General features: G+C 41.8%; 1 protein-coding gene, 4 long non-coding RNA genes and 1 other non-coding gene across 16 annotated transcripts; 5 read left to right on the top strand and 1 right to left on the bottom strand.

Annotated features, from left to right (window-relative positions):
- Nucleotides 1-53,434: 53,434 nt before the first annotated feature.
- On the top strand, nucleotides 53,435-57,218 carry LOC121816316 (uncharacterized). Its single transcript, XR_006055850.2, has 2 exons — nucleotides 53,435-53,665; nucleotides 54,304-57,218. It is a non-coding gene; the product is annotated as an uncharacterized LOC121816316 (long non-coding RNA).
- Nucleotides 57,219-160,990: 103,772 nt separating this feature from the next.
- LOC132657623 (uncharacterized) lies at nucleotides 160,991-170,859 on the top strand. Its single transcript, XR_009596049.1, has 3 exons — nucleotides 160,991-161,116; nucleotides 161,350-161,430; nucleotides 170,700-170,859. It is a non-coding gene; the product is annotated as an uncharacterized LOC132657623 (long non-coding RNA).
- Nucleotides 170,860-220,052: 49,193 nt separating this feature from the next.
- Nucleotides 220,053-427,951, top strand: ZEB1 (zinc finger E-box binding homeobox 1). 9 transcript variants are annotated; one of them, XM_042230615.2, is made up of 9 exons: nucleotides 220,053-227,045; nucleotides 372,107-372,307; nucleotides 393,397-393,459; nucleotides 400,825-400,986; nucleotides 409,016-409,218; nucleotides 413,010-413,115; nucleotides 421,286-423,096; nucleotides 425,119-425,299; nucleotides 425,425-427,951. In XM_042230615.2, exons 2-9 carry the CDS (start codon nucleotides 372,217-372,219, stop codon nucleotides 426,021-426,023), a joined length of 3,216 nt encoding a protein of 1,071 aa, XP_042086549.1. In that variant the 5' UTR covers nucleotides 220,053-227,045; nucleotides 372,107-372,216; the 3' UTR covers nucleotides 426,024-427,951. The 9 variants fall into 9 exon arrangements, with proteins under 9 accessions (XP_042086549.1, XP_027832472.1, XP_014955113.2 ...); XM_027976671.3 differs by lacking the exon at nucleotides 220,053-227,045 and adding an exon at nucleotides 227,136-227,212 and having other exon boundaries at nucleotides 393,400-393,459; XM_015099627.4 differs by lacking the exon at nucleotides 220,053-227,045 and adding an exon at nucleotides 227,136-227,212.
- Nucleotides 377,275-377,399, top strand: LOC114117678 (small nucleolar RNA U109). The gene has a single exon (XR_003591341.2). It is a non-coding gene; the product is annotated as a small nucleolar RNA U109 (small nucleolar RNA).
- LOC121816315 (uncharacterized) lies at nucleotides 407,101-485,269 on the bottom strand. 3 transcript variants are annotated; one of them, XR_009596047.1, is made up of 6 exons: nucleotides 484,819-485,269; nucleotides 482,127-482,221; nucleotides 466,691-473,157; nucleotides 465,146-465,466; nucleotides 464,902-464,982; nucleotides 407,101-412,901 (listed from the first exon to the last, which is right to left on the bottom strand). It is a non-coding gene; the product is annotated as an uncharacterized LOC121816315 (long non-coding RNA). The 3 variants fall into 3 exon arrangements; XR_006055849.2 differs by having other exon boundaries at nucleotides 465,146-473,157; XR_009596048.1 differs by having other exon boundaries at nucleotides 407,101-412,681; nucleotides 465,146-473,157.
- Nucleotides 485,270-556,081: 70,812 nt separating this feature from the next.
- Nucleotides 556,082-564,045, top strand: LOC132657551 (uncharacterized). Its single transcript, XR_009595907.1, has 2 exons — nucleotides 556,082-556,196; nucleotides 558,636-564,045. It is a non-coding gene; the product is annotated as an uncharacterized LOC132657551 (long non-coding RNA).
- The last annotated feature ends 12,671 nt before the right edge of the window (nucleotides 564,046-576,716 follow it).

Genomic DNA, 576,716 nt, shown 5'->3' with positions numbered 1-576,716 from the left:
TTAGTGCAGCCACTATGGAGAACAGTATGGAGGTTCCTAAAAAAAAAAAACAACTAAAAATAGAGCTACCATATAATCCAGCAATTCCACTTCTGGGCATATATCTAGACAAAACTATAATTCAAAAAGGTACATGCACCTCTGTGTTCAAAGCAGCACTAGTCACAAGAGCCAAGACACGGAAGCAATCTAAATGTCCATTGACAGATGAATGGATAAATAAAAGGTGCTGTGCTGCGCTTGTATACATATATATATATATGTATATACACACACACAATGGAACAGTACACATTCATAAAAAGAATGAAGTAATGCCATATGCAGCAACACGGATGGACCTACAGATGTTCATACTGATTGTAGTCAGATAAATACAAATATCATATGATATCACTTATATGTGGAACCTAAAATATGATACAAATGAACTTATCTATGAAACAGAAACAGACTTACAGACGTAGAGAACAAACTCGTGGTCGCCAAGTGGGGAAGAGTCAGTGAGGGATAGATTGGGAGTTTGGCATTAGCAGAGACAAACTCTTATATATAGGAGGGATAAACAATAAGGTCCTATTGCATAGCATATGAAGCTATAATATGCATATAATATATTTAATATCCTGTGATAATAAACCATAATGGAAAATATGAAAAAGAATGTATATATACATACATATGTGTGTGTATATATATATAACTGAATCACTTTGCTGTATAGCAGAAATTCACACATTATAAATAAATTGTACTTCAATAAAATTTTAAAAATTATAGATGAGTGAGGTCTGGTTCTCACCACATCCATACTTGCAGAGTCAATTCTCACATGCATGTAGCTTTCCAGCTACATGATCCATAGTTATGTTTTCACTGATAACCAAATTCTAAAGTCTAAAGTCAGCCAGTTCCTTAAAAAGTCACTCCAAACTGCCTACATACAAAGGTGATGTGGGTCCATCCCAGAGGCACAGTGGACCTAGACTTAAGGTACTTCAGCCTGAGAACTGGTAGCATGGAGAGGCGGGAGTCCAGATCAGAGCAGCCAGGAAGCACTTTGACAAAGGGGCAGCTGTGGAAGGCAGCCAGAGGTCAGGCTGGCGGCAACATACCAGACCTCAGGTGAGAGCAGCAGGGAACAGGTCTAGGGTGGTACTGAGCTGTAGCATGTGCTATCAACTTTACCAAGATGATGGAGTCCTTGAAACAATCCCAGGGGTAAGTGATGTCACTCTCCCCACTTTGTGGATGAGGAAACTGAGGTTCATGAAAATAAAGGATCTTGCACAAGCTCACTTCCCTTCTGGCAATCAGCAGACCTGGAACTAAATCTAAGTCTGTTTGACACAAAAGCCCAGGCTTTTGACCACTCTGCTGAGGTTCTAACAAAAATGGATTATACCTGCTGATGGATTGATTACATCCAGTGAATGTAAGTTTTAGGCACTGGTCTCAAGATTTATATTTCAATACAAATGTAATTTGTATTTTTGATTTATGAAACATAAATGTAAACTATATTTAATATATTTTATATTTTGGTTTTGAAGGTTTTGTTTATTTTTTAGCTGCACCAGGTCTTGGCTGTGGCATGCAGGATCTTTAGTTACAGCATTTGGGATCTAGTTCCCTGACTAGGGATCAAACTTGAGGCCCCTGCAACTGGAAGCATGGAGTCTTAGCCACTGAACAACCAAGGAAGTCCCTTATTTATGTTTTTTATTTTCAACTGTGGAACAAAAGCTTGAGTTGCAAATTATTTTTTCTATTGTTTTCATTTAAATATAGTTGATTTACAATGTTGTGTTAACTTCTGCTGCATAGCAAAGTGACTCAGTTATGCATATATATATTCTTTTTATATTCTTTTCCATTATGGTTTATCACAGGATATTGAACACAGTTCCCTGTGCTATACAATAGGACTTTGTTGTTTATCCATCCTATACATAATAATCTGCGTCTACTAATTCCAAGCTCTCAATCCTTCCCTCCCCCAAGCACCTTCTCCTTGGCAAGCACGAGTCTGTTCTCTACGTGTGAGTCAGTTTCTGTTTTGGGTCCCAAATTAAAAGGACAGGAAGCAGAAGGAGGAAGATGGCTGGGTGACTGAGTGTGGGTGAGGTGTCTAAGACCAGGTGTGCTGCAGGGGGTTGGTTATACTTTTAGGATGACCAGAGTAACTGATCTGAAAAGGTCAGGAGGCTAGGACCCACTTCTTCCAGAGCCAGTGAGGAGGACCTGTTCAGGCTGCCTGGGTCCCCTGCCAGGCCTGTTTCCAGAGCCAGCACATACTTGACCAACGTTCTTATCAACTAACCCTGTGGCCTGGAGCACTCCCTGTACCCCATCACTGCAAACTTCAGACAGATGCATGCTCCACACTCTTCCTCCTGCTCTCCACCTTCTATCCTCCCTTGGAACCTTCCCACCCTCCACCCCTTCATCATCTGGCCCACGTGATGCTGTTGAGAATAAAAATGGCAAACACATTATATCTGCCATCCACACACACTACACATCTTAACTCATTCGATTCTATTTCCTGAGCATTCTAGAGTTTTTTCCTAAATAATCCTCTCTCTGCTGTCATCCCAAAGTACATTCTTAAGTTCCTTACATATTTTCTTACTTCTGATAATGTTTTCGACAACACGGCGTGTCACTAGAAGGTGTCCTTTCTGTCGACAGACATGCAGTGTTGGGCTCCGTCCTGGATTCAGGGTTACCCCTGCTTTAACCATTCCCCCATCCTACCCTCCCACCCACCTCCAAGAGCCCTGTTCTGAGGCATCTGATGTTCTTGTTCTTTCCAAGCTCTTCAGGAGCTTGCCTGTGAATTTACCTCTTTTTCCTTCTACGATCTTTCTTTCCTCTCAATCACATATTTGCAGAATTGTGACTGTCCTTCAAAATTGGCTCTAAACATCACTTCTCCTGTTTTTTTTATCTTTAAGGTGTAAGGTTATCAGTCCTGAAACCTGAAGCTGGCCACAAATGGCCTCATCTCCCTCCTCTCTGGCTCAGGCGATGGATTCGCATGTAAATTGGGAAGGACCACAAATGGCAACAGCTGCACCCAACAGGCTATCACTCCCTTCACACTGAAGAGGGTCTGTGGCTGCTCTCCTCTGCTTCCTTCCATCCCCTTCAAGAAAAAAGAAACACTCAGCAGACTTCCATCGACCTCACCCGGCCAGAGGACAAAGCAAAGAAAATCTCTTTACAACATATGTCACTGTGAAATCATTCTCGTGGTTTTGATAAATATGAGGTGTGCTGAAATTAAAGATCATAAATTTGGGCACTGAGAAAAGATGGCTTGGATTTAATAGAACAAACTGCTGCATGAAATCTGTCTTCTTAAAGTTAATTAAAGGAAGTAGAAATGGTCATCTGTTAGCAGAATCTAGCCCTCCAAGGAATAGTTTGTGAATATAAATGAAGAAATGTATGTACACAATTTGTACACACAGGTAGGATTATATGTGTGGATATACAGTGTGTCTGCACTGACAAACAACATCTAGCCCAGAAGACATTGTTTCAAAGAAGATAAATGGCCAACAGGCACGTGAAAAGATGCTCAACATCACTAATTATTAGAGAAATGCAAATCAAAATTACAATGAGGTATCACCTCATGCCAGTCAGAATGGCCATCATCAAAAACTACAGATGGTAAATGCTGGAGAGAATGTGGAGGAAAGGGAACCCTACTGCACTGTTGGTGGGAATGTAAATTGGTATTGCCACTGTGGAGAACAGTATGAGAGATTCCTCAAAAAAATTAGAGTTGCCATATGATCCCACTCCTGGGTGTATATCCAGACAAAACTATAATTCAAAAAGATGCGTGCACGCCTATGTTCACCGCAGCACTATTTACAATAACAGCCAAGACATGGAAACAACCTAAATGTCCATAGACAGACGAATGGATTAAGAAGACGTGGTACATATATACAACAGAATATTAGTCATAAAAATAATGAAACAATGCTGTTTGCAGCAAAATGGATGGACCTACAAATTATACTAAGTGAAATCACACAGAAAGGCCAATACCAGATGATATCACTGATATGTGGAGTCTAACATACAATACAAATGAACTTATCTATGAAACAGAAACAGACTCAACAGACATGGAGAACAGACTTGTGGCTGCCAAGGGGGAGGGGTGGGGGAAGGATGGAGTGGGAGTTTGGGATTAGTAGAGAATGGATAAACAAGGTCCTACTGAGTAGCACAGGGAACCATATTCATAAAGGAAAAGTACATGAAAAAGAATGTATATATATGTATAGCAATCACTTTGCTGTACTGCAGAAATTAACACAATAATGTAAGTCAACTGTACTTCAATTAAAAAAAAACAACAACAGGAAACAAAACACAGGTTGTGTGGAAACACTCCAAACAAAGCTGCAGGCATGGCTTGGTTGTTAAGCTTGGCCCCCACCATGGAACCAACATTACTCTGTGCTGCTGGAGCCTGGACTCTGCAAACTCAGTTTCTGCTTTTGCAGGCTGCCTCCCAATTAGGATCCACCAGCAGGGGACCCTGGAGGGAGATGGGCGGTGGAGGTTGGAGGAAGGTGCAAGCCCCTTCTGGGGTGCTTCCTATCTTGTCAGTTACCCACCAGGGCCCCTCCCTCTGGACCTGGACCCTGGCAGCTGAGTCCATCAGCAGGTAGTCCCTGTCTCCAGCCCTCTCCCCACACCTAGCAGGAGACTCAGCAGCCCTGCCCTCAGGGCCATCAGTCCTGACCCAGGTGGTGTCCCCTCCCTGAGGTCTGGTCTGAGTTCTGCAGCCCCTCCCAAAGCTTTTTGGTCTGGAGACACTGCCCTCTTCCCTTTGTTCCTCCAGCCCTGGCATAGAAGCTGCTTTCTGCACTTACTATTCCTCTTTCATTTCAGGGTCTGCCTTATGAGTTGTGAATTCTCCAATACCTGCTTAACCAATTTCCTATATTAAATTCTCTCTGCTAAATAATTAGTGTTGTTTCTAGTTTCCTGACTAGTTTAAAAAATTAGGGAATCAAATTATATGCATATGGAATACAATCATATGAAGCTATGTAAAAACAGATGGGTAACAGAAAAAAGTTATTAGGAGGAAATTTACCCAAATCCTAATAAGTGGTGGTATTAGACAGAGAGTTAGGCTTATGACAATTTATTTTTCTCCCCTCATTTCTACTTTGGAGATTTTTTTGATCATGTGATTGCATTACTTTCACAGTAAAAATATATATCCTTTTCAAAATTTGGGTATTAGTTGCTTCACAATGTTGTATTAGTTTCTGCTTTACAGCAAAGTGAATCAATTAAAAATATACATCTTTATACATTTTTTAAAAAGAGAATTCAATGTCCAGTACGAGACTATGTAACCTCAATAAACCAGTTGAATTATAATCTGGGTAATGAAAAGTGATCGAAAATATGATCACAATTCCACTGGGGATATTTTCGGAAAAAGAGAAGTGATGTCACAGCTCTCCAAGGCAGTGGGTAATGGTACAGTTCAGAAATAACACAATGAGAAGATTGATATGAGTCTCCAGCAAATTCTACAACAGCCAATTACGCAGAGGACTTGAGAACCCTGGGAAAAAGCTTGGGTTTACAGACACCAAATTCTGCCAGATTCACCTCATTTCCTTTTTTGTTGGGTTATTATATGGGTTGATCATGTATTCACTTATTTATTCATTCGTTCATTCATCCAACAGACATTAATTACATAAATGTTCCAGGAACTATGTTCCAGGAACTGTCTTGGCAATGAAGACAGGAATATAAGCTTCTCGTAGGAGAGAAAGGTACATGACATTCAGATGCTGTCAACATATGTCCTAGAAAATAAATCATTTTAATTTAAGCTTTTTATTTTACCCAATAATATGCAAAACAGACATCCATATTTTATACCTGAGCCTCACACATCAGTGTCCCCCCCAGCTCTCACTTCAGGTGGAGGATGAATTACGGGGACTGGGCAGGATGAGAGGGAGGGTTTGGGGTAAGGCATGGGTGGGGTGAAGGAAGGTTCAGGGGTGGGGAGGGTAGGTACCATCTGGCAGCCAAAACACATAAAACCAGGCAGCATATGTTTGTCGCACTTGCTCATCACAGCAGGGGCCATCAATCATTCTCAATAAGATGTCTGCTCACTGTCTTGATGTCACATGAAACTTGAACAGTCCACGTATCAGATTCTCTTGATTCTCCCTTAAAGCTACAGTAGTCAGATGCATTTACTTTCTTTCTTATTTTCAAATGGAATCTGTTTATTTTGCTTTAAAAGCAATGGGCTGAATTGTGATATCCACAATCCACTGCTAATAGTTTCAAATCATTAATGGCTGGCTTGTGTTTCCTACGAAGACCAATTTCCTATAACCCAGGCAAGCTTGGTCATGCTGGTTTAATCAGTCTGCTTCTCTGCCTTTTGAGAGGATGCTTACAGGCATACTGGACTGCCAAGACCAGGGAGGAACAAGGGCTCTGAAGGATGCTCCCAGTTCAAATCCCACCTCATCCCCTTCATAGTTCCATGAAGCCTGAACCAACCACTGAAATGCTGCCTTCTCTACAAGTGGATGATATTAACCACCTCAGGGTCAGAGCCATTGCACTACCCTACAACCAAAGCCACCGTGCTTGTCAATACTTTCCCATAATAAACAGATTGAGCTGACTGGCAATGAAATCCATTCCATTTTTGATGTGGACACCATGCTTTTTTGGGTATTCTTTCTGATTTGATTGTCCTTATTAAATATATACAGGACATCAGAAGGAATAATTTGTCCATAGTATGATCTTTAATTCTCAAGTCTAAACTTAAATAATTCTTTGTTCTTTTGGTACTCCCTATTGTGTTTATTGATCTTTGTTTAAATTCTAAAACTCCATTATGGTGAGGGTTGCGAAGATAAAGACTAAAACATTTTTGAGGTTAACTCAGATTTAGATGTTCAGGTATCTTTATTCTTTTTTCCCTCTGGATAAAGAGACTGCACCCATAAAAATTACAAGCCAGTGGGAATGAGTAAAGTGGAAAGTGAAAGATTCCCACAATTACCAGTGGGGAGTTTTGAAGATGGAATAAGGCCGAGAGTTTTGTTGACCATGATCCTTGGTAGTTAACAGTGATTTTACTTTTTGACCTAGCTACATTAATATGGAGGAGTAAAATGCCCTGCTTCAGGACAGGAAAGACCCCAAAGGAAATCTTTGTAACAAAATGTTCAAAGACTCTAGTGGGACAATAGCCAAGACGTGGAAGGAACCTAAATATCCACCTACAGATGAATAGATAAAGAAGACGTGGTACTTATATACAAGGGAATGCTAGTCATAAAAAAAGAATGAAACAGTACAACAACATGGATTAACTAGACATTAGCATACTGAGTGAAGTAAGTCAGAGAAAAAGAATTACCATATAATATCACTTATATGTGGAATCTAAAACACAACACAAAGGAACTTTTCTATAAAACAAAAACAGACTCACAGACATCGAGAACAGACTTGTGGTTGTCAAGGGAGGCTGAGAAGGAAGGACTGGAAGTTTGAGTTCAGTTCAGTTCAGTTCAGTCGCTCAGTCGTGTCCGACTCTTTGTGACCCATGAATTGCAGCACGCCAGGCCTCCCTGAGGAGGCCTCCATCACCAACTCCCGGAGTTCACTCAGACTCACATCCATCAAGTCAGTGATGCCATCCAGCCATCTCATCCTCGGTCGTCCCCTTCTCCTCCTGCCCCCAATCCCTCCCAGCATCAGAGTCTTTTCCAGTGAGTCAACTCTTCCCATCAGGTGGCCACAGTACTGGAGTTTCAGCTTTAGTATCATTCCTTCCACAGAAATCCCAGGGCTGATCTCCTTCAGAATGGACTGGTTGGATCTCCTTGCAGTCCAAGGGATTCTCAAGAGTCTTCTCCAATGCCACAGTTCAAAAGCATCAATTCTTTGGCGCTCAGCTTTCTTCACAGTCTAACTCTCACATCCATACATGACCACTGGAAAAACCATAGCCTTGACTAGACGGACCTTAGTCGGCAAAGTAATGTCTCTGCTTTTGAATATGCTATCTAGGTTGGCCATAACTTTTCTTCCAAGGAGTAAGCAGATGCAAACTGTTACATATAGTATGGATAAACAACAAGGTCCTACTGTAGAGCACAGGAAACTATATTCAATGTCCTGTGATAAATCATAATGGAAAGAATATGAAAAAGAATGCATATATAACTGAGTCACTGAGTTATACAGCAGAAATTAACACAACATTGTAAATCCACTACAGAAAAAAAGACTATCATGTAAGTTAAAGAAGAAAACAGCGAGCATCAGGGCAGAGTTGAAGAGGAATGTTTGGGGAGGTGTGAGGCTTAAGACTGAGGTTACTTAATTACTTAAATAGATCAATGAATTGCCCACATAAAGTACCACTTTTCCTAGTACTGAGAATTTTTTTCCCATGGATCTTCATAAAGGTGCCACTGAGTGAAGCAGTGATGTGTCCCAGCAGCCTTTAAAAGTACAAAAAGCAGTGAGTTTTGTGAAGATGTTTCTTGTATCAACTGTCAAGGAGATGAAGTCAAAATACCATCGTCCAATTCAGTTAAAAGAAATGCTATGGGAATAAAAATTATGTGGTCTCTGTGTATAATTTATCCGGGGAAAATTTTAGAGCTGTAGTTCTTAACCTCTTCTGAGTTGTGGGCAACTTTGGAAAATGTTCCATTCATTTATTTTTTAAAACAAATATGTGTAGAGTCTCCATCCTGTTCCAAGCAATGACAGCTGTGGGAACATGCTGCTTGGATGGTCTGGCGTAGGGGAACAAAGCTGCTTCTCTTCTAGACTCACCATCATGTTCACACCAAGGCTATAGCCCCTTGAGCTGTTCCCAATCCCAATCAGTGATGGAGCCCAGGCGAGAGGACCAGATAGAAATAGTTCCTGCCCTGTGGGAGATGACTATACTGTGGAAGCCATGCTAAGCATTTGGAACTTTATCTCCCCAAAGGTTTTTCATGTTTCATTTTCCTTTCTAATGGCAAAAGCCTTAAAATAAGAGACTTTAAGCAGAAGAGTGTCACCATCAGGTTGACGGAGTTTGTCTGGGTCAAAATGTTTGACATTTGATAAAGTTGGACAGGTGGCTGCCTTGGAGCCCCATCTGTCTGAAAGCAGGGACTCTTCTCTGAGTGTTACATTTAGCCTAAGCTTTTGAATCAATTGCACTGGAGGGGGTAAATGTTGCTGAGACAGAATCAGTCAAAAAACAGGTGGGAAGTGAGGAGTTCCTTCTTCTTTTTTTAAAAAAATCCATCGAGTTTGGGTGCAGCTGATCTGTGTTTGAAAAGCTAGAGTAAGCAGGCTTCCAGTTGGCCAGCAGGACTGAGAGGCCACAACGTCCTTCATTTTCATTCCTTCATGAACTCAGTCTCACAACAACTCCTTGTTTTCAATTGCTGGACACTCTGTTCCCTTGCCTGGATAGTGTGTCTTTCATCCAGTCTAACTGAAGCTGATCTTTTAAAGTCCCAATGGTAATGCACTTTACTCCAAGAAACCACCTCCTAAGCTGGGTCAGGTGCTGCTGCTCTGTGCTCCCAGGGCACAATACATATCACTGTTTATATTTTATTTTTCTTTTCCATTATGGTTTATCACAGGACATTGAATATAGTTCCCTGTGCTATACAGTAGGACTTCGTTGTTTGAAAATGAAAGTGAAACTTCATCTTATATAGACTAGTTTGCATCTGCTAATTCCAAACTCCCAACCCCCTTCCCCATTGGCAACCACAGTTCTATTATCTATGTCTGTGAGTCTGTTTCATAGGTAAGTTCATTAGTGTCATATTTTAGATTCCACATATAAGTGATATTCATATGGTATTTGTCTCTTTCTGACTTACTTAGTATAACAATCTCTAGGTCCATCTGGGTTGCTGCAAATGGCATTGTTTCATTTTTTATGGCTGAGTAGCATTCCACAGTATGTATACACCACATCTTCATTATCCATTCATCTGTTGATGGACATTTAGGTTGTTTTCATGCCTTTGTTATTGTGAATAGTCCTGCTATGAACACAGGAGTGCATGGATCTTTCTGAATTAATAGTTCTGTCTGGATATGTGACCAGGAGTGGGATCACTTGGCTCACTGTAGAAAGCTTGCTTGAAGGGTCACCATCTATGTTAGGACAGGTCACGCCTTCCAGTAGGGCATAAGTTATACCATAGTCTATGCAAATAATGTCCCCTGAAGTTGGTCAGTGCACACCCTGTGCAGCTGTACGTCTCTACCCTGACTGCTTACTTTGTGTATATCTTCTCCCATTAGACAGACTACTCCAGAAAGTCCCGGATCATGTCCCCTAGCACTAGTGACGGTAACTATTCAGCTAACAAATCTATCCATGTTAATGCATCTAATGTTGAAATGGAATCTCCCCCCTTGGATTATTACACCTAAAGTTTTCCTAGGCAATGTGTTTGTGATTGGATTAAATTAGTAAGATCCTCAGTGGCATATCTGCATTTCTGTTTTATCCACATCAACATTAACATGACCAGATTTCCCACCCCCTCTATTTCCTGACAACTTTTATCAAACTACGCCCTGGAAAGACAAACCTCACAATTGCAAGGACATGAGCTAAGACCAGTTTCAAGGGCTGAGCAATCTGCTGACAGAGGATGAAAGGAGGGAGTCAAGGACCAGTCAGAGAGAAGTTCCACCCACAACACAGGTATCCATCTCAGAGCCCCCTGCCCTCCCCATTTGCAGGGAGTCTGACACCCAGCTCCAAGCAGGACCCAGTGCCAGCCCCAGCATCAGTTCCCAGACACCCTCCCCCACCAAAACAAATTATGGAAACAGAAAAGATAATGTAAGAATTCAGAAAAATCATGTCTTGTTTCCTCCTGTAACTCAAGCAAGTCACTTTAATAATTTAAATTAAAAATCCCTCAAAATCCCCTGATTGAAGAATCTCTTTGGAGAAAAGTCAAAAGAGACCTCAGGTGGGGCTCATGCTGGTTTGGAGAAAGTGGTCACATTTAAAGGGTAGCTGAAAATAAGGGCTACAATTTGGGGACTGAGTGTCCCAGAAAGTGGATTTGTTATAATAGCTAAGAGAGAGGAGGAGGAAGAATAGTGGTATAGAAAGAAATGACAAACTCCGGGAGGGTCTTGTTCATGATTATTCACTTCCCTAACTGCATATACTACAGTAAGTCCTCTACATACAAACCTTCAAGTTGTGAACTTTCAAAGATGTGAACGTGTGTTCCATCAACATCAGGCATGAGTGAAATTGTAGCTTTCTGTCCATCTCCTGTTGCTGACCATCTGCCACATCCTCTCTCTCCTCCAATCAGTAACTCTTCTTGCCTGTTCACTTGATGCCAGCCCCTGTATGCCAGCTATTGTTCTGTACTATTCAATGCACTGTACTGTACGATTAAAAATGCTTTATTGTTTTTGTTTTATATGTATTATTTGTGTGAAAAGTATTATAAAACCTATTACAGCACAGTAATAGAGGCATCACCAACTCAATGGACATGAGTTTGAATAAACTCCGGGAGACAGTGAAGGACAGGGAAGCCTGGTGTGCTGCAGTTCATGCATTCGCAATGAGTCGGACACGACCTAGTGACTGAACAACAACTATATAGCTGACTGTGTTAGTTGGGTTCCCAGGCTAGCTTTGTTGGACTTATGAACAAGTTGGACTTAATGAATATGCTCATGGAACAGAATTCATTTGTATGTAGGGGACTTACTATATTCAGAACCAACCCCTTCAAGGACCAATCAACAGATAATAACAAAGTACCTGTCCATTCAAAAAGTAAGAGGGATAATTTGCAACTAAGAAAAACACGCACATAGAAATGACCTGAAACGATAAATCTCCGGTAGGAAACATGCTTAAAAATGTGTTCTAAATATATCAGTATTTACCATAAAATTGAGGAATGCTTTCTTCCATCTGAAATTAAATTTTTCAGTTTAAGACAACTCACTCTGCTGAAAACCTTTTATTCGCTAAGAAAGTTATTCCCTTGCAACATTAATCATCTTAAGCTCAGGTTTCTCCAGAGGGTTAAGCCCCACTTTGCTAGAGGAACGAAACAACTTGACTAGATGAGCATCCTCACTAACACTGTAGGACGGAATTTAGAAATAAGATCTACGTAACTACCCCTGGGCACCATAATCACCCACAGGCACCATTTTCACCAGTGGAAAAGATGCCATCTGCTTTGGGTGCAATGAAAACTACATTAATGAAAATGACCAGGTTGAACTGTTATGGAATACTGATGGAATTCAAGGAAAAAGCCGTACTTGTGAGCAGCTTAGATAATTGGAAGATCCTGACTGACATTCCCTATCGTAACAATGACAGAGTTAATTCCAGAATTTCACATAACACTGTAGCGTGTTGAGAAAAGTGAATAATCCTTACTCTTTTTGACACCCCGATATGCATTAAACATTTTCAATAATGCTCTTAAATATGAAACTATCTGAAACTATGGATTGAGTCTCAGCTCTGGCAAAATCTGTGCCATCAGGAGAATTCTTTATGCATCTCAGTAGTCTTTGCTCTTAGTGAAATAGGCATTCACTAGCATTTCAGTGTTTTCCCCTTTTACCCCACAGCAGAGACAGCAAACATGGCACCAAGACCTCCTCCTTTTTCCCTAGCAGGCATCACTAGTCAATCTCGACACACTTGCTTACTAAGCCCAGATCAGCTTTCCAGAGAGGACACTTTATTGAGTGGCCAGTCAGTCAGTGCTTGGGTGAAACCTATTTGCCATTCCTATCCCCTAAAATAGCTCTACAGACCTGGTTTAAAAGGTCAGCTACATTCCATATATTCAGGTTTCTATAAAATTCGTTTTTGTGACTGTCCAAAGTGCTTCTCAATAGGCTACTTGGAAACCAGATGTGATTTCACATAATTAAAACACCACCAATCTTTTAACCTGACACAGGCAGAAGACAAAACATGATAAAATGAAGGGTCAGCCAACTCATTTATAAAAACCTTAGTGATACTTTTTATAAATATATTTTTGTATAATGGAGTAAACCCATAAGCATGGTTAAGTTTTATTGATCTGTGAAATATTGGTATCTGGAGGAGATCAATTCATCATACTTTTTAAAATTCAAGCAAAGCTGACTTACAATATTGTATTATTTTCAGATGTAGAGCATAGCAATTCAGTATTTTTACAGATTATATGCCATTAAAAGTTTCTACAAGATACTGTGCTGTACAATACATCCCTGTCACTGATCTATTACACTTTAACATTGAACTTTTTGCCACAGTGGTAGCTATTATGACATCACAAAAAATAATCATCTTTAAAAATAGTCTCATTTAGTAAACTTTTCTATATTATGATAAAATGCAAAGTAACTTGATTCGTTAGTAAATTTTATCAGCAAAAGCTTAGCTTCTAGTGTCACGATTTGTCGTATCTACCTGTATTTTCAGGTCCATTCTCAACAAAATTGTTCCTAGGAAAGGGTAACTTCTGGCTTTAAACATCATCAGCCTCAAATACTGTGATCATTATTTGTTTTCATCAGAATAGTTGAATCTTAAGCCCAAGGCTACTAAAAGCTTACACAGGTATCAGGGAAATTACCCAAACAGGACTGGAAGACTTCTTAGCTTTTTTCCCATCCTTAACCTGGGGACCATCTGCTTCTGAGGATGTGGGAAAAGCTTGTAGGCAAGGTGGCCACCAAGAGGCCTCCTAGGGAGAAAGAGGGGGAGGAAGCTGCCTACTGTCCCTCCCGTGTCACTATCTCTTCTTCTCTCCTATCTCTTCACTTCATCACTGAACCCTAGGAAGCAATGGAACAGACGTGGGAGGCCTGATGTGTTCATTTAAAGAAATCAGTGAAAGTCGCTCAGTTGTGCCCAACTCTTTGTGATCCCATAGACTGTAGCCTGCCAGGATCTATGCCCATGGAATTCTCCAGACCAGAATACTGGAGTGGGTAGCCATTCTCTTCTCCAGGGGATAGTCCCAACCCTGGGATCAAACCCAGATCTCCGGAATTTCAGGAGGATTCTTGAGCCACCACTTAAGGAAAGGATCTGTGTAAAATGGAAAGTCAAAACTCTCTCACATATGCTGGATGGAAGCCAACTCTTTAAGGTAAAAGCAAAACACAAAGCACCTCTCCATTTGCAGTGATTATGGGAGCTGAGTGTTTGCTGAATTCTCTTTTCTGCTACATGAGCATAAAACCACCCGAGCAGAGGAACTTACTCCTGCCCCAGACATACTGCAAAAACAGCTGTCAGATCTAAGGGACTATATCTGAGGCAGGAATGTGAAATGGGGTTCCGCCCACCCATTAGCAGTGCTGGGGGATCCGGCTGGAGGTGGCCTGTTTTCTTATCTGTAAGATGGGGTGATGCTCTTGCACTGCCTGCCTCACAGCATCCAGGGAGGGGAGGAGGGGAGAGAAGTGATGTCATGCATGTGAAAATGCTCTGTCACTTAGGGTAAGAGTCCCCAAAGAGCCATGGCAGTGCTAGGTGTTATTTTATGGTCATCCTCGTACTCTGGCCTGGCAAATCCCATGGAGGGGGGAGCCTGGTGGGCTGCAGTCCATGGGGTTGCCAACAGTCGGACATGACTGAGCGACTTCAATTTCACTTACATTGCATTGGAGAAGGAAATGGCAACCCACTCCAGTGTTCTTGCCTGGAGAATCCCGGGACAGGGGAGCCTGGTGGGCTGCCGTCTCTAGGGCCACACAGAGTCGGACACGACTGAAGTGACTTAGCAGCAGCAGCATCCTCTTATGTCTATGATGTCCTGATAAACTTCAGGACATACAACTCTTTCTTCAGGTTCAAACAAGATGAAAGAGAGATTTAGATAAAGTGCAACACTGTCAAGCTCACCTGGTTTACTTCCAACCTCCGTGTTGCCAGTGGTTCTCTCAACCCTGATTCAGCACTCAGAATCTCAGAATCAATTGTAGGTTTCAGTTTATTAAAAACACGTCTTTTTAAAAAATCCACATATAAAGCGATATCATATGGAATCTAAATTAGAAAGATACAAATGAATTTATTTACAAAACAGAAATAGACGCACAGTCATATAGAAAACAAACTTATGGTTACCAAAGAGGAACAGGCAGAGGGGTAAATTAGGAGATTGCGATTAACATACACACACCACTATATACGAAACAGATAACCAACAAGGACCTACTGTATAGCACAGCAAACTCTACTCAATATTTTGTAATAACCTATGTAGCTCAGGAAGCAACAGTTAGAACTGGACATGGAACAACAGACTGGTTCCAAATAGGAAAAGGAGTACGTCAAGGCTGTATATTGTCACCCTGCTTATTTAACTTCTATGCAGAGTACATCATGAGAAATGCTGGACTGGAAGAAACACAAGCTGGAATCAAGATTGCTGGGAGAAATATCAATAACCTCAGATTTGCAGATGACACTACCCTTATGGCAGAAAGTGAAGAGGAACTAAAAAGCCTCTTGATGAAAGTGAAAGTGGAGAGTGAAAAAGTTGGCTTAAAACTCAACATTCAGAAAACGAAGATCATGGCATCTGGTCCCATGACTTCATGGCAAATAGATGGGGAAACAGTGGAAACAGTGTCAGACTTTATTTTGGGGGGCTCCAAAATCACTGCAGATGGTGACTGCGGCCATGAAATTAAAAGATGTTTACTCCTTGGAAGAAAAGTTATGACCAACCTAGATAGTATATTCAAAAGCAGAGATATTACTTTGCCAATTAAGGTCCGTCTAGTCAAGACTATAGTTTTTCCTGTGGTCATGTATGGATGTGAGAGTTGGACTGTGAAGAAGGCTGAGCACCGAAGAACTGATGCTTTTGAACTGTGGTGTTGGAGAAGAATCTTGAGAGTCCCTTGGACTGCAAGGAGATCCAACCAGTCCATTCTGAAGGAGATCAGCCCTGGGATTTCTTTGGAAGGAATGATGCTAAAGCTGAAACTCCAGTACTTTTGCCACCTCCTGCGAAGAGTTGACTCATTTGAAAAGACTCTGATGCTGGGAGGGATTGGGGGCAGGAGAAGGGGAAGACAGAGGATGAGATGGCTGGATGGCATCACGGACTCGATGGAGGTGAGTCTGAGTGAACTCTGGGAGTTGGTGATGGACAGGGAGGCCTGGGGTGCTGTGATTCATGGGGTCACAAAGAGTCAGACACAACTGAGTGACTGAACTGAACTGACTGATAAAGGAAAAGAATCTGAAAAATATATATTCTTTTTTCAATTTATTTTTTATTGAAGTGTAGCTGATTTACAATGTTGTATGACTTTTTGCTGTACAGAAAAATGACTTAGTTATACATATACATACACTCTAGAAAAAGAATATATGTTCTTTACTATACATATATGTGTGTGTGTCTGTTAGTCACTTAGTCGTGTCTGACTCTCTGTGACCCCACAGACTACAGCCTGCCAGGCTCTTCTGTCCATGGAATTCTCCAGGCAAGAATACTGGAGTGGACTGCAATCTCCTTTTCTTACACACACACACACACACACACACACAGACACACACAAAACCAAATCACTGAAACTAACACTTGAAGCTAACACTATTTAATGAACTATACTTCATTAAAAAAACTTGAAAAAATAAAATTTTCATTATATATTGAAATAACAACAAAAACCCACACATTTAAAAAACTATTTATTTGTTTGGCTGATGTGGCCCACAAGCTTCTCTCTAGGTGTGGAGTTCCAGCTAGAGCTGCCCCATGGCATGTGGGCGCTTAGTCCTCCATCAGGGATCAAACTCATATCCCTTGCCCTGGAAGTAGATTCTTAACCACTGGACCACTTTCAGGGAAGTTCCCCAGAAAAACCCACACATTTTTGAAACATAGAGAAATCATGCACAAGCTTTAGCCCAGGACTGGATGGGAACCAGTGGCTTATATATATTTTTTATTATATTTTAATTAGAATATAATTGCTTTACAAGTTTACAATATTGTGTTACTTTCTGCTGTACAACAACTGTGAATCAGCTGTATGTATACATGTATCCCGTCTCTCATGAGCCTCCCTCCCACCCCACCCCCATCTCATCTCTCTAGGTCATCACAGAACATGGAGCTGAGCGGCCAGCTTCTATTTTTAAAAGTTCCACCAGTCATCCTGATGCTCAGCCAGGGCTGGGAACCACCCACAAGGTGATGCAAGCCAGCTGGACTAACCCTACACTCCACTCAGACCCCAGAGCTCTTTCTTCCAAGACACAGGTCTGTGCAATGGGCAGCGATGCTGTAAAATTCCACTGGCACTGCCCTCCTCCTGGCCCCACTTTCCTTTTCTTACCTTCCTGGGAGAAGCTACCTTCCCAGTGTCAATTCTGCTCCCACCCCTCCTCCTCTGTCTCTAATTAACTGTGATGATGACTTGGAAGAGGAGCCACCTGAAGTGAAATGTCGGCGCCCATCTCTTAGCATCTAACATCTAACACAATCACCATGAGTAGTATAATGGCTAATGAAGCTCGAAAAGAAATTTATTGTACAAAAAGATATAAGCATGCATTTAAGTAAGTGCCTGGGATGACATTTTGCTGAATTCCAATTTTAAACTCAGCATTCAATTTATGTGGGTTTTTTTTTTTTTTTTTTTGGTTCCAGGTAACGACTTCATTGGGGCTTCCCTGGTGGCTCAACAATAAAGAGTCCTCCTGCCAATGCAGGAGATGTGGGTTTGATCCCTGGATAAGGAAGATCCTCTGGAGGAGGAAATGCCAACCCACTCTAGTATTCTTGCCTGGAAAATTCCATGGACAGAGGAGCCTGGTGGGCTACAGTCCATGGGGTTGCAAAGTCAGACTCGACTGAGCCACTAAACAGTAACAACGACGACTTCATTAGCAAGACAAGACTTTATTGATGAATTCTTTCCTCTTGGGTGAAAAAAATTTGTTATTTTAAATGGTTTCTCTGCAACTCACCCAGTCACTGGCATGCATAATTTTAGCAGAGTTCATTCTAATCAGCTCCATCCTAGAAAAAGATTTTTAAAAGGTTTTTCAAATTCCCCCTTTTTTCCTTGAGCATTTTTAGTTAAATTAATCTTTCTGTACCTTTGCTGTTAAAATCTTCTCTGGTGGGTACAGGTAAGACCATTAAACTGACTGCTGACATTTAGAATGTTCTTGTTCTTCTCATTTCCCCAAAGTTTTTCAGCACATTCACACAGTAATATTTCCCAGCTGGTAATGGACCCCGCTTCTGGAAGAGGAAAAAGCAAGAAACCCAGCCTGGCTCCTCAGCTGCATGTTATTACCTGATTCCCAATTCACAGGAAATGAACAATCATTTAGTCTTGACAGGTACATCCAGAAACTGTCTTCCTTTTCAACCTGAACAAAAAATCAGGGCCTGCAGAAGTTAAGCATTAGTCTTCCTAATTTTTTTCCCCCCAGTGTTATGAGGATATCTTCTGAAAGCTTTTGAAAACACTCTGGGAAAATGCTGCCAACAGGCTTAGAAACCCAGGAGGAAAAAATAATCATCCAAAGAAATACTTTGTGTCCAGGAGGCTATGTAAGTGAGTGGTCCCTTGTGAGTTGGGGAAGTTTAAAATATGTGATCGTAATTGGGGCGTTAACCTGAACGGCCTCGTTAGTAGATTCTTAGACTGAAGAGGAAAGCGAAGTTGTCAGCAGCAGACCGCACATCCCCCCACCCCCAACCCCTGCCCCAAGATCAGTCCCGGGATGAACAAAAGGCAATTACATGAATGCCAGAGAGGTTTTCTCTCCTTTATCCTGATGGATTTCTCCCTAGACCGAAAACATTAACATTTTCTGTAGTTTTCCAAAGTAGGAATAAATCAACGTAAAATAACACTCTCCCTCACCTTGCAGTTTTTCACAGAGCCCCACCAGGAACCTGCCTTCCTCCCCACACCACCTCAATGGTTAGATGGATGCTGGCCCTCTTTGTACAGGTGACAAAAAGGGGGATATGGGAGGCTTCGCAGGCTACCCTTCTCCTCAGTGGGAGCTCCTGGCCGGCAGCTGGCCCTCCTGGCTCCTCAGCCAGTCCTGTTTAGTCTATTTAGCTGAGGATTTGAAAATATTGACTCCAGCTTAACTCGCTTTGCCCTCTATTATGGGCCATTTGTGTATGTCAGTCTTTATCTCTGGACCTGAGTCAACCTTCACCCCTTTCTCCCACCTCCTCCTGTTTCAGAAAGAAAAAAAAATATATATCAAAGCCTAAATATGGAACACATGTGCCTTTCGGCTGGGCTGTAGAGCGGGGTTGGGAAAATGGGAATTGTCACTGGCCCTCTGTTCCCATGTGCCGACCTGCCCTCACACCTGGGTCCCCCTGACACTGCTGCTGGCCCCAACTTGAGCCTGCTAACCATTCAGCATCCACCTTCCAGGGTCTGCCTTTCCTCCAACTTTCATCTTTTGGGGTTTCTCTGTGTGTCTGCAGCTTGACTTTACCAGTCTGTGAAAAATCCAATTTGCCTTAATTTAGGGTAGATTTCAGAGAAAGCGATGGCACCCCACTCCAGTACTCTTGCCTGGAAAATCCCATGGACGGAGGAGCCTGGTAGGCTGCAGCCCATGGGATCGCAAACAGTCGGACACGACTGAGCAACTTCACTTTCACTTTTCACTTTCATGCACTGGAGAAGGAAATGGCAACCCACTCCAGTGTTCTTGCCTGGAGAATCCCAGGGATGGGGGAGCCTGGTGGGCTGCCATCTATGGGGTCACACAGAGTCGGACACGACTGAAGTGACTTAGCAGCAGCAGGGTAGATTTGGAGGCTGGTCGGCATCTTTGACATTAAGATCTGGAATCTTCTGCCACCTCTCCGACTGAATGGCCGTGGGCAGCCATGACTCACCGTGAGGTCATGCATTCCCAGGCAAGGTTTATAGTAACCGCGAGGCTGAGGTGTTTGCAGGTGCCTTCCAAATTGCGCGTCCTCATTCTAACTCACTCCATGCTGCCCTGGCATCTTTTGAAGTAGAACTTCATGGGGTGAACAGGAAGACTACAACATTTTTATTATTGTTGGCTTCCTTTGCTGAATTAGCGTTTATATTTTCCCAGTAGAAATCCCCAAATTGAAAATAGAGAGGTGTCAGCTAGCACCACTTTAGTGAAGGTTGTGTCAACATTTCCTATAAACCTTGTTTTTCTAGGGTTTATAACTAGACCATAAAAATGTGCTCAGCGATGAAACTTGGCTTAGAAAGGAAACCTGGGAGCAAATTTTGCAGAATTTGAAGAGGGGGAAAATAAGTTCAGCTATTTTTTTTAACATGTGCCAGTTCTAAACTGGAACTGATGGGAAGGTGCATTTTCTCTTTGTGTGATTCAGATGGAACTGCAGGTTAAAAGAAAAAAAAAAAAAACCTCAAGAGATTATTTCATTAATATGGGCTAATCACACTTGTTAATTTTTAGAGACGATGTTAATGACTGAGGTGTTGAACTCTAACCCTTTGAGCCCACATCTGCGGGTACCAGTTTTGGCAAAGCCGTTAGCTGCACATAATAACGTGATTTGGCAACTCACCCTCACACCTTTTAGTGCAGGAAACCACCAACGCTTCGAAGGAAAGGATCCTTCCTGACAAGAGGTTAATGGGCCGTTTCAAAATGCATACTCACTCAGAGCAGCATCATTTTACTCATCTTTACTTAATCTGCAGGTCCCATTTATCGGATGACCCCAAAAACCAGCTCCCATAATGTTCGTAGAAAGATAAGCATCTGATCCCCCCGAACGTCTGCCTTTTCCTGACGCCGGGGCTCGTCCTCTGCGTGGCCGGCAGCTCCCGGCTCCCTTTGGCTGTGTGACCTCCCTTTTGCAGGTCATTGGTATGTTAGGGGCAGCCTGTCATCGTGCTGCCCAGTGCCCGTGATGCCCTGGCCTGCATCTTTCTGTCTGTTTTCGGCCATGGACTCTGGGAAGATGGCAGCCACCAGGGGCAGGTGTATTACGGAGGAAAGGAAGAAAGTGCTGGACTCAACAACAGAGAACCAAGTTCTAGCATTCACTCTGGCCTTCCCCAAGCGAGAGGCTTATGGAGAAAGTCCACTGAAATCATATAAAGCACTTGTAAAACTGTCAAGTGAAAGTGAAGTCGCTCAGTCATGTCCCACTCTTAGCGACCCCATGGACTGAGGAGCCTGGTAGGCCAGAATACTGGAGTGGGTTGCCATTTCCTTCCCCAAGAGATCTTCCTGACTCAGGGATTGAACCCAGGTCTCAGGCATTGTAGACAGATGCTTTACCGTCTGAAGCGTTCTCCAAAAGGAAGGCGGAAGTGCCTGCCTCAGCCTCAGTATCCAAGATGTCCGCTGGAGTTGTGAGGAGTGTAAGGACCCGCCCTCCCCCAGTTGGCGCATGCGTGGACTGGGCTTCCTAGCACTGCACGCCAGCCCCGGTTACCCCAGTTCAGTTCAGTTCAGTCGCTCAGTCATGTCCGACTCTTTGCGACCCCATGAATCGCAGCACGCCAGGCCTCCCTGTTCATCACCATCTCCCGGAGTTCACTCAGACTCACGTCCATCGAGTCAGTGATGCCATCCAGCCATCTCATTCTCGGTCGTCCCCTTCTCCTCCTGCCCACTCCTCCAGCATCACAGTCTTTTCCAGTGAGTCAACTCTTCGCATGAGGTGGCCAAAGTACTGGAGTTTCAGCTTTAGCATCATTCCTTCCAAAGAAATCCCAGGGCTAATCTCCTTCAGAATGGACTGGTTGGATCTTCTTGCAGTCCAAGGGACTCTCCAGAGTCTTCTCCAACACCACAGTTCAAAAGCATCATTTCTTCTGCACTCAGCCTTCTTCATAGTCCAACTCTCACATCCATACATGACCACAGGAAAAACCATAGCCTTGACTAGACGGACCTTAGTCGGCAAAGTAATGTCTCTGCTTTTGAATATACTATCTAGGTTGCTCATAACTTTTCTTCCAGGGAGTAAGCGTCTTTTAATTTCATGGCTGCAAACACCATCTGCAGTGATTTTGGAGCCCCAAAATATAAAGTCGGACGCTGTTTTCACTGTTTCCCCATCTATTTGCCATAAAGTGATGGGACCAGATGCCATGATCTTAGTTTTCTGAATATTGAGCTTTAAGCCAACTTTTTCACTCTCCTGTTTTCATCAAGAGGCTTTTTAGTTCCTCTTCACTTTCTGCCATAAGGGTAGTGTCATCTGCAAATCTGAGGTTATTGATGTTTCTCCCAGCAATCTTGATTTCAGCTTGTGCTTCTTCCAGCCCAGCATTTCTCATGATGTACTCTGAATATAAGTTAAATAAGCAGGGTGACAATATATAGCCTTGACGTACTCCTTTTCCTATTTGGAACCAGTCTGTTGTTCCATGTCCGGTTCTAACTGTTGCTTCCTCACCTGCATATAGGTTTCTCAAGAGGCAGGTCAGGTGGTCTGGTATTCCCATCTCTCTCAGAATTTTCCACAGTTTATTGTGATCCACCAGTCAAAGGCTTTGGCATAGTCAATAAAGCAGAAATAGATGTTTTTCTGAAACTCTCTTGCTTTTTCCATGATCCAGCGGATATTGGCAATTTGATCTCTGGTTCCTCTGCCTTTTCTAAAACCAGCTTGAACATCTGGAAGTTCATGGTTCACATACTGCTGAAGCCTGGCTTGGAGAATTTTGAGCATTACTTTACTAGTGTGTGAGATGAGTGCAATTATGTGGTAGTTTGAGCATTCTTTGGCATTGCCTTTCCTTGGGATTGGAATGAAAACTGACCTTTTCCAGTCCTGTGGCACTGCTGAGTTTCCCAAATTTGCTGGCATATTGAGTGCAGCACTTTCACAGCATCATCTTTCAGGATTTGAAATAGCTCAACTGGAATTCCATCACATCCACTAGCTTTGTTCATAGTGATGCATTCTAAGGCCCACTTGACTTCACATTCCAGGATGTCTGGCTCTAGGTGAGTGATCACACCATCGTGATTATCTTGGTTGTGAAGATATTTTTTGTACAGTTCTTCTGTGTATTCTTGCCACCTCTTTCTAATATCTTCTGCTTCTGTTAGGTCCATACCATTTCTGTCCTTTATCGAGCCCATCTTTGCATGAAATGTTCCCTTGGTATCTCTAATTTTCTTGAAGCGATCTCTAATTTTTCCCATTCTGTTGTTTTCCTCTATTTCTTTGCATTGATCCCTGAGGAAGGCTTTCTTATCTCTTCTTGCTTTTCTTTGGAACTCTGCATTCAGATGCTTATATCTTTCCTTTTCTCCTTGGCTTTTCGCTTCTCTTCTTTTCACAGCTATTTGTAAGGCCTCCTCAGACAGCCATTTTGCTTTTTTTCATTTCTTTTCCATGGGGATGGTCTTGATCCCTGTCTCCTGTGCAATGTCACGAACCTTTGTCCGTAGTTCATCAGGCACTCTATCAATCAGATCTAGTCCCTTAAATCTATTTCTCACTTCCACTGTATAATCATAAGGTATTTGATTTAGGTCATACCTGAATGGTCTAGTGTTTTTCCCTACTTTCTTCAATTTAAGTCTGAATTTGGCAATAAGGAGTTCACGATCTGAGCCACAGTCAGCTCCTGGTCTTGTTTTTGTTGACTGTATAAAGCTTCTCCATCTTTGGCTGCAAAGAATATAATCATTCTGATTTCGGTGTTGAGCATCTGGTGATGTCCATGTGCAAACTCCTCTCGTGTCGTAGGAAGAGGGTGTTTGCTATGATCAGTGCATTTTCTTGGCAAAACTCTGTTAGTCTTTGCCCTGCTTCATTCCGTATTCCAAGGCCAAATTTGCCTGTTACTCCAAGTGTTTCTTGACTTCCTACTTTTGCATTCCAGTCCCCTATAATGAAAAGGACATCTTATTTGGGTGTTAGTTCTAGAAGATCTTGTACGTCTTCATAGAACCGTTCAACTTCAGCTTCCTCAGTGTTACTGGTTGGGGCACAGACTTGGATTACTGTGATATTGAATGGTTTGCCTTGGAAAGGAACAGAGATCATTCTGTTGTTTTTGAGATTGCATCCGAGTACTGCATTTCGGACTCTTTTGTTGACCATGATGGCTACTCCATTTCTTCTAAGGGATTCCTGCCCGCAGTAGTAGATATAATGGTCATCTGAGTTAAATTCACCCATTCCAATCCATTTTAGTTCGCTGATCCCTAGAATGTCGACGTTCACTCTTGCCATCTCCTGTTTGACCGCTTCCAATTTGTCTTGATTCATAGACCTGACACTGCAGGTTCCTATGCAATATTACTCTTACAGCATTGGACCTTGCTTCTATCACCAGTTCCATCCACAGCTGGGTATTGTTTTTGCTTTGGCTCCATCCCTTCATTCTTTCTGGAGTTATTTCTCCACTGATCTCCAGTAGCATATTGGGCACCTACTGACCTGGGGAGTTCCTCTTTCAGTATCCTATCATTTTGCCTTTTCATACTGTTCATGGGGTTCTCAAGGCGAGAATACTGATGTGGTTTGCCATTCCCTTCTCCAGTGGACCACATTCTCTCAGACCTCTCCACCATGCCTGCCCGTCTTGGGTGGCCCCACAGGGCATGGCTTAGTTTCATTGAGTTAGACAAGGCTGTGGTCCTAGTGTGATTAGATTGACTAGTTTTCTGTGATTATGGTTTCAGTGTGTCTGCCCTCTTGCAACATCTACCGTCTTACTTGTGTTTCTTTTACCTTGGATGTGGGGTATCTCTTCATGGCTGCTCCAGCAAAGCATAGCTGCTGCTCCTTATCATGGAGGAGGGGTATCTCCTCACCACCACCCGTCCTGACCTTGAACGTGGAATAGCTCCTCTAGGTGCTCCAGCGCCCGGGCAGCCATTGCTCCTTGGACGTGGGGTCGCTCTTCCTGGCCACCACCCCTGACCTCAGATGTGGGGTAGCTCCTCTCGGCCGTGCTCTGTGCGTCGTCACAGCCGCCCGTGCTCTGCGCTGCAGGCATACCATTTTTGGTACTTCCACCTTTTCTCTGGGACAGTCCCCCCCTGTCCTCTACTGCACCCTCGGGTTCCTTTCCTCAAGGAGGAGCTGGCTACACACCTTGGGTATAAGTGATTTACATTTGGGGCAGGGAACGCCCCCCCCCCCCCCCCCGGCCAAGGGAGATCTGTGAAATGCCATGTGGGTGGTCAGTCCTCAGAAGGGCACTGGGCCTGATGTAAAGCTCGGCCATCAGCATCTTGAAATTCCTTATACATTCTTAATAAGGAGCCGGCTCCATATTTTCATTTTGGACTGAACCCTACAAATTATGTAACAGGTTCCCATCCAGCTCTCTTCCTAGCTGGCCCTGACAAGCTGGAACAATCCTGCTGAGTGCTCCAGACAACCATGACCAGGGCTACAAGGTCTGGGGTCACCACTCCCCAGCAGCAGAGGGGTTTTAGAGCCAAGCTGGCTGAGCCCACCCTGGGCTAGTGTTTGCCTCGTGTCCTGGAGCCTCCCCGCACCCCCCCCACACACACACCTGCGGCCTCAGGTCCTCTTGAAACAACAGCCAGACCCTCTGTGTAGCATTTCCAACCCCTTTTCCAGAAGCCTGGAGGCAGATGCGGCCACTTGTAGTGTTCAGCAGAGTCCTGTTCCAACATGAGGGCGGCAATGCACGTGGCAGCCGCATGGTGAGTTGAGGACCATCCCTCAGCTAGATGCCCTTTATTTACCCAACAAGGCTAGCTAAATGGTAACTGTGTGCCAGGCCCAGTTCTAGGCCCTGAGATGCATCCATAGGCCAGCAGAGTTGTTCCTGCCCCACAGGGAGTTCATGTTGCAGGGGCAGAAATTGGACAACAATGGACATCATAAATGGCTGAACCCGTGGGTTGGAAAATGATTGAGGCTGTGGAGAAACAGACCACAGGTAAGGGATGAGGAGGGAGGGCTGCATAAGAAAGGGGAAATCAGATGCAAGGTTTGAAGGAGTTGGGGATGTCAGACCTGTGAATTTGGGGGGGGGAGGAGCTTTTCCAACAAAGTTGCAGCTAGAGCAAAAGCCCTAAAAAGGGATGAGCAGGGCTGAGGGGGAGACCATAGGGCTGGAGCAGGTGAGAGGAGGGGTAGGAGATGAGACCAGAGAAGGGCAGAGGCTTTGGAGGAGAGGGGTTGTCACCCTAGCCTGGAGCAGTGGGATGCAGGACTTGATTCAAAAAGCTGCTTGCCTCTGTGAGGACAGAAGAGCAAGCATCAGGAGGGGAAAGACCAGCCAGAAACCTTCTGATAATACAGAAGGAAAATGTGCACTCCTCTGAGAATTCCCTTTTTAGTTTGAACAAGATAGTGTGCATTTCTTTAGTGTCAGTCTGCTAAAGTCTAATCCTATTCTGATGTGTGCTCTGAAGCACCGAGTCATGCTTGTTTGTGTCCTGGATATGGATAGAAAGACAAGAGTTGTCAGTGATCGTGGGTGTGGTCTGAACCAGCACGGAGGGGAGGCTGAAGAGTGCTCCCGGAGGAGAGCCTACACTTTATCTGGGTGACACAGCAAAAGCCCCGCCCAGATAAATGGTGGGGCCACCACCTGCAAACTGACTTTGGTTGAGAGATGCTATCACGTCCCCCTCCTCAGACCCTCAGAACCCTTCCGCCCAGTCTCAGGCCCCAGCTGCTGCTTCATTTTTCCCCACTTCTTTCTTAGAGACTCCTGGTATGATGGCTTCAGCAGTGTTTGCAGTTAAATCCATCCAACCAAGGCCTGGGAGGGCAGTCCTCTTAGCTAAAGATTCTTTTTTTTTGAAAAAAAATAAAATAAAATAAAAGGCTAGCTTTTCACCTAGGCATCTTATAAATACACAGTTGGGGGAGGGTTCAGACTTCATGCCTCCTAAAGACCTCCCCCCCCAGGCCTGGAATGCGTCCCCCAGCCCCCTCGCTCCCCTTTCTTAGCAGCTGCATCTGTACTGTTTGACTCACCCATAAGCTGGTTTCAAACGAGTCCCTGTGGACAATAACTCAAGTCCGTAAAACACCTTCACAGGCAGTAAAACACAGTTCTCTCTAAGGTCAGAGAGCTCCCTCAGCAAGAAAGTCAAGTGGGCGGTGCCTGTAAGCAGAAACAACTGGGCTCTGGGCTCTCTGCCCCGCCCATCGGCACACCTGGCCTGCAGGTACAGGTAAGTGGGAGGGAGGTGATGTAGAAAGGCCTGCCTCTCTCCCTTTTGTTCACCTCCAGCATCTTTTTTTTTCTTTCCAGTACATTGCTGGATCTGTTAATGAAAATGAAACCTTTCACACCAATCCCAGATTGTGTCCAGAATCAAATAAGAAAATTGCAAAAGTGCTTTGTAAACACGAAAGCACTCTCCAAAATGAAGGCAGGATCATTATCTGGGAAAGCAGTCTCCAGCATTCTCCTTTCGTGTTTGGAAATACCATGTTGAACACCTTCCAAACAATTAAATCCCATCAAGCTGTTCAAATGGTCGTGTTCAAATAATCTGCCCAGACTCTCCCTGCATCTCTCCCCGGGGGACCGCTGGGAGGCAGGGCTGGCTACATCTTCTGCTGTGCCAGGATGCTGGGTAATGGACCTGAAGTCAGGGCACCCGCTCTGTGGGTGACCTGGGAAGTCACCTAACCCCTCAGAGGTTCCACTTCCTTATCTGTAGAATGTCCCACCTACTTCACAGGGTTTTGGTAGAATCACAAGCAACAGTGCTCAGGAAAATTCTCTCTAAATTGGACAGTGCAATGCCAGTTGCCACGTCAAAGGCGGAGTCATCAACAAATGGAACCATAATGTTATGCTTATCAGCATTTTTCTAATAATCCTGAGATCCAAGTGCAGGTTAAATATAGGTTTCAGGGACCTCCCTGCCTTCTGTTCCTTTTGATTTGTTTGTTTATTTGGAAAAATAAGAAAGCCAGGTGGCTGAATCCTGTTGCCCATCGAGGCCTTTGAGTTTTTGGTCACTACAGTGATTTGCAATAATGAACAGGAGTTAACAAAGTCCATCAATGAGCAGCAGGTGAGAGAAAGAGTAAAACTCCATTGTTAAAACCTAAATAAACAGTGTTACAAAATGACTACTCTGTGAGATAGAATGGGAGTTCTACTGTGCAATAATGTCTGGACCACTAATTCATGTGTTGAGAAACATTGTGGAGAGTAGTTGATTGTTACATAATCACCAGTTATGAGATGCTTTCAGGACTAGCATTGTGTCACTGGAAGAAGGATTTGCTCAGGTAGGTATTGGCCACCTTGCTGGCTGAGGGGATCACACAGTAAACTCTTGCTCTATAAGGTGATAAAATCTTTTGAATGCGTCAGAAGGCCTTCATGCTCTCAGAATACCCAGGAGAGAAAAAGAGACATACTGTAGGAGCCACTGGCCATGAAGCCCATCGCTCTGGGTCAGCGCTGATTCTTAATTAATTGCAGGGGGCCCCTGATTCCTCACCTGTGAAAACGCACTCTGCCATGGACCAGGGTGAGTTTGGGTTAGGACACCATACATGAAAGACTCACCCCACGCACAGCCAGCATATATAGAGAGCTTTCCCTGTGCCAAGCCCTGCACTAATCACCTTTACCTGGGTTATTTTGTTTGATTTTCCAATAATTCTATGAGCAAGCTGCTAATTTAGAACCTGCACTGAGAGCCATAATGGAAAAGAATGTATGTATGTGTGTAACTTCAGTTACTCTGCTATACAGCAGAAATTAACACAACATTGTGAATCAACTATACTATACTTCAAGAAAAGAAATAATATTTTGTTTAAAATGAATCTGTATTTAGGACAGTATAAATGGTCTCTGGGGCTTCCCAGGTGGTCGGTGGTAAATAATCCACCTGCCAATGCAGGAGAAGCAGGAGATGGGGGTTCAATCCCAGGCAGGGAAAATCCCCTGGAGAAGGGAATGGCAACCACTCCAGTATTCTTGCCTGGGAAATCCAATGGACAGAGGAGCCTGGAAGGCTACTGTCCAAAGGGTTGCAAAAGAGTCGGACATGATTTAATGACTAAAACAACAACAGCAAATGGTCCCTACTTACCTGCTACAGCCCTGCTGCTGCTGCTGCTGCTGCTGCTGCTAAGTCACTTCAGTTGTGTCTGACTCTGTGTGACCCCATAGACGGAAGCCCATCAGGCTCCCCCGTCCCTGGGATTCTCCAGGCAAGAACACTGGAGTGGGTTGCTATTTCCTTCTCCAACGCATGGAAGTGAAAAGTGAAAGTGAAGTCGCTCAGTCGTGTCCAACTCTTAGCGACCCCATGGACTGCAGCCTACCAGGCTCCTCCGTCCATGGGATTTTCCAGGCAAGAGTACTGGAGTGGGGTGCCATTGCCTTCTCCGATATGTCCTCTAGGCCCATCCGCATCTCTACAGATCTATTTGCAGAGCAAGAGTAGAGATGGAGATGTAGAGAATGGATGTGTAGACACAGAGCAGGGAAGGGGAGTGTGGGATAAACTGGGTGAGTAGCATTGACATGTATACACTACCATATGTGAAACAGAGAGCTGGTGGGAACCTGCTACATAGTACAGGAGCTCAGCTCAGTGCTCTGTGATGATCTGGAGGGCTGGGAGGAGGGGAGGAAGGTCAACGAGGGAGGGGATATATGTTTACTTATAGCTGATTCACGCTATTGTGCAGCAGAAACTAACACAACATTGTAAAGCAATTATACTCCAATAAAAAATATTCTATGTTCTTTTGGTTGAGAATGCCCAGATATTCTTGGAAATGTCTGTATCTTCTTCTGCACGTGCAGTTTAAGGCAGGGATCCCTCTCATAGATGAGTATTATGTATTTGCTCTGGCAACGCAGGGAGGTTTCATTTCATAGCTTGTTACAAGGTCAGTGCTTTACAAGTATTATATATTGACCCTTAAAACAACTCAGTGAGACAAACCATCATCTTCATTTTCCAGATGAAGAGTCCAGGGCACAGAAAGGTTAAGTGATGACTCAATGTCACACAGCTGATTCAGGGCAGAACCAGGTCTCTGACCCAGGCAGCTGGTTCTGCTTCCCTCAAAGGCACTTGCCAGAGAGGGCAGTGGGATGCCCTGCATCCCTCTCATCCTCTGAACAGCCCAGGCCTCTGGCTCCGCTACTACCAAAAGGTCTCAAAAATCTTGTCATGTTCACACATGAAAACTGCAGGCCAGGCCCTAAAGGCTTGATGGGGGCTTTGCTTGATGGGTAAGAGTGAAGAGGAAGCTGAAATGGGTCATCTTCTTGCCTGTGACTTTTTTTTTTTTTTTGTATTGTGCTAAGAATATTTAATACGAGACCTACCCTCTTTGGGGCTTCCATGGTGACTCAGACGGTAAAGAATCTGCCTGCAGTGCAGGAGACCTGGGTTTGATCCCTGGGTCAGGAAGATTCCCCTGGAGAAGGGCATGACAACCCACTCCAGTATTCTTCCCTGGAGAATTCCATGGACTAGAGGAACCTGGTGGACTACAGTCCATGGGGTCGCAAAGGGTTAGACACAATTGAAGCAACTAAGCTCGAACACTACCCTCTTACCAAGGATAAGGAAATGGCAACCCACTCTACTATTCTTGCCTGGGAAATCCCATGGACAAAGAAGCCTGGCAGGTTATAGTCCATGGGGTCACAAAGAGCTGGACACGACTTGGCAACTATGCCACCACCACCACCCCTATCCTCTTAACCAGTTTGGAAGTGTGCAAAATATTCTCATTGACTACAGAAACAGTTTGCCTGTGACAGGAGCAAAAAATGAATTGAAAATATTTCTCATCTTCCTTGGCTGGAAGCAGCCTACTTAGGGAAGGTTTCTTGGGGATTTTATTTTGGGTTATCATAAGGATGATCTGGATAACACACTTGGCCTTGAGATATCATTTCATAGGAATGTCTGTTCAGATATCCAAAGTCAAGGTTTTAGTTTCTGGATCCTCAGTTCCCCTGTACTAAATTGACATCCTCTGTGCCACCCTACTGACAGTCTCTGAGGGTATCTTCCAGGGGCCGAATAAAATCTCAGCTGTGATGATGTGCTACATATTTATGGAGAGTGGTCCCCAAACTTTTTGGCACCGGTGACTGGTTTCACGGAAGACAATGTTTCCACAGACAGGGACCGGGGATATAGTTTGGGGATGATACAGGCGCATGACATTTGTTGTTCATTTTATTTCCATTATTATTATTACGCCAGCTCCACTTCAGATCATCAGGCATTTGATCCTGGGGGTTGGGGATACCCTGCTTATGGAAATCAGAGTGATTTGATTAAGAGTCATTTTCTTTGTCTAGGCAGTTAGATGGCACATGTAGTTTCAGATAACAAAGGTCCTCATGGGTTCAAACTGCTGATTCACTTTGGAACCAGTATGTGTTGAAGAAGGAAAGGAGCAGAGGGCATCTTAACATCATCTGGTGGCCGGGTCCTTCTCCAGTCAGTGGGTGTCCTGGGGACAGAGATGCTGCTGCCCCATTACGGCACTAATGGTGTTATTTTCTTGGGCCATTAGCGTGTGTGACCCAAATCACTGCCACATGCTCATCGCTCCAGCTCTCTGGGGGTCTCCCACGTGACGGGCCTGTGAACATTCACCTCCAGCTTCCTAATGTTGTTCCAGGACCCCTGGGATAAGTGTGTTTCCCTTAATGCTGTTCTCGATGGCAGGTTCTCAGAAAAAGAATGGCTCCCTGCAAATAGAAGCAAAGGGAGATGTCAATTTCCAGAAAGACCCTGCTTGGCTGTGAAAAGGTCATTCTCAGCGTGTGACCAGACCTGGGCTGGGGGCTGGGACAAAACACCGGTGGTCCCAGGCCTGGGAGAGGCGGGCAGGACAGTGCGGTTATCTGAGGGCCGAAGCAGGAGGGGTTGGAGCTCTGGGTGGAGGGGCCAGGCCAGCGGTAGGTCAGGGGCTGACTGTTGGCCCAGGGATCCCACAGAGGGAGGCTCTCAGGGAGCTTGAGTTTATCCTTTTGTGGGGTGGCCCGTTCAAGGGAGACAGCTGCCGGTCCCCAGGGCTCTAATGAGATCCACTCAGGCCTGGTGAATATTCCCCGCTGCACCCGCCCCAGAGTCAGGCCATTGCTCTGAGCAGTATGGCTTTTAGAAAACTACCCACAAACCTTGAAAGGCCCCAGGGAGGCTCTCAGCTGGAGAAGGATCACAAGTCCGGTAAGGAACCGGCAGAAAGTTGGACAGTTCCCTCGTCCTTTCCAGGGAGGAGCTAATCTCCCAACAGGAAGACCTCGAGGGGACAGGTGATGGCAGGTACATCAGGCCTGTCAGGAAGATGCCCCCACCCGCCTTTCCTCAAGCTTTGCTTACCAAGAGCTCCCCAGACACTCAGGCTCAGGCTGCCTTCCCTCCTGAAGCAATTTTGAGGAGGTTCTGCAGGACCCCCAGCCCTGGCGGCGGGCAGTGGGGGTGGAGGGTGGGCTGAACAGGGGGAGGGAGTTACTAGCTGGTTTTATGGTTGTTCTGCTGTCATAGCCTGGCTGCCCTGGGCTTCCATAGACTCGCTCAAAACAGCCTTCGACGCCTCTAACTTTCTGTGCGGTATTCAGAGCTCTTGCCTCAGACCTGCCTTCTGCCTCAGCTGAATAAAAACAGTTGTGTCACAGGCTTCCACTTTATGATTCTCATTTCTGTCATCTGTAACTGGTTTTCTTTTCAGACCTTTGTTGCTGTTGCTCATTTATTCTCTAATGGTTTCAAACCCTTATTTTATATCTTTAAAATGTTTATTTTATAATCTCTTCCAGGGATTTCCCTGTTGGTCCAGTGGTTAAGACTCCATGCGGCCAATGCAGGGGGTATAGGTTTGATCCTGGTCAGGGTATTAAGATCCCACATGTTGTGCAGTGCAGCCAATAGATTAAAAAAAAAAAAAAGATGAAATAAACACCTGTGAGGTTTAAAAAAATATTATAATCTCTTCCAGATTGTCCAATCACCTTTGAGTTTTGTTTTTTCCATGGTGGTTCAGTTTGCGTGTATCTTCTCGTACAGCCTCATCGTCAGTGAACAGTATCGTCCTCTGGGAGGCTATGGCTCATGGGCCGTGAGGTTTATGCCCTGGTTCTATGCAGGTAGCCACCGGGTAGTCAGCATTCTCCAGTTTGTACCATTTTCTCCTGTGCCAGAGATTTGCAATCTGTGCGTGTCATGTAAATTCATATTCCATCCTTGAACGTGAAGTCAGTGCAGGGGACACAGGTTCGATCCCTGGTTGGGGAAGACCCTACATGCCAGGGCAACTAAGCCTGTTTGCTGAAGCCTGCATGCCTGGGCCTGTGCTCTACAACAAGAGAAGTCATCATAATGAGAAGCCTGCACACTGCAGTGAAGAGTAGCCCTGGCTCATGGCACCTAGAGAAAGCTGGCATAGCTGTGAAGACCCAGGGTAGCCAAAATCAAAATAAATCAATTCAATCTTTTTTTTTTTTAAGTCTATCCTTTAGCCTCTTGGGCCATTGTGGCTTCAGCTTAGACAGACCATTCTCATTTGAATTCACTATGCTCCTGGCATGTGAGAGTTTCCACTTCTGTTGTTGTTGTTTAAATTCAACTTGCATTAAACAGCATTTTTTTTTTAAATTCCATTCCATCCAGGATTTCATTGTGTTTGCACCAGGAGGAGTGGCTGAGTCCATTCACTCCACCATGCTGCCAGAAGTGGAGCCCACACACCAGCTGCTGAGGGCTCAATTTTGCCTTCCAAGTGTCAGTCACAGGTGGTGGTCTTATTCTGAGACTTATTCTGATAGCAGACAGTGCTACTGTCTGCTAACTTTGAGCATCACTGCTCCTGGGAACTGTGATGCTTAATTCATCCCTCTGATTATATTGTATATCCACCTGTGTCAACTGACTGCTTTTCTCTCCCTGTCTAGAACTCTTTTGGTGGCCAGATAACTCCCCTCCAGAGAGCCAGCCACTGAGGCTACATGTGAAGAAAGGAACTTGGTTGGTTGGAACCTCTTTTTCTTTAGGCAGGATGGTTGGACAAGGATCTTTCACCATCTAGAATCCTGTAACTTGGACTGGAAGTCACAAATCCCTGTGGGCAGTGGTCCCCAAGCTTTTTGGCACCAAGGAGCAGTTTCATGGAAGACAGTATTTCCATAGACCAGAGGAGGCAGGGTGGTTCTGGGATGATTCAAATGCTTTACATTTATTGTGCACTTTGATTATTATTACATCAGCTCCACCTCAGATCATCAGGCATTAGATCCTGGAGGCTGGGGACCCCTGCCTTTGGGGATCTGAAGAAAACAGTGCACCCTGTCCCGAGAAGAAATGTACTTGCACAGACACTTGTGCATGAATTTAAGAGATTCATCAACCCCCTGAATTCCACACTAAGAGCTTCTGCTTTGGAGGCTGATTGCTCATTGGTGAATGGGAACCTCAAGTTCTCTAGCCTTATTCAAATCAACTCTAGTGAAAAAAACCTTGTTAAAATGAGACCCTATGACATAATAACAATCTTTCAGTTTTTCACTCCTTTAATGCCACCTTGAAACATAACAATGGCATTGAGAGTCGTGTCAATAATTAGCGACACTCTTCTATAAAATCTCTCCTTCAAAGTACTTTTTATTAATTAATTGATGTTACCAGAGCATAATTTCCTCAAATACCACTTTCTGATTCAAACCGATGTCATCTACAGGGCAGGAGCAGCTTCATGAAATAAGACAGACTGACACAGCATGGTGGAAATAAAGCTGGATTCTAGATTCAATTTCTAGATTTGGGATCTGGCTTCACTTTGAACTATCTAGTGACTCTGAGAAATTCCCAGTCTTCCCAGGTTTCTTTTTCCTTATTTGTAAAGTGAGGAAGCTGGACTAGATTGGAGGTTAACAAACTAATATCCACCAGCCAAATTCTGCTTGTTGCCTGTTTTTGTAAATAAAGTTTTGTTGGAACACAGCCATTCTCCTCTGTTTCTGTATTATCTACGGCTGCTTTCAGGCCACATGGCTCTTGCTGAGTAGCTGTGGCACAGACCATATGGCCTGCGACGCTGGCAATAGTTATCCTCCGGCCCTTTTCAGAAGAGTTTGCCAATCCTTGACATAGACGGTCCTTCCTCCCTTTCCAACTCTTGTTTTTCCTTTCCTACACATGGGCTGTTAGTTCCTCAATCAGGGTTCAAACTTGCGGCCCCTGCATTGGAAGGTGGCGTCTTAACCACCAGGGAAGCCCCCTACCTCATTTCCACCACTGGATGATCTGTGATTCTTAGAGGCAGAGAATGCAACCCAGGCACATTCAAGAGCGAAAGTGGGGCAGAGCAGAGGATAGATGAGTCAAGACCAGCCACATGACTCTGTGGACGCAACTTCCTCAGTCACTTATGGCGCTTATGGAAGTCTAATAAATACTCAAGTGGAACTACTTAAAACAATCAGACTTCATGCGTGTCCAGTTGGTTTCATCATCCAGACACTGGTGATTCAGGAAGACCTTCTTCGAGCCTATCTGTGGTGATCAGTGAGAATTTTTAAAATTTACCTCATAACACACATTAACAAACACAAAGTTTAGGAAGAATGGACAGGATAACATATACAATCCCTTTTGCCCACCTCAGATATTTTTAAAAAGTTTTTATTGGAGTACAGTTGTTCTACAATGTTGTGTTAGTTTGTGCTATACAGCAAGGTGAGTCAGCCATATGTATACATAGATCCACTCATTTTTGGATTTCCTTCCCATTTAGGTCATCAGAGAGGACTGAGTAGAGTTCCCTGTGCTATACAGTAGGTTCTCATTAGTTATGTATTTTATACATAGTATCAATACGTATTGTATCAGGATCAATATGAACTGTGGTGTTGGAGAAGATCCAATCAGTCCATCCTAAAGGAAACCAGTCCTGAATATTCATTGGAAACACTGATGTTGAAGCTGAAACTCCAATACTTTGGCCACCTGATGCAAAGAACTGACTCATTTAAAAAGACCCTGATGCTGGGAAAGATTGAAGGCAGGAGGAGAAGGGGACGACAGAGGATGAGATGGTTGGATGGCATAAGACTCAATGGACATGAGTTTGAGTAAACTCCGAGAGTTGGTGATGGACAGGGAGGCCTGGCGTGCAGCAATCAATGGGTTGCAAAGAGTCGGACATGACTGAGCAACTGAACTGAACTGATCAATATGTATATACTATGAAGGAAGCTGAGTGCCGAAGAATTGATGCTTTTGAACTGTGGTGTTGGAGACGACTCTTGAGAGTCCCTTGGACTGCAAGGAGATCCAACCAGTCCATTCTGAAGGAGATCAGCCCTGGGATTTCTTTGGAGGGAATGATGCTGAAGCTGAAACTTCAGTACTTTGGCCACCTCATGAGAAGAGTTGACTCATTGGAAAAGACTCTGATGCTGGGAGGGATTGGGGGCAGGAGAAGAAGGGGACGACAGAGGATGAGATGGCTGGATGGCATCACTGACTCGATGGACGCGAGTCTGAGTGAAGTCCACGAGTTGGTGATGGACAGGGAGGCCTGGCGTGCTGTGATTCATGGGGTCGCAAAGAGTCGTACATGACTGAGATACTGAACTGAAGTGATGATACTATGGATAGTATCATGCTGCTGCTGCTAAGTTGCTTCAGTCGCGCCCGACTCTGTGTGACCCCAAAGATGGCAGCCCATCAGGCTCCCCTGTCCCTGGGATTCTCCAGGCAAGAATACTGGAGTGGGTTGCCATTTCCTTCTCCAGGGCATGAAAGTGAAAAGTGAAAGCGAAGTCTCTCAGTCAAGTCCTGACTCTTCGCGACCTCATGGATTGCAGCCCACCAGGCTCCTCTGTCCATAGGATTTTTCAGGCAAGAGTACTGGAGTGGGTTGCCATTGCCTTCTCTGGGATAGTATCATGCTATGTGTGTATATGTGTATGTATGTCAATCCTGATTCAAATTTCATTTTGAAATGACCGAGAGCATAAAACCACCAACTGAGAAAGGAAACCCTTCTGACACGGATGACAAAGGCGGTAGGTTTTCCTCTGTCCATGAATTTTCTAGGTGGAACATTGACATTGACGAGACTGATATATTTTGATGATCTGTTTTGTACAAACCACGCTTTCCAAACATCAGGAAGCTGGGAAGTCGCTGTGCCACAGTGCACTGCCGCAGTGGCAGACAGCCCAGAGGCTAGGGTTTGCCACCAAGTCAGACTTGCAATAATCTCATTAGTTTGGAATGTATCTATTTTTTAAATTGACTCTCCTGTTCCTCTGCCCTTGGTTCATCCAAGAAGGTATCTGAACTAAGTAGGTAGGCTGCAGTCCACGGGGTCTCGAAGAGTCAGACACGACTGAGCGACTTCACTTTCACTTTTCACTTGCATGTACTGGAGAAGGAAATGGAAACCCACTCCAGTGTTCTTGCCTGGAGAATCCCAGGGATGGGGGAGCCTGGTGGGCTGCCGTCTATGGGGTTGCACAGAGTCGGACACGACTGAAGCGACTTAGCAGCAGCAGCAGCAGCAAGAAGCATTTGTCTGAAATTAACATATTTGAAAGCACTAAGCTGAAAAATAAGACAGGAACCAGCTCCACAGATGCTTAAAATTTCAGGTCCAAAGGAGTGGAAAAATCTCCTATCATTGATGTAAATTTACCTTATGCTTTCAATCTAGCCAAACCATTAGATTGCTATTTCCCTTTCTCTTCCAACAGCAGCTGTGTATACAGCCACTTTTGTATGTTGGGCTTCTCAGCTGGCTCAGTGGTAAGGAATCTGCCTGCCAATACAAGAGATGCAATAGAAATGCATTTGATCCCTGGATTGGGAAGCTTCCCTGGAGTAGGAAATGGCAACCTGTTCCAGTATTCTTGCCTGTAAAATTCCATGGACAGAGGAGCCTAGCAGGCTCACACACACTTTTGTATGTTGGTGCAGTGGAAACAGCATATTATGTGGGCCTTTTGTTAACTAACCCTAAGAAGTGATTTCCAAACAGCTTTGAGCTCAACATTGCTAGTATGTGTGTTAAGTCACTCAGTCATGTCTGACTCTTTGTGACTCCATGGAGTGTAGCCCACGAGGTTCCTCTGTCCTTGGGATTCTCTCGGCATTGCTAATTACTAGAGAAATGCAGATGGCAGGAAGGAAGAAATTAACTCTTCACCCAGCCTGAGGCTTGCCATTTAGGAGATATTTGAAACATTAGTGGCCTTTTTATTTTGTTTCCTCACCTCCCCCCATCTGTGATCTGTAAAAAAAACCTGGCTTCCAGACCCTGATAAATTGGTTATTTTGAGACATTAGTAGACATTTTCTTGGTCAGCCAACTCTCCGAATAAAGTCATTTTCCTTGCCTAAAATTTAAAAAAAGCTATAATGAGATATCACCTCATATCAGTCAGAATGACCATCATTAAAAAGTCCACAAATAAATGCTGGAGAGGGTGTAGAGGAAAGGGAACCCTCCTACACTGTTGGTGGGAATATAAATTGCTGCAGCCACTATGGAAAACAGTATGGAGGTTCCTCAGAAAACTAAACCTAGAGTTACCATGTGATCCAGCAATCCCATTCCTGGGCATATATTCAAAAAAGATCCATGCACCCCTGGGCATATATTCAAAAAGATCCATGCACCCCTATGTTCATACCAGCACCATGCACAATAGCTGAAACAACCTAATGTCCACAGACAGATGAATGGATAAAGAAAATGTGGTACACATATACAGTGGAGTACTACCCAATCATAAAAAAGAATGAAATAATGCCATTTCAGCAACATGGGTGCAACTAGAGATGCTCTTACTAAGTGAAGTAAGTCAGAAAGAGAAAGACAAATTTCATATTGCTTGTATGTGGACTCTGAACTATGACACAAATCAATGTAATTATGAAACAGAATTACAGACATAGAGAACAGACTAGTGTGGGCAAGGCGTAGGGGGTTAGGGGATGAATGGAGTGGGGGTTAGCAGATGTAAACTTTTACATACACAGGATGGATAAACAATAAAGTCTTCTGTATAGCACAGGGAACTATATTCAATATCCTATGATAAACCATGGGGCTTCCCAGGCGGCACTAGTGGTAAAGAACCTGCCTGCCAATGCAAGAGACATAAGAGACATGGATTTGATCCTTGAGCCAGGAAGATCCCCTGGAGAAGAGCCTGGCAACCCACTCCAGTATTCTGGCTTGGAGAATCCCATGGACAGAGGAGCCTGGCAGGCTGTGGCCCATAGGGTTGCAAAGAGTCAGACACAACTGAAGCGACTAGGCACACAGAACTTTTGCATGATAAACCATAACGGAGAAGAATATAAAAAAAGAATGGAAATATATATATATATATTTATATATATATGTTTATATATATTTACACAAGTTCTGGCTGAATCTATCACTCTTGCCATTTGGAAGCAAAACCAACTAGGGAGTGTCTAGAAGGAGAGCTTTTGCTGTGCACAGCTTTTGCGGGTAGGGCGAGTTGCTGGGGTGTGGATCACAGATGGGGAGAGAGATGGTCACATGATTTCAAGACAGCTTAGGCTACTCAGAACTTTTTAACTTTTAGAGGCAGCATAGACAGGGACCAAAGAAAAGCAGGGAGTCTGTGTGGACTATATCACAATCCATGGTTTTGGGCCTCTTAAATTTCTCTTTTTCTATAAAGGAATGAGTGCATTGCCTTCTTTGGCCCTGGAATACTGGTCTTGCTCACAGCCTTGCTATGAAGTTCTTCCTCCCAGGGTCTATCTCTGTTCAAATCTAGGTTCTATATTTTGCTTTATTGTTTATGTTTTTTAATTCAACTTCCTGGTCTAAACTCTGTGAAGTTCAACTTCAGCCAATTACAGTTGTAATGCTTTCTAAATTAAGTGCTGGCAGTTCCCAAAGTACAAACACCAAATTTATGAATATCCCTTACACCGAAAGAGCTGCCCCTTCTTGCTTGTGGGCAGTGTTATCAGAACCACCAGAGAGAATTCCTGTTCCCTGTGAAGTTTTGGCAGCAGGAGAAGAGTTCCTCCCAGCTAGATATTTGAGTTCAACTAACTTCCCATACAAACTATCGCACATGGTGGTCCAGCTCCCAGACCAGCCTAGAAAAACGGCCCACTTAATCCATAATGTAGCTGAAAAAGAGTGAACGAAACAGCTGATAAAAGATGTTCTTGCTCCTGTGTACTTGTTCATTTCCATGAGGGTGACACTTACACAGCCACATGTATGGGAAAATGTTTGCCCCACGTTCCAAAAACTGATTTACAAACAAACTCTTGGAAGAAAAGAATCTGATCTAAATTTGGAATTTCCTAGATTAGCTCTAGTTTTCAGCACATATTTTTCCTTTTGTTTGCATAAGGCATCTGGGGACGGGTTTATAGAGACTGCCTCTGCAGGCAAACCCAAGCCATAAGAGGGGCACCTGTCTGGAGTCAGTTACCCAGGTGTTCAGGGGCCAAGGAAAAAGGGAGTCTCTGTAATTCAGAAAAGAGTTTTGGTTTCAACTTGGACTGGATTTTCTGGATTATTTGAAAATACTGTCACCACTCAGCCTGTGCAGAACTCACATCAAATAGATTCTGTTATGTAAATTCTGCCTTTATACCTTCTCAATCATCTGTTGCTACTGCTGCTACTGCTAAGTCACTTCAGTCATGTCTGACTCTGTGTGACCCCATAGACGGCAGCCCACCAGGCTCCCCCGTCCCTGGGATTCTCTAGGCAAGAACACTGGAGTGGGTTGCCATTTCCTTCTCCAATGCATGAAAGTGAAAAGTCAAAGTGAAGTCGCTCAGTTGTGTCTGACTCTTCGCGACCCCATGGACTGCAGCCTACCAGGCTCCTCCATCCATGGGATTTTCCAGGCAAGAGTACTGGAGTGGGGTGCCATTGCCTTCTCCACTCAATCATCTGGTTTGTTGTAAATGTGAGTTTTCCTTAAAAAAAAAAAAAAACTAAACTAAATAGTACAAAATCCTCACTACCTAATTGGTCCATCAGAAAGTAGTTCTCCATGGTCAGATGGAATTAATGTACATTGGTTGGATATACCCAGAATGCTTTGCTCCTGTTGTCAGTGACCAGATGAGAACGTGAACTCAGGACCTTTCTTCTGGTGGATGCACCTGAAGGACGGAGGTGTTTCTTGAGTCTAATGAACTGCAACTGAAAAGATTTCCCAGTGAACATTGCTCTCAGGACACGGCTAGGCTTCTGGGCCAGGTACTCTGAGGGTTCTTGCTTTCTATGCCAACTCACTAGACAGTCACTGTGTGCCTGCCACTGCCACTGTAGATCTTTTGTTCACCAGGGCTTGTAAGTCGTATTTTATTTTAGCAATAATGACTGGTAGAGAGGGTATTCCCTGATACTTAATGACCAACTGGAGGAACTGTGGGCCTGAGGCAATGCATATAATATGCTATTAAACTCTCAAATTTAAAAATGTAAAGAAAAAAATAATTACCTTCTTGGGCATGTTACCATGGATACTAAGTACTGTTTATAGCTTTAGTCTTTTCCTACAGGTGGAAGTCTAGTTGGGAGACCAATAAGGAAGAAGAACTTCAGACTTAATTTCCACGCACTTTATAATGTTTGATGTTACCTAGTTAGTGTAAATTTCTTCAAGAAGGCACATATCACCCCCAAAATAGGATGTATAGTGTGTGATATGGATTGCCATAATAAGTATTCATATTTTATTGAACAGTTTGGAAATCAGTATTTAAAATCAGCTAACCTTGTAGAGAATCACATTCTGTTTCCCCAGAATGGCAGTAACTTTCTTATGAATCCTTTCCCCCCCAAGAATGGACCATTTTTCAGTCTTCAAATTGCATGCACATATTTTATGCATTAGTCCCAGAAACACTTTTTTGGTTGGATCTATTATTATAGTGCATAACTCAGAGAGTAACATTCAAGCTTGAAGGAGAAAATACGCAGAGAAGAAGCTGATACTCTACAAATTACACGGCAGCTATTTGTTCTATATCTTTTCAAATCCTGGAATACTTTCTAAGTCTCAAGGAAAGATGGGATGGAATTAAATCAACTTCACAACACTGCAGAAGGCTGGCCCAGATTAATGCCTCTGACACCTCATTATCTATCCTAGGGATAAAGGTACTCAGGAAAATTTAGAGATTTAGTTTTATCTACAACTCCAAACTTTCTCCCACAAATATTTTTTCCACGGCTATTAGCAAGATTTATCTGCTTATATTCTTCTTTATCCTATCATAGGAGAAGGAAATGGCGGCCCACTCCAGTATTCTTGCCTGGAGAATCGCAGGGACAGAGGAGCCTGGTGGGCTGCTGTCTATGGGGTCACACAGGGTCAGACCCGATTGAATCGACTTAGCAGCAGCATTCTATCATAATCAAGTATTTATCAAATACTTAATATAGGAATATCATTCATTCTTCCATTCATTCATTTATCTCATTTATTTATCGTGAGTCAAATCACACAAGCCTGCAAACGAAAAAACCAAGTTCCCCCTTGGAGAAGTCTGTCTGCTAAGGAGTCAGGCATGTAATATAAGTTACAGTTGACATTAATGCAACACAGGTTTGAACTGTGCAGGTTCACTTATCTGCGGGTTTTTTTCAACACATACTAGAGTACTGGAGATTTGGGACAGTTTTTCAGAGGACTGACATTACTTTAGATGTGAACTGTAAAGCACTGTACACAATTACAAAGTTGCTATTATTAGTTTCGTTAACTATAGGCATATAAAGATGGGTACATTCTTCTCTTCTTTATCTTCCTTTTTGGCTGTGCTACGTGCCATACTGGATCTTAGTTTCCCAACCAGGGATCAAACCCATGCCCCCCGCATTAGAAGTGTGGAGTCTTAACCATTGGACTTCCAAGGAAGTCCCTGATAGATATATTCTCATCAGATGACAACTCAGTCGGAAATCAAATATAAAAGTCTGAGAGTGGTTATAAAGCCTATTTTAATACACTTCCCCTTCAGAAATCCCTCCAAATATTTGTATCTATTGTCATTGTTTGGAGCAGGAAATGGCAGCTCACTCCAGTATTGTTATTGGGAAATCCCATGGACAGAGGGATTACCATGTGTTAGTATGTCCAAACATGTAAGTTCATTCACGTGTCTGGCATACATTGTCACGTGTGTGCATCCTCTACGAGTGGCTGTGCTTTTGTGTACTTTACTGTACAGAGTACAGTAGTGCAGGGTCTTTATTTCAGGCCCAGGATGTCTGGAAAGAAGCCTGAAAGCAGCAGTGATGTAGCTGGTACTGCTAAGAAGTGCCAAGTGACAATGATGGAAACAAAAGTGAACATAATTGAGAGAGTGCTGAGGGCGAAACGCTGGTAGATGTAGCTCGTTCTTATAACATGAATCCTTCAACCATTGGCAGGATTCTAAAGAATAAGGACAAGACTAGGGAACACGCGATGTCTGCTGTGCCAATGATGTTGACAATATCACAGAATCAGGGAAAAGTGGATGGAGGAGATGGAGAAACGTCTCAGTGTGTAGATGCAGGATCAGCATCAGTGTTGAGTCCTGTTCAGCTTAGTGCTGATTCAAGAGAGAGCTGAAAGCTTTTATGAAAGCTTGAAGAAGAAACATGGCAAACACTGTTAGGCTTATGAACAAACTGGACTTATGATCACACTCTCAGAATGGAAATCATTCATATGTAGGGGACTTACTGTACTGTAAAAGTTTACTATTATTTTCAACAGCAGCCTTTTCAATGGAATAGTCAAAGGGAAAGGGCAAATGTGCTTGAAAGAAAGAGGAAAAGTACCAATGCAAGGATGTTGGCATCCAAACACACACAGATGAGGCGAACAGGAGGGCTGGGTTCAATATTCCAAGAGATCATCTCCCCGGGCACAGGCTAAATCAATTGTGAGGGAGACGGGCTAACCTAATTGAGGAAGCACAGGGCCCAGCAGCAGTGAGCTCTGACTCAGGCTCTGACAGGACCTGGGCTAAATCACTCCCCTGGACTGCTCTGTTCTCCTGGTCTCTTCTGTCTGGTCTACCCACCTTTGCAGCCCTCACGATGGCAGAAGAATGGCACACGTGTCAGAGCCTTCAAAGCTAGGGAGGATGATGGGGTTCGCTCTTACAGTCCTCCTAACCAGAGATGTTTAGAACTGATAGAACCGTGCAAACCAGGAAGAGCAGAGCTGGGAATGCAGGAAGGTGGGGGCCACTAGGCCCATGGGCAATGTCAGTAGCCACAGAAGACTCAGCCCTCGTGCTCCTTCCAGTAAAAGATCTGAGAAGCTTGACATCAAGTGGAAAAGCTGGTTCACTTACCACAGAGGGAGCATCTGAAAAGAGGGAAAGTTCTCAGTTCTTTACTCAAGTCCAAAGAAGAGACATGCCCAACGTCCAAGGCATCCTCCTCCGAACTGGCCCGGGGATGAGGCCATTCAGGCTCATGACACCTGTCAGCAGTCCTCTTGCGTGCCTTGATGAGACTCAGGTTTGATTCCTGGAGAAAGGAATGGCAACCCACTCCAGTATTCTTACCTGGGGAATCCCATGGACAGAGGAGCTTGGCAGGCTACAGTCCATGGGGTCGCCAAGAGTTGTACACAACTGAGCACACACATAATCACTGCTGAGTTTACAAACTTTTGGAGAAGTTTTCTGAACCACTTAGATCAATAACTTGGTCATGAAAGAACCTAGAGGGGCTTCCCTGATGTTCAGCAGTAAAAAGAATCCACCTGCCAATGCAGGAGGCATGGGTTGGATCCCTGGGCCGGAAAGATCCCACATGCCACAGAGTAACTAAGCCTGCATGCCACAGCTACTGGGCCAGCACGCTAGAGCCCGTGTGCCACAATTACAGAAGCCCAATCACCCTAGAGTCTGTGCTCCAGAACAAGAGAAGCCACTGCAATGAGAAGCCAGAGCACGGCAACTAGACAGTAGCCCCTGCTCGCTGCAACTACAGAAAAGCCCATGCAGCAAGGAGCATCCAGCACAGACATAAATAAATTAATTTTAAAAAATTCTTAATGAATTTGGAGGAGCCACTTTGTTCTTTTCCCAAAGGATCCAAGATGGGATGAGATGTTTCTTTCTGACGAGATGAGAGCTGAACTTGAAGGGATGAAGAAAAGAAACATGCCCTGATGATTTGTCCAGGCATTCAGACCTAAGTGGACACATGTGCAAACAGACAGCACGTGGGGACACCAATTCTATCTTTTCTGATCAGCCCTGAGTCCTCTCAAACCTCGACAGAGTTCATGGAGCTGCTATTGGGTGAATATGGAGTCAGAAATCAAGAAAATATTTATAGAGTTTGATAAAAACTGAATGTTTTTAAGTTTCTGCAACTGCCCACTGTATACAAGTCTTGGCACGTATCTGAGTTATTGTACATCTGCCTTATTGGCATGGTTCAGTTTCAAGAACTGATCAAGCGGACACACAAGCCATGTGTGCAAAGCAGGCACAAAAACCGTGGGATGTCAGATGTGCACATACGAATCCACAAATGTCCTGAAGTTTCTGACCATGTATCAGAACTCTAGGGAACATTTGCATCAACTTAGCTCTGCAAAAATGCATTCTCTTTTTTATGAAATGGCTAAAATCCAAACTGAGAATTGAAAGCAGGGTTGGAAATCTGGCATTTGAATTCAGATGTGCCCAGACTGAAAGTATTTAGGAATTCTCAAAGAGTTCCCTTTGCTCCTTATATGTATATTTTAATCAAAATCAATTGATGGCTAAAAAAAAAAAAAAGTCAATTGACAACTGACAAGAGGCTTATAATACTTTGGTATTAATAAGATGAAGTACTTTTTATAGCCCAAGTTTTTCACTCATTGACCTCACCAGTCTACAAATACAAATGATCTCATCTGGTCATGACCCAACTTTTACGGGCTGTTGTAGGTCGTGTTCCCAGGGAAGTAGTTGATTAAGGACTACTCTTGGGATCAATACTTTAGATGGCAGAGGGGGAAGCAAGATTAGAGAGAGAAGTGGAGATGTGATCCAGTCAGCAGCCAACCCACGTGGAGCTCTGACATGGGGCAGCCTTTTAGAGCTGTCCCAACTTAGGGCAAGAGGCCCACTGAAGGCAGGTTGTCCCTAGAAGGAGGTGTGATATTCAGATCCCCAGGCAGATTTCTTTAGCTGAGGCAAACCCCAGAGGCTAACAGCTGAGGGCCATCATCCAACTGCCCTCTCAGCAGCTGGGGAAGAAAGGAATGCATTTATCCATAAGTGCTTATGCTCTAATGTTCAAACATTTGCTCCCCCCACCCCGCCCACTGCAAACTTAGTCCCCTGAATTTCTGGCTTAATGCATGGGCCCCCATGTGGCTCAGAGAAGCTCCAGGACAGACTCTAGAAGCTTTAGCAGAGAAGTGAGGTGTGGGTAAGAGGCAAGGGCCTGTTAGGTTGCCCCCACAGGAAGCTGCTCACAGCCTGCATCAGTAGCTGTAATAAAGGACAAGAGATGCCCAAAGGCACTGAGATGGTACCCAAGAGGTACTCCACGACTAAAACTCAATGCTGCTTTAAAAGCATCTTCTTAGTAGAAAGACAAATACCATACGATACCACTTATATGCGAATCTAAAGTACAGTACAAACAAACCTATCTACAAAACAGAAACAACAGAAACAGAATCACAGACATAGAGAACAGACTTGTAGTTGCCAGAGGGAAGTGGGCGTGGGGGAGGAAAAGATTGGGAGTTGGGATTAGCAGATGCCAAGTATTGTATCAATATGGAGAGAATGGATAAAGCCCTGTATAGCACAGGGAAGTATATTCAATCTTCTGTGATAAACGATAACAGGAAAGAATATGAAAAGCATATATATATATATATGCTGCTAAGTCACTTCAGTCGTGTCCGACTCTGTGCGACCCCATAGACGGCAGCCCACCAGGCTCCCCCGTCCCTGGGATTCTCCAGGCAAGAACACTGGAGTGGGTTGCCATTTCCTTCTCCAGTGCATGAAAGTGAAAAGTGAAACTGAAGTCATTCAGTCGTGTCCGACTCTTAGCGACCCCATGGACTGCAGCCCACCAGGCTCCTCTGTCCAAGGGGTTTTCCAGGCAAGAGTACTGGAGTGGGGTGCCATTGCCTTCTCCGATATATATATATATACCTTTATACATATATAAGGGAGGAGAAGGGGATGACAGAGGATGAGATGGTTGGATGGCATCACCAACTGGATGGACATGAGTTTAAGCAAGCTCCAGGAGTTGGTGATGGACAGGGAGGCCTGGCGTGCTGCAGTCCATTGGGTTGCAAAAAGTTGGACACCACTGACCGACTGAACTGAACTGAACTGATACATATACACATATAAGGTCCTTCTGTCTTTCACAAGGAATTAGATTCAATCTCCTGTGATAAACCATAATGGAAAAGAATATGAAAAAGTGTACATATATATATATGTCACTGCTGTACAGCAAAAGTTAAATCAACTATACTTCAATGAATTTTTTTTAAAAAAGAGCATCTTCTTAAAATCTTTTAATCTTTATCAGTGTGATGATGACGTGATGATATGTGAGCCACACAAGGTTCTAGGCACTGAGATTCTATCTATGCACAGAGACAACATTTGAAAAAGTTTGTCGTTTGTTTCCTGTTTCAAAGTATGACACTTTCATGAATGCATCGGAGATTATATCTGAAAACAGACTTACTCCAAACATCTAGTCTAGCAAGCTCCACCCAAGTCAACGTCCTTTGCAGAAAATAAATAATTGAAGGAGTGAAACTGTTCATATTACACATATGGGTAAGAAACCATTACTACACTCATTTTCGGAGTACCTCTGAATTTCCAGAAGCAGCCTTCTTCGAGGCTGCCTGGTGTACGTGCAATTTCTAAATAATGTGAATTTTTTTCACTGTCTTCTTACCTACAGCCCCTGAAAATGTTTCTTCTCTGGGAATCCAGTACTGATTTTTTTTTTTCATGGTCAAATTAAGCTGCAACAATGCAAGATCTCATTTACTTTTTGTTATAAGTAGGTTGCTATTGTTTAAGATAGTGTGGTCTTCTGGATCACACTCTGATGCAGAAGAACTTAGCACGTGGCTACTCAATTAGAAAATGGACTCTGGGCAAAATGTCTGAATCTCGACAGACAGCTTCTCTGCTTCTCTCTTTGAGAATAAAGGGAGATGGAATCACAACTAAATTTATTAAGTGGGAGAGCTCTGTAAATGCTGGTAAAGAACTGGAATCCTGCTGTAGAGCACAGGGAACTATACTCAATAGTTTGTAATAACTTCTAAAGGAAAAGAATCCAAAAAACAACATATATGTGTGCATGTATATCTAACTGAATCACTTTGCTGTAGACCTGAAACTTCCCTTGTGGCTCAACTGGTAAAGAATCTGCCTTCAATGTGGGAGAACTGCGTTCGATCCCTGGGTTGGGAAGATCCCTTGGAGAAGGGAAAGACTATCCACTCCAGTATTCTAGCCTAGAGAATTCCTTGGACTGTATAGCCCATGGGGTCACAAAGAGTCGGACATGACTGAGCAATTTTCACTTTCACTTGAAACTAACATAACATTGTAAATCAACTGTGCTAATTCACTTCAGTCGTGTCTGACTCTGTGCGACCCCATAGACGGCAGCCCACCAGGCTCCCCCGTCCCTGGGATTCTCCAGGCAAGAACACTGGAGTGGGTTGCCGTTTCCTTCTCCAATGCATGAAAGTGAAAAGTGAAAGTGAAGTCACTCAGTCGTGTCCGACTCTTAGTGACTCCATGGACTGCAGCCTACCAGTCTCCTCCGTCCATGTGATTTTCCAGGCAAGAGCACTGGAGTGGGGTGCCACTTCAGTACAAAACTTTTAAATCTCAAAAAAAAAGAAAAGTAAAAGGATTGGAATCCTTCTGGAGGGAAGAGCAATAAATGATGAAGGTCCAGAAGGTGTCCCTTGAGTTCCAAAGAGAAAGTGAAGTCACTCAGTCGTGTCTGACTCTTTGCGACCCCATGGACTGCAGCCTACCAGGCTCCTCCGTCCATGGGATTCCCCAGGCAAGAATACTGGAGTGGGTTGCCATTTCCTTCTCCAGGGGATGTTCCCGACTCAGGGATCGAACCCAGGTCTCCCACATTGCAGGCAGACACTTAAACCTCTGAGCCACCAGGGAGGCAGCAGCAAAGAAAATCTCCTCTCTCAGGACTTAACCCCCTGTGACTCACTCTACTGACACATGACTTATGGAGTTATGTTAACCTATTAGAGGTTGGATATTCAACACTGGCCACCTCATGCGAAGAGTTGACTCATTGGAAAAGACTCTGCTGCTGGGAGGGATTGGGGGCAGGAGGAGAAGGGGACGACAGAGGATGAGATGGCTGGATGGCGTCACTGACTCGATGGACGTGAGTCTGAATGAACTCCGGGAGTTGGTGATGGACAGGGAGGCCTGGTGTGCTGCGATTCATGGGGTCGCAAAGAGTCGGACACGACTGAGCGACTGAATTGACTAATTCAACATTTAATTAATCAACTATTAGCATTTAAATCAAACTTATGCCTATCATGAGAATTCTTAATATAGTTGACCCTTGGACAACCAGGGGTTTAGGGGCCCCACCCTTCCATGTTGAAGGTCAATAGTTGACCTTCCATGAAAATCCACATATAATTTAGTCTACCCTGCCTATCTTCGGTTCCTCTGTACCATGGCTCAGCATCCGAGGGTCAACCAATGCACTGACCATGCAATACTGAACTTATTGAAAAAAAATCCGCATATAAGTGGATCCTCGCAGTTCAAACTCATGTTCAAAGGCAAACTGTACACACAAGAATTTTAAAAAGTATAACAGTACATACTATTATCTTTCATTACAAAGTGTCTGAGGCACAGAGAGGCTAAGGAAGGCCTCCAAAGTCACACAGCTAAGAAGAGGCAGACTTTTTAATGGTAGAGTCTAAGCCAGGCAGCACCAGTCACTAGAGCTTGACTCTTTAATCTATATCCTTGATTCTCTCCTTATCATCAAAAAAACAAGGAGGGGATTTGTCACAGGATGTGACAAAGAGGCCAAGATAAGGGAGCTGACATTGATGAGGGCAAGTTAATCCTGTTCATCTCTCCCCACGGCCCGTCCTCCCAGGACACAGGAGATGGGGGAAACAGAGCAGCAAAGTTACCATTTCACTCCATCCACACTCCCAGCTCTGAAGTGTTACTAGATATTTCTGGTTTGAACACTACGTATGAGACCAACTGAGGCTCTTAAAATCCTTGCAGTCAGAAACCTGTTGGCCACGGCTCAACAACTCTCTTCAGACTTATTTCATGATGGCCTCACCATGATGTTGCAGAAACAGTTTTGAAATTAGCAAGCTGAAGAAGACCACAAAATAATAAATTCTATATCCCAGTCACTCTCTTCTTGGTGGTTCCCCTGGGGGTACCCAGAGTGGAGCGGCTGCAGCCTGTCCCCACATCCAAAACAGAAACTCTGGGACTTTCCTAGTGGTCTAGTGGTTAAGAGTCCACCTGCTAATCCAGGAGACATGGGTTCGATCCCTGGTTCAGGATAATCCCACATGCCTCCAGGCGACTAAGCCTGTGCATCACAACTAATGAGTCCCCGCTCTGGAGCCCGCCAGATGCAACTGCTGAGCCCTTGCACACTAGTGTCTGTGCTCTGCAACAAGAGAAGCCACCACAATGAGAAGAAATGCACACTGAAACTGAAACTAGAGAGTAGCCCCCGCTTGCAGCAACTAGAGAAAGTTGGAGACCAACAACGAAGACCCAGCACAGCCAAAAATAAATAAATCAAAATAATAAAGTTAAAAAAAAAAAACAGAAACTCCAGGAACAAGTTTCTCATTAACTTAAGGAAAGTCTGATTACTCACTAGCCCACCAAATATTTAGGGAACACTGGGCTGGGTATGGAGACTCTGCCTATGAATAAAAGGCCAAAGTCTGATTACTCACTAGCCCACCAAATATTTAGGGAACACTGGGCTGGGTATGGAGACTCTGCCTATGAATAAAAGGCCAGTTTCTGCCTCAAGAAGCTTATAGTTGAATAAGGATGATGAACTTTGCCCAGCTGGACCTGCCATGAATATTAAAAAAAAAAAAAGTACCAGGTGCGGCAGATCACTTAACAAGAAAACCTTATCTTAGAGAGGTGCCACTGAAGTGACATTTCACCCAAGGCCTAAAAACTGACCAGGAGGTAAACACACCTGGGAGGAATCCCTACAGAGGGACCTGTGTCAGCCACAGAGCTTCTCCCAGTAAACTACCTGCCCTCCCACATCTGCTTAGACCCCTTCTCTCTCTAGCTAGCTTTAGGGATCCCCTATTCCTGTCAATAGCACTCATCACCCAGAATCCTGGTTGGCTGTTCCCCTGTGCACAGTCCCCCAGCAGAATGGCTGCACCTTGAAGCCTGGGAGTCATGTTTCTTTACTTCCCAGATCTAGTCAACTGCCTGGTCCCTGGTTCACAGGGACACTCCATCAAATGTTTGTGGAAGTAAAGCAGGGAAGACAGCTAGCGGGAGGGAGCAACAATGAACTAACACCTCCCTGCGTCCACACATTTTTCTCCACAATGTCCTGCGCCTGAAGCGTGCTAAGTCGCTTAAGTTGTGTTGTACTCTTTGCAACACTATGGACAGTAGCCACCAGGTTTCTCTGTCCATGGGATTCTCCAGGCAAGAATACTGGAGTGGGTTCCCATGCCTTCCTCCAGGAGATCTTCCTGACGTAAGGAATGAACCCGTGTCTCTTCTGTCTTCTGCACTGGCAGGCGGGTTCTCTACCATTAGCGCCACTTGAGAAGGCCCACAATGCCCTGCTGCTGCTGCTGCTGCTGCTGCTAAGCCGCTTCAGTCCTGTCCGACTCTGCGACGCCATAGACAGCAGCCCACCAAGCTCCTGTCCCTGGGATTCTCCAGCCAAGACAACTGGATTGGGTTGCCATTTCCTTCTCCAATGCACGAAAGTGAAAAGTGAAACTGAAGTCGCTCAGTCGTGTCCGACTCTTCGCGACCCCATGGACTGAGCCTACCAGGCTCCTCCGTCCATGGGATTTTCCAGGCAAGAGTACAGGAGTGGGCTGCCATTGCCTTCTCCCTCATTTTTGTCAAATAACAAAGGACAGCAGTTACACTCAGAGGTCATAAGGACCACACCCGCACCACTCTGCACGTTAATTTAGCGTCGAAATATTTGCAGGAGGCGGAGGAGACGAAGATGAATAAGATGCAGCGTTTCTGTGTTCAGGGGGTTTATGATCAAGCGGTGGAAACACAACAGAAATGCAATTCTTTCATCCTCCCATCTTTTCGCCCAAACATAAAGCAGAAAAAGCAGGATGAGTTTGGGTGTCAACCATCCAGGCTAGAGTCTGGCCTTACCCGCAGACCGCTGGCTCTACAACTGTGGGTCCGGAGCCCCGCACGAGGAATGCCTGCCTCTGCTACAAACTTTCCCGCGCATTCACTGGTTCTTCCCAGCCAAGGATGAGGCGGACGGTTAAACCCATCTGTCCTGAGGCGGGTAGGCGGCGGAGCTGCCCCATCTCTCCTAGCAGGGTGGGATCCCGGTCCAACCCCTCCGCAAACCCAGGACGCACCTGCGCGTCGCAGTCTCTGCGACCCACCCCCTGCCACCCCTTGGCCTGGCCGCCCCTCCCCCGCACGACGTCACCCTGATCACGTGGGTGAGCCCCTCCCCCGCCACGCGGGACTCAGCTGCCCGGCTCCGATGGGGGGAGCAGGGGGCGGGCGGCGTGTCTGCTCGGCCCCTCCCGTTCCCGTTGCACTCCTGGGAGCCCGGGTCTGCAGGGAGTAGGGGGTGGGGGGAGTTGGTGAAATCGGAACCCGGGCTCTGAATGAAGGGGAGCAGATGTCCCTGTGTTGCTGGGAGGCCCGGGTGGCCTGCTGTTCAGACGGCGATCGTCGGGGCGCTGACCTTCCGGGGCCGCAGTCCGTCTCGGTGCAGATGGCCTGCCCACCCTGCCCGCTCCTCGGCTCGGGGCCCGCGGCAGCCGGCGGGTCGGGGGCCGGAGGGAGCCGTCTGCGTTGTTGTGGGGGGGTGGGGGGAAGAGGTCGGGGAGGGGGCCCGCGGGGCCCCGGGCGGGAGGGCAGGGCCAGCCCCGCGCACAAAGGAGCCCTGGCGGCGGCCCCTTGGAGGACAATACAGCCCTGGGGCGCCGGGGGCTGCGCCGCGCTCCAGCTGCCTCTTCACAACGAGGCCTGCAAACGTGCCCACTTGATTCTAAATCCTCTTAGGCGCTCGCGGTGTGAACCGGGAAGGGGGTGGCCCTCCAAGCCTTTGCAATCCCAGGCCTGGAGCCTGGCGCTCGGCGAGCGGTTTGCACCACGCATGCAAATCGAGTTGGCGTCTTAGAGACGTGGGCAGACTCTGTTGGGTTACCAGCAAACGCCCCGATACGGCCCTATAGTGCCACGCGGGATCCCGAAAAATTTGCAGGGTGTTTCCCCTGGAAAGACTTCCTGTTAAGTGTTCAGAAAAGCCAGCTGAGCTGCGCGTCATTAGTCACCCAGGTATTTACACTGTTTTTCCTATTTCCTTTCTGTCTTGGCCTCTGTGGTCAGTGGTATAAAATTCCTAGGAACTCCCACCTAAACACCAGCTTCCTGTTTATGCTCTCAGTGGCTTTAATGTCTAGCTGTTGAAAGCAGTTGACCAAGCCTCTATGAAACGACTAGCGGAGGTTTGCAGGTGAACAGAGAGAGGAGAAAAAAAAACAAAACCAAATGGGTAGGTCAAAGGTTCGGGTTCATTTTTAATCACTTATGTCAGAATCACAGGGGGAAAAGGTAAAAGTGAAGTGTAATTTGATGCCCAAGATCATGGTTCAGTTTTATTTGGTCCCTGTGTCTACAGGAACTTGTAAAATATGATGGAACCTGTAAAATATGATACCTAAACTAGGAACGTTTTCCTTTCTAGCAGGTTAAAGCCTCCCCCCACCCCAATATGGCATGACACTTGTGTTATGAAAGGTTAAAATTCTCACAAAAGCTCAGTCTGTGAGCGCCTGTATGTGCCTTGCAGCTCCTAGGGCTGCTTCCTTAAGTGCCTGCAGCAAAATGTTGCATTTCTGTAGCTACCTGAACTGCAGCTTCCCCAACCTGAAAAGAACCTGAAAGGGCACTTACTCAGCTCTTTTCTGATGCAGAATTCCCTGTAGGACTCCCGGGATGTGAAGAACTACTCCCTGATAGGATCCCTCTGGAATTCCTTACATCAGAAGACAGCATCTTTCCTTGACAATCTGATTTTTTTGGTTTGTTTTCTATCCATAAAACTGGATCCGCCTCTACTTATGGAACCATGGAGAATTGATCAAATTTCTATTTTACATGATATTACCCTTCAGATGTTTGGAGACAGTCCCCACACCCTCACCCCCAGTCTTCTTCCAGCTAAACACCTGCAGATCCTTCACGAGTCTGTCCCATGGGTCTGATTCCTGCACCATCCGAGTTATGCAGAGATGCTTCAGTTCACCTGAGTTCCTCTGAAACTGAAGATGGTGTTTCAATCATGCAGAAATTCAACCTAGGAGGCAGCACTGGAGAAATATGGCTTAAAACCAACAGGGAAAAACAGTCCAACCATGGCCAAGTTATTCAGACAAAAATAAATTCTGGTTTTCCATTTTAGTCTTTTTCTACGCTGAGGCTAGTCATGCCCAGCTCAGTTATGAAGCCCAGGAAAGAAGGAAAAAGCTGTATGGCAGACTAGCACTGAGCCTTTCATATTCTTGCATTTTATCCTCAAAAAACCCTCTAAGTGGGTACTATTGTTATTCCTCTTTTACTGGCTCCAAGGTCAAAGAATCCACGCAAGGTCACACTGCTAGCAGGGGGCAGAGTGAGGTCTCTAGCCTGTGAACTGCACTTCCATCGCTCGAAGCTGCTGCCTGGGGTCCATCCTGAAAACCGAGGTCCTGGATTGGATGTGTTTTTCTGCGTGTTCTATGACATGCAGCTTCAATTCAAGGCCAGTTCGCATACATCCTATTTATACAGCTACAAAAACTTTTGAAATGCAAGTTAAGAACTTTTTGGGAGAAGAGTTCTTTTTGGAAGCAAATGAAACAGAAATTCCAAGTGAGAGCCAAAAGTCATCCCAAACATGGTTTTATTCCAATGGCATTACTTAACGGTAAAGTGTTATATTACCCTTGAATTTCCTGCCTGGGCTCAGGGTAGGCCAGGCCCTGGATGCTTTTTTGCGTTTATCATAGCAAAGCTGTCGCCCCTTACTCACGCTGGCTCTCCAACGTGTCCGTTATTCAAGAAAAAAGGAAAGAATGTTTCCCATACGCGCTGTAATTTTTTTTTTTTCCTCGTGTTGCTCAGTCTGCCAGAACAAAAGTAAAACCACAGAAAGGAGATTTAGATCAGCCTCTTCATCTGCCGGCTGTTATGTTACAGTTTTAGGAGGGGCTGGACATCAAACACTTGAAACTGTCATCCATGCATTCCTTCTTGGAATAAAGCAGCATTGGCGTGGACCCCTGTTACATTATTTTCTACCCCCAAATGTTGGAAACTCTTGCCCTCCAGGAAAATACAGAAGAAAACCCTGAATTAAGATCTGAGAAAGTCTCTTGTGATCTGTAATAAACTGGCACATAATGACATCTGGCCAGATGGATTCTCCACCTTCATAGAGATGTTGCTTGGATGTTTAGTTTTTCTGATTTGTTGATTCTTATAAATAGTGCTTGAGAGAACTTTTTTCTTACTGCCCACCCCCCCCCCAATCACTACCACATATGATTAAATGTTTATTTTCTTTTTTTTAAGTATTTATTTATTTACCTGGCTGCATCAGGTCTTAGTTGCGGCATTCTGGATCTTTCATTGTGGCACACAGACTCTCTTGTTGGACCATATAGGCTTCACAGGGCTCAATAATTGCCTCGAGCGGGCTTAATTCCTGGACAAGGAATCAAACCAGCGTCCCCTGTATTACAAGGCAGATCCTTAACCACTGCAACACCAGGGAAGTCCCTGTTTATTTTCTTCAAACTTAATGGCAACTTAATGCTCTGTTCTTCATGCACTTGTTCGTGGTCTGCCTTCTCTTGAGCATGACTTGTGCATAAGTCAGGTAACCTGGTCTATTTCATTTATTACCTAGCATACCTTGAGTAGGTCCTCAAGAAACGCTTTTTGAATGACTACATCTTTTGTGCCTATATATGTAGCTCTTAATGCAATTTTCTTATTAAGATTAATTCTTTGAGTGGTCAAATTGCTAGAGACAGAAAGAACACAATTGTTTAATAGGTGAAGGGTGTCAATAGGTGAAGGGTGTCAATAGAGGAAGAGAAAAAAGTTCTACAGGTGGATGGTGGTGATGGTGGCCCAACAATGTGAATGTACTTAATGCTTCTGAACAGTACATTTAACGTGGTTACAAATGGTAAATTTTATATGTCTTTTACCACAGTAAAAATAAATGAATACTTTGACTTGCAATTCTTGGGCTAAGAGTAAGTATGTATATTTTAAATTTGGGTGTATATTACTAAACTTTCTTCCAGAAGTTATGCCATTTTGTATGCCAGCTACCAGTGCATGCAAAAACATCTCTAGCATGCTAGCAACATTCAGTCTCTTTATTCTTTGTATTTGGTAGGTAAACACACACACACAAATAACACTATAGTTACTTGTGTAACTATGCTTATTATTAAGGATTGAGTATATTTTCATGTTTGATATTTCTTCTTTGTTTAAAAGCTTATATGGTCTCTGTGTCTGCCCTGCAAATAGATTCATGGACACAAAGAGGGAAGGAGAGGGTGGGATGAATTGAGACTAGCATTGGCATATATACACTACCATGTGTGAAATAGATAGCTAGTGGGAAGCTGCTGTATAGCGCAGGGAGCTCAGCTTGGTGCTCTGTGATGGCCTAGAGGCATGGGACTGGGGTGGGTGGGAGGGGATATATGTATAAGTATAGCTGATTCACTTTGTTCTACAGCAGAAACTAACACAACATTGTAAAGCAGTTATACTCCAATTTAAAGTAAATAAGTAAATAAAATATACCCTTTTGTACCTTAAAAAAGCTTGTGTGTTTCCTTTCCCATTTTTATTGGGCTGTTTGTTTCCTTTTATTGATTTGTAGGAGCTCTGTGTATAGTAAATATATTAGCTCTCAGTCTGTTATACAGTTTGCAAATATTTTTCCCAGTTCATTATTTCTCTCTGTTACTTGTAATTTTCTGCTACATGAGATTTAAAATTAGGTGCTGTATCAATAAAATCTTGGGATGGAAAAGTCCCTTCCTCATTCCAAGATTATAAAAATAGTCATAGCTTTTATCCAGTACATTCATGGCTTTGTACTTTTATACTTAAATTTTTGATGCATCTGTATGTTGATGGTAAAGACTAAGGTAAAGATTCAGTTGAGTTTTCCCTTATCTAATCATTTATTCTATCATCATTTATATAATCCATCTTTTCACTGAGTAATTTGAAATGACATCTTTTTGTTGCAATAAGTAACCATATTCCAAGGTCCGTTTCATTGCTCTATGTATCTTGGCACCTAGATATACTGTTTTATTTAAAACAAGTTACCAATATATTTAGATGGTTCCTATTGCCATAAATCCTGTACTAGTGATGAGCATTTACGAATTAACCGATTGTTGGAAAGATTTTATTTTTAAAAAATATTTGTGTATTTATTTGGTGGTGTTGGGTCTTGGTTGTGGCATGTAGAGTCTTTATTCCAGTCACGCAGGACCTTCTGTTACAGTGCACAGATTCCCTAGTTGTGGCGTGTGGGCTTCAGTAGTTGCGGGACTCAGGCTCTCTAGCTGTCGCTCGTGGGCTCTGGAGTGCCTGGGCTCAATAGTTGCAGTGGATTCTTAACCACTGGACCACCAGGGAATTCCCAGAAAGAGTTTACATTATTGGAAAGGTATAGCCAGAGAGAAAATTTCCTCTCCTGGGAGTCAGCAGAAGATGCCTAGAAGGACCAGTGATGGAAAGAGAGGGCTTGGCTGGAATGATTAGTGCCGTTCAGGTTCCCCAGACAGATTAATTCAGCTTTCCATGGTAGACAGAAAGCTGGTGGGCTTTGCCCTCTTGGTATTGAGTTCTGTCTCTGCTACTTCCTAGGTTTACTGTCTTGCATACCTCACTAAAGCAATCTACTTATCTCAAGGCAAAGAACAGCTATCAACATGATTGCTGTAAAGGTTAAACACTACATTTCATTGCACTCTGCAAATAAGGTCTAAATATTTATCATAATCACTATTATTATTATTACAACTGCTATAGGGGCAGATGGTTTCCCTCCCGTGTCTTCATGCTTCTGCCTGTTCACCTGCATCCTGGCTGGGCTGCTTCCTTGTGGGACATCCTTCTTCTCCAAGGCAGAGATGCTTGAATGATGGTGACACTCATAGGCTGCCATCATCCTAGGGCGTGGCCTCAGGCAGCAGCCCCTCTGATCACTTCATCCATGACTCAGCTGCCTTCACGTGCCCACACTCTTCCTACAGACATTCTTAATTTGCTAATTCTATCGTTTACATATTTTTGTGGGGGAGGAGGTCTTTGTGTAGTGTGGCCTTTGATCTAGACCAGGGGTCCCCAACCTCTGAGATCTAATGCTTGATGATCTGAGATGGAGCTGATGTAATAATGATAGAAATAAAGTGCACATAATAATATAAATGTGGGCTTTCCAGTAGCTCAGTGGTAAAAAGTTCACCTGCTAATGCAAGGAGACGAAGGTTTGATCCCTGGGTCGGCAAGATGCTCAGGAAGAGGAAATGGCAACCCACTCCAGTGTTCTTGTCTGAAAAACTCCATGGACAGAGGAGTCTGGTGGGCTACAGTCCATAGATTCGCAAAGTATTGGACACGATTAAGCTACTGGGCATGCGCACGCACAATAAATGTAATGAGCTTGAGTCATCTCGAAACCACCACCACCCCTTCCCTTGATCCGTGGAAAAACTGTCTTCCATGAAACTGGTCCCTGGTGCCAAGAAGGTTGGGGACCGCTGGTTGAGACCACTGGTTCTGACCTAGCTCAGCTAGTGAGTGAGCGCTCTTTTGGGGGCATCAGGAGGTAACAGTGTGCTTTGGTTGTCTCTCTGCCATTGTTCCTTGGTGATACCACATGCACGATCAAACCTCATGGGAGGGGGACTCACTGATAGAGACTTGGGACATTGCTGGTTCTCTCGAGATAATACCATCCCAGCCATCAAATCCTCCCTCCTCTGACCTCCAACCTCTGATGATTACCTGTCCCTGACCTGGGTCAGTTACTCCTACCAGGAGGAGACTCTGCACATGGACTGAGAGTTCATTAGATACCAGTTACTTCTCTTAATATGGGCTCTGCCCCTGCAGCAAGCATCAAAGTGGAATCCTGTGAAGTGGGTACCACTGTGCCTGGGTCTCCATCACCATGTGCTTGGTCTAGGCTGATTCCTGCCCTCCACCTCCAGCCCCTCTGGGACCCTGGCCTGGCACCTGGCTCTCTATTGACCATCTACTCCCTGGATCCACACCTCCCTTCACCCCAGCCCCTGCCTTTCCTCTGTCTTGTTTTCTCTGGGTGGTGTTTCACCTAGGATCTTGCCAGCATGGTTAAAAGAAAACTTAGTAAGTGTTCAAGACACCCTGGACCCAAGCAGAACACAAGAGCCGCTGGCCAGCAGGGGGTTCAATGAAGGTCAGGTACGAAGTGAACTGTGGACCCTGGAGCCTGCTGTCATTAGAGGAAGGCTGGAGGGCATTGCCAGCATCTCCTGTATTCCTGCAGTGCCTGTGCCACTTGCTGGGCATCAGAGGCAGGCAAGACAGACGTGATCCTCAGCCTCCGGGACCTCAATCCAATGGGGGGGACAGACAAACATCACAAACCAAGTGAATGAAACAGCCGGGTGTGGAGAGTGCTGTCCAGGCGTGGCCGGGTGCTGAGATGGAGGCGAGGCAGCCCGCCTGCAGGCCCTCTTAGACCTGATGCTGGGGAAGCCCTCTCTGAATGCCTTAATTGCACTTTCAACATGAACTTCCATTACATCCCATACAGATTTAGAAACACTTCTACCAGCTTCTCTTACATTTTTGCCAATTTGCTAGTCACAAAATTTTAAGAAACTAAATCACAATCACCAGGTGGTGAGCAGAGAAACCTGTAAAAGTGAGCATCCCTGGCCCCAGGCACACCCCCCTCTTTGTTGCCCTTTGACACCTTTTACTTGATTGCACTGTAGCCTGGATTAATTTTTCCTGGCCTGAGGCCCACGCTAATTTGCATGGCTATTCTATATACGGGTCAGGTCCAGGAAGACAGCAGGCCAGCCTGAATTCACAAACAGAATCACATCCATCAAGTAGCCACGAGCTCAATATACTTACTGAGAAGAATGGAGGGTAATGAGAAATCATACTGCGGCCTGAAAGCGTGACTCACCAGGGCTGCTCTGTGGTCAAGCTGATGGGTAAAGCACTCCATCATCCTTATGTTCCCCTTGTCAAACACTTGTGGGCTTCCATTTTGGGCTTTAGACATGTAATTATGGTTCCCATTGTTTCCAAAGCCAGAATGAAGCCTCAGATGATATAATTAATTGTGAGTTAGGTGGAGAACCGTCTTTTGTTGCATGCTCTTTTCTGCGATGTTCATACAAACCCTCGTTTTGCCCAGTAATACCATACACTGCCGAACCGCACTAGTCTATAAAGTACACGTTAATGCTGTCACATTTAGCTGTTGTTCTGAGTGGGTAACTGGAAGACTTAACGTACAACTGGGGCTAAAATCTATTGTGAGAAACTCCAGTCTTTCCCTGTGTGTGTTGACATCATCAATAATTCTTATGGTCACTGACAGTGTTTGTTCATTTTTTTCTCACATTTGTTCATTCATTCAGTCAGCAAATATCATTTCAGGTCTTGATGTGAGAGGAACTGTACTAAGTATGAAGACGTGTGGTCTCTAACCAAAGCTAGAGCTATCGTGCATGCTCAGTCACTTAGTCTGGTCTGACTCTTTGCAACCCCATGGCCTGTAGCCCGCCAGGCTTCTCTGTCCATAGAATTCTCCAGGCAAGAATATTGGAGTGGGATCAGGCCTCCTCCTCCAGGGGATCTTCCTCACCCAGGGACCAAACTGGAGTCTTCCTGCAGTTCCTGTATTGTCAGGCAGATTTATTGTCAGGCAGATTCTTTACCACTGAGCTACCTGGGAAATCCAGAGCTGCCATATGATCCAGAAATCCCATTCCAGGGCATATATATCCAGACAAAACTATAATTCAAAGATACACGTACCCCTAGTTTCACAGCTGCACTGTTCACAATAGGTTAGACGTGGCAGTAAGCTTCATTGGCAGATGAATGGATAAATAAGATGTGGTACAAATATACAAAGGAATGTTACTCAGCCATAAAAAGAATGAAATAACACCATTTGCAGAACATATATGGGCCTAGAGATTATCATACCGAGTGAAGAAAGTCAGACAGAGAAAGACAAATATCATGACGTCACTTATACGTGGGCTCTAAAATATGACACAATGAACTTACCTATGAAATAGAAACAGACGCACACAGAGAACAGACTTGTGGTCGCTGAGGGGGAGCAGGAGCAGGGGAGGGATGGACTGGGAGTTTGGAATTAGCAGGTACAATCTATTATACACAGAACAGATAAACAACAAAGTCCTACTGTGTAGGACAGGGAGCTATATTCAACATCCTATGATAAACCATCATGGAAAAGAATATGAAAAATTATATATATATATAACTGAATCACTTTGCTGTACAGCAGAAATTAACACAACATTGTAAATCAACTCTACTTCAATAAAACCTCATAAAGCCAGGGTCTCTGACCTCAAACTGCTGGGCTGAGAATGTGCCCACCTTGGGGCTGGTGCTGTATCTAAGTCACCTGGGCAGCCTTCTAAAGTCACGCATGACGGCCCACCTCATCCCAGTCTCATCCAAGATTCTAGCTTTCTGGGTTCGGTGGGAGGCCCTGACATGGATTGTGAAACAAACAAACAAATAAAACTCCTATGATAGTTCTGACTACATCCTTGGGTGGTGAACCATGGGTCTAGTGATCTTAACAGAAGTCTGTAGAACCCAGTGCCTCCTTGTGGGGCAGTGGAGCCATGAGTCCCTCTTGACCCTTGCGGCAGGAGCTGCCCTGGGTCAGCGGTGACACAGGCTCCTAAGGGCCTGTCCCCAGCCATTGGGTCAGGCCTGCGCTGGACACCTGTTCTCATGCCGACTCTGGCTGGGGCATCTCTGCTGCAGTTTGTCCCAGGCTCCGGGACCCTCGTACTGAAATTACCTGGTCCTTGGACCTCTTCCCTTGGTCAGAAATCCTGCCTCCTAGTGCTGGCTCTGCAGTTACGCCTGGTGACTCTCTATCCCCCCCTCCAACCCCGCCCCTGCCCCATCCAAGGGTTAGTATGACAAGCTCCGGTGTAAATGCTGCAGGGTCACTGCTGGAATGTCATTTTGGGGTTGAACAGCGATGATCTGTCTCATGTCAGCTTGTGAATTCTAGCTTGTTTTTCATGTATAAGTGTCACATCTGATTATTTTGGATATGACATTCTGCCTGAATATTGGGTGATAATGATGGTGGCGCTAGTGGTAAAGAACCCGCCTGTTAATGCAGGAGACCTAAGAGATGTGGGTTCGATCCCGGGGTGGGAAGATCCCCTGGAGGAGGGCATGGCAACCCACTCCAGTGTTTCTTGCCTGGAGAATTCCATGGACAGAGGAGCCTGGCAGGCTACTCTCCATAGGGTTGAATGGGTTGGACACAAATGAAGTGACTTAGCATGCATGGCGACAAGTCAGAGACGGTATATTCAATATTTCACAATTATTATTTATTTATTTGGCTGTTTCAGGTCTTAGTTGCATTATATGGGATCTTTTCTGTGGTGTGCAGGCTCAGTTGCTCCAAGGCCTGTGGTATCTTAGTTCCTGGACCAGGGATCGAACCGGCATCCCCTGCATTGGCAGGCAGATGCTTAACCACTGGACTACTAGGGAAGTCCCTACAATGATGTTTTAAGTTCATCCACATAACAATTGGCCCAACCAACCTGGGTCTAGGTGCCATAAGTTTCCTAAATGGATGAAAGTGAACTCTCTCAGTCGTGTCAGACTCTTTGTGACCCCATGGACCGTAGCCCGCCAGGCTCCTCCATCCATGGGATTTTCCAGGCAAGAATACTGGAGTGGGTTGCCATTTCCTTCTCCAGGGGATCTTCCTGACACAGGGATCGAACCCCGGGTGTCCAGCACTGCAGGCGGACTCTTTACCGTCTGAGCCACCAGGGGTTCCTGGTTTTCTTAAATGGATGAATGGAGTCAATTTGCTGGTTCTTGACCTTCAGCCACCACGTCCTTTTGTAGCACGTCACCTGTCAGTTCTTTTGCTCGGCTTTCACTGAACATGTTATGTGGGGTCATATGTTGGCCTCAAACCACGCCTCCTTCCTCACGGCCACAGCCCCTCCCTTCAGGCACGGACCACTGGGCACACAGGCAGATACAGTGAGCAGACGTGGTCACCCTCAAGGCACCCTGTCGGGTCAGGGTGACAGCCACACATCAACCATTCCTAGGCGATGGAGGCTTTGGTGGGGTCTGCCCTGGGTCTTGAAGACGCAGAGCAGACAAGCGAGCTCAGCTCTGCAGAAGCAGTGGGTGCCAAGGCTGGAAACCAGGGCCTGTGGTGGGGAGGGTGGCTTGCCTGACACAGGGGACAAGGATGGAGGACAGGCTGGGGAGGTAGGTCCTCGCCCAAGCCTGACCTGATCTGTGAGTGGCTGTCCTGCGTGGGACATTCCTGCCCCTCTGCCTCTGCAATGTGACCAGAGTCAAGCATCCGAGAGGCAACTCAGACCTTTGTTCTTGGGAGACAGGGAGGGAGCTGGTGAAGGGTGTGTGTTCCTCTTCCTTTTGACGTTGAAACAAACCACATTTAACTGCTGCATGGATCCCTGTTCAGGTGTCCAACAGCCCCGGCAGCACACAAGGACCCCTCCCTGGCGTGGCCCAGCCCGAACGGAGACATGTCCTGAGCCCTCAGAAAGGTCTACAGCACGAGGCTAAAAATAGGTAAGCAAGGCAGCCCAGACCCAGGGATCAATGTGCTTCGCAGGCCCCAGGAAAGGCAGCTGTATCAAGTTCTGGCTTCCTCCCGCCAAGCCTCAGGGGCGTGAGAGACTTCCCAGCTTGGCTTGGAGCTGGGAAAAAGGGGGAGGAAGTGGAGAAGCAGGATGTGGTGGAGGGCCCTGGGCTGTCTGGAGGGCCAGAGCTCTGAGCAAAAATCCTCCTACGGACTCTTTGAACAGTTTAAAAAAACAAAAGCGTGCACACACACATACACACACACACACAGTCCCTAAAAACAGCTCTTTGCTTTAATCTCCTTTGGTGGAAACTGGGATTTGGGGCGGTTCTCATGGGGGTGGCCAGCTCTTGGTTTTCAGGGTCTTCTGAGTATGTACGGCCATCAGCAAGACTGTGATAAGCACCAGATGAACCCTGATAAAGCCATGCTCGTCCCAGGTTTATGGACATGAGTGATGGCAGAGCAGCACTTCCCAGAGCAGCGACTTCTCGGTGGTGATTTGCAAAGAACCTGATCAGGCTCAGTGTGTGATGAAGCAGAAGGCCCTTTTCTGATCCCTCTCTTCCAGCTTCTCCTCTCTCTCCCCTTGCAGCAGTGGAGCAGGTCTGTGATGGCTGGCATGGTTTCATTTGGGGGCGGGGGCATGGGTCCAAGGGACTGGAATTATGATAGGTTTCAGTCCTGATTCCTTGTGTTCGAGGACAGAAAAGACACTTCCTCTTTGCTTCTGAACTCCTTCCGGGAGAGAAAAGCAAAAAGCCATTCGAGGAAGATAGAGCAGCCTGGTAACTCCTCCGCCCTCCCCAGGGACCCTCTTCTGGGGGCTTCTTTTAGCAGGTGGGTGAACTCTCTTCCAAGTGTATTAAACACAAGAAGCTTTGAGCATGTTTCTGGTGAGTCATACGGATGGGGATGGCTCATTTTTTAGATTCTGACAAGGATTGTTACCAAAATACCTAAGGCAGCTATCGTCAACATTTTGGGGCACATACATTTTTAAAACATTGAAAGGCTCTCCCCTTTTACTTCTTATTTTTAATGTTTTTTATTTGTAATACCTTAAGTAATGCACTTTCTTATTTCTTAAAGTTTTTTTTTAATGTGGACCATTTAAAAAATCTTTATTGAATTTTTTATAATATTGCTTCTGTTTTAGGGTTTTTTTTTTTTTTTTTTTTTTTTTTGCCACGAGGCATTTGGGATCTTAGCTCCCTAACTAGGGATCAAATCCTCATCCCCTGCAAGGAAGGTGAAGTTTTAAACACTGGACTGCCAGTGAATGCCCAATGCACTTAATTCCCCCCACCCCCTCACCCAGCTTTATGAGATATAGGACTTCCCAGGGGGAGGTAGTGTTGAAGAATCCATCTGCCTATGCAGGAGACATAAAAGATGCAGGTTCGATTCCCAGGTTGGGAACATCCCCTGGAGATGGGCATGGCAACCCACTCCAGTATTCTTGCCTAGAGATGTTAATTAAACACTGATTCATTTGGAAGGATCACCCGGGCATGAGCTACCCCTGCTGCATAAGAACGATGACTTGTGCTGATGTCTATTTCGGCGGGGCTGGGGGGGTGGTGGACACAAAGTGGCAGCAAATAGTTTGCCTTTTGGTCATCTGGGAAGGTCTGTGCTCTCCTCATGCTTCTGCACCTGCAGAGTTAAAGCTTCTCAAGTAGGAAAAAACCCTCCAGGCCCAGGGTGTTGTTAACTCACTGTGTGGACCAGACTTTTACTCCATCCTTCTCCCTTTTATTTCAAAGAGATTTTTTTTTTTTTTTTTTTGCACTTACTCCAGTTAGTTCTAAAGACTTCAAGTATTAGGGAATAAATTTGCTTATAATGATGGACGGGCATTTTGACAACCCAGGGCTTTGCTTCCAGAGCACTTTTACAGGTGCTAAATACCACCCGACGGGGAAGGAGCCCAGGACACGCAAAGGAGAAGTGTGTGTGTGTGTGTGAGAGAGACTGTTGCAGAGAGACCGGTGACCTGTTTAAAACTGCCCAACAAATTGGTGACAGGCAAAGTGGATTGCCCTCAGCCACATGCTCACAGGGAGGGAAAAAATGAAGAAGCGAGTCATCCTCTGCCCATCTGTCTTTAATTAGAGACAAAGGAAGTCAGGACTTTTTTATCCACTGGAGAAAAACAGTACAAATTTACTAGCCAAACACTGAAAATCCCTGTCATCAAAAGTCCATGGGATTGGGCTTCTGGAAGGCCAGCCCGGCAGTAAATGACAGTGACGTGGCTGTCCAGGGAGTAGCTGCAGAGTGAGCATCCCAGGATGGAGTGTCAGGAGTGGCTGATACTGGATGGGGAGCAGGGTTCTGCCTGCCCTGGAGCCCTCGGGACAGTCGTGGTCCCTTTGCTCTGTTCTTCTGAGGGGAAAATGGCCCAGATATTTTTCCTGATCCAGAAAACCAAAAACCTGAGTCCAAACATTCTCAATCCAGTGAAAATATTCTGAAACCTCAGAAAAGTGCATGCCCCAGAGACCCTCATCCTGACTTGTAATTTGCTCAGTGATCACCCGTTTTTAGAAAGGTTCGGGTGGTCCGATTTCCTCTGGGAACTCTGGAGGTTTCTTGGTTTCAGTTTCCGGAGTTTTCTGCCGGCCTCAGAGTTCCAGGGAAACTGAACTGGCTGAGGAAGCGAGCACCAGCCGATGGGCTGCAGAAGGTGGTATTGTGCTGAAAAAAGGAAAACTTAATTCACATTCCTTCCACTTTCTTGACTTCAGGGAGTTGGCCCGAACACAGCCTGTGCAGAGAGAGAGGCTTTGAAAGTTTCATCCCTAATACACCTGCCTAAGAAAGATGCTTCACCAACAATTTCAAAACATTGCATAATAAGCTATACATTCTTTAGACATGTCATTAGATCTCCTGCCACCTCTTTGGGATGTCGGAACCGCTAAGCATCAGGCAGCATCCTCCCTGAGGGCCCGAGTTGGCTGGGACCAGGGTGGTGTGCATCTCTGATTTCCACACGCTTTAATGCAGTTCTCCAATTTGAAGCACGCAAACTAGGTTTTCTCCCTTCGGAAAGATGAACCCATACAATTTGGTTGAGGAGCGATGCACATTTCACTGAAAGAGAGGATGGGGCCATCCAAAAGGGATAGAAATTGTTCAAATGAACAATTTGCATTTCCTCTCCTCCCCGGGGGGGAAAATGAATGCAAAAACATCTGCTGTGAAAGCTAAAGTCGAAGCTTCAACTCCTCCCTATTTGATATAGCAGAGTTTTAAGAGAGGCAAGCTGTATTTTTGTTGTTATTGTTTTGTTTAATGAACACACAGAGTGTGTCCGATACACAAGTGGTCCAGGGCACCAGTAGGGAGACTGAGAATATCAAGTCAGGACGATCAGCTTGTAGCACAAGTTGGTGGAGGGTCCACGTGACAATGGAAATGGTCGAGGAGTATCGCCGAGCATCTCTGGGCAGCCAGGCTGGTCCCCCAGCCAGAGGAGCCATTACCCTGCCCTCGGTAATAATAAGAAAAAGCAAAGCCTGTCTCCCTAAATGAGTAGACATCTTTTCCCACTTCTCCAGCCCCATCAAATATTTCCCCTTCCAAAGGTAGGACAAGCATATGCCTCTTTTGTTGTTGTTGTTGTACCAATTCCTTTTTATTCTATAACCAGCAGCAATCATTTATTCAGCTAAGAAGTTTGTGGGCAAGCAACTGGGTGGACTGAGCTGGGAGGTTCTACCGTGAGTCTTGCTGGGCTCACAAAAAATTCTGAGTGCTCTGCCGCATCTCATAGTCTCTGATCCAACACCAGGCTGCTGGGACATGCCTGTGGTGGTTCCAGGAACCAAAGAGAGGACAGCCCCAACGCTCAAGCTTCTGCTTGTGTCACAAAGGAAATACCATGGTAAAATCAGGTGCAAAGAGTAAAGAAACAGACTCTTACCTCTCAACTGGAGGAGCTGCAACCACATTGCAAAGGGGAGTAGAAGGACTTTCGGGGCTTTGAAATTCATCAGTCAACAAGTGACAGAGTCAGACTCATCCAGCTTTCAAAACCCATGTTCCTAATACTGATCCTGCAATGCCTCTCAAAAATGGATCCATTCATAGTTTTCAAGATGACTGTCCCGCTTTTTGAGGGAACTTGCCTTCTCTTAGTTTATAAGCCCCTCCTATCTTCAACCCTTGACAAGCATTAGTTCTCTCTGCTGTGTGACCCTGGGTATCCCTGTTCTGTGCATCCATCCACAAGAACATTTATCACAGTATAATGAAGCATTTATCATAATGCAGTATTTATTCTTTAGACTGGGGGTCCCCAACTCCCAGGTCACGGACTGGTACTGACCCATGGCCTGTTAGGAACCAGGCTACGCAGCAGGAAGCAAGTGGTGGGCAAGCGACAGAAGCCTCATCTGTGTTTACAGCTGCTTCCCAACCCTCACATTACCTCCTGAGCTCCGACTCCAATCAGATTGGTGGTGGCATTAGGTTATCATAGGAGTGCAAGCCCTGCTGTCACTGTCTTCCATCACCCCCCGCTGGGACCATCTAGTTCCAGGAAAACAAGCTCAGGGCTCCTCCTGACTCTGCATTATGGTGGGTTGTATAATTATTTCACTATATATCACAATATAATAATCATAGAGATACAGTGCATGATAAATGTAATGTGCTTGAAGCATCCTGAAACCTCCACTCCTCTTCTGGTCCATGGACAAATTGACTTCCACGAAACTGGTCCCTGGTGCCAAAAAGTAGGGGACCTCTGCTCTAGACAGTGTAGGGATTCCGTCTAGCTACAGCCCTGATGCCTGGTCTAATCTTTGGTAAGCATGTGTTTCTTGAAGCTAATCAAGTAGAGGACAGTTTGAAATGGAGGTGGGGAGTCCCTTCTCCAAGGTCAGTATATTCAGACCTTCTCTGTCTGTTTTGGAGGAACCCAGGGAGCCCCCATGGATTTCAGATGGGAATTTCTCCCTCCCAGCTTCAGAGCCATCCACTGTGGGAAAAATCCAGCAATAGCAGGTCTAGAGCCCATATCCAATCGCTGTTGTTCAGTCGCCAAGTTGTGTCCAACTTTTTGTGACCCCATAGACCGTAGCATGCCAGGCTTCCCTGTTTTTCACTATCTCCTGGAGATTGCTCATATTCATGTCCATTGAGTCAGTGATGCCATCCAACCATCCCATCCTCTGTCTTCCCTACCTCCTCCTGCCTTCAATCTTCCCCAGCATCAGGGTCTTTTCCAATGAATCGGCTCTTTGCAGCAGGTGGCTAGGTATTGGAGCTTCAGCTTCAGCATCTGTCCTTCCAATGAATATTCAGGGTTAATTTCCTTTAGGATTGACTGATTTGATCTCTTGGCAGTCCAAGGGGCTCTCAAGAATCTTCTCTAGGACAAGTATTTTATCAAATGCCAAACACAAGTTGGTTTTCTTCTTTCCATTCAGAGTTGCGTTTGCTGATTTCAGTAGGCCCCTGAGCTTGGCATCAAGACCAATTAGAAGACAATGATGATAAAGTTTGGGAGCGTGTAGGACTAAATAGATAAAAGCCGTCACTCTATAGATCTGAATGGAGCTTTCTATCAGGAGCCACTTTCCAGCTCCAAAGCCACTGGGACTTTATCTATAAGATGCTCTGACCTTTTAGCTGATATAGCTGCTTCAGTCTGATTTGCAAAAGTATCTGAAGTTTTTCAGCCATGACCTTGGTTTATCTCTTCTTTTTCTCTCTCTTTCTGTCTCTTCAGTCAGAGTATGCTCTGAGTGTAGTTCAGTTCCATTGGCTGAAGATGTTAGAAGCGAGGGCTGGGTTCAGGTCTGTCTCAGTCCAGCCTGCTTGCCCCTCATGATGAAGGAATTCTGTGCAAAGGCCTTATCATTGCTGATCTTGGCACATTCTGATGGCCTGACTGTGTGGGCCGAAGATGAGCCCCCACTGTGGCCAGCTGGATGGATGTCACCAGGGAAACCCTCTCATCTCAGAGGGTCACTTCCTTTCTCAGGCTACAGCCGAGAGAGTGGTGTCGACTAGGGCTGGGAAAGTAGGTTGAAGCAGAACTGGAAGGGAACCAGGCAGAGTGGATTTGGAGGTGTCTGTGATCCACAGTGCGACAGATACCTCATCTCTGCTGAGAGTGACTTCAGAATTATCTCCGTTTGTCTTCAGCTACTGAACGTCACGTGCTGTGGTTCAAGCCATGTAATTCACCCAAATCTGCACAGAAGAACTGGCTTTTCACATCCAAATGTCTTTTCTAAGAATAAGTATATTTCTATCTTGTGGTCTCATGTCTCTAAATATTGCCAAGTGTGTATGCCCAGGGTGTGGATACAGTGGGGCCAAGCTGGGCTGCCATCTTCATGCAGACATGTTCCTTATATGTCCTCCTCTGCCAGTTTGCTGCCTGAAACCCTCAAATGGGAAACAAAAATTTTAATTCTACCATCTGATCCAAGGACTCTGCCAAGAGGAGAAGATGGAAAATATCCCACGAAGATTATAATGATGCGCAGATTCTTGCCTGAGGTTAAGCTTTGTAGGCAACTGGTGGTGGGGACGGGCAAGGCGGGGTCAAGAGCAGGAGGGTCCTTGGGTCCCGGAAAAAAGAAGAGGAAATCCCATGGACAGAGGAACCTGGTGGGCTACTGTCCATGGGGTTGCAAGAGTTGGACACGACTTAGTGACTAAACCACTACCACTGCCATCTAGAAGGGCACCAAAGGGCCAGGGAGGGAAATGAGGGCAGCCTCACCTAGGCTACGCCTTGCCTGGCCTATCAGTGGATGAGTCTATCATCAGCAAAGCAGGCCTGCAGGCAAGGACGCTCCATGGATGGGAAGGTGCCTGTCTCCACACCAATGTCAATAGCACACAAAACTGAGTTTGTATCCAGTTCACCCTGAACTTTGCTAGCCATCCCACCCCCAGCAGAGCCCAAAGGAGCTGACTCGATCAGGAGATCCTGTCCCACGTACCTGTTATAGACACAAGGACATGGCCATTGGTTTCCAAACCTTTGCTCCTGATGGATACCTTCAAGGGCAGGTATCCACAGGCCCATGGCCAACCTGGATCTCTAGGTAGCATCTGCTCTTGATCCACCCACCTGACCCATTCCACCAAGTTCTCCCCCGCCCCAGCCGAAATAACCTTTAACTTAGTCCAGGAAGAGGATCTTACCAGAAAGAGGGTTTCTCTGCCCTGTGATTTCTCACTCTCTGTGCCTAACTTAACCAGGTGAGCACCTCCAAAAGTCTGCTCTCCTTGATGGCCCTAGTGTGAAGGAAGCATAAAGGACCCACGTGTAACCCCTTCCCATAATCACTTCTGAACCCTTTTGCCAACAAATATAGGCAAAGCCCATGGTGTGTAAGTACAATGGAAACTCAAGTATTGAGCCCCATAATGACTGGGGCTGGACTTGATCTAGACCTGCGGCCAGGTTGAAAAGACAGATCCCAGCTGAGAGTTTCCCAAAGTCCTGGAGCCACCAGCTGTATTCAAAATATTGTGCCTGTTCTATTTACAATAGCCTATTCTAGTAAGTGTTTTATTTATAATTTATTTACATGGAAGCAACCTAAATGGCCATCAGTAGATGAATGGGTAAAGACAATGTGGTATATATACAAAGGAATTGTATAAATGTATAAATGGAACAAAAAGAATAAAATAATGCCATTTGCAGCAACATGGACAGACCCAGAGATGATCATACGAAGGGACATCAATCAGAAAGACAAATACCATGCGACGTCACTTATATGCGGGATCTAGAATATGACACAAATGAACTCCTCTACAAAACAGAAACAGACGCAGACATAGGGAACAGACTTGCGGTTGCCAAGGGGTGGGGGTGGAGGAGGGATAGAGTGGGAGGTGGGGTTAGCAGACGTAAACTAATATATATATATATAGGATGGATAAACAACAAGGTCCTTCTGTATAGCACAGGAAATTATATTCAATATCCTGTGATAAGCCATAATGGAAAAGAATATAAAAAGAATGCATATATATGTACAAAATCATTTTGCTGAACAGTATTTAGCTTCACTATCAACATTTGTTTCAGCATAATTAAAGCCATTTCATTCTTTAAAAAAATGGACAGTCTTATATTCATATTTATGGTCTTAGTTCCAGAGTGCCTTTTAATTCTTTACCATTTCATCTTTTTTTAAAAAATCATGTAACATATGGAAAGAAAATGGAAAGATTACTCACTTGACTGGAATCAGGTTTGAAATCACTCTGAATATATTTCCTAACGCTTCCTCATTGATTGCCTTGGAAATAAATAACCCCAAGTGGTAGCATCATATTTATATTTCTAAGTCAGGAAGATTTCTCTTATTACTCTGCTTCTAAAATAAATTCCCAAGAAAGTGCGTTAAGTATCAAAATAGCATTTTCAATATCTGCCAACCTAATGTTCACGTCTCAGCAAGAAAGCATGTAACCAGTGAGTAAACTGCCTCTTTGTCAAACAGCAATGTGGCAAATTCTAAGGTGGCTCCTTTTCAACTAAATTGTCTCAGCACGCAGAGCAGCGGGGAGAGGGTTTGCTATAGGACACCGGCAAAAACCCAATCTTTAGATGATTTTTCCAGGAGGGTATTATATTAAGCTCCAGGGAGAAATGATGAGATATTCGCGGTGAAACGACACATTTTCTTTCAGAATCACCCACTCCATTTAAATGCATTCGCTCCTCCAGAATGCGTCCCCAACGGGCCACGGGGTCGCACATGGAGTCCCTGGGATGCAAATGAATTCTGTAACCTGACTGACTGCTCCCGATTTCCAGGAGGCCTGACCTTCTCTGGATGCACCCCGACTCCACATACATGCTTTTTAAGAGACACGATTTTGTCTTGTCTAAAGCAAAATGTAATTAGAAAGCAATCTGGCCCACCCACGCAGCTGCCAGGGTAACTTGGCATGGCCTCCACCTGCCTCTGATGGGGTTGCCCTGGCTGTCCTTGGCTGTCCTCCGAGACGTCTCAGGGCTCAGGGATCCTGGGCAGAACTTGCCCGGAGCCCAGGCTTGGCCAGACTCACAGAGAGTAGGGTGTTGTCTGCTGGGAGCCCTGGGGGTTAGACTGGATGGAGCCCACAGCAACCGTGTCCCACGTGGCCTTGGGTGGCACAAAGGAGCCTCAGCCACCTGACACGAGCTTCCCACCACTCCACCCAGAGCGCAGAGACCATCCCAGGGCATGTGCAGGCAGGCATGCTCAGTAGCTCTGATTCTTTGTGACCCCATGGACTGCAGGCCCCCAAGCTCCTCTGTCTATGGGATTTTCCAGGCAACAATACTGGAGTGGGTTGCCATTTCCTCCTCCAGGGGATCTTCCTTACCCAGGGATTGAACCTGTGTCTCTTGCATTGCAGGCGGATTCTTTACCACTGAGCCATCATGGCAGCCAACCAGGAGCATATCCAAACCCCAATCCCTTCATCCCCTCACTCACAAACTTTCGCTGCAGCCTCTAAATCTCAGTCCCCTAGGCCTCCTTTTAACCCAACTCTCTCTCTATTTCTCTCTCCCCCAATAAGACCCCATGCCCCATCAAGCCAGCCTTCTTTTTCTGCTCTCAATGTCCAGTCTCTGCTCCCAAATACTCTAACAGCCTCAACAGTTATTTCCATGCTCAATTCCACATCCTCCAATTCAAGTATTATTCTATAGCCAGATTTCTTTTCCAAACACATACCTTTGGTCATGTTACAATGTCATTCTCCTGCTCACAGAATTCCAGTGGCTTCTCATGGTCTCGAGTTTCCTTAGTTGGGTGCTCTGGCCTGCTGCCTATTTGTGTAAATAAAGTTTTATTGGCACATAGTCACTTCCATTCATTTACATACCGTTTATAGCTGTGTTGATGCTATGATGGCAGAGCTGAGTCACTATGACCGACCCTACATGGCTTGGAAAACCTAAAATATCATTTGTCTCTTTATAGAAAATATTGGCTGACCCCTGCTCTAAAATGTGGTCCCAAATTTCCTGTCCAGTTTCATGTCTTTAGAGCCCGGGCTCTCCTGCCTTTCCCACTTTGATTCCCACTAGTCCACTTTCTGCTGGGGGAAACGTTCCCCTTCAGGCCCATTCCAAATACTACTCACAAATGCTTTCCTGACTCCTGTTTCCATGTCATCCCTCCCTCCTTTGGACCCCTCCTGCCTTGTGATGGCATTTTGCATGTTCTGACTTTTATTGTAAATATTAATGTGTGTTTAGTGTTGCTTCCCCTCCCACTCCAGGCAAGGTTTGAAGCTCCTAGAGGGCAGGAACCAGGTCTCAACCACATTAAGCTCTCAGCCTAGCTTCCTGTAGTGTCATTCAATAGTTATTTGGAGACTTACTTGACTGAAAAACTGGGACTCTTTTCTTTCAGTGGCTTCCAGAGTAAATCACCAACCTCCTCCAAATGCCCATGGGCATCCCAACACCACCCAATACAAGGGGAAGTTGGAGTGAAAGAAGTCAGTGGTCTTAATTGACTTGAGTTCAAATATCTTACTGTTGGCAAAATTTTTAAAAATGACCACATTGTAAGGGCCCTTCCCAGCACTGTGGAAGGAGCCACTGCAAGCGAGGGGTTCACAGCTTTATCAGCTTGCTGGCAATTTGCCTCTGTATCTAGGTGTCACTCAGGTATGAAGTCTTTAATGTGACTGTGCACAGACAGCTGACCTGAGAGATACATGCTCCGTGCTAATGAGGGCTCCAGGGCCAGCTGGCACTCTCATCACTCAGGCATCCCCATGGATAATGAGAGCCTTATTCTACATTTTTTCTTTAATCTGGGTTTTTTAATTTTGCAGCTTCACCATGGGAAACAGTTTGGTAGTTTCTCAAAAAGCAAAGTGTAGAATTACTATATGACCTAGCAATTCCACTCTTCAGTATATACCCCAAAATAATTGAAAAGTAGAAACTGGAAGAGATTCTTATACAACCATGTTCATAGAAGCATTACTCACAAATGTAGCCAAAAGGCAGAAGCAACCTAATGACCTTCAGCAAATGAATGAATAAACAATACGTATGCCTATGATGGAATATTATGCAGCCATAAAAAAGAATGCTTTGATGCATGATACAACATGGATAGACCTTGAAAACATTGTTATGTAAAGTAAGACACAAGAGGACACATATTTTGTAATTTCACTTACATGAAATATCTAGAACCAGAAAATTCTTAGAGACAGCAAATAGATTAGAGTTTATGAAGGGTTGAAAGAAGAAGGAAGAGGAAATTATTATTTAAATGTTTTGAGAAGTTCTGTTTGGGATGATGAAAAAGTTTGGGAAATATATTGTGATAATGGCTTACAACGCTGTGAATGTAATTAAGGCCATAGAATTGTACTCTTAAAAATTATTAAAATGGTAAATTTGTGCTATGTATATTTTGTCACAATAAAAATACCCCCTCAAAAGTGAGGTAATATCTGATCATCAGAAATGAATTTGTTCAGATCAGGTTATTCATGTGTAAAAAATATCTGGCAGAATCTTTTGCATGAAAGTATTTATCTAAAATGATTGCAATCTCTGGAATAAGAACTCTGTAGAGCTCATATACAAAAAGTTCTTGCTAAGCCAAATAAAATTGATATTAAGCTGATGTCCATTCTCCAATCCTCCCTCCACTTGTCAACAATCAACTGTGGATGAATTCAATGGCAGTGAAGACACAGGTTTTGAGAAACAGTGAGGCTTGTGTTTGTTTGCCAATGTTGTCTTCAAAAAAAGACAAACTTACTTGGTGGCGATTTGCCTAGGCTAATTTCTTTCAGACCCTGAACTCCCTGAAATCTGTTTAATATAACTCCTTGGCTATCTGTATAGACCCTGACGGCCAGCTGAAGGCAAGGGGTAACTGGGCAGCCTCGCAGAGGTTCATCCAGAGCATAAAAGCCTTGATAAGGGAGGATCATTAGGTGAGCGGGAGACCACATGCCACCTAGACATTGCAAGCATCCCTTTAAATGTATTTGCCACCTCTGCCTCCCCTCCCTTCCCGGGTTCCGTCACCCTCTCAGTTGCTTTCTCTAGAACCTGCATTATGTCAGATAAATAATGCTTGGTGCAGCAACAAATCTGAGCTGCTTTAGCACAATCAGAGTTTTGTTTTTCATTCTGTCACAATCTGAGACACTTAGGAAGGCAGACTTCTATGAAGTTGATCAGGAATCTGAGCTCCATCCACTGGGGTTCCCCCATTCTCTCTGGCTTTGCGATCATCTATTGGATCCTCTGCATGTGACCAGGAGACAGGGCAGCAGGATGGTGGAGATGGCTGAGGTGGGTTTTCTGGGCTTAGCATGGAAGTGATGCATGTCTCTTCTGCCTCCAACCCATTGGCCAGGACTGAGTCACATGACCCCCACCTAGCTGCAAAGGAGTCTGGGGAATAGGTTTGTCTGAGTCCTTAACAGGGTTTCCCCCAGGGGGATTTATATATATATATATAACCAGCCAATCATTGCTCTTCCCATCCTTTGTCCTGCTTTATCCTCACTCCACCAAGAGACCAGAATAGCCTTGCCTTCCAAGGAGAGGAAATAGAGGCACAGAAACCTTGAACTCAAGGCTCCAGCCTGGATAAAGACTGCAACCAGGAGTGTTCTTCCACTTTCCACGGTGGGGCAAGGCCACTTGTTTGGTGACTTGCTCTGAGCTCCAGGGTGGACTGGGACAGCCTCTGCTCAGAGGGAGACTCGCTTGGAACATCTGGGCTCCAGATGCGCTGGCTTCTTTCATGCCTCCGAGTGCAGGGGAAGGTATTGGTCTTAAGCCCTAAAATCCTGCAGAGTCTGCTTTTTGTCTCTGAGAGGTCTTCCCTCCTCTCTGCACTCTTTGAGGGCTGAATTCAGCAGAGCCAGCCTTCTTTAACAGCTGACAGGGAATTCTCAGTGGAGAACAGTTGATTTTGGACCAATTCCTGCTGTCAGTCCTGCAAAGCCCAAGCTTCCTGACCTATAGGGCATGCTGACAACCCCATCTGTGTCTGCAGTTAGTTATCAGGGGGGGCTTCATTGTAAAAAGTTTGTCGAAAGTTAAGCTGGCTGGTGCACAGAAAAAGATGCATTCATCGGCTGATTCTTCCACTCTTTGCCCTCTTTCTTGTGGCTTTGTTGACAGACCTACACAATGTGTGTTGCCAGGATATGAAGACACAATCCACAAAAAATACGTTTTGCCTCCTCTCTGTGTAGGTTTCCATCCATGAATCTATCTTGGCATTTTATTTCTCATGAAAGTGATTCGAAGGTTGAGGTTTACCTCTACTGCATGATCTCTTAATTCATAATATGAATAACATGTGGAGAGGTGAGTTGATTCATAAATGGTCACTCATAATGGGATTTGGGGAAATGAAAGTGCATTGTGTGTGGCTTTAACTTTTCAAAGTTGAGATCAATACGATCACACCTGCAAACTTTTCTCCCAATGTAGTTTTTGGTCCTACAGCCCTGAACTGGATAGATGGTGTGCTGACTGCCAGAGGGGTTTTTATGTTTGCACATAGCTCACTACAAAAGATACCTTACAAAAACTGTGAGGAAAGTAAATATTTGTTACATTAATACAATATATAAGAGCAGAGAGGCTCAATAATACACTTGCTTTAAGATAAGGGAATATACATGGTGGTTCAGTGGTTAAGACTCTGTGCTTCCACTGCAGAGGCACTACTCCAGTCTCTGTTCAGGGAAATAAGATCTCTGCATGCCAAGGGGCCAAAAATATCTTTTTCTCTTGAGCTGAATAAAAATGAATACACAACATTTTAACTAAAGATTAGGGAATATAGCTATCACCTGTTCAGGTGAGAGGTCCGAGATCTGTGTTTTGTTTTGTTTCTCACTATTTGTGAGAATTTACTCAGTCAGGTTTTCTTCTTTTGTACCACAGTAGAGAAGAAAGGGATGTACTTTTGAGGGATGGTTTCAGATGCAAGGAAAAGCATTTCTGACCAAAAGTGAGGTTTACTTTCTCACACAGCAAGACATCCTGAATGTAGAGTCATGGGAAGGTTGGCCAATTCAAGGACATAAACAATATATTTTGCTCTGTAGGTCTCAACTGTGCCTCCTCATAGCCACAAGATGGATGCTGCAGCTCCAGACATCACATTCTCACAGAACTAAGGCCAAAGGCTAAAAGGTCTTTCCTCTTTTCAGGAAATATATTGCTTAGAATTCCCCAGCAGACTTTTACTTGTATCTCATTGGCCTAAAGGGAGTTCACTCTTATCCTTAATATGATCATTGGCAAAGTGGAATGGGATTATCATAATTGGTTTAGACCAGTGGTGCTCAAACTTCGGCATGAATTGGCATCTCCTGGGGGCCTTATTAAAATATAAATTGCTGTGTTCCTGCGCCAAAGTTTCTGATTTACTATATTCAGAATGGAGCCTAATAAATTTGCATCTCTAATTAGTTGCCAGGTCATCCCACTGCCGCTGGTCCAGGGAATCATACTTTGGTTGGTTTAGACAGATCTTGATTCATTTTCTAGGTCTAGGGACAACTGGAGGAAAACATCAGGACCAAATTAGCCGAAGAGAACTTGTTAGGCCGGCACCCCGTCCTGTCCACTGCATGTTTTCTTGTATTTTCCCCTTCGTTTTCTGGTATACTTCTAGACTCTTTTGGCCTTTTCTGGACCATTGCAGATTAGATAGCTTTATGGAAATTGTTTTTATTAATCTGATTCCTACAGCAAGTCTTTTTTCCTTTGAAACTAACATAAATTCTAAGTCCATCAGTGTGTACAGCTTAAATTATGTGGAGCTTAAATTATTTGTTTCAATATCTATTACCTTGTGACCTTCTCTGTAAAATGTCATCAGTCTTTGCATTTGTTCAGTCATCCAGTTTATTAGAACCATCTTAAGATCTTTCTTGGCTCTTACCAAGCTAAACACTTTTGAGTCATCAGCAGATTCTTTCACACTATCGTTCACTTCTTCCTCTAGGTCATTGACAAGTATATTGAGCTAAATTACTGTAACTACCTACCAGCTTGAACTTCAGGCACTAGCAGCATCTGAAACAATGTACCAGGTGTGGCAGCAGCCTTCAATCGGTGTATCAGTTTCATATACAAAAAAAGTCTGGATAGGCTTTCCTGGTGGTCCAGTGGTTAAGGATCCACTTCACACTGCAAGGGACACAGTTTGATCCCTGGTCCGGGAAGATGCCACATGCCTCAGGGCAACTGAGTCCATGTGCCACAACTACTGAGCCCACATGCAGCAACTACTGAAGCCCTCACGCCTAGAGCCCGTGCTCCACCGCAGGAGAAGCCACCGCAATGAGAAGCCTGTGCACCCCGACTAGAGTAGCCTCCACTCTCCAAAGCTAGAGAATGCCTGACTGTGGCAAAAAAGACCCAGTGCATAAATAAATTAAATCAATATTTTTTAGAAAGAAAACACAAATCATCTCAATCTGATGATTTGTGTGTTTAAAAAAGAAGTCTGGACTTCCCTGGTGGTCCAGAGGTTAAGAAACCGCCTGACAATGCAGCGGATATGGGTTCAATCCCTGGTCTGGGAGGATCCCACATGGCAAGAGGCAACTAAGCCCGTGAGCCACAACTACTGAGCTTGCATGCCTACAGCCCGTACTCTGCAACAAGAGAGGCTACCACAACGAGAAGCCTGCCCACCGCGACAGAGTAGCCCTTGCTTGCTGTATCTAGAAAAATTCCACCCATAGCAATGAAAGACCCAGTGTATCCAACAGAAAAAAAATGTGCATGTTTGATTCCATTATTGCCCATGCAGAGTTTGTACAGTTATATAGAAACAGATATAAACATAATTATATAGAAAGAAACTTCTGCCCCAAATTCCATGTAAATGACATTTTTGAGATCACTTTGGAGATTTGGGCACTAAATGTGGAGATGTGTTTCTAGAGACACCCTCTCAATCCCATGCCTACAAATCTAGCTAGCTGATACCAAATTCCATTAGAAAGTCACTCCTTGGAGTAAACAAGCATCTCATTTAAAAGAAGTGTCTCTTGAAAGGTTAAGGTTAAGAGAGCTAACTCTGGACATACATACAAACCTGAGTGAGAGTCCATTCAGTAATCCTCATTCTTCCCCGCTGTGATCTCTAAGCTGAGGGATGAAGAATGAGGCAAGGAATGGACTGACTTGGGAATTCAGGGAAGCAAACTTCTCTGGGAGGGAATTCCCAGTAGGCCCAGGGCAGCCAGGGTGTGATGGGGGAACTGGGTGTGATACTTGTAAGGGAAAAGGCCCCAGAAGGGAGCAATGGGGTAGAAGTGGGAACACATGTCTCTCACAGTTTGATCCAAGATAGCCGTTTAGTCACATAATGTACCTCTTAATAAAGAGTCCTGGGATGTTCTTATATTAGAGGAATGTTAATGCCTCAACTCCAGGCCAGCCTTTTCCCCCTCTCTTTCTGGCTAGAACATATTGATGGGGCCCATGTCTGTTTTTTAAGCCTCATCTTAGTCCTTATCTCAACCAGCCCCACAGGACTGGAATCCAAGATGAAGAAACTAAGTTATGAGGAATTTTTAGGTGATTTACCAAAGGCCATATGGTTAATACCAAGATTTGGTGGTCAGTGCTGCTTCTATCACACCATGTGTTCTATAGGATCAGGGCTGCTGTGGATGGCTGTGCACCCAACTGATGGGTGACAGAGCAGCTGGAACCAGGAGTCCTTTTGTAAGTAACAAAAAAAATCTCAAATGTACTAGCTTTATTGTTGCTGTTGTTCAGTAACTAAATCATGTCTGACTCTTTGTGACCCCATGGATTGCAGCACACCAGGCTTCCTGTCCTTCACTATCTCATGAAGTTTGTTTAGACTCACATCCATTGAGTCGGTGATGCTATCTAACCATCTCATCTTATGCCATGTTTTTTCCTCCTGCTTTCTACCTTTTCCAACATCATGGTCTTTTCTAACAAGTCGGCTCCTCGCATCAGGTGGCCAAAGTATTGGAACTTCAGCTTCAGCTTCAGCATCACCTCTTCGCATGAGGTGGCCAAAGTATTGGAGTTTCAGCTTTAGCATCAGTCTTTCCAATGAACACCCAGGGCTGATCTCCTTTAGGATGGACTGGTTTGATCTCCTTGCAGTCCAAGGGACTCTCAAGAGTCTTCTCCAGAACCACAGTTTAAAAGCATCAATTTTTCAGTGCTCAGCCTTCTCCATGGTTCAACTCTCACATCCATACATGACTACTAAAAAACCATAGCTTTGACCATATAGATCTTTGTTGGCAAAGTGATGTCTATGCTTTTTAATACTCTGCCGAGGTTTGTTATAGCTTTCCTTCCAAGGAGCAAACGTCTTTTAATTTCATGGTTGTAGTCACTGTCTGCAGAGATTTTGGAGCCCAAGAAAATAAAATCTGTCACAGTTTCCACTTTTTTCCCCTTCTCTAGTAACCCTTAATAGACCAGAATTCTTATATTTATATTCATGTAAAATTGGTGCCTCTAAGGCAGGTTCCAGGCATAAGGAGAATTGGATTTCTCAGCATCTTCCCGAGTGGTTATTCTGTTTCAGTCTCAGCTCTTCAGTCTCAGAGCCACTGCCATGTCACTTCAGCAAGACCTATGTTTTAATAGGTTTATAGCCTTACAACTTAAAAACGGAGGTACAGTGACCTAACAATATACTATATGTTTTTAAAGTATACAGTGTGAAATGTTGACATATGTGTGCACCCATGAAACCACCCCACAAACTGACCAACATGTCCACCCCTCCAAAACTTTCCACCTGGCCCTTTGTAAGCACTCCCATTCCTTCCTCTTAATCCAGGAAACGACCCATCAGCTTTCTGTCCCCACAGGCCAGTTTACATTTTCTAGTATGGTATCCATGGAGTCACACAGTCTGTACTAATTGTTGTTTGGCTTCTTCATCAGCATGATTATTTAGGGCTTTATCCAGGTCCTTCCATGTATCACTGGGGGCTTCCCTGGTGGCTCAAACAGCAAAGAAGCTGCCTGCAATGCAGGTGACCCAAGTTGAGTCCCTGGGTTGGGAAAATCCCCTGAAAGAAACGGCAACCCACTCCAATATTCTTGCCTGGAGACTTCTGTGGACAGAGGAGCCTGGTGGGCTACAGTTCATACTGTCGAAAAGAGTCAGACACGACTGAGTGACTAACACTTACCTACTTCCATGTATCAATAGTCCATTCCTTTCTTATTACTAAGTAGTATTCCATTGTATGTATATGCCACAATTTGTTTATCCCTTCACCTGATGATGAACATTTGGATTGTTTTTAGTTCTATTTTAATTCATTAATTTATTTTAATTAATTTTGGCCATTACAAACAAGGCTGCTAAAAATATTTCTACACAACTCTTTGCATGGACATAGGCATTTATTTCACTTGGGTATATATCTAGATGAAATAAATGCCTATGGCCATAGAAAGATGAGAATCTGCCTGCAAATGCAGGAGACACGGGTTTGATCCCGGGGTTGGAAAGAGTCACTGGAGAAGAAAATGGCAACCCAGTCCAGTATTCTTATCTGGGATATCCATGGACAGGGGAGCCTGGCAGGCTACAGTTCATGGGGTTGCAGAAGAGTTGGACATGACTTGCGACTAAACAACACTAACAATATATCTAGAAGTGGAAAGGCTGGGTCTTATAAAGTGCATGTTTAACAATTTAAGAAGGTGTTAGACTTTTTCTGGGTATTTGTGCCATTGTACGTCCCCACCAGCAGTGTGTCAGAGGTCTAGTTCATTCATATCTTAATCAACAATTCATAGTCAGTCTTTTTAAATATAGATATGCTAATAGGCATACAAGAGTATCTCTCTGTGGTTTTAACATACATTTCCACAGTGCAGAATGATGTTGAGTAGCTTGTCATGTGTTTGCTTTTTTTTTTTTTTTGATAAATTGCACATTCAAATCTTCTGCTCATTTAAAAAAATACAGTTGTTTGTTTCCTTTTTGCTGACCTTAAAGTGAAAAGTGAAATGGCTTAGTCGTGTCCAACTTTGTTACGCCATGGACTGTAGCCTACCAGGCTTCTCAGTCCATGGGATTTTCTAGGCAAGAGTACCGGAGTGGGTTGCCATTTCCTTCTGCAGGGGATCTTCCCGACCCAGGGATTGAACCTAGGTCTCCCCCATTGCAGGCAGACACTTTACCCTCTGAGCCACCAGGGAAGCCCATTACTGAGCTTAGGGAGTTATTAATATGTTGTGGAATCAGTTCTTTATCAGATATGTGATTTATAAGCATTTTCTTCTGCTCTATGACTTATCTCTTTATTTTTTAACAGTGTCCTTGGAACAATGTTTCTTAATTTTGATGCAGTCCAATATCAATTTTATATATGATACTCTTTTGCTGCTGAATGTAAAAAAACTCTGCCTAACCTGAGATAACAAAGATTTTCTCCTGTGTTTTCTTCTAGAAGTTTTGTAATTTTAGTTTTTATGGTTAAATCTCCAATCCGTTTTGACTTACTGTTTGTGGAAGTGGCAGGATTGGACTGGAATTATTTTTTTGCATAAGCATATCCAATTGTTTAATCTCTGCTAGTTAAAAACATTATATTTTCTTTCCTGAATTAACTTTACACTTATGTAAAAAAAAAATCAATTGACCTTATCGATGTGAGTTTTTTTCTGGACTCCCCTTTTTTTTCTATTGATCTTATTGTCTATCTTGACATCAATATCATAGTATTGTAATTATTCTATTCTGTTCCACTGATCTATTTAACTATCTTCATGCCAATAACACAGTATCTTAATTACTGCAGCTTTATAATAAATATCAAAATAAGGTAGTGTGAAATCTTTCCTTCTATTTTTCAAAATTATTTTTATTTCCCTAGGTTTTTTATATTTCCAAGTGAATTTTAGCATCAATTTGCCAAATTATACAAAAAGGATTCTGACTGGGAATGTGTTTTTTTCCCACAGATTAATTTGGGAAAAATTTGATATATTTGCTATGTTGATTCATCTTACCCACGAAACTGGCAAATTACTCCATTTACTTAGGTCTTTCATTTTTCTAAGCAATGTTTTATAGTTTGAAGTGTGAAAATTTTAATCATGTTTTCCAGATTTTCCCCTAGGAATTTAACATTTTAATGCTATTGTAAATGGAATTTTTAAAAATATCAATAGTGAATCATTCATTAGTAGTATTCAGTAATAACAGATTGTTGTATGTTGATCTTACATCCTACAACCTTCCTAAAGTAACTTATTAGTTCTTTGGGGTTTTGTTTTTTTTTTCTTTTTGCAGATTTTATAAGATTTTCTACATAGATGATAATGTCATCGATGTTTACTTCTTTTCTAATTGTAATGCCATTTCTTTCTTTTTCTTGCCTTACTGATTGATCTGGTTAGAACCTCCATGGATGATACTGAATAGAAGTGGTGAGTGAACATCCTTATCTTGTTTCTAATCTTCAGGGGAACATATTCAGTCTTTTGTCATACCTATGAGGGTAGCCACAAATTTTGGATAACCTTTATCAAGTACAGGAATTCCCTTCAATGCCTAGTTTGCTGACTTGCCAATTACACATATATTAGACCACTTGAAGTTGTCCCAGGGTGCACAAATACTGTATATTGTTTCCAGTCTGTCTTCTTTCCAAATTTCATTGTATTTGCTTTTTATTGTTACATCTTCAAATTCACTAATCTTTTCCTCTGCAATGTCTAATCTATTTTAATCCAAGAATGGGAAAGACTAGAGATCTCTTCAAGAAAATTAGAGATACCAAGGGAACATTTCATGCAAAGATGGGCTCAATAAAGGACAGAAATGGTATGGACCTAACAGAAGCAGAAGATATTAAGAAGAGGTGGCAACAATACACAGAACTGTACAAAAAAGATCTTCACTACCAAGATAATCACGATGGTGTGATCACTCACCTAGAGCCAGACATCCTGGAATGTGAAGTCAAGTGGGCCTTAGAAAGCATCACTATGAACAAAGCTAGTGGAGGTGATGGAATTCCAGTTGAGCTATTTCAAATCCTGAAAGATGATGCTATGAAAATGCTGCACTCAATATGCCAGAAAATTTGGAAAACTCAGGAGGCCACAGGACTGGAAAAGGCCAGTTTTCATTCCAATCCCAAAGAAAGGCAATGCCAAAGAATGCTCAGACTATTGCACAATTGCACTCATCTGACACGCTAGTAAAGTGATGCTTAAAATTCTCCAAGCCAGGCTTCAGCAATATGTGTACCGTGAACTTCCAGATGTTCAGGCTGGATTTAGAAAAGGCAGAGGAACCAGAGATCAAATTGCCAACATCTGCTGGATCATGGAAAAAGCAAGAGAGTTCCAGAAAAACATCTATTTCTGCTTTATTGACTATGCCAAAGCCTTTGACTGTGTGGATCACAATAAACTGTGGAAAATTCTGAGAGAGATGGGAATACCAGACCACCTGACCTGCCTCTTGAGAAACCTGTATGCAGGTCAGGAAGCAACAGTTAGAACTGGACATGGAACAACAGACTGGTTCCAAATAGGAAAAGGAGTACGTCAAGGCTGTATATTGTCATCCTGCTTATTTAACTTATATGCAGAGTACATCATGCGAAATACTGGACTGAAAGAAACACAAGCTGGAATCAAGATTTCTGGGAGAAATATCAATAACCTCAGATACACAGATGATACCACCCTTATGGCAGAAAATGAAGAAGAACTAAAAAGCCTCTTGATGAAAGTAAAAGAGGAGAGTGAAAAAGTTGGCTTAAAGCTCAACATTCAGAAAACTAAGATCATGGCATCTTGTCCCATCACTTCATGGCAAATAGATGGGGAAACAGTGGAAACAATGGCTGAATTTAATTTGGGGGGCTCCAAAATTACTGCAGATGGTGACTGCAGCCATGAAATTAAAAGATGCTTATTCCTTGGAAGGAAAGTTATGACCAACCTAGGCAGCATATTAAAAAGCAGAGACATTACTTTTCCAACAAAGGTCTGTCTAGTCAAGGCCATGGTTTTCCCAGTGGTCATGTATGGATGTGAGAGTTGGACTATAGAGAAAGCTGAGCACTGAAGAATTGATGCTTTTGATCTGTGGTGTTAGAGAAGACTCTTGAGAGTCCCTTGGACTGCAAGGATATTCAATCAGTCCATCCTAAAGGAGATCAGTCCTCGGTGTTCATTGGAAGGACTGATGTTGCAGCTGAAACTCCAATCCTTTGGCCACCTGATGGGAAGAGTTGACTCATTGGAAAAGACCTTGATGCTGGGAAAGATTGAGGGCAGGAGGAGAAGGGGATGACAGAGGATGAGATGGTTGGATGGCATCACTGACTCGATGGACATGAGTTTGGGTGGACTCCGGGAGTTGGTGATGGATAGGGAGGCCTGGCATGCTGCGATTCATGGGGTTACAAAGAGTCGGACACAACTGAGCGACTGAACTGAACTGAACTGCATTTCTAGTCTTAAATACAGTAATCTTCATAGAATTTCAGTTTGTATATCTATTTTTTAAATGTATTTATTTATTTGGCTGCACTGGGTCTTAGTTGTGGCACATGGGATCTTTAGTTATGTCATGCAAACTCTTAGTTGTGATATGTGGTATATGGGTAAAAATTTCCTGTTGCTCTGCATGCCTCGTAATCTAGATTGGATACCAGACACTGTGAATTTTACCCTGTGGGGTGCTACCTATTTTCTTATTCCTAGAACTATTCTTGAACCCTATTCTGGAGCATAGTTAAATTACCTGAAAATGGTTCAGTCTTTTCAAGTTTGCTTTAAAGGTTTGTTAGGCAGAAGCAGGGGTTTCCCTGGTGGCTCAGTGGCAAAGATTCTGCCTGCAATGCAGGAGCCGCAGGAGACACGACTTTGATCCCTGGGTTGGGAAGAACCCATGGAGGAGGGCATGGCAACCCAGTCCAGTATTCTTGCCTTGGAGAATCCCACGGACAGAGGGACCTGGTGGGCTACAGTCCATGGGGTTGCAAAGAGCTGGACATCACTGAAGAGACTTAACACACACACACACACATAGGCAGAACCAGAGAGAATGGAGCCCAGGTCTGATTTCACCTCATCACCAAGGCAAACACTTTTGGAACCTCCTCCTACAGCTCCACTGATTACGCCTCTTTTGCTCTGGTCTTGTGTGATCTCTGACAAGCGGTTAGTTTCATCTCTTGGGTGTTTCTTCCCCCAGCCTCAGGAGTTTCCACATACACATTTGCTGATAGGCTGTCAGAGGAAGCCTAAGGGAATATCCTCAGGATACTTCTGGAGACTTTCGTCATATGACTCCCTCCTCTCCCACCAACTCCAGCCACCTTGGTCTCCCCAGACCCTCAGCTCTGTCTCGTCAACTCAGGGAGACCACTGGGATCTACCTGGGTTTCCCTTCCTGGCCCACCCTTGGGAACCCTCCTGTAGGGCTGGGGGAGTTAGACAGCCCCTGGCTTATATCTCATCTCTCAAGGATCACTGTCCTTTCCTACTTGATGTTCAACATCTTTCAAACTCTTATTTCATATGCACTGCCTTGGTTACCAGCTATTTTAGACAAAAGGGCAAATCTGGCCCTTGTTACTCCATCTTGTCTGCCCTGCTTTTAAAACCTTTGCCTTAAATCAAAAGCCGTCAGGTTCAGATGCCTCTTTTTTAGAGCCTCTTCCCTGTCTAGTTTAGCAATTAGTCTAAGCAAGCAGCCAGGGTCTGTGATTAAGAGCAGAAACACTGAGGTTGCACAGCCTAAAGTTTGATATTATTTTATTCTTAATGGTGTGACCTTGAGCAAGGTACTCACTCTCTTCAAGCCCCAGTCTCCCCCTTTATAGTCAGGGAAAATACCATGACAGTTACTTTTATGTGTCAGCCTGGCTACGGTGCTCAGGTGTTTGGTCAAACATTAGTCTAGATGTTGCTGTGAGGATATTTTGGAATATGATTAATACAATCAGTTAACTTGAAAGGGAGATTACGCTTTATAATGTGGGTGGGCCTCATCCAATCAGTTGAAGCAAACATTGAGGTTTCTGGAAGAAGAAGAAATTTGCCTCAAGACCCTAACACACAAATCTTGCCGGGATTTCTGTCCTTCCAGCCTGCCCTGTGGATTTTGGACTCAAGATTGCAAAGTAACTGTTGCTTGAGCTTCCAGCCTAACCTACCAGCTTCCCAGTAAATGATGTATTTACTCGTCTCCACAAACATGAGCCAATTCTTTCAATGAATCTAAGCAGGACACCTGTTGTTGATCAATTCTTTTGTTCTCTGTATCTTTCCCATATTCCCCCATCATGTAATTGTGTTTTTGTTTGTATATTTATATTTATTTGGCTGTGCCAGCTATTAGCTGAGGCATGCAGGATCTTTAGTAGAGACATGCAAACTCTTAGTTGTGGCATGCGGGATCTAGTTCTCCAACCAGGATTTGAATCTGGGCCCTCTGCATTAGAAGCATGGAGTCTTAGCTACTGGACCACCAGGAAAGTTTCCCCATGTGTTTGTTTTTAAAATACACGTTGCCCACATCTCAGGTATGTGTGTGATTTCACTTTATCATCACAGAGGGCTAATTTCTATAAGCTGTGATGCATAAGGCAATATAAGTAGTCATGTATGGAAGTGAGAGTTGGTCCATAAAGAAAGCTGAGCGCCGAAGAACTGATGTTTTTGAACTATGGTGCTGGAGAAGACTCTTGAGAGTCCCTTGGACTGCAAGGAGATCAAACCAGTCAATCCTAAAGGAAATTAACTCTGAATATTCATTGCAAGGACTGGTGCTGAAGCTGAAGTTCCAAAACTCTGGTCACCTGATGAGAAGATCTGACTCATTGGAAAAGACCCTGATGCTGGGAAGGATTGAGGGCAAGAGAAGGGGGTGACAGAGGACGAGATAGTTGGATGGCATCATTGACTCAACAGACATGCATTTGAGCAAACTCTGGGAGATCGTGAAGGACAGGGAAGCCCGGGGTATTGTAGTTCACGGGGTCGTGAAGAGTCGGACACGACTTAGAGACTGAAAAACAAAATAAGGCAACAGTTCAGAATGAAATAAATCTTCCCTGAAAGTACATCGATTCAGATATTAAACAAATACATGGATGCAGCTTCAGCAGTGGAGGCCTGTTGGGCAACAGCCTGATACTATTTTCCTCCCAAGTTTTTGCCCTGAATTCCTGTGAAGGGCTCCCCTAAAATTCCCTTCCATTCCACTTCCTCCCTTCACAGAGACAGCCACTGGGGCCAGGACAAACTCAAGAGTCAGAGTCAGGAAACTGAAGTTGGGAGAACCCAGGTATTGGCAGAGTGAGGCTGGACTCGTAACCTGAAGGAAAGCTCAAACTCCCAATCTTTATGCTGAAAAATCCAGGGCAGTCGATAAACATCAGCTTGATGCACACTTAGCAAAGTGGGATGAAACTGACTTTCTACTGTGGGCCCTGGAGGATTCAGAGACTAAGAGGCATCTTTTAAATCAGGAGAATATCCTTTTGCTGAAAATATTTGAGTATTTCTTCCTCTTACAGTACCATTTACACCAGCGGTCCCCAAACTCTGTGATCTAATGCCTGATGATCTGAGGTGGAGCTGATATAATAATAAAAGAAATAAAGTGCACAATAAATGAAATACTCTTGAACCATCCCGAAACCATTCCTCTTCCATGGAAAAATTGTCTTCCAGGAAACCAATTCCTGGTGTAAAAAAGGTTGGGGACAGCTCATACACCACCATCATAGCATTAAGACCTGGTGTTTCTGGCAATGTGTTTTCACTATTACACATCTATACAGAGTTCACATGGGATTTGAAATCAGGCAGAACATCTGTGCGGACCTTCACTCTATCAACCTCTTTGCTTGGGTCCATGTATGTATTAACAGTTATAGAAAAAGTAACTTAAATAATGGATGAGCTCTTTCCACTTCTCATAGACAGAGAGATTTAAGCAACAGAAGAAAAGACAATCGTATTTATCTAAGTACCCACATATAATATGTGGCAAAGAGGAATAAATGGAGAATAATAGGAACACATGAGATATTTTAATTTATCCAGTGTTCTTTTTCTTTTTGCAGTGGACTTAAACTGAAATGCGTAAGTCAAAGCAGACAGAGTTTTAAGTCCTATGATATTTGGACATGTAACGATTTTAGTCAGATAAAAATTTAAATTTCTTGTTTTGGAAAGAGATAAGACAATGGGATAAAGAAAAGAGACACTCCTGTCCTCCGAGGATGAATTTTAAAATGGTGCTTCATTTGCTCATTGAACGTTTGAGATTTGATTAATGCTATGGAACTGGCACAAATAAACACTAAATGAGGTATTTTTGAATAAATGTAACGTTGAAAGCTCTGGTTGAGGGAACTATACTGTAAATCATTTCGTAAATCTCCTTTCTCTGAAACTTTGGACTTTATGCTTTTATTGGCTTTTTCTTGCCAGTTTTTAGTCTCCTTCATTGAGTCATTATGACTGTTCAAAAGAAAGCCAGAATTCATGCAAAAGCATATAAAAGAAGACTCGATTAGTTTTGAAATTATAGACACTCCAGGAAACAGTGAAGTTAGTACACCTGGTATAAAACATACTTGGAGCACTTTCATATTTAATGAAAAATATATTCCACCGAGTGTTAACCCTGAACAACATGACCTAGAAATCCATTAATAGTTTTGCCGCTTATTGGAAGACTGAGATTTTACTATTCCCACTCTAGCTGAGCATTATATGAAAATGCTTATAAATCTCAACAACTCACCCCGAAGTCTGCCAAATTACTCCCCCCTCCCCATCAGCGGAATGTACCATCACATGGAAATATAAAAATTCCAGCAATGTCTACAGAGACACTCCAAATTACTCAGGCATTAAATCATCTAATATGCGATGGGTCTATGACCAAGATGGGAAGAGTCCCTGAAGGGGACAAAATATTTATTTAAAGGGCCAGTGGATCACAGGACACATTGTGGGTTTGTAATATGTTCAGTAAATCGTTATGTTCCCACTTCAGGGAGAGAGAAGTCCGCTATTTCCTCTGAACTGATTTTTGGTTGTTCAACAAAACCAAGTATTATCCTATACGAAGAAATAAGCTCACAAATAGTGATACAGACTGTGGGTTTCTCCCTCCTCCCTGTGAAACTTCTCTGGAATTTCCTGCCTCTCTTTTATGCAAGAGATTTCTTTTTTCCATCCTTCTGAGGCTGATTGGCTTGTATCATTGTGAAACATAGATTTTTCTTTCAAAATATCAGATTGAAAAATTCTCAGCCTGGCGTTGTCTCATAAAGATTATGCTCTGATTAAAACCAGACCTGGCTTGTAGATCTGCTCTCATTTTTTTTCCCCTGAAACACAAACAAGAGAAATTTTAATAAAAACATTCCACTTCCCACCAGAGACGCTGGGATGGTAATCCAGGTATTACCCTATCTGCAAATATGCATCCAACACTCAGGGCCTGCATGGAAGTATTTTAAAGGCTTAACCCAAGATTTTCATATTAAGAATGGAATGTAGTATCTTTTGATTCCTTAAATCCCCAATTTTGAAGAAAGGCACCTTTTAAAATGATCTGAGCGATGGCCTGGGACTGTTAACAGGTATTCTTAACAATATAATGAACTCACCTGTTTCCTTTTCCCAGTGCTTTTTAAAAGTGAGGAGACAGAACCCAAAGATGCCTGAGAAAAGATGTTCACTGCAGCGTTGTTTATAACAGCTGCCAGCTGCATGTAGTCTGACTGCCTATCAAAGCTGACTTGGGGAGGGATGCTAATGGAGGGGCTAAGAGCAGAAGCACTGGAAATCAGCTCTGCTTGCGTATGGATTCTGGTGCCACTACTTCCTAATCCTGTGACCTTGGACAAGTTACTTAAACCTTAGTTTTCTCCTCTGTAAAACTGGGATAATAACAAGAGCTAATTCTTAAGATTGAAGTGAAGCCTGAGATAATAGTTCCTAGTATCTGTAGGACCTACAACAGTGCGTGGTACATAATAGGTTCTCAATAAATATGTATTGAATAAATACAAAGAGGTTGCAAGAGTGCCCAGCGAATAGTGGGCACTCAGTTCAGTTGAGTTGCTCAGTCGTATCCGACTCTTTGCGACCCCATGAATTGCAGCACGCCAGGCCTCCCTGTCCATCACCAACTCCCGGAGTTCACTCAGACTCACCTCCATCGAATCCGTGATGCCATCCAGCAGCCATCTCATCCTCTGTCGTCCCCTTCTCCTCCTGCCCCCAATCCCTCCCAGCATCAGAGTCCTTTCCAATGAGTCAACTCTTTGCATGAGATGGCCAAAGTACTGGAGTTTCAGCTTTAGCATCATTCCTTCCAAAGAAATCCCAGGGCTGATCTCCTTCAGAATGGATTGGTTGGATCTCCTTGCAGTCCAAGGGACTTTCAAGAATCTTCTGCAATACCACAGTTCAAAAGCATCAATTCTTCGGTGCTCAGCCTTCTTCACAGTCGAACTCTCACATCCATACATGACCACTGGAAAAACCATAGCCTTGACAAGATGGACTTTTGTTGGCAAAGTAATGTCTCTGCTTTTGAATACACTATCTAGGTTGATCATAACTTTTCTTCCAAGGAGTAAGCGTCTTTTAATTTCATGGCTGCAGTCACCATCTGCAGTGATTTTGGAACCCCAAAAAATAAAGTCTGACACTGTTTCCACCGTTTCCCCATCTATTTGCCATGAAGTGATGGGACAAGATGCCATGATCTTTTTTTTCTGAATGTTGAGCTTTAAGCCAACTTTTTCACTCTCCTCTTTCACTTTCATCAAGAGGCTTTTGAGTTCCTCTTCACTTTCTGCCATAAGGGTGGTGTCATCTGCGTATCTGAGGTTATTGATATTTCTCCTGGCAATCTTGATTCCAGCTTGTGCTTCTTCCAGCCCAGTGTTTCTCATGATGTACTCTGCATAGAAGTTAAATAAGCAGGGAGAAGGCAATGGCAACCCACTCCGGTACTCTTGCCTGGGAAATCCCAAGAATGGAGGAGCCTGGTGGGCCACGGTCCATGGGGTCGCAAAGAGTCGGACACGACTGAGCGACTTCACTAAGCAGGGTGACAATATACAGCCTTGACATACTCCTTTTCCTATTTGGAACCAGTCTGTTATTCCATGTCCAGTTCTAACTGTTGCTTCCTGACCTGCATACAGATTTCTCAAGAGGCAGGTCAGGTGCTCTGGTATTCCTATCTCTCTCAGAATTTCCCATAGTTTATTGTGATCCACACAGTCAAAGGCTTTGGCATAGTCAATAAAGCAGAAATAGATGTTTTTCTGGAACTCTCTTGCTCTTTCCATGATCCATGGATGTTGGCAGTCTCATGTGCACATTCACACACAGGACCATCTCTGGAAGCATCTTCAGGCATGGGGATGTTGACCTTCCTTTACACCCTGTTTTTGGATTGTTGGCCCAGCCTAGGTGACTTTTCTGGGAAGCAGATTCTGAGCTGAGAGTCCTGTATACAGAACATCTATTAGGAGGCATGCCTGTGGAAGGGAGCGGGGGAGGCAGGCCTGGAAGGAGGCAGAAGTCCATCTGCGATGGAGTCCCAGCAAAGCCAATCCTGAGGGGTAGGGAGAGTCAGAAGCTGGATGGCCCCTTAGAGCTGCCCCAAGATGGGAGGAGGGGCCAGGCCATCATATCGTCATCCATCAGGCACCAGACGCTGGCTGATCCTCAAAGGAAGTGGACCTGGGGTGAGGCAGTTTTCTTCAGCAGAGGCAATCCCTGAGGAGAGTGATGGTAAGGGATTTCTGGCACATTGCCAGCAGCTGGGGGAGAAGTTTCTCCTTCTTGAAGGGGGGATTGGACAGCACAGAACAGTATCCACAACACTAGCTGTTCCTTTAATAAGTGAATGACGTGAGGACAGGGATTTAATTTCCAATCGCAATAGTTTGTGGTGACTTATGGGGTGCCTGAGGGCTATTGTACTTCACACTCTACACCAACCTGCCAAAAGTACCAGAAGTTTTAACAGTTGATTGAGGGATGGTCTAAGAGGTGCTTCTGGGAGAAATTTGTGTATATTCACTGCCTTAAGAGGTTACTCAATAATTGTTTATTATAGACCAATAATTCAGACACACGTGAATTAACTAGGGGAGAATAAGACACTGAAACTGTCCAGTTTTCCTATCTTAGCCCTTGTTAATATCAGCATGAGGACCTCCCTGGCTGTCCAGTGGTCAAGACACTGCACTCCCGATGCAGGGGGCACAGGTTCGATCCCTGGCTGGGGAACTAAGATCCTGCATGCTGCACAGCATGGCCAAAGTAAGTAAATATCAGCATGAGTTTGGGAGAGAGTCTCTGGATGGCCAAAGGAGCATGTAGAGCTGTGTTCACCAAAATGGGATATAGGTGCTCCAGGGGGTACAAAAGACCCTGGCCTTCTCTTTATAGTAGGGATGTTTGTTATGGAGAGGAAATTTGAGAAGTTTTACAGATACCTACTTTTGTCTTTAAAAAAGGAAAAGCAAGGAAGATTTCCTCAATATTTAATAAACAGAGATTGGCCCCTGATTCAGTTCACAAGCTAGACTGCCTCATTTCTAGCCTATTAGAAAACAGAGCTCTAATTCCACAGTAGGAAAGATAAGGACAAAGCTGTTCTTGCTTTCAGCAGCTTATAACACTTGCAGTGGGCTCCTCAATGAACTGGAATGCCAAATAATATCATTTATGATGCTGAAGCTGAAACTCCAGTACTTTGGCCACCTGATGGGAAGAGTTGACTCATTGGAAAAGACTCTGATGCTGGGAGGGATTGGGGGCAGGAGGAGAAGGGGACGACAGAGGATGAGATGGCTGGATGGCATCACCGACTCGATGGACGTGAATCTGAGTGCACTCTGGGAGTTGGTGATGGACAGGGAGGCCTGGTGTGCTGCAATTCATGGGGTCGCAAAGAGTTGGACACGACTGAGTGACTGAACTGAACTGAACTGAACTGACTGAAACAAATCTTCACAAAATTATGATATGGCATTGGCTGCTGACTGTTTTGGTGACATGGTACCCTGGATAGAATCCTGGAGCAGAAAAAGGGCACTGATGGAAGAACCTTGGAAATTCAAATAAAGTCTGTAGTTGATAATACTTCATTAATGCTAATGTTTTAGTTTTGATGAATTTACTCTGTTTATATTAGATGTTCACACTAAGGGAAGCTGCATGAAGGGTAATAGGAATTCTTCATTCTATCTTAGTGATCCTTCTGTAACTCTAAAATTCTCTTTAAAAGTTCTTACACAAAAGCTATTTGAAGTATAGCTTTTTACATCTATTATTGTTAACAGTAAACAATGACCTAAATGGACATCATTCCTTAATGCAGGAGACCTGGGTTCCATCCCTCAGTCAGAAAGATCCCCTGGAGAAGGGAATGGCAACCCATTCTATTATTCTTGCCTGGAGAATTCCATAGACAGAGGAGCCTGGAGGGCTACAGTCCACGGGGTTGCAAAGAGTTGGACACAAATGAGCGACAAACACTTGCTATTGTAGGAGATGATAAAAACAAAATTACCATGGTTAGCAAACTATCTGAAATGAAAATGTCAGAATATATTTAAAACAACAGCGACAAAAAACAACAACCAAGTTTCTGATTTTGTAGAATTGTGTGATTCTCCATCCAGGGTTTTTAAATAATGTCCTGAATTTTTATACATATTTAGAAGCCACTTTTGAGATTTCTTACCTAATAGCAAATATGCCATTGGAGAAACTGCAATAGAGAAATAATTTACATAAAGCAATGATGAAAAATGAAATCATTCTCTTTAGTTGGAAAACCCTTTAGAAGACAGAAGCAAAGTGTTAGGAGGAAAATTACAAACAGTGGGTTGACTGCCGAAAGAATGAAGGTGGAGAGACTTCTAACATGAGTCCATAACTGAGCTGCTGGCTTGTTTCTAATCAAAATTTTTAAATCTTATGTCAACTTTTTTCCTTTTAAAATTTTGTTTTAGTATTAGAAGTATATTCATAATGTGTTCATAATAAAATATAATAGATAAATATAGATATTAATATTAAAAATTTTTAAGTGCAAATACTGGAAGCACATGCTCAAAAGGACTTTACTAATAGGGGTGCATGATTTACAGTCTTGGGTAGAGGATAGCTAATGAGAAACAACAAAGAAAACGGGTTGGTTTAGTTCCTTAAAAAAATTTATTAAGGAAAAAAAATGTTCCCCACCATACACATAGCATATCAATTCTAGGTGTGCCTTGGTCTTCTTGTGCCAAGTAAGCAAAATTAGAATGCTAATTACCTAAGTGTTTTTACAGTTGTTTTGGCTAATATAATCTGTTTGTCTTTGGTTAAATGTAACATGTGAAGAGTACAGTCCCAGAGGCTGTGATTCCAAAGGAGAACAAGCATCAGCCCAGGAAATGTAGACAGGAAGTACCCTGTTAAGAAGTAACTGCTCACCTGTGGAGATGAAGACAGTAAGATCTGAGAGTTAAACAGCTTGCTGGTGCTATGTAGGTGGGTCCCTAAACAGAGCCAGGACTGGGACCATCCAGACTCATCTTCTCCCCATCCAGGGCACCTCTTCGGGTACGCCTTGCGCCTGAAGCGACAATCCGGTGAGGGCCCAGTTTTGTATTTCCAGGTTGGAGGAAAGCAATGGATTCAAAGCTTCAGCTAGAAATCACTCTTCACTTGCAAAGAAAATCCTTTGAATTTTCTGGTGAGACTCATGGCCACAGGCTTTATAGAGCTAAAGACAAAAGGTCATTGTTGGGTTTGCTGGCGTCACCATGTTGCTAGGAGAGCGTCTGTGATGGAATGTCCCAAGCAACAGGAGCCAGGATCCTCCACACAGCCCCACTGCAGGCAAAGGACACGGCATCTGTGCACAGGGAGAGAGATCAGGCACCCCAAGGGCAAGGCCAGAGCACCCAGTCCTCCCGGACTTCATGGGAGAGGACTGAAGACTAGCACAAAAGTCCTTATACCACATTGTTTCTTAATGATTTTAAGAAATAAACATACGTTAAATTTTCAAATTTTATTTTGCTTCATGGTACCCAAACCTGCTCACTTCTTCTGGACAACAAGTTATAACAAACAGCAGTAAAATGAGGCTGAAATGGATATGAACTCATTTTGCTGGGAATAGGCAATGACCTGGTCCCACGTTTGACTTGCCAGCCCTGGGACCTCTCCAAGCATGTGGTGTAAGGATAGGGTATTGGCCCAACCACCTCACAGGTCAGGTCAGCGAGCATAGGAGGACGAGGAGGATGCAGATGAAGGGAACAGATGCTCTGCAGGGAACAGGGTGCTAAACGCTGTGCTGAAATGCTCGGCACAGATCCATCTCTTTCAAGAACCAGGATTCCAACTGCCACACGCTTTCTTCCCTTTGTTATTTACATCCTAGAAAATATGCCTCCAAGGGTAATGTGTGCTCATATATATGTATGTATTTTCAGAGTGAGAGAAAACAGAAAGAATAAAAGATTTTTGACTCACTAGCTAACATTTTTGAAATGTTTGAAAACTGCTTTTGGGAAAGCAATATAGCTTTTGCTTAGAAATAGAAATACAGCACATTTTCACTTAAAAATATCCCTGCATTTTTTTTAGCGGGGGGGTGGGGCGTGTTTCATAAACCTCTTAAAACTGAGCATGGTTGTCAATTCTGAAGTCTTCCTGCTAAGCATTAACGGGAGGCTGTGTCACCTGTGACCAGGGCTAAGGGCATAGCCCTGGGCTCCCACCCCTGCTTCTGAGTCCCCAGCATAGGGTCAGAGTAGGGGAAAGATATGATGCTGGCTGAGGTAGACTCTAACCTTGGGTAAAACTGGGAGAGAGAAAAAAAAAACAGCCAGGGAGGATTCTGGGAGGTTAGATTGATGGGGGAAATCTTCCACTTCAAAAGCTCAGAGTGCCCCACAAGACTCAGGCTGGTCCAGCACCAGGGACGGATTAGGGTCTCCAGCCCTCCATGCCAGCTGCCAGTCCTGCAGGTAGTGATGCTCTGGCTAAAGCTGAGTGGGTGGAGATGCCTCTGGCAGAACCTGGACCCATCCTCAGCAGAAGCTACTCACTAGGATGATCTGCTCTCGTGTAGACTATCTGCATGTCATGGCTGCCACAGGGAACGGGCACATTTATACCATTGCTGGGACCATGCTGAGGGGTAGTGAGGGATGCTCCAGGTGCCCAGGTGCCCAAGGCCCTAGGGGATCAGTTTATTGATACATTGACAGCTGGCACAGAGGTTGGAAAGCTCTAGTTCACAGTGCAGCCCCATCTCTGAGGATGAAAGCCTTTGTCCCTCATTGAAGGATAGGGAAGGGCAGGCATCTTCAGGGTGGCCCTGAGGTCATGGTGCCAATGTCTCTTCCTGCAGTGGGAAAGCAGAGGTGGTGCAAGGCCTGAAGAAGAAGAAGATGGTGGTTCTGTGAGGGCCTGGGAATCTTGGTGCCTCAAGTGGAAGGGGGCACTCCGGTGCCTGCCCTGTGCCAGGGGAGATGTGAAGGGTTGCTCTTAGAACCCTTAGCTCCTATACTCTGCACCTTTCCCCCCACTGTGAGGGGAGAGGGCCATGGGCAGAGCTTGGATCCTAGAACTGGGATCTGGAAAAAGTGGGTTGGGAGTTTCTGCCTCTCCTGTGGTCCTGCCTACAGCCATCCTCTGCTGATCTCTGAGGACGATGCCCCAGGCGAGGAGCGTGATGGGGTTTGTGTTTGATAAGGAGAAAGTGAAGGATTATCAGTGGGCCCATCCATAGAGGGAGAACGCAGCAAATGCTTCATAAGGGAGGTTATCTCCTTTCCTAGTGTATGGTTTTCTAACTTAATAAAACATTTTTTTTCTCCTGTACTCTCGGTTTTCCAATCCTGAACTCTTATTTTGTTTCTCTGGGATCTCACCCTGACTTATGACTAATACACCATCCATGAGCTAACAGTTTGAAAATGGATATATTCAGCCAAGTTTCTTCTCCCGAATTTCAGAAGTGTACCTAATTCCCTACTGGTCATTATGCTTAGATGCCTAGTGGGTACCTGAGACTTCCTCATGTGTAGTTTGGCAAAGAGGAAGTCATTCCATTCACGTACTGCAAGTAATCTCCTGTTTACCAAAAGCTTTAGAATTAAGAGTGTTTCATGCTCGTAGCTCAAAGAAGGAACGTGGTTTTCATTTATGATTGTTTTAGTAATTTCTGCCAGACTAAACAATATAATTCTATTCTTGTTTCCAGAGTTTTACCAATGTGAAGCATACTTTATTAGACATTTTTAATACTAACTGAGTCTCCAAATAATGGTGTGGGCGGTCATGACCATGTGTCATAGCTGCAGACAGACAACTTAAGCCAGAAGACAGCTTGCTGCAACGTTTTTCTGAGGTCTTCAGAAACACCTTCTTTCCAGTTCGACTCAGGTGATCTTTTGTTGTTGTTTAGTAGCTAAGCTGTGTCCAACTCTTTTGCTACCCTATGGATTGTAGTCCGTCAAGTTCCTCTGTCTATGGAATTTCCCAAGCAAGAATACTGGAGTGAGTTGCCATTCTGTGATCTTTGGCATCGGATAATTTTTCTCACCTCCTAACTTTGTTCCCATCATTTATTTTACCTTTTTTAAAAATTGAAAGGTAGTTGATTAACAATGTTGTATTAGTCCCAGGTATATAGTAAAATGATTCAGTTTTAGATTCTTTTCCATTATAGGTTCTTTTTAGATTCTCTTCCATTATGGCTTATTAAAATATACTGAATATAGTTCCCTATGCTATACAGTAGGACCTTGTTGGTTTTCTATTTTATATACGGTAATACATATCTGTTTAATCCCAAACTTCTAATTTATAGATACCCCACGACCCTGCCCTTTCCCCTTTGGTAACTGTAAGTTTGTTTTCTATGTCTGTGAGTCTATTTTCTATTTTGTAAATAAGTTCATTTGTATCATTTTTTTAGATTCCTCATATAAATGCTATAATATGTCATTTGCCCCTACCATTTCTAATAAAACCTGAATTACTTCCAGATTTCATAACCAACAAGACCGTACCAGGTTTGGGATGCAGCTGAACAGGGATGACCAGAAAGATCCATTAGTAGAGGTTCAGTCAGCAGATCCTACAGCTCCTAGGATCCAAAGCCACTGGGTACAGGTGGGGACCAGGGCTCCGGTGGGAGAAGCAGAGCCCAGGAGCCTTGGCATCAGGCCTGGGAAGCAAGACCCCAAGGCCAGGAAGCTGCACAGTGAAGATGCAGCTGAGTAGAAACCAAAGGGCATGAGAGGCAGGGCTGGGAAAAGCCTGGAGTGCCTGCGAATGGGTGGAGCTGGAGACTAAGCTTGTTGCCACTACACCTCTTCCTCTGCAGCTAAATCGAGTCCCACCTTGAAGGCTGGCTGGTCCCAGAGCTCAGCCAGCCCCATAGCCGGAGCAACATGTGATGACACACGTGGCAGTGGTTCGGAGGGAGGCATGAGGCAGTTCTTGGTGATGGTTGTAAGCATCCTCATTACCCTCCAATGCTTATAACAGACGTATGACATAGAGTAGGAACGCCCATATCAGATGCAGTGACGTATGACGTAACTGGGGACGCCCGTATCACAGACTCAGTGATGTATGAGGTAGATGTAGGGACGCCCGTGTCACAGATGTAGTGACCTCTGATGTAACTGTGGGGACGCCCATATCACAGACGCAGTGACGTATGACATAACTGTAGGGACACTCGTATTGCAGATGTAGTGACGTATGACGTAGATGTAGGGACGCCTGTATCACAGATACAGTGACGTATGAGGTAGCTGTGCAGACACTCGTATCACAGACACAGTGACCTATGAGGTAGCTGTGCAGACACTCGTATCACAGACACAGTGACGTATGAGGTAGCTGTGGGGATGCCCATGTCACAGATGTAATGACCTGTGATATAACTGTGGGGATGCCCATATCACAGATGCAATGACGTATGATGTAGGTGCAGGGATGCCTGTGTCACAGACTAGTGACATATGACGTAACTGTGCAGACGCCCGTATCACAGACACAGTGACGTATGACGTAACTGTGCAGACGCCCGTATCACAGACACAGTAAGGCCTGAGGTAGCTGTGGGGATGCCTGTGTCACAGACATAGGCACAGATGTAGTGACTTGTGATGTAACTGTGGGGACGCCTGTATCACAGACACAGTGATGCCTGAGGTAGCTGTGGGGACGCCCTAACACAGATGTAGTGCCCTGTGATGTAGCTGCGGTGACTCCCATAACACAGCCGAAGTGACATGTGACGTGGCTGTGGTGACTCCTGTAACACAGACGAAGTGATATATGACGTAGGTGTGGGGACACCTGTAACAGACGTAGCAAGGTAGTGACATAGACATAAGGACACCTGTGTCACCACATGCAAAGAATTCTAAACGAACCAAGAAGAAGGAAAGTCACACATAACTGGCACAGGTAAGGAAGAAGTAACACTCCATCAGGTGATGGGGAAGCAGTGGTATAGTGGGTGACCTTTGGGGAGAGGTGGAAATAAACTTCAAAGAAGGAAAGCAGGAAGGAATGGCCTTTGGAAGGCACGCTGCGATGAAGAGGTCTCGGTGGCTGAAGGGAACTGGTGTTGGGTGTCAGCCCCACAGGACTCACCTGGTGGCCCAAGGGCTGAGCTGGGGGTGGAGGATGACCACTCTGTCCTCACCCACAACTCCTTCCAGGCTCAAAGGTGAGGAGCTCCAAATGAGAAAACTGGGAAGAAGGATACAGAAACACAGCCCATGACAGGATGGTGGTTGGGTCCATCCACCAAATGCCACGGTGCCCCTGTGCACCCAACACTGCACCAAGTCCAAGGGCCTGACAGGTAAGGATGGGCCTTACTCTCAAGGAGCTGATGCAGACACGGGAGGGGATGCAGACAGAGCTGCACCTGTGCGGATGGATGAGCCAGGATCCCAGCCGGCAGCGAGAAGGGAAGTTTATTCTCACTGCAGTCTCTCTTCAGAGCATTTGGTGGGTGAAAACCAGGTGCCCATCACTCTCCTGGTATCATTTAGATATGGGAAATGTCCCAGTCACTTAAATCTCAAAGCATCACTTCATTTTAGTAATTAATGTGGCCAATCTCCTGTGATAATCAAAAGCGTCACACTTCATTTCACCCAGAAAACTCCGCCTGCCTCTCCCCCTTGTATGGACTGCAGGGTGAGGTCAGCAGGAGCAAAGAGCCCCTACCCACCAGCGTACCCCCAGCTGTGGTTCTGACTCCTTCTTCCAGTGGTGGGTGTCTGCTTGGCCCTCATCCTGCCCTCTGGAAACCCTGGGAGCCTTCTGCCCCTCAATGCTGAGGGCTAGCCAGTCCCCAGGTGGCTGCCTCTCCCGGTTGGCTGTCAGAGTGGCTGACCCGCCAGGCTCTCCCTCCAGACTCCATCAGACTTCAGCCCACTGTGTCCTCCAGCTTTGGGGACATGGTTTAAACCTCCACATGCTTCCAAAAGCCCCTGTGTGTTGTTTTGAGGGAGACATGCCATTCTTCCAGGTGGAACCCGCAGGTTTGCTCTCTTCCTCCAAATTCTGTTCACAGCAGTTCTTTTCTTGGCCTTTTAGTTATCTTGTATAGCCTGGAGGTGGGTGGTGGACTGACAGTAGAAAACTGGTTTTCATAAGCATTCCTTGCAAATCTTGCAGTTCATTTTGGAATTTTTTTTTTTTTAGCAAAGAAAATGGTTTTATTTCTGATATTGCACACACAGTTTATTACACATGACCCTGGTGATAAGTGTGAAACTGAAGAACTCACATGCACATTTTGGAATATTTTATCTATTGCTTGCGGCCTTACTAGAGACTGAGACTAAAAGTTCCAATGTAACATCCTTAGTGCATCTGTTTCCTCCCCCAGAGCATGGCATGTACAGAAAACAGTAGCATTTGTGAGGTACTCTAGAGTTCATGGATGTGCTATTGGTAGCTGAAGGGAACTGGCCAGGGGCTCCAGCTACTCTAGGCCCAACTGGACAGTTCAAGGGCACACCTAGGATCTATTTGCTCACACAATGTACTACTTCACATTGGTTGGGAAGCTGTGCACTAGGCTGTGCATGAGGCCCAAAGTGATGCAGAAGAGTAAATGATTCATTTGAGCTGTACGGTGGTGGTGATGCCTGAGCTGCGTTTTGGAGAATGAAAAGGAGTTCCCTAGGCAGCCAAGTAGGGTAAAGGCATTCTGAGTAACTCAGTAATTGGTGCAGCTAGAGAATTCAAGTGTGTGCTAGGTAGAAAGGGATGTGGTTGATCAAGAGTCTGGAGACTTCTATCCTGGGCAGTCCTTTCCCCCAAGACTGAGAGCCATTCTTGCAGCAGTTTCTGTCACTAAGCTTCATTCTTGGCTCCATTTTTTTAAGGTCTTCTTTATAATTCACATCTAATGAATGTCCAAGTTCTGCTGGTTTCACCTTTTAGCTCTTTTTCATGAGATCCTCTCCCCTCCTTCTCCACACCTGCTGCCATGGTCTTCTTCCTCTCACCTTGTAAAGCAGGACCTTCATCCCATCTCCCGTGCCCACCTGCCCCTCTCCCAATCCATTTTGTGCACTACAACCAGTGATGTGAAAATATCAAGGCAAGCTTAATCCCCACCTGCCCCCCGATCATTTTACATCTCATTCTGGGGGGATACCCTGCCTTGCCACAAGTCCATCCAGATTCACACATTCTAGAACCTTCTACCTTTGAGACCTCCCTGCCTACCTGTCCCCTCTCCCCTGGGCCCACTCTGCTCCAGCCACACCAGTGACCTGGCTCGTCCTCAAATTGGCCAAGTACAGCTGCCTCAGGGCCTTTGCACTTGCTCTTCCCTATTCTTAAATAGCTTTTTCCTCAGGGGTGTGTGTGTGTGTGTGTGTGTGTGAGCACATGCACATGCTCATGCTCATGCTCAGTCACTCAGTTGTGTCTGACTCTTTGTGATGCCATGGACTGCAGCTCACCAGTCTCCTCTGCCCGTGGGATTTTCCCAGCAAGAATACTGGAGTGGGTTGCCATTTCCTCCTCCAGGGGATTTTCCTCAGATAGTCAAAGCTTTCTCCTTTGACATCTTCAAAGCCTCAAACACCACTTCATAAGAGACTATCTGTAAACAATAGCAACCCCACCTCGGACACCCCTACCCCCTCTGCCTACTTTATCTTCTTCTAGAGCATCAATTACCATGTGGCTGATGCACGTTTGATTATTAGAATGTGAGCCTGCGAAGGTAGAGCTTGGTCCTCTTATCTGAAGCATCCCCAGTGCTTGGCTGGCAGGAGGCTCTTGATGGTAGTTCCGAATGATGGGCCAATAAAGAGATATGGGAGGAGGTGGAGAATGTCTGACTCACTTCACACCCAAGGTTTCTCCAGCCTGGAAAAGTCATCTTCTTTGACACCAATCATTTATTGAAGATTGACTATACATGGGCCTTTGTGCTAGGCATTTTACATGTATTATTTCAGTTAGTCTCTGCAATGACCTATGAAATATATACTATTTCTAGCCCCCCTTTTTAATATAATGTGGGTTTTGCAATAAATTAAAACCCACAGCAAACATTATCCTCAATGGTGAAAAATTGAAAGCATTTCCCCTAAAGTCAGGAACAAGACAAGGGTGCCCACTCACCACTACTATTCAACATAGTTTTGGAAGTTTTGGCCACAGCAATCAGAGCAGAAAAAGAAATAAAAGTAATCCAATTGGAAAAGAAGTAAAACTCTTACTGTTTGCAGATGACATGATCCTCTACATAGAATACCCTAAAGACTCCGCCAGAAAATTACTAGAGCTAATCAAGGAATATAGTCAAGTTGCAGGATATAAAATCAACACACAGAAATCCTTTCCATTCCTATACACTAATAATGAGAAAAAAGAAAGAGAAATTAAGGAAACAATTCCATTCACCATTGCAACGAAAAGAATAAAATACTTAGGAATATATCTACCTAAAGAAACTAAAGACCTATATATAGAAAACTATAAAGCAGTGGTGAAAGAAATCAAAGAGGACACTAATAGATGGAGAAATATACCATGTTCATGGATTGGAAGAATCAATATAGTGAAAATGAGTATACTACCCAAAGCAATCTACAGATTCAAAGCAATCCCTATCAAGCTACCAACGGTATTTTTCACAGAGTTAAAACAAATAATTTTACAATTTATATGGAAATACAAAAAGCCTCAAATAGCCAAAGCAATCTTGAGAAAGAAGAATGGAACTGGAGGAATCAACCTGCCTGACTTCAGACTCTACTACAAAGCCACGGTCATCAAGACAGTATGGTACTGGCACAAAGACAGAAATATAGACCAATGGAACAAAATAGAAAGCCCAGAGATAAATCCATGCACCTATGGACACCTTATCTTTGACAAAGGAGGCAAGAATATACAATGGAGAAAAGACAATCTCTTTAACAAGTGGTGCTGGGAAAACTGGTCAACCACTTGTAAAAGAATGAAACTAGATCACTTTCTAACACCGCACACAAAAATAAACTCAAAATGGATTAAAGATCTAAATGTAAGACCAGAAACTATAAAACTCCTAGAGGAGAACATAGGCAAAACACTCTCAGACATAAACCACAGCAGGATCCTCTATGACCTACCAAATAAAAGCAAAAATAAACAAATGTGACCTAATTAAAATTAAAAGTTTCTGCACAACAAAGGAAGCAATAAGCAAGGTGAAAAGACAGCCTTCAGAATGGGAGAAAATAATAGCAAATGAAGCAACTGACAATTAATTTCAAAAATATACAAGCAACTCCTGCAGCTCAATTCCAGAAAAACAAATGACCCAATCAAAAAGTGGGCCAAAGAACTAAACAGACATTTCTCCAAAGAAGACATACAGATGGCTAACAAACACATGAAAAGATGCTCAACATCACTCATTATTAGAGAAATACAAATCAAAACCACAATGAGGTACCATTTCACACCAGTCAGAATGGCTGCTATCCAAAAGCCTGCAAGCAATAAATGCTGGAGAGGGTGTGGAGAAAAGGGAACTCTCTTACACTGTTGGTGGGAGTGCAAACTAGTACAGCCACTATGGAGAACAGTGTGGAGATTTCTTAAAAAACTGGAAATAGAACTGCCTTATGACCCAATAATCCCACTACTGGGCATACACACCGAGGAAACCAGAATTGAAAGAGACACATGTACCCCAATGTTCATTGCAGCACTGTTTATAATAGCCAGGACATGGAAGCAACCTAGATGTCCATCAGCAGATGAATGGATAAGAAAGCTGTGGTACATATACACAATGGAGTATTACTCAGCCATTAAAAAGAATACATTTGAATCAGCTCTAATGAGGTGGATGAAACTGGAGCCTATTATGCAGAGTGAAGTAAGCCAGAAAGAAAACCACCAATAATGCATATATATGGAATTGAGAAAGATGGTAACGATAACCCTGTATGCGAGACAGCAAAAAAGACACAGATGTATAGAACAGTCTTTTGGACTCTGTGGGAGAGGGCGAGGGTGGGATGATTTGGGAGAATGGCATTGAAACATGTATAATATCATATAGGAAACAAATCGCCAGTTCAGGTTCAATGCAAGATACAGGATGCATGGGGCTGGTGCACTGGGATGACCCAGAGGGATGGTACGGGGAGGGAGGTGGGAGGGGGGTTCAGGACTGGGAACATGTGTACACCAGTGGCGGATTCATGTTGATGTATGGCAAAACCAATACAATATTGTAAAGTAATTAACCTCCAATTAAAATAAATAAATTTATATTAAATAAACAAAACAAAGCATATAATAATGCATCAAATATACAACAACATATACTTTAAATCCCATTCACTCCTGTAATTTGTTTACTTTTCCTGACCTTTTTCTGTGTACACATAAATGCATATGCATAGGACTGGGATTTTGTGTTCTTACCTGCTTGTTTTTTCCTTTACAAAAATGAGACCCTGCTACAGATATTATTATACAGATATTGTGATGTGTCTCAGAGATTTTTGTCATGAAAATTAACAAGATATATCTCACTTTTTCTCTTGGCTTCTTACAGAGGCTACACCAGAATGCATTCAATTCATCCCCTATTGCTTCACATTCACATTGGGTTTTTGTTTTGGTTCTACTATACTGAAAATAATTCTGTTTACAAATAATAAATGCTGGTGAGGGTGTGGAGAAAAGGGAATCCTTCTACACTGTTGGTGAGAACATAAGTTGGTGCAGCCACTATGGAGAATAGTATGGAGGTTCCTCAGAAAACTAAAAATAGAGTTACTATATGATTTAACAATCCCACTTTTGGGCATATACTGGAGAAAACTATAATTCAAAATGATACATGCACCTCAATGTTCATAGCAGCACTATTCATAATAGCCAAGGCATGGAAACAACCTAAATGTCCATCGACAGAGGAACAGATAAAGAAGATGTGGTGATATACACAATGGAATACTACTCAGCCACAAAAAAGAATAAAACAATGCCATTTGTGGCATCACTGATGTACTCAGATTATCATACCAAGTGAAGTAAGTCATAAAGAGAAAGACATACTATATGATATTACTTTTATGTGGAATCTAAAATATTACACAAAGAAACTCTGTATGAAACAGAAACTGACTCAGACATAGAGAATAGACTTGCTGTGGCCAAGGGGGAGGGGGTGGGGGAGGGATGGAGTAGGAGTTTGTGGTCAGAAGATGCAAGCTAGTATATATAGAATGGATAAAAACAAAGTCCTACTGTACAGCACAGGGAACTATATTCAGTATCCTGTGATAAACCATAATGGAAAAGAATATTTTAGAAAGAAATAACTGAATCACTTGGCTGTATAGTGGAAATTAACACAACATTATAAATAAATTTTTTTTAATAAAAAACAATTCTATAATAAAAATCTGTCTCCCTATATTTTCAATCAGGCTGAGGTAGGTTACTACATATTAGGAGGGAGATTCTAGACAAAATTCCTAGGTCAGCAAATATCCATATACTAATGATGTACTGGGCTTCCCCAGTGACTCAGCGGTAAAGAATCTGCCTCCCAGTGCAGGAGACGTGGGTTTGATCTCTGGATTGGGAAGATCCCCTGGAGAAGGAAATGGCAACCAGTTCCAGTATTCCTGCCTGGGAAATCCCATGGACAGAGGAGCCTGGAGGGTTACCTTCCAGGGGTAAAAGAGTCAGACATGACTGAGCGACTGCTGCTGCTGCTGCTACTAAGTTGCTTCAGTCATGTCCGACTCTGTGCGACCCCATAGAGGGCAGCCCACCAGGCTCCCCCGTCCTAAGCAACAACAAATTGATGTATTAGGATCTGGTCCTGTGGCTGTGGTCTCTGCAGCCGATGTAGCCAGTGCCTCATTCATATCCCTCCACTCACCATCACCAGGCAGGCTGCCCTACCTCTGCCTGAGGCTTCCCAGGGCCACCAGAGCATCTCTGTCTTTGTGTAAGCGATGGAACAAATACCCCAAAGCAGATTTCAATCAATGACCCACAGAAGCTAATGGACATGCACCTGTTGAAGGGTTAACTCTGTGTTTTGAGTTTTTCACTGGGTCACAGCCATTCCTTTGCTCTCAGTGGTAACTTGATTGACAGCCTACTCTTGATTGACAGGCTTCCCTTTCCTGGCTCCCTTCCTCCATCCCCTACTCAGGTTTCTCAAGTTCAATTCCCAAATGAACCCTCACACTCAAGTCTTTGTCCTGGTGTCTGTTTCTGGAGAGTCAGAACTAAGACACTCACTTATTTCTGGGTGGAAAAAAGTTTATTCTCTAAGTAAAAGTGATGCATGAACCTGGTGTTTTTTAAATATATAGAGATAGAAAATGAAAGGTAAACATCTTTCCTCTTCCAACTTCTAGTCTCTCTACCCAACAGTAATGCCTATTGACAGTACCCTTTATTTCTTTCCAGATAAAAAACATGATTATACAAATATGTACACATATCCTTTTAAATTTACATAAGTGGAGTAATTCTAAACACTATGCCTGGCATCTTTTTTCCACTTAATGACATAGTCTTGGAAACCAGTTTTATTTGCACATGCAGATTTTAAATAACAGTTTAATGGCCTTTTATTCTGTGGCAATCCCATAGGTTTCTAACCAGTTTCCTAATGAGTGAATGATAGTTGCTGAGTCATGTCTGACTCTTTGTGACCTCATGGACTTGTAGCCTGCCAGGTTCCTCTGCCCATGGGATTTCTCCAGGCAAGAATACTGGAGTGGGTTGCCATTTCCTTCTCCAGGGCATCTTCTCGACCCAGGGATTGAATGCAGGTCTCCCTCATTGCAGGCAGATTCTTTACCATCTAAGTCACCAGAGAAGCCCAAGTCTCCTATTAAAGAACATTTATTGTTTCCAATATTATGAATGTACCACCATGCTGTGAAAAAAATATTTTGTATACAGACCTTAGCTCAATCTTAAAATTTTAAATTAATTCATAACAAAACTGTTGTGTCAAGGGATATATATTTTTATACTTATTTTTCTGTTTTAGATGTTACTGTTTTCCGCTTTTCAAGTTGATTGCATTGATTTACACTCTGATCAACAGTGTGTAAACGTCTGTTTACCATGGCTTCCCCCACACTGGGGTTATCAAACATTTTAATGTTTACTAATCTGTGAGGTGAAAAGGTTATCTCATCATTTTATTGTGATTTCTATCTGTTCATTTCCTTGACTCATTTTTTAATTGTATTTTTGTCTTCATTTTGGTTTCTAAGAGCTTTTAATTAATTTTCTATCGAGGTAACACTGCTTTACAACATTACGTAAGTTTCATGTATACAACATTATATTTCCTCTTCTGTGTACTTTACAGCAAGGTCATGACCAAAATTTTAGTGTCCAGCCATTACTATATGAATGACCCCATTTATCCATTTCACCGTCCTAACCCCCTTACACCACCCTTTCCCTGCTGGTAACCACTACTCTGTTCTCTGTATCAACCTTTTGTTTTTGTTTGGTTTGATTTCTTTACTTATTTTGTTTGTTTTTTAAATTTTACCTGTGAGTGAAATCATACGGCATTTGTCTTACTTTGTCTGCTTATTTCACTTAGCATAGTACCATCAAGGTCCATCCGTGTTTTTTTGCAAATGTCAGATTTAATCTTTTCTATGGTTGAGTAGTGCTGTGTGTATGTGTGTGAGCTCACTCAGTGTCTGACTGTTTGCAACCACATAGACTGTAGCCTGCCAGGATCCTCTGTCCATGAAATTTTCCAGACAAGAATACTGGAGTGGGTTGCCGTTTCCTCCTCCAGAGGATCTTTCTGACCCAGAAACTAAACCCTTGTCTTTTGCATCTCCTGCATTGGCAGGTGGATTCTTTACCACTGACCACCTGGGAAGCGCCATGGTTGAGTAGTATTCCATTATATATGTACACCATATCTTCTGTATCCATCCATTATTTGATGGGCACTTAGGTTGTTTACATATCTTGGCTATTGTGAATAATGCTGTAATTCACATGGGTGTGCATGTATCTTTTCTAATTAGTTTTTAAGTGCTTTTATACCAGGTATGGCTACTAACCTGCTAGATACAGTACTTACTTTTATTTTCTCCCATTCTATGATTTTCCTTGAACTTTTGAGTAATGATACATTTTCTTATACAAAAGTCCTAAATTATTAAATCAAGTCTGTTCATCCTTTTTTTTCTTCATAGTTTCTCAATTCTATACCATGCTTAAGATGTCTGTCCTGTCCCCAAGTTTATAAAAACATCCAACTACCTCCTAATTCTTTAAGAGTTACATATTTGCATTTAGATTTTGCATTAGATCACTAATCCAGCTGGAGCTTATTTTTCTGAGTGGTGCTGGTTGTTAGAAGCAACTATAGAGAAATGGAAGTGAGGCAGAGAAGACAGGCCAAGAAGAGAATGCAGGGCAGTGACAGTGGGGAGTCGCCATGGATCAGAACCAGCTGACAGCCTTCCTCAGGAGGGTGAACACCATCCTTTTTAAGGGCTCTTATCAGTGGTGCAAAGGAGCCAGTTTGTTCTGGCTCCAAGGGCCAAATTATTACATTATTATAAGTTAAATCTTATAACATTATAATTATACTTCTTAAAAAGGTAAAATTATTCCAAGTTTATCACTTCCTCCTGATTATTTTACTGTTTTACTATTACCTATGTTCCTGAGGTTATTTCTATCATATGTGTATGGTGGAAATATAATGGTGATGCCATGTTGGAAGCTTGAATAGGTCATAGAGGGAGTATTTACACCATGGAAATTGGCAAAGCTACAAGTCACGATCTTTTCCCCCTGCCCCCCCTTTGGGTACCCAATTGGTAAGCATTTCCCAGCACACCACTGACTTAGCCCTTTTCCAGATGTCTATTCAGAGAGAAGGCTGGCATGTCAGACAGGAAACTCAAGCATCAGTTATGGAGACAGACTGGAGGACACTGAGATCCATTCCAGTCCTAACATTCTATGATTCTTTGGTGGTTGTAATTACTCTCAATGGCTATACTGCTAGAGGGGAATTTAGCTCAGAAAAACCTGCTTTTAGGGGATTTCATCATAGTTTCCACATTCCAAAACTGGATCTCATTTTAGTGTATTTAGTCCCTTGATGAATCCTGTAGAGGATTCTTCCCTGTGATGCCTCCAATTGGGATTCCAGTGCAGCAACTCAGAGCTCTAGATAGAATTATTAACCGTTGTCCATCTGTTTTGCATTTGATATTGTGTTCATCAAAGATTTGACTGTCTAAAGTAGTCAAAATGCACTGACAACTTTACTTCCTCCCTGACCACATGGCAGCTCCTATCTAGTAGAAAGCAAAAGAAGGCTGGGGGAAAGAGGAACAAAAGATGAGCTTCGGATCTTACCCCAACTCTTGAAGTGACGAAAGCACTGTTTACCCTGGTTAAAAACAAAGGCTTTTGTTTGTATTCATAAATCAGTTTTTCAGATAAAGATAAGAACATTTAAAAGATGCATGAAAGTCATAGGAAAAAATGTAACCTTCAAGGAGCTCTTATATGATCTTAGGAGAACCTTCTCACTTGGATTAGGAGAAAGTTACTTTTTTCTGTTTCAATGTTTTCTTTTAAAGATAAGAGACCTTTTAAAAGTGTTTAGCACACACTTAGAAATCCCTACAGAATCAATTACAACATTAATTTATCCCAAAACAAATCCATCTACCATGTTAATAATGTTTAGGGGGCTCCTTCCACCAAGAATTTTATTTCTCTTTCACAAATACACCATAGAAGCCATTTCACAGATAGTCAGACTGGTCTATCGACAGTCCCCCAAGCATTCTAAACTATTTTCAACTTCTCTCCTTTCCCTCTTTCTGCCTAAAATTCTGTCTCTCCTCTTTTCATGTTCAGTTCAGTTCAGTTCAGTAGCTCAGTCGTGTCCGACTCTTTGTGACCCCAGGAATCGCAGCACACCAGGCCTCCCTATCCATCACCATCTCCCGGAGTTCACTCAGACTCGCCTCCATCGAGTCAGTGATGCCATCCAGCCATCTCATCCTCGGTCGTCCCCTTCTTCTCCTGCCCACAATCCCTCCCAGCATCAAAGTCTTTTCCAATAAGTCAACTCTTTGCGTGAGGTGGCCAAAGTACTGGAGCTTCAGCTTTAGCATCATTCCTTCCAAAGAAATCCCAGGGCTGATCTCCTTCAGAATGGACTGGTTGGATCTCCTTGCAGTCCAAGGGACTCTCAAGAGTCTTCTCCAACACCACAGTTCAAAAGCATCAATTCTTCGGCGCTCAGCCTTCTTCACAGCCCAACTCTCACATCCATACATGACCACTGGAAAAACCATAGCCTTGACTAGACAGACCTTAGTCGGCAAAGTAATGTCTCTGCTTTTGAATATGCTATCTAGGTTGGTCATAACTTTTCTTCCAAGGAGTAAGCATCTTTTAATTTCATGGCTGCAGTCGCCATCTGCAGTGATTTTGGAGCCCCCAAAAATAAAGTCTGACACTGTTTCCACCGTTCCTCCATCTATTTCCCATGGAGTGATGGGACTGGATGCCATGATCTTTGTTTTCTGAATGTTAAGCTTTAAGCCAACTTTTTCACTCTCCTCTTTTACTTTCATCAAGAGGCTTTTGATTTCCTCTTCACTTTCTGCCATAAGGGTGGTGTCATCTGCATATCTGAGGTTATTGATATTTCTCCTGGCAATCTGGATTCCAGCTTGTGTTTCTTCCAGTCCAGCGTTTCTCATTATGTGCTCTGCTTAGAAGTTAAACAAGCAGGGTGACAATATACAGCCTTGACACACTCCTTTTCCTATTTGGAACCAGTCTGTTATTCCGTGTCCAGTTCTAACTGTTGCTTCCTGGCCTAGATATAGGTTTCTCAAGAGGCAGGTCAGGTGGTCTGGTATTCCCAGCTCTTTCAGAATTTTCCACAGTTTATTGTGATCCACACAGTCAAAGGCTTTGGCATAGTCAATAAAGCAGAAATAGATGTTTTTCTGGAACTCTCTTGCTTTTCCATGATCCAGCGGATGTTGGCAATTTGATCTCTGGTTCCTCTGCCTTTTCTAAAACCAGCTTGAACATCAGGAAGTTCACGGTTCACGTATTGCTGAAGCCTAGCTTGGAGTATTTTGAGCATTACTTTACTAGCATGTGAGATGAGTGCAATTGTGCGGTAGTTTGAGCATTCTTTGGCATTGCCTTTCTTTGGGGTTGGAATGAAAACTGCCCTTTTCCAGTCCTGTGGCCACTGCTGAGTTTTCCAAATTTGCTGGCATATTGAGTGCAGCACTTTCACAGCATCATCTTTCAGGATTTGAAATAGCTCAACTGGAATTCCATCACCTCCACTAGCTTTGTTTGTAGTGATGCTTTCTAAGGCCTGCTTGACTGCATATTCCAAGATGTCTCGTTCTAGATGAGTGATCACACCATCATGATTATCCGGGTCATGAAGATCCTTTTGTACAGTTCTTCTGTGTATTCTTGCCATCTCTTCTTAATATCTTCTGCTTCTGTTAGATCCATACCATTTCTGTCCTTTATTGAGCCCATCTTTGCATGAAATGTTCCCTTGATATCTCTAATTTTCTTGAAGAGATCTCTAGTCTTTCCCATTCTGTTGTTTTCCTCTATTTTTTTGTATCGATTGCTGAAAGCTTTCTTATCTCTTCTTGCTATTCTTTGGAACTCTGCATTCAGATGCTTATATCTTTCCTTTTCTCCTTGGCTTTTCGCTTCTCTTCTTTTCACAGCTATTTGTAAGGCTTCCCCAGACAGCCATTTTGCTTTTTTGCATTTCTTTTCCATGGGGATGGTCTCGATTCCTGTCTCCTGTTAAATGTCACGAACCTCATTCCATAGTTCATCAGGCACTCTATCTATCAGATCTAGGCCCTTAAATCTATTTCTCACTTCCACTGTATAATCATAAGGGATTTGACTTAGGTCATACCTGATTGGTCTAGTGGTTTTCCCTGCTTTATTCAATTTAAGTCTGAATTTGGTAATAAGGAGTTCATGATCTGAGCTACAGTCAGCTCCTGGTCTTGTTTTTGTTGACTGTATAGAGCTTCTCCATCTTTTGCTGCACAGAATATAATCAATCTGATTTCTGTGTTGACCATCTGGTGACGTCCATGTGTAGAGTCTTCTCTTATGTTGCTGGAAGAGGGTGTTTGATATGACCTGTGCATTATCTTGGCAAAATTATTAGTCTTTGCCCTGCTTCATTCCGCATTCCAAGGCCAAATTTGCCTGTTACTCCAAGGTGTTTCTTGACTTCCTACTTTTGCATTCCAGTCCCCTATAATGAAAAGGACATCTTTTTTTTGGTGTTAGTTCTAAAAGGTCTTGTAGGTCTTCATAGAACCATTCAACTTCAGCTTTTTCAGCATTACTGGTTGGGGATAGACTTGGATTACTGTGATATTGAATGGTTTGTCTTGGAACAAACAGAGATCATTCTGTCATTTTTGAGATTGCATCCAAGTACTGCATTTTGGACTCTTTTGTTGACCATGATGGCTACTCCATTTCTTCTGAGGGATTCCTGCCCACAGTAGTAGATATAATGGTCATCTGAGTTAAATTCTCCCATTCCAGTCCAAATCATCTCAATTCTTTATGATCCCATGCAGTCTTTCTTTAATTATTCCCCAGTTCAGCGATGCATTGGTTTCAGAACTCACAACTCCTGCCTCTGTACCACTCATTTGGTGCCGTATCATACCTTCCCTTGTGACTTACTGTTGTTAACTCCATTTTTACTGAGTATGGTTTTACTCCAGCATTTAGACAAAAGGTTTTTATCCTGGGATGTGTAGACCCCTTAAGACTACAGGGAAACTGGGGATGTCATGAAATTATAAGTAAAATATTGTGTTTATGTGCCTTTTTAGGGGCAAAAAATTATCTTTTATCAGATTCTCCAAGGGGTTTTTGATCTGAGAGTTCCACCTCTTAGAGGACAGAAACTAGATGATACATTTTACTGTAATTTTTGTAATATATTCAATAACTCAGCTCAGTAACTGAATGGGCACAGGGTCAGTATAATGTTTCCACTTATTTGCTATAAATCAATCTCTTCTTTTCCAAACTAAGAAAAAGGAACAACATGGCTTGTCTGTTTCCATCTCGCAGTTGAGCACATATGAAGATAATAGATGTTTAAACATTTTGAAAACTACAAAACAATTATGAGAGCTCCCTTGAGACATGGAATATGGGAAGTCTGCATTCATGAAAATCTCTCTCATTCATTTACCTTTTATGAAACTTCTTCCAAAGAATCAGAGCTTGGAAAATGTTTTTCCCTTGATACAGAGAGGAGGGTGGCATGTCAGAGAGGAAACTCGATATGAAGCAATTCACCAGGTGAAGCATTCATTAATTCACTCTCCATTCATTAATGATTTTTATTTCCTTATTAGTTCTCATTCTCTCCCATACTATTCCCATTCTAATTCTGGATGTGTTCAGTATTCTCTCAGACACTCCTTGCAACAGCCTAGCCTCTCATTTCCTGAACCTTCTCTCCTCCAATGATGTGACCTTTCCCCCCACTCACACCCTCACTCCCGTGGTCATACCTAGACTTTGTCTTTATCTTGTCTACACTCCTCCTGTGAAGGTAGAATAATGACACCCCCTCCCACACACACACACCAAAAGATATCTATGTTCTGATTCCCAGAATCTGTGAATAAGGTGCATTAGATGGCAAAGAGGGATTAAGGTTATTAACCAGCTGACCTCACAGAGAGAGTATCCTGCATTACCCAGATGGGCCTCAGACAACCACAAGAACCCTTTAATGTGGAAAAGGGAAGATGAAGAGGATGTCAGAATGATGCGATGTGAGAGGAACGTGACCCACTATTGCTGGCTTTGAAGATGAAGGAAGAGGACCATGAGCTGAGGAATGTGGGTGATCTCTGTGGGCTGGGAAAGGCCGAGGTGTGGACTCACCCCTGGAGCCTCCAGAAAGGAACACAGCCCAGCCAACACAGTGCCTTCAGCCCATTGAGACCCACTTCAGAATGCTGACCTCTAAGAATGATAAAATAATACATTTGTATTGTTTTATTTTTTCAAACATTTATTTATCTGTTTGGCTGCATCAGTTCTTATTTGCAGTATGCGGGATCTTTGTTATGTGATGAGGGACTCTCTAGTTGTGGTGTGAGGGCTTAGTTGTCCCGTGGCATGTGGGATGTTAGTTACCTGATCAGGGATCGAACCTATGTCTCCTGCATTGGCAGGTGTATTCTTAATCACTGAAACACCAGGGAAGTCCCTCATTTGTATTGTTTTAAGCCAATAAATCAGAGAAGGAAATGGCAACCCACTCCAGTGTTCTTGCCTGGAGAATCCCAGGGACAGGGGAGCCTGGTGGGCTGCCGTCTATGGGGTCACACAGAATCAGACACGACTGAAGAAGCGACTAAGCCAATAAATTGTGATGACCCATGGAAACCCGCTCCAGTGTTCTTGCCTGGAGAATCCCAAGGACAGAGGAGCCTAGTGGGCTGCTGTCTATGGAGTCGCACAGAGTCGGACACGACTGAAGCGACTTAGCAGCAGCAGCATGACAGCAGCAATAGGAAACCAGCATATCTTCCTTCCATTGGCAAATGAAGTCCAGTTTGCCTCCAGGGAACCCACTCTCCTATCTTTACAGTTTACACCCTCTAGTACTCAATTCTAGCAATGCTTTGACCCCACTAAGACCGACAGTGGTCCATTGATCCTATAACCTATGATCTCATTCCATATGTTCTGAGAAAAATCCCAACTCTCATTGAATCCAACCCTCTGCCTATTTTGTACTTGAACCTGGGGACTGAGTGTGGGTGGAGAAAAAACACACAACCAACCATGAGACTCAGGAAGGATCTCTGTGTGCCTGCAAATCCCTAAGAGGATTCCATGATCCCTTCACCCTCTTGCTCTCTTAGAAGAAAGTTTCACAACCTCATTTCTCTCTGAAAGTGAAAGTCACTCAGCTGTGTTGACTCTTTGCGGCCCCATAGACTATACAGTCCATGGAATTCTCCAGGCCAGAATACTGGTGTGGGTAGCTGTTCCTTTCTCAGGGGATCTTCCCAACCCAGGGATCGAACCCAGGGCTCCCACATTGTAGGTGGATTCTTTATCAACTGAGCTATCAGGGAAACCCGCTCTTCTCTGGAAATCATCAGATCCTCTTTCTCCAAATCTCCAAATTCACCCTTTGCTGATTTTGTGTGAATGTGACCTTTCTATTCCAGTGAAAAAATAGACAGTCAGAAGAGGGCTTCCTCATACCCTACCATCTCACCTACCCACCCACTCGTCTACACTGCCTTCTCTCCCATATCTGCAAATCATCTCTGAGAGTGTCTATCTAAGCTCTGCCCCTTCAGAGGAACAGAGGACCAGCCCCATTACATCTCTCCAGCTTGTTTCCTTTTGTTCCCATGAAGTCACTCTTCATGGGATCCTGTCCTCAGCACCTGAAGAGCCTGCTATTCACCACCACCCCCCAGTATCCTCTTTTGGCCCCATGTCCCCTCTTCTGTTACTGACATGTTCCTCTTCTCCCATCTTCTCTTGAACTACTTGGGTCAGCCCTGCATCCTTGCCCCTGAAACTGCCCTTGATTATGTCACCAGGGCTTCCCCATGGCCGAATCCAGTGGTCAGTTCTTGGTTGCATGGGACTTGGCCTGTCAGCAGCATCTGGCATCACCTCTGGCCTCAATTATCAGCAAGTATTCTGAAACAGTCTCTCAGCTCTGTTTAGCTGCCCTGGGTCTGTTTTCTACTCAACAATCAGAGTGCCCCTGTGTTGTTTTGTTTTCAGTAGATAGGGTCCTGTCACCATTCGGGTAATAACCAGCCAAAGCATCTCAGCTCATTCCAGATAGAAGCCAAGGTCCTGACACTGGTCCACAGCGTGCCATACAGGGGCTGGTCACCTCCCTGGCCTCACCTGCTGACAATTCTTTCCTGCTCCCTCTGTGCTAGCCTTGGGGCCTTCTTGAGGCTCCTCAGACACACACGACGCCTGTTCCCCTCAGAGACTCTGCCCCTGGAGTGTCTGCCTGGAGAGTTCTTCCCCTAGAGCAGCACAACCCTCCCCTTCTTCCTTGAGATCTCTGCTCAGATGTCACCTTATCACAGTGGCCTCCCCGACACCATCCACAACTAAACAATAATGCCCCTGGTTCACCCCTAGCTGATTTATTCCATGCTATGTTTTTTTCATAGCACTTATCATTATCTGAGATTTCACATATATATGTATATATAATTTAATATTTATAGTAAGTTTAGATTTTATAGTTAATAATTTGATTATTTAATAAACATATTTAATATATCTACTGTCATTAAATTATATATACTATTACAGTATATACTATTATATAATAGATTGAAAGTGTTAGTTGCTCAGTTGTGTCTGACTCTTTGCGATCCTATGGAATTCTACAGGCAAGAAGACTGGAGTGGGTAGCCATTCCCTTCTCCAGAGGATCTTCCCAACCCAGGGATCGACCTGCATTGCAGGCAGATTCTTTACCGTCTGAGCCATGCCATATGTATGTGACATATACATATAAATAGCAGATGGTGATTGCAGCCATGAAATCAAAAGACGCTTACTTCTTGGAAGGAAAGTTATGACCAACCTAGACAGAATATTAAAAAGCAGAGACATTACTTTGCCAACAAAGGTCCGTCTAGTCAAGGCTATGGTTCTTCCAGTGGTCATGAATGGATGTGAGAGTTGGACTATAAAGAAAGCTGAGCGCAGAAGAATTGATGCTTTTGAACTGTAGTGTTGGAGAAGACTCTTTTTTTTTTTTTTTTTTTTTACTTTATTTTACTTTACAATACTGTATTGGTTTTGCCATACATTGACATGAATCCACCACGGGTATACCTGAGTTCCCAAACATGAACGCCCCTCCCACCTCCCACCCCACATCATCTCTCTGGATCATCCCCATGCACCAGCCCCAAGCATCCTGTATCCTGCATCAAACATAGACTGGTGATTCGTTTCTTACATGCTAGTATACATGTTTCAATGCCATTCTCCCAAATCATCCCACCCTCTCCCTCTCCCTCAGAGTCCAAAAGTCTGCTCTACACATCTGCGTCTCTTTTGCTGTCTCGCATACAGGGTCATCATTACCATCTTTCTAAATTCCATATATATGTGTTAGTATACTGTATTGGTGTTTTTCTTTCTGGCTTACTTCACTCTGTATAATAGGCTCCAGTTTCATCCATCTCATTAGAACTGATTCAAATGTATTCTTTTTAATGGCTGAGTAATACTCCATTGTGTATATGTACCACAGCTTTCTTATTCATTCATCTGCTGATGGACATCTAGGTTGTTTCCATGTCCTGGCTATTATAAACAGTGCTGCGATGAACATTGGGGTACATGTGTCTCTTTCAATTCTGGTTTCCTCGGTGTGTATGCCTAGCAGTGGGATTGCTGGGTCATAAGGCAGTTCTATTTGCAATTTTTAAAGGAATCTCTACACTGTTCTCCATAGTGGAGAACAACAGTGCAAGAGTGTTCCCTTTTCTCCACACCCTCTCCAGCATTTATTGCTTGCAGACTTTTGGATCGCAGACATTCTGACTGGTGTGAAGTGGTACCTCATTGTGGTCTTGATTTGCATTTCTCTAATAATGGGTGATGTTGAGCATCTTTTCATGTGTTTGTTAGCCATCCGTATGTCTTCTTTGGAGATGGAGAAGACTCTTGAGAGTCCCTTGGACTGCAAGGAGAGCCAACAAGTCCAACCCAGATCAGTCCTGGGTATTCTTTGGAAGGACTGATGTTGCAGCTCAAACTCCAATCCTTTGGCCACCTGATGTGAAAAGCTGACTCATTTGAAAAGACCCTGATGCTGGGAAAGATTGAGGGCAAGAGGAGAATGGGACGACAGAGGATGAGATGGTTGTATGGCATCACCGACTCAATGGACATAGGTTTGGGTGGACTCTGGGAGTTGGTGATGGACAGGGAGGCCTGGCATGCTGCGATTCATGGGGTCGCAAAGAGTCAGACATGACTGAGTGACTAAACTGATATATATAAAATATATTATTTTTTCTCACTCACAAAACTATAGATACCATCATGACGGGTTTTTGTTTTGTTCCTCGATACAGCTCCAGCACACAGAAGAGCATCTTATGTGTGGCTAAACAAGTCTCTTGATTGAGGGTAAGAATGGGTGGATGAACCCTTGTCTGGGTGTATCCAGGGTGGCTGTAACCCTCTGCGCTGTTTTGGCAGTGAGCAAGCAAGATGAGCTTTTCATCGATTTGCACTTCTCAGCTTTAGCTCTTATCAAATATTGATAGGTGTGATCCTGAGAGTGGGTCTACCTGACTAATGTCTTTTTAACCTCAAGGGGCATCTTCTCCAGGGAGATCTTGGACTCCTGTGATGTCACCACCACCTGGATCTCTGTTTTCTTTGGACAATCTTCCCTTAAAAGCATCCTCCTTGGGGGATGAGGGTGAGGAATAGAAGTTAATTATTGATGCTGTTGGAAAACGTCTGTGAAAACCACTGTCTATTTTTCAGGAGAGTTTTGTACCCAGGGAGAGCAGCACTGCTTCCCCACTGTGGAAGGAACAGCTCAGGTCCAAAACCACCCTTTGAAAGCAGCCCTGACCCAATAACCAATGTATAACGACTGGACTGACCCAATGCCATTCTGTTGGTTAACTGGAACATGGAAATATTGGGCTTCTCTGGTGACTCAGTTGGTAAAGAATCTGCCTGCAGTGCAGAAGACCTGGGTTCATCCCTGGGTTGGGAATATCCCCTGGAGAAGGGAATGGCAACCCACTCCAATATTCTTGCCTGGAGAATCCATGGACAGAGGAGCCTATTGGGCTACAGTCCATGGGATCACAAGAGTTGGACATGACTGAGTGACTAAATAACCACATGGAAATTAACACTCCTAGAAAACTCTGTTGTTGTTAAGTCAGTAAGTTGTGTCTGACTCTTTTGCAACCCCGAGGACTATAGCCCACCAGGCTTCTCTGTCCATGGGATTTCCGAGGCAAGAATATTGGAGTGGGTTGCCATTTCCCTCTCCAGGGGATCTTCCCAACCCAAGGATCGAACCCAAGTCTCCTGCCTGGCAGGAGACTTTACCACTGAGCCACCTAGGAAGCCCCATAGAGAAACAGAGGTGGGTAAATTTTTCTCTTCCATTTTCTCCTTTTCTTTAAAAGTGGTAACAGCAGGCCCCTGTGAAGCCCCCTCCCGCACAGTTCCAGAAGCACAGATCTTCTCAGAAGATCTGAAGGCTGGACCAAGCAAAGGCTCTTTCAAATCCCTGCCAAGAAAACCCTCTGCCTTAAATCATTATCATCAATAATCCAAATAGGACCTCGTTTCTGAACAGGGCGTTGGACCAGATCCACCTTCACCCTTGACCTTGAGGATGAAAGGAGGCACGTGACTCACTACATCTGCAGCAAAGCAACAAATGTGAGTGGTCAGACATGGCCCTGAGAGTCCAGCTCGCTCTGGTGGCTTGCGTGCTTGGCCGTTATTTAGGCTCTGTGCCGGTAAAATGGGGGAGAAACAGCACAGAGTCCACTGAATGACTTTGGGTAAATCTATGAGGTCAGTGCCCAGCACCTCACAGTGCTCAGGAGAGCACTGACTCAGGAGTAGCAGGGCCTGGAGGTGTGCGGCCCTGGAGGTGTGTGCCCTTGGGGACCCAGGGCATAGTATTTAAGTATGCCTCAGCTTCTTCACCTGTAAATGGGGACAACTGTATTACTCAAACCATAGAGTTGTTCAAAGGATTAATCTGAAAAATGTGCTTATAAATCACTGAATTTTGTGATGGGTGCTTGGTCAGTGATGCTGCTGTTTACCGCTGTCTTCATCATCTTTCCCACCTGGGAATGCCCCTCCAACCTCCCACCTCACCCTCCCACACATCTTGAGAACTGTCCTCAGGTAACAGGGCCCACACAGGGATGCATGAGGGGAATGCCCATCCCTTCCCTAATACATATGTGAGAGCGGCTTTAAGTGGGAGGCTGTGGGGAGGACCCTTGAAACCGGAAGAGTGGTAGGACTGGAGTCAGAAGCCCTGACTCTCAATCTTGTCACTTGCATTCACCAGCTGTGTGTCCCCCACCAACCTGCAACCCTCTCTGTGCCTCCCTGTCCTTCCCCATAGAACCAGCTTCCATGAGGATCAGTGAGGGGGTGTTTATCTGAATATGAATGGGAAGGCTGAAGAAGGTAAGGCAAGGTTCCGAGATGGACAGTAACAAGACCAAGGAGACCAGCAGAGTGTGGGAGAGTCCAGACCAGGTCCTGCGGTGTTGGGGGTCAGTGTGTGTGGGGATGCTGCTGACTGGAGGGGAGGTGCCTCCGGAGGCCTCAAGTGACAGCCCAGGATGGGGTGCAGAGCCCAGCTGATGCACACCGCTAGCCATCGCTGCGCCATTCCCTTCAGGGAACTCATCTTGTGCCCGGAGCTGTGGGGAAGGAATAGAGGGTCTCCTTCCGGGCACCCTGGGCACAGAGCTCCAAAGACAGGAGGGTGCTACCTGGGCAGGACTTGGCCGAGCATCCCTGAAGAAAGAGACAAAACTGTGGCCTCCTCCCTCCTCCCAGCCATTGACTCATCCACCCAATTCCCAAACAGGACCATAAAGGTTAGAGGGGAACTCATCTCCACAGTAATTGCCCCAAGACAATGAAAATGTGCCACCGCCCCCAAGCAGCTGCTGAAATGCCTCAGCCTCCCACGCTGCAGGCCTTGCTGGCTGCCCCTCAAAGTCACATTCCTGGCAGGTCCAGGAATCCAGAAAAATCCTCCAGAACTTACCAGCAAGGCCTATCTTCTCCAGTTACCAGCAGGTGGAAGGTGGGGCCGCTCCTGATAGAAATGGTTTGGACAGACCTCCCGAGTTCAAGGACGTTTCCCTCTCAGCTGGCAAGGCTGCTATGCTGACTGTTCTTCCCTTGGAGACCTGGTTCTCATGAGGTCAAAGCTCCTGCCCCCAGGGTCTACCAGCCAGGACACTGAGAGCCCTCAGAGCCCTCTCCTCCCCTCTGCACTGAGATTCCCAGTTTCCCTTCAGGCACCAAGCTTCCTGGAGCCTTGTGATCTCCTTTTATCCTCCTGAAAATGTCAGGGGTTTCCCTGGTGGTCCAGTAGGTAAGAATCTGCCTGCCAATGCAGGAGACTCAAGTTCAATCCCTGATCTGGGAAGACCCCGCATGCTACAGACCCCGCATGCTACAGACCCCGCATGCTAAGCCTGTGCGCCGCAACTACTGAACCCACAAGCTCTAGAGCTCCTGCTCCACAACAAGAGAGGCCACCACAGTGCCACTAGAAAGCAGCCAACCAAAGCACTAGAGAAAGCCTGCATGCAGCAACGAAGACCCAGTGCAGCCAAAGCTAAAGAAAGAAACGAGCTTTTTAAATTAAAAAAAAGAAAATGTACTGTCAGCCAGTACAGAGGATGAGATAGTTGGATGGCATCAGTGACTCAGTGGACATGAGTTTGCGCTAACTCCAAAAGATGCTGAGGGACATGGAAACCTCGTGTGCTGCAGTCCATGGGGTCGCGAAGAGTCAGACATGACTGAGGAACTGAACAACAAGGACGGTCAGCCAGGAGACATGTGGGTTTGGCTCTAGATTTTTACCTGAAAATTATGGAATTGAAATTTGAATGCTAATTACAAGTGCCACTGCCCTTGTGAATGAATTGGGGGGTGTCTGGTGCTTCTTTGCCCCAGTCAGTCATGGGGGAGAATGCTTTTTCCAGGCTCCGTGATATTGATTCTTATTTACAGTCTTTAGACAGGAGGATGGTCGAGTTCCATCCGTCTGCATTACTAGACAGGCCAGCTCTTTCCTTGTCTTTATAGAGTATCAGGGACCAGGTTCACAGGAATTTTGAATTGGGCTAGGCACTGTGGTGATGCATGGAGAATTCTTATCACCCTCTACTTTTTTTAAAAAAGCCCTGCCACACTGCCTACAACCTATGTGTCTCCTTACTGTAAAATGCATGGACCATGTGAGCCAGTGCTCTGGCACCTCCCCCAGCTCCTTGGTCCCTGCTGCTGCTCCCCCATCCCCAGGCCCCCACCCCTACAGCTCTCTGGGGGTGGCTGTCTGGGGCTCTGTCGGGGGCAGTGCTGGAAGTGCTGGGGGAGGTGACGCTCTTGCATCCTAGCAGCATCCACACGGAACAGTGGAGAGAGAATCCCCGGAGCTCTGTTCCCCGCACATCCCCAGCAGGCTTGGCCCCGTGGCTACAGAGGTGCCCTGTGGTGCCTGCTCATTTGAGTACCAGCTTCAGCTTCCTTCTTCTCCCTGCCTCACCGCCCGTGGGATTACTCCCAGGAAGGCAGCACATGCCTCAGTCTTGTCTCAGGCATGCTCCCAGGAGATGCAAACTAACAAGCTAGCCTGGCCCAGGACAGGCAGGATGGGCTGAGTCGGGCGGGGCTGGGAATCAACAGCCCTGGGAGCCGCAGTCCCTCTGCAGCCTGGCCTCACCCGTGCTCTGCCACTCAGTGCCTGCGTTCCCCACGGCCTTCCCTCTCCACCCCCCATATAGGCTCTGGAAGAAGCATCTCAGCATGTCTCCTTGTGTCTGGGGTGTCCCTCTCTCCGACTCTCCCCCAGACAGTCCCCCCGCCCCCTCTAGAATACCAGGCCCGGGGACACTCCCTTCCTGGAACCCCGCTCACATGGGCACAAGGGACCAAGAACTTCACACCTGATGCCGCGCTGACGCTAGTCTGTATTTGCTCCACTTCTCCAATGAAATCTTCAGCTTCTGCAGAGCTAGAGACCAAGGCAAATGTTTTTTATTTGGTTTTGTTCAGTTTTTGTTATCTTGTATCCCATGCTATGCACATGCACAGGCCTGGTGAGGCCTATAGTAGGAACACAATCATTCAATATTTCAGCAAGTGTGGATTAAATGTCCACTGTGTTCTAGCTTCTCCCAGCTCAAATGCTAATGTGGGAGGGCTTCCCTGGTGGCTTACTGGTAAAGAATCTGCTCTGTAATGCAGGGGACACAGGGTCGATCCCTGGTCTGGGAAGATCCCATATGCCAAGGAGCAACTAAACCACAACCATTGAGCCTGTGCTCGAAAGCCTGAGAGCCACAACTGCTGACGCCCGTGCCCCCTACAGCCTGTGCTCCGAAATAGGAGACGCCACCGCAGTGAGAAGCCCACGCATTTCGACTAGAGAGTAGCTGTCACAGCAGTGTTAAGACCCAGAAGAGCCAAAAATAATAAATATGCGTGGGAGAGTTAACAGAAATCACTTGGTACATTAGAAAGTGTCTGCAGATACACAGGAGGGAAAGCAAGGGAGATCGCAGGACTGCCCAGGCGGGAAGCAGGGAAGATGCCATTCTAAATAGTTTCCAGGGAAAGCAGTGTTGAACGAGGTTTGGGCTGAGCCACACCTTGAAGGAAATGAAGGAGCAGCCTCAACAGGAATCTGGAGGAAGACTGTTCCAGGGGAAGGGGAAGAAAGGGCCAGACCCTGAGATGGGGATGTGCCTGATGTGTTAAAGGGACAGCCGGCTGCTGAGCCTGGAGGATGCAGGGCAGCAGCAGTGGGAGGCTGAGACACAAGACCTGACCCTCGGTCCACTGTGGGGACGTGGGCTTTGGTTGTGAGCAAGACGAGGGTGTGAGAAGGTTTGCTCAGACAAGTGATGTCATCGGGTGACAGTCCCATTTTAAGAGGACCCCTCAGGCTTCCGTGCTGACAGTGACCTCTGTGTGGACAAGGGGAGGCAGGGGCACAATGATGAGGGAACTGGCGATCCCGCGGTGGGGATGACGGTGGTTTGCCTGGATATGGTTTCAAGGATTTTCTGTTTTATTGGATTCGGGGTGTGTTCACTCCCGTGCCTTGGTTAACACGGAGTCCGTCAGGTTTTCCGTTGGAAAGATGTCACTTTTCCCTTTAGTAATTAATAAGGTATTTGCGGGGAGATATTTTTAGATTATGTAAATCTCTGCCTCAAACTTTCACCACTTCCTTAAGCTTTCATGGATGAGCCTCACCTGAATAAATCATTACTGTGAGTGTTGGCAAATGGTGATTTTTCTAAACCCATCATTTATTTTGCATCGATGAGTCAGCACTTTATGGTAAGGAGGGCTTTTCCTCGTCTCTCGATCGTTTACTTACGTGAGTGTAGACTCACACCTTGTTTCACTCACTTATGATCTGTTGATGTCATTATGTATCTTGATGATCAAAATACCCCAGATTTGGCCAGTGGGAGCCACTGAAGGTTGGCTCTTGTGTCATTCTGATATTTCTCCATCATTCTCTGAGCACTTTCTTACTTCTAGGCTCTGGTGACCTCGCCTGAGTCTGTGCTGGGGACTTTATTATGGCTCCACTCTTTCTCAGATGTGCCCAGGGGATTGTTAACGGTGCTGGAGGCTGGGGGTGGGGGGTGGGGGTGAGGGGGCAGTTCTCCTGTGACAGGTGTTCTTTCTTCTCTAGTGATTCGCCTGACTTCCTGCCCTTCCTGCTGCTGGTTTCAGCAGCGAAGTTCCCACCCAAAAAGCCCCTGCAGCTCTGGTTGGGAGAAGTTCAGGCGGCAGCATGACACAGCACAGCCTCTACTCTGGGTCAGGCTGAGCCACTGGTGTTCTGGAGAGGAAGTGTGTTCATCGTAGCTCCTGTGTCTGCCCCCAGGCCCCTTTCTAGGCTTCTTTTACTCCCTGGCCATCCTGCAACCAGTCGCCTTACCTGGTGACACCCACCCCCTAGCCCAAGTTTCCCTTGTGCCTGTATTTCTGTCCTGTAACCCAAAGTGTCCCTGCTCACCCGGGACTGTGGCCCTGACTGCCCGCCACTCCCTTTCTCAGGATGTGGATGGAGCCTGGCTCATGGAGAGGCTCCCTAACAATTCAGGTTTCTTTCTCCTTGTGAGATGCTCCTTTGCAGTCCTGACTGCTTCCTCCTGCAGCCTTTCTTCCCCTGGGACCCCTGGATACCTGCCCTGGTTCAATGGTCAGCCCAGGCTCTGACTCTGGTCCTGTTTCCTGGAATGGCTTACATACCACATCCTGTTCTTGGCAATTGTAAAATCTAAGATGACTGATCACATTTCTCCAAACTTCCCCAAATGTCTCCCTCATCAGTTATTCCTTGATGGTCATCCTTAAGCTCTGAGCAATCACTGACCTCGCTGTCAGCTCACTCTGCAGCTACGCTCTTGTGAAAAAAAAAAAAAAAAAGCTGCTTTTTACAAGCTCTGCAAATGTTTCCTGATTTCATCAATGAATAGGTGCACGATCTCTGGCACACTTATGCTATGTCTGGAACTCCAATTCTTTGAAAATTTGTTCTGATGGTCACGCCAAATTTATTTTCCAGAACACTCAATTAGCTCAACAATGTCTATCAACCATTCCTTAACCATCGCTTGTTGGCAGATTCCTGTGTTATTATCTTCAGCAAATGGTTTACAAATTAGAGGATCCCAGAGGAGAGACCTGGGCACCTCTTCATAGGTGGCAGGTAAAGGTAACATCCGGGGTGGTGTCATGTACAGACAGACCTTAATAAATTCAGGATGATGATGCTGGTAAACAGAAAGGGAAAGCTCCACAGAACTCCTGGTCTCTGCACTCACCAGCTGCAGAGTCTTGCTTGGTCATAAAAGCACCTTCCTACAGCCACAAAGTCAAATGCACATTTCAGAGAGAACTAGGGCTGGGTGCTAAGAGCAGTGAAATTGATAGTCAAATGTTACATACACCCTTTAAGGTAAACAGGTTCTAAGTGGAGACCTGGCCTCTGGAGGCCAGTTGCTGCAGGAAATCTTATTCACAGTGAACAATACCTAACAGACAATAAAAAGAAGGAAGAAACTGGGAAAGGGGTGGGTGGGGGGGACACGGTTTCCTTTGTGCTTTTCAGCCAGGAGAGGTTCATTTTCTCTCTTCTGATGACTGCCTTGCGGTTAATCTGCTTAGTGCTAAGGAAGCCCTCAAATGACACAGCAGGTTTTCGAGCAAGTGGGTGACAGCGAATCAAACATTAGGATGATGGCTAGCCTCTGGACAGGTGCTTACGTGGCTGTTATTCAGTCTCTTGGGCCGGAGGTGGGGCGTGGGAGGAGGGGTGGCGCTGCACTTATGCCTTTAGGGGAAGGCTCAGCCAGGAAGGGGGCACAGGATGGCCAGTCAGGCTGATTAGACTGGGACCTCGAGGGGGAAGAGCCAGACAGTGAAGATTTCAGAAACTGCTGGGGCCATTCAGGGCCAATGCCAAGTGACTAGTGTTATCTGAACCTTTTCCTCCTGTTCTGTCATTACCTCCTCCAACGAGGGACAAGCTTGCGAGGCCCAGAGCCTGGCTGAAAAAAGGTTTACCAATATTTTTTCTAATGTTTAATTTTTTTGGTTGCACCGTGCAGCATGGGGGATGTTAATTCCTCAACCAGCGATCGAATCTGTGGCCCCTGCACTGGAAGCACAGAGTCTTAACCCCCTGGACTGACGGGAAGTCCTCTCAATTTTTTTTTAATTAAAACAATGTTGGTCACTGACACCCTTTTCACCTTTCAAAGAGGGGTGGGGCCAGGGACTCGGGTCAGTCTGGCATCTGATAACCTGCCGGCAGCTTCATCCAACCACCCTGCCATCCCTCTCCCTACCCACCCCCCACCCCAACCACCACCCTCCACCCAGGAGATGCTGCCAAAGCTCCCTGGTTCTGCAGTTTGTTCACAGGCTGAGTCCAACTGTGACAAACTGTCAGGTGGAGGTGGGGAGTGTCGATGGTTTCCCTGAAGGTGGGAGCAGGAGTCCTTCCTGACAAACTGCCTGACCCTGACCTCTCCCTCTGTGGGACGAAGATGAAGACAGATACTTCATATGGCTGTCGTGAACACAGAAACCCTGAATACTCATGAATGCAGGTAAACACTCAATAAATGTTTACTGTTAGCAGTGGCTGTGGCAGGGGTTGAGCCTCACTCAGGTGGAAATCAGTCTCGACTTCACTTTCACTTTTCACTTTCATGCACTGGAGAAGGAAATGGCAACCTACTCCAGTGTTCTTGCCTAGAGAATCCCAGGGATGAAGGAGCCTGGTGGGCTGCCGTCTATGGGGTTGCACAGAGTTGGACGCGACTGAAGTGACTTAGCAGCAGTAGCAGCAGTGTACCTCTGACCCCTGGGGAATTAAGTCAAATACAGTAAGCTCCTGACAGATGAATGAGTTCCATTCCAAGAGCATGTTTGTAAGTTCAATTTGCTCATAAGTCCAACAAAGTTAGCCCCAGGCACCCAACTAACACAATTGGCTGTATAGTACTGGATTGTAACAGGTTTATGACACTTTACATACAAATAATTACATAAAAAACACAAAAACAAACACAAAGAAAACATTTTTAATCTTGTAGTGCAGTACCTTAAAAAGTACAGCTGGCACACAGGCATCGAGTGAACAGGCAAGAAGAGTTACTGACTGGCGGAGGGAGAGGAGGTGGGAGATGGTAGAGCCGAAGGATAGTCAGCAATAGGAGATGGAGGGCAAGCTGCCATTTCACTCATGTCTGATGTGGATGGCACAGGTTCTGATTCTGTGCTGGATCCAGCTCTATCTGCTCTTTTGAAAAAATGGTCCAGTGATGTCTGGGTGCATCCTGGGCTTGAAATAAAGATACTCTGCTCTACACAGTACTGTACAGTAAGGCACACAAAAGCACAGCCACTTATAGAGGGTGCACATGGGTGACAATGAATGCCAGACACATGGACTAACTTAACGTGACTGGACATGTGAACACGTTTGCCATCTTTGAAAGTTCACTACTTGAAGGTTTGTATATAGGGAACCTACTGTATGGAAAATTCACTGATACTCAAGCTACTTAATGAGTATTGCCTTTTATTCTCAAGAGTAAAGGCTAAGGGCTATGGTTTTTCCAGTAGTCATGGAGTGGTACCATAAAGAAGTGCTGAAGAACTGATGCTTTCAAATTGTGATGCTGGAGAAGACTCTGGAGAGTCCCTTGGACTACAAGGAGATCAAACCAGCCAATCCTAAATGAAGTCAGCCATGAATATCCATTAAAAGGACTGATGCTGAAGCTGAAACTCCAATACTTTGGCCACCTGATACAAATAACTGACTCACTGGAAAAGACCCTGATGCTGGGAAAGATTGAAGGCGGGAGGAGAAGGGGACAACAGAAGACATCGAGATGTTTGGAAAGCATCACCAACTCAATGGACATGAGTCTGAGCAAACTCCGGGAGATGGAGAAGGACAGGGAAGCCTGGCATGCTGCAGTCAATGGTCGCAAAGAGTCGGACGCAACTTAGCTAATGAACAACAACAAGGGCTAAGAAGACATTTTCCCTACAGAAAAATATTGTGATCTTTCCAAAGAGAAAAATCTATGGTTCCTCCTCTGCCAGCCCCAGAGTTTTTGTCAAAATTCTACCTTACTGAGCCCATGTACAATGGGGAGACCTCAGAGCCTGGAGAGATCAGGCATGTCACCTGTGTGTTACCATTAGGAGATTAAAGGAGACTCTTTTAACAAGAGAATTTTCAGCAAACATTGAAACAATACTCAGAGTACTGGGTTGAATTTATTCAAGAATATTAGTTTTCTTTGAATGCTACCCTTGGCACATGGCAGAGAATCAGATCTCATTTTAAGACAGCTCATGATTTTCCTGGGGGAGCTAGAATGCAGAGTAAGTCCCTTGAAATGGGAACACTGCCCAGATGAAAGGCCAGTGATAGCACCGTGTAGAAGTAACCTAAGTGCCCATCGACAGATAAATGGGTAAAGATGTGGTACATATGTACACCGGAATACTACTCAGCCACAAAACAGAATGAACTAATGCCATGTGCAACATGGATGGACCTGGAGATGATCACACTAAGTGGAGTAAGGCAGACAAAGATAAATATGATATTGTTGACATGCAGACTCTAAAAAAAAAAAAAAGATACAGATGAACTTATTTACAAAATAGAAACAGACTCACAGACTTAGGGAACAGGTACCAGAGGGATAGACTGGGAGTTTGAGATCGATATGTACATACCGCTATATTTAAAACAGATAACCAGCAAGGACCTACTGTACAGCACAGGGAACTCTGCTCAATACTCTGTAATAGCCTAAATGGTAAAATAATTTGAAAAAGAATAGATACAGGTATATGTATCACTTTGCTCTACACCTGAAACATAACATTGTTCATCCAATACTATATTCCAATATAAAATTAAATAAAAAATTAGAAACACACACAGACACGTCCACATAAAGACAATGATGGCCAGTCCTGCCCTGTCCTGCCTCTCCACTAAAGTCAGAAAGAACCTCCGGTTTGTCCATAAGGAAGGCAGGGCTGGGGTTTCCCCGGCGGTGCTAGAGGTAAAGAACCCATCTGCCTATACAGGAGATAAAGAGACACAGGTCCGATCCCTGGGTCAGGAAGATCTCCAGGAGAAAGGCATGCAATGCACTCCAGTATTCTTGCCTGGATAATCGCATAGACAGAGCAGTCTGGAGGGCTACAGTCCATAGTGTCTCAAAAAGTCAGACATGACTGAAGCAACTTAGCACGCACACACAAGGCAGGGCTGACAGTGAACAGACTGTGATTTATCTTTGCAACAACTGGAAAGCAAGTTTCAGGACATTACATATCCTTTTTATAAAGTTCAACAATGAGTGAAACTAAGCAATACATTGATTTTTGGTGGTGGTGGTTTTTTATTTTTATTTTTTATTTTGGTTTATTTATTGTTTTTTTTTACTTTCAGATAAGATTATTTTTCTAATTTAGACAGCATGTTTCTAATCCATGTTTAATAAGCAGATGGTTTCTGAAAACTCAGCTCAAATGTCTTCAACTTCTAATGGATTTTCACTGTCCTTTGACCAGTTCTATGACAGAGTGCTCTGAAAATTTACAGTGTACTTTATTTTTAAAATTTTCTATTGGAATACAATTGCTTTTACAGTGTTACGTTAGTTTCTGCTGGACAAAAGAAGTGAATCAGCCATACTCATACATATATCCCCGCTCCCTGTCGAGCCTCCCTCCCACCCATCCCCCATCCCAGCCCTCCAGGCCACCACAGAGCACTGAGCTGAGCCCTCTGTGCTGTAAAGCAGCTTCCCACTAGCTTTTTTGTTGAACACAGGGTAGTGTATGTATGTCAGTCCTAATCTCCCAGTCTGTCCCACACTCCCCTTCCCTGCTGTGTCCACACGTCCATTCTCCATGACTGCATCTCGATTCCTGCCTTGGAAAGAGCTCCATCTGTACCATTTTTCTAGATTTCACATGTTTTTTAACATACAATATTGGTTTTTTTCTTTCTGACTTACTTCACTCTGTATGACAGACTCTAGGTCCATTTACATCTCTACAAATGAACTTATTTCATTTTAGTGGCTGAGTAATATTCCATGGTATATATGTACCATATCTTCTTTTTCCACTTATCTGTTGCTGGACATTTAGGTTGTTTCCATGTTCTGGCTATTGTAAATAGTGCTGCAGTGAATATAGGGACATGTGTCCTTTTGAATTGTGGTTTTTTCAGGGTATATGCCCAGGAGTGGGATTACGGGGTCATACAGTAGTTCCAGGCTTCCCAGGTGGTAGAGTGGTAAAGAATCTGCCTGCCAGTGCAGGAGATGCAAGCGATGGAGGTTCAATCCTGGGATTGGGAAGATCCCCTGAAGTAGAAGATGGCAACCCGCTCCAGTACTCTTGCCTGGAAAAGTCCATGGACTGAGGAGCCTGGTGGGCTACAGTCCATGGGGTCACAAAGAGTCAGACACGACTGAGCAGACACCCCCTCCCCCCCCCCCCACATACACACACCCCACACACAGTAGTTCTAGGTTTAGTTTTTTAAGTAACCTCCATACTGTTCTCCTCAGTTGCTATGTCAATTTACCTTCCCACTAACACTGTAAGAGGGTTCCCTTTTCTCCACACTCTTTCCAGCATTTATTGTTTGTAAATTTTTTGATGATGGTCATTCTGACTGGTATGAGGTGATACTTCATTGTAGTTTTGATTTGCATTTTTCTAATAATTAGTGATGCTGAGCATCTTTTCATATGCCTCTTGGTCACCTGTATATCCTCCTTGGAAATGTTTATTTAGGTCTTCCGCCCATTTTTTGATTGGGTTGCTTGTTTTTTTTATATATACTGAGCTCCATGAGCTGATGTATGTTTTGGAGATTAATCCTTTGTCTGATGCTTAATTTGAAAATATTTTCTCCCATTCTGAGGATTGTATAAAAGAATGAAATTAGAACGCTACCTAACACTATACACAAAAATAAACTCAAAATGGATTAAACACCTAAATGTAAGACAAAGCACAAACTCTTACAGAAAAACACAGGAAAAAAACATTCTTTGACATAACCACAGCAAGATCTTTTTGACCCACCTCCTAGGGTGATGAAAATAAAAACAAAAATCAGCAAAGGAAACAATAAACAAGACAAACAATACATTCTTTAAACATACAAAGGTACTTGATAAAACTACAAACTAAAATGTCAAGAGAAGAATTAACACAAAATTCAGGATAGTGATGATTTGGGCGGGTGAGGAAGTAAGGGGATAAGATGGGAGAACAGAACACAAGCAAGTTACAAATAACAGTTTGGCAGTGAATTCACAGGTGTCCCAAAAAATTAAGAAGAGAACATATCTTAACTGAATTCTATTAACATTAACTATGTCTTACGAATTTCTAATTTACAGAGAATTATTAAGAAGTATTTTTTTTCCATTTTCATTTGATTGCCTTCCAGACTTATAATCATAGAATAACTGTTAAGAAACAGATTCCTTATAAAAGAGAAGATTCTAATTCTGGAAAATAGCTAACTGGGATGTATAGTTTCATCTTGCTTGACTTATGAATGCTGGTATTGATCTCTAAATGGTTTTCAAACCAGTGACTTTTGTAAAAATACGATGGAAAGAAGAAGGACATAAAGAGCAGGAAGGGGAGAAAGGAAAGATGATGGACAGAACAAACTCAAACAAAAACTTTAACGGGCTCTATCATTCCCTATAAATCAACAAATCACATTCCCACTTTCCCCGGCTGCAGTAGAATCTGGAACCATTCTGCTCATTTCAGAGCTGGTTGTAAGAGCTCGGACTGGTGCCATGTTATGCATTTGGAAGAATGATTGCATTATAAACCCCATTCCAAGCTTCCCACTGTTCCAACAATGGCAACAGTGAAGAATGTTTGAGCCATTTTAAAATGTGAAAATATAGCTCCCATATCATGGAGGCTTCCCACCACTCAAACATCCCCCCCAAATAAGTCTGAGTCACCTGCCTAGTTGAGTTCTGAAGTTAGGTAAGAAATAATCATTCCTTTTTAAAAATTTTATTTATTTACTTTTGGCTGTGCTGGGTCTCCACTGCTGGGCCTTTTTCTCTAGTTTTGCTGTTCGGGCTTCTCATTATGGTGGCTTCGCTTATTGCAGAGTACAGGCTCTACCATGTACAGGCTGCAGCAAGTGGTTTCAGTAGCTGTGGCTCCCAGGTTCTAGAGCTCAGGCTCAATAGTTGTGGCGCATGGGCTTAGTTGCTCTGCACCAGGTGGGATATTCCTGGACCGGGGATTGAACCCATGTCTCTGCGTTGACAAGCGATTCTTTACCACTGAGCCACCAGGGAAGCCCAGAATCATTTCTTCCAGTAGTAACTTATATGTAATAGCTTATAGAATGATGCATTCATGAAATTGGAGCCCTGTGGAAACTCCAGGCTTAGCACCTAGCAGAAAATCATCAGCTTCGACAGAACAGGCTTTGGGGCTTCTGTTTCCAAAGGTGTGATTGATAAGATATCCTGAAGGACCCTCCTCACTAAAAACTGAGTGAAAAGTGAAACTGTTAGTTGCTTAGTTGTGTCTGACTTTTGGGGCCCCCGTGAAGCGTAGCTCGCCAGGCTCCTCTGTGGGCTTCTCCAGGCAAGAATACTGGAGTGGGTTGTCATTTTCTTTTTCAGAGGATTTTCCTGACCTAGGAATTGAACCCAGGTCTCCCACATTGCAGGCAGATTGTTCACTGTTTGATCCACCAGGGAAGCTGGTGTCATTTTAAATGCAAGTAAACAAATAACCTGGCAGAAAAAGAAGGGATTTCAGAAGAGGTGGCAAGAATACACAGAAGAACTGTACAAAAAAGGTCTTAATGACCCAGATGGTGTGATCACTCACCTAGAGCCAGAGTGTGAAGTCAAGTGGACCTTAGGAAGCATCACTATAAACAAAGCTAGTGGAGGTGATGGAATTCCAGCTGAGCTATTTCAAATCCTAAAAGATGATGCTGTTAAAGTGCTGCACTCAATATGCCAGCAAATTTGGAAAACTCAGCAGTGGCCACAGGACTGGAAAAGGTCACTTTTCATTCCAATTCCAAAGATAGGCAATGCCAAAGAATGCTCAAACTACCGCACAATTGCTCTTATTTCACATGCTAGCAAGGTAATGCTCAAAATCCTTTAAGATAGGCTTCAACAGTATGTGAACCATGAACTTCCAGATGTACAAGCTGAATTTAGAAAGGGCAGAGGAACTAGAGATCAAATTGACAATATCTATTGGATCATATAAAAAGCAAGGGAATTTAAAAAAATCTACTTCTGCTTCATTGATTATGCTAAAGCCTTTGACTGTGTGGATCACAACAAACTATGGAAAATTCTTCAAGAGATGGGAATACCAGACCACCTTACCCGCCTACTGAGAAACCTGTATGCAGGTCAAGAAGCAATAGTTATAACCAGATATGGACAATGGACTGATTCAAAATTGGGAAAGGAGTATGTCAAGGTTGTATATTGTCACCCTGTTTATTTAACTTATATGCAGAGTACATCATGCAAAATGCTGGGCTGGATGAAACACAGGCTGGAATCAAGATTGCCAGGAGAAATATCAACAACCTCAGATATACAGATGATACCACTCTAATGGTAGACAGTGAAGAGGAACGAAAGAGCCTCTTGATGAAAGTGAAAGAGGAGAGTGAAAAAGCTGGCTTGAAACTCAACATTCAAAGAATGAAGATCATAGCACTGAGTCCCATCACTTCACAGAAAATAGATGGGAAAGAACGGAAATAGTGACAGACTTTATTTTCTTGGGCTCCAAAATCACTTTAGATGATGACTGCAGCCATGAAATTAAAAGATACTTGCTCCTTGGAAGGAAAGCTATGACAAACCTAGACAGCATATTAAAAAGCTGAGACATCACTTTGCTGACAAAGGTCTATCTAGTCAAAGCTATGGTTTTTACAGTAGTCACTGCAGAGATGTGAAAGAGATGTGAAAGAGACGTAGAGATGTGAAAGTTGGACCATAAAGAAGGCTGAACAACAAAGAACTGAAACTTTTGATCTGGGGTGCTGGGGAAGACTCTTGAGAGTCCCTTGGACAGCAAGGACTCAATGAACATAAGTTTGAGTAAACTCCAGGAGATGCTGATGGAAAGGGAGGCCTGGCATGCTGCAGTCCATAGAGTCACAAAGAGTCGGACACGACTGAGCAACTGAACTGAACTGGCAGCAAGGAAATCAAACTAGCCAATCCTAAAGGAAATCAACTCTGAAAATTCATTGGAAGGGCTGATGCTGAAGCTCCAATACTTTGGCCACCTGATGTGAACAGCCGACTTGTTGGAAAAGGTCCTGATGCTGGGAAAGATAGAGGGCTGGAGGAGAAGGGCACAACAGAGGATGAGAGAGTTGGATGGCATCACCGACTCAACGGACATGAATTTGAGCAAACTCTGGGAGATGGCGAAGGGCAGGGAAGTCTGGAGTGCTGCAGTCCATGGGGTCACAAAGAGTCAGACACGACTGAGCAACTGAACAACAGCTCCTCCCCCTGAGAATTCATATCCACAAGTCAGCAGTCTAAATCCACACTACCCGGGCAGTACAGAAAACTCAGGTTGAAATTTTAATTTAAAATGGTTCAGGATTGGTGTCTCTGAGGAGCAAGGGCTAATCCTCTCCTGAGGAACTCAGCTTCCAATTCAGCCTGGGAGAATTTCTGCACAGATAACTTTCCCAGACTGTCAGGCAACATTCACAAAACTCTCAAGGAAAGATGTCACAGGTGAAATTTACCAGAAACAACACAAAACAGAAACAAATCCCCAAATGCTTCAGGAATTGAAAATAACTGGCCCAGAATAACTCACTTAATATGTTTAAAGTGAATATAATAAAATCAATGAACTGCTTTTGTAGCAGTTTAGACACAGCTGATATACAGAGAAAAAAGCGGATGGCAGATAAACCCAAAGACATAAATAACATCTGGAGAGAAGAGGGATGGGAAATGTGAAAGAGACTTTAAGGGACCAGGAGGATAGAGTTAGAAGCTTTAACCTGTGCATAATTTGGTTGCCACGGGGAGATAATATGGTGTGGAAGAGACACTGTTCAAACAGAATGTTTCAGAGCTGTTGAAAGATGTTCACTGTTAGATGCCATAAGTCCCGTGAATTCCAACTGAGATGAATTTGAAAAAATCACAGAAAAACCAAAGAAAAATAGGAGATCCTATAAGCAGCCAATGAAAAAAAAGACCAGTCACTTACAAAAGAACTACAATTAGACTTGTGCTGATGTCGAAACAGAGATGGCCAAGAGCCAGGGGGAGCCTACCTGACTGTTATCAGCAGAGAGAGCTTCCACCTGAACTTGAACTTCATAAATGGGATCATGCTTTATCTCTCCTGCTTGCCATTTTCTTGGCTTTCTGCATGAAGCCAGTGCTTGATGTGCTTACAATGGTGGTATTTCACCATCCTTCAGTCCTTCTCTCCACACGTACCGACTCCTGAAACTAAGTGTAAATCTCCTGGTTGACCCCTCAGATACCCTTCCAATATATCTGTCACTTTTCACTTAAAATGACCAGGCAATCAAGATCATAATAAGAAGTAAAGGAAAGTTGATACGAGTCAGACATGTCCAGGCTATATCATAATCCATGCTGTTAAGAATCTCAAGAAACTGGTAAACATTCAGAAGAGAAAGGTTCTACTTCATGTATTGTGTAGACTAATAATCTGAAGATCAGAATGTAAATAATCACCTATAATTTGAAAAGACCCTGATGGATGGCACATTTTAGGGGGAAGTTCCTGCCAGGCATGCAGCTTTTTAGCAGTTTGAGAAACTCTTGCAAAGTGGAGTTTCTGTGTATAAAGTCTGACAGTATTGGCTGCACCATAGTATAATAAAAAATAGTGCAGTTAAATAACAGTAGCCTGGAAAATGTCAATGATACATTCATGCTATTAAAGATCAGCGCATCTCCTTACTTTTATTTAGGAGGCTAAAACCGGAGATTTTTAGCATTAATAAAAGAAGAATAGTAACCATAGAAACAGAGCATTTATCTTATTTCCATAGGAAGGAAAGCAGCTCTTTCTGTGGAATGCTTTGAGGTGCTCTGTTAAGCGCTTCTCCTGAAGATCCCTCTCCTAAAGATCTCTCTGGACTATTTAAAGTAATGGGAATTCTCTGAAAATAATAGGCAAGCCATTTAGTAATAAGGGCAATTTTGATTAAAAGTTAAAATATTCTTACTATAAAGAAATGCCAAGTGCGATGGCAACAGACCAAACTATCCAATAGGGAAGGAGAAGAGCAAAGGGCCAAATCAATGTTCAGATTGCAATCGCAATAAAAAGGAAAAACTGACAGATATTGAAAGCCTGCTCTTTCTCAAGTACTTGTTATACTTCATTGCATTTAATCCTCATGACCATCCTGTAAGAATATATACATATAAATTTTTTATCTTTTTCTTAACTGTTAAAGTCATCCAGTTCTCCCTTGGTATCAGCAGGGGGTTGGTTCTAGGATCCCTGTGGGTACCAAAATTAAAGGATGCTCAAGTCCTTTACACAAAAGGAGGCAGCATTTGCATAACCTACGCACAGCATTCCGGTATACTTTAAATCATTTCTAGATTATGCATAAGGTCTAATACAATGTAAATGCTATGTAAATATTTGTAAATATCATGTAACTAGTTGACAGAGCGCAGAAAATTTAAGCACATTTTTTACTATTTTATCTACTTTCCCTCCTCTCTCAATATTTATAGTTTTACTGTTATTTCCCCCTTTCTTTTGGTTACCTTTGTAAATTCAATGCTACATCTGGACTTTTGTTTCCTGATCCATCAACTGGCAGCAGTATATATTGACTCCTTACTTTGCAATATGAGGGTATTATTGCCTCTTTCCTTTCCTACAATTTTAAACTTCCACTTTTGATAGAACCTATTTTCTTGGGCTCCAAAATCACTGTGGACAGTGACTGCAGCCATGAAATTAAAAGATGCTTGCTCCTTGGAAGGAAAGCTATGACAAACATAGACAGTATATTAAAAAGCAGAGACATGTCTGTATAGTCAAAGCTATGGTTTTCCCAGCAGTCATGTATGGATGTGAGAGCTGGACCATAAAGAAGGCTGAGCACTGAAGAACTGATGCTTTCAAGTTGTGGTGCTTGAGAGTCCCTTGGACTGCAAGGAGATCTTGCCAGTTAATCCTAAAGGAAGTCAACTCTGAAAATTCATTGGAAGGACTGATGCTAAGGCTTCAGTACTTTGGCCATCTGATGTGAAGAGCTGAATGACTGGAAAACACCCTCATGCTGGGAAAGACTGATGGCAAAAGGAGAAGGGGTGACAGAGAATGAAATGGTTAGATACCATCACTGACTTAATGGTCGTGAATTTCAGCAAACTCTGGTCCATGGTGTCCTGAAGAGTCAGACACAACTTAGTGACTGAACAACAACAATTTCACTGTCAAAACTGATGTTATGTACATTTTGCTGCTACATCATAGTTAAATATTTATTTCAAGGTTCGCCTATCAGTTCAGTTCAGTCGCTCAGTCATGTCCGACTCTTTGTGACCCCATGAATTGCAGCACACCAGGCCTCCCTGTCCATCACCAACTCCAGTTCACCCAAACTCATGTGCACCGAGTCGGTGATGCCATCCAGCCATCTCATCCTCTGTTGTCCCCTTCTCCTCCTGCCCTCAACCCCTATAGGTTGACTCTAATATTGGAAATCAATAAACAATATTTATCATGGTTATAAAATTATTTTTTATTCTAGGACCAATTCCTTCTCCCTTGTTCAAAGATCACAGTGTTATTTGCCTTAAATGAGAATCTACTAGCATCGTGTAAGGTCAAATGGTTTTTTTAATTTTATTCATTGTTTAAGATAAATGTTTGATAGAATTCACTTGTAGTGCCATACAGACATATAGTTTTGTTTGAGGGGAAGTTTTTAACTACAGATTTAATATCTTTAGTAATGACAGGACTACTCTGATTTTTTATTTCTTCTTAATATGAGTTTTGAAAAGTTGTCTTGTTATAGAAAATTGTCTATTTTCCCCTCAATTTTCATTTTTTGGCATAAATTCTTTTTAAAATATTCTAGAATCCTAATTTCAATTTCTGAAATTTCTTTAGTGAGGTCTCCTTTTTCATTATAATAATGGCTAGTGTATTTTCTTAATCAGTCTTCTTAGTAGGTATTTATCAATTTAATCTTTTAAGAAGTGAAGTTGCTGGCTTCTTGGATATAAATCTATTCTACTTTTATTGATATGCTAAACAGTTTTCCAAAGTGGTTTTTACCAAATTACACACCCACCAGCAGGATATGAGAGTTTTGCTTGGTCCACATCTTTGCCAAAACCCAGTCTTGTCTGTCCTTTTTATTATAGCTCTGCAGGTGGGTATCTTACTTGAATTTACATTTATCTGATAACTAATGATTTTGAGCACCTTTTTGTATGCTTGTCATTTAGATATCTTCTTTTATGAAGTTCCTCTCTCTATATTTTGCCCATTTCTCTATTATCTAAGAGGTTTTTTTAAAACATTTTTCATATATTTTACACATTTACATATGTGTCCTTTCCAGGTTATGTGTATTGCAAACTATCTCCCAACTTCTTAACTTGCCTTTTCACTCTCTTAGTATTGTTGTTAGATCAACAGTTTCTTAGCTTTGTGTAGCCCTATTTATGTTATTATGTATTATTTATTTCTAACCACTATGTTCAGTGCTTTAAAAAGTCTTTCCCTACCTCAGAAGGCATGAAGAAATTTTCCTGTAATTTATTCTAGAACTTTATTGGTTTTTGCCTTCTTTATGGACATATATAATCCACCTAGAATTGAATTTGAGTATGATTTCTTCTTTTCGCTTTGGATATTCTATTGGCCCAGCACCATTAACTGAAAGACCGTCTTTTTCTCACTGCACATCAGAATCATCTTTGTCATTTACTCAAATGACTATATACTTGGTACTGTTTCTATACTTTCTGTTACGTTTCATTTCTCAGTTTGTCTCTCACTGTGTAAATGTCACACTGACTTTATTACAATAACCTATCATTAGTTTGGGTGTTAGTTCTAAAAGATCTTGTAGGTCTTCATAAAACCGTTCAACTTCAGTTTCTTCAGCGTTACTGGTTGGGGCATAGACTTGGATAACTGTGATATTGAATGGTTTGCCTTGGAGATGAACAGAGATCATTCTGTCGTTTTTGAGACTGCATCCGAGTTCTGAATTTTGGACTCTTTTGTTGACCATGATGGCTACTCCATTTCTTCTGAGGGATTCCTGCCCGCAGTAGTAGATGTAATGGTCATCTGAGTTAAATTCACCCATTCCAGTCCATTTTAGTTCACTGATTCCTAGCATGTCGACGTTCACCCTTGCCATCCCTTGTTTGACCACTTCCAATTTGCCTTGATTCATGGACCTGACATTCCAGGTTCCTATGCAATATTGCTCTTTACAGCATCGGATCTTGCTTCTATCACAAGTCACATCCACAACTGGGTATTGTTTTTGCTTTGGCTCCATCCCTTCATCTTTCTGGAGTTATTTCTCCACTGATCTTCAGTAGCATATTGGGTACCTAATGACTGGGGAGTTCCTCTTTTGGTATCCTATCATTTTGCCTTTTCCTACTGTTCATGGGGTTCTCAAGGCAAGAATATTGAAGTGGCTAGCCATTCCCTTCTCCAGTGGACCACATTCTGTCAGGCCTCTCCACCATGACCCGCCCGTCTTGGGTGGCCCTGCAGGCATGGCTTGGTTTCATTGACTTAGACAAGGCTGTGGTCCTAGTGTGATTAGACTGACTAGTTTTCTGTGAGTATGGTTTCAGTGTGTCTGCCCTCTGATGCCCTCTTGCAACACTTACCGTCTTACTTGGGTTTCTCTTACCTTGGCGTGGGGTATCTCTTCACGGCTGCTCCAGCAAAGCACAGCTGCTGTTCCTTACCTTGGACGAGGGGTATCTCCTTACCACCGCCGTTCCTGACCTTCAACGTGGGATAGCTCCTCTAGGCCCTCCTGTGCCTGCGCAGCCACCACTTTTCAGGTTGCTCCTCCTGCAGGCGGCTACAAGCCGGCTCACTAAGCGCAGGTGGCTGATCTTTTAGAACTAACACCCAAAAGAGATGTCCTTTTCATTATAGGGGACTGGAATGCAAAAGTAGGAAGTCAAGAAACACCTGGAGGAACAGGCAAATTTGGCCTTGGAATGCAGAATGAAGCAGGGCAAAGAGTAACAGTTTTGCCAAGAAAATGCACTGGTCATAGCAAACACCCTCTTCCAACAACACAAGAGAAGACTCTACACATGGACATCACCAGATGGTCAACACAGAAATCAGAATGATTATATTCTTTGCAGCCAAAGATGGAGAAGCTCTATACAGTCAACAGAAACAAGACCAGGAGCTGACTGTGGCTCAGATCATGAACTCCTGATTGCCAAATTCAGACTCAAATTGAAGAAAGTAGGGAAAACCGCTAGACCATTCAGGTATGACCTAAATCAAATCCCTTATGATTATACAGTGGAAGTGAGAAATAGATTTAAGGGCCTAGATCTGATAGATAGAGTGCCTGATGAACTATGGAATGAGGTTCGTGATATTGTACAGGAGACGGATCAAGACCATCCCCATGGAAAAGAAATGCAAAAAAGCAAAATGTCTGTCTTGGGAGGCCCTACAAATAGCTGTGAAAAAGAAGAGAGGCGAAAAGCAAAGGAGAAAAGGAAAGATATAAGCATCTGAATGCAGAGTTCCAAAGAATAGCAAAAAGAGATAAGAAAGCCTTCTTCAGTGATCAATGCAAAGAAATAGAGGAAAACAACAAAATGGGAAAGACTAGAGATCTCTTCAAGAAAATCAGAGATACCAAGGGAACATTTCATGCAAAGATGGGCTCGATAAAGAACAGAAATGGTCTGGACCTAACAGAAGCAGAAGATATTAAGAAGAGATGGCAAAAATACACGGAAGAACTGTACAAAAAACATCTTCATGACCCAGATAATCATGATGATGTGATCACTTATCTAGAGCCAGACATCTTGGAATGCGAAGTCAAGTGGGCCTTAGAAAGCATCACTACAAACAAAGCTAGTGGAGGTGATGGAATTCCAGTTGAGCTATTTCAAATCCTGAAAGATGATGCTGTGAAAGTGCTGCACTCAATATGCCAGCAAGTTTGGAAAACTCAGCAGTGGCCACAGGACTGGAAAAGGTCAGTTTTCAGTCCAATCCCAAAGAAAGGCAATGCCAAAGAATGCTCAAACTACTGCACAATTGCACTCATCTCACATGCTAGTAAAGTAATGCTCAAAATTCTCCAAGCCAGACTTCAGCAATACGTGAACCCTGAACTCCCTGATGTTCAAGCTGGTTTTAGAAAAGGCAGAGGAACCAGAGATCAAATTGCCAACATCCGCTGGATCATGGAAAAAGCAAGAGAGTTCCAGAAAAACATCTATTTCTGCTTTATTGACTATGCCAAAGCCTTTGACTGTGTGGATCACAATAAACTGTGGAAAATTCTGAAAGAGATGGGAATACCAGACCACCTAACCTGCCTCTTGAGACATCTGTATGCAGGCCAGGAAGCAACAGTTAGAACTGGACATGGAACAACAGACCGGTTCCAAATAGGAAAAGGAGTACGTCAAGGCTGTATATTGTCACCCTGCTTATTTAACTTCTATGCAGAGTACATCATGAGAAACACTGGACTGGAAGAAACACAAGCTGGAATCAAGATTGCCAGGAGAAATATCAATAACCTCAGATATGCAGATGACACCACCCTTGTAGCAGAAAGTGAAGAGGAACTAAAAAGCCTCTTGATGAAAGTGAAAGAGGAGAGTGAAAAAGTTGGCTTAAAGCTCAACATTCAGAAAACGAAGATAATGGCCTCTGGTCCCATCACTTCATGGGAAATAGATGGAGAAACAGTGGAAACAGTGTCACACTTTATTTTTTGGGGCTCCAAAATCACTGCAGATGGCGATGGCAGCCATGAAATTAAAAGATGCTTACTCCTTGGAAGAAAAGTTATGACCAACCTAGATAGTATATTCAAAAGCAGAGACATTACTTTGTCGACTAAGGTCCGCCTAGTCAAGGCTATGGTTTTTCCTGTGGTCATGTATGGATGTGAGAGTTGGACTGTGAAGAAGGCTGAGCACTGAAGAATTGATGTGTTTGAACTGTGGTGTTGGAGAAGACTCTTGAGAGTCCCTTGGACTGCAAGGAGATCCAACCAGTCCATTCTGAAGGAGATCAACCCTGGGATTTCTTTGGATGGAATGATGCTAAAGCTGAAGCTCCAGTACTTTGGCCACCTCATGCGAAGAGTTGACTGATTGGAAAAGACTCTGATGATGGGAGAGATTGGGGGCAGGAGAAGGGGACAACCCAGGATGAGATGGCTGGGTGGCATCATGGACTCGATGGACGTGAGTCTGAGTGAACTCCGGGAGATGGTGATGGACAGGGAGGCCTGGCATGCTGCGATTCATGGGGTCGCAAAGAGTCGGACATGACTGAGTGAATGAACTGAACTGAACTGAACTTATCATTAGTTTTAATGTATGAGAGTATAAGTTCAACAAATAGGTTTTTCTCTAAAATTATTTTGGTTATTTCTAGACTTTTATATTTTCACTCAAATTTTCGAATCAGCTTGTTGATTTCCACACCAAAAAAAAAATCTGCTGACATTTTCATTGAGTTTGCATGTACTCTATAAATCAACTTGTGGAGATTTGTCATCTTAACAACTTTAGTCTTCAATCCATTAGTTAGTTAGTTCAGTTGCTCAGTCGTGTCTGACTCTTTGCAACCTCTCATCCTCTGTCAACCCCTTCTCCTCCTGCCCCCAATCCCTCCCAGCATCAGTCTTTTCCAATGAGTCAACTCTGACCTGGGGAGTTCCTCTTTCAGTATCCTATCATCTTGCCTTCTCATACTGTTCATGGGGTTCTCAAGGCAAGAATACTGAAGTGGTTCGCCATTCCCTTCTCCAGTGGACCACATTCTGTCAGACCATGTCCACCATGACCCGCCCATCTTGGGTGGCCCCACAGGGCATGGCTTAATTTCATTGAGTTAGACAAGGCTGTGGTCCTAGTGTGATTAGATTGACTAGTTTTCTGTGAGTATGGTTTCAGTGTGTCTGCCCTCTGATGCCCTCTTGCAACACCTACCGTCTTACTTGGGTTTCTCTTACCTTGGTGTGGGGTATCTCTTCACGGCTGCTCCAGCAAAGCGCAGCCGCTGCTCCTTACCTTGGACGAGGGGTATCTCCTCACTGCCGCCCCTCCTGACCTTGAACATGGAATAGCTCCTCTAGGCCCTCCTGCGCCTGTGCAGCCACCGCTACCACAGTGTAAATCTCCACGTATTTAGGTATTTTTAATTTATTCCCATGATGTTTGTAATTTTCCAAATAGAAACCCTGTATATTTTTTATTAGTTACAGTCCTAGATATTTGATATTTCTGATGCTATTACAGATGGTATGTTTAAGTTTTTCATCTTTAAATCTTTATTGCTAACATACAGAAATAAAGGAGATTTTTGCATTGATCTTTTATCTAGTGTCCTTACTAAGTTAACTTCTAAATTATAATAGTTTGTAGATTATTTGAATAGTCTATGTATGTATAATGACTATTTGATTTCTCCCTTTCTAATCATTCTATTCTTTTATTGCCTTACTGTACTGGCTAGGATCTCTATTACATTAAATTAAAAGTGATATTAGGCATCTTTGTCTTGTTCCTGACTTAAGGAAGAAAACTTCTGATATACCAAAATTAAGTATGAAGCTTACTCTAAGTTTTTTGTATATACTTGCTCATTCAATTAAGGAATTTCCCTTCTGTATAGACTTTGGCAAATTCTTCTCTTTTTTAATCATTGGGGTTTGAATTTTATCAAATGCTTTTTCTGCATCTGGCATGATAATCAATTTTTTCCCCTTTATTCAGTTAGTATGGTAAATTGCATTTCATTGATTTTTACAGTGTTAAATCAACTCTGCATTCCTGGAATAAATCCAAATTTTTGTGTTGTGTTTTTGGTTTTGTTTTTATAAATTGCTGGATTCAATCAGCTAAAATTTTGTTTGGGTCATGCATCTATGTTCATGAGAAGAACCAGCCTTTAATTCTCTTTCCTTGTACTAGTCTTGCCAGGCTTTGATATCAAGATTCTGATGTGGCCTCATAAAAATAAACTGGGATGTATTTTCTCTTTTTCTATTCTTGGGAAGTGTTTTTATAAGAGTGGTATCATATATTCTTTGAGGTTTGGAAATATTCACAAGTGAAGTTATCTGTACCTGAAGATTTCTTAATGGAAAGGTATTTAATTACAAATTTAAGTTTTAATTACATATTTAAGTTTTAAATAGGTATTCAGATTTTGCACTTTCCTTTTTGTATTAGTTATGGTAAGCTGTATTTTCTTAGGAATTTGCCCATTTCCTCAAAAATGGTAAATTTTGTGCCTAAATTTATTTCTAATATCTCTTTTTATCTTTAAATATCTTTAAGATCTGTGAAAAGGGAACGTGAAAGTTGCTCAGTTGTGTCCGACTGTTTGTAACCCCATGGACTATACATGCCAGGCCACAAAACTGGAGTGGGTAGCCTTTCCCTTCTCCAAGGGATCATCCCAACCCAGGGATTGAACCCAGGTCTCCTGTATTGCAGGCAGATTCTTTACCAACTGAGCTATCATTACAAATTTAAGTTTTAACTACATATTTAAGCTTTAAATAGGTATTTAGATTTTGGACTTTTCTTTTTGTATCAGTTATGGTAAACCGTGTTTTCTTAGGAATTTGTCCATTTCCTGGTACATTTTGTGCCTAAATTTATTTCTAATATCCCTTATTATCTTTAAAATATCTTTATGATCTGTAGTGACTCCCAGTTTAAAAAATTCTTGATATTGACTATAGGGCCTCTTTTTTTCCTTTTTCAATCTTCAAAATACTTAGTCTTTCAGAGAACCAAATCTTAGCTTTGTTGATTTTTCTCTATCGTACTTAGAGTTTCTATTTTATTAATTTCTGCTCTTATCTTTATTATTTCCTTCCACCTACATTCTTAGGCTTAATTTGCTCAGACTTTTTTTCCCCCTCCTATTTATTTTGTTTTAGCTGGACAGTGGGATCATTCGTTTTTAAACTTTCTTCTTTAACATATGGATTTGATGGTTGTACATTTTTCTATAAGCACAGCATTTGTGGCATCCAATATATTTTGATATGCCATATTTTCATTTTCATTCAGTGTAAAATGTCATTTAACTCCATTGGGATTTCTTTCCTACCCAAAGTTTATTTTTAAATGAACTGCTTACCTGAGGATTTTCTAGTGACTATTTCTGTTTGTTTATTTTTAGTTTAATTATTCTGTGTAAGGGAACATGATTTGGATCTTTTAAAATTTGTTGAGACTTATGACTTTGCAAATTATCAATTTTGATCAAATTTGGCATATATGAGTTGAGAACAAGTATATTCTCAAGATAGGTGCATGTTAATTAGGTTAGTTTTATTTATCACATCATTAACATTCCTTAATCCTCTCTTTGGTTATATATAATTAATTATAAAATACATATATTTATAGCTTAATTTGCATTATTATATTTTTCAGTTTTTGGATTTCCAACTGATCTCTTTTTTTCAGTTTTATTTATTTACTTTACAATATTGTATTTGTTTTGCCATACATTGACATGAGTCCACCATGGGTGTACACAGGTGTTCCCCATCCTGAACCCCACTCCCACTTCCCTCCCCCATCCCATCCCTCTGGGTCATCCCAGTGTACCAGTCCCAAGCACCCTGTATCATGCATCGAACCTGGACTGGCGATTTGCTTCACATGTGATAATTTACATGTTTCAATGCCATTCTCCCATATCATCCTGCCCTTGTCCTCTCCCACAGAGTCCAAAAGACTGCTCTATTCATCTGTGTCTCTTTTGCTGTCTTGCATACAGGGTTATCGTTGCCATCTTTCTCAATTCCATATATATGCGTTAGTATACTGTATTGGTGTTTTTCTTTCTGGCTTACTTCACTCCATATAATAAGGCTCCAGTTTCATCCACCTCATTACTGATTCAAATGTATTCTTTTTAACGGCTGAGTAATACTCCATTGTGTATATGTACCATGGCTTTCTTATCCATTCATCTGCTGATGGACATCTAGGTTGTTTCCATGTCCTGGCTATTATAAACAGTGCTGCAATGAACATTGGGGTACACGTGTCTCTTGCAATTCTGGTTTCCTTGGTGTGTATGCCCAGCAGTGGGATGCTGGGTCATAAGGCAGTTCTATTTCCAGTTTTTTAAGGAATCTGTACATTGTTTTCCATAGTGGCTGTACTAGTTTGGATTCCCACCAACAGTGTAAGAGAGTTCCCTTTTCTCCACACCCTCTCCAGCATTTATTGCTTGTAGACTTTTGGATAGCAGCCATTCTGACTGGTGTGAAATGGTACCTCATTGTGGTTTTGATTTGCATTTCTCTGATGAGTGATGTTGAGCATCGTTTCATATGTTTGTTAGCCATCTATATGTCTTCTTTGAAGAAATGTCTGTTTAGTTCTTTGGCCCACTTTTTGATTGGGTCATTTATTTTTCTGGAATTGAGATGCAGGAGTTGCTTGTATATTTTTGAGATTAATTCTTTGTCAGTTGCTTCATTTGCTATTATTTTCTCCCATTCGGAAGGCTGTTTTTCCACCTTGCTTATAGTGTCCTTCGTTGTGCAGAAGATTTTAATTTTAATTAGGTCCCATTTGTTTATTTTTGCTTTTATCTCCAATATCCTGGGAGGTGGGTCATAGAAGATTCTGCTGTGATTTATGTTGGAGAGTGTTTTGCCTATGTTTTCCTCTAGGAGTTCTATAGTTTCTGGTCTTACGTTTAGATCTTTAATCGATTTTGAGTTTATTTTTGTGTATGGTGTTAGAAAGTGATCTAGTTTCATTCTTTTACAAGTGATCGACCAGTTTTCCCATCACCACTTGTTAAAGAAAAGAGATTATCTTTTCTCCATTGTATATTCTTGCCTGCTTTATCAAAGATAAGGTGTCCATCAGTTCAGTTCAGTTGGGTCACTCAGTCGTGTCTAACTCTTTGTGACCCCATGAATCACAGCACGCCAGGCCTCCCTGTCCATCACCAACTCCTGGAGTTCACTCAAACTCACGTCCATCGAGTCGGTAATGCCATCCAGCCATCTAATCCTCTGTTGTCCCCTTTTCCTCCTGCCCCCAATCCCTCCCAGCATCAGAGTCTTTAACAACAAGGCAACTCTTCACATGAGGTGGCCAAAGTACTGGAGCTTCAGCTTTAGCATCATTCCTTCCAAAGAAATCCCAGGGCTGATCTCCTTCAGAATGGACTGGTTGGATCTCCTTGCAGTCCAAGGGACTCTCAAGAGTCTTCTCCAACACCACAGTTCAAAAGCATCAATTCTTCGGTGCTCAGCCTTCTTCACAGTCCAACTCACATCCATACATGATTACTGGAAAAACCATAACCTTGACTAAACAGACCTTTGTTGGCAAAGTAATGTCTCTGTTTTTCAATATGCTATCTAGATTGGTCATTACTTTTCTTCCAAGGAGTAAGGGTCTTTTAATTTCATGGCTGCAGTCACCATCTGCAGTGATTTTGGAGCCCCAAAACATAAAGTGTGACACTGTTTCCACTGTTTCTCCATCTATTTCCCATGAAGTGATGGGACCAGATGCCATGATCTTTGTTTTCTGAATGTTGAGCTTTAAGCCAACTTTTTCACTCTCCTCTTTCACTTTCATCAAGAGGCTTTTTAGTTCCTCTTCACTTTCTGCCATAAGGGTGGTGTCATCTGCCTATCTGAGGTTACATAGGTGTGTGGATTTATCTCTGGGCTTTCTATTTTGTTCCATTGATCTATATTTCTGTCTTTGTGCCAATATCATACTATCTTGATGACTGTGGCTTTGTAGTAGAGCCTGAAGTCAGGCAGGTTGACCTCTCCAGTTCCATTCTTCTTTCTCAAGATTGCTTTGGCTATTTGAGGTTTTTTTGTATTTCCATATAAATTGTGAAACTATTCGTTCTAGCTCTGTGAAAAATACCATTGGTAGCTTAATAGGGACTGCACTGAATCTATAGATTGCTTTGGGTAGTATACTCATTTTCACTATATTGATTCTTTGGATCCATGAACATGGTATATTTCACCATCTATTTGTGTCTTTGATTTCTTTCACTAGTGTTTTATAGTTTTCTATATATAGGTCTTTAGTTTCTTTAGGTAGATATATTCTTAAGTACTTTATTCTTTTCTTGCAATGGTGAATGGAATTGTTTTCTTAATTTCTCTTTCTCTTAATTTCTTTTCTCTCTCTTTCTCTTTTCTCATTATTAGTGTATAGGAATGCAAGGGATTTCTGTGTGTTGATTTTATATCCTGAAATTTTACTATATTCATTGATTAGCTCTAGTAATTTTCTGGTGGAGTCTTTAGGTTTTTCTATGTAGAGGATCATGTCATCTGCAAACAGTGAGAGTTTTACTTCTTCTTTTCCAATCTGGATTCCTTTTATCTCTTTTTCTGCTCTGATTGCTGCGGGCAAAACTTTCAAACCTATGATGAATAGTAGTGGTGAGAGTGGGCACCCTTGTCTTGTTCCTGACTTTAGGGGAAATGCTTTCAATTTTTCACCATTGAGGATAATGTTTGGTGTGGGTTTGCCATATATATCTTTTATTATGTTGAGGTATGTTCCTTTTATTCCTGCTTTCTGGAGGGTTTTTATCATAAATAGATGTTGAATTTTATCAAAGGCTTTCTCTGCATTTATTGAGATAATCATATGGTTTTTATTTTTCAATTTGTTAATGTGGTGTATTACATTGATTGATTTGTGGATATTGAAGAATCCTTGCATCCCTGGGATAAAGTCCATTGGTCACAATGTATGACCTTTTTAATATGTTGTTGGATTCTGTTTGCTAGGATTTTGTTAAGGATTTTTGCATCTATGTTCATCAGTGATATTGGCCTGTAGTTTTCTTTTTTTGTGGCATCTTTGTCAGGTTTTGGTATTAGGGTGATGGTGGCCTCATACAATTAGTTTGGAAGTTTACCTTCCTCTGCAATTTTCTAGAAGAGTTTGAGTAGGTTAGGTGTTAGCTCTTCTCTAAACTTTTGGTAGAATTCAGCTGTAAAGTGGTCTGGTCCTGGGCTTTTGTTTGTTGGAAGATAATCATAGGAGTCCCAGAAGAAGAAGACAAAAAGAAAGACCATGAGAAAATACTTGAGGAGATAATAGTTGAAAACTTCCCTAAAATGGGGAGGGAAATAATCACCTAAGTCCAAAAAACCCAGAGAGTCCCAAACAGGATAAATCCAAGGCAAAAAACCCCAAGACACATATTAATCAAATTTTAAAAGATCAAACACAAAGAACAAATATTAAAAGCAGCAAGGGAAAAACAAAAAATAACACACAAGGGGATTCCCATAAGGATAACAGCTGATCTTTCAATAGAATCTCTTCAGACCAGAAGGGAATGGCAAGACATACTTAAAGTGATGAAAGAAAATAACCTATAGCCCAGATTACTGTGCCCAGCAAGGATCTCATTCAAATATGAAGGAGAAATCAAAAGCTTTACAGACAAGCAAAAGCTGAGAGAACTCAGCAACACCAAAGCATCTCTCCAACAAATGCTAAAGGATCTTCTCTAGACAGGAAACACAGAAAGGATGTATAAACTGGAACCCAAAACAATAAAGTAAATGGCAATGGGATCATACTTATCAATAATTACCTTAAATATAAATGGGTTGAATGCCCCAACCAAAAGACGAAGACTGGCTGAATGGATACAAAACCAAGACCCCTATATATGTTGTCCAGCTGATCTTAATGATCTAGTACTCTGGAAACTTCTCTATCCTGATTTTGATTTTTTTTTTTAACATGGTAAACATTTTTTTTTAAGCATGTGTCTGATTGATATCTGAGTCACAAATGAGTCCACCTGGTATTTTGTTTAATGTTAGACACTATGATTTTAAAAAGTTATGGCCTTGGATGCTATTGTTTTTCTTCAAAGAGGCTTTCCTCTACTCTGTGAGTCGGAATGGGATCAGATGAGTTCAATCCAATCAAGATTGAGCTGATGTGAGGTGCTCTGGTGGTCTTTATAAGGCTTTTTTTTACCCACAGGCTTAATATTAATAGTACACTAACCCCCAGGGATTCCAGGTGAAGTTTACTGTGCACCCTCTCCCCTCTGGACAGATTCTGAAATCCAACTTTTGTTTCTCAAGGATCATGAGACTGTTGAAAATTCCACACTGTGTTTCAGTGTTTTCTGCCTAGTTTCCTAGGCTTTGACCTGCACAGCTTGAGCTTTGAAAAGATAAGAGAAAAATGATGCCAAATGCTGAACTTTCCTCAATGTCCTTTTTCTCTGGGGTATTGGTCCTTCAAGTCCTGGGCACTTTGCTGGTCAGTGACAGAAGCCAAATTTATTCCATGGTTTGAAAAGAAAAACCTAAAACTTTAGGATGATTTTCCATTTATTAATGCTTTTCCACTATTACAAAGATCAGCAAACTCAAAGTCCTTTTTATGTAACATCACAATTTTTAGAATATGGTTGAGTTAGTGTTTCTTTTAGGAAGCTTATTTAGTGGAGATTTATATCTTGGCCACTATGAATCTCACTGGACTGTCCATTGTCAGGCAAACTGTGAACTTGGATTTAAGACCATTGTACTAAGTTGCTTTCTTTTTATTGATTATTTATGGCTGACTCAATCCCTATTAATCCCCACTGAGTTATACAGCCTTAGGGGTGCTTGATCATAAAGTTGGAAACAAAAGACTTGGAGTGGCTTTAGATTCTTCTTAAGTCAATTATTTCATGTGTAACATTCCATCCAAGTTTGTTTTGGGGAAAAAAAATACTTTTTTAAAATCATGGGAAAAAATAGTTAATTTTTCAGCAATCACTTTTGGTGAATTAAAAACTCAAATCGAACCTTGGAGATCAATCAGAGGCTGTGATTCTCCACCTGAAAAGTTGACAATATTTAAAAATCAGAATATCTACAATATTCAGGATTTTACAAAAAATAAACACATTTTTGAAATGCTGCTCAGTAGGGAGGAAACACACACAAGAATCTGAGCTAAATTTTTTTTAGCCCTTTTATGACATTAATTTTCAGGTCTTCCCTTGTGGCTCAGAAGATAAAGAATCTGCCTGCAATGCAGGAGACCTGGGTTTGATCCCTGGGTCAGGAAGATCCCATGGAGAAGGGAATGGCAACCCACTCCAGTATTCTTGCCTGGAGAATCCCATGGACAGAGGAGCCTGGTGGGTCATAGTCCATGGGGTTGCAAACAGTCAACAAGACTGAGCAACTAACACATGATATTAATTTCCCCAAGTTTATTATGATGCTTTTTTCCTTTTAAAAAAATTATTTATTTTTAATTAGAGGATAATTGATTTACAGTATTGTGTTCTTTTCTGCCATACATCAATATGAATCAGCCATAGGTATACATATGTCCTCTCTTTCTTGAACCCCCCTCCCACCCCATCCCACCCCTCTAGGTTGTCACAGAGATGCTCTTTTTTTTTTTTTTAATATAAAGATTTCATCAACACTCTCTTTTAGTGAATTTCAATGTATTTATCAACTGGTAAGTTGTGGACTGTTTTTGTTCTTCTGTGTCCTATCAAATAAAATTGGTTTGGAGAGAAATGTGATAGAAATCATCTGTGGCTGGATAGCAAATGAATTCATTACATTGAAGGTTGAATACATGCCTTTATTTTAGAATAGATAATTTAAACCAAACATGACACTATGAAAATTAACATTTGGTTCTCCTCCATACTGAGACACACAGCAGAACTCCCCCGTCTTATTTCCCAGTTACAATAACATGAGTAGATATTGACATAGCCTATTATCTCAGCAATAACACACATTACAACAAATGATTATTTATTAGCAGTAAAATGTTCCTCCAGGGCTTAATTTAGAATGCCTGCAATGAGATAACAAAATCTCAGTCTTGGAAGTGATCCTCTGTATAGTTATTGTTTAGGGAAATTTTTATTGCTTCACAGCAGTTTAAGATACTTAATAGGCTGGTTCTTTGAAATGAAGGCATATGATGCAGGGCCAAAATCCTAGAAGGGTGATGTGGATGAACACATGCAGAATTAGAAGCCAGGCTTCCTGGAATGTTTGGTAGGATTTAGTTCAGAAGTAGAAGTTTTCATTTTGTTTTTTTCACACTCTGTGATGTCCTTGAGACTCCTGGATGTCCTGCTGCTCCAGTAGCTTCCACCCAAACCCCCAGATTATATGTGCAGACGGAAAGGTTGGGCATGGATGGTTTAATCTACCCAACTCTACTCTTTCACAATCAGAAGGCAGTCTCATATCAAGTTTGGTCAGATGGAGTGTGATGGGCTTGTAGTGCAAAACTTGGTTGATGTGATGGGTTCATGCAGGTTTTCCTAGAAGATTTCAGCTCCAAGTGAGCTAAAACTGCTTTAAGCTTGACAGGCAACAGGGGAGTCAGATTCCTGCAAATTCTTGTGATAACAAGGCAGGCTTCCAGTCCTGAAAATGCCAAGGCAGGTAGGCTGAAGTATGCAGGGTTAGATAAGGATGCAGGTCTGGAACTTCTGACTCACAGAAGCATAAGGTGAGACTGATCAAAAAGCATAAGGTGAAAGAAACTCCACTTAACAGACTCGAGACTGCAAGGTCAGAGTGAGCAGGAGACCAAGGCTGGCCTGATGCTGAACGCCCCCAAACTGATACCTAAATGGTTCCTCCATTCCCCCTGACCTGATCACAGAGCCTAAGGCAGAATGGAGTCTCCAGGTGATCACTAAGAAGTCCCAGCTGTGTGACATGAGGGCTTTAAGAGCAAGGAATTCCTTGGTCACTGCATCCTTTAGTAAATTTTTTTGTGGACTTTTTTATTCCTTTCTAAATTCTTAATTTTACAGATTAATCAGATTCCAGAGGTGGTTTTTGCCTTGATGACCCAGATGCCATTCTTGCAACCCGCTAACAGATACTCAGTGGAGGACCTCCCTATCATGGTTGTGGGTGTGCTGATCTTACAGATGGCCCAGGGCCCTGGGTTTTCCCCTCTAAGCAGTCTTTGAATCTGCTGACTGAGCACAATGATGACTGGAAGTCTCCATGACCGAACTAAAATCTTCATGCTTCTAAAACACTGAAATAAATTTCCTTAATGGACCTTCTGGCTAGTGGATGAAGCAACTGTAGAACTCTTGCTTGTACTACTACCCAAAGTTCTTTCCTCTGATTCCTCCAGGCTCTCAGTATATTGCTTATGTGGAAAGGTGCTGAGCCAGCAGGTGGTCTGAGCATGCTGCAGTTGAGTGCCCTCCACATCCACATAAATCTACATCTTAGTAGACCTGCCCTTGCAGGACCCCTCCTTGATCAGCAAAACACATCCTCTCTTGTTCAGCCTCCTTGGTCCACAATATCAAGATGGCAATGTGGAAAGAAAAGGTGTAGGCAAGTTAGGAGTACTTGGAACCTGGCAATGAGGCACATGTAGAATAGAGAAGTGTGTTCTTGTGAACTTGTGAGGATGAATGAGGAAAGAGAAATCCAGTAAATGAGTTCAGATTATAGACCCAAGAGAAGCCTAGTAGAGGGGGAAAATGATTGTTTTTGCAGACCCTAAATGGAAATGTAACACTTCCTTTGACTACCCATTAGTTCATCCATCCATCCAAGGTTGTGCTTATTGTTGTTGCTTGGTCTCCAAGTCATGTCCAACTCTTCTGTGACCCCATGGACTGTAGCCTGCCAGGCTCCTCTGTCCATGGGATTTTCCAGGCAAGAATACTGGAGTGGGTTGCCATTTCCTTCTCCACCCAGGGATCAAACCTGATCTCCTGCGTTGCAGGTAGGTTCTTTACAGATGAGTCACCAGGGAAGTTCTTTGTATTTATTACAACCTACTACATGCCCTGGTGCTGAACCAGGTGTGTGTCCAGTTCAGATTCTGTCAGCAGAGCTGGTTTTCTATGCAGAAGTTAGAATAGGATGAAATAAGGAAATTGTTATTTAAGTATTTACCTTGTGGTAGGCACTTTCACGGTAGGCTTCCCTGATAGCTCAGCTGGTGAAGAATCTGCCTGCAATGCAGGAGACCCCGGTTTGATTCCTGGGTCAGGAAGACCCGCTGGAGAAGGGATAGGCTACCCACTCCACTATTCTTGGGCTTCCCTTGTGGCTCAGCTGGTAAAGAATCTGCCTGCAATGTGGGAGACTGGGGTTTGGTCCCTGGGTTGGGAAGATCCCCAGGAGAAGGGAAAGGCTACCCACTTCGGTATTCTGGCCTGGAGAATTCCATGGACTGTATAGTCCATGGGGTTGCAAAGAGCTGGACACACCTGAGCAACTTTCAGTTTCACTTCAGGCACTTTCATACTGAGGATTTCATTTAAGCCTCAAAATAATCCTGTAGCTATTATTCTCCCCAGTTCTGAAGAATGACCAAGAAACTACATTTCATGAAAGTTAAGACACAGAAGAATAAAACCAGAATGAAGATGATCATCTGTGGGACCCACACGAGGTACTACCTCTGAGTCTCTGCTCACTTACCTATAAAATGGATGACTATACTCATCTTGGAGGATAGTTGTAAGGAGGAAATTGCATCAAATGGCAAGTCATATTCTGACTATAAGGTTTAACCCCTGGCAAGTGGTGTGTCTGCTGCATTCTCACTGGAAGTCATATAGAAGGAGAATGCCCTAAAGGCTGGCAGAGCACTTGGCCATGGTGACACACGTGACAGCCCTGAGCTGGCCAGAGCTCAGTCCCTAAGCTTCAGGGACCCGGAAAACCAGGGCAGGAGTGAGGAGGAAGCAGGACATTAATCATTAACATGACGTGAGGTTAGCCTTCTGGTTAGATGACAAGAGCACTGCTGCAGTTCAGCAGGATCCACAGCATCAGCCAGTGGCGGGAAGGAATTCCTGGTCCCAAGTCACTGCTCCCAGCATCCCATCTGCAGGAGTTAAGGCTCTCAGTTCTTCCTTCTAGGACTCAGCAGTCTCCACCTGCCTCCAGCCTTGTTTCCAGATCCCAGGGGCTGACCCTCTATGTCACTGATGCTGTCTCTCCCTACTCATGTCAGCTAGGTTCATGCTGAACCTGCTCAGGGCTGAGTCACCCAAAGTCCAGGGCTCCTGGAAGTGCTGGTGAGTCACTGGACTTTTGAAGGCTGAGCTGCTGCGGAGGGGAAGGGAGTGGCCCTTCCTCCAGAGTCCCTGTGCAGGACATGGCTGCTCCAGCCTCTGTCTTTCTATGTCTCTTTCTCATACACATATGCACATGCATGTTCTTAAGTCCATGGTGTTAAGCTCAGGATGTGGTGTCACAGCATCCAGGCCACACTGTGTGTGTGTGCGTGCGTGCTCAGTCCCTCAGTTGTATCTGACTCTTTGCGACCCCATGGACCTTAGCCCATCAGGCTCCTCCATCCATGGGATTTCCCAGCTAAGAACACTGGAGTGGGATGCCATTTCCTTCTCCAGGGGCTCTTCCCAACCTAGGGATGGACCCACATTTCCTGCATTGGCAGGTGGATTCTTTACCACTAAGTCACCTGGGAAGCCCCATCTAGGCCACACTACTCCATGTGAAAACTTCTTGCCCTGACTTCTGAATATTATGATCGTTTCCTTCTCATGGATGGAGGCGACTTTAGACTAGAGCTTAAAAATAGGACTTTTCTGTTTCTTACGATCTGGTCACAGACTGTACCACAACTGAAGAGAAGGGGAGAGAGTTTGCTTTGTTTCTGCATCATTCATGGCATAGGGCCTAGGTGGCACAAACTTCTTGAACTCCAACCCAGAATCCATCCTGGGAAAGTCTGTTCCTTGACACTCACCAAGTTCCCACTAATTTGTTACTTGAAGCCATGGACATAAAACATCTTTTTGGATGTGGAATCAGAAAGGATGTGAAGGTAGATGAGATGTGTCAGTAACAGATTAGAAATATTTGAGTGGGCAGATCCAGGGATAGAAATTATTTAAAAGCTACAAAGATAAAACATATACATGGAATCTAGAAAAATGGTACTGATGAACTTATTTGCAGGAACAGAGATGCACAAGCAGAGAATGGACTTAAGGGCAGAGGGAAGGAAGAACAGAGTGGGATGAGCTGAGAGGGCAGCACTGACATATCGACACTACCGTGTGTCAAATAGGTAGCTAATGGGATCCTGCTGCATAGCTCAGGGAGCTCAGCTTGGTGCTCTGTGATGACCAAGATGGGTAGGATGGGAGGAGTTGGGGGGAGGCTCAGAGGGAGGGGATATACGTATACTTAGAGCTGATTCACATTGTTGTACAGCAGAAACTAACACAGCATTGTGAAGTAATTATACTGCAATTAAAAAATTAAAGTGAAAACAAGAGCTATGAAGAATTTCCCTCTTCATTTAGAGTACCATTTGCTGTATTTCTGAATTCAGATCCTTCCACTTGATCACAGAGCTCAGTTGAAACCCTTCTTGAACCACCTCTGTCTCTAGTAATGTCTTCCTTTCCAGAACTCTCTCTGCCTCTCTTAAGTTTTCCTCTTATCACACTCATTAATTTGTCCTGGGGTAGGTCCAGGTTCTGTAGGACCTAAAGTTTAAACAGTTGGGGAAAAGTTAACAAATCACTTAATCACAGTGATTAGTAAAAGTCAAATATGAAGATGATTATTTGCTCAGAATAATCAAAACAAAATAAAAAATCAAGTTTTAATAAGTTAATGAAGACAACAGACATTATAAAATCTAGAAAAGTAACATTTTCACGAAGTAACTACCTGTCAGAGTTAAGTGTAATATTTTTATAGAGAAAATGGAAAGATAATTCAGTGTTTCTTCTATAATGTTGGTCACAATTTTATTATTGTTGATAACTGGAATGAATAAAACATACAGCTTCACATATAGATATTCCCACTCTGTCATCTGGCCACCAGGCTGTACCTATACATTCTATTATTTTGTCCAATTATCAACAATGACAAAAAAAAAATGTGTGATAGGTGTTTAACTGTATAACTATTTATGCTGTGTTACTGAGAGTATTCCTGACTTCAGAAAGTTCTGTTTTGACCAGGCACTGCTCTGACCCAATCTTCAGTTTACAGTTTGATGTGTCTGATTAGAACAATTTTCCACTGACTGGCTTCTGGCCCTGTTCACCTCACATCTCACGTCTTCTCTGGTGCCCACCCACTTCCTGTGCTGAGTGCCACCCGGCACGTTCCTGTCATGATAAAGCCTCTGCTTGGTAGCCACACCAACGCCCAGTGAGTCAGCATACGGTATGGTGATATGTTTCTAGAAATCACTCCTACACCAGTGCCGGTGGAAATTGGTTCATTCCACAGTGCAGCATCTGGGAGCCCCACATGTACATCTCAATAAACCCAACTGGATGTATCCTCAGCACAGCTTCTCCTTGGCTGGATGGCAAAAATACCCTTGGCCATTTCAGCAATAAGGAAGTAAGAAGGGAATGATGATTTTTTTTTAAATCATAAAATCTTTTTAAAAATTTTCAAATTTTACCAAAACATATGGCTCTGTAAACATATTGATAGTGTACCTGTTAAACACACACACACACCCATTCCTCTTTCCTGCCAGTCCCTGGAAATGACTAATCTCCTTTCCACCTTTATGATTTTTTAAATAGGCTATTTTACTTATTTATTAATTTTTTGGTTGAGCCCCACAGCATGTGGAATCCTAGTTCCCTGATCAGAGATCAAATCTGTACCTCCTGTATTGGAAGCAGAGTCAGCCACTGGACCACCAGGTAAGTCCCCTGTCTCTATGATTTTTGAGTACTCTAGCTACTTCACATAAATGGAATCATATAGTATTTGTCTTTTCATTTCTGGTATATTTCATTTAGCATATTTTTTCCCAGTAATCCTAGAGTTTATTTAAGCTAAGAGAAAAAAAAAGTCACAATGTTTTCATGCAATTATGACAAGTAAGAGAAAGAATTGAGGAATGCTGCACAATGTCTCAAACACTTTTTGAAATATAATAGTAGCCAATACATAGAGGCATGCCTCAGGTGGAAATAGGAATTCAGTTTAGAAAAGGAAGGAAAAGAATCACACTACTCAATCTCTTTAAAATCACCGAGCAAGAGAAGCAACAGAAAACTTCCAGACATAACATGATTTAACAAGGTTCATCCTTGTTGTAGCATATGTCAGAATTTCCTTTCTCTTTAGAGCTAAATAACACTCCATGCTATGTATATACCACTTTTTGCTTATCTGAACACTTGTTTTGCTTCCACATGTTATCTAGAATTTCTATCCCTCTTTTTAACATTTTATCTTTATTCATATTTCCATTCTGTTCATACATCATTTTCTTCACTTTCTCACCTTTCTTAGTTTTTCTGAGGTATCTTTAAGATGGCTACTTTAAATCTTTGTCTAGTAGGTCTACCATCTGCTGTTTCTCTGTGACAGATTCTGTTGATTTATTTTTCCCTTTGAATGGGTGATACTTTCCTATTTCTTTGTGTTCCTTGTGATTTTTTTTTTGTTTGTTTCAAGTTGGACATTGCATCTAATGAGGTGCTAACTATGGAAATCAGATTCTCCCCCTTCTCTAAAGGTTTGCTAATTTCTTTATCTCTCTCCCTCCCTGCCTCTCTCTCTCATTTTATGCTGTCTCCATGCTAATTGAGGGTCAACCTGAGGTGTAAACTACTTTGGGTCTTTTCAATTCTTTTCTGAATCTGTGCCTTTCCCTGGATATGTGTGGTAACTTTCTAATTGTCCCATATGACCAGTTATTTTGAATTCTCTAGTCTTTAGTGTCCAGCTCCCAAAAGTGTACAAACAGAAAAAGAAGGAGCAGCCTTTAAATGCCCTGGAAGTCACTTCAGCCAGAGTGGGAGGGGCTTGCAACAATGCCTGCTCACCTCTTCACCTGCACCTTTATGAGTAGAAGCAGCAATCAGAGCACAGAACCTCTGGCTCCTAAAAGCTGCACAAACTGCTCCTTGAACACACACAAGCTGCTTGGGTTGTGGGAGGGAGAGGGCTGGAAAGATGGAGGATATAGAGCTGCTACCACACTACGAAATGAAACTGATTTGAACTTAACCTCAATTTACCATGAAGCCTTTCTAAATAACTGTGAAAAGAAGAGAAGCGAAAAGCAAAGGAGAAAAGGAAAGACATAAGCATCTGAGTGCAGAATTCCAAAGAATAGCAAGGAGAGATAAAGCCTTCCTCAGTGATCAATGCAAAGAAATAGAGGAAAACAACAGAATGAGATCTCTTCAAGAAAATTAGAGATACTAAGGGAAACTTTCATGCAAAGATGGGCTCAATAAAGGACAGAAATGGTATGGACCTAACAGAAGCAGAAGATATTAAGAAGAGGGGGCAACAATACACAGAAGAACTGTACAAAAAAGATCTTCACTACCAAGATAATCACGATGGTGTGATCACTCACCTAGAGCCAGACATCCTGGAATGTGAAGTCAAGTGGGCCTTAGAAAGCATCACTACAAACAAAGCTAGTGGAGGTGATGGAATTCCAGTTGAGCTATTTCAAATCCTGAAAGATGATGCTGTGAAAGTGCTGCACTCAATATGCCAGCAAATTTGGAAAACTCAGCAGTGGCCACAGGACTGGAAAAGGGCAGTTTTCATTCCAATCCCAAAGAAAGGCAATGCGAAAGAATGCTCAAACTACTGCACAATTGCACTCATCTCACATGCTAGTAAAGTAATGTTCAAAATTCTCCAAGCCAGGCTTCAACAATACATGAACCATGAACTTCCAGATGTTCAAGCTGGTTTTAGAAAAGGCAGAGGAACCAGAGATCAAATTGCCAACATCCGCTGGATCATGGAAAAAGCAAGAGAGTTCCAGAAAAACATCTATTTCTGCTTTATTGACTATGTCAAAGCCTTTGACTGTGTGGATCACAATAAACTGTGGACAATTCTGAAAGAGATGGGCATACCAGACCACCTGACCTGCCTCTTGAGAAACCTATATGCAGGTGAGGAAGCAACAGTTAGAACTGGACATGGAACAACAGACTGGTTCCAAATAGGGAAAGGCATACGTCAAAGCTGTATATTGTCACCCTGCTTATTTAACTTATATGCAGAGGACATCATGAGAAACACTGGGCTGGAAGAAGCACACCTGGAATCAAGATTGCCAGGAGAAATATCAATAACCTCAGGTATGCAGATGACAGCACTCTTACGGCAGAAAGTGAAGAGGAACTAAAGAGCCTCTTGAAAGTGAAAGAGGAAAGTGAAAAAGTTGGCTTAAAGCTCAACATTCAGAAAATGAAGATCATGGCATCTGGTCCCATCAGATGGGGAAACAGTAGAAACAGTGTCAGACTTTATTTTGGGGGGGCTACAAAATCACTCCAGATGGTGATTGCAGCCATGAAATTAAAAAACGCTTACTCCTTGGAAGGAAAGTTATGACCAACCTAGATAGTATATTTAAAAGCAGAGACATTACTTTTCCAACAAAGGTCCGTCTAGTCAAGGCTATGGTTTTCTCAGTGGTCATGTATGGATGTGAGAGTTGGACTGTGAAGGAAGCTGAGTGCCGAAGAATTGATGCTTTTGATCTGTGGTGTTGGAGAAGACTCTTGAGAGTCCCTTGGACTGCAAGGAGATCCAACCAATCCATTCTAAAGGAGATCAGTCCTGGGTGTTCATTGGAAGGACTGATGCTGAAACTGAAACTCCAGTACTTTGGCCACCTCATTTGAAGAGCTGACTCATTGGAAAAGACCCTGATGCTGGAGGGATTGGGGGCAGGAGGGGAAGGGGACGACAGAGGATGAGATGGCTGGATGGCATCACCGACTTGATGGACGTGAGTTTGAGTGAACTCCGCTGTGATTCCTGGGGTCGCAAAGAGTCAGACACGATTGAGCAACTGAGCTGAGCTGAGCCTTCCCTACATATTGCTAGACTCCAGAGTAACAAAATATTTACACTGAGTGGATTCTACCAGTGCAATTGCTGTCTAGCTGTAGACACAGGTTGGTGGTGCTTCCTGCTCTGCCACCTTCCCAGAAACCTCTGAATCTTTGCTTTTTAATTGCACTTCCCTACCTGGCAAAAAACTCTGAACCAACCCAGTCACACTCTTCTTGTACTTGCTTGCAATCCAGCAGTGGAATCCCTCTAGAGAAAATCATTTTAATGAACAGACAGCTAATCACCATAAATTGCTGATCATCAAGCACAACCGAATCTGCACAATTCCAACCAATCTTTCTCAAAACGTTGTCTTCATGTCTACTTCTTTCTCTTGCTCTTTTTCTTTCCCCTTAAAAAAATATGAAATATCTTAAACACTTTCTTGAATATAATGTCTAGGAGGCTGAAAGGGTTTGCTTTATCCCTAGTTCTTAAAGGGCTTCCTTGGTGGCTCAAATGATAAAGAATCTGCCTGCAGTTCAGGAAACCAGGGTTCAATCCCTGGGTCAGGAAGATCCCTGGAGAAGGGAATGGCAACTCACTCCAGTATTCTTCCCTGAAGAATTCCATGGACAGAAGAGCCTGGCAAGCTACAGTCCATGGGGTTGCAAAGAGTTAGACATGATTGAGCAACTAACACTTATACAAATGGCTGATTCATGTTGATATTTGGCACTTCCACTAGTTTTTAAAACAGTGTTTAGCACATGCAAGATACTAATTTTCAATGAATGGACACAGAAATGTACACAAATTAAAACAGGAAGCACAATGGTACCCCCATGCTTTATCAAATGTTGACATACTACTATATTTGCTTCACATTTGTTTTCTTTCATGAAATTAAATATTGCAGATAAAGTGTATGTATGTATCCTTTCTGAATCCTGTTCTTCTCTCTCCATCCCTAATGACAGTTGTCAATCATTTGGCATTTATCTTTCTCATGTCGAGTTTTTGAACTTTACTGCCTATTTAGAGCACTCTGTAATATTATATAGCATTGTTCTGAAGGATTATAGCTTCACATAAGTGGCATCATACTCTAGATATCATTGTACAACTTTTGTTCTTTCTGCATTATGTTTTTGAGATTAATCGATATTGGTACCTGTGGCTCTAGTTCTTTCATTTTAAGTTGTGTACGGTTCCTTTTCACTTGCTTGTATCACAGTTTGTTTATTCATTCTCCTATTGATGAACATTGAAATGATTTCCATATTGTTGTCATTACTGGTACCGCTATAATGAACATCCCTGTACAAGTGCATTTGTGCCACAACCTGCCAGAATTCCTCTAGGAAGGATGTGGAATGCTGGGGCACAGGGAATATCAAGTTTCATCTCTACTAGATATTGTCAAATTATTCTCCAAATATTTTGTACAAATTAACATTTCCAACAGAAATATTTGAAAGTTCTCCTTGATCTACATCCAAGTCACTGTGTGGTACTGTCAGGTTTTAAATATTTTTCTAACCTCATGATGTGAAATGGAAACTTAAAAAAAATTTATGTGTCTCTGATTACCAGTAAAAGTGAAACAATATTTCATGTTTATTGGTCATTAGGCCATCCTTTTATAAACTGTCACCTCATATAACTTTGCCTATTTTTTAAAAAGTAAGACCTTTTAAAAAATTTATTTGAGCAGTTTAAGGTTCATAGCAAAGTTAGAAGAGAAGGTACCAATATTTTCCATATACCCCCAGCCCTGACACATTCATTGTCAACCCCTCCCCACCAAAGAGGTACATTTGTTACAACTGATGAAGCTATGGTAACACATCATTATCATACGAGGTCTACAGTCTACATTAGGGTTCTCTCTTGCTGTTGTACATTCTATGGACTTGGACAAATGTATAAGTACATGTATCCATCATGATGGTGTCAGACAGTATTTTCACTGCCCTAAAAATCATCTGTACTCCACATATTCATCCCTCCTTCTCCCCAACCCCCCAAAACCTTGCCTATTTTTTTTATCAAGTCAGTTCTTTCTCTTTAATTTGAAGGCAATCATTATATACTTTGACAACCAATTCTTTGTTAACTAGGAACACTGTAAACATTTTCTTTCATTTTGTTTTAATTTAACTACATTTATATTAAATAGCATCTTTTGTCATGGAGGAGCTTCCCAGGTGGCACTAGTGGTAAAGAACCCTCTTGCCAATGCATGAGATACAAGAGACTCTGGTTTGATCCTTGGGGTGGAAAGATCCCCTGAGAGAGGGCATGGCAACCCACTACAGTATTCTTGCCTGGAGAATGCCATGAACTGAGGAGACTGACAGGCTATGGTCCACAGCATCGCAAAGAGTCAGATATGACTGAAGTGACTTAGCACATGGATCTTACCTGGTGACTTAGGTGGTGAAGAATCTGCCTACAATGCAGGAGACATGGGTTTGATCCCTGGCTCGGGAAAATCCCCTGGAGAAGGAAATGTCAACCCACTCCAGTATTTTTGGCTGGGAAATCCCACAGAGAGAGGAGCCTGGCAGGCTACAGTCCATGGGGTTGCAAAGAGTCGGACACAATTGAGGGACTAACACTTTTGCAAAGTTTACTATTTTAAAGGAGTCAGATTTCTCAACTCTTTCCTTAACTGCTATCGTATATTGTTTAAGGATGCTCTCTCTCCACCTTGAGGTCTTAAGGATTTTATTTTATGTTATCTTCTAAATTTTAAAAATAACGCTCCACACTCTTGAGTTTAAAATCCAGCCAGGGGAATGAGGTAAGAAGTAAATTTCACATTTTGCCATCAGCTCAGTTCAGTTGCTCAGTCGTGTCCGACTCTTTGCGACCCCATGAATCGCAGCACACCAGGCCTCCCTGTCCATCACCAACTCTCAGAGTTCACTCAGATTCACATCCATCGAGTCCATGATGCCATCCAGCCAGCTCATCCTCTGTCGTCCCCTTCTCCTCCTGCCCCCAATCCCTCCAGCATCAGAGTCTTTTCCAATGAGTCAACTCTGCATGAGGTGGCCAAAGTACTGGAGTTTCAGCTTTAGCATCATTCCTTCCAAAGAAATCCCAGGGCTGATCTCCTTCAGAATGGACTGGTTGGATCTCCTTGCAGTCCAAGGGACTCTCAAGAGTCTTCTCCAACACCACAGTTCAAAAGCATCAATTCTTCGGCGCTCAGCCTTCTTCACAGTCCAACTCTCACAGATAGCTAATTTTCCCACCACCATTTTATTACCCCAATGATCAGTAATGCAACTTCTGACAAATATTAAGCTTTCCAAGATGAATGGGATTGAACTCTGTGTTCTGTTCCACTGGGTACCTTCTCTATCTTTGTGCTAACATCACACTGTATTAATCACTATAATTTTACAAACAGTATTGATCTCTTCCTTACCTTGCTCTTCTTTAAAGATTTTTTGGGCTATTCTTATCCTTTTCTCCACATATAAAGGACACATCAAGTTCTATATAAAACTCTGAGGATATTTTAAGTGGAATTACATTTTAAATTGAATTTATAAATTAATTTGGAGCAACCTGCTATCTTTACTATAGTAAACCTTCCAATCCCAAACATGGTTTTTATGACTTTTCCATTTATTTGAGACTTCCATTACTTCAATAATGCTGTGTCTTCTCTTTAATTATCAAGTACATTTTTGTTGGATTTAGCCTTAGGTAAATTATAGTTTTTATTGTTATTATAAAAAGTATGTTTTGTGTATTGCTTTTCTAATGGATCAGGAGGAATGTTATTGATTATGCTGAGGTTATATCCAAAAATGTGCACCAACTTTCAAGTTAGTTTTAGAATTTTATATTGGTTTATTACTAGGAATAAAATTATTTCTTAGGCTTTATATGTATATAAACATAGCTCATGTCTTTCTATCCAATTCTTTATGTTTTTAATTAATCTGTTGGGTTTTCTAGAACCTTTAGTACATTCCTCAATGGAGTGGTGACACAAAATATCTTTTGTTTTTGGTCTCTGACTTTAGTGAGAATGCTTATAAAGTTCTCATCAATACACATGATTATTGTAGGTTTTAGATATTAGGTATAGAATGTTCCCTTCTATTTCTACTTTGCTAAGATTTTTTGAAATCATGATGAATGTTGATTTTTTTTAATCAAATGCTTTTTATGGAATTACTGAGATGATCAGAAAGACTTTTTTAATCTCTTAATGTAGCACATTATATCAAAAGATTTTGGAATCCCTTCTGAAACTACCCTTCTGCTCCTGAAATGAACCCAATCTGAACATAAATACTGCTGAATTTCATTTGCTGCTATTTTATTTAGAATGTTTTGCCTCCATGCCCATAAGTAAAATAGGTCTATGGTTGCCCTTTCATATGTTTGCCCTGATCTCAAGAGTACACTAATGCATCTCTTTGTCCCCAGTATACATGGTGCAAAAGTTTCCATAGTTTGTGTGGCGGCAGAATGGTGACCCTCCCAAAGAACTCTATGTGCTAATCCTAGAATCTGTGAATATGTTTCCTTGCTTTACATGGCAAAAGAGACTTGGCAGATTTAATAAAGTATCACAAAGAGACCTGGTTCAATCCTTGGGTCAGGAATCCCTTGGAGGAGGGCATGGCAACTCACCTCAGTATTCTTACCTGGAGAATCCCATGGACAGAAGAGCCTGGTGGGCTACAGTCCAGGGGGTTGCAAAGAGGTGGACACGACGGAGCAACTGAGCTGGCACACATCACACAGTGGACTATTTTCCACCATATCTTCTGCTTTCCTTACTAATCTTTGTCTGCTTAGTGTAATAATGTTAAAATCTTCAACTATGATCGTGCACTTGTCAATTTATCCATGTAATTCTGTCAGTTTTTGGTTTGCATATTTTGATGCTGTGTCTTGAACTAATTTGTGATTGGTTTGGCCTTTTGGTGGATTATCCATCTATTGTTATGTCATTTCTCATTTTATACCTATTAGTGCCATTTCGGAGAAGGCACTGGCACCCCACTCCAGTACTCTTGCCTGGAAACTCCCATGGATGGAGGAGCCTGGTAGGCTGACGTCCATGGGGTTGCTGAGAGTTGGACACGACTCAGTGACTTCACTTTCACTTTCATGCATTGGAGAAGGAAATGGCAACCCACTCCAGTGTTCTTGCCTGGAGAATCCCAGGGACGGGGGAGCCTGGTGGGCTGCTGTCTATGGGGTCACACAGAGTTGGACACGACTGAAGCGACTTAGCAGCAGCAGCAGCAGTGCCATTTGCCCTACATTCAATCTTGACTCATATTAATACTGTTGTATTGGTGTACTGGAAAGCACTCCTTACCCCACTCATATACCCTCAGCTTCATGTCTAGGTTCAAAGGCTGCTTTCTTTATGGTCATGGCAGGATACTCTACTTATCCACAAGACAATCCTAGAAAGCCAGAGAGCCAACGTCCCCATAGCCAGTGCTCAATGATGATAGTTGGGTTCAGTTAAGTTCAGTTCAGTTGCTCAGCCGTGTCCGACTCTTTGTGACTCCATGGACTGCAGCATGCCAGGCCTCCCTATCTATCACCAACTCCCGGAGTTTACCCAAACTCATGTCCATTGAGTTGGTGATGCCATCCAACCATTTCATCCTCTGTTGTCCCCTTCTCCTCCTGCCTTCCATCTTTCCCAGCATCAGGGTCTTTTCAAATGAGTCAGCTCTTCAAATCAGGTGGCCAAAATATTGGAATTTCAACTTCAACATCAGTCCTTCCAATGAATACTCAGGACTGATCTCCTTTAGGATGGACTGGTTGGATCTCCTTGTAGTCCAAGGGACTCTCAAGAGTCTTCTCTAACACCACAGATCAAAAGCATCAATTCTTCAGTGCTCAGCTTTCTTTATAGGCCAACTCTCACATCCATAAATGACTACTGGAAAAACCATAGCCTTGACTAGATGGAACTTTATTGGCAAAGTAATGTCTCTGCTTTTTAATATGCTGTCTAGGTTGGTCATAACTTTCCTTCCAAGGAGTAATCATCTTTTAATTTCATGGCTGCAGTTACCATCTGCAGTAATTTTGTATAGCTGGGTAATTGATCACTAAACACTCTTGCTCTCTTGCTCCTCAGGTAGAAGCTTTGATCTGCCTTCTGCTCTGTCTCCAAGAGGCCCCAAGGGGTGGAGCTTCAGTTGCCATGGTGCTAGGTGGCTGATGATACCTTTGACTGGCTTCCTTCTCTTCCCTTCTCCCTAACTGTGTTTCCTGGAATCATCTCCCAAATAAAGTACCTGCACTTGAATCCTTGCTTTGAGATCTGTTAACTAGCTTTCTTTTGGTTAATACAGTTGACCCTTGAGTGATCCCAGGGTTAACATCACTGACCCTTGGATCAGTGACATTTGCAAATTATGTAGTCGACAAGGGATTGATCTCCAAAACACACAAACAGCTCATACAGCTCAATATCACAAAAAGGAACAACCCAATGAAAAAATGGGCAGAAGATCTAAATAAACATTTCTCCAAAGACATACAGATGGCCAAAAGGTACAAGAAAAGATGCTCAGCATCACTAATTATTATAGAAATGCAAATCAAAACTACCATGAGACATCACCTCATACCAGTCAGAATGGCCACCATCAAGAAGTCTGCAAACAACAAAAACTGGAAAGGGTTTTGAAAAGGTAACCTTCCTACATTATTGGCCATAGGGCACTATGGAGAGCAGTATGGAGGTTACTTTAAAAACTAATCATAGAGCTACCATATGATCCTGCAATCCTACTCCTGGGCATATATCCAGAGGAAACTGTAATTTGAAAAGATGCATGCAATGCACCCCAGTGTTCACTTCGGTACTATATTTACAGTAGCCAGGGCATAGAAGCAACCTAAATATCCATCAACAAATGAGTGGATAAAGAAGATGTGGTACACGTATACAATTCAGCCATAAAAAATAATGAAATAATGCCATTTGCAGCAACCTAGATGGACCTAGAGATTATCATACTAAGTGAAGTAAGTCAGACAAAGACAAATATCATATGTCACTTATATGTGGAACCAAAAAAATAAAGATATAAATGAACTGATTCACAAAACACAAACAGATTCTAGATATAGAAAACAGACTTATGGTTACCAAAGGTGCAAGGTGGGAGGGAGGGATAAACTGGGAGTTTGGGAGTAACATATACACACTATTATATATAAAATAGATGAAAGACAAGAATCTACTATATATTCAATATTTTCCAATAAGCCATATGGCAAAAGAATATGAAAAATTAAATATATGTGATGGGTTTCCCAGGTGGTTCAGTGATAAAGAATCTCCCTGCCAATGCAGGGGCTCAGGAGACACAGGTTTGATTCCCGAGCTGGGACGATCCAACCCCTGGAGGAGGAAATGGCAATTCACTCTAGTATTCTTGATGGGATAATATCATGGACAGAGGAGCAGTCCATGGGGTCACAAAGAGTCAAACATGAACGAAGTGACTGAGCACAGTTAACACACACATATATATGATATAGGGCCTGCCCTGGTGGCTCTGTAGTAAAGAATCTGCCTGCCAATACAGGAGATGCATGTTCAATCTCTGGGTCGGGAAGATACCCCTGGAGAAAGAAATGGCAACCCACTCAAGTATTCTTGCCTGGGAAATCCCATGGACAGAGGAGCCTGGTGACCTATAGTCTAATGAGGTTGTAACAGTTAGAGGTGAATTCGGGACTAAACAACAACAATACATGATATACTTTGTTGTTTTTTAATATAAATTTATTTATTTTAATTGGAGGTTAATTATTTTACAATATTGTATTGGTTTTGCCATACATCAACATGAATCCGCCACAGGTACACACGTGTTCCCCATCCTGAACCCCTCCCTCCTCCCTCCCCGTACCATCCCTCTGGGTCGTCTCAGTGCACCAGCCCCAAGCATCCAATATCATGCATTGAACCTGGCCTGGCGATTCGTTTCATATATGATATACATGTTTCAATGCCATTCTCCCAAATCATCCCACCCTCTCCCTCTCCCACAGAGTCCAAAAGACTGTTCTATACATCTGTGTCTCTTTTGCTTTGTTGTATACCTGAAACTAATACAACATTGTAAATCAATTATACTTCAATAAAAAATAAACAAGTATACATGGAAAAAACATTTGTCTGAAAAAATTAATTCACAAGTGGACCAACTACTCCTAAGAGTGAAATCTGGCCTGAAATCTGTTTTTGTACAGCTTGCAAAGTGAAAGTCACTCGGTCGTGTCTGACTTTTTGCAACCCCATGGACTGTAGCCTGCCAGGTTCTTCTGTCTGTGGAATTCTCCAGGTGAGAATACTTGAGTGAGTAGCTGTTCCCTTCTCCAGGGTATCTGCACAATCGAGGGATCAAACCCAGGTCTTCCACACTGCAGGCAGATTCTTTACCATCTGAGCCACCAGGGAAGCCTGTACGGCTTGCAAGCCATACACAAGCTACGGATGATTTTCAGGTTTTTAAAGAATTGCAGACAGTGAATGTGACCCATAGTACCTGAATATATTTATTACCTAGTCCTTTACAGAAAAGAAGTTTTCTGACTTCTGTCTTAATCCGTTTGCATTTATTGTGACAGTTCATTTATCGCATATATTTCTAACATTAGTACTTTAAGTTTACCATCACTTCTTTTGCGATATTCTTTTCTGTCTGGTCTTCCATCTTCCATCTTCTTATTTCTCCCTGCTACTTGTTTGAAAGCTATAGATTCTATTCTTTTGGTGATTACCACTAAAATTTTAAAGCATTTATTTTTGGCTGCCCTGGGTCTTCGTTGCTGCACATGGCTTTTCTCGAGTTGCAGCAAGTGGGGGGCCTACTCTCGGGTTGCAGTTGTGGGCTTCTCATTGCAGCAGTTTCTCTTGCTGCAGCTCACAGCCTCTAGAGTGTGGGCTCAGCAGTTGTGGCGCGCGAGCTCAGCTGCTCCATGGCATATGAAATCTTCCCAGACCAGGGACTGAACCTGTGTCTCCAGCATAGGCAGGCAGATTCTTTACCACTGAGCTACCAGGGAAGCCTGCTAAAATGTTTTTAAAGCTAAGTGTAAAGTTGGTCAGTATTTTAAACTTCTCCCACTAAATACTTCATACTGTTATCTAGAACTTCAGCTGTATCCTACACAACAATAAAAATGCTTCTGACAGTCATATTAGACTATTAGATACAAGACTGAAGGATAGACTATAGACTAAAAATGTTAATATATTAATATTGTCTTTTATTTCTATCAACATAGGTGTTCACTGTTATTATCTGGTCCATACTTTTTCTCTGGGTTAATTTTTCTAAAATATATCCTATATATATATATACACTATATCCTATATCCTATATCCTATATATATATATATATATATATATATATACACTATAGACTGACACATCCACTGTCAGTCTATTGAGTGCTGCTTTGCATGGAATCTGTCTTTTATCTCTAATGGTTTTAAAGTTTTTGTTACTGGACACAAGTTTGTGTGGTCAATGTACAGGGAGGCCAAACAAACCAAAATGTCACAGTTGGAAAACAGAACAGTTTATTGCAGAGGCCATGCAAGGAGACAGGTAGCTTGTGCCCCAAAAAACTCTGAACTCTCAGAAGGGTTTCAGCAAAGCATGTTTAAAGGCAAGAGGTGTATTTTAAAGTCAAGAGGGTGTAGTCAGTTGTTGAAAACTTCTCTGTAGGAATACTTTGTTCTTACAGCTGTCCAGGTAGATCAGGTCGCACTGTTACTGTAAACCTCCAACAACACAAATGTTATTCTCTGTTCTGCAACTTTTTATCTCTATATGAATGGAAAAGTGTTACACCTTTAAAGGTCAGAGCCTTGAGCATAGGACATATTTCAGGCTGTAAGGAATACTATTTCCAAAAGGGTGCAGGGCCAGCATGACTAAGCACGGGCAACAGAGGATAAAGGTTAAAATGAAAGAAAGACGGGTCAGGTCAGATTTGTTCTTCCCTGTTACAATTTTTCTCTTTATTTTTTGATGTTTTTCAGCCTCACTATGTTGTACTTATTTTTTCTTCACCCAGCTTGCTACCAGTGTCCCTTTAACCTGAGGATTCAGACTGTCCTACAATTCTGGAAATTTTCAGCTCATCTTTCTTCAAGTCCTGCTTCTCTAGTCCTCTTCCCTGTCCAACCTACTGGGCATATACAGGAGGATCTATGTCCGTCCCTCCCTATCAAAGTCCTTACTCTCACCCACAAGGTTGTAATGTTTTTCCATCCTTCAAATGGAAAATTAAGACACAATATAAATGTTGAAGTACTTAACTATCATTTGCTTAAAGCAAAATCCTAATTCAGAAATGCATTGAGTTGCAGTATTTAAACCAGGGGCAGTCTTCCCTGGTGGTCCAGTGATTAAGAATCTGTCTGCCAGTGCAGGCGACATGGGTTCTATCCCTGGTCCAATTTCACATGCTGTAGAGCAGCTACCTCCATGTGCCACAACTACTGAAGCCCACATGCCTAGAGCCTGTGTTCCACAACAAGAGAAGCCATGGCAATGAGAAGACCTTGCACCCCAACTAGAGAGTGGCCCCCACTTGCCAAAACTAGAGAAAGCCTTCTTGCAGCCACTAAGACCCAGTGGAGCCATAAATAAATAAATTTAAAAGACTTTGCCTTAAAAAAATAAACCAGGGGCATTTAGACTGTAAGATTATGGCAAAATCCTCTTTATTCCACTAAAAGGCTAAAACTATAACCACACCTGGAATTTAATAAACTCAAGATCAGAAAGATTCTTGAAAACTGAAATTGACAAACATCGATAATATAACTATCCAAGTCTATGATCTGTAACTAGTTACCTAAATTCTCTAATTTGGAACCCTGAGGTGATTAAGAAACTTATACTGATACAGGCTTACAGTGTGGTAGCCTGCATCTGTTCTAGCGTGTGTGTGTATGTTACAATCCTAAAGTAAAACAACATAGACTTGCAAACCCTTGCTTCTTATGTTTTCTATAGAACAAACATGATCTCTTAATAGTTTTCTGCGTAACAACCATCATTTTCTGAGGTCTTGTTTGTCTCTCTTTGACTCTATAAAGCTGGAGGCTGAGTCTTTTTTAGTCATTACAGTATTGCCTGGAACCTTCTCTTACACATAATAGTTATTCTAATATTTGTGGGGTGAATGGTAAGCTCCTATATTCTTATACATTCCAGATTTTCAGTTAAAATTAAGCAAGAGAGACATTTTGATGAAAGTGCATAAAGTAGAAGCTCTGAAGGTTATGTGATGGGCCCAGATGGAGCTCAGAGTGTTTGAACATAGGAGGTCAAATTGGGCAAGACCACCAGTCAAGGGACACAAACAGTGTGTGTGCCCTGGTCACAGCCTCAGTTAACTGCAGACAGATGGGAGGGTACGGAAGCCAGCCAAATGGCTCTCTTGAGTCCACTAAACTGTTTGGGATTAAACTTGGGTGCTTAGACACAAGCTTATGACAAATCTGGAAATGGCTGCTTAATGGAAACATGGTACATGGGGTTCATCCACCGACTGATTCAACACCCTAACGTTGAATGTAACTGGGACCCTTCATGTCTGGTCTCCCCCTCTGGGGCTGTCATCATTCCACTAATTGTTCCACTTTCTGCACCATCCACTGTGAACTCATCATGCTTCTCTGAACTGTATCTGCCTGGATCTCAGAGTTTGGTTTATTCCTTTCCTTCCTCATAGATTATTGCACCTTCTCTCTTTTCCTTTGTTTCTTATAGGTCTCCTGCCTCCTACTTTTCCTTCACAGCTTTGCTTAAACATGGGCTCTCATGAAACTGTTTTCAACTTTCATGGGAGTGTTTTCAACTTCCCAAAATCAGCTAGAGCACCTTCCTAATGTGTCCCTAGAGCGCCCACTCACCCCAACACTAAATACATGGTTTTGAAATGGCCACTTTTCATGGCTGTCTATCCAGCCAGGCAATGTGATCCCCAAAGACGGGGGCTAGGTTACATTCCAGGTGCATTCCAGGACTCAACACGACTGGCACACAGTGGAGAGACAGTACATGGCTATTGAACGAGTGGTGAGTAATGAGTGAAGCATGAATGAATGTCTGTGAACAGGTTTGAGAAGGCAGCTGAGTCACAGGCAGCCTGAGGAGGCTAGCGATAGAGCTGGTTGAGTTTCAAACCCACCAAAAGAAGTGTGTCTGGTCAGGTGTCAAGAGAGCTTTAGGGGAGATCAGAAGGCCTTGGAGTCACAGCAGAGCTGTGCTAAGCAAGGTCAAGTCAAAGGTAGGCGAAGCTAGGGCTGAGTAAAACCATCAAGTGGGCCAGAGCTGGTCTAGGGAAATTCTACCTTATCCTGGTGTTTCCCCACCCCGTCCCCTGTGTAAGCTGCATCTAGACACCAAATCCCCTCCCACTCCTTCTCCTCCATACAACACTGGCTCTCCAGACACCTTCTGGGAGCTATCAGACACTGCCTGGTGAGGCCTCCTTCCCCATCACGGACATGTGGACTGCAGGATGTTCTCAAAATCTCTGGTACTGGGACTACAAGAAGCTTCCCACTCTGCTGCTGGTCAGAGGGGCATGGGCTTCAACAGTCTCTAAGTGGAGAGTCAGAGAGCCCCCCAGGAAGACAAGGACTCAGCCAGTGAGAGGCACTGAGGTGTTAAAGAGGGAGGTGCCTGCCATAATGATAGTGGGTTGGATCTGGTCTTTAAAGATGCATGAACCTCATGTACACACTTTCCACAAGTGGGAATCTATTATTTCTCTTTTGAGCCAGCTCTTTTCTCAGCTTTGTTCCCTATAATGCAAAAGAGACCTTGAGATATATCTCTCCAATCCTACATCCTCAGAAACCTATACTGATACTTTCATAAGGGGACTCGCTTTTCCTTCAAGAATCCCTCTGTGACACAAGTCTGTTTGGGTATAGCCTAATGCACACTTAATAAAGATATACAGCCACAAAACTGAGCAAGATTCCTGATAGCCCATTATTTACAGTTATTGTGGATTGTGAATGGACATTTTAAAGAGAAGCTTACAAGTTAGTTGTACTTTCTGGTAGTAATTACCTCCCACAAACATGACTCACTTCGGCAGTTTAAATGCAAGAGCTGGGTGTCCTCAAATCAACAGGCTTATAAATAAATCTCTGAATCATGAACTGAATGCACAAATGTTTTAAATATTTCTCTTGATCTCAAACACAGCTTTAAAGTTAAGATTTGATGCATTACAATACCCTCAGGGAAAGAGTTAAAAACAGAAGCAGAGATCATGGCTGTCTGTTTTCTGGGGTGAAGCTTTCTGCACTTTGGAAGTCACCTTCCTTTCGGGAAGACGGGAACACCGGCAGCAGCCAGAGTGTGAAGGGTATGTTTTCTTCCATCCAGGAGGGGAGGCTGCTTTTTTATGTTGATGCAGCCCATTTGCTTTGTTTCTTAAATATTACTCACAGGGCGGACTTTTATGGTAGTATGGCAACGTCAATGCATTGGGGTGGGACAGCCCAGGAGTCTGGAGGTTAACAGAACATATAACTGGAGAAATGTGGCTGCATCAGCTAGGAATGCCGAGGAGAGAAACATCCAGGCCAGAGGACATATTCATTTTTTTGGAATGCTCGCTCTAAGACGCTGTGTACCTCAACAAGCGTTGGTTTTCTAATCAGTGGAACATTTTTTTTTTTTAAAGCCCACTTTGAAAGCATTAACAGAAATTTAGGTGCTGACATCATCCACCCACTAGATTCATTTCTTTTTGTGAAGTTCTAAAGTTTTACTTGTGTCTGGTTAAAAACATATTAGAGGTTTCTCAGACTCAGAGACACAGAGAACAGACTTGGGGTTGCCAAGGGGGAGGGTGGGGGACGGATGGACCGGGAGTTTAGGGCTAGCAGATGCAAGCTATTACATTTAGGATGGATAAACAACAAGGGCCTCCTGCATAGCATAAGGAACTATATTCAATATCCTGGGATAAACCATAAGGGAAAAGAATATAAAAAAGAATGTGGTATATACGTGTGCGTGCATACTTAGTTGCACAGTCATGTCCAACTCTTTGTGACCCCACGGACTGTAGCCTGCCAGACTCCTTTGTTCATGGGAGTCTCTAGGCAAGAATACTCAGGTGGTAGCCATTCCCTTGTCCGGGGGATCTTCCCGACCAAGGGTCGAATCCTGGTCTCCTGCCCTGCAAGTGGATTCTTTACCGACTGTGTCACCAGGGAAGCCTGTGTATATGTATATATATGTATAACTCCGTCACATTGCTGTACAGCAGAAATTAACACAACAGTGCACGTCAGCTATTGTTGTTATTTAGCCACCACGTCCTATCCGACTCTTTTTGCAACCCCATGGACTTTAGTCTTCCAGGCTCTTCTGTCCATTGGATTTCCCAGGCAAGAATCCTAGAGTGGGTTGCCATTTCCTTCTCCAAGAGATCTTCCTGACCCAGAGATCAAACCCACATCTCCTGTACTACAGACAGATTCTTTACTGCTGAGCCACCAGAGACGCCTATATCAACTATAAAATAAAAATAAAATAAAATAATAAAATAAAAAATACATATATATATATATATATATATATATTAGAAGTTTCTATTTGATTCTAATTATTTCATGGATCTCAGCATATAAAGGTAGTCACTCACATGGGCCAATGAGTCAAATCTGTAGTGAAAAATCTATCATCTGTGTTTAAAATATGAAATCACATATCAATACACATATGGTTCTTTTTCTCCTGCTCAAAATTGCCACATGGCAGCCAACCTATCACCGAATCCTATAGAATGCTTGGCATCAAAAGGGAACTGCTTCAGCTGATCGTTCTTTTCTCGTACTTTTCTGAATTTGTGTCTGTGTTGTTCCTTCAGCTGCTGCTGTTGCATTCCCAACTCTTGGAAGGATCCAGGGAAACACAGGACTCCTCTGTGGCCAAGAGGAAAGATGCTGCCAAGAACGCTGAACTCCCAGTGAAGGTCACCAAATACTACAGAATGGATTCAGTGCAGTAAATCATCTTGTTGTTGCACACAAATGAATAGCCAATGGCAAAGGCATTTTGTGGAGAAATCTGATATCATATAATAACAGTAGTACAGCTAGACATGGAGGAGCACAGCAAAATACCTCTGAAGGGCATGTAGCAATTCCGTGGTTAGTCAAGGACAATCCAAGGCTCAGAACATCCCAGAATAATCATCATGACAAAGAACCGAGATGGGCGGCATGGATTAGACTCCCCCATGTACAGCTCAGTATCACAGGCCAGAAACTTTCCGCCTGGCTCTCATTACAAGTCTGTTAAAGAAGATAGAAAACCAGACCCACAGTCTATTCTCTTCAATGTGAAATGATCACCTTTGACTTGAAGACACATGGCGTCTCAAAAGATGGGGCAATTCCCTCTACAGATCCACCAGAGATGCTCATGGCCCAGGATATTAATTCTGATCCAACAAGAGTTTAAGTTTGGGGGTGGGGGGAACAGTGTGGGAGGATGGTAGTTTAGAGGACATCCTGTTGCCTACTCTCAAATCGCTTTTACAATGAGAGTAACTTACTGCTAAGGATGGGACCCTGAGGGACCTTCACAAGCATCTGGGGAGAAGGAAAGTTGCCTGGATGCAGATAGGAAGGGATGAGGTGAGGGCAGAGGATGCTGACTGACCCTCCAAGTCCTAGGCTCCTTTGCCAGGCAAGAAGTGAGGTTTCTTCCCCAATGGCAGCAGCAAGCACTTTTGACTTTATAAACAGTACCAGATGACAGACTTTCTCCCAGCAAAGGAAACCAGAAACAAAATGAAAAGACAACTTATGAAATGAGAGGAAAATATCTGCAAACAATGTCACTGACAAGGGCTTAATTTCCAAAATATACAAACAGCTGATACAACTCAACAACAAAAAAGCAAATAGCACAACTGAAAAATGGGCAGAAGACCTAGAAAAACATTTCTCCGAAGAAGACATACAGATGGCCGGTAGGCATGTGGAAAAGTGCTCAACATGGTCAGTAATTAAGAGAAACACAAATCAAAATTACAGTGAGATATCACCTCACGCTTGTCAGCAATCACTAACAGCCATCATTAAAGAAGTCTGCAAGTAACAAATGCTGGAGAGGGTGTGGAGAAAAAGGAACCCTCCTACACTATTTGTGGGAATGCAAGTTGGTACAGCCATGATGGAGAACACTATGGAGGTTCCTCCAAAAACTGGAAAGAGAACTACCATATGATCCAGTAATCCCACTCCTGGGCATATATCCAGACAAAACTACAATTACAAAAGATACATGGACCCCTATGTTCATAGTAGCACTATTCACAAAAGCCAAGCCATAGAAACAACCTAAATGTCCATCAACAGATGAATGAAGAAGAGGTGGTACATATATATATATAATGGAATACTACTCAGCCACAATGAAGAATGAAATAATGCCATTTGCAGAAACATGGATGGACTTATTGATTATCACACTAAATGAAAGAAGTCAGAAAAAGACAAATACAGCAGGATATCACTTCGATGTATAATAGAATTTAAACACAACACAGATGAACTTTTATCTATGAAACAAACAATCTCACAGACACAGATGACAGACTTGTCAAGTGGGAAGGGATGTGGGGGAGGGATGGAGTGGAAGTTTGGGATTAGTAGATGCAAACTACTATATATAGGATGGATAAACAACAAAGTCCTACTGTATAGTACAGGAACTATATTCAGCACCCTGAGATAAACCACCATGGAAAAGAATATAAAGACAAGTGTGTGTGTATCTACCTTCATTTTGCTGTACGGGAGAAATTATCACAATGTTGTAAATCAAATATATTGCAATTTAAAAAAATTATTTTGACCCTTTTAATTACTGATCTCCCATTCTTACCAGTGATGGAGTTCCCTAGTTGGGTTCCCCTGCCAGTTAGAGACCACATTCCTCAAATGTGCCTATAAAACTAAATTCACTCCAATGATAGAAGCGGGGAAAAATAATATATGTGATTTCTGGGGCACCTTCTTAATCGCAAGGTGCTTGTTCTGAACCTCTCTTTCCTGCTGGCTGGGGGATCTGATGGTTCAATCAATCTGGGAAACCACCAGTTCAGGGTGGCAGAACACCCTCATAGCACTGGATACACCTATGGGCTGAGGTGAAATAAATGTATTTCTATCTTAATTAAACTACTGTATTTTAGATCTGTTTGTTACAGCAGCTAAATAATTAGCCTAACAAACACTCCCCATGCAGAAGGTGCTGTTTTTTATTCCTCTTTGTAGCCGCTTCATGACTCAGCTCAGTGGTTTATACTGAATAAGCATTCAGTAGCTGTTTACTGGGATGCATACTGAAAAAGGAATAAATGAACTCCATATACGTGTAATGTTGTCCCTGAAATATTTAGAAGCTTAAAATCCTACATACTTTTCATTTTTAAATATCAGACAAAATTACGGTCTGCCTGGTTTTACCGTAACACATCATAATAGGGTTACAATTAAAATTACTAAAATGTAGAAAGTACAGAAAATGAAATGACTTAAAGATGGTATCTATATAATAAAGCTTTTGGGTTTTTTTTTCCAGTTTGTAAAGTATCATAGAATTGTAAAATAATACACTCAAGGATAAATTATGGATTAACAATTTAAACTAATTTTACATCTAAATTTATCCTTTGTTCTTCCCAAGAAAAGTTATCAACTTCCAAATCAGCTAATACATTGCTATAACAATTAACTGTAAACATGTGTTTCATAAAAGGTGATCAATATGCATCAAAGAGCTTGACCCCCTCATTGAAACAAACCTGATTCTTTACTGACAAAATCTGATCAAAACAATTTGTAAATCAATCCTGGTTTCCTCAAAAAAGTTAGCTGTGTGAAAACACAGTAGACTTCCTTTAAAAAATGTTATTTAATTCACCTCTAGTCATTGCAATTAAAGATTTCAGCCAAAATTTTTTTAGGTTTTTTTTTTTTTTTTTTTAGTGTGGGCCATTTTTAAAATCTTTATTGAATTTGTCACAATATTGCTTCTGTTTTATGTTTTGGGTTTTTGGCCTAGAGGCATGTGGGATCTTAGTTCCCCCACCAGGGATGGAACTGCACCGCCTGCATTGGAAGGCGACATCTTAACCACTGGACCACCGGGGAAGTCCAGCCAAAATTTTTTCATGGCAGAAGAATCAGTAGAATTTCATATTGCTTCACAAATATATGATTTTTAAAAGGTTGCATTGCTGCTTGCTCAAGGCTAAACTACTTCTGCTTTGATGTCATTACTTCTAATAGTAAAGCTTTACGAACAGCCTTTTTAAAAATTCAAAATCAAAGAAATGTAGTGTAGAGGCTTCTTGTTGTTCAATCATTCAGTCGTGTCCAACTCTTTTCAATCCTGTGGACTGCTGCACACCAAGCTTCCCTCTCCTTCACTGTCTCCTGCAGTTTGCTCTAACTCATGTCCATTGAGTTGATGATGTAGAGCCTAGGTGTCAATATACAAATATTGAGTTTCAGGGCTGATATTTTCATGAGTGTCAGTCTTCCTTATGCCAGAGGAGAAAATCAATTGCCAGTCTGTCTACTAGGAAATCCTATAAAGACTTCCTCCCAGACTTCCCTTCACTTGGTTCTAAGGGTACAGTAATTTCTTAAGGTCAAATTAATAAGCCTTAGCAACTATAATTGTGTGTTCTCACCATCAATATAGTTATTAAAGTCAAGTCCTTGTTAGAGTTCATTCTAACTCTAAAAAACAATTTTTTATCTCAGCAAATCAACCTCCTTCCCCAATGGGTGATGTATTAAATATACAGACTGATTAGCATCCTTTTAGTTTAATCAACTATAAATGGTATGCCTGCATCACTCTCGCATTGGTATCTCAAGCTACTTACCATTCTTTCATTCAGGATGATGAAAAATCACTTACGGCCATTTACATCGCTGGCATGTAAATTTAAAGTAGCTATCCATCACAAAAATATATTATGAAATTATTAAAATGGCATTTCATTGTACTTAAAATAGTTGCTCTGATGTGAATTTTAAGTAGAAAGTGAGTTAAACACATTTTCCAAATAATTTCTCCTCAAAAGCCTTAAACCAACTGTTATTCAAAGAAGAATTTTGATACATAATGATTATCTGTTCTATAATTAAAACTAGGATGGCTGTGTGACATTTAGAATTCAAAATGAAAAGCTCTTTCATCTCCCTGCCTACCTCTGGGATTGCATTTTTCTCTCTTTAAAAACATTTTTGTTGTTGCTTAATATATATTTCTATTTATTTATTTATCTGGCTGCCCTGGGTCTTGGTTGCGGCATGCAGGACCAAGATCCCTGACTAAGGAGGGAACCCAGGCCCCCTGCATTGGGAGCCCACAGTGGGAGCCCCTGGACCATCCAGGAAGTCCTGCCTGGGATTGCAGTTTTCTTAATCTGATATTTCCCACGAGGGACTCAGCTAGTTATACAGACTCTTTGGGTGGTGCATGCATGCTGTTGCTTCACTTGTGTCCAACTCTTTGTGACCCTATGGACTGTAGCCTGCCAGGCTCCTCTGTCCATGGGATTCTCCAGGCAGGAACACTGGAGTGGGAGCTATGCCCTCCTCCAGGCAATCTTCCTGACCCAGGGATCTAACCCAAGTCTCCTGCATTGGCCGGTGGGTTCTTTACCACTAGCACCACCTGGAAAGCCACTACACACAGGTCTGAGTTTAATCCCAGCTCTTCCTCTATATGCTCTGGTGAAGTTCTAGGTGACTTAGTTACCTCACCTACAATATGAGAACAGAAATGACCACCTCATCGAGCTGAGATGTTAAGGAGGAAGTGTGGGGAAAGGGTCTAGGTGGGTGGGACCCCTCCCAGGTGCCTCGCCTAACTTAGACCCTTGTCTCCACCCTGTTTCACTCTGGCCTGTCCGTCTGTCCAGTATCATGAATATAAATCTTGAGGCCAGAAGAGTCAGAACACATAAAAAAATGACATCCGTTCTTTCAGCCTGACTCTTTGGCTTCCAGACTCTCAGGTGCTTCATAGTGTAAACACCACAAAGGCAGTCCTGAGAAACTGGATTTACCATAAGAAAAGGATGGGCAAGGATGAGGAAGCAGACTGACCAGTACTGAGAAGGTTGTGTGTTTTTGTTTCTTGTATTTCCAGTACCTGGAATTGATTGCCCAGCCATGTTCTTTTCTAGGATTATGTGCTCAGGATCACAACAAGACAGTCCAGCACCTCCTATGGTGCTGGACCTTTTTTCCATTTGTTAAAACTTTTAAGAGGTTTTCAATGGGGAGAGAGGCAAAGAGTACTTTTCCTCTCATGGTAATTTATTGGGTTGGTCAAAAAGTTTGTTTGGGTTTTTCCATAAAATCTTATGGAAAAGCCAAAATGAACATTTTGGTCAACCCAATACATTATTTCTGGTTCAAAAATTGCCTGGTGCAATGGGCCTGTCCAAAAGTGGGTCTAAGTTTATCAAAAAAGAACATCTTCCAGGTCCCAAACTAGAGGGAACTGTACAGCGGCCCACTGGGCGAAGCACCCAGGACATCCCTGGGCCCAGGGTGGAGTGGGCTCTCCAGGGCAAGTCTGAGGGTCTGCAAGGTGTTCAGCATCCAGTGCCACAGGCCATCAGTTCAGTTCACTTGCTCAGCCGTGTCTGACTCTTTGCGACCCCATGGACTCCAGCAAGCCAGGCCTCCCTGTCCATCACCATTGGCCATGATGTGAGGTTATTTCAGGAGAGCTTCGAGGGGCTGAACTTCATGTGCCTGACTGGAGAAACACAGTCATTACCTGTACACTCACACACAGAGTCTCTTCTTTTAAGGAAGTGTTGTAAAGAACACAGATGGCCAGGCTGGTGACTCTCTTGGAGAGGATGCTGGGCCCAGCTTGCTGAACACATGCTGCAGGCATCAGTTACCAGCATTCCCTGTCCACCAGCTGGAAATCATCCCAGCCTTCACTGAGACAAGCCCAGGGCTATCTGTGATGCCATGGAATAACACATGTGGAGAAGGTGTGTTCCAGGCCCAGGCTGCACATAGCAGGCACTTGATGTACTTGGGGCAAAGATCTCTATGTGCTTCTTGAGTGTCTTCAAGGAAGTCCACAGTCTCTAGTGTTTGGTGACCCAACCCTGACTCGGCACACTGTGAGGTGTTAAGATGGGTGGGCCAGGGAGTTGTGTCCACAGGTAGGAAAAAGTGCAAGCACGCAAAGACAAGGAGGCCTCTAATGAAAATTTTAAGTAGAAAGTAAGTTAAATCCATTTTCCAAATAATTTTTCCTCCAAAGCCTTAACTGTTATTTGCAAAAGAATTTAAATAATGATTATCTGTTCTACAATTAAAACTAGGATGGCTGTGTGACATTTAGAACACAGCAGAACAGGAAGAGCCCTTGCTGGCTGTGCCGCGTTGTACAAGTGACTTAACTTCTCTGAGCCTCAGTTTCCTTCTCTGTGAAATGGGGATAATACTAGTCTTACATATACTGGATCAAAAACTGTGATAAAGAGGGGCATTATTTATTGAGTACTTACTCTGTACAGTGTTTGGCTTGAGCACTGTATATGTGAAACTCCCTTAGTATTCACAGTATTAAGGAATAGTTGCTACTGTGATCCTGATTTCACAGTGAGAAACCTGAGCCATAATAATACTCATTATGGGAGTCATCGTTATTAACAATCACAATGTCACTATTATTGTTAGAAGGATTAACATCCAATGAGGAAAGGAAGTAAAACAACAGGAATTTCTTCACTCTAAGAAATTATTAAAGCAAGATTTATACAGGAAAAAAACTGAGTAAGGGTAAGATAAATCATTCTTTAGATTTACACTTGATTTCTTCCCCCACACTTCATTCTCCAAAGTCATAGGTCATGCAAACTATTTGCCATAAATGAGCCTTATGGTCTGAACAGTTCTATAAAGGAATGATTAGAAACTTGTTTGCTAGTTTCAGCAAATGGGGAAAGTATAAACAAATAATCCCCCTCAAATTAAAAGATAAGACTTTCCACATTTGAAGGGGCCAGCCCAAGAAACAAGAAAAGATACACATCAAACCACATCAGTGAAATTTAGGAACATCAGTAGAAGAGAAGATCCTAAAATCTTCCCACAAAGGACAAGCAAGTAAACACCACTCAGGTGTCAAGTGGCATCTAACTCCCAACAACACAGGAAGCTAGAGGACGATGGAGAGAAGTCCTCAAAGGTTTGAGGCAAAATTCTTTCCCACCTAAAACATTACTCCCAGGCACACAATTGATTATTTCTGGTATTTTATGATATTCAGAAGCTCAAAACTTTTACCTCCTATGTCTACGCTTTCTCAGGAAACTACTAGAGAATCCAGTCCAGAAAAAAGAGGAAGTAAGTGAAGAAAAAGGAAGACATGCAATACAGGAAACAGAGGATTTAGGAGCCTATGGAAATTCCCAGGGGGCAGTGAAAGAATGTTCCGGAATGACAGCTGTGCGGCAGCCCTGGACAGCAGGTCCATGTTCCAGCAAGGTTGAAAGCCATGGGAGAGAAATCTCCAGAGAGGGGAAAAGGGAACTGATTGATGTGCTGTGTTTGTCTTTTAGGAAAATTAATTTTTAATTATTTGACAGGTATGTTACAGCATTAAGAAATATATATATATAGTGATAGATACACAGAAACTAAGCAAATAAAAATATAAATTAGTTCTAGGAAGAATAAAAACTTACATACAGAAAAAGAAACAAAGTATACTGCCTGTATAAGCAACAGAAAAGATTAATGTAGAACTATAAAGGCAAACCATGACTGCTGATCTAGCCACAAATTCAAATTTCACTCTGTTGGGAAAATGGGAGCGGGGAATGGAAAGGGAGGGTAAGACCATGGCCTCGCCTACAAAACACGGGTTGATGCTGACAAGAATTCATAAACTGAGGAACTGCAGTCTAAGCACATTACCTATGAGGTAGAGAAGCAGAGAAAAGAACTGAACTTGGCTGCCCTGCGGTCCTCAGACTGGGAGGTGAAGGGGGACAATGAGAGAGACTCTCTTCAACAAGACTTTCGGGGCTTGTTTTCTTTTTAAAAAATTGCAACATAATTGACATATAACATTATTTTAGTTCCAGGTGTTTGAACTTTGAGGCTTTTTAATTTCAAAATACGTGAGTATGCTTGTGTACCACCTTACAGGTGAAAATTTTTTTTAAATAATACATTTAAAAAGCGCTGATTCTGTAACCTGGCTAAATTTATTGATTAGTTCTACACAATCGGTCACATTGTTTGCAAATAAAGACAGCTTTACTCCCTCCTTTCCAAATACATAAATATATAAGGCTCACCCTAGACTGTTTTTAGAGCCACATTAGATGATTCTGATCTCAGGGTTAAAGATTATAGTTTTCTGTGGGTCATCTGCACCTGGATGTGCACAGATAGGAAGTAATGGGAAGGAAGAAATGTAATGCAGGTAAATAAAGCATTTAAAAAATTACCAGTCGTTGATTTGAAACTAGTTACTAAAAACTTTTTTTTTTCCCCCCTTTGAGCCTTAAAACAGGAGACACATGAAAGAATGTACCTAAAAGATCAAAGAGAACTAATATATTCTGAGAGGGGAAAAAGAACATTTCCAAAGAACCTGAAAGCTCTTCCCCATCTGTGTGAGTAGTGGGATTCCCAGGCTGGAGAGGGTCTTCCCTGGGGTAGAGGAGGATGTTGGGCATGTAAAGATCTGGGGAAAGGGCTACTAGGAAATGTAGGCTTCTTCCCCCGACCCTGTCCAATTGGAAACAGGTTTTGACTTTGAATTAAATCTCTGTTCCCTCTTCTATACTTTAATAGCTATTTGTGCTACATCAGTTTCCAAATGTTCTGAGTTTCTGGGTAAAATCATATTTCAAGCCTCGTTTCCATTCATCCAACGCATGGTGAAGTTTGAAAGCTTGTGCAGCACTACGGAAATTTGAGGTCACAAGTGGATGGTTCTGAAGCCAAGGTCACCATTTTGATGCTACCGTTATTGTTCCAGATGTCTGAAGTCCTTTCAACCATGTGAAAAGAAGAAGAAAATTGCCTTATCTTTTCTATCAGGTAAGTGTACGCATGACTGCTTAGTCCACAACTTACACAGTCATTTATTCTTTAATCATTTCTAATTATTTTCATGAGAATTCTAGAAGTAGTCATAGTCCTGGTTACCAAAAGGGAAAGGTATTTAAGAAATAATGTTGGTTGAACTCACTCAGTGACACATAGAAAACTTGGATCTCCTAAAACACAGTTCAAAAGATTAACGTGAAAAAAGCCAACTTCCATTTCAAGATACGATGGGGTACCTTAGAGTACCTCAATGTTCCCACTGAGAAAAAATGGACAAATACAAGATAAGATACACAAAACACAAATCTGTTTAAATGCATCAGTGACTTATTGAAGGAACAAGGAAGAACAGAGGCTGAGACTTGGAAGCTTCTGTAAAGAAGGCAACCAGGGAAAGAGCAGGTCAGAGTCTGTAGCTGCTTTTTCCCTGGAGTTTGCCAAAGGTCAGTCCTAGAATCTGGGGATGGCATGGACAGAGGGCTACTGAGCAGAGACAGAAGCAGTTTTGGGTGGTCTTGCTGCACTGTGACACAAAATTAGAGACCCAAAGGGCCAGTAGTCAATTGAAAAGGGACTGTTGAGAGTATAGCTGAACTCTTCCATGGTATCATTGCCTCGGCAGACATTTCATCTCACCAAGGGGCCTGCAGGGGTCTTACACTGACGCCAGCCTCAGTGCAAGTGCTCACCCTAGATAACAGCCCCAGAGTCACAGGCAGTGCAAGTTTCTGATATGACTTCCCCATCAGCAGTCTGCCTGCCTCCCAGCACCTCTGTTGAGGGCACCTAAGAACTTCTCCCAAACCCACTCTTTTTGGTTTAAATTGACCAATCTGGTCTTAGCACAGGAACCCCAAAAGCATTCCACCCACTGACTCTAATAAAAGTATGTGCCCAGGTCCTGCCTCTTTCTCTGCCTGCTCCCCCTCTAACCCCTCGAACTGTGCCATGAACTTCCTCCAGGACCTATGAGTGATAAACTTCTCTGTTTCAGTCTCTTGTGACCTTTTGTTGAACCATGGCTCACCACCCAGCACCCTATGCGCAACGTAACCAAAAGTTTGACAAAGTTATAACAGGAGTATAAGAAATACTACGACTGGCAAGTGGTAGGCTCTCCTTGGACATCTGCTGAATTCTGAAAGCTGCAAAGGTGGAAAACTAAGGGAAACTAAGAACAAAGACCAGAAAAATCAGACCTGAGTTTCTGATTGAGGAGAAAAAAAATTAAGGACTAGACAGAAGGCAAGGGTCTGGGGAACACAGGAGGCCTCCATCTGGAAGTCATGGAGAGCTGACCTCCAGTGAACACAGTCCAGTCCTTGACTGGATTTAGATGGTCAGTCTTCACTCTGTCTGCCCAGCAGAGGAAAAGGTGAAAACCATCTGAACAAAGATGATATGATCTGGAGTCTCTACAGTTTAATTCACACAGTGTCCAGAATTAATAGAAAATTACTTGGCATGCCAAGAAAAAGATCATGCAACCCAAACTCAAGAGATAAAGGAGACTTCTTAGAGATTTGGTGACTAGACTTAGCAGACAAGAGCTTTAAAATGACTATAATTAACATCTTCAATGAAATAAAAGAGGACAAAAATATACTAAAATATAGGAAAATACAAAAACTGAAATTAAGAACTCAACATATGAGTTTAAACATATAGAGATTAAAAGAATAAGTAATATATCAAAACTCACAGGATGCAGCTAAAGCTTTACCTCCAAAACTATGTCCTCAAATGCACTTATGAGCAAAGAAAACAGGCTGAAAAGAATGTTTTAAGTTTCAACGTTAATAAGCTAGAATAAACATAAGTATTTAAAGCCTAAGAAAAGTAAAAGAATGGAAATAATAGGCACAAGGTTAGAAATCAACTGAATAAAACTGATGAAAACCTATCAAGACCAATTATTAAGAAATGTACTTGGATAAGCATATATAACATCAGAAATAAAAAATGAACATCACTACAGATCTTACAGACATAAATAATGTATTAAGGTACTAATAGGTACAACTTTTATGGTCAAGCAGCAACAGTTAGAACATGACATGGAACAACAGACTGGTTCAAAATTGGGAAAGGAGTACATCAAGGCTGTATATTGTCACCCTCCTTATTTAACTTATTTGCAGAGTGTCTGTGTGCTTAGTCACTCAGTGGTGTTTGAGTCTTTGCGACCCCATGGTCTGTAGACTATCAGGATCCTCTGTCCATGGGGATTTTCCAGATAGGCATACTGGAGTGGGTTGCCACGCCCTCCTCCAGGGGATCTTCCCAGTCCAGGGATCAAAACCCAGGTCTCCTGCATTGCAGACAGCTTCTTTACTGTCTGAGCCACCAGGGAAGCCCTATATACAGAGTATATCATGAGAAACGCTGGGCTGGATGAAGCACAAGCTGGAGTCAAAATTGCCAGGAGAAATATCAATAACCTCAGATATGCAGATGACACCACCCTTATGGCAGGAAGTGAAGAGGAACTAAAGAGCTTCTTGATAAGGTGAAAGAGGAGTGTGACAAAGCTGGCTTAAAACTCAACATTCGAAAAACAAAGATCATGGCATCTAGTCACATCACTTCATGGCAAATAGATGGGGAAACAATGGAAACAGTGACAGACTTTATTCTCTTGGGCTCAAAAAACACTGCAGATGGTGACTATAGCCATGAAATTAAAAGACACTTGCTTCTTGGAAGGAAAGCTATGACAAACCTAGACAGCACATTAAAAAGCAGAGACATTACTTTACCAACAAAGGTCCCTAAAGTCAAAGCTATGGTTTTTCCAGTAGCGGATATAAGAGTCGGACCATAAAGAAAGCTGAGCGCCGAAGAATTGATGCTTTTGAACTGTGGTGTTGGGGAAGACTCTTGAAAGTCCCTTGGACCGCAGGGAGATCAAACCAGTCAATCCTAAAGGAAATCAATTCTGAATATTCACTGGAAGGACTGATGCTGAAGCTAAAGCTCCAATACTTTGGCCACCTGATGCGAAGAGCTGACTCATTAGAAAAGACCCTGATGCGGGGAAAGATTCAAGGCAGAAGTGGACGACAAAGGACAAGATGATTGGATGGCATCACTGACTCAATGGACATGAGTTTGAGCAGTTTCTGGGAGATGGTGAAGGACAGGGAGGCCTGGCAAGCTGCAGTCCATGGGGTCACAAAGAGTCAGACACGGCTGAGTGACTGAACAACAAATGTACAACTTCATGCCATGAAATGTGGCAGTCTGGATGAAATAACAAATTCTTTAAAAACAGAATTTACCAAAGCTGACAAAAGAATAAATGTAAAATCTAAATAGTCAAACATGCATGCGCATATGCACACACACATATGTGTTAAATAATTATGTTATTGATAACCTTCCCATGAAGAAGGCTCCAAGCCCAGATGGCTTCAAAGCCTTTCACAATTTTTCAGGAAGACATATCATGAATAAACACATTCTAGAGAACAGAAAAAGACGGAATGGATCACAACTTTTGTATGAGACCAGAATAATCTTGATATCAAAATCTGCAAGGATATTACATGAAAATCACAAACTAGTCTCTCTTGGACAAACATTCAACATTTCTAAATCATGTAATAGCAAGTCAAATCCAGCTATGTATAAAAGTAGCATTATATTATGACTAAGTGGAGTTTATTACAGAAATGTAAGTGTAGTATAACATCTGAAAATCAGTTCACGTAATACACTTCACTTAATGGAGAAAAAAGGAGAAAAAAAGAATGATATGGTCATTTTGGTAGATGAAGGAAAAGTAGATGATGATGTTGAGCAGGCAGACTGCAGCTACCAATCCCCAGAGAGGATTCCCACTGAATGGAGGGCAACAAAGATCGTAACAGTGCCAACCACCACAAGTGGGAAGCCACAGAGCTCAGCCCACTGCACCTTCTACCAGTTGGGAAGGACTCAGCATTTAGGGTAGTGGTTGGAACAAGATTTCACTCACAGAAGGGAGAATATATGCAGCAAAATCAGGTGTGCAGAGTGTGCTGGTTCCCAGTGAGCAGGATGACCCTCTCGATGGTCAATGCAAGGCTGTGGATATGTGCACCTCTCTCATGCTGTAGGTGAAAGCCTCATTCCTTTCCCAAGGAGCGGGGGCAGATATACATGGGGATGTCCACATGCCATATAACACACACAGTTAAGAAATGAAAGGAAGTTTACTGCGTGTCCAGAACAGGGGAAAGTTTTCTCTAACAAGGAAGAAGCACCTAGGGCTAAGTGACAGCTTGGAACCCAGCCTCCACATAAGGGACTATCCTAGGCCCAGAGCATTGTTTCAATCCAGGAGAGGGACAGAAGGTCCTACTGCCTCAACAGATATAATTCAACATTGATCCATGATATCATTTCTTAGAAACAAGAAATAAAAGGGAATTTTATTAATCTGATGACTATTTACAAAAATAAAACAAAGCTTATGGCAAGTGTAATACTTATTGGTGAATTATTGAAAGCCCTCTCCCTAAGATTGAGAAAGAGACAGTGATGTCCAATACTACCATTTCTATTCAGCATTGTATTAGAGATCCTAGTTAGTGCAATAAGGCAAGAAAAATTTTAATGAAGAGGACCAGGAGACTTTAACATGCCTTGATCCAATGAATCAAGAATGGCTTAAGAATGTTACAAGCACTCAGCTTCTTTCAGTCTCTCTGCTCTATCTTCTACACTATCAGCGGCATCAAAAGGTGGCTCTTGTGGTAGTCATAAGATGACTATCAAGAGCTTCCGTGGCTACATGTTTTCTCAGCCAAAGACAGAAAGAGAGAGATTGAGATGGAGACTGCTCAAACATTGCAAGTGAAAGACCTGAGATTTACTCTGGTTGGGCTGATTTGGGACACCTATTCATCTCTTTGGAATTGGAATGAAAACTGACCTTTTCCAGTCCTGTGGCCACTGCTGAGTTTTCCAAATTTGCTGGCATATTGAGTGCAGCACTTTCACAGCATCATCTTTCAGGATTTGAAACAGCTCAACTGGAATTCCATCACCTCCACGAGCTTTGTGCGTAGTGATGATTTCTAAGGCCCACTAGACTTCACATTCCAGAATGTCTGGCTCTAGATGAGTGATCACATCATCATGACTATCTGGGTCGTGAAGATCTTTTTTGTACAGTTCTTCTGTGTATTCTTGCCACCTCTTCTTAATATCTTCTGCTTCTGTTAGGTCCAGACCATTTCTGTCCTTTATCGAGCCCATCTTTGCATGAAATGTTCCCTTGGTATCTCTAATTTTCTTGAAGAGATCTCTAGTCTTTCCCATTTTGTTGTTTTTCTCTATTTCTTTGCATTGATCACTGAAGAAGGCTTTCTTATCTCTTCTTGCTATTCTTTGGAACTCTGCATTCAGATGCTTATATCTTTCCTTTTCTCCTTTGCTTTTTGCCTCTCTTCTTTTCACAGCTATTTGTAAGGCCTCCCCAGACAGCCATTTTGCTTTTTTGCATTTCTTTTCCATGGGGATGGTCTTGATCCCTGTCTCCTGTACAGTGTCACGAACCTCATTCCATAGTTCATCAGGCACTCTATCTATCAGATCTAGACCCTTAAATCTATTTCTCACTTCCACTGTATAATCATAAGGGATTTGATTTAGGTCATACCTGAATGGTCTAGCGGTTTTCCCTACTTTCTTCAATTTAAGTCTGAATTTGGCAATCAGGAGTTCATGATCTGAGCCACAGTCAGCTCCCAGTCTTGTTTTTGTTGACTGTATAGAGCTTCTCCATCTTTGGCTGCAAAGAATATAATCAATCTGATTTCGGTGTTGACCATCTGGTGATGTCCATGTGTAGAGTTTTCTCTTGTGTTGTTGGAAGAGGGTGTTTGCTATGACCAGTGCATTTTCTTGGCAAAACTCTATTAGTCTTTGCCCTGCTTCATTCTGCATTCCAAGGCCAAATTTGCCTGCTACTCCAGGTGTTTCTTGGCTTCCTACTTTTGCATTCCAGTCCCCTATAATGAAAAGGGTGTTAGTTCTAAAAGATCGTGTAGGTCTTCATAAAACCGTTCAACTTCAGTTTCTTCAGCATTACTGGTTGGGGCATAGACTTGGATAACTGTGATATTGAGTGGTTTGCCTTGGAGACGAGCAGAGATCATTCTGTCATTTTGAGATTGCATCCAAGTACCTGGAAAAGGTCAGTTTTCATTCCAATTCCAAAGAAAGGCAATGCCAAAGAATGCTCAAACTACTGCACAATTGCACTCATCTCACACGCTAGTGAAGTAATGCTCAAAATTCTCCAAGCCAGGCTTCAGCAGTACATGAACCATGAACTCCCTGATGTTCAAGCTGGTTTTAGAAAAGGCAGAGGAACCAGAGATCAAATTGCCAACATCCACTGAATCATGGAAAAAGCAAGAGAGTTCCAGAAAAACATCTATTTCTGCTTTATTGACTATGCCAAAGCCTTTGACTGTGTGGATCACAATAAACTGTGGAAAATTCTGAAAGAGATGGGAATACCAGAACACCTAACCTGCCTCTTGAGAAATCTATATGTAGGTCAGAAGCAACAGTTAGAACTGGACATGGAACAACAGACTGCTTCTAAATAGGAAAAGGAGTACCTCAAGGCTGTATATTGTCACCCTGCTTATTTAACTTATATGCAGAGTACCTCGTGAGAAATGCTGGACTGGAAGAAACACAAGCTGGAATCAAGATTGCTGGGAGAAATATCAATAACCTCAGATATGCAGATGACACCACCCTTATGGCAGAAAGTGAAGAGGAATTAAAAAGCCTCTTGATGAAAGTGAAAGAGGAGAGTGAAAAAGTTGGCTTAAAGCTCAACATTCAGAAAACGAAGATCATGGCATTCGGTCCCATCACTTCATGGGAGATAGATGGGAAACAGTGGAAACAGTGTCAGACTTTATTTTTTGGGGCTCCAAAATCACTGAAGATGGTGACTGCAGCCATGAAATTAAAAGACGCTTACTCCTTGGAAGAAAAGTTATGACCAACCTAGATAGTATATTCAAAAGCAGAGACATTACTTTGCTGACGAAGGTCCGTCTAGTCAAGGCTATGGTTTTTCCAGTGGTCATGTATGGATGTGAGAGTTGGACTGTGAAGAAAGCTGAGCGCTGAAGAATTGATGCTTTTGAATTGCGTTGTTGGAGAAGACTCTTGCGAGTCCCTTGGACTGCAAGGAGATCCAACCAGTCCATTCTGAAGGAGATCAGCCCTGGGATTTCTTTGGAAGGAATGATGCTAAAGCTGAAACTCCAGTACTTTGGCCACCTCATGCAAAGAATTGACTCATTGGAAAAGACCCTGATGCTGGGAGGGATTGGGGGCAGGAGGAGAAGGGGACGACCCAGGATGAGATGGCTGGATGGCATCACTGACTTGATGGACGTGAGTCTGAGTGAACTCCAAGAGTTGGTGATGGACAGGGAGGCCTGGCGTGCTGCGATTCATGGGGTCACAAAGAGTCAGACACGACTGAGCGACCGAACTGAACTGAACTGATTCATCTCTTAACAAGGTCTGGAAGATAGATTGTATTGACTGATTTAGCTTGATCACATCATCCATCCCTCAAATCCAATGATGCATTCAATGTCTCGGATCCACATGGATCCCCATAGAGTTGTTGATAAGAAGGTAATGCAGAGGTGCTAAACTTCCGCTGCTCACAGTGCCCTTAGTGCCTCAGTAATGTTTTCATGGTGCCTCTCAGTCAAAAGAAATAATCAACAGCTCCTTTTTTGTTCCTTTTATTATTAAATGGTCAGGTCCAAACAACTTAATAATGGTAGTTAACACAGCATTCAACAAATGTTACAGTGCTTCTCTTGAAAATGTAAAATATCTCCCAGGGCTTCTGTGAGTTCTCTGTGGTGCCCCAGAGCACATCAGTTCAGCATGGGGCTTACAGTAGTAATGGCTGATGCGGAGGCAACCACCCATAACCACTGACTTCCTAGGTCAACAATCAGGAAAAATAATAATTTTTAAAAACCCACATAATTATTTCAGAACAAAGGACAGATACTTTCATAAAGAGATAACTAAGGAAGCATAGCTGCAAACATCAATTTTCTGGCATTATATTTTGAACATTCTTTACCTTTAACAAGCCCACAAAATATTAAGAATGGACGGAGTTTAGGGAAGGGGCAGAAAAAAAGATGAGAAAAATTCAACCCATTCTGCTCTCCACTGAGCCAAGAGCTTTGAAAGAGGATGAGAATTCCTATGCTTGCATTTGAAACTTCATGTCCTGGAGGCATGTCCTTGGTTCTCTTCTGTACTGGCTCCTGCACAGATCTGAGCTCTAAACTAACATAATTAGACTACTTTGCAGATTTGCAGTCCCATCAAAGAACTGGATTGATGGCAAGTAAGGGAATTTCAGATAGCAAAAACAGACAAAAATAAGAGAATGTTTAAGAGCACGTATTTTAAAGGCTATAATTTTTAATATTAAAATTAAAAATTTACCTATAGCTAACTAGGGAAATTCTGCTTTCAGTGAATCTTTCTGTCACTTGCTAACACAATATCCTAGGTCTCTACAAATCTGCCTGAAGCAATTCTGACAGCTCAAGGGCTGTTTCATATGAGCTCCTTAATAAATCTGGTCAATTTTCACCATGATGAAGAGAATTCACCAGCATGTATGGCTTTAATCCCTTTTTGCTCTGTTATGTCCACTGGGCACAGCCAGGCATGCCAGGCCTACCAGGTACTGCCACATTTTATGAACATTATTGTCATTTCTTTCAGATACCATTTAATAAACAGTATATAGCTGCACAATTTTCCATGAGAAGAGGTAGAGAGTTAATCATGAGATTACAGCACACTTCTCCTCCCCAATACTTCGCCACCAATCAACAAGGCTCCATTGCAATAACGGTAGATTACAACTGAGATAGTGGGGAGACACAAACTGTTTAAGAAGGAGCTTTTCAGGAAACCTAAAGACGACAGCAGGGAAGAAAATAACACTAAAAACAAAACACTGCACACAAAACCAAAAAACCCCAGAGGAAACAGAAGCTTCTGGCCAAACTATAGCAAAGATTATAAAGACCAGCTCCTGGACAAACTGACAGTTCACACTAAAAGCCTGATAAACTCAATTCCTATTACTAGCTAGATCACATCTGGCTTTAAGCAAACAAAACACAAGTCATGCTGAAAGTCAAGACAAGGTGAAGACACCCATCTTACAGATGACATACACACACACAGAAACCTCTGCCCTTGTCCAGCTCCTCTTCCCAATGGCAGGGGGAAATCTCATGACCAACTGATGCTGTGTGCTCTGAAGTGGGTGAAGGCAGAAAAGATGTGGGGCCTTGGGCTTCAGAAGATCAGAACCAAATGAGACTCCAGCTCTGGGGAAATGGATAGGGAGAGGGGCTCTGGAGCCATATTACCGAAGTTTGAATACTGACTACTTAGCAGCTGTCTGCCTGGCTTAGCATTTCTACACTTCATACTTCCAATCTGCAAAATGGTGCTTATTATAACACCCACCTCACAGGGATTTTATGACAACAGGTAAATGAAATGATACAAATGGGCACTTACAAGTGCACCACACTTATAATAAGCACTCAGATATCAGCCGTGATTGTCCACAAAGGCCAAAATCATCCAGGTACACAGATATCCACCATGTCTCCTGTTCTCTTATAACAATCCTATATTATGGCAAAGAAAGATTTTGTTTTGATGCATGGTGTAGGAGAATAACAGAGAGCCAGGGTACTAATTTTCTAGCCGTGAAGAAAAAATATTATTTGTTCCCTTCTAGATTCAACAATTTAGGGAGTACATTAACACATGTCGTGTCCACTGCTTCATTTCTAACAGGTTCTGATGTCTTCATTTCCTGGTGTTAAACTAAGAACTACTAGCAGCAGTAGGTACAGACTTAAATGATCAACAGTTCTCTGTTAGAAGAAAAACTCAATTCTTAGAACAGCATGATTCAAAAATGATGGGTTTCCAGAGGAAATGTAGCCTGATCTTGAGAAGACAATTTCTAAATTTAAGGAATCTAAGTGAAATATTCAACTTGATTATTAGGTATATAAATGGATGATTTAATTATATTGTATTATAATTTCCATTTGTGAATAGTGGCTATACCTTTGTGTAAGTTGTCTGACATTCTATATCTGACATTTAAACAGGAACTGTGGCTGGGTGTTTGGGCATGGAATGCTATCTGCTATGTTTCTCCCTTTCCACTAAAGCCTCATTCCACTCACATTTACCATAACTTACCTGCCTTCAACGATTCATTGGTACCCATTGTGGTGCCATACTTTAATTCTTGATGAAATAATTTCTAGCTATACTGCTGAATCCAATTCTGAATGACTATTCACAAAAGCATGGTTCTGGTTATTTTCAATGTCAAAAAATATTTATACTCTTGACCTAGAGATTCCTATATACATATTCTCTCAAATACATAAAGATACATATTTGTTGTAATAATTTTGTAATAACAAATAACTAGAAGTAATATAAATACCTATCAGTAGGAGAAAAGCTAAATGTAATACATTATGACATTTCCTGATGTTTGGATATTATGCAGCCATTAAAAATATGACATCGACACTATATTTAAAACAAGATGTATAATATATTTACATACTGATATGCAAACACATGAATATGCTGAAACTATATTGTTCAGTTCAGTTCAGTTCAGTCACTCTGTTGTGTCCAACTCTTTGTGACCCCATGAACCGCAGCACACCAGGCCTCCCTGTCCATCACCAACTCCCGGAGTCCACCCAAATCCATGTCCATCGAGTCAGTGATGCCATCCAACCATCTCATCCTATGTCATCCCCTTCTCCTCCTGCCCTCAATCTTTCCCAGCATCAGGGTCTTTTCCAGTGAGTCAGTTCTTTGCATCAGGTGGCCAAAGTATTGAGTTTCAGCCTCAGTATCAGTCCTTCCAGTGAACACCCAGGACCGATCTCCTTTAGGATGGACTGGTTGGATCTCCTTGCAGTCCAAGGGACTCTCAAGAGTCTTCCACAACACCACAGTTCAAAAGCATCATTCTTCTGCGTTCAGCTTTCTTCACAGTCCAACTCTCACATGCATACATGACTAGTGGAAAAACCATAGCCTTGACTAGACAGACCTTTGTTGGCAAAGTAATGCCTCTGCTTTTTAATATGCTTTCTAGGTTGGTCATAACTTTCCTTCCAAGGAGTAAGCATCTTTTAATTTCATGGCTGCAGTCACCATCTGCAGTGATTTTGGAGCCAAGAAAAAATTAAGTCAGCCACTGTTTTCACTGTTTCCCCATCTATTTGCCATCAAGTGATGGGACCGAATGCCATGATCTTCGTTTTCTGAATGTTGAGCTTTAAGCCAACTTTTTCACTCTCCTCTTTCACTTTCATCGAGGCTCTTTAGCTCTTGTTCACTTTCTGCCATAAGGGTGGTGTCATCTGCCTATCTGAGGTTATTGATATTTCTCCTGGCAATCTTGATTCCAGTTTGTGCTTCCTCCAGCCCAGAGTTTGGCAAACCACTTCAGTATTCTTGCCTTGAGAACCCCATGAACAGTATGAAAAGACAAAAAGATAGGACACTGAAAGATGAACTCCCCAGGTCAGTAGGTGCCCAATATGCTACTGGAGATCAGTGGAGAAGTAACTCCAGAAAGAATGAAGGGATGGAGCCAAAGCAAAAAAGAACCTTAGTTGTGAATGGGACGGGTGATAGACGCAAGATTCAATGCTGTAAAGAGCAATATTGCATAGGAACCTTTAGGTCCATGCTGCTGCTGCTAAGTCGCTTCAGTCGTGTCCGACTCTGAGACCCCATAGACGGCAACCCACTAGGCTCCTCTGTCCCTGGGATTCTCCAGGCAAGAATACTGGAGTGGGTTGCCATTTCCTTCTCTAATGCATGAAAGTGAAAAGTGAAAATGAAGTCGCTCAGTCGTGCCCGACTCTTAGCGACCCCAGGGACTGCAGCCTACCAGGATTCTCTGTCCATGGGATTTTCCAGGCAAGAGTACTGGAGTGGGGTGCCATTGCCTTCTCCATGAATCAGGGCAAATTGGAAGTGGTCAAACAGGAGATGGCAAGAGTGAAAACTGACGTTCTAGGAATCAGTGAACTAAGATGGACTGGAATGGGTGAATTTAACTCAGATGACCATTATATCTACTACTGTGGGCAGGAATCCCTTAGAAGAAATGGAGTAGCCATCATAGTCAACAAGAGTCCAAAATGCAGTACTTGGATGCAATCTCAAAAATGACAGAATGATCTCTGTTCGTTTCCAAGGCAGACCATTCACTATCACGGTAATTCAAGTCTATGCCCCGACCAGTAACACTGAAGAAGCTGAAGTTGAACAGTTCTATGAAGACCTACAAGACCTTCTAGAACTAACACCGAAAAAAGATGTCCTTTTCATTATAAGGGACTGGAATGCAAAAGCAGGAAGTCAAGAAACACCTGGAGTAACAGGCAAATTTGGCCTTGGAGTACAGAATGAAGCAGGACAAGGCTAATAGAGTTCTGCCAAGAAACTATATTGAGGAAAAGACTAAGTTGAAGAAGAGCATGGTCTCAAACTGTTAAAAAATAAACAAAAACTGTATTGACATACACTGAGCACTTGTGGAAAGATGAAAAAAGCAGAAGTGTTAACAAGCTTAATTCTGGGAAGTGGGGAAAGGTAAGGGGAGGAGTAAATGGAATTTACATTTAATTCTTATAGTTTTTTGAGTTTAAATAACAACATTTACTTTATAAAAATAAATAAATTAGAAAGATTTCACACATATATTTTAGATATACAAATAAACTACAAAATAGTATGTAAGTTATGACCACATTTCATTTTTTAAAAACTAGGCATTTTACGTGTATTGATAAACACAGGCATGGAGTAATGTGTGCAGCCATAGAACACCACAGAACAATGTATTACTTCAGAATTAAGATATTTTTTGAAAAAGTATTCACTTGATAAGTGGCTCCTAAAATTTTATTTGTAACCATGCTTGCTAACACAAAATATGCAGTAAAATAACTCGGTCATTTTTCAGGTCAATAGTATAATTTCCTGAGGTGCTGTTAATATTATATTTTTAATTCACATAATGCTGTTTCCAACAACTGTAAGATACTGTAACAGAAATAAATCCATTGACAAAATAGGTAAAAAAAAAAATAGTACCTAATAAGTAAAACTTGCTATTCTGCAGGGGAAATTTAAAAAATCTTTTCAATATGATTGAAGTATAATAGAAAGTATAATATAAAGTAAAGTGAAAATCATAACCTGATGAATTATCCCAAAGTGGACATCTTTTATGACCACCCCCCAGGTCAAGAAATAGAGCATTACTAGCTTCCTAAAGTCTCCCTCTTGGTCCCTTTTCCATTTCTAAATCCTCCCTTCTCCTGAAAGATAATCAACATTCTGATTTCTATCACCATACATTCATGTTATTTATTTTTTAACTCTGTATAAATGAAACAACAGTGGTTAGTTCATTTGCATTGCCTGAATGAATGTTTCACAATGTTACTTTCATATATGCTGCTATGAACATTCTTGTACACGCCTTTTGATGTATGTGCACGTATGTGTGCATTTCTGCCAAGAAGTGGAAGTACTGGGTCAGAAGGCATGACTCTGCACAGTTTTCGTAGGTGGTACAAAATAGTTTTCTAACTGACAAGTACCAATTTACATCCCTACCAGCAATACAGGGGTACCTATTGCTTCATATCCTCCCTACATTGTGCTGCCAGGCATTTCTATTTTAGTCATTCCAGTAGATTTGAAGTAAAATCTCTTCATGGTTTTAATTTCCATTCTCCTGAAGAGTAACAATGTCACCTTTTCATATCTTTATTGGTCATTTGGATATCCTCTTCTGTGAAGTTCAAGTCTCCTGCCCACTATTCTTTTGGTAATCTTCTTCTTATTGATCTATAAGAGTTCTTCACAAATTCTGGATATGAGCTCTTGCTGATTATATGGTTGCAAATATTGCCTTTTACTCCATGGATTTCATTTTTACTCTCTAATGATTTGACTGGTAGAAGTTCTTAACTTCAACGCAATCTATTTAACATGACGTACAATCACTCTCTTTTTAGACAGTGTTTTTTGGTTTCTGTTCAAGGAAACCACCTATCTTATTGTCCTGAAGATATTCCTGTTTCATTTTCTGCAAGATTTAATGTTTACACTCCATATTTATTTACAATTTACTTGTAATGGATTATGTGTGATATGAAGGGTGAGGTTTCATCTTTTACCATATGGAGAGCCAACTGACTCAATACCACTTACCAAGGATGGCACGTGTCATAAAACGAGTCCATATATGTATATGAATCAGTTTTGAAAAATCTTCTCTGGTCTACTCGTCTTTATCTCAATCCTTTTGCCAGTTCACACCCTTAATTACTTTGTTTTTTAATAAATCATGGCTCCTCCATACTTCTTTTTCTTCTTTAAGAAACTTTGCCTTTCCATATAAAATTTTAGAATCAGCTTGTCAGTTTGCTAAAAACCTGCTGGAGTTTTTATTGGGTTCATTTGAATATATTCATTACATTAAACTCGCTAAATTTAGGCAGCAGAGACATTACTTTGCCAACAAAGGTCCATCTAGTCAAGGCTATGGTTTTCCAGTAGTCATGTATGGATGTGAGAGTTGGACTGTGAAGAAAGCTGAGCGCCGAAGAATTGATGCTTTTGAACTGTGGTGTTGGAGAAGACTCTTGAGAGTCCCTTGGACTGCAAGGAGATTCAACCAGTCCATTCTAAAGGAGATCAGTCCTGGGTGTTCTTTGGAAGGAATGGTGCTAAAGCTGAAACTCCAGTACTTTGGCCACCTCATGCAAAGAGTTGACTCACTGGAAAAGACTCTGATGCTGGGAGGGATTGGGGGCAGGAGGAGAAGGGGATGACAGAGGATGAGATGGCTGGATGGCATCACCGACTTGATGGACGTGAGTCTGAGTGAACTCCAGGAGTTGGTGACGGACAGGGAGGCCTGGCGTGCTGCAATTCATGGGGTTGCAAAGAGTCGGACACGACTGAGCGACTGAACTAACTAAATTTACAACAGAGTTTTTCAATGCACACACACATTTATTAAGGGGCTTCTACGCCTTTAATAATGTTTTATAGTTTGGTTTTCTATATAGAGGTGTACATCTTCTAATAAGCTTATTTCTAGGCATTTGATGCTTTTAAAACTATTCTATATGATATCTTTAAATTTTTCCTTTTTTCTAGGTCCTACTTACTCTGGAGTTTGGAGAAATACAATTGATGCTTGTATTATTGATTGCATACTCAGCCTTCTTGCTAATTCTCTAATTAATTCTAAAAATTTACCTAAAGGTCTTTTTGGACTTTGACCCAATCTTATCACTTGTGAACAACGTACTGTATTTTTTACTTTCCTATCCTTCTATGCTTCATATCTTTTTCTTGCCTTATTGTATTGGCTATGACCTTCATTACAATATTGTTTGGACATTAATAAAGGGCATGATTATCTTATCCCAATCTTAAGGAGAAGGTTTTCATCACTTCATCAATAAATACAACATTTTATATAAGGTTTTTTAATAGGTGCTTTGTCAGATTAACTATTGATAAATGTACTTCTATTTCTAGTTTCCTAAGAGTTATTTTTTAAATCACAAATGAGTGTTGAATGCTATCAAATGCTTTTTCTGCACCTACTATCTTAAAATTTTTATTCTTCAGTTTGCTAACATGATGAATTCACTAACTGGTATTATATTGTTGAATAAGACATGCATTCCAAATTCTTTTAACAGTCATTGTCCTATTTCCTTTTGGACAAAGGCACCTACCTGACAGTCCCTTTTGCAAAATCACCTGGGCCTCTCCAGTTTCTCTCCCTCCTTCTCAATTTCTGTCTCTATTTCTCTCATTCGCCAGTACATCATCCCCCTACTCCAACATGGGCTTGACACCTGTGGTGTCATTGTAGGTGCAGGCACTGAATAGACCCTAAATATTTGTTGACAGTATTTAGATGATTTTATATTAATTAAGACAATCTGCATATATCATACATCACAGAACTCTGCTAGACCTTTTTTTAAAGTCTTACAACTGTTTATATCACATTATTAAGAAATAGCCCAGCACAATAAAGCATATGTTCAGAATTCTTTTTAATAAAGGAATTTTTAAAAATTTAGGTGCTATGTCTCTATGAGAATATTCTGATTATGATTTCTGGGGATACTCAATTAAATTATTTGGATTTAGAAATAGGCTTTGGGATCTGAGAGACCTTGGTTCTAATCCCTGCTCTAGGGCAGAAACTTGCTTGGCACATACAAGGAAACTGAGGAGGCCAGTGTGGTGGAGACGAGTGAAGATGGGACTGCAGGGGGTGAGGCTGGAGAGCTGGGTTGTGGGCACATCATGTGGACGTTGAAGATCACCGTGAGGACTGTGGATTGAACTTATTGAGACGGCATGCTTTGGGGGCTTCTGAGCAAAGAACATGAGCTGACTTGTTTCAACAGGACAGCTCGGGCTGACCCACTGAAACGGGCTGGAGGTAGAAACAGGGAAAACCCCATGACGGACACTGGTGACTACAACAGTCCAGGTGAGTGACAGTGGCGGCTCCACCAGAAGACTGTGAAGGAAAGTGGGCAAGTTCTGAATATATTTTGAAAGTAGAACATGCAAGTTTTCTGCAAAATTGAGCAAGGTGTTTAAGAAAAAGGGGAGTCAAGATTAACTGCAAGGTTAACTCAAGATTAAGTCTGTCCTGAGCCTTTTAGAAGGATGGGATTATTGTTGTGTGAAACGAGAGACTAAGCAGACAGAAGGAACAGGTTGGGGGAGCGGAGTTGATACCAAAAGCTCAGTTCGGGGCAGTTTAAGTCTGTGGTGTCTACTGGCCATCCAATTAGAGAGGCCAAGTCAGCTCAGAGTTCACAGATTAGAACCAGGCTGGAGATATTTATCTGGGAGCCACTGACCAAGCGATGTTGAAGCTGAAACTCCAATACTTTGGCCACCTGATGCGAAGAACTGACTCATTTGAAAAGACCCTGATGCTGGGAAATATTGAGGGCAGGAGGAGAGGGGGACCACAGAAGATGAGATGGTTGGATGGCATCACTGACTCAATGGACATGGCTTTGGGTAGACTCCGGCAGTTGGTGATGGACAGGGAGGACTGGCGTGCTGCGGTTCATAGGGTCACAAAGAGTCGGACACGACTGAGCGACTGGACTGAACTGACCAAGTGATGAGAACTAAAGCCAAGGACACGGATGAGATCACTTCAGGAAGGCATACAGGTGGAGAAGGAAAGACAGCTGTGGAGTGACTCCTGGCACTTCAATATTTAGAGAGTGGGAAGAAGAAGATGAACAAGTCAGAGAGATTGAGACGGAGTTGCTTGAAAAGTGTTAGGGAAATCAGACCAGTGTGCTGTCGTAAAGTTCAAGTGCAGGAGATCTTTTAGGAACAGAGGCTCAGCCATGAGGATTTGCCATCCCAAGGACTGAAGACTAACCGCCAGCTTTCAGGATGCTGTAACAGTTGTGTTACTGACAGGGATATGGATGCAGAAGAGAGGAAGCAATTTCCTTCCCTGAGTGAAGGAGAGGCAGTGCAATGCAGTGTACCAGTAGAGGAGGAGAGGGGTCTTGTGCTGGTCTTATTGCCAGTTGAGAAAACCAGCAGAAAATGCAAAAATACAAAAGTAGTAAGTCAGTATAGTACTAAAGAGGAAGGGGGGATGGGATGAATTGGGAGATTGGAATTGACATATATATACACTACTATGTATAAAATAGATAACTAGTGAGAACCCTGGAGAAGGCAATGGCACCCCACTCCAATACTCTTGCCTGGAGAATCCCACGGACGGAGGAGCCTGGTAGGCTGCAGTCCATGAGGTCACGAAGAGTCGGACATGACTGAGCGACTTCACTTTCACTTTTCATTTTCATGCATTGGAGAAGGAAATGGCAACCCACTCCAGTGTTCTTGCCTGGAGAATCCCAGGGATGAGGGAGCCTGGTGGGCTGCCGTCTATGGGGTCGCACAGAGTCGGACATGACTGAAGCGACTTAGCAGCAGCAGCAGTAGTAAGAACCTACTGTATAGCACAGGGAACACTATCTCAATGCTCTGTGATGACCTAAGTGGGAAGGAAATCCAAAAAAGAGTGGATCTATGTATAGTTGATTCATTTTGCTGTATAGTAAAAACTAATATAACATTGTAAGGCAATTATACCCCAATTTTTAAAAAAGCAGTAAGCCATTTGAGCAATAAGGAAAAAATATACTAATAAAGCTGTAAAAGTGGAAAGAAGGCCTAACTCTCCTTCTCTGGGGAGTTAATTTTTACAGACATTCCATAAATAATATACTTTTCACCTGGGTGCAGGGTAGGGAACTCCTGTTGCTGCTGCTGCTAAGTCGCTTCAGTCGTGTCCGACTCTGTGCGACCCCATAGATGGCAGCCCACCAGGCTCCTCCATCCCTGGGATTCTCCAGGCAAGAACACTGGAGTGGGTTGCCATTTCCTTCTCCAATGCATGAAGGTGAAAAGTGAAAGTGAAGTCGCTCAGACATGTCCGACTCTTCGTGACCCCATGGACTGCAGCCTACCAGGCTCCTCCATCCGTGGGATTTTCCAGGCAAGAATACTGGAGTGGGTTGGATAATGTTAAATTTCATCTCATTATTCAATATGCAATTACACTTGCTTATCAATCCCTCAAAGAGTATACACACACACATCCCTCTAAGAATATTTTTGAACAGCAAGGGAAAAAAAATTAAGATTTCAAGGAGACTTTATTTCTACTGTTGCATAAACAAAATGTGATAGGATATTCTTTCACAGGCTTAATGGCCAAGTTGGAAATAGAGACCTGAGGCAAAGCCCATAGCAGTGAATGTTCCAGACGCGCATTAATACACAATCAAGGACTAAAATGACTCAGGGTTTAGTGGTTCTGCTTCTGCCCTAACACAAGTATTGAGACTTGACTATTCCACAAATTTAAATTCTAAAATTTTGGCTTGATTCATAAATTACATACAAAGTAGTAAAACAGTGACTTGGATATACTAATTTTTTGCAATATCCAGTTTCAGTTTTTTTCCATCTTGAAAAAATCATGAATTATTAAGAATGACTGTACAAGAGATGTTTCATTTTAAAAAATTGTAGAATTTGTATCCTGGGTGAACATATTTTTCAATAAACACTGTTTCTTAATCTGCTATACCCCAATACAAAATTAAAAGTTTAAAAAAAAAAGCAAAATAAAACAGAAAAAAAAAAAAAGTCAACCAGAGTTCTCATGCATACTTGGTTGCTTCCTTTATCAGAGATTACAAAAGTTCTGGTCCTACCCGCCCCCCAACCCCCCGATGCAAAGGAGAGTTGGGGTGAGCTGAGCTGAGCTCTGGCTGGGGCAGAGGAACCAACTGTGGACAAAATGAGAGAGGCATTTAGTTATTAAAGGGCAAGACTTACCTAGGTCATCGCAATACCAAGATTCGGTAAGTTCTGTTAAATACTGCCCCAGTTTTCACAACAAAACCAAGTCACTTAAGCCTAAGTAACTGAGATGTTTGGTTTTTTTAGGAACAGTTCAGTATAATATTCAGCTTTGCCTCACACACTGCGCCCTTCACCCAACTAGGTGAGCAATCATGGCAAAATAACCTTGCTGACCCTTAGCTGCCAAAAGATGTTCCTCACATTGTAATGTTATCATGAGGGAGATTTTAAGTGGTCATGAGCCCAAAGCTCTTTGAACTAGGGTGACTGGAGTTTAAGAATGATACATCTTCTTCTTACTTCTGATGATCTTTCAAGGATGAGAAAAGAGGCAGAAGTTCCCACATTGATGTGGTGTGGAGTTTTAGTGTTACTGATGATGTACGTGGATCACATTTAGAAGAGATGAGCAAAGGTACTTGAAGCCCATGGTCCCTGGCAGCAGATAGCAAATCCCTCCATATTGGGTGCTATGCAAACATATGAGCTCTGCGTTTTCATCTGTGTGGTTAAAGACATTAGCCCTGTTTTCATCAACATGCAAACACAGGCAACTGTATCACCATTAACACTGATGGAAAGAAAGCCAGAGTTGGTAACTGCACATATGTTCAATTATTTTGTTTTAAAACAGTGGTGAAATAGTATTTAACATAATGGAAAACAAAAGCAAGGTAAATAAGGAGAACAGGTGTTAGGGAGTCAATTAATGAGAGACACCACAGACTTCATTACAGTGTTCATAACAGACTATATGGGCTTCCCAGGCGGCTCAGCAGTAAAGAATCTGTCTGCCAATGCAAGAAACTCAGGTTTGATTCCTGGGTAGAGGAGATCCTCTGGAGAAGGAAATGGCAACCCACTCCAGTATTTTTGCCTGAAAAATCCCAAGAACAGAGGAGCCTGGCAGGCTACAGCCCACGGAGCTGCAAAAGAGTTGGACATGACTTAGCGACTAAACAACAGACTTATATTCTTATGAGAACTCCACTGCTTCCATTCTGGTGCTCTGACACCACCTGTTTTGAACCAAATGAACATTATGGAGGAATTAAAAGCAAACAGTCGTGCATGGAAGAAGTCCTACCTGCCTAGCTCCCCCAACACCCTCCTGGATATGCCAGTGTGCACCTTTACTTTTTAAATTTATTTTTAATTGCAGCACACACCTTTCTGAGACCATGTTACCAGCTAATGGTAATTTTGCTCAGTAATTTAAAAGAGGGATCATGATCAATCAGCATCTCTAATCTCTCTTACCCTCTTCTACTTTTCCATAGCATTTAATCCTTTTTAACATGTTAAATGATTTGCTTATTTATTTATACTATATCCATTGCTTATTACTTGTCTCATTCCACTAGCAAGTTCTGCTGAGCAAGGATTTGTGTCTCTCTGGCCCGTTGATGTCTTCCAACAACTTAGAACAGTGCTTGGCACACAGAAGCAGATCAATAAATATTTGTCCAATGAATGGAAAAGATTTCTTCTTAAGTGTCCCTCTTTAAAAAGATTAGGCACTCTCCCTTGCTTCCAAGGTAGGCTTATAAGGTTAAATGGCCTGTTTTGACATCTTTGACTTAATATTTGATCTGTTTTTATCTTACTTGGCACACAGCTCTGTCCAGTTTTCTAAAAACAATCCAGCAGTATTTTCTATAATCACCTTACCACACTGACTTTCTTGATACTCAAAGAACAATCATCCTTATGCCTTAAACCAACAGTTGGCTTCACTCAAATATCTTTCAATTTCACTATGATTTCGTTCTGTTTGTTAATGACTTGGATGACTTTTAAAAGATATTCTTTCTCTGCTGACATCTCTTTGTGGAAAACTGTTAGTATCTCTATTCTTTTCAAAATTTTTTTCTTAGTGTGACTAGACCCTTATCTTTTGATCCTTAGATATCCAGTCAATGTTTATTGTTTATATTTTACTCTTTCAAATTATCAATCACTACATCGTATGTGTATGTGCATCTATATAAAACTATCTTTTTTTCTTGTAGGAATGTCTTAGTGCTGAGACACAATTACTTGAAAACATTTTAATTTTGTCCTTTAAAACTGTTTTTTGGTAGGCTATTTGAGTTTTTTTCCTGCTCTGCAGTCATTTGTTTTGACTCCAGATAATCCTGGTTTGAAAAAGTAGGTTAACTGAGATGCTGAGAGTGATGCATATTTTTGAGATCTTGCCCTGATGCTTAAATTGCCTTCCATGACAAATAAAACATCTTGTGATGTCTGAAAAAACTTTTCCTCTCCCTACATCCATATGTCTGCCATTTCTTAATTTTTCTATTGGCTAATTTAAAATGTGCCTATCAAAGGCACGGTACCTTGAGAGTCCTACAAATTAATTCTGTATCAGGTTGGCAATCTATCTAGGTCCAAAAGGAGATAGTTATGAACTCTTGGCTCCATGTTTTATTTTATCATAAAACTTTTAAATTCTGTTTCAAAAGAATCTTTGGCATTATGTTTGTGGGTTATGCTAGCAACAATGTCAGATTTTTTTCTCCCAACTCTTAGTTTTCCCCATTAGAAGTATTCACTTCAGAAGATATACTCTTAAAAAATTATTTATTTGACTGTGTAGGGTCTTAGTTACAGCATGTGGGATCTTTCATTGCAGCACACAAACTCTCTAGTTGTGGCATGCAGGCCCAGTAGTTGCTGCACAGAGGCTCAGTTGCCCCACAGCATGCGGGATCTTAGGTGCCCAATCAGAAATTGAACATGCATCCCTGGACTGCAAGATGGATTCTTAACCACTGGAACCACCAGGGAAGTTCTTAGAAGACATAGTCTTGACTTATTCTGTTTCTGTAACTCCCAAGCTGTGTTGTGTTCCCACTTTCATGGACCATCTAGAGCCCTTGTTATTTATTCCAGGGCTACCAAATTTTATTAAGTTGTTTGGGATGATGGACATCTTTCAACTTTTGACTGCTATTTTCCTTCTTTTGGTCTAGTCACGTCAAAGATGTCTGCTCCCCAAACCAACCTTTACTTCCTTGGCTCTCAGAAGTCAGGTGTACTAATACCATAAGTAATGATATAAAAAGTGATGGCTCATCTTTGGCAGCTCATTTCAAAAGGGCTACTGCTCTTCCAACCTTTTTTTTTTTTTGGTTCTTATTGGGTTAAGTTCAGGTCAATTACTCTGAGACAAAATGTGCTCTTTCCATGTCAGCTTCCAGGAAGGACCCTTTCAGATATGTCATTGATGGAAGTTATCAATCATGGAAGATACTTGAAAATATATATACTTTCCAGACATGACCATCACAGCAACACAGTAACTATGGAGTTACAAGCACCCCATAGTCTATCGTAAAAGACTTTATAATGGAGCATGAGAGAAAAGACATGGACCAATTGATTATGAAATAAAGATAATTAAAAACTTGATGGTTGGATACTACAGAAATCAACGCAGCAGATCAGGAGGAATGGGGAGAAAAAGAACCTTCTGAAGGAATCTCTTGTGTTCACGGAATTGCTCAAGGAGAGAAGAGGGGATATGGAAAGAACTACAAGTCACTCAAAATGGTATACATCATGAGAAAACTTACAGAAATGTTGAATGTATAACCAAATGTTCACTAAAATATTTCTGCTCGTTATTTTTCTGAAGGCTAACATTTCCTTTAAAATGGCAACCCACTCCAGTGTTCTTGCCTGGAGAATCCCAGGGACGGGGGAGCCTGGTGGGCTGCCGTCTCTAGGGTCGCACAGAGTCAGACACGACTGAAGCGACTTAGCAGCAGCAGCAGCAGCAACACTTCCTTTATGCTTCAGAACTCTGTTTTGGCAAAGCCATGGGTATGCTTTTATGTTAATCAAGTACAACAGAATTTGAAGGTGGGGTTTGTTTAGTCAGTGTCAGCTGAGTCCCAGTCTAGACTATTCTCAACTGGGTGATGGCAGCCTCTCTGAATCTGTATCTACACATATGAGATGGGAATAATGTCAGTGAGCGCTGTTAATGAAGCTCAAATAAAACCATGTTGAGAGCAGATTATAAAGGCTCTGCAAATTGTATAAAAGGCTCTACATCTTTTCCTTTTATTCTTTTTTGTTCTCAGATCTAAACACAGGGGATACGTGATTCGCCATTTTCTCGTGGAAAGCAGCTTTCATTTTTCATCTGGAATGCAACAGCAATCATTCTCCAGTTAGATCGAAATGACTGAATTGCAAGGTGAACTGTGTTGGGGACTAGCTCATTTTCCCTCACCTCCAGCACCCTCCTTTCCCAGATAAAGCAATTTTCCTGTGTAATGAACTGTATCTGCTATCAAGTGGCCTGGAAATTAAGAGGTCCCAAGCATCTCCCAGATCCTTGTTCCCTATTTGGTATCATGATGTCTTTTGCTGTTACACCATTGATCTGTGTTTTCCAGGGCTCTGCAAAGGAGAAATGCAACAATGAATGGAACTCCAGAACAACTCTGTATCTGGGGGAAGAGCTTCAATTGATTTTTGAATTATTCACGGGATGGTTTGGGTTGTCCAATTCTTTGCATCAAGTGCTTCTGTCTGGTTGATAACATTTTGGTCAGTTCGATGCTGACTGGCAGTGGAAGAGGAGAGGATGTGAAGCAGGACATGCGTTATAATCAACAGCAACCCCCAAAGTGAACTGTAGTGGTTTGATTTACATCCATAATGCACCCAAAGTCTGCAGAAACCGAGCTTGAGGGAGGACAAAGATATAAGTCAACTAGAGACTAAGAAAAACGGAAATTCAGGCCATGTTCTCTTGACTTATTATGACTTCTATAGGGACAGAAAATAAAATGAAGAACTAATCAATTTATTCAACTGTCTCATGACATTAATTATATTTTTCTCCTATAATCAATGTTTCTCATCTTTTTCTGTTAGTAGACAGTATCTGAGTAATTTCTTCTACTAACCATTTCTGCTATTTAAGTTTATGCTAGCATTTGATATTTTATATTCATATATTAGGAGGCTTCCCTGGTGGCTCAGTGGTAAAGAATCTGCCTACAATACAGGAGACACAGGAGATGCAGGTTTGATCCCTGAGATAGGAAGGTTCCCTGCAGGAAGGCATGGCAACCCATTCCAGTATTTTTGCCTAGAGAATCCCATGGACAGAGGAGCCTGGTGGGCTGCAGTTAATAGCGTCGCAGAGTAGGACAAGACTGAAGTGACTTAGCACGCATGCATTTATATATTACTTTTTAGAATTTACTGAATATGTCACTGGTTAGCTATGTGAAAATATGAGTCAGAAAATCTTTTGTATCATTGTAATATTATCTGAAATTATATTTCAGATATTTAAATATCTGAAAAATATCAGTAACAGATATTTGTCAGTGACTTTACCAGTCAAAAGCATATTGGATTGGCAGAATCAGAAAATAAGTTGAGCTACTCAAGAGAAAAAAATACTTATCTAATGACATTCATTAATTCAACATATACAAAGTGACTAAATTCCACAACTATTTACATTAAAATAACATAAATAAAATAATGTAAATGACTAGTTGTAAGTAACAGCAAAATGTATTGAATAATGTTGATTCAAAGTGTGGGTGTGCTCCATACTATTTTAAATAGGAATGATTTTACCTATAACTACAATATTGCTACTGAAAGTAAAACACCACAATTATCTAAAGTTATACAGCAAAATGTGAAACAATATAAAAGTTAGGAGTAAATAATAATTTGGTTATTTGCGGGCATTTTTAATGGTCTGTTGGGAGCACTTTATAAGGTAATCTAGAAGGAAAAATGTGACTAAATTCAATTGCATTTGACAGTTGGCTGAAATCCTGGAAGATAATTTCAGAGACAAAACTGGTCATAAAACCAAAGCCAGTCCTTTGCAAAAGCCTTCAGAAAGAAAAAGCAAATATTTTTTCAAAAGTATATCATGGTGGTTTTAAAATAATAGTTAAATATTTGATATGCCATTTTAGTTCAGACCTCTTTTTCCTCTTTTTTAATCTATTTTGGTTTTGACGTTTTCCTGTTTAAAGTCACCTCCATTAGAGGATGAGCAAGAGAAAGGAAAGAAATTAAAAATAATCAATTTATTTTACTGAAATGAGTTAATATTAGAGGTTCAAATAAAATACAAAGGAGCTAATTATTCAAAACTTCTTAACATTTGACTTTAGGAAGTATTTTTATACTGATACAGGTTTGCACAGTAAAACTTCAAATCTTGATGTCTTACAGTTTTCAAAATAACATCCACACACATGATCTCATGTCATACTTACCAAGGCCCTGTGAATATGTAAGGGATTTTAGTTTACGTAGGGGAACTAGGTTTAATTCTGCAGGGAAGGAACCTGGGGTCAAGGAAGTTAGATGATTTGCCTAAGGATCCAACCAGTTTATTCTAAAGGAGATCAGTCCTGGGTGTTCTTTGGAAGGAATGATGTTAAAGCTGAAACTCCAGTACTTTGGCCACCTCATGCAAAGAGTTGACTCATTGGAAAAGACTGTGATGCTGGGAGGGATTGAGGGCAGGAGGAGAAGGGGACAACAGAGGATGAGATGGCTGGATGGCATCACCGACTTGATGGACACTGAGTTTGAGTGAACTCCAGGAGTTGGTGATGGACAGGGAGGCCTGGTGTGCTGCAATTCATGGGGTCGCAAAGAGTCGGACACAACTGAGCGACTGAACTGAACTGATGCCTACAATAAACTGCTGAGTGTGGACTCTCAAATCTCATGTATTCATTCACTCATTCATCCATCTTTGGCTAACTGAGCTTCCTTTCCCTAAGTTCTCTGTTGGATAAAGGCAATCTTGATAGAGAAATAAAAACCACCTGAGTTAAGAATGTACTATAGAAACTCAGCAAAATGGGAAAGTGGCCAGAATTGTATGGTTAGGACATGAATCAAAAGTAAAAATATTGGCTAACAGAGATTTTCAGTTTTGTCAGACCATGCTATCCTTACACTCATCAGCAGGGCTAAGAGCTGGCTGTCTTCCTACTTCACAGCTTTAAATGGAATCCCTTTACCATGATCTGGAGCATCATCTACTTTACAGCTTTAAATGGAATCACTTTACCGTGCTCTTGGGCATCGTCATCTTTCTAGCTTATGCACAGGCATGTATATGTGTGTGTACAATTATGAGGATAAAATAAATGGTAGATAAACTATACATTCTGTTATCTTGCCATTTTATCTAACTTTAATTTTCTTTTTGAGAGTTTTTCAGATCAACTGTTCCATTCTTTTTTTTAACTTTGAAAAATTTATTAACTTATTTTTGGCTGTGCTGGGTCTTCATTGCTGCTCACAGGCTTCAGTAGTTGCAGCTCCCAGGCTCTAGAGCCCAGGCTCAGTAGTTTTGGTGCACAGGCTTAGCTGCCCCACACCACGTGGGATATTCCCGGACCAGGGATCAAACCCAAGTCCCACGCACTGGCATGCAGATTCTTAACCACTGGGCCACCAGAGGAGCCCCATGCTCCATTCTTTTTAAATGACTGCACAGTATTCCTAGGAATGCCTTTGGATTAATTTCCAGTTTATTTGATAGCCAAATATACTTTTTCAAGTATTCTAAAATTGCTAACCTTTGCTATCATAGAAAAGGAATCTTTGCAGTTAACTGATTATTCCATAAGAGCAAGTGAGAATTTTGAAACTTACAAAGTTCTAAATACTCTCATCTTACTAGACATTTATTTTAAAATCCAGTGATAAGCTTAGTTAGAACATAAATGAAATTCAAACTGTTCTTGCACTAATAAGGGAATTTTAAGTAAAAAAATGAATAAACACACATTTTTAATACTAGGCATGAAAGCGCTTGAATAGGTCTTTCAAGATGGAATTATTAATGTTTGAATCCAGTATGGAATTTACTATATATTCATATATGTTCTTTATTAGTTCATTTAAGTGTCTTCCTATAGATTCTAAAGCATAGAATGATCTGTATGATTCCAAGCAGTGTGAATAAACTACCTATTTTCAAAAATTTTTAGTTTTGGTGAGACCAATTCTTATATTTCCAGGGGCATCATAAGTTGATACAACTCTTTACAATGCTGATGACAAGTTTAAAAATATGTAACCATGTTCATTTTCATTGACTAAATAATTCCAGTGTTAAACAGTATTTCTCTAGGAGATGACAAAAAGCATACAATAGTGTTCATTTTTCACAACAACAAAAAACCTGGATGTAATGTAAATGTTCAACAAGATATAATTGGTTTAGTAAATTATAGTATATCAATTTGAGGAATGTTACAGTTAAGCAGGACTAAGGGCTTCCCTGGTGGCTCAGACAGTAAAGCATCTGCCTACAATGTGGGAGACCAAGGTTCAATCCCTGGGTCGGGAAGATCCTCTGGAGAAGAAAATGGCAACCCACTCCAGTACTCTTGCCTGGAAAATCCCATGGATGGAGAAGCATGGTAGGCTACAGTCCATGGGGTCGAAAAAGAGTTGGACATGACTGAGCGACTTCACAGTGAAAAAAAAAAAATTCAAATCATAAAGGCTATGTGCCTACCTGGGAAAACGTATTTGATATGCTCAGTGAAAGCAGGATAACGCTAAATTATACACCGTTCTTATACACATGTATGGCAAAAACCAGGCATTATCATAACTGTATAAATTACAAATGAAAAGTGAACAGTCCTATGTTGGGGCTGGGGTAGCAGTGACTGTTTTCATCCCAAGTATTGTGTGATGTTATAGCGTCTCCCCAGACCTCTCCTGAGTCCATCCCACCCTCGTGCAGAGCAGGAGGTTGAGAGAAAAAACGAGTCAGAGCCGTACAAGGGCGCAGAGGTGAGCAAGGGCGCAGCACTGCCTGCACATCTACAGGTGCTCCGGATCCTCACTCCTGACCAGCTGCTCCCCGACTTTAGGATTCCCTGGGGAAAATCCCACCCACATCCTTATTATTAATTCTTCTTGGGCCATGTTTTTATTTATTATTCCCTATTTTTGTTTTTATTGGGTTTCCCAGATGGCTCAGTGATAAACATTCCGCCTGCAAAGCGGGAGATATGGATTCGTTCGATCCCTGGGTGGGGCAGATTCCCTGGAGAAGGAAATGGCAACCTACTTCAGTTTTCTTGCCTGGAGAATCCCAGGGACAGTGGAGCCTGGTGGGCTACATTTTTTTTTTTTAAACTGCAGTAAAATTGCTTTACAGTGCTGTGTTAGTTTCTGCTGTTACAACGCTAATCAGCATATGAACCCTCCCTCCCACCTCTGCACCCCCCAGCCCCAGGCCATCGCACAGCACGGAGCTGAGCTCCCTGAGCTATACAGCAGGTTCCCGCTAGCTACCTGCTTTACACGTGGTAGTGTGTATAGGTCAGTCCTACTCTCCCAGTTCTTCCCCCCCTCCCCTTCCCCACCTGTGTCCACAGGTCCATTCTGTGTCTGCACCTCTACGCTTGGCTTGACCCACTTTGAACTGGTGTCTGTTACAAATCAAGAAATGAAGAATTTTTAATATTCCTTTCATAATCTGTAATCTGCATTTTTAAAAGCCCCACACACAATCTAACTGCACGGCAAATAGTGTTACTCACTCCAGGAAAGGGAGCTCACTTACTGTGTAGACAGATGTTCTAGAGATAATATAACTAATGTGAGCCAATAGTATTTCTAGACAACCTAACCAAGTGATGTTAAACAAACAACATGTTAATATCATCTTCTCTTTCTGCCTTTTAATTAGAATCATTCCACCTACACCTGAAGTGACATTTTCAGGGATAAAAATTATCTTATCCTTTAGCCTGAACAGAAAGGCACTGTGTAGGAATGCTAGTAGATTATGCTCATAACATCTGACTCTGATCTTCGCCCAAGAATTTGCTTTTGTCGTAGTACCAATCATGTTTGCCATGCGCCAAGCAGCATGTAAAACTTCACATGTAATATCTCATTGCTCTTCACAAAGCCCCCCCACCAGAATGCATGAATGATGCATGAATGGCAGGTGCTTTCAGTCTTCTCCATAATTAACCCAGTGTTCTTCCCATTAGACAGGCATTGCTTTTGGTATCAGAAATACAAAGATGAAGAGCCTCAGACTAGGCAAGGAGAGAGATGTGAAACAGTCAAGATGGTCAACGCTCACCATAGTGGAAGGTACGACATGCTCTGAAGCGGCTGAGGGAATTACCAGCTATGTGGGGCTGGTGGTACAATTCTCAAGGACTCTGATACAACTGGAGAAGTGCTGAGATAAGGTGAAAACTAGGGAATGAAAATCGACTTGCCTTCCTGAAAATACGTGAGGTAACCTGGAAGACACCAGGATTTGAATGGAGAGGATGTGAGTTTTTATGAGTTGGGCTGTAGTAAATGTGATAGTGGGGAAAAAAGCCGAGTATTAAAAGGTACATCAGAGAAACTTTCAAAAAATATTTATTCATTTAGTACATAATTTTGAGGTCCTACCATGTACTGAGGCAGTTTTAGGAGCTAGTAAGACCATTGCAAGAATGTATAATCTGAAACAATTCTACTATATATGACAGTGTTTATATGAGAAATGATAATTATGCTTTACATTGCTTTTAATATTATTATACTACTTGCTAATATAATCTGGAAATGTTATCTTCCATCTGTGCTTTGTTTGGATAGTCACAGCTTGTATTGCTTTTACTTGCTCAGTTATTCCTTTGTAAATGATTATTCAAGAGGAAAATAAAAACTTTTAGAATTTTCTTGATGTTTGCTGTTCTGCTCACCCCCTCATCCCCCACGCCCAGAACACTAATTAACATCATGTACAACATGGACACTCTTGATTTTAAAAAAACCTTTCCATGGCTACAACTCATCACTGTAAAAGCTTAGCATCTTCACAGGATCTGTTTCCTGCTCACCCACCTCTGCAGCCTCTTCTGGAACATGTGCGTTTTTTATTCGATGCATTCATTCTACTGGACTTGCCACCTCCCCCTACCCCTGCTCCACAATACACTACTTTCATCTGGAGATTTCTGCCTATGTTGTGACTTTTAACATACTTCTCTCCTCCTCCTGACAAATTCCATCACTTCTTCAAGACTTCCTTGACTCCAGATGACTTTAGGTGTCTCTCACGCACACTTGTGCAGCAGCCTCTTTGTCAACTTGTTTATTCCACAATCCTCCAAGCTTCTTGAGGCTGAGGAACAAATTAGGCATTTATAGCCTCACCCAACACCTGTCACATTAGAATACGGTCAAGAACATTAGGTGGGGGGAAAAAAGAATATTAGGTGAATAAATGAACCAAAGGATTATTATTAACACTTCTATGTGACCCAGTGTTAAATGTTATATAAAAAATAATGACCACTTAGTGAAATGCTTTATAGCTGCTTATCAATTAAGATGAACTGATTAATCAACACAAACATACTTCTCAATCACAAAGCTTAAAGCTTGCATCCTTTGGGAGGCATAGTGCCTCCCAAAGACGTCTATGCCCTAAGGCCCTGGGCACAGACTGGATGTATATGTCAGGTCATCAGGCAAAGAGAAAATAAGGGTGCAGATGGGATAAGCCTAATCATAATCAGCTGACCTTAAAATGGAACGATACCTTGAATGAGCCAGGTGGACCTAATCTAATCGCAAAGGCCCTCAGACACGGAAGAGGGAGGCAGGATTAGAGCCAGTGATCCGGCAGCATGACATGCATGGGCTCTGCCCGGTGCTGCTGGCTTTGAAGATGGAAGCTGCCCAGGAGTCGAAGGATGCTGCTGCTGCTAAGTCACTTCAATCGTGTCCGACTCTGTGCGACCCCATAAACAGCAGCCCACCAGGCTCTGCCGTCCCTGGGATTCTCCAGGCAAGAATACTGGAGTGGGTTGCCATTTCCTTCTCCAATGCATGAAAGTGAAAAGTCAAAGTGAAGTCACTGAGTCGTGTCCAACTCTCAGTGACCCCATGGACTGCAGCCTACCAGGCTCCTCCGTCCATGGGATTTTCCAGGCAAGAGTACTGGAGTGGGGTGCCATTGCCTTCTCCAGTTGAAGGATGGGGAGGGACCTAAGAAGCTGGAAAAGGCCAGGAAATGGTTTCTCCATTAGAGTATTCAGCAGAAACCCAATCATGCCAACACCTTCATTTTGGCCCAGTGAGCCCCATTCTGGCTTCTGATTTCCAGAAACGTAGGATAATGTACTTGTGCTAAGCCACCAAGTGTGTGTGTGTGTGTGTGTGTGTGTGTGTGTTTTTAAAACAGCAGCAACAGGAAACTAATTCACAGCCCTATACCAAACAGGATTAACTTTGGCTGCATGTGACAGAAAACCTGAGACAACAGCAGCTGAAAAAAGATGTCAGTTGACTTGTCTCTGTAACGGAGACCTGGAGGCAGAAGTTACAAGCTTTCCTGTGGCGTCAGGGACTCAGGCTCCTCTATCTTGTTGGTGTGCCTTCCTTAACCTGACGGGACTCTGGCCAGCAGGTCTGATTCCAGCCAGCAGAAAGAGAAGGAATGGTGAACCACTTCTCTTGAGACTTCCATCAACCAGCACATCACTCACAGACCAGGACTGAGCAGCACAGTAGCAATGAGGTAGGTGCAAGGACCATTCCAGGGCCGTGTGATAAGCGTGGATGGTTCCATTATTAAAACAGGAAGAAACTGATGGGAACAATCATTTTTTCCATCTTAATACTGAAGCACTGATTCCCCCGGCCCATTGTTTGAAGTATATGAAAGTAGTTTCTCTTACTTTAGATCAACCAAGGCAGGGGGCTTCCTGACAAAAACAGTAACTGAATAAGTGTATGTCGTAGACTCCAGCACATTCTATGCAGCATCTGCCAGATTTTGCATGTACACTTATTAGGACATGAGTATATGCCTGACAATGATGACATAAGGCATCTACCTCACATTCAAACTTTAGTGTTGTAATTCATGGAAACAACTCTTGATTAGAAATAGGATAAAAACACATTTCTAGGTGTGTACAACTCAGGGGCCTGGCAGGCAACAGATGGCACACTCCAAGGGTAAATCGAAGAGAGTCTGATAAAGAGACTCTTACAGTGACATGGGAAGGCATTAGGGGAACCAGCAAGGGATAAGGACACACAATTATAAGGAGGAAGCCATGGCCATCTCTAGGCCTGAGGGGACAAAGGGAAGGAGCCGTTTCTGGTACTTGCTAAGACCTGTAGCCATGGGACAGGACTGTCTGACCCAAGCCATGGCCTTAGGTAGAGGAATGAAGTTTCTGCCAAAAGCCACAGAAAGGCAGGAGGGCGTGTAGGGGAAGGTTAAATTAATATCCTGACCTCTCTCTCCTTCCTTCCTCTGATCATCTGCCAATGCCTCCAAACTGGCTGAAACCGAACAGAAACCAAAGGGCAAAGGGGTTTGGGGGATGTGGTCCACAGAAACCAGTTTTTCACGGCACAGAAATGCAGTGAAGGAATTCTGAGGGTCAGAGGATAACCAGCAGTTTTTCATTCTTCAGAAAATTTTTCTGTGAAAGCATTTTACAGGGCGGGGATGATTCAAAAAACCTTGAACAAAAACAGAAAGGGAACTGACCCAAAGAGATCTGGGCTAGACCTGGGATAAAGATAAAGAGAATGATTAACACGTGAGACAGTCAAGAGGGGCACAGGTGTGATCTATTTAAGTGAGACAACAAGAGGGAGCAAAGAAATTGAGGTATAAGATGAAAAAATGAGAAGTGCCTGATCAGGAGCCTTAAAGCTGTGGATCTATGTGAACACAGTGTTTCTAACCGCCAACTGTTCCATGTGAGCGTAACACAATGATGGGACATCTAAAATCTGTTACTGGCTGCAAATATTCTTAATATGTATACTGAAAGGATGGAACAGAGGCAGTGATTATAACTGAAGGTCTGTGGAATACAGAAGGCCAGGACTGTAGGTCAAAGAAATAGCAATACTCTGTAGCAGAACCAGTCAGCTGCAAAAAATAAGCCAAGATGCCAGAGAAAAGAAATACATTGAGACAAAAGGGAAAAAACAGCAGTAGAAACCTGATATCAGACCTCTGATACCACAAGATTCTTAAAATTCCATCAAATCCTAAACATGCACGTTGCTTCCCCATCTCTAGTACAAATTACCTACCTATAGTTGTTAAGTGTATGAAAAAAATGCTATTCATGTTCATAAAGGATTTCAATAATAGAAACTATGACCTATCTTCTGTAGAGGCAGCCTTTGAAAGCAATCGTTTTAAGTATTGTGATTTTTATAGAAACTACTTTTTAGATGTTCATTAACTGCCTTAAAACAATTCTGTCTGCATTTATTTATACTTAACATCCGTTAGAAATGTTTCTGAAAAACTGTCCTCCAAATAAGAAACCCCAGGGGTTAAGATTTCAGAACTTTACATGAAAAATAGGAGCCTTATTCTCCAGAGAGAGAAAATCTGTTTCATGATGCAGTATATAATAAAATCACATGGAGGTTTGAGGACACCTGTCCCTACTACTGCCTCCTGGGAGGCTTCATTAGAAAAGCGTGTGTGGGTCCTTAGGCCAGCAGTTGGTTCTGCATCACATGGTAGCCATGTTTACTTCCAGACGCGGTGACGCAGAGTTGCCCTCTCTGACTCCCCGTGAACCATACATCCAGGGTCACTACTGAGCCACAGGCTGATAGCACCTCTCTGCAGGGCTTCTACAGTCTTTCCTTTGATGGATAACATGTCTCAAATGGATTCTTTTAAAGACTTTAAGATTTTTTTAAAATTACAAGTTAATGTAGTCAACCTGTTTTATGAAATAGATATATTATCTTTAAATGAAAATAACTGATTTCTTATTTTGACAAAGATTACAGAATATTATCCTGGAGGAGGAAATGGCAACACACTCCAGTATTCTTGCCTGGGAAATCCCATGGACAGAGGAGCCTGGCGGGCTACAGTCCATGGGGTCGCAGAGAGTCAGACACAACTGAGCAACAGAAGATGCACACATAGAATATTCTGCTTCTTGAACGTGTTCATAAAGTGAGCTATGCGGAAACCATGTGCTCCAAGCGGAACACCATGAAATATGCACAGCTTAAACTTAACTATGTCAAATTTTATCCTACTGTATACATGAATCTTACATGGAATGCGAATAGCAGGTGCAAAGGATTTATGAAAAATTTATAGAAAAAACTCAATATTGAAAATATTCCACCGATTTACATTTTCCCTGTAAATTTAGAAAAGATTACAGTAATTCATTTTTAGCAGAATACCTCTCCTTCAGCATGTGCAATCCCAGTGCTCTCCAGAAGCAGTGTTAACATTTCAGTGACATTAAAATTAGGAGTACACACTGAATATACATTGTATAATGACACCACAAATACTAAAAACCAACAGTACAGGGCACATGTTAAACTCTAACTAGTATCCCCATTTTGTTTAAGGAAACCTAAATTTTGAAGTATAATTGACTAAACAAACCCAAATCTTAAAACATTTAAAAATTCCTTTTCTAAAGTTCTTCACAAGATTTTTTTCCCAATTCTTCAGTTATATTTAAGAGATAAGAAGCAACCATCACATACGCATCAGGTTTAAAGCAGCAATCTACTCTGAGATTTGCCTGCTTTCTTTTCAGCTTAGAGTTCAATAATTTTGGGAACATCATAGTAAATAAAGTGCATTTAAACATATATTATGTTTACAATCTAACTGTTGTTATTGTTCAGTTGCTAAGTCATGTCTGACTCTGTGTGATACCACAGATGGTAGCATGCCAGGATCCTTTGTCCTCCACTAACCCATTACTACAGGATTTTTTTAAAAAATTGAAATTTTGTATTAGAAAATTTGGTATATCAGTATTTCCTGCACATATTTAAAAAACAGAAGTGAGCAGGATTAATCATTTTGGGGGAAAATGGCTGTGGAGAATCTAAAATCTAGAGCAATAATTCTCAAAATAAGGCAGGATATAAATGACAGTAAATGGCTTTCACACCCATAATTTCAACAGCCCCTAAGAATTAATGTGATGAAGGCGATTAACCACCCTTAGTTTATAGCCAAGAACAGATCCATAAAAGGTCAACAGTACTAACTTAAAAAAAAATTACTTATCAAGTATTCGCTATGTGACTAGGTACCCTGCTAGGTACTGAGGGCACAGAAATGAAGCAAGCAAAAGGTGGAAAAAAGGTATCTGTCTGCAAGGAGCTGAATAGTCTGGCCCAAACTAAGTAAACCAGTAACCACCAAAGACGGTTTAACTCCTACTTGGTTTATTCCTTCACTTTGTATCTGATTTCAGGGTGAGGATGAATACAGAAGGGGCTTCCCAGGTAGCTTACTGGTAAACAATCTGCCTGCCAATGCACGAGACACAGGTTCGATCCCTGGGTCAGGAAGATCCCCTGGAAGAGTAAATGGCAATCCACTCCAGGATTCTTGCCAGGATAATCCCATGGAAAGAGGAGCTTGGCAGGCTACAGTCCATGGGGTTGCAGATCAGGACAGGTTACTTCAGAAAAAGGTGTGATACTTCCTAAGATTAAGACTAAGTGAAATGTGTGCTTGAGTTAGTACTTTTTTCCACTTTCTGGCTGGGTAGCTGTAAAAAGGGTGTAAGGGGGTGTAAGGGTGTGTGTGTGTGTTGAGAGGAGGGGCAGGGATGTGTGTGTGTGTGTTGAGAGGAGGGGAAGGGAGATGGTGTGTGTGTTGAGAGGTGGGGCAGGGATGTGTGATTGTGTGTGTTGAGAGGTGGGGCAGGGATGTGTGATTGTGTGTGTTGAGAGGTGGGGCAGGGATGTGTGATTGTGTGTGTTGAGAGGTGGGGCAGGGATGTGTGTGTGTGTACGTTGAGAGGCAGGGCAGGGATATGTGTGTGTGTGTTGAGAGGTGGGGCAGGGATGTCAGCAAAGGATAAAGAAGCTGATTCAGAAGCCTGCAACTGAAGAACACAGCTTTTGGGAGGGTAGGGAAAAATTACCGCTTGAACCAAGCAATGCATGAGCCTCGTTCTGGTTCTCACATGCACAAGTTTGGTGAACATGGGATTGAGGAGATCAGGACTGCCTGTACTTAAGCTGATCATTCAGTGATGATTCTAGCTTTGGTACTGAGGAAGAGACCAGACACACAGACATAATGCACAGCAAAGAACAGTTACAGTCCCCTTTCATGCACCAATAAATAACACATCCACTTATCAAAATGCCAAAGCAAACGTGGGAGAGAAAATTTTCATCTATATTCAGGATTAAACTTTCTAATTTTAAATTACTAGACTTCAGCTGTAAATTTATTTCAGATGAAAGGTTTGGAGAGATTATTAATGAATCTTCCAAAAGCCTGGACGGTGTTCAAAAAATTAACATAATAAAAAAGTCCTGCCGTCGGCATGGCAAAAATCATAGGCATAAATTTGTTGAGGACCTACTTTGACAGCACTGTGGTAGGTTAACTGTGACTTCTAATACTTTGTGACGTTTCAGTCTTCTCAACTTCTTTATCATCTCTTACAATGTTCATTTATAACTCTTTATTATTCGAAACGCAGCTCAGCTGTATTCCCTCAAGTTGGTCCCAAAGATATTTCCTCGTTTGAAGACGGGGAGGAGGGGAGAGCAAAGTCTCTACTGAATACTCAAGACGTGACCTTCTTGGTATTTGTGCTGGTATCTACGTGGTCTTTCAGAAATCCCTGAACTTGTACACAGTTCGAGATAAGATCGCCATCCATCACCTGCCAAGACCACACCTGCCAGCCCTCGTTTCACGCCATAAGTTTCTGCACAGCGACCGCTGCTCTCCCAGATACTAAATTGTGGCCTGTTAACACCTTAACTCTTAAGTCTGGGGGCCTCGGATCTGGCCGATGTACTTGGGGGCGGGGGGCCGCAGGGCGGACGTGGCCGCAGGGAGGAGGGCGCGGCCTGGGGGCGGGGGCGGCCGAGGTGACAGCAGGTGAGCGCCCATCGCGCAGAAGGAAGTGAGACAGGCCGGCGTGGGGATTACTCATTCCGCTTCACCGCCGAGGTGGCTCGCAAGCGGAACTTCTCGCCCCTCTTTCGGTCCAGCTGAACTTCTACCTCGTTGAAGTCACTTCCCACCCCCGGTTTGCTCGGGGGCGGGGGGAGGGAACCGTGCGTCCGAGGAGGGGCAGGGAGTCTCGGGGCGCCGCGTGTCCCGAACCAGCCGCCCGCCAGACCCGCCTGCCCGCCCCTCGATTGCGAGGCATCCCCGGGCGGCCGGGGTTGCGTGAACCGCCACCCCCTCCACCCCGCCCCCCGTAAGGCCGAAGGAAGACAGGTCGATCCCGCCACTCCGGGGGCGGCTCCGAGGGCACGGGATAACGGCGAGAATCAGCTAGACCCGAACGTGCCCCTGGCGGCCGCAGCGGGTGTGGCCAGTTCAGGGCTCCTATTTTACCTTTCTCGGCTCCGACGGCCAGTCGCCCTTCGGACCACGTCCACATGGTTCCCCCGCGCCCCCACCCCGCCACCCCCGCCCGCGACACCTGGAGGAAACTTTTTCCTCGCCCCTCCATGCAAACTCAGCTGCTCCCCCGTCTGCCGCAAACCGTCCTCTCCCTAGCAACAAGGTTCCGGCCGTAGAGCGAGTGGCTCTAGGTGTAAGGAAGGTGATGTCGTAAAGCCGCGAGTGTCGTAAACCAGGTGCGGTGGGGAGGGGGGAGGGGTGGAGGCGGAGGGGCGGGGGGGGGGAAAGGGGGAGGGAGGGAGGGGGAGGAGGTGACTCGAGCATTTAGACACAAGCGAGAGGATCATGGCGGATGGCCCCAGGTGTAAGCGCAGAAAGCAGGCGAACCCGCGGCGCAATAACGGTGAGTGGCGGAGGGGACCGGGGAGCGGCGGAGTCAGGGGGAGCCGGGCGGCCGGTGCGCCCCCGAGGGCGAGGGGGGCGAGCTGGGCTGGGGGCGGCCGGGCAGGGACGGGCCAAGTGGAGTGGGAAAGTAGAAAGTAGTGCTCTCTGCCCCCCTCCGGGCCGCCGCCGCCGGAGCCGCGCCGCGGCCGCCCGCTCTCCCTGAACCGTTATGTCTCTTACCTGGTCTCTCCGCCTAGCGGCTCCCGCCGCCCCTGCCGCCTCGCTGGACCGTTAGCCGCCGCTGCCGCCGCCGCATCCCCGGCGCGGGCGGGCGGGCGGCCGGGACGCGGCGCCCACTTTTCTGGGCTCGGGGGGGAGCGGCTGTTGCTTCTTTCCGCACTTTTTCCCCACTCTTGTGCCCCCTCGGCGCCCCCCTCCCCGCCTCCTCGGCTTCCTCGGCGGTTCGTCCCCGCGGCGCCGAGGCCCCGGAGCCGAGGAACTAACTTGTGCCCGGCGCTTGCCCGTGCAGAGTGGCTTCCGCGCGCCGCGGCCCCGCCGGCGCGGTGGCTCGGGCCCCGCGGCTTGGCCAGGCGGGCGGGCCGGGCTGCGGGCGCGCGGCGGCGGGACGCGGCGGCCGCGGGCTGCGTGTCGTCCGTGCGCGCGTGTGCGCGGAGCGCGCGGCGGGCGGACGGGCCAGGCCGGTGGCGGTAAAGTTGGGAGCGGCCGGCGAGGCGCGCTCGGCGCGGGACGGGGCTTCACGGTCCTCGGGGTGGGGTGCCGGTCCCTTAAGCGCCCCGAGCGCGGTCCGCGTCCCGCGGGGAGCCGGCGGGCGGGGCGGGCGCGGAGCCGCGGCCGTGGGAGCCGTGGGGTGTGTAGGGGGGGCGGCGGCGGCGGCGGGTTGGCAGAGTTGTTACCTGGTCTCGGGACCGGGAGGAACCGCAGACAGGTCCCCCCGCCCGGGAGGACGCCTCCTCTGCGCGGGGATGGGCTGCCGAGCGTGCGCCTCCCTTGTTCTCTTTCGGTTTGGGGAAGTTGTTACCTGGGCCGGACGCGCGGGGCGTGAAACCGGCGGAGGGAGCTTGGACGGCGCTCGGGGTCTCGGGTGGAAGGAGTGTGGGGGAGGGGGGCGGCCGGACCGACGGACGCGGGTCGCCGCTGCCCGCCCGGCGGCGGCGGCGGCCGCCGGGTTTACTAATGAGTGCTGATGCTGCGCGGGGAGGGGCGCGCGCACACACACACACCCCCCATCTGCCTGGCGTGAGAGTTTAGAAAAATAACAATAATAACCGGAGAGCGAGCGAGCGAGCCCCGAACATGTGTTGGGTTGCACAGTCGCCCTTTGCGGTGGGGAGAGACGGTGGAAGTTGGTTGCATTTCTGCTATCTGGGGGGCGATGCTGCGCCCGCCCGCCCGCCCGCTCCGCGGCGACCGTCTGCTGGTGGGTATTGTCTGGACAGTTCCTGCGGCGACAGGGCCGAGGCCGGAGCGCGGCCCCCGCCCGCCCGGTACCTGTTTGGAGAATAATGGGCGGCTACGGCCCTGCCGCTGGCTGCGGCCGAGTCTATATAAGGAATTGCACGGATCTAGCGGACCGAGGGGCTCGTATGGGTTCCTGCGTTATTTTTAAAACGAGTTTCTGAGAGTAGGGAAATAAATGCGCCTGGAACGGGATCTCCGTATCCTCCAGAAAATGAGGAAATACGGGTTTAAGTCAAAACTCTCCGGCGCTCGCCCCACCCCCAGGCCCGGGCTCCCTTTCTCCCTCCCCTGCGGGATGCGAAACGCGAGGTTTTGTAACCTTTCCTGGCAATTTTAGATTTTGTGTGGGATTTCCTGTCTAGAAGCAGATACGGAGGTTTTTAGGCGGTTTCAAGATGTAAACGTAATTTTAATTTATTCTAGCCGACATTGAAACCGCCGCTTTCGTGAACGGTCTTAGTTATCCAAATACACATTTGCATTTTAAAGACGTCTGATAAGTGATGATCGATAACTAATATTTGGCGTCCTCGTTGTGGAGAGATGACTTGTTACGGCCAGGAGCGGAGCACAGGCTATTGCAATTTTAATTTCCTGTTTTAGCGTCAAACAGTGTGTGTGCTATATTGAGCTGTTGCTGCTGTTGCTGATGTGGCTTTATGAAAGGTAAGTTGGTCTGGAAAGGGCTGTTCGCGTTTTACCTTATTTAAAATGTTCATCGCCAGAGAAAGGGGCTTTTCTTGTTGCTGACGACATGTGTGTGACATGTGAGTCTGAACCACCCAGCGTCTGTGCAGCTGCTGTAAACATGTTTACCTGAGCAGGAAAGGATGGATTTTTCTTCTAAAGATCCTGGGATGTGACTATTACACCCATCAGGCATATCAACAGATGACTTAAGGGGAAAAAGCGATCCTGAAAGGTACTTGAAATCAACAGGAAAGAGAGCTGTTGGATCGCTGCAGCAAATGGCAACTTGTGCAGGTAGAAAAAAGATGGGGTTTAGTTTTCCTCCTGCATGTATGTCAGCCCGCTCCTGTCTGCTGCTTTCATTCTCAAGGGAGGGATTTATTTACCGTGCCTGCTGTCAGTGTTTTTCCTTTGTGTTTAATATTAGAAAAACAGATTTGGGGATGTTTAGCACAAAACGTCTTGTCTGCAGTGAGGATTACTCTCAGAAAACAAAAGGTGTTTCAGATAGCAGTGTGCTACTACAGGTATCTTCCATTTTCATCACTTTTGGCTCCGTCCTTGTATTTCTTTTTGTTCTCAGATTCATTTCATCCATTGCTGATTATTACAGCCACGCTATTTGATTAAGCCTCCTGATTTGCAAATTAAAAATGAAGTTACACGCCATTGTGTTGTGAAACCTCAGGATAGGTGCTGGTTAGGATTTCTTAGCAACGCAATCATATGTAAGTTGCAGTTGTTACTGGAGAGAATCGCTTGGAAAAAATGTTAACTCTTAAATCTTTTTAATGAAGGAATAAATGATGTGATGTATACAGTGGGAGATAGTCATGGAGGTACTTTATGCTGTAATTTATATGTAAATAATTTTTTGTTCATTTTGAAATAAGGCATGCAGATTTTCTCCTCAGCCTCCAGTAAAATATTTTAATTTCTTCTCTGGAATATATCTGCAGAGTAGGATACTAATGGGAGTATCAAGTAATGTGATTTGACAGGGGTAAACCAGTTGAGCAAGGTTTGAGAAAGCATCAACCTTATGTAGTAACTTTATGGTAATGATGTTAGTCGTCTCTAAAGGAGTGGCATTAGAATGGCTTAAATTTTTTTTTTTTTTACCATTTATAATGTAATGCTTTGTTTGCTGTATTTTCAAAATCTGTCTTCTCATTTTCCACTTCTCCTCTTTGTGGTTACTTTTTTTTTTTTTTTTCCTTGAGAAACCTACTCTAGTCACTAATGACTACACACTGATTAATTCACCCTGGATGGACTAGCAGGTACATATCTTCTGTCATTTGCATTTCTGCTTGCTGTCTTTGGAAACCACCAGTAGAGGATGCTAACAAAAATGATTATTGCTTTAGTATTACCATAAACCTGTCTTATCTCCTGTTGATTTGGGACCTCTGCTTTGATAGGGACCTTCAATGTAATTCTGGGTCTTAACTGTTATTTAAAACTAGCCCTAGGTAAATTAGGCATAGCATTTTCTAGGCTGCCAGGACTGGAAAGAAGTAGGATTGTTTTAGCTTGGATAGTTTTATAAATTTGATCTTTTTGAATCTTGAAATTGAGGTTGCTATCAATTTAGTCTTGCTTTAGACCAGTTGTATTACTGCTTCTTTAAAGAAAGTTTTATGTTGGTAGGTTTGGAGAAGAATATGTAATGATTTGTCCATATTTATTTTATATAATTACTATTTTTTTAACTCCCTTTTTCATTCATAGTAAGATCTCTGGGAATATATACTTTTAGACGTTAACATGTAAATGGTTGGATATAGTAAGAAAATTTGAAATTGGTGATACTGTGTAATTATTTTTTCATAATTTATGTAGACTTAAACTATGCATGGGTTGGCAGACAACTTCTGAAGAAGGTATTAAACAGCGGTTACTCAGATGTTAGTGATTTTTAGATTTTGTCTTTCCCGCCCCTTCTAGTTAAGATTCAGAATCAGGTAGTATATAAATTTTAAATTGATCAGCTGAAAATTAAGGAGTGTACATTTGTTTTGAAGTTTTAAATGCATTTAAAAATCTCTGCAGCTTATTAATTAGTATGCTTGTATTCAAAGAATTCTTTTCAATAAATGTAAATTGATATAACTTATATTGCACAAGATTCAGTGTATTTATATCTTTTTGGCCTGTGTCTGTATAATTATGTTAATGTAACTGTAAACTTTTGGAATTCCTACTTAGGTCAAATGTCATGAATATTTATTTCCTTAATTGTTTTTAATGGTTTCTCCATTAATGCACCAACACCATTACCATAATGCAATTGTAATACTCTTTATCTTGAATTGTAGGAATTCAGGTAGGAATTACCTGAATTATCAGGAAAACTTGTGTGAATTTCTCACTTTAGGGTGTCATAGTTCTTCAAGAGTGTGTTTTTGTGTGTATAGTTTCACATTTTCTGATATAGTTCTTGAGATTGGTGTTCTACCAATTCCTAGAGCTCAATAGTGAATAGTGTTGGTTTACTTATTATTATTTTTTTTAATGAACTAAGGAATTTCACCACTAAGCCATGACATGTACAGTTATAGCGTGGAATAAAACTTAAAATATCTTATAAATTGGAAGCATCAAGCACTTGTTAAGATGACTCTGATATAAAAACATATGGAATATTTGGTTTGTACTTTTCTTTCTTATAGACAGTATTTTTTAAAATGCCATACCCTGTGTTTGCAATTTGGATAGCTTTGAAGCATATGGTAAGAAAGTTCTATCAAATTGGAAATGATACATTTAAAATAACAGCATAATTATTGCTCCTGGTTGTGTTATTTTCTTCTCTTTTTTTGCTTTCCCTTGTATAAATCACTTCTAAGCATGTGATTAGAGCCAGATGTAAACACAGATGCAGTATCATGTGGAATTGTATTACTAGCTACACTTGACTACTTGTCATGAATTACAGAAGAGGTAAAGAAAAATCACACAGATTTTGGAAGAAGATATGCGTTAATGTGCAAAAGTGCAGTGAGAGGTTAGAGGACTTGATGAAATGATAGTAGTATTCAGGCGTGAAAAAGGGGAAGGAAATAGCAACTCACTCCAGTGTTCCTACCTTGGAAATTCCATGGATAGGGGAGCCTGGTGGGCTGTGGTCCATGGGGCCGCAAGAGTGGGACCTGACTTAGTGACTAAACCATCACTACCACCACAATCCTTGCAGTATGATCGATAATTTATGGGGAGAAATGTCTCTTCATTTCCAACAGACCTATAAGCTAAATAAAATTAAAGTTCATTATTGACATAAAATGTAAATTTTTAAAATTAAAGTGCCTTAGTTAAGAAATAAAATGCAATATATTAAAAATGAATATATAAAATGAAAATACTTTTTGAAAGACTATGTTGTGCATATAGCTAGCTAAATAATAGCTAAAATAGGTGTATTAAAAGTGGAAAATAAATGGATATACACAGAGTAGGAAAAGTTTTGCAGCAACCTTGGTTAAAATGAAATGTGACCTACTGTACAAGCTTTGCTATAGGAAATCATCTTTCCTTTGGATGAGACAGTGGCTTTTTTCTTATTTTTTCCAGCTTTACTGAGATATAATAGACGCATAACACTGTGCAAGTTTAAGGTGTACAATGTGATAATTTGATACACATATGTATTGCAGCGTGTTTACCACAGTAAGGTTAGTTAACACATCCTTCACCTCACATAATTACCAGTTTGTTGTTGTCATGATGAGAACATTCAACCTCTACTCTCAAAGCAACTTTCAAGTACAGTGTACAGTACTGTTAACCAGCCATCAGTTCCCCGAATTTCTTCGTGTTATAATTGGAAGTTTGTCCCTTTGACAAACATCCCTGTGGAACAGTGCTTGAAGAATGATAGCTGTAAAGGAAGCATTCTTGGGGCATTGGTTTTACCAAATAAAGTTTTTAAGTCTGTTGTGTGCATGATGAGGGTGGTTTATGCTGCTGGTTAATCTGAAACTGGGTGTCTTGAAAGTATGGCAGTAAGAGACCCTCTAGTAGATTGTGTTCAGAGAAAAAAATTAATGTTTACAACCCACTTCATTGATTTTGTTAAAACATACTTTGGAGAATATCATTGGGGTGTAGATAAATTGAAAGGTTCCAAAAGTATCAGCTAAAAAAAGTATTCAAGTCCATGCTTGTGTTAACAGCTATGAAACGTTATTAGATTCTTTATTCCTTCTCTAAGAAGTTATTTTCCTCTCGTTTATTTCTTCAAACATTTTCTTGGTATTTACTAGAGGTCCCCTGTAGACACAGAGAATGCAGTTAATTGTCCACGTACATGTTTGTCCTGTGGTCAACTCTGTGGATATCTGAGACTTGATGTGCAGGCTTTGGAGTCTACACTTTAGCTGTTGGTGGAAGACCTCGTAGTGTGGCGGCCTGGGGGACCTGCAGGAACAACTGTATCTGTGCTGGAATTATTAGGAACAGATGTTTCGTGACCTCTTAATTCCCACTCCCCTTCCCCCGCCCCTTCCCCATCCATATTTAAACTTCAGTGTGGATGAAGATAAATATGGGAGTGATGTCAGTTTCTCATATTTATTCTAAAAATATTGCAAGACATCCCTTTTCTCTTTTAATATGTTCCAGTTTCAGAATTTTAGGTATATTCTAATTTCAGCTTTTAAAATATTTAAAATATTGATTTTAATTTTCTTTTTGTAAAATGTGACATCACTATTCTTCAGATACCTCAGTTACTATTCGTGGTTACTAAGCTACAGTATAGTCTAATTTCTCTTATTTTTAAGGCCTTCTATCCATTCAATCCACAGATCTAATTGAACGCTTGTTTTATTTGTTGTTGTTGTTAAGTGCCCAGAATGTGACCAGTTTGTTGATTTTAAAAATTCATCATTCTTTTGGAATCTTAACATGTTTAATATGGAACGGACCTTTAGGGAATCATCAGTTTTTATCTGAAAACTGATACAGTAAAGCTGAAATTTAGAACCTTCAAGTAGAAACTCCATGAGAGACTTTAACATATGTTTTAAGAAGGGGCAGTGGTAATGGGTGGAATACCTAAAATCCTTCATGAAATAAAATGTCTGAGCCTGGGTTCCAGTTAACCTTACTCTACCTTAGATATGGGAAAAGGCTCTTTGAACATCACGGTATCTCTAATGTTTTCTAGTTTCTATCCTAAAAAACTAAGTTGCTGTTCACTCCTATTGCTACATCTTTTTCTAAATCTCTCTTGATACTCTTTTTTTTTTTAATTGGGGGAGGAAATTGTTGGAGCAGAGAGAAAATAATTTAATGTGAACAGATAGTAATTAAATGAAATCTTGGAGCTGGAGGGATTTGGGAGAATTATCCAAATCTATTTTTTTTCAGATAAGTAAACAGATTCAAAGAGGAAAAAGAACTTTGCAAAATTCTGTTACTAGTTTGCTTGGACTTGGTTCCAGTTTCTCAGGCGAGTAGCTTGATATGCCTTAATTGGACCATTTCACCTATGAAGATAACAAGGAAGAAGTAGAAGTCTTGAATTCTCAGATTTATCATAGGAAAAACCAAAGGTATCTTGTGGAATACTCAGTTGTCTCATAAAAATGGATTTCTAATCTCTTCCCATAAATCCATCAAATTTGACAGTTGGTGTGCTGACTTCATCTAAAACATTGCAGGTGCAGAGTTGGTATCGTGTTGCTTAGAGGCATATTCCTATTACTTGGATTGTCATTGTCCCTCTTCATTCCCTGCCTCAGCTTCCATTCACTCTCTCCTTCCCAACTCTCGCTTGTACTCAATCTAATGTGTTTTATGTATGTTCTTGGCTGTTTCCTTGTAAAATTATCTAGTTCTTTGTTTTGTATCCGTATAACTGATATTTTGCTGTATGTTTCCTTCACTTAGTGTTGTTTGAGATCTGTTCATGTTATTGTAAGTACATGTCTTTCATTGCTTGTAGCTGTGTGGTATTTCATGGTTTGCTTCAGCACTTAACGATTACTTAATCAGTTCCCCTAATAATGGTGACCCATATTGACTCCAACTCTTGGGTACAAATAATTCTGTAAAAAGCATCTTTCTATCTGTTGCTAATGGCTGTGAAAGAGTTTCTCTGGGAACATATATCCAGGCATCGCCCGCGAACATATATCCAGGCATCGTATTGCTGAGTTATAAGTTAGTCACGTATTAAATATCACCAAGTTCTGCCAGATTATTTCTGAAGTGGCTACACCAGTTTTTTCCCTTCACCAGTGTTAGATAATTCCCATTTTCTTGCATTTTTGTCAGCTTTTGGTATTGTACAGCATCTACATTTGGTTAATTTAACAGTTGTTAAGTAGATTATTGTAATTGCTTTGTATAAAGTATAAAACACATTTCTCTGTTTCATAGGCAGGTTGATTGTTTCTTCGCGTCCTTGGTGGCCATCTAAGTTTCCCTTTCCAGGTCTGACTTATTCATGCTCTTTGCCTTCTTCTTGGTTGAGTTTCCACTTGTTGATTTCCTGAAATTCCTTGTGTGTTTGAGATAGTAATCCCAGTCACCTGTTGATGTTGACTATGGTATGGGGATCCCAAATTGTAATATACTTAAATCCATCAGGTTTTTTTACTTTGTGGGTCATACGATGTCCTTTCTAATCCATAAGTTACAAAGATATTTTCTTAGATTTTCTTCTGATAGTTTTGTAGTTTTACCTTTCATATTTAGGTCTTTGGTAAGCCTGTAGTTCACTTTTTGAATATGGTGTTTCTTTCTGAAGGGGAGCAAACAGTAGTTAAGGATTTGGGTTGATCCTATAATATATTACCTGAGTTGCCTTGACTAAGAAAATTAAGTTTCTTAGTCTCCATGTGCTTAAATTCCCCCATATGTAAAATGGGGATGGTAACCTTAGAGTTTACCTTAGGTTGAATAAGATGTATGAAGCCCTGAGCTTGATACATGTTTTAAGCATTCAATAAATTTTGTTTAAATTTTTATTTATATTATTAAGATTATTTGCTTTAAATGCATCTTGACTCAACTGACAATTTCTTATTCTCTTGTCCATAATTAACTTTAACTAATACAGTAATAAGTGCCATCTAAAAGGATATTGTTTTATTTATATTTATTTTTATTTATTTATAAAATTTGTTTTTTGTTTCTATAGCTTTAACCTTAAGCATTGCTTAATTGTTTTGGTCTTAACAACATGGCTGACTGTTAAGTCAGTAGAACAGCAACATAACCTGAAGCTTCATCTTACGGGTATCTGGGTATGTCATTTAGCTTTAGAAAGGCTGCCTTGGACTCTTTTTAAAGGACATTTTATTGCAAGACACCTCACCATATTACCTCATATATAGTATTGACCTGAACTTGTTATTCTGCTGCCTAAAACAGCCTAATCCCAAGGAAGCTAAGCTTCATATGCCATAATTGAATAGCATAAGGAATGTGGCATCCACAACTTTTCATGGTTTCATTCATTTAGTTTGAAAATAATACGGAAGAAGACAGTTGTATGTCTTCCTAAAACATAGTGTGTCCTTGTGGTTATAGATCAAGGCAATCCTAAGATAAAAGTTAAAATGTGACTCTGATTTTTGTGCATGTTATGAAGTTTTATTGAGGTTTAACTTAGGTACAGGAGTATGCATGTACATTCTGATGAGTTTCAACATACCTGTGGTTACCTGTGTAACCAACAACAGAATCAAGATACGGAATGTTTCCGGCATCTCCAAAAGTTCCCTTGTACCTCGTCTCTGTCAGTCATCGCTGCCTCTGGCCCAAGCCACTGGCAATCCGGTTTTGATCATTAGAGATGAGATTGACCATCCTAGAGTTTTATATGAGCAGAATCATACAGTGTGTGCTGTCTGCCTGCTTTCGCTCAGCACAGCTTTTCATTGTGTTATAGCATGTATCAGTAGTCCATCCCTTTTGTCTTGCTGAGCAGTCTTCCCTTGTGTGGTAGAATTGATTTTCTGTTCATTTGCAATGGGCTTACCACAGGCAGGCCTTGAAGATCCTGCAGGTTTTGTTCCAGATCACCACAGTAAAATGAGTGTCGCCTTGAAGTGTCACATGCAGGCCTCACTGTCCTGTGCTCTAAGTGTTCAGTAGGCAGCATTATGTCTTAAAAAGCTACACACACCTACATTAAAATAAGTGCTGAAGCATGCTAGCCATCATTTGATAACACACGGTTGCCTCAAACCTTCAGTTTTTTTTTTTTTTTTTTAGTGCAGTGACTTTGAAGTACTGTAAAGTCAAACAGTAGAACGAGTTATGCCTGCATTTGGGTTGTTTTCTGGTTCTTTGCTGTAGAACAAAGCAGCTATGAGCATTCACATCCAGTTTTTATGTTATATGCTTATATTTCTTTTGGGTAGAATTGCTGGCTCATGTAGTAAGTGCATGTTTAACTTGGCAAGAAACTGCCAAACTAGTTTCTCGTGTGCTTGTACCGTTTCATCTTTTGCAAAGAATAATAGTTCTGGTTGTTCCAATCCTTGCAGACGTTTGTCCATGTTTTAGATTAGGCTATTCCAGTAGGTATGTAGAGGTGTACTTTGGTTTTAATTTGGATTTAACTGAAAACTAATGACGTTTAAGTATTTTCTGATGTACTTATTGGCCATTTTGATATTTTGTTTTCTGAAATATGTCTTCTAACCATTTATCTACTTTTAATTGGGTTGCTTGCCTTTTTATTATTGAGTTATAAGAGTTCTCTGTATATTCTGGATCCAAGATCTTTGTTGGATTTAGATATGTGAAATATTTTCTCCCTTTCTGTGGCTTATCCCACATTTGATGAAGTACAGTTTATAATTTTATTCTTTTAGGCTTTGTGCTTTTTGTATTCTAGGAAATCTTTGCCCAGTTGAGGAAAATTTTCTCCTTATTTTTTAAGTTTATAGCTTTAACATTTGTGTCTATGGTCCATTTCGGGTTAACTTTTGTCTGAATCTTGTTTTGATTTTCATCTGCAAATGTAGATAGCCTTGAGTAGTTTGCAGGAGACAAAAACTAGATCTTACTCATCAAAATTTCAGCATAAGAATTTCTACTTGAGATTTTTAAGAATGTTTTTCAGAACCTAACTAAAGAACTGAAGTTCTTTCTTGATTGTAGAGAAACACAAATCCTGCTTTCCTGGTTTTATACATTTTTTTTTAAACAGAGAGCCATTTCATTGTGTCCAGTCAGTTTTCAATTTTTTTCTGTCCTTGACACATTTTCATTTCACAGAGATACTCAAGGCTAACGTTTTCTAGAAAGATCCTGAAAGAGGGTAACCAGACTTGAGCTGCCTGTGAGTGTTCTCTGTGCACTCTTGCATTCCTGCGTGGTGGTGGTGAGTTTATCACTTCCAGTCTTAAACTAGCTGGTTGTTGCTCCTTCCTCTGGTCTGCCACGCAGGTTGCTGCCGAAACTATCTGTGAGAAAAGAAGTCTCATTCAATCATTACCCTAGTTAAACCCCTTCCTGGGATCTTTACTAACTTACTGGGCAAAACCAAGGTCCTTCCAGAGGCATCCCAGGCCCTGGTTTATGGTCCTGCCTGCTATTTCTCCCTCTTTCTGGCGGCCCCTCCCGCCTCCAGACTCCTGGCTTTTGCTCCGTGCCTTCCGAGGTCCTTTTGTTCCCTCTACCTGGTATACACTTTTCCCCCCATGATCCCCTGGGTTTTGTTACATTGTGAAATGACAGGAGTGCATCTCAGATGTTTCTCCCACTAAAATGCTTTCACTGGTCCCCTTCCCGTTTGTCAGAGGAAGGTGGCTGTCTTCTCTTCTGTTACAGTTGTGGGCCAGGTTTATGCTTGTATTATTGTGCTTGTTCTGCTGTGTCACGGAGTTTCTGTGTCATCCTCCCTACCTGACCCTGGTTTTCTTGATCTTTCTTCATTTTTTTTTAATTGGAGGAAAATTGCTGTACATTGTTGTGCTGGTTTCCTTTTCTTCCCTGCCCTGGTATGCCAGGGGTGGTCTCAAGGTGGTGGTGACTGGCCAGGTTCAGCACCTGCGGTGTTTACACTGTTCTCCACAGGGCAGGTGCTATTCTGAGGGTGTCACATTTACTATTAAGAGCTCATTTGATTCTCAGTGATCCTGTTAAGGTCAGACCCTTTTTGTAGGGCTAATAAACAGTAGAACTGGGGTTTGACTCCAGTTAGATTCCGTCTTCCTGGACCCTGCCCTTTCGTGCCTCTCAGTGAACCTGCCTATGGTAGGCAATCAGTGCTTGTGGAGTCAAGGCTAACCCTTGGAGAAGTTGTCTTGCCCTGCTCCCCTCTGCCCCTAGGGTAACTTCAAAGACTATTTTCAAATTTTCTGTGTTTTGTAATATTTAAATATTTTAAAGCATATAGATCTGAGTTGGTTAATATTATGTTTACTTCTCAATGTGAGCTTTTTTAAGGTCATTTCTCTTGAGACTGGTGGTTTTTTATTTAAGTTAAAATCTTGCTTCCTAAAACGTTTTTCCCATAAAAGGTAACATATACCAAATAAAGCTGCTTTCCTCTTAACATAAATGATCATTATACCCTTTGTTGTTGTTGTTTGATCCCCAAATTGTGTCCAGCTCTTTACAACCTTATGCACTGAAGCCCACCAGGCTCCTCTGTCCTTGGGATTCTCCAGGTAAGAATACTGGAGTGGGTTGTCATTTCCTCCTCCAGGGGATCTTCCTGACCCAGACATTATACTTTTGTCTCCTGCATTGCAGGTGGCTTCTTTACCACTGAGCCACCTGAGAAGCCCCATTATACCCATTACTTTGGCAAAGATGCTTGATCTTGTTTTTTTTTGCTACATACTTTATCCCTCATTGAAGTTGATTAAGATAATGTTTGTTTATTATTTATCTTTTTCATGTCCTAAAAAGCCTATATGTCACTGGATTAACTCCTATGTGGTTCTTATTTTTAAGATAGTATTTTTCTAACTAATTTTTCTATTTTTATCACCTGTTCCTATTTCTTGAAAATCCATTGTAACTAACTTTTATCTTATTTTTTGTTTGTAAAGCTCTCACTTTTTTATAGTCCACTTAGCTTTGTATCTGGCTTGAACTTTATAGATACTAATGCATAATTCCTTCTGTTCTGGTATCCTTAGGTGCATGTATAGAAAGAGCTTTGAACTGAAAGATAGAAGTCTTAGATGCTAATATTAAATCTACTGCTACTCAGCCTATGAAATTGGGAAAATAATTTATTTGGGTCAAGTTTGTTCATCTGTAGAATGAGCATGATGGATCTCTGTGTGAAAGGCAGTGAAACCCTGAGGATGAAGGATACAGTATGTAGCCCTGAAGAGCTTACAGTGTACTATGGAAGAAATATAGGAAAACCAGCCTTTAGAATATAGTTTGATGTATAACTGATGTGATACTCTGACCCACATGCACAGAGGGGATGGCTGTGTCTTACAGGATGTGTCTGGGTTATCTTAGTAAAGATGTAGAGAGCAATATTCCAAACAGGGAATTGTATGCAAGTACATCACACACACACATACCCAGGGTTAGGGTTAGGGTTAGGGGCTTACAAGTCACGTTTGGTTGAACTCTGTAGGGCAAGTGGAGGAATGGCTAAAGATGAGGCTGGAGAATTAGATTGGAAGCAAATGAAAAAAATAAAGCTGTGTTTTACTGTGATTGGATTTTATCTTGGATGCAATGATGATGAGGAATTGCCAAAGGTCTTAAGGAAGAGGGTGAGGTGATTATGTAATCTATCATCCAGTTTTCTTTATGTATTAGATGTTAAATGATTAAACACTGAAGAACATATATGCTGCTTTATTAAAAGTGGGAAAAGCTATAAAAGTGAAAGCATATTTTCCCTGTTTTCCCGAGTTTTTGCTTGGGCGCTGCATTGCTAACAGTCACACAGTAACTGCTCTGATTGTGCGGCTGCCGTTGTGACGGTCGCCACTGCCACTTCCTCATCTCTGAATAAAAGACTTACTTCACTGGAAGCAGAAGTGGCCTTGGTTGGAGTAGATTGCTCAAATCTGTAAGAAGTTGGTTGTTTCTGAGCTCTGCACTATTGTGAGGAATTTTATATATATATATTTTTATATATATATATATATTTTTTCCTTTTTCAAATCAGTAAATCACAACCCATGCAAATGTGTTGTGGACTTACAGTCTTAAGGAATAAGATGGTTTTGCTGCTGTTAATTATGATTCTCTGAAGATGTAAAATCCTCTGCATTTATTATTACTGGGCAGTTTTCTAGATTATTTCTGGCACTTATTAATGGTTCTGTGTAGAACTCCATCTTGTGAATCTGTTATATGTACTTTGTGATCAGTTCTCTACTGTAGATAATTAATAAAATAAGGTAATGGTGCTTGCCATTCTTTGGGCTGGCAGGATCCACTACCTGCTTGTTAATATTAAAGAAGGCTGATAAATGAGCTGACTCTTACTGTCTACATTAAAATAACTAGGCATGTATGAAACTTACAGATTCCAAATAAAATAAAAGTTTGTTTAAGGGAATGTTTCTGGTTCATAATAGCTGTAGGATTGGTGTGTGTTTCTCTTAATAAACAAACAGAAAAAAAAATTCAAGCTCTTTTGGGAAATCACACTGCATGTTAAAGGATAGATTAGTGCTTGTATTTAGACCAGGTGCTGAGAAAGCACACTTCATCGTGTTTCAATCACTAAGTAATTCTTATGTAAAAAATATTGTCTTATCTGTATGGTGGTGGTGGTTTAATTGCTAAGTCATGTCTGACTCTTGCAACCCCATGGACTGTAGCCTGCCAGGCTCCTCTGTCCATGGGATTCTCCAGGCAAGAGTGCTGGAGTGGGTAGCCATTCCCTTCTCCTCTTATCTGTATATGTTTTCTAAATATATCACATTGGACCTAATTTTGTGTTAATTAAGGGGCTTTTGTGCTCCATATGCTATAAACTGTATTTGTAGTAGAAACTTTTAAAGCTTAACTAAGTTCATCTTCATGATACTCATTTGTACCTTTTGTATATGTTTACCTTACTGTGTGTGACAGTAGTAAACTTAACTGTTGTAAAATGCTCTGTAATCGTGGCTTTACCATGTGAAGTTGCTTTTCTGGACAAGGCTCATCCTCCTCTTTTTTCCACAGTAGATGAGTATGGAGTTTTACTGTGCTACAAAAACAGTTCAAGGCAGGAAGGCGGACTTGGACAGTCTGTTCTTGGACAGTGACGCATCGGGGGAAGGAAGCAAGGTACTAGCTGTTGGCAGATTTCGTGACCACACTCACCCCACTTGTTCTTGGTCACCTGAGTCATGCAGAGCCCAGGTTGCCGTCTGTCCTTGGTGCACTGGGTTGAGTCAGCAGTCAGTTAACAAGTCACGGTCATACTGCCACCATCATGTTCTCTTGAGTTTCTGATCACCAAGGGTAAGGAAGGCGGCCGCAGATGGAAAGTCTGAGATGTAAGGCGAGAGAGCCCAGGAGACGAAATGGTCAATAAGGAAGACAGAGCAACACTGTAAACTTGGCAGGAGGGTAATATTATTGATAAGCTGTAGACTTTGGTAAGTTGTGTACTCATGTTAAAACTTCTGAGATAAGGAATAAAAATCTGGAAGTAGTATGTATTTCTTCCAAACTAGTAGAATAGGGAAATAGAATTAGAAAATATACTCAATTTTTTAAAAAAAGACAAGAAATGGGAATAAAGTAGAAAGCACAAATAAGGTAGTAGTAATATAAATGTAAATATATTAGAAATGAAATGCATGTAAATTGGAAAAATGCTCTTGTTAACAGAAACTCATTGTCAGATTGGATAAAATAGGAAAATCTACTTATGTGCTCTTTCAAAGAAACATGCCTTTTAAAAAGTTATAAAAAATTTAAAAAGGATAAAAATAAGATATGCCTGACAATAGTTACTAAAGAAAAGCTATGTTATGTTGCCATATGAATATTGTGTAAAGTTTACTTTGGGGGGAAAAACTATCCTAGAGAGTGAGGGTCACCAAATAATGATAAAAAAATGATAAAAGGAATGGTAATTTAAAACTGCCATGCACCTGATAATATGCTTTCTAAATATATTAAGCAAAAAATAGGACCACAGGAAAAAATCCATCAGCATTGTGAGTTATTTAAAGGTTTCCCTTACTAGAGCTTAGTATTAATTTTTAATAAGCTTATAATAATTTATCTGCTTATAAATGTTGAAATAAGCAGAGAAAATCAACAAAAATGTAGAAGATTTTAATAACAGCATTTACAAACTTGCTGTCATGGCCATTTATAGAACATTGCCTGTCAGATAGCTTTAAAAAATTCTTTTAAAGCGCATGGGGAACATATAATAAAACTGACAGTACTCTGGTCAAATACAGCCGGTTTTTAACAAATTCCTGTATATTGACATCATACTGCAGTCTCTGTTTACAATGCCATTAACTACAAACACATAATTTATATAACAATAATGATAACATAATTTCCCTGTCAGTTCAGTTCAGTTCAGTCGCTCAGTCATGTCCGACTCTTTGCGACCCCATGAATCGCAGCACGCCAGGCTTCTCTGTCCATCACCAACTCCCTGAGTTCACTCAGACTTGGGTCCATCGAGTCACTGATGCCATCCAGCCATCCCATCCTCCGTCGTCCCCTTCTCCTCCTGCCCCCAATCCCTCCCAGCATTAGGGTCTTTTCCAATGAGTCAACTCTTCGCATGAGGTGGCCAAAGTACTGGAGCTTCAGCTTTAGCATCATTCCTTCCAAAGGTGGGAATTCAGGTATATTATTTGCAAATAACTCTTGGGCCAAAGAAAAACTCATAAAGAATGTTATAAAATATTTATAATTTAACAGTAATAAAATACTGTATATCGGGGCTTATGTGATATAGCTAAAGTGATAGTTTATGGAAATTTGTAGACTTTAATGTTTATGTTACAGGACTATATGCTGAAAAAAATAACTGAATTGTTAAGAATTAGAAGAATAAAAGAATGCTCCTTCAAGTAGTGTAAAAAGGAAATATAAGTTAATTAAATTGAAACCAAAAGTAAATTAGAGGAAACAATGCAACTAAGAACCTGTTATTTCTAACAAGATTGAAAACTACTGGCAGGGCTAAAGGAAAGAGAAGTCACAAGATAGTATGGTTCTGGAGTGAAGAAGAGTGTTCCAGTGGTGTTTCAGGAATGGCCATCTTTATGCTCCTGTAGATGGAAGTTACATCAGTGGACACATTCCTAGAAAAATATAGCTTGTATTGATTAGCTCAAGAAGGCATAAAAGATTGAATGGTCTTAAAACATAAAGGAAAAATATGCTCACAAAAATACCAGCTACACACAGGTTACTAGCAAATTCTATTGATACAAACTATTCAAGGAATAATAGTAAGATATTCATAAAGGAAGCCTGATCAGTAACAGCACTGGTATTGTTGGATGACCCGGTATTTGGGGTGGTTGGTTAATTAAGTGGAGAAAAGTTAAGTTGGAGCATCACCTCGTAATAGTTAAAGAAATCAGTTAGACTTGATTGTAGATCTAAACCTGTAGGTAAGATAAAGGCATACTTAAGGTAAAACCATACCACTTTCCAAAGGTAATAGAGTAGGATATTTTAAGGACTGAATAAATAAGGTAAAAATGCATAAATAGAGCAAAAGATGGGCAAGCATGACTACATCAAAATTAATAATTTTTTCACTACATAGATATGTAAAGAGCCTAGGGATTAGTTCTCAGCACATAAAAAGTCTGCCACACAGCGAAATAAAGAGCTCAATAGAAAACTGGGCAGAGGACTTAAATGTCATTTCATTCATAAAAGAATAAAGTCATTTGACCAATAAGCATATTATAAGATATTCAACTTCATGAGTAATCAGGGAAAGAAAGTGAAGTCACTCAGATGTGTGTGACTCTTTGCGACCCTGTGGACTGTAGCCTACCAGGCTCCTCCATCCATGGGATTCTCCAGGCAAGAATGCTGGAGTGGGTTGCCATTTCCTTCTCCAGGGGATCTTTTCAACCCAGGGATTGAACCCAGGTCTCACACATTGCAAGCAAACACTTTTCCCTCTGAGCTACCAGAGAAGCCCCTGAGTAATTAAGGAATCACATGTTAAAACCACAAGAAGGCATTTAATTCCTCCTAGATTCTCAAAAATTAAAAGGCAAATGGTACTTCTGTTCATGTAAGTATGGAGCAGCTGGAACACTTAGAAAGTAATGGTGGTAATGTTAATTGGTACAGCCACTAGGAAAAAACTGGTGTTATTAAACGAAGATGCACATACGCTATGAGGCAGTGTCTCCATTCCTGAGTGTGTCCTTGGGAAACCTCTCCACTTGACATGTTAGGTGACGTGTATAATTGTCCATACAGCGCTGTTGATAACAATAACAACAAAACCCTTAAATTCACAGTAGGATGCATAGTGATATATTCAGACAATGGAATGCTAAAAATGAGTGAGTTATAGCTGTGCTCAATAGTTCAGATCATCTGAAGAATGTACTGTTGGTACAAAACAAATCATAGAAGATATAGCATGGTTCCGTTTATATAAAAGTCAAGAATATGTGAAGTAATATGCTGTTCAAGGATACAATTACAGTACAACTCTAAAGGGAATGATAAACATAAAATTGGAGATGAGTGAATAACATTGCTTTGGGGAGGGACATAGTAAATGCAAGAGGTAAGGGTAATGTTTTTTTCTTAAAAGAAAAAACAAAACAACAAACCTGTATGGTGAATACTGAAATATTTATTTTTATTTATACCTTAAACTTATTTATAGAATTATTTTTAGTATTTAATATTAACAATTACTTATAAAATTAATCAGCTGCTGATAATCAGTATTTAACTGAAAATAGTAACCGGGAAAAGTTATTTTGAATATCTCGAGTTTTTAATATGACATTTGTGTCTTTTTTGAGGGAGTGTGTTAGTCTCTCAGTCATGTCCAATTGTTTGCAACCCCATGGGCTGTAGCCCATCAGGCTCCACTGTCCATGAGATTTTCTAGGCGATGCTGGAGTGGCTCCGCGTGCCTCCCTCTAGGGGGTCTCCCAGCCCAGGGATCAAGCCTGGGGCTCTTAGGACTCCTGCTTGGCAGGCAGGTTCTTTACTGCTAGCGCCACCTGGGAAGCCCCATGAGGCACAGACAGCTTTAATTCTTTAACATTTTTCTGAATACTGAATTTACAGTTTTCTACTTTCAAATATATTCTACTTATTGATTGCATTTTAAGAAGTTTGAGAACAGCCTTGCCCTGCCTTATGTTTTTTTTTTTAACTTAAAACGTATGTTATGTATTTTATTCTCACAATTTGTGGATATAATGTTTTATTTCGGGATATTGGGCTTCCCTGGTAGCTCAGCGGGTAAAGAATCCACCTGCAATGCAGGAGACCCCATTTTGATTCCAGGGTTGGGAAGATCTTCTGGAGAAGGGATAGGCTACCCACTCCAGCATTCTTGGGCTTCCCTTGTGGCTCAGCTGGTAAAGAATCCACCTGCAATGCGGAAGACATGGATTCAATCCCTGGGTTAGTAAGATCCCCTGGAGAAGGGGAAGGCTACCCATTCCAGTATTCTGGCCTGGAGAAGTCCATGGACTGTATAGTCCATGGGGTTGCAAAGAGTCGGACAGACTGACTGACTTTCTTTCAGGTTATTACCACTTTTTTTGTTGTTGTTATTGTTTATAAAATAGTAGTTTTATGTGTCAGGCACTATTCTAAGCACTTTAAAAATATTAACTCACTTAATCTGCATTAAAATCCTGTGAGATGGATATTGTTATCTTGTTTTATAGCCATGGACATAGAGACAGAGAGGCTGTTGCCTAAGGTGGCACCACTAGTAAGTAGAGCCTGTAAACCCAGCAGCCTGGCTCCAGACCACTGAGCTACAAAAGACCTTATGAAGTAGGTCTCTAAGGGAAACATCATTTTCAGTATTATTTAATAAAGAGGGTACTATTTTGGAAAATTGACAGCTTATTGTTAGACTATGATCAAATGATTATATAATTCCCTTTTATCTGATGTAAAAAATGATCTGAATAAATGATGTATTTCTAGACAATGCTTAAATGGACTCAAATTAACCTGTGTCGATATATTCATGAGATGAGAAAGGTCAGAGGTCAGAGTACCTGTTCGTCTAATTGCAGGTCTAACCCATGCACAGATGGTGATAATGACCTTTCTTTCTTCTTCTGAAGGTAGTTGATGAAGTCATACTTTAAATAGGAAAGTTTAATGGTAGCATGTATGAATTTTGGAAAGCAATATTTGATTCAGGGATGCTGATGTGATACTTTTGGGAAATTCCTATAATAAGATAGACTATGAATAGAAAAAAAGTAGGCAATTGTAAGTGATTTGTGAAGAAACTAGTAGTAACATTTGAAAATTAGGCACCAGAGGTAGAGAGAAAAGACTCAGATCCTTTAGAGTGACAGTTCTTTACCCACTGAGGGCCACATCCTTTTGAGAATCTGATGTTAGCTGATAGAAATTTCCATGTAAATTCAAGGGTTTTATAACTCTGTGTTCTTACTCTTTTTCCCCTACCAAGCACATCCGGCTTTTGGCACAAGATATTTTTCTTTCAGATGTCAAAACAGTCAGGGATACATTTTAGAAATTGTTAACTTACTCTTTCGGTATAAACTTGAAACCATTTGGAGGATAAACTATAGAAAAAGTCTTGATTTTTGTTGAATGGAACTTCAGCTAATCTTTAAATCCCATTCATAACATTTTAGAAATAGCACTTAACATTCAGAAAGGAAAAAATAAATCAGCTAACTTTTCATTTTCTGTTTTATACAGTTTTACAATCTGGTACTTGATGAACTTACTTGCTGTTCTTGGTATGAGATTAGATGGTATAATATAACCAACATTTAATGCTTGTCACCTGTGTCATAGGCACTGTGCTAATTGCTAGGGATCCAGTGATGGATAAAGCTGTGGTCCTGCACTAAGAGAATTCATAGTTGGATGATGGATAGAGTCACAATACAGGTGTTTGTAGTACAGTACAGTTAGTGTAATATAGAAAAATGGAAAGAATGGCCAAAGAAAGCAATAGTGGAAGCAATAATGTCTGAACTGAGTATTTAAAGAATCGGAGAGAGAGCATTTGTGCGTGTGTCTGTGTTGGGGAGTGGTGGGGAATAGGAACCAAGGGCAAACCTGGGGGAGAAGAGAGGTGAAGACACGTTGATGAAAGGCAACAGTTGTGGTCTGGAAGTACATGCAGGTATGTGTTGGTAGGAGAATAACTAAGGGACCAACAGGGTGGAGAGCTGCAGTACCAGAACACGGGAAGCTTTTTTATGCCGTTGTTAGAAGACTGAAGTTCCTCTCTCATTTTTTTGCTTTGGGAAGCCATCAATGAGTGTTAAGCAGGGGCTGTATGATTGTTGCCAAGTTGAATGGGTTACTCTGGTAGCTGTTATGGATGGTAAATTTGAAGTGAAGAAGATTGGAGGTGGGAAGGCCAAGTAGTTGGCTTAATCAGAGCTGACAAGGACTTAAATAGTACTGTATTAATAAAAATGGAGAAGCAGGAACAGATTTCAGACTCTTTACACTTGATATTGGTTGATAGTAACTTCAGTACTACTTGATGCTTGGAAATAGCTGGGGGGCAGGAGTAGACAAGATTAACTCCAGAGTTTCTAGCCTATTGCTTGCATGGATGGTGATGACACCAAGCAGAGCGAATACATGATGAGTAAGGACCAGTCTAGAAGCTAAGCAAGTCAGATTGGGATATTTTGAGTTTGAGGTTTAGAAAGGCAGTTGACTTTTTGAATCTGATGCTGTGATCTGGTGATTGACGTCATGAGACCTTTCAGGCAGCATCTATGGGCTAAGAACATGGAAGAGGACAGAAGATAGATAGGCTGTTGGGGAGTTTCAGAGTCAGGTGGAGAAAGAGAAGCCCCACAAAGGAGAGAAGGAATCAACCAAGAACAAATGAAATAATCAGTGAGCCCATCTGAGGCTCCAGCTAAGGCTCCAACTATGGAAATAAGAGCCATGTTTTTAATAGAACAAATTGACATGGCTGTGATGCCCTCTGTAGCCTAAACAAGTAAGTGATGGCATTCGAGATGCAGCAGTAATCCAGGGTTGGAGTCTCACCAGGCTGGCACAGTACAAACTTAGGAGCTTAGTGCAGCTAATGTGTTGAAGTCAGAGCAGTTTAGGTGATCGGCTGTGGCAGGTATTGCGTATTATGTACTGTGCATTATTCTTTATATGTATCAACTCATTGAATTCTCACAACAGCCTTCTCTGTTCCAGGAGATTCTCTGTTCCAGGAGATTCTAAGTGTCAGTTCCATGAGGACAGGGATTTCTGTCCTCAGTGCCTGACCTGCAGAGTGCGCCCACATGGTTGTTGAATAAATGAGTGGATTTCTTGTTGTTGTTCTTCAGTCGCGAAGTCATGTCCAGTTCTTGACAACCCCATGGACTGCAGCGTGCCAGGTTCTCCTGTCTTTCACTATCTCCTGGTGTTTGCTCAAACTCATGTTCATTGAGTCAGTGATGCCATCCGACCATCTCGTCCTCTTCCGCCCCTTTCTCCTCCTGCCCTCAGTCTTTCCCAGCATCAGGGTCTTTTTCCAGTGAGTTGGCTCTTAGCATCAGGTGGCTAAAATATTGGTGCTTCAGTATCAGTCCTTCCAGTGGATATTCGGAGTTGATTTCCTTTAGGATTGACTAGTTTGATCTTGCTGTCCCAGGGACTCTATCTAAAGAGTCTTCTCCAGCACCACAGTTCAGAAGCATTAATTCTTCAACTCTCAGCCTTCTTCATGATTCAACTCTTAAATCCATACATGACTGTTGGAAAAGCCATGGATGTAAAGTATCATTTCCATTTTGTGGAGGTAGAAACTGGGCAAGGAGAGGTTCAGTGACTCATGTTACTTAGTGACAGAGCTGGTAGAGATGGAAGTGAGCCAAGACGTGGAGCTGGGAGAACAAAGGCATCCTGGGACTGTCCAGGAGGTATGGTGGGGACAAGGTCCTGACAGATGCAGAGAGGAGGATGGTCAGGGAGGTAAATGATGGGGGTTGTTCTGGGTGGTGACAAAGGGTCAGGTCTCTGGAGTGGAGTGGAGTGGAAAGTGTTCTCTGTAGACGTTTGGATGGAGGGGAAGGTGGTGGCCCAGCCCTCCTAGGTGAGGGGCTGCTCTGTGGAGACATGTTCACGAGGAAGCCCACTTTCTGTGATGAGTGCCGTTTTCTCTTTCCAGTTCCCTCGCAGCTTTTGAACATGGAGGTGAGAGCTGATTTGCTGAGAAGACAGGGATAGATTGGCTTCACTCCTTTTCAGATGGGGACAGTCCTACTGCAGAGCTACGGAAGTCCCCAGAGTAAAAATACAAAAGTTGTAAATTTTGCCTAATATTCCAGCAATATTTAAGAAGTGAATTCTGAATGTTGCATTTCTCCCCTGCAAACAAACAGACAAACAAACAAACACCCCTAAAAACCTTTCCCTGGGTTTTTGTAGTAGTAGAGTAAAATCTTGGTGTTCGTAGCAACTCTGATTTTTGTCTAGTAGCCATTGAGGACACATCCCAAGAACGGCAGGAACAAAACGCACTTGCTTTTCTCGCCCTCGGCCGCCCTCATCCCAGTGGCTGGCCATTTGTTCCCAGTTCCCTGCTGACCCTTTACCCTGCCCCTCCCCCAGGGCCCTTTTCCAATGCTTTTGTTTCAAGAAGCTCTTGAGAGCTTTCTTTCTACATTACATGGTGACACAGAAAAAAGTAAAATTTATTTTAGCACTTACATTATAGTTAACGTTTTTGGTGGAACATTTTCAGCATGTTTCAATAACCTAAGCCATCAGTCCTGATTCATTTTTAAAAAAGATTGTTCAATCTGATATTTCATTTGCTTTGGAAGGCTCTAATTTATTTTCATATATTCTGATAGCATTGTTATTTCTGTCTTGAATATTTCCCTTTAGAAAAATATAAAAATTCAGTAATTTTTTATAGCATTGTGTTAAAACTTTTATTATTTATTGTATAATTTAAAGTATAGCTTTTGATTGATAACTTTTTTGTGTTGTTTTTTTTTAATTTAAATTTATTTATTTTAACTGGGGGAAGGGAGGTGGGAGGGGTGGGAACACGTGTATACCCATGGTGGATTCATGTTGATGTATGGCAAAACCAGTACAATATTGTAAAGTGATTGATAACTTTTTTTCACTTTGTGGTTGTATAGTTATGTCACCTATCCTTTATGTATGTATGTATGTCCTTCTGACAAGTGAGTATCACTCTGAGTAACAGCTCTTAGGAAATTCAGAATTAATAAAATCTGTTATAAAATATGTTCATATAATGCAAAGGGTGGAGGAGATGATTCGCAAAGGTGCCTTTTAGAGCAGATTCCCATGATCTTGTTCTCTGTGCTCTGCCTACATTGGTTCTTAGTAGCAGCAGCTGAAATGCTGCTAAGTGACCTTTGACACAGAACCCATGAGTGCTCCAAGTATGATTTCACTTTCACCTCCTTCTTTGTAAGCTGAAATGCTTGTCAGATCAGATGGGGTTTAGACCTTTTTACTGAATGTGTCTTGAGTGGGAGAACAAACCTTGGGGTCAGTTTGGCATAATCCCCACGTTTATCTTTTTCTATTATGGAGGTTTGTTGGGGGCTGAGGGGATGAGTCTTCCAGAGGAGAAGCTGTGAGTCAAGGGTAGGTGGGCTTGCTGTACTCTTCTCTCTACTTTCCATGCAGTCAGGGAAAGAAGACTGGGGTGCTGGCTGGTGTTTGTGGTTCCCACTTGACCCAGGCACTTATATTTCATTATTAGTGTGTGAACTGATGAATTGTATCGAAACGCTGTATTTGGGAGTATCTCCCTTTCCCCTTCTCAGTAAACTAGACTAGATTGCCTCACAGTAGTTACTAGTGTAAGAGGCTTTTCGTGTATTCAATGAAAAAAAGTATTATATGTGTGTATTATATAATAAATGATTATATTTGTATTTTTCTGTGTAGATTTTTGTAAATCTGGTATTTATGCCAATTTGTCAACTCTTAATTATAAAATGCTTTAAGAGTTAAGTAAATAGTATTTTAATTTTACAGTAATGAAGTTGAAATTCTTGAATCTCTAAAACTTTCTGATTTAGGCTCTGATAACCTGTTAGGGAATTAGGCCTGGTGCTTAGTTAGGCTCGCATGACTTTGAACAGCAGAAGCTGGTACATCCTTACCGACTGTAGTTGATTAGAAGCTACGAACTGTTGCTAACTGTTAAAATACAAGAAGGTTGTAGGAGGCCATATGGCAGAAGAACTAGCTACCTTTGCAGTTTGTTCACTGTATCTCACACACTTTGTTTCAAAAGAAAAGCTCTATTCACAGCTTGGGTGAAAGGACTCTTCCTCCCTTTAAACAAGACTTGTGGGAGATTTCTTGCTAACTTGGATATTTCAACTTGTTCAGGACTATTCCGAACATACTGAACTGGACTCTTGGAATGGTTGAGAACTTAACTAATTCATTTTTTTCTTATTGCTGAATCAATAGTTTAGTGATTAAAGCTCTTTAATTCAAATTCATATATAAATTTGAAACTTAAAGTAATGAAAACTATTAACATGGAGGAGATCTCCAATAATTTTGATATGAGAGAACATAGAAGAATCAGAATATTTAGTATTTGTCAGATAATAAGATTTGACCAGAAGAAATATTTGACCAGAAGAACTTGTTTGATTTTAAGATTCTGGAGGAGGGGGAAGGAAGTTGAAGAGGTGGCTAAACCCAAATTGACCACTGACATGTTGAATACCCAAATCTATAGGCAGTTCACTAAACCATTTCTGTTTTCAGCATTTTTGTTGACTAGTCTTTTCACTTACAGGGCTCTGAAGTCAGTTCATTTATTCACAACTCTATTTAGCTAAAGATTACTGTATACATTTTGATAGATGAAAACAGATTTGGGGGGATTTGCGTTATACAATGTAAATGAGCTTCCCAGATGGCATAGTGGCAAAGAATTCACTTGCCAGTACAGGAGATGAAAGAGACATGGGTTCAGTCCCTAGGTTGGGACGATCCCCTGGAGGAGGGCATGGCAATCCACTCCAGTATACTTGCCTTGAGAATCCCATAGAGAGAGGAGCCTGGTGGGCTACAGTCCATGGGGTCACAAAGAGTCAGACACCACTGAAGCAATTTAGGACACATGCATAATGTAAATAGTTTATTATATAAGTGTAATAAATTCCATTAAAGCTGCTTAAAGTAGAAATCTCAATTTCACTTTTCAGAATTGTTTAGTGACAGAAAGGTAGACTAGTAACCTCCAATCAATTCTTTCTAACTTCATCCCATTCTTTAGCTAAGATGGTAGATTCAGACCCTACATGCTGTTAAGTTGTCCAGCTGCACAGAACCACTTTCCAGAAGCCTTGATGTTCCCCATAAAGCTGTTAAGACAAAAAAAAAAAAACAAAAAACCAACAATCCTACCACCTTTTATGGGAGAGAAACCCTGATAGGGATGTGACTCTTCTGGACTAAGCGGAATGCCTAGGGGACCAGTAGTCTAAAAGGAGGAAGATTAAAAAGGAGGCTGTTAGTAGAGAAGCCCATTCACTTATAAGCATCATCATGTTGTGAGGAAGTCAGCATCTTGAGATCATAAGAAGGGTTTGGAAAATGCTGGGAGAACCTAGAAAATTTTTCTGTGCAGACTAACAGAGAGAGATGAGGATATTTTCTTTTACTATCAGTTTTGAAAAGGACTTGAAAAAGACTGAGAGAAATGAGTACTAGATTTTTAAATTGGAAAGGGCCTTGAAGAAATCCAACTGAATAGGTCATCTGTACATAGGAACCGAGAATCTCAGAAAGCTACATGATTTGGTGTATAGATCATACAGATAATTTGAAGCAGAAACTACAATTTCCTTATTGGGTTTTGGTTGGTTAAAAGTATGAAGTCATTGTTAAAATGTAAGGAATATGGGGGGCCATATGCCAGAAGGACCATTAGTTACCTTACAAAATGTTCACTGTTCCTTACACACTTCAGAAGTAAAACTCTACTCATTGACTTGTACGTAAGACTGACCTTTGTTCAAACACAAACTATGGGAAATGTCTGGCTCACTTGAGATGTCAACTCCAATAGGGTTATTTCTAAAGCTTTATGGTGGTTTTTCAGAGTTCTACTTAGGGAGACAAAGGAGTATAAAAGAGTTGTTGATGTATGGAAGCCCTAGACCCCAAATTAAGGTAGAATGTTATGAGTTTAGTACTTAGAATTTGAATGAAATAGAAACTTTTTTGAGATATTTTAACAGTTGCCCTTAAGCAGTTTGTCTTGAATTAGATGGATTTGGAACTAATAGTATTTGTTTTGGTAAAAACATAAATATATAAATGCAAATTTTAAATATCCCATTTTTTTTCTCTTTTTGAGTGGATAAAGCATTTTAATATTCCTATCTATTATGTCTTGATTAGCCAAGAACAGACTACTTGTTGAGGAGAGGAATGAAATAGTAACTAAAATAGACAAATCCTGTTTTGTTTTGTTTTTAATTCAGTATCTTTTTGTCTGGCTATTCTTTATTGTGTAAAAAGGAACTTAATAAATCTTGTCAACTTACACAAAGTCTGTTTCTGTCTTTCAGGCATTAATATAACCATGCATGTTTAATGATGTCAGTTATCAGGTCTTCTTTCAGGATAGGTTACAGAATAAATGTGTTATCAGAACTTTGAATCTTACATAATGAATGTACGTTGCACATTTTCCTGCATTCCTCATTTAATAAATGCACAAAATATCTTTCTACCCTAACACTAGTCTTGCCCATTCAGCCCTTTTCCTTGGAGTTAAGATTAGACAAGAATTATAGAATTTAAAGAGTGTGAATTTTGAAAGGCCCCTAACTACTGAGGATTGTTTGAAGCTTTGATAAGTGATATTAATGGTTTAAAAGAGGACTTTAAAAATTATCAAAACAGTATTCCAGTTTTAAGTAAAATGCAGTTGAGCTTTAGATAAGGAAGGTATTGAGGTTTTATTTGGGGTTTAGGAAATTCATTTTATTTCTACTCTAAAGTGATTATGAGAGCAGATTTTTAGTCCTTATAGAGTGCTAGAGAAAGGAACTGAATTGTGAAATGCTGATTTTTAAAAAGTGTGTTTATTTCTTAGAGGCTAAGATCACTCTTCTGTAATCTCCTCTTACTAAAATAAGATTCTTATTTCTATCAGTCTTAATTTAGTAGAATCTCACTCAATGAAAAGCTAAGGATTCATTTGATGGAAAACATTCATTTTGCATACCTTCGTGGGCTTTTAACTTGTCCCCTCCACACACAAAACATTATTTAATAGGAAAATTCCTTTTATAAAATTTATAAAACTTTCATAAACAATTGAAATTACTCCATTATAGTTCTTTTAGTGGATATGCTATCCCCTCTTATCATTGGACATATGTTATTAAATTTTTTTATAACATGAATAGCCGTACATCAAGTTTGTCTGACAGTTTATCCTAGGATAGAGTCCCAGAAGTGGAATGATTGGGCAAACCCATTTAAGCCTTCTAATACATATTGCTGGTGCTCTTTCCAAAAGCCCTTATCAGTTTATATTCTCCAACATGAATTCCTGTATCCTCTTGGGAGGTTAGTACACAGAGCACCAGATGGTGTCTGGAAACATGGTTTCTAGTCTCCGCCATACCATGTACTAATTGTAGATATCCGGGTTAATCACATAAATTGTGTAGCCCTTGGTTTCCTCACCATAACCTTAGATGAATTCTAAGTACTTTCCCAGCTCTTCGCATCCTTTTTAAAAGTGGATTTGAGCAAGGAGGATGAGTGCTGGCATTTTGCCAGGGGATTTGTCTGGAAGGAAGGCAGAAGTAGGAGAATCAGATGGCGGAGGGAGGGCAGGGGGCCAGAGGAACAAGACGTCTGAGTCACTGTTCAGGTGTTTACCTGGAGAAGAAAAACAGGATCCAGTCAAACTATATCGTGTAGACAGCTTCTCTGGAGACAGAAGGATTTTCAAATAATTTCAAGTAGAGAACGGAAGTACAGGAAACATGTATGTAATTCTTCAGAAGTTGTGTCCTATGTGGACTATAGATTACAAAAGATCCAAGCCAAGGGAAAAAAAGTTTATTAAAGATTCAGATACACAGAAGGCAAAATAGCTTCATGTTTTTAGAGTAAATTATGCTGTGATGATAAAGGGAACAAAAGTTGTTTATCATCTCAAATATGTAGAAGGAGACCTGGGCATAGAATAAACTTGGTTATTTCTCTCTTCAAGCAGCAGCACCTTAACTCTGCTTTTATTCAAAGAAGACTTAATCTCTGTGAATAATTCAGACAACCAGACGTCATGAATGGTTGTGAGGGAAACCTGACCGTAGCCTGGCTGGCTCTTCAGGAGCAGGACTGCCCTCGAGAGACGTCTGTAGAATTAATCTCTATGGCCCTGTCACCAGTGGGGAGGAGTTTCCTTGGACCAGTGTAAGACATTTAAATATTGAACAGACACAAATAACGATAAAAATTAAAAGGTTGATAAATGAGCATTTTGTAATCAGCTTTCTAAAGTAAGAATAACAAAAAATTGTTAGTTTCTAATATCCTGTGATGAAAGTTATTAGCTGATTTATTGGTCTGTTAATTTAAAATGGACACTTTCGGTCTGGTTTTTAAATTTATAAATTAGAAATGTATAATTTATAAATTACAGTGTTAAAAGTGTTTTCATGTAGGAAAAAAATCAGAAATTTGCTCAATAGTGATAGTTTTTAAACTTTGTTAGTCATTGAGTTCACTATTTAGAGTTCCCTGATGGATTGTTAGAGGTAGAAATAGTGAGTTCATTGCTGGACTGAATAAATAATTCATATGGCACAAAAGCGGCTTTTTCTTTCTCCCCAGTGCCTTTCTCCCCCATTATTCGCTTTCTCTCCTTTAAAAGGATCCTTTACAGCCAAAGAGTAACGTCGTGTGAATGTGCAAGGGCTGCAGCGTGGTTGCAGGCTGGGTGTAGCAGCACAACTGGGGTCACCAGAGTTGGGGGAGGCGGCCTGTGTTAAAAGTGTGTTCTCCAGCAGCGCCTAGAAAGGGGCAGAGTAGTTACACGTCGTCAGGCCCTGTCCTGGGTGAAGTTTCCTGGGGAATTTTCTTTAGCAAAAGATGTTCTTCTTTTTGGCTATAGTATCTTTCACAGTTTTTGCCTCAAGACAAAATTTAATTTTAAATTGAGGAAATCATTGCATTTCTTCTGGTTTTTCAGAAACCTTTTCATTATGACTATGACATTGCCGGAATTAGTCTGGTAAAACATGAGCATTTTTTAATCCTTTACAGGCCATTTGGGAATTTTTATTTTCTAAAAATTATGAAGATAATATTATATATTTATGTGAAGTTCTATTTTTCTACCTTTTATTATAGCACCAAAGTAGGAATTAGGCCAGGTTATTTTCTCTTTGCTATTTAAGTCATAAGAGACTTGTGTTTTATTGAATCAAAGCAGTTTCTCTCAGCCCAATAATCTCTTGAAGAGTGACACAGCTGGAGATGGTAGTTATCTTTGATAAATCAACTGCATCCTTTTTTTTGTAATAAGTTAGTGTCTGGATATCTTAAGAGATTATCTAAAAATATTTCTTGAAACGTGTTTATTCAGCACATTTCATGATATAATAATACCTTTTTTACACTTATGTGATAGAAATTTAAAATACTAGACTGTAATCCAGACTTCTATCAACTGGAAATATTTATTGATATTTTGCTGCTTCTCTAGTGTACAGATACTTCACCAATATAATGTTTATCCTTGAATAAGTTTTTAAGTAAAATAAAATATTGTGATTAGTATAGTTCAGCGTGTATATTGTGTGCTTTTCATGTAGCAGTCTTTAATACATAGGCTAATAAATTGATTTAGATGCTCTGCTTTGATATGTTACCTATTTGCCTTTCTTTTTTCAAACCTCAGGTGACACCTTATTTGCTTATTTTAAGACTTAGTGATTCACTCAATATTAAATTCATTCATAAATAGTCATTATGATATTATGACACTGTGATTTTATGACACGTGATTTTAAGTGCTGAACCATGTTGATTTTTTTTCATCAAAATTAGTTTCAATCCTTAGTAATTCTTGTCGAGATTTTTTTTTATGTGGACCATTTGTAAAGTCTTTATTGTATTTGTTACAATATTGCTTCTGTTTTTATGTTTTGGCTTTTTTGCTGTGAGGCATGTGGGACCAGGGATCGGACCTGCACCCCCTGCATGGGAAGGTGAAGTCTTAACCACTGAGTAAAGTCTAACTTTACTCTGGTTTTTCACAATTCTGTTTCAATAGTCACAGAAACCAGATGTCTTGGGGGTTTTATTGGCCTCTTTCGTGCTGATACTGTATTGTTGAAGCACGTTTCTGAGGGGGACAGTGACCGTGTCACTTACCTGTTGCTGCATAACAAACTGCCCCAAGGCTTTAGTGCTTTAAAGCGACAGTTGATTTTAATTTCTCGTCATCCCGAGGGTTGCCTGGCTCTGTCTTCTGCATCATGTGCTCATGGTCAGGGTGCTCAGAAGGATGACAGGAATACAGGATGCTGCTGGGGCAGCCCCCATGGGGGCTGGGTTCTCCTTAAATGCTTCTCTCTGGACTTGACTGGGCTTCCTCCCACTTTATAGCTGGATCCCAAGGAGGAAGTCTCCAGAAAGTGAAGGCAAAAGCCATAGCTCTTTTAAGGCCAAGATTCTGGAGAGACTCAGAGTCACTTCTGCCCATTCTGTTGGTCAAAACTGGTCACAAGACCACCTCACCTCAAAGCTTGGTTTCAGGGAGGGCTGGGGGGCGGCGGCGGGAGGTAGGCTTCACTTCTTGATGGGGGAGATGACAGTGAAAGAGCAGATGGGATGAGATGTGTGGTTGCAGCTATCTTGGGAAACTTGACCTGCTGCAGAGGAGTGGAGTTTTTGGCTGGACACAGATGGTGGTGGTTACACGTTTCACAAGCTGGTGTCATCAGGCATATGAGGATCGTGTGCTAGCTCCACACTGGAGTCACTTAAGAGCTATTAGCTGCCGTTTTCTCAGCCATACAGTAGTCATGTCAGCCCTCCAGGATGCCCTGACAGATGAGATGATGGGACGTGGGGCCTTGTGCCGGAGCACCAGCTACTCCTGTCCCATCCCTCTCCAGCACCTTGCATGTTTGCTTAGTGCTTGTATCTGAGATGCTAGGACTTAGAAGTCTGTTCTTAATGACAAATGGTAATTCATCTAAAGTCTTATTAGTCTTACCAAGGCATTTTGATTCTCCTCATCTGAGTAAAGTTAACAATAGCCATATAATTCATAGATCTTCTAATTTTAAGCATCTACTCCATGCAAAGATTCTTTGTAAATGGCTCTGTATAGGCTGTTTACCATGTAGTAAGCTGCTGGACAGTAGAAATGTCTAAATAAATCAGCTGACCATTTTCATCTGCCATAGTTCTGTGTTCAACCCAGCCTGCCATTTTGCAGAGAAGTTATGTGACATTCCCAGGAAAGCCCCCTTTTCAGGTCACCCTCCAGAAAATTTGTTTATGATCTGATTTACAAGTCCCTTGCTGTAGGGACGTCAAACAAAATCAGAGGAAGAAGTCTGAAGAGATATGTAATTTTCCAGCAGCCATTTATAAGGAGGGTGTGGATACAGAATACTTACATGGATTAATAGCCATGGTTCAGTTCAGTTAAGTTCAGTCACTCAGTCATGTCCGACTCTTTGCGACCCCATGAATCGCAGCACGCCAGGCCTCCCTGTCCATCACCAACTCCCGGAGTTCACTTAAACTCACGTCCATCGAGTCCGTGATGCCACCCAGCCATCTCATCCTCTGTCGTCCCCCTCTCCTCCTGCCCCTAGTCCCTCCCAGCATCAAAGTCTTTTCCAATGAGTCAACTCTTTGCATGAGGTGACCAAAGTACTGGAGTTTCAGCTTTAGCATCATTCCTTCCAAAGAAATCCCAGAGCTGATCTTCTTCAGAATGAACTGGTTGGATCTCCCTGCAGTCCAAGGGACTCCCAAGAGTTTTCTCCAACACCACAGTTCAGATGCATCAATTCTTCGGTGCTCAGCCTTCTTCACAGTCCAACTCTCACATCCATACATGACTACTGGAAAAACCATACCCTTGACTAGACGGACCTTAGTCGGCAAAGTAATGTCTCTGCTTTTGAACACGCTATCTAGGTTGGTCATAACTTTTCTTCCAAGGAGCAAGCGTCTTTTAATTTCATGGCTGCAGATACCACCTGCAGTGATTTTGGAGCACAAAAAATAAAGTCTGACACTGTTTCCACTGTTTCCCCATCTTATTTCCCATGAAGTGATGGGACCGGATGCCATGATCTTCATTTTCTGAATGTTGAGCTTTAAGCCAACTTTTTCACTTTCCTCTTTCACTTTCATCAAGAGGCTTTTTAGTTCCTCTTCACTTTCTGCCATAAGGGTGGTGTCATCTGCATATCTGAGGTTATTGATATTTCTCCTGGCAGTTTTGATTCCAGCTTTTGCTTCTTCCAGCCCAGCGTTTCTCATGATGTACTCTGCATAGAAGTTAAATAAGCAGAGTGACAATATACAGCCTTGACGTACTCCTTTTCCTATTTGGAACCAGTCTATTGTTCCATGTCCCATTCTAATTGTTGGCTTCCTGGCCTGCATATAGATTTCTCAAGAGGCAGGTCAGGTGGTCTGGTATTCCCATCTCTTTCAGAATTTTCCACAGTTTATCGTGATCCACACAGTCAAAGGCTTTGGCATAGCCAATAAAGCAGAAATAGATGTTTTTCTGGAACTCTCTTGCTTGTTGCATGATCCAGCAGATATTGGCAGTTTGATCTCTGGTTCCTCTGCCTTTTCTAAAACCAGTTTGAACATCAGGAAGTTCACGGTTCACGTGTTCCTGAAGCCTGGCTTGGAGAATTTTGAGCATTACTTTACTAGCATGTGAGATGAGTGCAATTGTGCGGTAGTTTGAGCATTCTTTGGCATTGCCTTTCTTTGGGATTGAAATGACAACTGCCCTTTTCCAGTGCTGTGGGCACTGCTGAGTTTTCCACATTTGCTGGCATATTGAGTGCAGCACTTTCACAGCATCACCTTTCAGGATTTGAAATAGCTCAACTGGAATTCCATCACTTCCACTAGCTTTGTTCGTAGTGATGCTTTCTAAGGCCCACTTGACTTCACATTCCAGGATGTCTGGCTCTAGATGAGTGATCACACCATCGTGATTATCTGGGTTGTGAAGATTTTTTTGTACAGTTCTTCTGTGTATTCTTGCCACCTCTTCTAAATATCTTCAGCTTCTGTTAGGTCCGTACCACTTCTGTCCTTTATCGAGCCCATCTTTGCATGAAATATTCCCTTGGTATCTCTAATTTTCTTGAAGAGATCTCTAGTCTTTCCCATTTTGTTGTTTTCCTCTATTTCTTTGCATTGATCACTGAAGAAGGCTTTCTTATCTCTTCTTGCTATTCTTTGGAACTCTGCATTCAGATGCTTATATCTTTCCTTTTCTCCTTTGCTTTTCCCTTCTCTTCTTTTCAGAGCTATTTGTAAGGCCTCTCCAGACAGCCATTTTGCTTTTTTTCATTTCTTTTCCATGGGGATGGTCTTGATCCCTGTCTCCTGTACAATGTCACAAACCTCATTCCAGAGTTCATCAGGTACTCTATCAGATCTAGGCCCTTAAATCTATTTCTCACTTCCACTGTATAATCATAAGGGATTTGATTTTGGTCATACCTGGATGGTCTAGCGGTTTTCCCTACTTTCTTCAATTTAAGTCTGAATTTGGCAATCAGGAGTTCATGATCTGAGCCACAGTCAGCTCCCGGTCTTGTTTTTGTTGACTGTGTAGAGCTTCTCCATCTTTGGCTGCAAAGAATGTAATCAGTCTGATTTCGGTGTTGACCATCTGGTGATGTCCATGTATAGAGTCTTCTCTTGTGTTGTTGGAAGAGGGTGTTTGTAATGACCAGTGCATTTTCTTGGCAAAACTCTATTAGTCTTTGCCCTGCTTCATTCCGCATTCCAACGCCAAATTTGCCTGTTACTCCAGGTGTTTCTTGGCTTCCTACTTTTGCATTCCAGTCCCCTATAATGAAAAGGACATCTTTTTTGGGTGTTAGTTCTAAAAGGTCTTGTAGGTCTTCATAGAACTGTTCAACTTCAGCTTCTTCAGCATTACTGGTTGGGGCATAGACTTGGATTACCGTGATATTGAGTGGTTTGCCTTGGAAAGGAACAGAGATCATTCTGTCGTTTTTGAGATTGCATCCAAGTACTGCATTTCAGACTCTCTTGTTGACCGTGATGGCTCTTCCGTTTCTTCTGAAGAATTCCTGCCCACAGTAGTAGATATAATGGTCATCTGAGTTAAATTCACCCATTCCAGTCCATTTTAGTTCGCTGATTCCTAGAATGTTGACGTTCACTCTTGCCATCTCCTGTTTGACCACTTCCAATTTGTGTTGATTCATGGACCTGACATTCCAGGTTCCTATGCAGTTTTGCTCTTTACAGCATCAAACCTTGCTTCTATCACCAGTCACATCCACAGCTGGGTATTGTTTTTGCTTTGGCTCCATCCCTCCATTCTTTCTGGAGTTATTTCTCCACTGACCTCCAGTAGCATATTGGGCACCTACTGACCTGGGGAGTTCCTCTTTCAGTATACTGTCATTTTGCCTTTTCATACTGTTCATGGGGTTCCCAAGGCAAGAATACTGAAGTGGTTTGCCACTGGAGAATAGCCATGGTACTATCAACCAAAGGTTTGACTCCATTTGAATCAGCTGCTCTTTGTTCTTGTCTTAGGAGTCACCACTGCCACCAATCTGTTACATTGTCATTAGAGTCTTGGTCACCATAAATAAGTGAAATTTCGTGTCCTGCTTTGCTCTTTACGGTCAGATCGCAGAGGATACTGATTTGCCTTTAAATAATGTCTTCAAAGACAAAACCAAATAAAATACTATACTAAATATAATAGACAATTGGAAAAAAGAAGATAGATGTAAGAAAGAACTTTTGGACAATAATAATGATTAGATGTTAGAATAGGTTTCCCAGGAGAATGTTTTAAAGAATTGAGCATATGATGGTGTGATGGATTGTGTTGGAAGTGCTGAAAGTGAGAATAGGGCAAAAGAAGGGGGCTTAGTTTTGTCAAGTGCATTTGTCTTTTGAAAGTTAGGGGGAGCATTTTATTTCCTCTAAAACAAAGTCAGTGACATTGGAATCTTGTTCATTTTCTTATTTTTAAACGACTTTATATGTGATTTTTGAGAGAAGCTTTTAAGTTTTATGGAAAGCAGTGCTACTTTACACATACTGGAGTGGGTTGCCCTTTCCTCCTCCAGGGATCTTCCCAACCCAGGGGTTGAACTTGTGTTCCTTCATCTCCTGTCTTGGCAGGCACATTCTTTTACCACGGAGCCACCTGGGAAGCCCACCTTTAAAATTACCTGTTTGCATTTGCAGAGCATGTTTGTACATATTACTATTTTTCTTGATTCTAAGAGATAGCAGTTGAAATACGTATCCTTTGATTTAATACTTTTTTTCTCTCCTTTTGGAAAAATCGAGCGCTTATTTTGGAGGCAGGAGGAGTGTTCTACTGAAGGATTATTCTGAATTTCTTTCAGCCATAGGCATGCTGTTCTTGACCTCGAGCACTTTTCGCATTGACAGCATAATTCTGAGGCACATCAAGGAGTTCCTTTGGCTTGGCTTCCATCTCTTGGTTAAGCTTGTAGCTTTTCTTTTTTTTAACTAGTTACATTACACATCACTAAAAGTTAAGTAAATTCTCTTGAAAGTCATCCAGGAGAATTTCACAGACAAGTACTTGTTACCTGCTCAGAATTATCACTTAGTAAATCTTCACTAAACATAAATTAGCCACATGTTACAGGCAGCTCTGCATGTGTAATAACTTTTTATTTCAATGCTGCATTATAGAGTTCTTTATAAAGACATTTTAAGAGGTAATTAGGGATTTACCGTTAAGTTAAAATTCACCTCTGTATGGCTCTAGCAATGCAGTTAATTGAGGTGATAGATAAAAGGTACACTGTTAATCATGCCCAAGTTTACACAGGGATAGGCAGTGACAAGATGTGATGCCGTGTGTAATGACTGTAAAGTTCTTTTGATTTCTACTGGAAAACTCCTCTTTATTTGAAAAATGTTAAAGTGAAAAATATTAAAAATAAACACTTTTGTGTTTTTGGCTGTGCCTTACAGCATGTGGGGTCTTAGTTCCCCAACCAGGAATTGAACCCATGCCTCCTGCATTTGGAGCACAGACTCTTAACCACTGGACAGGCAGGGAAGTCGCTAGTGTACATGTATTCTAGAATACATTATAGAAGAAAACAGACTATAGTTTTTTCCTCCCTCCAACTACATAAGGAAGACATAGCAGGTATCAGATACTGTTCTTATTAAGGTCAAGAATCTTGAGACTTAAAGTCACATAATAAATGGTTGCTTTGGGATTATAAACCAGGTCTTCAGGACGTCCAGATGTGTGTACTGTCTACTGTGCTACCTTTTGCACCTTTAGCTGAGATTCATTTACTCAACAAATATTTACCAAATGTTCTTATTGTGTGCTGGGCATTATGTTGAATGATATTGTAAAACAGTACGTTCTGTATCCTTGTGAAACCAAAACCTTTGGGAAACACTGAAACTAAACAACTACAACTCATAGGAACATTAAGGGAGAAGAAAGTCGTAAGGTGATATGAGAGTATGTAACAGGTAGGCCTCAGAGAAGGCGATGGCACCCCACTCCAGTACTCTTGCCTGGAAAATCCCATGGACGGAGGAGCCTGCTAGGCTGCAGTCCTAGGGTCGCCAGGAGTCGGACACGACTGAACAACTTCATCTTCACTTTTCATTTTCATGCGTTGGAGAAGGAAATGGCAACCCACTCCAGTGTTCTTTCCTGGAGAATCCCAGGGACGGCGGAGCCTGGTGGGCTGCCGTCTGTGGGGTCACACAGAGGTGGACGCGACTTTAGTGACTCAGCAGCAGCAGCAGCAGCAACGGGTAGAACTAACCCAGCCCTGTACTGGTGGGCAGCAATAATGGGCAGGTCAGGGAGGGACAAAAAAAGTTAATTTTTAGGCTGAGGTTGTTCGGAATCCGTGAGTCGAAGAGCACAACAGGCAGCAGAAATAGTCTCTGCAAGAGCAAGAGCAAGACGTTAAGGGATGCCAGGGTGGCTGGCATTGAGAAGGAAGAGAAGTGGCAGTGGAGAGGAATTCAGGAAGCAAATTACCTGACTCCGTTCAGGAGTTTGACCCTTATCCTAAAGAATATGGAAGTCGTGGGAAGGTTGTAATGGAGATGTAATGTGATTTGTTTTCATCTGGAAACCATGAATCTGACTGCAGTGAATGTAGAGGCCAGTTGTTAGAAGCTGTTTCTATGGATCAGGTTGGAGATGATGGATTCAGCAGCTGAGTTGGACAGAAGTGGATAGATCTGAGATTTGAGAGGTGAACAAGGGATTTGACAGAAATATAACACCAGTCTTGTTGTTCCATGTGTAGAACTCGACTGTAAGAGCATCTCCAGAATCCTCTTAGTAGCCTGGGCTTAATGTTAGGCAATGACTGTTATATAGAATAACTTAGAAAGCATTGCTCCTTAAAAAATAATTTGTGTATTGAGCTAATTCCTGTTATCATTTGTTGGATTCCATTAAGTAATCTAGGGAGAACTTAGTTTTAAAAGAATTTTCATCTTAATTCATGTGGTAAAGCTTGTGGACAAGTCTGTACATGCATGATGTGTGCTCATTTGGTACATGTTGCTTTGCTCACACTGCTTATTAATCAACATCAGATTTGAAAGGTGACTGAGTATTTAGGATCTTAGTATTCTTTTTTAAATATAAATTCGTTTACTTTAATTGGAGGCTAATTACAATATTGTATTGGTTTTGCCATACATCGACATGAATCCACATGTGTTCCCCATCCTGAATCCCCCTTCCACCTCCCTCCCCATACTATCCCTCTGGGTCATCCCAGTGCACCAGCCCCGAGCATCCTGTATCATCCATCGAACCTGGACTGGTGATTCGTTTCACATATGATAATATATATGTTTCAATGCCATTCTCCCAAATCATCCCACCCTCGCCCTCTCCCACAGAGTCCAAAAGACTGGATCTTAGTATTCTTGATTGGGGCTTCCCAGGTGGCGCTAGTGGTAAGAACCCACCTGCCAATGCAGGAGATATAAGAGATGCAGGTTGAATCCCTGGGTTGGGAAGATCCCCTTGTGGAAAGAAATGGCAACCCAATCCATTATTCTTGTCTGGGAAATCCCGTGGACAGAGGAGCTTGGCAGGCTACAGTCCGTGGGGTTGCAGAGAGTTGGACACGACTAAAACAACTTGGCACGCACACTGCACATTCTTGATTGATTGGTGGAAACTTAGATCTAAACCATGTTGTTTTAATAGCATATTATTAAGAAACACTTTTCCTTTGTAATGATAAGAATTTACAGTTGGCTCACTGGTTCTAGAAATAGTTTCCTAGTTAAATTAGAAGACTCAGGAGGAGGATGTTTTGGAAGCACCGTTCCCTGAGTGCCTCATCTGCTGCTGTACTTTCTTAGCCACCAGTGTCTTCTGTGTTCTTAGGGCTGCTGTCTGCTGTATCAGGGGTCGCATCGCCAGATACCTGTAAGAGCTCTGACATGAAGAGTGGGAGTGTTTAGAGAGATGACCTGGAGACTGGGGCTCTAGAGAGTTTGTGCTCCTCTAAGTGGGAGAGGGGTGGCTAGTACATCATCTCACACAGTATGAAGATAAAAGATTGGAATTATTTATAGGTAAAGCAAACATCAAAAGAAGGAAGGAAAAAAGAAAAGGAAAGAGAAAATGAAGGGTTTTTTTTACATAAGAAATACATAACTATCTAGGTGTTATTTTTAGTGTAAAGAGAGATTCACTGTCCCCAGAATAATTTGTGTCTCAGAGCTCACCTCTGGCAACTTCAGCTGTCTGCGTGTGCATGGATGGGAGTGTGCGGGGAGCAGGGAGCCCAGGTGCTGTAGGTGGGCATTTGGTGGTTCTCTCGTAACCAGTTCCCAGCAAAGTACAGCAGAAACAAGACACAGCTGAGTCAGAGAGAACTCCAACTCTAAGACCCATTAAGTAGGTCATGGAGCCTTGAAAGCGTTACTGTCTTAAAAGCATTATTTGACTTTTACATTCATGATCAGGAAGAGATCAGATCAGGAATTGTTTTTACATTTTACATTCTGATGTTTTAAATCCTCATCTCTCAATAACACATATAATACAGTTATTGTAGGCAGTTAAGAAAATATTAAAAAGTGTATATACCACTTTTCTTTAAAAGCCAGGAATAGGAAAGCTAATTTTGTAATTTTCTAAAAGTATTTAAATAAAGCCAGGCACTTACTAGTTTCCTAACTGCCAGTTTTCAAACTAGTCTGATTTTGCCTCTAAAAAATAATAATTTTTATAGCTTCTAGTGGAAGATTTTCTTTTTCCAAAAATTCTCTTGTAACTTAGTAGACATCTCATTGTAGAAAAAGTTATTATGTTGATCATAAATGTAACAATGTTAGTTTACATATCTTTAAATAAGCTTTACTTTTAAAAATGTATATTCTCATTCTGCTCTTCAAAGAATTTTTGTACCATAATCTCCAGTAGAGAGTATCATCCTTATTATCTGATTAGAAAAGTGAATTATAATTTATTGAAATTATTTACAAAGCAAAAAATACTTATTTTAAAATTATAAAAAATCTTTGCATAGAAAATGCTATTTAAGTACCTATAGTTTTGACTAAAATATTTAACCAGCTGACCATATAGTTCATTTATTTCAGTTTTTAGATTTCTAAGTATTAGCCAAATATTTCAGTATCTGGGTCACACAGTCATTACGAGCAAATCTAGGCCACGATGGTTGATGCCTTTTGGTTGCCAGCTTGCTTCTCTGTTTGACCAGGTTCTGACTTTTCGTTATTTGGTTCCCCTTCAACTAAACTTCGTTTGCTAATTTTTCAGTGTCATATAAATTCTTTGTATAGAATAGGTCTTCTTGTGAATTTTTTCCCCTCAATCAAGGTAACAGAGCAAATAAATGACTATTCTTGACCACTGTGTTTAAAAGTTGTTGCTGTACAAAGGGTCACACATGTTAAATTGCCTACTGCCATGCTAATGATCATGTGAAATCCTGTTTAAAATGCTAGACAAACTGTGTTTTGGCCCCAAAGCTGTAGCATTTCTTAAAGATCCAGCCTGCATGCAGTTTGGTATTGAGAACCTCAGAACTCCTAAGACCCTATGGACACTTGAAATGTAAACCCATTTCACTTTGTCATACTAGATGGTACAGATCTTCTTCAGGTAAATGGGAAAATCTTAACCGTCAGTATGCAGAGATACAGGAAGGGGGAGGGAAGAGAGGAGTAAACTGAAACAACAATTTCACCCTCACTTTTGAAGTACTGTAGGCTATTCTATTCTGAAATACTTTTTTTGTAAACTTTGACAGGGGTATGGTTTATTGCCAGCTTGTGTTAAAAAGAGGCCTGTGGATTTCTTTTTCTTAAAGTTAAAAACTTTATACTATTTGGAATTTGTAATAATTGGTGTTTTCCACTGAATTTATAGTGGCTGATTTCACACTGCAGTATCCTCTTGTGAAAGTATAAAATGATAGCATAAATACCTCTTGAAAGGTTGTAGATAAATTAGTAATTTATTCATCTAGAATCGTTAGACATGCAATCAGTAAGTTTTCCAGATAATAAATGCTTGCCTTCTTTGATTGCTTGAACATTTCATCTCGACCTTTCTTAGAGTAAAATTCTTAAAAGTCATACATATATATAAGAACTCTGGATTGTTGATGACTATTGTTAATATCTTCAGGGGTTATTGGGGTGTGTGTGTCATAGGGCCATCTGTCCTCACAAAAAACAGTTCTCAGTATACTCTGTTTCCTTGAGTTTTTTTAAAATACTGGTTCCATTTTTCAAGGCATGATATGAATTCATATGGCTACTGGCATGCGGGGAAGGCTGCCTGTGAACAAAGTGAGGAAGAGCAGGTCCTCTTGCAGAGCACTTCCAGGAGAGTGGTGGGGCTTTGCAGTGTTTACCTTCCTCAGCTACTGCCCTCCCTGTCCTGCCTACCCCTAGTCCCTTACCCTTAAAAAAAAGTGGTACTGGCAGTTTTCCAGAGTTACTGTAAAAAGGAGGAGCATAGCCAGACGACATGGGGACTGTGATGGGTCATTTAGGGGCTCTGGGGCCTTGAGCATGCCAACAGCTATAAAGTGGCTGTGCCCCATCTGCCTCCCAGGGTTTGAGTGAGGATCTTAAATCGGGTACAGGAGAGAGGTTAACAGATGCTAGTTTTTCCTTATGTTTTAAGATAAGTGACCTGTTTGCTTTGGAACCGACATTTGCCTATTTTAGTGTGTGACTGTGTGTGACTATCCCTAAAATATGGTAGCTTTTAATATTGCTTTAACTTTTTGGAAATAAAGGGTGTAAGACAAGATATTGTAAATTAATTTTGTTGAGCAGATGAACAAAATGTGGACTATTTTTGAAGACTGAAAATGCAAACTCAGATGCAAGAAAAATATATTTAGTGAAATGTGAAAAGCATCTTTTTTCAGCCAGCAAAACTAATTGTGTTGAAATGTTTTATTAATATCTCCAAAGAGTTCATGAGCTTGTGAGTGCTGTGCTGTTGCAGGGCCATCAGCAAGCTGAACGGTACTGTTTGGGTGCCCTAGGAAATCACGTGTTTATTGTTACAGAATTCTGTAATTTGGCATAGCTTTTATTTAATTTGTGTGCACATTAGGTTAGGGGATATAATTCATTTCATAAACACACATTTAGTGTCATTGAGTTTTGGTGGGCCAAGCTGAAAACAGTGTGGCCTTTGCTTCTGAGGAGCCATCTCAGTGATGCAACCTGCTTGGCTAAGATCGGTGCATGCGATATAAGGGAAGTCTATGAACATTGCCTATGAACAGCTTTCCGAGAAAGGCCAGGGGTGCCGGGTGGGTAGAGGCAGGGTTTAAATGAGAAGCAAGTATGACTTAAATTCTTCTTACGCATAAGAACAATGTGATATTTAAAGGTAAATCTAATTTAACAAAGCAAAGGTTCTCACTTTGAGTGAAATAAATGAGCTTTATTATTTTTTGTTTGTTTGTTTGCAAGTACTTGATACCTTTATTTGTACTGAATAAAAGTTTTATTGTTGATTCTTTTTGTTGGACAGGTTGAATTTGTGAATATGTTATAAACCATATTAAAATGCATTTGTACATCCTACTAAATACAGGGAACATCATCTTTCGACCAGTCATTGTCATTTTTAGGCTTTCCAAGTGTTAAAATGTTTTTTTCTTTCTTTCTGAGTCACACCCTTATGGCCTTTTGAAGTGTCATCAAGAAAAAAACAGCTGTGAATGTTTGGCTCCAGCAGACAGGCTCACACTGCCCAGTCTTTGCCAGGGTTACCCTCTGCCTTTCATGCCACAGGGTGGTCCTTATTGCCTGACGCCAAGACCACCCCATGCCCCCTTTCAACAGCTTCAGCTGTCTACCACCTCCTTCATCCTGAGCTGGTAGGGTGGAGTAGAGAGTTGCTGGGAAAGACCAGACTTCAAACTTGAATCATCTTTGATACCTGTTTTGTTCCTCACTGCCGAATGATGGATTAAAATGATCCTTTGGATTCCTGTCTCTGTCCCTTTTCAAAGCCAGGGTTGGACTGTCATAACACACCCCGTTAGGCACACCCTTGCGAAATCGGGCTTTCTGAAGGGTTGCTCAGGTTTCTGAGCAGAGAACGTTGCTTGCCCTTCCCGGACGTGGCGTGGGTCCTCTGCAGTGCATGTGCTCTCCTGGAGAGTGGGAGTTTTCCAAGGTTCTGCTTCCTGTTCATGCTGTTTTCTTCAGCCTGAAATACAGTTTATCTCTACCTATAAAGATCTTATTTGTTGTAAGGTCTGCTTCGGCTACTGCTGCTAAGTCGCTTCAATCGTGTCCGACTCTGTGTGACCCCAGAGACGGCAGCCCATGAGGCTCCCCTGTCCCTGGGATTCTCCAGGCAAGAACACTGGAGTGGGTTGCCATTTCCTTCTCCAATGCATGAAAGTGAAAAGTGAAAGTGAAGTCACTCAGTCGTGTCCGACTCTTCGTGACCCCATGGACTGCAGCCTACCAGGCTCCTCCATCCATGGGATTCTCCAGGCAAGAGTACTGGAGTGGGGTGCCATCGCCTTCTCCAGTTGTAAGGTCTAGCAAAGACCTTTTTCTTCTGTGAAGGCTTCCCAATCAACCTTAATTTGAATCCTTTGTCTGAGTTCCTAGCACACACTACTCATGAGCTGGAGCAGGACTTCTGTGATTCTTGGAAGAAGCTGAGAGGCTGTTTTCATGATGAGATTCCATAACGTTTCATACTTCATGCTTCTTTCCCCCTCAACGCTTAGCAGAGAATCCCACTTAGAGTGAGTGGGCAAATGTTTGGTAATTGCTTTACTCACAAGAATTTTTGCAGAATTGCTTGCTGCTCTGTACCCAAGAAGGACGGGTGTATTTAAGTTTCTTTAACTGTTGTTCAAGCCAGGACCCCTTACTTCCTTCTGCGTTCCTGTCTACCTGTAGGGTTAGTTGGGTCTTTGGAAAATAGCTCTTGGCTTTGGGGATGGGTCGTGTGTGTTTTAGAGAAGGAAATAATGCTATTGTTGGACTTTGGAAGGTGTAGCTTTTTTTGTTTTAAAGTGTTTTGCTACTTGGTACTGTATGCATAAGGCCGTGTTGGTGCAGTGTTTTGCGTATTTCTTTGCTTTGTCTTTAATACATTATTTTTAGACTTTGGGTTTGATAGTGAAATAGAATCTCTGGGAGTGGGGTTTACTCTGCATTTTTACTAAGACCGCTTTGAGGTGCTTTCAAAGGTGGTGGTGGTTGTGGTCATGACCGTGACCGCTCTGAAAGCTGATGTGTGTCTGGCCCACACCTCCAGCCAGTGGACAGCTGTTAACTTAGCTTGTGTTCACAGCAAGCCTGTGAGCTGAGTTGCTGTTGTTACCTTCATTTTTCACTGGAGAAACTGAGGTAGAGATAAATAACTTGCCCCCAAATAACTTTCTTGTAAATGTAGTAAATTTATGAAAAGGATGAGGCATATTTCTTTGGCTAATTTTAAAAATCCTCCTTTCTCAAGGGTTGCTGTGAATAATGTGATATAAAGAAACTTTATGTATGTTGTCATATCAGGACACCAGCTCTATAGACTACTTCAACAGATCTAGGTATGGATACCCTATATTTTACAACTCCTGGTAAAAAAAAGACACACACACAACTGCACACATTGAGGAAAACTTAAAAAAATTACACATTCTAATAAACACATGATTTTAAGAGGACTGCTCTTTAGTATAACTAAATACATGTATGTATATGTATACATATGTGTGTACATATATATATGCAATAGACATATATAGAGATGTTACTTTGTGACCAAATGGAATATAAGACTCCTTAAACACATATTTTTTGCTTAAATATCATAAGTCTTGATTTTATATTCAGAAATATTCTACTTTTAATTGGGTAAGATCATTTCATGCTCTTTGGCTGTGGTCTGGGGAGCATGTGGTAGTGGTGGTAGAGGCGCTAATACGTTGGTATCGTGGCCTGTTCTGAGAATTTTAGTGAATGATTTTAGGTGTTACGGAATGAGTACTCTGACTTTGGAGACTAACAGAACTAAAAAAGCGTGTTGTGTTTGACTGGAAACATCTTATGAATTATGACTGAGTAGACAAACCTAAATTGAGTTAGTGCCAACTTTTATCCTTATAGCTAAATCTAAGCAGTTTTGACTATTTTTCTATTTCTCATTTACAAATTTTCTGAACTTCTCTCACTGTCAGTTTATGGATAGTCAAGATGAGTTATATCAAGCAGTCAAGATAAGACTTTAATTTCTAATGCTATCCATGTAGCATGGTTTAATTGCTAGACAGTCCTAAGAAAAACTGGATAAAAAAATGCCAGGAGGTAAAATAAAAATAGATGTGATGCCACGGGAAAATCTACAAAATTGACTTTTGTATTAGAGACTGTGTGTGTGTGTGTGTGTGTGTGTGTGTGTGTGTGTGTAATTTAAATTTATTTATTTATTGAAGGGTAATTACTTTACAGAATTTTGTTTTCTGTCAAACATCAACATGAATCAGCCATAGGTATACATATATCCCCTCCCTTTTGAACCTCCCTCCCATCGCCCTCCCCATCCCACCCCTTTAGCTTAACACAGAGCCCCTGTTTGGGTTTAGAGACATACAGCGAATTCCCGTTGGCTGTCTATGCTACATATGGTCATGTAAGTGTCCATGTTACTCTCTCCATACATCTCACCCTCTCCTCCCCTCTCCCCATGTCCAGAAACCTGTTCTCTTATGTCTGTTTCTCCATTGCTGCCCTTCAGATAAATTCTTCAGTACAATTTTTCTAGATTGTGTATATATGCATTAGTATACGATGTTTATCTTTCTCTTTCTGACTTACTTCACTCTGTGTAATAGGTTCTAGGTTAATCCACCTCATCAGAACTGACTCAAATGCATTCCTTTTTATGGCTGAGTAATGTTCCATTGTGTATATGCACCACAACTTCTTTATCCATTCATCTGTTGATGGGCGTCTAAGTTGCTTCCACGTTCTACCTATTGTAAATTCTGCTGCAATGAACAATGGGATATATGTGTCTTTTTCAGTTTTAGTTTCCTCAGTATATATGCCTAGGAGTGGGATTGCTGGTAGTTTTATTCTTAGTTTTTTTTTTTAAAGGAATCTGCATACGGTCTTCCATAGTGGCTATATCAATTTACATTCCCACCAACAGTGCAAGAGCATTCCCTTTTCTCCACACCTTCTCCAGCGTTTATTGTTTGTAGACTTTTTGATGATGGCCATTCTGACCAGTATGAAGTGATATCTCACTGCAGTTTTGATTTGCATTTCTCTAATAATGAGCTATGTTGAGCATCTTTTCATGTGTTTGATACCCATTTGTATGTCTTTGGAGAAATGTATATTTAGGTCTTTTTCCCACTTTTTGATTGGGTTGTTTGTTTTTCTGATATTGAGTTGTATGAGTTCCTTGTATATATTGGAAATTAATCCTTAGTCAGTTGTTTCATTTGCTATTATTTTCTCCCATTCTGAGGGTTGTCTTTTCACCTTGCTTATCATTTCCTTTGCTGTGCAAAAGCTTTCGAGTTTAATCAGGTCCCACTTGTTTACTTTTATTTTTATTTCTGTTACTCTAGGAGGTGGGTCATAGAGGCTCTTGCTTTGATTGATGTCATTGAGTGTTCTGCCTATGTTTTCCTCTAGGAGTTTTATAGTTTCTGGTCATACATTTAGGTCTTTAATCCATTTTGAATTCATCTTTGTGTCTGGTGTTAGCAAGTGTTCTAATTTTAGTCTTTTACATGTAGCTGTCCAGTTTTCCCAGCACCACTTATTGAAGAGGCTGTCTTTGCCCCATTGTATATTCTTGCCTTTGTCAAATCTAAGGTACCCATAAGTGCGTGGGTTTATTTCTGGGCTTTCTGTCTTGTTCCATTTGTATTTCTGTTTCTATGCCAGTACCATACCGTCTTGATAACTGTAGCTTTGTCATCTAATCTGAAGTCAGGAAGGTTGATTCCTCCAGCTCCATTCTTTTTTCTCAAGACTGCTTTGGCTATTTGGGGTCTTTTGTGTTCCATATGAATTATGAAATTTTTTGTTCTAGTTCTGTGGAAAATGCCATTGGTAGATTGATAGGGATCACATTGAATCTGTAGATCACATGTGATAGTATTGTCATTTTCACAATGACAGTTTTATTTATTCCTACCTTTATTCTTCCTACCCAGGAACTTGGAATATCTCTCCATCTGTTTATGTCATCTTTGATTTCTTTCATTAGTGTCTTAAAATTTTCTGTGTACAGTTCTTTTGTCTCCTTAGGTAAGTTTATTCCTAGATATTTTATTCTTTTTGTTGCAGTGGTGAATGAGATAGATTCCTTAATTTCTTTTTCTGATTTTTCTTTGTTAGTGTATAGGAATGCAGGTTATTTCTGTGTCTTTATTTTGTATCCTGTGACTTAGCTCAATTCACTGACTAGTTCTAGTAATTTTTTGATAGTATCTTTAGGGTTTTCTATGTACAGTATCATGTCATCTGCAAACAGTGAGAGCTTTACTTCTTTTCTGATCTGGATTCCTTTTATTTCTTTTCTTCTCTGATTGCTGTAGCTAGGAGTTCCAAAACTATGTTGAATAATACAGTGATGAAAGTGGACACCCTTGTCTTGTTCCTGATCTTAGGGGGAATGCTTTCAGTGTTTCACCATTGAGAATAATGTTTGCTGTAGGCTTATCATATATGGCATTTACTGTGTTGAGGTAGGGCAACAAATGTGCCCATTTTTTGAAGAGTTTTAATCATAAATGGGTGCTGAATTTTGTCAAAGACTTTTTCTGCATCTATTGAGATCATATGGTTTTTATTTTTCAATTTGTTAATATGGTGTATCACATTGATTGATTTGTGTATGTTGAGGAATCCTTGCATCCTTGGAATAAACCCAAGTTGATCATGGTGTCTGAGCTTTTTAATGTCTTGTTGAACTCTGTTTGCTAAAATTTTGTTGAGGATTTTTGCATCTATGTTCATCAGTGATACTGGCCTGTAGAGAAACTTTTGATGAAATTTTATATATTCCTCAAACTCGTGTTCTGAGTCTGTAAGATTTGGGTGTAAGACTAAATGCCTGTGGGGTTTAAATTAATCATACATTCTTCTTCCCCTAACTTTATGTATTGAGTCTGTGTCTTTGGAGTTAGTGATCTGTATGTTTGAGATTTAATGTTGAGGTTAAAAGGTTTACATCTTTTTAATAAAATTATATTTATTTCTTAGGCATAATTCTTTCTTTACTTAATTATAGTAAAAGAAACATTGGTTCTTAAGGGGTCTTGATTTTCCTGCTATTTAGCTCTGTGACTTTGGACAAGTAGTATATTACTGCTGGACCTGTTTCTCCATTAAAATGAGGGGTGTCGTTAAATGTTAAAACTGTTATAAGTATGAACTAGTTGAATGCATTTAAGATTATATATAGGCACAAAAACACTTGACAAGTCATCATTGCTGGAGTATGAAACTACCTCTGTTATGTAGGTGTGTTATCAATAATGTTGTTCACACCAAAAGAAGCATTCTGTGCTTTCTGGTTCATGGTTTTGTTACTGTGATAGTAGCTTTTCAGAATTATGTCTCTTGTACTAAAAATTAAATTAAATCACTAGGTAATGATTAAATCACTAAGATGATTAGTGACATGAACAAGTTTAGAATTGTTTCTCTTATACTGAAGGCTTGATTTTTAAAATATCTCTTGTTCTGCAGTTTCATTTGACTAAGGAATTTATCTTTGATCTTCTTCCAGAGTAAGGGTATGAATACTCCTACAGTCATAGTCTATATTTAATTAAGTTTTGCTCTGTGGGCTTCATCAGGCTCAATAATAATAAAATAGTTGTATATTTTCTGCTTTCAAAATACATGTTGATAGAAAGTCTCAGATCACCCCACATGTGACAAATCTATTCAAACAATTTAACACTTTGTGCTTGTTTCTTTCTTGGAAATCTTTCCTTCTTGGAAATCTACCAATCACACATCCTCCCACAACCCCCGTGTTCAAAGTTTTATATTATAAAACTCCTTGAGAAAGGAGGTTAACATTGTAGCTCCTACTATCCAGGAAAGAACTCTGTTCATCTCTGAATAGTTCTTAAGTGTTATTGCTGCTGAGGATTTGGGATTAAAATTATTGGATAGAATGGAGTAAGCCTGTTTCTAGGATATCAAACTATTTGAGGTCAGAGTGATTAACTCTTAAGACAGCAGTTTTGGTAAGCTTTGGGCTTTGTTTTGAAGTCAGTTTCTCCTGGTTTAACTATAAGTTGACTCTTTACTTTATATTCTCTTGTATGTAATACCTTGTATGTAACACCAGGTTGCTGATGGGAGGAACCTGTCAGTGTGTGGGTGGCTAGAGACGCATGTGCACTTGCCTTCACGTGTGTGAGAGGAGGGCGGGCATGGAATCTGAGGATAGGGGTGTGTCATGCTCAGCGTTCGGATCTGAGTCCTGCGTGACTAATTATGTAAAAGTCTGCACCTGTTACAGGTGACATTCAGAAACTGGTTTTAATCAGTAGTAAATATGATACCTCAGGAAGGTAAGACAGTTTTCCTTTGCTTTCCTGTCTTCGTTTCAGCTTTATTGTATATTTACTGAAGCTTTACATTGTCAGGGAAAAGATGTTATTGAATGGGCCAACTTCCGACTGGGAAGAAATGCTATTGGGGATCTGAGGGAATATCTTAACCACAGGTGGAACAATGTAATATGCCAAATACTTGAGAAGTATCAGAACAGAGAGAGACTGTACAACTTAATCAGAAAGCCCAATGATTAAAGACCATATATAATTGACAGGTGCTACAAAGATCAACTGTAGTAATTGAGAGAAAAGGAGCCTCAGCCGGTGCAGAAAAGGGGCAGAGTTGGCGCAATGTAATTGCAAGTGGTAGCCAGACATTTTTCTTCTCAGTACAGAGGATGATGCTTGCAGGCAGGGCGTGTAACCTTTAACTTCTTAATGGTGTGGACTGCAAGTAGGTGATGACTTAAATACTTTATATAAGTATAGATGATGCTGTCAGAGTGTGTCCCCATATTATAATTAGTTTTCAGGTAGATTCAATGACAGAATTTAAATTTGTGACTCTATAGTTTATAGATACATCATTGAATAAATACCATCTTTGTCATGTGTTAACTTGGGTTACAGAATAATTGTGGGAACTTTTTGGAAACAATTGAAGTTTACTTAAAACTGTTCTCTGAAGATAATATTTTTTACCCTAGCATTTCTTCTTAAACATGTTAATAAATGCTTGAAAAGAGGTGAATCAAACTCAACTCACTTAATTTTCCAGCTTAGAGTCTTTACTCATTATCAGTTAGTGGATGTGGAAACAATTTAATAAAGTTTGGGTAATTTAGTTTCAGTTTAAATTCTCAACTGGCAATTGGCCGAAAACTCCCATCTGAAGACGTGAGCATCCAAAAGTCATGTTGTGATTTGGCTGCTGTCTGGTCGACAGAGGAAGGCCCTGCCGGGAGAGCTGTGGAAGAATTGACTGGCAAAAGAAAACCCATGGTAAGAGTTTCCCTTTAACTTACTGTGTGTGTGTGTGTGTGTGTGTGTGTGTGTGTGTCAGTTTAACACATTCAATTTTTTATAGTTCTGCTGTAGTTAATCATCATTTTAAAATAGCATATTTTAAATGTTCCTTGAGTAAACTTTCTACCAAACTGAATTAGTTTCATAGCTGCTCCTCATTCAAAGTAAATGTCATAAATTTTGCAGTGAAGTAGCCTGTTGATTCCTGCTTCCTTTTTAATTACATTATAAGATGATAGGGAGGAAGAAAGAAAGTATAATATCAAATAATCAAATACACTGAGTCTGACATTGGGCCTTTAAAACATCATTATTACTATACCTCTGTGCAAAATACAAAGTTCTTAAGATATTTATGTAGCCAGAATAAAATGGAGTAGCTGTTTATAATATAGCACAGTATCAAACTGTAGTGAAACAATTAGACCTCTCTTGCCTTTCACATGTTTGCACTGAGAAAATAATTCAAATTTGGCTACATTTTTATGTCCTTCAAGTGACCTGAAACTTAATAGTTTTATCCTCTTTGTGTTTGGCTCCTGTATGCCCCTTTATTTGAATATCTGTGTCCTGTCAGATCCATGATTCATTATAGTAACTTTGGACAGGAGTGGAATTAGTAAATTATAAAGGTTGAAATCCAAAATCAGTGTTTATCAGAGCTTACTTGAGTGTCTCTGTGGACATAGTAACTTTGTGATAACTGGACAGTGTGATGAAGGCCAGATATTAATAATAGATTGTGATTCTGTGTCAGACTTACGATTTTTGAGATTGACATAGTTTGGGTAATTTTTCTTTTGCAATTAGAGGTGTCAAAATGATGTTAGTTGAATGTGACTGTATTTTCTAGAGCTTAATAACAAACATGTCAGGACCAGCACGTGTGACAAGCGCCTCACACAGCATCTGTCACCATAAGAACATTCTCATGCTGACAGCGAGCCTGGTGCCCTGGATGGCGGCATCTGTCCTCCCTGCACTCGGTCTGTGGAGAGTCTGCTCTGTGCCGCCCGTGCAGCCGAGTGCCGAAAGGAAGATGGTGCCGTTCAGAACGGAGGCGCTTCCGAACTGCCCTTAAATGTGCAGTGTAGATGGTGATTACAGTGTAGATAAAATTGCAGCTGGAACCAGTACTTTGGAGAGGCATAAGCAGGTGTGTGAGGAAAGCGGGAAAGCAGGGATCTCTTATTTATTTACTAAGGTAACCGATGACTTGTCTTCTGAACTTCTAATATGTATCATTTATTAAATGAATATCTTCTAATCGAAACATGCAGAAAGACTGAATTCTAACCACGGAAAGTTTTTTTCTGCTGCTATTCTGTTCTCTTAGATGTTCTTAAGAATTTGCAGCAAAGCCTTGTTAAAGTCATGTTCTTATAAGAATTTCATTTTCTGGAGAGAATTCTTACGTTTTAAGATTGAATGCAGTGAATGATGGCCCTGATTTCTTCAGCTGAATTTAAGATTATTAAAATAGATGTCATCCATGAACTAACCGCTGTCCTGTCCTTAGCACTGTCCTCTCCTTAGCACTGTCCTCTCCATTCTAGTGTCAGGCCAGCACAGGAATTTATCACTCACTTTATATCATTGAGTTGTTATGTAAAGACATTTTTAAATAATAGTATGATTTCCTTAATCAACTTTTATCCCTTTTTGAAAGAAATAACTGTAAAATTTGCTTCTTTTATAGCTTATTCTGAAATATGCATATTTTATTAAATTTTTGAAAATATATATGATAGACCATTTGATGACTAAATATTTACACTTCTTCTGTAGGACACAGTGAATCTTGTCTAAGGGAAGTGATGTTTGAAAAATGATAAAGTTAGTTTGCTTCTAAGTTAGATCTGTCAACATTAAAAAACAACTCATTGAAGACTCACTTTTCTTTATTCAGCTGATAATATGAAAGCAGATTGAATCAGAGGATGCAATCTAGTAAGGACCTAAAATCAGAAAGGTTTACTTTTAGATTAGACATGTTCTTTCCCCTAATTTACTACTAAAATATGTAAGCTATTTAAAAAATTAAATAACTACAACTATTTTTCAAGTGGCAAAAATCCAGGGTAAGTCTGTTGTTAATTTCCTCCTCAAGTTTGTGATGTTGACTTGTCTCTGCAGTGACTTCTGTTATAATTTTTTCCCGGGTACACTCAGAAGAAGGACTCCAGCCTCCCTTTCAAGTATTCTGATTTGAATATCTTAGCTCAGCTGATAAGGCAGTTTGTTTGTCACTGCTGGGAGAAAGATGTCATTCCCATCCTCCCAGGAGGAGTGTCTAGAGGAAAATGATCCTGGCTGGGCCGCGGGCCTTGCAGTTTTTATAACATCCCATTTCTATGATGGCTCTTTTAGGTTCTATGCATTTAGCTTCAAGTGGTCCATGGACAGGTGGAGAATTGGGTATTTAGCCACATAAAGATGTTTAACCACATACTTATGTAAACATCACAGATGGAAGGGGATACATAGCCTTTCTTTTACTAAAATGAATGAAAAATGACTCTTGTTTCTAAGCAAACAAAAGCAAACAAAAATAGTCATCATTTTTATGATGGACATAACTGTAACTTCAGTTTAGCGAATCGGTATCTGCTTGGTATGTTGTGATACAGTGGCTTCTAAAAGAAGTTCGGGGGCTACCACTATCAGAATAAATGATGATTAGCAATGGTGTGGAATTTGAAGTTTCAGAAAGATAAATTTTAATAAAAAGTTATTGTTTATAATAGTGGGAAGGAAAAAATCATTTTCAGTTCATAGACGGAAGAGCTTTTAAATGTGGAAAATGAGTACCTTTTAAGATCCGTTCTTTTAAGAACCTAAGACAGAAGTTTATAAAGAAGGAATTTTTGCTGATAAAAATCACAAGGATCATTTGAAGAAAAATTTTGACATCTTAAAAATTAATATATTAAATGATGATAAAAATGTATTGTCTTATGTAAAATGTTATAAGCAATATTTAGTTGCTACTACTAGGGATCTTTGGGCTCCTCAGGTGGTGCTAGTGATAAAGAACCCCCCTGCCAGTGGAGGAGACACAGGTTGGATCCTTGGGTCAGGCAGTTGCCTGGAGGAGGGCATGGCAACTCTCTCCAATATTCTTACCTAGAGAATCCCATGGACAGAGGAGAAACTAGGCAGGCTACAGTCAGTAAGGACACAAAAAGTTGGACACAACGGAAGCAACTTAGCACACACATGCTAGGGATCTTTACTAAATAAATATAACAGATAAAAGAGTATATCCCGTTCATTCATTCTGTAAATTGTTATTGACAGGCTGCTGTATGTGTCAGGCACTACACTAGGCATAGGGGGTTGTAGTCATAAATATGACTGATGTCACCTTCAGGTTAGGGTCTGTCAGGGAGGGTAGACATTAACCTAGAAATTATTACAGTAAAGTTGTGACTTTTTTTTTTAAAGCATCCTTTCTTAAGGATACCTTGAGAATTGATCTATAGTGTGTTCATTATTCAGTTTATTTTCCTCTTGAATGAGGTTATTCATTTTTACATAAAAATTGAACAGAAACTCTTTGAGAATGGGTCTTAGAAATTAGTAGGGACTTATACATTCTTGGCTTTTGAATAGCTTACTTAAAATAAGGAGACTTGAAGTTTCTAAGGTACCAAGAAATGTGAATATCGGCAGAGCTCATAAAGCCTATCCTGTATGATCACTTAATAAAATAATACAAAGCAGTTTTACATTTCTGAGTTGTCATGATTAAGAGGTTGGGCTCTAGAATCAAATCGGTTGGGTTTGACTATTAACTGAGACTTATAAGCTTGCAGCCTTAAACCCCTCTGTGTACAAAGAAAATTTTTGTATTTGTAGATTAATTCAATTCAATTCACAATAAGCGCAAGTACTTCAATGATTTTCAGATGAAATATTTGAATTAAATTTAAGATAGGTGTTTCATACTCTAGTGTCCTTATTTTTGCTTGCAGTATAGAATTACTTCTTCCATTGTAAGGTCTTAGTAAGAGAGAATCATTTCAACACTGGAAGTATCATTTCCCATGACCCTAATCAGCTGGATAGAATTAATCAGCTTGGTAAGTTACTGAGCACTTACTAAGCTGTCTAGCACTTGCTGATAGTAGTGTCATGATAGCCAGAAGAATTATGCTGTCACTGTGCTTAGGCCTTAGGAAGACTAAAACCATGGAAAGAACACTTAGACGTCAAGCCGAAGATCTGAGACCTAGTTCCTGCTCTGCAACTGATACGTGGAGGGATCGCAGATATATGAACTGCTCTAACTGAGGCTGTCTCAGGTCTCAAGTCTCCTCACTTTACGTGTATATGTTATATATATATGTGTATGCATGTGCGTGTGTGTGTGTGCATATGTACACACAGTATGTATATATCCATTCCATATTATTGCCCTAAATTGAAATGAAAAGCTAAGAATTCATTTAAGCTTTTTATTTTATATGCTGAGTAAAGATTTCTGTTCTACATGGTATTTTACATGATACCATCAAGTAAAAATACATTATTGATTTTTACATATACTATTTCAGGGCTTTTCAAATATTCCCATATAAATTATGTACTATTCTGTAACTTCACAAGGGAAATGTAAAATTGCTGTGAAAGTGAAGTCGCTCAGTCGTGTCAGACTCTTTGCGACCCCATGGGCTATAGCCTACCAGGCTCCTCTGTCCATGGGATTTTCCAGGCAATAGTCAAGGAGTGGATTGCTTTAGTCTACCCAATTTCAAACTGATTTCCTTGCCATATGATTAAAATTTTTTTCCAGTAAACATTTCTAGCAGGTTCCAAGTTATTTGTTTACATCTTTAAACTAGTTTTTTATAAACCAGTCTTAAATAATTATAGTAGTTCATAGCAACTCTGCCCTTTACAACAGTGTATGGTTTTCTAGTTATATAAACGGTATCATGAGTTTCCAGAGTACTTTACTGATTCAAGTAGAGTATATAGCCTTTGAAGGGAGAAGACATAAGCAAGCATCGTTTGTGCTTGTATGTATACACTTTACCATATGATCTCACTGAATCCTGTAAATACCACCTACTCCTGCTAAAGGGGAGCAGAGTGACCAGAAGCTGCTAGTTAAAGGTCCCCTGTACTGCCCAGCTCTGCCTCAGTGTGTGGCAGGCATCTGGGCCCCAATGTGTTCCCAGCCAAGTGAATGTAGGAAGTTGGTTTGTATGTCTGTTGACCTACAGATGAGATTATAGTCATAATTAGAATAGGCTTCGCAGGTGGTGCCAGTGGTAAAGAACCTGCCTACCAATGAAGGAGACAAAAGAGACTCAGGTTCAAACCCTGGGTCAGGAAGGTCCCTTGGAGGAGGGCATGGCAACCCACTCCAGTATTCCTGCCTGGAGAATCCCATGGAGAGAGGAGCCTGGCCAGCTACAGTCCATAGCATCACACAGTCAGACACGACTGAAGTGACTGCACACACATTAAGAACGCCTGCTGCATTTTAAATGTTAAAATATAACAAGGCATTAAAAGCAAAGCTTTTTGGACAAGGATAGCATTTAAATTTACAAGTTATTTGGAGGAAATACTAACATGCCGTCATATGAAAGAAGTCTTAAGTTTATAAGAATATAAAACTAACAAAATTTGTGGAGGATTTGCTTACTGTGTTACCATGTTGGAAAAAGTCCTATCCATCACTAAGCGATCATTAATACAGAAAAAGCAAAACCAAGAATTTTAAAAAGATAACATCTCTAATTACTGTGAAAATAAGACAAGTAGACAGTTCTCTCTTATGCTGTAGGGACATTTTATGTGGAGACAGATAAATGATGACTGTGGTTCCATGGTGGTGGTGATGTCGTGGAGCATATGAGGGGCACGTTTCAGGGTATCTCTGCCACATACTTTACCCTTAGAGATTCATTTAAATGTTTGAGGAACATATAAATCCAAATACCTGTGGGGGTGTTAAAATCTGTCACTTGAATACTTGAGTACCTGCTGTGAATAAAATATTATGCTGTTTTATATTTTGCTCAGTGAGGCTGTAACCCACAACCTCCTGTCACTTAGCTGAGACCAGTCAACCTCATTCAGAGAAAAGAATATCGGTTGGTTAAAGGAGGGGTCATTTGAATCGGGAATAGTTTTGAAAATGCAAACCCAAGTGTAATACATACCATTAAAATCAGAAGGCAGCATGAGTTTATTGAGATATGAAAGAGGTATAATATCAAAGTACTTTCCTTTGAATTGGTTCAGTGTACCTGACAAACCATAATATCTCATATTTGTTTGTTAGGGGTACAGATTTTTCTGTTTCTCTGATATTTTGTTTCCTAAAGTATCATTGGACTAAAATTTACAATTTTTCCTTGCATATACACATATACGCAGTAACAATATATGCAAGTCAAATTTAATTTTTAAATGACTGTCTTACAATGTGGGTACATCTGTGCCAACCACAGGGCAGTCTGTACTATCTTTTGCACCCTTGCTTTGTACAGGGTGAGCATGTTCAGTGTGTGGCAAGGCAGTAGATAATAGTTCTATTTTTACTTAGACTGTATTTGGCTTAATAGGTGATATTCTGGGGGCCTGGGTTTTTATAATTATGAAAAGTTTCAAACATGTAAAGGAAAAGAGACAAGTGTAATAAACTGTCTATATCTGTGGTCCAGATTTAACAATTAGAAAATTTTGCCACAGTTGCTTCATCTACCTCCTCCTGTTTTCTCAACTATTTTGAAGAAGATCCCAGATGTCAAATCTTTTTTTTACTCCTACCTTCTACAATAGTCAACTCTTTTATTTAAAAAAAGGACTTTTTAAAAGCTTATTTTATTGGAGTATAGTTGACTTACAATGTTGTGGTAGTTTCTGTCATATAGCAGAGTGATTCAGTTACCCCTATAAATACACACACACACACACACACACACACACACACACACACACAGTCTTTTTCATATTCTCTTTCTGTCATATAGCAGGGTGATTCAGTTACCCCTATAAATACACACACACGCACAGTCTTTTTCATATTCTCTTCCAACAGATACTGAATATAGTTCCTGAGCTATACAGGAGGGAAAGAAAGACTTTTTAATATAACTACAATACCTCTAACACATCAAACAAAATTAACAAAACTTACTTGTATCAGCTGATGCTATCTCCCTATTCAGTCCCCTATGCTTTTGATTCAAAATTCTCACATGATATTTGGGCTGCTTGTTCAGAAGCCACACAAAATCCTTGTCGTGTTAGGTTGTTAGGACGGCTGCCTAGTTGAAGTCTTTTCTTCCTCACTACCTACTTCCCTTCCCCCTTGCCTCTTCCTTCCTCTTTCCCTTCCTCTCTTCATCTCTCTTTCCTTCCTGTTCTTGACTCTTTAAAGGAGCTGGGGAAGTTGTCCCATAGAATAGCCCCTATTCTGGATATTTCTGGTGGCTTCTCAGTTAATATACTCCATTGACATCTACATTTCCTGCAAATTAGAAGTTAGCTCAAAAGACCTGGTTAGATCCAGGTCGAGCTTTGATTTTCGGGTTTAGGTGGGGTGGACAGGAATACCTCATACACGAAGCTGTGCCTTTATGCTGAACCACGTCACGGAGCATGTGGTGTCTGCTTGGCATATTCTTCGCACTCTTTGCAGTGCTAGAATTGGTCAGTGCCAACAGCCCAGTCTCTCCATGGAGCCTTTCCCCCTTTCCTTTTGTGGTTTAATCCGTTGCCAATTGTTTCTGAATCAGTTCTATCATTCGGGTTTGCAGGATAACAAATATTTTCATCTGTTACACCATCCACATTTATTACTAGAAATTCTTCTAAGAAGAATTTTCCCTTGTAAACTTGACTTTTGATTTCTCTGAAATAGTTCTTCCTAGAAATAAACCCAGTGCTCTTAATATCTTTTTATTTATTTATTTATTTTTTATTTTACTTTACAATACTGTATTGGTTTTGCCATACATTGACATGAATCTGCCATGGGTATATATGAGTTCCCAATCTTAAATATCTAGTTTACTATCCAAGAGTAACTTTAGGTATGAAGATCACATAGCACTGAAGTGACCATGTAATTATAGGATTTTTATAGAGTAAAGATACTTCTTACTTGATTTTTATGAACAGTGTCAGTATTAGGACAACTTTATATAGTTAGCATATACAGCATTGATCATTTAGGAACTGGGACCCTTTTCTTCCAAGTTCTACTTGGTCAAATATGTTTCTCCCTGCTGAGTCATGAGTGATTAGTTGAACTTCAGCAAGCCAAACAGTATCACAGGGCAGAGTAGTACTGTATAGGTGGGTAGCATATAAGGGATGATCTAATATTGCCAGATTTGTAAACTTAAATTCAGGAGCAAAACTGTTATTTTTGTTATTAGTTTATTTAACAACCACCAGTAACTCCATTTAATACTGTTAACAAAATAAGAAAAATATTTCACTTTTAGATGACATGACTGATTAAGAAAACCTATGACAGTCAGCTTTAAAGCCATTTTTATAAATAGGAAAAATAAAGTTCTAGATATACTGTATCTTTATACCAACTGAAAAAACACTGGAAAAAGACCCTACTCAGAACTGTAACAAAGCATAATACTTACCAATAAATTTGAGAAAGATGTTAGACCTTCTGAAAGAAACTTAAAACATTTGAAAGCATCTTAATATTTAAATAAATGAAGAGAAACTATTTATTAATCTTGAGAATTGTTGGCAAATTATTTCACTATAAGCAATTAATAGATTTCTCAGTTTACTTCTGACTTTCAGATTTTCTAGTGACTTACTTTATTTGATAGTGATTCAACAGAGAGGGTAAGTCTCATTCTGCTACATACTGGGAAACGTTTAAAACATCAGTGGTAATGATGCCGGAACAGACGTGTAACTCAGATAGTAGAAAATTCTCTTCCGCTTGCAGATTTGGACAGAAGTTTTCCTTGAGCCCCTGACTTCTTGGTCAGTGGGAGTTGAGAGAAATGCCCTTCATCCTGTGACCTCTGCAAATCCCTGTCCCTCACGACCTCAGCTTTCTTGCCTCGGTGGCCACTGTGATTTCTTTGCCAGTGTCAATACAGATGGAAAATCACCCCCTTCTACTAGTATTTTTAAAATGTAGCATTCAGTGAGTTTAGAGACTCGGCAAGTTTTATCTTAATCTTTAGGCAAAACATTACTACCCACATCCTTGCCCCACTTTTACTCTTTACTAAACTAATCCAATTGCCTTTGTTAGAGGGAGTCTGAAAAGTATTTTTTCTGTCTTGTAAAACATGGATTACAGGAATGTTATAAGGAATCCAAATTTAGTCCCATGTACTTACAACAACTTAACTATTTTTCATTATAGGAGAGGCCACTTAAAGGATATTCATTCAGTAGTATTAGGTAGTGGTATAACTGCAAAAGGGATAAGACAAGAAAAGGCATTCATCCATACTTTATACAACCAGAGAGAATTTTTTTTTTAAGTAGCATGGGAAATGCTTTTACATCTCATATATGAAGCATTGGTAGGACTCACCAAGGTAAAGTATACCCCTGAATATTAAAAATGTTTGGCAGATCAAAATATTATAATAAAAAGGATCACTGAAAATTGTGGAAAATATCTAAAACAGAAGTTACAGAGGAAGTGATAACAGATCTGACAGTCTCATATTATTGCAGAATATGCAAATTTAGATTTCAAGATCCTAACATATAAATGAGAAAAAGTATGACAGATTATGAGAATAAAGAAATAAGAGTAGTATGAGGGGGAGTATTTACCTGTTCACTTACCAAAAAACTACAAATTATGACTTGGAAATATAGATTTTTCATTGTATTAAAAGGGCTAAATTTTCTTAAATCTAATCTTGCAAGATAAGCAGTAACACCAAACTCTTGGGGAGTGATTCAGGCATGTATACTCAGAATCACAGTAATGTTTAAATATTTCACTTGGGATTTAGGAAATAAATATTGTGCTAATTATAAATCATATATGTAGACTAATTATAGAACATCACTGTAAAATATTGTCTTTAATAAGTTTTGAAGACTCTAGAACAGCTGTCCAAGAGAACTTTTTGCTTTGATGAAAATATCCTATGATTTACACTAATATCATAGCCACTAGCCACACATGGCTACTGGGCATGTGAAATGTGGCTGATGGACCTTAGGAACTGAATTTTTAATTTTATTTAAATTTAAATACTCATGTGGCCACAGTATTGGGCATTGCAGTTCTAGAAATGTAGAGAAATGTTAGGTGTAAGTTATGGTTACAAGTGTGTATATACTTGTATGTACCTATGTAAAGAGGTATCTGCAGTTAAAATATCTATGTTAGATTTGAAGGAAATGGGTGATTTTTTAAATGCTAATTAGAAAGTCAAGTGAAAATAATGGCAGCACCCCACACTTGTGCTGTTCAGTATGGTAGCTACCAGCCCTACGTGGCAGTTTAAATACAAATTAATTTACATTAAGTAAAAATTAAATCTTCAGTACCTCAGTCACACTAGTACATTTTGGGTACTCAGTAACTCTGTGTGGCTAATGCTTACATTTGGACAGAGCAGATACAGAAATCAACTATTGCAAAACATTCTGTTTTAAGTGCTGTGGAGAGAACCGATGGGAGGAATATACAGGAACAAGTCCTTAATAACTTAACTGATCAGTCAATTCTGAAGGCCACAATTTAGAACTGGAAATGCGAGTCAGTAAAAGAGTCTAAGGAATAGTACCAGAAGACACTACTTTTGTAACCCAGATCAGCATCCCATAGAGTACAGGCAGTGGGCCAGTGATGGGTCTGCTGTCCCTGACTGCCTGCTTGCTCTCAACCTCAGTGCTTGCCTAGAACCTTTTATAGCCATGGGATACTTCTGTGTCATCTGAGCACATCACCTGTCTTACCTCATTGAGGCAGCTGCCTGGAGAATCCCCCTGTGGTCTGAGCTGAGTAATAGCTATGAGCTATGGGAAACATTAGTCAGGATAAAAAAGAGAAAGCAGATTGCTTATGACAGTTGTGTAAGAAACTAAGTCACTTGTACTGTACCTTAATAATCTATACTTGCAAGTGCAATTAAGTGCTGAACACTAAATTTCCAAATGTGGTAAACTTAAACTTCATTCCTCCTGCCTTTGGAGATGTGGCAAAGGATCCATCACCCTCTAATGGGAACCAGGATTTTAAAGAAGCTCCCAGTCAGGGCCTCTGTCTGGGGAACTTATGTCCTCTCTTGACCCTCCTGGACCTGGGATTCAACCAAGTAGTGGAATCTTTTTCTTTCAGCAGAATTTCCAACTTTATGTTTTCCTTTACCTCCTTTAAGCTCATTAGTTCTTTGTAACTATGTTCACTCCTCTCCCCAGAATGAGTTTCAAAGGTTTCACAAGATGTCCAGATAAGAAATATTGTTCTAAATTCAGTGGATTTCTAAAGTTTTGTTTTAAAATTTATTCCTTTTTTCACATTTAATCCTGATGCCCTGATAAAAGATATTAAATTGAATTCTTTGTGAAATAGGGAAAGCTCTTTACTACTATAATCAAAGCATGATCTGTCAGCTAAAACATTGTTTTACTGGTAATCATCAGTCCTGGATTTACTGCCTGTTTTCTTATTGTGGTTTGGCTGTGTGTTTAACAGTTGCCTGTGCCCTGAGGTGAAAGGCCCTATGGGCACCGTCCAGTGTATTTGGAGGGCCAGTTCTACAGATGTAGAATTTGGGGTCAAATGAAATCACATATTTTGTAATAGTTTGTTCTTCTAGTAGCCTTGCTTTTCTTTTTTTTTTTTGAGTGGAGGGTAGTTGCTTTACAATATGGTGTGGATTTCTGTCATACGTCAACCTGAATCAGCCATGGATATACAAGCCTTGCATTTTAATTAAAAAACATATACAACACATATGTATTTAGTTCTTTATCAATATGATTGTTGTATCTGTTACTGATTTCAGCATTTTTTCTTTTTCTCCCTAATTTATCAAATTTGGGAAGAGTTGTAAAACTACTTGAAGGAAATCAATCTGTGTTCTTAGTAATAGTCTGTAAGTGACAGGAAAGCAAATAAATGAATAATACTCAGCATTTCCTGTTTAAATTTTGTGGGGTTTTTTTTCAGATTAAATAAAACATAAACATTTACTTGAAATTATGAAAATCATAGAATGGCATCTTCTGATTTCATTTTAAAATTATGCTAATGCTTTACTTAAGCATAGTTATGCATATATTGATAGATAACTATTATCACTTGGTTTATGTAGACCTCTTCAAAAGATGAAAAATAATTAATAATAAAGTATTAAAAAGGCATGTTTCCTTTCACTTATATTAATATTCTTACAATTGATCCTGCATAATGTACTGTGAATGTACAGTGTGTGTTCCACCCCTTTTCAGGAATTTGACTTGAAATAATATATTTATAACATTTCCTCATATTTTAAGATACAACATTTTTAAAACATTATATTCTTAAGTTATTTAATATGTGTTTAGGAATGTTGGTGTTGTTAATATTGTTTTCAAATAATACAGTTTCAAGCTCCTTAGAACACTTGTAGGCTTCTAATTGTTTCATTTGTGTAACTTTCGACCTTGAGAATATTGGCTAATTGGTTAATATTCTTTCTACTTAACAATTTTATTTTTAGTACTTACTATGTGCCTGGAGCTATTTTAGACTGTATAGGTAATCAGTATAAAGAAGTAAAAGCACCCCAGATCCTTTTCCTCCAGGAGCCCACATTTAGTGGATTGCTTCACGTGTGATTATGTGGCATTTAACTCAGAGGCCACTTCTCTGTTAATTGTCAGGAAATGCATGTCATCAAAGAGAGACAGAGGCAGGACAAAATTTCTATTTGATCTTTTTAAGTCCTTGCTTTTCAGTGAGTTTAGCTCTCCTAAGTATTTTAATGGCATTTACGACTGTGATCATTTGACAACCTAGAGTTTTTCTGTATGTTTCTCGTCTCCCAACTGTTAGTTCAGTGCAGAGGAAGAAGTTGAACTAGTCACTTAAGGTTTAGGGTTTAAAGAGAAGTCATATTCTTTAGGGAAAATACTTTTTGTGAAAGAGAATATGGCTTTTGGAAATCCCTGATTTTATCTAATTTATTTCTTTAGCACCTACCATTTGTATTCTAGATAAACTTGAATCACATGGCAAGATCTCAGTGTAATATTTGACTCTTTTCTTCTCTTCAGGAAAATCTTAAACTTCCACCAGCAGAAGATTAAAAAGAGGTCCCTCCTGCACCGGGAAGGCTCTGCAGGTCTTTTCCGTGCTCTTGGAGGTGTGGGCTGTGAGCCCTGGTCACTTTGTGTCATCCTCCTTGCTCTCTAAAGGTAAGCACAGAGCAGGGAGTGCGCTCAGGGCTGAGGCTCCTGCAGGACTGGCTTTGGACTGCTCCGTGGAGGCCTGGAGACGCCCCTCCCTCTCTCACAGAAGAGAGGCGGAGGCCGCACGTGTGGCAGGGCACCACACACACTGTCGAGCAGGGATGGTTCTCCTTGTTGAAGTGCACACGTCCTAGAGATGCAGGGCACTTTTTGTTTTGTTTTCCAGAAATTCCACTTAACAGTAAAGCTTGTCTTCCACTTCAGTCTGCATTTAAATCAACTTAATAACTACCGTCGTTGATCCTTCATCCAAAACTCTTCTTGGATGTATTAAGATTTGCATTCAAGAATTTTGACACAGTGACAGCATTTAAGCAGTCTGCATAAATTGATGGAACCAGCTTTGAAGATTTGCTTTTCATGGTCTTCTTGAAGCTTACCTTTACTTCAGAGAAAGTCCCTCAAACCATTTTTTTTTAAAATCTCTGCTAAGCTTCAAAAAGTGTGAAAGCAAATGTCTTCTTACTCTTTAATAGGTATGTGGTCATAAAATTCATGTCAGATGGTAAGAGGCGATTGGAGACCTAATGTCTACAGAACATTTCAGATTGTAATCAGCAGGACATTGGTATTGACAGTGAGTACTTAGTGCTGATGAAGAAATTAAATATCTGTATCTAATTTTGTTCATCTTTTTTTAAAGCTCTTAAAATGATCTTGGAAAGTTTAGTTCTAAAAGATTTTAACTTTTTATGAACTACCAAATTTAGGAGAAATCTGCTGATTTCTGTCTGGTTAGCCCTGTCTTTGGTTTATGATAATTCTATTGTCTTTTCAAAGCAATTGTTCTTCCTATATCTGTGTAATAAAAAGATATTAAGAAGGGAAAGTACACTGTGTGTTTGCTGTTAGAATGAGTAAAAATACGACTGAGGCCTTTTATGACAAAACCTTGAGAATAAATTTTTGTGTGTGTTTGTAGTTGGGTTAGAACCAGTCTTGCTTATTACAACTGCAGGCACCTTTAAAAGATTTAAATCTACTTTGGAGATGATATAGGTTACATTAGTGAAAAATAGAGGTTACTAAGAATTTGGAAATAACCTCTATATAATTTTCTTTCTACTTTTAATTTGGAAGAACATGTTAAATAATTTTTAACTTTTATAACAGCATGGAACAGAATAGACAGGTTTATTAATTCTTTAGGCCAGTTGAGAAAACAATTCGAATTGAAAATCAAACCAAGTGAAAATGTGAGGTGGAGTATATAAAAATAAACAGGTATTACTTCTTACCTAAGCTTTAGCTTTTATATAACTGAATTTTTTTTATTCTAAAAAAGCCTCCTCCCCCAGCGCCTGTCATTTTTGAAACAAGCTTTGTCTTACTATAGTATAGACAACATACTTTTTTAAATACAATATACTTTAAAAAAAAGAAAAATTTATTTTGTAGTTCTAGAACCAGTGCTCTAATTTCACATCCATTGTTTATTTTTCAGTTGCTAAGTTATGTCCAACTCTTTGTGACCCATGGACTGCAGCATGCCAGGCTCCACTTTCCTTCACTGTCTCCCAGAGTTTGCTCAAATTCATGTCCATTGAGTTGGTGATGCCATTCAACCATCTCATCCTCTGCCACCTGCTTCTCCTTTTGCCTTCAACTCTCCCCAGCGTCAGTCTTTTCCAATGAGTCTGCTCTTTGCATCAGGTGGCCAAAGTATAGGAACTTCAGCATCAGTCCTTCTAATGAATATTCAGGGTTGATTTCCTTTAGGATTGACTGATTTGATCTTGCAGTCCAAAGAACTCTCAAAAGTCTTCACCAGGGCCACAATTCAAAAGCAGCGATTCTTTGGCACTCAGCCTTCTTTATGGTCCAACTCTCTCACATCTGTACATGACTACTAGAAAAACCCTAGCTTTGACTATATTGACCTTTGTCAGCAAAGTAATGTCTCTGCTTTTCAATACTCTCTCTAAGTTTGTCATAGCTTTCCTTCTAAGAAGCAAGCGTCTTTTAATTTCATGGCTGTAGTCACTGTCTGCAGTGATTTTGGAGCCCAAGAAAATAAAATCTGTCACTGTTGCTACTTTTTCCCATTCTATTTGCCATGAAGTGATGGGACCATATGCTATGATCTTAGTTTCTTGAATGTTAAGTTTTAAGGCAGCTTTTTCATTCTCTTCTTTCACCCTCATCAAGAGGCTCTTTAGTTCCTCTTCACTTTCTGCCATTTGTGTGGTATCATCTGCATATCTGAGGTTGTTGATATTTCTCCCAGCAATCTTGATTCCAGCCTGTGGTTCGTCCAGCCCTGCATTTAGCATGATAGACTCTGCATATTATTAAATAAGTAAAATGACAATATACAGCCTATCATACTCCTTTCCCATTTTTAAACACATCTGTTTTTCCATGTTCAGTCCTAACTGTTGCTTCTTAACCCGCATAAGGTCAAGTCATGTAGCATGAATGTAAAAAATGAGGACCTTTGAGTCTAGCCCTTCTGTATCTACAGCATCATAAGTACAGTCTTCCCAATAATTCTTAATAGTTTATGTCACCCCAATTTGTATTAGAGAACAAAACACTATTGCTCTATGATTTTGATAATATATAGGAGTGGGCACCCGACGTGGTAGTACTGAGAGGTTCTTCCACTGGAACTAGGATCTGGGAGAGTTTATTTTTATATCCAGCTGCACAACTTAATCATATACAGCGTGCACCTACTAGGGTTTATTTCTTTTGTACATAAGACCTTATCAAATAACAGGTTTCTGAATTGTCTCTCAGTTATATTTGGATGCTGTGTTTTTTATTTTTAACCTATGGAAAGCAGTCTTTGCTAGAATTTCATTTCTTTGGTATGGTCATGTCCCGTGCCTACTCTCATATCTAGACAGAAGTGAGAGGCAGCCCTTTGTTTAGTAACATTGATTTTTTAGAGAAAGAACAGCAAGGAAATTCTAGACCAGTCCTCTTCTTCAAGGCATGTAGACCAGCTCTGTCCAGTAAAAATAAAATGCAAGTCACAAATACAAGCTACATGTGTAATTTTAAGAGTGTTTTGGTCGCCACATAAAAAAGGTAAAAGAAGTGGGCAAAATTACTTTTTATCATATTTTATTTAATATATCTAAAATATTATTATTTCAACATGCAATTAGTACAGAAGTTTATGAGATTTTTACCTTTTTCACACTAAGCATTCAAAATCTGGTGTGAATTTTACGTTTATAGGATGTTTCATATTGAATTGGCCTCAGTTTGAGTGCTTCATAGCCACACGTTGCTTGTGGCCACTGTGTTGGTGTAGATCTGGATTGAGAGTGGAAGGCCCACTCCAGCACCATCCTGCGTAACCCTGTGAGCTCCCCCTGGGTTAGAGTGTGCAGAGTTAGCAGAAGACAAAAAACAATTCAGGATGCCCAGCTTAGTTTGAATTTGAGATAAATAACAAATAAATTAGTGTAATTATGTCCCATGCTATGTTTGGGATATACTAAGGAAAAAGTATTTTTCTGAAATGCACACTTAACTGTGAATCCTGGTTTCTATCTGGCAGTCCTACCCTGGTTTGAGTGCAAGACACCAGTCTGTAGGACCAGAGGATAGAGAATCTTGTCCTCTGTGGATAAGTTTTCTAACCCGCTGAAAATCAGTATGCAAACCAGGAACTATATGTAGCCCGTTTCTTCCTAATTCTCCTCCACTGGCAGGTGGATTCTTTACCACTGAGCCACCAGGGAAGCCCCTCTTCCTAATTCTCTAAGATGTTTAAGAGACAGACTGCTACTGCTGCTAAGTCACTTAAGTCACGACTTCAGTCGTGACTGACTCTGTGCGACCCCGTAGACGGCAGCCCACCAGGCTCCCCCATCCCTGGGATTCTCCAGGCAAGAACACTGGAATGGGTTGCCATTTCCTTCTCCGGTGCATGAAAGTGAAAGTGAAGTTGCTCAGTTGTGTCTGACTCCTAGCGACTCCATGAACTGCAGCCTACCAGGCTCCTCCGTCCCTGGGATTCTCCAGGCAAGAGTACTGGAGTGGGGTGCCATTGCCTTCTCCTAAGAGAAGAGGGGTTTATATATGACAGGGACACAGTCTTTGTATAGTTGAACATTTAAAATCTAATTATCACATTAAGCTGTAAGGTTGATTAAGTTTTGTAAACTGAATGATTAGTTACTTGCGTTCATAAAGGAGAGCTTGTCGAAGGCGAACAACATATTATGAGTATCAGACCTTATGAAAAACCATCCACCCTTGGTGATAATCTCAGCAGTTTTTAGGGTCCTGGCTGTTTCAAGTTACCTTCTTACTGTTGGCTACACTGCAGCTGACTCTGCACATGACTCTTGAGTTGGCAGGCATTAACACAAAATACTAGGTTGCTAAATGCCAAGATACGATATTTAAGTGCCTGTGATGCTCTGCTCTCTAGCTGACCGTGGGACGTCACCCTGATCAACAGGCAGTCAGTTCTTACACCTGCATCACTTACTCCCCCTCAGGGCTTCTTTACAGAGGAACAGCTTTCCATTCTTACACTTTAACATTTATTTTGCATAGTATTTATTCAGTTAGGTTTTAAATGTTTTGGCTGTGGCACGTGGCACACAGGGTCTTAATTTCCCAGCCAGGGACTGAACCCATGCCTCCTGTTGTGGAAGTGTTCTGTCTTAACCTCTGGATCACTAGGGAATTCTTTGCTTTAACAGTTTTAATGTTGCAGTTTTAATGCCAGTCTTGAAGCATGTAACAGCAACTCTAGTAGTGTCTCATCCCCCTTAAACTGTAGAGGAGGGACCATTGGTAATTGGTGTTTTCTAAGGACAGTAGTTACACCACCCCACACTTCCTGTGGGGGAGCACCTGCCTCCCAGGGTGGATGACTGGATGAGCCCTGCTCCGTTCCAGTCAGGCAGGGAGAGCCGAGGCCAGTGCCGTGCGGCAGCATGTGGCAGTGTAGTGGCTGGGTGTAAGCCTTGGCGCATTCCAAATCCCCTCATGCTTAGGAGGATGAACCCAAGAGTGTGGATATGTTTATAATTACTGCATTTCCTTCAGAGAATGAGAATTACAGGTAAGTTTTGTTTTGTTTTGTTTTGTTTTTTGAGGGGGCAGTGATCCCAAATTTAAGGATCTGAAAGTACTCCCTTTCCCTTAAAACAGTCACCTGAAAGACCTCAAGTGCAACAAATGTAATATTTTTCTTCCTCACTCCAAGGGGTTGAACCTGGTAATGGGGAGGGTTGGAAGGAGACGACTTATTGTGATTTGAAAGCTGTGAATGTCACACATTACCATGTCTAGAAATACCCTGGCTTTACATAAGAATCTTATTTTGCCTAACTTCTAATGCTTTAAGTATGAATTATTTTGTCAAATTAGCACCTGTGTCTATATATAAATAAGGTGTTCAGGCTTTCCAAGCTAATATCTTTAGTAGCAATGAGTAAATTAACGAATTGTGTTTGGGTTTTCACATTTATTCTCAAGCCTGACTTTCTTTTGTTTAAAGACGTTAACCTTATTTCTGAAACCAACATTTAAAACTACAAAATACTTTAAATACACCCTAGCTCCATTTTTACCAAGTGGTACTTGGATGAGTTTCAGAGGGTCTGTGAATACCCTGGAATTATAATCAAATTTTCTGTGTATGTGTTTTTTGCTGGGAAGAATGTCTGTACTTTTTCCATCATCTTCTTGAAGGGTTTTGTAACAAAAAATCTGATAAACACTGATCAGATCTGGACTGATCTGGACTAAAGTTATCTCTTTATTGACAAACTGAAGTTCAAAAAATATGTTACTTACCTTCATTCATTTGAAACTTCATAATAACTAAAGTTTAATTCTAAGAAACATTGTACTTATTTTTAGAAGGAAAAAGCTTTAACTTGAATTAATTAGACTTGAGAAATACCAGCCTAAATGGGAACATTTACTTTGCTAATAGTTTCTCATGTTCCCCGCTTTGACTGCAGTCTCTGCCAGCTGTCACATGAAAATAACTCCTCAATAAGTTGTGAGACTGTGCAATAGATTCTTGAAGCTGGAGTAAAGAAAAAAATGAATTATCTATTATCATTCGGATCCTTCCTTCAAAAAGAGTTAAGACTCAAGAAAATAAGCAATAATGTTATTTTTTTTATTATTTTCAGAGTATTTTTAAAAAGCAGTTAATTGCCCTAATAAACATCACACTGAGCATTATTGGGACCTTTTCTGGTTCTGAACTCTGGTTAAATTCTGTGATTAGATAGTGTACACGTCAAGTTGTGGTTCAGTGATAGAGTATTTTAAGGTTATTCTCTTTATTGTAAGATGCTTTTAAATCAACTATACTCCAAAAAAATTCCAAAAGTGATAGTAGTACTTTAGAAATGTTATATAAGCAAGTTCTATATTAAGGAAACTAATCTTTCTCAAAATAAAGGAAGTATCTTTTTTTTTTTAATTTTAAAATCTTTAATTCTTACATGCATTCCTACTTGCTTTTACTGCTTCTGGCCAGTAAAGTCTACCTAACTTTAGATTTAATGAATTTTAATGAAGATTAGAATACAAAGAAATTTGAGGAATGATACACAGAAAGCAATTATTTCCCAAAAGGAATAGAAAAAAAGCAAGGTAATTCAGGATATTACCTGTATTTTTTATTTAAACCTCATTACACTTAAAAATTTCTAAAATTTGTAGCCTAAGTCTCATTATAGAAAATGGCATTGATTTCCCAAAAAGATGACAGCTTTGTTCTTTCTTTTGGGTATTAGCACTCAAGGTGGTTATCACTTGTGCTCTCTGTCTTTATAGCCAGTAACCTTTTAAGTGTTTTTTTCCAGGAAGAACAGTTTGTGAATCAACAGGCTGCCTATATTACTTGCCATGGGTAATTATAACAAATAAGGAGTTACAGTTGTACTTTTTATTCAGCAAGTTATTTTGTGTTTAAAATAGAAAAACTGAAATTCTTCTTAGGAACATTTGCAAATATTTATAGCTTTTTAAAGTTGAGATAGACAGATATTAAATATTCTTTTTGCATGCAAAGAAGCTGAAACAACTGACCTGCTCAGTCCACTCAGAGACTTGGTAGAGCCTTGGTTTTCACAACTGGTTTAAAATAACCAACATTTGAATGTAGATGAGTAGAAAATTATTTATGATCAATTTTAGGATTTTATTACCATAGATTATTATTTAAAATGGAATTTTCAAATAAATTTAATAGCTGTATTAAAAGTGACTTCTCTGTGTGACCACATACATGACTTCCTACTTTGCTGTGTATAAGTAATTTAGCATGTAACTCTTAACTTCCTTTAAGTTCTGTATCAAAAACTTGGCAGTTTCACTATTTATACTGCAGTTCATAGACTGAAACTTTGTGGCAACTACCTGCCATGTTCTTGTATAGGAAATAAATTTATTCAGGGGCTATCAAATATACAAAGAACTGAGAGAACAGAGAGGTGAATAAAGCACGTGCCCTGCCCTCAGAGAATTGACAGTCTCATACAGATGTGTGGTGGGGCCATGCAGAGGGGAGACACGGATGGTAACCTCGTCTCAGATCAGGGAAGACTTCCTGGGGAAAATGAAATTTTAGCTGAATCTGAGCACTGCTAGGAGTTAGTCCAACAAAATGCAGAGGCGGAATAAGCATATATGAAAACCATAAAGGGAGAAAGAGTGACCATTTAAGACAAAGACTTCAGAGACCTTTGTGAAATGTATTTGAGGTCATTGTTAGGAATTTGGCTTTGGGGCTTCAGCTCAGGGTGGTGGGAGGTCATGGAGCAGCATGTTTTATTTTTTCTAAAACTTTTAACTAAAGCCTCACACACATGCAGAAGAGTGAGCATATCATAAGTATATAGATGGATGAATTTCACAAACTGAATACATGTACGTGACCATCTCCTGGGTGAAGAAACAGAAGTCCCCTCTCACCTTTCCTTCCCGTCAGTGTTCCCCCTGCCCCTCAGGAGACCTCTGGCCCACTTTCTTCATAGGTTACAGAAATAGAAGCATCCTGTACAGGCTCATTTCAGGGAAAGAAGCCAGACACAGCATCATAATTATGAGAGTCACCATGTAGTTGAGTGTGGTTGCCAGTCATTCTCACTGCTCTGTAAAGCTCCATCACGTGGATGTACCACAAGATTTGCGCTTTTCTGAGACTGACGCATCTGCTCTATGAAGGATAGAAAGATGGGAGGTTGTTAGCTTCACAGTCAGTTTAGGTTTGCGCTAGTGTGGCGATGGTGAGGATGAAGAGAATTGGGTGTGTTAGAGATTTAAGAGTGAGAATTTATTGGGCGTCAGGTGTAGTTAGATGAGCAGTCGAAGAATATAGAGATACCAGGGGTATCTGTGGTTTCTGACTTGGGCAGAAATGGTGTTCACTTTATTAAGCCCTAACACTGGAGAGGAATGGATCGTTGTTTGTGTTTTAGTGATACAGGGGGATGATTAATTCACTCTCTGACCTGTGTGAGGTACTGTGCCCAGGCCTGCTTTATACAGCTAAGTACCTGTCGGTTGAATGGATGCCTGGTTTTACGTTCAGTGATATTAGTGTGCTAACAAAGAGCTCTTCTGCGTAGAGAATGTTGTAAAGCTTGTCTTTCTTCACCTGTAAATCTCATGAAATACTCTCTCTAAATGTTTGTAGGAGTGATTTTGTCGCATCTTACGGAGCTTCCCCCTGAAACAGTACTAATTTCGTATGCAAGCAGAGTTACACTTTCCTATTAATATACACATAATATGAGAGGCATTGCAGTGCCTTCACGCTTTGTGGATGTGTTAGGGCTTTTTAAGATTGAAATCTGGTTGATTTACAATGTTGTGTTACTTTCAGGTCTATACAAAGTGATTCAGTTATACATACATATATATTCTTTTTGTTAATATTTTCTTCCATTATACATTATTACAAGATATTAAGCAGAGTTCCCTGTTTCATACAATAGGTCCTTGTTCATTATCTGTTTCATATATAGTAGTGTACATATGCTAGTCCAAAACTCCTGATTTATCCTTTCCTACCATGTTTCCTCTTCAGTAGCCATGTTTGTTTTCTAAATCTGTGAGTCTGTTTCTGTTTTATAAAAACTTAATTTATATAGTTTTAAAAATTTCAGATTCCATATATGAGTGATAGCCTGTGGTATTTGTCTTTCTCTAACTGATCTCACTTAGTATGACAATCTCTAGGTCCTCGTTGCTGCAGATGGCATTATTTCATTTCTTTTCATGGCTAGGTAGTCTTCCATTGTGTATATGCACCATATCTTTAACCGCTCCTCTGCTGATGGGCGGTGAGGTCGCTTCCATGTCATGGCAATTGTAAATAGTGCTGCTGTGGACACTGGGGTGCATGCATCCTATAAAATTAGGGTTTTCTTCAGATATAAACCTGAGGGGGATGGCTGGATCATATGGTAGCTCTATTTTTCATTTTTTAAGGAACCTCTATGCTGTTCTCCATAAAGGCTTCCCCAATTTACATTTCCACCAAAAGTGCAGGAAAGATCCCTTTTCTCCACACCTTCTCCAGCATTTGTTTTTTATAGTCTTTCTGATGTTGACCATTCTCACTGATGTGAGGAGATACCTCATGTAGTTTTGAAATTTGAATTTCTCTAGTAATTAGTGATGTTGGGCATCTTTTGGCCATTTGTATATGTACTTTGGAGAATTGTCTGTTTACTTCTTTTGCCCATTTCTGGATTGGGTTGTTTTTGATACTGAGCTATATGTGCCGTCTGTCTGTTTTGGAGCTTAAATTGAGTTTCTGTTGTCGTAATTTTTTCTAATTAGCACAGTACACACACTTTAAAGTGAGTTTGTTTCTGTGAAATGATTATTTACTTGGCAAATCTCAACATGACACATGTTCATTAGATTTCGGAAGGGCAGAGGAAAGAAAGATGAGAATGAGGTAAAACCTATAACCTGAGCACAAGTCATGGCAGCTGCCACAGGCAGGACACTGGATGTCAAAGCATGGGTGATAAAACCTGGTCAGTAGATGCCACGGGGCGGGAAGGAGCTGTGAGCAGGGAACTTTGCCTGCTGTACAGTGCTGCCAGGGCTGAGTGTACCCTTGGGAAGTTTTATAGAAAGAACAGTAATCAATCAGTATAGCGCTGACAGTGAGATCACAAATAGACATGTCCATTTACCCCTGTCACCCATACCAAGACTCAGTGCTACATTTAGATCACAAGATTTAAACTAAAGGCAGTTTATCATGTTGGTGAAAGAAAAAAAAACTAAGCAATCATGATCACAATTTTCAGTTCATAGTTTTACCCAGCTTTGGGCTTTGCTGCATATGAGGTGATACTATTTTAAAAGTTAACACTCCATTTCATTTCATGGTTGTTTTTTAAATTTTTGCCTATAATCGATGTTGACATAGTTAAATCAGACCTGTATTTTCAGAAGCCACTGAAAAGTCAACTAGTTTGTTTCAGTTCAGTTCAGTCACATCCAACTCTTTGTGACCCCATGAACCGCAGCATGCCAGGCCTCCGTGTCCATCACCAACTCCTGGAGTCCACCCAAACCCATGTCCATCGAGTCAGTGATGCCATCCAACCATCTCATCCTCTGTTGTCCCCTTCTCCTCCTGCCCTCAATCTTCCCCAGCAGCAGGCTCTTTGCTAATGAGTCAGCTCTTCGCATCAGGTGGCCAGAGTATTGGAGTTTTAGGTGCAACATCAGTCCTGCCAATGAATACCCAGGACTGATCTTCTTTAGGATGGACTGGTTGGATATCCTTGCAATCCAAGGGACTCTCAAGAGTCTTCTCCAACACCACACTTCAAAAGCATCAATTCTTTGGGGCTCAGCTTTCTTTATAGTCCACTCTCACATCCATACATGACCACTGGAAAAACCATAGCCTTGACTTAGATGGACCTTTGTTGGCAAAGTAACGTCTCTGCTTTTGAATATGCTGTCTAGGTTGGTCATAACTTTTCTTCCAAGGAGTAAGCGTCTTTTAATTTCATGGCTGCAATCACCATCTACAGTGATTTTGGAGCCCAGAAGAATAAAGTCAGCCACCGTTTCCCCGTCTATCTGCCATGAAATGATGGGACCAGATACCATGATCTTCATTTTCTGAATGTTGAGATTTAAGCCAACTTTTTCACTCTCCTCTTTCACTTTCATCAAGAGACTCTTTAGTTCTTCTTCATGTTCTGCCATAAGGGTGGTGTCATCTGCATATCTGAGGTTATTGGTATTTCTCCCAGCAATCTTGATTCCAGCTTGTGCTTCCTCCAGCCCAGCATTTCTCATGATGTACTCTGCGTATAAGGTAAATAAGCAGGGTGACAATATACAGCCTTCACGTACTCCTTTTCTTATTTGGAACCAGTCTGTTGTTCAGCATATACTTATGAAGTAAGTGTTGTATTTGTAACAGTGTTGTAGCTGAAGGTGATGATGCCAACAAGTATTTCTGCCTATACTGCTAGCGTTCTAGTTGGGAACATACAGAAACAGTGAGCTGATGCAAATTATTATGGGGTTAACTGATTGAATGGTGTTGAAGCAGTGAGTCCAGGGGAAAGAAATTATGAGGTTATCAGAAGAAATGATAGTTGTGGTAGAATCCAATTTGGTGCTTGATGGATAAGAGGATTTGAATTGCTCAATAAGTCAGCAGATATAACAGCCCAGGTGACTGATTTTTAGATTATCTGTAAGTATAATTTTACTTTACTTGTCATCAAGTAGTAATTAATTGTTTAGATTTTACTTGTTATCATATGGTAACTATTTAGATTTTATCTATGAAATTACCTAAAGGGACAAAATGATTGTGCTTTTTAAGTTCAGGGGATCTTCCCCTGAGAGCTATGGATCAGCTTCAGTGAATCTGGACCTCTCTGAAATGAAAACAGAGGTTTAGATGTGTATCATTTCTGGTGGAAGACTTGTTGACTTTATCAGAGCTTTGAAGGACCTGACAATCCAAAAAAAACATTAATGAAACAGCTCTTGCTCTCCTGACATAAAATATTTTTAATCGAACACCTGACTTCCATCTCCTGCATCGTTTAATTTTTCCTTCACTACTAGCTCTTTTCCATCAACATACAGATAATGCTGTGTTTTTTTGTTTTCCCACCTTAAAAAAATTTCCTGTTCAGATTTTCCCTTCAGTTACTACCGAGGGTCTTTTCATTTGCAGCTAATCTCTCTGAAAGAGTTGATTGTGTGTTAGGATTTCAGTGTGTGTTGCCCCTGCCACCTCACCAGAATTGTCCTTCTTACTGACCCCGGTGATGGGCTTTTCAGCCCTCAGCTCACGTGACTGGCAGCAGCTCTGACTGCTGCCTTTATCTGGCTTCCAGATGCTGCACTCAGCTAGTTTCCCTCACCTCTCTGGCTTCTGTTTCAATCTCCTTTGCTGGTTCCTTCTCTCCTCTCTAACCTCTGAACTGGAAATTCTCCAGTGTTTTGGATTTGGACCTCTTTTCTGTTCACACTTAAGCCCTTGATGACCTCGCCCAGCCCCATGGCTTTAGATGCCCGTCTGTTTGCTGATGAGCAGAAGTCATTTTCTGTTCTCAGAGTGTACTGCAGTAAACCAGACTGCCTATCTCCCCCACGCCCACTTCCTCCTGACTGTTCCGTTTCTCAGTAGGTAGCAGCTTGGTTCTTTGCTCAGTCTTGTTGCATCCTTGATTCCTAGCTTCTTTCATCCACGTCTGATCCTTCCCCACATCTCTGTCACCATAGTCTCCTGTCTGTACTGTTAAAAAATGTCCAGAATCCAGTCACAAGTCGCCGTTTCCACTGTTGCATTTCTGATCCAGGTCCCCTTCACGTCTTGCCTCTGTTATTGAAAAAGCTTATGATAGGTCTTCCTGTTTCTGCCTGTGATTTACATAGGTCTCTTCTTAACACAGCTTGTAGCGTAGTTACGTAAAATCTAAGTCAGAATATGTCACCCCCTTGATTTAAACCCCCCTATTGACTTCTCATCTCAATCAGAATGAAATCTGGAACCAGATAAGTCTCCTCCTGGGCTCCTCCCCTTGATCTCTGTTCTTCCTGGGCCTTGGCTTCTGTTGTGCACTCTTACTCTGCTCCCTTCATACTGGTTCTTGGCTCTCTTGAAGCGTGCAGGCAGATTCTTGCTTTAGAGTATTTGCGCTGGCTCTTCTCTCTGCCTGCAGATCTCTTTCCCTATTACCTGTGTCACTCATTTCCTCGTCGGTTGGGGGTTTGTACTCAGCTGTTAACTCAGGCTTTCTTCAGTTACTCGGTCTAACATTGCAAATTTCCCCCACTTCAGCCCCATTCTGCTTCCTCCACTTCTTCTTTGTGAGCGCCATTCCCATCTACCATCGCATAGATTTTACTTTTCTGTTTTTTTTTTTTTTTTTCCCTCTTCCACATAGAATGTAAAGGCAAGGATTTTGTTCACTTTGCTCACTGCTGTATCCTTAGCACATAGAAGCCCAAGGCCTGGTTCATGTTATATGCTCAGTTAATATTTGCTGAACAAATAAATGCAATTTTGGAAGTTGTTTAGTTACTAAGTTGTATCTGACTCTTTGTGACCCCATGAACTTCAGCATGCTAGGCTTCCCTGTCCTTCACTATCTCCTGAGTTTGCTTAAACTCACGTCCACTGAGTCAGTGATGCCATCTAACCATCTCATCCTCTGTCACCCCCTTCTCCTCTTGCCCTCAATCTATCCCAGCATCATGGTCTTTTCGAATGAGTGGTCTCTTCACATTTGGTGATCAAAGTAGTGGAGCTTCAGCATCAGTCCTTTCAGTGAATATTCAGGTTGATTTCCTTTAGGATTAACTTGTTTGATCTCCTTGCTCTTCAGGGGACTCTGAAGAGTCTTCCCCAGCACCACAATTCAAAAGCATCTGTTCTTTGTGGCACTCAGCCTTCTTTATGATCTGACTCTCACATCTGTATGTGACTACTGGGAAAACCGTATCTTTGACTGTATGGACCTTTGTTGGCAAAATGATGTCTCTGCTTTTCATACACTGTCACAACTTTTATCATAACTTTTCTTAGGTTCGTCACAGCTTTTCTTCCAAGGAACAAGCATCTTTTAATTTTGTGGCTGCAATCACCGTCCACAGTGGTTTTGGAGCCAAAGAAAATAAAATCTGTCACTGTTTCCATGTTTTCCCACCTATTTGCCACGAGGTTATGGAATCGAATGCCATGATCTTAGTTTTTTGAAGGTTGAGTTTAAAGCCAACTTTTTCACTCTCTTCTTTCACTCTCATCAAGGGGCTCTTTATTTCCTCTTTGCTTTCTGCCAATAAGCTGGTATCATCTGCATATCTGAGGTTGTTGATATCTCTCCCAGCAATCTTGATTCCAGCTTGTGATTCATCCAGCCTAGCGTTTCACTATGATGTACTCTGCATATAAGTTAAATAAGCAGGGTGACAATATACAGCCTTGACGTACTCCTTTCCCAGTTTTGAACCAGTCCGTTGTTCTATGTCTGGTTCTAACTATTGCTTCTTGACCTGCATATAGGTTTCTCAGGAGGCAGGTAAGGTGGATGGTATTCCCATTTCTTTAAGAATTTCCCACAGGTTGTTGTGATCCACACAGTCGAAGGCTTTAGGGTAGTCAATGAAGCGGATTTATTTTTTTAATTCTCTTGCTTTTTCTGTGAGCCAACAGATGTTACCAATCTTTTCAACAGTAGCCCCCACATTAGAAGTAGTTCAGAGTTTGTGAGGGCCCTTGGATCATTTAATAAACACTCAAACATTTCAATAAACAACATGGACCTAGAAATATGACTGTATATAGTGATATAATTATTGCATACAAAACTTGCTTCTTTGAACAAATCCTTGGTTTTGACCAATTACTTATGAAATTTTATAAGTATAGAATACTGAAAAATATTATTTGAAATTATATATGATCGTTGAGTGTGCTACAACATGGATTTCTTTTAAAGACTCTTTTTGTCTTTAAAAGTGTTGGTCATTTAGTAGAATATAAAGAATCTTGTTCTTTAAGCTTTTTAAAAATAATTTAGATTTACAGAAGAGTTATGAAGATAGTACATAATATATACTCTTTAGGATTCTTAATTTATGTTTTATAAGCTTACAAGCTTCAAAAAGCTTAACATGTAGATACTAAACTTACTAATACAGCTTTTGTTAAAGTTATTGCTTTTATAAATAATTTTTAATAACCATCAGAAAACCACCAAATAACTAATATTTTAAATTTTCTGTATTTTCTGTCTTGACTGCATGCATAATGTATCAAACTATTGTAGAGATAATGTTGATTTCATTTTGTTTCTAAATTATATCCATTTTTGCCTGATTCATTATGGTATCCATCATTGTCTTTTTTTTAATTTATTTTTAACATCATTGTCTTTTTAACTGGCTAATAATAGACCACATTGGTAATGTTCATTTTGTTTTAAAGGGTTTTGTCATTTAAAAAAAATTACTGAAGTATGGTTGATTTACAGTACTACGTTAGTTACTGCTATGTAGCATAGTGACTCAGTTATACATGTATATTCCTTTTCATATTCCCTTCCATTATGGTTTATCACAGGATATTGAATATGAGTTCCCCATGCTATACAGTAGGACCTTGTGTTTTATCCATTTATACCCATTTTCATCTTCTAATCTCAAGCTCCCAATCCATCCCTCTCCCACCCCCCTCACCTGGACAATGAACAGTCTGTTCTCTATGTCCTGATTCTATTTTTGTTTCGTAGATGGGTTCATTGTATCATATTTTAGATTTCACATATAAGTGATATATTTGTGTTTATGAGTTACTTAGTATGTGATCTCTACTTAACATTTTCATTACTGCAAATGGCATTATTTCACGCTTTTTTATAGCTGAGTTCAGTTTAGTTCAGTTGCTCAGTTGTGTCTGACTCTTTGTGACCCTGTGAACTGCAGCACACCAGGCCTCCCTGTCCATCACCAACTGCCAGAGTCTACCCAAACCCATGTCCATTGAGTCGGTGATGCCATCCAACCATCTCATCCTCTGTCGTCCCCTTCTCCTCCTGCCCTCAGTCTTCCCCAGCAGCAGGGTCTTTTCCAGTGAGTCAGCTCTTCGCATCAGGTGGCCAAAGTATTGGAGTTTCAGCTTCAGTCCCTCCAATGAACACTCAGGACCGATCTTCCCTAGGATGGATTGGTTGGATCTTCTTACAGTCCAAGGGACTCTCAAGAGTCTTCTCCAGCACTACAGTTCAGAAGCATCAATTCTTCAGTGCTCAGCTTTCTTTATAGTCCCAACTCTCACATCTATACATGACCACTGGAAAAACCATAGCCTTGACTAGACGGACCTTTGTTGGAAATGTAATGTCTCTGCTTTTGAATATGCTGTCTAGGTTGGTCATAACTTTTCTTCCAAGGAGTAAGCATCTTTTAATTTCATGGCTGCACTGATTTTGAAGCCCCCCAAAATAAAGTCAGCCACTGTTTCCACTGTTTCCCCATCTATTTCCCATAAAGTGATGGGACCGGATGCCATGATCTTCGTTTTCTGAATGTTGAGATTTAAGCCAACTTTTTCACTCTCCTCTTTCACTTTCATCAAGAGGTTCTTTAGTTCTTCTTCACTTTCTGCCATAAGGGTGGTGTCATCTGCATATCTGAGGTTATTGGTATTTCTCCCAGCAGTCTTGATTCCAGCTTGTGCTTCCTCCAGCCCAGCATTTCTCATGATGTACTCTGCGTATAAGGTAAATAAGCAGGGTGACAATATACAGCCTTGACGTACTCCTTTTCCTATTTGGAACCAGTCTATTGTTCCATGTCTAGTTCTAACTGTTGCTTCCTGACCTGTATACAGGTTTCTCAAGAGGCAGGTCAAGTGGTCTGGTATTCCCATCTCCTTCAGAATTTTCCACAGTTTATTGTGATCCACACAGTCAATGGCTTTGGCATAGTCAGTAATGAAAGAAAAGGAAAGTGAAGTCACTCAGTCATGTCCGACTCTTTGCGACCCCATGGAGTGTAGCCTACCAGGCTCCTCTTTCCATGGGATTTTTCAGGCAACAGCACTGGAGTGGATTGCCATTTCCTTCTCTAGCGGATCTTCCTGATTCAGGGATGGAACCCAGGTCTCCCGCATTATAGACAGACACTTTACCGTCTGAGCCACCAGAAATAGATATTTTTTTGGAACTCTCTTGCTTTTTTAGTGATCCAGCGGATGTTGGCAATTTGATCTCTGTTTCCTCTGCCTTTTCTAAAACCAGCTTGAACATCTGGGAAGTTCACGGTTCACATATTGCTTGAAGCCTGGCTTGGAGAATTTTGAGCATTACTTTACTAGCGTGTGAGATGAGTGCAATTGTGCGGTAGTTTGAGCATTCTTTGGCATTGCTTTCTTTGAGATTGGAATGAAAACTGCCCTTTTCCAGTCCTGTGGCCACTGCTGAGTTTTCCAAATTTGCTGGCATATTGAGTGCAGCACTTTCACAGCATCATCTTTCAGTATTTGAAATAGCTCAACTGGAATTCCATCACCTCCACTAGCTTTGTGCGTAGTGATGCTTCCTGAGGCCCATTTGACTTCACATTCTAGAATGTCTGGCTCTAGGTGAGTGAGAGTGATGTCACCGTCGTGATTATCTTGGTCGTGAAGATCTTTTTTGTACAGTTCTCCTGGGTATTCTTGCCACATCTTAATATCTTCGGCTTCTGTTAGTTCCGTACCTTTTCTGTCGTTATTGAGCCCATCTTTGCAGTATTATTCTGTTATATATATTTATCACATCTTCTTCATCCATTCGTCTGTTAATGGGTTTTTAGATTGTGTCCGTGTCTTGGTTATTGTGAATAGTGCTACTATGAACATTGGGGTGTTTGTATCATTTTGATTTATAGTTTTATTTGTATATATGCCTGGGAATGGGATTGCTGGATCGTATAGTAAGTCTGGTCTTCTGCAGTACCTCCATATTGTTCTCCATAGTGGCTGCAACAAATTCCCATCAATAATGTAAGATGATTCCCTTTTCTCCACACCCTCTCTAGCATTTATTATTTGTAGACTCTTTAATGTTGACCAGCTTGACCAGTGTTAGGTGGTATCTCATGGTAATTTTGATTTGCATTTCTCTGATAATTACTGATGTTAGCATCTTTTCATATGCCTATTGGTTGTCTATATGTCGTCTTCGGTGAAATGTCTGTCTTCTGCCCAGTTTTTGTTTAGGTTGTTTTGTTGTTGTTGAGATGTATGAGCTGTTTATACGTTTTGCAAATTAAGCCCTTCTATTTTGTATCATTTCAAATATTTTCTCCCATTCTGTAGATCTTCTTTTTATTTTGTTTATGGTATCCTTTGCTGTGCAAAAGCTTATAAGATTGATTAGGTCCCATCTGCTTAGTTTTGTTTTTATTTCTATTTCCTTGGAGACTGACCTAGGAAATCATCGCTATGATTTATGTCAGAGTATCTTTTGCCTGTGTTCTCTTCCAGGCCTTTTATTGTGTCATGTCTTATGTTTAAGTCTTTCAGCCATTTTGAGTTTATCTTTGTGCACAGTGCGAAGGTTCTAACTTCATTGATTTACATGTGGCTATTCAACCTTCCCAGCACCACCTGGTGAGAGAATGTCCTTTTCCTGTGGTGTTAATATATTCTTGTCTTCTTTGTTGAAGACTATTGACTGTAGGTGTGTGGGTTTATTTCTGGGCTCTCCACTCTGTTCCATCGATCCACATGTTTCTTTTTGTGTCAGTACCACATTCTTTTGATCACTGTAGCTTTGTAGTATTGTCTGAAGTCTGGGAGTATTATGCCCCCTGCTTTGTTCTTATTCTTCAGGTTCCTTTGGCAATTCTGAGCCATTTATAGTTCCATTTGAATTTAGGATTATTTGTTCTAGTTCTATGAAAAATGTCATGGGTAATGTGATAGTGATCACATTAAATCTGTTGATGCTTTGGGTAGTATGGCCATTTTAACATTAATTCTTCCAGTCCAAGAACATGGATATCTTTCCATTTTTTTGAATCCTGATATTCATTATTAATAAACTGTTCTTCTCCTATTAGAGATTGCTATCCAGTGCAGTGGCAGTAAGCATGGAAAATAAAGTCTAAATATAAGCAGTAGGATTTATCTTTCTATAAATACAGGACAAAGAAGGTGTGAGAGAATGATTTGTCCAAGATGGCTTCAAAGTATTATCCTTTGTAGTAAGGAGTAGTGATTCTAGGGAAAGAACAGAACATCGGGAAGGACTTTCTTTAAATTTTTTTTTTTTTTAACTTTCTTCATTTTCGGCTGTGCTGGGTCTTCATGGCTGTGCACGGGCTCTCTCTTAAGTTGTGGAGAGTGGGAGTTCCCCTCTAGCTGTCGTGCGGGAGCTTCTCGTTGCTGTGGTTTCTTGCATTGCTGAATCCAGGCTCTAGTGCCCATGGGCTCAGTAGCCACAGCACTTGAGTATTTGTGGAGTCTTCCTGGACCTGAGATCAAACCATGACCCCTGCATTGGCAGGCAGATTCTTAACCTCTAGACCACCAGGGACATGCCAGGAAGAAGGACTTTCTGAGTGGAAGGAGTGTGTCCTCTTGAAATGGTGACTTTTGTTTACGAGGAAGCCTCACTGTGAGCCGCCGCAGCACTGGCCTGTGTCCTGAGAGTTTGATTAATTTCATGGCACCCTGGACAGCCGTTCGCTCCTCCAGCTCTGAGCTTCTCATTCGTGAAGTAAGCGTGGGGCTACTACCAGGCGGCTGCTGAAGCCTCTCCCCATTTTGGAATGATTACTGTGTCTTTGCTTCATCGAATTCCATTACTATGTCTTCTCATTGCTTTCTAGTGACCTTTTATTTAAAACTTTGGTTTACAAAAAATGAAGATAAATGTCCAATCTGGAGTCTGTTGGAGTTGAAACTTTCATTAATATAGAAAAACGCTTGACACAGGAAGTGCAAAACTGACACTTCATTTTATCTCTGTCTGCCAGAAGCAGCTTCTTGTAGATTAAAATTTAGAACAGAGAAGATTGGATTTAAGGCCAGACTTTGAGAAAGCATTCTGGAGTTTTCCATAAGAGCTACTTGGGGGATTCTTATTTTTCTTAGCTACTATAAATCCCAATAAATTACTTAGAAAAAGTAATGCAATACAAATATAATAATTTCACATAAATACATATATAAAATATATGTGATAAATACAGTCTTGGGGGAAGCAATAACCTGTAGATAAAAGAGCAGATTTTGGAATTAGTTTGGGTTCAGTCATCACTTTTACTGCTGTACTAGCGGTGTACTTTTAGGCAAATTGAAAAGAAAAGCTTGATGTCAGCGGGTGATTTAGTTTGCATGTAAAATTGGGACAGTTAATACTGAGTTTGCAGAGTTGTCTTTATGATGAGAGAGAATGTAAACTACTAAATATTAGTCTGATATTCAGTAAACACTAACCTTTTATCATTAAGTTATAATATATACTTAATACTTTTTCAAAATCTTGCCTGTATTAAATACTTATTCTGAATTCCTATCCTGTAATTTAGGATTGTGTATGTGTCAGTGTCAGAGAGAGAGAGAGACCATGGGGTTTCTAATATTCAACTTTTTGGCAGCTTAAATGATATGGTAAAACCAAAGAATTATTGCTAAAATTCTTATTCTAGAGCTTCAATATATTCAAGTCTCAGGTAGAATAATGTTTATTTTTAAAGAAATGTTTTTTCTCTATAAATACTTGTCTTTTGCTGCTCTTATAAAAACATTTGTTAGATTCAGACAGTATTGCAATAAAATTACTAGAAGTACACTTTTCAGGGAGTTTAGGTCGAATAATGTAAAATGTTTTTGTGATGGAAATCAGGAGAGCTAATTTTTTTCTCAAAGGTTATTGATTGTATTTTATAATGTTATTACAATCAACTGCCATACTAAATACAGTTGTTTTTTTTAATGCTAGAAGAACTTGAGTATTTAATCAAAGGAAGGCGTCCGTGGTTCTCAGTGGCCTCTTTTGGAAAGTTTCTTTTGTTCAGGGATCTAAAGAAAGGAGATGTGTTTCGTTGACTTCATTTATGCTTGCGTGCATTCTGGCTAAGTCGCTTCAGTCATGTCTGACTCTTTGTGACCCCGTGGACTGCCAGGATCCTCTGTCCATGGGATTCTGCAGGCAAGAATACTGGAGCGGGTTACCATGCCCTCTTCAAGGGGATCTTCCCAACCCAGGGATCGAACCCTTGTCTCTTACGTCTCCAGCTTTGGCAGGTGGGTTCTTTACCACTAGTGCCACCTGGGAAGCCAACTTAATTTATACTAGTTCTTTATTCAGATACATATGGAAGAAAGAAGAGTAGGACGTGAGGAAACAGTGACCATGTAGACATATCATGAGTTTCAAAACTAAGAAAACATGGATGAAAATAACTGTTTTATCAAGAAAGACATTAATCAGAATGGCAAAATAGGTTAAGATGAAAAATTAGAGGGAAATTTTTAAAAGACCGTAATGCTTTAAGTATGTATTTTGTAACAGAAGCAGAAAGATTTGTTTACATTCCAGAGAAAAGACATTTTGAATAATTAAAACATGCAAATATTAGTAATATCAAATGATGTGCTATCAGAAGACCTCTTCTTTGCAGGAATTGATTCAAACCAGCATAACTACGTGATCAGATGGCTGCCTTCATGTGGGTCCTGAAGGAACGGGCGTATGGCTTTCTCTCTCCTCTGCTGCATTTTTTACCTGGCGCCAGCTCAGTAGTGCTGTGCACTTGCAACTTCTCGCTTTGCAAGACCTATTACACAGCTGTTACTGAAAGCATTTTTGGTGGCTTTAAAAAAATTTCCAACCTGTTATTGACCAAGACATTACATTCAATCATCATTGCGCTCTCTGTCTCTCTTACAGATGATTACATCATTGCTGAAAACAGTAGATTTGATGTATTTGTAAAATTGATTTTTTGTTTCTTCTAAGTTGTACGTCAGCTATCCATTTGGGTCTGGGAACACTTCATCCATAAAACATACATGAAATTTCGACAGTTTTATCTCAGATAGTTAATGATCTATTTTGAAAACATATTTGACCACCGGTTCTTAAACTTGAGCTGTATCAGAATCACCCAGAGGATTTGCTTAAACAATGATGGAATGACCCTTCACCCATCATTTCTGACTTAGGGGGTCTAGGGTGGCACTTCAGAACTTACAAGAAACTTCTTACAGGTTCTCAGGAGGTGCTAATACTGTTGTTTCAGGGACCATATTTTGAGAACAGCTACCCTTAACTACTAACAGGATAGCTTTATTTTTCCCCACAAAGAGTTAAAAATTAGTGATGGCTAAAATTATATGCAATAAGGGTAATTTCATGACTTTTTTTTTAAACCAGGTTCCACCATGGTGACAAATAATAACCTTGTTCTAGGAACTTGGAACTAATTTCTTCTGTTATTTAAATGCAGAAATTAGTCTTTTGTCAATTAGAGAGGAATTATATGTGTAAAATTAGGATGACTTCCCCTTCTATTTTTTGCCTTTCAAATGGCATTATTTCTGAGACTAATATAAAAAAGTATTTTAAAAAGTAATAGTAGACTAGTAATCTACTAAATGTGACAAAATAGCAGAAGCAGCATGCCGTAGAATCTTGCTTACACTACTTCCTGTCAAAGATAACCAGTATTGTAGGTATCAAAGATTGTTTACTGGTACAGTATTTCCATTGTATATTCAGCTTTGCTTTCATGAAATTTACTTTAAATTTTCCAAAAAATACTTTAAACTTAGATATTTCTTAACATTTTTTATGCTTTCTATTAATTAGGAACAGATAAGTAATGCTAATGATATGGTAATAGTAAAACGTTTTTGCAGAAATCATTTTATTTTCTGAAATAACAAAAGTACCTTTTAAAATAGATGGACAGAATATGACAGGCAAATTACTGCTGAAAGTCCACAAGTTCTTTAAGGGATAAAACATATAAATGTTGACTATGAACAGATGTTCAAGCTGGTTTTAGAAAAGGCAGAGGAACCAGAGATCAAATTGCCAGCATCCGTTGAATCATCAAAAAGGCAAGAGAATTCCAGAAAAATATCTATTTCTGCTTTATTGAATATGCCAAAGCCTTTGACTCTGTGGATCACAATAAACTGTGGAAAATTCTGAAAGAGATGGGAATACCAGAACACCTAACCTGCCTCTTGAGAAACCTATATGCAGGTCAGGAAGCAACAGTTAGAACTGGACATGGAACAACAGACTGGTGCCAAATAGGAAAAGGAGTACGTCAAGGCTGTATATTGTCACTCTGCTTATTTACCTTATATGCAGAATACATCATGAGAAACGCTGGGCTGGAGGAAGCACAAGCTGGAATCAAGACTGCTGGGAGAAATACCAATAACCTCAGATATGCAAATGACACCACCCTTATGGCAGAAAGTGAAGAAGAGCTAAAGAACCTCTTGATGAAAGTGAAAGAGGAGAGTGAAAAAGTTGGCTTAAAGCTCAACATTCAGAAAACAAAGATCATGGCATCCGGTCCCATCACTTCATGGCAAATAGATGGGGAAACAGTGCTGACATTATTTTGGGGAGCTCCCAAATCACTGCAGATGGTGATTGCAGCCATGAAATTAAAAGACACTCCTTGGAAAGACAGTTATGACCAACCTAGTCAGCATATTCAAAAGCAGAGACATTACTTTGCCAACAAAGGTCTGCCTAATCAAAGCTATAGTTTTTCAGTAGTCATGTGTGAATGCGAGAGTTGGACTGTGAAGAAAGCTGAGCGCCAAAGAATTGATGCTTTTGAACTGTGGTGTTGGAGAAGACTCTTGAGAGTCCCTTGGACTGCAAGGAGATCCAACCAGTCCATCCTAAAGGAAACCAGTCCTGAATATTCATTTGAAGGACTGATGTTGCAGCTGAAGCTTCAATACTTTGGCCACCTGATGTGAAGAGCTGACTCATTGGAAAAGACCCTGCTGCTGGGGAAGATTGAGGGCAGGAGGAGAAGGATGAGGTGGTGGGATGGCATCACCTACTCAATGGACATGAGTTTGGGTAAGCTCTAGGAGTTGGTGATGAACAGGGAGGCCTGGTATGTTGTGATTTGTGGGGTCGCAAAGAGTCGGACACGACTGAGTGACTGAACTGATTGTCCACCTGAATTATGAAAGATCTGGTATATTATTCTTCTGCACATTTGAAAATAGTAAAACTCACTCTTTTTAAGAGCAGAAACTATATGTTTGAGATATGTTTGAGATAAATTCATTTTATGATTGTAGTTACTATTGAAGAATGTGTCTTAATGCAGTCAGTCATTGCCTCTGATTGCTGTGTACCCTTTTCCACAACCATTTTATTTTTTGCTCTTCTTAAAGTCTGTTTCATTATAGTGATTCTCTTGTTTCAGAAAAGATAAATGGTTATTATTGGTTAATATTAAATGTAGACCGCTGCATATCCACCTTTATACATTTTCTTACTTCTCTGTATAGAGCACTTGTCTATGCAAGTACTGATTTACTAAAACAGTTACCAACTTTGTGTCCTTGAATATATCTTTTTTTTTAATTTTTATTTTTACTTTATTTTACTTTACAATACTGTATTGGTTTTGCCATACATTGACATGAATCCACCATCTTTTAAAATCTTGTTAACTGGTTAATACTCTGGTTAAAAGCAAAATACATACCTAAACCTAAGAGGTTTTCCTTTGTAGGAAAAAAGAAATAGGAAATATATTTGATCAGTTTTAAGTTTACGTCTGCTTTCTTTCTTTCTTCTTTCTTTTTTTAAAATTAATTAATTTATTTTTTGGAGGCTAATTACTTTACAATATTGTATTGGTTTTGCCATACATCAACATAAATCCACCACGGGTGTACACATGTTCCCCATCCTAAACGCCCCTCCCACCTTCCTCCCCTTCCCATCCCTTGGGTCATTCCAGTGCACCAGCCCCGAGCATCCTGTATCATCAGGCATCGAACTTGGACTGTCGATTTGTTTCACATATGATATTATACATTTTTCAATGCCATTCTCCCAAATCATCCTACCCTCGCCCTCTCCCACAGAGTCCAACAGACTCTTCTATACATCTGTGTCTTTTTTGCTGTCTCACATACAGCATATGGTAACATATCGTTACCATCTTTCTAAATTCTATATATATGTGTTAGTATATTGTATTGGTGTTTTTCTTTCTGGCTTACTTCACTCTGTATAATAGGCTCCAGTTTCATCCACCTCATTAGAGCTGATTCAAATGTATTCTTTTTAATGGCTAAGTAATACTCTATTGTGTATATGTACCACAGCTTTCTTATCCATTCATCTGCTGATGGACATATAGGTTGCTTCCATGTCCTGGCTATTATAAATAGTGCTGTGATGAACATTGGGGTACATGTGTCTCTTTCAGTTCTGGTTTCCGTAGTGTGTATGCACAGCAGTGGGATTGCTGGGTCATAAGGCAGTTCTATTTCCAGTTTTTAAGGAATCTCCACACTGTTCTCCATAGTGGCTGTACTAGTTTGCATTCCCACCAACAGTGTAAGAGGGTTCCCTTTTCTCCACACCCTCTCCAGCATTTATTGCTTGCAGACTTCTGGATCGCAACCATTCTGACTGGCGTGAAATGGTACCTCATTGTGGTTTTGATTTGCATTTCTCTAATAATGAGTGGTGTTGAGCATCTTTTCATGTGTTTGTTAGCCATCTATATATCTTCTTTGGAGAAATGTCTATTTAGTTCTTTGGCCCATTTTTTTTTTTTTAGTTTTTTATTTTTTAAATTTTAAAATCTTTAATTCTTACATGCATTCCCAAACATGAACCCCCCTCCCACCTCCCTCCCCATAACATCTTTCTGGGTCATCCCCATGCACCAGCCCCAAGCATGCTGCATCCTGCGTCAGACATAGACTGGCGATTCAATTCACATGATAGTATACATGTTAGAATGTCATTCTCCCAAATCATCCCACCCTCTCCCTCTCCCTCTGTGTCCAAAAGTCCGTTATACACATCTGTGTCTCTTTCCCTGTCTTGCATACAGGGTCGTCATTGCCATCTTCCTAAATTCCATATATATGTGTTAGTATACTGTATTGGTGTTTTTCTTTCTGGCTTACTTCACTCTGTATAATCGGCTCCAGTTTCATCCATCTCATCAGAACTGATTCAAATGAATTCTTTTTAACGGCTGAGTAATACTCCATTGTGTATATGTACCACAGCTTTCTTATCCATTCATCTGCTGATGGACATCTAGGTTGTTTCCATGTCCTGGCTATTATAAACAGTGCTGCGATGAACATTGGGGTACATGTGTCTCTTTCAATTCTGGTTTCCTCGGTGTGTATGCCCAGAAGTGGGATTGCTGGGTCATAAGGTAGTTCTATTTGCAATTTTTAAGGAATCTCCACACTGTTCTCCATAGTGGCTGTAAGATCAGAAACTATAAAACTCCTAGAGGAGAACATAGGCAAAACACTCTCAGACATAAATCATAGCAGGATCCTCTATGATCCACCTCCCAGAATGCTGGAAATAAAAGCAAAAATAAACAAATGGGATCTAATTAAAATTAAAAGCTTCTGCACAACAAAGGAAAATATAAGCAAGGTGAAAAGACAGCCATCTGAATGGGAGAAAATAATAGCAAATGAAGCAACTGACAAACAACTAATCTCAAAAATATACAAGCAACTTCTGCAGCTCAATTCCAGAAAAATAAACGACCCAATCAAAAAATGGGCCAAAGAACTAAATAGACATTTCTCCAAAGAAGACATACGGATGGCTAACAAACACATGAAAAGATGCTCAACATCACTCATTATTAGAGAAATGCAAATCAAAACCACAATGAGGTACCACTTCACACCAGTCAGAATGGCTGCGATCCAAAAATCTGCAAGCAATAAATGCTGGAGAGGGTGTGGAGAAAAGGGAACCCTCCTACACTGTTGGTGGGAATGCAAACTAGTACACCCATTTTTTTTTATTGGGTCACTTATTTTTCTGGAATTGAGCTGCAGGAGTTCCTTGTATATTTTTGAAATTAATTCTTTGTCAGTTGCTTCATTTGCTATTATTTTCTCCCATTCAGAAGGCTGTCTTTTTCACCTTTCTTATAGTTTCCTTTGTTGTGCAAAAGCTCCTAATTTTAATTAGGTCCCATTTGTTTATTTTTACTTTTATTTCCAGTATTCTGGAAGGTGGGTCATAGAGGATCCTGCTGTGATTTATGTCGGAGAGTGTTTTGCCTATGTTTTCCTCTAGGAGTTTTATAGTTTCTGGCCTTATGTTTACATCTTTAATCCACTTTGAGTTTATTTTTGTGTATGGTGTTAGAAAGTGATCTAGTTTCATTCTTTTACAAATGTTGACCAGTTTTCCCAGTACCACTTGTTAAAGAGATTGTTTTTTCTCCATTGTATATTCTTGCCTCCTTTGTCAAAGATAAGGTGTCCATAGGTGTGTGGATTTATCTCTGGGCTTTCTATTTTGTTCCATTGATCTATATTTCTGTCTTTGTACCAGTACCATACTGTCTTGATGACTGTGGCTTTGTAGTAGACCCTGAAGTCAGGCAGGTTGATTCCTCCAGTTCCATTCTTTCTCAAGATTGCTTTGGCTATTGGAGGTTTTTTTGTATTTCCATACATGCTTGCTTTCTTGTATCACTTTGTATAGTTTGTCTAGCAGGTTGGTCCTTTTATGCTTCTCTTGTATCCTGTTGTTATCATATGAAGTGTAGGTTACAATTAAAATCACTCATGGACCATTGGGAGCTGTTACGTTGAACTTTTCCCTTTGCTCTCCTCCTTTTATTGTTTCCATCTGAAGATGGGAGACAGCATCAAAGGGTGAATGTGGTCTCTGCCAGTCGCCGTGCGGCTGCTGTGAAAGGGAGGGCAGAGGGGCTGACTTGAGAGATGTCTCAGCAGTAGACTGGGCAAGGGGATGAAGCGAGGTTAAGTTCGCAGAAGGAAGAGAGCAGTCACACAGGACCCAGTGCGCTGAGGGGCCCTGTGTTTAGCAGAATGCTCTGCTGTCAATGTCTTTTAAGTTCTTAATAATTCACATGCAGAGGTCCCTGCATTTTCACTGTGCACAGGATCTCCCAAATTATGTAGCTGATCCTGCCATAGAAAATAACGAGGGGGAAAAGTAGAGATTTCTTCTGCCTCCTTGGTTCTTCATTCCTTTTCTCAGAATGGGAATGATTTTTAAACATAACTTACAGACACTGAAGAGTTGCGGAAACTTGGCCTAAGGTGAAAGTGTGCGCATGTGTACTGCAGCCACTTTAACAAAAAATTGGGTGGAGGGAGAGAGGAGCTTATCAAAGTGATTTTATAAAACTATCAAAGATGATTCGATTCCAACTGAGACTTTACCAAGTAAATATGTAATATACCCAGTTTGAGAAGTGCAAACAATTCGAAACACAGAATTTCATTCTGAATTAACTTGTTGCACATTTATACAACCCATAATAGTCTTCCTTCACCAGTAAAGCCTGAAACTTTGTTCTCAGTGTAGTACTTTTGTTCAGTCGCTCAGTCATGTCTGACGCTTTGTGACCCCATGGACTGCAGCACACCAGGCTTCTCTGTTCTTCACCATCTCCTAGAGCTTGCTTAAACTTCTATCCATTGACTCAGTGATGCCATCCAACCATCTCATCCTCTGTTGTCCCCTTTTCCTCCTGCCTTCAATCTTTCCCAGCATCCAGGTCTTTTCTAGTGAATCAGTTCTTCGCATCAGGTGGCCAAAGTGTTGGAGCTTCAGCTTCAGCATCAGTCCTTCCAATGAATATTCAGGTTGATTTCCTTTAGGACTGACTGGTTTAATCTCCTTGCAGTCCAAGAGTCTCTTGAGAGTCTTCTCCAACACCACAGTTCAGTAGCATCAATTCTTCAGCACTCAGCTTTCTTCATGGTCCAGCTCTCACATCCATAGGTGACTACTGGAAACGCCATAGTTTTGACTGGATGGACCTTTGTCAGCAAAGTAATGTCTCTGCTTTTTAATATGCTGTCCAGGTTAGTCATAGCTTTTCTTCGAAAGACCAAGCATCTTTTAATTTTATGGCTGCAGTCACCATCTGCAGTGATTTTGGAGCCCAAGAAAATTACTTGGTAATTTTTTTCCTTTGAATATTCTTGTTATTCTAACATGGTGATGGTCTCTTGCCTTTATGGTGCTGGTAAAGTTTGTTTATGTATGGCAAAACCAATACAATATTGTAAAGTAACTAACCTCTGATTAAAATAAATAAATTTGTATTTTAAAAAACCAAAAATTTAAAAAAAGAAAATAAAATTAATATTTAATGCATGGAACTTGGGAAAACTTTCAGAAAAAATGCAGGGACCTAATTTCTGAATCTTTGATAGCAGGGAAACAAACAAAAATGTCACAAACTTCAATATTAACAAATAAGTAATGACTTCAGCTTCATTTTTTTTCAAAATATTATTTCTTAAACCAAAAAGAAGATTTTTATAAAATCATACTCTGTTAGTGAAGCAGTAGTTGTTTGAAGTTTGGCAAGCTCAAGGAAATGGCAACCCACTCCAGTATCCTTGCCTGGAAAATCTCATGGGCTGAGGAGCCTGGTGGGCTGCAGTCCATGGGGTCGCAAAGAGTCGGGCACGACTGAGAGACTAACACTTGATTTCACATTAGCATATTTTTTCCTATTAAGTTCAAGTGAAAAAGAAAGTCTCCGTCTATATTTACATTAATGCAAATAGACATCTGGAATGATAAACTAATATTAATAATGGTTTTATGAAATGTAAGTGTGGTCAGCTCTTACAGAAGGAATGGAAATGGATAGAAGACAGCTTTTTCTTTTGGTTCTCTAGTTTCTATACTCTTTGAATGTTCTTATATTTGTACTGTGAATATTTGTCAGCAAGGGTGAAAAAGAGAAAAAATAAAAGACTTTGAAAATTAAAGTTTAGAAATGCAAAATCCCAAACATTATGGCTTCTAGGTAGCCCTGCCAGTCTTTCTCCCTAGTACTTGTGTATTTGAGATGGAACAGACTGCTTTGTATCACATCTGAACTCGTTTTCCAGGTCTCTTCTTTGTTCCAGTTTGCTAATTTCATTGAACTGCATAACCAAGCTAAAACAAAATCAGACTTTTGTACATTCTTTCACTTGAGCATTCTGTTCTAATAAATTACAGAGTAATGGATGCGGGGTGGGGGGGGGGGACTGCCTAAGTTCATAAGGATCGATGCAAACTTAAGTGAACCAATATAAGATTTTCTGAAATTTGAATTCCACGTCACTAATCTAAGTCAGGATCCATTATATTTAAAACCATTCGACATAGCAGAAGATGGTACTTTCTTTCAGGAGCAAAACTGAAAAAGATGGGAGTGGAGAGGAATAGCTGACAACACTGTCATTTCTCTGCAGGTTTACTAAAGTATGTGCTCATTTTTATGAAGTGTCTCATTAAGAGCTGACTTTTAAAAACTAGAGAAGGCAGTAATTACCAAAATTCTCATCATAAGATGATTACACTTGTGGAATTTTTATTTTAAAATTGATAAAATACATTTCTTTAAAATTCTTCCTTATATAATATTAAGGATTCATTGGCTCTATTTTAGATCTCCTTGGCTTTACATGAAAATGTAGTAGTCTATAGAAAAGTCTTTCCTGGTTTTGGAAAGTAGCCCGAAACAGCTGTCAGGAAGCATCAGGATGAAGATTTAAGCAAGGGTACTGCCCTCAGCCAAGTGAAGGTGTTGAGACTTCTACATCCTGGAAGTATAACTAAGAGGGAGAAATCAACTAAAGTCAGCTAATTGCCTTCAGTTTCTCCCATTGCAGGAGATTTTTAAAGATTCATATAGTTAATAATTTTTAAAGTTAGAGTCTAAATATGGATAAGTATCATTTCACTTATTTTTATGCAGAATTGCAAGATTATATATTTAGATTATATAGAAAATAAACTATATCAGAAGCATTAGTTTTACATGACATTGTACATGGTAATAACTGTAAAAATGAAGTTAAATATCTGTCTGCCAATCATAAGTCTAAAACACAGACAATGTCAACATAAAAGACACACGACATATAGAAGCAGCTGAACCCTGGGCATCAGTCAAAAGAATGTAGTGGTTGACTAGTAAGTGCGTTTTGGGCTTCATAGGTAATAGACTCTTCTATTTGCTCAAGTGGTCTAGAAAAAATTGCCTCTATTGCTTTGGCCTAAAAAAATTTACATAGGAGGTGAAATTGTAGATGTGGTATAGAGATCGGAGAAGGTGATTTTAACAAGCTGCAGTGAGAAAGGACAGGAATTGTGATTACAGGTGTAGAGGGCAGAAAGCACTGGCTTTAGGAATTGGAGGCCTTGGACTGGTGCTTCTTTAGAAAGAAAATGCAAAACTGTTGGGACAAACAGATAACAGCTGAGGAGGAAGCTGATGCAGAAGCAGGCCGGTGGGCTCAGTGCCAGAACTGTTCACTGACAGACACCTCCACGGGCATTCCTTCAGGACAGAGAATTTGAGAGAGACAAAATGCAAGTCTCTAATTAAGGCTTCCTGTAAAATTTTCTATTGCTGTCAAGAATACTGAGATGGTCTATATCTTTAAACTGAGGTTCGTTTGCAGTTTACTTCTATCGATTGAACATCTTTATAATTTTATAGCAGCTAAACTTGATGTTCATCAGCGTGAACAGCTGAGACGCCTTGGCCCCTGTGCAGCCTGTGTTTCCAGCTGTCCTGCAGCAGCTCCACTGGTCGCCAGCTCTGCATCAAAGCCTAAGTTCATTGCCACAGCCTCCTCTCCTGACCCCTCCTGGAATTCCTTTTCCTCCTGGTGGTGTATCCAAGGACTAGCAAGTTAGGAGTCATTTTTTCTTTTCTCTTTTTCCTTTACCTTTTTTGGTCCTAGGTATAATTTCTGCAAGTGACTTAATCTCTCTGTGCCTTGGCTTTTTGATATGTCATCTGGAGATAAGAAAACCTTATTGCCACTTTCAGAATTCAGTGAACTAGTATTTGAAAGAACCCAGCATAGTGCATGGCACACAATCATTGACCTTCAGTCGGAAAATGTTGTGTGTTTTTCCTCTCTTACCAACTAGTAATCATAACTCTACTGAAAAGGTGACAATTTAGAGAAAAAAATGAAATGAATTGCATTTGCCAAATGGATTTGTATATAAATTTGTTCTCATTAGATAGGTTATCAAGTGTTTTCTCTTTACCTTACTTGTTTTAAAAGGTTAGTTGTAGCATAACAAAAATAGCATCACTGTCCTACAGTGGACCCATAAAATCATAATTATCTTAAAATTAGTTTGAAAGTTACTGAGAGGGTTGTTACGTGAGACGGGGTACACTTAGTTCTAATTTTAGTTATGAAATTATTTGCTTCTCAAACTGAGGCAGCATCTCTACTCCCATATCCCTGTCGGTGACTCGGTGATGTTTGGAGGTTGTGAGTGAATGTCTGCACATCCTTACCTGTGATGTAGACTGTCTGGATCCTGAGATCCCCGGCATCTGCGGCAGCATATTGAACTTCATAACCTTAGTACCAACCCTCTACCTATCACAACTGCCGCCTTTCCGTCTTTCAAGATCCCTCAGCAAAGAAGAATTCAGTCCTCACTTGGTTATAAATAGCAGCAGCATTGTCAACTAGACTTCTTGATATATTAATTGAGCATACATCTAAAGAATGATAAAAGTCTTGTTCATGCTTTATAAAGGTTAACCATTGATGAAAGGGTGGAATTGAAACTTACCCTGAGTGGATCAACTGTATTCAAACAAGATTATTGAGGAACAGGAATCACAGGTTTTACCCAATATAGTTTTATAAATTCTATGTTGTTTGTAATCCAGAATCATTTGACTGTTCCCTTTGCCTGCCTCCAGCATCCTTACAATGAACTTTGACCTGGTCAGCAATCCTGATGGTGACGTCCAGTTCCCTTAAATCTCCCCTTGGAATATAAAGTCTGTGTCTCCAATATAATTAGCTTTTCAAATATATATGGCTGAGTACCTTCACTGTACTTAAAACTACCACAACATTGTTAATCGGCTATACCCCAGTACAAAATAAAACGTTTAAAAGAGAGAGAACGTGATTTCTATGAAAAGACAGCATAGTCCTATAGATTTGTTTTACCTTGCTCACTTAATTCTAGAAACTTAAATATTAAAAAAAGTTCTTAATAACCACTGAGGTGATACGTGTTTAAAAAATTACATTTCTGAGAAGTAGTGCTAGAAATATTTAGTCCATGTATATGATATCGATTAAACAAGGACGCTTTAATCATCCTGGCTGCTGCTGTCGTGACTAGTACTAGCACACCTACCACTAAGAGTGCAGAGAAAGGTCTCTTCTGTTCATAGGCTTGGGGTCAAAGCCATCATGGGTGGCAGGATCACATCTGTTCTAAAGTCTTTTTGGTTGTCTTATTAAAGTGAAGACAACATTTTTTTCTTGTTTATGTTTGGCTGCGCTGAGTCTTTGTTGCTGTACGGGCATTCTCTAGTTGTCGCAAGCTGGAGCTCCTTTCTAGTTGTGGTGTGCAGGCTTATTGTGGTGGCTTTTCTTGTCGTGGAGCACGGGTTCCAGGGCACACAAGCTTCAGTAGTTGCGGCTCGCCAGCTCAGTAGTTGTAGCTCGGGGGCTTAGTTGCCCTGTGACATGTGGAATCTTCCCAAACCAGGGATCAAATCCATGTACTTTGCCTTGGCAGGAGGACTTTTAACCACTGACCATCAGGGAAATCCAGAAAAGTGAAGCTTTTATTTGAATGTAAACCAGTATTTGAGATATTTGTTGCCTTTTTTGCCTTCTCAAAGATAATTTAGAATTACTAATATTGATGGGTTATTTTGTTCCATAACCTTTTGTGAATGATTATTGGCACCAAGTATTACTTTCTCCTCAATTGTGAACAATAACAAAAAAGTTATCTAGAATTACCTGGTGTTTTAAGAACTACCCAAGTTGACACTCAAAAATTTTAAGATGGCTTCAGAATGTGAGATACCTAATTGATAGGCAAGGCTAGAATTATTTGTAATAATCTTAGATATACATGCTAATGTCTTACTGACTTTCTACTTCACTTTTTTACTGCTGGTATAAAAATGTGTTGAAAGGTTTGAAATTATTTCCTCTGTTATCATTTGTGTCCTATTGTAGAAGTGTGATTATCTGAAGATGGATTTTTTCCCCTCAGATTTTAAATATGGGATACTGTTTACTACTAACACATAGTTCTAAAGACTATCTGGGCTAGATATTTTCGTTCTTTTTGATTGGTTACAACTTAACATTGCCCATATTTGGAAAAGAAGAGAGGTGATTTTAGTTATACTCGTCAGTGGTCTCTTAATCTCTTTCTCTCTTGTGGTGTAGATTTCTAAGCAAAACTTGAAACAATTAAATGTGCTGAGCTCTCCATTATTTTATTTTACTACTGTAGTCCATTCTGAAGGAGATCAGCCCTGGGATTTCTTTGGAAGGAATGATGCTAAAGCTGAAACTCCAGTACTTTGGCCACCTCATGCGAAGAGTTGACTCATTGGAAAAAACTCTGATGCTGGGAGGGACTGGGGGCAGGAGGAGAAGGGGACGACCGAGGATGAGATGGCTGGATGGCATCACCAACTCGATGGATGCGAGTCTGAGTGAACTCCGGGAGCTGGTGATGGACAGGGAGGCCTGGCGTGCTGCGATTCATGGGGTCGCAAAGAGTCGGACACGACTGGGTGACTGAACTGAACTGAACTGTCATACAAAAGAAGACACTTTCTGCTGCCATGTAAGCCTAGCTACTGGATCCCATCACCAAGCATCATCATTCCAGCTCCTGCTGCCAGCTTCAGTTTTCATTGCCATATGTGTACCAGTGGTCAGTCCTTACCGCTGTGAACACACTCTGCTACCCCACCCCTGCACAAGTGCTCACAACTGGCCATCAGCACGACACACACTCACTCTTGACTTCATCTGGCCCCTGCCGCCATTCTGGCTCCCGCTGCTGACCGTGTATCTATGGATAACTCCTACAGCAGCAACTGCACACAGCGGGCTTGGCCCCTGCTGCTACATGCATGCCTACAGCCAGCCCCCAGTGCTGTAGCCAGCCTGCTGAACCCCTACATTCATAGCCAGCCCTAACCCCTGCCTACCCAAGGATACTCACTACTGGATCTAGAGGTACTGTTGAGGACCCCACCAGCCCTCATAGCCTCATAGCCACTGGTTGACCTTAGCTGCTGCACCACTGGGCCTCTCCCCCAAACCTGGAACTGACATCTACTCCTACACTCAATGGAACCTTCTTTATCAGAACTGGAAAAGGTGACTTGCTTCTTCAGATTCTGCACAGACACCAGTGCAAGGAAACAAGAAACATCAAAAGTCAAGGAAATATGACACCACCAAAAGAACTCAGTAAACTTCCAATAACCTACCCCTAAAGAAATGGAGATCCACAAAATGCCTAAAAACAGGCAAAATAATTGTCCTAAATAAGCTCAGTGAGCTACAAGAGAACATAGACAAACAGTGGTAGGAATTTAGGAACATAACACAAGAACAAAATGAGATGTTCAATGAAGAGACAGAAAAAATATAAAAGAACCAAATAAATCCTGGAGCTGTAGCATAAAATACCTGAGCTAAAAAATGGAATTCAGAGCTCTAACATCAGACTTGATAAAGCATAAGAGAGAATCCTTGAACTCAGAGATAGGTGATTTGAAATTATCCAGCTGGAGCTAAAAAAAGAATGAAAAAATCCTACAGGATTTATGGGACATTGTTAAAGGAACCAATATGCTAATTACAGAACTCTCTGAAGGAGAAGAGAGAAAGGGGCAGAGAGTTTATTTAAAGAAATAATAACTGAAAACTTTCCAAATTTGGGGAGGGAAATAGATATCCAGACTTAGGAAGCAATAGGACTCCAAACAGATTGAACATAAAGAGATCTACAGGAAGAAACCTTACAGTTAAACTGTCAAAAGTTAAAGGCAAAGAGAGAATTTTGAAAGTAGCGAGAGAAAAGTGACTCATCACATACAAGGGAACCCCCTTACTCCCCAGAAGACTCTCAGTGGGTTTTTTAAGAAACCTTGCAGGCCAGGAGAGAGTGGGATGATACATTTCAGAATATCCAAAGGAAAGAAAACCTTCAAACTAAGAATACTATACCCTGTGAGGTATCCTTTAAAATGAAGAGAGAGCCTCCCAGGTAAACAAAAACTGAGGAAGTTTAATACCACTAGACCTGCCTTACAAGAAATTCTTAAGAATTCTTCAAATAGGATCAAAACATGCAAAACAGCAACATGAAAATATATGAAAGTGTAGATCTCACTGGTAGAGTGAGATAGGGCATATATCTAGACAAATATAGACTATATATAGACAAATATAGCATAACACAACAGTGTAATGGTTGTGTACAAATTACCTATAACATAAAACTTAGAAGACAAAAGTATTAATTATAACCACAAAAATTGAATAACAGATTCACAATATAAAAAGTAAATTCTGACCCAAAACTAAGAGTTTTTGTATGCAATTTAACATGCATTATCAAATTAAGATATGTGGTTATAAATACAATAAGACTTATATGAGCCTCATGGTAACCACAAAGAGAAAACTTCAGTAGATAATCAAATGATAAAGAGAAAGGAGTCAAACCAAATCATTACCAAAGAGCTCAACAAAAGAAGGGAGGAAGAGAGGAGTAAAAAGAACTTCAAAACACACATAAAACAATAAAGTGAAAATAGTTAAGTCAGTAATGACTTTGAATAATTACTTTAAGTGTAAATGAATTAATATGCCCAATCAAGAGGCAAAAAGTGGCTGGGTGACTGGAAAAATGAAGATCTAGTGATAGATTGACTAGAAGAGATGTACTTTAGATATCAAGTCAGATAAGATAAGGGATAGGTAAAAAGATATTACATAGAATTGATAACCAAAAGAGAGCAGGTATGGCTATACTTATATCAGACAAGGTAGACTTTAAGTCAGAAATTGTCACTAGAGACAAAGAAGGTCATTATATAATAAGAGTCAACTCAACAAGAGGTAGAACAATTATATATGCACCCACTATCAAGAACACATAAATACATAAAACAAATATTGACAGATCGACATAGAAAGCTGACAAATGGGAGAGTTGTTGGAGACTCCAGTACTGCACTTTCAGTAACAGGTAGAACATTCGGCAGAAGATCAGTGAGAAAACAGATGCTGTGAACAGCACTGGAGATGGAGAGGGCCTAATATGCAGAGCTTTCCACCAAACAGTAGTAGAATACGCATTCTTCTCAAGCACCCAGAAACATTCTCTAGGATAGCTCATGTGAGGTTATAAAAAGTAACATCTTAAATTTAAGAGGACTGAAATAATATCAAGTATCTTTTCAGACCACAGTGGAATGAAACTAGAAATTAATAACGGAAAATAGGAAGATTCACAAACAAGTGGAAGCTAAGCAACACATTCTAGAACAGTCATTGAGTGAAAGGGGAAATCAAAAGGGAATTTTAAAAAATACCTTGAGATAAATGAAAATAACATATAGTTTATCAAAGCTTATGGGATACACAAAAGTAATACTAAGAAGAAAGTTTATAATGATAAATACCTACATTAAAAAAGAAGAGCAACTTCCCTGGTGGTCCAGTGGTAAAGAATCTGCCTGCCAATGCAGAAGACACTGGTTCAATCCCTGGTCCAGGAAAATCCCACATGCCATGGGGCAGCTAAGCCCATGTACCACAACTACTGAAGCCACATGCCGAGACCCCATGCTTTGCAACAGGAGAAGCCACTGCAATGAAAAGCCCATACGCCACAATGAAGAGTAAGCCCCCCGCTCCCCACAACTAGAGAAACCCCACATACAGCAATGAAGACCAAGTGCAGTCATAAATAAACAAACAGAAGAGAGATCTTAATCTACCTTTACAACTCAAGGACCTAGACAAAGAAGAGCAAACTATACCCAGAACTAGCAGAAGGAATGAGATAATAAATACGTCCATGGGATTCTCCAGGCAATAGTACTGGAGTGGATTGCCATTCCCTTCTCCAGGGGATCTTCCTGACCTGGGGATTGAACCCGGGTCTCCCGCAATGTAGACAGACGCTTTACCGTCTGAGCCACCAGGGAAGTCCAGAGCAGAAATAGAGAATATAAAAACATTACCAAAACAAAGTCCATGAAAGTAAGAGTTGGTTCTTTTAAAAGATAAAATTGACACACCCTTAACTAGTTTAGGGGAAGAAAAGAGACTATTCAAATGAAATCAGAAATTGCAGACATTACAAAGAAATAACAAGAAACCGAAGGGACTGTTAGGAACAATTATATGCCAACAATTGGATAATTCCTAGAGACATACAACGTACCAAAATAGAATCAAGATGAAATACAGAGGTCAAACAGACTAATAAGAAAGAGATTGAATTGGTAATAACCAGCCAACAAAGAAAAATTGTGGATTGAATCGCCTCATGGAAGGAATTCTACCTAACATTCAAAGAAGAATTAATACCAGCTCTTAAACTCTTCCCAAAAATTAGGAGCAGAGAAAATACTCCTAAACTCATTTAATGAGGCCAGCATCACCCTGATTCCAAAACCAAAGACAACACAAGAAAACTATAGGCCAGTATTTCTGAACATAGATGCAAAGTCTTCAAGATACTAGCAGATTGAATTCAACAGCATGTGAAAGTGAAAGTCTCTCAGTCATGTCCAACTCTTTGCAACCCCATGGACTGTATAGTCCGTGCAATTCTCCAGGCCAGAATACTGAAGTGCGTAGCCTTTCCCTTCTCCAGGGGATCTTCCCAACCCAGGGATCAAACCCAGGTCTCTTGCATTGTAGGTGGGTCTTTACCAGCTAGCCACCGGGGAAAGCCGAAAATACTGGAGTGGGTAGCCTATCCCTTCTCCAGGGGATTTTCCCAACCCAGGAATCAAACTGGGGTCTCCTGCATTGCAGGCAGATTCTTTACCTACTGAGCTATGAGGGAAGCCCGAAAAGGTAAAATTTATTCCCGGGATGCAAGGATTATTCCTTGTATGAAAATCTATCAGTGCGGTGCAATGGAATGAAAGACGAAAAACAGATGATCATCTCAATAGATTCAGAAATATAATTTTGACAAAATTCAAATCCTTTTATGAATAAAAACTTTCAACAAAATAGGTGTAGGAGGAATGTACTTCAACACAACAAAGGCTATGTGTGAAAAAAAATTAACATCATAACCAATAGGAAAGTAACAGCTTTTCCTCTAAGACTCAGAACAATAGAGCTAACAATATAATAACAGAAGTTCTAATGAGTAATCAGGAAAGAAAAAGAAAGAAAAGGCATTGAAATCATAAGAAATAAAATTTCCTCTTTATAGTGACATGATCTTACAGATAGAAAGCTCTTAAAGTTTCCACAAAAAAATCCTATTAGAACAAATAAATTCAGCGAAGTTGCCGGATATAAAATCAACATTAAAAAAATCAGTTCCATTCCTATACACTAACAACAAACTATCTGAAAAAGAAACTACAGAAAAAGCCTATTCACATTAGCTATGCAAAGAATAAAATACTTAGGTATTAGGCAAGGAGGTTAAAGACGTACACTGAAAATTATAAAGCATAGATGCAGGACATTTTTAAAAAGCACAAATAAGTGGAAAGACATTTAACATTCATTAATTGCAAACATTAATATTGTTAAAATGTTTATACTACCCATAGTGATCTATAAGTTCAATGTAATTCCTATCAAAATTCCAATAATTTTGATTTTGTTAATAGAAAACATCCTAAAATTCATATAGAACCAGTCCTGTCCAACTCTTTGCAACCCTGTGGACTGTAGCCTACCAGGCTCCTTTCTCCATGGGATTCTCCAGGCAAGAATACTGAAGTGGGTTGCCATTTCCTTCTCCAGGGAATCCTCCCGACCCAAGGATTGAACCCAAGTCTCCTGCATTGCAGGCAGACGCTTTACCCTCTGAGCCACCAGGAAAGCCTACATATAGAACCACAAAAGACTTCAAGTAGCCAAAGCAATCTTAAACCAAAAGCAAAGCTAGAGGCCTCGATGCCTGACTTCAGATCACATTCCAAAATTACAGTCATCAAAAGAGTAAGGGACTGACATAAAAGCAGACATATAAACCAATGGAACAGAACAGAGAACCCAGAAGCACACTTACGCATTTACAGTCAACTGATCTTTGATAAAGTGTCCAGTAACACATGATGGGAAAAGGATAGTCTCACATGATGAGGATATTCAAATAAACTCAGAAACTGTAGACATTAGAGAAAGAGAAATAAAAAGAATCATAAGGGGCTGTTAGGAACAATTATATGCCAACAATTGGATAATTCCTATAGACATACAATTTACCAAAACTGAATCAAGATGAAATACAAAGCTTAAACAGACCAATAAGAAAGAGATTGAATTAGTAATAAACAGCCAACAAAGAAAAATCGTCATTTTCCCCCCATACATGATATTGGGAAAACTGGATATCTCCATGTGAAGAATTAAATTGGATGCCTATCTTCTATCATTTACAAAAATCAGCTCAAAGTGAGTTAAAACTTAAATGTAGGGCCTGACTCTGTTGGGTTGGCCAAAAGGTTCTTTTATTTTTTTCCCGTAATATGATTCTAGTGGCACTTAGTTGTCTTTAATTTCATTCAAAACAGTGTTGTTAGATCATACTATGTCAGCTGTCTTATCAGCGTTCACTTAAAGACTTAATAAAATTGATAAAATTTTGTGTAGTTATTTTAATATTGAAGAAAAAAGTAACATTTTTGGCATATTAGACTTTATTATGTCAAGAAAGGTAAACACTTACACACCAAAAAAGACTTGTGCAGTGTATAGAGAAGGTGCCTGTGACTAATACATGTCATAAGTGGTTTTTGAATTTTGATGTTGGAGATTTCTCGCTAGATGATGCTCCCAGGTCAGATAGATGAGTTGAAGTTGATAGTAATCAAATTGAGACTTTAATTGTGAGAGCAATCAACATTCTACCACATAGGAACTAGCTGATAGACTCAACATATCCAAATCAAGAATTGAAAATTATCTGCATTATTTTAGCTTTGTTAGGTTTATTGCTTTGGTGTTTAGCTTCCTCGTAAGCCAAAAAAAAAAAAAAATCTTCACTGTATTTCCTCATGTAATTCTCTACTGAAACATAATGAAAGTGTTCGTTTTTAAAATAAATGTTGATGAGCAATGATAAGTGGATACTGTACAATATAATATGAAATGGAAGAGATCATGGGGCAAGTGAAATGAACCACCACAAACCACCAAAGGCCAGGCCTCTTGATGATGTTGTGTATATGGTGGGTTTGGAAGGAAGTCCTCTATTTATGAGCTCCTTCTGGAAAACCAAACAATTAATTCCAAGTATTACTCCCAATAGATCAACTGAAAGCAGCACTTGACAAAAAGCATCAGGAATTAGTCAACAGAGAATGCATCATCTTCCATGCAAGATTGCATGTTTCTTTGATGAACAGGCAGAAACGCACAGCTTGGCTGGGAAGTTCTGATTCACCTTTCATACTAACCAGACATTGTACCTTTGGATTTCCATTGATTTCAGTCTTTACAAAATTCTCTTAATGGAAAAATACTTCAGTTCCCTGGAATACTGTAAAAGGCATCTGTAACAGTTCTTTGCTCAAAAAGATAAAAAGTTTTGGGAAGATGGAATTATGAAGTTGCCTGAAAAATGGCAGAAGGTAGTGAAACAAAAGGTTGAATACGTTGTTCAATAAAGTTCTTGGTGAAAATGAAAAAATGCGTTTTATTTTTATTTAAAAACTGAAGGAATTTTTTGGCCAACCCCATAAAAATCTCCTAGAAGGAATATAGGAGAAAATCTTCTTTACATTAGTCTTGGCAGTAATTATTTTGGCTATGACACCAAAAGTACAGGCAACAAAAACAAAGAAATAGGGGGAATTACATTAAAAAGCTTCTATAAAGCAAAGGAAAAATTCCCTATTAATTTTCTGCTGGAGGTTCAATACATTACTGAAAGTGGGGAAATAATCAGCAACGTGAAAAGGCATAATACGTAATGGGAAAATACTTGCAAACCACATATCCGATACAAAGTTACTATTCAAAAAATATGAGGAATTCATACAACTCGATACCAAAAATAAAAATACCCCATCTTACTCTTCAAAAGAAGTAATTCAGACATCTAAAGTATATGGAAAGATGCTCATTATCTCTGATCATCAGGCAAATGCCATTTAAACCAAGTGATACTGCTTCACGCCCATCGAAATGTCAGTTATCACAAAGATAAGTGTGGGTGAGAATGCAAGGAAAAGGGAATCCTTGTGCACTGTTGATGAGAACATAAATTGGTACAGCCACTATGGAAAATGGTATGGAGATTGCTCAAACATTTGAAAATGGAACTAATGTGATCTAGCAGTCTCACTTCTTGAGACAGACCCAGATGAAATAAGGATCTGAAAGATACCCCGTACATACCCATGTTAAGCACAGCATTATTCACAGTAGCTGAGATGTCAACCCTACAAGAAATCAGTCCTGAACATTCACCGGAAGGACTGAGGCGAGATGGTTGGATGGCATCACCGACTCAATGGACATGAGTTTGAGCAAACTTTGGGAGTTGGTGATGGACAGGGAGGCCTGGTGTGCTGCAGTCCATGGAGTCGCAGAGAGTCAGACACGACTGAGCGACTGAACTGAAGTTGTGGGAAAGACCCTGATGCTGGGAAAGATTGAAGGCAAAAGAAGAAGAGGGTAGCAGAGGAGGAGATGGTTGAATAGCATCACTGATTTAGTGAACATGAGCTTGGTCGAACTCCAGAAGATGGTGAAGTATAGGGAGGCCTGGCATGCTGCAGTCCATGGGGTCGCAGAGTCATACATGACTTAGTGAATATAAATGGAATATTATATATTTATGGGCTTAAAAATAAGGAAATCTCACATGTATGTGGGATTCCCTGGTGGCTCAGATGGTAAAGAGTCTGCCTGTAATGCGGGAGACCCGGGTTTGATCCCTGGGTTGGGAAGATCCCCTGGAGAAGGAAATGGCAACCCACTTCAGTATTCTTGCCTGGAAAATCCCGTGGACAGAGGGGAGCCTGGTGGACTACACTCCATGAATTACAAAGAGTCAGACATGACTGAGTGACTTCACTTTCACTTTCACATGTACGTGGAATCTAAACTCATCAAATTCATTAAGCAGAGAGTAGAATGGTGTTGCCAGGATCTAGGGATGGGGGAGTGAAGTGATGTAGATCTGAGGGTACAAAGTTTCAGTTATGCAAGACAAGTAAGTTCTAGAGATCTCATGTGCAATATGGTGATGACAGATAGCAGTACTGTATTATATACTTGAAATTCACAAAGAAGATCAGTTCAGTTCTGTCACTCAGTCGTGTCCGACTCTTTGCAACTCCATGAATCACAGCACGCCAGGCCTCCCTGTCTATCACCATCTCCCGGAGTTCACTCAGACTCATGTTCATTGAGTCGGTGATGCCATCCAGCCATCTCATCCTCTGTCGTCCCTTCTCCTCCTGCCCCCAATCCCTCCCAGCATCAGAGTCTTTTCCAGTGAGTCAACTCTTTGCATGAGGTGGCCAAAGTACTGGAGTTTCAGCTTCAGCATCATTCCTTCCAAAGAACACCCAGGACCGATCTCCTTTAGAATGGACTGGTTGGATACCCTTGCAGTCCAAGGGACACTCAAGAGTCTTCTCCAATACCACAGTTCAAAAGCATCAATTCTTTGGCGCTCAGCTTTCTTCACAATCCAACTCTCACATCCATACATGACTACTGAAAAAACCGTAGCCTTGACTAGACAGACCTTTGTTGGCAAAGTAATGTCTCTGCTTTTCAATATGCTATCTAGGTTGGTCATAACTTTTCTTCCAAGGAGTAAGCATCTTTTAAGATAGATATGATTAAATCTCACCAAACAGAGGGACACATTTACAGCTATGTAGAGATGGATATGTTTTTTATAACTTGATTGTAGTGATTGTCTCACAATGCATACACATATCAAAACATCAATTATATGTCAAAGATATCTCAATAAAGCTGTTAAAATAAAAAACAAATTCAAGGGAAAGTATTCAAGAAATTAAATACCAAGTTATTTCTTACTCTCAAATGGTGACATGGCAGTGTATATTTTCTAGTCTTGTTATAAGCTTGGACTTATCTTTATGATGGTAATGCACCAATCTGCTTAAGGTGGAAAGCAAGACATTAAAAACGGTGAATCTGAATTCTCAATAAACCCCTTAGCCATTTTTCCTAGAAGATTTTGGATCAGATTTTAAAATATTTTGCTAAAGATTCTAAGCACCTTATAAACAGGAGATATTACAGGTATACCTAAATCTTATTTTTAGAGCACCAGAGAGAAACATAGGAGTATATAGAAAGAATGAATTCAGCTACATACTTGATAGTTAATCCAAGGACTCAGCAACACAGGCACATACTTGCCAAATAAAATAACTCTATGAAGCAAATATTTTCTTGATTGTACCATACTGGCCTAGAAATTTCTATCACTGGTATTACTCTGATCATTGAAATCAGTTCCAGTGCAAATATTCAGGCTGTTAGAAAATTTACAAAACCATTATTTTCCAATTCCACAGCTGCTCCCCTAGTCCTGGCTCTCATCTTTTTACACCTGACTTATTGTATCTTGTGTGCTGGAATCTGTACCTCAGTCTTGCCCTGCTCAGAGACATTCAGTAATTAATTTATTTGAACTGTATACATCTGAGACCCAACCATGTGTCAAGCATTTATTTAAGCACTGTTTTTATATGTTCCATTTCTAAGTTAGGAGTTTTAGTAGTCCTTAATTGGCTACCAAATCAAAACTCAAGCTAGAATTTAAAGTTTTCCAAATCTCACTTACTCTTGGTCTTCAGCCCAAATCTCTTGTTGGTAACATTTTCTTATTTTCAACATAGTACATGTCTGTTTCTGCTTCTTGGTGCCTTATCCTTCCTCTTCAAGAATGTCTTCCTCCTTCCTTAAAATATTTAAAAACACAGCCAGCCAGAAGTACCTTGTGAGATTTGAGGTTGAATTTAGTCATCTAATTTGGATCATTCTTTTATTCTGGATCCAAAAGCATTATCAGAAAATTGAGTATTCTAGTTAATTAGTGGGTTATCACATTTAATTTATAGGTGAACAAGGCTCAGCATCTTTTAGTCAAACTCACATTATGAGAGAATATACTGAAGCATCCTTAATGCTACTTTGATGATCCTGAAGATGTTTTGCTTAGAAACTTACATGTATAGGAATACTAGTTAATGGAAATTTCTAGTTTTTGCCCTGTATTTCATATTTGCTGAAAATTTTATTTGAAGCTACTGTAAATATTTTATGGTTCATATTTTTAACCAAACAGTATCTCTAGTCCCAACTCTAATGCTACTTTGTACATAATAGGTTTTTATAAAACACTGGATTATTCTGTCAAAAAAAATTTTTATTGAGTATCTACTATGTGCCAAAACATACGACTTTAGTACTAGAGCCACGAATAGACAGTCTGTGCTCTTGTTATTGTTATTGTTCAGTTGGTAAGTCTTATCTGTCTTGCAAACCCATGGACTGTAGCCTAGCAGGCTCCTCTATCCGTGGAATTTCCCAGGCAAGAATACTGGAGTGGGTTACCATTTCCTTCTCCAGGGGATCTCCCCAAACCAAGGATCAAATCCAGGTCTCCTGCATTGCAGGCAGATACTTTACCATCTGTGCCACCTGGAAAGACTCTACTTACTCTTTTTTAAAATTTTTATTTATCTTTGGCTGCACTGTGTCTTTGTTGCTTCATGCGGGCTTTCACTGTCTGCGGTTTGCAGACTTCTCATTGCAGTGGCGTCTCTTGTGAAGCACAGGCTCTAGGGCGTGTGGGCTCAGTAGTTCTGGCATGTGGAATTTTCCTGGACCAGGGATTGAACCACTATCCCCTGCATTTTCAAGATGGACTCTGAACCATTAGATCACCAGGAAAGTCCTATACTTTCTTACTGTTAATAGTGTTGCTTAAAGAAAGCACTTCTGATCCCTTGAATAAGTGATTTAAAAACTATTGTTTTCCTGTAAGTGAAATTCTTAAAAATTTCAGTACAGTATTTTAAGGAAGGGCTTCTCTGGTAGCTCAGCTGGTAAAGAATCCACCTGCAGTGCAGGAGACCAGTTCAGTTCCTGGGTTGGGAAGTTCCCTTGGAGAAGGGCGAGGCTACCACTCCAGTATTCTTGGACTTCCCTGGTGGCTCAGACACAATCCGCCTGCAATGTGGGAGGCCTGGGTCTCTTAAAAATTTAAAAATTTTAGTACAGTATTTTAAGAAAAGATAGAAGGAGAAGTTCTCTGTTTCAGTTGTGGTGATTTCGCGATTGTTCTGCTGTATCTAGCAGAGCAGTGGGGTGATGGCCTCACCTCTGCTCCACTGAAGTTGGGAATTGTGTTCTCCAGTGACGTTATGTTACCAGGTAGGACTCTGGGCTTCTCACTGTTGGTGGCAGTGGCCTTCATGATTTGTGACTTGTAGTCTCTTAGGTTTTTACTTTTATGTACTCAACAAAACTACCGCACAATTGCACTCATCTCACATGCTAGTAAAGTAATGCTCAAAATTCTCCAAGCCAGGCTTCAGCAATACATGAACCATGAAATCCCTGATGTTCAAGCTGGTTTTAGAAAAGGCAGAGGAACCAAAGATCAAATTGCCAACATCTGCTGGATCATGGAAAAAGCAAGAGAGTTCCAGAAAAACATCTATTTCTGCCTTATTGACTATGCCAAAGCCTATGACTGTGTGGATCACAATAAACTGTGGAAAATTCTGAAAGAGATGGGAATACCAGACCACCTAGCCTGCCTCTTGAGAAATCTGTATGCAGGTCAAGAAGCAACAGTTATAACTGGACATGGAACAACAGACTGGTTCCAAATAGGAAAAGGAGTACGTCAAGGCTGTATATTGTCACCCTGCTTATCTAACTTGTATGCAGAGTACATCATGAGAAATGCTGGACTGGAAGAAACACAAGCTGGAATCAAGATTGCTGGAAGAAATATCAATAACCTCAGATATGCAGATGACACCACCCTTATGACAGAAAGTGAAGAGGAACTAAAAAGCCTCTTGATGAAAGTGAAAGAGGAGAGTTAAAAAGTTGGCTTAAAGCTCAACATTCAGAAAACGAAGATCATGGCATCTGGTCCCATCACTTCATGGGAAATAGATGGAGAAACAGTAGAAACAGTGTCAGACTTTATTTTTTTGGGCTCCAAAATCACTGCAGATGGTGACTGCAGCCATGAAATTAAAAGACGCTTACTCCTTGGAAGAAAAGTTATGACCAACCTAGATAGCATATTCAAAAGCAGAGACATTACTTTGCCGACTAAGGTCCGTCTAGTCAAAGCTATGGTTTTTCCTGTGGTCATGTATGGATGTGAGAGTTGGACTGTGAAGAAGGCTGAGCGCCAAAGAATTGATGCTTTTGAACTGTGGTGTTGGAGAAGACTCTTGAGAGTCCCTTGGACTGCAAGGAGATCCAACCAGTCCATTCTGAAGGAGATCAGCCCTGGGATTTCTTTGGAAGGAATGATGATAAAGCTGAAACTCCAGTACTTTGGCCACCTCATGCAAAGAGTTGACTCATTGGAAAAGACTCTGATGCTGGGAGGGATTGGGGGCAGGAGGAGAAGGGGACGACAGAGGATGAGATGGCTGGATGGTATCACTGACTCGATGAACATGAGTCTGAGTGAACTCCGGGAGTTGGTGATGGACAGGGAGGCCTGGCGTGCTGTGATTCATGGGGTCGCAAGAGTCGGACATGACTGAGCAACTGAACGGAACTCAACAAAATGTGAACTAAGTACACTTAGTTCTGGTGATACTTCTCTGAGCAAAACAGAGACAGTCCCTGACCTAGTGGAGCTTCCAGTGTTGTGGAGGAAATCGCACGGGCCTTGTGGTAACTAATGTACAGAAACAGGAGTTACGCTGGGAGCGCTTTGAAGAAATGACCTCGAAGTGGAGACTTAACCTAAAATCTGAAGGGTGAGAAGGAGGTTGGCAAAGGCAGAAGGTTCCAGGCACCAGTATAGCAGGCATGGGTAGTCCGAGGTGATGAAGGGATGGCATGGGAGGAGCTGGGGCGGGGTGGGTGGGGGGCAGAGCCAGAAGATGGAAACCACACTGAGCACCTGGGCACTTATCCTCAGTATAATGTGCTCAGTCGCTCAGTGATATCTGACTCTTTGCAACCCTGTGGACTGTAGCCCACCAGGCTCCTCTGTCCATGGGATTTCCCAGGCAAGAATACTGAAGTGAGTTGCCCTTTCCTACTCCAGGGGTCTTCCTGACCCAGGGATCAGACGCGCATCTCCTGCATTGGCAGGTGAATTCTTTATCACTGAACCAATGAGAAGCCATTGAAAGGTTTGGAACAAGGGAATTAAAGATGAGTTGTCTTAAAAAGGTCGCTGTGTGTGATGTGTGGAGTTGGCCAAGAGCGCAGCTAGAATGAACACAGAGACATCAATTAGGAGCCTACCCAGCATAGGGCACACCGCAGATGTGTGTGGATTTGCTGCGCAGTGACCAGACCACTGTCTGCTGCAGCATCGTGGATTATTCATACTCCGACCATGAGTGAAACTGAATAGTTTTAAGGAGTTGTGAAGACTGGTACTGATTGGTACTAATTTTTCCTCATAGAACTTCAAATATTCTGACTGACTTCTTCATCTTGGCCAGTATGAGTCATTCATTCATCAATAAATACTGGAATGTTTAAAATGTGCTGGGTGGCTGAGAGCTGAATATACAGAATTATGAATAGGACGGGCATGCAGTGTATCATCAGGGGACTTGCAGTCTGGCTAACAGAGCTGAGCAAAGCAAGTGGCATGCTGTCCTGCCTGTCAATGGTGTGATGTGAAATTAGCCTCACTGTCCCAGCCTCGGGATCTGGAATGTCCTGGATGAACAACAAGACTCTCATGGTTCTCACCTATATTACTGGGTTTCTGCTTCGATTGCCTTTGCTGAAAATACAGCCCCTCCTAAGTCCTAACATGTATCAGGGACCTGGTGACTAAAGATGGACTCCCAGTCTCCTTCCCTCTTAGAAAAGCTGCTGCTGCTGTTCAGTCTCCAAGTCATGTCCACCTCTTTGCAGCCCCATGGACTGCAGCGCGCCAGTCTTCCTGTCCCTCACCATCTCCCAGAGTTTACCCACATTCATGCCCAAAAGAAAAGCAAAGCTGGGACCCTGCTTAATGGATTACACTTCCACTGCTACATAAATCACCACAAATTTTATGAGTTCAACAGCACGTTTATTATCTCACAGTTTCTGTGGGTCATGAGTCCAGGCACAGCCTCAGTGGGTGTTGGATGTTGCAGTGAAAGGACTCTACCAGGCCATGTCCCCACATGCAGTTCAGGGTCATCGTCCAGACTCCTTCAGCTTATTGACAGAAGCCCTTTCCTTGCATTTGTAGAAAGGCTGCTCCTTTCCATGGGCATGGAAAAGGGCATCTAAAACATGGCTTTTTCCTTCTTCAAGAACAGTAAAAGAGAGAAAGTCTCTGCTTTGAATCTCTGAGCTCAGGGGAGGTCTGAGGTCTAAGCCCTCTTTTAAAGGTTTCATCTGATTAAGTCAGGCCCACTCAGGATAATCTCTTTTGAAAAACACAAAGTCAGCTGATTAGAGACCCTCATTATATCTGCAAAATCCCTTCACTTTCATCATGTAACAGTGCTATACTGGGAGTGATGTTTCTTGTCCATACTTACAAGGCAGGGATTATACAAGGTAGTCACTCATAGAACTGTGTCTGCCTCACCTGCCCTTCTTGAATTTCTCCAACAGTGGTTTCCCATGGACACGGTCATCTTAGTCTCTCCATGTCTTTGGTGGTTTCTTCTCCATTATCTTCATCCATTCCATAAATGTTCGTGTTCCCTAGAACATCCTGATAACCATCCAGCCTGTTTCTTGACCCTGTATCTATTGTTTTTCATTTGGTTGAGGACCATTTTCCTACTTCTAAAAACAAAACTAATAGGTTCTTTTCCTTCCAATCACTTGCTGACAGACATCATATATCGAATAAAACGAAAGCAGTCTATTCTATTACTTCCTGCCATTCTTGGGTCCTTCTGGGAAGACCGGGGATGATCCCCAGCCCCAACTTACCATAATTGGTTACAGCTCCAACCACTCAGCTGTGTGTGGATGGTGGCGAAAACCCTGAGGATGGTTGGGAAACTTGACCAGCTCAAGGGCTAGGTGGTTGTGTCAGGGGGTTCTTGAAGGTATAGCCATAGGGGAGTCGTGGCGCACCTGGCACCTTCAAAGAGTGTATGTACCCTCATGGCTTTTATTGGGAGGGGCCAGACATGAATGAGTTGGGACATGCCTGGGCTGTTATTAACCCACCAGTGAATTTAAATCATAAATGCATTCTTAGAAGTCAGGTATATCATTTGCACTTGAATTCAACCTTCTGTCCTCTAGCAAAATTGAGTATCCTATGTATAACTTAAGGCCTTTAGTCTTCTACAGTTTCCCTAATTTAGGAATAGCTTGGTGGAATTTGCCTGGAAGAAGCAGTTCCTTTTTCTTCTTTATGAAAAGATCTTCATCTCTTTTTATCTGTTTAGTTTATCCATTAAGAACCAGCTTAGGAAAAAAGGCTTAGACATTATGTTCTTGCTAAAGCATTTTCATTTCTTGAAACCTGCCCCGGAGTCCACCCTTGAGAAAGTTGATCCTTCTTTTACTCTTTGCTCTCTATCAGGCTGTTATGTTTATATCAAGTACACCGTCATAACGCATTATAACTTACTTATTTAATGTTTGTCTACCCTACTTGTGAGATCCTCACCAATAAAATTGTAATAACATTGATTTATTCATTTTTTTAACTGTAGTGTCTGACCTATGACAGATGCTCAGTAAATGTTTTAAATAAATGAAGGAATCAGTCATTGCTCCCAAACAAGTCATATTTCCATCCATATGATTCAGGTGGCCACACCTTGCTCCATGGCTAAATAATGATACTTGAACTAACAGCCATCCTTTCTGTAGCTTGTTTGGTTACTCTAGCCTAGAGTTCTCTGCTTTTTTCCCTCTCCCCCCATCCCCTACTGACCAGCATGTTTTAAATTCATAAGACCAGTCTTTCAAAAAGATGTTTTGGTTGAGTCAAAGTCTTAGTGTCCTGAAGCTCTGTAAGTCACCCCAGAAAATACAGGAAGAGCAAAGTGCTTGGCATTAGGGTGAAGCACTAGCCGAGGGTCTTCATTATAATTTTTTACCTTTGTATGAACCTCTGAAGATATGAAATAGACGAACAGGAGCAATAATTCCACCAGTATCTTTAGGTATGGGGTATCAGTTCAGTTTAGCCACTCAGTCGTGTCCAACTGTTTGCGACCCCATGGACTGCAGCATTCCAGGCTTCCCTGTCCATCACCAACTCCCAAAGCCTGCTCAAACTCATGTCCATCGAGTCGGTGATGGTTTGGGGTATAGACCAAACATTATCTTTGGAAATCACCATATTTTGACATGTGCACTGTTATTTTTAAGGTTGTGTACTATTTGAACTACTAAGGAAATAATTTTATATTCATACTTAACAGAGAGCCAAGTCAGAGAGGATCTTTTGATTATTGTCTCTACTGAAGGTCTTTACATATTTTACCACTGAAAAGCAGCATTAAGACAGTGCAGTGTCTTCTTTTGCTGTCTCACATAAAGGGTTATTGTTACCATCTTTCTAAATTCCATATATATGCATTAGTTGGAGTGCCAGTCCAGGTTCGATGCACAAGACAGGGTGCTTGGGGCTGGTGCACTGGGATGACTCAGAGGGATGGGATGGGGAGGGAGGGGGGAGGGGGGTTCAGGATGGGGAACACATGTACACCCATGGCGGATCCATGTCAATGTATGGCAAAACCACTACAATATTGTAAAGTAATTAGCCTCCAATTAAAATGAATAAATTTATATTAAAAAAAAGAAAGACGGTGCAGTGGCATCATTAGAAATTTGACCTTGGAAGAACATCACTTCCGTATCACAAGCGTACTTTTTAATGTGAGAAGTAATTCTATAAAATATCGATGACTGTAGCATAGAATAGAACTAAGAGAATTTGATACGAATAACAATGCTGCGTTAATTTCAGAAAGCTCTGTGTAGCTCTTGTTCTGGAATACGGGCAGAGAGTAGTTTCATGGCTTTCTCTACGGTCAGCATTTTCTCTCGGTACTTACCTTGTGAAAAGTAACTACAATTAACTAAAAGCTATTCTTTAAAAATGAATCTATTTTAAATGGGAAACAGAGTCCTGGAGGTGAGTAACTTTTTATTATGCAAGAAATAATGGCTTTTAAGCTAATAGTTCTAAAAGCAGGGGAGGGAAGTGAATGATTCAGTAGAAGGTGGGACATGCATGTGATTTTTTAAGGTCGTAAAATGTTAGTGCATGTTTTTCTTTCTTCTTTCCTGTTTCCACAGGAAAAGAGGAAAATTATTATTATCAATTATTATTCTGATAACGAGTTTACGCCATAGGTGTTCTCCACAAAGGCTGTGTTACTACATAATGTAACTGCATAAGGATCAGTTTTCAGGAGCTAAGTTGGCACAAACTTTTTAATTTATCTCTTCCCAGAATGTAATTTGTGACTATAGGTAGGCACACTTGTTAGGAAGAATTGGAAAAGTGGGGGAGAGTTGCTCACTAAGCAAGTTTGCTCTTCCAGAAAAAAACTTCAGGAGTTTTAGTCTGAAAACTTCATGGGGAAGTCTTAAAGCAGTCAATTGAAGGCAAACATGGTTGCTTAGAATCAAATGTTCTTCAGGCCCAGTCTTTTCATTTGATTCGCTTAAAGTCCCGAACGAAGGATTGCAGTTGCACACTCCTCTCATGCTAACAGGGGCCATGGGGATCAGAAACCACTCTGGAACCACGGGACTACTTGAGATTTTTCCTAGAGATTCTGTGAGGACCAGCTGTCAGGAAGGGCTCCTGACACAAAGCCAAGCTGTTACTTCTGTCTCTCTTCTTCTGTTGTCCTTATTTTAGTTCCCGGCTTCAGCTTACTGTCTTAGGACCTTGCCTTCTGAGTAGTACTAATCTCCTTATTCTCAATTTTAATTTAATATTTTTCTGAAAAGTGTTCTGCCACTCTGTTAAAATATTCCATACCTTCTTCTCTAACACACATTTGAGGCCACCAGCTGTGTCACTGGTGAAGCTGTGTGTTTTCCTTATAGACTAGTCTTTCCGTCATGAGTTTGCAGGGCCTTGATTCAGTAGATTAACAATTTGATTATTATATTTTACTTTTATGATACCATGAATAATGCCTAAGGTCTCAATAAGAAAATTTGTTGGGGAGGGATTTTTTTAAGCTGTTGGATTTAATTGATGCTGCAATTTAGTTATTCCACTGAATCTACGCAGAGCACACACTTGACATGGTTAATAAAAGGTGTGATTAACCTACTCTATATTGCACATTTGAGCATACACAGTTCTGTGGTGCATTAGGATTTGAGTTCCTTATATATGAGAATATTTACTACCTTTTGTTTCATTTCAGAATGACCTTATTTTAAAATGTATGAGGCTATTTATAATCGACTCTGTGGCAGTGATTAAAGAGCTGTGAATAATAGGTTATTGGAACTTGACAGCTTCTGGTGTGCTAAACTTGTGTTAGAACGTTCATGCTGCTCACAAGGAATTTATTTTTCTAAGGTGGGAATTTCTTTTTTGACATGTGGGTTATTGGCATAATGTATTTCGTAGGTTTTTCTCTTTAAAGTGGTTTACCAAATCATAGTATTTTATTGATTTATTTTATGTTTTAAACCTTTTTCAGCCTATGAATCGACATTTTATGCTTCATAACAATAACTTTGTGTATGCTATCAATCACACAGTCAGTATAGACAGAGGATTGTGCCTTAAGCACAGCACTGACCTGCTGTCTGAAGCGTTCCTATACAATAAATGCAACCCAAGTTTCATTGTTTTTAATGGGGAAAATACATTTTATTACAGAAAGTTTGAAAACATTTGGAAGGTTGATATTCAGCCCTTGTTACTTTGGGAGGAATGTCAGTACTCCTGAAGGAATTTGGGATAGCACAATATATGCAAAGAAGAGGAGTTGTATACCTGCTGGCTTAGTAGACTTTTGTTAATTGTAAATACAGAGACCAGAAATCATGAATTGGAATTAAATTTAGATTAGACAGTATTTTAAAGATGAAAGGAAATGGAAGACATTATTTTAAAATTTTGAATACATTTTTAGTAGTTTCGAGTTAGCCAGTAGTTAGCTGAATAACTGAATAATTTTCCCACCGTCATCATGAACTCAAAGCACTTCGTCATGTGGTAACACTCTGAGGTACATTCAAGACTGAGCGCTAAGATGCATTTTTTTTGTTTTAATAGGACAGCTCAGTGATTCCTGCCCAGCCACAAGGTGAGGTTTCTAGAAAGAGTGAGGTTGGCAGAAATGCAGGAAGGACAGACCTCAGAGAAGATAGACTCTAGGGAAATCATAAGAAAAATTGCTATATATGTGTTCCTCAATAAACCTGAGAAATTCTCTAATGTAAAAGTCCCCACATTTCTCAGCATGATAGACTTCCTCCAGTATAACTCTACATCACCTGCTTTCCTCAGTTGTGATCTGTTAGCATCAGAGTTTCCCACAGATTTTGAATTATGTAAATTGTGCCCATTTTAAAGGTTTTAAACTATCTGACTTGAAGCTTAACTTTTTCACTTGATTTTTCCCTTGTTTCATTTTTGCAAGTCTGAAAAATTATTGTGTAGCAACTTGCATTTTGATGGCACTTAAGGGTATATTTTTCTAGAGCTGAACATCTACCCATGTATTGAGAAATTAGAATACAAATGTTTACCAGAGGATGAAATAATTGTTTGCAGGTATCAAAGAGAATTTTAGATGCATGCATATAAACAGCACAAAGGTTTTATGGAAGATTAATTGAGAAATTCAGAGCACCTAGCAAGAGACTTAAATTTGTTCCTGGAATACCATGGTACTTCGGAGAGAACTCCAGAGACCTGCTTTTAATCCTTACTTTCCTGCTGACTCTCTGTGTGAATTTATATGCCTTTTCCTTAAAAGGTGGTTGATGAGAACACCAACTATACACTCTCTTGGTATTGCTCTGAGGATGTTCTGGTTGAAGGGCTTTGTCATTTGTAAATCAGTTTTAAGGTCTGGAGATGCTGTGGGTTGTTGTACTCTTTGTCAGTCTGAAGGTTCACGTTGAAATACAAAACACGTGACCTAGAGAAAACAAGAGACTCCACTCTGTTCCCGAGTGACTCAGGGTGACAGCTGTTCATAGTTAAGAGATTCTTGGGGAAACAGGACATTTTGGGCAGCTCTTTATGGATATTCATTGACTTCTAGATTGTTTTGACCTTGTGAAACACTCCTCCTGAAAGACAGTTTTATGTCTATAATTCACTCCAGAGTCTTCAGACTACTAAGATACTCTGATTATAGTGTCAGCCTAACTTTATAGCCCAGGAGTAGTCCAGAAAACCCTCATATTGTTGAGGTTTTACAGCTGGGACGTCCTGTGATCTGACTGTTCCTAGTGCACTAGCTAATCCCACCCATATCCTGTTTGTGACTAACTGGATAGATGCCTGGAAATTCTAGTGCCAGATTGTATAGCACCTTCTACAACAGAAATCTCTAGTTTGCATGTTTACCCTCTCCCTAAACAAACACCTCTTGTAGGTGAGTCTCTTAGCTCAAAAAGGCAAGATTATAACAGAGACCACTAGCTAGGTCTCCAGTCACACTTTAATGAGCACGCTCCGATGATGGGAATGGGAGTCATACCTGAAACACAAACCCAGAGCTGCAGTCTTTGTGCATAATTGAGAGAACAGGTTGTAAATTGTATACCTCCTCATATGAATGTAGCAGAAGTCTTTCCGGAAAAAGAATTTCTTATTATCTTCTTTTCAAAATTGTTGAGACTAGGAAAATCTCATTTGCATCTTTGTAGTCTCTGTTGCCATTTGATCTTCTTTACAGACTATCAGAGTGTATGGTTAAAAAACAGATGCATACAGGTATATACAACCTGGTCTTAATTCAGAAAGGAATTCCATGGTTACATCTCAAGGACATGTGCAATAGTGCTGCTGCTTCGAAGCTCAGGAATCAGTGTCTTGAGTATAAAAGCCAAAACCATCATTCACTAAAGAATTCTAATGGATGTTATAGAAATAAAACCTATATCTTGTCTACCTGCTGTATTCTCACCCATAATTAGTTTATTAATAAAGACTATTGGGTTGTAAGTTTCAGATACCCAACTTAATCAGTAGGCATAAGCCCAAAGCCGGGAGGAGGGCAAGGAATGAATTTTATTGGCTCATATAATATTAAAATACAAGGGTGACGACTTCAGGGTATTGATTGATCCAGGGGCTCAGTCTCAATCTCCTCCTCTCTCATTCTCTCTCTCCCTCCCTCCCTTTCTTCCTTCCTCTCCCCTCTCCCTCCCTCCTTATCCCTCATCTGAAATATACAAAATTTGAAACACTTGCTTTAAAAGTCAACGAATCGGTCTGGGACACTGTAGACTGACTTCATACTTAAGGGAAAGAGTCTCATGGGATTCTGAGACTCTGTTTTTGATAGTCTTATGCAGTTGCATATGATTCTTTTAATCTAAATATCTTAATTTTCTTAAACGTCTTTATTTTATTTTTAATATAAATTTATTTATTTTAATTAGAGGCTAATTACTTTACAATATTGTATTGGTTTTGCCATACATCAACATGAATCCGCCACGGGTGTACACATGTTCCCCATCCTGAACACCCCTTCCCACCTCCCTCCCCATCCCATCCCTCTGGGTCATCCCAGTGCACCAGCCCCGAGCATCCTATATCATGTATCGAACCTGGACTGGCAATTCATTTCACATATGATAATATACATGTTTCAATGCCATTCTCCCAAATCATCCCACCCTCGCCCTCTCCAGAGTCCAAAAGACTGTTCTATACATCTGTGTCTCTTTTGCTGTCTCACATACAGGGTTATCGTTACCATCTTTCTCAATTCCATATATATGCGTTAGTATACTGTACTGGTGCTTTTCTTTTTTGCTTACTTCACTCTGTATAATAGGCTCCAGTTTCATCCACCTCATTAGAACTGATTCAAATGTATTCTTTTTAATGGCTGAGTAATACTCCACTGTGTATATGTACCACAGCTTTCTTATCCATTCGTCTGCTGATGGACATCTAGGTTGCTTCCATGTCCTGGCTATTATAAACAGTGTTGTGATGAACATTGGGGTACACATGTCTCTTTCAATTCTGGTTTCCTCGGTGTGTATGCCCAGCAGTGGGATTGCTGGGTCGTATTCTTACTTAAACTTCTAAGTGATATTTGACATAGTAAATTTTTTTAAATATTGTATCAGGTATAGATTACTAAAGTGAATCAGTGTAAAATGCTTGTAAGTGTATTTGTGTCCTGGGGAGACTGTATGTGTGATGCGTGGGATCATTCATTAGTCATTCACTGTGTACCCTTTACTGAATGAAGCAGTTTATAGAAATTGACTAATTCAGTCCTGAAAACAGCCCTGAAGTAGTCATTATTGTGTCATATGTATGGAAACCAAGACTTAAGAAGAAAACTTACTCAGGGACCACCGCCCATTGGATGTTTGACCCATGATTTACACTCAAATCAGTTGGACCCCAAAGTCTCTGTTACATTGTTAGATTAACCTTTATGGCTTTTGTTAATGAATTGCCTCCTTGTTTTTTATTTTCATTTTGTATTCATTTATTTATTTTTTATTTTTATTTTTTTAGTTTTTTATTTTTTTAATTTTAAAATCTTTGATTCTTACATGTGTTCCCAAACATGAACCCCCTCCCACCTCCCTCCCCATAACATCTCTCTGGGTCATCCCCATGCACCAGCCCCAAGCATGCTGTATCCTGCGTCAGACATAGACTGGCGATTCAATTCTTACATGATAGTATACATGTTAGAATGCCATTCTCCCAAATCATCCCACCCTCTCCCTCTCCCCCTGAGTCCAAAAGTCCGTTATACACATTTGGCTACACCAGGTCTTAGTTAAGCCTGAGGGCTCTTAGTTGCAGCATATGGGATCTAGTTCCCTGACCAGGGATCAAACCCAGGCCTCCTGCATTGGGAGTGTGGAGTCTTAGGCACTGGACCACTAGGGAAGCCCCTAAATACTACCTTTTTAACATAGTAGTTTAGATTGCTGCTGTAGAGAGGCATGACTTGAATTTCATAAACATTGTCTCTTTCTTCAGTTTAATAAGTAGTCATATAACTTTTATCTGTTTCCTAATTTTTCCATGCTAAAATTTAACAAGCCAATTTGAATCATAAAATCTGATTTTACTTTACAAAAAATTCTACCTCTGCCAATATAGTGTCAAACTTTTACCCTTAACCATAGTTAATGTTCCTTGGAAAATAATTTGCTGCATAAGCATACAAACAGTTTATATGGAAAATAAAGCAGTTTATGAAAATATGTTAGCTCTTATTTAGATCATAAGCCTTTCCGGTTACAGAAACATTGTTTAGAATGAACTTATATAACAAGACAAAATTGAAAACAGGCTTTAGGAGCTAGCATATTATAAAGTTTATAGTTTACAAAAATTACTTAATTTAAATGGTAATTATTTTTATTTTTTTAATGAAGAAATAAATTCCTACAGTTCAACTTATGGTACACATTCTTCTGCATGGAGGAGGGGTGATTTTCTAAGCCCCAAAGTAGTACCTACTCTGTACTGTACAAAGAGTATTTTAGTTTTATGGATCATGTTTTTGCTTCTTTCACCCAAAAGGCAGATTTAAGAAAGACTATTGTCTTCTTTTTCCAAAAAGAATCTTTCACGGGGTGTGTGAAGGGGGTGATACATAGTCCTAAAATGGCAGAGGGCTTTTGTATAGATGGGAACAGCCAATCTCTTACCTAGTTCCAGGTCCAGCTCTCGGTCATTGCCCAGAGAAGTACCTACCTGGCTAGGAGTCCACATATCTCTCCTGTTCTTCTCCTTCCTGTAAACATCTTGCCTGCCAGGGAGCACTGCCTCAAACTAAACAGGAAATAAGAGGCAATGTCCACTACACTATAAATCTCTTATCTCCTGAGTGAGGAGGAACAGAGGACAAGTACAGGCCCGCCCAAGCTTCTTGGTATTCCAGAGTACTTTGCAGTTTTCTTAATATGTAAAAACTTAAGGTGTATTTAAACAAAATGTATTTAAAATTTTAACTTTAAGAAGCTTCCCCAAATTTCATTCCCTGCTTTTAGTAGGATATAAGGATTGTCAGATCAAAATAATTAGCTGCTAAAATTTTTTAAAGTTAGGAATCCTACAACACTATACAGGAGATGAAACCCTGAAGTGAAGTGAAGTGAAGTCACTCAGTCGTGTCCGACTCTTTGTGACCCCATGGACTGTAGCCTACCAGGCTCCATCCATGGGATTTTCCAGGCAAGAATACTGGAGTGGGTTGCCATTTCCTTCTTCCAGGGGATCTTCCTGACCCAGGGATCGAACCCAGGTCTCCCGCATTGCAGGCAGACACTTTACCATCTGAGCCACCAGGGTGATACTAATTCATTCAAAACAAATTTAATCATTTCATTGTTTACTATAACTTAATATAACTTTAAAAACTGCTTTCTTCAGCCACATGTACAGAAGTCTGTGGAAAACATGAAAGTCATAATTAGTGGTTTATGATTATGAACTATAATACCTATTTTGCATGATCAACAGATAGTAAGAGGGAAGGACTGGGTTTAAATCCTTAGTTATGAAAATGAAGTGAAGCAAGATAACTTGACCCTGGACAAAATAGTTTATTACACAAACAAAAAAAGTTGAGACCCAGTGCTTATAAATTTGGACAGGAATATATTGAAATATGAAAGATAAATAATCAAATAGGCTTGTCTTATGTAAAACCCACAATAAATATTTATTGAGTTAATAAATATTCAGTTGAACAGATATTTTTCTTATTCAGCATAATTTCTAGTAATGTATATTTAAGGCATTATGGGCCACAATATAGTATCATGTGTATAACATTACCATGTCCTCTATATGTAGAATAGATATTAGTGTTTTAGTGTTAAGATATATATGCTTTTTAGGGAGTTAAAATGGATATGAAAATATTGAAAGAATTGTACCAGTGATATTTAGTAAGATGCTGATTAACTGCCCCCCAAATGCAGTTATAGATAAGCACTGTCCAATAGAACTTTCTGTGATGATAGAAATGTTCTATATTCTGTCTAATGGCCACTAGCCACATGTAGTTATTGAGTACTTCAGCTGAGTCTGGTATGAATGAGGAGCTTTACATTTTATTTATAATTTTAATTGACTTTAATATGAAAAATAATATGTGACTAGTGGGTACCTTATTAAACAGCACATTTCTCAAAGTTTTTTGATCTCAGGGTCCCTTTACACTGTCCCTTTACACTCTTCAGAATGCTTGAATACTTCAAAGTGCTTTTAATTATGTGGATTATGTTTATTAATATTTACTATTTTCAGAATTAAAACTGAAAACACATAAAATATTTATGATTCTTAATAAAACACTGAAATGATTCTTAGTAACAGTAAAGGTAGCTGGGTTCACATTTCTGCTCTGCCTTCAATCTGTTGCAAATTTTTTTGGTTAAAGTATGTTAAAATATAGCCTCACACAGTTATGTAGTTGGAATTAGCTCTTTCTGATAATTGGGGATATTCTTTGATTATTGCACCAAAATTCATCAAGTAGCAACTCTTTAGTTGCAGTGTGGGTGAAATATGAAACCATATAATGAATTTCATAGTCTGTTACATTAAAATCCATTGGTCTATCTTGAACTTTAAATAATAATCAGCTGTTCTTTCAAGTAAAATTGCTATACCATGAATAAAGCAGATAATTTAGCTGGCAACTCAAAACAATTGCATGCTTTGGTATCCAGCAGAAATGTTTTATGTGTACATCCCATTTTGTGTCACAGAATATTTAAAAGACCTGTACTAAAAGGATTAGATGGCTGGATGGCATCACTGACTCGGTGAACGTGAATTTGAGTGAACTCTGGGAGTTGGTGATGGACAGGGAGGCCTGGCGTGCTGTGATTCATGGGGTCGCAAAGAGTCAGACACGACTGAGCGACTGAACTGAACTAAAAGGATACAGATTTAATAAAATGATGTTTACTACTTCATGAAGGCGTTCTTAACTGAAATGGCAATTATTTTTAAACTGGAAATGAGTGGCAGTGAAAGACACAAAGATACACAGTTTGTTGCTACTGCTTTGAATTGTGCTATAGAACCCACAGTTTTACCCACCATTGCCTTCGCATCTGTGCAGATGTCAAAGAGTAAATAAGGTGAATGACATAGCACCTTAGCAGTGTTATATAGATGCTTGCACCCCCGCCAAGACATATGAGAAGGGAGGAGGGCAAGTGCCGTTCATAAAGACAGGCTGGGGGAGGCATCGTGACACAGGTCAGTGGGTATGCCTTTGCTGCTTTGCTTTTTCTTGTTACCTGTCCTTTCCTATGAAAGTAGCAAAGCATTTAGCTTGTTAAAAATTGTGTAACCTTGTTTATTTGTATTTTATATTTTAGTCATTCATTAACTCAAGTATTCATTGACTGTCTGCTCTGCATAAGTTATTTCTGTTATTGAGAGGTTGGAAGTATATAGTGTCTATGATAACAGTCACGCCAGTAAGAGCGTCTACTGCCCCCACTGTGTATAGAGCACTTGCTCTCCGCTGGGTCTTGCATCTGTGTTCTTTTAGATGCGTTCATTCCATCTTCATGGCAGCCTCAGGAAGTGGGTTCTTACAGAAACTTCACTGAATCTTGTGCCAGATTCATAATTTTTGTGTATAACTAGACAAATTACGTAGCTTCTTTGAGTTTCAAATATAAAATATTGGACTGAGACTAATACTCCAAATACTTTCCAAGCTTAAAATTTATTAACATACATTTCACAGCAAGGTGATCCTTTATTGACACATTGTTAGAATATACCACACTTTATTAGGGAATCATAAACAATTACAAAATCATTAACACATTTTTGAAACCTTTTAAAGTCTCTTTCACTTTAAAAGTCATTGACTGTAGACCTCTTTCACAGCACTTAATCATTTATATTATCAGGACACTTCACACTTAACCAAAGACCTAATGTCGGCATGTGAACCTAATGAAAACATAATGGGATGTATACACTATCGCAGAAAGTGTAAAAATTTCTATAAGATCACAGAGGTTAAAACAAGATTCTTGACAAGTTAAGAAGAACATTACCAAAGCAGTAGCATTTTAATTAATTCAACAGATTTTTTGAATGCTTTCAGTAGGCCCTGCAATGCTTGGAACTAGACTCCTGGAGTGAACAAGACAATGTCTGCCCTTGTGGAGCTTACACTTTAGTGGGAAGGTACAGTAGATTGAATAATGGCCTCCCAAGATGCCTGTGTCCTAATCCCCAGAACTTGTAAATATGTCACATTACTTGACAAAAAAAAAAAAAGTAGCAGAAAAAATTCAGCTTACTAATCAGCGGAGATTGAAATGGAACTATTTTGAGTTATCCAATTGGCCTTGATGGTATGTTAGTCACTCAGTCATGTCTGACTCTTTGAGACCGCATGAACTGTAGCCCACTAGGCTCCTCTGTCTATGGGATTCTCCAGGTAAGAATACTGGAGTGGGTTGCTATTTCCTCCTCAAGGGGATCTTCCCCACCCAAGGATTGAACCCGAGTCTCCTGCATTGCAGGCCGATTCTTTACAGTCTGAGCCACCAGGCAGTGGTAAGAGCCCTTAAAAGTGGAGGTAAGAGAGAGACAAAAGTAGTGTCAGTGTTGGAATGTTGTGATGTTAAGGAGTCTCCACTGCTGCCATTGCTTCTTTGAAGTAGGAAGGGGGTCACATGCAGAAAATGTGGCAGCCTCTAGAAGTTGGAAGAGATGAGAAAATACACTCCTCTAGAGCCTCCAGAGAGACTCTTGCTCTGCCAACACCATGATTTTAACCTGCGAGACCCATCCTGGACTTCTGACTTCAGAATTATAAAATAACGTGTAATTTGAACCTCTTAAGTTTCTGGTAATCTAATCTATTACAGCAGCAATAGGAAACTAATATAAAGGAAAGAAAATAAACAAGTAATTAAACAGTTTAGAGATTTACAGATTGGTTGCTCTGAAAGAAATAGGATGATGAGAGAGAACACAGGTGGATCAGGTTAGGTTGGATGGTATTGGGAGGGTTTGAGGCTGTGACATTGCAATGGAGACATGGAGAAGAGAGCTGCTGTGGAAGGAGCTGGGGGCAGAGCATCACTCCATGCAGAGGGCAGGGCAAGGACAAGGGCTTGGAGAGCACAAGGCTGGCTAGACACATGCCAAGAACAAGAAGATCATCTAGTGAGAATACATAAGAATCATGGAGAAGAAGGTGTGGGCCTAAACACACAGAACCTGCAGGCCGTGACAGAACATGGAAGAGCCATTGAAAGGAGGAGAGTGGCGTATTCTGCTTTTTGCTTTGAAAATACCGCTGTGGCTGCTGTGGGGTAGATGGAGGCAAGGGTTCCAGTGAGGCGGGTCCTGTAGGATCCAGTGAAGGGCGTGGAGAGGTGTGACTAGCAGGATTTGTTGATGGCTTGGATGTAAGTTCTGAAAAATGAGTAGAAATTTGGCAGTAGAGGATAAGGAGCAGAGGGGAACATGAATATTCAGAGATGTCTAGGGAATAGAATATATTGGGCAGAATGGTAGGGGTAAAGATAAAGAGATATTGGAGGCCATAACATTCAGTCTGGAGGCCCTTATTTGCTGTGCATAGGATTTTGGAATTCAGGTATGTGTGATGGAAATTTAAATCAAGAAAATAAAACAATCTCTGAACTGCCATTTTGTAATTATCTGTCTTCTAATGTCATTCTGATATAAAGATGAATAATAAGGATATTTTTAAGTTTTATTTTCTGAGATTCTGAGGTCAGAAAGATTTAATTAAATGCTTGTCAGTGAAGTATTTAATAATTCATCATGACCCTCTCTTTGCTCCTGGTTTGTGAGGATTTGTTGGTGCTATCATTCTGCTTGCCTGGGGAGGCAGTATGTATAGGTTCAGAGCAGGATCTCCAGAACCACACAGCTTAGATTGGAAATCCTGGCTCCAGAACAACTGGTATACCTTTGGCAATTCCATAACCTCTTCAAGTCTCAGTTTTCTTATCTGTTCACTAAGAATATTAATAACTCTTCATATGGTTCTTATACAGATTAACTGAATTTACATTTATAAAATAACTGAATATGTAGTATTCTTGAGGCAGATTGTAAAACTGTTTACACAGTATTGATTGGCTTACCTTTTCACTGGCAGTAGAAATTCAATAGGTCATAATGTCTTTTAAATACTTTAAAAATACCCCTTTTTCTGTTTCTGTATATGATCTTAAAAGGTTCCATTTATGTGTGTTTTTCCTAGAATCTCTATTTCTTTGACCACTAGAGCCATTTCTTCTCTAAGGTAAAGTTCATATGAAAATTGGAGTGTAGTGAGTTCACATGGTCTTCCTGTTCACTGGCTTTCTGGTGGCTCACATGGTAAAGCGTCTGCCTGCAGTGCGGGACACCCAGGTTCAGTCCCTGGGTCGGGAAGATCCCCAGAGAAGGAAATGGCAGCCCACTCCAGTATTCTTGCCTGGAGAATCCCATGGACAGCGGAGCCTGGTGGGCTACTGTCAGTGGGGTTGCAAAGAGTCAGACAGGACTGAGCGACTTCACTTTCACTTTTCACTTTCCTGTTTACTATATATTATTTATTTTCTGGAAAGGTTCTTTCCAAAGATAGTTACCATTCTACTCCTTCTCAAAACGGGTACAACCAAATACTAGAAATTCTTTGGTACAAAATTCAAATCCATTTAACTTTTCAACATATTTCAAATTAAAAATCAGAAGTATTAAAAATTGTATTTTAGTAGCTCATTATCAAAGCATAAAGATTAAGACTCAGTGTTACAGGGAATCCTGTGGTATTTATTTACTCCATCACTCTTAACTTCTGGGCTTCCCAGGTGGAGTCAGTAGTAAAGTGCCCACCTGCCACGTAGGAGACATAAAAGACGTGGATTCGATCCCCGGGTCAGGATGATCCCCTAGAGGACCTGGCAGCCCACTCCAGTGTTCTTGCCTGGAGAATGCCATGGACAGAGGAGACTGGAGGGGCTACAGTCCATAGGGTTGCAAAGAAGTGGACACGACTGAAGTGACTTAGTACGCATACACTCTTGGCATTTATTTACCATCACATTTCTCATCATAATAGTCAGTGTATGTCACTCATGCTTTGTAAATATTGCACATATTCAAAAAGCAGAGACTGTAGACAACATACGTCTTCATTCTTCCACCTTCTGGAGCACTTAGGTCAGAAGAACTAGTCTTCTTCCTAATTTGGTAAGTCACAAGCTTATATCATGTAATGTTTAGAAGATCTCAGTAAAACTAAAATGTAGTTACCTATGGATTGTTTTTAATTCTTCATTAAGAAATCAATTCCAGTTCAACTCTATTAGTATGATCTTTGCTACTCCATGTCCAGTCCATGGAGGAGTGAAGCGAGTTCCTTTATGAGGCCAAACTCAAGGATTCAGTAACTGAAATGCCCTCAGCTTGGGTACCTTGAGCCCTGCTTGAACTGCTGTGCTCCACCTCGCCTGGAAGCCAGTGATGAGCCAGCCTCAGACTCTGTCCTGGGGGCCACAGCCTGTTTCTTGCACTTCTATGATTCCTTTTCCCATTGTGAGCAGTGGTGTCCAGCACATGGCCAGAAGCTTTCAGTTAAACACACAGTATTACTAGTTGAAAGATTTCTGAAAAACCTAAATGAAGGATTTAGAATAAAATTCCTGTCCTCTATGTTCATCTTATTTTTCATAACCAGTTCAGCCTGAAATGGATGAGTCTCAAAACCAATCAAGGAAAAAGTGCCTTCTGGGATTGGTAGATGACAAGATACGTCTTAAAACTTTTTTTGTAAATTAAGAAAAACTTAGGATCGTGTAGCAGAAGCTGTTAAACACGCGATTGTATGTGTGGATGTGTGTGTTCCTCTGACCAGAGCTTTGGGAGCGTTAGCTGCCTCTGATGACGGGTGGCACGCGTTCTCTCAGGGCTGCCTCCTGGGCGCCTATGCAGTGTGAGCCGGTGGCCTCTGGGCACCAGGGAAGGGTGGGGAGTGAGTGCTGGGCTGCGTGTTCACTTAGCTCCCTCTGCAAGTGTTAGCTTCCTTTTCATTCTACGTGATTTCGTACTTTTATGTAACTATGGGTAAAAATGGTGAATGCTACTCACACTGTGAAACAGAAGCCGTCTTTTATATTTTACATGTAAGAAAAGTAGGGCAATTATTTTCTAATAAGAAGTTGTTTATTTCAAAATCTACAAGATGTATATTTACAACTTATTCAGTTTCTTCCTAAACATTATTTTTAACCTCTGTTTTTAAATTTTCATGCTGTTTCTAATCATACCTCCTATCTACCATTATTAAAATTTAAATAACAAAAATATTAAGAAAATGTTTCCCTGATCCCAGTTCAGTTTTCTGATGTTCACCACTAGCAGTCATATGCTGCTCTTATTTCAGACTTTTCCCCTGCAAGTTTAAAATTTATCTTTAAAAAAATGTAATACAAAAATGTAAACAGTCTCATAGAATGAGTGAAGTAGGAAAAAACAGATCACTCTTTCATTACCCCATTTCTTCATTTGTATGTCCTTCAAGACATTATCATGTATTATTGAGATACATGTGTATATACTCCGTGTCTGTTTTCTACAAGAATGGGATCAGACTATTTTGAAGGACTCTTCTGTATTAGTAAAAATGGATATACTTTGCATGGCTGTTTAGGTGGTTTACAATTAAAAACAAGTTTGCAGAGAAACATATGTATGCATATTTGCACACCTGTGTAAGTTAATTTATAGGGTAAATTCCAAGAAATTACTAGATCAACAGGTAAACATTTAAAATTTTGGTAAACACTGTCAAATTCACACAACATGTAAGCATGTACTTGTTTCCTTAGCCTCTGCATACACCATGAGTGAATAAACAGTGTTGTTACAGGGAGGCGCAGCAGTGAACAAAACAGAAAAAAAAAACCTTGCCCCTATGGATTTTACATTCCTATCACTCCAATTGAGAGGAGACAATTTTAGTAAAGTATTATGGCAGTTGGCAATAAGTATTTTTGAAAGAAAGAAATCACAGGAAGAGGGGTGTGTTTTTGTGGAGGTCTTTAAATGTAAACAGCACAGCCAGGGAGGCCTCTCTGAGGAGGTGAAGCTGAACCATGCAGGAAGAGCATTCTAGCTGGAGTGGCGTGACCGCAGACCCCTTGGCCAGGTGGAGCGGCGTGGCTGCAGACCCCTTGGCCAGGTGGAGCGGCGTGGCTGCAGACCCCTTGGCCAGGTGGAGCGGCGTGACTGCAGACCCCTTGGCTAGGTGGAGCGGCGTGGCTGCAGACCCCTTGGCCAGTGCCTCTGGAGTGCAAGGAGCAGGCGTGAAGGCAAAGGTGGTGTCTGGGAGGTGGCAGGGGAAGGGCACAGCTCCAGAGGGGCCTCTGAATTACAGAAGATATGGTGGGAATTCATTACATGGTTTGAGAGAAGGGTGACAGGGTTCCTCTGATGCTCTAGAGGGTTGTTTGGATGCTATACTGAGAACTGACTGCCAGAAGGCAGAGAGGAAGGAAGAAGGCCTGATGGGAGCCTGTTAGAATGTTCTGGAGAGAGTGGTGGGGTCGGGGAGTGAGTGGTCAGATGCTGAAGGTATTTTAAGATACATTCCCTCTGGGTTAAATGTGGAATATAAGAGAAAATTAGGGAGTCAAAGCTGACACAAAGAATTTTGGCCCAAGCACCTGGAAGAATAGAGTTGCCATTGACTGAAATGGAGAGGACCAGGGGAGGCCCAAGAGTTGGACCTAGGGTACGGCAGGTCTGCCCTTGGACATCCAAGTGGAGACACCAAGTAGGCAGTGGTTGTGCAAGTCTGGAGTTCAGAGGAGAAACTGGAACTCGGGTATTAAAGCAGGTTTAGAGCCCTAAGACAGATTGAGGTAGGGAGATGAAGGGAAGCAACTGAAAAGCAGCAGTGTATTAGGAGAACCGAGAGAGCAGAAAGAAGAGATGGCTTTGAAGAGGGAGAGGGTGACGGATTATGTCAAATGCTGCTACTTGGTCGTGTAACATGAGGCCCGATTGTCATTGGATTTAACAATGTAAGCATCCTTCACAGTCCTGACAAGATAAAAGCAAATAGAAAGAGACATCAGAGATGAGTGTAGGCAGTGTTTTAAGGAGGTTTTGCAGGAAAGCAGGACTGAGGTATAGAGTCTAGAAAAGTGAGATTAAATGAAAATAGGGGCTTTGAAGTCAGAGAAAGGCAAGAGAATTGAAGTTATGTATGGAAGTAATGATATGTTAACAACATAGGATTAAAGTAAATAGAGCTTTAATTGATGGGCATCCCTGGGGGCTCAGACAGCAAAGCATCTTCCTGCAGTGCCGGAGACCCAGGTTCAGTCCTCGGGTCAGGAACATCCCCTGGTGAAGGGAATGTTCTCCACTGAAGGGCTGCTCACCCCAGTATTCTTGCTTGGAGAATTCTGTGGACAGAGGAGACTGGTGGGCTACAGTTCATGAGGTCATGAAGAATCAGACAGACTGAGTATGCACACGCATCCTTAATTGGCAAAGTTGAGTGTTCTTGTTACCTGCTTATTGGCCACTCATGCTGTTGTGTCTGAATTTCCTTTGCATATTCTTACTGGTTGGTCATCATTTTCTCATGGGTTTTTAAGAATTGTGTGATAAAGAAATCAACCTTTGGTAGCATGTAGTACACATTTTTCACAATTTGTTGTCTTTTGACTTTAATTTTGCTATGTATAATCATGGATTTTGTGTTATGCTTATAACAGCCTTTCTTAAAAAAAACTTATTATTTTATATTGGGGTGTAGCCAATTAACAATCTTGTGACAGTTTCAGGTGAACAGCAAAGGGACTCAGCTGTACACATACATATATCCATTGTCCCCTAAACCCCCCTCCCATCAAGGCTGCCACATAACATTGGGCAGAGTTCTATGTGCTATACAGTAGATCCTTGTTGGTTATTAATTTTAAATACAGTAGTGTGTACCTGTCCCTCCCAATCTCCCTATCTATCCCTTCCGCCCATCCTTCCCCCAGCAACCATAAGTTCATTCTGTGAGTCTGTTTCATAACAGCCTTCCTATTCTAAGTGTGTAGAAGGATTTGCCTGTGCTTTCTTCTGTTACTTTTATGGTTTAATTGTTGTTGATTAAAATCTTTGACTCATGCAGATTTCATTTTGGTTAAAGTTGTGAGGTGGGAATCTGATGAGCAAGACCACCATGTATTTGGGGATCTGTTTCTGGATTCTGTGAGGCCCTTTGATCGGTTGCCCAGCCCTGTGCTGGTGTAAACCTTTCCATTTTTATGGCTTCGAGACTCGTTTCCTGTCTGGTGCAGCTCATCCGTGTTCTCCTGCCTCTCATCTCCAGTGGCCTCGTCCTGCAGCAGCTTGAAACAGGGTTTTGGTTCCCGGCCGGATACTGAGGTTGGGCCATGGCAGTGAGAGTGCTGGACCCCAGTCACTATGCTGGTGATCAGTGACAGGGTCCTGGCTTTTCTGCTTTGTAGAGAATCCCCACAAGAACAGAAAGTAGTGAAACAAGTAAAGTATTTAGTAGAGGAGAAAGAGTATATGTGGATAAACACGTGGGCAGACTCAGAGTCACACCCTTGTGCTAGTTTAAATCATTTGTATGAGCCCTTTCTTCCCGTTTCCTTTCGCTAGTCATTTTGACTTGCCTGGGTCTGAGTCAGTGTTTGCTTTATCTCAGGGTCCTCTCATATGCGTGCATGCATCTCTCAGCCAAGATGGATTCCAGCGAAGAGGCTATGGGTAGACTGACATCACTCCCCTTTTGACCTCCAAGGAACTTTCTAGTTGGGAAGGTCTCCTTGACTTCAAGAATGAGAAATAAGTGGTCTCTGTCTTGTATCTGGGTGGGACTCAGATTAACCTTCCATTTATCTTTCTGTTATCCTTCCATTATGGAGTTTCTGTCCACAGCAGGTGAATTCCATTTGCTCAGCCTGGGACCCAAATATCTCCTGCCTCACCACCACCGTGTGTGTGTGTGTGTGTGTGTGTGTGTGTGTACTCAGTCATGTATGACTCCTTGCAATCCATGGTGTGTGTGTGTGTATGTACACAATCAATCATGTATGACTCCTTGCAATCCATGGACTGTACCCTGCCAGGCCAGGCTCCTCTGTCTGTGGGATTTACTAGGCAAGAATACTAGAGTGGGTTGACATTTCCTGACCCAGGGATTGAACCTGTGTCTCTGGTGTCTCCTTATGCTGGCAGGTGGATACTTTACCCCTGTGCCACCTGGGAAGCCTATAACTATTAGTTTAATGAATTTTCCTGAATACTTTTATTTCCCAGAAAATAATAATACTAACATCATGTGTTGAGCACTTATGTGCAGTACTGTATGAAGTTTTTGCTTATATAATTTTTTTCTCATTATGTTAACTCTATTATGGACATGCTATCATCATTCCCATCTTAGAGATGAGGAAACTGAGGCATGGGAAGATTGAGTAATGTGCCCAAGGCAACACGGCCAGTAAGAGAGGAAGCTGTGATTAGAACCAAGCAGTCTGGCTCCAGAGACTGTGCTCTTGTGTCTCCTTGTAAGCTTTAGAATCATTTGGGCCAGATTGTCTAGATTTAGAATCTAAAATAGCATGTTAGTACTTGGGCCAGAGTTGCATTGAGTTTGTAGATTATTTTAGGTAGAACTAAATCTTTACCATATGAAACCGTTCTACCCCAGAGAGGGATGTCTTCATTCACCCACATCCTCCATGCTCATTGAGTGTGCCAGCTCCCTGCTGGCTCTCCAGGCTTCTTTTTCTCCTGTAGGTGTGATTTTCTGAGTAGTTATCAATATTAGTAGAATATTTTTTGCTATGTCTTTTGCAGGTTATTGTTGATTCATTGGAAAACTATTGATTTTTCCTGTTAAATTCATAATTAGTTATTTACCAAATTTTCTAATTGCTAATGGTTTCTTAGTGATTTTTCTTGCGTTCTCCATGAAGAAACATCTTCATATCACTTGCCAATAATAATTTTGCTTTTTCTTTTCTATTACTTGTGCTTTTCTTTCATTCTTTTACAATATTGGCTTGTTCCTTTAGAATACTGCTAATTCCTAATGACATTAAACATCTTTATCTTAAAAATGCCTCCCAATACATAATTGTTTATCAGGATACTAACTTCGATTTTATTTTTTATGACAAAGTGTTTATCAACAAGGAATAGGGAATATTTTCAGATGTTTCAGTTTCTATACAAGTCATATTGTCTCTCCTTTATTGTGTTAATGTAGTGAATTCTCATATATTTCTTAATACTGAGTAGTGCTTGCTTTATTCTTTTAATATCCTGGATTTAATATTTTATTTGGAATTTTTACATCAGTGATTACCAGTAAGACTGATTTTATTGGTTGGAATGTGGGAAGGGCAAGAGTGTGGTCTTCCTCAGATTCTAGTTGACTGTTACTATGCTGGCCTCATTAAAAGAACTTGGACTCTTCATTTTCCTCTTCTTTGAAAAAGCAAAAGAATTATCAGTCTTTTGAAGATCCTGAAGTTCACCTGGGAAAACATATGGCACTTTATGGTTAACTATTTGATATCTTCCCTAATTTATTTTATGGTCTGTCTACCTTGGCTCTCTCTTCTATAATTTTATAAATTCTATCAAATAACAAATATAGCTATAATCATTTTCAGTTTCAAAGAAAGTTATTTCATCCATGTTTACAAATTTATTTGCTTAGATTTGTGCAAAATATTTATAAAGTTTGTCTCTTAAATTCCTCTTTAGTTGGTAAGTCATGTTAGTTGCTTCTCTGTTTGTATTTTACTATTGAATATTTGTGCCTCTCAATTTTTTTCTAGTGTTAAATGGGCTAGTGATTTGTCTGTGTTATTAATTATTTAAAGATCTGGCTTTTGGATTGATTTATTGATTATATAGCTTTTCTGCTTTTTGACTTAATAATTTCTGTGTATGCATTTTAAATCCCTTCTTCACATTGAGTTTTGTCATACTGCATGTATTACATGAGTAACAAGTCATATAAATTAAAAATTAGCATCCTTTTTATCAATGTAGAGTTTACCTGTGAAGGAACTATTAGTTATTGATAATTTAGCATGAATTATTTTAGTCTATATACATTCCTCACCTGTTCCTGGGGCTGAATTTAGTTTAATCTGCTGATAATTTTGCTGTTTAACAATTTTGCCAGCCTTATAGTAAATTATACAAACATTGGCTAAACTAAGCTCCCTGAGTGAGTGGGAGTTTTGATAGGGCAGAAAAAGGGGTGGCTCTTGGGAAGAGATACAGACAGAGGGACCCATGGAGAATAGGAGAAAGGTCCAAATAAGAACTAGAGAGGACCAGAGACAGATCTTATGAATATTCAGTGATTTCTGTGTAATGAGAGAGGGGAGAAAATAAGAACGAGGATTCTGTGCATGGTAGCAGCCCTCCCTCCCACCTTGGCTCTCAGCTGTCCGTCTATTAATAGCTGGTATCTGGAGGCACTGGAAACCACCAGCCCTTTTGCAGGGGTAAATTTCAGAATCACTGACTTTCATTGAAGTTATGTTTCTCAAATTATTTTGAAAATGTCAAAAGAGTCTGTAATTACTGTTTGTTGGGTACTCTTAAGAAAGATTGTACCTAGAGAAGAATTGAAATGTTACCTCCAAATTTGCTGAACCATTAGTGTTTATAAAATAAAATCTTGCATGTTCAGTGTTTAGAGCACTCTACAATCACTATGATATCTATTTTTAAGGGACTTAAGATTAGCTAATTACACTTTGTATATTATTTATTACATTGGTGGTGGTGTTGAGTCTCTCAGTCATCTCCAACTGTTTGTGACCACATGGACTGCAGCACACCAAGCTTCTCTGTCCATGGCATTTCCCAGGCAAGGATACTAGAGAGGGTTGCCATTTCCTTCTCCAGGGGGTTTTCCCAACCCAAGGATTGAACCAGCATCTCCTGCTTGGCAGACAGATTGTTTACCACTGAGGAAGCCCATTTATTAGATTACTTGTATGTTACAGTAAATATGCATACTCATAATAACTTTGTGCAGTAAAATGCATATAGATAGTAAGTTAACATTACCTATAAATTAGTTCAAAAGCCAGATTAACAAATACTGAATGTAGTATTTATGGACAGCACTCCTCTTTCCTGGAGTCATGCTGTTTGCACAAGTTTTCTCTAACCTTACAAACTGTCAGGTGACCTCTCCTTTCTATGTTGTGTGTTAATTGACAAGTTTTTTTATCTGGTTATCATTGCAGCTTTGTCTTTATCTTCCTGAATTATCAGTAGAACTTAAATATACTGACTGACTTCTTCCCTGAGAAATAAATAAGTGTGGGCTCACATTCAATTCAGCAAATAATTCTGTACCTACTCTGTGGAAGGGGAAGGCAGTGAATGTGTCAGGGACTGTGCTCAGGTCAAGAGAAACACGAATACGTGATGTGATGGTATTTTCATCACAGCGATGTTAGCAATGATGGAAGTACTTGGGCAGTGTCTCCACCTTCCAGTCTGTTTCATAGCACTCCTGCCTAAACTGTCTTGTTCTCAGCATAGTGCAGACATGTGTAAAATATGGCTCCATCCTCCTCTAATATGGAGATCGTGATTCAGTGTACCTGTTTTCTAGGTCTCTCTTAAATTATGACAGTAAGTTAGACTGATGTACGAAGAGCAGTTTGCTACAAGTGGCTTGTTAGTTTTTAAGGACCAATCTTGTGTCTCCTCCTAAGAGAAGTTTTCTTTTCTGCCATGCAGATGTGTGTGGGGGGGGATTGGTGAAGGAGTGGGATGTAGTTCAGCGTGATGTACTTCTCCTCTGGAAGGAAAAATGCCTTTGTACATCAGAAAATGTGTCAAAACGTGGCCTTTGCCTGTGGCTTTAGTCAACATATGCCACTGCTGTCACCTGACAGGAACCGAAGACCTGTGAGTCAGACCTGACCCACCCCACCTCCTCTTCCACCGCCCCGCCCCCCTTTACATACAGGAACCTAATCTGCTATGCAGCATGATTATAAACGGTGTCTGGTGGGGCTTCTATTTATAAAGGCTTCAGATATCTTTCTCTTACCTTTGTGATGGAAGTTAGGGTTGTATTGCTCAGCTCTTGAACCTCGTTCATCTAATTTAGCTAATTCTTTTATTATAATTGTACATGACTTAAGAAATAGGTACATAGAGTTTAATGAGCACCTTTGACACAGTACTACATGCTATCAAGTATTGAAAATAGTATGTGCAAGTCTTGTAAAGGCTTATTGATTATAATAATGATATTACTTCATGGGATACTGTTGGTTATATTATTTTGAGATTCTAATGGTTAAAGTTTTTGAGTTATTTAAAAATGTTTTTAGTGGCAAATTGTTAAGTATGGAATTACAGGCCCCCAGAATAGGCTAGACACAGAAATACAAGTTTAAAAATACTTATCACTAGTGCAGAAATCTTCAGCCAGCAGGCTTTATCCATAGTAGTAAAAGCATATGGGCTGTAGAATCAGGCAGACCGGGATCGGAGTCCAGCTATTCAACTTAGTAGCTACTTGACCTCAGAACCGTTACTCAGCTACGTTTTCTGTCTATAAAAGGAAGATGTAATAGTACCTGCTTCTTAGGAATTGTCGTAAAGGTTCAGTGAGATGCCACTGCTGCTGAAGAGTAATAGCAGATACTTCTGTAGTCTTTACTGCTGGTAAAATACTGTTCCAAGCACAGTGCATTTCTCAGTCATTAGCTCCTCACAACCACATTGTGTGGGAAACACTGTTAAATCTGGCATTAATGTGAGCAAGTAACACACAAGAATCACCACCAAGAGTCAGCATATCCTTACGACATTCTGGAATGCATTGAAAATTTTACCATTTTTATTGAAATTTGATTTTCACATTGTGTATATTTATAATATAATTATATAATTTTCTATATTTAAAGATTTTTAAACCTTTATATTTTTCTTTCTTAACATTTTATTATTTTAATTAAAACTCAAAAGTGAGAGGTAACGATCACCTGTGATTGTTAAAAATGCTTCTCTTTAGAAAAACTATATTTCTTTTTTTTTATTCAAAGGTTGCACACAGCATAGAGATATGGAAATAGATGGACAGACAGTTGAGATCACTGACACTCATTGTGTTCTACAATTTATAAAGGTCCTGCATTATTCTCTCTGTGTTTCTGATGTGGGAGCTGTGTAGTTTGAAATTAGCTCTGTGGATCCACCAAAGGATAGATCCAGACACACAGGCTTGTGTGTTATCTGAGTTATGATAATTAATATAAGTGATTTTCACTACTTTCTCTCCACTAAGTGACTGTGAAGCAGAAAACAGTGAGAAGGCTTATTGGTCTTTTTTTCCATTTTCGTCAACAAAATATATTGCTCTTCTGGATTTTTCAAGTTTTATTCCACTTATTCAAAACACACTTCAGGGAAAATTCACAAGATAACAGTAAAATATATGCAGTCTCTGTGTTTTTGTTATATGGCTTATAGTCATCCATACTACAAAGGCAGCTTCTACTGGGGCACAGGAAGGAGTTTTACTAGAACCCTAGAAAGTGACAGATATTCACAAAGAGGACTTCAGGCTACAGTTGATTCAGATGGAATGAAACAGCTCAGAGTAAAAAGAACTTAATGAAAACTATGAAGCATGCAGATAAATATTTAAACCATAATGTGGGGGTGTATATATATATATATCTTAAAGCCAATTTTTGGAAAATTTTCAAGCCCCAAACACTCTTAAGTGTACATGTAAATATAGAATCAGGAGTTAACCAGACAGCCTACAGCCAACAAAATTGATAATACTAAAGCTAAACTAGAGTATATTGTATTAAAAGGCAAGAATAGCATCACTGCAAACCCATGGCCACTGCAAAATACCGAAAAGGTACTAAAACCTCCTTTTAGAAATCAGTAGGAATTTCAGCTCGCTGTGAATGTCCAAGCACAGTGGGAGCTCTGCGCTGAACCAGACCTTCCACGGCAGCCAGGTCTAGTGGGCTGCAGAATAAGTTAATCCTCGGGAAACATTAGCTGTGTTCAGATTTTAGTTTAGGGCATTGTAAATGCCTTTATATACCGTCTCAACTTTAAATGACTTCAGTTAAGGCTTTCAGGAGGCTACTAATAAGGAGCCCTGGAAAGTAAAAACAAGACTAATAGCGTTTTGCATCATTTGTCAATAAGATCTCTCATTCAAGCGCACACACACCCACACACTTCCCTGGTGCCCATTGGTAAAGAACCTGCCTGACAATGCAGGGAACATGGGTTTGATCCCTGATCCAGAAGATCTGACATGCTGCAGGGCAACTGAGCACATGAACCACAGCTTCTGAACCTCTAGCCCCAGCTGCTGCTACTGAGCCCATGTGCCCTAGAGACCATGCGCCACAACAAGAGAAGTCCCAACAATGAGAAGCACTTGTGCCACAACTAGAGCGTAGTCCCCGCTCACTGCAGCTGGAGAAGGCCCACGCACAGCAAAAAGACCCAGCGCAGCCCAAAATAAATAAAAGCGTGAACACACACATTCGTATCTTACTCTCAGTTAAACGCTTACTCTCATTGGGAAACGCTTTTCCAGCTGTAGACTGTTCTTTGAGAATCACACTCTTTACCTGCAACATAGGTTCACAATTTACCTTATTTGTGGTGTGACTGGAGTGGAAGGAATTCCTGCGTTTTCATAGCTACTTAAATGTAAGTTTTCCTTGGATTCAGCAATTCCACCCCTACCAATGTATCTGACAAATGTATTTAAGGAATGTCCAAAGATGTACTTATAAGAAAATGTATTACTACATTGTTTACAATGCTTAAACACTAGAAAAAAGCTAAATTTTGTCTACAGATGATTGGTTAGATTATGTCTGTACAGTGAAATGCTATGTAGCCATCCAGAGGAAAGTGAGAAAGCTCAATAGATCCTCACATAGAAAAGTTTCCAAGATATGTTACTACGTGGCCCAAAAACTACATGGCAAAACAGACCCCATATGTGTTTATTTAGATATGCATACATACGTTTATATATATAGGGTTTATATTAAATAAAGGTGTATAAGGTGAGGTCTGTTACAATTAAATAGTATAAAGTATATAAAACGGGTGGTAGCAGGTGGTACTAGTGGTAAAGAATCCACCTGCTAATGTAGGACACAAGAGACGATGGTTCGATCCGTGGGTCAGGAAGATCCCTTGGAGGAGGACATGGCAACCCACTCCGATATTCTTACTGCTGAATCCCATGGACAGAATCTGTGCCAGAGAAGCCTGGCAGGCTACAGTCTAGCACTGCAAGTGACTTAGCAGCAGCAGCATCGTATAAAATACTTAGTATCATGTCTGTGTGTATATAGTAGTCACTCAGTCGTGCCCAACTCTTTGCGACCCCATGGATTGCAGCTCACCAGGCTCCTCCGTCCATGGGATTCTCCAGGCAAGGATGCTAGAGTGGAGTGCCATTGCCTTCTCCAAGTACCATGTCTACCTAGTGCATAAATTGATTAATAAACCTTGCTGTTATTGTTACCTTGGAAGAATGGGTTGAGGAAGGAAAAATTGGGGGAGGGGGCTTTTACTAACTACACATGTTTTGTATTGTGCATTTTTTACAGTGACATTATTACTTTTACATTAAAACTCGAGAGAGAACTATTTGCTCCGGGGAACGATCTGGGAAAATGTATTTATTCCAAAGTATTAAAGACACAAGACTTGATATTTTTCCTCAGATATGGAAGAGTTCCTAATGTGGGCAGAAGGGTACCTCTGGTACTGTTTTGGACAGAGGGGTCTTCCTTAGGTCTGTCAAAGGAGTTTTGGAGACTTTTGGTTTTTAGTTCCTGCCTTGACATACACATCCCTACTTTCAGATTGTGTTTCTTCTTTAGTGTTCTTTTGGGTGTGTGTGTGTCTGTGTGTGTTTATATGGGGAGGGGTGTATATATATATATGCATGTCATTTAAGCATTTAGGTGATTATCTTCTTTCAAGAATGTTTGGAAATTTTAAGGGAAAAATGGAAAGAATAACTGAAAGCGATCATTGTTTGGCTACATGAACAAAGCTTATTTTTTCCCCTTCAGTTTTAGCAAGTAAGAATCACCCTGCAGATTGCTGAAAAGAGCTATTCCAGTGATTATATCCAATGAAGTTCTAAATAATTAATTCAATTAAAGTGACTATTACAAAGACTCTGGAGGAAAAATATTGACTGGACTTTATTGTTTGTTTTGGTTCTGTGAGCTGTGGTCATTCAGAATAATTATATATCTTTATAACGCTGATGTTAAACTTTACTGAAGTTCATTGAAAAGGTAGAAAGGATGCCCATTTGAAAACTGAACATTAGGTGTCTTTTTTCAGAATGACTCACATATAAACATCACTTACATATAAACATCATTTAAATCATGTCTGAATTATGTGGAAATTTGGTTATATTGGGTGATTCTTTCTAAAGTTGGTATGGGATTAATCGAAAATGCCTGGACCTAATTGACAAATTGAGAATACTGTTAAACTTGATGTTGCATTGCCGTTTTATTAGGGAAGATGAACTCTTCTCTTAAATTGTAGTACTTGAAAGATTTGAAGCCCTCATTCCATATAAGCAGTATCATATAACATAAGCTTGCTATAACTGGAGAAGATATTTGATGGAGTGTTTAAGAATACAGAATATGGAGCCAGACTCCTGGGGTTCACATCCCTGCCCTGCCACTTCCTAGATGGACAAGTGATCTTCCCTGTGTCTTGGTTCCCACTTCTGTAAAATAGGGCTTTAAGGAGTAAGCAGTAGATAGATCCTCTTTATCAAGATCACATGAGTTAACTCTTTATAAAACACCTGTACATACAATTAAGTGTTCACTAAGCATGGCTACTATTATTTGCCTTTTTTGTATATCTAGTAAGTGGTGTATGTATGCATGTTATCAAATACATTAGTTGTTTACATTTTACAGTCTAAAATAAACTACTATTGAGTGACAATCTATTTTAAGCACTTCTTAAAATTTCTTTTTACTAAAGTGTAAAAACTGATTTTTATACTAGTTGGTTTTGATTGTTTGTTTCTTGTTTGTATTACAGTTACAAATTATAATACTGTGGTAGAAACAAACTCAGATTCAGACGATGAAGACAAACTCCACATTGTGGAAGAAGAAAGCATTACAGATGCAGCCGACTGTGAAGGCGGCATGCCAGACGATGACCTGCCCTCAGACCAGACAGTGTTGCCCGGGAGCAGCGCGAGAGAAGGGAGCGCAAAGAGCTGCTGGGAGGATGATGGTGAGTTCAGTTTTTCTTGTAATATTCTACTCTCTGGGTTCTTTTTAAAAAGTGTATTAACTGAAATGATAAACTAGATGATAAGTTTGAAATGAACTACAGTTTATTTGTCTTGTTAATCCAGTGGTTCCCAACCTTTCTGGCACCAGGGACCGGCTTCATGGAAGACATTTTTTATGGACCGATGTGTGTTGGGGGGTGGGTGTTTCTGGAGGATTCTCATAAGGAGTGTGCAACCTAGATCCTCACATGCACAATTCGCAGTAGGGTTCACACTCCTTTGAGAATCTAATGCCGCTGCTGATCTGACAGGAGGTGGAGCTCAGGCGGTAACACAAGTGATGAGGAGCAGCTGTAAATACAGATGAAGCTTCACTCCTTTGCCTGCCGCTTACCTCCTGTGCAGCCTGGTTCCTAAAAGGCCACAGACCGGCTCCTTCTACTTACCGAAAAGTAATTTCTGAAGTAGAATGATAGTTATTTCAACCATACTTGCATTTAGTATACTTATCTATATGTATATTGATTTCTGTTAGTTTTTTATAAGCAGAATCAAGCTTTTCATACACTGTTGAGATAGTTAAACCTATCTTTAATTTCATATCATGACCTCAAATGAAGACTCTGCTTTAGTTCAGTTCAGTCGCTCAGTCGTGTCTGACTCTTTGCAACCCCATGAATTGCAGCACGCCAGGCCTCCCTGTCCATCACCAACTCCCAGAGTTTACCCAAATTCATGTCCCTTGAGTCGGTGATGCCATTCCAGCCATCTCACCCTCTGTCGTCCCCTTCTCCTCCTGCCCCCAATCCCTCCCAGCATCACAGTCTTTTTCCAGTGAGTCAACTCTTCGCATGAGGTGGCCAAAGAACTGGAGTTTCAGCTTTAGCATCATTCCTTCCAAAGAAGTCCCAGGGCTGATCTCCTTCAGAATGGACTGGTTGGATCTTCTTGCAGTCCAAAGGATTCTCAAGAGTCTTCTCCAACACCACAGTTCAAAAGCATCAATTCTTCGGCGCCCAGCCTTCTTCACAGTCCAACTCTCATATCCATACATGACCACAGGAAAAACCATAGCCTTGACTAGACGGACCTTCGTCGGCAACGTAATGTCTCTGCTTTTGAATATGCTATCTAGGTTAGTCATAACTTTCCTTCCAAGGAGTAAGCGTCTTTTAATTTCATGGCTGCAGTCACCATCTGCAGTGATTTTGGAGCCCAAAAAAATAAAGTCTGACACTGTTTCCACTGTTTCCCCATCTATTTCCCATGAAGTGATGGGACCAGATGCCATGATCTTCATTTTCTGAATGTTGAGCTTTAAGCCTACTTTTTCACTCTCCTCTTTCACTTTCATCAAGAGGCTTTTTAGTTCCTCTTCACTTTCTGTCATAAGGGTGGTGTCATCTGCTTATCTGAGGTTATTGATATTTCTCCTGGCAATCTTGATTCCAGCTTGTGTTTCTTCCAGTCCAGCGTTTCTCATGATGTACTCTGCATAGAAGTTAAATAAGCAGGGTGACAATATACAGCCTTGATGTACTCCTTTTCCTATTTGGAACCAGTCTGTTGTTCCATGTCCAGTTCTAACTGTTGCTTCCTGACCTGCATATAGGTTTCTCAAGAATCTGCTTAGAAACCAACAAATTATATTTTTGTATTCTTTTTGTTGTTGTTCAGTCACAAAGTCATGTCACACTTTGCGACCCCATGGACTTGCAGCATGCCAGGCTTCCCTGTCCTTCACTGTCTCCCAGAGTTTGCCCAGACTCATGTCCTTTGAGCTGGTGATGCCAATCTAACCATCTCGTCCTCTGTCATCCCCTTCTCCTGTCTTCAATCTTTCCCAGCATCAGGGTCTTTTCCAATGAGTTGGCTCTTTGCATCAGGTGACCAAAATATTGGAGCATCAGCATCAGTCTTTCCAGTGAATATTCAGGGTTGAATTCCTCTATGATTGACTGTTTTGATCTCCTTGCTATTTAAGGGACTCTAAAGAGTCTTCTCCAGCACCACAGTTCAAAAGCATCAATTTTTTGGTGCTCAGCCTTCTTTATGGTCCAACTCACATCCGTACATGACTACTGGAAAAACCATAAGTTTGACTATGTGAACATCTGTTGGCAAAGTGATGTCTCTGCTTTTTAATGCACTGTCTAGATTTTGTCACAGCTTGTCTTCCAAGAAACAAGCATTTTTTTAATTTCATGGCTGCAGTCACCATCCACAGTGATTTTGGAACCCAAAAAATAGTCTGTCACTGTTTCTGTTTTTTTTCCCATCCTTTTGCCATAAAGTGATGGGACTAGATGTCGTGATCTTAGTGTTTTGAATGTGGAGTTTTAAACCAGCTTTTTTACTTTCCTCTTTCACCTTCATCAAGAGGCTCTTTAGTTCCTCTTTACTTTCTTCCATCCATGTCTTCAAAAACAAATATCATATGAGATCATGCCTCCTAGGAACAATGTAAAGAATGGATATGAGTCCAGTTATATGACTTTTCTTTTACTGAACCCATCCTGAGTGCTAGTGATCAGTGTTTTATTTTTATTTTTATTCTTTAGTGCAGATACACACACACAGTACCTTTATATCATCTATTCTAGAACACATTCTCCAGAAGGAGGTTAGACATCTCTGACCTGTAGTTTCAAAAGGACCAATATGCAAATGGAATGACTTTGTCCACCTCTCCTAATCTCCACTGTCCCTCAAAGATCATGAGTCGGGATCAGGTCATTTATTTATTTTCAAAGATTTTTTTGTATTTTCTGAAAATAATTTTGTATGAGTCAGGAAACCCAAGTGTTTTTGTACCATGATCTCGCTATCCTGAGTTTTGAGTTTCTTTTGCTTCTTGAACTTCATACTTTCTGGAAGAGAAGATCACAGCTAATTCTCATGTTCCTGGTTGCCTGTGGGATTTGAATCCAGACTGTGCCGTATAGCAGACCAGAGCCCATGCAGCCCGACTTGACCGCACCCTCCTAGACTTGGTTTGAGAGCTTCAGTTCTTCTTCAGTTTTTATCTTCCTGACACTTGGACCTTACATTGTCTAAACTCCTGTATTCAATCTGGGTTAGGTGATATTTCTCCTGATTTTGTAAATATACTTTTGAAATTAGAGCAACCTGGAAGCTCCTTCTGAGTGGCACTTTGCTTATTTTATTTTCTTAAACTTTTCTTATGTAAAATATGAGTAGAGATTAAGGAGTTTTCTGGGCTGGCCCATGTATAAGCCATCTGGGAAGCAGTAAAATAAGATAATAACTTAATCCCTTATCAACTCTTTTTTAAAAAACTGTGGAGACCTCTGCTTCTAGGGAGATGAAATACATATCTTTCCATGTTTCTCGTGCTAAGTACAGCCAGAACCTCTGGATATTACATGTAAACAAACCCAAGAAGACTCTGGAAGGGGGAGAGAAGATGAGCAGATTTCCTAGGATCCAGGGAACAACACAGTCAGTAGTGAGTCCCTTGGGGATCAGAACCTCAACACTTGGTAAGAAGAAGGCTGTGCACACCAGCTGCTCTAGTCCAGCCACAGGAAGACTGCAGCCCTGCAACGCATGCCCACCAGTGGGGATCCTAGCCTTTGGCATCCACTAAGCAGAGCACACACACACACCCTGCCATGGTAATGTCAGAGACCAAGCAGGGAGATGGGGCTTTGCTCCCCCTTTAGCAGCAGTGAGAATCGACACGGCCTGGAAACCACGTGGGAACCTGGCCTTCCACTCCCCCTCCCCATAGTGGTGATAGGCATCCTGCCCTCTCCTGCTGGGAAGCCTGGTGAGGACTCAAGGCTTCCACCTTGCACCAGCCGTGATGTGAGTGGAAGCCACGTGGGGCAGTGATAAGGCACCCTCGCCCCCTCAGCCAGAGTGGAATCAGAAGAGCCTGGTAGGGGCCTAGATCCCACCTATAAAGAGCAGGCCCTCTTCCCCAGGCAGGAATAGAGGCTGAGGGAGGAGCCCAGACCTGCCCTCCATGGCCTGGAATGAGACCTTGCACACCTTCCCACAGGAGATCCAGGGTCTCTGTCTGCTGACAGAGTAACTGAATGTCCCAGTGAAAGGGAAGTTGCTCAGTCATGTCTGACTCTTTGTGACCCGCTGGACTATAGCCTACCAGGCTCCTCAGTCCATGGAATTTTCCAAGCAAGAGTACTGGAGTGGGTTGCCATTTCCTTCTCCAGGGGATCTTCCCAACCCAGGGATCGAACCTGGGTCTCCCACATTACAGGCAGACGCTTTACTGTCTGAGCCACCATGGGAGCCCCAAGTGTCGTTCAAAACTCACTCATTGGAAAATTTCAACTGAAGTAGAAAAGACAATCAACAAACACCAACACTGAGGTGACAAAGATGCTAGAATTGTCTGACACAGATCATCATGATAAAAGTGCTTCAGCTCCCAATCGTGAGCGTGCTTCAAATGAAAAGATAATCTTCACAAAGAAAGAAAAATATAAGGAAGCACCAGATGGAAAATTTAGAACTGAAACATACAATGACTAAAATTCAGAGCCTCAGCACACAGACTCCATAGCTAGGTGGGAGGACACAGGAGGAATTAGTGATGTGGCTGTGGGGACTGGAGCCTGCGTGAGCCCATGTGAACAACAGAGCCAGACTGCAGAATGGAGCTGAGCCCGAGCCACTCCTCCAGGTCCCGTGTGCCTGTCATCAAAATTCCATGAGAAGAAGATGAGCCTGAAAACTTATTCCAAGAAATAATGGCTGAAATTGTCCCAAATGCAGCAAAAAGACAGGATCCTGCATCCCAAACAGGATAAATCCAAGGAGACCCAGGTCACGGTGTATCATAAGCAAACTAAAGCCAAAGAAAGAATCCTGAAGCAGAGAAGGGAAGTACATATACCTTTAGGGGGGAAACGGTTTAAGTGCCAAAAATTTCTCATAGGAAATCACGGGACCTCAAATGCTAAAGAAAAGAATTGTCTTGCACGCGGAAGTGGCTGCTCCTCATTCATTTGGAAGCGGAATACATGCTACATTAAAAAAGGAGTTCTCAGGGCTGCCAGCCTTATAGTACAAGTTGAGTAGTAGTATATTTCTCCTGCATTTAAAAAAAAAATGTCAACCCTGGGATTCTGTATCCTAAGAAGAGATCTTTCAAAGATGAAGAAATCTAATGAAGGAATACGGAAAGGGTTTGTCCCCAGCAACCTTCCCTAAACGAGTGTCTGAAAGTAGCCTCTGAATAAAAAGGAAATGACAGAAAAGAAATCTTGGGCTATCAGGAAGGAACAGAGCACAATGATGAGAGTGAACATATGGCCACATGCAATAGATAGCCTTTTTTCCCAGGTTTTCTCAGTTATGTGTGATGACCAAGTGGAAAACATGAGTAGGGGTCGATAAAATGAATGAAATGGAACAAATGTCAATACTTTCTAATTTGTATTGTGTATAAGCTCCCTCAAGTTATAGTTGACTAAATCTTATGATCAATTTGATACCAAGTCATAGGGTATTAAGAATTGCACATTAATTCCTACCTGAACATAACTGTTGGTTATCTGAGCCACAGTTATTCAGTGTGCATTGCTTAGAGAACATGCTACAAAGATAGTGAAAACTAATTAAAACTCCTCTTAAGAAATAAGCCCTCAGTTTGAAGATACATTCCTTTCATAAATAAACTATAAAATGCTAGTTCTGGGCTTTACCTCACCTAGTTAAATAAGTAAATAAGGTTTATGTGTGCCACACCGTGTTCAAAACAGTCTTGCCTGACCAGTAGAACGAGCCAGTAAACATAAAACCGTTCCTCTGGTAAACAATGGGAATTTAAAATTTCATCTGCAAAAAGATGCACAGCCGATTTGCAGCTCTGCCCAGGGATGCAAGGCAGCCCAGACTTTTTGCTGGACTATTAGTTCAGAATCCTCTGTAAATTAATTTAACTTCATGAATATCCAGGTTAGTAACTTTTAATGGTTCATTCAGTCGGTTACAATTAACCGGCCTTTAATCATGCATTCCACTGAAAGTTTATATAATGAGGCCTCAGATCCAGAGCACTTCTACCCTTGAATTGTTTTATGACTCCTCAGGATGGTCCCTGTGGCTGAATTTGAAAAATTATCTGTCACATTGGACCTGGTTGACCATACCAGCCTGCTCCCAGAGCAGAAACAGCACCTGAGTTAGACCAGAGGAGCTGGCACCCAGGGGCAGATGGTCCCCTTAGCCTCTGTTCTATCGGGAGGAGACATGGCTCCACGGCTGCTCCATGTTCTTTACTTTTTGGTGCATCCTATTAATCAACCACTACCCAAGGTAAAACAAACAAAAAGCCAAAGAAGGAAAGCTACAGGAGCCACACTGTTCTATGCCAATTGGTTTCCTTAAAGATTAAGAAAAGGGGGAACGATAAAGAAAGCAGGCAATGACATTCAGCTGTGGCAGAGATCAGCACGTGAAACTGGTACAGATTTACAACCAGAGTACAAACCGTCAGTCTTAAGTGTGCTGGAAAATATTATATGCTATCAGAATGTTAATTATGCCATCAATGCCTTTTAAAATCTTACCTGTGAATGAAGTCTCAAGTTAGGATCAAGTTCTTAGAAGGATTAAAGAGAAGCAGTATTTTCATTATAAAACTAAATAAACTAAGACATGTTGACATCTAAGGATGAGATTTCTAGATTCATTAAGTCCTGTTGTCTTAAAAGACGTATAAATTTCTGGTGTTTTTTTTTTGGTAGGAAAGATAGTGTAACTTGGCAGTGTTCCAGCATATCATGCTTATCTGACAAGAGCTTCTTGTGGTTCAGCCAAAAACTCGCATGCTTGTGTCAGTTAAACGTTTTTAAATATGTTTGCCCTTTCAGGACACCTGTCTTATAGACCTTTTATTCTTTTAGCTTTTAAAAATTACATGAAACTGATCCAATGGTATACAATATCATTTAATAGACCGGCTATTTCTTAATGCCTTAAAATGATCCCAAGTAACAGTGACTTAACCATTTTTCTGACTTGAAAATTTTTTACCTCTATAGAAATGCACATGTTGACAAAAATGCCAAGTCAATGAAAACTTCTTTAAGATAAAAACATATAAAAGTCTGATCTTACAGTTATAGCAATAAAGCTTTTTTGAATACAAGTTATAATGGCAGCTTACACAGTAAAGAATCCACCTGCAATGCAAGAGACCTGGGTTTGATCCCCGGGTCAGGAAGATCTCCTGCAGAAGGGAATGGCAACCCACTTCAGTATTCTTGCCTGGAGAATTCCATGAACAGGGGAGCCTGGTGGACCACAGTCCATGTGGTCGCAAAGAGTTGGACACCATTAAGCAACTAACAGTATAATAAAATATAATAAATAATCTATGCAAAGAATGCCTCCATTGGTATTGAACCAAATTATCCTCATCTCAAGATTTAGCCTGACCTACCCTTTGGAACCTTTTTCAACCAAAGGTGGTGTGTGATGTGGAAAAGCTCACCATGTGGCTTCTCGTCTTCTTTGTACTGCTGTGTCCCCTGAGCGTCACTTTTGCATCTATAAAATGAAAAAACTGGGCCAGATGACCGCAGAGGTCTTTTTTTAGCTCTGCTCATAACAGGATCCAACTCCATTTGCACTAAATGTGCAACACTAACATTTGAGTGACTCTAAATGCCTAAGCATTATGAGGTGGCACAGGGGGAGGAGTCTGGGCTCTGCCTACAGTGGGAATCTCAGCTGTGCCCACTGCCCTCCTGAAAACCTCCCAGCCAATCAGACGTGTGCCTGGATGGAGAGCAGTGTATACGGCTCCTGTGTCGTCAGCTCTTCAGCACATGTTCCAAGTATTGATTTCCAAGTTACTTAGGTTCTTGGCTTCCCCACCTCCTTCAGTGTGTTATGTAATTCATTTGTAATACAGCTAGGTTCCCTTGCTAATGTCTATATTTCATTTTGTATTCTGTCTTCTGGGTGATTGATTTGGGGGAGGGGTGGATTGTCCTGGCTGTAAAGGTGCAGAAAGACACACTCAGAAAAGTGTCACACACCCATCCCTGTCCCCGTTTTCCCTAATAAAAATGCTACTCACAGAAGAATGCATAATTTTGAACATACTTTATGTGTATAGTGTACTCTGAAATTGAACAAGTAAGTAAATATGTTGAGGATAAGGAGACCCAGGTTTCTCACTGTCGGCAGGAAGTTACACACAAGGGGAAGAAAGGAGGCTGGGATAAACCCTGTGGTGTCTGATTGGATTCAGAGGTATTAGCGTGACCTTATGGTTCTTAATGTCTATGAAGGCAAATAAAAAAGTACACACGCCTACGTGCAGCTGTTAGTGCACATACGTGTCTCCCAGCTCTGTCTGCTGAGAAGGCAGGGCGGCAGTGACAGACACTAGCAGTAAGCATATCCAGTGCCCAAATCTGTAGAATGACTGCAGAAATGACTGACTGATTCTGGAACCAAGGGAGAGAAAATGTAAGATAAGCCTGGAACATGAGTAAGAAAGTGCTAAAAAAAAATTTATGAAGGCATATCAAGAGACACAAGAGCTAACTTGAAGGAACTCCCCATGGCCAAATCTAGAACAATTTTGGCAGCAAAATAAATGATAGTACTGGATTATAATCTAGGAAATGAAATAAATATCAATGCATCCACATGGATATAAATACTTAAATACATGGAGGAGAACGGAAAGCTCTTCCTTATAGTATAATTCTAGTTGTAAATTAAGAAGTAATCAGGGGAGTGGAAAATCGCCATTAGGCAAACACCTTGGTAATTGTTGTGGGCAAGAGCCGTCAAAGGTTGCTAAAGTTAGTGGGTGCCGGTAACATGAGAAAAAAGATACGTGCATAATCTCCAAGTATTTCCCCACTAGATAATTATAAAGAAAGGAATAATAACTGGTATAAAGAAGCCTGACAGACAGCATCTTAACCAGATGATGAAGGTTCCTCAGGTCATGCTGACACCATGCCTTGACTATTATAAATAATGCTTCAGTGGACATAGGAGTACAGATATTTCTTGAGATAGTAGTTTCTTTTCCTTCAGATATATACTCAGAAGTAGGATTTCTGGATCACATGGTAGTTCTGTTTTTAATTTTCTTGGGGAACCTCCATACTATTTTTCATAGTAGCTGCACCAGGTTACATTCCAAACAGTGCACCAAGGGTTCCCTTTTCTCCACATCACCAACACCTTGTCTATTTGATGACAGCCATTCTAACAGGTGTGAAGTGGTATCTCATTATGGTTTTGATTTGCATTTCCCTGATGATAAGTGATTTTGAACACCTTCTCATGTGTATTTCTTTGCCGTTTCTAGTCTTCTTTGAAAAAAAGAAGAAACAGTCTATTCAGGCCCTTTGTGTGTGTGCTCAGTCACTAAGTCATGCCTGACTCTGCAACCCCATGAATGGTAGCCTTCCAGGCTCTTCTGTCCATGGGATTTCCAAGGCAGGGATACTGAAGTGGGTTGCCATCTCCTCCTCCAGGGAATTTTCCCGACCCAGGGATCAAACCCACGTCTCCCACATTGGCAGGTGGATTATTTACCACTGAACCACCAGGGAAGCTCATTCAGGTCCTTTGCCCATTTTTAAATCATTATTTGCTTTTTTACTATCAAGTTGTAGAAGTTCCCTGTGCATGTTGGATATTAACCCCTTTCCCTTGTATGCTTTGCAGATGCTTTTTTCTGCTTGCACAGATTGCCTTTTCATTTTGTTGATCATTTCTTTTGCTGTGCAGAAGCTTTTTTAGTTTAATGTATGCCTTTATTTTTTATTTTTTTAACTTGTGCTTTGGTGTCATATCTAGAAAATCACTGCCACGATCAATGTCAGGGAGTTTTTTCCCCTGTGTTTTCGTCCAGGATTTTTATGGTTTCATGTCTCACATTGAAGTCTTTAACCTGTTTCGAGTTAATGTTTGATAGTGATATGAGATAGGAGTCTAGCTTCATTCTTCTACATGTGACTGTCCAGTTTTTCCAACACCATCAATTGAAGAGACCACCTTTTGCCTACTGAGCTATCTGGCTCCCTTGTCAAGTATTAGTTGACTTTAGTATATACATGGGTTTATTTCTGGGCCTTTGATTCTTTTCCATTAGTCTGTGTGTTTTCAATGCCAGTACCACATGTTTTTATTACTATAGTTTTATAGTATAGTTTGAAATCAGGAAGTGTAATACCTGCAGCTTTGTTCTTATTATTCAAGATTGTTTTGGCTATTCAGGATCTTTTGTAATTTCACATAAATTTTAGCATTTATCATTTATTTTCTGTTTCTGTAAAAAATGCTATTGGAATTTAGATGGGGATTGCATTGAATCTACAAATAGCTCTGGGTAGTATGGATATTTAACATATATGGATATTTAACATATGGATATTCTTCTAGTTCATGAACACAAGATATCTTTCCACTTATTTGTGTTTTCAATTTCTTATATCAGTGTTTTACAGCTTTTTAAGGAAATTGTGTTTTAATTTATTTTTTAATTGGAGGAAAATTGCCTCACAGCATTTAGTGCTTTTATTTCCTTGGTTAAATTTATTCATAAGTATTTTGTTAGTTTTGATGCTATTGTAAACAAGATTTCATTTATTTCTTTATTTCTGTTCCATATGGTTTTAGTATATAGAAATGCAACTGATTTTTGAATGTTTTTTTTTTTTAAATCTGTACAGGTATTCTTTGATTTCTTATATTAGCATTTTATAGTTTCAAAATGCAGATCATCAACATGTTTTGAGAGACTTAAACCTCTTTCTTTCATATTTGAAGGGAAAAACTATTGTGAATATTTTATTTTTAAGTTTCCATTTGTTCATTCTCATTAGGGTTACACGGTTGGGCAATATGATTGAGTTTTGTGTGTTGCCCTTGTATCCTGCAGACTTGCTAGTTCTAAACATTCTTTGGAGATTCTTAAGATTTCTATGTAGACAGTCTTCTCTTCAAATTGGGGTAGTTTTTCTTCCTTTCTAGTCTGTATACCATTTATTTCTTTTTATTAGAAAATGCCAGGAGTGGTGAGAGTGGACATTTTCCCAATCTTAGAAGGAAAGTATGTGGTCTTTTGCTTTAAAGTATAATGTTAACTGTGGGTTTATTGTAGATGTCCTTTATGAAACTATTCTCATTTCTGGTTTGCTGAGAGTTTTCATCATGAATAGATGTCAGATTTTTTTCAGTGCTTTTTCTGTGTCAGTTGATATGATCATGTGGTTTTGCTTCTTCAGCCTGTTAACACAGTGAAATGCATTAATGGACTTTCCAATATTGAACTAGCTTTAGATTATCTGGAAAGCCCCTCTGAGTCATTGTGTTTTCATATATTGCTGAATATGATTTGATAATTTTTTGTTGAGTTTTGTGCCAGTGTTCATGAGAGATACTGGTCTATAGGTTGGTTGGTTTGTTTTTTGTAATATTGTAACATGGTTTTGGTATCAAGGTAATATGGGCCTCATGAAATTAATAGGAAAGTCTTCCTTTTTCTTCTGTTTTCTTAAAAATACTATTTAAATTTAGTGCTGTTCAGTAAATGTCTGGTAAAACTTAAAGTGGAAAACATGTGGACCTAGAATTTTCTATTATTTGGAGAAGATTTTAAACTACAAATAAAATTTTAAAACAATTATAGGAATATTCAGATTAGCCATTTGATCTTGGATGACTTGCAGTAGTTTCTAGTTTTTGAGGATATAGTCCACTTAAAAGTTTTCAAATTCATGTCTGTTAAGAGATGTTAACCTTACAAGACTGCTTTAAGGAAAATAGCTCACAATTATATAGCACTTGCTGAGTGTCTGGTGCAATGCTAAGCACATACTGTAGTGATTTTATCTTCACAACTACCCTAACTACTGTTACTATCCTCCAAATTTATATTTTATAAACTGATTATGAACTGCCTCACAGATTTCATAATGGACATATAAAATTTTTCATTTAAGTGTAATTACAAACAACCTAATTTCTGGCACATTAAAAATGACATTTTAAAACACCGTTCATCTGTGAAATTCATGGCAATTTAATACCTTCATTTAACACTTCCATTAAAAAAAAAACATGAATAAGCTCTTCTTTAAGAGTCAGAAATGTATATCTTAATGTTTACTTCTTGAACGCATAGCCCTTTTAATATCTTCTGGCTCTGCAGTGATCCCCTTTTCATTCCTGATATTAGAAATTTATAGCTTCCCTCATTTTTTGTCAGTCCTTCATAATGTCTGTCATTGTTTTTGGTCTTTTCAGAGAACCTTTTACCATTTTCTCTATTTTTTTTTCACTTTTATTGATTTCTGTTCTTAATACTTCTTTCTGAGTTTATTTTTCTCTTCTCCCACTGTTTACCATGGCAGCACAGAGTTCTTATTTGAGCCCTTATTTTATAACATAGGCATTTAATAATGTAAACTGCCCTTTAAGCAGTGTTTCTGATACATTCCACAAATACTGATATTTTGGTTTTCGTTTTTCTCTTTGACCCATGGATTCCTTAGAAGTGTGTTAATTTCCAAAGTGTTTAGAAACTTTTTCCCCTTTCTCCTACATATCTAGTTTATATTCATTATGCTAAGAAAACATACTAGGCTGGCCAAAAAGTATGTTGTTTTGGCCAACTCAGTACTTTAAATTATATTTAATTTGTTAAGTTTTGTTGTATGATCCTGGATGTGATCTGTCTTCCTGAATCCTTTATGTGCTTTTAAAAGGGACCAGGTTGAATGTTCTATAAATGTCAGTTGGTTCTAGTGGTTGTTAATGGTGCCTGGTTCTTTATATTGTTGCTGACTTTTTCTCTACTTGTTCTGTCAGTTAATGTGAGGGAGGAGTATTGAAGCCTCCAGTTACAATCATAGATCTGCCTTCTGTTCTCTCCGTCTCCTGATTTGAAGCTTTGCTAGTTTCACACATATTTAAGAGGGTTATATCTTCTTGGTGGATGGACTTATCATTATAATGTTTCTCTATATCTCTGGTAATTTTATTAGCTCTAAAGTCTACTTTAATGTTAAAATAATCGCCCTATTTTCTTTTCATTAATGTTTGCATGGTATATCTTTTTCTATCCTTTTACTTTTAACATACCTATATCATTATATTTAAAATGACTTATTTGTAGAGAGCTATAGATGGAGCTTGGTTTTTAAAATCTCTGTCTCCTAATTGGCTTGTTTAGACCATTTATATTTAATATAACTTTTGGTTTTTAGATTTAGGTTTATAATTGTATTCGTTTTTCATTTTTTTCATTTTTCTATTCTTTTCCTGTCTTTTTTGGACCATTTGAATATGGTTTAATATTCCATTTTCACTTATTTATTTCATGTTTGACTGTATCTCTTTATTGATTTTTTAAGTAGTTGCTCTGTGGATTTGAATGTTACACACTTTTCACAGTCTACTTAGAATCAGTATTTTACTACCCCAAGTGAAGTACAGAAACCTTGCACCCACGTGGATGCCATTGCCCTCCTTCCTTTATATTGTAGTCATATATGTACTTGTCATTTCTTTTTTTTTTTTTTAGTTTTTTATTTTTTAAATTTTAAAATCTTTAATTCTTACATGCATTCCCAAACATGAACCCCCCTCCCACCTCCCTCCCCATAACATCTTTCTGGGTCATCCCCATGCACCAGCCCCAAGCATGCTGCATCCTGCGTCAGACATAGACTGGCGATTCAATCTTGTCATTTCTTATATTCTCCTTCACTCCTGACATTTCAAGTTTCCCTCTAATACCATTTCCCCTTCTTTCTGAAGATCTTCCTGTAGCAATTCTTTTAGATAAGGTCTCCTGGCAATGAACTCTGCTGCTGCTGCTGCTGCTGCTAAGTCACTTCAGTAGTGTCCGACTCTGTGTGAGCCCATAGACGGCAGCCCACCAGGCTCCCCTGTCCCTGGGAGTCTCCAGGCAAGAACACTGGAGTGGGTTGCCATTGCCTTCTCCAAGGCATGAAAGTGAAAAGTGAAAGGGAAGTCGCTCAGTCGTGTCCAACTCTTCGCAACCCCATGGACTGCAGCCTACCAGGCTCCTCCATCCATGGGATTTTCCAGGCAAGAGTACTGGAGTGGGGTGCCATCGCCTTCTCTGAACTCTGCTAGCTCTCTTTTATCTACGAATATCTTTCTTTTACCCCCAGTTCTGAAGTATGTTTTCACTGAATGTAAAATTTAGGTTTGAGAGACTTTTATTTTCTTTAGCACTTTAAAACATTCCACTTCCTTATGGAATCCTAAATTTCTTTTTTTTTAATATAAATTTATTTTAATTAGAGGTTAATTACTTTACAATGCTGTATTGGTTTTGCTGTACGTCAGCATGAATCCGCCACAGGTATACACGTGTTCCCCATCCTGAACCCCCCTCCCTCCTTCCTCCCTGTACCATCCCTCTGGGTTGTCTCAGTGCACCAGCCCCGAGCATCCTGTATCATGCTTTGAATCTGGGCTGGTGATTCGTTTCATATATGATATTATACATGTTTCAATGCCATTCTCCCAGATCATCCCACCCTCGCCCTCTCCCACAGAATCCAAAAGACTGTTCTATACATCTGTGTCTCTTTTGCTGTCTCGCATACAGGGTGATCGTTACCATCTTTCTAAATTCCATATATATGTGTTAGTGTATTGTATTGGTGTTTTTCTTTCTGGCTTACTTCACTCTGTATAATAGGCTCCAGTTTCGTCCACCTCATTAAAACTGATTCAAATGTATTCTTTTTAATGGCTGAGTAATACTCCATTGTGTATATGTACCACAGCTTTCTTATCCATTCATCTGCTGATGGACATCTAAGTTGTTTCCATGTCCTGGCTATTATAATCAGTGCTGAGATGAACATTGGGGTACACATGTCTCTTTCAATTCTGGTTTTCTCAGTGTGTATGCCCAGCAGTGGGATTGCTGGGTCATAAGGCAGTTCTATTTCCAGTTTTTTAAGGAATCTCCACACTGTTCTCCATAGTGGCTGTACTAGTTTGCATTCCCACCAACAGTGTAAGAGGGTTCCCTTTTCTCCACACCCTCTCCAGACTATTGTTTCAATCATTGTTCCCTTATATTACATTTTCTCTTACTCTTTTCAAGTTTTTTTTTTTTAATTTTCAGAGTTAGTTTGATGATATGAGCCTGCGTTTGGAGGGCTTTACCCTGCTTGAGATTCAGTTAACCTCTGAACCTATTCATTTGTGAGTGAAGTGAGTGAGTGAAGTCGCTCAGTCATGTCTGACTCTTTGTGACCCCATGGACTGTAGCCTATCAGGCTCCTCCACCCATGGGATTTTCCAGGCAAGAGTGCTGGAGTGGATTGCCATTTCCTTCTCCAGGGGATCTTCCCAACCCAGGAATCAAACCCGGGTCTCCCGCATTGCAGGCAGACGCTTTGCTGTGTCTTCTGTTAAATTTGGGAAGTTTTTAGACATTATTTTTTCAAAAATTTTTTCTATATCATTCTCTTCTCTTTCTGTGACTTCAGTGACATGAAAGATACTTCCTTATTATCCTGTACATCTAATACTCTTAGTCATTTACTCTGCTTTTCAGATTAGAAAATTTTCATTAATCTGTCATCAAGTTCACTAATCTTTCCTCTTTCATCTCTATTTTACTATTGAGCATATCAAGTGGGTTTTAAAATTTTTTGTTATTGTATTCTTCTAAAGTTTTCTTTTGATTCTTTTTTATAGTTTCTATTTGCTGATGCAAGTTTGCTGAGACTTTCCTTCTACTCTTTTCAAGAGTGTTCACCCTTAACTTCTTGGAGAACCTTTATAAAAGCTGTCCTGTAATTTCAACACCTGTGTTATCTCAGTGTTGCCACATTTTCCCATTGAAGCTGTGGTTTTCTTGGTTCTTTGCATGCCAAGTAATTTTGGATTGTATCCTGGACACTTTTGAGTATTATCTTATGAGACCCTTGCTGTTATTTAAATCCTGTGGAGAATTTTTGTGCTTCTGGTTTAGCAGGCAATAATTCAGTGTATCAGGCTGTAAGTTCCAACCAGCTTTTTGTGGGTTGTGGTCCCAATGTAAGTTCCCTTTTCAAGCCTTTGCAGTGCTTTTCAGATCTGTACCATGCAGAGTGATGATCTTAGCCCACGCTTCAGTTCTCAGAGTCTGTGATCAGATCCACATGAGGGAAACTTGGGATGCACCCAGGGGTCCACAGACAGCTCTGTGCAGGTGCTTCCCCATGCTCCTCCCTCTCAGTGGTCTCCTCAGTATTTCCAGTTCCTCAGGACTCTCCTGTTCAGTCTTCTGTCCAAAATCCTGGGACTTTACTGCAGTACCTTGTGCATACTTCCTGCAGCTGTGACGGTGAGAAGAGCTGCAGGAAGACAGGCAGAGGGAGTTCAGTGGACACACGTACCACCCTCTTCAGGCTCTGCTCCTTCCGCTGGAGGAGAAGGTGCCCCTCCCTTGGCTTTTAGGTACCTGGGGGCCCCTGCTTTTACCATGGTCTCTCCCACTATGGGATGACCTAGGGGCTGGGACCCAAAAGGAAAGATGGAAAAATGCATATTTCTCCCTTTCCTGCTCCCTAAGCCTAAACTGGAGGGCTTTTCTAGCATATTTCTTCCATGCTTCAGTGTCCACATCCAGCTTTTGAACCACCCTGAACCCCGGCTGCGGTGGGAGGAATCACTTCCAGCTCAGTGGCCCCCTCTTCTTCCTCTGCCTGCTCTGGTTCACCTTCTGGAGTCTTCACACTGCCCCTCCATGCGTTTTCCCAGGTGTTGTAGCTGCGTCTGGTGGGACATACAGGTAGCCTATCTCCATGTTCACCAAAGCTGACTTTAGGCATGTTTTTTGTTTACCATTGTCTACATTAACAGGTTTTCCTGGAGGTTGTGAATTATATTTACTGGGAGGTTGATGGACAATTATACCAAAAATAGATTGATACACATGTAGAACCTAATGGATATAAGAAGGAAAGATGGAGCTGTCTGGAAACATTCTGAAAAAGTATACAGTGAAACAAACATTTCATCCTTAATCAAAGTTTGAATACTTTATGTTTGAATTCAGGAATTTCTCAATGTTTGCTTTTTGGACAGTGTTACTGTAATAGGTTTCTCTCCTGTAACGGGGACAGTGGGGTGGGGCTAGCAGAGAGCAGGGTCAGGGAAGACTTACAAACTGAGAGACACGTGAACTGAGCTTCAAAGAAGTCAGGTTAGTAGCAGTTACTCAGATGAATGGGTAACAGCGTTCTAGCAGAGAACACAGCTTTAAGAAGAAGGCAGGTCTAAATGTGCTTGGTGTGTGTGTCATCGAGAAAAAAACAGGAGCAGAAAAGGAGAATCTGACTCCCTTAGCCACTCATTGTGCCTTCTTAGCCATTGCTTCAAAATATCCCCACAGAAATATGTGTAATTGTTAGAAACACCTTGATATTAATTTCAGAAATCCAAGTTTTAGAATTTAGAACATGTGTTAAATTATCGGTCCTGTACTTTGAATTATCTTATCTCGCCATTGATAGTAAGCATCTACATCTCTAATTAAAATCAACTGCATCTGTCATACTTGTTTTTACTTACTAGGAATTTCATTCTTCAGCAAAATGAACAGGTGCTATCTACTTTGATCTAAATGTGTGCTATTTGCCTCTTTTTTAAAGTAAACTTTCAATTTTGAGATAATTACAGATTCACAATTCATAGTTTTAAATTTACAAATAATACAGGGAGTCTGTGCTCCTTTTACCCAGTTTCAAATGGTAACATCTTGTAGAACTGTAGTACAGTATTGTAACCAGGATATTAGTGTTGATACAGGTGAGATGCAGAGCATCCATGACCACAGGGTTCCCCACTTGCCTTCAGACAATCCGTCCTCTCCTCCTTTCCCCTCCTCCCCATTCTTAACCTTGGCAACCACTACGCTAGTCTCCATTTCTGTAATTTTGTCATTTCGTTAATGTAATATAAGTGCAATAATGCAGTATGCAATAACCTTTGGGTTGGCTTTTTTCACTCTCCATAATCTTTTGGTGACTCATTGAAGTTGTATGTATCAGTAGTTTGTTCCTTTTTATTGCTGAATAGCCTTTCATGACTTACTTCAGCTATCTTTTGCCATTCTTTGAAAAACTGAAGTCTTGTTACTCTGGAGTTTGTCCTTTAGATACTTGCTTTGGTATTTAGACTAAAAGCCAAACCCTCAGGAGCACTCTGGTTTTCCTTCCTAAGTTGCACTTAGATTGGTCAGTCATAATATGTTGACATTATAAAGTCTTATAGGAGAAAAAAAACTTAGGTACAAGTAGATTTAGTTACTTTATTCCTCTTATATTTCTTAAAACTAGAAGTAAGGTCAGAACACAGTAGGGAGAATGCTGCTTGAGAAATATTTAGAACAGCCCCTGTTCCAAGATGCCCTTGTGCTGGTCCCTGGATGGAGCGGGGAGGGACTACTGCAGGCAGTGATTTTTGGCGAGAGGAGGGTACCCACCTGACGGCCCAGCACAAGTTCCATTTCTATTTCATTAGTTGACATGATTTTAGTTGTTGAACAAAAATTCCGCCCCCAATAAAGAGGGGATGATTGGAGCCTTCCAGGTTTCAAACTGTGGTAAATAAGCATGGGTCCAGATTCTGACATGTTACATTCTCATGTAAGTAGCCTAGATTTCACTCCTGCAGAAGGAATAATTTAATTGAATTGCAAACAGTGTTTAAGTGAAGTGAAGTCGCTCAGTCGTGTCCGACTCTTTGTGATCCCATGGACTGTAGCCTACCAGGCTCCTCTGTCCATGGAATTCTCCAGGCAAGAATACTGGAGTGGGTTGCCATTGCTTTAATTGCAAGCAGTAAAGTTAATAAGGTCCAAAATATCATTTTAAACTTTAAAATCAGTGATACCATGGGCTTTCCTGGTGGTCCAGTGTTTAAGACTCTGCGCGTCCACTGGGGCAGGCATGGGTGCAGTCCTTGGTCGGGGAAGGTTCCACGTGCCATGTGGTACTGAAGAAAAAAAAAAATAGAAACAAAAACTCCAAAATATATAACTAAAATCAGTGTTACCTTCCACCTTAGCGAGTCATAGCTCTGCCTGCTTCGGTTTTCATGTGAGGAAAAACAGCGAACACACATATGCAATAATAAATATATTACTATCATAATTACCCACTTGGCACACTGTTTATTATTTTAGGTTAAGTAGATGCTTTGGAGGAAGAGGAAAAAAAATAAACATTGGAGACTTTCAGATGCTTAGCAAATACCAGTGTTTATCATACTGTATTGTTAACACTTGACCAGGGATTTTTAAATTGTCATTTTGCTGATAGCAAATATAAAATGAGAATTCTTCAGCAGAAGTTAATCTCATCATTATCTACTTCAGACAGTGTTTTTTATGCTGATCTAAAGAGGTTTATGCATATTTTAACTATCACATAATGATCATCTTTAAGTAGTAACATAAAAGTTAATGAGTATAGAAAATCTGCCAAATAAATCCACCCAATAATCCAAGACACTTATAGAAATACATGCTTTAATGTGAGCACAGATTTTACTTGATTAGTGCTGTATTTCTCAATTCAGTTATCAAACTTAAGGAAAATCTGAATCAAGATTTTTGACTGACATATTCAATGGGATTTGATTGGAGTGCAGATAACTACACAGTGTTTTAGTGTGACTTTGTAACCAGTCTTCTGATCATAATTACATTATATACTCTGAAAGCAGTTTTTAACTTCTAGTCTTTTGTATGTACACAGGTTCTTAATAAACTACTCAATGAATAAAATGTACCTAAATATATAAAGTTTACTTTCTGCTCACCTAAATAATGTGCATATTGACTCTGATCTTATCAGCTCATTACAAATATATAGGTGTCAGAGGTGGGTAATGTGTGTTAGTTGCTCAGTCGTGTCTGACTCTCTGTGACCCTATGGACTGTAGCTCTTCAGGCTCCTCTGTCCATGGGATTCTGCAAGCAAGAATACGGGAGTGGGTTGCCATTCCCTTCTCCAGGGGATCTTCCCGACCCAGGGATTGAAGCCATGTCTCCCGTGTTACAAGCAGATTCTTTACCATCTGAGCCCCAGAGAAGGTGGATAATAGACATCTAAAATATTTATTGGCATATAAGAAATGAATTGCCAGTCCAGGTTCGATGCAGGATACAGGATGCTTGGGGCTGGTGCACTGGGATGACCCAGAGGGATGGTACGGGGAGGGAGGTGAGGGGGGGGTGGTTCAGGATGGGGAACATGTGTACACCCGTGGCGGATTCATGTTGATGTATGGCAAAACCAATACAACATTGTAAAGTAGCCTCCAATTAAAATAAATAAATTTAAATTTAAAAAAATAAAATATTTATTGGTACCACTATTATCATTTAATACTGCTTACTAGTAGTTAGAATCATGAAGAGAGTGAAAGAAAAGGTATAGTCCTTAGCTGTTTGCTCTGGGCACATTGCAGGTTGTCAGGGACTCTGTCTATAGTGAGATAAGCCAGGGTGGAGGAGAGAGCGGGTTTTAGAGCCATTCAGACCTGCTTTCATATTCCACTTCCACCACCCAGTAGCTGTGTGTCTGTAGGCAGGTTCTGTAACCTCTTCAAGCCTCATGTTTTGGTGGGATTTTTAATTTATAAAGAGATAGTTTATGAAGGTTAAAGGAAATGAGTTGATAAAGCACCTAGCACGATGCCCAGCACATAGCAATCTGTGCTTCAGGAAAGAGATGAAAAAGGAATCCTACTGCCTGTAGGTAGAGCTCCTCTCGTAAAAAACAATACCATTAATAAAATCCTAGTATGCATATAATTCTAATATATGTAGAAGTCCTGAATATGTAAACATTTTCTCTCATTTTGCTTCTCTAAAATATCTCTATGAGTTCTGTGAAACTGCTTAGTTTCTTTAAAAAGCTTTAGCTTAGTAGGACATGTTACTGTACTTATACAAGGGGGGAAAAATCCAAATCAAATATAACCTAAAAGTTTCCATTTCAGATTTATAGAAGTTAAGTGTTGGTGAGAGGGGGGATCTATTTTAATGCTTTTGTTCTTTGATTTTTAGCAGGAAAGGAAGGACAAGAAATCCTGGGGCCGGAAGCTCGGGCAGATGAAGTGGGATGTGCAGGTACTCTTGCCTTTTTCTCAAGCAGTCATCTTTGAACAGCCTTTTGTGTGACTGGTTTTTGCATTTGTGAGTCCTGCATTTAATCTGTTTCCTCCTCTTTAGCTTGCCCCCCTTTAAATGTTTAAGTACCTAGGCATACGGGGCACTGTAGGAAAAGTTAGATGTTTATATTCTTTAAATATACTGCAAGCTTAGATATTCATATAATACAGGTATTCATCTGTAAGGATAACAGATATAATCTACAGATAATCCACAGAGTAAGTGTTTAAATGATAATTTAAACTTTTATCAGATTTTTACCATAGTTACAGAAATACAGATCTATTTTGAGTTTCATTATTAGTTACCAGCATCTACATGAAACTGCCCACAAGACTAAAAGCAGAAGAGAGAAAAATAAGCAAATATCATGGGTTATCTAGAAACCAGATGAAAATTATGAGTATTAATAAGTGAACATGTCACAGCAAACAAGAGAATACACTTTTTCTTACCATTTCTGTGATTGAAAAAGGCCAAAATGAAGTTGAAAGTGAAAGTTGCTCAGTTGTGTCCGACTGTTTGCGACCCCATGGACCAGAGTCCATGGAATTCTCCAAGCCAAAATCTGGAGTGGGTAGCCTTTCCCTCCTCCAGGGGATCTTCCCAACCCAAAATGAAGTTGAATTATAGTAAGCAAAGAAATTTGCTTCTAGGTGACTATATTAGTATATATTCCCCGAGACTTAAACTATTCCTCTATTATTGGATTCAAATCAGATTTAAGAAGCAAAAGAGTAAGTGCAAATCTTAAATCCAGATATTTCATATGATAATATCCAATATGTAATAATACCAGGCACTTATTACTTCTGATAAGGCAGTCTTCGAATGTAAACTTCAAAAAGAAATTCTAAATTATTAAAACATTTCCTCAAAATTCTGTACTTAAAAGTAGTATTATTGTATTCTGTATATTCAACCATAGATTAGATATTTCTAGCATACAGTTTTAAATTTTCTTTGTTTCTTCTTTGGCTTAACATTTATAGTTTTTTGTTCTTTGCAGTACATTTTAGGAGTATTCCACAGAGCCTTATAAATCACCTTGTGTTGTGTAAGATGAGTGTATTTTGCAGTAATGTGTCAGAAATAGATTTTTACCTATAAGCATCAGCCCTCCCATACTTGTCAGTTCTATAAAACAAAGAGCAAGCCTTTGTATTCTTACTGAAAGTGCACTCCAAATTAATCAAATAATGGAATATGTGATCATTTATGGTGCCACAGCCAAAGATTTTGTATTCTGCCTTTAACATGGTTGTGTTGAACTTGCATGAATAATGTATTCAGGTATGCTTATTATCAAATATTTGTCAGGCTGACTTATACATTACATAAAATATTTAAACAATATATTTGTTGTTAGTAAAATAGTGTTAATGAACACAGAAGAATGCTGTTCACCACTCTTCTGTTTAATGTTAAAATGTGACGACTCACATCACCAGAGTAGTAGAAGGTCTTCTGTAGGTCGTTTGCCCTTTGAGGCAAAGTGCCAGCAAAAAAGACACCTAGAGTTCCAAGTTGACAGTATTTTACCTCACAGTCTGCTCTGCAGTACAAAAATGAATCCATGCTTTCAGTTTGAAGTACTGAGTGATACACAATTTCCCTCCTTCCCCCAAAAATAGTCAGATCTGGAAGGCAGTGTAACTGTATATAAGCTAGAGTTCCCGCTGAAATACAGCACCCCCGCCCTCCAAAATAGTGAGCCCTGTGTGTTACTTCCCTGGCACTCGGGGAGTTACCAGTAAACAAACGTTTAATCAAACTCTGATAAATGCAGTTTTCAGCAAAGAAGGGTGGAAAGGAGATATTAAGAGACTTCAGAGCAGTAGCTTTGAAATCGTGTTTCACCTTTGCTTGTGTTGGTTCTTCACTTCCAGGGAATAATGTGCTGACAAAGTAAACAAAACCATGGCAAGAGGTCACCGTCATTAGTTCAGAACTTTGTCAGCTCCTTCCTCAAGCTGACTTCCTTCTGCGGTTCTCGAAGTCAGGAGAACTATAGTCTCAGCTTAGTATTCAGAGAATAAAAAAGTCACCCCGAACAGCCTTTGTTCTTCTAAGCATCCTTTCCCTGTTTATTTAGCTGATACTTGTGCAAAGTTTCAAAACTGGAGGATAAAGGATAACTATCCTTTATTCTGATGGGATTAAAACACTGATAGCCTCATTAAAATGTTATTTAGCCTTTATATTAAATGTTTGTCTCTCTAGCCTTGCTTTGTATAATTTGTGATTATAACTCTACAATTATACACTTTGACCAATGATTATAATCCTATAATTCTATACTGTGACAGTTCAGAGTTTTGTCACAAATGAAAAACCAAATTGTCATCATATTCTCTGTATTTGCTCATGTCTTTAATATTTAAACACATGCAATTAATTAGTCTTAAGACTAGGAATTTTGCTTTATAATAGAATAGACCTTTTCACCATGTGCACTCCCCAGCACTTTATGTTTCAGGGGTAAAACTGAGGAATGGCTGGTCTTAGCTTGAAATTGGCTTGGTAAGTACAGGCTCATGGAAGCTGTGTACTTTAGCTGGAAAGAGCCCAGCTTTCAATAGCAGACCCCCAGTACTGAGTCATCTGCTGTAGTTCAGCGTTCACCTTGCAGGACTGCTTTGAAGGAAACATAACTGTTACAGAGCACTTACCATGTGCCTGGTACAGTGCTAAACACATACTGTGTTAATTCATTTCGTCCTCCCAACTACCCTAGGACACACTGTTACTCTCCTCCAGGTTTTATATCATACAGACTGATTAGGTATTGCCTCCCAGGGGTCTGATGGACATACAAAATTCTTCACTTTAGAGAGTACAGTTGACCCCTGAACAACACAGGTTTGAATGATGCAGGTCCACATATACATGTATTTCATTTAATATTAGCTACTGCAGTGAGTCACAGTCTGGGGTTGGCCAAGTCCGAGGATGTGGAATCATATACAGTGAGGGCTGACTCTTAAGTTATATGTGGATTTTCCATCACTTGGAAGGTCAGCACCCCTAAACTTCATGTTTTAAGGGTCAGCTATAGTTACAATCTATTATCTGGCAGATTAAAAATGACATTTCTCACATCACTGTTATATTTGAAATCCACAGCAATTTAATACCATTCATTTTTTAAATATGAATACTTCTTTGAGAGTCAGAAATGTTACATCATAATGTTTACTCCCTGAACTAATACAGAATTAAATGCTAACCAGTGTATATTTCCTGTTGGAAGATACTTTTGATCAGCTGTCATTTCTTTGCAAGAAAAACATATACATAAATTGAAATTTAACTTTCTGTTTAGTTTCCAGGGACTATATGGCCCCTAGATTTTTTTAAATTTGTGGATTATTTTATCCTGTGATCACTGATCACAACATACATGACAGATTTTAATAACTACGGTTTACCCTTGAACCACCTAGGGGTTGGGGCGCCAACCCCTCTGCCCAGTCAGAATCCACATACAACTTATAGTGAGCGCTCCTGAGTGCCCGGCTCCTCCGTACACAGAGCCCCTCTCTGTCTGCGGTCTCACGTCCATGGACACAGCCAACCATGGAGCGTGTAGAGCTGTAGCGTTCACTGTTGAAAGCATCCGGTATAAGGGGACCCATGCAGCTCAGAACTGCTGCTCAGGGGCCAACTACTCGTCAAAGTCAGATGTTACTGGAAATGAGATTGAAGGAGCCAAAGCATTTTCCAATTAGTCCATAATCAGTAGTTCAGTGTCGCTTATTCTAGAAGAAAAAGTGTGGAGCATTAATTCTGTTCCTGGTTTTTCTTCAGCTCTGAGAGAACTTTATTCTCATAAATAAAAAGATGAAATAAGTTTTGTCACAAGTGACTTATTAAATTCTTTATATATCTTCAGAACTATATGCAAAGAATTATGGTTATCTGTTAAGAAGAATATTTTAATGACTTGTCAATGACCAGTTCTGTTAAATGCGCCTTCAGTTTTGTTGAAAGCAAAAATTGAGAGCCACCTGTTTCACTAAAGGATTTGTTTCTCAGTCACCTGAATCATTCAGGCCCTCACTCCTTGGGTGTATACCAAAAGGCTTCACCCATACTTACTTACCAAAGACTAATGAGATCTTTTCTGACTTTTGCTACTTTTTTTACTCCCACTTAGGAGGCACCTTGTGGAATATATTCAGAAATGGTTGGGAATATTGAAATATTGCTAATCAGTACCTTTCGTCAGTACATTTTTAAATAAAAATTCTTTTAATACCTTAACTAAGTATATTTTGATCAGTTTCTTAGAGCTATAAACTTAGTAGTTCATTCAATTTCTGGAAAATTTGTACCTAATAACCTTACTAGTGAAACCAATTATCACTGTTAGACCATCAGCCAAGTCAGACTTTCTGGCAGAAAAATAAAGTGCGTCTTCATTTTTCTAATTAAAATGAATGTGTTGATATACGTTTTGAGGAATTTCATAAATTTTTTTCTATTAATATGAAGAATATATAATTTATAAAGAGGAATGTATAAATAAATACTTCTTTAAAATAGATTATTCAACAATGAGGTTATTTAGATCTAATTTAATTATTATGAGTTATAAAAATCTTTGTCTCCAAATGCGTATCTTTACAACCAGTGTATAGATAAGTTTATAACTTACTGAAGATATAAGATTCATGTGTAAAATACATGCTACACATGTAACTCTGAACAGCGTACACTACTGAAAACCTCCATCATTCCATCATCTGGGATATATTTAGCTACTAGGCTACAGAAAACATATGGCATTGAAACATGTACAATAGCATGTAAGAAACGAATCACCAGTCCAGGTTCAGTGCAGGATACAGGATGCTTGGGGCTGGTGCACTGGGATGACCCAGAGGGATGGTATGAGGAGGGAGTGGGAGGGGGGTTCAGGATTGGGAACACGTGTACACCCATAGTGGATTCATGCTGATGTATGGCCAAACCAATACAATATTGTAAAGTAAAAAAATAATAATAAAAAGAAAATGTAAACATTTTGAAAGTGGAGAATATTTAATTGAAATAAATATTTCATAATATAATCTGACAAAAGTATTTTTAAGTAACTTGTCAAATCTATATTTCCTCTATAAGAAATCACATAAATATAAATTTCATTTGTGAGTTTAATCTAGTTTAACTCAAATATCTGAAGTTACACTGAAAAGATCTACTTAAAAAAATAATGGTAATATACAATGGAACTATATGTAACTTCGTTCTGTGTTTTCCAAGTCTCCTGTAAATGTGTTATCATACTTTCATAATTTAAAAAATAAAAAAGGAAAATAAAATGATAAAAGATATAACAACACAGACTTGTACTACTTTAGTTGTTCAGAAGTACGTATTGTTTTAGCTAATGACAGATCCTAGGAAAGATTTTTGAGAATACTCCTTGCTTTGTTCTCACCAGCATTCTGAAGAGCAGTGAATTTTTTAAGAATAGTTAAGGAATGAAACAAGTGAGGTCATTAAAGGGAAATTACTCTACTTTCTCTGGCCATGTCATATAGCTGATTTCAGAGATGCATAACCATGGCCAAAACATCCCCATTTTAGTCGCCAGCTTTTCCCCTGATAGAAATCCTGGGAAGGCTGGACACTAGAGTGCTCTTATGTTGGCCTAATTGATCAGTAAAGCAGGCTTCTCCCAATCAGTACTTTGAATTGTTTTCCTTTGGCAGCTGGAGATTTTATACTGCAAGGCATGCGCTGTACTGATGTAATGGATGGAGGGGGGAACCTGTCTGTCTTTGAAGTTAGAGCAAAGGACTATGAAAGAGGAGTAGAAGAAAGAAGCTTTTGGACTCTAGGAAGGGCCCTGCATGAAAGCTGAAGATCTGGAAATGGATTGCCTTTAGGTGAAGAGTCGTGGCTTCCCTCTTAAAGAGTCTTCACCTCCGCCTGGACCCAGTGACCAAGGTTTGGTGACGACTGGCATCAACTGAAAAAATAGAGTTCTCAGTACAGGTGACCATCGAACAACACAGTGGTGGAGGCACCTGCCCCCCTGCAGTGGGAATTCCATGTGTAATTTACAGGCAGCCTTCCCAATACTGGATTCCTCTGCGTCTACAGTTTCACATCCATGGGTTCAACCAACGACAGTCGTATAGTACTAGAGTATTTACTATTGAAAAAACCTGAGTATAAGTGGATCCTCACAGTTCAAACTCATATTGTTCAGGGACTGACTATATATAGCAGATACTACGTAACTGATAGCTACTGACTGTGTTTAAAAGGAGGAAAAGATGGTGAGCAGTCACCTTTATTACTGTGTCATTGGTGCTGTAAGTTTTAAACAGCAGCCACACTGAGGAACTGAGTTACTGCTCCCGTGCAAGTGTTTTAGTATCTGTTGAACAACAAGATGCTGGTACCTCACCATCTTAATTGGGCCCAGTTAAGTCTGCTGTTTCACAAATTCAGAACTGACTTCAATCTGAAGTATGTGAAGAAGTCATACATGAGACACCCAGAGGCCATACTGACCCAGGATAGTCACCAGAAGTGTGGACCCTCCTCCGGGAGGAGGACAGACGGATGGAAACCCCAGCGCACCAGGCCCACCCTGCAGCACACCAGTGCCCTGGCTCCCCTTCTCCAAGTGAAGATGTGCGTTACCCTCGTAACCTTCTGACTCCGGAGGAAATGCCCCTCCCATCACCCAACAATGACACAGTTACTGGAGCAGAAAGACAAAGAACAGCCCTGTCTGTATCTGAACACTTGGGGAGATGGAAAGCACTTTTATCAATTTGATACTCTTTAACTCTTATTAGAAATCTTTCTGGCTGTAGCTATTAAAGCTGTTTTCTAAGAAATCACATAGTTGAACTGAACTTCAGAGCAGTTTGCACTCAGTTTGTCATTCAAGTACAGCTCTAAGTAAACATGATACAGTAGGTTGCTAGGATGAACTTAGGTTTGAGAACTGTTTTTCTCTTTTCCTGTTCTCCTTGCTTTATTATTGATTGAGAAACCAAGGATTCAGCCAACTTCCACTGGGTCTTGTTCACCAGTAAAATGGAATAGAAGTACAACCCTAAAACTTAAAGAGGATATGGTAACAATGTTGAGACTTTTAGAACACCTTAAACTTACGAAAACAGACTTCTCAGTAGATTATAGCTGAATGAGTAAATTGTTTTTAATATTCCTGTAAATATTTCCTGTAGGTTCAAGGACAGTCGTGTATTCTCTCAAGATAGTTTCTTATTTAGGAAAACTATGTAGCAACTTGGTGGTGAAACGGCTTTTTTATAGAGTATGCATTTCTTTTAGTAAAAGATGATGAATGCGACTCAGAGGCAGAGAATGAGCAAAACCATGATCCTAACGTTGAAGAGCTCCTGCAACAAGAAGACACTGCAGTCATCTACCCCGAGGCGCCCGAGGACGACCAGAGGCAGGGCACGCCGGAGGCCAGCGGGCATGACGAAAACGGTAATTGGAGCTCACGGCCGCTTGGTTCTCACCTCTGAAGGATTATTGCTTCCATTGCACTGTGTGGGAACCCACCCCACTATAGGGAACATTTCTGAAAACCAGAATTGATTGCAGATGGCAATCGAGAGTAATTTCTTTAGCGAGTGGAGTGATGTCCATGGTGACAGTGTGTAGTCTTCTGTGAGTGCATCTCATGTATCCTGTGATGCCCCCACGTGTGAAATCCTTAGACCATGCCTGGACATTGACTTCCATTCACTCATATGGCAGCAGGCAGTAGAAGTAGGTACTGGGAGAAACCATACTTTCCCTTGATGCTACTCCTCTGTTCTGGAAGAAAACCTCGGTGGTATGGCTCAGAACATACTAATTTGGAGACAATTTTTTTTTTCCCTGTATCTATCTTGGTTGTCTCTGATATTAACAGCCAGTGTATAAACAGCAGTAAAATACAATAGTAATGTGTTCATATGTCATTTTGCCTTCCAAGCACTAGAAACAGATAAAAGTAGCATGTTTCAATACTACTCTCTCAAGTCATCTCACCCTTTCCCTCCCCTACTGTGACCAAAGGTCTGTTCTTTATATCTGCGTCTCCTTTGCTGCCCTGTAAATAGGATCACCTGTACTGTCTTTCTAGATTCCATATATATGCATTAATATATGATATTAATATACGATTGTTCGCCTCTCTTTTTCTGACTGACTTCATTCTGTATAATAGGCTCTAGGTTCATCTGCCTCGTTAGAACTGACTCACATGTGTTCCTTTTTATAGCTGAGTAATATTCCATTGTGTATGTGTACATCTTCTTTATCCACTCCTCTGTCAGTGGGACATCTAGGTTGCTTCCATGTCGTTAACTATTGTAAATATTGCTATAATGAACATTGGGGTACATGAGTCTTTCTTTTTCAGTTATGGTTTCTTATTCTCAGTAGTGGGAATGCTGGGTCATATGGTAGTTTTATCCTTAGTTTTGTAAGGAATCTCCATACTCTCCTCCACAGTGGCTGTATCAATTTGCATTCCCACCAACAGGGCAAGAGGGTTCCCCTTTCTCCATACCCTCTAGACATTTATTGTTGGTTGACTTCACGATGATGGCCATTCTGATAAGAGTAAGATAATACTTCACTGTAGTTTCGATTTGCATTTCTCTGATAGGAAATGATATTGTGCATCTTTTCATGTGTTTATTAGCCATCTGCATGTCGTCTTTGGAGAAATGTCTGTGTAGGTCTTCTGCCCACTTTTTGATGGAGTTGGTTGTTTTTCTAGTATTGAGCTGCGTGAGCTGCTTGTATAATTTGGAAATTAATCCTCTGTCAGTTGTTTCACTTGCTATTATTTTCTCCCATCCTGAGGGCCGTCTTTTCCCCTTGCTTATAGGTTCCTTCATTGTGCAGAAGCTTTTCAGTGAGATCCCGTTGGTTTTTGTTTTTAATCTATGTTACTCCAGGAGGTAGGTCAGAGAAGGTCTTGCATATTGCTATGATTTATGTCAAACAGTGTTCTGCCTATGTTTTCCTATGAGTTTTATTGTTTCTGGCCTTACATTTAGGTCTTTAATCCATTTTGAGTTTATTTTTGTGTGTGGTGTTAGGAAGTTCTGATTTCTTTCTTTTGCACATAGCTGCCCAATTTTCCCAGCACCACTTATGGAAGAGACTGTCTTTTCTAATCTGTATATATCCCTAGATCTGAAGTGGGTCGTGTGTGTGTGTGTGTGTGTGTCTGTCTGTGTGTGCGTGTGTGCGTGTGTGTGTATGTATTCAGTCAGTAAGTTGTGTCTGACTCTTTGCAACCACATGGACTGCAGCACGCCAGGCTTCCCTGTCCTTCACTACCTCCCGGAGTTTGCTCAAATTATGTCCACTGAGTCAGTGATGCTATCTCATCTCATCCTTTGCCACCCGCTTCTCCTTTTGCCTTCCTTCTTTCCTGGCAACTGCTGCTGCTGCTGCTAAGTCGCTTCAGTCGTGTTCGACTCTGTGCAACCCCATAGACAGCAGCCCACCAGGCTCCCCCATCCCTGGGATTCTCTAGGCAAGAATACTGGAGTGGGTTGCCATTTCCTTCTCCAGTGCATGCACGTGAAAAGTGAAAGTGAAGTCGCTCACTCGTGTCCGACTCTTAGCGACCCCGTGGACTGCAGCCTACCAGGCTCCTCCATCCATGGGATTTTCCAGGCCAGAGTACTGGAGTAGGGTGCCATTGCCTGGCATCTGAGTCTTTCCTAATGAGTCGGCTCTTTGCATCAGGTAGTCAAAGTATTGGAGCTTCAGCATCAGTCCTTCCAATGGATATTCAGGATTAACTTCCTTTAGAATTGACTGGTTTGATCTTCTTGCAGTCCAGGGCACTCTCAAGAGTCTTCTCCAGCACCACAATTAGAAGGCTTCAATTCTTTGCCACTCAACCTTTTTTATGGTCCAGCTCTCATGTCCATACATGACTATTGAAAAAACCATAGCTTTGACTATACGAACGTTTGTCAGCAAAGTGATGCCTTTTTAATATGCTCTCTAGGTTTGTCATAGCTTTCCTTCCAAGGAGCAAGCATCTTTTAATGTCATGGCTGCAGTCATCATCTACAGTGATTTGGGTCTCTTGTAGACTGCATATATACGGGTCTTATCTTTGTATCCAGTCAGCCAGTCTTTTGGTTGGAGCATTTAATCTATTTACATTTGAGGTAATTGATGATATATATATTCTTATTGCTGTTTTGTTACTTTGGGGATTGTTTTTGTGGATTTGGGCACTTATTGTTTGTAGAGTTTTTGATGATAGCCATTCTGACTGGTGTGAGGTGATACCTAATTGTAGTTTTGATTTGCATTTCTCTAATAATTAATAATCTTGAGCTTCTTTTTGTGTGCCTTTTAGCCATCTGTATGTCTTCTTTGTAGAAATGTCCATTTAGATTTTTTGCCCGTTTTTTGATTGCATTGTTAAAAGAACAGCTGAGTTGCATGAGCTGTTTGTTGGGTGGTTTGTTTTTGTAAATCTTTTTTCTTCCCTTCCTCTTTGGTTCTCTTGTGATTTGATGACTATCTTTAGTGTTGTGTTGGGATTCCTTTTTCCTTTTTGTGCATATGTCTGTCGTAGATTTTCGGTTTGCAGTTCCCACAAGGTTTTGCTAAAGCAGTCAGTATATATACGAGGTAGTTTTAAGCTGCTGGTCTCTTAATTCGAAATGCATTTCCAGTACCCTGCATTGTGCTTTGCTGTTCTCACAATTGCTGATTTTGATGCCATGCTTGGGTGTGGACGATTTCCTGCCTTTACTGTATGTTTGCCCTAACCAGTGAGCTTTCCCATTCATAATTGTCTTGTTTCTAGTTGTAGGCTTTTTGTTCCCCCTGGAGAAGTTTCTTTATCAGTTAGTGTAAAACTGGTTTGGTGGTGCCAAATTAGCTTTTGCTTGTCTATAAAATTTTTGACTTCTCTGTCGAAATCAGAGCTTTGCTGAGTATCCTTGGTTACAGGTTTTTCCCTTTCATCCCTTTAAATATAGGTTGCCACTCCCTTCTGGCCTCTAGGGTTTCTGCTAAAAAATCAGCTAATAACCTTATGAGGACTCCCTTGTATGTTATTTGTTGCTTTTCCCTTGTTGCTTTTAATATTTTCTCTCTAATTTTTTAATTTATTTATTTAATTGGAGGCTAATTACTTTACAACATTGTAGTGGTTTTTGCCATACATTCGCATGAATCAGCCATGGGTGTACATGTGTCCCCATCCCGAACCCCTCTCCCACCTCCCTCCCCATCCCCTCTCTCAGGGTCATCCCAGTGCACCAGCCCTGAGCACCCTGTCTCATGCATCGAACCTGGACTGGCAGTCTGTTTCACATATGGTAATATACATGTTTCAATGCTATTCTCTTTGATTTTTTATCAAGTTGATTAATATGTCTTGGCATGTTCCTCCTTAGGTTTATCCTGGGTTTATCTGGGCTTCCTGGACTTAGGTGACTATTTCCTTTCCCATGTTAGGGAAGTTTTCAGCTATTAATCTCTTCAAATATTTTCTCAGGCCCTTTCTCTCTCTTCTTCTAGGATGACTGTAATGTGAATGTGGGTACATTTCATGTTGTCCCAACGGGTAGGTCTGGCCCCGGCTCCTCTGAAATCACTGCTCTTTCCCTTGTGTCCCAGCGCACCCAATACCTTGTGTGAGCCCCTTAAGTGTGTTACTTCTCTTTTCCTCAATTTTTTGGAGTTCCTGTGATCAAGCCCCTTTGACCTTAAAAGTCAAATGCTCTTGGGTCTCATCCCCCTGATGCCAGATCTCCAGACTCAGGAGCCTGATGTAGGGCTCAGAACTCTCATTCCTGTGGGAGAACCTCTGCAATATGATTACTTTCTAGTATATGCATCACCCACCCAGCAGCAATGGAGCTTAGTTGTATTGCAAATACACCCCTTATACCATCTCCTTACGGCCTCTTCTGTGTCTTTGGAAGTAGAATGTGTTTTCTGGTAGGTTCCAGCCTTTTATGCTGTTGGCTGTTCAGCAGTTAGCTGTGATTTGGGCGTCTTCTTGAGAGGCGGTAAGCGCAGGTCCTTACTCCTCCATCTTGTCCTCTGGGCTTACTTTAATCTTAGGCACATATTCTTGAACTCAACACTGCAATGGTGATTCCCCTATTCTCTGTCATGAAGATGGATGAGGAAGGGGGTATGATTTGACCTATTATTGCATTATTTGATTTCTTACTGTTGAGTTTGAGTTTTAAGGATTCTTTGTGTATTTTGGATAGTAGTCCTTCTTCAGCTGTGTCATTTGTAAATAGTTTTCCCAGTCTGTGGTTTATCGTCTAACTTGCTTATTGTCTTATCTCATGAGGTAGAACATTCTCAGTTAAGTCCAGCTTATCAATTATGCCTTTCATGACTCTTGCCTTTGGAATCTAAACAGGCCTTACAGTACCCAAGTTGGTATAAGTTTTCTTCTGTTACAGCCTATGTCTTAGTCATTTTGCATTTTATAGTTAGGCCTGTGATCCTGTTTAATTTTTGTGAAGGGTATAAGGTCTGTGTTCACATTCGTATCTCTGTGTGTGGATGTCCAGTTGTTCTTGAAAAGACTGTCTTTGCTCTATTTTATTGCTTTTGCTCTCTGGGCTCACCTGTATTCCATTCCACTGATCCATCTGTCTGGTCTCTCACCAACACCACACTATCTTAATTATCATAGTTCCGTAGTGAGCCTTGAAGACAGGCAGTGGCAGTCTCCCGTTATTCTTGCCTTCAGTGTTATGTTGCCTCTTCTGGGTCTCTTGCTTCTCCATGTGAGTTTAGAATTTTTGTCAATATCCATAAAATAACTTGATTGGGACTGCACTGAATATGAAGATCTAGTTGGGAAGAACGGACATCCTGATAGTATTGAGTCTCCTTATCCTTGAGCATGGAATATCTTTGTACTTATCGAGTGCTTTGGTTTCATTTATCAGAGTTTTGTAGTTGTAGTTTTCCTCAAATAAATCTTATATATATTTTGTTAGATTTATGCCTAATCATTTCAGTATTTTGGTGCTAATGTCCTTTCACCTGAAGAAGCAGTAGGTTACAATCAATATGAAAGGGAAATATAAAACCTTAAAATACAGATGTTTATAAATATGTAAAATTTTTATGTAACAAATAGGATTTCAAAAAGCCTCAGTGAAATAATGAAAACTAAACTTTGTAAAGTCCGTTGTTACAAATCAGTGCAGTTAAGTCCCATAAGAATTGGAGCCTTAGTCATTCTGAATCAGTATAACATTTGAAGTATATGATGTTCTTCATTCGGGTATTCATTACCTTCAGGCATGTAATGTAGTTTAGCTACTAATACAGTGCTTCTCAGTAGACATGCTGTCACACCAGCAACATCTCTTTCCATGAAAAAGTAATTATCTTCAGAAGCACTTAGGTTTTTAACATTTTAGTAAATTAAATATACCATCCTGTACTTCATAAGTTGTAAACAGGGGAGCTTTATTCCAGCAGGTTGATTTATCAAAATTCTGGAACAGTGGGAACAAATCAAGGAGGTTTTTTCACAGGTTTTGTATCAGTCTGCCACTAAAGGAAGTTTAAGACACAGAAATGTAAAATGTTCTTTAAGTAAGTTTATTTATGGTCACAGATTCATAAATGATCACGGATCCATAAAGAAATTATAGTTCAAAAAGTGGTCAGACATAGGGTGGATTTTTTAGTACTGAATTCCTACCACAGGTGTATTATAGGAATTCTAAAAAGAAACATTTATTCCTTAAAGGTCTTCATTGCTAAACGGTGAGTTTAAAAAATATATATTATTTTTTTAAAAACAAAAACAAAAATTTTAACTTCTAAACCTGTTCATTCTATAAACTTATGATGTTAAATATTTAGATTTATTTTTCATTGTTTTATGCTGTTGGCCTAAAATAATAAGTTCATATCTCATATGTGTGAGAACATTCAGTTGATATTTATGAAAAGAACTTGCTGTTAAAATATGAGCAACTTGCCATTTTATAAAATTATTAGTATTTTGTACATTAATTACAAGAATTAACCATGAAGACAAACTAGAAAATAGGACGTAATGCGAGCAGACAGCTTATGACACAGGAGTTCAGGGCAGCTTGACTGGCGGAAGCAAACTGACCGCGGTGCTGATGATGAAGTCCCTGTCACGTGGACTCGGACTCCAGCCCCTGAGCCAGCTGAGCGCAGCAGCACCGACGGGCGAGGAGAGCGTCCCAAGTGCTGACTGCCCACTTGCCTGTACAAACAGGAAGCTGACGTTAGACAAAACACAGCATGATTCCCCACCCCACATGTCCTCACGGGGCTAGTCTGGTCCCCTGAGAAGTGGGTCATGTCAGAGTCATCACCGGTGACTCCTTGCTAGCTGATAACAGAAGATACCATCATAAACTTTGGGGTCTTGGTTGTCTGACTTTATTCATATATTTGATATATATTTCAGTGTACTTAGCTGTGTAGAGTCAGGTGTTCAGCCTGTTCTTTGCAGGCTTGTCCTTGAACAAGACATTAAATTTATATGGACTTGAATTTCAATAACAGTGACGTGTTGAGGAAGTAAAGAAAACTTGTGACATTTTCTCTGGTAGTCTGTTTTTCTATAAGAAATTAAAAATAAAGTTAAGATAACATTTATAGCAAGATGTGACTTAGGAACTTTTTCCTTTGAAGAAGTAAATCCAATATAGAAATGCAGTTAAATAATATTGGCCAAGTGGTATTACATTTTAAGACTGGCAGGCTTAGATGTTTCCATGTTTTAAAAATATGTGGTTCATTCTCTGAACTACGGTTTATCTATGATGGCTTATTTTCTGAAAGCTATCCTAATAGTCATCCATCTGAAACTAAGCACGAAGTGTGCCGGTGTGTCTCAGGAGGTGAAAGAACACGAAGAACTCACGCGGGGCATCTCAGTGGCCAGCCCTCAGTCCAGCCCCCACTGCTCCTCACACCTCCTACAGTATGTCCTCCTCAGTCACCTGCAGGGGAGCCTTAGAAACGGGCTCTAACTGTATGTTACTTAGTCTCTGATGCCTGAAGTGACATTTTTCAAATTTGAAAGAATGAACATTCAATAACTAACGATGACATTGTTACTTTGTAGAAAGATGGTTATTGTGTACCAAACTCCTTTCATGTGTATACATTCACAATGATAACCTGCATTATAATTTTGCTTTTGTTTTCTTTGTCTAATTAACCATACAAAAGAAGAGAAGAATTATGTTTTAGTGAAAAAGATATGAGACTTTAAAGTCAGCTTGCATTTGACTCTCAACTTCATTGTTCACAGGCTGTGTGACTTGGAAGTAATTTAACCTTTTCTGGGCATCACATCCTCTCTTTATAAAACAGAGACACATCAGTGTGTTGGTTTTGAGGATCAGATACAAAGCACAATATCTGGCACACAGCAGAGGGCCTCGGTGGGCACTTCGGTACTAATTTGGGAACATCTTTAAAATGTACGATCCTTGTTTTACAGGAACACCAGATGCATTTTCCCAGTTGCTCACCTGTCCGTATTGTGACAGAGGATATAAACGCTTTACCTCTCTGAAAGAACACATTAAGTATCGCCACGAGAAGAATGAAGACAACTTCAGCTGCTCCCTGTGCAGTTACACGTTTGCATACAGAACCCAGCTTGAGCGCCACATGACCTCCCACAAATCAGGACGAGAGCAGGTAAGTGGCGTGACTCAGATTCACCCACTGTCCACACCGAGAACTCCTTGCTCCATGGAAGGCAAGGGCTCTCACACACTGAAAGATTCAGGGGCTGTACCAGACAGTGTCTGGTCTGCAGCCTTGTAAAAAGGACAGTGATTATTCGTTTGGATGATCAGGTCATTTCTGAGTTTAAACGCACATGTAAACACTATGAAGACTATTTTAGAAGTGACTACATTTTTTCTTTTTCAGACAAGGTCCCTTTCAACTCAGTTATTTTGCTTATATCATAACAAATATGTCAAGTTTATCACTGGATTTCAAAATGGATTCTACTAAAATGTTCCATGTAGGAAAAATAAATAGCATCTCATAAAGCACATGACTTACTACTGACCAAGTAGAGGAGAAAATCAAACAATAATTAAGTTTAATTTTTCGTGAAACACTGACTGTTATCAGTACAACTGTGGCTTTTTTTCATGTAAGGGAAGTTGCCTCTTAAGAATCTAAAGTTTAGACTGAATCATTTTTAATCTGAGGACTCAATTTTTCATATGGTTTATTCTGTTTCTATGTCACTTTGCCTCAATTTCTAGAAGTATAAACCAAGACTATCCTTAAGTTACGTTGCTGGCTCTGAATTTAAGGATTAAAGTCAGAAACGTTTTGCCAGTTCTGCTTCTGTAAGGTCAACTGTAAATAATCAAATTAATATCTGGTTAATCTAGATTTAAAAGTCGAATAAGTGTTCAGCAGCACACAGTATGTTGAAGGTGTGTGCTGTGCTTGGGGCACATGTCCAGTCTCTTCTGTCAAAAGACTCGGAATACCTGTGCACCTGAGTTTAAGCATCTGCTCCGTGTGTACCCACGTCACTGACCCGAGAGAGCAAGTCACCCTCTGGGCTGTGATGGCTCAACCAAAAACCAGGCCAAAATCTATAAGAGAAACAGTGATGAGAATGGGTCAGCCTGTCTTCTCAGGACCCTGGTGACAATACTCATGAAATCATGGGGTGTGGAGTGTACAGGCAGGCATGAGCACAGGGCCAGCTCTTCCTTGGGTAGGTCAGCGCTTCAGTCCACAAAGGAGCACTTGGGGTGGGAGTGAGTGCCAGGAGGAGGAAACTGACCCACAGAAGACAAACCCCATCTTCTCATCTGCCCTAAACGAGTCTTGTCAGGGACAGAACAGAGGCATGCTCTTAGCACCCCTGCGTCCTGACCTGACCACAGTGTGGGTGGAGCCTGGGGACCTGACCCCAGTGTAGACGGGCCCTGGGGGCGTGGCCACAGTGCCGACGGGCCCTGGGATAGGGGCTGTTCAGGTGACATTTGGGAGCAGAGCTGTCCTGCAAGCGCTGCCCCCACATCCTCTCCACCAAGGGCCCTTGTCAAAGGAAGGAGCTTCGAAGGACAGAACTGGAGGGAAAGCAGGAGATGCTGTGAGAAAAATAAGTCATAAGCTCTCTGATGAGCATGGAGGCCACTGTGTGTGTGAGGCTTTCTCTGAGGGATGTAAAGCTGGCTGGTCAGTTTCATATGTGAAATACGTGGTCAGACCAAGGTCAGGAAGGAGCCGTGATGGAATGTGGAAGCCAGCAACATGAGGGGTATAATTGGGAACCGTTTAGGTTAGGAGGCAGAGCGTCTGCCTTGCTGGCCTCTGGAAATCAAGGTAAACATTTCCATGTTTTCTTATTCATACAACAGATGTCTGAGTTTTGATTCTGTGTAAGGCCTGTTGTAGGTGTTCAAGACACAGTAGTGAAAATGAGCAAGTCCCTGACAGTAGTGGGCATGTATTATAGGTGAGAGAAAACAGATGTAAAATATAAACACAGGTGGAATGAAGAAAACAAAGCAAAGAGGATAGAAAGTGGTGGAAGCTGCTTTTTCTTTTTTAATAGAGAGACTAGGGCATCTGACCCTAGACTTGGGTGAAGTGAGGGAGCCAGTCACAGAATGACTGGGAGAAGGGCCTTCTGTGCAGAGGGAGCAGAGGGGCGTGAAGGCCTTGAGGCAGAAGCCAAGGAAAGGCGGGCAGCCAGGGCGCATGAAGGGGAGAAAGACGAAGAGGCTGGGTAGGGAGGAGCCAGATGACGAGGCCTCTTGTATGAGCCATGGCTAAGGCCTGTGATGTTTTACTCTAAAGTATTATAGGGAAGCATTTGAAAGATACTGAATTTTGTGTTTATGTCTTATTTTTAAGGCCAGATGAGCTGTGGGGTGGAGAGTAGATGGACAGAGACAAGAAGGAAGCAGGAAGCACACTTAAGGGCTGTGGCTATAACCCAGGCCAGAGGCACTGGTGTGACAGATGTGACATCATGAGGATGGTGGCTGCAGGCTGGCTTGCTGAGGGATTGGAGAAGGGTCTCGGAAAGAGGGACCAGGATTCCTCCAAATTCAGGGCCTAAGGAATGATCAGATAAATGAGGGGTTTACTCACAAAGGTAAGAAACAAGAGTAAGTAAGTGTTACTCAGTTGTGTCCAACTCTTTGTGACCCCATGGACTAGCCCACCAGGCTCCTCTGTCCATGGAATTCTCCAGGCAAGAATACTGGAGTGAGTAGCCATTCCCTTCTCCAGGGGATCTTCCCCACCCAGGGATCGAACCCTGGTCTCCTGCACTGCAGGTGGATTAAGCCCCCAAAAAACAGGAGAGGAGGAGCTGATTTCCAGGAAAGAAATGAAGAGGTCAGTGTAGTCCTCTTAGCAGATGCCTGTCACTGTTCAGTGGGGACATCGAGGAAGCTGTGAGAGTCTAGAATGGAGAGAGGAGAGATCTAGAGAGAGCTGTTTGGAGTTGGCGCCATGTATTCAATTTCAAAGCCAGGGGTTTGGGTGAAGTAGAACCTGACACATACTTCACGCTTATTCTTGGTCCTTCCTGTGTGAAGGACAGAAGGGAGATAGCAGTTTGGGAAAGCACAGAGCAAGCAGAACTGGAGCCTTTGAACGATGGGTAGAGTCGTAACAGTCACAATTAAGGGGAAACATCGCCAAGGAGGAAGGGATGGTATCAGTGGGAGCAGAAGGTAGGACTCACTGGATGATGAGATGTGGACTCCTGCTGAAGAAGCCTGGAAACTCGGGGCTATAAACCTGGCATCTGTAGCCTCAGAATCTGTGCCCAGGGGTGAACAGGAATCCTCTAGAAATTTATGAGTAGAATGTATTGCATAATTCAGTTCAAACACTGCTTTTGTAAGATGAATAAAGGGTGCAGAATTTATTCGAAGTATGTAAAAGTGGGGGGTTGATAAACCAGACAGAAAGGTATTACAGTAATCCATATTTGACTGAAAAGAAGGAAGTATTTTTTAAATCATCAGATTAAGATTTTGGAAATACCAAACTTGCTAGAGAGGATAAAGTCCTGAAAAAGCCCAGCCTTTTCTTCTGTTCTGGAGACCTTGTTCTTCTTTGCTTGAGACAGATTCCTGGACGTTCTGGACCATGGTTTCTTTATCTGTCAATTAGAGTGCAGGCGAGGGAAATCACCTCTAGTTCCTGGTCAAGTACATATTTTTTTGCTAAATGCTATATTGCGTCATAGAGTGATTGTGATTCTGATTCTTTAAACTGGGAAGTGGAGATTTTCCTTTATTTCGAAATTCTGTTGCCACTGTCCTCTTCCTTTTTGGTAACATTCCAAGTATTAGATTTTTGTGACTGCTACTATTTGAGGCCTTTAAAGAAACAAAAGAACCACCCAAACATTACTTTTAGCAGACTGGATGTTCTTTATGTCTAAAGCTTTTTTGCTTTATAAATAAAATACCAATTCTTTCTTACAGAGACATGTGACGCAGTCTGGGGGTAATCGTAAATTCAAGTGCACTGAATGTGGAAAAGCTTTCAAATACAAACACCATCTAAAAGAGCACTTAAGAATCCACAGTGGTAAATATGTTTTCTTTGTCTACCTTGACTATCTTAGTGATTATGATAGTAAATTAATATCACATGTGAGCTACACATATGGTTAGAAACTCGTTGCAATTGTTTTGGGATAAACACTAATATGGAGACATTTTCTGCTTACAACGGTATTTTATTGGGATCTTACTCTTTGGCTGAAGTATATCAAGCTAAGAGGACACACTTTGAATTTCCTAATAAGAATATAGCATTTTACAAGATGTACAACCTGAGACACTTAAGCTTTTCGATGAATGTTCATTTCATTACCTCTTGCACAGTTAACAAGGGAATGATAAAGCGTGTGGGATACATGCTTGATAAAGCATGTGCACAAGGAAAGGAGGAGATGAAGATATTCTCTCCATAAGAGAAGGAGAGATAGAACTCAAGATAGGAAGTGGCATGGTGCACCGTGGGGATTGTGGGAGAGGGCAGCACAAGGAGGGGTGGGAACTGTGGCACAAGAGGAGATTTCACAGAAAATGGGCTTCCCCCATCTCACCCTCAGTTCTGCACAACTCATCATCTATAGCTTCACATGAAAAGTGAACATTAATACATGGTAAAAATACTATGTCAATTTTATAGACTTACAACCAAAGAGAGCTCTATTTGCCTTTTTTTGGAGGCTTTACTTACCCAAAAGCAACCAAGAAAATTCACATTGCATTATGAAATCTGTCTCCTGGTAAATTTTGATGCATTATTTAATACTAAATAATTTCAATGAAAGACACCTGTTATGGATTTCTGCATATGCTTGTTTTGTGAAAATTATTATATTAACAATTATTAATTGATTTTACAAATATCCTGCACAAAAAGTACGGTTGGGTGGCTTTGTGATATGTGTGTTTTATTTTGGAACAGCATTAATAGAAGTTGTGCTGAATTGCTCATTGAGGGCTAAAGAATGTTACCTCTTAAAACATGCTCAAACCGAGATTCATACATTTTTTAAAATTTTTAGACGTTAATGTGTCTGGAAAACAAAGCTGTCTTTTGGCATCTGCATCAGGATCCTATTTCTTAGCTCCTGTGCTACTGAACAGTTTTCATCAATTTCATATATATATTAACATTATATTAACATATATCCAATGGATATTTTTCCTCTACTACTGTCCTTTTTCTCCTAGCTTTATTGAGATATAACTGACATACAGCACTGTATAAACAGCATGATTTGACTTATCTTGGCTATTGTAGATAATGCTGCAGTGAATGTATGGAAAAGTATTATATTTCAATGTATAATATATACAGGGCTGTATATATAATCTTTTCGAAGTAGTGTTTTCGTTTTCTTTTTAATTTGTTGAGAAATCTGTATACCATTTTCCATAGTGGCTGCACCAGTTTACATCCTCACCCACAGTGACCTAGGGTTCCCTTCTCTCCACATTCTTGCCAATACTTTTTTGTGTGTAATAATCATTCTGACAGGTGTATGGGGATATCATATTAATGATGTTGAGCATCTTTTCATTTGACTTTTGGCTTCTATAAGTATTTTTTGGGTAAATATATCTGTTCAGATTCTCAGCCCATTCTTAACTGGGTTGTGTCTTCTTTTGATTTTGAGTTGTATGAGTTCATTGGACATTTTGCATATTAACCCCTTATCATTTATAAATATCTTCTATTCAGTAGGTGGCCTTGTTCATAGTTTTTTTGTCTCTATAAAAGTCTTTCAGTTTGATGTAGTCCCCTTTATTTTTGCTTTTGTTCCCCTTTCCTGAGGAGACATATCAAAAAAAAATATTACTGACATCTATGTCAAAGAGCTTACTGCCTGTGTTTTTTTCCTGGAAGCTTTATGGTTTCAGATCTTTAATCCAAAATTTACTTCTGTGCGTAGTATGAGAGAGTGTAGCTGTCCAGTTTTCCCAACACCAGTTATTGAAGGGGCTTTTTCCCCACTGTATATTCTTGCCATAGGTTAACCACCCTTACGAGTTCATTCCTGTGGTTTCTGTTATGTTCCATAGATCTATTAATCTGCTTTTGCGCCAACACCATGCTAAATGACTGTAGCTTTGCAGCATAGTTTGAAATTGAGGCGTGTGACACCTCCACTTTTGTTCTTTTTCAAGATTGTTTTGGCTATTCAGCATCTTTTATGTTTCCATGCAAATTTTAAGAGTTATTTATTCTAGTTCTGTGAAAAATGCATTGTCATTTTGACAGGAATTACCCAATAGGCATTTTGAATATGTAGAATGAATGACTCTATATAGAATCAATATAGAATCATTGAACCTATTTTCTTAATTGTTCTTTCTTGTGATTAATGTCTAGAAATACAACAGATTTCTACATTAATTTTGTATCTGGCAATTTTACCAAATTCATTGATGAGCTCTAGTAGTTTTTTAGTGGCATCTTTAGAATTGTCTATGTATATATAGTATCATATCATCTGTAAACAGTGACAGTTTTACTTCTTCTTTTTCAATTTGGATTCTCTTATTGCTTTTTCTTATCTGACTACTGTGGCTAGGACTTCCAATACCTTGTTGAATAATGAATAAAAGTGGCAAGAGTAGATATCTTTGTCTTGTTCCTGATCTTAGAGGAAATGCTTTCAGCTTTTCACCATCGAGTATGATGTTAGCTATGGGCTTTTCATACATGGTCATTATTACGTTGAGGTAGTTCCTTCTGTACCCATTTCTTTGAGAGTTGTTTTTATCATAAATGGATATTGAATTTCGTCAAAAGCTTTTTCTGCATCTATTTAGATGATCATATGGTTTTTACTTTCAATTTGTTAATGTGGTATATCACCTTGATTTGTAGATATTTAACCATTCTTCATCCCTTGATAAATCCCACCTGATCATGGTATACCTGGGTGTTTCAATGTATTACTGAATTTGGTTGGCTAATATTTTTGTTAAGGAGTCTTGCATCCCTATTCATCAGTGATACTGGCCTGCAGTTTTGTGTGTGCTTTGGTTTGATATCAGGATGATGCTGACCTCATAGAATGAGTTCACAAGTATTCCTTCCTATCCAATTTTTTTTAAATAGTTTGAGAAGTATAGGTGTTACATCGATAATTTATTTTTAATAACCCCCCTTCTTATCAGAAGGGCTTCCCTGGTTCAAACGGTAAAGCATCTGCCTGCAACACAGGAGACTCAGGTTCAATCCCTGGGTCGGGAAGATCCCCTGGAGAAGGAAAAGGCAACCCACTCCAGTACTCTTGTCTGGGAAATCCCATGGGAGGAGCTTGGTAGGCTGCAGTTTGGTAGGCTGCAGTCCACGGGCTCACTAAAAGTCGGACATGACCGAGCGACTTCACTTTCACTTTTCACTTTCATGCACTGGAGAAGGAAATGGCAACCCACTCCAGTGTTCTTGCCTGGAGAATCCCAGGGACGGGGGAGCCTCGTGGGCTGCTGTCTATGGGGTCGTACAGAGTCAGACATGACTGAAGCGACTTAGTAGCAGCAGCTTCTTACCAGAAGGGCATCCCTGGTTCAAATGGTAAAGCATCTGCCTGCAATGCAGGAGACCCAGGTTCAACCCCTGGGTTGGGAAGATCCCCTGGAGAAGGAAAAGGCAACCCACTCCAGTACTCTTGCCTGGAAAATACCATGGATGGAGGATCCTGGCAGGCTACCCCATGGTCTCAAAGAGTCGGACACAACTAAGCGACTTCACTTTCTCACCAGAAATTATTTGAAGTTGTTGATAGAGATTATAGCTAATTCATTTTTTAATGTGAAGTTGGGGTAATAAAACAGAGTAAGATTTCATATATAAAAATGAATGTCCTATTGCAGTCATATAGGAGGGTCGCAGATCTATAGATTATATGCAGTTGGGAAGCACAGATCGTACAAAACGTTAAAATATTTTAAGTCCAGAAACAAGAAGTTGATATCTAATCACAAAATCCTGCACTGATCATCAAAAATCAGCTTCAATCAAGTAATAATGCTTGTGCTATCTGTAGAAACCCTTTAGGTGTTTCCATGGTCAAGAGCTTTATAGTAAGCTCACAGCATGCTGCTGCTCTGAAAGAGGAGGCAGATTCAGGCCACATCATGGCACACAGACTCCTGTGCTCTGCTGTCCATTCATATTTACGTCTCTTAAAGAAAGCAAGACAGGCATGAAGTAAAAATGAGAAAGAAAAAAAAATACTATGAATTCCTTTGTACATGCTAGAAGAGACCACAAATTAGACCCTAGGTTTTAGGAAGTAAGAAAACTGCAGTTAGTAACGGAAATCTAGAGTGTTTGTAGGTAAAAAGGATCAGATGTCAGAAGATGAGAGAAAAAGTACAACTCTTCTGATACGAAGTCCATAGAGAAAGTTGTTCCTTGGAACATCATTAAGAAGAAAGAACCAAAAGATAATTTATATCATCCTCAGAAATATCCTTAAAATAATACAGCAGAGGATTCAATAGTGTTTTCATTCTAAAGTAAGATTCTTCCATAGAGGCCAGTGATATTTCACCAAAATGCAGTTCAGAAAGAGCACTGCCCCAGGGTGCCCAGTGGATACCATCCAAGTCTAGAGCTCCCTGGTGGGTTATTCCAAGGGGAGATTTCAAGCAGGGCTACTCCAAGTCATCCCAGATAAACAGAAACCTAGGGTAAGCATTTAGAAAGTATTATATCAAGACAGAGCTGTGACAAATTCATTAGAGTCTGTACAATGTTAGTCCATAGGAGATTGGAAAATGTTTTTTAATGAAAAGAACAATGATCATTCACCACAGGTAGTTTTGAAAGCACTGCTTAGAGTACCTAATAATGAATGAACCGCATATCCTTCAGGAAACTCTGGGGGTTTTTTTGCAGCTGAGTTTTTAAGGCATTGAAGGTTAGGGCCCTCAAGTTATGTGCCCTAGAATTGCATGGATCTCTTCTGATGTCCATGAAAGGAACCCTATGTGTCACGGTCATACATACTTTGCACATGGGAACTGTGCAAAGGAACTGTGAGGAGGCCACTGCACCTGCCCACAGAGAGGGTGCGAAAGAGCCCCTGCACCCAGGCGGGGAGCCTCCCCAGCAAGTAACCTGGGTTTGTTCCACAGCCTGATAGTCGTTTCAGCCTAGAAAACTTTTATATCAGGTGCAACTGAGCACCACCTTAGCCATTAGGAAAAGGTCAGTGTGCATAATGTATCAAACTTTGAGCAACACAACTTCCTGTCGTAGTAGTAGTTACAAACACTAACCTAGGTCAATAACTGAGGTGATGTGCTTTAGCTATGAAGTTAGAATTAGAAACACAGCTTTTTCTAACAGACATAGACTTTGGCTTTAGAATAATTGTTCTGCAGTCTTTGTTATAGCAGCAGTAAAGTAACTGGGTGGTTCCCATAATAGTAATGGTAACTAGCACCTGCTGGACCCTCAACTGCATTAAGTCATGCAGCTCTCACAGTAACCCTGGGAGGTAGATGCTACTGTTTCCTCCTTTTTCACTGATGAGAAAATGGAGTTTCAGATAACTTAGCTTGTCCCCAGTCACTCAGCTGGGACACAGAAAAGCTGGGCTCTGTGACACAGCCCTCCTGACTCCAAAGCCACTGTCATCCCCACTGTGCTCTGTAAAGACAGAAATAATCAATACTACAGATGCTTATTTTCCTAGTCAGCAAGGGAACAATCATGTAGTTCATCTAAAAAGGTCATCAAATAAAGATGCAAAGACATATCCCTTGTTTTACACCCACTGGAAATTTTTATCCAATGCATTTTGAGTATTGAATCACATTTCAGGCATCCCATTGGAAAGATACTGGTAAAACTGGAGAAACTCAGAGGTGAGTTACCAAGCGGGTAAGAGTTCTGAAGGACACATCCCATGAGAAATGTGTAAAAGACCTGGACACATTTAACCTGCATGAGGGAAATTGAAGGATTCTTGGGACAGCTCTTCATCACAGCGAAAGTCTGGCTTGTCAAGGAAATGTTAGACCAGCTCCATGCGGCATCAGAAACAAACATAACATGGAAGGCCAACTTTGGCTTAGTACTGACCCTCTGTCTCATTGCTTTTCTAAAGAGTCACTAACATTTCTTGAGAGCACACTGGGTTTTGCTATATCATCTGTTATAACCAGAACAATCCAGTGAGGATGTATCTACATTTATTTATGCACCAAAACACTGAGGCTTGGACAGGTTAAGAAAATAAACATAGTATGTGCCAGAGCAAGAATCTGAACTTAGATCCTGGTCCTCAGCAAAGCCAGACTAGACTGCCTTCCTCCAATCTGTCCAGCGGCAATAACCTCCTTTTAATAAAAGAGGTTAAGCAGAGATGAGCTGGTGCCAAGGATGATATGAAATGAACCCTTCATTGAGAAGGAGGCTGTACTAGAGGGCTTTATTAGATTCCTTCCAACTCTAATTTGATTATGCAGACACATTTGAGAAAATATAATGCACTTGTTTTAATCTTTATAACATTGAAATTCCAAGACTAGCAGGTCCTACGCTTTCTTGCTGGTTTCCTTTTAATCATTAAAAAGAAAGGGGGAGATAAAGAGCTGTATTTTGCTACTGAGTAGATAAACAGCATCACCACACTTCATCATTGTATAGTTGGCCACTCATTCATCTGGCAGAGGCTTACAGAGCAGCTCTGTGACCTGCACGCAGCAGGTGTGGGAGTAAACAGCACTGAGACCCCGATCTCCCTGAACCCAGGCATTGGTAACTTTTAGACTATACATTCATGAACTAGAACATGTTCAAACTTAAGCAAAAAAAAAAAAAATGGGTTGTATGAAAATATTCAACTCAAAAATTTCTGTCAGAATACCCATAGTGACCCAGAAGAACACCTTGTACCCTGGAAGGTCTTGGGGAGTGACGTAACTGAGGCCTCTGCAAGCAGGAAGCTTCATTTTTTTTTCCTTACATTTCACAAAGATGTTGTATTTGTGCAGCAGAAGTATACTCTGTTTTAATACTTAAATGTTCTAAGTTACTGTAACCACTGTCACTGAAATTGAAACTCCAAGGTGCTTTACATACCAAGAGGCTCGGTGGTAAAGAATTCACCTGCCAGTGCAGGAAGCACGAAAGACACAGGTTTGCTTCCCACATTGGGAAGATCCCCTGGAGGAAGAAATGGCAATCCACTCCAGTATTTGTGCCTGGAGAATCCCATGGACAGAGGAATCAGGCAGGCTACAGTCCGTGGGGTTGCAAAGAGCTGGACACAACTGAGCAACTGAGCACACAGAGAACACTGCCTTATTTATCTAGAAGTACATACATCCCTCGTAGCTCACCTGGTAAAGAATCTGCCTGCAGTGCAGGAGACCCTGGCTCAATTCCTGGGTGGGGAGGTTCCCCTGGAGAAGGGATAGGCTACCACTCCAGTAGTATTGGGCTTCCCTGGTGGCTCAGACAGTAAAGAATCCGCCTGCAATGCAGGAGACCTGGGTTTGATCCCTGGGTTGGGAAGATCCCCTGGAGAAGGGCATGGCTACCCACTCCAGTATTCTGGCCTGGAGAATCCCATGTACAGAGGAGCCTGGTGGGCTACAGTCCATGGGGTCATAAACTGTCAGACACGACTGAGCGACTAAGCACACACGTACATCCCAGCTTAATAAGTCAAGGCTTGTAACAATACTTGTATTTAAATTTTTCTTCCCCACTGAAAAAGGTCTTTTCAAGCAAACCTATGAATATAGGGAGGATAGATACTCATATGACTCATACAGTCAAGGATAGATGTCCACAGTTATTAAGTCTTAGGGGAGATTTTGCTTCCTTTTGTCTAATATTAATTTCTCCTATAGATGGTTAAGTAGAGTAAAATATAGAGAATTACATGGTTTAGTGACACAGGATAAGAAAAAAATTACTTGAAAGAGTGAGAGATAATTTTTTGGTATCTGAGAAAGATTTGAACTTTTAAAAGTGAACAAAACTGTTTTACACACCTGAAGAGAAGATTCTCTTACTGGTCAGCACATAGTTCAAACTAACATTTTACTGGTGCTTGACATTTATGTAGGTTTTCAACTTAAAAGTGATGATTCTAAATTGTATCACAAGCACACATGGTAACCCCCTTTTTAAATTGATACTGCTTGTTTTAGGGAAAATGTGAATATGTGAAAATTTACGAATGTAACTTTTTGTTGTTGTTTAGGAGAGAAGCCATATGAATGCCCAAACTGCAAGAAACGTTTTTCCCATTCTGGTTCCTACAGCTCACACATCAGCAGTAAGAAATGTATCAGCCTGATGCCTGTGAACGGGCGGCCGAGAACAGGGCTCAAGACCTCGCAGTGCCCCTCACCCTCGCTCTCGGCCTCTCCAGGCAGCCCCACGCGGCCACAGATGCGGCAGAAGACAGAGAACAAGCCCCTGCAAGAGCAACTTCCCGTAAACCAGATCAAAACCGAACCTGTGGATTACGAGTTCAAACCCATAGTGGTTGCTTCAGGAATCAACTGCTCAGCCCCTCTACAGAACGGGGTTTTCAGTGGTGGTGGCCCCTTACAGGCAACCAGTTCTCCTCAGGGTGTGGTGCAGGCCGTCGTTCTGCCAACGGTGGGTTTGGTGTCCCCCATCAGCATCAATTTAAGCGATATTCAGAATGTACTTAAAGTGGCGGTAGATGGTAATGTCATCAGGCAAGTTTTGGAGAATAATCAAGCCAGTCTTGCATCCAAAGAACAAGAAACAATCAGTGCTTCATCCATCCAGCAAGGCGGCCATTCTGTTATTTCAGCCATCAGTCTTCCTCTGGTTGATCAAGATGGAACAACCAAAATCATCATTAACTACAGTCTTGAACAACCTAGCCAACTTCAAGTTGTTCCTCAGAATTTAAAAAAAGAAACCCCAGTCCCCACCAACAATTGCAAAAGTGAAAAGTTACCAGAAGATCTTACTGTCAAGTCTGAGAAGGACAAAAGCTTTGAAGGGGGAGGGAACGACAGCACTTGCCTCCTGTGTGACGACTGTCCCGGGGACATCAATGCACTTCCGGAGCTGAAGCACTATGACCTGAAGCAGCCCGCCCAGCCCCCTCGGCCCCCCACCCCAGAAGCTGCGAAGCCCGAGGCCTCCGCTCCATCGGGGTCCGGAGATGGCAGTTTGTCTCCCAGTCAGCCACCTTTAAAGAACCTCTTGTCTCTTCTGAAAGCATATTATGCTTTGAACGCACAGCCAAGTGCAGAAGAGCTCTCAAAAATTGCCGATTCCGTGAACCTACCACTGGATGTAGTGAAAAAGTGGTTTGAAAAGATGCAAGCGGGACAGATCTCAGTGCAGTCTTCTGAACCATCTTCCCCGGAACCAGGCAAAGCCAACACCCCTGCCAAGAGCGACGGTCAGCCTCAGGCTGCAGATGCAGATGAAACCCAGGACAGCACAGGGAACCGCCAGAGCCCTCTGAAGAGAGCTAGCTCCCCCGTCTTACCAGGGGGCTCGGCCATCAATGGTTCCGGAAGCAGCGCCTCCTCCCCTTCTCCCCTGAACCTCTCTTCCTCCAGAAGCGCACAGGGTTACTCGTACCCGACAGAAGGGGCACAGGAAGAGCCGCAGGTCGAACCTCTTGATCTTTCACTACCAAAGCAGCAGGGCGAGTTATTGGAAAGGCCAACTATCACTAGTGTTTACCAGAACAGTGTTTATTCTGTCCAGGAAGAACCCTTGAACTTGTCTTGTGCAAAAAAGGAGCCACAAAAGGACAGTTGTGTTACAGACTCAGAACCAGTTGTAAATGTAATCCCACCAAGTGCCAACCCCATAAATATTGCTATACCTACCGTCACTGCCCAGTTACCCACGATCGTGGCCATCGCTGACCAGAACAGCGTTCCGTGCTTGCGAGCACTGGCTGCCAACAAGCAGACCATCCTGATCCCCCAGGTCGCCTACACATACTCGACTGCAGTCAGCCCGGCGGTCCAGGAAACACCCTTGAAGGTGATCCAGCCCAATGGAAATCAGGTAAAAAAGGAAAAGAACCACTCCCAGCCCCAATCCATTGATCAAATGCTAGTTTGATTTATTTTAGTGAATTTCTCTAATAAAAACCAGGCATGAGAGAGCCAAGCAGCTTGCTAAACTGTCACGTTTGAAAGGAAATAGCTGACTGTGTGCCTTAGCTGCGGTGGCATCTCGGCTTTTGCTGTTTACTGATCCAGAGTGTAGTTTTCAACTGCAGTTTGGAGTATTATTTTGCAGAAAAGAGGGTCGATGGGTCTCAGCAATAAGATTGACTGTTTGAAACTAGAGATGGAAGAGGAAAGTAAAATTCAAATACTCATTAATCAGACTTCTGTTTTATAGTTAAGTTCCCAGAATTCATCATAGTTTCTGCCTTGATTATGATCATCAGTAAATGAAAATTTGTTCACAGATGTTTTACACCAGGCTAACTTAGCTCTCACTTTTTGTGTTAACCTCTGTTTATAAAAGGCTTTAATGAAGCAAACAAAAGTATATAAAGAATTCACCTAATGAGTTTCCTGATGATTTTATAAGCTGTAAACTGGTGTTCGATCATAATACCACATGAGGGAATACAGTTGTGAATCTGTGTTTTCCTCTGTAACGCTCTCCGAGTCCGTGACAGTTACGATAAAGCTATTCTGCATGACTGTTGTGTGTTGCACTGTCCAGGCTTTTTCTGTGTCACTGACCTTGATGTCTCCATTTTTTCCATCAATTTCTGATTGAATCAAATGAATACTAGAGATAAATTTAATCTTTTCCCAAATACTTACTCTAAGAAGATACAACTAAAATAATTATAATATCCTGTTCACGTATGTTTTGCTACTTTTGTCTCCTTAAATATTGCTACCAATGGGGCTTCCTGTAATTGTGGTAACCTTGAGAAAGTTTTCACATGGCTAAATTTTTCATGAAATCTAAATTTTAACTGTATAAAACACTCTTCACACCTTTGAAGAATAAACTGGGAAATTTCAGTTAACGAGATCCAGTAACATGAAGAGAGTTCCTTTAACACCATTGGCAGCTTACAAGTGACAGAAAAACGTCTGTCAGCACTGCGCACCCCTTGTTGTTGTTTAGTCACTCAGCTTAGTTGTATCTGACTCTTGGTGACCCCATGGACTATATAGCCCACCAGGCTCCCCTGTGCATGGAATTTCCCAGGCAAAAATACTGGAGAGGTTTGACATCTCCTCCAGAGAATCTTCCTGCATCAGGGATTGAACCCACATCTCCTGCATTGGCAGGCAGATTCTTTACCACTGAGCCACCAGGGAAGTCCTCTCCTGCCTTACAAAGCTATAAGAAATTGTGGGAAACCTCTAAACTTGTGGAAAATGTGTGAGTTTAGGATGGAAGTCTTCAGGAAAGACACAGGATCCTAGGAGCCCAATCCCACTGCAGGCTCCCTGCAGAATTCTTCCACCTACAGGAGACCCTGCTGCCAGTTTTCTTCCTAACCCTCACCCAAAACTCTCAAGATTCACCATCAAGCAAGGATTCTTGTTTAAAAACACAGACCTGCCTGCATTGTTTTTCCATTTTGCTTCTTAGAAAAGTGATAGAACAAACCTCCCTCTTTACAAGGAGACAATGAAGTTTAGTTCACAAAATTCTAAGGTTCTGGAAGATACAATTTAAAGACCACTTTTAAGAAAGAGTCTTAATTTTCACTTAGTAAAACCGAGAAGGTAAGTGATGCAGTTAGAAATTCACGACTGTTTAGCAAACTGGTAAGTTAAAACGTTGGGCAGACTTCTCATAAGTTAATGATCCATAGGCAGCTGAAGTGTTCTCTGCAGCGTCCTTTCTTTCAGTGCCCGCCGACCCTGGGCTGCTTTTGCTGTTGTGACTGCACTGCCCACTCACCTGAACCCTCCCTTGGAGCCTGCTTTGGTCAGGTTGTTGAAAGCAGAAATCAAAGTGGTTCCTTCAGCTCTGCTTTTATTTATGTCTGTCGTTTATCCTGTAATCTTAAATGAACTTTTCCTACTTCCTTTTCTCCTCTAGGATGAAAGGCAAGACACTAGCTCAGAAGGAGTATCCAACGTAGAGGATCAGAATGACTCCGATTCCACGCCCCCCAAAAAGAAAATGCGGAAGACAGAAAACGGAATGTATGCTTGTGATTTGTGTGATAAGATATTCCAAAAGAGTAGCTCACTGTTGAGACATAAATACGAACACACAGGTATGTATGTTAAGGAAGCTGCCAGTTTTGCAGAGTTGAATTGATGGCTATTTCCATAACCGGAAGTGCCCCAAGGCCTAGCAGCTCCATGCTGTTACATTTCATAGCTGTGCCCTTATTTTCAGGTAAAAGACCCCACGAGTGTGGCATCTGCAAAAAGGCGTTTAAACACAAGCACCACCTGATCGAGCACATGCGCCTGCACTCCGGGGAGAAGCCCTACCAGTGCGACAAGTGCGGGAAGCGCTTCTCCCACTCGGGCTCCTACTCCCAGCACATGAACCACCGCTACTCCTACTGCAAGAGGGAGGCCGAGGAGCGGGAGCCCCCCGAGCCGGGGGCCGCAGGCCCAGGGGTCCCGCCCGAGCAGCACGCGGGGCAGGGCGACTCGGACGAGAGGGAGAGCTCAACGCGGGAGGAGGATGAGGACAGCGAAAAGGAGGAGGAAGAGGAGGAGGAGGAGCGGGAGCTGGAGGAGCTGGAGGAGGAGAAGGGAAGTGGAGCGGCGCAAGGGGCGGAGGAGGTGGAGGAGGAGGTGGAGGACGGAGAGGAGGAGATGGACGACGAGGAGGACGAGGAGGAGGAGGCGGAGGAGGAGGGGGAGAGAGCAGAAACGGAAGGTGTGGGGCAGGGGGCGGGGGCTGGAAGCCAAGCCCATAGCTTAGAACATAAAGTCAGTGAGGGCAGCGAGCAGGTGTCTGAAGAGAAAACAAATGAAGCCTAATAGTTTTTCTAGAAAAGAAAGAAAATTCTAATTGGTAATGAAGTTTTGTTCTATATTATACATGCTTTTCATGGAAACACAGTAACCTGTATACTGTGATTTCTGTTCACTACTGTGTAAAGTAAAAATTTAAAAAAACACAAAATCAAAAAAAAAAAAAAAAAACCACACAAAAAAAATCCGGGTGTGCCTGAACCTCAGACCTAGTAATTTTTCATGCATTTTTCAAAGTTAGGAACAAGTTTGTAACATGAAGCAGATTAGAAAACTTAATGACTCAGAAAGCAGAGATTTAACAGGTTAAAGAAAGCTGATTGATTAGATGAGCACCTGACATTGTTTCATTTTATCAGTATTAATTAGCACTCTTACGTTAGTTTATTCTTAAGCTGTACAATTGGGAGAAATTTTATAATTTTTTATTGGTAAACATATGCTAAATCCGCTTCAGTATTTTATTATGTTTTTTAAAATGTGAGAACTTCTGCACTACAGAATTCCCTTCACGGAGAAGTATAATGCAGTTCAAAACCGTGCTAACTACCTTTTCTAAATTCAACCTAGAAGGTAGTCATTTCTAATATTTAGATGTCACAGTAGAGCGTATTCTCATTTAAAGTGTATTGTTAGCCTTAAGAAAGCAGCCGCTAGAAGAGCTGAAGTTTCTTACTCATGTGGGTTAAAATGGAGTTGACGAGATTGCCGTTGAGTTCTGATTGCAGGGACTAACAGTGTTGATACTGGTGAGACAGCAGAGACGTCAGAATCAGTGTTCGTAATTGTGTTTGCGTACGTGGTACACAAATATGAAGGATGTGATATGAAGCTTTGTATCTCCTCTGGCCTTAAGCAAGACCTGTGTGCTGTAAGTGCCATTTATCAGTATTTTCAAGGCTCTGACCAGCCTCCGTTCATGCGTGGCCTACAATAACTAGCATTTGTTGATTTGTTTCTTGTATCAAAATTCCAAAATAAAACTTAAAAACCACTGACTCTGTCAGAGAAGCCAAACACTGGGACATTTCACCCTTTAATTCCTCAGTATTCATTTTGCGTTAATTGACTTTCAAAATTTCTCTACTGAAACGAAAGGGAAATTTTCTAATCTGCTTTATCCATGTACTTGCATTTCAGACATGGACCTGCCATTGTTATTTGGCTCATAACTGTTTCCAAATGTTAGTTATTATGGACCCAGTTTATTAACAACATTAGCTGATTTTTACCTATCAGTATTATTTTATTTCTTTTAGTTTATAGATCTGTGCAACATTTTTGTACTGTATGTCTTCAAACTTGGCAGTATTAATACCCTTCTTACTGACATATGTACTTTTAGTTTTAGAAAACTTTTATATTTATGTGTCTTATTTTTATATTTCTTTATTTATTACACAGTGTAGTGTATAATACTGTAGTTTGTATTAATACAATAATATATTTTAGTATGAAAATTTGGAAAGTTGATAAGATTTAAAGTAGAGATGCAATTGGTTCTCTTGCATTGAGATTTGATTTAACAGTGTTATGTTAACATTTATACTTGCCTTGGACTGTAGAACAGAATTTAAATGGGAATGTATTAGTTTTACAACTGCAATCAAGTCATTTTACCTTTACCCAGTTTTTAATATAAAACTCTTAAATTTTGAAATTCACTGTGTGACTAATAGCATGATGCTCTGCGGTTTTATTAAGAGATTAGTCTAACCATAAAACTCTCATTTCCTTAGGAAGCCAAATTAGGATAACCTCATGTAAACAGTGTTGGGAACAACGTTTAACATTTTGTGCCAATTTGTTCCTGTATTCATGTATGTAAGTTACAAATCTGACTCTTCATTTTTAAGTTCCTTGTTACACCATGGTCATTTTCTAGTTTTTTACCAGACTCCCCATCTCACAATAAAATGCATCAACAAGCCTGACCTGCTGTCCTTCTTTTGATCATTGTCAAGATTTTCTCTGGAAAACTGTTAAGTGGGTATATAGTCATCCTGCTCTGGGTGTATGTTGGGCTGAGTTTGGGTAAACTCAGTGGTTTAGACATTCCCCACTAAGTCAGGGATTTTCCTGCAGCTGGTGTTTCTGGGAATGTCAGAGGTGACAATGAATGGCCAACTGAGAGCTTGCATCCTCGTCCAGAAGCTTTTACCCCCCACTCTGGATCTGTGACCTCTTACCCTGGGGGAGCTGGGTTTCACAGTCTTTCCTCTGCACTCCCAAAGCCTTTGCCTTCCTCACCTCAGCCCCTACACTGTCACTCACGCCCCTCCCACCAGGACCAGGATCCTCTGGACCACCTGCCAGGTAACTCTCCTACCCCAGCCCCCAGCACAAGTCCATGCGGCCGTGTGTGCTGAACGATAATATAATTTGCATGTTAAAAGAGCTCAGCTATGTCTTTACTACTCTTTTGCTTCTGTGTATGTTAAATGATTTCAGCAATTTGGTAATGTCCTTATTCAGGTCCTATTAAACACTAGACATAATAGACAAATAGTAAACTCTGCCTGTCCACCTGCCTTTCTGTTCTGATTTGTGAGTTTATTTCTAGGTGTCTTCCTTGTGCTTAACCTCATGGTACATGACACATGTGTTCAAGGCCCCTGGGAGGAGTGCCGGCACCCATCCTAACAAATTCCACGAGGACCCCCTTCCCTTCTGATGGCCTCACATTCCCAGCGTGACGCCTCACTTCTATCAATGAAAAACCTCCCCAGTAAGCACGGTAGAGGTTTAGGAACCAAGAATAAGTAACCGTTCTTAGGACACATTCATACTATAATCACTCTAACAGGAAGCTCAAAGAAGTCCGTGCTCAATTTATATGGGTAAATGGCTAATGAAGGAATTCTAGATTCATCAGAGAAGTTCTGAAGATGAAAACGCATCAGCATTTCCCGTCACTCCCCCAAATCCAGCAACAGTGTGCCACTGACCTGTGCCACGTGCACAGACTCCTTGCTGCTGCTGTTGTCAAAGCTGGTTTCGCAGAAGCCTTACAAGACAGAAACACCATGTGCCCATGAGCACACACATATTAAGGAGCAGAATAACATATCTGGCACGGAGAGCCATGTTCATCACCAGCCTGCATCACAGCTCATGTGAGAACAGCCCACACTTACATCTAAACTTAAGCCTGGCCATAGGTAATATGAGTAGAAGATGTCAGCAAGACGTGTCATAACATGGAGAAAAAGAGAAGGGCAAAGACTCTTTTTTCAAATCTATGTGTAAGCTTAAAATCAGCCATGAAAACATGAAAATGCAAACTTAGACTTCTGAAGATCAATGGGAGGATATACTAGAACAACTATAATACGGACTCCGAACCTTAAAAAAAATAAAACATAAATTTCTCTGTTCTGGTGAACAAACAGTCCACTCAACAATTCACATTTTTTCTCAACAACACATGGGACATTCATGACCAGAAACCATATTATGAGCCATGAAACAACCTTCAAATTCAAAAGAATTAAAAACAAAGTGGTTTTCTCTGACTACAAAATAAACTAGAAATCAGTAACAGAAATACATCTGGCAAATCCCCTCCCCCTGCCCTGCAAAACTATTTGAAACTGTTAACATGTTTCTCGGTAAACATTGACAATAAAAAGAACTAAGTAAAAATGAAAATCCAACATCAGAAGTTGCAGTAACCAGTAAAAGCAGTGCATATAAGAAAATTCATAATATTAAATGCTTATATTAGAAAAGAAGGCATAAGTTTCCCCCTTTAGAAATTAGAAGAATAAAATTAAATCCAAGCCAAGCAGAAAAGCAGTAATAGAAGAAGTTAATGGCACAGAAAACAAAAGCAATGGGTATACCAATGCAATCAGAACCTAATTCTTTGAAAAACTTAATTGATAAACCTCTAGCCAGATAGATCAAGAAGACAAATCATCAAGAATAAGAGAAGATACTCTTGAAAATTCTACAGGGTAAAAGGATGAAAAGGAAGTATTGTGAACTTTAAGCCAATGAACTTGAGAGCTTTGATGAAAATGACACAACCAAAACTCACTATAATAAGAAACAGATAACCTGATTAGTCCAAGCACAAAGAAATTGCCAGTTAAAAACCTTCCCATAGGACTTCCCTGGTAGTCCAATGGTTAAGACTCCACCTGCCAATGCAGGGGACGTGGGTTCAATCCCTGGGCCAGGAAGATCCCACATGCACTAAGCCTGTGTGCCACAAGCTCTAGAGCCTGTGCTCTACAATAAGAGAAGCCACTGCAATGAGAAGCTAACACATCACAACTAGAGAGCAGCCCCCACTTGCCACAACTAGAGAAAGCCCATGCACAGCAACAAAGACCCAGTGCAGCCATAAATAAATAAAACTTTAAAAAATCTTCCCACCAAGAAGACTCCAGGACCAGATGGCTTCACCAGTGAATTCTACCAAGAAGTTATTGTACAAATTCCACACAAGCTCGTCCAGAAAATAAAACACATTTCCTGCCTTAGTCTGTGGACCCAGCATTAACCTGATAGGAAAATCAATAACATAACAATAAGTAAAAACTTCACATAATATTTCTCTGAATGTAGATGCAAAAATCCTTGACAAAGTATTTGGAAATCATTTTGAGTAGTGTATCAAAAGGAAAATACTTTATGACCAAGTGGAATTTTATCCCAGGACTGCAAGGTTGTTTGGCATTCAGAAACCAATTTACATCATTTTTACATACTTCTGTCATATTTACAGGACAAAAAGAAAAGCCACATGATCATCTTAACAGGTGTAGAGGAAGCACCTGACAAAATTCTACACCAAATCATAAAAGTCCTCAGCAATCTAGGAATAGAAGGAAATTTCCTCAATCTAACAGAGGGCACCTGCAACAAACCCCATGGTTATTACAATAATTTTGAAAAATTGAATGGTTTCTTCATAAAATTATAAACAAAGCAAGAATGTCTACTCTCACTCTTTTTTTTTAAAGCATTGTACTAGAGGTCCCGTCAGGTGCAGCATAACAGGAAAAAGAAATGAAAGGCACACAGATTGGGAAAAGAGAAGTAACTTTTTATTTGCAGATATAAGGTCATCATGCAAAAATCTATCATTTTTATAACAGTGGTAAAATGGAAATTTAATTTTTTAATATAGGAATCATTTACGGATAATTTATCAAATATGGGCAGAACCTGGGCACCTAAAGTACTAAATATAGCTGAAAGAAGCAATGCAAATGAGAAGATAGTCCATGTGTACTGATCAGAAGATTGATTCAATGTCATTGCTGTGTCAGTCCTCCTCAAATTCATCTATTGATTCAACATGATTCCAGTGAAAACTGAAGCCATATAATTGTGGAAATTGACAGCTTTATTCAATGTTTATATGGAAATGCAAAGGACTTCAGGTAAGCATAACAATTTTGGAAAAGAAGAAAAGTTGGAGGACTTAGATTACCTGATTTTTAGCCTTCCTATAAAGTTGCAGCAGTCAATACAAGGTTGTAAGAGCATGAGAATGGACATAGAGATCAAGAAAACCATTAAAAGTTAGGAGGAGACCCACATATTCATAGCCAATTGATTTTTGCCAAAGGTGCTAAGATAATCCAATGGTTAAATGATCATCTTTTCAAAATATACTGCTGATATTAGAACTTGATCCTCATGTCACCCCATATGCAGGAAAATGAACTTGACCTTATGTCATACCATACAGAGAAATTATTTCCAAATGGATAACATACTTAAATACAAGAGCTGAAATTATAAACCTTCTGGAAGAAAACATAAGGAAGGAATTCTTTGTGACGTCCAATTAGGCAAATAGTTCGTAGATAAGACGCAAAAAGGATGCATGAGTCATAGAAAAAAGTAGCTGATGAAATTACAACTTAAAAATTTTGCTCTCCAAGATACTGTTAAGAAAATCAAAAGAGAAGACAGACTGGGAGAATACTTACACGCACTCATTTATATACCTAAGACTATCGGTAATACCAAATACTGTGCAAAATAGAAAGCAACCGGAACTCTCATACATTACTAGTGGGAATTTAAAATAGTATACCCACTTTAGAAGATAGTTTGTCAGTGTCTGATAAAGTTAAATACAGTTAGATACTCACTGGAGACATATTAGTATGTCTTGTTATCATTATTGATTGGAGACTTAGCAATACATTTTTAGGGAGTAATACAATTAACTGCGAAGTTATTACAGCTTAAAATTGATCATAGGTTCATTATGCAATTTGTGACTGTCGTGATCACATTTTGCTCCATCAGATTTTTGTTCAAACCTTGTATATATTATAAACACAAGTTTATTACCATAAAATTTTCAAAAATGACGTATCATGGAATTTTGAGTGAAGAATTTTTCAGTGAATTTTATGCAGATACTTTCTCTGATTGTTCACACAACATGTATACCAGTATCTCAGAAGATGATAGTTCTTCAGAATGTTCTGATTCATATGGTATGAATATTAAACCAACAAAAAGACAAACCTTAGTGATTGCTTCTGATATAAAAAGTGAAAATGAAACTCATGGTGCTGGAGAAGACTTACAGGTGTGTCAGGTGTAACAACTGAATGTAATAACCTGCAAAGTGTTTAGTGAAATAAAAGAATTCATTTTTGGCTGGCCAAAATAAAAATCACCAGCCACAAGTGTCAGTTTCTGCAGAAATCCTCCAGTTAATATTGAATTGAAAGCCAGAAATCCCACTCTTTTGTGTTTACCAAAGCTTAATAAAAGCATAAGTCCACTCAAAAATTGTATTAAGACATGCATAGCAGTTTTAGCCATAATAGCCAAACTGAAGATAACCCAGATATCTAGCAACCAGGGAATAAATACACTGCAGTATTCCACACAATGGAATACCACTCAACAATAAGCAACACATACAACATGGATGAATCTGAAGAGCAGATATGCTAACTACAGCATGAAGACTGGTGCCCATACAGGAATACACCTTTGCAAAAACTGTAAAAAATTAGCCTTTTCAATGTTTCCACTTTCTTTATTAATTAAAAGAAGATCAAAACAAAACACGGAGTAAGCACTGTCTGTGTGTTCTAAGTATATTGAGCTGTGTTGCAGAGACTCACTATTTCTGTTACTGGATTAGGCTTCTTTTAGGGTACTAGAAAGTGGGAAGGGAACTCTCTTAAATGCAGACATATTCAAGGCAAATTAGAAGTTAAAATTTTTTTAAATAATCTCTTATCTTCAGAAAATGCTATGTTCTACTATTACTCTGGGGCTTGTCTGTTTTCTTATCGTAAAATAAGTACAATATAAACTTTACCATTTTAACCATGTCTAAGTACACAGTTCAGTAGCGTGAAGTATATTCACCATGTTGTACTATCACCACTATCCACTTTTCATCATCTCCAAACAGAAGCTTTGTACCCGTAACTCCTCACCCCTCCCTCTCCCCAGCCTCTGTTAATCTTATTATGCACTCCTGTATTTTCTCTATGAACTGGTCTACTCTGCATACCTCATATGAGTGGAATCATGCAGTATTTGTCCTTTTGTGTCTGGCTTATTTCACTTAGCATAACCGTTTATCCTCAAGGTTCATCCATGCTGTAGTATGTATCAGAATTGCATTCCTTTTTAAGGCTAAATAATATTCCGTTGACTGTATATGCCACATCTTGTTTACCCACTCATCTATCAATAGACATCTATTTCCACCTTTTCTGGCTAATGTGAATAAGGCCTCTGTGATCACTGACTTGCAAATACTTGAGTTCCTGCTCTCAATTCGTTTGGATATATACCTAGAAGTGGCACTGCAGGATCAAATGGTAAACTCTTTGAGGAGCTGCCAAACTCTTCCACGGTGGTACACCATTATATATTCCATCAGCAATGCACAAGCATTTCAATTTCTCCATGTCCTTGTCAACACTTGTTATTCTGTGTTTTGATAATAGCCATTCTAATTGGTGAACACAGTACAAGAAGCAATGAACAAAACCATCCCCAAGAAAAAGAAATGCAACAAGGCAAAATGGTTGTCTAAGGAGGCCTTAAAAATAACTGAGAAAAGAAGAGAAGTGAAAGAAAGGCGAAAGAGAAAGGGAAAGATACACCCATCTGAATACAGAGTTCCAAAGAACAGGAAGGAGAGAAAAGAAAGTATTCTTTTTTTTGTTTTAGTTTTTTTTTTTTAATTTTAAAATCTTTAATTCTTACATGCATTCCCAAACATGAACCCCCCTCCCACCTCCCTCCCCATAACATCTCTCTGGGTCATCCCCATGCACCAGCCCCAAGCATGCTGTATCCTGCGTCAGACATAGACTGGCGATTCAATTCTTACATGATAGTATACATGTTAGAATGCCATTCTCCCAAATCATCCCACCCCCTCCCTCTCCCTCTCCCTCTGAGTCCAAAAGTCCGTTATACACATCTGTGTCTTTTTTCCTGTCTTGCATACAGGGTCGTCATTGCCATCTTCCTAAATTCCATATATATGTGTTAGTATACTGTATTGGTGTTTTTCTTTCTGGCTTACTTCACTCTGTTACGTGAACAATGCAAAGAAAAAGAGGAAAACAATAGAATGAGAAATACTAGAGATCTCTTCAAGAAACTAGAGATACCAAGGGAATATTTCATGCAAAGATGGGTACAATAAAGGACAAAAATGGTAGGAACTAACAGAAGAGATTAAGAACGGATGACAAGAATACACAGGAGAGCTGTACAAAAAAGATCTTAATGACTTGGGTAACCATGAAGGTGTGGTCACTCACCTACAGCCAGACATCCTGGAGTGTGAAGTCAACTGGGCCTTAGGAAGAATTAACTACAAACAAAACTAGTGGAGGTTACAGAATTCCAGCTGAACTGTTTCAAATCCTAAAAGATGATGACGTCAAAGTGCTACACTCAATATACCAGCAGATTTGGAAAACAGCAGTGGCCACAGGACTGGAAAAGGTTATTTTTCATTCCAATCTCAAAGAAGGGAAATGCTGAAGGATGTTCAAACTACCACACAACTGAGCTCATTTCACATGCCAGTAATGTAATGTTTAAAGTCCTTCAAGCTCGGCTTTGACAGTATGTGAACTGAGACCTTCCAGATGTACAAGCTGGGTTTAGAAAAGGCAGAGGAATTGAAGATCAAATTGCTGACATCTGTTGCATCATAGAAAATCAAGGGAATTCCAGAAAAACACTTACTTCTCATTCACTGACTACACTAAAGCCTTTGACTATGTGGATCAAAACAAACTGTGGAGAATTCCTATATGGGAATACCAGACCACGTTAACTGCCTCCTGCAACACCTGTATGCAGGTCAAGAAGCAACAGTTAGACCTGGACATGGAATAGACAGACTGTTTCAAAATCAGGAAAGGAGTGCGTCAAGGCTGTATATTGTCACCCTGCTTATTTAACTTGTATGCAGCATACATCATGCAAAATGCTGGGCTGGATGAAGCACAAGTTGGAATCAAAATTCCTGGCAGAAATATCAATAACCTCAGATATGCAGATGACACCACCCTAATGGCAGAAAGGGAAGCAAGACTAAAGAGCCTCTTGATGATGATGAAAGAGGAGAGTGAAAAAGGTGGCTTAAAACTTAACATTCAAAAATGAAGTTCATAGCATCTGGTCCCATCACTTCATGGCAAACAGATGGGGAACAGTGACAGACTTTTATTTATTTTCTTGGGCTCCAAAATCACTGCGGATGGTGACTGCCCATGAAATTAAAAGACACTTGCTCCTTGGAAAATAAGCTATGACAAACCTAGACAGCATATTTAAAAGCAGAGACATTACCTTGCTGACAGAGGTCTGTATAATCAAAGCTATGGTTTTTCCAGTAGTCATGTACAATGTGAGAGTTGGTCCATAAAGAAGGCTGAGTCCCAAAGAATTGATGCTTTCGAACTGTGGTGTTAGAGAAGACTCTTGAGAGTCCCTTGGACAGCAAGGAGATTGAGCCAGTCAATAATAAAGGAAATCAACCCTGAATATTCACTGGAAGCTGATGCTTCCAATACTTTGGCCACCTGACGCAAAGAGCCAATTCATTGGAAAAGACCCTGATGCTGGGCAAGGCTGAAGAAGGGGCAACAGAGGATGAGATGACTCGATGACATCACCGACTCAATGGACATGAGTTTGAGCAAACTCAAGGAGACAGTGAAGGACAGGGAAGCCTGGTATGCTACAGTCCATGGGGTCACAAAAAGTCAGAAAGGACTGAGTCACTGAAAAACAGCAATGGGTATGAGATGGTATCTCATAGTGATTTTCACTGGTATTGACTCAATTTCCCACCCTTAACGCTAACCTTTTCCTCTACATCTCCACACCAATAAAGACTCTGGGAGCCAGACATTAGGACATTTAAAACAACTAATATATGGAGGAAATTAGAAAGTAATTTCACATGCTCAAGAAAAGGCTCAGAAAAGACTCAAGAAAACATAAGTTTACACTTTAGATGGATCACTGGCTCAGAGACAGTTTACAAAAATAAAACAATAACAAAGAGCAAACCCTGGCGAAAGGGGATAATCTGATTTCCAGAGTGACATTATTAGATTCAGAAGTCTAGCATTCAACAACAACAAAAAAATCACAAGTCATAGAAAGAGGAAAGTGTGGCCCATTCAAAAGGTAAAATAAGTCAACATAAACTGTCCCTGAAGAAGACCAGATAGCAGATCTACTAGACGAAGATGTTACAACAACTGTCTTACAGATGCTCCAAGAATTAAAGGATGAGGCAAGAAAGTCAAGAAACTGCACTGTGAACAAAGTGGAAACTAAATAGAGAGACAGGATTTTCCTAGTGGTCCAGTGGTTAAGAATCTGTCTGCCAATGCAGGGGACATGTGTTTAATCCCTGGTCCAGGAAGATTCCACACACCATGGGGCAGCTGAGCCCGTGCGCCACAGCTACTGAGCCCATGCTCTAGAGCCCCTGTGCGCAGCGACTGAGCCCACATGCTGCAACTACTGAAGACTGCAAGCCTAGGGGTACGCACACCTCTAGCCTGTGCTCCACAACAAGAGAAGCCACAACAAGAGAAGCCACCACAGTGAGAAGCCTGCACACTGCAACAAAGGGCAGAACCTGTTCACTGCAACTAGAGAAAGCCCATGCACAGCAATGAAGACCAAGCACAGGCAAACATAAATACATTAAATAAATAAATTTTCTAAAATAGAGATTTAAAAAAAAAAAACTGAAAAGAAGTTCTATAGCTTTTGAAAAGTACAACAAACTTAAAAGTTCACTGGGCATGCTCAGTTGCTCAGTCATATCCAACTCTTTGTGACCCCATGGACTGTAGCCCACCAGGCTCCTCTGTTCATGGAGTTTTCCAGTCAAGAACACTGGAGTGGGTTGCATTTCCTACTCCAAGGGATCTTTTCAACCCAGGGATCAAACCTGCATCTCTCATGTATCCTGCATTGGCAGGCAGATTCTTATTACTGAGCCACCTGGGAAGCCTTAAAACACTGCTGCTGCTGCTAAGTCACTTCAGTCGTGTCTGACTCTGTGCCACCTCATAGACGGCAGCCCACCAGGCTCCCCCGTCCCTGGGATTCTCCAGGCAAGACTAGGGGCATTCAAAAACAGATCTGAGTAGGCCAAAGGAAGGATTAGCAAACTGGAAGATCGGGCCACAAAAATTATCAAATCTGAGGATGAGAAAGAAAAAAAAAAATTGAAGACAGGTAAACAGAGACTGAGGGACCTGTGGGACACCACCAAGTGTACCAGCACACTCACAGGGGTCCTAGAAGAGAGGAAAGGGGAGGAGAGAACAGCTGAAGAAACAGTGGCGGAAAACTTCTCATGCTTAATTAAAAGCATGAGTATTAACTTCCAAGATGGTCAATAATCTCCAAGTCAAGATGAACTCAAAGAGACCTACACCAAGACACATCATAATCAATCCAGAGAAAGAATCTTGAAAGCAGGCAGAAAGAAGCAAATTATCACATACAAGGGACCCTCAATAAGATTATCAGATTTTTCATCAGAAACTTTAGAGTCCAGAAAATAGCGAGCCAATATACTCAAAGTGCTAAAAGAAAAAACTTTCAACCAAGAATCCTATATCCAGAAAAACTGTTTTTAAGAATGAAGAAGAAATTAAGACATTCCCAGATAAACAAAAGCTGAGGGAGTTCTTCACCATTAGACTTGCCCTGAAATAAATGCTCAAGGGAGTCCTTCAAGGTGAAATGAAAAGACACTAGATGATAACCTGAAGCCGTATTGAAAAATGAAGATTTCAATAAAGGTAATAGATGGGAAATTGTAAAAGCTATTACAAAAACAATGTGTAACTGCATTTTTTGTTTTCAACATGGTTTAAGAAATTAACACATTTAAAGAAAAAATTATTAGTGTAAAAGTTATTATTGCTGTAACTTTGGTTTGTAACTCCAAATCTTGTTTTATACATAATATAAAGGACTAATTAATGCATTTTAAATGATTATCAGTTTATGTTTAGGGGTGTACAATGTATAAAGATGTAATTTTGTGACAACCACCACCAAAGAAGGTGGGGTAAAAGCTGTAAAGGAGCTGTGTTTGTATGTTAACAAAGTTAAGTTGATATAAATTCAAATTAGAGTGTTACAGCTTCAGAATGTTAACTGTAATCCCCACAGTATCCACCAGAAAATAGCTACAGAATATACATAAGAGGAAATAAGAAAGGAATTTAAACATTTCACCACAAAAACCAGTTAAACCCAAAAAGTAACAGGAATGTAGGAAAGGAGAGCAAAAAAGCTGTAAAGCATATAAAAAACAATGACAGTAATAAGCCCCTTTTACAATTAATTACTTTAAACATAAATGGATTAAACTCTCAAATCACAAGACAGATTGGCATGTGTATAAAAACACAACTCTATAGCTATATGTATCAGTTCAGTTCAGTTGCTCAGTCGTGTCCGACTCTTTGTGACCCCATGAATCGCAGCACGCCAGGCCTCCCTGTCCAACACCAACTCCCAGATTTCACTCAGACTCACGTCCATTGAGTCAGTGATGCCATCCAGCCATCTCATCCTCTGTCGTCCCCTTCTCCTCCTGCCCCCAATCCCTCCCAGCATCAGAGTCTTTTCCAATGAGTCAACTTTTTGCATGAGGTGGCCAAAGTACTGGAGTTTCAGCTTTAGCATCATTCCTTCCAAAGAAATCCCAGGGCTGATCTCCTTCAGAATGAACTGGTTGGATCTCTCAAGAGTCTTCTCCAACACCACAGTTCAAAACCATCAATTTTTCGGAGCTCAGCCTTCTTCACAGTCCAACTCTCACATCCATACATGACCACTGGAAAAACCATAGCTCCAACTATATGCTATCTAAAAGAGAATCATTTGATATCCAAAGACACAAGCAGGTTGAAAGTGAAAAGCTGGGAAAAGATTTAACTGCAAACAGTAACCCAAAGTTACTGGGCTTGCAGGGGATGAGACTATGGTAATATGAGACAAAATAGACTTTAAATCATAAAAGGTTATAAGAGACAAAGAGGAATGTCATATATTATAAAAGGCTTAACACAGAAAAAAGATATAACAATTATAAACATTTATATATCTAATTTTCCAGACAACACTGAAGTGGGTTGCCATTTCCTTCTCCAGATCTTCCCGACTCAGGGACTGAACCCAGGTCTCCCATATTGTAGGCAGACGCTTTACCATATGAGCCCCCCAGGAAGTCATATATCTAATTACAGACCATCAAAATATAATAAATGCAGAAAAAATGGACAGAACTGAAGGGAGAAATAGAGAGCTCCATAGTAAGAGTTGGAGACTTCAATACTCACAATAGTGGATAAAATGACTAGACAGAAAGTAAGTATGGAAATAGAAGACTTAAAAAGACAATAAACCAACTAGATATAATAGACATACACAGAACACTCTAGCCAGCAACAAGAGAATACAAATTATTCTCAAGTGCGCACAGGACATTGTCCAGGATAGACCATATGTTAGGCCACAAGTCTCAAAGGTTTTAAAGATAGATACTATACAAAATATTTTCTCTAATCCACAACAGGGTTACAGTTAGAAATCAATAACAAAATTCACAAAATTTTAGAAATTAAGCAACACACTCTTAACCAACGGATCGAAGAAAAACTCACAAAGGAATCTGGAAAGTCCCAGAGATGAGTACAAATGAAAACACAGTGAGGTGCAGCCAACACAGCAGAGTAGAACTGGGCTCACTCCTCACATGGGCACACAGAATTTACAACTAATTACAGAGAGACTATCGATGAGCACAAGCTGAAGACCAGCAAAAAGATTTCTCCAAAACTAAAGGTACAAAGAAGGAACCACAATGGGATGGGTAGGGATGGCAGAGGCACAATATGATCCGACCCATACCACCACCCCCTCAGGCAGACAATCCACAAAGGGGAAGATAACCACAACTGCAAAGGTTCTTTCCAAAGAGGGAGGGGTCTGAGGCCCTGCACCGAAAACAAGACCCCAGAACATGTGGCTCTGACGGGTGACAGGGCTTGTGTATGGGAGAACCAGAGGGATGCAGAAAACAGAGATTCCTAAAGGGCACACAGTAATCACACATAATTCAAGTCCCAGTGCAGACTTAGTACTTTGCAGGGATTTGGGTCAAACTCACTGATTTGGAGAGCCTCTTGGAGGCTACTGAAACTTCCCCTGGTTTCACAGACACTGGCAGCAGTCATTTTGGGGAGCTCATTCTACCACTAAGATACTGGTGCTGGCAAGCGTCATTCTGGAATCCTCCCCCCAGCCACCCACCACAGACTAGCATCATTCCCAGGTCCCTCTGGCCCCACAGCCAGCCAGCCCAGGACCCAGCCACTAGTAGACTGGCATCAACCCCAGGACCCCTCAGGACTAACAGTCAGCCACCCAAGGATTAGACCACACCAACAAGCAGGCCAGCACCAGCTCTAGGCAACCCCCACGCCATGCAGTCAGCCATGCCAGGACCCCTCCCCATCTAACAGCAAGCCAACAAGGGTGGCTTGAACTAGGGCTGTGTACTCAACTGGGCCAGGGATCAGACCCATGTACCAATGTGCCCACCGTAGTCATACTAACCACAACATAACAGTCAACACAGCCTACATGAGGTAACCAGAAGGGAGTGGGCTCCCCTTCATTGAATGTCTTCTACATAAGGCCATTTCCTCAAGATTAGGAAACAGCTGAATTACCAACACATGGAAACACAAAATTAGGCAAAATGAGGAGACAGAGGAGTATGTTCCAAACGAAGGAACAAGATCAAACTGAGAAGAAGAACTAAGTGGAGATAAGCAATTTACCCAACAAAGAGTTCAAGGTAATGATTATAAAGATGCTCAAATAACTCAGAAGAATGGATGCATGCAGTAATAAGTTTAAAAAGAGTTAGAAAGTATAAAGAAGAACCAGACAGAGCTAAAGAATACAATGACTGAAATAAATAATACAGTATAAGTGTTACTAAGTCCAAGCTCACTCTGCTTGCTGCACAACAGGCCAATGAATCCAAGAGACGAGGTGTTGAGGCAAGGAAGAGACTTTAATCAGGGAGCTGGTAGGCCAAGAAGATGGCAGATTAGCACCTCAAAATAACCATCTTATTGGGGTCCGGATGCCAGGTTCTTTTATAAATTAGAGATGAGGGGAGGTGAGGAAGCAAAGTAAAAAGGCCAGTAATCTTGCAAACATCTCCTAGAACGGCAAGCCTCAGGAAAGAGACGTGTTAATTTCTTTCTTCCTGCCATCCACATGTGGACAGGACTTTGAACAAAGGAACTTTAGTTTAGACAGAGGGGCAGGATTCTCTGAGGTAAACCATTCTGTATGATTATAATAACAAAAACAATGGAAAGCAAGTCAAAGAAACAGTTCCAACATGGAGTCAGAATTGGCTTCCTCCCTGCGACAAAAGAAATCAACAGATTAGGTGACACAGAGGCAAACACTAGTGAACTGGAAGACAGTACTGGAAAGTATCCAAGCTGAAGAGAAAAAAGAACAAAAAGAATTTTTAAAAATTAGGATAACTTCTTTAACAAAGGCGGCAAGAATAATATAATGGTGGACAGTCTCAATCTTCAATAAATGGTGCTGGGAAAACTAGACAGCTACACATAAAAGCATGAAAATTAGAACACTCTTTAGCACCATAAACAAAAATAAACTCAAAATGGATCAAAGACCTAAATGTAAGGCTGAACACTATAAAATTCTTAGAGGAAAACAACACTCTTTGACACAAATCACAGCAATATCTTTTTGGATCTACCTCACAGAGCAATGGAAATGAAAACAAAAATAAACAAATGAGACCTAATTAGAGTTTTTGCATAGCAAAAAAATCATAAACTAAATAAAAGGACAACCCACAGAATGTGAGAAAATATTTGCAAACAAAGCAACCAACTAGAGTTTAATCTCCAAAATATACAAACAGCTCATGTAGCTCTATGTCAAGAAAACATACAACGGAGTCCAAAAATAGATAAAAGACCTAAATAGATATTTCTCCAAAGAAGACATGCAGATGGCCAAGAGACACAGGGGAAGATGCTCAACATCACTGATTAGCAAAGAAATGCAAATGAAAACTACAGCGAGGCATCACTCACAGCAGTCAGAATGGCTGTCATCAATAGGCCTACAAACAGAAAATGCTGGAGAGGATGCGGGGGTCTTCCCCAGTGGCTTGGCGGGTAAAGAATCCACCTTTAAGGCAGGAGACACAGGAGACACAGGTTTGGTCCCTGGCTCAGGAAGATTCCCTGGAGAAAACGGCAAGCCACTTCGGGCAAGTATTCTTGCCCGAAGAATCCCACAGACAGAAGAGCCTGGTGGGCTACAGGTCAAAGGGTCACAAAGAGTTGGACATGACTGTGACTGGACACACACGCATACAATGAGGATGTGGAGCAAAGGGAACTCCTACACTGTTGCTAGGAAAGTGAATCGGTACAACCACTATGGGGGACAGTATGGAAGTTCCTTAAAAACTAAAAACAGAGCTACCATGTGATCCACGAATCCCACTCCTGAACATATATTCAAAGAAAGCCTTTCTTTGAGAAGATACATGCACCCTAATGTTCACCACAGCACTATTTACAATAGCCGAGACAGGGAAGCAATCTAAATGTCCATCAACAGGGGTATGGATAAAGAAGATGCGTCATATATATACAATGGAATAATACTCAGCCATAAAAAAGAATGAAATAATGCCACTCACAGCAACGCAGATGGACCTAGAGATTATCATGCTAAGTGAAGTAGATCAGAGAAATACAAGTATCATAGGATATCACTCATATATGGGATCTAATTTTTTTTAATGATACACATGAACTTATTTAAAAAATAGAAACAGACTCACATATTTTTAAAACAAACATATGGTTACCAAAGGGGGGACAAGGTGGGGAGTGATAAATTAGGAGCCTGAGATTAACATACACACACTAATATACATAAATAATCAACAAGGATCTACTGTATAGCACAGGGCACTACTCAATATTCTGTAATAACCTATATATTGATAAACAAACTGAAAAAGAATATGTGTATAACTGAATCGCTTTGCTATATACCTGAAACTAATACCATATTGTATATCCTCCAATAAATTTCTTTAAAATGAGGATAGTTTAAAAGAATTATGACAAAATCCAATATACTAACACTGGCATTATATGGGTTGCAGAAGGAGAAGAGACGAAAGGTGAAGAGAACTTATTTAAAGAAACAATAGCTGAAAACTTCCATAACCTAGGAAAGGAAACAGGTTCAGGAAGCACAGACAATGCCCAGTGAGATGAACCAAAGAAGTTTGTGCCAAGACACATTATGATTAAATGGCAAAATTAAAGGAAAAGAGAAAGTCTTAAAAGCATCAAGAGAAAGGTAAACATGCACAAACAGACTAGAAGCCGACTTCCCAGTCAAGAAAGGAGTGCTACGATATGTTCAAGTGATGTAAGGAAAAAACATACAACCAAGAATACCCTACCTGGCAAAGCTATCCTTTTGATTTTAAGGGCAGATCAAGAGTTTTACACACAAGCAGAACCTAGAAGATTTAGCACCACTAAACTGACTTCACTGGAAACATTGAAAGGACTTCTCTAGGAAAAAAGAAAGACCACACTAGAATGTGAAAAACACAAACACCGCATGGTGAAGGCACACATACAGTAAAGGCAGGAGATCAACCACTTCTACAGGTTCAGTTCAGTCGCTCAGTCGTGTCCGACTCTTTGTGACCCCACAGACTGCAGCACGCCAGGCTTCCCTGGCGATCACCAACTCTCAGAGCTTGCTCATACTCATGTCCATTGAGTCGGTGATGCCATCCAACCATCTCATCCTCTGTTGTCCCCTTCTCCTCCTGCCTTCAATCTTCCCCAGCATTAGGGTCTTTTGCAAGGAGTCAGTTCTTCACATCAGATGGCCAAAGTATTGGAGTTTCAGCTTCAGCATCAGTCCTTCCAATGAATATTCAGGACTGATCTCCTTTAGGATGGACTGGTTGGATCTCCTTGCAGTCCAAGGAACTCTCAAGAGTCTTCTCCAACACCACAGTTCAAAAGCATCAACTCTTCAGTGCTCAGCTTTCTTTATGGTCCAACTCTCACATCCATATGTGACTGCTGGAAAAACCATAGCTTTGATTAAAGGAACTTGTCGGCAAAGTAATGTCTGTGCTTTTTAATATGCTGTCTAGGTTGGTCATAGCTGTTCTTCCAAGGAGCAAGCGTCTTTTAGTTTCATGGCTGCAGTCACCATCTGCAGTTGTTTTGGAGGCCCCCCAAAATAAAGTCAGCCACTGTTTCCATTGTTTCCACATCTGTTTCCCATGAAGTGATGGGACCAGATGCTGTGATCTTCATTTTTTTAAATCTCAGTTTTATGTATTTATTTATTTACTTTTACCTTACAACATTGTATTGGTTTTGCCATACATTGACATGAATCCTCCATGGCTGTACATGTGTGTTGAGTTTTAAGCCAGATTTTTCACTCTCCTCTTTTACTTTCATCAAGAGGCTCTTTAGTTCTTCTTCGCTTTCTGCCATAAGGGTGCTGTCATCTGCATATCTGAGGTTATTGATATTTCTCCCGGCAGTCTTGATTCCAGCTTGTGCTTCATTCAGACTGGCATTTCACATGATGTACTCTGCATGTAAGTTAAATAAGCAGGATGACAATATACATCCAGGACATGCTCCTTTCCCAATTTGGAACCAGTCCGCTGTTCCATGTCCGGTTCTAACTGATGCTTCTTGACCTGCATACAGATTTCTCAGGAGGCAGGTCAGGTGGTCTGGTATTCCCATCTCTTTAAGAATTTTCTACAGTTTGTTGTGATCTACACAGTCAGAGGCTTTTGCGTAGTCAATCAAGCAGAAGTAGATGTTTTTCTGGAACTCTCTTGCTTTTTCACCGATCCAGCGGATGTTGGCAGCTTGATCTCTGGTTCCTCTGCCTTTTCTAAATCCAGCTTGAACATCTGGAAGTTCACGGTTCATGTACTGTTGAAGCCTGCCTTGGAGAATTTTGAACATTAGTTTCCTAGTGTGTGAGATGAGTGTAATTGTGCGGTAGTTTGAGCATTCTTTGGCACTGCCTTCTTTGAGATTGGAATGAAAACTGACCTTTTCCAGTCCTGTGGCCACTGCTGAGTTTTCCAAATTTGCTGGCATATTGAGTGCAGCACTTTCACAGCATCATCTTTTAGGATCTGAAAGAGCTCAACTGGAATTGCATCACCTCCACTAGCTTTGTTCATAGTGATGCTTCCTAAGGCCCACTTTACTTTGCATGCCAGGATGTGTGGCTCTGGGCGAGTGATCACACCATCGTGGTTATCTGGGTCATGAAGATCTTTTTTTGTATTGTTCTTCTGTGTATTCTTGCCACCTCTTCTTAATATCTTCTGCTTCTGTTAGGTCCATACCGTTTCTGCCCTTTATTGAGCCCATCTTCACGTGAGATGTTCCCTTGGCATCTCTAAGTTTCTTGAAGAGATCTCTAGGCTTTCCCATTCTATTGTTTTCCTCTATTTCTTTGCACTGATCGCTGAGGAAGGCTTTCTTGTCTCTCCTTGCTATTCTTTGGAATTCTGCATTCAAATGGGTATATCTTTCCTTTTCTCCTTTGCCTTCAGCTTCTCTTCTTTTCTCGGCTATTCGTAAGGCCTCCTCAGACAACCGTTTTGCCGTTTTGCATTTCTTTTTCTTGGGGATGGTCTTGATCACTGCCTCCTGTACAGTGTCACAAACCTCCATCCGTAGTTCTTCAGGCACTCTATCAAACCTAACCCCTTGAATCTATTTGTCACTTCCACTGTATAATCGTGAGGGATTTGATTTAGGTCATAGCTGAATGGTCTAGTGGTTTTCCCTACTTTCTTCAATTTAAGACTGAATTTTGGAATCATGGGTTCATAGTCTGAGCCACAGTCAGCTCCCAGTCTTGTTTCTGCTGACTGTATAGAGCTTCTCCATCTTTGGTTGCAAAGAATATAATCAATCTGATTTCGGTATTGACCATCTGGTGATGTCCATGTGTACAGTTTTCTCTTGTGTTGTTAGAAGGTGTTTACTGTGACCAGTGTGTTCTCTTTGCAAAACTCTGTTAACTTTTGCCCTGCTTCATTTTGGCCAAATTTGCCTGTTACTCCAGGTATCTCTTGACTTCCTACTTTTGCATTCCAGTCCCCTATGATGAAAAGGACATCTTTCTTGGGTGTTAGTTCTAGAAGGTCTTGTAGGTCTTCATAGACTCATTCAACTTCAGCTTCTTCAGCATTATTGGTTGGGGCATAGACTCAGATTCAGTTCAGTTCAGTCGCTCAGTCGGGTCCAACTCTTTGCGATCCCATGAATCGCAGCACACCAGGCCTCCCTGTCCATCACCAACTCCCGGAGTTCACTCAGACTCATGTCCATCGAGTCAGTGATGCCATCCAGCCATCTCATCCTTGGTCTTCCCCTTCTCCTCCTGCCCCCAATCCCTCCCAGCATCAGAATCTTTTCCAGTGCGTCAACTCTTCACGTGAGGTGGCCAAAGTACTGGAGTTTCAGCTTTAGCATCAGTCCTTCCAAAGAAATCCCAGGGCTGATCTCCTTGCAGTCCCAGGGACTCTCAAAAGTCGTCTCCAACACCACAGTTCAAAAGCATCAATTACTGTGATATTAAATGGTTTGCCTTGGAAACGAACAGAGATCATTCTGTCATTTTTGAGTTTGCAACCAAGTACTGCATTTTGGACTCTTTGTTGACTATGAGGGCTACTCCATTTTTTCTAAGGAAATCTTGTTCACAGTAGATATAATGGTCATCTGAATTAAATTTGCCCATTCCAGTCCATTTTAGTTCACTGATTCCTAAAATGTTGATGTTCACTCTTGCCATCCTCTGTTTGATGTAAATCCTCTAATTTACGTTGATTCATGGACCTAACATCCATCTTTGCATATCCATGTGTTAGCTATTGTGAGTAATACAGCTATGGACATGGGTGTGTAAATGTCTCTTTGAGAATTTGCTTTCACTTCTTTTGGGTTTACGCCTAAAAGTGGGACCACTGGCACTAATAATTCTATGTATAACTGTTTTGTGAACCAACATACCAACTATACCTTTTTACATTCCCACAGAGTGCACAACAGTTCCAGTTTGTCCACTGCTTCACTAAACTTCTATTCTTTTTTAAACCAATACAATATTGTAAAGTAATTAGCCTCCAATTAAAATAAATAAGCAAACAGTAGCCATCCTAATGGGTATGAGATGGTACCTCACTGTGATTTTGATTTGCAGACGCTTACTCCTTGGAAGAAAAGTTATGACCAACCTAGATAGCATATTCGGAGAAGGCAATGGCACCCCACTCCAGTACTCTTGCCTGGAAAATCCCATGGGCAGAGGAACCTGGTAGGCTGCAGTTCATGGGGTTGCAAAGAGTCAGACATGACTGAGCGACTTCACTTTCAATTTTCACTTTCATGCACTGGAGAAGGAAATGGCATCCCACTCCAGTGTTCTTGCCTAGAGAATCCCAGGGATGGGGGAGCCTGGTGGACTGCCATCTATGGGGTCACACAGAGTCGGACACGACTGAAGTAACTTAGCAGCAGATAGCATATTGAAAAGCAGAGACATTACTTTGCCAACAAAGGTCCGTCTAGTCAAGGCTATGGTTTTCCCTGTGGTCATGTATGGATGTGAGAGTTGGACTGTGAAGAAGGCTGAGCACCGAAGAGTTGATGCATTTGAACTGTGGTGTTGGAGAAGACTCTTGAGAGTCCCTTGGACTGCAAGGAGATCCAACCAGTCCATTCTGAAGGAGATCAGCCCTGGGATTTCTTTGGAAGGAATGATGCTAAAGCTGAAACTCCAGTACTTTGGCCACCTCATGTGAAGAGTTGACTCATTGGAAAAGACTCTGATGCTGGGAGGGATTGGGGGCAGGAGGAGAAGGGGACGACAGAGGATGAGATGGCTGGATGGCATTAACTGACTCAATGGATGTGAGTTTGACTGAACTCCGGAAGATGGTGTTGGACAGGTAGGCCTGGTGTGCTGCGATTCGTGGGGTCGCAAAGAGTCGGACACGACTGAGCGACTGAACTGAACTGAATGATTAATGATGCTGAACATCTTTTTGTGGCCACTCACATACCTTCTTTGGAGAAATATCTATTCCCAGTTCTTTGCTAATTTTGAATTGTTGTTGAGGTTGTTTTTTGTTTTCGTTGTGGCTGAGTTTTAGGAGTTCTCAATATATTTTATTAATCCCTTATCAGATATATGATTCTCAAATATTTTTTTACCATCATGCGGTTTTGCCTTTTTACTCTTTTGACTGTGTCTGTTTGTACACAGAATGTTAAATTTTCATGAAGTCAAATTTGTGTGTTTTTTCTGTTACCAGTCCAATGTCATGAAGCTTTTGTTCTATCTTTTCTTCTGAATTTTTTAGTTGTTTTAATCTTGTTGTTAGATCCTTGATTCATTTGTAGTTAATTTTGTATATGGTGTTATGTATGGGTCCAGTTTAATTCTTTTGCATGTGGTTATTCAGTTTTCCCAGCATCATTTGTTGAAAAGGCAACATTAGCACCTTTATCAAAAATCATTTCACTGTATATGTGAGTTTATTTCTAAGCGCTCTGTTCTATTCCGTTATTCTGTGTTTATCATTCCGCCTATCTCCCATTCTTGACTACTCTATCTCTGTAGTAAGTTTTGAAAGTAAAGTGTGTCATGAAGTTTTGTTCTTTTTTCCAGACACTTCTGGCTATTTGGAATCCCTTGAGATTTCATGTGACTTTTAGTTTGGGTTTTTCTATTTTTGTTTAAAAAGTGCCACTGGCATTTTGATAGGACTTGCTTTGAATCTGTAGATTGTTTTGGATAGTATGGACATTCTTAACAATATCAAGTCTTTCAATCCATAACATGAAATGTGTTCCCACTTATTTATATCTTCTTCAGTTTCTTTCAGCAATATTTTGTAGTTTTCATTGTACAAGTCTCTCACCTCCTTGATTAAGTTATAATTCTAAGTAACTTATTCTTTTTGATGCTATTGTGAATGGAACTATTATAATTTTCTTTTTAGATTTATTGTGTATAAAAATGCAACTGAGTTTTGTATGTTGACTTTGTATCCTGCTACTTTGCTGAATTCATTTATTACCTCTAATTTTTTTGTGTGGAATTTTTAGAGTTTTCTATATATATATATGATGATATCATTTGCAAACTGATTACTTCTTCCTTTCCAATTTAGGTGTATTTTATTTCCTTTTCTCATTGCTAATGGCTATAACTAATTGTTTTGGCTATAACTTCCAGTACTGTGTTGAATAAAAGAGGTGAAAAATGGGCATCCTTACCTTGTTCCTGCTCTTAGAGAAAGAGCTTTCAGTCTTTCACTGTTAAGTATGATATTTGCTGTGAGTCTTTCATAAAAATGCTCTTATTTATGTTGAGATAGTTTTAGTCTATTCAGTTTGTTGGAGTCTTTTTTAATCAGGAAAGAGTGTTTTATTTTGCCACATTACTTCTCTGTATCAGTTGAGATGACTGTGCAGTTTCTTCATGCTGTTGATGTGGCATATTATACTGATCAATATTCATATGTTGAACCTTCTTTGCACTGCAGAAATAAATCCTATTTGGTCATTGTGTATAATCCTTTTACTATGCTACCAAATTCTTTTTGTTAGGATTTTGTTGAGGATTTTTGCATCAGTATCCATAGGGATATTGGTTTGTAATTTACTTTTCTTGTAATATCTTTGTCTGGCTTTGGTATCAGGGTTAAACTGGCCTTATAGAATGAGTTAGGAAGTGTTCCCTCTTCTATAATTTTCTGGAAAACCTTGGGGAGAATTGGTGTGAAATTTTTCTTTAAAATGTAGAATTCACTAAGTGAAGCCCTCAGGTTGAGAGCTTTTCTTTTTTGGGGGAGATTTTTGATTACTGATTCAATCTCCCTGGTAGTTATAAGTCTGTTCAGCTTTTCTCTTCATGGTTTACTCTTGTTAGGATTTGTGTTTCTAGGAGACTTACCTGATCATCTAAATTATCCAGTTTGTTGGGCATATAGTTGTTCATAGTACTCTCTTATAATAATTTTTATTTCTGTAGAATTGGTAATAATGTCCACACTTCTAATTCTGATGTTAGTAATTTTTCTTAGCTAATCTAATGGTTATCAAGTTTCTTGATCTTTTCAAAGAACCAACCTAAAAAATTGTTTAAATGAAGTAATTTCCAGGGCTTCCCAGGTGGCACTAGTGATAAAGAACCCACCTGCCTATGCAGGAGATGGAAGAGACACGGGTTCGATCCCTGATCAGGAAGACCTCCCCTCTAGAGGAGGAAATGGCAACCCACTCCAGTATTCTTGCCTGGAGAATCCCATGGATAGAGGAGCCTGGCGGGCTACAGTCCATAGGGGTGCAAAAAGTCAGACATGACTGAAGCAACTTAGCATGTAGTTGATTTCCAATGTTGTTTTATCTTCATATAAACCAAAGTGATTCACACATACAAGCATGTATATAAATATATGTATATATGTGTGTATTAGATTCTTTTCCATTATTCAGTTGCTCAGTTGTGTCCAACTCTTTGCAACCCCATGGGCTGTAGCCTGCCAGGCTTCCCTGTCCATTACCAACTCCTGGAGCTTGCTCAAACTTATGTCCATCGAGTCGGTGAAGTCATCCAACCATCTCATCCTCTGTCTTCCCTTTCTCCTGCCCTCAATCTTTCCAAGCATCAGGGTCTTTTCTAATGAGTCAGTTCTTTGAAGCATCAGGTAGCCAAAGTGTTGGAGCTTCAGCATCGGTCCTTCCAGTGAATATTCAGGACTGATTTCATTTAGAATTGACTGGTGTGATCTCCTTGCAGTCCAAGGGACTCTCAAGAGTCTTCTCCAGTACCACAGTTTGAAAGCATCGATTTTTTGGTGCTCAGCTTTCTTTATGGTCCAGATCTCACATATGTACACAACTACTAAAAAACCTATAACTTTGACTAGATGGACCTTTGTTGGCGAAGTAACGTCTCTGCTTTTAAATATGCTGTCTAGGTTTGTCATAGCTTGTTTTCCAAGCAGCAAACATCTTTCAATTTCATGGCTGCAGTCGCCATCTGCAGTGATTTTGGAGCCCAAGAAAATAAAGTCTTGTCACTGTTTCCATTGTTTCCCCATCTATTTGCCATGAAGTGATGGGACCAGATGCCATGATCGTCATATTTTGAATGTTCAGTTTTAAGCCAGCTTTTGCACTCTGCTCTTTCACTTTCATCAAGAGGTTCTTTAGTTCCTTTTAGCTTTATTACATAAGGGTGGTGTCATCTGAGGTTACTGATATTTCTCCTGGCAATCCTGTTTCCAACTTGTGCTACATCCACCCCAGCATTTTGCATGATGTACTCTGCATGTAAGTGAAATAAGCATGGTGACGTATACAGCCTTGACATATTCTCTTCCCAGTTTGGCACCAGTCCATTGTTCAATGTCCGGTTTTAACTGTTGCTTCTTGACATGCATACAGATTTCTTTTCCATCATAGGTTATTATAGAATATTGAGAATTGTTTCCTGTGCTAAACTGTAGGTCCTTGTTGGTTATCTATTTTATATAAAGTAGTATGTATATTTTAATCCCAAACTCCTAATTTATCCTTCCCCCATTTTTCCCTTTCATGGCCATAAGTTTGTTTTCTTTGTTTGTAAGTCTATTTCTGTTTTGTAAATAAGTCCGTTTGTTTCCTTTTTTTAAGATTCCACATTAAGTGATGTCATATAATATTTGTGTTTCTTTGTCTGACTTCACTTATTATGAAAATCTGCTGCAAATTACCTTACACTATTCTTTATGATGGAGTAATATTACGTTGTGAATATAGACCACATCTTTATCCATTCATATAATGATGGACATTTCCACTGTGTAATTGTAAGGGATTTGACTCAGGTCATAACTGAATGGTCTAGTGGTTTTCCCTACTTTCTTCAATTTAAGTCTGAATTTTGCAATTAGGAGTTCATGATCTGAGCCACAGTCAGCTTCCAGTCTTGTTTTTGCTGACTGTATAGGGCTTCTCCATCTTTGGCTGCAAAGAATATAATCAATCTGATTTCGGTGTTGACCATCTGGTGATGTCCATGTGTAGAGTCTTCTATTGTGTTGTTGGAAGAGGGTGTTTGCTATGACCAGTGCATTCTCTTGGCAAAACTCTGTTAGCCTTTGCCCTGCTTCATTCTGTACTCCAAGGCCAAATTTGCCTGTTACTCCAGATTATCTCTTGGCTTCTGCTTTTGCATTCCAGTCCCCTATAACGAAAAGGACATCTTTTGGGGGCATTAGTTTTAGGTCTTGTAGGTCTTCATAGAACCTTTTAACTTCAACTTCTTTGGCATTAGTGGCTAGGGCATAGAATCGGATTACTGTGGTATTGAATGGTTTCCCTTGGAAACGAACAGAGACCATTCTTTCATTTTTGAGTTTGCACCCAAATACTGCATTTTGGACTCTTTTGTTGACTATGAGGACTTTCTTCATTTCTTCTAAAGGATCCTTGGCCACAGTAGTAGATATAATGGTCATTTGAATTAAATTTGCCCATTTCAGTCCATTTTAGTTCACTGATTCCTAAAATGTCGGTGTTCACTCTTGCCATCTCCCACTTGACCACTTCCAACTTGCCTTGATTCCTGGACCTAACATTTCGGGTTCCCATGCAATATTATTCTTTACAATATCGGACTTTACTTCTATCTTCAGTCTTATCTGTGACTGGGCTTTGTTTTCACTTTGGCTCCATCTCTTCATTCTTTCTGGAGTTATTTCTCCACTCTTCTTCAGTAGCATATTGGGCACCTTCTGACCTGGGGAGTTCATCTTTCAGTGTCATATCCTTTTCCGGTTTCATACTGTTCATGGGGTTCTCAAGGCAAGAATACTGAAGTGGTTTTCCATTCCCTTCTGCAGTTTAAACTGAAGAAAGTAGGGAAAACCATTCAGCTATGACCTAAATCAAACCCCTCACGGTTATACAGTGGAAGTGACAAATAGATTCAAGGGATTAGGTTTGATAGAGTGCCTGAAGAACTACGGATGGAGGTTTGTGACATTATACAGGAGGCAGTGATCAAGACCATCCCCAAGAAAAAGAAATGCAAAACGGCAAAACGGTTGTCTGAGGAGGCCTTACGAATAGCCGAGAAAAGAAGAGAAGCTGAAGGCAAAGGAGAAAAGGAAAGATATACCCATTTGAATGCAGAGTTCCAAAGAATAGCAAGGAGAGACAAGAAAGCCTTCCTCAGCGATCAGTGCAAAGAAATAGAGGAAAACAATAGAATGGGAAAGCCTAGAGATCTCTTCAAGAAACTTAGAGATGCCAAGGGAACATCTCACGTGAAGATGGGCTCAATAAAGGGCAGAAACGGTATGGACCTAACAGAAGCAGAAGATATTAAGAAGAGGTGGCAAGAATACACAGAAGAACAATACAAAAAAAGATCTTCATGACCCAGATAACCACGATGGTGTGATCACTCGCCCAGAGCCAGACATCCTGGCATGCAAAGTAAAGTGGGCCTTAGGAAGCATCACTATGAACAAAGCTAGTGGAGGTGATGTAATTCCAGTTGAGCTCTTTCAGATCCTAAAAGATGATGCTGTGAAAGTGTAGCACTCAGTATGCCAGCAAATTTGGAAAACTCAGCAGTGGCCACAGGACTGGAAAAGGTCAGTTTTCATTCCAATCTCAAAGAAGGCAGTGCCAAAGAATGCTCAAACTACCGCACAATTACACTCATCTCACACACTAGGAAACTAATGTTCAAAATTCTCCAAGGCAGGCTTCAACAGTACATGAACCGTGAACTTCCAGATGTTCAAGCTGGATTTAGAAAAGGCAGAGGAACCAGAGATCAAGCTGCCAACATCCGCTGGATCGGTGAAAAAGCAAGAGAGTTCCAGAAAAACATCTACTTCTGCTTGACTATGCCAAAGCCTCTGACTGTGTAGATCACAACAAACTGTAGAAAATTCTTAAAGAGATGGGAATACCAGACCACCTGACCTGCCTCCTGAGAAATCTGTATGCAGGTCAAGAAGCATCAGTTAGAACCGGACATGGAACAGCGGACTGGTTCCAAATTGGGAAAGGAGCATGTCCTGGATGTATATTGTCATCCTGCTTATTTAACTTACATGCAGAGTACATCATGTGAAATGCCAGTCTGAATGAAGCACAAGCTGGAATCAAGACTGCCGGGAGAAATATCAATAACCTCAGATATGCAGATGACAGCACCCTTATGGCAGGAAGTGAAGAAGAACTAAAGAGCCTCTTGATGAAAGTAAAAGAGGAGAGTGAAAAATCTGGCTTAAAACTCAACACACATGTACAACCATGGAGGATTCATGTCAATGTATGGCAAAACCAATACAATGTTGTAAGGTAAAAGTAAATAAATAAATACATAAAACTGAGATTTAAAAAAATGAAGATCACAGCATCTGGTCCCATCACTTCATGGGAAACAGATGTGGAAACAATGGAAACAGTGGCTGACTTTATTTTGGGGGGGCCTCCAAAACAACTGCAGATGGTGACTGCAGCCATGAAACTAAAAGACGCTTGCTCCTTGGAAGAACAGCTATGACCAACCTAGACAGCATATTAAAAAGCACAGACATTACTTTGCCGACAAGTTCCTTTAATCAAAGCTATGGTTTTTCCAGCAGTCACATATGGATGTGAGAGTTGGACCGTAAAGAAAGCTGAGCACTGAAGAGTTGATGCTTTTGAACTGTGGTGTTGGAGAAGACTCTTGAGAGTTCCTTGGACTGCAAGGAGATCCAACCAGTCCCTCCTAAAGGAGATCAGTCCTGAATATTCATTGGAAGGACTGATGCTGAAGCTGAAACTCCAATACTTTGGCCATCTGATGTGAAGAACTGACTCCTTGCAAAAGACCCTAATGCTGGGGAAGATTGAAGGCAGGAGGCGAAGGGGACGACAGAGGATGAGATGGTTGGATGGCATCACCAACTCAATGGACATGAGTATGAGCAAGCTCCAAGAGTTGGTGGTGGTCAGGGAAGCCTGGAGTGCTGCAGTCTGTCAGGTTGCAAACAGTCAGACATGACTGAGCGACTGAACTGAAAACATCAAAGCACCCCAGGTGTGCACCAACAGATGAATGGACAGGCAAAATGTGGTCTATACATATGAACTATTACCTAGCCTTAAAAAAGAAAGAAATTGTGCAATACGTAACGTCAGAGATAAACTTTGAGGACATTATTTAAGTCACAAAAAAGACAAATGCGGTATGAATCCACTGATGTGAGTTAACTTAGAATAGTCAAAACTATAAGCATAGAGAATAAAATGTTGGTTGACAGGCTGAAGGAGACGAAAATGAGGAATTACTCAGTGTGTGTATAGTTTCCGTTTTATATGCTGAATAGTCTCATGAGGATGGAAGGGTGGGGATGACTACATAGCAGTGCGCATGTATCTAATACCAATGAACTGTACTCAAAAATTGTTAAGATAGTGTATTTCACGTATGTCTATTTCACATAAACATGACATTACTCCTGAGTGACAGGAGTGTCTTTTGCTATTCTTAACACTCCCATCTCATCCACACCTGTGTTTATGCTAACATAGACACATAGGTTAGTGAACTTATTGATCGTGTTGGGGGAGTAGCTGTGCCTGGAGAAGCATGGAAGCCCTGTCCTCCACCCCACTCCTTGCCCTATATGCATCTCTCCCATTTGCCTGTCCCTAAGTTTCACCCTTTGTAAAAAATAGAAAAGTGGTCATTGTCAGCAAAGCTTTATTCTGAGTTCTGTGAGTCATTCTAGTGAATTATTGCACCTGAGGGGTGAGCATGTGGAAAATCTTGAATTTGCAGCCAGCTGGGCAGACGTGCAAGTAGCCTGGGGACCTCATCGACAGCTGCCTTCTTAAGTGCGGGCACTCACTTCAGCACTACTCAGCCCTCAAGTGTGGGGTCTACACTCACTCGGGTTTGTTACGTCAGACACCTAGTTGGTTTCAAAGGTTGTTGTTGGAATGACACAACCACCCCATCACTATTCCCACAGTAAAGATGAGGAAAGTGGAAGAAAGAGATGTGAGGGGCCTCACCCAATGTAAGGGAGCAAGCAGCTGGGATTCTAACCAGGCTGCCTGACTCCAGAATCCACACCAGTAACTTTTAACAGCTCTCCCATACCTTACATTCCAACCATAAATGAAATGATGTTTTCCACGGGCAATTCCATATTTTTCTGCTTCTGCATTACTGCTCATCTTACCTGGAACACTCTTCTCTCCCACCTCTATGTTCCAATATGACATCAAGGACAAGCACCAGTGCCAGCTTGTGAACCCCTCATCCAGCCCCAGTGCTCAGCTGCAGCCATCGAAACACACTTCATGCGCCAGCAACGACAGGACTGACCTCCAGGCCAGCGGCTTCACTCTGGACTCAGTGCTGTCCCTGTGTGGAGGCCACATCACCCCTGGGCTGCTCCCGGCCATGACTGAGTATAACAGACACCTCCAGACAGCTCTGAGGCTAGCTTTGGCTCAAGGACTCCCGATGGCCTGGCCACATCTTCCCTGGGCAGCCCTCTCTTTCTCTTAACCCTCAATTTCTCTTTCACTCAGGGGTCAGGCTGCACGGTGGCTGGATGGCTCTCCCAGGTTTTCTCAGCTCCCTCCCTGTTTTCTCAGAGCTCATACCCCCTAATCAATCCTTGCACGGTTAATCCTGTCTTGGAATCTACATTTTTCTCTATTTCCCATTTTATTATCTATTTACTTTTTCATTTAAAAGTCTCTCTCAAGCTTTTAACTTATGTAATTTATGGGCACCAACAGCACCACCAAAAACTCTGGGCAACTAGTGGCATTTTCAAATTCATATTTAATACCTAAATAAACATTGTTAATGTTCATTAATATACCATCTGAAATCACCCAGGAACTCCTAGTTGGCTACAAAGCACACATTGGGAATCTGTTTCTTGAAGGACCCAGACAGATATTCCCTGGGTTGAAAGGCTGTCTTCCACCCTGAGCCTCCACAGCATCTCACTGGTGCCTGCATCAGGACACGTGACACAGCCAACCTTGGACAGCCATTACCGTCTTATTTCCCCTACTGGACTTTAAGCTTCTCGCGAGACTCTAAGCCTGAGTAATTTTTTAAATCCTTCTTTATACTTAGCATACAGCCTATAAATACCTTTTCTGTTCTGTGTGGATCACAATGAACTGGAAAATTCTGAAAGAGATGGGAATACCAGACCACCTGACCTGCCTCTGGAGAAATCTGTATGCAGGTCAGGAAGCAACAGTTAGAACTGGACATGAACAGACTGGTTCCAAATAGGAAAAGGAGTACGTCAAGGCTGTCTATTGTCACCTTGCTTATTTAACTTCTATGCAGAGTACATCATGAGAAACGCTGGGCTGGAAGAAGCACAAGCTGGAATCAAGACTGCCGGGAGAAATATCAATAACCTCAGATATGCAGATGACACCACCCTTATGGCAGAAAGTGAAGAGGAACTAAAATGCCTCTTGATGAAAGTGAAAGAGGAGAGTGAAAAAGCTGGCTTAAACCTCAACATTCAGAAAACGAAGATCATGGCATCTGGTCCCATCGCTTCATGGGAATTAGATGGGGAAAGAGTGTCAGACTTTATGGTTTTGGGCTCCAAAATCACTGCAGATGGTGACTGAAGCCATGAAATTAAAAGACGCTCACTCCTTGGAAGGAGGGTTATGACCAACCTAGACAGTATATTGAAAAGCAGAGACATTACTTTTCCAACAAAGGTCCGTCTAGTCAAGGCTATGGTTTTTCCTGTGGTCATGTATGGATGTGAGAGTTGGACTGTGAAGAAAGCTGAGCACCAAAGAATTGATGCTTTTGAACTGTGGTGTTGGAGAAGACTCTTGAGAGTCCCTTGGACTGCAAGGAGATACAACCAGTCCATTCTGAAGGAGATCAGCCCTGGGATTTCTTTGGAAGGAATGATGCTAAAGCTGAAGCTCCAGTACTTTGGCCACCTCATGTGAAGAGCTGACTCACTGGAAAAGACTCTAATGCTGGGAGGGATTGGGGGCAGGAGGAGAAGGGGACGACAGAGGATGAGATGGCTGGATGGCATCACAGACTCAATGGACGTGAGTTTGAGTGAACTCTGGGAAATGGTGTTGGACAGGGAGGCCTGGCGTGCTGCGATTCATTCACAAAGAGTCGGACACGACTGAGCGACTGAACCGAACTGAAGTGAAGTGAATGGGTAAATAAGGACCTGCAAACAGGGAACACAGACTAGCAGGGGAATATTTCTCAAAGTCTGCTCTCTGTGATGTTAACAAGTACCATTTGGAAGGAAAATTCATGGTCACACCAAGTTTAGGAAGTGCTGAGCTGAACAAAAATTAACAGATGTCTTTACTGTACAACTTCTCTAAGCATTTAAGATGCTCCTTTCGTTTTGTGACTCTCCAGAAAGCAGTGTCCTTCTATGGTCCATAGAATTGGTGTTCTGAGGAACCCAGTTTGGGAAGCGTAATTAGAAAGACCAAGGAAAGCTTCCAGGATGCGTGGTGCATCTGAGATGATTCTGAAAGAACTGCAAGGGCTTCAGCAGGCTAAGATGAAAGAGAGAAAGTGAACTTTACAAGGAGCACTGAGTAAGCTACAGAGGCAGGAAGGGACCAGTCACATTTGGAGAAATCATACAGACTGTTTACTAGGTTCCCCTGGTGGCTCAGACGGTAAAGAATCCACCCGCAATGTGGGAGACATGGGTTCAATCCCTGGGTTGGGAAGATTGCCTGGAGAAGGGAACAGCGACCCACTTCAGTATTCTGGCCTGGAGAATTCCATTAACAGAGGAGCCGGGCAGGCTACAGTCCACAGGGTCGCAAAGAGTAGGACACGACTGAGTGACTTTCACTTTCACAAGAGCCTAAAGGGTAGCAAGAGCAGAAAGGAAGGTCATGGAGGAACTGCATTTTAGACTATGACATTTGGCCTTTATCCTATGATGCTATGAAAGTTTCTGCACCAGGAAATGATGGGATAAATGGTGACAAAGGGAATCGTTAGTTTTAATTAGAAAAGCATGGTGCATGTTTAATGGTTCACCAAGAAGAATTCCATATGCTGCAAAACCAAAGAAAGCAATCTCAGGTTTTATAACCAAGGCAATCTGTTTGTCACATTACTAAATCCATAGCCATAATAAGGCTTCTGCAGTGCTTAATGTTCTGGTTTGCAATACGTGTTATGGGAAAGAATCTACTAAAATGTTATTAAGATGAACAAATCATCTTGCATCAATTTCTTTGGGAAAGAAGCTATAAATTACATCATCTCAATTTCTTGCCTCTTTTTTGGGCCCAGATTTGTCACTTACAGTCACATATTTCGGGCAACTGAAGTTAGTAACCTTTAAGCAAACCTATAGCTTATTCTCACCAAGAGATATATGGTACTTGCAGACATCATCATTCAACCAAAAAGCTGGTATACGGCACGATGCAGAAAGAGGTGCCGGGGCATGCACATCTGAGTCTGTGCTCCTAGGAAAGGCTGGTTGTTGCAGAGTTGAAATTTAACTAATCAGCTCTTCTTCTCGCAATTAAATTAAAAGCAAATACTACTTTATAAGTTGAAAATATATTTGTCTTCAATATGCAATGATGGGAAAGTTGAATATATTCCAGATCTAACATATTGCTTTGGTTTATATTATCCCAAAGAATCATTTTTAATTATTTTCCATTTTAACCTGCAACATTTTGAGTTCTGATCATTTCAAATCAATGCAGGAACAATTTAAAACCCTTCCAGAGACATTTTTGTGTTTTCTGAGGGTATGTTCAGTTATTGAAATATGTCTTTGCAGTTATTTTTCTCAGGATACAAATAGGATTTTTATCTTCTGGGGTTTTCCCAACTTTAATGCATATACCTTTCAGTTTACAACCTAGGACTCTTTCTCAATTCTTCTCTGTCTGAAGAAAGTTCATCCAGATTTTTCCGTAACATTTGACAGCATAATTCAAATGAACGTTTTGGCCAACGTAATACCATCAACACGACTGGTTCAGACTTGACTGCAGAAATCCCTGAATGTATTCATTTAATCCTCTCATCCCATCTCATTGGCTCCCTGCCTTAGGACTTTTACTCATGCTGTTCCTTCTCTTCCTCACCAAGATAACTCCTATCACTTAACCCGAGACACTTTCCTTGATGGTCATAGTCGAGTCAGTGCTTCTTGCATCACTTCTCATAGCCTTTCCCCGCTCCTTAATCTTACCACTGTTGTAATTTTCATATTTGTGCTATTATTTAATAGTAGCCTGATTGCCCCTTGGACCCTAATTTCCCTGAATTATGGGGATGGATGGTGAGATAGGGAATCTAGTAGATCTTTTCTATCAAATAATAAATTAAATCACATTTAATTTATATATTTCAAACTCTGCAATGTGATGTCCAAGAAATTATCTGGTTTGGAAAGTTGCCCAAAACTTTTAAAGTTTTTTTTGGAAAATTCCCCAAACCTGAAAAGAGGACAAGAACTACCAGAAGGTGAGAAAGGTTTGGCTAATTTTTAAAGAACATTGGATCTGCTTTGGCCAGTAGAAACAAATCAGAAGATAAATCTGTCTAATCAGGTAGGCATACCTCTGGCATAACTAGTCAAGAAAAACAGAGATAATATGAACTAGAGATGAAGGGATTAACTAGGGAGTTTGTGATGGACACATATGCACTGCTATATTTAAAATGGATAGCCAACAAGGACCTACTATACAGCACAGGGAACTCTGCTCAATGTTATGTGGCAGCCTAGATTGGAGGGGAGTTTGGGGGAGAATGGATACATGCATATGTATCGCTGAGTCCATTTGCTGTCCACCTGAAACTATCACAACACTATTAATCAGCTATACTACAATGAAAAATAAAAAGTTTAAAAAGGAAAAATATAATCAACTATGACACAGTGATACAACAATAATAAAAATATTAACTACTCAGCTTTAATACACATAGGAAGTCTAGCCAAAATATAGTTCTGGATATATGTAAAATTTTAAAAATGGGGATGGGAAAGATAGGTGAAGGGGATCAAAGGCACAGACTTCCCATTATAAATGTCACTGATGATATAACAATATACAGCAGTGACTACAGTTAATAATCCTGAGTTGCACATTTGAAACTTGTTGAGAGAGTGTCTTAGAAGTCTTCATCACAAAAAACACACTGCAACTATGTGTGATTGCAACTATGTGTGGCGACAGATAATAACTAGACTTATCATGGTGATCATTTCGCAATATATGCAAATATCAGATCATAATGTTGTATACCACAAATGAATATAATGCTGTATGTTCATTTTAACTCAATGAAAATTTTTTGAAATGGCACAGGAAGAAATACTGAACAGACCAATAAGTATCAGGGAAATTGAGCATTCGCAAAAGTACCCAGACCCAAAGGGTATTCTCAAGGTATTAAATATTTGTGTCTTCCTGGAATTCATATGTTGAAGCCTCATTCCCAATGTGAAGGCATCAGCAGGTGGGGCTTTGGGAGGTGATCAAGTCATGGGATTAGTGCCTTTACAAAATAGACCTCAGAGAGCTCCCTTATTCACTTCCAGCCATGTGAGGGTAAAGCAACAAGACAATGGTCTATGAACCAGCTCCTGACCAGACCCTGAACCTCCTGGCACCTTGGACTTGCCACCCTCCAGAACTATAAGAAATAAATGTTGTTTAAGCCACCAAGTCTATGGTATTTTTGTTACAGCAGCCCAAATTAAGACAGATATCGTGGATGTAATCTACCACACTTCCAAGGAATAGATAATCAGCATCATATGCCTGATTCTGAAACTAGTAAGAATTAAAAAAATAATAATAATAAGTTCTTTATACTTGTGAATCCTAACAAAATATTAGACAACCAAGTCTAACAGGTACTTCCGATGCAACAGCATCAAGAAGTTTATGCTAGAAATTTAAATTAAGCATATGTTATGAAGAAGGCAATGGCACGCCACTCCAGTACTCTTGCCTGGAAAACCCCATGGACAGAGGAGCCTGGTAGGCTGCAGTCCATGGGGTCGCGAAGAGTCAGGCACAACTGAGCAACTTCACTTTCACTTTTCACTTTCATGCACTGGAGAAGGAAGTGGCAACCCACTCCAGAATTCTTGCCTGGAGAATCCCAGGGACAGAGGAACCTAGTGGGCTGCCGTCTCTGGGGTCGCACAGACTTGGACACGACTGAAGCAACTTAGCATAGCATAGCATAGCATAGCATAGCATAGGATCAGAACATCAGTAACATTAAGACCTAAGGTACTAAGAACTAAAGGGGGAAAAAATCATGTTACTATGAAAATAAATGCAGAAAAGTACTAGGTAATATTCAATACCTATTATGATTTTTATTTTTTTTAATCTCAGCTGGGAATATAAAAGTATTTTCTTATTTTGACAATATCTCAATAACAAAAAAATCATACTTAGTCAACAAAACATTACACTTAATAGAAAAACCTAAATATGTCTACCATCATCATGATGAATTATAAATCTGGAGATCCTGGCAATCACTGAGACAAGAAAACAAAATAAGAGCTAAAAGAATTTGAAGAGATGATAAAGCTGTCTTTATTTGCACACTGGATCATCTGCATGGAAAATTCAACAGGACCATTAGATGAGTCATTATAACTAGTGAGAGTTCATCAATATTGCAAGATAAAATATTAACTCATAAAATTTAATGTAATGTTCTTTACCAATGATAGCCAATGGAGAAATAAAATAGAAAATCATTCATAACAGTTAAAAAAACCATCACTTACCTGGAGGGAGGGTACAAGGAAATGTTCTTAACTGCAATGGTAGTTACACAACTGTATACATTATGTCAAAATTCAAGAACTGTCCACTAAATGGGTTCATTTCATGCTGAAGAGGGTGTGGAGAAAAGGAAAATCCCCTAAACTATCGGTGGGAATGTAAACTTGTGCAACCACTGTGGATAACAGCATGGAGGTTGCTTGGAAAACTAAAAACAGAGTTACCATGTCATCCAGCAAACCCACTCCTGGGCATATTACCTGGAGAAAACTGTAATTCAAAAAGATGTACCCCTATGTTTGTGGCAGCGCTATTCACAATAGCCAAGACATGGAAGCAACCTAACTGTCCACTGACAGATGAATCAACAAAGAGGCAGTTACACACATACAATAGAATATTACTCAGCCGTAAAAGAACAAAATAATGGCATCTGCATCAACATGGATGGACCTAGAGATTATCGTACAAAATGAAGTCAGAAAGGCAAAGACCATGTGATACCACTGATATGTGGAATCTAAAACACAACACAAATGACCTGTCTGCAAAACAGAACTATGGACAGACAAAACAGACTTGTGGCTGCCAAGGGGGTTGGGGGCGGAGAAAGGATGGAGCAGGACACTGGGGTTAGCAGGTGTGAGCTTTTACATACAGAACGGATAAGCAAGTTCCTACTACGTTCCTACTATGTAAAACCGAATCATCTTGCTGTACACCAATCATTAACACAGCATTGTAAATCAACTATAGTTTAATTTTTTCTAAAAGGGTCCATTTCACTATATGTGAATTATACTTTTTTTTTTAAGCAGACAAAATTTAAAAAAAAAAAAATCACCAGACTCAAAAGTACACCAAATCCCGAAGCTCTGAAGGGCACACATGTGCCCCCAACAGACCTGAGAGCCACCCTGGGCCTTCTGCTAAGTGTCCCACTCTGGCTCTGTCGAATTCTGCTCCTAGAGCAGCCGAAAAACTGTGTGAGCCTGGCTTCCCTCACCCCCGTAAAGCCCTCAACACACACACACCCCCGCCCTTTCCTTCTCCTTTTCCCTCCCTTCCTGTTGCCCCCGTTCTCCCCAGGAGAGGCCCCACCAACCACCTGCTCAGAGCCGAGCTTCAGAGGAAAGCTGGGGACCCAAGGCCACTGTCAAAACCACGCAGGACACCTCATGGGCCAGTCAAGCCTTTGCGGGCTGATCCACGTCCCCAGATCATCCTCAAGGACAGCACTGCTTCTACAGCGCAGTAACCACAGGAACAAAGAGCGTTCAGAGCACACCCTGGCCCAAGCTGAGGGCAGCCCGCACTTTGGTCTCCTTGGAACAACTTACCCTTCTGGGTTTCAGGCTGAACCAGGGTGTAGGGAGGTCTAGCAGAAGCCCTGGGGTCATGCCGTCCCACCTCGGCTGGGCCTAAGGAGAAACACGGCGAGGCCTAGGTCAGCTCAGACGGACGGTGAAGCCAGTGGAGAGAAGATGGAGACTGTGGCCTGTGCTCTCTGCTCCCCCACCTCCTGGGAAACCCCCTACCTCTTCCCTCGGGTGTCCAGCCCCCTGGTTCCTTCACCATACGAACCTCACTTGGAAAGTCTCCCACCAACTCTTCCAAGATGCAAAGTCCCAGGCACGAGAGGGAAGAAAGAACTTCCAGTGTCACCAACCAGGTTTGTTTCCTGAACGCTGAGATGCTGAAATTTGCAGCAAAGAGTGTTTGCTCCGGGAGCATGGGGAAAGGTGACGAGGAAAAGCGGTGAAGATGGCTGTTCTGCGCATGCGTGACTCCACTATGGGCCGGAAGTAGTAACAGACCACGTGCTCCCGCTCGCTCAGATAAAGGATGGGCGGTTCCATCCAGTCTTAACCAACTCAGCTCCTAGACACAGCTGAGTCCAAGTTTCTAGAAAAGAACTCAGGCAAACATGTTAGCAGCCTCAGGTTCTTAAAATGACCATGCTTAGTGAAGGCAGGTGAAATGGGTTTAACCCATGGCCTCAATGGGACCTACTCTCTATCAGGGAGAAAGCCTTAAACTAAGAACCTCTCAGGTGTGTTTGGGGCGGGAGTGGGCAGCCAGGGTAGGGGGTGGTTCTTGTACGTCTTTAGATAGGTATCTGGTGGCGGGCCCAGTGCACTGAGCTTAAAGGAGTCTCCGCCACACCCTTAACCCTGGCAACCCTTGACCCTCCCACTAACCCCAGCCTCAACCTCAGCATCCTTCTGGTACCAAAGACCATACTTAAGACTGCAGAGGGGCCACTGGTGACGGCCAGAGTCCCAAGCCTGCTGTTGCCACCTATTAACATGAGCTGATTCTTTTTATCGGCACAGATTAGAAAGGGTCTTCTGTCTCAATAACCCCTAGGGGCAGCTCAGCCTCCTACGATGTTGCTAAGTTTTGCAGACCAGAGCAACTGGCTCCATAACACCAATCTCTCCTGTGTGGGGAGAAGGCCAGCTTGAGCCTCTTGGCTCTGAGCAAAGATGTCTTTCCCTGGAGGAGCAAGGAAGTCTCCTCTTGTTTGTGTGAGATCTAGAGTTGAGTGTTGGGCTTCCACGCTCTGCCAGAGATCTGCAGCCTGACCCTCCTTACAATCCTGCCCATCGGCAGCCTCACAAAGTGAGTGGATGTCACCGCTTGACTTAAAGTGCTCACGGACTCCCTGCAAACCACATCTGAGGCTCTTGTTGGCAGCCCTGCCAGCCCCTACATCCATCTGCAGCCCCAGACAGCACAGCAACCCCCACCTCTCACCCCACTCCCTTCCCAGCCCGGCAGAAGCTCCTCACTCCTCAACTGCTTCTCTCCCCAGCTCACTTGGCTGCCTCTTCTGTGCTCCCCCCAGGACCTGGCCCTGATCACTGTCCCTCAGCTGGATGGCTCACTCCCAGAGGCATCAGGAAGCATCACCACAAACCAGTGTCCTTCATATGTGTGCTCCTGCCCAGAACAGGTCTTCAAAAACACATCAGACTCTCACCTTCCTGTCACCATTTATCTGGCTTCCCAGAGGTCAGGGGGCAGCAGAGAAGACTTGCTGAGGCTGAACTAAATACCTATCAGACCACAAGGAGCAGATGGTCAGCTGTGACCTGGCCTGGAGGGACGAGGGATCTTCCTTACCTCTGGGATTTGTGAACACCCATGGTGTGGAGTCCCAAGACATGGTCTTTTCCCTTGTAGGGTCTGGGGTATTTTATCTGCTCATTGAAAACTTTTCTAGGAGGGGTCCAGAGCACACAGACCTCACTGAATTGAGGCCTGTGGGAGAGTCTCTGTGTGAAGGCTGAGCAGAGTCTCGGGCATCTGGGCCACCAGACACATGGACCAAAGAGTGCAGATTCTGAGATGAAATCACCCCGTGAGTCATTAGCCACCCTTAGGGCCACAACTGGGGCTTCACGTGTGCTCGGCCATTTCAGGCTTGCCATGGATGGGCCATGACCAAGGATGATTCCAGGTTGTGTTTGAGCTGCTCCTGTACTGGACCCCATGGTGGGGCATTTATACAAAGGCCTCCAGACTTACCAGCTGGGACAGGGCTCAAGAGAACCAGCTGCTGCCACTCAAACTCCTGCTCAAGTCAGGAGGCTCCCAGCACGACTGCTGCCCCCACAGCCCTGTCCAGGGGTGGCCAAGGCTGGACTGAGCTATGATGGGGCCATTTAGCACCAGAGCTGGAGCTGGTCCAAGGAGGAGGGAAAGGATGAGGAGGCCCGGGGGTTTGCAGCTCCAGGAAGGGCATGGATCAGAGTCGGCATGACCTTCAGTAAGTCATGATACTCCCCAGACCTTGGTGTCCATGTCCATGCTGTCCACCGGATGGATAGCAGTCCTTATAAAGAAATGAGGAAATGTACTTGAAAGTGATGGGAAACTAGTAGCACAACAGATGTACCAACTACTTCCAGAGGTCCCTTCCAGTCCTGAGCCGTATGCACGTACATTTCTGTGAAATCCAGACTCCGAGGGGCCAGTGGCTTGATGATCTGGCAGAGGGACATGGGGAGCAGAGGGAGAGGAAGGAGCTGGACTGGCAGTCTTCCTGGTGACACAAGCATGTGGTGACCACAGGGGCCGGTGTGGTCGTGAGGAGAAATGCCAGCACATCACAAAATGCCATGTGTCGTCCTCAACATCCGAGACATGGAGACCCCCTCTTCAGGAAGCTGGAGGTATTTCCTGGTGGCTTGTCCACTCCTAAGATCTGGATCCATCATTGATCTTTCTAGCACAGCAAACTGCAGCACCCCCAGAGACCTACACCTGGGGGGAGAGCTGCAGGGGGCCATTGTGCTCGGAGCCCAGCCTGCCAGGGTCCCATATCACTGCAAGAGCCAGAGGGCAGGTGGGCAAGAACAGAGACCCTGAGGGGCCATCACAGCATCCGGCCGTCGGGAAGCCACTGGTCCCTCCAGCCAGGCTGTCCTTCTAGGGAGCCCGCCCCAGGCAAAGTGCCCTGGAGGACGCATCCGCGTCCAGTGATGGCTGGTGCCCCATGAAGACAGCAGCCAGAAAGCTGGGGGGGGAGAGAGAGACTGCGTGGGCGAAGGCAGGGCCGCCAGGGCCTGCCCAGGATCCCAGCCCACCTCCTGTGTCTCGTCTTCTCATCTTGAAAAGAACTGCACGGTCATCCTCTTTTTTTCCCTGACGTTTTCAGCGCCACCTCGGAGGGCTGCCCCCTTTCAGAGAGTCACTCCAGGACAGTGACTCAAAGGGGAACTCAGCTGCCCCAGGGTTATTTCTCTGTTTCTCTCATTTCCCCTCCAGGACAAACCTAGGTCAGCAGCTGCGGCAGGTCCTTGAGCAGAGATGCTGGGGCCCAGGGGACTGCCTTGTCTGATCTCTCAGCCTCTCTCCCTCAGGCCTTAGATTTATCCAGAAAGAGCGCCTTCCTGTATGTCTGTGGGCTGATTACATAAATACAGTGTTGCATCGTCTGCCCTGGGCTCCTGGAGACCTCAGCGTCAGACTGACTTCAACGCCGAATGAACAGAACGCAATCCCTGAAGAGGACCAGGAATGTCTCAGAAATGTTCTTTCTTCCCATTCCAGCTGTGCCATGATGACATTACACAAAATGAGATAAGATAACATTTTTTGAGAACCCTGGCTCTCCAGCTCTGTGCCACAGAAGGAAATAAGCTCAATCTCATTACACAGAACAAACAGCTGTGTTCTCTCCCTGTGCACGGCCCTCCCAAGGGCCCATGGTCAGCTCCCTGCCTCCACCCACCCCCAGGAGACCACCTTGCGGGGGATGACACGCCTCCCTCAGAGCCATCCCTCCGAAAGGGAGTCAGCTATGACCCAGGCTTCCTCTGCTGTTTGTTTCTCTTGGTGACTGTTGCTAGGCCTGGCCAGTGAATTTCAGCCCTCAGAGCAGAACTGATGCTGCAGAAATAAACCGCCCAGAGAGCTTCACAGGAGGAGGGCCCCCCGCCCACAGCTCTGGAGCACACAGGGCTGCCACTGGGCACAGCTACTCACCTGGTGCATCCTGCAGCCTCCCCACCCAGTGAGGCCCAGCCTGGAAAGCCGTGGTACCAATGTGCGAGTCCCCCAAAAGTCTGCTCCAGGGGCCACAGCAGAGCTGTGGGGGGTCCCCTCCTGCCTGGGCTCTAGCCACCCTTGGATCCCCCACCCCCAAGACACTGGCTTCCCCCAAGACTGGCAGTGTCATTCCTGGCCTGGGGCCCGCCTTTGAGCTCAGCTTCTGCCTGCATTTGCCCAGTTCTATTTATCAAGCACCTTCCAGAGCAGACCTCACACAGGTGCTGGGGACTCAGAAGCAAGAGGACATAGTCACTGCCCTTCAGGGAGCTTTCGATCCCATGACTTAAAAGGACAACACAGACTCTACTCTTACCCTGCCCCCACTATCCGGGCCTCTGCCAGAGCCTTGTTCCCAGCCTTTTCCAAACTCAGAAACATCCTTACATGTAACAGCTTTCCAACTGCTGAATCAACATACAAGATGCAAAAACAAAATCAAGATGCTTCTGGCCTCTGTCTTCACTCTGAAAAGCACAAAATCAGCACTTCCCAAAACGTGAGAAAAGCAACAGCTAAATATACGCCCCTGAGTAACAGAGGGTAGGTTGATGAAAACAAAATGTCCTATACTGTGAAAGCCACTTGCAGATAAAAGGTGAGCAGTGTGGGGCTGGGTGTCCTTGGTGGCTCAGAGGTAAAGAATCTGCCTGCCAATGCCGGAGACACAGGTTCGACCCCTGGGTTGGGAAGATCCACTGAAGGAGGAAATGGCAACCCACTCCAGTATTCTTGCCAGGGAAGTCCATGGACAAAGGACCCTGGTGGACTACAGTCCATGGAGTTACAAAAGAGTCAGACATGACTTAGGGACTAAACAGCATCAACAGTATGGGGCTGGCTCCTGTCCTGCTTCTGGGCTGGGCTGACTGCTAAGCCCAGGCTGAGAAGAGCTGAGAATCTTCATGTGATCAGGTAGAGCTGACAGGCCTGAGTGGAGTGAGGAAGTTTCTTGAACTGGGGTTTTTCAGAGCTGACGACTTTGATTTGTCCATGGACAGTGATGGCAATGACTTGGCTGAAGACACAAGATGCACAGGGTCGCTAGAGATGGAACAAACTGCCCTCTTCCCTCCAGCCAGGTGGGGAAGGGAAGCGGTCACTCTCTGGATGGCCGCTGTGGGCAGTGTATGTCATGGGTCAAGGGCACACTGGGTGTATCCTTAGGTTGGAGAGGGGTGCACTGCATCCTTCCAGGAGCTAGAAATCTCGGCAGTGGGGATTCCAGGAATCGAGGAAGTGACTTTGAAGGGGTGTGGCTGCCTAGCTGACCTGAAGTTAGGTCACCCATCCTCCCCAACACACCCCAACACAAAAACAGGATGCTCCACAAAGTGCTGAGGTGGCTAAAGAATTAGCTGGCTGTCCCAGTGTCTCTCCCCCTCCTTAGAGAAGCAGGAGCCCCCTGGCAGTGAAGGGGAAGCAAGGGTTTGTATTGAGGGGGTAGAGAGGGAGTCACTTCTGAGCTCAAGACTCCACTCTGTCACTCACTAGCTAGAGTTATGTAGTTCAGTCCCCAGTCTGTGAAAAGGGGCTGAAGGCTGAGACCAGCCCCTCCTTGCCCCGCAGCCACCTGCAAATTAGGAGTCTTCAGGAAGTGACCAAGTGGAACTCACTGCAGGCCCTTTGATCAAACATCTCACAGAAAGACAAACCTGAGGATAGTGTACAAGGCTGTTTCTTGCAACATTATTTACAGTGACAATAAAAGGAAATAATCTATATATTCTATTGGGAAATGGCAGAAGAAATTACAGTGCATTCAACTATGAAATCCATACTATGAGCGATTATGCAGTTATTATAAAGAACGGGTTAGAGCCACATATAATTTCCAATTAAATCATTTGATATGTATTAGAAACAAGCAAACTACATATTTGGGAAAATATATTTTATCTCTAAAATGCAGTTCTCATTAAAAAAATAATAATAAATGTGGGGAGACGGACAGGTTTGTGCATTTTACATGTCAATCAAGAAACATGAAAGAATATATATCCAACTGATATTAATTCCCTCGGGGGCCTGGAGTTTATGTGTTGCTCAGTCTGTCTGACTCTGCCCACCAGAGCATGAACTGTAGCCCACCAGGCTCCTCTGTCCATGGGACTATCCAGGCAAGGATACTGGAGTGTGTTGCCATTCGCTTCTCCAGTGGATCTTCCCAACCCAGAGACTGAACTAGGGTCTCCCACATTGCAGGCAGATTCTTTACCACCTGAGCCACCAAGAAGTCCTAGAGTTTACTAGAGCTTATAGGGTGGTGGGGAGGGTGGTGGGCAGAATATATACACACTCTCATAAGTATATGTGTGTGTGTATACATATATATGTATCTTTCTACTGCTTGATATGTTGTAAGCAAGTATTTTCAAATTTAAAAATCAATATAGAAAAGGTTAATAAAAACAAATGTCAAAGGCTCATTGCCATCCCTTTAATAATCATCCACTCCTTTCACAACCATAGATCTGCTGATATTTACCTGGGTTTGAGGCCACATTTCTCCGCCTTCCTGTAGCCAGGTGACTGCTGGCCAGTGGAGAGTGAGCAATGGATATGTGTGGTTTCTCGGACAAGATCCCGTAAGGGTGGCGGGGGGTGGGGGCGGTCATGTCTCTCCTTCCCCCATCCCCCACTGCTCCCCCACCCCTCTTCCTCCATCCTGCCCTGCGGGCGTGGACAAGACAGCAGAAGCTCACCTTGGACCTTGAGGCTCAAAACCACACCCTCTGGACAGCTGAGCAGGTGGCCTGGGGCCCTCACACTGCCCTCAAGGGCCTTCCTTCAGGCTTTGCCATCAAAAGGAAAGAAACTTTGGCCGTGTTCAAGTTACTGTTATCTGGAGTCTTTCACATGCAGCCAAATAAATCCTCCTTCATGTCAGACACAGAAAAATTAGACTTCTTCTTGGTTATGAAATTCTGCTGTGATGCCACACACAGGGCCACACAAGAACAGGACGTGTTCTACAGGCGGGAGAGACGCCTGAAGCCTAGAGCTGCTCAGACACCTGACTGAGGGTCACATAGCAAGGTGGGCACAGCAGGTCCAGGATGCCAGAGCTGACTTATGGACTGGAACCCAGCCCTGAGCGGTGCTTAATTCTGCCCTGGCTGTGGGACCTTGATGACAGAGAAGCCTGGGGGCCGCAGCGACGCAAGGGAGATTTCTGCAAGAGAGGCAGGTTTGTGCCGAGCAGCCTGTCAGCCTCCCAGGGGCATCTATGTTGGACTGACACCCTCTCCAGCCTCCCTTCCCTCTCTTCTCAGGGCAGACCTAAGCATTTCACCAGGAGTTCAGCGCCGTGACCTCTGAAGTAGTTTCCTGGAAGGAAAGGTAGTCCTGGGGCAAGTTTTACGAAATCTAAGGTTTTGCTCCTTCACATCAGGCCCCTGGGCTGGAGTTGAGGCCTGGACCCTCCACCAGGGGAAAGTACTGCCTTGGATTTTGGAGGGAAAGGCATTGCTCCCTCCTTTGCAGCAGCCTTCTGGGGTGCTCTCCATCAGCCCTGCAGTTTCTGGAGTGACAGTGGAAGAAGGGAGAGGAAACCCAGGCCCAGAATCCAGAATCCACATGCTTGTCTGTCTTCACCAGGTAATGTTGTTGTTGTTGTTGTTCAGTCACCAAGTCATGTCTAACTCTTTACAGCCTCATGGACTATATAGCACACCAGGCTCCTCTGTCCTTCACTGTATCCCAGAATTACTCAAATTCATGTCCATTGAGTCACTGATGCTATCTAACCATCTCATCCTCTGCTGGCCCCTTTTCCTTTTGCTTTCAATCTTTCTCAGCATCAGGGTCTTTTCCAGTGAGTCAGCTCTTCACATTAAGTGACCAAAATACTGGAGCATCAGCATCAGTCCTTCCAATGAACATTCAAGGTTGATTTCCTTTAGGATTGACTGGTTTGATCTCCTTTGCTGTCCAAGGGACCCTCAAGTGTCTTCTCCAGCACAACAATTCAAAAGCATCAATTCTTTGGTGCTCAGCCTTCGTTATGGTCCAACTCTCACACCTGTACATGGCTACTGGAAAAAAAAAAACCATAGCTTTGACCTTTGTTGGCAAAGTGATGTCTCTGCTTTTTATCAAATAATATGCTGTCGTCAAGTAATGCAACCACGTAATTCCAATTGCCAATTTCCTGATGTGGGTTTTGCATCAGATTTTTTTTAAATTTGATAAACCAATGCCATTTGCTGCCCCAGTATCCCACATCCTACGTAAACTGCGGACTGTTGAGGACTTTGCAAATGGAGGAAGACAAAACATTAAATCCCACCAGGGCAGGCAGCCCAGCGGAGCTGTGGGATAAGTGCTGTTCCCATGGCTTCAGCTGACAAACATGATCATGACTTTCCTTTTTCTGTCACCTGAGTGCTTCAGGTATGTCATTTGAGCAGAGTAAAAATTTGATCATCTGCATCCAGCTCACTTGTTGTTTGTGACTTTTAAACAGGGGCTGTGCTTGCATGGAAAATCCCATGGACAGAGGAGCCTGGAAGGCTGCAGTCCATGGGGTCGCTGAAGGTCAGACACAACTCAGTGACTTTATTTTCACTTTTCATTTTAATGCATTGGAAAAGTAAATGGCAACCCACTCCAGTGTTCTTGTCTGGAGAATCCCAGGGATGGGGGAGCCTGGTGGGCTGCCGTCTATGGGGTCGCACAGAGTCAGACACAACTGAAGTGACTTGGCAGCAGTGCTGTTTACCATTGCACCATCTCTGTCTCTCAAAACACGAATTGATAATATAAAGAAGACTATGACAATGTTCATCTTTTTGAAACTAAAAGCTTCAAGCTATCACTTTAATATCAGCAATTAATATGCTAATTACAAGGTTTACTTCCCTAATCATAAAAGCATATCTAACAAGAATACATTAACCACTGTATCTTCTTTTAACTGCTTGACAGTAATAAGACAAAACTTATTTTTAAATCTTTTTTTAATATTTGCTTTTATCACTAATTTGAGACAAGTCTCTTTTCCTCTCATATCTCCAAGTTAATGGAATTAATACTATATCCCAGTCACATCACCCCTAGAGATTCCACTGAAAAACTGGGTCTGAGTGTGGACGGGAAGGGAGGGCCAGTCTGGGCTTTCATAACATCCCACTCTACAAGGAACGGCCATCCTGGGCTCCACCCATCAATACAGTCTGTCTTTCTATGTGTTCACACACTAGAATTTTAGGTAGGTCAGTTCACATGGGAGAAGGCAATGGCAACCCACTCTAGTACTCTTGCCTGGAAGATCCCATGGACGGAGGAGCCTGGTAGGCTGCAGTCCATGGGGTCTCGAAGAGTCAGACACGACTGAGCGACTTCACTTTCACTTTTCACTTCCATGCATTGGAGAAAGAAATGGCAACCCACTCTAGTGTTCTTGCCTGCAGAATCCCAGGGATGGCAGAGCCTGGTGGGCTGCCATCTATGGGGTCACACAGAATCAGACACAGCTGAAGCGACTTAGCAGTAGCAGCAGCAGTTCACATAAGAAATCCAATACCAGGCAAACATGGTCCATCACAACCCATCTGTTAAGGGCTCCTGGGTTCCCAGGTAAAGTCAGAAAGAACCATTAGACTCCTTTAAGGACACTCCACTTCTCAGCTACTGTTTATCAGCTGAACCCAGACTTCATTCATTTTCTATGTTGCATGACAAATTGCCCCAAACTTAATGGCTTAAAACAATATTTATTATTGTTTTATTGCATTTATTATCTCAGACTTTCCATATCCAGGAGTCTGGACTGAGTTTTCTGCTTGGGATCTCACAAGGCTGCATCATCATCCGGAGGCTCAGCTGGGGAAAAATCTGTTTCCAGGCTCATTCAGGTTCTCTGCAGAGTTCACTTTCGATGGCTATACTGAAAACCCAGTTCCATTCTGGCTGTGGGCTGGGGACACCCCAGTGTCCTGGAGTCTTTTCACAGTTCCTTGACATACAAGCTTCTCCAACATGGCTGCATCTTTCATTGAGCTCATAATGAGGGTCTCTAGTACCCGGTTTGCTAAGAGAGTCTTGGGTAATGTAATCTAATCATAACGATGATGTTCCCTTACCGTTATCATAGTCGATCATACAGATAGAAGCACAGGTCCAGCTCACCCTCAAGGAGGGATTATACGAGGTCATGGACAACAGGAGGCAGGGGTTACAGCAGCCACTGTTAAGTCTCTCCCCCATACAGCCTTTGGCATTTCCCCATCCCCATTTCTCTGTGACCTGCTCTGGCCAGTAAGATGTGAAAGCTGTGACCAAGTGCCAGTTCCAAACCTAGGCCTGGGTGGCCTTGGTCCTCTCTCTTCTCTCTCAGAAACTTGCTAGGTTACCATGAAAGCAAGCCCAGGTTAGCCTGCTGGAGCATGAGAGATGCGTGAAACAGATAAGTCCTCCCAGCAAGTGCAAAGACCCTGAAACTCAACGATGTTTGATGTGTGTGACAATTAGACAGAAATCAGACTGAGTGGGGAGTGGTAAGAAATGAGGCTGGAGAAGCTGCCAGGAGCCTTGAAAGCCATGATGAGGACTTCATGTTTTATTCTAAATGTATGACAGCAACGAGGGAACAAATGAGTAAACAAACAAATGAACACAGGACTGAATGGCCAGTCAGGGAGAAGCGTACATGGTTTCTAACAGGTAAGACCCGCAGCCACTGCTATGGAAAGTTTGTCTGGGATTAGGAACTCAAAGAAGAGTACATCCCATACTTCTCTGTAACAGACTCAGCTCACAATAAAGGAGTCCTGGGTGCCATGTAACCTGACTCCTGTTGCCTTCTTTCCTGGCTCAGTGGACATCAGATTAGCTGTGAAATTGATTGTTAATTTTATTATTACACGTTGTGTCCCCAGTGACAGATTTATAATTTTTGTCCATTAAATACTGTAGAAAATTTTTAAAGGAGTTACAAACCAAAATTTCAATAATAATGAACTTTGTGTTTGCCCATATATTTACCTTTTTCTGCAGGCTTCCCAGGTGGCACTAGTGGTAAAGAACCTACCTGCCAATGCAGGAGACACAAGAGATGCTGGTTTTCTCTCTGGGTCAGGAAGATTCCCCAGAGGAGGGCATGGCAACCTACTCCAGTATTCTTGCCTGGAGAATCACCACAGACAGAGAAGCCTGGTGGGCTATAATCCATAGGGTCACAAAGGACACAACTGAAGTTAGCACACACACACACATCACTTTACATTACTATCGAAGGTCCTTTCATTTCAACTTGAAGGACTCCCTTTAGAATTTCTGGTAGAGTAGGTCGAATGGTAATGAACTCCTCTAGCTTTTGTTTATCAGAGAATGTCTTACTTTCTCCCTCATATCTGAAGCACAGTTTAGCCAGATATAGAATTCTTGGTTGACAGTTTTTCTTTCAGCATTTTAACTTATATCACTGCCCACTGGCCTCCATGACTTCTGATGATAAATCAGCTAATAATCTATTGAGGATCCCTTGTACGTGCTAAGGTTTCTCTTGCTATTTTTAAGATTCTTTGTCTTTGTTTACAGTTTGATTATATGTCTCAGCATGGATCTCTCTGAGTTCATCCTACTTAGAGTTTATGGAGCTTCTTGAATCATGTCTTTCTCCAAATTAGGGAAGTTTTCAGCCACCATTTCTCCATATAATCATTCTGTCTCTTCTTCTGAAATGCCCATAAGGTATAAGTTGTTCCCCTTAATGGCATTCCACAAATCCCTGTGGTCTGTTCATTTTTATTCATTCCTTTTCCCTGCTTCTCAGAGTCTATACTTTTTTTAATATTTCTATCTGCAAGTTCCCTGATTTTCTTTCTCTTCTTGTTCTAATTTGTTGCTGAACCCCCTCTAGTGAATTTTTATATAAATTATTGTACTTTTCAGCTCAAAACTTTTGTTTCCTTTTTATAATTTCTGTTAATATTCTCATTTTGTTCACACATTGATTTCCTAATTTCATTTTGTTCTTTATCCATGTTTTCCCTAGCTCTTTGAAAATACTTGAGAGATTTGCCTTAAAGTCTTTGTCTAATGATTTTGATGTCTGACTTTCTTCAGGGACAGCTTCTGTCAATTAATTTTGTTCCTCTGAATGGGCCATCTGTTCCTGACTCTTTCTATGCCTTGCAATTGTGTTGTTGTTGTTGAAACTGTGCATTTGGCTATTATAACGTAGTAACTCTAGAAATCAGATTCTAATTCTCCCCCCTTCCTCAAGGTTTGCTAGTCTTTTCTGTCCATTCTCCTTCCTTTTCTATCTCACCCCTCCCTCTCTTTCTTTCTTCGATGCTGTTGAAGGCTACAACAGTACATTTGTTTGAGACTGTTCCAAAATATTTTTGCAAAGATTATATGCCCTGTCATGCTTAATCACTGTGATTAAAGCTATTTCTTTAGCTTGTGTTCAATTAGTGTTTTGGCAAAGATTTCCTGAAATGCCAGGAGCCGAAACAGATACAAAACAAACAAACAAATATGCCAAAAGAAGACTGCAAAATGAGAAAACAGCCAGCTTTCCTGGCCTTTGCAGATTAGCTCTGCCCTAGGGACACCCCACCACTTACCTAGACTTTCTCTGAGCCTAGGGATACACTCTAAGTGAATGCCTCGTTTCAGAGTTTATTTGAGTATCTTTGCTGTACATGCACATGTGTTTCTAAATTCTCCTGTATACATGGCTACTTTTGAAGGTCAAAGGTCAGTTTTCATTCCAATCCCAAAGAAAGGCAATGCCAAAGAATGCTCAAACTACCGCAGAGTTGCACTCATCTCACACGCTAGTAAAGTAATGCTCAAAATTCTCCAAGCCAGGCTTCAGCAATACATGAACCGTGAACTTCCTGATGTTCAAGCTGGATTTAGAAAAGGCAGAGGAACCAGAGATCAAATTGCCAACATCCGCTGGATCATGGAAAAAGCAAGAGAATTCCAGAAAAACATCTATTTCTGCTTTATTGACTATGCCAAAGCCTTTGACTGTATGGATCACAATAAACTGTGGAAAATTCTGAGAGAGATGGGCATCCCAGACCACCTGACCTGCCTCTTGAGAAATCTGTATGCAGGTCAGGAAGCAACAGTTAGAACTGGACATGGAACAACAGACTGGTTCCAAATAGGAAAAGGAGTACATCAAGGCTGTATATTGTCACCCTGCTTATTTAACTTCTATGCAGGATATATCATGAGAAACGCTGGACTAGAAGAAACACAAGCTGGAATCAAGATTGCCGGGAGAAATATCAATAACTTCAGATATGCAGATGACACCACCCTTATGGCAGAAAGTGAAGAGGAACTCAAAAGCCTCTTGATGAAAGTAAAAGAGGAGAGTGAAAAAGTTGGCTTAAAGCTCAACATTCAGAAGACAAAGATGATGGCATCCAGTCCCATCACTTCATGGGAAATAGATGGGGAAACAGTGGAAACAGTGTCAGACTTTATTTTTTTGAGGGCTCCAAAATCACTGCAGATGGCGATTGCAGCCATGAAATTAAAAGATGCTTACTCCTTGGAAGAAAAGTTATGACCAACCTAGATAGCATATTCAAAAGCAGAGACATTACTTTGCCGACTAAGGTCCGTCTAGTCAAGGCTATGGTTTTTCCTGTGGTCATGTATGGATGTGAGAGTTGGACTGTGAAGAAGGCTGAGCGCTGAAGAATTGATGCTTTTGAACTGTGGTGCTGAAGAAGACTCTTGAGAGTCCCTTGGACTGCAAGGAGATCCAACCAGTCCATTCTGACCTTCAGATCAACCCTGGGATTTCTTTGGAAGGAATGATGCTAAAGCTGAAACTCCAGTACTTTGGCCACCTCACGCGAAGAGTTGACTAATTGGAAAAGACTCTGATGCTGGGAGGGATTGGGGGCAGGAGGAGAAGGGGACGACCAAGGATGAGATGGCTGGATGGTATCACTGACTCGATGGACGTGAGTCTGAGTGAACTCCGGGAGTTGGTGATGGACAGGGAGGCCTGGCGTGCTGCAATTCATGGGGTCGCAAAGAGTCAGACACGACTGAGTGACTGAACTGAACTGAAATCTCCAAAAGCATCTAACCTCAGCTTCCTCTCCTCGCAGTGGGAGTATGGAAGAACCCTGGCCTGATGCAGCAGTGTAAGTACTGAGACCCTTGTCTGGCACATGAGATGTACAGAGCAAACAGTAATTAAAAGATGGTGGTATCGGCAGCCATCACTGACCATCATCTGAGGCACTGAAGAGAGAAAATTACAGGCTCGGGGCAGTTGGTTACTAACCCAAAGCAAACTGTGAGAGACAGAGGCTTCCTTGGCAATTTTGAATAAACAAAAAATATTTCCTGGAGCCAGAGGTAGACCAAGCTGAGAACCAAACTCAAGACTTTTAGGAAAGTGAATCTCTTCCATCAAAGTCAGCACCTGATACAGACTGAGATGGACTGAGAGACTGAAACAGGGGAAATGGGTATTTCTGGGGGGGTGCATATGAGAACCTTGAAACTTCATGAGGAAATGAGCCCACCGGGATGAATAAAGGGTTTATAAAGGGAACATGGCCTGGAAACAAAATCTGGGGATTTGCAGCATCCAAGTGATGGGCTGGCCAAGGCCACTAGGGCAGGACTGCCAGAGAGTTGGGAGGACATCCAGGAGGGGAGGGAAAGGAAAGCATGTTGGTAGACAGGTTGTGAAGAGGTTAAACAGGGCTCAGGTATGGTGAGGGCCACAAAGTGTCTTGGGGATCAAATGACATGGTAGGGGCCACTCCAGGGAGGTGGATGTTAGCTGGCAGTGACTAAGGAACCCAGAGCAGAGAGTAAGGCAGACTGGTGGGTATGTACCAGGGGGAGACAGGAGAAACCTGACAGCTGCAGATAGACACTAGGAAAGGTTCATCAGTTTGTTCTTAAGATGCAGAGACCCCAACATTTTCAGTTAGTGGGATGTGGGACCAGTCTGACTTCCCATTATTCCGGGGAGGGAATTTCCAAGAAATGGGATAAGCTAGGCTCTGAGTCCAAGTCCTGCTCTACTATTCGCTCTCCTGGCAGATGATTTTGCATCTCCAGGCCACATTTCTATAATAGCCAGCTTCAAAGTTCTGTTGAGATGAAGTCAGAAATGCATGTGAAGTCCCTGGACCAATAATCATAGCGATTTCCAAATATGAAAAGCCAAAGAGATGGCTGAATCAAAGACACTCCCAAGTTTTTTATCCCAAAAGGCTGGGAAATAGCAGCGTGTGGATGGCTGAACCAGGGGAAATCCTGGCAGGAAGAGTTTCAGAGAAAGAAGGATGACAAGGTAGGTTTCTGCAGGCCAATGCCTGGGTCATGGCAGGACATCAAAAGTGGAAACATTTACACATATGTGGCATCCAGGACCAGATACAGGAGAGGATTCAGGGATGGGGAAAGAGTGCTGGCTCCCCCAGCCCAGAGGTGAGCAGTGGGTGAGTCAACAGGGGCTTGTGTAATGCTTGGCAGAGTCACACAGGAACACCCACAACTGCCCTGTGTTTAGCCATGACTTTGTGTCAGACCCTTTACCCACCGCATCTTCAGCCCTCCTGATTAATCTGCATGTTACAGTTGAGCAAATGGAGGCTCAGAGAGGTCACCCAGCTAATAAATGACACAGCCCAGGATCCAACAGCCATGCTGGCTCCCAAACCTGCATTCTTTCCACTGCCTCACACCACGCCAGAGGACGGAGTCTTCGGGGAGGACTATGTTTAGGAGATGAAAGAAAACAGCGCATTGGACAGCAGGACGAGGCGAGGGTGTGATGTTAGGGAGGCCAAGGAAGGATGGTTTCAAGATGGTGGAGGTGGTGAATAGTGCCAGGTGCTGCAAAGAGAGGAGTGGGGATGAAAACTGGAAATCTACTGCATTTGGGGAGTAGAAGGTTCTGAGGAATTGTGAATGGCTGTGGTGGGGGGGGGGGGTGGGGGGTGGCGGTCCCTGTGTCAGTAGAAACAAAGATGCTGCATGGAAAGGTGCTGGCCCCCATCCTCCTAAAAGTGAAAGGCGCTTAGTCATGTCCAACTGTTTGTGACCCCATGGACTATACAGTCCATGGAACTCTCCAGGCCAGAACACTGGAGTGGACAGCCTTTCCTTTCTCCAGGGGATCTTCCCAACCCAGGGACTGAACTCAGGTCTCCTGCATTGCAGGCAGATTCTTTACCAGCTAAGCCACAAGGGAAGCCCCAAAATACTGGAGTGGGTAGCCTATCCGTTCTCCAAGGGATCTTCCTGACCCAGGAATCAATCTGGGGTCTCCTGCACTGCAGGAAGATTCTTTACCAATTGAGCTATCAGAGAAGCCCTCTCTCCTAGGTCCCCACAATGGTGCTGCTGGAGAAACACCCACGGAGGGCAGCTCCACCAGTGTCTGCTGGTCACTGCAGATTTAGCGAATCAAAGTCAAGCCCTTGTTCTCACAGCTCACAACTCAACTAGGGACACTAGCTTTCAAACACAGCAAGAGAACACACACCAAAGGGAGTACCTGTGTACCCCAAGATTCCTCCCACTACCCTGAATGCTGTCAACTTCTGGACAGTCGGGACCTAGGCTCCCCTCCGACAAGCTGGGCCAGCATATGTGTGCTGTGGCGGCTGCAGAAGCCATGAAGGCATACTGGCTGCACAGTGCATGCAGCTGGAGAAGAAAACAGGTCCAGGACTGAACTCTAGGTAGCACCAGCCTGCAGGGGACTGGCAGAAGAAAGTAGGATCCCTGAAGGACACCAAGAAGGAGGAGTCAGAGAGGAAGGAGGGCAAACTGCTCAATCTTTTTTTTTTAAGATTTTTGTTTTTGATGTGGACACCTCCAGCAACTGATTCCTCCCTCCCCCACCCCTCCTCACCCCCCGCCCCCGCACAGATTTCCTCTTTTCCTCTCAGTTTCTAAAATCCACAGGCCAGTGTCCTCCATACTAGCAAATCAAATCTCTGGACTCTTCCCTCCCTGCCTCCTCCACTTCCACCTCCCTGCCTCCTCTCACCTGCCACAGTTCAGGAAAGGACGAGCAGAATTCCTGTGCTGGACAAGCCACGGGGCTGGGTGTCCCGCCAGGAAAGCCGTTAGCTGCCACCATGTCTGAAATGCCAATGTTATCATCAGTTTCTTCAGTGAAGAGCTATTCTCCCCTGTCTTAAAATATAAACGTGCTTGGAAGAGTAACTAGCATATTTTGTCTCTGACTCTAATCAGGAGAAGACCTCTTTCATGTGTTTTGGAGAATCAAGTATCTTGGAAGCTGGGGGCAGCATGGAGTTGGCACCAAGAGATGTTTTAGGGAGCTGAGAGGGAAGGTGAAGGGGCTGATGGAATCTTAACCCATTTTGCAACTGTGTCCTGGATTAGCCTCATGCCTTGGCTTGAGTTCAGGGTAAGGAGCAATCATTCATTCGTCACTGAGGCTGTGAGTGCTCCGACTGCATCCTCTTGGTCTTTCTCAGAATTTACCTGTGGACATTTTCCACATAATAGTGGGGGGAAATCAGCCAATCTGGAGAGCTGATGCCTTGCAGAAACAAATGGGGGTCAATTCTGAGGGTGGTCCTGTGTGGTCTCCCAGAGGATCCCCAAGGGGATCGGCCCTGCCGCCCACAGGAGTAACCCATTCACTAACTAGTGCACCTGACTGCTACCCCTTCAGAGTGCTTCCTGGATAAATGTGCTTAGTCACTCAGTCATGTCTGATTCTTTGCAACCCCAAGGACTGTAACCCGCCATACTCCTTTGTCCATGTGGATTCTCCAGGCAAGAATACTGGAGTGGGTTGCAATGCCCTCCTCCAGGGGATCTTCCCAACCCTGGGATCGAACCCAGGTCTCCCACATTGCAGGCAGATCCTTTACCCTCAGAGCCACCAGGGAAGCCTGCTTCCTGGATAGCCTCTAGAAAAAAATCTATTCACACCCAAACTCATTTCAGATCTTGATTTGGGGAGAATATAAACTGTATAATGAATCTTTCCCTGATTCCTAATACCGATAGGGAGAAAATAAAGTCCACTGGCTCTCAAAAAAACAAAAAAGAAACAAAAGACCAAAAAAACAAACAAAAAACCCAGAACCATAATTCAGAAATATACATTAAAAATTTAAATGCCCAGTAATTCTTCTAGAAGTTTAAGAAAACTGAATGCAAATAGGTATGTAGAAGGATGTTTATCCTTCTACCATGTAGAAGAATAAAAATTGGGAAATAATTTAAATTTTTCCAGCAAGAAGAAATTAGCTAACAAATCACAGTAACCCTATGTTGCCATTTGAAATAATATTCAACAGTACTGTGTGTTTCTATGTCTTTCCCTGTCTTTGGTACGGTAAGTGAAAATTCAGATGACGAAACATCATGGAATCTACTTTCATCCCTAGTACATCCCTAGGTGACCATGTGAGCATGTCAGGAGGACGACAGCGAAATGCTAACAGTAGTTGGTTATGTTCGGGTGGGAAGATGGGGACTGCGGCTCATGTTCATTTCCTTCTTTACACGTTTCCGAACTGAAAAAACATATAGACTTTTTAAATGGCTGATACAGCTTTAAAAACTTTAAAAAGGAACTGTAAAACATGTCAATGGCCTCACCCAGGTAGAACTGAATTCCACAGCCAACCCACCTGTCCTCCCACAAGAGCTGCTGGTCTCACCTGCTAGGGGAGTGGGAAGCGCCCCCCTCAGCCTGGGCTGTCACTGGGCGGCGGCCCTTCTAAATGAGTCAGCGGACGGGACCCGGAGGCCAGGGGAGAGCAGCACATCACATCACGTGTCCCGCGTGTGTGGCCCCATCTGACTTCCAGGGAATGCATGCAGCCCTGAATCCAGGCTTGGGGTCGCCTGTCAAGGCAACCCCCTCCACTCCCTGCAGACCGCCCATCCCCCCGCCTCCCTGGAGCCCCAGCTGGCACTCAGCAGGTCCCTCTCCAATTTGCCGCACTTTTGAGAGTTCGTTATTCCCACGGAAGAGTCCGTTGCCATGGCGATGCGACCTTTCCCAACCCTGGGACCCCGCCCCGGAGGCAGAATCCTCCCCCCCCACCCCCGCCCCCGCCCCGACCCCGCGGTGGAGAGGTTCTTAGGGGCTGGGGCTTGGGGGGAGGGGGTGGGACATCAATGACGGCCCCAGGTAAGGGGACAGGGGAGGAAGGTGTTCTTACAAGCCCTTTGGCTACTTTGCCCTTCCCAACTCCCCTCTGGGGCAAACGCCATCTCTGCTTCTGGAACTTTCGGGTGGGGCTGCTCTACTTTCCTCTCAACGTCTTCCAAGAACCCTGGGGCGTCTGTAGAAGTTTCTGGAAGGTGGCGCTCAAGAATGAAGGTTTAACCTCTCAGGTTCCTGCAGCCCAGACTAAAGATTTGGGAGGGGTGAAAGGTGGGAAGAAGGGGGAAAGCGACCGGTGCGCTGGCACCGGTGGGTGGCATGGTCACAGGGCCTAAGAGCGGCTGAGGTCAAGGGCTGGGTTGCCTGGGGTCCCGGGGAGACCTGGCCCGGTGACGTCGTGGCCACGCCCACCAGGAGGTGGGGAGGCGGGGAGGCGGGGTCACTTGCGCCTGCTCACTGGGGCCCCGCCCTCTGCCTCAGGCCACACCCACCACCACTCCAGGGCTCCCGGGATCGCCACACCTCTGGCAGCACCGACTCACGGACCTCAGCGACCAGAGGAACATTGTCTCCTGTTACTCACCGCAGGTGGCTGCCCAGGGGAGAGCTCCAGGAGCATCACCGACTGGCCTGGAAAGCCTTTCATCTCTGCTCCAGCAGCAGTAGCTCTTTGATTATTAATAATTGTGTCTCCTCGCTTTGCAGCCTCCAACCATCGCCTCGCTGTAAATCCGGGGTGCCTGCTGGCCCGACCTGGGGCTCCCCCTTCCCTCCCCCTCCTGCTGCCTCCCCATCCCTCGAGTCTCAGGGATTTAAGGTCGAAATGAACCTTAGATTGTTTTCCAAGAGTTGTTGGGGTTTTTTTCCCCCCTCCTCCTCTCCAGGCTCTCTGTGCACCCACCCACTCCAACACCTGGCGTTTTCCTTCAACTGCACCCATCAAGTCCACAGACACACAGGCCTCGGGCCTTTGCCTCCATCACCGGCTCAGGGAAAAGGCAGCTTGCAAGAGGCCAGAGCTCAGAAGCCTCCCCACCCCACCCCACAGCTGCCCACTCAGCCCAGAGAGAGAGGCCGCGCCCAGCGCAGGCCCGTGTGCAAACAGTGCTTTAGACAACCTCAGGCATCGGATTTCATGAGTGAGCCAAATGTAGAAAGGATTAGCTGTTTCAGCCAGTAAGCCCACATCTGTAGTTACATTCTAACAGGGATAAAATTACCCTGGTTATTAATCCTTCTGCTTTAGGGTATGAGCTGATCACCAGCTGGGGTCAGGAAAAAAATCCTGCCCCAGCTCCTGCCAGTCTCCCCCAGACCCCCATCCTCAGTTGCCCCATCTCCTGTGGTGTACCAGAGCAGTTTCTGTCTGCAAACCAAGTTCAAGGCCACCAGCGGAAGCACCTCTGGGATAGGACAGCTCCAGTCTCTTCTGGAGACGACAGCCATTCAGTCATGTGAGTTTGTACTGAGAATCTACTTCGGTTTCCACTGTGGCACAGAGACAGTTCCTACACAGCCCTTCTCTTTTTCATGCCAACCAGAGTTGAAGTGGGCAGTCAGAAACCATGCCTGGTTTCTGAGACTTCCTGCCCTGAGGCGCCTGAGGTGTATCAGGTGGCCTGGGGGAAGCCAGTGTGGCTATGGGTGGTATTTCCAAGCCCACTGCCAACAAGGAAGGGAGCCATCCCCTCTCGCCTCTGCTAATGGGTGTCTCCCTCTTGTGAGCAGCCGGAGAGGCCGGAGTAGCTATGTTTCCTTCTCTGATCCATCCTCTTTGGACCTCATAACTGCAGGCACTGGAGACTTGCAGAAATCTCCATTTCCCTGGGTGGGACCAACAGGAGAGATACAGGTTGAGAACCAGGACTTAGCCTTTCCAGATCATTAGGAATGACAACCCACAAAGAAGTGACATCCCTGCGAGGCTGAGTAAGGGCTGACCGCATGATCTAGCATCATAGGGACCTGTCAGTAATGAAAAGAAGTGCCATGGATAATCACATGGGACTTTTCTGAGTATGGCCTTCCCAGATGGCACAGTGGTAAAGATTCTTCCTGCTAATGCAGGAGACACAAGAGACATGGGTTTGATCCCTGGGTCAGGAAGAACCCCTGGAGAAGGAACTGGCTTTTTCCTGGGAAAATCCTAAGGACAGAGGAGCTTCGCAGCGTACAGTCCATGTCACACACATGCACACACACATTCCTGACCAAAACAGACTGGATTCACCTAACCTGAGGCCATCTATGCTGGGAAGGGCCATGAACAGGATACCACTGAGACGACAGTGTCAGCTTCTCCCTGATAAGGCCCGCGTCCCCTTTTGTGGACCCATCTCCAGCGACCTCAGCCCTCTGCCCCTGCCCCAGGCTCCTGTGCCCCCTCTACCTGAAGCAGCTATATTGCCTCTCTCCAGTGCTGGATCAGCCCAACTGTCTGTTTTTATTGGTGCCAGGTCCAGGGTTAAGAGATAATAGACTGTCATCAATAATGTTCATCTGGTGAATAAATCTGGGCTGACCCCTTCACATTCCTGCACTTCCTACCCTTGACTGCCTCTCCACATTGCTCTGTTGTCCCACAGACTTGTTCAGTTCATACTTTAGCATGCCAAACCTTCTGCAGTCCAAACCTCCCTCCACCTCCCTCCCATATTCTTGGCAGAGGCTCTAACTTCCCTGAGAACAAAAAACAAAGACAAGACAAACCTGAGATGTGAACCTGTCAGAGCCTTCCTAAACTTCCCTCCACCTCTGAACTACACAGATCGACAGGACACCCTCTTCAGTGGGGCAGGTGCTCACCTACAGCAGCCTCCGCACAGCCTCGCACAATCTGTTGACCCCAGTTTGGCTCCTACAGATTCAAGATGGACCAGTGAGAAACTTTCTGTGGAATTTTGAATTTGGGGCCAAGAAAGTCAGTACAGTCCCTCTCCTTCGGCTGCAGCCTCAGTCCTGTTTCCCCCCCAACACTGAAGACGCTGAGGACCTGCAGAGGCCGAGAGAAGGAGGGGGAAGCAGAGCGGACCTGACGGCTATGGAGGAAGAGTCTCGAACATTCTGGAAGCTCCTGAGGCTCAGCCATGCCTTTTTTCTTTGTTTTTAAACTTAACTGATTCAAATTGGTTTCTCTCAAACAGACTCACAGAGTAAAAAAACAAATGTATGGTTCCCAAAGGGGAAGGTTGGGAGAGGGGTGTAAATTAGGAGGTTGAGACTGACATGTACACTGTTTTTGTTGTTCAGTTGCTAAGTCGTGCCCTACTCTTCCCGACCCTATGGACTGCAGCACACCAGGCTTCCCTATCCCTCACCATCTCCCAGACTTTGCCCAAGTTCATGTTCATTGAACTGGTGACGGCATCCAACCATCTCATCTTCTGATACACACTACGATATATAAAACAATCATAGTCAACAAGGACCTACGGTACAGCACAGGGAATTCTACTTGATACTCTGTAACAAGCTATAAAAGACTCCGGGAAAAAATTTTGCCTGAAAATCCCATGGACGAGGGAGCCTGGTAGGCTGCAGTCCATGGGGTCGCTAGGAGTCGGACACGACTGAGCAACTTCACTTTCACTTTTCACTTTCATGCACTGGAGAGGGAAATGGCAGCCCACTCCAGTGTTCTTGCCTGGAGAATCCCAGGGACAGCAGAGCCTGATGGGCTGCCATCTGTGGGGTCACAGAGAGTCGGACACGACTGAAGCAACTTAGCAGCAGCATATATGTAACTAAATCACCTGGCTTTATACTTGAAATTAACAACACTGTACATCAATTATACTCTAATATGAAATTAAAACTTTAAAATAAAATTTTGGCTTTCTCACTTACAACCAAAGGCCTCTTATATTATACATTATAACAAATATTGATCTGCTTCTCAAAAGGAAAGCTCCCCCTCCCCTGCCTCTGGTTAATTCCTTCTCAACACAGTCACCACCCTGGCCATCCTTGTTTTACCACTTGCATCCCGTGAATCTTTGGTCATTTTAGTTATGAGTGTGCTCATCTCCCTATTCCCAAACTAAATAAACAAAGGCTCCTCAAGCTTCTGTCCCCTTCCCCTCTGCTCTAGCCAACTACATTTTCTCGCCTCCTGCTTTGCACCAAATCTACAGCGCGCTCTAGCTCCCTCTTGCCTTCCTCTTCTCCCATGAGCATTGCACACTTGCTCATTTTGTGCTGCTGCTCTGCAGACTTGGCGTCAGCAACCATCTTGTCTTGAATCGTACACTTCTCTCGAGGCTATTCCTCTTGGTTCTTCTTGCTCTAACACAGAGAAACGTGACCTGTAGAAGTGGTACCCGGATCTAAAGGTACTGAGGATCTAAAGCTCTAGTCTTTTCCAACCTTCCTCTCGCCCCACAGAAATGCAACTGGCCTCCGCCTGCTCTCCTAGCACCTGTGCAGGGAGGCTGACTCACAGCATGAAATTAACTGGAGCTGAGGGACTTCTCTCGTGGTCCAGCGGTCAAGACTCTGCCTTCCAGTGCAGGGGCTATGGGTCTGATCCCTAGTTAGGTAACTGAGATTCCACATGCCATGGGGCAACTAAACCCAAGCACAACTAGAGAGAAGCCTGCATGCAGCAATATAAAAGGTCCCTCGTGACACAACCAAGAACTGACAAAGCCATAAACAAATAAATAAAAAGAAATAATTGGAATTGAGGTGGTAATAGGTGAGCTATTTCACTATTTTGATAACTCTCAAACGTGGATTAGAGTGGAAGGCTTTGGTAGGGAGCAGGCATGGGGTGGAAGGAAAAGTAGAGAGATATTATTGAGGATCTAAGCATTTCTACAACATGTAAGGTTTTACTTCCCCTTTCACATTAACCAGTGCTTGATGGTGCATTTCAAGGTACCATAGCATGGGCACCACATGATCACCAACCTTTAGTTCAATATTTCATAAATGAAATGTGTTCTCAGTGTTTGAGAATTTCCACTTCTAAAGTGAGTCTCTTTCTTCCTCATGTTAGGAGGGACTGACCAAAGGAAGAAGCATCTTTGAAATGTGAAGGTGGTTTCTATTCCTTACAGCACCAGAAGGAAATGAAAACCTGAGTCTTGCCCTCAAACACTCATAGATTCATTAGATAAACAATACAAGAACACTTGAAAAGTTAATTATAAGCTCGAAGCAAGAATGTGGAGTATGCCACAAGTAGTATATTATTAAGTGATGCAGACAACACTTTCCACGGGAGATCAGAGGCAGGGGGCTTTCTCTGTGTGTGAATAACCAATGGAGGCCTCCTTGGTTGGTGGTGCTGCTAGTCTGGGAGTTGAAGTTGAACGGGAGTCTTAGATGAAAAGTAAGAATTATGGAGGAAAAGAGAGAAAGAGAGAGATGCGTGGGGCAAAGGAATCTCAAGAGCCTTCGACGTCCTGAGCTTGGGGTCAGGAACAGGCTAACAGTGAATGGGGGGTCCTGGTGGGGACAGTAAACAATGCTTGCTTGCCTTCCATCATACTACACACATACCCAGGCCATCAACACAGCCAGGATGCCAACCTTTTTGTTTAAGCATTTCTCATTTGATATTTTCAAAACAGCATCAGAAAGACATTATGGGGAAAACTGGAACAGAATCAGACTTCCTTACCCTTGTGTTATGGTTTTTAGTAATGTTATATACTCACCTTCTTTGGAGGGTGGGGGTAGACACCACCAGTGGTGAGGCCCTCCAGAGGTCTAATATTAGCAGACTCTCAGGAGAAAATTAAGTTGGGATCGTGTTTTAGAAGACTTGGATTCCCAGTGAGGCAGCCAGACTCCACATGTCTTTGATATGCTGAGCACAGTGACTGCTTCAAATTCTCTGCATCTCTGAGTTACTCATTGAGCCAAATCCAGGATTTCAGATCCTTTGTTGCACAGTGCGTGTTTTCAGGGCTACACACGTGAGAGGTTTCCTCACGGGAGTGATCACGCATCTTCAGTTCACTGCCAAGTTGATTGGCATTGGTTCAAAGACAGGACATCCCCTTGAATGCAAAGCTGTTCTTATTGAATATTCCTCATCTCACATGCTAGTAAAGTAATGCTCAAAATTCTCCAAGGCAGGCTTCAGCAGTACATGAACCGTGAACTTCCTGATGTTCAAGCTGGTTTTAGAAAAGGCAAAGGAACCAGAGATCAAATTGCCAACATCCGCTGGATCATCAAAAAAGCAAGAGAATTCCAGAAAAACATCTATTTCTGCTTTATTGACTATGCCAAAGCCTTTGACTGTGTGGATCACAATAAACTGTGGAAAATTCTGAGAGAGATGGGCATACCAGACCACCTGACCTGCCTCTTGAGAAATCTGTATGCAGGCCAGGAAGCAACAGTTAGAACTGGACATGGAACAACAGACTGGTTCCAAATAGGAAAAGGAGTACATCAAGGCTGTATATTGTCACCTGCTTATTTAACTTCTATGCAGAGTACATCATGAGACACGCTGGGCTGGAAGAAACACAAGCTGGAATCAAGATTGCCGGGAGAAATATCAATAACTTCAGATATGCAGATGACACCACCCTTATGGCAGAAAGTGAAGAGGAACTCAAAAGCCTCTTGATGAAAGCGAAAGTGGAGAGTGAAAAAGTTGGCTTAAAGCTCAACATTCAGAAAATGAAGATCATTCAGAAAACAAAGTCCCATCACTTCATGGGAAATAGATGGGGAAACAGTGGAAACAGTGTCAGACTTTATCTTTTTGGGCTCCAAAATCACTGCAGATGGTGACTGCAGCCAAGAAATTAAAAGATGCTTACCCCTTGGAAGAAAAGTTATGACCAACCTAGATAGCATATTCAAAAGCAGAGACATTACTTTGCCGACTAAGGTCTGTCTAGTCAAGGCTATGGTTTTTCCTGTGGTCATGTATGGATGTGAGAGTTGGACTGTGAAGAAGGCTGAGCCCCAAAGAATCGATGCGTTTGAACTGTGGTGTTGGAGAAGACTCTTGAGAGTCCCTTGGACTGCAAGGAGATACAACCAGTCCATTCTGAAGGAGATCAGCCCTGGGATTTCTTTGGAAGGAATGATGCTAAAGCTGAAACTCCAGTACTTTGGCCACCTCATGCGAAGAGTTGACTGATTGGAAAAGACTCTGATGCTGGGAGGGATTGGGAGCAGAAGGAGAAGGGGACGACCAAGGATGAGATGGCTGGATGGCATCACGGACTCAATGGACGTGAGTCTGGGTGAACTCCGGGAGCTGCTGATGCACAGTGAGGCCTGGCGTGCTGCGATTCATGGGGTCGCAAAGAGTCGGACACGACTGAGCGACTGAACTGAACTGAAAACAACCAAGGAGGTTTATTGCTTTTATTAACTTAATAGTCTGGAAACAACCTTCTCATCCCTCCATGTTAGCCAGACCCTACTTTGCTGATGTCACCTGTCCCTACCCTGTGCTTGGGACAGTGAAGATCTGGTCATAAGATGCTGTGAGTCCCTTACACACAAACAAGTTTTATTCTTAGAGCACATTCGTAACTCCAGTTTGTTTATAAATCCAACAAAGTTAGCCTAGGCATCCAACTGACACAGTCAGCTATATAGCCCTGTACTGTAATAGGTTTATCATACTTGGTATGCAAATAATACATAAAAACAAACATGAAAATATTTTCAATCTTATAGTACAGTACCTTGAAAAGTACATTGTACAGTACAACAGCTGACATCCAGGAGCTGGCATTGAGTGGACAGGCAAGAAGAGTTACTGACTGGAGGAGGGAGAGGAGGTGAGAGATGGTAGAGCTGAAGGGTCATCAGCAATAGGAAACAGAGGGCGAGATGCAACTTCACTAATGCCTGACGTTGACAGAATTGGTTCTGGTTCCCCACTGGAACCAGATGCACGTCTGTATCTTCGAAAAGTTTGAAACTTAAAGGTTTGTATGTAGGGACCTTACTGTGTTGTGAAATGAGTGGCTGAGTGAATAAATGAACAGTGAAGGAGGATTTGTGCTAAGACAAAGCACCCCAAAATCGGCATTGAGAGGGAGGGTGGGGTAGATAAGTCCTAGGTCTCTTCCAACTCCAAGAACTCTCCTTAGACTGGGCAAGGGCTCAGGGAGGTCATTCATTCCTCTAAAAGATCTCAAGAGAGACTCATCCTCCTCCCTTCCCCAGAGATCTAGAAAGATCCCACTGCCTTTCTCCAAGCCTCAGGGAAGAAAGTTCTTTCTAGTGGCCAACTCAGCTCCCTCAGACTGCACTGAATTGATTCTGCCTGTCTTGTTCTTCGGTGGAACAGCTCTTCTTAGGGGTCAAGGTGAAATGATTGCTAAGGCCAGCCTGGGGTGAAAAGTCTTGGTGGGAGGAGGAGAGACCATTACAGACACGTGGTTCAAGGAGATGAGGAGCTGAAGGAGGCAGACAAGAGCCCCAGGGATTCACTCAGGAGTAATCACAGCGAACAGCACAGGTCTCCAGCCAACATCTCTGCTTAGGCACGGCCCTGAACGAAGGGGGACTGCTTCAATTATCTGGGCATCTTGATGGATGGGCCTTGCACACGCTCCAGGGAAGAGGGGAGGAAACGAGCCACAGATTAATCACTCGGGCCATCACTGGACAGAGGGCGTTTAGCTAAGCCTGTGGGAGCCAGAGGGACAACCCGTCCACAAAGGCAGAGAAGGAAACTGAAAGTCATCAGGCCAGGCTGGGAAACAGGGTCAAGTGAATGCAGAGGCCCATCTTTTTCTGGCTGATTTGCACAGAGGTAGTAACAATAAAGTCACATTGGTGGGAGTGGATGGTGGGGTTCAGGCCTGGGAGGCCCCCAGCCTTACATGTGGCCGAGGCCTTAAAGAGAACCTCAGACCAGAGAAGGTGAGTCTCACAATCATGAGGAGGGGGATGTCATAAACTGGGGTGAGGAAACGAGATGAGAAATAGTGAAAGCTGCCTCCTGAAGGGGCCACTGCCAGCCTGTCCTAGGAGTCCACCAATTCTCACGAGTGAAATCTCAGTCCTTCTCTGCCCCTGGATTATTGTGTTAGGGTGTGCGGGTGTGCGTGTTCGCGTGTATGTGTGTTTGCGTGTATGTGTGTAATTTCCTGTTTGGGGGGCTTTGCTGTGAGGCAAGCAGAATCTTACTTCTCCAACCAGGGATCAAACCTATGCCCCTGCACTGGGAGCATGGAGTCTTATGCACTGGACCTCCCTGGGTCTGTGTGTAAATAAAGAAAATTCTTTTTCCTTGACAAATGTTTGTGTATGTCCAGCATGTAACAGATGCGATTTCATAAATGTCTATTGAATGAGTGAATGATAACAGCTAACATTCATGGCTCAACACAACATTGAAGGCAGGAGGCAAACGGGACAACAGAGGATGAGATAGTTGGATGGCATCATCCACTCGATGGACATGAGTTTGAGCAAGCTCCAAGAGTTGGTGAGGGACAGGGAAGCCTGGAGTGCTGCAGCCCATGGGGTTGCAGAGTCAGACACGACTGAGCAACTGAACTGAACTGAACTGAACTGGACATTCAATGTGCTTCTCCTGCCTCTCAGTGCTTTACAGGAATGATTTCATTTAATCTACCTCATCATTATATGACCTTTTTTGGTCCCTTTTTTATGGATGAAAAGAAAAAAGGGGAAAAAAAAACTGAGACTCAAATAAGTGAAGTGACTTGTACAGCTACTAAGGGACATATGTGTGCAGTGGAAAGCAAGAAGGGCCAGAAAGAAGAAAAGAAAGAGAGAGGCATGGAGGGAGGATGGTCTTAAGAAGAGGCTGTGAGAGGCTTAGAGAATTTCTTTTGAAAATCATCTGACTCAACAGAAACGTGCCTGGCACACGGATACACTTGCATTCCTCTTGACTACCTGGGGTGGAGTCCTGTGAAGACTCATGAAAATTAGGCCAGCCTCACATGGCACTGAAAGAAAATAAATGACAGGGCAGGATTTTAAATGAACATCAAAATCACACTAGAGTGAACCTAGCGGTTCAAGCTGCTGACTGGGGAGCCTTTGGCCAGTGTGGAGACAATGGGATTGACAGATTCTGGGTGCTCGTTGTCCAGGTTGCTGACTATGGAGAACTGATCCTGTGACCAACAGGTTTTATTTGGAAGAACAGCAACCAAAACCTATGAGGGACTGGAGGGCAACATGAATAGAAAAATAAATGACCTCACGAAAGGGCACACCAATTGTTCTGCCTCGGACACAGTTTTGGCTCTGAGCTCCCTAGCAGCCCAGGTAATAAGTGAAACCATCAGTTACAGAAGCCCTGGTGCTCACAAGACAAAAACAAACCCATGGTTTAGAGAAAGCACGGCTCTGATGCTGAAACCTCAGGGTTCTGTTTTTGTTTTTGTTTTTAATAATTCTTCAAATTCTACAGTGCTTTAAAATTTTCAGAAGTTTCACACATATGATTTTATATAATCCCATAACAACCCCTCCTTTTTAATCCTCTACCCCTATAATGCCTCTCCCCTGCTTTCCTCTCCCCGCTGGAGACCAGTAGTTTATTCTCCATTACCTGTGGGTCTGCTTTTTCGTCTTATTCATTAGTTTGTTGTATTTATAAGATTTCCACATGTGAGATCATATGGTATTTACCTTTCTCTGTCTGATTCATCACTTATCATAGTACCCTCCAAGTCCATCCATGTTGCTGCAAAGGGCATTATGCCATTTGTTTCTGTGGATAAGTAATATCCCATTGGATACATGTCCTACGTCTTCTTTGTCCACTGACCTGCTGGTGGTCACTTAGGTTGCTTCCATGTCTCGACTGCTATTGTAAATAGTGCTGCAGTGAACACTGGGTACATTTGGGGGTGGGGGGTGGGGGTATATATCCAACATATCCAGGAGTGGAATTTCTGGGTCATGTGGTAATTTTTAATATTTCTGAGAAATCTCCATACTGTTTTCCATAGTGGCGGTACCAATTTACATTCTTACCAACAGTGTACAAGGGTTCCCTTTTCTCCATATCTTTGCCAGTATTTGTTACTTGATGAGGTGGCTCAGCAGTAAAGAATCCACCTGCAGTGCAGGAGTCACAGGAGACATGGGTTTGATCCCTGGTTTGGGAAGAGCCCCTGGAGGAGGGCATGGCAACCCACTCCAGTATTCTTGCCTGGAAAATCCCATGGACAGAGGAACCTGGAGGGCTACAGTCCTTGGGGACGCAAAGAGTCAGACACGACTGAAGCAACTTGGCATGCACACACGTTTTTTGATGATGGCCATTCTGTCAGATGTGAGGTGATATCTCATTCTCTGAGGTGAAACCTCAGAGAATTGTGTCTTGCCAATGTCCTCAATAGCATCTCGTAATGTTACAACCGGTAGATTTCATGTTTATGACTTTGGTCTCCGTGCTGACCAGTTCAGATCTGCAGTAGCAGCCACAGCAAAATCCTCTGAAGGCAGGAACCCAAAGGCATCCTGAGACCCCACTGGAACAGAAAGGGCCTTTATTGCTAAGACTGTTCCTGACACTTTCTCCAAGCCAAACCCCAGAATGAGAGGAGCCGTAGTGGGCATCAAAACGCCACCCAGAGAGGTCTTGTTCCAAATGGGCTGAGTCACCCGGCCCTGCCTAGGGACAAGAAAGATCTAGTCACCTAGGAGAAAGCCCTGAGCAGACCAAAGAGAAACCCAGGGAGAGAACAGACAGAAAATGGCAACACTCTTCAAAGGTGTTAGAACGTGCAAACTAAAGGAAAGCAGCCTCCACAAGGGGCTGTCGCCCCATCTCCTTTCTGGAAGATGCCAGGAGGAGACAGGTAATCCCTCAGGACTGGTCCAAGGTCACATTTCAGCTCACATGTTCATGGCTGCTGTGCACAGACCTACAGATGCTGAAGATCAGATTTCAACTCTGGTTCATTTCAACTCTGGTTCAATTGACGGGCTGAACCTTTTGTACGTGCCCAAGATTTCTGGGTGAGCCACATGGAGCAGCTCAGTTCATCCACTCTGACAGCCCCGAAGTGGGCAGTTTTACTATTCACATTTTCAGGTTAGGAAACTGAGGATCCAAGAGACAGAGCTGAGAAACACACCTTTGGGGTTGTATCCACGGCTGGGGATCGTATGTGCTGCTGGGGACTGTGTCCGCTGTCAGGGATCATATCCACTGTCGGGGATCGCATTCACGGAATTCCTGCTGTTGTGGGTCTGGTATAGAGTGGTCAAGTCTCTCCATTTCCCAGGTTGGTGAAGAGCGGCTGGCAGGTGAACCCTTTTTGCATCACTCTCCCAATTCAAACAAAAGAAGACTCGGCAAGCCACAAACAAAGCTCCCCCACCATCTCCCCAAAACTAGACCACTCGACCATTAAAATGTCCTCGATGACCATGCTGAAGGACGTGGCTGTTCCTCTCACCTCCCCGCTGTCCTCCTTCCCTCCAGCTCAGGCATTTGTGCAGAATTCAGTGTCCCGTCCCCAGGCATGAGGGGTTCAAAGATGAGGTAACACAGTCTCCCTGTTCAAGGGCTCACACTTTATTGAGGAGAAAAGCAGTTGGGGTTCCCATGGTGGCAGAAAGGGTGAGCTCAGAGACGATGGGTTGCGGGGGTGACACCAGGGTAGGGGAAGACAAAGAGAAGGTCTCCCCTGCCTGAGACAACACAATGACCTATAACGTCCCTCCCAGGAGGGGGCTGGGCTTGCACTGACTCACTCCACTTCAGTGTCAGTGGCCTAGGGATGAAAGACGGTGGCTCCCGTCTGTGGTGCTGGACTCATGCAAGAAACATGAAGCTTGTGGTTCATGGCTCCCAGAGATCAGTTCAATCAAGCACGTATGTTTTGCAGCTGTGGTGCAGTACTGCTTGGAGCAGCGAAAAAACAGAAGTCACTTAAAAGTCCTACACAACATGTGGACTATTACCATTGTACTTCCATTTCCTGGAATGCTAATCTGTCGTCCTAAGTGATCCCTGTTAAGACTACTCATCTAAAATTCTTCTGACAAAATGTTAAGTTAGAAAAGAAACACACAAAACTGTATCGAGAATAAAACTTCCATAGTCACCTCCTCCCCTTATCCGAGGAGGATGCAACCCAAGACTCCGGTGGATGCCTGGAATAGCACCAAGCCCCAAATATACCAAGCTTTTCCTTTCGATACCTGTTGATTTTTTAAAATGCACAACATGAAAGTTGTAAGTGAAATTTTATTTGGAGCAAGATGAGAACTACAGCCCGGGAGATAGCACCTCAGACAGCTCTGAGAAACTGCTCCAAAGAGGCAGGAGGGAAGGCCAGTATCTATGGGATTTGGGTGGATGGGGAGTACATGCAATCAAGCACATATTTTTGCAGGTTTCTGCTGGTCTCGTGAGGCCAGTCAGGAGGGGCAGATGTCGCCATGAAGGATTTTAGCGCTTTTCTAGATATGAGGAGATGCAAGAATTGGGCTCATAAAATTGGCCCCTGAAAATAAACTGTTCTGCCAGTTTCCCCAGAGCACAGAGGGCCTCATTTCTTGAGCTCTTTTCAGGGGGTACTGAAAGTCAGCAGCTGCAGTAGCACATGATTTAATCTTTGTAGAGGGAGATGCCAAGTGCCCATGGCAACTACCAATCTGTAGTTGACATATTTAGGATAACGCTCAGTTTACAAGTTAGGCAGAGTAAGCAATGCACAACAATGACTAATAATATAGAACAATCATAGCAGTACACTGTAAAGAAAGTTATATGAATCTGGCCTCTCTCTCAAAATGTATTATATAAATGTAATGCCTTTGCCATCTTAATGAAACACTTATCACTCTCTGTGGCCGTAACTTTTGCAGTCTGGGGTGTGACAGCAAAACTAACATGGATTTTTTTTTCTTTCTTCACAATTTCACAGGTAGAAGATTTGTTCTTACTGTAGATCTTAGCAAGCCCAGCATACGCTCTCTGTTCCTTTCCTTATTAAGTGGAGAATTTCACCTTTTCACTTAAAGAAGGACCTTACAGCTTCTCAATGGCACATCCGAACTGCTGGCATTACTGCTCTCGTGCTTTGGGGCCCATATGAAGCATAATTAGTGTCACCTGAACACAAGCACTGTGGTCCTGTGACAGCAGATCTGACAACTTAGTAGCTCCAAGGTGGCCAACAGGCAGATGTGCTGGACCAAAGGATGCTGCACATTGTGGACAGACGGTTTCATCCTGCTTCTCAAATAGCGGACAATTTAAAACCTACTGTTTATTTCTGGAATTTTCCATTTAGTATTTTTAGACTGTGGTTGAATGCAGATAACTGAAACCACAGATGGGAGGAGGGAATGACTGAACTGTGTCTTATATTAGTATTTGCATATTTAAAAGGATAAGTAGAATTCAAGACGATACATGCAACCCAATGTTCATTGCAGCATTATTTACTATAGCCAAGTAGTATGGTTATCATAGTATATGGCATATACGTACCACACCTTTATCCATTCATCTGTTAATGAACACTGCCGGTCGATCAACAGATGAATGGGTAAAGAAGATGTGGTGCGTATATACAATGGCATGTTACTCAGCCATAGAACAGAATGAAATCATGCCACCTGCAGCAAAAAGCATCGACCTAGAGATTATTATACTAAAGTAAGTCAGAGAGAGAAACACAAATATATAATATCACTTACCTGTGGAATCTAAAATACAGCACAGATGAACTTATCTACAAAATAGAATCAGCCTCACAGACAAAGAACAGACTTGTGGTTGCCAAGGGGAGTGGGTAGCGGAACAGACTGGGAGATTGGGATTAATAGACACCGCACTACGAAATGGATAAACCACAAGGTCCTGCTGTGTGACACAAGGAACTAGTAACATGTTCAATATACTGTGACCAACCATAATGCAAAAGGATATAAGAAGAATATGTATAAATATTTACGTGTGTATGTATACACTGTAAGTCAACTATACTTCAATAAAAAAAAATTTTAAAGGGTAAGGAGGAAATATTCTTTTCTGACCCTTTTTTCTCGTTCTTATATTGCTTTCTTTGGGCTTCCCAGGTGGCTCAGTGGTAAAGAACCTGTCCACCAATGCAGGAGATGTCAGTGTGAACCATGAGTTGGAAGGATCCCTTGGAGGAGGAAACGGCAACCCACTCCAGTATTCTTGCTGGGAAAACCCCACGGACAGAGGAGCCTGGCAGGCTAGTCCATGGGGTCACAGAAAAGTTGGGCACGACAGCAACTAAACAACAACAACTGCTCTCTTTAGAGACACTCCTGATATCGGTCAGCAGTTCTTAGGTGAGACCCCGGTGGCGGCGGGTGTTTCCTCTGTCCCTGTTTCCTAAGTGTTCTGTAATGTGGTATGTTCAGTGACTGACTGCACACGTGTGCCTGTGGGCATGTGTATCAAGCAGCACACACCCCCTCCTCACACACCCTAAGGGGACAGGAAGGGGGTAGGGGGACTTAGCAAAGCCTGGTTGCCCATTGGGAAAGTCATCTGGGGGTCACAGTCGGGGGCACATGTGTCCCCAGGCAGCCTGCTTGTGCTGTCATTAGCGACCCTGCCTGCACTGTGGGCTGATGTCCCCCAGACTGGAATTTTCTCCCTACAGAGACAGCTTTGAGGGCCACATAGGATGTAACCCACTAGCAGGAAGCATTCCAGTTCTCAAGACCCTGCTGGGAGCACAGAAGGCAAGTCCCAATCCTGCGGCCTCCAAGTGTCCACTGGAGGCTCCTGCAGCCCCAGCCACAGGGCCCTGCTCCGGCAGAGAGAAGCAGAGATCTCCTGAAGGCAGCGCTCTGCCTGCTGGCCAACCCCTGGCTGAGTCTCTGGGCTCTGGGATTTTCCTGCTCACGAAATAGAGGAAAACAATAGAATGGGAAAGACTAGAGATCTCTTCAAGAAAATTAGAGATACCAAGGGAACATTTCATGCAAAGAGGGGCTCGATAAAGGACAGAAATGGTATGGACCTAACAGAAGCAGAAGATATTAAGAAGAGGTGGCAAGAATACACAGAAGAACTGTACGAAAAAGATCTTCATGACCCAGATAATCACAATGGTGTGATCACTCACCTAGAGCCAGACATCCTGAAATGCGAAGTCAAGTGGGCCTTAGAAAGCATCACTACGAACAAAGCTAGTGGAGGTGATGGGATTCCAGTTGAGCTCTTTCAGATCCTGGAAGATGATGCTGTGAAAGTGTTGCACTCAATATGCCAGCAAGTTTGGAAAACTCAGCAGTGGTCACAGGACTGGAAATGGTTAGTTTTCATTCCAATCTCAAAGAAAGGCAATGCCAAAGAATGCTCAAACTACTGCACAATTGCACTCATCTCACACACTAGTAAAGTAATGCTCAAAATTCTCCAAGCTAGGCCTCAGCAATACATGAACCGTGAACTTCCAGATGTTCAAGCTGCTTTTAGAAAAGGCAGAGGAACCAGAGATCAAATTGCCAACATCCGCTGGATCATGGAAAAAGCAAGAGAGTTCCAGAAACACATCTATTTCTGCTTTATTGACTATGCCAAAGCCTATGACTGTGTGGATCACAATAAACTGTGGAAAATTCTGAAAGAGATGGGAATACCAGACCATCTAACCTGCCTCTTGAGAAATCTGTATGCAGGTCAGGAAGCAACAGTTAGAACTGGACATGGAACAACACACTGGTTCCAAATAGGAAAAGGAGTACGTCAAGGCTGTATATTGTCACCCTGCTTATTTAACTTCTATGCAGAGCACATCATGAGAAACGCTGGGCTGGAGGAAACACAAGCTGGAATCAAGATTGCCGGGAGAAATATCAATAACCTCAGATATGCAGATGACACCACCCTTATTGCAGAAAGTGAAGAGGAACTAAAAGCCTCTTGATGAAAGTGAAAGAGGAGAGTGAAAAAGTTGGCTTAAAGCTCAACATTCAGAAAACGAAGATCATGGCTTCATGGGAAATAGATGGGGAAACAGTGGAAACAGTGTCAGACTTTTTATCTTTTTGGGCTCCAAAATCACTGCAGCTGGTGATTGCAGCCATGAAATTAAAAGACGCTTACTCCTTGGAAGGAGGGTTATGACCACCTGCCGGGGGCCAGCGTGAGGAACTCCACCCATGGCAAAGGTCATGAGGAAGGAGGTTTGGCATACACAAAGGCCTGATCAAGCCTCAGGAAACCCTCTGTTCCCAAGCATCTACCCCCAAAACCAGAGTCTATCTACTTTGCTGTTTCATGTTCTCATCTACACCTCTGACTTTATGGGGGGCTGTTCCCCACCAGTTCTCTCGGAGAAGGAGTAAATGTGCAGCTCCAGTTAATAAAAATTCCTGGGCGTGACAAGACTGTTTCAACTTACAAACCCCTCTGAAGGTTCTCTAGCCTGCCTGAGTGGGTTCGTCCGGCCACATGTGATTGTTTACAGCCTCCCAACCATGAGAGGCATGAGATGCTTTAAAACTTTCTGAATACAGACTCTTTTGAGAAGTTAGAAAATTATTAGTATAGTATAGTGGGTTGATTAGGAATTATATTGGTGAAGGGTTTTTCATTTATTGTGCCAATAATTACTGCTAATTCCCTGCCCTGGGGGTGACAAGGGTGTCTCAGGTCAAATCTCTCTGCTGACAGACTAGCTTGTATGACAACCTATCAACCATAAACAGCACAGAGAGTCTGGAGTATTTTGAAAGTCTTAATTAGCATAGGGCTTTTCTCACTGTTGAGTCAATGATTGCCGCCAGGCCTCCATATCCTTAGGCACCTGGGAATATATTAATCAATGTATTTGGAATATGGAAATATAGTAGTTTTTGATGTTACTTTTTGAGTTAACGAATTTTCTCTTTTGTTATAGATCACTGTACTTTGTTATAAATCACTGTGTCCTTGCTATGCAAAAATATAACTTTATCACTATCTTAAGACTAAATAGATCTTAAGGGGAACATTGGTGAAGGGTTTTCATTTGTTGAGCCAATATTTGCTGCTAAATCTCCATATTCCCTGCCCTTATAATGAATACAACTAGCATATAGGAAAAATAAGTATTAACCTTTAAGATTAATCATGTTAAACCTTAGGCTAAGTAAGTTCCTTTCTTGATTGTAACCCACTACACCCTCACCCTATAGGAATGCAACTTTATCTGCTACCTTCAGAGGGTGGCGCCTGGTTTAAGAAAAAACACCCTTGGAAAAAATAAGTTTTTTGGTTATCAGAAAGAAAGGATCATAAAATGTCAGCAGGCCTCATAGCCAGAAGATGATGTAAAACCCATAAGACCTTTGTATAATTTTCTATGAAGCACCTGATTATGGCAAGGGTCAGGTCTGCTGACCCCTGCGTGACTCTGTATTCATCCTTATGTATAACAAAAGGTATATAAACAAACCTAAAAAATAAAGAAATCGGATCAGTTTCTGGAAAGACTGATTCCCCCGTGTCATTTTCTTCTCTTCTGGCTGAATTCCCACCTGGTACGAGGGTACTCACCAAGCCTACTAACTTTGCCTGGGCTTCTAAGATTGGACCGGGGAGGCCTCAGTGCCTCCTCTCTTTCGGGAGAACGGAAAGACGCCTGTGGCCTACGTAGGTGGTGATTGGTATTCCACATAAACCAAATTATTCAGCCTCCTTTCCTCCACTAATTTTCCTACTACACTATCCATTTCTAATCTCTCTATATATCTGTAATTAAATAAGTTTTTTCCTAGGACGCCTACTCTGTCTCCCCTTCGAATTACTCTGGATCCACTGGGGCTGGACCCTGGCAACCAACCTAGATAGCATATTGAAAACCAGAGACATTACTTTGTCAACAAAGGTCCGTCCAGTCAAGGCTATGGTTTTTCCAGTGGTCGTATATGGATGTGAGAGTTGGACTGTGAAGAAGGCTGAGCACCGAAGAATTGATGCTTTTGAACTGTGGTGTTGGAGAAGACTCTTGAGAGTCCCTTGGACTGCAAGGAGATCCAACCAGTCCATTCTGAAGGAGATCAGCCCTGGGATTTCTTTGGAAGGAATGATGCTAAAGCTGAAACTCCAGTACTCTGGCCACCTCATGCGAAGAGTTGACTCATTGGAAGAGACTCTGATGCTGGGAGGGATTGGGGGCAGGAGGAGAAGGGGACGACCGAGGATGAGATGGCTGGATGGCATCACTGACTCGATGGACGTGAGTCTGAGTGAGCTCCAGGAGTTGGTGATGGACAGGGAGGCCTGGAGTGCCGCGATTGATGGGGTCACAAAGAGTCGGACATGACTGAGCGACTGAACTGAACTGGATACAATGCTTGGGAGGCCCCGATAAGGCTCAGCTCCCAGAGGCTCCCTGTCTGCCAGCAGCCCTGGCTGCACAGGTGGGTAGGGAGAGCCCATCGCCCTCTGCTTCAGTGTGGGCGGGCAGTTCTGGAAGGAGGACAGGGAATTCCAGCCTCCAGTTCTACCTCCAGACGCAGCCCCATCACAGAGCCAAGAGTCTGGCTGAGGGATGCTGCGCTGAGGCCCTAGGGCCCCAGCCACCTCCCCTTCCATCTCCTCTCTCCCCTCACCCCTCTCCTCTCCCTCAGGGACTCTCAGTGGCTCCCACACAGGGTCTCTGTGCTCCACTGCCATGTCTGCCTCCTCCTCGGGCCCTTGTGTCCGGCTGATGATCAGCCTCTGACACCCTGCCTACTTTTTGTACTTGCTTTTTTTACAGCAGCATCATGAGCTGGGGTCCCTCCTCCAGCCTTGCATCCATCCCTCCTCAGAGCAAGGCCTCTCTGGGTGGAGAAAGCACAAAATGAGGAGGAGGGAAGGGATGGAATGAGAGACAGAGAGAGGGCAGAGGAAGAAAGGAAAACGATGCTACATCTGTGGAAGGAAACATCCTTCTGGGCCCAGGACTTGGCTTCCAGCATCACAGCCCCTGGGAGTCAGGCGGAAATAGGGTCTCGGGGCAAGAGGAATAAGGGGGAACGTCCTCCACCAAGTGCGCCCTGAGTCTGGGACCCTTGGGGCACCTGTCCAGCACAGGCACTTGCAGGAGGAGCTGTGGGGAGGGCGAGGGGACACCATGGGGGCTGCCACGCCCAGCCCAGGAGATGCGGAGGCTGGGCTGCTGAAGCAAACAGGCAGCGTGTGTTATTCTTACCGCAGACCAGAACTATGTTCCCTGTTGAAATGCTTGGCTCCACGGCTGCTGAAAATCCCCTGGTACTTGGAGACAAATGATGCAAGTCAGGCGGGGCTGACAGCCTGCGCTGGGGCCAGGCAAGAGCTGACTGATGTGGGCTCTGTCCCCAGCTCATCCATCACACTGCAGGGGACTCCCGAGGGGCCGCTGGGCTCTCACACAATGGTGTTTACATTTGAACATGGTTGTGAAAATTCCAGAAAAAAAGAGAGGGGTGGTGGGGCTCACCGCACTGGGCCATTGGGCTGCTGGCCTGGGCAGCAGAAGACGGGCTTCAGGGCCCCCGTCGTGAGCTGAGCCAAGTCGCAGAAGACGGGCAGGGGGTGGGGGACAGGCCCCAGTGCCTGACACAGCAACGCCTCCCACGGGAGAGAGGAGGACGGCCACCTAAGTGGTTCCACAGGCCTGTCCCGGGGGTGTCCACTGGGGCCTCACCCCACCCCACCCCCAGAACTTGTGTGGATTCAGTCAAACACACCTGACGGCAGGACCCTACTCTCTTGTTCTTCCCTCACAGATGAGATGCTTTGCCCTGCACAGTCCAGGCTGATGCGGAAGTAGGGGGCAGGTCCAGAGCAGGGAGAGGGGCACTTGGGCCCATCCCCCAGCCCAAAGCCAGGAGGAAAGTACAGCCGCAGAGGCCCCTGGGGGGAGCTCTCTGCCGAGGCAGCTGCCAAGCCTGGCTAAAGAAGCCGGAGCACCTGTTTAATCTCGGGAAGAAGACTGTGAGTGGGGCTGTTTGCTCTAACACGCCCCATTAAATATTCCTGGAATCCAAATGCAAAAGGAAAAAATAGACCTCTTTGAAGTTCCAGGCAAAGGGAGAGCTGAGGGAGGGGTCAGTCCAGGTACAGCTGGGCGCTCTGGAAGGGGAGTCTGCCTCCCCTGGTGGCATGGGGCTTGGCCAGCCAGGGCTCCAGGGCTGGGCGAGGGTATTATGCAGCTTCTCCCCTGCCCTCTAACTGGGTGTGTGTGGGCACCAGCTAGTCCTTGGATTTGTAGGAAGTAGGGGGAGAACATTTCATGCAAAGATGGGCTCGATAAAGGATAGAAATGGTCTGGGCCTAACAGAAGCAGAAGATATTAAGAAGAGGTGGCAAGAATACACAGAAGAACTGTACAAAAAAGATCTTCACGACCCAGATAATCACGATGGGTGTGATCACTCATCTAGAGCCAGACATCCTGGAATGTGAAGTCAAGTGGGCCTTGGAAAGCATCACTATGAACAAAGCTAGTGGAGGTGATGGAATTCCAGTTGAGCTCTTTCAGATCCTGGAAGATGATGCTGTGAAAGTGCTGCACTTAATATGCCAGAAAATTTGGAAAACTCAGCAGTGGCCACAGGACTGGAAAAGGTCAGTTTTCATTCCAATCTCAAAGAAGGCAATGCCGAAGAATGCTCAAACTACCGCACAATTACACTCACATGTTAGTAAAGTAATGCTCAGAATTCTCCAAGCCCGGCTTCAGCAATACATGAACCGTGAAATTCCTGATGTTCAAGCTGGTTTTAGAAAAGACAGAGGAACCAGAGATCAAATTGCCAACATCTGCTGGATCATCAAAAAAGCAAGAGAGTTCCAGAAAAACATCTATTTCTGCTTTATTGACTATGCCAAAGCCTATGACTGTGTGGATCACAATAAACTGTGGAAAATTCTGAGAGAGATGGGCATACCAGACCACCTGACCTGCCTCTTGAGAAATCTGTATGCAGGTCAGGAAGCAGCAGTTAGAACTGGACATGGAACAACAGACTGGTTCCAAATAGGAAAGGGAGTGCGTCAAGGCTGTATATTGTCACCCTGCTTATTTAACTTATATGCTGGACTGGAAGAAACACAAGCTGGAATCAAGATTGCCAGGAGAAATATCAATAACCTCAGATATGCAGATGACACCACCCTTATTGCAGAAAGTGAAGAGGAACTCAAAAGCCTCTTGATGAAAGTGAAAGTGGAGAGTGAAAAAGTTGGCTTAAAGCTCAACATTCAGAAAACGAAGATCACGGCATCCGGTCCCATCACTTCATGGGAAATAGACGGGGAAACAGGGGAAACAGTGTCAGGCTTTATTTTTTTGAGGGCTCCAAAATCACTGCAGATGGTGACTGCAGCCATGAAATTAAAAGATGCTTACTCCTTGGAAGAAAAGTTATGACCAACCTAGATAGCATATTGAAAAGCAGAGACATTATTTTGCCAACAAAGGTTCATCTAGTCAAGGCTATGGTTTTTCCAGTGGTCATGTATGGATGTGAGAATTGGACTATGAAGAAGGCTGAGCACCGAAGAATTGATGCATTTGAACTGTGGTGTTGGAGAAGACTCTTAAGAGTCCCTTGGACTGCAAGGAGATCCAACCAATCCATTCTGAAGGAGATCAGCCCTGGGATTTCTTTGGAAGGAATAATGCTAAAGCTGAAACTCTAATACTTTGGCCACCTCATGCGAAGAGTTGACTCATTGGAAAAGACTCTGATGCTGGGTGGGGATAAGGGACAGGAGAAGGGGACGACAGAGGATGAGATGGCTGGATGGCATTACTGACTCGATGGACATGAGTCTGAGCGAGCTCCAGGAGTTGGTGACGGACAGGGAGGCCTGGCGTGCTGTGATTCATGGGGTCGCAAAGAGTCGGACACGACTGAGCGACTGAACTGAACTGAGGGGGAGAAGGGTGGTGTCTCAGGGTGCAGCTGTGCATATGCCAGAGGAGGAAGAAGAGCCTGGGGCCATGGTGGGTCTGGGTGGCTGACCTCCTGAGAGCTCAGGCTGCCCTGGGTCTCTGGAAAAGCAAGCAGGCACCTGATCCTAGCAGGACGCTCATTGCTGCAAATGCTGTGGATGCATCACCTCATTTCATCCTCACAATAAACCCGCAACGTGGGATCATCATCGCCCCCATATTACAGATGGGAAAACCAAGGCATGGAGAGAAAAGTGGCTTTTCCAAGATATGCAGCAAGGAAGTGGCGAAGCCAGGATTTGAACCCACAGCCTGGCTCTGAACCAGAATGCTCCATGGCCTCTCTTTTTCTCTTGTTTTAAAAGTTTCTGTTTTGTATTGGAATATAGGGTTTCCCTGGCAGTTCAGTTGGTAAAGAATCTGCCTGCAATGCAGGAGACCCCAATTCAACTGCTGGGTCAGAAGGATCTCCTGGAGAAGGGATAGGCTACCCACTCCAATATTCTTGGGCATTCCTGGTGGCTCAGACACTAAAGAATCTGCCTGCTGGAGACCTGGGTTCTATCCCTGGGTTTGGAAGGCCCTGGAGAAGGGAATGGCAACCCACTCCAGTATGCTTGCCTGGAGAATCCCCATGGACAGAGGAGCCTGGTGGGCTGCAGTCCACAGGGTCGCAAAGAGTTGCACACGACTGAGTGACTAAGCACAGGATACATTCCACTCCACCAAGGTCAGAGCCCTCCGGCCCACCTGCACACCCCTGCCCAGTGTGGGGCCTGCATCTTATGTGGCTTCTCACCTCCGGAAGCAGGAAAGCTTCACAAAGCCTGACGGCCATTAAGAGCAAACATAGGAAAGGTGTCCAGGGCCTCCTCCCCTGCCCAGGCCAACATCAGGACTCACTGCAGCTCATGAATGCCCAATGCCTTCCGTTTCTCTAAGGGGCTGTGAAGGCAGCCTCGGGCTCTACCGCATGAGGCCCAGGGGCTGGGGATGACTGCTCCGGTTGCCTCCCTGGGGACCAACACCGCCTGCCATACATCTTTGAGGATGTTTCCTTTCACTGGAACCCAGGGAAAAAGCCACCTTGACCCAAACTCATCCTCAACATCTGCAGAAAACATCCAGATGGCTGCACTTTCTGCAATACGGCCTCCCGCTCTCCAAGTGACTCATCCAGCCTCCTCACAGTTACCAAGAATATCCTCCCAGAATACAAGTTAGATTAAGTCTCTGTCCTGATTAAAATGCTTTAGATAAGGTGTCCATATGTGTGTGGATTTATCTCTGGGCTTTCTATTTTGTTCCATTGATCTATATGTCTGTCTTTGTGCCAGTACCATACTGTCTTGATGACTGTGGCTTTGTAGTAGAGCCTGAAGTCAGGCAAGTTGATTCCTCCAGTTCCATTCTTCTTTCTCAAGATTGCTTTGGCTATTCGAGGTTTTTTGTATTTCCATACAAATCTTGAAATTATTTGTTCTAGTTCTGTGAAAAATGTGGCTGGTAGCTTGATAGGGATTGCATTGAATTTGTAAATTGCTTTGGGTAGTATACTCATTTTCACTATATTGATTCTTCCAATCCATGAACATGGTATATTTCTCCATCTATTAGTGTCCTCTTTGATTTCTTTCATCAGTGTTTTATAGTTTTCTATATATAGGTCTTTAGTTTCTTTAGGTAGATATATTCCTAAGTATTTTATTCTTTTCGTTGCAATGGTGAATGGAATTGTTTCCTTAATTTCTTTTTCTACTTTCTCATTATTCGTGTATAGGAATGCAAGGGATTTCTGTGTGTTGATTTTATATCCTGCAACTTTACTATATTCATTGATTAGTTCTAGCAATTTTCTGGTGGAGTCTTTAGGGTTTTCCATGTAGAGGATCATGTCATCTGCAAACAGTGAGAGTTTTACTTCTTCTTTTCCAATTTGGATTCCTTTTATTTCTTTTTCTGCTCTGATTGCTGTGGCCAAAACTTCCAGAACTATGTTGAATAGTAGCGGTGAAAGTGGACACCCTTGTCTTGTTCCTGACTTTAGGGAAATGCTTTCAATTTTTCACCATTGAGGATAATGTTTGCTGTGGGTTTGTCATAGATAGCTTTTATTATGTTGAGATATGTTCCTTCTATTCCTGCTTTCTGGAGAGTTTTTATCATAAATGGATGTTGAATTTTGTCAAAGGCCTTCTCTGCATCTATTGAGATAATCATATGGTTTTTATTTTTCAATTTGTTAATGTGGTGAATTACATTGATTGATTTGCGGATATTGAAGAATCCTTGCATCCCTGGGATAAAGCCCACTTGGTCATGGTGTATGATCTTTTTAATGTGTTGTTGGATTCTGATTGCTAGAATTTTGTTGAGGATTTTTGCATCTATGTTCATCAGAGATATTGGCCTGTAGTTTTCTTTTTTGTGACATCTTTGTCAGGTTTTGGTATTAGGGTGATGGTGGCCTCATAGAATGAGTTTGGAAGTTTACCTTCCTCTGCAATTTTCTGGAAGAGTTTGAGTAGGATAGGTGTTAGCTCTTCTCGAAATTTTTGGTAGAATTCAGCTGTGAAGCCATCTGGACCTGGGCTTTTGTTTGCTGGAAGATTTCTGATTACAGTATCAATTTCCGTGCTTGTGATGGGTCTGTTAAGATTTTCGATTTCTTCCTGGTTCAGTTTTGGAAAATTGTACTTTTCTAAGAATTTGTCCATTTCTTCCACGTTGTCCATTTTATTGGCATACAACTGCTGATAGTAGTCTCTTATGATCCTTTGTATTTCTGTGTTGTCTGTTGTGATCTCTCCATTTTCATTTCTAATTTTATTGATTTGATTTTTCTCTCTTTGCTTCTTGATGAGTCTGGCTAATGGTTTGTCAATTTTATTTATCCTTTCAAAGAACCAGCTTTTGGCTTTGTTGATTTTTGCTATGGTCTCTTTTGTTTCTTTTGCATTTATTTCTGCCCTAATTTTTAAGATTTCTTTCCTTCTACTAACTCTGGGGTTCTCCAACTCTTCCTTTTCTAGTTGCTTTAGTTGTAGAGTTAGGTTATTTATTTGACTTTTTCTTGTTTCTTGAGGTATGCCTGTATTGCTATGAACTTTCCTCTTAGCACTGCTTTTATAGTGTCCCACAGGTTTTGGGTTGTTGTGTTTTCATTTTCATTAGTTTCTATGCATATTTTGATTTCTTTTTGATTTCTTCTGTGATTTGTTGGTTATTCAGAAGTGTGTTGTTCAACCTCCATATGTTGGAATTTTTAATAGTTTTTCTCCTGTAATTGAGATCTAATCTTAATGCATTATGGTCAGAAAAGATGCTTGGAATGATTTCGATTTTTTGAATTTATCAAGTTTAGATTTATGGCCCAGGATGTGATCTATCCTGGAGAAGGTTCCATGAGCACTTGAAAAAAAGGTGAAATTCGTTGTTTTGGGGTGAAATGTCCTATAGATATCAATTAGGTCTAACTGATCTAATGTATCATTTAAAGTTTGCGTTTCTTTGTTAATTTTCTGTTTAGTTGATCTGTCCATAGGTGTGAGTGGGGTATTAAAGTCTCCCACTATTATTGTGTTATTGTTGATTTCCCCTTTCATACTTGTTAGCATTTGTCTTACATATTGTGGTGCTCCTATATTGGGTGCATATATATTTATAATTGTTATATCTTCTTCTTGGATTGTTCCTTTGATCATTATGTAGTGGCCTTCTTTGTCTCTTTTCACAGCCTTTGTTTTAAAGTCTATTTTATCGGATATGAGTATTGCCACTCCTGCTTTCTTTTGGTCTCTATTCGCGTGGTATATCTTTTTCCAGCCCTTCACTTTCAGTCTGTATGTGTCCCCTGTTTTGAGGTGGGTCTCTTGTAAGCAGCATATAGAGGGGTCTTGTTTTTGTATCCATTCGGCCAGTCTTTGTCTTTTGGTTGGGGCGTTCAACCCATTTACGTTTATGGTAATTATTGATAAGTATGATCCCGTTGCCATTTACTTTATTGTTTTGGGTTCAGGTTTATACACCCTTTCGTGTTTCCTGTCTAGAGGATATCCTTTAGAATTTGTTGGAGAGCTGGTTTGGTGGTGCTGAATTCTCTCAGCTTTTGCTTGATGAATGGATAAGAAAGCTGTGGTACATATACACAATGGAGTATTACTCAGCAGTTAAAAAGAATTCATTTGAATCAGTTCTGATGAGATGGATGAAACTGGAGCCGATTATACAGAGTGAAGTAAGCCAGAAAGAAAAACACCAATACAGTATACTAACACATATATATGGAATTTAGGAAGATGGCAATGACGACCCTGTATGCAAGACAGGGAAAGAGACACAGATGTGTATAACGGACTTTTGGACTCAGGGGGAGAGGGAGAGGGTGGGATGATTTGGGAGAATGACATTCTAACATGTATACTATCATGTGAATTGAATCGCCAGTCTATGTCTGACGCAGGATGCAGCATGCTTGGGGCTGGTGCATGGGGATGACCCAGAAAGATGTTATGGGGAGGGAGGTGGGAGGGGGGTTCATGTTTGGGAATGCATGTAAGAATTAAAGATTTTAAAATTTAAAAAATAAAAAAAAAATAAAGTGAAAAAAATAAATAAATAAAACAAAAAAGCAAAAAAAAAAAAAAAAAAGAAGCAGCAGAACACGCTGATGACTAGCCCATTGGTTCTAATAGATGGAACAAAGCCAGTCAGTCTTGGCCAAGTTCAACCTAAATCAGCAAAGCTGCCCAGCTGAGCCTAGCGGAGATCTGCCAACCCTCAGCTGATTCACAGATCAATGATAATAAATTGCTGTTATTTAAAAAAAAAAAAAAAAAAAAAAAAAAAATAAAATGCTTTAGAATCTGCCCGAGGGATAGAGCTCCAATGTCTCAAGATGTCACCCAAGGCCCTCCTCAGCCTGGCCCAGCCTATGGCCTCTGCCTCCATGATCCAGTCCAGGCAGAGGTCATCACTGTGTCCAGGAATTGGTTAAGCTGCTTTCCCAGCACAGTGACTCCTCGGCCTGGTATACAGCTCCTATTCATCCCTCAAAACCCCACTCCAGTATCTCCTTTCAGGGCTACTCTCAGGCCCCTCTCCCCAGGGGAAAAAACAACAAAAAAGCAACAACAGGAACAACAACAAAGCAGCGTGACCTGTGGTGCGCACCTCCATCACACCCTTTCAAACCTGTGTTCTCCCCACCATGTTTGTCACACCTCCCCATTATAATGAGCTGCTTAAGAGAAGGTGGCTTCCTCTTTACATTTCCAGCCCCCACTACCAACAATGCTGTTCCAGTGCAAGTATTTAGGAGAGAGAAGTATATTGAGCCAGTAATACCCATTAACCCACCAGTGCCTGCACTTTCTTAGTTAGCAGAAAAAGCCTTCAGAGAGCTGGACCACTGCCTGTGAGGGCTCTGATGTGACAGCATGGAGATCTACACCTTGGGAGAGTCTCACCCAAGAAGACCAGAGAGGCAGGCCTGGTGTTCGGGACCCCTGATGGGACTTAAGGGGCCTGAGGAGCTTGAGAGCTTTGCACATGAGTGAAAACCAAGCTTTTTCAGCCCCATGGCTTTCCCCAGGCCAACCCTGCCCCACAGGAACCCATTCTATCTCTGGACGCATCTACCCTAGAAGTATCTCCCATTGAGGCTCAGTCACTGCCCTCAACCCCCACCTCGACTGAGCAGAAAACAGCCCCTGGCCGCCCTGCTCAGTCCATCACAGGTCAGTCAGTCTAGCTCATCCCATCCCCACCTCCATCCTTCTCTGGGGACAGCATCCTCCCCTTCCTGCTGCCTTCACCCCAGACCCCGCTGGTCTGCCCAGCTGGAAGCACTGAGGGGACTCAGGAAATACAGGCACTGGAACCGAACTGATCTGAGTCTAAATTCTGACTTAACCAAGTTTCAATGTTCTCATCCGCAAAATGTGGGAACCAGCTCTCCCTGGGGTAAGTCTGGAAAGCAGAAATAATGCATGTAGAATCTCCACAAGCAAATAGCGGGTGCTCAATACATGGTATCTCTAGGGTCAATGGCCCCATGCTTCTCCCTTCATGTTGGTGAACACAGCTGACTATGGTGAGCTGATGGGCCCTTGCCCAGTAGCAACTCATAAGCAGTAGCCTGTGATGGGTACATCTGGGTCACCTGTGAGCCATGAAATTCACAGCATGACACACAGAATGGGGAGTAGCCTGAGTAGTGCAGGTCCAACACCATTTTTGTACAAAATAATTAAAAATAAATAAAGTTCCATTACGGAGAACAGTAGGAAGATTCCTTTAAAAAGTAAAAGTAGGGCTACCACATGATTCTGCACTCCCCTTCCTGGGCATATATCTAGAGAAAACCATAATTTGAAAAGACACATACATCCCAAACTTCAAAGTCAGGACACAGAAGCAAGCTAAATGTCCATCAGCAGAGGAATGGATAAAGAAGATGTGGTGCACACATATAATGGAATACTACTCAGCCGTAACAACAAGGGTCCATCTATGGACCTCGAAGGTCAAAGCTTTGGTTTTCCCAGTAGTCATGTATGGATGTAAGAGCTGGACTATAAAGAAAGCAGAGCACTGAAGAATTGATGCTTTTGAACTGTGGTGTTGGAGAAGACTCTTGAGAATCCCTCGGACTGCAAGGAGACCAAACCAATCCATCCTAAAGGAAATCAGTCCTGAATATTCATTGGAAGGACTGATGCTGAAGCTGAAGCTCCAATACTTTGGCCACCTGATGCAAAGAAGTGACTCACTGGAAAAGACCCTGATGCTGGGAAAGATCGAGGGCAAGAGAAGATGGGTGCAACAGAGGATGAGATGGTTGGATGGCATCTCTGACTCAATGGACATGAGTTTGAGCAAACTCCTGGAGACAGTGACAGGGAAGCCTAGAGTGCTTCAGTTCAAGGGGTCGCAAAGAGTCGGACATGACTTAACTGAACAACAAGAACAACAACTCAGCCATAAAAAAAAGGATGAAATAATGTCATCTGCAGCAACTCGGACCTGAAGTAAGTCAGAAAAATAAAGCTAAATGCCATATAATATCACTTATATGTGGAATCTAAAATATGACACAAAGGAACTTATCTATGAAGCGGAAACAGACTCACAGACAGAGAGAACAGACTTATGGTTACCAAGGGGGAAAGGTGGGGGGATAAATTAAAATTTGGGATTAACATATATATATACACACTCCTATATATAAAACAGACAACCAACAAGGAGGGGGAACTCTACCCAATATTCAGTAATCATCTGGGTGTGTGTGTTAGTTGCTTAGCTGTGTTCAGCTCTTTGTGATCCCATGGACTGTAGCTTGCCATGGTCCTCGTCCATGGAACCCTCCAGGCGAGAATACTGGAGTGGGTAGCCATTCCCTTCTCCTGGGATCTTCCCAACCCAGGAATTGAACCTGGGTCTCCCATACGGCAGGCAGGCAGATTCTTTGCCATCTGAGCCACCAGGAAGCCCAATCATCTACATGGGAAAAGAATCTGGAAAAGGACATATATGTGTCTTTATGTATAATTGAATCACTGTGTTGTACACCTGAAGCTAACACAACATTGTAAATCAACTATTTACAAACATTCAAATATAAAAAATACTCAAATATAAAATAAAAATTTAATTAAAAAAGAAAAAAACTAAAGTTATACATATAAATGAACATACCCAGAAACCATGTAGAAGGATCAATTTCAAAATATGAACAGCCGTGGGGCTACGGGAGTTTTCTTTATTTTTGTTATATATTTATCTACTTTTCTTCCTGCACAACAAGCATGCATTGAGCAACAGTGAGGGAAAAAAATTAAACCACATGTGGTGGAAATCTGCAGGCAATATGGGCGTTAAAGTCAAAGCACCATCTGGGATTTGCGTGTCAGAAAACCGTGGTTTACAACTGCAGATGCCGGGGCCTCCACGTGGAAGGAATTAGGGTAGCCAACCAGGTCCCCACCCTAGGAAATCCCCGGCTGGGGAAAGGCGAATGCCACTCCCAAACCAGAGGTTTCTCCTCGGCTACCACTTAATAGAGGGGTTTCATATATTTGACAGCATGTGCACTTAAAATAAATGCTCCATTAGATCGGCAGCATCTGGGATTTTTATTTTTGAGATGAAATTCCATTTTTAATCCATTTGGTGAGCTTTGTGTTTTAAAGAACATTCTAGGAAAACTTTTGTAAAAACCAAGTCACTTCTGCAGCTCAAACTCTCACTTCCCTGAATCTATTTTATCAATTTGCACATGAGTTGGTTTTCCTGCAACAAGAAATGCTTCCCACATGCTAAGAATAACAACTGGTTCTGTTCAGACAAATATCACACCGTTTCTTTCGGAATAAAACTCCAAAGCCATGCTGGAATGCACCAAAGCAAGGGAGGCGATGACATTTCTGTGTCTATGAAAAGCATATGAAGCAATTTTATGGGGCACTTCCTCATGAGACCTGCTTAGAGCCCGGGCATGGACTCAATTAACTCCTGACAGTCTTTTCAGTTCTGCAAGTCTATTAAATTTATTGTATAGATGCTCTTTTTTTTTTTTTTAAGTTTCTCACCCCTTTGTGAAGAAGACATTGGAGAAACATTAGGCCTGAGGTGCCTAGTGTTTAACACAAAAATCAGCCATGTTCAGATGCCAATGATTCAAAATAGGAGCTAGGAATAGTGATAAATATGATCTCTTCAAGAGAAAAAGTGATTCTCAAACCAAGAGACTGTCTATAATCTATTTACAAACAAAAATTTGACAAAACACTGCTGATTCTTTTTTTAAAACAACACTTTCTTTACTCTTTTATGTTTTGAACTTGTTCACCTCCAGGATATCTTTTATTTTCCCAACTGAAAATTTTCTTTAATTATTGATTTTTTATTTTTGGCTACACGGGGTCTTTGTCGCTACACACAGACTTTCCCTAGTTGCGGTGAGTGGGGGCGACTCTCTAGCTGCGGTGAGCGGGCTTGTCACTGCGGCGGTTTCTCTTGTGGCGTGACATGGGCTCTAGGGTGCACAGGCTTCAGCGGTTGTGGCACATGAGCTCAGTTGCCCCGTGGTATGTGGAAGCTCCCAGATCAGGGAGTGAACCAGTGTCCCCTGCAATGGCAGGTGGATTCTTTACCACTGGACCACCAGGGAAGTCCTACAGCTGACTCTTGAACAACACTGGTTCGAGCTGTGTAGGTCCACTTATACTCGGATTAGATTTTGTTAAATAATCCTGCAGTACTGCATGATTCATGGCTGGCTGAATCCCCAAATATGGAACCTCCAATATGGGAGGTCTGGCTGTAAAGTTATACGTGGAATCCCCACTGCACAGTGTTGGGGTCAGTGTTCCTAACCCCTAGTTTATTCAAGGGTCAACTCAGATCGTTTCAGGGTTGGCTAATTCAACTGTGTGATCACATTATCAATAACTCAGATTCTTTGTCTATTCTGCTGTCGCTGACATTTCGTTCTCATGGTCACAGAATGCCTGCCTACAGTTTAGAATCATCAAATCCTCCAGCATAAACATTTGAAAGCCTATTAGTAAGTCAATCACTGATGTGAAGAATGGATTTCTCCTGACTGGCCTAAATAAAGCATAAGCCCCTCCCTGGGGTTGGGGAAGAGGGCCCCCTCCTTCAAAACAATGGTCTTGACACATGAACAAAATCAGGGTTTGGTAAAAAGGAATAAAAGGAAAGACTGGATGGTATGAAGTTTATTACCAAGAGCTGCTATGAAGACAGATATGAGATTTATAATTTGACAATACTTAATGCTAGGTGACAACAGAGAAATGCAGTTACGATTCTAGAAGAGAAATATTTCAGACCTGAGAATCTGTACTTAGCTATACTATCAATCAGAGAGGAGATAACACGGGTTTAAGTAGGAAAAAATTAGAAAGTTTACCTTCCATAAACTTTCTCAAAAAAAATTTTTTTAAGGTATTTGAAGATGAATGCCATCACAGCAAATAGGAATCCAAGGAATATCTATGATCCACGAGAAAAGTAAAATTAAATCAGGAGTGCAATCAAAATAAATCTTAGCTTGAAACTCTGCAACAGGCCTGGAAAATGATAAGTTAAAATTAAAATGGGAGGCATCAAAGGACTCCACCATGGCAGTTTTCAAAATGCAAGTGTATTTCATTACACAATTCAGCGATTAGGAACCTGGAAAATTTTCATCAGATGAAAGCATGTATGTTTCTTCTTGCAACACAACAACAACTAACACAGCTAGAAATTCCAGGGAAAAGAGCTGTATGACATCATAGTACAAACACAGATCAGAATAAAAAGTGTCATGACATTAAGCAATTGACTGCAATTATAAAAAGAATCCATTCAACCATGAAAGTTTACAAAGATTTCATTCCAGCGTTCCAGGGAAGTGGCATAGAAACACAGTTTTTCCTTTGCCACAGATCTAATCATACTGTTTTGAGGTTTATAACTGGATGATATTTAGGTAATGGTAATTTTGCAAATGCTGAGTTTTGGCTTACAGTTTTTATAATCAGCCTACAAAGTAAGAAAGATTAATTATGGTCTCCAAGCCAAATATCAAAGATACAAGTCTTGAAGATGGGTAAAAGTCATGTTATAACTGACAGAAATGGACACGATTGAAGAAAGAAAGTTGCCTTCCCCCTGGCCCAGGCAATGAGGCTCTGTGGAAGGGGTTAAGAACTTTGGTCTGGATTTTAAGGATTTAGAAATAAAGATTTAACAAAAAGCAAACTAGTAGTAGCAATGAGCACTCAAATGCCCAAACTGTGATCTCCAAATACTATTTTCTAACTAAAAGGAACCAGAACTCCTTGGAGAAATGGTTAATCCAGGTCTGGGGCAGCAAATGTAAATATCACAGAAGCCTGAGCCATCTGTTCATACTATAGATAGAACACAAGCACGTTACCAAAGACCCTTGGAATCAGCCAAGAGGATTCAGGACTGAGTGTGAAGAGGCTTTCATGGGCCAAAGACAGGATAATTTGAACCTCAGTAAGAACTGAAATGCGATGGCTTGAAATAAACCAAATATGGGTTCATCATGATCCTAACAGAAAAAGAAACTGGGATAAAGATGATGTGGTACAAAAATACAATGGAATATTACTCTGCCATAAAACAATGCAATAATGTCATCTGCAGCGACATGGACGGACTAAAGATTATCATGTCTGAAGTGAGTCAGACAGAGACAAACTTGATATCACTTATATACGGAATCTTTAAAAAAAAAAGGATACAAATGAACTTCTCAATTAAAGAGAAATGGATTCACAGACTTCAGAAAGAAACTTACTGTTATCAAAATGGAAATGCAGGGGGAGGGATAAATTAGAAATTTGGGATTAACAAATATATACACTACTGTATATGAAACAGATAACCAATAAGGACCTACTGGGTGGCACAGGAAACTTGCTCAATATTCTATAAGAACTTATATGGGATAAGAATCTGAAAAAGAATGGATATACGTATATGTATAATGAATCACTTTGCTGTAAACTTGAAACACAACATTTAAATTAACCATATTCTAAAATAATTTTTTTTTTTTTAAGAAAAAGGAACTCAAAGGTAACCGTTATAGGATGCTCAGGAATCCACTAAATATTTTCGGAACTGGTAATTAAACACTTTTTCAGTGATTAAAAGGGTCAACAATTACTTCTGCTTCTTCTGCACTTTAGGATAACAGAACAGTCAAAGGAGAAATTTATTTTTAAAGAAGCATTCCTACTGTCAAGTAAGAACCAAGAAATCAAGGAAAATTTCTAAAGAACTGAAGGATCTGGGCAATAGTCATCAGTGGCTGCTTAGAATCATTAAAAAAGATAGAACCACTTGGTAAAAGTTAACAAAACTATCTATGAAGTATTCTTGCCATAAAATCAAATCTCAGCCTGAGTCAGTCCTTAATCACCAATTTACAGGAAACACAATGGACACAAGGAAAAGATAATTTAAATGACACCACTGAGAAGCAACCAAGAAAATCCAGACTTGTAGAAACTACAAATCAAACAGTGCTGTTTCTTCAATAAATTACATTGTATGGGAAGAAAAAGAGGAGTGAAGAGCCTACAGATTAGAATTTAAAGAGATAGGTCCACCAACTACAATGTAAGAAGAGTCTTATTTTAATCCTGATTTGAACTGAAAAAAAAAAAAAACAGACTAAAATATTGATATTAAAGTAGCCGGCTGTTAAGGAATTTTTTTAGCTGTGGTAATGACATTGCAGCTATGCTTTATCTTTTCAGGTATGTATGCATTTATTTTGGCTGCACCAGATCTTCAGTTCAGTTCAGTCATTCAGTCGTGTCCAACTCTTTGCAACCCCATGGACTGCAGCATGCCAGGCTTCCCTGTCCATCACCAACGCCCAGAGCTTGCTCAGACTCATGGTCATCATGTTGGTGATGCTACCCAACCATCTCATCCTCTGTCATACCTTTCTCTTCCTGCCTTCAATCCTTCCCAGTATCAGGCTCTTTTCCAGTGAGTCAGTTCTTCACATCAGATGGCTAAAGTATTGAAGTTTCAACTTCAACATCAGTCCTTTCAATGAATATTCAGGACTGATTTCCTTTAGGATGGACTGGTTGGATCTCCTTGCAGTCCAAGGGACTCTCAAGAGTCTTCTCCAACACCACAGTTCAAAAGCATCAATTCTTTGGCACTCAGCTTTCTTTATGGTCCAACTCTCACATCCAAACATGACTACTGGAAAAACCATAGCTTTGACTAGACGGACCTTTATTGGTAAAGCAATGTCTCTGCTTTTTAATATGCTGTCTAGGTTGGTCATAGCTTTTCTTCCAAGGAGCAAGTGTCCTTTACTTTCATGGCTGCAGTCCCCATCTGCAGTGATTTTGGAGCCCAAAAACATAAAGTCTCTCACTGTTTCCACTGTTCCCCCATCTATTTGCCATGAAGTGATGGGACCGGATGCCATGATCTTAGTTTTCTGAATGTTACTTTTGCATATGCTTGAAATTTCCATAATTAAAAAAGTTTTAGAAGACAGAGCTTTAAGTGTGTTATTTAAAGCTAAAAAATAGCCACTAGAATATCCAAAAGTATAATGTAAGTATTCACAAGCAGGTGATAAAGGCAGATGGTTGATGGAAGTTAACGAAAGTATTCTCAGCCCTTCGTCCATTCTTGAGAGGAGGTCAGACACCGTCTGCCCTGGGAGAATCAATGCACAGAGATAGATACCCTGATTTCAGAGTCACAGAGATAACAACAGGCAACACACAAAAGTGAGGAGGGGGAGAGAGAAAGGGAGGTGAGGTGTTCTCTTCTCATTTGATACTATTTGTATTGTGTAATGGTTTTGACTTTTGCACATGATTTTTTTATTATGGTAAAATAAATGCAATATAAAATTTACCATTTTATCCTTTTTTAAGCGTACAGTTCAGTAACATTAAGTACATCCACAATGTGATGTAACCATCTCCACTATTCATTTCCAGAACTTTCTCACCATCTCAAACAGAAACCCATGAAACAATAACTTTTCATTACTAAAGAGATGGGAATACCAGACCACCTGACCTGCCTCTGGAGAAATCTGTATGCAGGCCAGGAAGCAACAGTTAGAACTGGACATGGAACAACAGACTGGTTCCAAATAGGAAAAGGAGTACGTCAAGTCTGTATATTGTCACCCTGCTTATTTAACTTCTATGCAGAGTACATCATGAGAAATGCTGGACTGGAAGAAACACAAGCTGGAATCAAGATTGCTGGGAGAAATAGCAATAACCTCAGATATGCAGATGACACCACCATTATGGCAGAAAGTGAAGAGGAACTAAAAAGCCTCTTGATGAAAGTGAAAGAGGAGAGTGAAAAAGTTGGCTTAAAGCTCAACATTCAGAAAACGAAGATCATGGCATCCGGTCCCATCACTTCATGGGAAATAGATGGGGAAACTGGAAACAGTGTCAGACTTTATTTTGGGGGGCTCCAAAATCACTGCAGATGGTGACTGCAGCCATGAAATTAAAAGACGCTTACTCCTTGGAAGGAGAGTTATGACCAACCTAGATAGTTATATTGAAAAGCAGAGACATTACTTTGCTGACTAAGGTTCATCTAGTCAAGGCTATGGTTTTTCCAGTGGTCATGTATGGATGTGAGAGTTGGACTGTGAAGAAGACTGAGTGCTGAAGAATTGATGCTTTTGAACTGTGGTGTTGGAGAAGACTCCTGAGAGTCCCTTGGACTGCAAGGAGATCCAACCAGTCCATTCTAAAGGAGATCAGCCCTGGGTGTTCTTTGGAAGGAATGATGCTAAAGCTGAAACTCCAGTAGTTTGGCCACCTCATGCGAAGAGTTGACTGATTGGAAAAGACTCTGATGCTGGGAGGGATTGGGGGCAGGAGGAGAAGGGGACAAGAGGATGAGATGGCTGGATGGCATCATTGACTCTATGGACGTGAGTCTGATTGAACTCCGGGAGTTGGTGATGGACAGGGAGGCCTGGCGTGCTGTGATTCATGGGGTCGCAAAGAATTGGACACAACTGTGCGACTGAACTGAACTGATACTACTTTCTGTCTCTATGAATTTGCCTATTCTCAGTGTCTCATATAAGTGAAATCATACAATATCTGTCCTTTTGTAGCTGGATTATTTCATTTAGCATGCTTTCAAGGTTCATCTGTGTTGTATCATGTATCAGAATTTCATCTTTTTGTGTTTAAATACACATAGCATAAAATCTATCATTTTAACAATTTTTAGGTGTACATTTCAGTGGTATAAAGTACATTCACTGTGGTGCAACCATTGCCACCATTATCTCCAGAATTTTTTCATCTTCTCAAACATTAATTCTATCTCCCTTAAACACTAACTCCCCAGCTCCTCGCTCCCAGTCCCTGGAAACCACCATTTCATTTTCTATCTCTAGGAATCTGACTACTCTAGACATCTCATACTAGTAGATTTATACAATATCTGTCTCTTTGTGTCGGCCTTATATCACTAGTATAAATGTCTCTAAAGCTCGTTCATGTTGCAGCATGTGTCAAAATTTCATTTTAGGACTGGATAACATTCCATTGAATGTATACACCACATGTTGCTTATCCATTCATCTGTTGATGGGCATTTGCATTTTGGTTATTGTAAATAATGTTGTTATAAACATTGGCATGTAAGTAAGTGTCTGTTCAAGTCTGCTTTCAGTTCTTTTGGGTATATTATCTAGGAATGAAATTCCTGGATCATATGGTTTGTTTGTTTAGTCGCTAAGTCATGTCCAACTCTTTGGTGACCCGTGGACTGCAGCCACCCAGGCTCCTCTGTCCATGATTTCCCAGGCAAGAATACTGGAGTCAGTTGCCATTTCCTTCTTTGAGGGGTCTTCCAGACCCAGGGGTCAAACCCACATCTCCTGCTTAGCAGGTGGATTCTTAACCACTGAGCCACCTGGGAAGTCCAGATCTTATGGCAATTCCATTTTTAACTTTTTAAGGAATTTCTTAACTGTTTTCCACACATTCACATTTTCACCAGCAAAGCACAAGAGTTCCAATTTCTCCATACCCTTGTCAACACTTGCTATCTTCTGGCATTTTAATAACAGCCTGGATGTGAAGCGGTATCTCATGACTTTGGTTTGCATTTCTCTAACGACTAGTGACGCTGAACATCTTCTCATGTGCTTATTGGTTATTTGCATGTCTTCTTTGTACGTCTTCTTTGGGGAAATGTCTATTCAAGTCCTTTTCCTCAAGTCCATTTTTAGATCCAGTTGCTATGGTAGGAGTTCTTCATATAGCCTAGACATTAATCCCTTATCAGATATATAATTTGCAAATATTTTTTCCATTCCATGGGTTGCCTTTTCACTCTATCGTGTCCTTGATACACAAAAGTTTTCATTTTGAGGAAGTCCAGTTTGTCTATTTTGTTGTTATTACCTATGGTAATGCCAACTCCAGTGTCATGAAGCGTTCCCAAATTTTCTTCGAAAAGAAAAAGTTTTACCTTTTAAGTTTAGGCCTCTGATCCATTTTGAGTTAATTTTTACATATAGTAAGAGTGTATATGCTATTTTTAAAGCTTAAAAAATAAAAATTTATGAAAATAAGAAATAAAATTATTTTTAAATGTCGCAGATAATTCAACAGGAGATCTTAAAAAAAATTACCCTTGTATTGTTACTTTTTTATTTCTCAGAAACTCACAGCTTTGAAAATCACATTGTTCCACCTTTTCCTCCTGAATTTTTGCAATGACCTTTGGTTAAACTGTAGTGGAAAGTCCCAAATAGCCAGTGACTTTATGATCAACAATGACTCCTTTCCACAGTGCTCTGGACAACTTCAACCCTTGACAGGAGCAGGTAGTTTCCAGCCTGTTCGCTTCCAGGAATGTTCAGCTTATCACTTGGTTCATACAGAAGGATAAGAACAGACTCTATAAGCCTAATGCATTGTACACAGCAGGTGATCAATAAAGTCTGCCAAGGGTTTGGTTGGTTTGTTGACTATCCAGTTCTTAGAACACAGCACCCCCCATTAACCGTGGTGCTAGCTGGTGACCAGCCAACCTCTGTCCCAGGATACACACAGGGAACAGAGAAATGAGATCAGCATCTTTTGGGCTCCCCTGGCAGGCCTCCCAGCTCCAGGAAGGAGTGACCCTGCAAGTGTGTCCAAATTTGCAATTCTCTCCTCTACCCTGAAGCCTCAGAGCCTGGGCTTTTATGGTGACCTGGCACTGAGCCCACCACCCCTTTATTGGCATCAAACATCCAGGGCCTTTTCTGTGAGACTCCCACTTCCCTGTAGACCTGCCCAAGACATGCAACCGTAGCTTCCTTTTGGTGAGCACTTAACTGATTCCACGCTACTCTATCATCTAAGAGTAACAGGAGAAGGTGGGTGTTTTAAGTCTCATTTTAAAGACGCACATACTGAGGCTAAGTCAGCACATTTATGGTTGGATTTTAATTTATGAAGGAGACACAGACAGGCCAATGTCATGGAAAGAAGAATTTATGACATATATTTCCCAAGAGAAAGGAAAACACCACTCCAAGCAGGGCTGCAGGGAAAGCTTAGGATTGGCAGGAGGCGGAAGATAGGAGTGAGGGAAAAGCCTGTCCTGGGGCTTCTGCAGAAGAGGGTAGGGTAAAGAGCTTGGGGTTCAGTAGACTGAACAATTCCAGTGGGTTTTGGGCAATATGGGAGGTCTCTAGTTGCCTGGTGCCTGGCCCTGGGATGGTTTAGGACACAGAAAATACTGACCTGGTGCATGAGAGTTAGATGAAGAGGTGGTTGGAGGCATAGACTTGGGATTGCTTCCTCTTCATGGGAAAGATGTGCTCCTGGCTAACCCCTTTGTTATCTCTATAAACTGGCTAGCTCAGAAAGGGCAGGTTCCCCCAGAGTTTAAGACTCCCAAATGCCAGAATATCAAGAATGCATAAAATAAGAAAATACATTTACTAGGAGTGATATCAGCAAAGAAGCAGAATCATTCCCAGCACTTGTCCCTCAAAAAATTTCTCTTTGAACAACCATCCATACATGAAATACCTTCACAAGGGCTAAGGAATCCAGGTGAGAGTATGCAGCACTTGAGTGCACACAGAAGCAAGAAAAGATGCATTGAAGAAGGCAAGAAGGACAGTTTCACATCACCCATATCCTATGGTCTGAATGTTTGTGTTCTCCCAAAATTCATAGACTGAAACCTAATGTTAACTGTGATAGGAACAGAAGGTAGGGACTTTGAGAGACCTCATATCACCCATGTCCTATGGTCTGAATGTCTGTGTTCTCCCAAAATTCATAGGCTGAAACCTAATGTCCACTGTGATGGGAATTGAAGATAGGGCCTTTGAGAGACCTTTGGGAGGTAGAGCCCTCACATGTGAGATTAGTATCATTATAAAAGAGGGCCAGGAGAGCTCCCCTGCTCTTTCCACCACGTGAGGACACAAGAAGTCAGCACTCTGCAATGCACCAGAACCTGACCATGCCAGCACCCTGATTTTGGTCTGCAGCCTCCAGGACACTGTGTTTATAATCCTCTCAGTCTAGTATTTTGTTATAGCAGCCTGAATGGACTAAGCCACTGCACCGCCCTCTCCAACCCCTTACGGTACAGCGTGGAAGAAGGAGGGTAAAATGAGCACCCATCTTTGCTGTGTACCACAGCATCAAGCCTGGCCAAGTGAACCCCAATGCTCGGCCAGCCTGTGTGGCCCCGGGCTCCAGGCCTGCCCCTAGGAACCCAGGCACCAGGTTCCAAAGACTCAGGCTCCAGGCAAACCTCCACGGATCTAGGTTCCATGCCTGCTCCTGTGGTCTTTGGTGCCAAGCTAGCCCCTAAAGACTCAAGACCAGGTCCATCCCAACATCAAACTGGCCTGAAGACTCAGGCTCTAAAACCACCCCAGCAGAAGGCTGGCTGCCACAGACCCAGGTTCCAGGACCATCCCTGCAGACTCAGTCTCCTAGCCTGACACTATGGATGGACCCCAGCAGCAGGTCACCTCTGTGGACCAAGGATCCATTTCTACACCTGTGGACCAGTCTCCAGGCCCACTTCAGAATACTCAGGCCCCAGGTATACCCCTGCAGACTCAGTCTCCAAGCCTGGCCCTGGGGGCCCCAGAACTAGACCATCTCCACAGACCCAGGATCCAGGCCTCACACCTGTGAGACCAGGCCCACCTTGGTGCACTCAGGCTCCAGGTACACCCCTGCAGACCCTGGCATCAGGCTGGCCCCAATGGATCCAGTGCCAAGCCTACCTGCCAGTGACCTGGCAAAATACCAGCACTCTGAGGACTCCAGGAGCAAGCCAGCCTATAAAACCCATCAGCTGACCTGTCCAGAATCTCTGGACAGACTGACTCGTGAAGAGTTTTCCCTGCCTAAGCCAGTCTGTAAAGCCTGGGAGGAATGACTGCTTCTTCAAATACACAGAAGTCAACACAAGGCAATAAGTGTCACAAATAATCAGAGAAACATAATACCACCAAAGAAAGAAAATAAAGCACTAGTAACTGATTGTAAAGTATGAGAAATCTATGAACTGCCTGACAAAGAACTCAAAATAATTATCCTAAAGGAGCTCAGTGAGCTATAAGAGAAACAGATTAACAACTAAACAAAATCAGGAAAATAATACATGAACAAATTATGAAGTTAACAAAGAGAAACAATTTTTTAAAAAACCAAACAATTTCTGGAGCTGAAGAATACAATGACTGAACTGAAAAATTCAAAAAAGAACTTCAACATCAAATAAGCAAAAGAAAGAATCAGCAGCTCAAAGATAAGTCAGCTGAAATTACCAAGTCAGAGAAATAAAAAGAAAAAAATGCATAAAAGAATTATAGGACAACATCAGCAAAACCAATATACTATTAAAATCCCAGAAGGAACACAGAAAGGGTCAGGAAGTTTATTTTAAAAAATAATGAGAGCAAATTTCCCAAATCTGGAGAGGTAGATGAACATCCAAATCCATGAATCCCAAAGAACTCCAAATAGACTAAAGACAAAGAGACCATCACCAAAACATATTATAATCAAATTCTCATAAGTTAAAGACAAAGAGAGAATTTTGAAAGAAGCAAGAGAAAAGTGACTTGTCATGTACAAGGAAACTCCTATAAGGCTATCAGTGGATTTCTCATAAAAAATCTTACAAGCCAGGAGAGGGTGGGAAAATACATTCAAAACATTAAAAAAAAAAAAAAAAAAAACCAACCTGCATCACTAGGGACTTCCCTGGCAGTCCAGTGGTTAAGAATCTACCTGCCAATGCAGGGGACACAGGTTCCATTCCTGGTCCAGGAAGATTCCACATGCCTTGGGGCAACTAAGCCTGTGTACCGCAACTGCGGAAGCCCACATGCCCTAGAGCCCATACTCTGTAACAAGAGAAGTCACTGCAATGAGAAGCCCATGGACTGCAACTAGAGTAGCCCCAGCTCGCCACAGCTACAGAAAGCCCAGCACAGCCAAAAGTAAACAAATAAAAGACCTTAAAAAGCGGTGCTGGGGGAAATGGACAGCCACATGTACAAGAATGAGATTAGAACACTTCCTAACATCATACATAAAAATAAATGCAAATTGGATTAAAGACCTAAATGTAGGAAAACATAGCCAGAACACTCTGACATAAACTGAAGCAAGATCTTTCTAGACCCACCTCCTAAAGTAAAAACAAAAATGAAAATAAAAACAAACAAATGGGATCTAATTAAACTTAAAAGCTTCTGCATAGCGAAGAAAACCATAAATAAACAAAAAGACAACCCTTGGAATGGGAGAAACTATTTGCAAGTTAAGCAACTGACAGGGGATTAATCTCCAAAATACACAAACAGTTCATGCAGCTCTATATAAAAAAAAAAAAAAAAAATCAAAAAATGAGGAGAAAATCAAAATAGATATTTCTCCAAAGACATACAAAAGGCTAAGAAGCACATGAAAAGATGCTCGACATCCCTGTCAGAGAAATGCAAATCAAAACTACAATGTCGTATCACCTCACAGCAGTCAGAATGGCCACCATCAGAAAAATCTACAAACAATAAATGCTGAAGAGGGTTTGGGAAAAGGAAGTCTCCTACAGTTAGTGGAAATGTAAACTGGTATTGCCACTATGGAAAACAGCAAGAACGTTCCTTTAAAAACTACAAATAGGACTCCCAAATGATCCAGCAATCCTACTCTTGGGCAGATATCTAAAGAAAGCCATAATTTGAAAAGATACATACACCCCAATGTTCAATGAAGCACTATTTACAACAGCCAAGACATGGAAGCAACCTAAACGTCCATTCACAGAGTAATGGTTACAGAAGATGTGGTACATATATACAGTGAACTGTTACTTGGTCATAAAAAAGAATGAAATAATGCCATTTGCAGCAACATGGATGGACCTAGAGAGTGTCATACTGAATGAGTAAGTCAGACAAACATCATATGATGTTGCTTATATGTGGAGTCTAAAGAAAAGGTAAAAATGAACTTATCTACAAAACAGAAATAGAGTTACAGATGTAGAAAACAAACTAATGGCTATCAAGGGGTAAGGGGGGGTGGGGGAATAAACTGGAAGATTTTAAAAAATACAAATACAAAACTACGATATATGAAATACACACTACAATATGTAAAATAGAGAACTAGTAAGAACCTACTGTACAGCACAGGCAACTCTACTAAATACTCTGTACTGGCCTATATGGGAAAAGAATCTCAAAAAGAGAGATGTATCTATATGCAGGGCTTCCCTGCTGGCTCAGACAGTAAAGAATCTGCCTGCAATTCAGGAATCCCAGGTTGGATCCCTGGGTCAGGAAGATCCCCTGAAGAAGGGAATGGCTACCCACTCCCATATTCTTTACTGGAGAATTCCATGGACAGAGAAACCTGGCAGGCAAGAGTCAATGGGGTCACAGAGAAATGGACATGGTTGAATGACCAACATTTTCAATTTTTCACTTTCAAATGTATACATATAACTGGGTGGCTGTGCTGTGTACTTGAAACTTATACAACACTCTAAATCAACTATACGCCAATAAAAAAATTTTTTTAAGAAAATTTAAAAAATAACAACCAAAATTACTATATCCAGCAAAGCTGTCTCTCAGAAATTAAAAAAAAGACTTTCCCAGATTTAAAAAAAATTATTTTAATAAAAAGCTGAAGTCCATCACCAGAAGACCTGCCTTGTAAGAAATGGCAAAAGGAGTTCTTCTGGTAAAAATTAAAGGACACTAACCAACAACTTGAAAACACGTGAATATATAAAAGTCACTGTAAAGGTAAGAATATATTCTACTACTGTAATGGTGGTATATACATCATTTTTAACTCTTAGTATAAAGTTAAAAGACAAAGCATTTCTAAAAACTATAGCTATAATAATTTGCTAATGGGTATACAATATTAAAAATGTACTCTGCAGCATCAAACATAAAATGTGGAGAAGGAAAGGTAAAATGAAGAGTTTCTGTATGTGGCTAAAGTTGTTACCAGCACAAAATGTACTATAATAAATAGAGGAAGTCTTATGTAAGTCTCATGGCAATCACAAAGAGAGAACCAACAAGGGAACTACAAAGCAATAAAAAAAATAATAATAACAAAACGGCAATAGTAAGTCCCTCAGTTCAGTTCAGTTTAGTTTAGTTCAGTTGCTCAGTCGTGCCGGACACTTTGCAACCCCATGAATCGCAGCACGCCAGGCCTCCCTGTCCATCACCAACTCCTGGAGTCCACTCAGACTCACGTCCATCATGTCAGTGATGCCATTCAGCCATCTCATCCTTGGTCGTCCCCTTCTCCTCCTGCCGCTAATCCCTCCCAGCATCGGAGTCTTATCCAATCAGTCAGCTCTTCGCATGAGGTGGCCGAAGTACTGGAGCTTCAGCTTTAGCATCATTCCTTCCAAAGAAATCCCAGGGCTGATCTCCTTCAGAATGGACTGGTTGGATCTCCTTGCAGTCCAAGGGACTCTCAAGAGTCTTCTCCAACACCACAGTTCAAAAGCATCAATTCTTCAGCACTCAGCCTTCTTCACAGTCCAACTCTCTCATCCATACATGACCACAGGAAAAACCATAGCCTTGACTAGATGGACCTTAGTCGGCAAAGTAATGTCTCTGCTTTTGAATATGCTATCTAGGTTGGTCGTAACTTTTCTTCCAAGGAGTAAGCATCTTTTAATTTCATGGCTGCAATCAACATCTGCAGTGATTTTGGAGTCCAAAAAAATAAAGTCTGACACTGTTTCCACTGTATCCCCATCTATTTCCCATGAAGTGATGGGACCGGATGCCATGATCTTCGTTTTCTGAATGTTGAGGTTTAGGCCAACTTTTTCGCTCTCCTCTTTCACTTTCATCAAGAGGCTTTTGAGTTCCTCTTCACTTTCTGCCATAAGGGTGGTATCATCTGCATATCTGAGGTTATTGATATTTCTCCCAGCAATCTTGATTCCAGCTTGTGTTTCTTCCAGCCCATCATTCTCATGATGTACTCTGCATAGAAGTTTAATAAGCAGGGTGACAATATACAGCCTTGATGTACTCCTTTTCCTATTTGGAACCAGTCTGTTGTTCCATGTCCAGTTCTAACTGCTGCTTCCTGACCTGCATACAGATTTCTCAAGAGGCAGGTCAGGTGGTCTGGTATGCCCATCTCTTTCAGAATTTTCCACAGTTTATTGTGATCCACACAGTCATAGGCTTTGGCATAGTCAATAAAGCAGAAATAGATGTTTTCTGGAACTCTCTTGCTTTTTTGATGATCCAGCAGATGTTGGCCATTTGATCTATGGTTCCTGTGCCTTTTCTAAAACCAGCTTGAACATCAGGAAGTTCACGGTTCACGTATTGCTGAAGCCTGGCTTGGAAAATTTTGAGCATACTTTACTAGCATGTGAGATGAGTGCAACTGTGCGGTAGTTTGAGCATTCTTTGGCATTGCCTTTCTTTGGGATTGGAATGAAAACTGACCTTTTCCAGTTCTGTGGCCACTGCTGAGTTTTCCAAATTTGCTGGCATATTGAGTGCAGCACTTTCACAGCATCATCTTTCAGGATTTGAAATAGCTCAACTGGAATTCCATCACCTCCGCTAGCTTTGTTCATAGTGATGCTTTCCAAGGCCCACTTGACTTCACATTCCAGGATGTCTGGCTCTAGATTAGTGATCACACCATCATGATTATCTGGGTTGTGAAGATCTTTTTGTACAGTTCTTCTGTGTATTCTTGCCACCTACTCTTAATATCTTCTATTAGGTCCAGACCATTTCTGTCCTTTATCAAGCCCATCTTTGCATGAAATGTTCCCTTGGTATCTCTAATTTTCTTGAAGAGATCTCTAGTCTTTCCCATTCTGTTGTTTTCCTCTATTTCTTTGCATCATCGCTGAAGATGGCTTTCTTATCTCTTCTTGCTATTCTCTGGAATAGCATCTGCATTCAGATGCTTATATCTTTCCTTTTCTCCTTTGCTTTTCACTTCTTTTCTTTTCACAGCTATTTGTAATGCCTCCCCAGACAGCCATTTTGCTTTTTTGCATTTCTTTTCCATGGGGATGGTCTTGATCCCTGTCTCCTGTACAATGTCACGAACCTCATGCCATAGTTCATCAGGCACTCCATCTATCAGATCTAGGCCCTTAAATCCTTTTCTCACTTCCACTGTATAACCATAAGGGATTTGATTTAGGTCATACCTCAATGGTCTAGCAGTTTTCCCTACTTTCTTCAGTTTGAGTCTGAATTTGGTAATAAGGAGTTCATGATCCTGGTCTTGTTTTTGTTGACTGTATAGAGCTTCTCCATCTTTGGCTGCAAATAATATAATCAATCTGATTTTAGTGCTGACCATCTGGTGATGTCCATGTGTAGAGTATTCTCTTGTGTTGTTGGAAGAGGGTGTTTGCTATGACCAGTGCATTTTCTTGGAAAAACTCTATTGACATTTGCCCTGCTTCATTCCGCATTCCAAGGCCAAATTTGCCTGTTCCTCCAGGTGTTTATTGACTTCCTACTTTTGCATTCCAGTCCCCTATAATGAAAAGGACATCTTTTTTGGGTGTTGGTTCTAAAAGGTCTTGTAGGTCTTCATAAAACCGTTCAACTTCAGCTTCTTCAGCGTTACTGGTTGGAGCATAGACTTGGATAACTGTGATATTGAATGGTTTGCCTTAGAGACGAACAGAGATCATTCTGTCGTTTTTGAGATTGCATCCAAGTACTGCAGTTCGGACTCTTTTGTTGACCATGATGGCTACTCCATTTCTTCTGAGGGATTCCTGCCCACAGTAGTAGATATAATGGTCACCTGAGTTAAATTCACCCAGTCCAGGCCATTTTAGTTCGCTGATTCCTAGCATGTTGATGTTCACTCTTGCCATCTCATTTGACCACTTCCAATTTGCCTTGATTCATGGACCTAACGTTCCAGGTTCCTATGCAATATTGCTCTTTACAGCATGGGACCTTGCTTCTATCACCAGTCACATCCACAGCTGGATATTATTTTTGCTTTGGCTCCATCCCTTCATTCTTTCTGGAGTTATTTCTCCACTGATCTCCAGTAGCGTATTGGGCACCTACTGACCTGGGGAGTACCTCTTTCAGTATCCTATCATTCTGCCTTTTCATACTGTTCACAGGGTTCTCAAGGCAAGAATACTGAAGTGGTTTGCCATTCCCTTCTCCAGTGGACCACATTCTGTCAGACCTCTCCACCATGACCCGCCTGTCTTGGGTTGCCCCGCAGGCATGGCTTGGTTTCATTGAGTTAGACAAGGCTGTGGTCCTAGTGTGATTAGATTGACTCGTTTTCTTTGAGTATGGTTTCAGTGTGTCTGCCCTCTGATGCCCTCTTGCAACACCTACCATCTTACTTGGATTTCTCTTACCTTGGGCGTGGGGTATCTCTTCACCACTGCTCCTTACCTTGGACAAGGGGTATCTCCTTACCGCTGCCCTTCCTGACCTTCAACGTGGGATAGCTCCTCTAGGCCCTGTTACGCCTGTACTGCAGAAGTTCCTTGGGTTGCTCCTCCCCACCACCGCCCCGGCCTGGGGCACCGCCCCGGGCCTGGGGCACCGCCCCCGCCTCGGGCACCGCCCCGGCCTCGGGCACCGCCCCTGGCCTCGGGCACGGGGTGGCTCCTCAGGGCCACCACCCCTGGAATCGGATGAGGATGCGGGATGTCTCCTCCCAGCCGCCACTGACCTCGGACACAGGGTAGCTCCTCCCGGCCGCCACCCCCGACCTCAGACTTGGGTAGCCCCTCTCGGCTGTTCCTGCGCCATCGCAGCCTGGCACCCTCAGCCGCTGCCCCTGACCTCGGACGTGGGGTAACTCCTCTCGCCCGCGCTTAAGTGCGCCGGGTCACAGCCGCCTGGGCTTAAGTGCACCAGGTCTGCGTCTTTCGATTTCATGGCTGCAGTCACCATCTGCAGTGATTTTGGAGCCAAAAAAAAAAATAGTCTGACACTGTTTCCACTGTTTCCCCATCTATTTCCCATGAAGTGATGGGACCGGATGCCATCATCTTTGTTTTCTGAATGTTGAGCTTTAAGCCAACTTTTTCACTCTCCTCTTTCACTTTCATCAAGAGGCTTTTGAGTTCCTCTTCACTTTCTGCCATAAGGGTGGTGTCATCTGCATATCTGAGTTAATTGATATTTCTCCAGACAATCTTGATTCCAGCTTGTGTTTCTTCCAGTCCAGCATTTCTCATGATGTGCTCTGCATAGAAGTTAAATAAGCAGGGTGACAATATACAGCCTTGACGTACTCCTTTTCCTATTTGGAACCAGTCTGTTGTTCCATGTCCAGTTCAAACTGTTGCTTCCTGACCTGCATACAGATTTCTTACCTATTAACAATTATTTTAAATATAAATGGATTACATTTTCCAATCAGAAGATACAGAGTGGATGAAAAAACACAATTAAATACAAAAAACAGATAAAGAAACACAATTTAACTCGATGCTGTTTACAAGAGGGTCACTTTAGCTTTAAATATATACATAGGGTGAAAGTGAAGGTGTGGAAAGAGATGTTCCATGCAAGTGGTAACCAAAACAGAGTAGACAGACCTATTATCAAGATAAAATAGACTTTAAGTGAAAAATTATCACAGGAGACAAAGAAGGTCACTATATAATGAAAAAGAGGTCAGTTCATTAACAGGATAAAACAACTGTAAATGTATATGCAGTCAACATTGAACTACCTGAATATATAAAACAAATATTAACAAACCAGAAGGATAAATAGAAAGCAATAAAATAATAGAAGGGAACTTAAATATTTCACTTCAACAATGCATAGATGGTCCAAACAGAAAATCGGTAAAGAAACATTGGACTTGAACTACACTTTAAATGAAATGAAACTAACAGACATAAATAGTACATTTTATCCAACAGCAGCAAAATACACATTCTTTTCAAGTGCACAGAGAATTCTCCAGAACAGATCATATGTTGAGCCACAAAACACATCTTAACACATTTAAGAAGTTTGAAATCATGTCAGATGTCTTTTCTAACCACAACGTAGAAATCAATAGAAAAGTAGAAATCTAGAATAGAAAACTGGAAAATTCACAAATATGGAAAGCTGACAGCATGCTTCTGAACAAAGAAGTTAAAAAAGAAATGAAAATTATCTTGAAAGAAATGGAAATGGAACACTATATACAAAAACTATGGGAAGCAGCAAAAGCAGCTCCAAAAGGAAAGTTATAAAGATTGCTGTTGTTGTTCAGGCTCTAAGTCATATTCTACTCTTTGGGAGCCCATGGACTGCAGCACACCAGAATTCCCTGTCCTTCACTATATCTCCTGGAGTTTAAACTCGTGTCCACCGAGTCAGAGACAGCATCCAACCATTTCATCCTGTTACCCACTTTTCCTCCTGCCCTCAATCTTCCCCAGCATCAGGGTCTTTTCCAATGAGTCAGCTCTACACATCAGATGGCCAAAGTATTGGAGCTTCAGCTCCAATAGAGATAAATGTTTACATTAAGAAAATAGATCTCAAACAATCTAACTTTTACATCTCAGGGAACTAGAAAAAGAAGAACAAAGGCCAAAGTTAGCAGAAGGATGGAAATAATAAATATCAGATAAAATTTTTTTAAAATAATAGGAAAAAATAAAAATAAAACATACTGGATTTTTTTTTGAAATAAATTCACAACTATTTAGCTAGACTAAGAAAAAAGGGGAAAGATGAAAATAAATAAAACTTTAAATGAAAGACAAGGTATTACAACTAATCCCATGGCTGTGTACGACAACTAAGTGCAACCAAATAAAAAAATATTAAAAAAAAAAACAACAAAAATTTAAAAAAAAACTAACTGTTCATTTCAGGCAATTCACTGAAAAATCATTTGCATCAGTAAGAAAATAAACAAACAGAAACAATAGCTAAACTCTTGGCAATATACCAAAGAGCCAGTAGTTACACCTAAGGAGAGGACTTTTTACTTTTCAACCAGCTACTCTGACACTGGTCGACTCTGGTGGCATTGTTGGCATTTGCTCCAGGCCACCATCCAGCACAGGGAGGAGCCCCAGGAAGAGCTGGCATGGAACACACCACCTGGTAAGCAGCTGCCATGCGTGAAGCACCAAACAGAAGTCTAGGCCAAGGAGAGACAGAGTCCTGGGTGATGCTCCTTTGCTATCAGCTTCTGTCTTCGATCCTCAAGGTAGAACATAGGAAGTTGTAGAGCTGGACCACAGTTCTCCAAGGAAACATGACTAATCCTTGAATCACACCCACCAAGGTCCCAGCAAGGCAGCACATATAATTTGTGGGTCCCAGAGGAAAATGAAAATGTGGGGTCCCTTTTCTAAAAATTATTAAAAATTTCAAGACAGCAATAGCAGATTATTAAACCAAGCTCAGGCCCCTGGGTGAATGCACAGGTGAGACGTCCAAGAACGGGCCTGGGTCATGGGCAACAAGGTGGGAGGCAGGGAGCACTGAACCAGGAGCCCACAGCTCAGGGTTTGGTCCTCACTCTACCACAGGCTTGCTGTGTGACTATGTGTGAGTCACTCAGTGTCTCTGGGTCACCTGAAAATCCAAGACAAAGAACAAAGATATAAGAAAATATAAGTTATCAAATCTAGTTTGCCATTTATAAAATTAGGCTTTTAGGAATCCATATTTCTATAAACATGTACATAACTAGCCTTGAAAAAGCTTCATTTTTAACTAACATCCATTCTTTACCTGCCACTGTGCCAGGTTCTGGGGACAATGATTAGAAACATTTACTTCTTTAAGGGACCCACACTGTACAAATCCCCTTACCCAGTTGTGGGGCTACAATGTCAATAAGCAGAATACATCCACCAAAGATGTCTTTCAAAGGTATTATCCTGTAATATTATTCTAATCTTGAAAGCTTTCTGGAATTGCCTTCAGAATTAAGGTTAAACCACCAAGAAAGTTTCAACTTCACTGTATTAATCACTCCTATTTTTGGACCATTTACTATACTACCTGGTTTGATTACCCATCTTGTTTAATATTTTTCATTCACAATGATCTGGAGCCATTCAAAAAATGTAACCCATGCTCAGAGAAGTTTTTAAAACATAAAATTTGTTTAGTGCTTTACACTTTGCCAAGTAAATCCTGGAGAAGGAAATAGCAACCCACTCTAGTATTCTTGCCTGGAGAATTCCACTGGCAGGCTACACTCCATGGGATCACAAAGAGTCAGACAGGACTGAGTGACTATCACTCACTCATTCAAGTAAATCCTAAGTAATTCTCCTTTGTCACAACAATAGAAGTGCTAGTTTTATCTCCATTTTACACATGAGATTTGTGTCTAGTAAAAATAGCCAAAGAAATATACAAATTAGCCCTGGAATCAATTATTTTAAAATGCCAAAATGTTCTGAGAAATTACAATATCACAGGACTATGTTTACAGTGTCAATGTGACAACTTCAAAGAGAAACCACTAAAATCAGGTATGAGTTCTTGTTGATAACTAGTTACACTCTGTTTTAAAACTTCATTTATTTAAATTTTTTTTAAAAATTTTTGGCCATGCCACTCAGCCTGTGGCACCTTAGTTCCCCAACCAGAGATCAAACCTGGGTCCTCTGCAATGAAAGCACAGAGTCTTAACCACTGGACTGCCAGGGAAGTCCCTACAGTTACATTCTTTTAATCACACTCATACATTAACAATCCATTAGGTGTGAAACACAAAATGCATTGGAATAGCTGTTTTGCAACAGTAGAATTCTTCCTCTAAGCAAAATCTTAGGCAGAAGTCCCATGGTGTAGTGGTTTAGTTGCTGAGTCATGTCTGACTTGTGCAACCCCATGGACTGTAGCTTGCCAGGCTCCTCTGTTCCTGGGATTCTCCAGGCAAGAGTATTGGAGTGGGTTGTCATCTCCTTCTCCAGAGGCTCTTCCCTATCCAGGAATCAAACCCTGGTCTCCTGCACTGCAGGCAGATTCTTTACCAACTGAGCTACAAGGGAAGCTAGAAGTCTAGTAAGTTATGTCAAACCTGAGCTGATTGGATTACAACCAAGTAGGGCAGCCCCTGCTAACCCTGGCTGTTCTCCACCTTCTGCCCCTTCCCCCTTGCCCTAGTCCTTGGACCTCTGGGGCCCTCAGAGCAGTCAGAAAATCATTAGAGAATTTGCACCAATCTGTGAAAAAATTAATTCTAAAATGTTAGGTTTGGGGCTTCCCTGGTAGTCCAGTGGCTAAGACTCCATACCCTCAATGCCAAGGGTTCAGTCCCTGGTCAGTGAACTAGATCCTGCATGCCACAACTAAGACCTGGCACAGCTAAATAAATAAACAAACATTTTTTAAAAACAAATCAACAATGTCAGGTTTGACTAGAGAAAGTAGCTTGATTCAAAAAGCAGACAATGTAGAGAACTAATGATTAGTTAATAGGAAAAAACACCACGGATTAAAATTAAACCTATTTTGAAGATTAATCATATTTATATTCCTGGATCACAAAAAGTATAGCTAAAATGTGCCTGCAAACAGGCACATATGTTCTTGCCCATGCTTCTACTACAGCAGGAGTCACATCAGAGGCAGATTTGTGATTCTCCACAATTGTGGTTCACACTGAAAACAGTGGCACACAGCCCACTGAAACTTGTGACAAGAACAACAATTTGTCATTTTCCATATCACTCCCGAAGGGTGGAGGTGGTAAGCAGGCAGACCCAGCAACACGGGACCAACAGATCCAAGTGATCACTGCTGGTCTCTTTGACTACTGTCTTTTCTTAGTGGGCTGGTGGGGGGTGGTGAGATTTCGGTTCACCCCGAGCTCAGGGCCCTCTCTGCTGCCTCCTCAGCAGGCATTTGAATCCCTGAGGAGATGTGCTCTTTAACTGACTTTTATGGAAACAGCAGAGTTTCAGATAGACTGGGAGCAGAAATCAAGACCCAACAAACCTTAAGAGACATAGACACGTGATTAGAATTACAAGATTAATTTGAAAGGGCGTCCTGGTTGGGGCTGGGGTGGGGATCGCAGGAGGAAGAGCTTAGTGCTTGGAACTTGGCCCCAGAACAAAAATGTTGGCTTTCTGATTTGCCTGCCATGCCTTTATGAGCCCAGATGATAAAATAATGCAAATCAGAGTCATTTACCTTGTGCTAAGTGCTTACTATGCATTCCCTTCTTTAATCTTCACAAAAGCCTTCACAGGAGCCAGGTACTTGGTCCCATTTTACCATCAGCTAAGGGGCCTGAGGTCCAGGGAGACCGAGGAGCCTGTGTCACAGCTCAGTGAGTGACTGCACTGCGATGATAACCTGATTCCTAGGTCTGTGCTCTTCATCTCTAACGCCATGCTGCTTGCTACCCTGGACAGCAGACTCTGATCTCTTATCTGATTGCGGAAAGTGGAGGGCAGTCAAGCAGGAAGACAGTCTCTCCAACTTTTCAATCCTGAGACCTTTTAAAACCCAGACACATGGATGCAGGTGTCAGGCCTGGAGCCAGCCACCAACCCATCCCGGCTCCCCAATGTCACTGTATATCCACAGGGACCCAGGAGAAGCTGGAGCGGGGGTGGGGGTGGGGGGCTGGCATGGTGGCTCCGGGGAGGGGGAAAGCTGCAATGGGCCTCTCTGGGCCCCCAGGCCACCTCCCTGCTGGTTATTTACCTCTTGGTTCTTTCCAAAACCCACTGAGGACAAACAGCCCCGGAATTTCCTATGAACACATGGGTTTTACTACTCTCTTCCTGCTTGAGGGGTTTTGAATACATTTATAGAGTTCTTGTAAATGCTAAAGATAAGGCATGGAATGCAGCTTTCATCCCCTCCCTCCCTTCCTCCAATTTTTAGTCCTCTTAATACAGGAATGGGACAGGCTCCACCCATTACAGCTGAATGTGCGACCATAAAAATCTGAAAAAAAATATCCAGACCGTCCTGCAATACCCTCAGAAACTGAGTCTTTCCACAGGGAGTGGAGAATGTTCTGCATTCTTCTTTTAGGTGAAATAAAAATAAGAGGAGGAAAGAAAAACAGTTAAACAAAACATCCGTGCCTGTTCAAAGAATAAAAAGAAATTAATAGCAGCTTGGGGGCTGCAGGTCAAAGTGATAGTGTGGGTTTACCCTTTGAGTCCTCTGTTCTTCAAGTAGGGCACTCAGAGATGAACTTTCCTTTACATAAAAGAGACAGGGTCGCATTTAGAACCAAAAGAAACATATCCAAGGACAAGAAATTGAACAGACACACAGTAGAGCATGCTGATGTCACAGGCCTGGGGGGCTGCAGGTAGAGGAAGTCAAGCTCAATCCTGGAGAGAAGTGGGTTGAAAGCTTCCCTTTCCTGGAAAAAAACCAGAGCCAGCTCCTGGGAGTGAGCCAGAAATGGAGAGAGTGGCTAGTACCAAAAAAAAAAGCATCCTCATAGCTGAGTTAGGATCAGAGAGGGCCTCACCTGGGTTCCTACCACTGAGGACCCAGAAACCTGAGCCAGGGACACTGGCCCTCTCAGGGGATTGGAGGGTGGGCAGGTAGAGGTGACTGCAGGGAGAAAAATCAAGAAATCAGAAACAATTCCCAGTTCAGGCAACCCTGCAAACAAAAGGTCTAAAGGATGCTGGAAACACAGCCCCAAGAAAGGGCTCCCACACACAACAATCAACAGAGAAACCGCCTCTGGAAATGCGTGCAACAGAAGCAATCTCAGGAGGGATTTACAATGAGCACGCTTGGCTCCTGAAGACACAAAAGACCACCAGGCAGGAATATTAACAAGACTTCCTGAAACTAAACTAGGAAGCAGTGAGACAAGAAAAGATGGACAGGAAAAAGCACCAGATATTAGGAATCTTGGGAAATAGACATGATCGCGGGAATGCCAGGGTTACACAGTATTAGTTCAGTTCAGTATACGCGCAACCACCCCTCACACACAATTTCATATTCAGGATGTGAGCCAAAGACGCTTGGTCATCAGAGTCGAGAATGTGCGTGTGTGAGAGAGACAGAGAGAGTAGGGGGGAGGGAGGGAAGGAGGAAAAGGGGAGGAAAGAGATGGGAGGGGAAGGGGGGAGGGGGAAAGGGGGAGGTGAGGGGGGAAGTGGGGGAGGGGCAAAAGCAGTGGGAAGAGAGAGAAGTTCTGGCACCTGGAGTACCGTCCCTGCCCCTGTACTGTGCTTAGTCGCTCAGTCATGTCCTTCTCTTTGAGACTCCATGAACAGAGGATTCTCCAGGCAAGAATACTGGGGTGGGTTGTCATGCCCTCCTCCAGAGGATCTTCCCAACCCAGGGATTAAACCCAGGTCTCCAGCATTGCAGGTGGATTCTTTACCATCTGAACCACCAGGAAAGCCCAAGAATACTGGAGTGGGTAGCCTATCCCTTCTCCAGTGTATCTTCCTGACCCAGGAATCAAACCAGAGTCTCCTGCATTACAGGTGGATTCTTTACCAGCTGAACTACCAGGGAAGCCCCATGACCAGCATTATTTAACCTCCCTGGAGCTTCATGCCTTTCTGTTTAGTGAGGATCATAATAACCACCACTGAAGATGGTAGACACCCCATGTAAGGCAGTTGACCCTTATTGATAGAAACTGATCAAGGAAAGAAAGTATATCAATATTTGTATTTTTAATAGTAAAAAAAAAATCATGGTACCTCACAAGTCACCCTCCTCTGGAATCAGAGTAGTGGACATTCTGGTCACGGAACTGTCCTGTAGGGAGGTGATTTCTGATGCCCACCAAGGGTGCCTTTCCTTGGAAACTGCCCATGAGCACTTTCCATCACCTCCATTGACTGCCACGCCACCAACTTGAGTGGATCAGAATCGGATGACCGAGATGATATTCACTAGCTCCCATGACAGAACAATGTTTCAAGATGACTTAATCCCTTTACTCTCTAGAGTCTGCCTTCTAAGTGCTTGCTCCTAACACAATAAAAACTTATCTGTGTTAATAAACGTCTGTGTCTGCTCCAGCCTTGGAGTTGGTTTCACTGGCAGACACCCATTATCTGATCAACGAGGAGACTGTATCTGCTCCTCCCCCCAGGGAGGGGACAGGTTGCCGGGGCTGAATGCAGGCAAGGGCTCATTTCTGGCACTTGATGCCCTCTCCTCCCAGGAAAAGAGAGCCCTGATTAAATAAGACATGGTGGAATTAGATCTTACAGCATGAAGAGAACCAGGAACACCTGTGCTTGATGGCCTAGGGCGGCAACAGTGACCTTCATGAGAGTGAGATTAACGCGAAGGATTCCATCTACCTGCAGAGGCCCTGGCATCAGAACTCCAGGAACAGACCTAATATAAGGACAACCTGACAGGCTTTCTCTTCTTTACTTACCTGCAAATTTAACAAACTGGCTTTCCTGGTGGCTCAGACGATAAAGAATCTGCCTGCAATGTAGGAGACCCAGGTTTGATCCCTGGGTCGGGAAGATCCTCTGGGGAAGGGCATGGTAACCCACTGCAGTATTCTTGCCTGGAGAATCCCCATGGACAGAGGTGCCTGGTGGGCTATAGTCCATGGGGTCACAAAGAGTAGGACACAACTGAGTGACTAACACTTTCACTTTTTACTTTAAACAAATTACAAAATGTTTCAAACGCCAGAGATGACAAATGTTAAATTGACATTTTGCCAAATTTATATCAGATCAACTGAATTCTCTAAGAAACACAATGTTATAGATAGGACTAAAATCCCACCCCCAAACTTCCCCTGACATGATCTTGAAGTGAAGACGCATATAATGGCATATCCATTAGGTAGCCATAAACTTTGCACTATTATTTCAAATTTACATGCATGGTATCCACACCCTTTTGCATCTTTCTTTTTTCACTTAGTATTATGTTTTTGTGATTTCACTTATTTTTGCTATAAATAGTTATAGGGTGTCTACAATAAACCAGGCAAGTTTTGGGGTACTGGGGTAGCAGAATTGAAAAAAGAGGACAAAGATAAAACCCCTATTCTCATGAGATGAACAATTAAAAAGATAAGTAAAATACATATGCTGATCTATATGAAATATTGCATATATGAAAATACACTAAGGCAGTGGTAAATGCTAGCGATCGTTTAAGGAAAACAAGGGGATAAGAAGTGTGTATCTGGGGATAGAGGGCACGGTTGGTAATTTAGATCACATGTTTCATGTTAAACACAGCATGGTATTATCCCTGGTGAAATGACTCTGCTACACAGAGAGCTGACTGCCACACACAGCCTTGCACATGGCTCCTTTAAGAACGACCAATATGGAACTTTCCTGGGTGTCCAGTGGTTAAGAGTGTCCTCCCAATGCAGGGGGCACAGGTTGAATCCCTTGTTGGGGAACTAAGATCCTACATGCTGCACAGTGCATCCAGAAAAAAAAGAACTGCCAAGTTAAAGCATGTGCACACCTTCAAGCACAGGGAGTCCCCACTTTCTATTGGGACTGTATCAGTGTATACTCCCACCAGCAGGCTACTGGGGTTCCCATTTCCCCACATCCCCCACATCCTTGCCAGTTCTTATCAGACTTCTAATCTTTGCCTTTCTGATAATTTGTTGCCATTTTAAAATTTTTCCTGGATTACTAGTATGGCTGAGATCTCCACACTGACCACTTTAGAACCCTTTCTGGAATGATCTGTTCATATCTTTTGCTCATTTTTCTGTAAATGAATAACTGTACTCATTTACATGATTCCTTTATACAGGGTGGATTCATCCTTTGTCACTTACAGAGACTGCAGATATGTTATCTGTCTCTGTGGCTTGTCTTTTTTACTATGGTCTCATTTATGATGCATGATTAACACGAATCTAGTCAAATGACCAAGCTTGTCCTTTGTCATCTGTGTTTTTTGTTACCCTAAGAATGATTCCCCTACCCTGACGTCATAAAAGTATGCTGGTATCTTTCCTTCTTAAAGTTTTACAGTTTTTCATAACATGAGTCTATAACTTGTAACTGAAGTAATATAGAAACATACTTTTCTTTTTCTCTACTGCTACAGCTAAGTCACTTCAGTCGTGTCTGACTCTGTGCGACCCCATAGACGGCAGCCCACCAGACTCCCCCGTCCCTGGGATTCTCCAGGCAAGAACACTGGAGTGGGGTGCCATTGCCTTCTCCAATGCATGAAAGTGAAAAGTGAAAGGGAAGTCGCTCAGTCGTGTCCGACTCTTTGCGACCCCATGGACTGCAGCCCACCAGGCTCCCCCGTCCCTGGGATTCTCCAGGCAAGAACACTGGAGTGGGGTGCCATTGCCTTCTCCAATGCATGAAAGTGAAAAGTGAAAGGGAAGTTGCTCAGTCGTGCCCAACTCCTAGCTAGAGAGAGCCAATTGTCCCATCACTGTTTACTGAATAGTCCATGTCTTCTCTGTGGATGTGTGATGAGACCCCTGTCAAACGCCAAGTTACCAAACACAGAGTCTTTTTCTGAACTGATAATCTGTCCCACTGGTCTGTTCATCCAACCTTCAGCAATTCTACTGTCTTTATCACAGCTTCATAATAACCTTGGTATCTACAATAGTCCCCCACCCCGCCCAGCCATTAGTCTTCCACATACCTACCTTTACTACCTTTACTTTTCTGCTGCTGCTGCTGCTGCTGCTGCTGCTGAGTTGCCTCGTGTCCGATTCTGTGTGACTCCAGAGCAGCCCACCAGGCTCTCCCGTCCCTGGGATTCTCTAGGCAAGAACACTGGAGTGGGGTGCTGTTGCCTTCTCCGATGGCCTTTTCTACTCTACCATAATTATTTTAGAATCAACTTAGACATTTATCAGTCAGGAGTAGAACTGCACTGCATTTATAAATTAACATAGAAGAAATATGAACTTTATAACATCAACCCTTTCCATCATGATGATATCTCTTCACTTATTTTGATATCTTTTGAGACACATTGTAATTTTTTAATAAAGACATTGTTTTATAGTATATCCTATTGCTATTTTTGTTGCTATAAAAAATGCTGTCCAACTCTGCGACTCCAAGAATCGCAGCATGCCAGGCCTCCCTGTCCAGCACCAACTCCAGGAGTTCACTCAGACTCACGGCCATCGAGTCAGTGATACCATCCAGCCATCTCATCCTCTGTTATCCCCTTCTCCTCCTGCCCCCAATCCCTCCCAGCATCAGAGTCTTTGCCAATGAGTCAATTCTTCACATGAGGTGGCCAAAGTACTGGAGTTTCAGCTTTAGCATCATTCCTTCCAAAGAAATCCCAGGGCGAATCTCCATCAGAATGGACTGGTTGGATCTCCTTGCAGTCCAAGGGACTCTCAAGAGTCTTCTCCAACACCACAGTTCAAAAGCATCAATTTTTCGGTGCTCAGATTTCTTCACAATCCAACTCTCACATCCATACATGACCACTGGAAAAACCATAGCATTGACTAGACGGACCTTTGTTGGCAAAGTAATGTCTCTGCTTTTCAATATGCTATCTAGGTTGGTCATAACTTTCCTTTCAAGGAGTAAGCGTATTTTAATTTCATGGCTGCAGTCACCATCTGCAGTGATTTTGGAGCCCCCAAAATAAAGTCTGACACTGTTTCCACTGTTTCCCCATCTGTTTGCCATGAAGTGATGGGACTGGATGCCATGATCTTCATCTTCTGAATGTTGAGCTTTAAGCCAACTTTTCACTCTCCACTTTCACTTTCATCAGGAGGCTTTTTAGTTCCTCTTCACTTTCTGCCATAAGGATGGTGTCATCTGCATATCTGAGGTTATTGATATTTCTCCCGGCAATCTTGATTTCAGCTTGTGCTTTTCAGTTCCTCTTCACTTTCTGCAATAAGGGTGGTGTCATCTGCATATCTGAGGTTATTGATATTTCTCCCGGCAATCTTGATTCCAGCTTGTGCTTCTTCCAGTCCAGCGTTTCTCATGATGTACTCTGCATAGAAGTTAAGTAAGCAGAGTGACAATACACAGCCTTGACGTACTCCTTTTCCTATTTGGAACCAGTCTGTTGTTCCATGTCCAGTTCTAACTGTTGCTTCCTGACCTGCATATAGGTTTCTCCAGAGGCAGGTCAGGTGGTCTAGTATTCCCATCTCTTTCAGAATTTTCCACAGTTTATTGTGATCCACACAGTCAAAGGCTTTGGCATAGTCAATAAAGCCAAATTAAAAAAGAAATAACAGTATCAGTCAGTTCAGTTCAGTCGCTCAGTCATGTCCAACACTTTGCGATCCCATGGACTGCAGCACGACAGGCCTCCCTGTCCATTGTCAACTCCTGGAGTTCACTCAAACTCATGTCCACTGAGTCAGTGACGCCATCCAACCTTCTCATCTGTCATCTCCTTCTCCTCCTACCTTCAATCCTCCTCAGCATCAGGGTCTTTTCAGATGAGTCAGTTCTTCGCATCAGGTGGCCAAAGTATTGGAGTTTCAGCTTCAGCATTGGTCTTTCTGATGAATATTCAGGACTGATCTCCATTAGGATGGACTGGTTTGATCTCCCTGCAGTCCAAAGGACTCTCAAGAGTCTTCTCCAACACACAGTTCAAAAGCATCAATTCTTCGGTGCTCAGCTTTCTTTATAGTCCTACTCTCACATCCATACATGAGTACTGGAAAAATCAGCTTTGACTAGACAGATCTTTGTCGGCAAGGTAATGTCTCTGCTTTTTAACATGCACTCTAGGTTGGTCATAACTTATCTTCTCAGGAGCAAGCATTTTATAATTTCATGGCTGCAGTCACCATCTGCACTTATTTTGGAGCCCCCACAAAAAAAGACTGTCACTGTTTTCACTGTTTCCCAATCTATTTGCCATGAAGTGATGGGACCAGATGCCATGATCTTAGTTTTCTAAATGTTGAGCTTTAAGCCAACTTTTTCATTCTCCTCTTTCACATTCATCAAGAGGCTCTTTAGTTCTTCCCTTTCTGCCATAAGGGTGGTGTCATCTGCATATCTGAGGTTACTGATATTTCTGCCGGCAATCTTGATTCCAGCTTGTACTTCATCCAGCCCAGTATTTCTCATGATGTACTCTGAATATAAGTTAAATAAGCAGGGTAACAATATATGGCCCTGACATGCTCCTTTTCTGATTTGGAACCAGTCTGTCGTTTTACGTCCAGTTCTAACTGTTGCTTCTTGAACTACATACAGATTTCTCAAGAGGCAAGTCAGTTGGTGTGGTATTCCCATCTCTTTAAGAATTTTCCAGGTTTGTTGTGGCCCACACAGTCAAAGGCTTTGGCATAATCAATAAAGCAGAAATAGATGTTTTTCTGGAACTCTCTTGCTTTTTCCATGATCCAGCAGATGTTGGAAATTTGATCTCTGGTTCCTCTGCCTTTTCTAAATCCAGTTTGAACATCTGGAAGTTCACAGTTCACATACTATTGAGGCCTGCTTTGGAGAATTTTGAGCTTTACTTTACTAGAATGTGAGATGAGTGCAATTGTGCAGTAGTTTGAGCATTCTTTGGCATTGCCTTTCTTTGGGATTGGAATGAAAACTGACCTTTTCCAGTCCTGTGGCCACTGCTGAGTTTTCCAAATTTGCTGTCATATTGAGTGCAGCACTTTCACAGCATCATCTTTTAGGATTTGAAATAGCTCAACTGGAATTCCATCACCTCCACTAGCTTTGTTCGTAGCAATGCTTCCTCAGGTCCACTTGACTTTGCATTCCAGGATGTCTGGGTCTAGGTGAGTGATCATACCATCGTGATTATCTGGGTTGTCAAGATCTTTTTTGTATAGTTTTTCTGTGTTCTTGCCACCTCTTCCTAATATCTTCTGCTTCTGTTAGGTCCATACCACTTCTGTCCTTTATTGTGCCCATCTCTGCATGAAATATTCTCTTAGGTATCTCTAATTTTCTTGAAGAGATCTTTACACTTTCCCATTCTATTGTTTTCCTCTATTTCTTTGCACTGATCGCTGAGGAAGGCTTTCTTTTCTCTCCTTGCTATTTTATGGAACTCTGCATTCAAATGGGTATACCTTTCCTTTTCTCCTTTGCCTTTTGCTTCTCTTCTATCCACAGCTATTTGTAAGGCGTCCTCAGACAACCATTTTGCCTTTTTGCATTTCTTTTTCTTGGGAATAGTCTTGATCCCTGTCTCCTATACAATGTCACAAACCTCCATCCATAGTTCTTCAGGCACTCTTTCTATCAGAGATAATTCCTTGAATCTATTCATCACTTCTACTATATAACTGTATGGGATTTGATTTAGGTCATAGCAGAATGGTTTAGTTGTTTTCTCTACTTTCTTCAAGTTAAGTCTGAATTTGGCAATAAGGAATTCATGGTCTGAGCCACAGTCAGCTCCTGGTCTTGTTTTTGCTGACTGTATAGAACTTCTCCATCTTTGGCTGCAAAGAATATAATCAATCTGATTTTGGTATTGACCATCTGGTGATGTCCATGTGTAGAGTCATCTCTTATTTTGTTGGAAGAGGGTATTGCTATGACCAGTGCGTTCTCTTGGCAAAACTCTATCAGCTTTTGCCCTGCTTCATTCTGTACTCCAAGGCCAAATTTGCCTGTTTCTCCAGGTATTTCTTGACTTCCTACATTTGCATTCCAATCCTCTAATGAAAAGGACGTCTTGTGGGGGTATTAGTTCTAGAAGGCCTTGTAGGTCTTCACAGAATTGTTCAACCACAGCTTCTTCAGTATTACTAGGCAGGGCATAGACTTGGATTACTGTGATACTGAATGGTTTGCCTTGGAAATGAACAGAAATCATTCTGTCATTTTTGAGATCACATCCAGGTACTGCATTTCGGACTCTTTTGTCGACTGTGATGGCTACTCCATTTCTTCCAAGGGATTTGCGCCCACAGTAGCATAACAGTATGGTATAGTATTTGGTTTATGACACATGTAGGACAATTAAGAACAACAATAGCATAAAGGAGAACAAGGGACACCTCACTATTGTAAATGTCCTACACCAGAAATGAAGTGATTTAGTATTATTTGAACATAGACAGTTATAAGTTAACAATGTACATTTTAAACCCTAGATCAACCACACAAATAAAGAGGCATGTATAACAAGCCAAGAGTGGAGAAAAATGCAAGCATTTAAATGCCTAATCCAAAAGAAGGCAGATAAGGTGAAAAAAGAAACATAGAAAAGATGAAATGAACAGAAAAGAGGCAGTAAGATGACAGATCTAAATCCAGTGACATAATAAAATATATTAAGTGTATATGTTCCAACACCACAATTAAAAGGCAGAGACTGTCATACTGGGGACAAGGGGGAAGCAAGTACCCAACTACTACATGTTGTCTATAAGAAACCCACTTATGTTTAAGTACACAGATAGATTAAAAGGATGGAAAATATACTCCATGCAAACAGTAATCAAAAGTAAGCTGGAGTAGCTATACTATTATAAAACAGTAGATTTCAGAAAAAAGAAATATTATCAGAGATTATTACTGTTCTTCAGTCACTCAGTCACATCCAGCTCTTTGCAACCCCATGGACTGCAGCATGCCAGGTCTCCCTGTCCCTCACCATCTCCCAGAGTTTGCCCAAGTTCATGTCCATTGCATCAGTGATGCCCTCCAGCCATCTCATCCTCTGGCACCTCTTCTCCTTCTTCCCTCCATCTTTCCCAGTATGAGGGATTTTTCTGATGAGTTGTCTGTTCATATCAGATGACCAAAATATGGAGCATCAGTCCTTCCAATGAATATTCAGGATTGATCTCCCATAGAATTGACTGGTTTGATCTCCCTGCTGTCCAGGATTCCCTGCTAGAATCCTCTAGCACCACAGTTTGAAGGCATCAATTCTGTGGCATTCTGCCTTCTTTATGGTCCAGTTCTCACAACCACACATGACCACTGGAAAGACCATAGCTTTGACTATATGGACTTTTGTCAGCAGAGTAATGTCTCTGCTTTTCAACACACTGTCTAGGTTTGTCAGTCACTTTCCTGCTAAGAAGCAATTGCCTTCTGATCTCATGGTTGCAGTCACTGTCCACAGTGATTCTGGAGCCCAAGAAAAGGAAATTTGTCACTACTTCCACCTTTTCCCCTTTTTGCCATGCAGTAATGGAGCTGGATGCCATATATTCATTTTTTTTTAATATTTAGTCTTAAGCTGGCTCTTTCACTCTCCTCCTTCACCCTCATCAAGAGGTTCTTTAGTTCCTCTTCACTTTCTGCCATCAGAGTGGTATCATCCACATATCTGAGGTTGTTGATGTTTCTCCCGCCTATCCTGATTCTAGCTTGTAACTCATCCAGCCTGGCATTCCTCGTGATGTGCTCAGCATATAAGTTAAACAAACAGGGTTTCAGCAGACAGCCCTGTCTTACTCCTTTCTTGATCTTAAACCAATCAGTTGTTCCACACAAGGTTCTAACTGTTGCTTCTTGATCTGCACACAGGTTTCTCAGGAGACAGGTAAGATGGTCTGGTATTCCCACCTAAGAGCTTTCCACAGTTTGTCACGATCCACACAATCAAAGGCTTTAATGGAGTCGATGAAACAGAGATAATGTTTTTCTGAAATTCCCTTGCTTTCTCTATAATCCAGCAAATGCTGGCAATTTGATTTCTAGTTCCTCTTTCTATTCTAAACCCAACTTGGACATCTGGAAGCTCTTGGTTTGCATAATGCTGAAGACTAGCATGCAAGATTTTAAGCATGACCTTACTAGCATGGAAGATGAGTGAGACTCTCTGATGGTTAGCACATTCTTTGGTACTACCCTTCTTGGGAATTGGGGTAAAGAATTGACCTTTACCAGTCCTGTGGTCACTACGGGATCTTCCAGATTTGCTGATGTAATGAATGCAAAACCTTGATGGCATCATCCTTTAGAGATCTGAATGGTTCTTCTGGAATTTCATCGCATCCGCTAACTTTAACAGCAGTGCTTCTTAAGGCCCACCTGACTTTGCATTCCAGAATGTCTGGCTCTGGGTGACTAACCACACCATCATAGTAATCTGGTTCATTAGTATCTTTCTTATACAGTTCTTCCATATATTCTATCTCACCTTGATCTCTTCAGTGTCTACCAGGTCTCTACCATTTTTATCCTCTATTGTGCCCATCTTTGGGCAGAATGCTCCCTTGATGCTTCCAATTTTCCTTAAGAGATCTCTACTCTTTCCTCTTTTGTTTGCTTCTATTATTAAGCAAACAAATTGAAGAAGGTCTTCTTGTCTCTCCTAGCTATTCTTTGGAACTCTGCGTTTAACTGGATGTATCTTTCCCTCTCTCTCTCGCTTTGTACTTCTCTTTGGTCTTCTCCTATTTGTAAAGCTCCTCAGCTAACCACTTTGCCTTCTTGCTTTTCTTTTTCTTTGGGATGGTTTTGTTCACCACCTCCTGTACAATATTACAGACCTCTGTCCATAGTCCACAGATCTTCAGGCACACTGTTAACGAGATCTAGTCCTTTGAATCTATTTGTTACCTCTACTGTGAATTCAAATGGGATTTAAATCATACTTGGCTAGCCTGTTGTTTTTCCCAGTTTTCTTTAGTTTAAGCCTGAATTTTGCTATTAGAAGCTGATGATCTGAAACACAGTCAGCTCCAGGTCTTGTTTTTGCTGACTGTATACAGTTTCTCCATCTTCAGCTACAAAGAATGTAATCAATTTGATTTCAGTATTGACCATGTGGTGATGTCCATGTATAAAATTGTCTCTTGTGTTATTGAAAAAGGGTATTTGCTATGACTAGTGCATTCTCTTGGCAGAATTCAGTTAGTCTTTGTCCTGCTTCATTTTGCCCTGTTATCAGAGATTACATAAGATTAAAGAAGGACATCTCATAATAATAAAGAGGTCAATTCACCATGACCTCTTTATATAAAGCAAAAATTAGTAGAAGTGAAAGGAAAAATAGGTAAGTACACAATTATACTTGGAGATTTCAACACTCCTTTCTCAGTAATCATTAGAACAAACAGAAAATAAGTAATTATCTAGAATACTTGATGACACTATTGACCAACTTGACCTAGCTGATCTGTTACTTCACTCAACAATAGTAAGATTACACATCATTTTAAAAGGTACACAGAACATTTTCCAAGACAAACCAAAGTCTGAGCTATAACATAAGTCTCAATAAATTTAGAAGGACTGGAATCATGCAAAGTACTTTATCTGAAGGTAATGCAATTCACACAACTAAAAATCAATTATAGAAATATATTTAGAAAGTTATCAAATACTCTAAATTTTAAAAACTTGCTTCTGAAGAACACAAGTCAAAAAAAAAGTATTTTGAATTGAATGAAAATGAAAACACACCATAATAAAACTTATGAGATACAGTCAAAGCAGTGATTAGAGGAAATTTGTAGTATTAAATGCTTACTTTAGGAAAGAAAAGTTTCAAATCAATTAACTAAGCAGCTACCTTAAGAAAGCAAAAACAAGAGCAAATTAAACCCAATGAAAGCAAAAGCAAAGAAACAGCAAAAGAGCAGACATCAATGAAATAGAAGAAATAAAAGTAAAATTTTTAAAACAATTAAGAATATCAATAAAGTCAAAAGATGGTCATTTTAATAAAAAAAATATTATGAATAACTCTATGTCAATATATTAGACAACTTAAATAGACAAATTCCTGGGAATATATAAATTCCAAAGCCCACTAAAACACTAAGATAACCAGAATAGCCCAACATTTGTTAGTTTTTAAATAAACTTGTAGTTGTAATTCTTCTCACAAATAAAACTCCATGTAGTGAACTCTACTACATTTACTACATTTTAAAGGAAGAAGTAATACCCATTTTACACAAATTTTTTCTACCTGATAAAGGACACATATGAAAACAGCTAATATTGCCTTTAATGGTGAAAGACTGAGTGTTTTATCCCTAAGACTGAGAATAAGACAATAATGTTCATTTTTACTATTTCTATTCAATATTATATTGGAATACCCAGGCAAAGATATTAAGCAACAAAAAGAAATAAAATGCATAGAGACAATATGATCATCTCTGGAGAAAAACATAAAGAACATACAAAAAAGCTGCTGGAAATAAAGTTCAACATAAAATATTGAAACAGTTGGAAACTGAAACTGAAAAACAATACCATTTACAATGGCATCAAATGTATTAATTATTATGGGGATATTTAACAGTAAAAAAAAAATTTTCAAGACCAATGCACCTAAAATTAACAAAATACTGCCAAGAGAAATGAAAGATGACCTAAGAAAATGGAGAGATATATCATGTTCATGGATCAGAAGACTCAATGTTGTTAAGCTGTCAGTTCTCTTGGACTTAATCCGTGATTTAAAGGAAATGCCAATAAAATTTTAGAAGACATTTTTGGTAGAAATTTATAAGCTGATTTGAATATTTATGTGGACACGCAAAGGATCTGAAGTAGCCATGACAATTTTGATAAAGAACAAGTTGGAGGAATTATATCATCTGATTTAGAGACTTACTAATAAAATCTAGTAAATAAGATAGTGTGATATTGACACTGAAGTGAACAGGGATTCCAAAAACAGACCCCACACATATGGTCAAGTAAGACAAAAGTAGGACGATAATTCAATGGGAAAAGACGGTCTTTTCAGCAAATTGTGCTGTAATAACTGGATATTCATATGCAAGAACATGAAATTCAACCCTTATCTTATGCCTCATATAAAAATTAACTTCAAATGGATCACAGACCTAAATGTAGACTCAAAACTACAAAACTTCTAGAAGAAAACATAAGGCAAAATGCTTATGACTTTGAGTTAAACTAAGACCTTTTAGGTAGGCTAAATTAAGCAGAACCATTAAAGAAATACTTGAAAAACTGGACTTCATCAAAACTTAAAACTTTTGTCTTTCAAAGACAGTGTTCAAAAATTTTAAACCAAGCCACAGACTGGGAAAAACGTTTATAGAACATATATTCTTCTGAACTTAAGTTCAAAAAAAAACACTTAAAACTCACTAATAAAAATAAACCAATAAAAATAAGAAAATCTGAGCAGACTGTTTACAAAAGAAATATGTAAATGGAAAAGAAATGAAAATATGTTCAATATTATTAGTCACTAAGGAAAAGCAAATTAAAACTGCAAGAAGATACCACCAGTGACATGCCTGCTAGGATGGCTGAAAGTAAAAGTGCCAAGCACACTATGGTAGGCGGACTAGTGGCTTCCAAAGATGTTCATTCTAGTCACTGGAACATGTGAATCTTCAGTACTGTTCTTTTACACAGCTAACGTGTGTCCCTCCTTCCATGTATTTCCTTCATAGACACATTTTCTGATCATTCTTTACATTGCTTTTAGCTAAAACAGTCATTTTTTCCCTCACTTTAGAAAATATATATTTATTTATTTGACTGCACTGGGTCTTGGTTGCAGCACATGGAATCTTTGGTTGTGACATGCAAGCTTCTAGTCGCAGCACGTGAGACCTAGTTCCCTGATTGAACTCAGGCCCCCTGCACGGGGCTCATGGAGTCTTAACCCTGGACCACCAGGGTGGTCCCCTTCCCTCACTCCTGATTATAACTCTAAGATACCATTCTATTCTCTTCCGATCTCTGTCATTGGTACTGAAAAATCTGCTGTCATTCTAACCACTGTTACTTTGGATGTGATCTCTTATCGCTCTTTGTTTTGCAGGTTTTCCCCCTTTATTTAGTATTTTAATGTTCATACAAGTATCTAGGTGTGGGTGTGGGGTTAGCCAGCTTGGGGTTTCCTGGAATTCTTCCATTGAGGGTTCACAGCTTTCATCAGTTCAGAATTATCTATTTTCCCCTCAAATATTTCCTCTAATTCTTTCTCTTAGCTCCCTCTGGAACTTTTATTAGCTTTGTATTGGACGTTTTCATTATTTAAATTCCCTTTCATGTTTTCCATTTTCTCTCTCTGTGCTGTTACTTTTGTTCAACAATTCTCTCCTCCAGTAAGCTAATTCAGTATAATCACTGAGATTTTTGTTCAGTGAGTATATGTCAGGGACTTGCCTGGTGGTCCGGTGGCTAAGACTCATGCTCCCAATGCAGGGGACTGGGGTTTGATCCCTGGTCAGGGAACTAGATCTCACAAGCCACAACCAAGAGTCTGCATGCTGCAATGGAGACTGAAGATCCCACGTAACTAAGACCTGATGCAGCCAAATAAACCTTTCTTTAAAAAAACAAAACAATATATTTCACATTTCTAGAAGGCCTATTCATTATTTTGCAAACTTTCCGTCTTTATTTACAGTGTCTTGATCTTCCCTCCAGGACTTGATTCCTTCTATCATGATTTTAAGCATTTTTAGCATACTTTTCCCCCTCTCTCTGATTGTGCCTTTATTAGCTCAACTTCAAGGGACTGGAATCTTGCTGTTTGTTGTGTCTGCTGACTCTTGCTCACAGCGAATTATTTCATTGTATGTTTCCTAATTTTTTAAACTCATGAGCTCATCTTTAATGAGGCTCATTTACTGAGAAGGCACAGTGAGGCCAGTGTTGTTGGAGAATCACTGCTGGGTGATTCAGGAGGGCAGACATTCCAGGGGTGCTCACTCTGGGACAGATTGTTATGTTTATTTCTCTGCTTGGAGTTTTCCTGAGCCTTGCAGAGATATTTGCATGCTTTCTGAGTGGAGTAAAGACATGTTTTGGACCCAAAGCCCAAGGGCAAGCCCAGGGCTTCATTTTTCTCTAGGGAGACTATTTCCTTCCACTCGAGCTAAGCCAGCTTCCTCGTCTCCTCCTTGTGCCAAGAGCCAGATTTCTTCTAATCCCCCTTTCCACTGAGAGTTCAGCTCTTCAGATGTCCTGACTTAAGACTTCTCAGGATTCTAAGACCATGTCTCCTGTCCTCAACTGGGTTTCAAGCCCAAGCCCCCAAGGTTTACTGGGAGCAAAAACAGACTCCTAGGTCAGTTCATGGGCTCACATGGCTCTGATTTTCAGTCTCCTCCTCATTTCAAAGACTCATGGCCTTGGCTGCGGAGCTTCCAAGGGTCACATGCATCCTGAGTTCGCTGTGTGTTTGGGATAGGAGGGATTTCAAGTCTCTGAGTCCATCGTCTTTCTGGAACAAGAACTCTCCTCCTCCACTTATTCACGTGGCCGCCTCCCAAAATACATAATTTCAGAGTCATTCTCTGACTGTTTACACAGCTCTGAAACACATTAGTTTAGTCGAAGCATTCGGCCAATCATCCAGATGTTTTCGTCTGCACGATGCCAAATATCCAGATGTGCATCCAATTCATCTGCTATTTCCAAGCAAAACAAACTTACATTATTAAGCACATGGCTATTTCACAAACTCAGAGATCCTGTGGCTATAATCCTGTCCCTCATTTGCTGAGACTGGTTATATTACAGCCCGTGACTTTCCTTCAATCACACTGACTTCTAATGCTGTCATTCTTTTCCTTGTTGTTGTTAGTGTTGTTCTTTTTTTTCCCCCACAACACAGTATTGAGGTCAATAAGTATTTATTAAATGTTTGGCGGAGGGTGAAAAGAATATCCCCCCACTCTGCTCCTGGGGGATATTAAAATCTAGCTGTATTTATTTATTTGTTCTTTCATTCAATACTTTTTTGTGGCACAGACACTGTGTTCCTGGGCCAATGGTGATGAACAAGACTGGTTCCCTACCTTCCTGAAGTGGACCATTTAGTGGGACACACAAGTAACACATAATAAAAGAATAATAGAAAAACAATAAAAAACCGTTATAAAGTGTTGTGTAGGAAAGGAGGACTGTGACAGAGATCATACATGGTCTCAGTTTAGTTTGGGGAAAGGGAGGGCCTGTCTTAGCAGTGACCTAAACGGTGACCCAAGAGAGGCAGGCGGAGAGTGAGGAAAGAAAGTTCCAGACTGAGGAGCCACAGGAGGGGCCGTGGGAGGGGCTAGGGCCACAGGAGCTCGGAGGCTGAGGGAACACGGAGATTGGCAGGGAGACCGGGAGCTGTCGGCAGGAGCTGGTGTGGAAACCAAGCTGGAAAAGGAGGCTGGCATCTCATCAGGTCTGAACAGGACAGGGTTTGGATTTGGGGATTTTATTCTGAGAGCAGTAACTCCCCTGGCAAAGTCCTGGAGCAGAGGGATGATGCTGGTTGCTGGGTGGGAAGGGAGACTCAGAAGGAAGCAGGCGAGTTAAAGCTTAGCAAGAGGATGGTGATGACGAGTGAGAAGTGACGGTGGCGACAGAGGGAAAGAGATGATACAGGGCAGAGCTGGGACGTGGGGACGGACCTGGGGAGCGTGGAGAGGGCGGCGACAAGCGCAGTTTCCGGTTGTGCAGCTACGGACATGCAAACACCATTCCTCAGACAGGGAAGCCTGGAAAAGAGACAAATTCCTGGGGGAAATTTGCTCATTGCGGGCCATCTTAATTCTGAGACTAGCATGTGAATCAGCTGGTTACCTTTAACGGCCCTATCTTATTACACTAACCTGTCATGAGACACACAAGCAGAGCCATCACATGGATAGCAGGATGCATATGTCTGAAGCTCAGAGGAGGCAGATGAGGTGTAAGTGTGGGGGTCAAGGGCATTGTAACTGGTTTGTCAAATCATGAAAATGGTGAACGATGATATGGTGAGAGACAGATAGCAGGAAACCGGTCAGAGAAGGAGTGGTTTTTTTTAAAGAAGACTGAGGCATATGACATCACTCATAAGTGGCATCTAGCTTTTCTTAATAATATGAATGAACTTATTTACAAAACAGAAACAGACTTACAGATATCAAACACAAACTTAACAGATACCAAAGGGGGAACATTCTGGTGGAGAGGGCTAAATGAGGAGCTTGGGATGACTATATACTCACTACTAAATATAAGACAGGTAACCAAGAAGGACCTACTATATAGCACAGGGAAGTCTACCCAATATTCTGGGATAAACTTGTATGAGAAAAGACTCTCAAAAAGAGCAAATATATGTGTGTGTGTGTGTGTGTGTGTGTGTGTGTGTGTGTGTGTGTATAAATGAATCATATTGCTGTACAGGAGAAACTAATTTATTGTAAATCAACTATACTCCAACAAAATTTTTAACAAATTAAAAAGACTAAGTTAGGAATATCTAAAGTGGAGAGAAACAGGAGAGCTTGGTGTCATAAAAACCCAGAGAAGTGAGAGTTTTAAGGCAGAAATGGGGGGGTCAACTTTTCGTTGAAAACTTTAACTTCTGAAAGGTCAAGTGAGATAAACACTAAGAGGTGGCCGTTGGGGAAGGTGGATGCCAGAAGAGTCCCCAGAGTGAGATGGGTTAAATGCCTATGGAAATGAAGAGGTGGAGCTAGAACAGGGTCTACGCTCCCTGGAAGGGCCGTGGAGAGAAGACAGACTCAAGAGGAGCACCAGAGGGAGCAGACCGCAAGGTGGTGTTGGGGGCAGAGACGCAGGCAGAGGCTGGAGGAGCTGGGGAGAGCTGCCTGACGAGATGAGCCCTCAGATACCAACCGGGCAGGATCTGGGTAGACAGGGAGGCAGGAAGCTTTGGGCCTGGAGACTGGTGTAGACAAGAGCAAGTAAGCAGAGGTGGTCAGAGGATGAAGGGGACCCAGGAGAGATCGATGTGCGGATAGCTTTTGTCTCAGAGCTGAAAAATAAAACTGCATGGGAGGGCTTGAGTCTCTCTCCTTTTTCATCTGTCCACTTCTGAGGAAGGGCCATCATCTTTAGACGACCCTCCCCTGCATTCCAATCACAAGGCTGTAGAGGGGTTGCAGTCATGGTACCCATGCCCCCCCACCAGGGACATGGGACCCCAACCAGGCCAGCTGGACACACACTCCAGTCCTGAGGGCCCTGCTGGCAGAAGCTACAGAGATACTCCTGTGCAGAGAATGAAATGGGCCTTTGGGTGGCAAGAGAGGCAGGCAGTGGGCACAATTCATGGCCGCAAGGCCACTGGGGCCCACAAGCACCACTGTCCTTCTTTAAGACTTTAGACGTGGACCATTTTTAAAGTCTTTCTGAAATTTGTTAAATACTGCTTCTGTTTTATAGTTTGGTTTTTTGGCCAAGAGGCATGTGGGATCTTGGCTCCCCGACCAGGGATCGAACCCATACCCCCTGCAATGGAAGGCAAGGTCTTAACCACTGGACCATCAGGGAAGTCCCCTCAATGTATTCTTTCCTCAGGCCTCAGTGGGTTCTGCAGAGCATCACTTGTCACCAAGAGTGAGGTGGCCCCAGGGAACACAATCACCCACTGTGGGGCTGAGCTGTGGGTTGAAAGGCAGTGCTCCACCCAGCCCCCAGGAGACTAGAGGAACCTCTGCCAGGAATCACAGAAACACCCCATATCTCAGAACTAACCCACCCTTACCTGTCTACCTGTTAGGGACAACTTTTGAAATCTTTAGTTAGAGCTGGTTCATAGTTACGGTTAATTACATTAATTTCACTTTGAAATGACATCCAGACCCCTTTTCTCCCCAACCTCAAGGATTAGCTCATGTCAGAAGCAAGGCACCAAGACTCACTGTTCTGACACAACACAAAAGCGCTCTCTCAGGAATTCACGTCAAGAACTCTACAGATAACAAGTGCTGGCAAGGATGTGGAGAAACAGGAACCTTCCTATACTACTGGTGAGAATGTAATTTGGTATGGTCATCATGGAGGACAGTATGAAGGTTCCTTAAAAAACTAAAAACGGAGTTACCATGTGATCCGGCAATCCCACTCCTGGGCATATATCTGGAAAAGATGAAAACTCAAATTCATAAAGATACATGCAACTTAGTGTTCACAGCAGCACTGCTTGCAACAGCCAAGACATGGAAGCAACTTAAATGTCCACCAACAGAAGAATGGATAAGAAGACGCGACATATACATACGATGGACTATTACTCAGCCTTGAGAAGAATAAAATTCTGCCATGTACGGCAATGAGACGGAGCTAAAGCATATTATGCTTAGTGAAATAAGTCAGACAGAGGAAGACAAATACTGTATGACGTCACTATATATGGAATCTAGAAATAATACCCATGAATGTATATGCTGAACAGAAACAATGTGGCAGGTCTAGAAAACAAACCTGTGGCTACACAGGTTTTGGGAGAGGGAAAGCGGGAGGCGCAGAGTGGGGCAGGAGATTAGAAGGCATGGGCTGCTGAGAATTACAGGGATATATTTACAGCACAGAGAAATAAACTCATTATCATCTTGCAATAATCCATAATAGAGTATAATCTGCAAAGATACTGACTATGCTGTACATCTGAAACATAATATTGTAAATCAACTATACTTCAATTTAAAAAAAAAAAAAAAGAGCAAAGGAATACAGAGCTTGCTGGTAAGCTGAGCTCAGGTCTTAGGTCCAGAGGCTGGAGGTGGTTTCCGCAGAGGGAATGAGCTGCGGGTTCGTGGTAGGTCAGAGGTAAGAAGACCGGGTTCCTTGCCAAAGAAGTGACAAGGAAGCATTTCCCAGCCTCGCAGGCCCTGTGGTCCATCCTCTGCTCAGGCCTGGATGCCTTATTTGGGTTGCATATGTGCATAGGCGGCCCCTGGGTGCCTGCAGGCTGAGGTGTTGGGCTGCAATCACTATTCCAGTCCACTTTTAGGAAGCAGCCACCAGAACCCTGGTTCTCATTCGATGTCTGCAGAAGTTGATTTCTAGCAGGGGCGGCGTGGCACTCCCATAGCCCACAGAAGCTCCCTGAATTCACACTCCACCCAAAGGGTAGATGCCGGGGCCAGGCCTCTTTGGACCGCTCTGCAGGGACATGATCCCTAATGTTATAGGGAGCACCCCTTATAAAGAGACATGGAGCCTCAAAGGCTTCCTAAGTTGGGAGATAGTCATGAGATAGTACGTGAAGAATTCGGCTTATAAACTGTGTGTGGAGCAATCCCATTCCCATGAATACACATACGCACACAACTCTACCTGTGTTGTGTACATGTGTACATACATTTAGAAGAGCGTGAGGTGACACACGCCAAAACGTTAACTGTGGTTACCTTGCAGGAGGGAGAGGGGCCTGTCGGTGACTATTACTTTATTTCCTATTCTTGACTATTTTCCCATTTTTCTACCATAAACACATAATGGATCATTTTTTTATACTCTTTTTTAAAAGCACACCTGGCAGATGTCTTATAAACAAGCACTGATAACCCACGGTTTAGGGATGCCCCTGGCAGGCGCGGAGGGCGTGGTTTGCAGGAGTGGATGTGTGTGCTGCTTGTGGCCATGCTGTTTTCCTGCGGTGTAGCCGCGGGGTGAGGAGCCCACGCGGTGTCCGACACACCACACTGCCCACAAAAAATCATACCCAGGGTGGCTCTCTGTGTTGTCATTCTCACTTGACTAACCATAAATAAAACCACTAGATAATAGCTGGCTGGAACCAGGGCACATAATCCCTCCACAATCAGGCTTTTATACTCCGTCCAGATCACGACATGCTCACCGCTTGCTGCCCGAGGCTGGGTAGAAACCACTTAATCACAAAGCTCCAACAGACCACCCCTCTCTCAGCGCTAGTTGGTAGAGTCATGGAGGAGGCCAAGATGCCATCTTATACTCAAAATACTTATTAGCAGTTCTTAACAGGCCTTACACATCCACATGCAGCCTCCTGGCTTTCTCCTGGGACCCTCAGAATTGAAGACACTTCAGTGGGTTTCTTTCTCAATGAAGCTGTCATGGAAACCCACATGCACACAGGGTTATCTACATAACACACATACACAAAACAGTACGTATGTGTCTAGTGCCTAAGAGCGTGGATTTTGGAGTCAAATGATAATTTGCTTTGGGGGTGTGATTTTATTTATCACACTAACCCTACAAAGGTATTCATACCGTGTTGCATTTTATAGATGGGAAAGCTGAGGCTCTCGGAAACTTGCTCAGGGTCCCACAGAGGGTAAGCGCAAGGTAGAAAATGAGGCTACAATTCGCTGACCCCACAGCCTGAGCTGCTCATCCCCTGCCAGGCTAGTCCCACCTCTCCTACCAGGATCTGGCCCTGGGGATGTGTCTGTCTTAAGGATGGGTGTCACCAAGTCATCTGAGATGGTTTTGTTTCCCAACAAACTTTCTAAGAACAGACTGGACTGTCTTTCCCATTTTCTTGTATCTTCCTTCCCTCCCAATTTGCATATGTGAGCATGTACACGCATGCACACGCACGCACACACAGTCTTTATGAAATAACCACTTGCAGAGAGACTAAAGGGGGCTTCAGACACTGCAGGGGCCACAGCACAGCCCCCCCAACCCAGCAGTGGCGCAGTGCCCAGCAGTGGCCAGGCAGGGGCTAACTCACTGCTCTGAGGATCAAGGTCCCCTTCAGAGAGTGTGAGCTGGGGCCACCCCCCTAGTTTGTTAGGATGATGTAGGGCTCAGCTCCTTGCCAGCTACAGCTGGAGGAGCCCATGGAGAGGGTGTGGTGGCAGCCATTCTACGGAGGATCCCAGGAGTTCAAGGGGCTTCCTTGCCCTCAGTCTACTTCACAGGGTGGTTGTGAAGCTCTCAGGAGGTTTCCTGCGGAGAAGGTGATGGCACCCCACTCCAGTGTTCTTGCCTGGAGAATCCCAGGGACGGGGGAGCCTGGTGGGCTGCCGTCTATGGGGTCGCACAGAGTCAGACACAACTGAAGTGACTTAGCAGCAGCAGCAGCAGGAGGTTTCCTGCAGGGATGGATTTTGACAAAACATAGTGTGTGACTCCTGTGAAGGCATCGTCACCTCTGAGTGGAAGCTGGTCACCATGGTGACCATCCTGTAGGGTATCCGTCGAAGCTCCCGCAAGGACAAAACCATCCAGAGCCCATAGACACAAGGGAAACCTAGAGGGCAGAGAAGTTGGAGGGAATTCTTGGGACACAGATTTCTTCATCTGAAAAACAGGGCTAATCATAAACAAGTGTGTGGATACAGCCAGCACAGCGCCTGATGTAGAGCAAGCCTTCCAAGATTCTCTTGTAGAGCAGATCTAACTTGGTTTTCAAAACTTAGTGTCACAAATGAACTTGTTTACAAAACAGAAATAGACTCATTGACATAGAAAACTCAAGTTACCAAAGGGGATACAGGGGAGGGGAAAGAAGCAAGATAAATTAGTGGTTCAGGATTAACACATACACACTACTATATGTAAAATAAACAAGAACCGACTGTATAGCACAGGGAACTCTACTCAATATCTTATAATAACCTATAATAGAAGAGAATGTAAAAAAAGAATAAATTAATATATATTTATATCTGTGTGCCTAGTCGCTCAGTTGTGTCTCTTTGGGTCCCCATGGACCACAGCCCGCTCCTTTGTCCGTGGGGATTCTCAAGGCAAGAATGCTAGAGTGGGTTGCCATGCCCTCCTCCAGAGGATCTTCCCAACCCAGGGATCGAAATCAGGTCTCCCGAATTACAGGTGTATTCTTTACCGTCTGAGCGACCAGGGAAGCATATATTTATATATGTATGTATAACTGAATCACTTTGCTGTACACTTGAAATTAACATTGTAAATTATACCTCAATAAAATAATTTTTAAATAAATAAACGTTCAGGACTGCAGAGCAGAGGGATTAAAGCCATCTAGCACATGCACGGAAGAGGTGAAAGCTAACCCCGACTCCAGGCACCATGTAACTGACCACATTATTTCCAACAGGAATTCAGCCGGTGTGTGTGTTGCACGACTGGACGGCTGGGTATAGTTCTGATATAAACTCATGCCCTCAGATTCAATTCTGAATTCAAATGGTTTCTAAAAAAAAAACACCGTAATATCAACCTCAAGACCCAAATATTAGCCCAGCCAGCTGCCCCTCCCGCCTGCAGTTTCACTTGTACAAACAAACCTGTGCCCCTAGTAAGGAGGATCACGCTGACTCATGCCATTGTTCACCAGGCAATTATTGTAATGAGGCAAAGCAAACTGAATACAGGGCTAATCCAGCTGCTGTGTTGATAAAGCATAATAAGGGTGGCCGCTCCAGAGCACAAAGGCAGAGTTAATTTGTGCTTTTCTCCGCGAGCCTGACGCTGCCTGCACCGCTGCTGCCCTCAAAACTAAACAGGAGCTAATTATGCATGTTAATTACCCAGCCCTGGGTCAGATCCCAGCGCTGGCGACAGACAGCCAAAGGCCACGCCAATGGTGCTTCCTTTGAACCCTGTGTGTATAGAGGCTAAGCCAGGTGCCCAAACCCTTGCATTGACTTCTCACTGCCTTGAAGATATATTCTTTGCACAAATGAAGATAATTCTGAAGATGAGGCTGGTCATGTCCCCACTTCCTCAACCTTGTCTTCCAAGATTCACCCAGCCTCAAATATTTTCCCCTCTTTTCTTCTCTCTACACAGAACATTAAATGGAGAAAACTTCAGCAAAGGTTAATAGGGACTTCCCTGGTGGTCCAGTGGCTAAGACACTGCTCTCTCAGTGCCGGGGGCCCAGGTTTGATCTGGGGCCGGGAAACTAGATCCCACATATCACAGCTAAAGAACCTGAATGTCACAACTAAAGATCCTGCCTGCTGTAACTAACATGCAGCAAAGCCAAACAAATATTTTTTAAGTTAATAAATTAATAATAAACAAAAAAACTATATGCTGTATGATTCCATTTATATAATATTCCAGAAAAGGCAAAACTGTCAAGGCAAAGGACAGACCAGTGTTGGCAGAACTGGGGATGGAGGGACGGGCTGACTTCGAAGGGAATATGGGGGGTTGGAACTTTTCCTATACAGTTAATTATACTCTTGGATATACAATTCTTAGAAATATGCAGTTGTCAAAACCCACAGGACTGTACACCACAAAGGACATATTTTACTGTTTCGTACTTTACATAAATTAAAAATAAATTTAACCAGAGAATAAAACCTGTTATCCCTGACAGTCTTTCTTATTAATTTGTCTTTATTATTAGAAATTGCCAAGCCATTTTTTTCTGACAACTGAAATCCTAGTAAAAATGAAGAGAGGAGAAACGATTTTTTCTAACTAATTTGTAACAAATGCACTCTATTGTGTTTGAAATGATTAAGCAGGTGTGTATTGTTTCTTTCCCTAGGAATGCAAAATGAGGATCTATGTAAAAAGAGCACAGCAAAGGTTTGAACAATTTTCCAGTGAGATCAGTCTAGTCTTAATCTCCATGACGCCAAGACTTGGCTACAAAGTGGAAACTTCGGTCAATCCCCAGCTGTTTCATCTCTGTGCGTCCCCCGCATCTATGTGGCTGTTCAGGTTTCAGACTGTTTGGCTGGTGCCACGGAGACACCATCATAGTTGGCAGCTTTTCCCAATGACACAATTTTTTTTACCCTTCCTCAACTCCCTTCACTGGGGCAGCTACAGCCTCAAGTTCTTTGTCATCTCATCTAGGCAGCGGTTGCTTAAAACACAAATCAGCGACTTTATGATGAGCTAGAATACGCATCATTCTTTTCTTCTCCTTGGAACACGCACGGCAACTCCACAGAAAAGCTGATGCAACATGGCAGCCTTAATTATACCAAAGGTCATTCATTGTCACGGCAACCTAAACACTTACACCATTTCCAAAATAATCACACCAGAACTGACAGACGGTTTTGCATTCATTTGTAATGTTAAGTGCTTAATCAACAAGTTAAATATTCTTCAGGTTCACAAGAAGGATGACAACCCCTGAATAGTTTTCTATCACCTAAGTGGGGTTTGTCTGATTAGGGCTGACAGATGTATATAAGAAAATAAGCAGCTTTACCTACACTTTTTTTTTCTTGTTGGGAATATGATAATGTAATAAAATTAGACCTTAAGATGCCTGCATGTTTGTGCCTTGAGAATCGCAGGCATACCTTTCTTTGTTGCAGAAGCAAAAGGAGAGGAAGTAGGCAAATACCACAGGATGTCACTTATATGTGGAATCTAAAATGTGACACACAAATGAACTTATCTAAGAAACAGAAACTCACAGACATAGAGAACAGACTAATGGTTGCCAATGTGTTGCAGAGGGGAATGGATTGAGAGTTCCGGGTTAGCAGATGCAAACTAGAATATACAAGATGGATAACCACAAGGTCCTACTCCACAGGAAAGTATACTCAATATCCTGTGATCAACCCTGATGAAAACAATATGAAAAAGAATGCATATATATGTATAACTGAATCACTGCTGTACAGCAGAAATTAATGTGACATTGTAAATCAACTATATTTTGATTTTTTTAAAAATCAACTTAAAAAAAAAAAGAAGAGGAAGTAGTCAAGTTTGATTCCTAATGCATCTGCTTTCTGTCCACCATGTGTTATCTGCCAACAGTGGGGGGTGGGGGCATACCGTAGAGGTAAACCCTTAACTCAACTGGCAAAACCACAGACTCTCCAGTTAGCAGAGGCCTGAAGAGTGCCTGATCAGCTTTTCTTGAATGCAGGGACAAGAGAACACTTTACTTCACTCAAGGAACTGAGAGTTTATTATAGAAAAACACATGAGCTGGCCATGAAGCTGAAAAACTCTAAGGAACCAAGACAGCTCTGGGACCGGAACTAGATTTCTCCCTCTCTGGCCACAGGCGCGCTCTCTCTTCCCCAAGGGATCGCTGCCTCTCTCGGTCCACACGCTCCCTCCCACCCCTCCCAAAACGAACTTCTTCCAAGTGCCTCCCAGTTTCAGCTTGCTCGGGGCCCTCTGTGACTCCTCTGGCCTCTCCCTGGCACAGAACCATTGCCAACTTGCTGGTTCACACTGTACTTCTCAGTTTTTACAGCCAAGAGCGAAAGTTTGATTGGCTCAGCACATTTTCCCCCTCCAGGCCCAAGTAAGCATGTGTCACCATCAGCCAGTGAATTGACAGCCCCAGTATCAGGCATCAACCTCAACTGCTCAGTTAAAAATGGAGGAACGTAACACAAAACACAGCTGTTTGGTTGCAGGGGCTCTGGGTGGGCAGCCCCCATTAGAAAGCAGGGTAAGGCTGAGGGGTGCTATGCCCACATCTATCAGTTGAGTTTCCTCTACTCCAGAGGTGTCAATTCCAGGGCCTACAACTCACGGGGCAGGTGATAGAAATGAGCTAAACTGACCCGGTCGGGAGGATGCACTGAATGATGGGAAACACTTTGAGGAACTGGAGAACACAGCCTAGGGCCAAGAGAAGGAGACAGCTAGCTCTGGCTGATTGTGATCAACATGCAGGAAAGAGGGGCTCATGCTGACAGAGCCTCCAATTTTCTCAGCAGAGGTCAGAAACTTGATATTGTATGTAAAATCTCCCAAATTCTAATGTTGGCTCAAACTTTTTACCCATGTGAGTCAACTGAAACATTCCCTCACTCTTCCATCTTCTGACCAACTGACAGCCCTCACCTTTTAATGCTTCCTGAACCACAGCAATGAGGAGCGCATGGCCATCTTTGAAGGAAGCCCAACCTGTTTCCAAAAATAATTTAAAATTCATTCATATATTTAGAATTAATATTGTTAAAATGGCCATGCTACCCTAAAGCAAACTACAGATTTAATGCAATCCTTATCGAAATGCCCGTGATACTTTTCACAGAACTAGAATAAATAAACCTAAATTTTATATGGAACTGCAAAAGACTCATAATTGCCAAAGCAATCCTCAGGGAAAAAAAAAAAAAAAAAAACCAAAGTTGGAGGCATAACACTCCCAGACTTCAGACAATACTACAATGCTATAGTAATCAAAACAGTGTGGTACTGGCACAAAAACAGACATATAGATCAGTGGAATAGAAGAGAGCCCATAAATAAACCCAGTCAATTAACCTTCAACAAAGGAGGTGAATATATAAAAGACAGTCTCTTCAGCAAGTGATACAGCCACATGTAAATCAGTGAAGTTGGAACACTCCCTCACACCATACACAATAATGAATTCAACATGATTGAAAGACCTAAATATATATGACACCATAAAACTCCAAGTACATAGGCAAAACATTCTCTGACATAAATTGTAGCAATATTTTCTCAGATCAGTTTCCTCAGGCAATAGAAATAAAAGCAAAAATAAATAAATGAAACATAAACAAACTTTAAAGTTTTTGCACAGCAAAGGAAACCATAAATAAAACAAAAAGACAACCTACAGAATGGGAGAAAATATTTGTAAATGATATAATGACAAGGGATTAATTTCCCAAACATACAAACATCTCATACAACTCAATTAAAAAACAAAAAAACAACTGAAAAATAGGCAGATCTAAATAGACATTTCTTCAAAGACGTACAGATGGCCAACAACCACATAAAAAGATGGTCAACGTCTCTTATTATAAAAGAAATCCAAATCTAAACCACAATGAGGGATCTATCACCTCACAATGGTCAGAATGGACATCAATAAAAAGTCTGCAAACAATAAAAGCCAGAGAGGGTGTGGCGAAAAGGAAACCCTCCTCTACTGCTGGTGGGAATGTAAACTGGTGCAAGCACTATGGAAACCAGTATACATGTTCCTTAAAAACCTAAACATAGAGCTACCATATGATCCAGCAATCCCAGTTCTGGGCATACATCCAGAAAAGGTGAAAACTCTTAATTTGGAAAGATACATGCACCCTACTGTTCATAGCAGCACTATTTACAATACCCAAGACAAGGCAGTGTCCTTAGTGTCCATAATCAGATGATCGGTTTAAGAAGGTGTGGTACGTTTTTACCGTAGAATATTCAGTTCAGTTCAGTCGCTCAGTCATGTCTGACTCTTTGTGACCCCATGAATCGCAGCACGCCAGGCCTCCCTGTCCATCACCAACTCCCAGAGTTCACTCAGACTCACGTCCATCGAGTCAGTGATGCCATCCAGCCATCTCATCCTCGGTCGTCCCCTTCTCCTCCTGCCCCCAATCCCTCCCAGCATCAGAGTCTTTTCCAATCAGTCAACTCTTCGCATGAGGTGGCCAAAGTACTGGAGTTTCAGCTTTAGCATCATTCCTTCCAAAGAAATCCCAGAGTCGATCTCCTTCAGAATGGACTGAAGCATCAATTCTTCAAAAGCATCAATTCTTCGGCGCTCAGCTTTCTTCACAGTCCAACTCTCACATCCATACATGACCACAGGAAAAACCGTAGCCTTGACTAGACAGACCTTTGCTGGGAAAGTAATGTCTCTGCTTTTCAATATGCTATCTAGGTTGGTCATAACTTTTCTTCCAAGGAGTAAGCGTCTTTTAATTTCATGGCTGCAGTCACCTCTGCTGCTGCTGCTAAATCGCTTCAGTTGTGTCCAACTCTGTGTGACCCCATAGACGGCAGGCCACCAGGCTCCCCCATCCCTGGGATTCTCCAGGCAAGAACACTGGAGTGGGTTGCCATTTCCTTCTCCAATGCATGTAAGTGAAAAGTGAAAGTGAAGTCACTCAGTCATGTCTGCCTCCTAGCGACCCCATGCACTGCAGCCCACCAGGCTCCTCCGTCCATGGGAGTTTACAGGCAAGAGTACGGGAGTGGGGTGCCACTACTTAACCATTAAAAAAAAAAAGAAAGAATCCCATTTGCAGCAACATGGAATGGACCTAGAAAATAACATAATAAGTGAAATAAGTCAGACAAGTAAGTCAGAGCACATCGTGAGAAACACTGGGCTGGATGAAGCACAAGCTAGAATCAAGATTGCTGGGAGAAATACCAATAACCTCAGATATGCAGATGATACCACCCTTATGATAGAAAGTGAAGAACTAAAGAGCCTCTTGATGAAAGTGAAAGAGGAGAATGAAGACGTTGGCTTAATGCTCAACACTCAGAAAGGTAAGATCATGGCTTCTGGTCTCATCAATTCAGTTCAGTTACTCAGTCATGTCCGACTCTATGCGACCCCTTGGACTGCAGCACGCCAGGCCTCCCTGTCCATCATCAACTCCCAGAGTTCACTCAAACTCATTCCCACTGAGTCTGTGATGCCATCCAACCAACTCATCCTCTGTCGTCCCCTTCTCCTCCTGCCTTCAATCTTTCCCAGCATCAGAGTCTTTTCAAATGAGTCAGTTCTTCACAACAGGTGGCCAAAGTATTGGGGTTTCAGCGTCAACATCAGTCCTTCCAATGAATAATCAGGAATGATCTCCTTTAGAATGGACTGGTTGGGTCTCCTTGCAGCCCAAGGGACTCTCAAGAGTCTTCTCCAACACCACAGTTCAAAAGCATCAATTCTTCAGCCATCAATTCTGGTCTCATCACTTCATGGCAAATAGATGGGGAAACAGTGGAAACAGTGTCAGACTTCATTTTGGGGGCTCCAAAATCACTGCAGATGGTGATTGCCGCCGTGAAATTAAAAGACGCTTGCTCCTTGGAAGGAAAGTTATGACCAACCTAGACAGCATATTAAAAATGCAGAGACATTACTTTGCCAACTAAGGTCCGCCTAGTCAAGGCTATGGTTTTCCAGTGGTCATGTATGATGTGAGAGTTGGACTGTGAAGAAAGCTGAGTGCCGAAGAGAGGGTGACAGCATATGGAAGAACAATCCAGGTGAGATGGAGGCACTTACATCCAACTGTTCCAGTGTTTGGGGTTTGTTTGGTTTTTTCCCACAGCTGTTCTCAAGCTCAAGCAGCAGCAACTCTTTTCTGCCCACCTTCTCCTGCATGCCTCCCCGACCACCCCAGTACTCAGAACCCTGCTATGGCCCAAATCAGCCACATTGTGAGTTGTTAGGCCTTTTTAAGTTCATCTGGGGGCCCGCCCTGCATCCTCACAGCTTGTACAGAACACAAGTTCTCTCTGATGGTCCACTTACAATTTGCCTGAGAACAGAAATCCCTAAGTTGGGCTCTGCCTGTATATGAGAAGCTGGGGCATCACCAAATGACATGACTCATGACGGAAGGAGCACAGAAACCACAGGGCACCGAAGAATCACAGGGCACTGAGGGGACAGAGTGACGCTAGTGCAGGTGGCAGGGGATGGGGGTTTCCCTGGACACCCAGGAAGTGTGGGGTCAGCTATGAAATGCAAGTGGGGTTCTTTTCTGATGTGGACCATTTTTTAAAGTTGATTTGGTTACAATATTGCTTCTATTTCACTTCTTGGTTTTCTGGCCAGGAGCCAGGTGGGATCTCACCTTCCCACCAGGTATCCTTATCCCTGCATTGGAAGGCAAAGTCTTCCAATGTAAAGGGGAGTTTACCAGGTCCTGAGGCGCAGGGCACTGTCTTCCTGGCTTCCGTTCTTAGTGGGGCGGGTTCTGACTGTACCTGGAGTTTCGTAGGGCAGCCATTGGCCCTGCTGCTTTGCCCCAGGCTGCCCAGGAACCTGGCTCCAGTTCCTTCTGCCAGCTCTCTGCGGCCAAGCCTCGTCTTCAGGTCAGTATGGCTCCAGAAGCATCTCTGAGGTCTAGTCAGGGGCCAGGCCCTGCCCAGCACACCTAGGACCAGGACAGTTGGGAGAAGTAGCCAAACCTTCTAGCTCGTGCAGGGCACCACAGCCAGGTGGGCGGGACCACTGTGCCAGGGGGGCGGGGCCACTGTGCCAGGGGGCGGGGCTGGGAGCAAAGACCAATGAGGAAACCTTCACAAGAGGGCCTCCTCCACGTGACCTTTCCCATTATGAGGAGGCGGAGCTGAGGCTCTGCACCTGGGCACAAGCGGTGGGCATAGGGCCAGTCAGTCTAGCTTCTCAGCCAGGAATTTGAGTCAGAGTCCTACGCTTACCAGGAGGGAACAACATCTTCTAAATCTCAACTTTTCTCATCTTTAAAGTGGATATGACAGTACAGTTGATTCTGCTATGATCCAACAAAGGTGTTCCTAAAAATCCTGCTCTTGTAGCAAAGCTGGGGTTGGGGGCACCCAAAAGCTAGTAAGGGCTTCCCAGGTGGCTCAGCGGTAAAGAATCTGCCCACCAATGCAGGAGACATGGGTTTGATTCCTGCGTCGGAAAAATGCCCTAGAGGAGATGGCAACCCTCTCTACTATTCTTTCCTGGGAAATCCCATGGACAGAGGAGCCTGACGGGCTGCAGTCCATGGGGTTGCAGAAGAGTTGGACACGACGAAGCGACAAAACACGAGCTAATAAAAATGGCAGCACTGTTTAACACGTGTTCTGTGGTTTAGACATTCATTACTACAAGCAAGTTTGGTGACTTACCTTGAATAAGACCTGAAGTTTTGCTTGGTAAGTGGGTGTCAGCGTGTGGGCCGTGAGGGCAGGAGGCGGGCTATCTGAAATCTGGCATAACTTGCAGCACCTGCTGTGGATGGGCGTGGCTCCCTGTAGGCGGTGAACCGAGGCAGCTGGCAGTACTGGCGTGCGTGCGTGCGTGCTGTGTGCTCCTATACCTGCAGAACCACAGTTCTGCCCACGCTTCTCGAATTCAGCCTCAGCGGCCGCCTGGCTAAAACCTCTGTGTGGTCACCAGACACAGGATGTGCTGCGAGACCCAGGGCTTGGGCCTGCCTGGCCTAATCCCCCAGGAAAGACCGGATGAAACGGTCTGTTCTGGCTGGGTGACCCCACACAGGCCTTCCGTTGCTTCCACTAGACACACAAAGCTGGCATCCACATGCCTCCCTGGAGTGGAGCAGTGACCAAGCAGAACTTTGTGATAGGCCCCAGCTGGACTTGCTGGAAACCAAAGCTTTGGCTTTCCAGGCAGGTCTGGGTGGCCAGGGGGAGAATTCTTTCCAGAACAAATGGAAGCTACCTCTGTGAGCTGAGCCCCGGGCCTCGCTGGAGGTGGAGGAGGTTGAGGCCTGCATTGTCCCCAGGCCTGGCCCAGCAGCAGCTTCAGCAGAGGAAAGTCTCCTCAGACAGAACCGAATAACACAAATCAGGAAGCAGTGTGAACCAGACGCTGGCTGGAGATGGCCGGGGTGACTGAGCAGCTCCGGGGGCCTGGCTGCGGGAGGCTCTGGTGCAGACGGGCTGGGGTTGGGGGTCCAGCTTGAGGTCTTCTCCAAGCCCTCCTGAGAGCAGTGTCTGACCAAATTATTTCTTCTACTTTTCACTTTTAAGGTTACTGTTGGCCTGAGCTGGACTGGAACCTGAGCTACTTCTCAGGTTGTCTGAAAAGATCCAAACGTCCTGAAGAAGGATTTGGGCCTACCACCTGGAGACGTGGCAGCCCAGGGCACTCTGGGCACCAGCTGTGTGTTCTCCTCCCCCGACCCTTACCCTCAGGCGATGGGACCTACCAGAGAGGGTTTGGTCATCAGTGATCCCCCAGAAGCAAGGTGCCAAGCCCCTCTTTTTCTCTGCACGGTGCCCCCCGCCACCAGCAGATGGATGACAAAGGTATTGATTCCTTAAAGGAGGGGCCCCATAGGATTCAAGAATCTCCTGTGTTTATGGCAGAGCCCAGCTCTTTGAACCCAGCTCTGCTTCCCCATCCGGGAGGGGGCATCACTGGTCATGAACTTCAAGATACTTGAGGTATTCAAGACGTCAGGGTCCTTCACAGGGGGCAAACAGTATAAAGGTGAGGCCAAAAGGACCCCATTGGGACCGACATAACTTTTGGGCTGGCAAGAAGAAAACTTGAAGGGTGACAGGGTGTCTCCAGACAGCAACAGGACTTACCCAGCCTCCCCAGTGACCCATCACCAATGGAAGCCTCCTGAGGATTGCTCTCCCATCCAGCCTATTTACTGGTGCTTCTCCCAGGCACACAGTATCCCATCTGAGTAAAGTCATTGGTCTTCTTCCCTCTGTTCCAGCTCATCTCCTGGCCCCCTGCCAGCTTAACCTTCGTAAAAGATCCATGTTCACTTTTCTCCTTGAAAGCTTCAGACACCAGTTTGCACAGGGCTCCCAGCTCCCCATCCTGCCTTGATTCCCATCACCCTGCTGCCTGGGGCCCCCAATCCAGCCAAATCTTGCTCCCTTCTCATAATCACACATCCACTCAGTCCAGTTTATGTCAATTTCCAGCCCCCAAGTGTTCCTTCAAGAGTAGTGTCAGCAGGAAGGATGGTGAAGGCTCCTGAACATCCTGAGGACTGCTGTGCAAAAATCATCTTTTGCAGAATTCAGAAAATTAACGAAAGGCTTGCAGCAGTCAAGGAGTGTTTGCTAGTGGAGAAAGGCAGGATCTCAGAAAGAATGGTGAGCTTTATGGTGTTGGAACTTCCCTTACTCTCATCCCTCTCTCCCCAGTACGCTTGAAAACCAACAACCTTCAGTCCCCAAGAAAACTCTTGAGTCCCTTGGACTGCAAGGAGATCCAACCAGTCCATCCTAAAGGAGATCAGTCCTGAATATTCATTGGAAGGACTGATGCTGAAGCTGAAGCTTCAATACTTGGGCCACGTGATGGGAAGAACTGAGTCATTGGAAAAGACCCTGATGCTGGGAAAGATTGAAGGCAGGAAGAGAAGGGGACGACAGAGGATGAGATGGTTGGATGGCATCACTGACTCGATGGAGATGAGTTTGAGCAAGCTCCAGGAGTTGGTGATGGACAGGGAAGCCTGGCGTGCTGCAGTGCGTGGGGTCGCAGAGTCAGAAGCAATTGAGCGACTGAAGTGAACTGGCAGAATGGGGTCAAAACCCTGTTCTCATACCTGTCTGGTGGTTCCCTGGAAGATCCTGCTTGCAAGACTTGACTTTATTTTGGAATATTACTCAGCCATAAAAAGGGGTGACATTGGATCATCTGTAGAAACATGGATGGACCTAGAGACTGTCATACAGAGGGAAGTAAGTCAGAAAAACAAGTATGTATTATTGCACATATGTGGAATCTGAAAAAATTGGTATGGACGATCTTATTTATAAAATAGAGACATAGATGTAGAGAACAAAGGTACGGATAGCAGGAGGAAAGGGGGAGACAGGGTGGGAGGAAATGGCAGGTTGGGATTGACATATATACACTACTGACGCTATGTATACAACAGAGAACTAATGAGAACTGGAGGGCACAGGAAACTCCACTCAGTGCTCTTGGTGACCTCAACAGGAAGGAAATTCAAAACAGAGGGGACATATGTATACATAGAGCTGGTTCACCTCACTAGACAGCAGAAACTAACACAACATTGTAAAGCAACTATACTTCAATTAAATTTTTTTAAAAAAAGAAACAAAGCCAAATAAATTCTAAGTAGCAATAAGCTACAAAAAAAAAAAAAAAAAAAAGACTGGTCTGTATTTGACCTGACTAGAAGTTCACTCAGTGCAAAACAGTCTTTTCCTTTGCCTCCTCGCTATTCCTGACAAGACCAGAAGCCCTCTCAGCTCAGGACTGTTACCACTGCCCGGTGCGTCCTGCCCAGGGACCCCCAGGTCTCACTCCCCACCTCCTTCAAGTCCTTGTTTGCACATCACCTTCTCAACGAGGCTTTCCCTCATTGTAAATTGCACCCCTGCCTCACTGTCTAGAGAGCTCTTAATACCTTCTACTGATAACATACCATTTACTTTATTTGTATTAGGCTTATCATCTGTTTCTCCCATGAGAAAGTAAGTTCCCATAAAGGCAAGATTTCGGGTGTTTTCTTCAATGTACTCTCCATCACCTAGTCGAGTACCTGGTACAAAATAAATGCTCAGTATATACTTACTGAATGAGTAAATGAGGGAAGGTTTCGGGGTGGGGGAAGTTGGTAGAAATGTGGGGCTTCTTGTGAAGCTTGGCCTGTAGTTAGTCATGTCCAGCTCTGCGATCCCATAGACTGTAGCTCGCCAGGCTCCTCTGTCCATGGAATTCTCCAGGCAAGAATACTGGAGTGGGTTGCCATTCTCTTCTCCAGTGGATCTTCCTGACCCAGGGATCGACCCCAGGTCTCCCGCATTGCAGGCAGATTCATCTGAGCCACAAGAGATGGGAACTTATTTGCAGGAGAAATTGGTCATTGAGTCTTGAAACACCTCCAGGAATAGAGCCAATCCTTTGCTTTCATCAGCACCTCCATGCCAGGCACGCAGCACATTTCTGTGGATTTATTTGAGGCCAGAGTCTAGCCTTTCTCCAGGAAGTTGTAAGAATAGAGAAGCCCCCAGGAGTCCCCATGAGCCACTGAAGGTAGATGGGACTGATTATGTCTAAAGGAAGTTGACTTATTTTTGTTTGGTTTTGTTTGACAAACAATCCCTTCAGAAGTGATATTCCAAATAAACAAGCTCCCTTGGAGGCCAGTGTGCATTTCAGCAATATTCCTAAAAACATCTTCATGGTCGGCAAGTTTTTTTATTATGGGGCTTCCCTGGTGGCTCAGAAGATAAAGCGTCTGCCTGCAATGCAGGAGACCTGGGTTCAATCCCTGGGTCAGGAAGATCCCCTGGAGAAGGAAATAGCAACCCACAACAGCAAATTTTCACTTTTGAAAAGTGGGCTTATTTTTGCGAATGACCCAAAGTTTCTTAAAGCAAAAATCTAGGAAGTAAACTAGCTGAGAGGATTTGTAACCTACTGAATGGGTCAAGCGTGTGTTCAGAGTTGAAGGTTGGGTGCTCACTGCTTTGCACAGTTCCTGCTCTGATCCTGGTGGTCTGTCCACTGAGCTGCTGCTGCAGGGTCCTTGGCAGTGGTCAGCATAATCCTCCACCTGGTATTATACTTAGGTGTGGATGGCTCCTTGTGGGGGATAAGGGACACAGAGGTAGGGATGACGCCCAGACTCCAGCGGTGGGCGGGGCGGGTGGCGGGTGGTGTTACTCTGAGGAAGCAGAGTGTGGCAATGTCTCTTGACAAGCCTCAGCAAGGGCTTTTGGTGGACAAAGGAAAGGCTGTTGGATTCTGAGTCAAAACCCAGTGTTTTTAGATGCCCGTAACTTCCTGGTTTGTCACTGGCACAGTTTAAAGAGACAAGTGCAGAACATTTCTTGTGTGTGGTTGACCATATCTCAGGAGGGAGACAAGGTAACTCAGGTACCCCCGCATCCCACTTCCTTCTGCATTTTTTCAGTCCTGCTCTGTATTTCCAGGATGCCCATAGTCTTCCCCAAAAGATGCTTGAGGACCAAGTGGAATGCTGCAGAAATGGTTTCCCAGGCTGCTATCCATGCTGTCTCGAAGCTATAGCGGGGCAGAGGAGTGCTAAGACTTTCTGTTTGTCCCTTCTCAGGGTTTCTTAATTGGTGTCTTTTTATTTTATTTATTTTGGCCACACTCTGCAGCATGCAGGATCTCTGTCCCTTGATCAGGGATTGAACCCAGGCCCCCTGTGTTGGGAGTACAGAGTCTTAACCACTGGACTACCAGGGAAGCCCCTCAGACTTTCTTTTCTTAAAAGATTAGGTCTCCAGACCAAGATGGAGTAGATACACCTCTCTTTATTCTTCCTATAAAGTACAACTAGAAACCCTGGAATTAACATGTACTTCTATTTATAAATTTACATTTAATAATAAATATATTAAAATATTTAACATACATTTGCCAAATTAACATTTAAATATTTATAAAATAAATGAATTCTATATTTACATATGTACTGTTAGGCCACCTAGAAGGAAGAAAGACCATATAAATAAGATAAATACGGTAGATTTCTTTTCTTGAGTTTTGTAAATTTTGTTTGGTCGAAGCAAAAATACTAACATTGTTCAATGAGGTTCTAAATATATAGAGAAGAAATAC

The sequence above is a fragment of the Ovis aries genome, chromosome 13 (genome assembly GCF_016772045.2).
Source record: "Ovis aries strain OAR_USU_Benz2616 breed Rambouillet chromosome 13, ARS-UI_Ramb_v3.0, whole genome shotgun sequence".
Classification (NCBI taxonomy): Eukaryota; Metazoa; Chordata; class Mammalia; order Artiodactyla; family Bovidae; genus Ovis; species Ovis aries.
The sequence above is the reverse complement of the archived record's forward strand: the minus strand, read 5'-3'. Positions and strand labels throughout refer to the sequence as shown.

Bases quoted from the DNA above. Each gene is read 5' to 3' on its own strand.
- ZEB1 (XM_015099627.4), top strand. From the start codon at position 227,155: ATGGCGGATGGCCCCAGGTGTAAGCGCAGAAAGCAGGCGAACCCGCGG. The intron at 400,987-409,015 runs GTAATTGGAGCT...CTTGTTTTACAG, and splicing joins CAGCGGGCATGACGAAAACG to GAACACCAGATGCATTTTCC. The intron at 423,097-425,118 runs GTAAAAAAGGAA...TTTCTCCTCTAG, and splicing joins TCCAGCCCAATGGAAATCAG to GATGAAAGGCAAGACACTAG.